This window comes from Aphelocoma coerulescens, chromosome 10 (assembly GCF_041296385.1).
Source record: "Aphelocoma coerulescens isolate FSJ_1873_10779 chromosome 10, UR_Acoe_1.0, whole genome shotgun sequence".
NCBI lineage: Eukaryota > Metazoa > Chordata > Aves > Passeriformes > Corvidae > Aphelocoma > Aphelocoma coerulescens.
This window is the reverse complement of record NC_091024.1, coordinates 15,216,846-15,793,561: the sequence shown is the minus strand read 5'-3', so window position 1 is coordinate 15,793,561 and position 576,716 is coordinate 15,216,846. Positions and strand designations below refer to the sequence as shown.

Sequence of the window (576,716 nt, the reverse complement as noted above, 5' to 3'; positions counted from 1 at the left end):
CTATCAATTAATAGCCTGAGGCATGAGGTTTTTCATTGGATATTAGTGACTCTTGTCTTTTGAAGGAACAGGCAAATATATCAAGAATGCAGCACTGGAATTCAGGGATTAGACCTAAATTAAGATAAGGAGAGGCATTAATTAGAGAAGAGACATGAGAGGAAGGCAATAGTGCTGCATGTGGAGAGCTGGGCAGGAATTAGTTGTCTAGTTCTAAGCCCCCATGGCAGGGGTGTTAGAACTGGGTGATCTTTACGGTCCCTTTGAACCCAAACCATTCTATGGTTCTATTACCTCCATAACAGGTGTGGTGAGCTGAAAACTGGGTTAGAAAAATTCTTATTTGAAACAAGGTACTAAAAACCCAGAACAAATACTTGGTAGTCTATAGAGTTTTCTAAGTAAGACTGAAAAAATTATTATCTTTTCTAGGCTGATGGTAGAAGTCCATTTTTCTTTCCTTCCTCCATAAGAGGATTGGTGTAAATTGCTTGTTCAGCGTTTTGGTTTCTAGCCATGCTTGGAGCTTCCATTAATGATTAATTTGGGATTATCTGCAGGCCATCAATTTTGTTCGCTACTAATACTTTGTGTGTGCTTAAAACTGCCAATGTGGCCAAAAGCCTTCTAGATGGAGTGCCAAGTTACAGCTGCAGATGTACATAATACCTGCGAAGTGCATATGTCCCACTTTGCAACTGCAGCATTTTCAGTGCAAGGTGAGTAAAGTTGAAGGGAGGATACAAGTCTTCAGGAAAAGAAAAAAAACAACTGAAAAACAACCAAACCCGAGCAACTCTTTGTTTTCAAATCACCTCAAAAGGAACACTTGAAACATGTCATACTTGTAAAAAGCAATATCTCTGTATTTCAGAGTCATCTTAGCATTTTTGCTTTTCTTTTCAACTTCAGGATCCATGAAAAATTGGCAGAGTCCAGTGCTGGACTCTGCAACCCTCAACACCAACTGAATGGCCTCATAGTGGGACTAAATTAGACGAGCGCTTGAAGTAGATATAGCCTTGCCAAATTACTGGCTGTATCAGCAACAGCTTCTGTCTGCTAGCTGACAGAGAGGATCTGGCAAATCCAGTATATATTGCAGGATCTGCCTCTAATATTGTTCCACGGTCAACTTGTGTTTCTAACTAAACTGAATTTACAGCTCAGGGAACTGGCTACATTCCACTGACTAGCCCTGTTCTTCAATTGTGGGTGAAGAGTTCAACTGTAGTTCAAATTCTTCTATTGTTTCCAGCAGATGATTCAAATAATGAGTGTGAGACATTTTGTCAGTTACTAATTCTGAAGTTCAAGTAAATTATTTTTATATTGTGTACGTATAAAGATACTATGCCTCTTCTGAGCAGTGTCACACGTTATAGTTGATAGAATTACACTGTTACGGTGAAAAAGCTGTATGTGTCTTATTAGTTAAATGTTAACTAGTTACTGCCTATGTTCCTTTGTAGCTTGGTGGTTTCCAGTGATGAGTTGAGCATTATCAGCACAAAGACATTGTCAGGGAGAAATTTCATCCATAGTTACAAATCCTGTTCTGTCTCCCAGTGAATATTTGAACTAGACACTGCCTCTGACACTGAAGGTATGTATAGCACATTGCCTGTTACCTTTTACCTTGAAGAATCACCCTCAACTAGAAATGACTGTTTTCTTTGTACACACACTCCCATCTGTCCAAATCTCTGTCCTACTGAGACACACAATGTGAGTTTTAGTGGGAATTTATAGGTTAGGGCTACTGGAAGCAAAAGGAAAAGGAAGTTGTTTTTCTCAAGGGGAAAAATGAATAAAACATGACTAAAATAATCACCAAGACCAGTACTGCTGGTTAGAAAGGAAGAACAATTTTGTGTCAAAGCTCTCCTCAAACATTACAAGTTCTGTGTGGTTTTATTGTCTTTGTGCAACCTTTTGAATTAAATCACAAAGTAATCTGACTAACTTTGCCTTTTTAAGTTAAAAACTTATTGTTTACTGGATACGTGTTGTTCAAGCAACACCAGGTGTCTTTTCTCCTGCGGATTTCTAATTAATTTTATGAAATGAGCAAAATTAATTAGTTTTTGTCACCTTGCAGAATCACAAATTACTACAGAAGGAGTTTTATGTTTTTAAAATATGTGAATACAATGTTCTTGGGCAAGTGCCTGCTTAGTAATGCAAGAATAACTCAAGGTCTCCTTGCTAAAGAACACCAGTGCTTTTAGCTTAGCACCTCTCTGGATGCAATAAACCCACTCATCTGGTGGTTAAAGGAGGTGTGGATCGGCTTGCTCTGAGTTCCCTTGTCACTGCAGGATGACTGTAATGAGAGCAGCCACACCAGAAAAGAGTCAAGATTTCAACTTGCTCACTTCTCTCTATCAGATTATTTCAGTGACCTAGAAGTCAGAGTCACATAAGCTTTTCTTAGGGGGGTGAGACAGGGACCGCAGGCTGTCTTTTCTCTGCAGTCCTCATGCTTTCTTTCTCAAATATTTAACTAAACTCCAGAAAGGAATACACTGGAAACTATTTTCATGAGAGCTCATCAGTTTATGCCTATATTTGGAAAATAATTTTTAAAAAAGTTACTAGAATAACTAAAAATGAAGTTATTTTCCAGATAGAACATACATTCTTTCAGTTCTTTCCAGCTCTATTTTTATACTTTGTGGTGCTTTTTATTAGAAAACAGAAAACTTTTGGATTAAAAAGCAAAAAGCGTGTTTGTGTGTGAGAGAGAGAGATAAGGGAAGACTTTCAGTTGCTTCTTCTGATGTCTATTTAGATAACAGTTACAAGTCCACATTAGTGACCAGTAAAACACAAGTGTGTGTATGTAGCTGAAATCTGAACTTTTAAACAGTCTAAAAGTTGAATATTTTTCAGTTAAAAGAGAAAATGTTTTTTGGATTATTTTTTTAGCCATGGTGTCTGACCTTCTTTTATCCTAGTTAATGACATAAATTTTGGTCATGCCATCTTTCAGTTAGTCTACACAGTACATATAGTTTAATATTTTGAGAAAAGGTGCAGTTTGGGTAAAATCTGTGCATATATTTCAGTATTCTTCCAGTGTTATGACTCTGTCTAACAATAAAAAGGTAAGCAAAAAAAGAGACTGTTTCTGCCTCAGCAAAGACAAGGATGTTCAGAGTGCTTGCCTGGTCAAAAATTTTCATTTTTCGACTTGGCCTTGGTGAAAAGCAATGTAATCTAATTTTTTGATCTTCATTTTTGTACTCCTTTTCTGGAACTGATCTTCCATGTCTCACAGGGCTTTTCTGAAGTTAAATATTTTCTCTATGTAATCTCTTTTACAGTATGAGGTGCTATGTCGGTACCTAAGCCTTAATCATAATCTTCTTCATTTAGATTGGCATTTTGGCTCATGAATATTCTTGGGCACCCAGAGGGATCAAGTCTGCAAATATATAAGATCTGCTGAAAAATGTGCAGTTAGTATCTTCCCTGACTAGGACCTATGAACCTCATCAGAGCACTGGATATAGATATACAATACATGCTGTGAAATTCTCTGCCTCCCACAGAACCCGTGTCATCTCTATTGTGGAGTCCTAGAATTGTTTAGCTTGGAAAAGACCTTTTAGACCATCAGGTCCAACTGTCAGCCCAGTACTGCTCAGTCCACCAGTAAACCATGTCCTAAAGTGCCACATCTACACATTTTCTCTGGACACACTTAGTCTTTTATCTCTAGGGTTGGTGACTCAACCACTTTCCTGGGCAGCCTGTTCCTGTGCTTGACAACACTTTTGGTTGTCTCAGTCTAAACCTCCCCTGATGCAGCTTGAGGCCATTTCCTCTTCTTGTATGGCCTTGTTACTGTTCAGCCTTACACAAAGCACATACTGGCATGGAAACTGTGTCTTCTCTGGTGTTTCCTTGTTTGCTTTTGTGACAGCATCATTTTAGTCAGCAGATTTCTCAAGAGTGGCTTATCTGACAGATTTCTTTTTCTGCTGTCTTGTGTTTGTTCTGAGGATGGGAGGATCCAGGAAAAGCACAAGTGCCACAGTCTCTGGCCTCTGTTTGCCTCAATGTGCTGTATGTAATTGCTTGTGGGTTGACCTGGGGTGTGAGTCACGGAATGCTTTCTGAAACAGCTTCTCTTAGGTTGCAAGGCTGGCTCACACCTGTATCCCTGCTGGTGTCCAGAATGGCCACAAGCATCATCCTGTGGTGGAGAAATTAAGGTAAAATTCTGTCACTTGGAGACTGATAAAGAAATTAATAGCCTGGCCTCAGAAAAGAGCTGCCAGCAGTCATGCTTACAGGGCAACCAAGGTGACTTCCCTACAGCAGATTTTGGACTTAGCTGATGCTGGGATTCAGAGTGGTCTGGAGGCCCCTGTTTCTTGGTTCTCTTCAACCTGTCCCCTACTCTGTGTAGTGGCCCTGTCTGCAGTGGGAATTTATTGCCATGTGTGCAGCAGCATTAAAACAAAGAAGATGGAGGCCAAATTTGCAGCCAAGTGGAAGAGCTTTGTTAGGAAAGAAAAAGGAAGTGAGCAAAACACGATTCTCATCCAGTTTCGATGTGAACCTCAGAGAAAGTGAAGTGTGCTGAGCTAGGGAGGTGCCCTAAGCAGTCCTTTGGGATGAAGATATTGAGGGTGGCACTTCAATAACCATAGTGGGTAGTTGCATTTGTGGGGATTTAAGTTTAGGTTTGGCCCAGCAAAATACATGTCTTAACAAATGTGTAAACATAATTTTGCCAGCATGTAAGTATGTGGTTAGGTCAGATCTCCCTAGGGTACTTAAGGAGGTGACATAATAGTTCATTTTGGGATGAACTGCTCTCAGTACAGGCCAGTAGCTCTTCTGGTGTGGTGATACAGGCCTTTCTCAGTGCCACAGACCACGTGCTATGCTGGGAAAGGCCTTGTAGTGCACATGTGCCCTCAGTATTGATTTGTGGTTTCTGCTCATCCTCAAGTAGAAAGATTTTCTTCTACTTCCCATGGGAATAGTATCAACCAAAAGAGGCTACATCACTGTTGAAGCTATTTAGTAACTATATAGCCGCCTTACTCCATTGTATAAAGTATTTATATGGTGTATGAGAAAAAATTGACTGTAATTGAATTCTTGGTCTTCATTTTCTGGAATGAATAATCAAGCTATTACTGGATTATTGTAGGACTTCCATTCTGTCTCTTAACAGCTGTGTTCATGTTTGTTTTTATATTGTTGACATATTAACTACACGATTCTGCTCAATGCAGTGCAAGGGGAAAAGGGCACACTTGGTATCCCTTTTGGACAGTTTGATTCCTAATAAATCCTGTCATACCTATCTGACACTGTCAGTTCCATTTCTCTTTGCCAGTCTGGCAAAGAGTTACAGACTTGGTGACTGATTATGTGGTTTTGGTTGTTTTTTTTTTTTTAATAGTAAAAGGCTTGAGAGCTAAATGTATAATATATATATCCAAGAAATGTTCTTTCCTATAATGAAAGCCACAAGTCCTGCCATCTTCTGGGGAAATTCTAACCCATGAATGCATCCAGAGTGAGAAGAATCTTCAGTTATCTTCAGTTACCTTGGTTTTCAGGTCTTAGTTATTAACGTATTAGTCACAAGCTCCCTGTAGGTGTGTGTTACTCAGCAGGTTTTTCTTTGTTTGTTTTTGGAGGTTTTTTAAGGTTTGTGTGGTGGGTAGCTGTGGCTGGGTGGAGGTTTCTTTCCTGTGAAATGAAGGCGTGTGCTTCCCAGGTGTTATCTCACATACGTGAATAATTAAATAGTCTCTTTGACGTCTACTGGCTGATAGAAAATTTACCTTTTCTATATGACTTACTCCTAATTCTCCCTACCCAATGCTTTCCTTATTCTAATAGGCTTCAATGCATATTATGCAAAACTTTGGTTATAATCTCATTACTGATTATCATTAAAAAATGTTTCTTGGAATAACACACATATTAGGCTTCTAGTTCTGCTGGTTGTGAACAAAATAAGCTCAGGTCTTCCATCTAGAACTAGAGAAGATATTTTGCTTTATCAGTTTAATTCATAATGAATGGTTCCTGGTACTCTTGTCAAATGCTTAACCAAAATTACTAAAATAAAAATCCAGTCATACTTCACTGCCAGTATAGGCATCATACATGTACTAAAATACTTCACAGTTTCAGAACATGGCATAATTTTTAAAGGTATTTTTCCTTTCAGCATCTCTCTGAGGTTGGAAATGCTTACAAACATGCCATGAGCTTTATTTCCAGATGAGAGGTAAGGTGCAATGAGGTTGAGACTTATTTTTTGGGTTTGCTGAGTTACTCTGTCCAGCAGAGGAGGGAGCTGAATTTGCCTTTTCGCAAGATCAAGAACAGCATTCTGGCCACCCTGATCTGCAGTGGTTGGTCTCTTCCCTCCTCCTGGAGCTCCCAAGTCCCAGAGCCTTAGGGAGGTCACAGCCATTTCATTGCCAGTTTTCCCTCAGATAACCAAATATTTCCTCCTCTTTGAAAGAAATACCAAAGAAGGGAGCGAGTTATTGCCTCTAGGGCCAACGTCAGCAATTTTGCCCCGTACAAACCACAGAAGCTCAGTTTACTTGGCAGCGCTGAGTTGTCTTCTGCTGGTGCTGGGGCGGGGACGAGGCAGGGGACGGGCTGTCGGTTTATGAATTATTTAAGCTCTTGCGCCATCTAGTGGTACCTTTTTAAAAAAGCCTCTCAATCATATCCGATAAAAGCAGACAATCTATTTAACTTCCTATTTCAAATTCCAGCTGCGTGTATAATTAAAAGCATGTAGCTGTGTTAAGGCGAATATAAAAGCAACATCTTTCCCCTAAGGAGGACCGATGTTATATTCCTCCTTAACACGTGTTTAAATATTTCTTGCAGATAACATAACTTGGTTTTATCTTTTTAAGTAAAATATTCTTAGTTGCAGAAGAGTTAGCTTTCAGAGAAGAGAAACAAAGAACAGTTTGAGCACAAAATAATATTTATTCTTCGTTTGAAAGGTCAAATGTTCTTTTTAAAAGTATGACTTTTAAGAGAAGCTGTATTGGTATTCTGAAGAGTAAGAATATCCACTGCATAGAAAGAGCAGTGACAGTGGCATTGCTTATTTTTTCCATGTAAAACTGCTGATGTGCCTTTCATCTGCTCTGGAGAGATTCCAAGGAACAGTCAGCCATGAGGAGTCAATGCATTATCTAGCTTCTGCCACTCAGGGAATCAGCTTAGATATTGTGAGCTTTTTTTAAGAACAAAACAAAACCCACCCTGAATTTCTTGTATTCTTTCTAGATTTTTAGCCTGTAGGCTGCACTCGTTTCACACTTCCAAGCTTTTCTCAGGATGCAGGGGAGTGGAAATATTTTCTTTTAAAATTAATGCTGAGTCTCAGACGTGATTCCAGTAGCAGAGACTCTAAGCAAAGCACTAAAAATAGTGAGAGTCATGATAAAATTGCAAGAGCAGGAAGTGTTGCCTCTGAGAGGAGTGGGGAGGAATCTCAATTTGCATGCATTCATTAACTTGGCGTCTGAAGTTAAGCTGCTTTCTCTAGGGTGCTGCTTCTTTCTTTGCTGTAAGAATTATAAAAACTTCACAAACCACCTCCTGGCTGAATGCTCTAAGGTAGTTTATAACCATTACAATAACTTGTTATTTACAATCCATTATCACAGATCTAACATGTAATTCAGATTATTTATAATGGCTTTGTTTTTTGCAGGTAGACTGAAGCTGTATGCATGCTTAATTTTTTGTATAAAATGTCATGGATGCTAACCTCTGGTTAATGGTAATGATCTGGAACATGTTGGAAAGATATCTGCATGCTGGGCACAATGATCTCACTGAAATTGGTGATTGTGCTGCTTGATCTCCATTGTAATACCTATGGCTTTAAAAGATGCTGCAAGAGTACTTCTGCACGGAGAGTACTGGCTTTGTATCTGGCAAGAAGGTTCTACTTACATGCAGCTAATTATGCTCACGCTCTTTTAATTATCATTTAAATATAAAAGCTTTGTAATTGCTGCCAGGTGCGATGCAAATAAAGTGCATTACATCTCACTTTGAAGGAAGGAGGCCACAAGGCAGCTCATAATTCTACAAAACAGTGTGAAAGGAGATAGGAAAACAAACTTGATGGGCAACTTGGTTTGGGGATTTGTTCCACCCAGGGTCCTTAGACAGACTAAGGACTGAGCCAGGTCCTTTCTAGCTGTGAATTGGAATAGTTTGTTATGATACCTTCTCTCTTAAGTTAACAGGTAGTGTGAATCTAACAGTTGTACCGTAGAAAGGAAATACCCTTGAAAGTGGAAATGGCTGTTCCCAAGGTTATGATACTTGATAGTGAAAGAAATATGTGTCATCTTCTTTACCATTAGAGCTGGATGTTTAGTAAGTGCAGAAAGAAACTTTTCTGGTTTTAATGAATAGAAACTTCTGCTCCCGAACAAACCCAGAATTTAAGTTTTGGAATATTGATTTGTGTGGTATCTATAGGGAGAGAGGTAAGTTTTCTCACTTTATACATTTGTTGTTAACAAAGAAAGCATCTTTACCTCTGTCCAACGTAATACATGACCTTTCACATTCTGATTTTACTGTATCACACTTTAAAGGTGGTTCCCATCAATATTTTTATGGTCTTTTTAAAATTCAGTTTAATTTGTTACAGTTTTCTTTTGTGTTCTCATTTTGCTCAGTAATTCCATACTCCTGTTGACTTGTTTGTGGTTGTCCTTAAAATGCTATAATTCATCTTAAATTTCACTAAGATTCTGACACTGAAATATGAAGAAGCCATTGTGTCAGTAATTGAATTTTCCTGTTTGCCATATTTTAGTCTTTCCTAGACAGTAGTGCAGCGGCATGTTGGTGGTAAGGTTTTCAAGGGAGCTTAAGACTTTTCCTGCAGGTCCCTCCTTGTGTTAGTACACTGAGAAATTCTGAAGTAAATAATAATCACAGTCCTTTCCACATACCAGAATTAGTTTGTGGAAATGCTCTTTTATATATTGCTGAACTGCTTGGTTATACCTGTTATTTTATTATGCTTATTTCAGTGAAATACAAACAAGGTCAAAGTGAAATCTAAGAACCAAACACTTTCTAAATCTCAAAGTAATCCACATGTAGAGTGTCAAAATTATCTTCAGTGTTCTTGAGCAATGATTAACTTACATAAGCAGCTGATGAAATTGTCCATGCTTCCCTTTTTATTCCTCTTGGTACTAATTCGGCATTTGAATGTTTAAATTATTTGGATGTTTAATTTATTTAGTTTAATGTTATTTGAGTGTTTAAACAGATGAAAATCCTATTGTAGTCTAGAAAAATTTCTAGCTGTTGTAGTTTTGAAACAGTTCTTGAAAATAAGACGGTGCCTCTCTCCTAACATGATGTCTAGTTTTAGTAAAGTTCAACTCCTTATACAAGTAATGTCTGGTATCATAGATATCTAAACAGTCCTTTTACTTGCATTTTTTTGGGAAGAACTGGAATACTCTGCCCCTTTCATTATTTTTTTCTTTATTATTTTTAAAATCTTTATTCCAACACTTAAATAACGTTGACTAAATCCATTAGCTGGTTAGTGGCATCCTTGTTCCTGAAATAACATGACAATCTATTTTCAATAGATTCCCAGCTACTTAAATGGTTTGAGGAAGTAACCAAAATTGTACATTCTCTTTCCCAGGGACTTCAGGGGAGGGAACAAGGGAGCTAGGGTTGCAAATACTCCTGATATTATTTGAGGATTAATATTTTTAATATTATGAATTCTTATACAGTTTTTAGGAATCAAGTTATCCTAACAGTAAAACTATGTTACTGAGTACAGGAATGAAGCAAACAAAGATTTAGTATAACTGTGGTTTTGCTTCCAGAAGTGCCCAGCATTGTATATCATTTTCTTGTCCTTTGTTTCTGCCATTTTCAGAGTTAAATGTGCGCTTCTGCTTGTGATGGCAACCCCATAGCAACACCATCTGTTTATTCAAATTGATGTTTCCTTATAAGTGAAATGTGGTGGTTAAATATAGCTTGACAATTACCTGACATTTTCAGAGTTTAAGTTGTTTTTCACTGCAACATAGTAAAAAAGCAAAACTGGAATTAATTTGGTTGTCAGACACTAACTGTATTGTAAATAATATTTTACAAAACCAAATACTTCAGTTTTCTGTGAAGAAATGCTCTTATCTCTCACATTCACCCATTCACCCATGACTTGCTTACTGTGGGTGGCTGTATGATCTAGATCATTGAGTAAGGACTGAGAGTGGGAAGTATAAATTCATAAATGTCAAAGTGCCTAGACCAGCTTTGGTTTGCTTTGGAAAACACATACCATACTCTAATATGTCATAGACTCAGTTTTACCCTCTCACATTTATTTGGATGAATGAGAACTGTGTTCATGTTACAGTTGTAGCTTTGCCCATTTGTAGGTGTAAGTTCACAAATGTCAAAGGATATCAATCAGCATGAGAGTAAATTTTTAGATCCCACCACTTCTTAAATTATAGCTGTGCGTAGGAGTTGATTTAGGACTACTAGTCCTGAAAGAAGTACCATAATTTCTAGGTACTTTTTTACTCTAGGGTTTACTTTTTTGGTTGGTTGGTTGGGTTTTCCTTTAAGAATACAGTGTATTTCGGAGGCCTGCTTGCACACAGGAGTCCATATCGCTGTGTTTAATCTAAGTCAGAGACAGCCACAGATGCTTAATAGAAATGTGTAATAGAAATACCTGTCCCAGCTGAGTTCCAGTCTCTGCCAAAACACATGGCAAGATAAACTGGTATAACCTTTAAATGATTAATGAAAAAATAATCTGGTATGGTCATCTTGAATAAATGGCAGAACAGCCTTAATCATAGCCACAAGTGCAGTTATTCTGTTTGAGCAGGAAAATAAAAATACCACAAATATCAAGCACATCAGTCTTAGATTTGAATGTGTTTTGCTTCTGTTTAATGCACGACTCAAAATGTGAATGTGACTGTTCTCATTTCTACAGACTTCAGCATTGTAGGGAAGGAAGCAAGAGGAAAGAGAAAACAGGATAATTCCTTCTTAAACCCTACTACTCTGTGGCAAGCAGAGTGGCATTACTGAGAGTTGCTCATGTCTCTGTTCCTTTTGTTGAAGCTTTAGAGATACCATAAATTGTTAAAACCTGCTATCACAACAGCACAAACGCTGCCAGTGACAGCCAGTGGGGGCTTTTCTACTTGTCCTACTTAGCCTTAGGTATATGGAAGAGGCAGGGGAGAAGGCTGTAATGAAACTGTAAAACTTCAGTTCATCAACATGAAAGGAAAGGAGATTAAAATGAAATAAGAGGCATGAGTCATCAAATTGACATGCACCACTGGATTTAGCAGTCACTATTGGTAGGGTTTCTGTAGGAAAACCTGTGGTATTTTTGTCTATTGCTGTCAATAGCTGTCAGAAGAGTTGGACTGAGCAAAATGAGATAAAAAGGAAGACTGTAATACAGAAGGGAAGTTTTAAAAAGCAACATACCTGCTTAATTAATTGCAGCCTACTTATATATTCATTAACTGCTACTATGAGTCAATCTTTCTTTGCTTCACATTTCCATTCTGACGGTAGAAGATACAGAGCAAAGCAACTGTTCTCCAGCCACTTCCCAATAGTGTTTTACATTTTGTCACATTTTTATACCTTTCACTTAAGTAATAATTTTGAGAAAAAAGTTCCTAAGTGAGAAACAGGACTGGTGTTTATACAAGAACACTGTGCTATAGTTGAGATTCATGCAGTCATAATCTGAAAGTACTTTTAAATAAGCAACTATCCATTTATAAGCAGCATAATTAGAACTAGAATTCTGTGTGTGTGTGTGAAATAAGACTGGCAAACCTGTAAACTTTTAAGTTGAGGAATGTATTTATTCCTCCTCCCACTCCCCCAATGTTGAAATAATTGACTCTAAAGCTTGTGCTAATTTTTTAGGTTTTTGCAACTTCAAGCTACTTTAAAAAAAGGAAAATTTATTTAAAAATGTAGATATTCTATCGTGGTTTGCGCCAGATTGAGTTAAAGTTCATATAACAGTTTAGTCTGACTTAGAAGTTGTAACACAGGCTTTTCACATGAAATAAGGAAAATACCATTTTAATAACTTGGTTTGGATAAAGTTCTCTCTTCCATCTTCTTTTCTTCAAATACAGTGTTTCTTGCCAGTTGTTTGTTATTCTCTTGCAAAACATGATTAAGCAGCTAGCATAGTATCCCAGAAAGGTCTGTATAATAGTCACAAGCCACTTACCTTTTAAAATATTTTTCTTCAATACCAGTGGCTTGTTTACTTTGTATTTGCTGCTGTTGGGTTCCCTCACAGTGTTTTCAGCTGAGCCATCCTTCAAGATGACACAGGACTTTTCCTGGCTTGTTACAGAGCAGCATGTGCCTGGAGCAATCCAAACTGACAGAACACCTTTGCTCTTTCTTTCTTTCTTTCTTCTGCTTCATGGAAGTCCTTAATCCTGGCAGAGAGCTGTAATTCTGATAAATCATTCTCAGAGCTCTAGTAGTTGTCCTTGCTGAACATGTCCTGGATGGTGTTGCTTCAGGGGGCTGAATCTTAGCCCCTGTAATCTTGAGAGAAAGCACACGATAAATGGAAGAGTCTGTTCCTTTTTGGTGTTTTCTTATGCAGAATCAGGTGGAAGTGTTCCCTTTATGGCCCAGTAATTTCCTCCCATTGCACAGCCCTACACAATGGCCTCTGTTCCCTTCAGAAGTGCCTATTTGTTATGATTATGGTCCTGGTCAAGGCAGTTCTTACAGTGAGACCCTCCCCAGTTAGAGCTTTACTTCAGGTCACTTCAGTGAAGTCCTTCTGAATGACTTTCCTCTTCACTGAGCACAGAGAGGGCTGGTGGCAGTCAGCACAAACCCAGCACTGCAGCCCATGGGAGAGGAAGCACCTTGCATTTGCCTGTGGGAATTGCCTCTGGGAAATACCTTTGACACTCTGTGGGCTGAAATACTCTATGAGGTGCCTCACAGTGCACCCTAGAAAATTATAGGAAAAAGGAGTTTGAAGATTGCTGCTTCAAAAGTATTGACTAGAGACCTTAAAGAGGGCCTGCAAAGGCAGGATTACTTAATCACAGAATTGAAGATTTAACAAATTTTGTATTTATTCAGTAAGTGACAGTAAATCTCTGACCTACTCGATTGAGACTGATCAGACTGCACGTCTGGTAAGGTTGGGTTGGAGTCATAGTGGTGAAGAGCAAGGAAAAGAACCTGGCAGTGCCAAATTCAGGTCTTTGCAAAGACCCAGCCAACAAAGGGTTCTCAGGTCAAGAGACCTGCGTGGTCCCCCTCCAAGGGCAAAAAGAGCAACATAAACAGCAGAAAACTCTTGTCTTCTAGGAAGAGTAGAGAGCTCTGCTCTTGCTGATGAGGTAAGTGGAAATAAAAGCAATTTACTGTCTGGAAATTGCTATTTGTTTGTATTAATATCTCAGTAAAGAGGCTGAAGTGACCATGAAGTGCTACTTGTCCAAAGCAGAGCTGTCCATATACATCTGAAGGCTGTATTTTCTTTTTATTTTCATTTTAATTTGCAGTTAAGAAATAAAACCAGAAAAGGGATGGGGGGAAGTCTGATGCATTTAAAATTAATTCCAGGCAGTTCATTTCCTTTGGCTTCAAGTGAATACATATTTTTTTCTAGAATGTTTACAAGGGGTTTTGTGCTATTGTATATCTTTCCTCTTGGTGATACTTACAACAAAATTTACCTTGAAGCAGTTGCTTTGAAATCTGATCTGAATTGCCTGGTATTGGCAGAGTTCTGTCTCTCTAATGGCTATATATATGGGTCTAATTATCCGCTTTAAAACTCAAACCTCATTTTGATGAGGTAGCTTTATGATTTCTCCTATTTTTCTTTAGTTTAAACACCAAGACATGGCCACCCTTGCTGATAACAGGGAATAGGATAAGTGTGTTATATTGACTTTTTAAGATCACTGAGTCACGTGGATATATATATTGAAATTGTTCTTTTTGCACCTGGACTTTGGCTTCTGTACAGTTCTTGCAAAATGAGTGCCTTTGGTTTAATGGTAGGTTTATTGTGTGCTGTGTATACATATGTAGACGGATGAGGTTTCTTTTCTATTCCTACCTTCACCACAGCAAAAAAGAAGGAAATTTCAGATTGTTGAAGCCTAATGCTCACCTCAGTATGATATTAGGGGCTTTTTGCACACAGTGCAAAGGTAGGTCTGCTGAAGTAACTGTTTGTCTTTCCACAATTTGAATATCTCACTAGAAAGTTGTGTCTAAAAATACAAAAACACCATAAATTGCTGGAATTAATTCATTATTAGGATCTCTTTCAGATTGGAATAGTGATGAAAGGAACTATTATCTAAATTTTACTCCTTCGTGATTTACTGCAGAGAACAAACTCCCTGTAGGGATATCACACTGCTTCTGGTTTATGGGCATGAGATACATAGCAAATGGAAGTGGCCCATAGGAAGCTCACAGGGGATCTGCTAGAGATAATTAGTGCATCTGTTTTCTCTTCCCAAATTCATCTGTGGTACTAAATTAGCTGATGATTCTGTTTTGCTTGATAATTGTGAGGAAGGTTATTTGACTCATGAAAAGTTCATTCCTCATTAAGACAAGTAAATTCATGTTGTACTGAGAAATGTGATGTGGATAGTAGGAAACAGATTGCTATGAAATACTGTTGCTTCCTAATGCTTTGCCCTGAATGAAGGCTTATAAAATGTGTGAGTTGGAGTGAGTGCAGAGGGAAGTTTTTGAGAAACAGTGCAGCTGCCTTACCTGTGAGGCTGAATTTTTTTGAGATGATGAGCTGTAATAGGTGAATACTGTTTCACTGACTCTTAAAAAGTTTCATTTAATGAGTCAGAATTAATTCCATGCAAATCTGATTTCTCCCTTGCTCTTTTTCTAGATGTCAGAGAGGAGGAGGAGGAGGAACATTTTATAAAACATTTTTTGCTTTAAGAGTAGAATTTCAGGTGAGTTACATAATATCCATGAAAACTGAGAGTGACATGTACTATTTTGACCTTCACAGTCATCTGATGATTGTTTTACAGCCATTTCAATTTTGTCTTCTTAGTATTATTAAATTCTAGAGAACTAAGTCTAGTCAATTAAGATTTAACCACTGCTTTAACTAAATTTAAAATGTGTTTTTGAAAAAGCTTTTGATGTTTTAATCCTGAATGTATTTTCAGAATAGAGAAAACTCGTAGCTCTATTTCCCATCCCAAAGAATATATTCTTTAAGCCTCTCTTTCTTGAGTACATTCCCTTGGATGCCTGTCTTAAACCACTCCTCTTGTAAACAATATCTGGGTTTGATTCTATCTTGATCATGGCATTCCTGAAAGTGAGTGTCAGTTCATATAATCACAGAATATCCTGAGTTGGAAAGGACTCACAAGGATCACTGAAGTTCAGCTCCCGGCCCTGCACAGGGCACCCCAGCAATCCCACCCTGTGCCTGAGAGCGTTGGACTCTGTCAGGCTGGAGCTGTAACCACTGCCCTGGGGAGCCTGTTCCAGTGCCCAAGCACCCTCTGAGGGAAGAACCTTTCCCTAATTCCAACCTAAACCTCCCCTGATACAACTTCAGGCCCTTCCCTCAGGCCCTGTCCTGGTCACCACAGAGCAGAGATCAGGGCCTGCCCCTCCACTTCCCCTCACAAGGAAGTTGTACCTGTAGTGAGGGTTCCCCTCTGTCTCCTCCAGGCCAAACAGGCCAAGGGCCCTAAGCCACTCCTCACATGGCCTCTTCAGACCTTTCACCATCTTCACAGCCTCCTTTGGACAGTCTCGAATAGCTTAATGTCTTTCTTATACTGTGGCACCCAAAACTGCTCACAGGACTCGAGGTGAGGCCACCCAAGTCAGAACACACAGCTATCATTGGGAAATATTTTGGATCGGGAAGGAAGGGAGTAGTATATAAGCCCTTTCCCCACACCTGAAGTTACCTTATAAACTTCATAGGAATTACTACCAATGAAAATTTCTAATTTCATGATTTTGTGCAAGAAATAAAAAGCCTAAATGTAAGCACATGCTTTAGTTGCCTGGTAATTTTACTATAAAATGATGATGTGTTATGGTAATTTTAACATTAGTCTTTGATCAGCAACCTGGACTACCTTCCTTCAAACCTAAATTTTCCTATGACTTCTAGAACATTATCTGTGAGCTGACATGAGTAAAAGGGACTAAGGATGACTGAAGCAGTTATTTATATTTATGTCCAGTTAGGTTTTTAATTGTGTGAATTTTTGAATGTTTTTTAGAGGCAGGAGAAGGGAGAATCAATATGAATCAGCTCTAGGGAGTGTTTGAATAGGACGGGTTAATGACTATCGTTGTAACAGAGATGGCTCACCCAAGCCAAATAACTTTCTCTTATTTAGGGGAATAGCTATTCTAAGTCTGTTAAATGTATATTAATGGTATTTTCATTGCTACTTCTATAAACATCAAAATATAGACAAAATGGATCAAAGTAATTTTTTTTTGATGTTCTGGTGTTCTTAACCTCAGTAATCTTAAGATATTTCTGTTACAATTATAAGTAGTTTGCACTTAACTGTCAGCACCAAAGCAATGAAATATAGAAGGTTCCTGTCCAGTGCGTGGAACAGAGTGCTTGCATGCCTTTTGTAGAAGACGATGTTCATGCTTTCTTTATTCCTCTGAGGTGCAACAGAGCAAGAGACAGCCCTTACGACACTTACTGGATAGGTTTAATTAGGCCATTTGAGGCACTTTGGATCAAAATAAAAAAAAACAACCTGTAACTGCAGGTCAAATTTCTCAGTCCCAAAGGCCACTGGAACACTTTCTGCAGACAACTGTGAGAATTAGAGAATATTATAATTTTAAAGGCTATTTTTTTTTTCCTTACAAGAAAGGCTTAATGTTTTTGCTGAGTGCGGGAAAAGAAAGAATGCCGGTTCAGAAATAAAAGTCTTGTTGAAGGTAGTGGTGTGTCTAATGGGCTGATTTCAGTCTCCCTGCAGGGTTCCCACTTGGTATGTAAGATACATTGTGGTTAAAAACTAGCTATAAACCCTACTGGTTTATGTTTCTTTGTTAAAAGCAAGGTGAGAGTGCCTCTGACCCATCTACTAGAATAATGTGTAAAGTGTGTTTAGTTGTTCATCCTGTGCCATGTACTTTCTGCTCTCCAGGCTGTGAGCAATGTGCTGTTAAATCTCAGAGGAGTAACAGTAGCAGTCTCAGAAACAGAAAAGCCAAAATCAGGAAAGGCAAACTCGACAGCAAGCTGATTTAATTTTATTCTGTTGTAGGTTAACTGTAGCAGAATAATGATCTGTGGAAAATAATTGTGTCCCTGTGGACAGCTACAGCCCACACCTCTGGAGCTGTGTACACTACAGTGATACACTTGCACCACATGCAGGGGCAAACCAGTATATGTGTAATGTGACATGTTTACTGTTTGTTGATAGTAATTCCTCTCTATTTAAAATTGGTGAAAATGAGTCTCATCATATTTTATTGTGGACTACAGAAAATAATGGAGTGAGCCACAAAAATTACTTTTGGCTTATTTCCAGGATAGTCTGGAGGTGATACAAACAATCACGCTGCATGAAATAGAGCATGGTGGACTGTGTCCACCACAGATGTTGACAGAGCAAACTGGTTGTCTTGTTTTATTTTGGCTTATAGAATTTAGTATGGGGGGGAGAAAAAAAAAAAGACTTTTGCTACCCAAGATCATTTTGAGGATATTCAGCTGTAGAATCCAGGCTCATGGAGAACAGCTGTGCATTGCTGCGTATGTGTGTCAGAAAGTAACATCCCTGCATGGCAATGGAGGGGAAAAAAACCCAAACAAAAACACAAAACAAACTCCGCTGTCATTCTGCTATCTTTGTTCTACCTGTGTGTATACATATTTTGGTTTAATTATAAAATCTTCAGGATTGTCAGTGCAAGTTCTGGCTGCAGTTATGTGAAAAAATTCTAGTTGATGGCAAAAATGTATTTGCCCAAATAAAGCTTTATTTTAAATGAAGTCAGTCTTAACAGATGTTGACAGATTGAAATCACCAAAAATAATGCATGTCCAGTTACTTTCCATGGAAGTGTCATCTATGAGAGCAGTGTAAATCAGGAGGTCTCTCAGAGAAAACCCTCTTGAATTATGCAAAAAGCATTTTCATGAAAATCTGTAGAGGGGCAAAGTAGGCTTTTCTGTAATAAATAAAGATCCCTGAATTTTATATGTACAAGGATCCTATTCATTTGAGAACTTAATCTTGTATGAGGCTTTTGCTGTTGACTTCCCCACAGTCAGTATCAGCCCTATCCATGTGCCTCTTGTACTAGTCACACATACAATTGCCACTCATGTCTCTAAGGTCCTACCTTGTGTCTGAGGGCAATCCATCTTGAATGACATCTTTTATAAAATTAATTTTTCATTATATCTCTTTTTATTTGTTTTTCCCGTGTGTTACTTGGTTTTCTTATGTCCCATCAGCAGAGAGATGAGTTTTGGTTTTGGCACAGGACTGTTCCTAGTGGCTGCTGTGGGAAGGTCAGATGTAGTCTTTCAGATTAAGCTAAACTGCAGCAGGAGAGAAACTTGGATACGTAACAGTCCTTCTGCCTTTTCCTTTCCTTCTGATTCTCAAACACCCTGAATACATCCTGAGTTTCTCACAGAAATTTGAACAGTGAAATGTGAAGACTTTTTTCTCTTGTCCAGATTTTCATTCTGCTTGAGCATCCTGATTGGAGCTGGAGCCTGGCCTGTGGCACGTTTGGGAGTATCTCACATATCAAATGTGCACGTGCAAGTAAAGCCTCTGGCTCTGAGAGCACTGTCTCTAGGAAGCATCCAGCCTCCTGAGCGTGTGCTTGGCAAAGTTCTGCACATTGCAAACCCTGAAACTGCTGCATGTGTGCTTCTCCTCCTGTCATTAAGCCCTGGACTGATGTAAGGTGTCCACCCATCTGCCCAGGGATTCCTCCTGTCATTAAATCCTGGACTGATGTGTGGCATCCACCCATCTGCCCAGGGAGTGCTTGTTCACTCAGTAGTGCCACAAAATTACTGTGATGAGTCATAGCAAAGTGTCCTGAGGTAAACTCCAGCCACACGGTGTGCTCTGTGCTCCCTTCAAATTCAAAAACCCACAACTCAAAATCAGCACAAACTGTTGAAAACTCGTTTCATCAGAGGCTTCAGAGGATAAAATCTTATCTCAGATTCACAGACCCTCTCTTAGTTAAGAATGTCTGCATTATGTGAAAGAGCAAACTAGATGAGTTCTATGGTGTTATCATTAAACATTATATCAGCAAACCTCTGATGGGACCTAACTCAGCTCTTTTCCTGAAGAGAAGGGGAAAAAAAAGCAGCTATTTAATTAGGTCTTTTGTACTCTCAGCCAAAGCTGGAATTTTTTTCCTGAGATTTTTTTTTGTAGATAACACTTCCAGTAAATTCTGTTGCTAGAAGCTTCCCACTTTTCATAGTCGACATATGTGGGCTGAATTCTGCTGGATTTGGTAGCATTGGACAGTGTGGGAAACTGGCCCCATCCCCTATGTCAGGCCAATGCTGTAGAATCTTTAGCTCAAATGTATTCTGGGGTTGCTTTTAGTCAGCATGTGGCCTGCTCCTGCTTGAGGAGAAGGGAATGAGAACTGAGAAATGTTAGAGCAGCAGTAAAGACTGAGGATTTTCGCTCTTACTGACCACTTTCTGAACTTCACCAGAGAAGTGGATAGGTGAGTCATTTTCAGCCTAGAGTAAACCCCACAGTAATGACTGGCCTTAGAAAGCATCCTGCCCTTCTGTGTTTTGAGATGCACATCAGGGTTTTTTAAGAAACAGGTTTGTCTCCTTTGATATAAAGAACTTCCTGCTTGCTGCTTCTGTCCATAAAACCTTCCTTTCCTCTCCAGGGATGAGTAATAGCCCTGTGCTGAGCAAAAGGGTAAACACAGACTTGTAATCAAGGAGCTGTTAGCAACTAAGTACTAGTCTATTAACTGCCTGTTAGTACTGTCATTTGTTTGTAATTTTTTTTTTTTAATGTCTGAGAGGAGCAGGGGAGTGATGATTTTTATTTCCTGTTCTATATTGGAGAAAGAACTGAGCAGGAACATAAAGGCTGATTTGGGGACTGGTTACCATTGGAGAGTGGTTTTACAACATCTTTTACCTGAGTAATACTCTTTTCTGTGGTTTTGAGTCACTACCTTTGGTTGCCTTTTGTGGGGTAAAGCAAGAAACATTCCTTTACAAGCTGGTCTTGAAATGTGTAGTACTCTGCCCTGGTTCTGGACTTCGAGCTAATAGTTGCAAAACTAGATCTATGTACACCTAATTTTGCACTTCTTAGGTTACCAACACTTCTTTAACTGGGATGGGAAGAAGAGCAAACCTGCTATTGCAATAGATGAATTTCTGATTGGGATAGTTGGTAATTAACTTGTTTGTTTCTCTGTAGGTATGGAAAAATTTCCACTGTATTTATAATATTGGTTTTTTCTATCCTCTTGTTTTTATAGTTCCTGTAAAAATCACTACTGTTCATGTGATATGAGACTGAAATATTTCATTGCTATTGAGTGCACATACATTAGGAATTATCAGTCTCTAATGTTGTCACAAACCTGCATGGGACAGGTTTCTATGCTGTTCCTCAGAAGGCTCTTTCAGAAGTCCCATCCTCTTCCATGCTCCACTGACCTACATGCATCACACAGAGCGTACTCGGGTTCTTCTGCTCTGCCATGGTGCTGCAGTGCTTCCCAACAGTCACATTCTCCTCCTCCATGTGCACACGGATGGGGATATGTGGCAGATGCTCCAGGAAGGAATAGGCATTTCCATGTCTTCTGGCTTTCTGTCCTTCACACTTCTTAATCTCATGACCTTGTTTTAAGTCTTTGCTGCAGAATATGGTGATGAGACATCCCTGCAGGTAATGTTCTTTCATTTTCAGTTGTATTCATCAGGAGGGGTGACCCTGGGTAGCCTTGACACAGGTGTGTAGTGTGCCATTGTGCCATTACTCAAATGAGAGGTGTTCTGTGGTTTTTCATTTGATACTTCCTCAGTCAGTCCTTTTTTCCTACTGCAGAGTTTAAAAAGCACTCTGTATTTTGCTGCTAGTGGAAATGTCATCACTTATATTTAAGTGTTTGCAGCAGCAGACTGGCCTTCTTTAATACTCAATGGAGAGTGGTAGGGCTAGGTTTGGGAATCCTCTAAAGGCTCTGTGACTATATAGTGAGTGCAGGCTTCTAATTTGGGCTCCTGTATTAGATGGCACTAATGGTTTCTGAAGAGATTAAGTTGTGTATGTGGTTAGCCATGTATCCATCCATGGCAGAAACCTGAATGATGTCCACATAGCCTTATTCCCAGACCTGTCCATATTCTGAAGCAGAGACTTCCTAGGGAATGGTATTGCTCCCTGTAGCCCCTTGTTTCCAATGGCAGGCTTTCAGTCTTCTTCTGTGCCTTACCTTCATTTAATAGCAGTGTGTTCTCTCATGTTCTTCAGTGAATCAGTGTTGAAAACTTCTATTCCATCCATCTAGCATAATAAATCAGATAATCTTTTCACAATATTGTCCACATAATGGGCCAGCTTTCCTCTCAATGTGTTTGGTAACCCCATTAATGTTAGTAGGAGCTACATGTGCATATAGGGAATAATGGTCTCCAGCATCCCTATGACAACTGCTAATTCAGTGTGACCAATGTATAATTTCTGCTTCAAGCCTGAAGAAGTCTTTGGACCATTAAGTTAGTCTTACAGCCATGTTTAGAATGGCTTTTTTGCAAATTCAAATAATGATGTAGAAATTTTAGCATGATTATGTTTAGTTGGTTAAGAATTTTAAAAAAACCTAAGGCAGTAATAAACTGTTCAGATTTATGTTCCATTTACTACAATTGAATATGTAAACTGAGTACATCAACCTTAACTAAAGCAACTTAATATTGATCAAAATTTCTAGCTTTTTTGACTAGATGCTGATGGAGACCTTTGAAGATTTCTTAGTAGTGAAAACCTGTCTGTTCAAAGTTGTATCACAGAGAAGGCAACATGTTTTATTAAGCACTTAACTTTGGTGTGCTGGTGCAATGGGAGTAGCAAACTTTTTCCTGGCAGGAATAGCCATAAGTAGTATTTTAACAGTTCATAGTGTTTTTCTTTCATGAGGCAGTAAAATGATTTCTCTTATGAGCCAAGAGATGAAAATATTCCTTAGTAATGTTCTTCCTATGTACATTTTGGTGAGAATTGGGTACCTAATGTCATTAGGCAATATTAAGAATTCCAGGGTTGTTTGCTTGTCCAGGCTTTGTTTTAATCTCTTGGTCTCAGATGTGTTGAGAATTTGAGTTCCAGGGGCAGTTAATGTGTTGAAAGGGAAGTATTGTAATTTCAGTCACGAGGGTTCATTTTAATAACATGTTCCCTTGGATTTCCCCCCTGAGGATAATAACAGAAGCCCACCACCGTTGTCTTATTAACTATACAACTTGTAGTGTCTCTTCACCTAGAAGTCTTTTCTTTCTTTACATCTTTCTGAGGCTTTTCAGCTTCTGTTCATAGAAAGCATTCTCAGGCTGAACACAATAATCCAGAAGAAAATTTACCTTTCAGTAGTAAAATATTTGACATTGCCACTACCTTTAAAAGACAGTATTTTCTTTGCTCTTTCCAAGGCTCCTGCAAACTGAGCAGAATGTATCTCCCACTTTTAGTTCTTAGGACTTTTAGTTATTAAAAGCTGTAGTTTGTTTCTTTTCAAAACAATTCTCACAAGTCTGCTAATTTGTTCTATGATTTTTGGAACAGTATTGCTGTGCCTTTGCACAGATGTGAAAAATATATTAGGAGCTTGCAATTCAGCAGGAGTCAGGAATGCACAGGGATGTTCTTTCACTACTGTTGGTTTATCTGGTAAATGAACTGGTCCTGTGTTTCCCAGTGGTAATGCAAGGGTAATGCTCTATTAAAGAAAGCTGAGATGATCCTCATTACTGGATTATTGTCCATATGCAGAACTGACTGTTCCAAGTGCTCTGTCATAGCACATAGGCAGCTGTCTTCTTCCACAAGTCCTAAATTTGAACTGAAAGTTGTACTGATAGACAACTCTGTTCATGGAGATCCAGTGGATTAGGAAGTTTACTCTTCACTCCTGAAATATCAGCCAAAAGTGTGGTCATTCTCACAAAGCAAAATGTTCCCCGATTGTTTCTAAATAAGGAATGCTTAATGTGTTCCTTATGCGTGTAGTGCTGACCTTTTAGCCACTCAACTTGATTTAAAAATAAGAAATAAAAAAAATTAAATTGGAATGTCATGTCACCTTTGTCTGTGACAAACACCTTCAAGATCCACTTTTTTCTTCAGTCAAATGCAAAGGCACTGCAGATTTGCTGCAAGTTTCAGTGCAGAAGTGTCATGCCATGGTGATTCTGTTCTGTACCAGGTTTCACTGCAGAATTAACTCCAAAACATCTGTAGAACAAATCTTCTTGCATGCTGCATTAAAAATATGTTGCTAATTGTTTGGGTGGCATTTGTCAGTCTGCTTGTGAGTGTCAGGAACCATATTGTATTATTTTTAAAGTCTCTGAAGGCTGATAACAATCTGTCTGTAGCTGTAAAATAGTAATCTGATGTAATGACGGGAGAAATAAACTTCCCAGCTGACCTGACAGAAAAATGTGTTCCTGTTGAGTAGATATTTACAGAGTCAACAAGTCATAAAAGCAATTGGCTGGCAAGAAATGCTGCAGATTTCAGTGACACTTCATAGTAATAAGAGCTTTAAAAATCAAATTAATTAGGAAACAACCTCATCTCAGTACCAGTCTCACAGGTCAGGAGGAAGAAGAGGTAGCCAGTCTGATTTCTTGCACTGCCCCTATTCTGTCCTGGTCTGCACTGTATGTGCTTTAAACAGTGTAGGACTGAGTAGCAAAAATTCTGATTATTTGATTTCTATAAACATAAGCAGGGGAAGCACAGTAACCCTAATTTTAAGTACTGCTAGCTACAACTGCTCAAAACCAGTTAAAAATAGTTATAGCCCCCCTTTCTAGTTCAAGTTAAATATTTGGAGGTATTCATAACTTATATCCTTCTCGCCTTTTCTACTGGCCTCCTTGTGTCTGTGGTTTTATTTATTTATTTTAGCTTTAATTTACATCTATGGTTAAAGAAGATTGTTCCTAAGCCTTCAAGGAAATCGTTTTCTGTGGATATTGTATGTTAAAGTAGAACAATACTTCTTATTAAGAGGTATTTTATTAGAAACTCTTCCAGGTGCTACAGTATTACAGCTGGTGATGGGTCAGTAGCTCTGACCCAGAAAGAGGTGACCGGTCCGGAGAGATGGTCCCGAAAGGAATCGCCTTCCCGAGGCCCGGTGTCTTCCCTCAGCTGCTGGCAGGAGGGCCCTTGCAGAGGCTGTCAGCTCTTTAGTGATTGTCAGCTCGTGATTCCAGCTCAGCTCTGCAGGGCAGCCTCCAGGGAGAGAGATGAGAGGCTCGTGTAGCTGTTCCACACGGGGCAGCTTTATTGGTCCATACTCCAGCGAAAGGGAGCTAGGGCCGACCTCTCTCTGCCCTCGCAGGGGCAGAGGGCTAGCGTTATAGGGATACAGGGGGTGGGTGTCAGAGGGTAAAGGCCAATGGGTTACAAAGGATCTGCATAGGGTCTCCCAGAGGAGTAGCTGCCTTCCCAGGGGGCGTCCTGCTGGGAGATTGCTCAATCACCTTATCTCAGCAGACAGTCCCTCCAGGGCAGTGGCTGGGCATACCCCACACTACAGAGCTACTGTCAAAGTATCACTAAGTGCTATTTCTCATGTAGCAATCCTAAAAAATGATTAGAGGAGATTTTCTTCTTGGGGATAGTTGACTATGCCTTCAATTTATTAGACAAAGATAGAATTTCTGAAAAACTTTCTGTTGGACTCTAGGCATAAATATCTCTTTATCGTAGTATGCAAGATGCAACTGTTGTCTGTCCATTTGGATCTATTCTCTAATGATCTTGCAGATGGGTATTAGCAGAAATAAGAGCACTGTATGTTGTGATTGCCATTTATATTCAGTTAGCATTTATATATAGTATCAGTTGTAATGGAAAGGAATCCAATTTGCATTTCTGTTGTATAAAGTTTAAACTGTGGTATGTAACTTGTCTTTAACAGCTTTGCCCCAGTTTCCATGTTTTCTGAAGTGGGAGATTAAAGTGGATGCTTCATTGTATTAAAAACAAAAGACACAGAATAGAAATAAAGTTGTTTTATAAAGGTGAAATAGCTAACAGACCAATGAAGCCTGATTAGATACCTTATTCCGCAATTTTTTTGTCTTATATATATATATGTATTTACATCTTTTTTGTTAGATTCAGCATATCTGTGGTCCTCTAAAGAACCTCCTGCATTCAGTGAGGTGTGGATAGAGAAATGTGGATAGGCTAAAGGAAAAACTATGATGGATGAAGAAAACATCAAAGTATGTCAAGGAGATATACAGCAAATGCTGTGCACAAAACCTCATTTCCCAAGCTGAGGAATCAGCAGATTTTCATTTAAGCTCAGTTTATCCACTAAATGTTCTGAATTCTGTGTTTTTACAATTTTCCACAAAATAGCTCTTTCCCATGAAAATTTTGGAAGTATGCTCTTTGGACTGGATTTATGTCATCAGACATGAGGGTGGTGAGGCCCCAGCACAACCCAGGGGATCCGTGGCTGCCCCATCCCTGGAAGTGTCCAAGGCCAGGCTGGATGGGGCTTAGAGCAACGTGGGATAATGGAAGGTGTCCCTGCCCATTGGCAGGGGGTTGGAACTAGTTGACCTCTAAAGTCCCTCCCAACCCAAACTGTTTTGTGATTCTGCTATACCAGATAATTTTCCCCATGAGAAGAACCTCTCTACTTCTAAAGTCATATTATGCTGACAGTCACCCAACCCCCAGGTCTAATAAACAGTATCAAACAGCAATCATGACAATACTTCTTTCATTTCATCCCTCAGTGTCTGTGTATGGTCACAGCAAAGATACAATAGATTTTGCAGGGAGTGTCAGTCATATGCATGCTTCCCTTCTCTTGCAGCCTGGAAATTTAAGATCTCTGAATGACTCAGTGGTCTCTGGGTTCCTGATCTTTGTGGACTACAGCACCCCTGCTTTCTAATTTAAAGAGGGGGAAGATGTTCAGATGAGATATTGCAGTATTTGTTGCATCTCTTTGGACTAGAGAATTTTGTTTCTTGAATCTGTTCACACTGCTGTTTTTGGAGATACTACCACTTCCATGGAGGCAGAACATAATGGCCCCAAAGTATGCAAATACTTCACCTAAATCCAGCATCTCCGCATTTTCACGCTTCATCTGGGACTTTGTTAGAAACAGGTTTGTTTTCCCATAATAGTGGTATGAAAGAAAGTTTTACCAGTAGGAATAAAAGATGAAGAATGAGGAACTTTCAGGCCTAAAGGATAGCCTCTTCCTGCATGTACCTGGCCACCCTTTCCTTTGGTAAGCCTTCAGACTTTTGCTGGCGTCTCTGGCTTTGCCTGACAGACAACTGGCCACTTCCTTTGAAGTGACCATCTGAACCAGTCCCCAGCTCTGTGTCATCACTTGGCTAACTAGAGCCTTCAGATCACCCTGTGTTTGAATCTCTGTGTTTGAATCTTTATCTCATGATAATAGCTTCTCTAACTAATTTTAGAGTATCTTCAGTCCTGAGAGCTCTAGAGCAGCCACCTGAGGGTCACATAGTCACTACTTAATTTCCTTTGCAAGGCGAATGGACTAGAGCTTTCAGAAAAACTCTCCTAAACTGTTCTTTCTTTTACAGACAGAACTCTCACTGGCTGGGAATCACCTGTAGGACAATCTGTACAGACAATCACATCAAGGAAAAGAAAAAGGTATGACTTTCTGTAATTATGGTTCTTTTTTGAGTGTGTTATCCATATATTTCACAATTTATTTTTCTTTGCCACATTTAAAGAATGCTGGACTTTGCACTGGTGAAGAAACCAAGGAACTGTTCTGCTCATGGATTTTTTGGTTTTGGAGTGAAGTAATCTTCAATCATGAGCATAAAGAATTTCTCTAAGGAGAATAGAGAATGTAAGTGGCAAAAAATGGGAGTTCATTTTCTGCAGGCCCAAAACGGTATTGGACAAAACTGTTTGGTTTTTTGCCTGTCATGGTTTGCCAAAAACTTATAGCTCGTGCATTTACAGCTAAAGCTTATACATGCAACGGTTGGGGACTTTTCAAAATTTTTTTTTCTGTCCTCCACATTAGCTCCAAAAGGAAATATTTTTCAAAGGTAAGGTGAGATTTTTTGGGGTGTTCCAACTATATTCTAAATGGATGTTGGGGTTCTGTCAGAGAACTAGATCTGGTTTTCTTTTGTAACCATCACCCCTCACTTGCTTAGGATATGAAAATGCATATCTGCAAAATTGTGTTGATGTGTTATCAAATGTACTTCTCTGGGTGTGTTGGTGCAAAATGTATTATATTGTTTACAGCTGGTGTTTCCTTAAGGATTTAGGGTTGCTGTATCTGTCACTGATTGCACGTCATCTGTAGTAGGCTGATTTCAGGTGAGAACTCTTAGTGTTTCTAGATAAGGAGGCCTTTCTTGAACAGGGACAGGTACACCTGTGGTTTTTTTTTTTCCTTCTATGCCATGTATTTTGCCTTGTTTTCAGTCTTGCACGTTTCTGGTTTTGTCATAGTAAGTGGAAAAAGGGGATACTAAGTTTTCTAGAGGCATATTGCTTAATCCATTTGCTTTGCAGCTCTAATGTTATTGGAAGAGTGGCAGTGAAAGACTGCTTTGCTGTGAGGAAGGTAGATTTAACCGGGTGAGATAGAACACACCTGCGTGCATACTGGAATAGCTGGAACCAGGTTAGTTGAGAAGTTACTGTAAGCTGAAGTAGACTTCCGTGTCGAAATAGAAGGCACATGGAAAGCAGTAACTTACTGTAACATACCCCACTTTGCAGCGGGCAAAACGGGGCATGGTGATTTCCAGAACAAGGATGGAAACGGAAAGGAGGCAACACTTCCCATCTGCCCCTGCCGCGGGACATCGCGGGGCGGAGGAGCGCTCGTGGTGCTGGGGGCAGTTCCCGGCCGTGCTTTGCCGCCGGTATCGTCCGGGAGCGCCGAGGCCACCGCTCGCCCAGGGCCGCCGAGGGAACGAGGGAGGGAGGAAGGCGGCGGCCCCGCGGGCGGCCCAGGGCCGAGCTGTGCCGGGGGCTCGGCGCGGCTGCCGCGGGGGCGGAGCGGGGCGGAGCGCGGCTCCCCGGGCCGCTGCGGGCAGCCAGGGGAGGGAGGGCCCTGCGGCCGGTGACTTCATGGGAAGGAGGCGGCGGCGGTGGGAGGTGGGTCTCGCTTTCCGTCTCCCGGTGCCGTCTGCAGGGCGGGCGAGAGGCGGCCGCTGCGCCGGGCAGCGCGGGCGGGGGGACAGTGGTGACGGAAAGCGGCAGCTGGGGGGGGACGGCAGCGCTGGGTTGACTCCTTCCCCCCCTTCCCCCTCCCGGCCGGAGGAAGATGGAGCTCGGTTAGTGAGGGCTTGCGGGAGGAGCAGCGGGAGCAGGTAAGAGCTGCTTCTCCTCCTCCTCCTGCTCCCGGGCTGCGAGCGGCGGGCCGGCCGGTGTCACCGGCGCAGGTGGCACAGGTGGGCCCGGCCGCTGCCGTGTCCTTGCCTGCGGGCTGCCTGCTGCCCGCGCCGCCCCGGCCGCAGAAGTTCCCGCTGTGCGGAGCTGCGGGCGGAGAGCCTGAGGGCAGCGCCTTCGGCCGCAGCCCGTAAGGGCAAAGCCGGGCGTTCAGAAACGCCTCCCGCCCCGTGCCTCGGGTTGTCGTGGCAGGGATGCGGGTAGGGCTGCCGGCTCTGCCCCCGCCCCGTCTCCCCCGGCTCATTGATGAGCTCCGGGAAGGGCTTCTGCATTGCAGACTCGCTTCGCTCCTGCATTCGCGGCTTCAGCCTGTACAAGGAGCCTGTTCCCTGGCTGGGTGGTTCGGTGTTGCTTGGGCAAGAGGCCGATTTGGGCAGGTGGTATGTCCTTCTGTGTTTCTTGGACCATGACAGGACATTTGGGGGGATTGACCTCATTCGATAACTATTAGATGTACATATGATATATGTTCTCCTTCTGAAAGAGCTACCAAAGGGTATCTGCCTGGATTTGTGTGAATAACACTCATTAGGAGTTCACAGGGTGTAATATAGTGCAGTGAGATATAATGTGCATATAAAACATAATGCAGTGAGGCACACGACCTTACATAATCTAAATTTAAAAAGCTCACTACCCCTACGCTTACCCTGGAGGTTGTAGGAATATGTCTGTTCTAAGTGCTTTCTGGAGACTCATTCGATAGCTATCTGACATAAAGATGCAGCGTGCCCTATGAGCCAGTGCTGAAAAAAAAATAAATTGTTGACTACTTTTGTTGTAGTTCTGTCACAGTAAGTTCCTCGTTGCTGGTCAGTGTCTCACACACACAGTGATATTCATGGCTACATGGGCATACACAGCTGCCACAGCCAGAGGGAATGGTCTCTTCTGTTGTCCCTTGGATGTACCTTTAAATTGACCAGCTAAAACACTGTCATATTTTAATAAACTCTTGAGGCTTCTCTCCCTAGGCCTGAATAGTGCTGCATTTTCTAGTATACAGATATGAATTTAATGTAAACAGAAAGAAACCTTTCACACTTTTCATTTGACCTTCACCATCTCAGACAAATGCTCAAAACTGATGATCAGGGAAAGTATTTTGGAAAGGCCTGGTTTAAAATATGTTGATGGATGCAACATATGCAACTCAAACCATATCTGGGATGATGCACAGTCAGTGTTCTGAGCTCTATAGCAAAGGAAACTAATGCTTGATAAATTTGGCCCACATTTTTTTTTAACTCAGTCCTTACAGATGACATTGACTTTATTAAAGGTTGCTATGGCACAGATTTAAAGCAAATGATATTAAGCTTCTGGAATTGAAACTGCTGTTGATAGGAACAGTGTTGTTTTGTTATTTACAATCTGTTATTAAAATATGAGTGTGTTAGCTGTTGAGTCTGGATCTGGCTCTGTTTTCTGCTGTTGGTGTGAATTGACTAAATGGTCTCCTTTCTATGGATGGAAGCCAGATTTTTCCCTGGTATGACTGTGCCGCTCACACAGGGACAAGCTAGACTTTCCCGTTTGAATCTGGAATATAGATGAGTATCAGTGCCTACCAGGCTCTGGAACACTTTCTATTACACAGCTGTATGCTTTGGATAGACCTGTAACATTGGTGTGGAGTACAGAACATCTGTGGGCTGTGTGTGCCCACACAGCAGCAATCATGGTATGACATGGGGTAGCAATGACATCTTTGTGAATCTGGTTCGTTTGAGGTACTATGTTTTCACGTCTGTAGTTTTTACAAGAAACTCAAGTCATCTTCAGGACAGCTTAATTCAGGTATAATATAACAACTGTTAAGGGTATGAGGCTGGGTAAGGATCAGGTTTAATAGAGTCATATTTTTGTGTATGTATAGTGCAAAAGTAACTGATTGCTTGCTCAATCATAATTATCTGGTTTTGGAAAAGGTTGGTTTGTTGGTTTGGGGATTTTTTGCCAATGGATTCTAGAAGATTTTAGTCTTGGTTTAATCAATACAAATTCATGTAGTGGTGATGGTGGCTGGAGGTTACAGACTCCAGGAAGCGTGTAATGAGCAGGCAGAAACGTACTTAGTCCTTCCCTAGTAAGCTTAACTCTGCATCTTTCACTGCCCTGGCACATCTCTCTTATTGTCATGTTGGCAGACTCAGCAAAAAAAGCCATTGAGTGAATGGAGCTCCAGGTAAGGAATTTTATAGAGCTGCAAACATGCAGGCTATGAACACTGACTGATGTTACCAGTGCAACCATTGTGCTAATTGTTGCCATAGTTGCCCTTCATATTACTTATTTAAAAATCAGGGAAAATCTATGTTTTAATCAATACTGTACATAGAACATTTAATTTAAATTAAAACTGTATGTTTTAAATATAATCCCTGTGGTGTTTTCAGATCATTTAGAATGTTTTATGAGTTCATTGGTATCATATCTGTGCTATTTGGGGGAAAAAGGGTTTTTTTATTAAATTTGTTATATACTGCATAGACACAAGAATTTTAAAAATGTGTGTATCATCGTGTTGTCATATACTGTTATTTTGTCTATTATTGCTTTTAGACACAGTAGCCCTCTGTAGTCTTCATGGGAGGAGGAGAACAATGGCAAGGCATAGTTATGTATTTATTGCAGGAGAGAAAGTTGGACTTGAGAGGAGGAAAGGACTAAGGGAACTAGCAGAATGTTTTGTTTCCAGATAGTCTACACCTCATATCTTGCAGTTTTTAATGAAGTCTGCTGTTTAATATTTCCTGCATTCCAAAAACATAATGAAATCTGAAGCTCCTTTTGACTCGAATTTCGTAAGATATCTTGGGATTCATATTAAGCAAAAATTAAACATAAACTTTTAATTAAGCAAATGGTAAGCTTAAAATACCAAGTGCAACTGTTATTGAATTGAGGACTGAAAATAGAAAAGGCTTTGTTGTTCTTGTTGAAGATGTTGTATTCTACTGGTTCATTTATCATTGATATGACTACACAGGCATTCATAGATATTTAGACTAAAGCATGGAGCTAAATGGTACGTGGACCTTCTTAACAAATGAATCAGGTTGCCCTAATGAAAAAACAACTGGGAGATTAACCTGGCTGCTTAGATGGTCTGAAAATTCAGCTGTATAGTCTTATACAAAAGTAGTTTGCCAGTTGAGGTGCAGTGCAAATATTGTATAGATGTTATATTGCATTTTCCTGTATTTCTTTATCATTATTTTCCTAAGGCAAAGTATGGCACAAAACGGAGAAGTTGTGTAAGATGGCAGAACTGTTCTCAAATCCTTGGTGGTAATTGATTAGTTTTAGTTTAAGGGCAGATTAATGAGTATATACATGTAAATGTAACAGTACAACACTTTCACTGTCATATATTTTCTAGACTCTTTTTTTAGTTGTCCTTCCCCAGCTACTGACCCAAGGGAGGAAAAACTGTAAATCTGACAAGCATGGAGGTACTGACGATACAAAAGACTTGACTTACAGCTCTGTTTTTGTATTTGTTCTCCTAACATCACTGTTTCTGTGATTATTTCTGAGTTTAAATCGTTTAAAAAGACAACTGTGATGTATTTTAAGTCTCATTCTCAGTTTATTTAAGTTTCTTGCTCTTCTATTTGAGGTCAGTGTTGTCTCTTTCAGGATGCTGTTATACCAGTGGTTTTTAGCCATAGTGCTTTGCTGTAGTGTTTTACTATGGATTATTGACATTATCTGTATTTATTTAATATCTCTTGGATAGACCCTTTGAAAGGCTTTAGGCTTGAAATAGAGAATATGTTCAGTTTGCTTATTAGCTTTTTTTAAAAGGGTTTATAAATTCATTTATTTAGAGTAGCTCAGTGTTTTGACATACATCAGTAAAAAAAAACCTCAGAAATCTCAGGACAAAAGAATGAATTTGCTCTAAGTTAGCTTGAAAATGTATTTTCTTATGTGTTTTATAGAAGACATGAAGGATTGCTTTTGCTGGAAGTATTTTTCAATACTTGCAGGGCATTTTTCAGACTGAGCATCTTTGCAAATGCTTCATGATATATTTAGTAAAATTAGAATGCTTCCCGTTATATGTTGAAAATTCCTTTGGTCAGAACACTGAGTTTTTCTGCTCTCTGATCATGATTTCAGTCTTGCATGCAATGCTTCAATTTAGCCTGTACACAGAACAAAGTATGGGGGTTTTGTACAAAGGGTAAAGTAGCTATTTTTATCTGTCAGTGTTTTGCAGATACTCAGTTCTCTACAGTGATTTTTTTTTCACTTGCACATTTCACTCTTAGGATCTGCTGAGTAATCATTTGCATTGAGTAGTTAATCAAAGAAGGGGCAAAACCCATGTAGAAACTGAGCAAGCTGTGGAAGAATTTTGATTCTCATTTTGGTCACAATGGCTATATTTCCCCTATTGTTTTCAGAATTAGAGTAAGGAACACTGAGAACTTGTCCTTTAATTAGATGCTTGAAATATCACATTTCTAATCCTGATGTCTGCTGACATTAGTTGTCTCTGTCCTATGGAAATGTACAAAGTGGTTACTGCTGCATGTGACCAGGAGATGTAACACTGTGATGTTATCAGAAATGTGTTCGAATGCCTTTGATTAAAATGGCTAGCTGCCATGGTGATAGTGCCATAGAAACTGGTGAAATAATCAGTGCCTATTAGGAAATCTGAATGAAAATTCTTCTCTAGTTTTCTATCTTTTATGTTTCAGCACCTAAGCAGGAATGAAACTCTTCTGATGTTATATTTCTGATTGAAAAATACTGAACAAATTCCTTTGTATTATACAGCAGATCAGGCTCAGGTTATTGTATTGGTACTGCTGAAACATTAAATGCATGAGTGACTGACAATTCAGTCATCCCACAGATGACTTCTAGTCCCAAGAACAAGGGCATTGGGGTAGAAACCTTTCTTACAGATATTTGTTGTTGTCACTTTACTCTTTTCCATTGTGATTGCTTTCTAAATAGTGCAGTAAATATAGTTTCCTCCAAAAGCACTCTTCAGGCAAAGAAGGGCTGCAACTGTGTCCCACAACCAGTGTCTGCAGGGACACAGCATAGTTGTGAAAGAACTTTAATTTGGGAGCCTGACTTTGTAAAGGGTTTTGTCTGTCTCAAACTACACAAATCTTGAGTACAAGAATACCAAATAACATCATTTAACAGTAATATCTTTACTGGCTTAGTTTTTCTCATCTCTTTTGAGATCTATTGCAACAAGAAGCAAAGTGCAAGAAACAGTCCCTGGCTTACATTGCTCTGTCTCTGGCTGGAATGAGTAATTTCACTATTCCTGATTAGTGACTCTCTAGGGTACTTACACCCCACTGGAAATTGCTAAGCAAGGACATGGGGGGATGAACCCAGAAGTATCTGTCTAGCTATATACTGATTAAATTTCTGTGCAAACACTTGTATTGCCTGCAAAGTTTCTGAGGTGGTGCAGAGGGGCTTTTATCCTGTGTTAAATAGTTTTCCCTCTTAGCACTGAGATCAGTGTAAAGGACAATTGCTTGCTGGTGGTGAACTTGAGTTTATTACTTAGGTTCATCCTGTACTAAGCAGCAGACAGTAGAAGTAAACACAGACTATCAAGCTGTACACTTAGATACAGATATGATAATACACTTTCTCTAATCAGAATAACATACTTATCTGAGAACAGAATCCAGACCAAAGCATTGCAGATGGATATGTCAGGGACAGTGTCATATGTGCCATCCCTTAACATGTGCCTATCTCTTACCTGAGAATATTTAATATCCCAGTAGCTTCTATTTTAAGTCTTAGAGCTGTTCTATAGTCAATTCTGAAGAAGAGGAGGACATACAGGTGTACTAAATAACATTATGGTAATGGGACAGGATTTGTTTAGTGTAAATAAAGCATTGATTCAACAAACTATAATTAAGTCTGAAGCAATGAAATCACCTCCATGTCCCTCTAAATAACTCTTTATGTCTCTCTCTCTGAAAGAGTATAAGTAGTTTAAAGGAAAGACAGAGTATAAGGGGAAGTTAGATTTATGTAATTTCATCAGAAAGAATGACAGAATATACAACCTGTAGATAAAGTTCATATGTGGGAAAGATTCAGATAGTACAGTGTGCTCATCTGTTCTGCCAACTACAGCTGAGTTAAGAGCTGGTGACAAACTTCCCTTCAGAACAAATTAACAGAAGTAACATATAATGGATAAAGCCACAAGGATAAAGTTAAGTAAAACTAGGTTGATACACTGTTTGCACTTTGCTAAATTGAGACTGTTTGCTAGTAAGAAATTGCCATTGAAAAGTAGTGTCCTATTTCATTACCCCTTTTTCATTACTCCTGCCTACTGGTGTGTCCAGGCATTTACAAGAAGGGGATTAAATTCAGGAATTGTGAAGTTCACCTGAAAATTCAGAATTTAAATGAAATTTGCAACAGCTGAGATGCTTTAGATCAGTGTTGGTGTTTCATGTTTGGTTTTTCAATAATCATAAAAGCAAGACTAAAAACTATGGGAAGGCATGTCAATGTCAAGACATTTAGGGTGGAAGTTCCAGGTTTCAGTGACAGTTTTCCACAAAGATTTGAGGCCCTATGAGCTACTCTCGCAGCTTATCATGTATAGTTTTGATATCTGAGGAGGCAGGGGGAAAAAAATCAGATATTCTAATATCGGACTTCATGTGGTGTCTCTTCTGTGTTGAAAGAAGACCTGTGTGAAGGAATGAATTTTTGAGCCATGTAGTTGGGAATGTCTTAGTGGCTGACCAGCACTGTAGAAGCCAAATGTTTCTTAACAATAGACCGTTTATTCTTTCAGGCTTCTTTATATGAATGCATATGAACCTCAGATATACAGAACTCACATCTGTGCTTATAATTGAAGTTTTCATAGGTGTTTGTGTTGTGGTTCTGTTCATGGCTCAATACTTCAAGACAGAGTTTCAAATAAAATAGGAAAAGTTGCTTGCACTCATGAATAATCCTCCTTTTCTGAGAGGCACCCAGAAGTGCTTTGCTGGTTTGCTCTTTCTCTCGTGTTTCTCTCAGTGTGTATAGTCACACTTGTGACTATGGTCTGCTCTGGCATTCCAGCCTGAGGATGCTTAGTAGGTAAGGACTGTATAACAGTTTTGGGCAGGAAATACAAAGATAGATATTCATTAATGTATAGTCAGGCTGTAAATGCTCAAAGCAGAATTTAATCAGGATTATTAAAAGGACATGTTTTCTTGGCAAGAATAAGAGGAAACAAAAGGCTGTGAAAAAACATTACATGAAGGTTCTCTTGAAGAAACCCCATGTAGAGATCTGTGATGTCTCCTGGGCAACATTTTTACATTTTACATTTTTATATTTCTGCATTGTTCAAAATTTCTTCTGACATTGACAGATAAAAGCCCGTGTGGAAGAAAGAGCAGTATCGTAAATCCAGAGCTGTGTTGTTTGTAGCAATAATCACTATATTGTCTCTCTCTGGGCTCCATCATCTTTGTAACAGGAGATACCTGTTTCCTATCACTTAATCCATCCCAAATACTGTTCTCAGTTTCTTTACCTTTCAAAGGAAAAGTCCCTGTGATTGGCAGAGGAAGATGTGTCAAACAGTGGCTAGTAGTTGGAAACTGAATCTCAGTCCTTGTGACTGGGAGAGTTAATAAGAATTTTGTAGTAGGGTCCAAGTCTATTTGAACTGGTTTTGTGATTATAAACACATGCTAAAAACTATTAATTACTTATTACACATGAGGGAATCTTTAAAGCAGGCCTGTGGCACTTACTGGCATACGCCCCTCACTGCTGTCACGTATTGCCTATGTGCAGGCTTGGTAGCACTCTGACTACAAAAGGATGATATTCTTGTGTCTGCAGATAAGCAATATGTACTCACCCTGGCAAACACGATGCGTGTGCTTCCAGTTGAGGTATTGCTGGCTGCTCCCCCTCAGTGCTAATGCAGATCAGGTGCTTGATTATGAGCACCCAACGCTGCTAAGTGTAGACCTCAATTAGCACAGAAATATAAATCATTACTTTTTGCTACCACCAGAGATGAATACTCACTCAGCCTGAGCAGCTCAGTTGTAAGTGTCTGGAGTTGATGACATGTTTGCATCTAGCTGATAATCTCTTGACTTTCTTTGATACAGAATTTGAGAAACAGAGCTGTTATCATTTTGCTTCTTCCAGTTTTGTCTCCTAAAATATGCTTTACATGAGAAATGGTCCCTTCAAGAGCTATTCAGTTTTTAGGTTTCATTCCACATGCCTCTCATATTCAAGATAAAATATTTTCCTATCCAGTATAGAGGGATATGTACTCATGAGGAAGATATCTCCGAAGCCTTTTGGTTGTCATTAAATATATCTTTACAGAAAGAAAAATGTGAAACATCCTTCTTTGGATTTCAAAATGAAGTTTACTTCCATAAAAAGTTGCTTTATTTTTGTGAGGTAAAGATTGGGAGAGCATACAATTTTACTGTACATTTAGGGTAGAAATAGTCCTATGGCTGGTTTTACCCCAGCTGTCTTCTTATAGAGGTTATAGTAACATTTGTAAGTATGTTTTCTGTGAACCATTTTTCTTCTATGGATCTGAGACTTATCAGTGAAGGACAAAATGATTCTGTAACAAATTCCTTGAGAGTCAAGCTGCCATGGTCCTTAGGAGCTGGAGAAAAAGAGGTCTGGGGCTTTGAAAATACAAAATCCATCCACCTCCTCCAGGCCACTGAAATGGGCCTTCTCTCCTAGTAGAATTAGGCCAGAAAATAGCCTTTGAGTTGTGGAGTTCTGAGAATCCCTGGCAGAATATTACTTCAGAGGGAATCGTTGTGGCAGTAAAATACATTTTGAGCTGAAATACTAAAAGAGTGGATGGCCAACAAGTGGGTTTAGTTCACTGCTATTACCATTACTCTGTTCTTACCCATAAAACTGTCTTTTACTGTCACAGAGCTGCAGATTAAGGCCCAGATATTTTAAAACACGTCTCATGACTAATATCTATGAAAAAAAAGTCTGTTTTGAGCTGTTTGAAATGATGCCATGTCAGAATATTCACTTTTAAAGTGGGGTGAAATGTAACTGTATAAAATAGTTTGCCACATAGGTGTGATTTCTGGTGATATTTTATCTTCAAGGCATATTTTTCTTAGATATGGCTATGGAAAATACATCATGTTCAGGGAGAGGAAGAAAAAAAAAGAATAGTTTTTCATGAAACCTGTAACTTCATCAGTATTGTGTATTTCATGGTCTTAAGAGGAGCTAATATTAAAGCTGATTCAATGCTGTAGCGTAAAATCCTGAGATCTAGATGCAAAAATGTCTAGTAAGTCAAATTCTAATTAGAGTAGCTTGTGGTTATCTTATTTGTCTTTATCACTATACTGTGATAAATTTGAGTGTTAATTGTAATTTTATAATTTGGGATAATGAGCACTGCAGACAAGGGTTCACCAAGTGTTGTGAAGGTGGAAACACCAAAGAGGAACTTTGCTGTCTGCACAGGTGTTTATGCAAAAGGTAACCTTTTTTTGATCTTCAAGCTTAAGTTGCAAAGCAAATGAGATGCACTAGCTGTAGGTATAAAGCTATATATATAGTTATTAGGGGCTATCACTACTTTTGAAAGAAAAGGCTGTGGAAAGGGTAGTTGAAGATTTACAGATGTGTTCTAGAATCATGAGTTATTGTCAAATTGCAAAAATATTTGCTGAAAACCTGTAGAAATCTTTAGACCTTGTAAAATTATTTTGAAGTAGGGAATTAGCTAATCCTCCAGTAATTTGCCAGGAAAGTTGTGTGGGGTTTTTTTGGTTAGTTGGTTGGTTGGTGTTTTTTTTTTTAATTTTTAGAAATTCCTAAGCAGCCAGGTAAGAAGAAGATATTGCCTGTTTAATAAAATAGCTGGATGGAGAGCACTGCTAATAAGACACAGTTCTTCTGTGTTGTTTCTTCATGTTCCCATTGTTTGCTTGGCTGGAATGTAGTGGTGTTACATATTTGTAGATCTAACAACTCTTCTTCAAGCTTTGCATTGTTAAATTGGGTCACTGGATATAATGCATGTTAAGTAAGATAAGAGGGTTTGTTGTATTTACAGAAAAAGCAGTAGGATCTCACAGTATTTACAGGAAACATGTTTCAGTTAAGAATAAGCACATTTCCTTTAAATATGTTACTAGCTATTCACAAAGTGTTGTGTTCTTCTGGAATACATCTTCCTCTGTATGTAAATCACACAGCTTTTGATGAAGTTGACCAAATGTAGCAAAAAGCAGACTACATCTCTGAGATCCAGTGGCTTGGTAGATCTTTGGTTAGGGTTTTGCAATAGCACATTTAAGTTTTGTGTGTGAATAGATGAGATAAATCTATTTTTTTTTCAGGGACAGATTAAAATGAATTATTTTGTATCAGTAGCCATACAGAGAAAATTGTTTTAAAAGTTTCCAGTGCTCCTTGCCTCAGTTGAAAAGCTGACTACAGGTCTTTAAGAGATCACATGACTTCTTTTAATGGGATTTAAGCTTCTAGATCATATGAAGTACTTTTAAAAAGTTTATTCCAGTCCTGATGATTAAACTTCCAGATAAAGTTGTAACTTCATTAATAGCCAAGCTATAAAATCCTAATTCAAAACATTGATTCTATATCTGAAAAAGTAGAGTGTCGCATAAGTCCCAAACCCTTGTGTGTTGCCTGTTCTTCAGTACTTTGAAAAAAAACATTTTCCTAGCCCTTAGACATGCCTGTTTAAAACTGAACCTTCAGACATGCAGTCTTTGGGAAGCTATGGCAGATATTCCAGCATTCCCTTCCAATCTTTCCTATTCTGGCATCCTCTAGAACTGCTCTTAATCCATGTTGTCCTATGAATCTCATGCTTGCCAATCATAGGGCTTTTATACTGCTTTGTGAATAAGGATCAGTCATGAAACAAAGTTTCTAAAATATTAATTTTGAGTACCTCTTTAAAAAATCCTTCAAATGAAATGCCCAAAGAGTGGGCAAAGGTACTGCTACTAACAGAATTTGCCTTAGTGTTAATGGGACTAGGGCTTAAAAGTTACCTTTTTAATTTCAGAATGTAGTTTCTATGTATCAGTGGGTAAATTCTTCAGAGATTTTGCATCTGTTGTGGGGATTTAGTATTTTGATGGAGAGATGTCTAGGGTGTGACACATTAGATTTCTGAGGCTGCTGGGACATTTATGAGGTTTTATGGTCTGATCTCCTGAAATCACTCTAGCTATAGAACTCAGTGATGGAATTTCTTCTGCTGAGCTATAGGATCCTTTTCAGAAAAGACTCTCACTGCTGATTTATAGACTCTTAATTCTGTAGATGAATATCATGAATCTATAAAAAGTAGCAGCCTTGGACAGAGGTTGTACCATTGTGGTTCAAAAAGCCCTTTTGTATTATCTTTCTTGTGACTGAGAGTGAAGTTTGAATGAACAGTCTGGGTTTAAAACATGACTAAAAAAAAAGGATTTGATTTTGTATGGTAGCTAAGTTGGTGTTTCAGTTAAGCAGAAACTGTATGCAGGTTTTAGAATTGTCATGACTTCAAACATACAAAATAAACATCCTGTATTTGTAAAAGTGAAAATAGAGTGTGAAATGTTCTTTGCTAAACTTGCTTTCTATCTACTTGCATTTTATAAATTTATCCTATGGTGAAAAGCTCCTGCTGGCTTTACTGAGACTGTGGGTAACTTCAGAGGCCTGTATGCATAAGTAAGGCTGCAGAACCGAGGCCAGGATGGAGAAGCTGCTACTACTACTGCACATACTGGCACTTACAGTATTTTGTATGTCCAGAATAGTCCAGTGCCCAGGGTAGCAAGTGTTTGGGGAAAAAAAGGTCGTCTTTCTTTGCAGAATAAGCTAAGACAGCTGTTAAATTTCATGCTTAGCTGCAGAGCTCATGCGTGATCACTGAAGATGAGGATCTGCCTTAAATAAAGGAGCAGGTCATTAATCTTTTGAGAGCTGTTCATGCAGTCTTTGCAAATACAGAGGCCTTGGGGATAACATAACTTCAGTAGCAGAGCCTGCTGGCTCTTGTGTGCCAGTGTGGTGGTAATTGGAAGAGAATTAGAGTAAACCTGCATGCTTTCTAGCTGAATTGTCACCAATCTGTTTAAAATATTTTAGTTGCCTTTCTCAGATCTTTACTGTTAATGAAATTGCTTACTCAGATTTTATGCATCTAAAAAGATGCAATAACAGTGCCAGAAATGAAATTAATATGCCATGGGAGCTTTCCTAATGAAATTAATATGGTATTTATAACCTTTTTAAAGAGACTCTTCACCAGTTACAGCATAAAATGAACTCCCAGGAGAATAAGATGCTCTTTCTTTGTCCAAGCTTTTATACTCCTGCCTGCTTCCTTCCATGATACAGGAAATCGAAATCTCAAAATAAAAATTAATTCTTTCATACCTTTCAGTGGATTCCTAACTTTTTTATTATTAATTGTGAACTTCAGTTTTAGATTAGTGTTTATTTTTTTAATCTGTTCGGCTGTGTTTTTCCATGAGGTAGTGGCAGCTATCAGTATAAAATTAATTTTTCTTTGATTTGAAGGAGTTAGTTTGTTTTTTTTTTTTTTACTTTTTATGTTTTTGTTTTGTAAATGGTGAATCAAATGTGCCTAAACATCTATAAATAGGTAGTATTATTCCTAAGGTAGGCCACAGCTTCCTGAAGAGAGCCAAGAGGAAACTGAGTATTGCTGCTGCCAAAGGTGAGGCAGAGCTAAAACCAGCATGGAATGGGTTTATTCAAGAACCAGCAAGAGTTGGGCTTTTATCACAATGGTCCCATTTGGGATATCACTCACCTGCTCTGCTGCCAGCACTACATTCCGTGGGTCTTTACTTCCCTTCCCAGTGGGTTGAGCCCTGCTGTGTTGGGAAGGTTGGGTAGAAAATTATATTGATTTGTGCTGTGCCGCCAGGGTTCCTGGGCATCCGCTGGCGTTCACTTGTTTCCATGCATCTCTCATCTCTAGGATTTTCCCTTGTTGCCACCTGTGATCTTTGCTGCCTTCTTTCCTGGCCTCTTCTTCATTCTGAGACTGCTGCTGCTTTCAGGGAACAGGTCTTATTTTCAACACTCCAACTCCTATTTTCCCCCCGTTGAAATAGTGTGCAGAAACACAACGTGTGAGCAGCCTTTTTAATTGCATGTCCTGCCTCTGTGCTAGTAGAAGGATTCAGAATGTGACCCTTCTGTTTAATCCAGATGTCTCCAAAATTTACAAGCAGCCTGTACAGATTGCAGGGAGCAAGTACCAGTCTCTGCCTGAGAGTTCAGAATCCAGCTTCACACACCCACAGAGCCACACACATCCCCAATTCTCTGCTGCCTGTTTGCGTTTGCAATTGAAGCTGGTTTTTTCAGTGATGTGCTTATGCCAAAAGCTATGTTTGCTGCCATTAGGAAAACCTTCATTCACCTTGTCATAGTGTCTGATCTTCACTAATGTGAATATCTTGCCTTTGCAGCATACTTTCACACAGAATTTTTAAGTTCACGTGGTACAAAAGGAATCCAAATGTGGATTGGTGCTAGAGCAGGAGGGACAGCATATGACTGTCAGTTTGCATCTCACGTGACAATTTCAAGGTTTACTCCATGTGAAATCTTTATCTAATGTGAGAATGTTCACATCCTGCAGTACTTGGCATGATAATTTTCAGGCAGTGTAATAGTCCTTTAATGATGAAAAAGACTCCCCTATTGACTGTGCATGTAGAAACATACAGGTAAAATTTTTAAAAAATTAAGGTGATTTAACAGTAGCAAGAAAATATCTTTGTTCTTATTGCAAATTTGGATTATTTGTTTGCATCTTTTATTCTTTCTGTTGATGGTCTTTTCTCTGGTGCTTCTTCCTGCATGGTTAATGTGAGGGTGTCTCTTTGCTGGACTGGGGAAGGGTCACATTTCCCCTCACTTTTCAGAGTCAGAAGTCCAGCTGGATGCTCTCTCATGTCTGGAGGCAGTTGACCACAGAAACAGAAAGCATTTGGGGGCAGTTAAGGTCCAAAAGCATCACTTGTACATCTCACTTTTTGGTTGTCCAAAATTGTTTTCAGTTATTGAGAAGCTTATATATTTGAAAGACATGTTAATGGACTTTCTTAAATTGCATTTTAAAAGCAGCAGAGCACTTCTTCTGGCTGTTATTTTTATGTTTCAGAGTATTTTGGGGAGAAAGCATTTGGGATATGAAGAACAGCTTCAGAGATGAGGAAACTTCTTATTTTCTCATGCCATAGGCCTTTCAAGGAGCAGATACTCATCTCCTGTTCTTTCCTTGCAGTGTTTCTGTAGCTTTTGGTTCTGCTGATCTGTTTGAATCAGAGGGTTATCGGCATGTCCAGTGTTCCCAGGAGAAAACAACATGGAGCCTGATTGTTGCTTCTGTTGGTTTAGCATCCTTTCTGCTGCTGAGTATCAAATTTTACTGGGAATGTTTCATCCAGCTCCAAGAACTGTGGTGCTGACTGAAGCCAAAGGAGTAGTAGCAAAATGTGTGCTTGCCACAGTTCTAATCAAAAGCACTTCTGCTGTTTGACTTGGAAGGAAATTACAAAGTACTTCTTGGGCAGTTTCCTCTACTTCTGTGGCAGAAGTAAAAAAGATGTCATATGATTTTATTTATTTATTTTTAATTTAATCAGTTAGAGAAAAGGGGTCAGGAATACTTGGGGAAGTAAAATATCAACCTTTATGCAAAGATAAAACACATTCTGGACGATAAGCCTTCCCTGTATTTGTGGTGGAGAAATATGTTTGCCACACAGGGGTTTATACACTGTTAGGGTAGAATAAATATTTATACATATGTGTGTATATGCATGTATTTATGTGTGCATGTATATCTGGAACAGCATAGCTTCTGTTCCTGGTGGTCAGTGTAAGCTTTTTCCATATGCCCTTCCTTTCTCTTTCCCCTGTCTGTCCTAGGCTTGCAGCAGGGAATGCAGAGGGATGTAGTGGGTAGTGCAGCTCTGGCCATGCTGACTTCCCAAGGGAGATGATTTGGGAGGCAGTGAGATTTTTCAGGAGTGAATGATGCAGGACCTTTTTTATGCTCTTCAGTATGGGTTTTCTTTGAATTTATGTTTGTTCTAATGTACTGGAGGTGGGTATTTTTGGTTTAGTGGTGGTTTATTTTTTTTCTTCTCTCACATATGTGGTTTAATATAAAGATCATTATCAGCAAGGATTTGCAATGTAATTGACAGATACCCCACCTCATTATTTCAGTCATATATGACCTGAGATGAAAATAGGTTGCACTCACAGGTGCAAGACATGATTGAACTGTCACAGTCTCTGTTTCTACAAGACAGTGAGTGTTACGTACAAACTGTGTGAGGTTTGTTGTTGCAAACCTGTCACAGAAACGGGGGTTGGGTTCCTGCTGAGTAGCTATGTAGTTACTTGTTATTAAAACGTTTCCTGCCCCATGAGGAGCATTTGCAAAATTATGTTATGATAATCACCATCTTGATGGATACATCAGGTGCTGAAGTGCAGACATGGAATATTAACAGCACATCTCTCCTCAGTCTGAGATAGAGTCAGGTGCTGTAGCCAGGAGATGTAATAGTCCACTCAAAAGTGTATGTGTTTTGTGGTTCTCTTAAAAACTTTTCAAAGATGCAGAAGAAAGGAGGGTAAAAAAAAAAAGTTTTAAAAAATGACCCTTTAAAATCAAATGCTTTTCCACTCCTATTAACCTGTCATTGTATCTTCTGGCAGCACAATTCTGCAACTTCCAATCATTCTCAACTGTAGTTTACTAAATATTTGGAGGATTAACACTCAGATTCTGAATTGTACCTTCTTCCCTTAATAGATCACTTAAATGGGGGAGTAAGGGAGAGTGTATAGGAGACAATTGCCAAATTTATAAAAACTGAAGGGAGCAGCTGCTGCTTAATACATGTGTTAATCAGTTGTATTACTGCCCACGGCAAGTGAAGAGGGTTTTTGATACTGAGAATACTATGAGCAAAGAGACCCCTGTGTTTGAGGCAGAAGTTTTAACTTTAGGGAAAATCAGTGCATAGAATACAGCAAATCATTTTATGTTAAACCTGGGCCCTTGAACTTAGGCCATGAGTTTTGCAATTTGGGTTGGTTCTTTTTCTTCAGACAACTGAGTAACTACACAGTTTCTTAAATAAACTGAAAGATACAGACTGTTGACCCCTTAGGCCATTTTAATTTTAGACACCTAAATTTAGAGTTTGAACTCTCATTTAGAGCATTGGATTTGAGAGATTTGGACTGGAACCCAAGAGCCTTCACCCCGTCCCTACTTACATTACTGTCATCTCTCTGAACTTCTCCCTAATACTGAAATTAATAGCACTTCTTTCTGTCTTGAGACCTTCTCAAATTGCTTTATTCATTTTTTACTAATTTTGCTTCAGAAGGTATGTATGTTGCAGTTCCTCTTACTAAAAACAAAATATGAATCAGATATGGAATGCACAGAGTTTTTTCACTTATAATTAGAAATGTACAACTGTCTGCTTTAGGTGAAGCTTACTGTGGAGCTCTTCAAATAGCTGTGCTACATGTTCTATCATAAAATGGATTCATAGATTATCCAAAGAAAGATTGCTTATTATGGTTTTTTTTGTGTTAACTAATGTGTTCTCATCATTGCCTGGATTGTAAAGTAAAAGTCATATATATATAGTGAATCTTTTAGATTTCATAATCAAGAAAACATCTTGAAATAAAAGAAAGTTATTACCTCTACATGGAGGAGAGCCTGACAGAGATGTTTGTGTTTTGAAAGGGAAAATAGGCTTTGATAAACTCAGTTTTACATGGTAGCTCAGAACAATTGCATATTCAACCTGTTACTGCAGTTCAGCATTGGAAGTCAGATCCAGCACATTCAGTGCTGGGAGATATTAAAATCAGTTAAGTGCAGCTTTACATGAAACCAGTAGTCTCCAATTACATAGACAAATGCATACTAAAGTCTATCAGCCAGATTTCTGGGTTGGGGTATACTGCAGACACATACTGGAGTTCCATAATACATTAGGGATGCTAATCTAGTATATTTTTCTAGTATACCACAAAAACAGTATTGGAAGTGACACTGTATTCTTTTAATCACTCTACTTTATTCTCAGCAGCTCAGTGGAATTAAGCTTTGGGCCAGACAGTGACAGCTAGAAGCCATTTATGTGAGCTCTGCAGAAAGCAGCCATCATGAAGGGTTCTTTATTTGATGTGTAATTTGGGAAGAGAGTAGTGTTATTTTCCAGTGCTGTGGAGAAACTAATATACATTTCACGAACCATTTTTGTTTCATGTTTCAATGCTATCCAAGTGCAAGTATCAGCAAAATCTATCATCCCCTACCTCTCCGAAGCCATAAACAAGCTCAGCACTCCCAGTTCTCTCAGAGATTTGTTACTAATACAATCTTTTTTTTTTTTTTTAATTATACTTATCAACAGCTGTACAATAATTCTGCTTAGTCATTGAGATACAGAGATAGAAGTATGTGACTATCATGAGCCCTCTCCTGGGCAAGGCCCCAGAAGGAAGCAGCAGTCTTGTGTCAGAAGAGTGAAAGGGTAAGGAAGCATAGCCAGGGTATTACTTGAGGCCTGTAGGCATGTGCTGATGAACACAGTTACTACACATTTCCCAAATTAAGTAAGACCGTAAAAAATATGCTCACAGTTCATTGGGGTAAAAGCTTGCATTTTCCCTTAAATCACTGGTATAATTTTCATTTCTTCCAAATTATGAGAAGTAGTGGAGTTGTTAAAAGTTCCAGCATGCTGCCTTTCACACCATTTTTTAAATTGTAGTTCTGATGAATATTTTTTTTGGCAGCAATATTTCACTTTTCTACCTTTTACAAAGTCCAAAGTAGCTTGACTTGGATGATTGGAAACAGTTTTATCTGAGAAATATGTACTTCTGTCTAATGAGAAATGCCATTAATGGTCTACAGCTATTAGCTGGCAGATGTAATATCCAGTTTGGGTTGTGTTCCAGATAACAGAATAAATAGATTATGTAGAAAATGGTTTAGGACAAGATAAAATTAATTGCGTACGTTTAATAGGTATTTCATGTTTTGGGTGGATACATTAAGACTCAGTTTATCTTTTTCAATAGGCCAGGTTATACAATCCAAAAAAATTTCAAATACTGAGAACAAAAATTTTTCTAATTATGTTGGTGTGTTTTTGCTTTAGAAAGAGCTGTTGAGTTTGATGAGGTGCCTTTCTGAAAGGCAGTCAACTTTAGGAGATTCCATGTACTGGGGAATGAAATGTGATAGTTAAGGCTAAGTGAGAATTGAATTCAACAGATATCCAAGGGAAAAATCTGTAAATCAAAGCAGCTACAGAATGCAAGCCCTAGTACTGTAGCTTTCTGAAAGGATGCTGTACAAAAATAGTTGTAAAATGTGTTTGTAACAGTGGGAAACAAATATTTCAAATAAACAAGTGTAAATTTATGACTGAATACTTTACCGTCCCCATTTCTATAGGTTTCAAAACCTTCCATAGGTTTTGAAAATACATTGGTTTGGTATGTCATCCAGTTAATTTAAAATTAATTTTATTATTCAAACAAGATTCATATTGTAAATGCAACATCTTAGGCTGGGAGTTTGAGACCGAATTTACTGAATTTTCAATCTAGTGTACTACAGCAATCTGTGCAACTGGGTAGTTAAAGATGGTATACAAATTCAATAATTAAATGATAACAGATTAATTTTTCTGAAAAGCTTGTTCATCTGTCAGAAATCATTATTTTATTTTTCTTGGTACACATATACATTTTCCCTACAGTGTGTGGGGGTGGTTTTGCTGTGGGTGTCTGAGAATGTGCCTTTGATTGATGAGCTAAGCTGTTTCTTCAGGTACTGTAACAAATAACTTTGGACGCTGTAGTGGTGTAGAGAGAGGCGGAGAGAGATGCTGCTCCCACAGTGCTCCTGCTCTGACATGGGGTTTGCTTTGCTTTGAGAGCTGTTACTGAAAAAACACATGCAACTTTCCCCTACTGCACTTAAAATTGTCTCTCTTCAAAAGCTGAGCCATGACTGTGCTCAGTGAAAGATGGACGTAATACAAAAGTAGTGATTCTGAGCTTTGGGGACTCTAAAATGGGATCTTTTAGTAGGAGAGGGAATTTAGCAACTTACTAATACTTCTATTACTGCAGTAGCTTTGATTTAGTAGCTGTTGTGTTACAGCTGTTGTGTTTTTCTGATTTGTTTTTCTCTCTAGGAATTGGATGGAGGATTTCCTGTAAATAATAATGTTATCTCTGTTAACTTTCATGTAATTTGACATAATCACCCCTTCCCTGTTCTTTTGTTTTCTGTGTCTCAGAAGGATTTTCTGTCTTCTCAATAATTTGGTTGATGAAACAAAGGCCAAAAGGCTTTTGGGACTGTACGTTGGTGTTATGAATGGATGATGTGGGTTTAAATATGTTCCTGCCTTTTGCCCAGGCCTCTGGCAGCAGGCACTTGCATTATTGAGGTGGCCAGCACCCCAAGACCCACTCTCATTTGTGAGTTCTTTAATAATGGCTGATTTAGTCTATTATAGAATGAATATTATTTAATAGACACGAAGCTAACAGGCATAAGACTTAAAACAGACTATTACTACACAGGGATAAGACAAAAGAGGACAACTAGTATTATACACATGGGGTTAAATTACTAATTTTTCAGCTAGCAAAGAAATAATATAACCTAGGATCCAATGGTTTTTATCATCCAATTCCTGATGGAGCACACAGCAAAATCCTTTCCCCCAGTTCCCAGGCAAGTAGCCACGGAATTGCGTCCCGACTCAGGAGAGAAATCTTGCCATTCTCAGGGTGTGTGTAGGAGACTTCTGCCTCTGTGATAAACTGTAGTACTTTTATAGTGTAAAAACAGGCCTTTTGGTCACCTATGTTTTTTATCTCTTCCCACATCTGTTAAGCTGGCAGACCTTTTGCTGGCAGGAGATGACACCTGCTGAGCCTTGCCTGCCTGGGTTATCTCTCCTATCTGCACCAGCCACCTGTGGTGGGGAGAGGGAGTGTATGCCCTGCCACTGTTGGTAACTTGGTTTACCAGCTTATCTTCAGGTAATATTTACACCTCTGGCAATATATTCTCTGATTCTATACATGTTACTGGTTCACAAAGGCAGCAGCTTTATTTCTCTGGCTATTTTACTGTTAATTTTAGAAGGTGTTTTCTTATCTTCAAGCCTGAAACATATTTTGGCAGCTACTATCACTCTAAATGAAAAAGCAGGAAAAATTGAAACGTGGCAAAGAATATAGCTGTAGCACGCTGTGTTAATTTTTGGAATATCAAAAGTCCAAACAGCTTTTGACATGTTTGCTTCCTGAAGTTGAGGGAAAAGAGGCTTCTATTAGGGCTTAAAAATGAATGCTGTGTATTTCCAAGATTTTTGGCAAAGGAGCACATTAAGTATATGAGTAGCCAGAAGACTCCTTGTCCCACCAACCAGTGTCTACGTGCTGGGGAGAGGGACTTTATTTGGTGCAAATTTTAGCAGAGCTGGTTTTCCTTGCAGTCATCAATACATTCCTCCTTGCGGAATATTTGTCACGTGGTCCTATTACCATTTAAAGGAAAAGAATTTAAATAATCCCTTCTATGAGCTATAATCATTAAATTAATTTTATACTAAAATATAAGTTTTCCTCCAGGCTTGGAAACAGTTGACTTTGCAGCTTTCCCAGGCAGCCTTGTCCACTGTTAGAGACAACTGAATCTGCCAGATACATAGAGTACACTAAATATTTTAATATTTAGACATTGGAAAACTCCTGTTAAACTTTCCTAAACTTACTAAAAGGATGCCTACTTGCAAAAAATCTCATCATTTCTACAGTGTCTGTGGTGTCACTAAAGTTGGAATTATTTTGCCCCATCAGACATTGAGTAAAAAGATCTCCACAAAAGAGGCATAAGCTGAAGCTGTTGTGCCTTTCATTTTGTTGATATCTGTGGCTGTTGGTTGGGGTTTTTTTTCCTGTTTGGTGGGGGTTTTGGTTGGTTTTTTTTTGCTTTTTTTTTTTTGCTTTTTTTTTTTCAGATAGGCTGATGCTTTAAAGGGTAGCCAGACTGGCTGTGATAGGGACTCCCTGTTATGTGTATATACAGTGTCAGTGTCTTCAGTGAGTGAAATCCTCCTTCTGTTCTTGTCATTTGTTAATATTTGAAATATTTGGGGAGCACTGGAGTCTCACATCTTCCGGGTGCCAAAACCTTTCTTTGCAAGATCAGTATTGCAGCACTCGTGCAGTTGTCCAAAAAGCTTTGCTTCTGACATTGAAGTATTTCATCTAATGAGTGCTCCAATTCTTCAGAGGAGTGGCCAGGAAATAAATAGTTTTTGTAAAAGGAATCAGTGCTTCTCTTCCTCTCTGCAGTAAATGGTAGACAGAATATGTAGGCTGATTTTGTGAGATGGGAAGATGCATGTCTGCTGAGGTACGACTCAAAAAATAGAACACAGTAAGGGCTTTTGCTGCCATTCTGACTTCAGAGAGAGAAAACCATACTAGGATCCATTTCACTGCTTGCTGGATGCCATGCCAATGAACCTATGAACTCTTTTTGGAATTAAACCCCACTAATTGTACCCCAATGTTGGATTACCTGCTTTTATCAACAGTTCCTATATATATGTCATTCTAAATAAGACATTCGAGGGGCTTGGTTGAATCCTTTTTGAGATACAGAATTTTCATGTAGTTTTGTTGAGCTTTATTCCAATAACACAAAGAAATTGCATATTTTCAGAACATACTTGATAATGACAAATTACCTTATATTTCCATCAATTTGACTGAAAAAGGCATTGCCTGTTATCCACACAGCACAGTAAAAAATGTTCTGTTGTTCTGAAAGTCTGCAGTTTATTTGCTTGTACAATAAGCAAACAATACAAAAATCCATGCTGCAAGAGCTACATTAGCAGAAGACTATGCTTGAAAATCCAGAGATTAAGAAGTTAGGAAGTGATAAAAGAAAATATATCTGGATTTGTAGCTCAGTGACTTGTGTTTACTTATTACAATGCAGCCTTTTGTAATACAGTCACTTCTTAGGTCTCAATTTCAAGGTTATAACTTGAGCATTTCTGACATATCTGAAAAGAGTGACCCCAGAAGATTTTTCGAAATAGAACAATGTTTTTAAAGATTACCTGGCTTTGTTTATCAGTTCCTCTTCCATATCAGCAGATGTGGTTTTTTTCTATTTTGCAGATACTCTTTGAAAGTTTTGCCTGGTACTGGTTTAAACAGGAAGTCCCCTCACAAACTTGTTGAGGTTTGTTCAGTAAAGGTTTCTGTGAGATCAGAGATCTAGGAGGGTTCACAGCCCACTCACGCAAGCGTGAGGGGCAACATTCTGCAGTTTGGTGAGCTCTGTATTTATAATTGGACTGTTTTCTAGTCAGCCCTTTATGAATGAAAAGGAAATTTGTCTACATATGAGATGCATTAACTATTTCCAGACAAAGAAAATGTCTTAAGCTAAAAACCTATTGCCGTGCCTCACAGTCCATAGGCTAAAACAGGCAACATGAACATGCAACTCCATTTAGTGGTGTCCTCAGCTCTCAGTGCACAAACTGGCAGTGAACACTTTGGAATGGAAAAGGAATGGCAGTGACTGTCAGGTGTGACTACCAGGGTCCCTGTCCTGACTGCCCAAACGTCCTGTACTGTCATGTAGAATCCTGCTGGCTGCTTGTAGCACCAACATGGGACTTTATTGAGCTGTAAAAGTATCTTTAGAAAGCCTAAGGGTAAATCTCTTACTGTTTCTTTTTTGGAAGTGTGTTTCCAGTACTGTAGGAGCAGTGATTTGCCTATATGTGAGATGAGAGCTGAAATTTCTACAGTCTGTTCTTACAAGACAAGCTTTGTGAAAATAAAAATTAACTATTTACTTTATGGGGGGAAAAAAACGATAGGAGGTGATTTAATTGTTGCCTAAAATTACCAGAACAGAGAAAAAGACTGATGATAGTAGGGATATCTTTTTAAGCATAGACATGGTATAATGAGATCCATGACAGAAAATGGAGCTAAATGAAGCAAGTTCACCAAATTTTCAGTGGCAAGTTTAATTGACCATCTGGAATCTGATGGGTTTTCCACCAGCTGAAGTCTTTTAATCAATGCCGGTTGTCTTCCTAAAATCAATTTTGTAGCTTAAATGAATAGAATCATAGAAGTATTAATGTTGGGAAAGACCTCCAATATTACCAAGTCCAACCTTTGACCAAACACCACCATGCTCCCTAATTGTATCGTGAAGTGCCACATCTACTCATTTTCTGAACTCTTGCAGAGATGATGACTCCTCCACTTTTCTGGGGAGCCTCTTCCAATGCTTAACCACTCTTTCAGTGAAGAAATTCTTCCTCATATTCAACCTGAACTTCCACTGGCATAACTTGAAGCCATTTCCCCTTATCTTGTTGATTGTTACATGAGAGAACAGGCCAACTTGCTCCAGCACCTCAGTGTCCTTCTTTTGATGCTCCCACCCAGCTTGGTGTCATTTGCAGCTGGACTGGCCCCAAAACTGAGCCCTGGAAGACACCTCTTGTGACTGACCAACTGGATTTAACTTCATTCAAATGGAAGTCATGGGCTTCACACAAAGATGACAGAATTCATTTCTTTGGCTTGTCTTATACAGGAGCTAGGCATTCAGAGACCCTGAACTACACTGCTGTCTTCTAATTTATTGTCTTACTAATTTATTCTTCTAAATTACTACTTTGACTTAAATTTCTTTCTCAAATTTTTGAGGATGAAATATCAATTTTTTAAATCATATGTTCAGAAAAAATTTGATTGGTCAAAACTCTGGTTTTAAAAATGTCTTGTTTAATTTTTTTGCCTTTGTTCATTACAAAAGTCTGATGAACCTTTTACTAATAATTTTCCTTAAATGTGATATCTTTACATCTCCAGTAAATGACAGAATCTACTCAGTTTTGAGAAAAATGCAGTGAATGGGGAGGAAAAAACCCCCAGTAAACACCTTTCTGTTACTTTTTTTTTTAGCTGTCCAGGGTGTTGAAGAAACAGTAAATATTTCAGTTTATTTTTTAAATGAGTCCAGCTGTAACTCTAACTGTTCTGGTTTATGTTCGGTGAAATTTCAAAATAACAATTCATTGTTAGTTCAGGTTAAAAAAGCAATGTTTGACCAAGTTTTCAGAGTGGGTTGACTGCAGCTCCCTGCTTATGATTTTTTGTATTACAGATCTTGACAACTGAAAGAACAGTTTTGTTTTTTCTGGAAACTTAGTATTCCTGTGGTCATTGTACTTGACGGAAAAATTAAGACCAAAGCTTTCTCAGTGTACACATCATTCTGTGTGCCTAATTGGATGAGTAAGGAAATTTGTGGATGTTCTTTTCAGAGGAAATGTCTTATGGCATGAGTTTGTTCATGTTGTAAATCACAAGGTATTGCCCTTCGAGGCAGCCCATGGGCATAAAAGCCTGTGACCACAGTAAGCCTCTTACAGGATGTTGTACAGCCTGCTGGTGTGTGCAGCTCTGTAATTGTTGATCCCTTTTCTTCTTCATTTTTGCACAGCATTGTGTGAATATTTCCCCACTTGCATGTTTCACCTTCCTTTTTCAACGTGGCCAGTTATGGCTGCAATTGAAAAAAACCCAAGAATGAAGAAAAATCCCTTCCTCTTCTGTTCATTAAAAAAATTAATTCATGAAAGTATATGGGAATATGGTAATACATGCTCCCTTTATTTATACACGCTTGTAAATATACTTGCTTTTTCTAAGAGCTCATTCTTGATGTAAACCTGGATACACTGGAAAAATGTACAAGTTCCCTATCATGCAGCTGATCTATGTTCATTACGTATTTTGTACCTTGCTGCCATCTGTCCACTGGCACCATTGCATGGATAGAATAATAGGGGAAAATTCCAGTTAACTGTGAGCAGCATACAGCAGATATTGGTGGTTTTCTGATCCATGGAACAGCATCAGGTGCTCCTTGACTTCCTAAAGACCTTTTGACCTTTTCTTCATATGATATTGTATTAGTTCTAAAATATGTTGCAGTAACTAAACATTGTTTTAAACTGAATTTAAGAAATCTAGACTTAAAATTTGAGAAAATAATATAAAAACATAAAGAATATATTACTTTATATATATGTATAGAAAGAGGCTATCTACATTATGTTGATTATCTGGTTTTCTAAACTAGTTCAAGGGTTCAGCAGTGATCATTGCTGAAAACCTCACTCCAGCAGGACTCTTCCATAGGAAACCTCATGTGCTTACAAGCAACCAGCTGAATTGCACATTATCTGCAACTTTCAGTAACCTATGCTACGTGACCTGTCCAGGTCAGGTAGCACTGCAGCGTGTTAGGATGGGAGTGCTTACAGCCCTTAGCTGGGTCTGACAAGTGCCTGCAAGGTCAAGAGAAGCATTGCTCAGGTAGATTTTGAGTCTGCAAGCTGTTCCATTTGGCTCCAATTGTCTGTGCATTTGGAATAGTCCATGGGGGACAGGATTACCAATGGAGTAAATCCTGGCCCTCTCCAAGTACAAATTTCCATGTTATTACTCTTTGCTATCTTCATTCATTCAGGGGCAAATGTCTTCACTGAACTCCCAGACAGTTCTTTGCTATTTTGTTTGGGAATAATTTGCAAACATTTACTTGTTAGGAAAGCAAACTGAGACAGGAAATGTAGAGAAAACCATGAGGGTGCATGCACTGGAGTGGGTTGTAAAATCCCTGCTTAGCTGCTCTGGTGGAAGTCCGTAAGAATTTACACAAATTCAGCAAAAATCGTGTTTCAGGTTACATTTTAAAAGCTTTTTTTCCTGGTCCTCTGGAGACATTCATATATTTTTGGGAAGAACTGGTTGCTGTTTAGTTCAGTTTCTCCCCAGACATCTCTTCAATGTTTGTTCCTAAGATAACACCCCTCTGTTCTGGTTACAAGAGAGGGAGTCAGTGGTTCGGTGTCTTTGGCTAATATTACTTGTAATGTTTGTTTTGTCCCTATAAGCAGGTCATAGAATTGAAATTATGATTTCTTCTTGATGTTTCAGATGGAACATGCAGTTATAGAAGCAGAATTTTGCTTTTATTGTGGCATTGACAGTATTAATAAAGTCTGTGATACACAGATATACACCCTTAAGCTGATCTAGACAACAAATCCCTTATGAAAGATGGTAGGGATTTTTTCCTTCTCCAGCCAGAATTGCCCTCCTGCAGTTAGAAAATGTTCTTATAAGGGAGATGGAGATAATCTGAACAGGGAGCTCACTCTGTCTTGAATATTGGTCAATATCTGCTTCAGCAATAAAATAACATTTAGCTAGAGTGGGAATTTCCAAAGGATCTCGAGAATATTGACAGCATTGCATTATTTATTTTTGAGGATGAAGCTCTAGAGGAAAAGTGGTTTTATTTTCTTTTCTTGGTAAACACAGACAAAAGTTTCTAAATTTTAGGGGAATTAAAACCAATAAAAGTAGCATTGTAATATAGTGAATTTTGCCATCTGTGTTCTGAGGATTCTGATATCCCTAGAATGATAATTCTGCCCTCCTGAAGCCAGTGTCAGATTGACCAGTTCTAAGGAAGTTCAGCATCTGCCAAAGAAGGGCTTTCTGTCCTGCTTCAGTGATTCGTTCTCTGGGCTTCTGTGGGTTTCTGTGTCTGGCACTTGTATGAGACTGGTTCTTGTCTGGGTGCTTTGTGAGGCCTTTGGATGATTGCCTGGGAATTCCTGTAGTGACTCTAATCAAGCCATAGGACATTCAGTTGGAGCCATAGTTCCTCTAGAGATGCAGAGAAATCCTAGATGTGTGGACAGCATGTATTCAGCTCAGATGTACCACAGATGTGCAGGAGGAGCGATTTGCACACGGCAGAGAAATCCAGCTTGCCTGAGACAGAGAACTTGGTGTCCTATCTGAGCTAAATACTCGGTTTGTTTTCAGACTGGAAAGTCATAAATGGCAATGTAAGACGTAATTAAAGCTTTCTTCCCATATTCAATTTCCAGTGCATCAGCTTCTGGAGAACCTAACTAGAGATAATGGGGGTGGGGAAGGGACCACACTGCGGTAGGCAGCAGATGGGACCAAGCCAGTCTTTACCCTGTTACATGAGTAATTGCAGAGATGTGATTTAGAGATGGAAAAAAAGTGCATGTTAATCTAGAAACCTCTTTTATGTGGAAAAACCTCCACAGATTCTTGAGAAGCACAGTGCAAATTGTGAACGCAATTTGGGATCCTTGTTCTTGGTTTCTTGTTCTGAAATACTTGGTCTGCCCTGAGCAGCACCAGACATCAGGAAAATCTGACTATCCTATACAAAGTGTATCTCAGCTGGCTCTTTGTTGAAGCTATTTATGACTTTTGAAAATGCTGTTGCAATGATGATCTACAGTGTGTCCTCATGTCTGCTCAAGTGTTAATTAGTTTATTGTTTTGCTTAGTGTATTAAAAGCTTTTCTGTTCCATTTAAAGTTTGAGCTGTAACTCAGTCCTTAGGATGCCCCACGTGTAAGGCAGAGTTACAGAGCAGGAGGTTAGGACGTGGTATCCCTTTCCTGCTGTGTTGCTGCCGTGGCATATTATCTGTTTGACATCTTTGGTAGATGAGTATCTTAAAAGAGAGTGAAAGACACCAAAGATTTTGTTTTCTCATCTTCTGTCTTAGGCATCTCATTCTCCTCTTATGGTGGGTTTTTCTGTTTCAGTTTGTGTTTCAGCGGGAAATATTCCAATTAACTTAACGTCACTTATATCACAAGATGTTCCCTGTTGAAGATCAGGGCTCATTTTGCCAGGCACTGCTACAGTTTTGTTACGTGGAAGTTTTTTTTAAAACAGCAGTGCCCTCTCTTTTATGCAATTTATTATAATAATGCTGTAACTCTGTAGTATTTGAAACTCTGTTTATGGTCAGTTGCACTGTTTCGTCTCCAGCCTTTTGCCCAATTCCCTTCCAGCTGTAATCCCCATTGTATTTTCTGACTGCTGAAATTGGGGCTGGTTTTCTCCTGTGCTGCCCAGTGTCCTTCCAGTCAGTGACACGGTTGCTCAGTTGGAGATTTTAGGCAGGCACAGTTCTGTTCTTGACTTCCTATTGAGTGTAGGTCTGTATGCACTCTGGATGCACCTCTGTTTTATTCATATGTAAAGATGCTCTGCCAATATCACTATGGAGCATCTTTGTTTTTTCTAGAAGGATGGCCTATTTTGCTGAGGTTTACAAATTATATTTAAGTTGCCGTTTATGTGAGTCTTCATTAGCCAGCTGACAACATAAAGGGTTACTCTTCTAACTAACATACAGGGTTATTTTTCTTCCAATGAAAGGTAGTCTTGATGAAGCTTTGCCAGGTAAACCTTGGAAATGCTTTGTCCTTGAGCAGTATTCAGTCACTTGTAGTCAGGATAAAGATGCTTTCTTTTTCTATAGACTATGGTAATAGCTATATTATGAGGCAATAGTCATTTTATATTGCACTTTCTGTTCTTTGTAAACAGCCCGTAACTCATAATTCTCCAACTGTCTTGCTCACAATATGCATTTCAGACAAAATGCAATCTAACACGTGCAAAAAGAGCTTAATTACTTACCTTTAAAGTTAATACTAACCATCAGTTATCTATCAGTTTAGTTTCTGATAGATTTCTGCTATTGGCCAAGCTGTTATGTTGAAAACTTGAGCTTCCTTAAATTATGTTATTTGCATCTTCACATTGTGTTTGAATCACTTTGATCTGTAGTTCTACCGAGGATTTTGTTCTCTACTTTGACCTTTGTGCAGGGGTTTAGAGCTCTTTACTTTGTCTAAAACTATAGCAAATGAGTGTATTTTGAAATGTTGTCTTTAGTTATTTGACAGACTTCATGGGTGCAGTCTCAGGTGCTTCAAAAGTGCTTCTGTAAATGGCTGGTTCCCCTGATAGTAATTACACTCGCTTTGGATGCAACTGGCAAAGGAACAAACCCACGTGGGATTGAGTTCAAGACACCTGGCAGTGTTACCTCTCTCCCACTGCCAACGGGACATGTGACAGGTGCATCTGACCCACTGCGAGGAGTGGGGGAAGCTGTGGTTGTTACAGACTCTGCCTCTTGTCCTTTCCACCTCTGTCGCAGTGTGCTATGTCCTGTCTGGGAAAAACCCTCTGAAGAGTTTCTCAAGATATTACAGGTTAAATAAAGGCATGAAATAAATCCTTCTGGAAGGCTTGTGAGGTGAAATGGAACATAATCACCTTACAATCATTTTAGGGATCATTGTAATTTTTTCTCATTGCATTTTATTGTATAATGCTTCATGCATGCAATATGACACTAGAAAGAGCTACTTGTCTTCTGTTGTAATTTGCCTTCTTTCTGCTAGAGGGAGAAGAATTGATATGATGATAAGTTTAGGGGATAATATGGAATGTCCTCTAGAAAATTTCTTACTGGTTTCTGCCACACCTGGTGCCTTAACACACACAATAATTAAAAAAAAAAAAAGAAAAAAGAGACAAGCAAGCTAATGAACCAAGAATGGAGTACCACTTAGGATTTTTTTTTTTTAATTAACGCCTCTTAATTTTTGATAGAAATTATTAAAGCAAGGACCATTTGTTATAAACAAATTTCCCATCCCCCTTTCTCTTTCTTCTGCTAAAACATCTGGGGCTCACTGAAATCAGCCTGTGGAGAAATTAAATGAAATGTTACATTTTTGTGTTGTCAGATATCTGTCAGCTGCTAGTAAGAAGAATATTAAATAAATCCTTTAGGCTCTAACTGCGTGGGTTACCGTAGGGTTAGGGATAAATGTATATCAAGTTCTCTGTTTTAAATTGACAGCTTCTCCCAAATGGGGAAAAAAATTGATGGTAGTTGATGTTAGTTAAGAGATATATATTATCTAGAGATAAAAGTATGTCTGTTTATAGCTCTATAAATGTATCCACAATACACAGACATACAGATAACATAGATGCAGTTTAGGTACCATCTACCTATATGTTGCGTACAGATTCTATAAACATCTAGTATCTACATACATTTTAATGTGTGCATAACATTTTCTTTCTGTCCATAAAAAATCACTTGTACTTTTTATATTTATAATGCCTTTATTCTAATGCATTTGACTTCTAGTTGTTAAAATATTTGCTCATTTCTTTGCATGTTACTTGGTAAGATGCTCAAAAAAACCAGCAGATGGAGGGGGATTGTGCTCCTTTTTATTAATGGGTAGGACAGCTGGCAAATAAAAATCAGTTCTTGGGATTGAAGTAGGCAGTTCAGCTACAGAGAATCATATTTTTCTTATTGTCTACATTTTGTAATGGAAAATATGGAAATTATTTCTCTGACTTCAGCTGAAGAATATATGAAGGGGATAACAAAAGAAATCTGTGATAATCTTATGTACATAACTATTCCGCATGACATTTAATTTTTTCAGTCTATGGCAAGGTTATATTTATTGCAGGTTGCATTAGGTGATCCATAGTGTTGTCTTCTTTAAATCTTGCAAAAGATCTAATTCAGTGGAAAAGGTAAAAAAGAAAGTTTTCTCTTTATTAGTTTCTCCTCATAGTTTAAAACATGGAAGAAGAAGTGGAGATTGGGGGATTGTTTGGTTAATAGGTTGGTTGGTTTGATGGTGGATATTTTTTCATCACAGAAGAGCAGATCCAAGAAAATTCTTAGTAGGAAAATTTATAAAATGTATTGTGTGTTTCGGGTAGGCTTCAGTAAGCCTTACAGTACTTTCCATGTGTAAATATATTTTCTTTAATGTATTCTGGCCTAGATGTTGTGTCTCAGATGAGAGAATTAATTAGATGGGGAATTCCAGGGCTGGATTATGTCAATGGCAAGTGAATCAATTTCTCTTCAGTTGCTGTTCTTTTTAAGATTAGTATGATTACTCTCATTTTACAGGCGTAGAAACTGATTCGGAAAAACGGAGTTACTTGCATGGGTTTGTAGGAGCCTTTTGAAGCACATCTGGCCCCATGTAAAGGAGGATGCTGGGAGCACCAAGCTGTTCCTGGAACTGCAGCGTGGGTGCCAATTAAACATCTACTGTGCCATGGGGCAGACAAACAGCTTCAGAACCTTTGCAGGTCAGCTCTGTTTGTGGCAGTGTCTGCTGCACTTAACACATGGCTGTTACTTGAACAGTGTGGGATCCACACTGTAAATTCATGGCCCACTTTACAGTGTTTAGATGTGCTTAGATGTGCCTGAGATTTCTCTTTCCCCTCTTTCCACTTTCTCAAGCCAAGTTTTGATGTTGTCTTTGACAGCTGGAAACATTGAGGAAATGAGTGAGGAGAGGGATTTGAGGCAAGCGTTGTTTTGTGTCCCATTGAAATGCAAGTGGCTCTTAATGTGACAGGATGTACAAGCAAGAGGAAAAGAATAGAGAAATGTGTGAGCAGAGGTGAAGAACTGTCATTGCTCTCCACTACTGAATAGGCAGAGTAGGCTGATGTCATTGTGACCATAGGAACAAAAAAACCCCAGAGAGATGCTAGGCTTGATTACATCAGTTCATAAAATGGGCTTTGCTTTCCTCTTTGCACTACCAGCTTTGATGCAAAAGCTGATGTAATGCAAGAACTCTTAGTAAAAGTGCAAAACAACCATGTTGTAATTTTTTTAGCTTCAGAGAGGATTCTTTGTTATTGAAGGAATGGTGATTGTGCCACTCATTTCAGTAAGTACCTTTTATAACAGTTGACTAGATGATGTTCAGCTGGACTGGCAGAGACATTTTCATCTTCTGATGCTGTTTCTACCACAATCCATAGCTGAAATGGAAAATTTTGCTTCTTCATCTTCTTTTACACATACACAGGAACTTAAATAGAGAAGAATGGAAGTCGTGCATTATTTTAATGCATTGAAATGTGCAAATATACTTCCTTTTTTTGTTATTGAACTTCCTGCTTATTCTGCCAATATATATGAGAATTTGAATGGGTCCTACTAAGAATGCTTATTGAAGCAGGGTTCCCAGCTCGCTGCAGTGGGGGACTGGGGCTCAGTTTGAACACCTAGACTGGCCAATACCGAAACATCTGCTATTTACCTTTTGCAGTTTGTTTCAGGAACATGCGTAAATAAGGCTCTGCACCCTTACAGGGCTTTTTGCCAAATGAGAACTTGAATGTGTTTTGCTGTAGGTTAATGATATACGAACATATAGATATTGTAATGAAGTTTTCTGGGGATTTAGCAAACATGTAGTTGTGTTGCAGAACTTTTTACTGTCTCTGGTAGATGGTAACTAGCAGTGTGAGATTGGTTATCCTGTACATATCACATCTGAATTTCATACTTTACCAGCATGGTTTGAGAAATACTTAGAATGTGGCTTTCACAAGGACTGAGATGATGTGTACTGGGGAATGCCCTTAATAAAAGTGAACCATTAAGGGTGTTGTGAAAATAATATTGATTTAGCACATGAGAAATAACAATAACTATTTCACTTAGCATAATAAAAAATGTGGAGGAGGAGGGTCGTTTTTGGAGAGGAACTTGGCATTGTAAAGAAGTGAGTGCATCCTGGGTTATTTTGCCAATGAAACTCTATAACCATGTAAGCATAAAACTCGAACACTTAATCTAAAATGTTGGGCATTTCTCCTTTAAAACTCCGTCTTGCCTGCTTTTGAAAAAAGTAGCGTTTGGCAGTTTAAAATTTTGTTTCTTATGCTGTAAAAATAGTTGTGGACTTTCTGTTAAAATCATACTAAAATCATCAGACAGTTCTGTTGTTTACAAGAGAAAATAATTTTTTGATGTATTTCATTCTCAAATTAGGAAAAAAACCCATAGCTGCCCACAAAATTCACAGTTTTCCAAAGAGTATAGGAAAATTATATTAAAAAAGAAAAGGGAGGAGGGGTGAGAAGCAAGCATTCAAATTTCCATGGAAGCTCTGTGTTTATGTAAAGTACAGCAGCTGCACTGCAAATTCCCCTCTCTGGATGACCTCAGTACTGAACAAGACAGACTGTTCTGGGTGCAGGTGTGATTACTGAATTATTTGTTCTGTTTTAGTGTCAGTCAGTTACAGAGAAGTATTATGGGTAAAATTTGTATCCACTGAATAAAGTGAATTGGTAGATTTGGTATTCCACAGTTCACTATGTGCCTTCCTGCTATTGCAGAAATAGTTTATTTTATTCTCTTGAATTGCATTAGTTAAATAGGACGGACAAGAGGAAGTGACTCCAGCAACAGCCTCTGAATACATCAGGCAGGCAGAAAGGCAGGATTGCACTGAAGATGGTGCTGGACATAAAAGACAATTTTGACAGCTGAATTAGGATTTATTTTTAAGAGGTTTGTATATGTTGTTGGAATTGAGAATTTTAAGTTTCTTCTCCACGCTTCATGAGAAATAGAGCTGTGAGGAAATGCTCACTCCTAACACATGCGTATCCAGTCAGCCTTGATTTGACTGTGATTCTTCTTGTGAACTTGCCAGCAGTTTTCCAACCTACCTTAGATCACACTGGTCTTTGCCAGGTGTCTGTACTTATTTATGTTCTGTGTGCCTTTTATCTCTTACCAGTTTATGCAATTTTATAGGAAAATCCTTTTCTTTCATTAGTGTTTAGTGTAGACTGCCAGAGAGCAGGACTAATGCATTGAAACATGGCTGCTTTTCTCACACATGTCTCTCTCAGAGAGGTGCAGTCAGACTGGGAAACCCAGGTTCCTGAACACCCAGTGTGCAGGATGTCATCTTTTCAGGATCTTGGGGGAATCAGCACAGATCTAGAACCCACAAAAGCAAGTCCTTGTAGAAAGATGGGTGTAGTTTTCTCCAAATAATTAGCAAATTAAGTTTCTGCTTTGGCAACAATTTAAGAGAGAACTACGCACCATAAGATGCATGACTTCAACACCCAAGGCAAACTTGCACTTCTAGGAGGTCTCCCTTTTATCACTCAAAGGGCAATAAAAGGACATGGCATTTCAGGTGGGTGGTAATCCTGTAAGGCTTAAAGGAGTGATGGCAATAGTGTCTTTATGCATCCACTATTCTGATCCTTCTTTCTTCAAACATGATCCTGACAGGACTGGCTTCATGTGAGGCACAGAGCTTTAGTACAGAAATGTGTCTGAGATTTTAACATTTTTTAAAAGGAAAGGGGATTAATATTAAGACTCCTATGCAAACAGCAATGTACTCATAAACACTTCTGTGTTTAATGGGTTTGCCATGGCACTGTGTGCTTTAAGTAAAAAATAGATGGAAAATGGAGGGCAGTTTCCTGATACTGATTTTAAATACTGGTCTTGTTTCTGATCCAGTGCAGTTTCTTTAGATGATCTGACTCTAACTGAAGACATGTAGGGAAATAGATCATATATCTCTGAGGATTTAACAAGGGGTTTAGGTGAGTAGTGAATGATAAACAGGTCAAAGGAACACGTAGTCCAGTGTACTCATACTGTAGCATGATTCTCCTGAGCATGAGAATTGCCTATTTTTCTTTTAAACCATCTGAAGCAGATAAATCTTCCTCAGGAAATTGGTAATGCATTCATGGTAGGACTTGGAAACACATCAACATTCTAATGGTGGAAAGCAGTGGAAGAGGGATTTGGCAGGGTCAAGGACAGCTCGAACACCACCCACTGCTGTTGGTGTTGAGAGTAGTGAGACACTGTGGTAAACAGCTGGGATTTCTCTGAGTCATTCATTCTCTGTTCCCACCTCATCGCTCTGTCTACGTGTGTGGGTGGCCAGGTACGTTTCTAGGCAATGAAGTCATTAAAATTGATGTCACATCTCACAGTCATGTTAGAGGGGAGAGGGGATATGACTGCATCTTTCTCTTACCCGTTTTGGAGCCTTTTTGCACTCACCTACCTGATGTACATGACCATCAGTAAAAAAGGCAGGGAAGCAACACAGAGATGGCCAGTTATTGTCCCTCACGAGGATACCATGGCTTGTATCATTAGTCTCACTTGTCTGTGGCATGCCAGGCACTAGGCTGCACACCCCTGTTAAGGTGCAGGAATGGTCTTTTTCAGGAACAGAATTGTGAATGTCTTTGTAGTATTGTATTCGTTTGCCCACCTGCTTTCTCGGAGGTGTATGGTGGTTTTGGATTGATAACAGTTGATCTGATCAAGGATATAAAGGTTAAGGGTGATACAATTAGGAGCATGTTAACTTCAGCTGATAGTATGGCTTGTGCTTGAATCAATTTTGCCTCCTGTTGAGGAAAAACTGGTCCGGTAAAGAGTATCAAGGCTGGGTGTCTTGGAGCTTGCTGAAGGTCACAAGTCAGGGTTCATGGTGTGCTCACTGTCCTGTGCTAAAAACTTGTGTGTATGTTAACACCAGGGTTGGACATTTTGCTTCAGAAAAGGCCCTCCATGTAGAAACTTAGGGCAAGGTTGTTATCTCTGCATGAGGTTACAGCAACCTGGAATAGTATTTTGAGTATATGTTCTTTTGTTGGTGTAAGGTAGAGCAGAGTCATTCTGCTTCTTTTGCTAACAAAATCTGACACACCTGAGCCCAGGGTGGCCAGCTGGAAGAAAATATTGAAACCCCCAGTGAGTGAGGTAGTACCACCCAACATTCAAACAAGTTATGTATAAACTGAGATAAATAAGAATTGTTTCTTTATGATCTTTGAACTTGTTTCCATGTTTTTCTTTTGTTCTTTCAGGTAAGGCAGTGAAGTCTTTAACTGCTCCCAAAGAAGAGGGTCTGGAAAGAAAATGTCTCTGGCAAATAAGTATCAGGTAACACTGGTAGTGGGGAAGCTTCTTAATTTTTAAAATATTTATCTGAACCAGTCTTGATGAACTGAGTTACACCTGAATTTGAAGTTACAGATTCAGAGGAAGGAAATCTTGAGCTCTTAGTCACTGAAACCAGAAAAGTGCCTGCTTTTCATTTTTATGTAAAGCGCTACTGTTTTTGATATGCAAATGGTGCACTGTACTCTGTAACCTCAGTCTTCTAGATAGTAAACGGAAGGGCAGAGAAAAATGTGTGTGGTGCAGGAATTCAAATGATGTGGAGGCAGGGTTCCTACTCTCTTTCACAATGCAGTCCTAAATTCCAGTAAAGCAGAAAGAGATCAAATCAGCTTGGACTCTGAGGGCAGGGATTGCCCTGTGTCGTAAGGGGCATTTGATAATTCCTACATCCCATGAGTATAAAAGGTAACTGAGATGACTGAATGTTAAAGTAGCTGGAGCAAGCAGTAATAGAACTGAGTGGGTTGTAGCCGAGTGACAGCTCATCATATAATCATCATGTTTTCCACTTAGAGCATCTCTGAAAAACAAGAAAGATGGTTTAATTCTTTTTGGTTTTCCTCTAAAAAGAGATTTTGAGTAATTGTTTTTTGGAAAACTTTCATTGACATCTGAGCTATAGGTACCTATTTTGAGTGATAGAAGAGTTATTGCCTGTGGTTCTCTCACACACACCCCTCATTAAATCATAGGGAGAATTTCCTGTAGTCATTTTTCTTTTTCCTTAATTGCTTTCTCTTGCACAGAGGTCGGGCTGGCTCTGCTGGCATTTCATGGTGTAGAAGTAATCACTGAGGAAAGCACAGACTCATGCATGTTTTGGTGCCTTTGATGCTCTCCATTCTTTCTCCTGTCTACGTCTTGTCCCTGAGAAGCTGCCAGAAAAATCCCAGATGGGCACAGATGGGCCACCTGAGTGGCTCTCTGAGGACAGCCTCCTGCCCTTCCCATGGCTCAGCTGTACCATGGTGGGGAGCCAGGCCATTGTCCCCCCTTCTTCTCCCTTAGTCCTCAGTTCCAAGAAGCTGATAGAGGAGATACAATGGTTCTGTGATTATATAAAGCAGTAGCATGTTCCCAGTTTTTACAGGAAGCTCTCACTAACCTCTAAATTAGTCTTTTTTTATCATTATCAGGCTTTATTAGGTGAAATAGGTTTTAAAGGAAAATAGGTCTCATGAGATGAAGCTAAAATCAGTGGGAGATTACACTTCATGCTGTGAGTCTTTAGGAATCTATATGTACTGTGTGCTCTAGTTTTGGGTTGGGAGCTTGTCAGGTTTTGTATCCAGAGGTATGCTTTGTAGTTAATAAAATATGATTCTTTTAAAAGTGAAATTGCATTTATTATTTCTAAAAGTGAAGCTGTCCCTATGAAATTGATGAAGTGTTGTAAAAATGTCTTGAAGGGTGAAGCTGTGGCTGTGTTTCTCTGTGTAGTCAGCAAACTGGGTGGCTGATGCAGAGTGTAAGAGAGTAACTTCTGTTGCTTGCTTTGTATTCTTTCAGAAGGGGTAGCTCTGTTTGCAGCAGTGCACTCCACGGAATTGCTAAAGTTTGTGTAGCTCTCTAGCAATAGGCTCTCCTACTGCAGCCCTCCACTGAAGTGTCTATATGCCTGTAAATTGCTTTGCTGATGGCTTTCAGTTACTGTTGGGGTGGGGGGGTTCCATGTGTATAAGATTCAGAAATAGCTTTTTCTCATAAACTTAGGGCAGATAAGTTAGCTAGAAATCATCAGAGATTAGGAATATACATGTCAAAAGTCATTCATTTTCTGCACCTAGGAATGAGTGAATGAAGGACATACATTCTCATTTAATTGAGAATTCTGAGCTTTCACTGGCTAGGGGAAAAAAAACCCTACTTATTTAATAGTGTTTTTAAAAGATGAATATGTTCAATAAAGCCTAGGTGTTCACAGTATTGGAGAGGTAAAAGTAAGCTTGATGATCTTGTATTTATTTCTCAGTCATGTTTACAGAGCACTCAGACAATCACCAGAGCAGGTGTCACCAAGTGGCCCAAACCAATGGTGCAGAGAAGGAAGAGGAATCCACCTGTTCAGGCCTTCTGGGTTTTAGCTTCACCTTTGAGTCAGTGTAGACTACTTGTGCTGGGAAAGTGCTATAAAGCAGATAGGGGAAGGCTGGGGATAACATCCTTTCTTTGTTCAATTCAGATTGTAGCTATTTTATTTCAGAAGATGAATATAGATAATTGATAAACTTGAGAGCTGAGATTTGGTATATTTCTAGCATGGGCCTGGAGAAGTGCCTTTGCTTTTTGTGATAAAAAATGTGTAGTGTTTAAGGTCTTAATTAAAAGAAGAGAGTTTTCCCTTGTAAAAAGGTGTCTCTAGCTTTCGACCAGTCAAACATTTGCTGTGGTTTTTGTGACTTCATGCTATTACTACAGATGCTAACACATAACCAGATGGCTGCCTCAGAGTGCTCTGGGAGCTAAAGGGAATGTACAGAAAGCTTTCCAATATCTTGGTGATCCTGCTTCTGTCACCAAAAGCTTCATGAGTCATCAGAGATTGTCACATTTTGGTTATGCCATAAACAAGACACAGGTTGAATTTTGAAAGTATTAATAACCTTTATAGGAACTTACTGTAAATGTTTCATGTTCTTTCCAGAAGAATTTTCTTGTGGTTGTTTCAGCTTGACTCTAGTGCCATTTGTTTTTCTTTCATTATGGATGAATCATCAAATAGCTGAATGTAGACTTGAATACTGAGGTCAAATTCATTGCTTGTATTGGCAGTTGACAATTTCATTTAAATCTGTAGTTCACAGTTATAAGAAACTGTGGCTTTTGCTCTGGCCTCTGCATTGAAAGACACATTTGGTATCTCCTTGCCCATTCTTTGTGCTGTCATATGAATTAAACCCAGTTAGGAAGACACCAACATACTTCCTTTCATTTTCCTAACCTCTGTTTTATTACCCAGTGGATGCATGCAAACATCCAGCGATGGTGTTAACAGGAGGCAGAGAAACCACAAGAGACTTTCCTCTGCAGTCCCTTCTGTATTTATTCTTTCCCTTCAGGTTTTTGCTATCTGGAGAGAGACTTGTTCTGGCTATTTTTTAACTTTTGCAATTGAAACAGCTATTTTTAATGGACCTTCAGAGAGACCAAGAGGCACTTTGATGGACAGTGACACTCTGAGTAGTCCTTCCATGTGTGCTGTTTCTGAGTGTTGTGAGTGTGCAGCAGTTGAGCAGGATGAGAGGGCACCAGGACAGCACAGCAGCATTACTGATGCACCACTTGCTCTCAATGATTTGTGGGTGTGACTGTAATGTGTGTGTGAAGGAAATGCTGCTGTTGCAAAGGAATCAGATGAACTCACAGACCTTGAGCACCATTTTTCAGCTATAAGAATTTTAGTGTGATTATGTGTACTTGTACAATCTGCACGTAACAATAGAAGCACTACAGTGAAACTGAGGCAAAGTTTGGGTAATGTTTCAGTCTAGAAGTTGGAAATAAAGGTGAGAGTGGAAAAAGTATCTGGACAATCTCTTTAAAATGTCTAAACTTAGCATTTTGGATTGCTTCCTATAATGCTGGGAATCAAAGGTGTGTTATCTTTAGCCAAAAACAACAGTAAAATTTTGCATGTGAGATTCAGTAGAAATTTGTTAAAATGTGCATGTAAGATCCCAACAGCATGGAGTTGTATCTTCATTTTCTAAACCTAAAATACGTTGGTTTTTTGACCACCACCACCACCACTTGGAAATACTGTGTATGAATATGGAGCCTACTTATTTCTTTCTGGTCAGGTTACCATGGCTGTTTCCCTTTTCAGTGCAGTTCCACAGAATACTGAACTTAATATTCTAGGTGGCTGACATGAGTTCACCAGGTGAGAGCTCAACTCAGCCTGTGGAGCAGGTAGTGTCTAAGGGCTTTAAAGATGTCCAGCAAAGCTGTGTTATGTTGAAATAAATTTGTGCAACACCATATACTTGGAAAAAGTATAGCTGAGAGAGTGGAAAAGGAAAATAGCAAAGAGTTTGTTAGTCTTATTTTGTAAAAGAAATATATTTAACAAATATGTGGATTTTCTTACATAAATACACAATTGCTTTTTTTTTATAGAGGAGGAGGTGTAACTAGGAGGGATAAAACTTAAAAGAATTGCGAGAATTCACAATTCATATTCTTGGTATTTAAAAATTATAAGAACGAAAGCACACTAAAAACTTTACAAAATTATGTTTTAAGACTTTGATTAATGATGCATAGACGAACAGAGAAGCAATATTTAGTTAGCATCAAAGAAAAAATGGTATTTGGTCACAGTATTGCTAAACAGACTGTAAAAGAAGACTATATGCAGGTCATTTATGCTTTCTTAGCTGGTAGAGGAGATTAAAACTAGATAAACTATAAAATGCTCACATATCCAGTCAGGATACAAAACACTTGAGACAAAGCTCATTAAACCACTCAGGTCTATGCTTCATGGTTAATTTACTTAATATTGAAGATTCTTTTAGATCAGTCTGCAATGCTTGTTGGTTTTGGGGTTATTGTTTTTTTAAATCATATTACTTTTTTAAACAAAATTAGTAGTTCTGAAGGTGAATTTTTCATGAGTAGGAAGGGACTAAATGTATTGGATCTGCTGGAATAATTTAGTCAGTTCTGCCACTGACAGAACTGGTCAAACTGGTGGAAAGCCAGCCCTCTAAACTGGATTTTGAGGTGTATTTCCTTTGTTTATCTGAACCAAACAGGAAGGGGGCTGGATTCCTAAGAAGCTGTCATCTGATGTACATAGCATAGAATTATTTTTTCCATAATAGTGCTACAGGGTCAGAGTGTGTCGTGGGTATGACAAATGGATGCAGAACAGTAAATTACTGTCACTTTTGGAGTGAAACAGTAAAACTTGTTCTGCTTTTCTCTCCATCCTCACAGGCACATGATACTGCAGAGCTTCAAAATCAGAAGTAAATCAGCCGGACAGTTGCCTCCTGCCTTCCTAAATAGGCAAATATATTAGAAACAGAAAAAGGGCCCTACCTACCTCATTCCTGTGAGTAGCTATAAATTTCCCCTCCACCCCTCAAATCAGCATCTGCCAGGTAATTGTTTTGGAATGCTGAGCATAAGGATGTAGCAATGAAAACAAAAAATTTTAATTTGTTTTCTTATTGACAACAATTAAGTGTAGCCAACCAAAGAAACCAACTAAAATTATTAACAGGCTACCAGCATGCCTATCGCCTGTGGCTACACAGAGCTGATGGGTGATGCATTTTTACTCATTAAATGAACCTTTATTTGTGCTTCCTAAAGCTTGGATGCTACATAAGTTCCTAAAATCATCCATATCGTTGCCATGTTAAACTGCTGCTGCAGTTGATGTATCACTGCAGAAGCTGTTTTGGGCTTAGTTCTTCGGTTTTATATTTCTTAGCAGTTCATTCTCTAATAATGTGGTGTAACCCACTGTGAGGCTTAAAGATCCCCAGAGTGACCCTCTTGGTCAGTGCAGTGAACAGAACAATGTTTGCTAAATGGCTGCTGTGTAGCTGATACTCACCTGCTCTGGATTGCCTTTTCCTTGCTGACTTTTCTGTCCTTTCTCCAGGGAGAAGGTGGGTTTGCTGTTGTGGATGCCTGCCCCGTTTGCTTCACCAAAATGAGTTAGGGCATGCAGGAGAGAAGGGAGACTTTTGCAAGTAGAACCTATCATGGTGAGTCAGATTTTGTCCCTGCTTCTTCTGTAGAAATTCTCAGTGTCGCTACATGGCTTAAAGCAAACTGTTCACACAGAAGTCTCTCTTCCCTGCAAGTATGTTACACATAACACTTCCTTGGCAGCAGTGCTGGACTGAGAGGTTCTTCCCTACTGCTTTTGTTTCCTCTGCCACATGAAGTTCACAAAAGTGCTTGAGGGGGGACCTTCAGGAAATTAAAGCAGCAAATTGAATGGAGCTGAAAATAATTCCTCTCTACCACGTACGCATGAAAAGTATGAGAAACTGTGGTCTGTAGTTTTGATTTGGAACCACAGCAACTGTTTGGAATGTTATACTAAAATTAAGTACGTGGGAACTGTATTTTTAATTTTGAGTTGCTAAATACTCTAAAATACCTCGTAGAGATTAATTTCCATTACTACAGTTTAAGTTTCCTGTCATCATTCACTGGGATTGTGAAGGAGTCCCAACAGAACTCCTGACAGTCCATAGCACTGCAGCATGGACATTGTATCTGCCCTGGTATCTTCATTTAATGGATTTGTTTCTAATTTTGAGGCTTAACCTTGGGTTTGAAATTCACTGCAAAGAACTTTCTCAACGGCAATAGGAAGTAATGAAATATAGTTTGCTATAGAAACATTGCCCTTCTCCCCCCTCCTCCTCATCATGATAGTTCTGTCTGTCCCATGTCATGCCTTCTTTATTGCCTTCATTTCTCCAAGTTTTCCTAGCCTCCCACTTCTCTGTTATCTCAGTTTTCACATCATCTCAGTACCTTGTAAGGATGTGTCAGGTCAAGCTTCTGGGCAGAGGCCTCCCACATTCTGCACTCAGATCGGCCTAAGCACTTGTGCATCTACAAGTACGAGAGTTTTGAATTAATTCAGGATTAATTTAAACAAAAGAAAATGCAGCATCTTCTGCAAAAATGTTTACTTACAAGCAAACCATATCAAATACGTGTAAACAGACTGGATTGTGTGTGGATAAGCAGAGAAGCAAAGTTAGAATTCAAAAATCTTTCTTTCCTACTTTCAAGCATGAATTTCTCCTGTTCCTGTGTTGTTTCGGGGTGTTTTTTATTTTGGGGTTTTTTTTGTCTCTGACTGCCAAAAGTCTCTGCTTGAACATAGATTCTACGTCTGTTTCTGCTTGAACACAGATTCTTTGTCTCTTCCTTTCAGAAGTGGGACTTGATGTTCCAAAGTGTTTTAAGGCTCTTGAACTATTGCTGAGCTCATCAGTTCTTTCTATAGCTGATGCACAAATTTTTTCCAAGCTTCACCCTCCTCTGTGCATACTGGATTTTATTTAAGCTGTTGAGGATTAAGTATGGTATTAGTAAAACCTTTGGGATTCTTGCTGAGAATTGTATAAGTAACCATTTTGATCATGGAGAAGAAGCTGTATCCATGTGTTGCATATAGAATTTTTCCTTTGGAACCCTTGTCACTTCAGAAGTCCTTGTGGGTTTGGACACTGCACTCAGCATTAGTGAGTCCCTGTCTTTCTACTTGGGTGTCAGACTACTTTTATTTGTCCTTGCCAGATCACCAGCACTGAACAGATTGCATTGCTCTGTTCTGCTGGGACAAAGTCAATCCATGTTAATGGCTTCTTTAATCTTTTAAATGTGATTATTTTATTTGGGGCAGTGGCTCCAGCCAATTCCATTCTCTTGCTAGGGATAGTAGACAAGTAGAGATAAGCCGTGCCTGCATAAGACAAGTCAGACTCTAATTTTGCCTCATTTTGTGCCTAATTGAACTGAAAAAAAAATATCTAAACTTGGTTCTCCAAAGTCATAACATTGCATGGCTCATGTGGTTTAACTTCTCCAACCTTGATTTCAGGTTGGCACTGTATATACTATTAACTCTTAGGTATCTAATCTAAACCAAATTTATCCAGTGTATATAGTTGGTACATCTGAATTGTCTAATTCTACTGTATACTTTTGTTAGATTTTGGTTCTTAGGTCCAGAAGAGTAGAAAATTAGAGTAGAACAAGGAGCCTGCAGACTTGAAGAAAAAGGAGGAAATTCATTATCTGTTATTCCACCCTGCATCTAGTTATGTTTTTTTTTTAATGGTAAAAACTCTCCTTTAAGCTATTAATTACTTTTTTAAAAATAGATCCTTCTTGGATATTCCTTTTGCCATTTTTACAGAACTTACTTCTCTGGGTGTCCCCTGATGCCCTGGTTTAGATGGCTAAATCTTCAAGTTACAGGTGCTGTTTTGTTGCTGTCTTGAACTGTGGGAGCCATTCAGGTCCTAAAAGCTCAGTGTCTACTTGAGCAAGGTGGGGTTCTGGCTTGTAAATAAGCCCAAGTATCTCTTGTTTTACGCATCTGCATCAGGCATCTGCTGTTTCCAGCAGGGCTGGTGACAGCATCACCCAAAGCACAACAAACTCCTGCCTACAAGTTGTTAGCAAACTGCCTCCTTTGGGATGTAGGCCATGTCCCAGAACTTTCCTGTAGTGAGGAGGTGGTTATCACTTTTAATTTTCTGATGCAGTTACTATAACTTGTAGTCAGAGTGATAAGACACAAATGTTATTCCATTTTATTTAAGTGCCATCTTGGTTGTTGCTGTGGTAGTATTTTTACAGAAGTTGGCTTATTATAGAGCAGTGGCATTTGGTTTTGCAAGTAACTGGGACACATTACCTGCCACTACAGGCAGCTTACTCTTGAATTCATCATTTGGCAGTTACTGTTCATTTTAGCTGATTTAAGATGATGTACCATTTGATTATAGTCTGAATTTCAATACTGAATTTGCCCTAGGAATCCACGTTAAGATACAATTAATAAAGACTAACTGCTGCGTTAGGATACTTGGGCAGCTCTGCCTAATGTGGGTGGAAGTAGAACTGTGTTTTAATTACAGGCAATGCTCTGTCATTTTGAGATTTAATTTCTAGTTGGATTGGTTATTTTAATAACTGTCTATTATCAGTTACAATTATATTACATAATAGCAACAATATTGTTATAGCAAGAGGTACATACTGTCACTGAGTGCAAACATGGAGACGTAGAAAACATAAACATTCCAGTCAGTGCTCTTTACCTCTGCTCTGTGCCTTTACAGTTTCCATCAGTTATTTTGTCAGTGTGAACTCAGCTAATTTACTCTGTTCTCATGAAATCAAAATACTTTTGCTATATATTAGAAGTAGAGTAAAATACTTCTAAGTCATATTCCACAGTGAGAAATGAGATTCATTCTCTTTTGTAGAAATGGTTTAAATCCTGTTTTTTACCACTGAATCCATGTCTTTAAAGCACAAACTTCACAGAGCTTTTCAGGCCAGTGTATTTCTTCTCTTAGCCAGTACTGTCCAAGATAATTTCTCATGGAATTTCAGGAAATTTTTGTTTGTCCTGAAGATTTCATTTTCACAGTAAAACTGTTTTTCTGAGGTAGGTAGTTCTAGACCTGGGTGAAAATAATTAAATGTATCCTTTAAAAAAACTGTTCTCCCTGGACAGTCTAACCATCAGGATGTAATTTAATGTAAAAATAAAGACTGGTTCAGTTCAGAGCAAGATTCTGACATTCTACAGAAATATATCTTAATCTAAGAAGGCCTTAACATATTATACCATGAAAATTACCAATATAGAGCAGTAGAAGGATAGTTTAAGTATTTGATGCAGTATACTTTTATAGTATTTATACATTCCTTTTATAGTTATTTAGCATGAAGTCCATGAGAATTTCTTTTCCATTGGTTTTGCTGTTAATAATATGATGTGTATATTAGTATGGTGTCTGCAGACAGAAATATAGACAGTGGCTCCATGATGAAAGTACGATCTTTGTCTCTCTTGAGGTATTACTATTTTAGATAAGGTGGTTAGAATATCTTTAATTTCTAATGTGTTAAATCTTTAAAATCAGAACAGTTCAAAATAAATATGTCCATCTGCTCTAGATGCTGCATGGGTTCTGTAACAGAGTTTTAGCATTGCAGAACTAAATTATGGCCCAGCCTTAGTTCATTCAGAGTCATATTTATGAGTAAATTCATCTGGTTTTGAACGACCTCTCTTGCAAAGCCTAAAAGAATTTCAGTAAATTAGACAAAAGCTATCCATACCTGATCTCTTGGTGTTATTAATATATGTGAGGCCAGAGAGCATATGGATGGAGAAGCTGGCACAGTTTCTATTACCAAAAGAAGAAAGAGCCAGTTGATGTGTTCATAAAGAAGATAGGGAATAACTTGTTTCCAAGTAAATCATCTCCTCTCACGTTTGAGCTACTACCTCTGTATATTTAAAGCATGAAAAACTGACATCTTTTTTTTTCACATGGATGTTTAAAATCTTTGGAAACTTTACCCAGAGAGAATAAAGTTTTGAGTAACTAAAGTAAGTTACAGCGCAAATTAGACCAGTAGGATTCTAAAGGTATCTCTTCATGGAGCAGTTAATTCTTTACAGAGGACTAGGGGAACCTTAACACTCTTATAAGCTGAAATGACATTTGGCAAATAGCAAATTTCAAGACTGAAAAGGGTCAAACAAACACTGTGGTGAAGTTCCGGACACTTATTTCCTGGTCACATTTTGCTAAATTTGGAACTGAGTCTACATCCTTTGCAAAATGTGTACGGCATGTAATTATGTTCCAAGTATTGTTTCACTGGAGGCTATGAGATTTGGCTGTTTGATTTGTGTTATTTATTGTTGCTGTGTTACAAAAATGAATTGCGCACTGGTGGTATAATAAACTAGTGAATGTCTCATTTCTCTTATTAAACAAGCAGAGATTAAAAGGATGTCTTATTAAAATGTTTTGGTTGAAAAGTTATGTGAGTAATTGGATACATTTTTATGGTGAGGTATTTTATTTTGTGAGGGAATGATCTTTCCCTTTATGCAGAAGTTAAGAGAGACTTACACTCTTTTCAGCAATTGTTGGTTAAAAGAGATTTTACTGCATACAAGAAATCCTTTCAATATTTTTTCATTGATTCTGAAAGCGTCTGCTGGATTGCTCAATACTGTGATGAGACAATTTGTTAGATACAATTTTGATTCTTGTGACAAAGCATTGCTGAGAGGAGGTACCTCCCAAGAGGAAGCCAATTGTCTCTTTAGTGAAAGTTTGGCTGGTGGAGAAAAAAAGTCCCTGAAACTGGCACGGTACTTCTCTCTACACAGTTTGATGGAAGTTGTCTGGACAGTAAAGTGCATACATGTGTCTGGGCTAACTCTGGGATGTTCTGGTGGCTGCAGAAGTTTAGGGTATTAAAGGACAGAAATCCAAGGAAAATGGTGCTTCCTTCTCTCTGCTGCTTGCTGAGCAATTTCCTGCAAAGCTGATAGGATTTCCCAAATAAGTTTTCTCCGTGTGGAACTGGTTTCTGTGAATTTGTAGATATTAAGTGTGCCTTGAAGCATGCTGGTCTTTGTGTGTTGTTATTAACCAGAAGTAGATAGATAGGTCCAGACAAAACTGAAGAGATTGGCACCTCCAGCATTGAGATCTGCCTTCTATTTCTGAAAAATGTTGGAGCTATTTATAAATTTGGAAGATCACAGGACTGTATGTGGCTTATCATGCTTATGCTTGTTAGTTCAGCTTCTGATGTACTATTGTAATTAACTTTATTCCTAGCTTTCACAATCACAAGGCTGTTTTTCTATTTTTAAGGCCTTCTGCAAGAATACTGCATATTTTGGATATTTTATCTTCACTGAAGTGCTGTGGTACATTGCAAAGGATGTATAAGGCTTAAGTGTTTCTCTTTATTCCTCTTCAGAGTACATAGTATACATTGTGCTGTTTGACATCATAGCCAGCTTAGTAATGCCCAGGCAAAAGTTTCCAAGGCCTAGAAGGGTGAACAAAAGTACTATAAAAGCTAAACTCCAAATTTCATCTTTACACCTCTGCCTACAATGAGCAGGGGAGCTGAAAAAGATTTCAGTGTTTTTTCAGACTGTTTAAAATATAGATGCAGGAGAAGGAAAAAGACTGCAGTTCCTCCCAGCTCTTCCTTAGCACATTAGCACTCTTTAGAGCTCTGAGTTTTTCCTGCTCAGCCAAAGCATGCTGAGTCTATCAACCTGTCTACAATCTTACCATTACAAACATTACTTCATTATTGCTTTTCCAAGTTAGCAAGGCAAAGTGATATAATTCCAGCAGTTCAGGTATTTGTCTCAGCCAGGTTCCTCCAGTAAGAAACCCGATACACTACAGTTTCAGTCCTTACCTTCTTGTCTCCACATGAAAAAGAAAGGCCCTTGCTGAAGCCTTTGCTTCCGTAGATGTGTGTTTGTATCTCATTGGTGTTTAACAGATGGATTAGTTAATGGAAAGAACTGAGAACAATGTGAGCAAATCTGTCCCTTAGTAAATTCTTGTAGTGGTTTGTAGAAGACCTGATGGGACAGGAAGATTTCCAAGGTGAGCTTTCAGTGGTGACACTGGCTGGAGTGACATTCTATTAAGTGTCTGACTTTCCATAGGTAAAGTATTATGGGAAAGTTTACTGCTTATCTCTAAGTAGCAATGGCAATTATAATATAAATTCTCTGAATGCCTTTCTGTTTGAGAGCTTAAATTCTATCATTTGAATTACAGAGAAGGTACAGAGCCAGATTTTCAACCTCCTGCTGGTGATTGTTTATATAACTTTGGGCCTTTTGGCTGTGGCTTTACTTCAGGAGACTGTCTAATTTAATCAAGCACATGTGGATTTGTATATGTGGAGTAGATATTCAGTCACATAAGCTGTGTCAAAATTTGCAGGTCAGATTCAGGACTGAAGTTGCCCAAGAAGTTCTTTGCAACTAAATCCCTTTTAGAGGAAATCTATTTATTAAGTGGTATTTTTTTTTCTTCCTTTTAGTTAAAGTCTCTAATCTTTGGAGATCGTCATCATTAATGTTATGCATAAGAAAACAGTAGTTTCTGTGTAGTTTCTGAGTTGCATATATTACATTACACATAAGCAGATCCATTTCTATGTTAATTAAAACGCAAATATGAGTGGCATGAGCTTAGTTCTGATCCAAGTTTAACTATTTGATTGATGGTAGTGACCTTCTTTCCTTGACATACCACTTTTATTTTGAAGCTAGTGCTAAAAAAAAAAATTATTATCAACTGGGTAAAGTTCAGCTTGTACCTTTTTACATTTTCATGTATCATGAACTCCCCACAGATAGTTTGCTTTTCAGTGTGTACTGACTGCAGCTCCAAGAAATGAGCTCATTCTGTCTGTCATGAAATAAAGAACACTGCTGGTTAATTGACTGGTTCAGCAAACAGAAGAGCAAGAGGTTTTTCCCAAACATTTGTACATGAGAGAAAAGCTGACTCAAATGAGTGAATATTGCACATCTGCTGGTTTTGGCTGGGGTAGAGTTAATTTTTTTCACAGTGTCTGGTACGGGGCTGTGCTTTGGATTCATGCTGAGCATGGGGTTGATGATTTAGAGATCTTTTTGTCATTGCTGAGCAGGGCTCACAGAGCCAAGGCCTTTCCTGCTTTTCCTACTTCTAGGCTGGGGAGGGATCTGGGGGTGGCTGGGAGGTTGTGAGGAGATGCAGCCAGGACAGGTGACCCCAACTGACCACAGGGATGTTCCAGACCATATGACATCATGCCCTGATGTATATATAAAGTTGGGGAAGAAGGAGGAAGGGGAGGACTTTTGAAGTGATGGAATTTGTGTTCCCCAGTCACCGTTCTGTGTGATGGGGCCCTGCCCCCCTGGGGATGGCTGAACACCTGCCCAACCATGGGAAGCACTGAATTGATTCCTTGTTTTGCTTGGCTTTTCCTGTTAAACTATCTTCATCTCAACCCAGCAGTTTTCCAGCTTTTACCCTTCCAATTCTCATCCTGGTCCTGCTGGAAGGGGAGTGACTGAGGGGCTGCCTGGGGCTGGGCTGCTGGCTGGGGTTAAACCACAACAGCACATATTTCCTGTCTGTCCGGCTGACTGACAACAAAAAAACCCCATCATTTTTTCAAATAGGTTTCTGCAAAGCTAAATAGAAATGAGAGTTCTGCTTCTTGCTCTGTGGTTGGTAATTCCTTAAGCCACCAATTTGAAAAGCTTATATAGTTGGGTTTTTTGCACGTGATGGAAGAACATGGTTTCAAGCAAACTCTTTTTTGTTGGTTGTTTTTTTCCTTGGTTGTGTTTTTTGTTTTGCTTGGGGTTTTTGTTTGTTTGTTTTTGGTGGGGTTTCTTGGGGTTTTTTAAAATTCCTTTTATGTGGTTTATATTCTTGTCTGTCTGTTGAGCGTCTGTTTTATGAAACACTACTGACCTGTTGCTGATGGACCAACTCTCTGCATCAAATCATAATTTTCTCTCTTTCCCTCCCTCCCACCCAGCCATTTGTGTTTCATATAAAACCTAAATGAGCTTAAAGATCTTCATTGAAATTGTTCCTGCTCCACATCCACAACTTTTTATTCTGAACCAGCAGTAACAGAATTCTCTCTCCCCTCCTTGCATTTCTGGCTAATAAGCAGCCCTGCTAGTCAGGCAGAGCCATTTTCTGCCATGAGTTTTTGAATAATTCCTAATAAATTGGCAGTGGGTATTGTCCAAAGTGCTGAAACATTTGTTTCTAAAAATAATCAGCAACAACTCCCAATCAGCTCTGCTATGCATCTGGCTTCTGATCAGCAGCAAAGCAGAGGAGTTGATCAATGCTTTTATAATAAAGAAAAAGAAATTAAATGTATGAAGGAAAATAGATTTCCAGATAGCTTAAAGGATTTTTTTTTTTTATGTATCTGTCAACTTTCCAGGGCTTTTATGACAAAAAGCAGAGAAAAATACAGGTATTTCTGAAATCCTTTCAGGATCCAATTTAAGATGTTTAAAAATATATATTTTTCTCTGCGGCAGATTAAATAGAAAGATATTTATATGCTGAAGCTTGCAGTAAGCTTTACAAACCTGTCCTAATTCCTCAGAGTGATGTTGTCATCACATTTGTCAGCTAAGGCTCAAGGAGACTGCAAATTCTTTTGTATTTTCCTCTCTTTTTCCTGTCTGGGAGTTTGTGATGAGCTGTTTGTTTCAGAAGAGATTGTTCTTCATTTAGTTTACAGGTGCTCTTTTCATATGTGAATTTGGTACATAAGTTAAAAAAATGCAGGTGCTGTTGTTATTTTTTTTTTAGCTGTTGCCTGTATACATTAATATTCAGTGTGGTGAAGGGTTTTATTCCCCCACCCCCAGGCTCTATTTTGCAATCAATAGCATTTTCCATATGTTTTTTCCTGGCATTATGAATTTCCTAGTTTGTACAGTGCTATTTAATTCCATGTCCTGCTTTTCCATAGAATGCAATAATAGATGATGACGACAGTGGCAATTAGAACTAATGGTCTACTTCTTAGAGATGCAGAATATCCATTAATCCTGTTGAACTTGGTCAGAAATTAGGCTATTTTAACATCAAACTTGGAATATCTGTTAGTTGCTGTTGCTTTTTTTGTGTGTACAATTCTGCCGTGTGTTTCCTTATAACACTTTCCTTGATTCATCATCTTTCAGTTCTCCTTGTTGAGCCCGAGTATTTCCTATTAATTATTATTTTTCACATTGCCTGAATTACAGGAAAAATCGCAATGGTAGAGGTAGTTACAGCTTATTTATAGTGAGAAGAAACTTGGTGTGTATTACCAAATTGATTTGACTAAATGAATGAGGGATTTTTCTCATTGTTTAGGGCTTTTTAAAAAAAATTTGATGATTAGCCATTCTTAATACTACATAATTTCACATTTACTTCACTACATGAATTTCCTACTGCAGGACTTTCAATTACTTACGTAGTTTAAGTGAAACACACAGTTGCTATGCTTATATTATGCATCTTCAAAATGTTGTGAAATGAATCATTCATTTCTCAAATCTTTATTTTCTCGTTTGTATCTCTAGCTGTTTTAAAATATTGAAGATGATATTAAATGATATTTTAATTAAATATTAATAAAATTAATTTATTAATTTATGATATATATTATTAAATGATCGGGTTTTTAGGACAAAAAGGAATTAAGTCTTCTATTCTTCTTGGTTTCATTTTCTAAACTAAATGCAATACCTGAGGAACATCATGTTTCACAGAAATAAGGGTGGGAGTCACAGGGTTGGGGGGAAATTACCCAGTTCTGTTTTGCTGCAGTGTGTGTGTGTGTTCTTCCCTGATGGAGCTCATTTGGCTCAGCACACACTGAGCTGATACTCCGGCTTCTGCTGAATTCCAGCATGTTACACGTGTGCCTGGCACACTTGCAGCTTCCTGTTCTTTCTATCTTATGTGTACCTAAGGACTTACAAGGACTTGCTTTTTGTACATAATCTGAATTTCAGAAGTTCAATCCTGCTGCTATTTTTAGGGTACTTGTAAGAGAGAGAACTTTCTCATCAGTCTGTCACTGAAGCTGTGGGATGAACCAACTGAGAGGATCAGTATTTTTAAGAGGAACTTGGAAAAATCACCATTATGTGTTTTGCGTTGATGTGAGGAACAATGTAACCGTGCAGAGTAACAGACAGTCAAGCCTTGTGTTTAAAATAGCAGCTGAATTGTCTCCATCAAGGCATGGATGTGCTGCAGACTCCATTTTTAAAGACTATACTGAACCCTTAATCGCTGACTGTGCACTTGACATACAATTAAGCATTTGAGCTTTTCCCTAATCTCTGTGTACAAGAAGATAAAGGATGCTTGGAGACTTGTATCAGTAAGACTATTTATACAGAGCTCATACTGCTAACACTTTTGATGTCCTTTAAGCTTCTGCCTTCATATCCCTGTCAGCTCAATCCACTGCACACATTTTCTGAGTCAAATTGGCATAAGCCAGGAAGAGGAGAAATGTGTTCACATGCAAGAACACTGGCCACAGTAAGACTTTTTTCTAGCTAGAGGAGAAATCCTTTCCTTCATCAGTAACTTGTGACAGATTCTAGAGACTTAGGACACAGATAAAGCAATAGGTGTTTCTCATGTAGTGATCATAAAGAAATTTCAAGTGATGAAGGTTCAGAAGAAAAAGAAACTGAGTTTGTGCCAGCACTTCAGACTGTGCTCAAGAACTTGTCTTCAAAAATTTAGATCATTGAGGTGCCGCCTTACTCTGGGCGTGAAAACCCCTTCCTTCAGGGGATCTTATTATTATTTCTTGAATATTACTGCTTCCCTATTATTAGAGATATCTTCTCCCTCATATGTTCCTTGGGTTACATTAAATAATTGCAAAGAACCAATGAGCAGTGAGCAAGGCCTTGTAGTGAATGTAGGACTTGCACTGAAGAAGCCAAGTCTTGACAGAATCTAAGCACAAAGCTGATGTAACAGAAGGTGATGATTTATGTCTGGACTTACAGCTACTTCAGTGTGCATGTATGTAACAAAAATAATGGAAGCAAGCACACAACTGAGGTGTGCTCACTCTTGGGGAGATGCTGATCCACATTCAACAGAGTATTGGCAGAGGTTTTCAGCTGTGTGCAGCTGATCCTAAGCTGCTGAGAAAATTGTAGGAAGTATTTCAGTCCTGTGTCAGAAGCAGAAGTGTAAAATGGAACCCCTTTTGAGTTCAGAACAAGCAGTGCATGAGAGTCTAGGAAGAGAATTGAGGTATTTCTAAAAACTGAGTGGAGGAAGCTTCTTCATCTCCTTGTTAGTGACTATTTTGAAATGTCAAATAAAAGTAGAGGAAAATGAGTTATTGCGGATATTCATTCTTAACAAAGAACATCTCTGCTCTCTGTCCTCAGATTTTGTCTCAGACTCTTACCTTCAAAAGACCTGTTGGAGATTGAGCTCTTTGATTTGCAATACATATGTAGCATCTTCAGTCTGTGTTTCATTTTCTTTTCTAACTTCACACAGAAGCTGTTGCAGGGACCATGCAAAGGTAAAAAGATAAATTCAAAATTTGTGCCCAGAATGATGAAAGAATTGCAACTGAAATTCTATCCTGAACCTTTTCATATCTCATGATAGTTTTATTCTGAGCTTTTATATTTCTGTGTATTTTGTTGTAGACCAAGTTGGGGTCATATAGGGATCATTCTTCAGTTTCTTGGCCCACTATACTGGGGAATACAGCAGAGTAAGCAGTATTTAGGGTTGATCTTAAACTGGTGAAGCTCCAGTGTATGTGTGAGAAAGGCTAAAAAGGGCTGAGCTATGTGCATGTCCCTGTGCCCTGACCATCACAGTATCCATGGTAATCATTTAGATACCTTATTTACAACTGCAAGCTAAATGGGATAGTTTTTATTTTAGTTTAAATGGTATATTGTGATAATAATAAAATATCTACTGCAAGCACATTGGCTGAGTCCTCTTTCAACAGAAGAAGTAGGCTGAGTGTTGGGAAGTGTTTATTATTCTGTGCAGCAGATGTGTTGAACAAAACTATAAAAATGTTTCAGTTGTTTGTTAACATGTAGTTGAGAAAAAAGGAATATACTTTGCTTGTTTATTTCCAGGGCAGTGATAAAAGTTACATCTCCTTAGCAGAAGCATCATCATTTGGCTTTGAGGGCTGGATATCAGAGTTTTTAGTTATTTCCCTGTAGCTAATGGGAGTTTCATAGAGTAGATATTTTAGTTTGTTAATATTGTATAACTGGAAATGTGGAGGCATATTCACACTCGATGGTTATTTCTATATCCTGCAGTCCAAGTATCCTTGAAAGTGTTAAGAGTTATTAAAGGTTGCTTCTGTGAGTTGAGGGTTTTACAGCTGTTTTTTTAGGTTCCCTGAGGGTGATGGAGAGGGCCACAGGTGAATGTGGTTTGACTGCATTTCCTTTGCAGTGTATGAAATGATATTTTTTATGTCGTTATGAACTTTGAAATAATTTGCTTCAGTGTGAGGGTATCTGTGGTGTGCTGCATTCATAAGTGAGTTCCAACAAAGAATTGAAGATAATACTTTGGTCAGATTTGTGGTTCTTATATGGAAATATGTCACAGTGAAGAAAAAAAGGTAAGAATCTTATTAAGTCCTATATATTATTTCACATAGACCTGAGTTAGAGTTGGGTACATTAACAATTGTTAATTTAGGTACTTAACTCATGTTACAGTTGAGTTGTCACACAGACAACTGGGAGGTTTTGTATAAAAAACATTATCTTCTGAGATTTGGTTACTTGTGTATGTATTCTAGGAAATAACAAGAAATAATGTTATGTTCTGCTTTCGTATTCTAATTCTCACAAATTTGTAAAAATTGTGGACCTTGTTATAGTTTTGCCTGTTTCAAAAGCATTAGCAGAAGGAATGTTTTCCATGATAAAAAGATTTGGGCAGATATCTGTTAAATCCTGATTTTGGTGGGGTTAGGCCCAGTTACAATGGTATGAGTTTTGTGAATGGATTAAAATACCAGAAACAGTAAAACTGATTGTAAGTGCCTTTTAGAATAAGGTGAAGCTTATAGTAATTGGATTATGTATTTTCAAGCAGCAGGATTTATTCTTAAGATATAGGAGTAGAATATATGTAAATGGAACTGCTGTCTCTTTTAAAAATAAATAAACCTCATGAAATGGTGTTCCTTCTTTCATGTGCTCATCTCTTTTTTTTTCATCAAAAAGAATGGCTATCCTGATTGAGTCTTCTCCTGGGTATCTCTATATTAGTTCATTGCCTTAGATTTTGGAAGCTTATGAGAAGAAAACTTTCAAAGCTGTATTTGATGAAACTTAGGACAAAGAACTGTTAGAGGAAATTCCAAGTGCAAGTTGCCATTTTCATGTAGGAGAGCCATAAGGATATTTTTGTACATTCATAATTCTTTTTTTATTAATTGTCTGGGTTGTGCCCAAGTAATACTCCTAATGCAAATTACTGTATGTGGTACTTTATCTGCATTAAGAGTAGTACCCATTAGGCTTCTCAGGTCAAAGGTAAAGTCGATTTTGGCAGTTATTCAAATAGCAGAAGTGTAATGATTGATATACTACTTCTTTTTCTTTCTTCTTACAGATTTCTCAGGGGACAAAATTTTGCTTATTCATACCTTCTACTGTGGCAAAAATGGATTCTTTCCCTCACCAAAAACCAGCAGCATAACACCCATCCAACACCTGCCTCAAGGAACTCTTATTTAAAGTCTATTGTAAGTCAAAATAATCACTTGCTTAAAGGTAGCTTTAATCAGCTGTGCATCTATTTACAGCTCAGGACCCAGCAGCCTTCCCAGGAGCGCTAATCTGAGCAGCGTGGCTTTGCTGCAGCAGCTGTTCGCTCTTGAGTGGCAGCAGAGGAGGCAGGAGGCGGCTGCGGGGCAGGGCTCGGGCTGAGCTGCCGCCTGCCCGCGGCTCCGGTGTCACCCGGGTGTCCCCTCAGGACCGGGCTGCGGGGCAGGGCTCGGGCTGAGCTGCCGCCTGCCCGCGGCTCCGGTGTCACCCGGGTGTCCCCTCAGGACCGGGCTGCGGGGCAGGGCTCGGGCTGAGCTGCCGCCTGCCCGCGGCTCCGGTGTCACCCGGGTGTCCCCTCAGGACCGGGCTGCGGGGCAGGGCTCGGGCTGAGCTGCCGCCTGCCCGCGGCTCCGGTGTCACCCGGGTGTCCCCTCAGGAGGCGGCTGCGGGGCAGGGCTCGGGCTGAGCTGCCGCCTGCCCGCGGCTCCGGTGTCACCCGGGTGTCCCCTCAGGACCGGGCTCGGAGCAGTGCAGACCCAGTCCGTGGGGTCAGGCCCCGATGACACCGGCTGATCAGGAAGTTGATCTGCATTGCAAATGACGGCTCAGGTTCCTGTTGCTATGACAATTGATTTCAGACGTCGAAGTGTAGAAACAGGGGAGTAAAGAGCTCAAAATGCAGGGAACTGCAGGGAGTTCAGCTGGTGGTATTGGCTGTGGAGCTGAAAGCTTCTCGTGGTGCCCACAGGCCCAAGTCGGTCACTCCTAATGCAAGGCCGACTTGAAAAAAAGTAAAGAAACTCCACATTATAGATGTCCAAAAATGGCTGCTCAGAATTCATGCTTTACTTGCACTGAAGTTAGCTTTATGCAGGCAGAGTATATGATAGATGTTTTTGGGAGAGAAAACTGTGTTAAGATTAGAGTTTTGGCCAGCATACCTTCTTTATTTGAAAGAAGGATGGCATTTGGAGAAATATATTCAAAATTTCTATATAATACCTTCTTTCTGTAAAAGGACAAATCCATAAACAAGGAAAATGAGGGGAAAAAATAAGGAGAAAATTCCAAATGAGGAAGAAATCTAGTTTATTTATGTTGCTTGTAAAGGAGATGCATGTTACTTAATGAAACTGCATTTAATACGAGGCCTCAGATTAACATCTGAAAGCCTAATTGTCATCTTTTCAGTGCTGTATAATACTGCCTACTTCTTTATCACTCTTATAGATAAAAGAATAATTAATACTTGAATTTATTTTAAAATTAAGGTATTTGTTTTAGAGAAATTCCAACTTTATCAGTGGCATTACATTTATCCTTTGCACAGCTGCTTTCTGTTAGAACACAATTAACACGCTATGAGGGCCCTTGTGAATAAAGTAAGGGAAACATTGTAATTGACTTACATTCATTCTTCATGTCTATTTTATCTTGTTATCTATATCATGTTTTCTTGTTTGAAAAAAAATACTATAGCAATGGTGGTGTTTTATCCTGAAAGAATACTGATGCAGAGATGTAGAAGATCCTTACCTGAAAAGGCTCTATCTCTTGCTTGGTTTATTCCAGTTCAGGACTTCAGTTTCATCTGTGATATTTTTTTCCTTCTGAGAATTTTACTCTAAAGTAAGAGAATTTTGAGAATTCTGAGAATTTACTCTAAAGTAAGAAAAATAGTGTTATGAAAACCATCTGAAGTTCCATGAAAATTGGAACCTCCATGAAAGTTGTGTCCTTTATTATAGTTCTATCTTGAAGTAATTCAAATATGTAAGCAAATAGTAGACACTTTAAATAGCCTTTCTGAAAATTGAAATGTAGCTGCATTTTTAAAATATACTCTGGTTGGTCCCTGAACCTTGATGGTATTTATCCTAGAACTGGACTTAAAATACTTGAAGAGTTTTCTTGGATAGCTCTTCTTTGATGGTTCCCACAGAGCCAAGGATTCTTCAGCATAGCTTGTTTCTTTCTCTACTTTTTCCACTTCTGTGGCTAAAGTATCTGCTCAGAACTTGTCTACACAAGATACCAGGAAAAATTTATGCAAATCAACTAAGTGTAGGAATTTGAAGGGGGCAGCTTAAATCCCACCAAATTCCTGTGTGCACTATCCCATTCATAATTAAAGTGGCTTCCAGTGAATTCAGTTTAATTCACTTCGAAGGCAAGATGAGCCAAACCAAATTAAGGCCAGCATTTTATTCACAGATGAAAGTGTTTGCAAAGGAATTTAATGGACATAGACAAATCCAGTAAATTAATTGGGTTAATTTTCCTGAGTTCCATTGTGTAGATAAAACCTTGGTAGTAATGTCTGATTTGAGCTTTTAGTTTTCTTCTTTCTTGTTCTTCTCCTTTTGTTCCTATTACTCTGATATTTTAGACTTGAGAAGGTAGATGGCCCTCACCAAATGCAGCCTTGTAATTTTACTGTGTTTTGAGAGTCCACATTTTAACATATAAATTCCCCACTTTGCCATCAGGTCTAGTTCACAGTTACCTTTTGTTTAGGCAATTACCATTGATCTGTCTTCTTCAACTAATGCCTTTTAATCCAGTTAGCAGAAAAAATACCATGTCCACTTTCTTAAGTGACCTGCATTAACTACCACTTTCCTTATAGCTGCTGTTCTCTTCCTAAACAAATCATCTCTACTGAACTTGATTATTTAGTTAGAGATTTTTGCTTAATAGTTTAACCTAATAAAGAGTGGTTTAATTTCCTAATATTGTCAGGATTGTAGAATTATGGCATTTCCCATCAATTCTAGCCTGTCAGAAAGAATTCCCTTCAAAGTCTCAAACTGTGCATGAAGAGGGTCTTTCTGCCTTCTCAGCCAGTCCAAGCAGCAGGAACATTGCACCCAGGAGTGACTGCACCTGTGTCCATTGCCAGACCAGCTGAGAGCCAGCAGTGATAAACAGGCCCTGAGCTCTGTCACACTGCAGGGATGTAAAAACAGCCTGCAGGGAGCTGGTTTAATGCAATCACTGGGTGTCTCTCCAATGGTTTCCCAGGGCACCAAGACTGTGCATCTTATTGATGGTTCTTATTTCATCCTTTCTTTAAAAATTAGGAAAGTGAAAGATCTTAGGTGCAGCTTAGTCGTTCTGTCTTCCTGAGGATTTGTCCAGTGTGTGCTGTTTTCTCTCTGTTCCTCACTTTGGATTTGTCAGCTGTCTGTTCTGGATGCATGGGATTTGTTTTAACATGGTTGCTTTTGCTTCATTAGTTAGCCCTATGCATATCTTTAAGCTTCTGTAGCAAAAAAAAAGTAGTTCATGTCATTTAACTGGGTGAAGCTATTTGATGTTGAAGAAGTTAAATTTAGATTCAGGTGCAGACTATTTACTTCCAAGTATGGCTCAGCTTTGAGAGAGAGGTACTTTAAGGAGAGGAGAAGATCAAATATAACTGAGATTGTGCTAAACTGATTTCAAGTCCTATTAGCCCATCTTAACATTTCAAAGTAATCAGTATCTCCTCTTTAAATACTTTAAAAATGCTTTTTCTTATAATATACAGCAAACTATCCAATTTCACTGCCTCTTGTATTTGCACTGTATAAATAAGAAATTATTTAGGGAAGAAATTTGGCCAGAAAGTGATTGAAAACCAAGGTCTTCCTGTATTTTGATTGTCAAGATGTTTCAATTTACATTCAGGTCAAAGTTTGTGTGTCGTGTGTGACCCATTTGAAATGAAAACTGCAGGTGTCTGTGGTGTTACCCACAGGAGGAGTGGTGCTCCTGGACAGGTGGTGTGAGGTGAATGGTTGTGTTAGATTGCTCCAGGTGTATTTAAAGTGTTGCGTTAATGCTTTGAGAAGCCATCAAGAGCAGAGGTGGTGCTGATGGTTCCTTAGGTGAGGAAAGACCAAATCCATCTGGGGAGAACGGTGGTTCTGAGAGCCACCTGCCTTCTGAGTCAGTGCCTCCTTTAGAATTTATAATTTATTTTCTTTTTTGCTTACTTTTTACACTTCCATCTGGGTGGGTTTTCACAGATGATAGTAGTTTTGTGGTAAAAAGAATATCTTTAAGACTTTTTCCATTGGGTTTTGTTCTTGTTGGTTTGTTTTAATCTAAATTCTAGAGGGCTGAGCAAACAACTTCCATGGGGAAAAAACAGTGTTAGTTCAAATGTATGCAGAGAGGATCCTGCAAACTCTTCTCTTTGCTTCCAGAGTGTGGATTCTATGAGGTAATTTTGAGGTGAGGGTGACGTCATAAATGCAGAGCTTGGTCTTATCTTTTGCTCTTAGAAGGATGTCTTTTTTTACTGTTGAAAATACTGAAGTAATGCGGATCCTGAGACAACTCATGAATTGGCTTCTCCAAGCTGATATGCACTTCAGCTCCCCAAACTTATGAGCACTCCAGCCCCCACACAGTGACTGTACTTGAGTGCCCAGCTGGTGCATTTTAGATTAACACTCATTATACTACTGAGTCACTTCTGGTGGTGATCTGAAATGCACCAATGCTTTGTATCATCTCTGGCAGGTTCCTTTACTTTGATCTGTATGCTTCTGTCCTGCTGGCTAAGATTCATTTCATTCTTTCTTGTAGTCACTAAAGAAATTAGTTGTACTCAGTTTCTGGTGATCTTTTTGTACAGATTAGTACTGTTGAGTCCACTGCATCTATGTATGAGTGTTTGTTAAAAATAAAAGTAGCATTTTTGTCCTGTGTTTGTATTGGAACAAATTCAGTTGAGACACAGCTTAGATGTCAAATTTGGCCATAATCCATTAAGGTAGTTCTCTTCCCAAAATGTCTGCATTCCTTTTTAACTAGTCTCCTCAATATTTCCAGCTTTCCTTCTGTTGCTGTGTCTTCATTGGGATTACATTTTAGAAGTGTTTCCCTTGCACAGGGGTGATCCAGTGCACTTTGTGGTCCTTCACTGGACTCACTCCAATATGTCCGTGTCTTTCTTGTGTTGCGGATCCAGAAATGGACATAATATTCCAGACGAGTCTCACCAGACCTGAATAGAGAGGAAAAGATCACCTCCCCTGCTATCCTCGTGTGGCCCAAACATAATGATCCAGCTGTATAAATAGTATAAAAGCATAAATGTACAAGCAGTATGAAACATGCAGTGGTACAATGTAGAGGCCAGAAGAGTGTGAAGTGGGTAGGATCAGCAGCAGTGTAATTTACCTTTGTCCTGAAAAACATGGAATTGTGTAACCACAGAGCACAGGTCTGATGAGGAGCTGTGAGGGAGCTCGAGTTGTTTAGCCTGGAGAAAAAGGGACTGAGGGGCACCTTATTGCTCTGGCCTGAAAGGTTGTGGTGAGATAGGTGTCAGTCTCTTCTCCCAGGTAGCGGTGACAGGATGAGAGGAAATGGCATTAAGTAGCACCAAGGGGAGATTTAGATTGGATATTAGGAAAATATTCTTTTACAGAAGCGTTGTAAAACACTGGAACAGACTGCTCAGGGAAGTGGTGGAGTCACCACCCCTAAGAAGTGTTCAAAAAATGTGTGGATATGGCATTTGAAGACATGGTTCAGTGATGAACATAATGTTGGTGCTGGGCTGACCATTGGACTTGATGATCTTGTCAATCTATTTGGAACTTTTGGATGGCTGGGCTGAAGCCAGTTTGTATGAGGTTCAACAAGTCCAGCCCTTGGCTCACACCAACCCCTGCAGTGCCACAGGCTGGGGCAGAGGGGCTGGAAAGCTGCAGAAGGCCCTGGAGGTTCTGGTCAACAGCAGCTGAACATGAGCCAGGTGTGTCCAGGTGGCCAAGAAGGCCAATGGCACCTGGCCTGTACCAGCAATGCTGTGACAACAGGAGCAGGGCAGTGATATCCCTCAGTACTGGGCACTGGTGAGGCCACACCCCGAGTGCTGTGTCCAGTTCTGGGCCTCTCATAACAGGAAGGACACTGAGGTGCTGGAGCAGGTCCAGAGAAGGGCAATGAAGCTGGGGAAGGGTGTAGACAGTAAGTCCTGCAAGAAATGGCTGGGGGAGCTGGGGGTGGCGAACTGGAGGAGGCTCAGGGGTGACCTTATCACTGTACAACTCCCTTACAGGAGGGTGTACCCAGCTGGGGGTCAGGCTCTTCTCCCAGGCAACAGTGATGGGATGAGAGCACATGGCTTTAAGGTGCACCAGGAGAGGTTCTGGTTGGACATCAGAGGAATTGCTTCATGAAAATTGAAGTGGTCTGCTCAGGGAGGTGGTTGAGTCACTGTCCCTGAGGTGTTTAAGGAAAGACTAGACGTGGCACTTACTGCCATGGTCTAGTTGACAAGGTAGTGTTTGGTCATAGGTTGGATTTGATCATCTCAGAGATCTTTTCAAGCCCAAATAATTCTGTGATCTTAAAGGACTGTTCCAACTGTAACAATTCTATGATTCTGTGATTTTATATCCTGCAAACTTCTAGTTTGTTGCACTAAGTTGGGTTTAGTGGCCTCATGGATGAGGCTGAGGAGGACCCTACCCTCCTGGGGCGTTCCGTTTTTAAGGCTAAGTATAACCAGGTAATTACACATGAAATAGGAAACTATAGAACTATTTTTCATGTGGGGAACAGTCAAATTAATTATTTTCCAATTTCTTTCGCAGTTTATTTCCGTGTAGCTGTCGTGCAAGCAAGAGCCAACCAACATCATCTGCTGCCAATAGAAAATCTCCATGCCAGCCCTTACCCTTGGCACGAGGTAAAGTTGCAACTGAGCCTGTGAGGAGGAATCAACAAGAAAAAATCAATTCATGCTCAAAGGTAAACTTTGACCAATGAATAGCAAGCATGAAAGTAAACCATATGCTTTTCCTTACGTTGTGTATTGTTCCATTTCATCCTGTTTTCTTTGCTTTACACTATTTCTGCAGTGGTGCAGGCAGGGTTGAAGTATGGGAATACCCTTAGGATAATTGTTTTAAATCCCAGCTGTTGTAATCAACTCCTCTTCTAGTGCCTGCTTTAATTTCTATTTTATGTTTATAAAGAGCATTACCTAGAAGGAGGAGGTTCCTGTTTTCAGGAACAAAATGTAGATGCAAAATGCAGTAGAGCAGATATATTTTTGTCAGCCATGGATTTGGCAAGAAAAATTCCCATGCCAGACATTGTCACATTTCACTTGGGGCAAAACATGATCTGCTTCCTAACAGGTCCCTGGGTGATTGTGCCCTCAGGAGAGCACCCTAGTAAGATTGTCCCCCACAGACAGCTCATAACCACAGTAAAAACTGTTCAGCAGCTACAGTAGTGGTCACCAATAAAAGAAAATAAACCAAATAAACCTCATAAATTACTGTAACATCAGTCCCCTCCCAGCCTCTTGCCCACCCCAGCCTATTTACTGTAGGGGCAGAGTAGGAAACCGAGGCAGCCTGTTTGTCTGGCTGTGTAAGCTCTGCTCACTAATAATAAAATACTGATGTATTATCAACACTGGGTTAGCCACAGTTCTAGAAAGGGAATGAAGAAAATTAACTCCATCCCAGGCAGACCCAGCACAGCAGAGAGTCTATAAATTACAGCAGCTGTATTGACAAGGCAAATAAAAGAACAAATCCTAAGCTCTGCTGTGTGTGTGTTAATATTAGTAAGGCAAAAGAGTTCTAGACATTCAAATCCTTGCTAAATTTCAGTTTATGAGCAGTGACAATGATATGGTGATTGTGGTTTTAATAAACTGATCTTGGAATCAAGTTGCAAAGCTATTATGAGCTGCACATAAGAAAAACCAATAAAAATATGAAATATTAAGATAGAGAAAACCTTCCAGTATGAGTGATCAGCAGCTCTAGGCTAAGGTAGAGATGGATGACAAGTGCTGTTTATTTTAATATGCTGTAATTTGTATGGTTTAGCTTTTTTAAAAGTCTTGTTTGGAGAATAGAGGAAAAATGTGGTTTACGTCACCTGGGAGTATATTCTAAACCCTGTTTCTTTTTCTCCTTGACAGATGGAGACCTTTTAGCCAGCCAGTGAATCCAACTGCTGCTGCATGTCTGGCAGCACCTCTGAATGATCACATGACTCTTGATATGGATGCAGTCCTGTCAGACTTTGTTCGGTCCACAGGGGCAGAACCAGGTCTGGCAAGAGACTTACTAGAAGGTAAACTTTTGGGACACAACCGTTTCCTGTGTTCACTGCTTGCTTAAATCAAGAACCAGTCATAACAAGGGAGCTCTGGTCTGTGTAAACAGATTTCTTAGTATTTTTACCAAGTACACTCTTGTAATAAGCTGACCATAGATTATAGTAAGGCAGGTGTTTTTAACAAAAGTCTTAAAGACTTCTTAGTATTACACTGCTATGTTTTAAGTTATTAAGAGTCAAGTCCTAAATGTTTGTATGTTAGGGAAAGGAGGGAGGAGACTTTAGAATTTTCATATTCAGCTGCCTGAAAGTAGTTGTACAAGTTTCTCAGGTCACTGTTTTTAGGCTGAAGTTGAGTCTGAAAGGGACTTACTGTACAGTGATAGACACACCAGAGGTATTTTTGGGTGCCAGTGGTTAATATGCATACCTTAACTCTATAGCATGGGAGTCAAGTGGCTAGGTTGAAAAACAACTGCAAGAAGCTGTGTCAGAAAAATAACTGTCTTGTTTATTTATTTTGTTGTAGTTGTTTTAGGTTTATAGGCTTAAAAGTGGAAAGACACCATTGATATTTGAGGGCATTTTGTAATAGTTGGGTTTGTTTCTTCTTCTCATGTGGGCTGACAATAATTGTGAAGATGGGAGGTTGGAAATAAGTAGATGATATCTGTAAGTTGCAAGGTGGTTCTGTGGGCTTGAAACTTCCGTACTGGACTTGCTGCCTGAGAGGTTTGGGGTTTGGTTTATTTTTTTAATCTTAATGTGGTCTAAGAAATTGTGTTAAATCGAAGCAACTACTGAACAGCTACAGCAGACCTAAAAGTGTACCTCATCTTATGTATCTCCCTTTTGCAAGAGCTGTTTCACTTTATGTATGCTGAAAGTTTTTCATTTTGTGGTAAATTCTTCCTTTACTCTGGGCTTTTCAGTAATAAGGTGTGATAGATTATTAACGCAGAGATGCACACAGTTCTGCAGCATTTCCCAAGTCATTTGATATGTGAAATAAAACCTTGGAATACCTAGCAAGGAATATTAGCATAGGCTTGCTATATTTAAGAGCCCTCTGTTTTGTCTGACTGATTTGATCAACCTGTCATTCTCACCTAGTCTGTCTTAGTCTAAGGGTCTTTTAGAAAAAGCACATGAGAAGATTTTTCTCAGCTGTATCAGGACAGATTGTCAGTTATTGTGCTGATAGAGCATTGCCAAAATTTCAAAGGGTTCCTACATATCAGCAGTCTTTCAGAAGAGTTACTTACCTTGATTTCCTTTCTATAAAGAACAATGTTTTCAAATAAATATCAAATAGAGTTTCTCTGTGTTGTACATCTCATTTCTGTAGGTGAATAGATTCACATCGAACATATTAACAAAGACATAAGCAATAAACAATCTAATTATTCTGACAGGCTGATAGACGTATGCATCTGCCCCAAATTATTTCCTCCTACACAGGAATTTCTCGAAGTAAAATGAATTGTTGCTAGTTCTGAACAAGATGTACTCAGAGAAACACTTCAGCACTTGTAGCTGTAGCTACGTTAGATATAACAGCTTCTAACATTGGTCATATCTTGTGCTGGGAGACAGTAATTGATGGAGTGGTTTCTCATTTGTTTAAAAAAGGCACAACAGGGACTGCCACCCTCACAGCATTTTGACTGTCTTTTGTAGTTGCCACAGCATGTCAGTTCTCTGTAAGCAGCACTGAAACCCATGAACTAGCTTCTTAACAATAATTGAAACAATATTCAGAAGAGCAGCCCCCCACCCTGTGGTGAACAGGCTGTAGTCAATCCCTTGCACCTGGCCTTGGAAGGATGATGTCCATAGTTACAATCAAACTTTGAAAACAGGTGTGCACAAATATTTCCCAGAAATGTCAAGGTTTGGTTGTTCGCAACCCTAAAAATGACTGTCATAGTGAATTTGGAGCAAAAATAAGCTTGTGTAGACCCTTATTTCCTTGTAACCACAAGTTTTGCTCAGATCTTCTGTGACTCCATAGCCCTTTGCACTATCTGACTCGCTCAAAAATTCTATTTTTATAACTTGCTCAGACTGGATTTTCATGTTGTGCTCCTATGGAGTAACACCACCTTTTCAGAGCTAATGCTGTTTCTTTTGTTCATCTTTGGGGGAAATTTCTTCAATTTCACTATCCTGTAGATAATCAAGGATACAAATTTCTGCTTTCTTACCCAATTATTTTAACATATTAATTGTTTTGCTTTGATTATATCCTGCTACATCCACAGCACAATCGTGCACAATACATGTTGTTCATCCTGGCAACAAATGGGTGAGTTAAACACACACTGACTGTTGTGCAAATAGCTAAAAAACCTATACATTGCATATAGGTTTTCTACATTGCCAGAAGCTGTCCTAAATGTTGGCTCAGTTGATGTTGCTATACTCTGCCTATCCTGCTGGTGAAATCCCTGTAGTTTTCTTTTGCTGAGCTTTTTATTGAGCACAGCTGCTTGTCTCTCTATCTCAGGAAACATTCTTCTGGTTGTGCTTGACATCTGTCTTTCAGAAAGTGCCCATTCTACTTTTGAAATGAAGAGGCAAAGAGATTTAGAAAAATGATAGTTATGTAACAGCTTCATGGCTGGTATCTGGTATAAAAGTCTAATATTGGACTTCCATATTTATTAAGATGCTTACAGCTATTTAAAATTAATTATAAATTAATATTAATAAATTTCAATTACGTATCATTAGCTGTGCCATTTTATGTTAGTGGATTATACACACATGCTAAACCATTTGTTCCGTAGAAAAGTTATTTTCCAGCTTTGCTTTCATTTTTGGATGATCACTTATCAAATTTTTCATGTTTAGTTTCCTGTCTCTTAGAGATATTTGCCACTTCCTGAGGTTTTTACCTTGTTTATGTGCTCTCAAGAACTGAAAGCACTGTTGTGTATGTGAGGTGATGGAGAGTAGAAATTACATTTTGTGAACCTTCACTGGGTCTCCCTTTTCAACCTTTCATTCTCAGCCTTTGCTGGTTTATATAAAAACGGGCTAAAATAAAAGCCCTCAGTTGAGTGGTGAATATTGACAGAGCAATTTGACAATAAATGTGACCCAGGTGAAAGAAACAACAGTCTCAACAAAACAGTTTGAAAAGCAGCCCATTCTGGCAGACATGTGTATCACTGCTTTGGGCAGGAGTGAATTCAGAAAAGGATCAGCCTCGTGTCACAGGGAAGCAGGAGATCAGCTGCAAGACTCTCCAGATGTCACCTCTGTGTGTGCAAGGCACCTTCTAGTCACTGGGAAAACTCCTTTGCCTTGCTAAGCTTTGGGAAAGTTCTTAAGCATAAACTGAGAGCTCTGCATGGTGGAGAATTGATTTCTCTTCAGCTGTGTAAGCTCCAACTTTGCCAATGTCCAGGAATGAGGAGGGCATGTCCCTTTTGTGTAAGCTCCAACTTTGCCAATGTCCAGGAATGAGGAGGGCATGTCCCTTTTGTGTAAGCTCCAACTTTGCCAATGTCCAGGAATGAGGAGGGCATGTCCCTTTCCCTCCTGGACAGTCTGGGTTGGCACCTGGATTCTCTTGATGCCACGAAGATTTTTGCCTTTTCCTTTATACCCCTGTTACATCTTTTTACAACTTCTGTACTCCTAGTGCTTTTTGCCTACATTCTTGGACTTGTTTGTTAAGCTAAGAGACTAAACATTTTAGAAGCTTTGTAGCTAGGGATCAGTGTGCCCCAGAGCCCAAGGTCCTCTCCAGAACACATTCTGTAAACCAAGATAGAACCATCCAGGGGAAGGTTCCTTGGGGAGGGGGGGCTCACTTGAGCCTCTCATTGGGGAATCTTTGATAGATATGCTAATTAGTAAAACCTATAATGTTATACCCAATGTTGGGGAGGGGGTCAGAGAAAAAGAGAGAGACATAGGTAGACTCGGCAGGGTGCATCTCGATGCACATGACCTGGACGTGTGCACCTAAGGATCCTTAAAATAAATACCAAGGTAAAATCCCTTTTCCCCTTCTAACCATGTGTGACTCTTGATTTTAAGACCAGGATAAGGCATCACTCTCACACATAGAATAGCACTAATGCTGGTGGGTTTATGTATAATCTACTTAAAATGTAGCCTAAAGCAGAAAGAAAACCTTTAAAGAAAGTAGTTTAATCTTTAAAACAAGTTGTGCTTTATGTGGTTTACAGTGCCAGGGCTGTAGGTGTGGATGAACTCAGAGATTACTGATAAATCAGGTAGAAAACAGCTCAGTTTTCAGGGAGCAGCAGGTGTGCAGGCAGTGACCCCTGGAAGAGAGGGGGAAGGCACAGGATGAAATACTTTAAAATGCTAACAGTGTAGGCAGCCATCAGGTACTGGAGGATTTGTGAAATAATAATGCAAGCTGATTCAAAAATAATATATTTAACTGAAAGACTGCCCTTTGACTTGTATAAATGGTTTCATTTATTTATATAAATGATGTAGTATTTCATCATTATATAAAAATAACTGCTGTCTATTTCCAGCTGCAAACAGCACTTAATTTAGGGATACATAGCTGAACATGAACTCAGGAACTGGGAGATTGGCTTTCCAGTCATGAAGTGTGAGCAGTAAAGGTGACTGACCCCACGGAACAAGACAGAATTGCAGTACAGAGACATCTCCTCAAAGAACAATCTATACAAGCAGAATTCAAAGAAAAGCATGTAATTTGTAGAGAGGGAGAGAGACATTTACAGTGCTGTCATGTGATTGAGTGTACAAAACTAACTCCCCAAAAATAGTCTCTTTTTCTCCTCTCCCTCAGATGGTTCCTTTTTTAGTTCTCTTGTGGAAGGCTTGGCAATGGGAAGAGGAAGCTGAGCTGCTACCAATGTCTCGTTAAACAGGGAACAAAACTGTCATTTCCAGCTGCCTGTTCAGTTTAGAGCATCTTTGCATTCTAGCAGAAAATGAGGCGTGTGTTAACAAAATGGCCTTGCTGTATTATTTTCCTTTGAGAACATGGACCAAAATTAAATCTTGTTTTAAAGCATATGGTCTAATTTTATCCTAGTTTTATATATTAGTTTTTCAGAAGGAAAAAAGCTGGTCTGGAGTTCTTACCTTTTGCCTGTAAGTATTTGTTAATCTACTTCATGCCAAACAGGAAGAAGTGCCTGCATTTAAACTGAACTTGAGGATTGCTTTATTAGCAGTTGATTTGTAAAAACAGACTTCTTTGCATTAGCCTGGGGCGTTCCTGTGTTGCCTTCAAGTTGCACTTGCAGGTACATTTCATAGATACTGTCTTGATACTCAGCGCCTTCCTTAGATGATTATTCTCCAGCTGAAGTTAACTTATTGCCCACTCAGTTGCTGTTGTCCCATAATGGCTGTATTCCATTGGGTCCATTGATCCTATTTCACTCTAGGCAGTGTTTCCTGTCCCTTTTAACGTTTCCTTTGCTGTGCTGAAGTCCTGTCTATACATGTTGTTGCTGCAAGCTGCCTTTCATTGTGGTTCTTACTATTTAGATCTTTCCTAGTTCCCCATCTTGAATTGTATCCTTTCCAGCATTTTATTTATCATTCTGGTGACCTTTCAAATGTTCTTTTTAACATATTGGAGTAGGTGGATATTTGAAAGCTTGGGGGGGAGGGGGAACCATGTAATAGTTGTGTATTTGCTCTTCCTACTAATTAATGACAAAATCCTCTTGGTTTTCATTATATCTGATTTAAGAAGTGAAAGATGATAGATTTTTTAACTGTTACAAGCCCACTAAGCTATAATGTTTTAGCCAAAACAGTACAAAGCAAAAAACCCAAAGACTAAGTAATATCATGTTGCTCTGGGGTTATAGCACTGGAGAATGCTCTTGTGAGACCCTACCTGGAGTGCTGCATCCAGCTTTGCTCCCCCAATGGACCTCTCAGGACACATCCAGCGGAGGCTGTGAAGATGCTCAGAGGGCTGGAGCACCTTTGCTGACACCCTTGGGCTGTTGGGGAAGAGAAAGCCTGGGAAGACCTTAGAGCACCTTCCAATACCTAAAGGGGCTCCAAGAGAGCTGGAGAGGGGCTTTTGACAAGAGCATGACAGTGATAGCACAAGGGGGGATGGCTTCAAACTGAAAGAGGACAGGGTTGGGTTAGATTAGATATTGGGAAGAAACTGTTCCCTGTAAGGGTGGTGACGCCCTGGCTGGCACAGGTTGCCCAGAGAAGCTGTGGCTGCCCCATCCCTGGAAGTGTCCAAGGCCAGGTTGGATGGGGCTTGGAGCAACCTGGTCCCATGGAAGGTGTCCCTGCCCATGGCAGGGGGTTGGAATGAGATGATCTTTGAGGTCCCTTCCAACCTAAACCATTCTTTGAGTCTATAATTTTATGAATGCTGCTAAGGTGAATTCTAGTTGTGCTGTTCCTTAGCATTTTGTTTATTAACCCTCTGCTAATCTAGTTTGAGGTGGTAAGGCAAAAATGGGTAAGTGGCTTCTTAGACCATATATTGTTTTATCTAAATCTCTGGTTTTTCTTCAAGCTCATGATGCCTCCTGTTGTTATTCAAGCAACTATTATTTAGGGCAGAAGCTTCACAGTGTAGCTGTGTTTATTTTTGAATTTCCCTTTTATGTAGGCGTCTGCTATCTCTGACATTAAAACATCAGTACCAGCCTTCAGCCACAGGGTATCTTCTATTCCTTACTCAGCTGCACTTACTTTTTTGGTGTTTTGTTGTTTTTCCTCCAAACAAGAAGAACTTGGTTTCAAAGCAGAGACCTTTGAGTGCTGTTAAATTTCACACCTGCTGACTCACATAGGACATGTAGCTGTTCAGGAAGCAATTGCTCAGTAAGAGTGTTCTTTCTGTTCAGTCAGTGAATTGATTTGGTTCCAGCACTCTGATCATGTTTTCACTACCTGTGTTTTCTAATCAGCTTTGTGCTGCTCCAGCTTTTTTGCTGACTGATGTTCTCTGGCCATTCTGGAAGCCTTTCCTGCAAACGTACTGTGTTGGTGCTGGTTTGGAGCAATCAAGTTGTTACTGATACAGAGCTGCTAGTGACTTGTCATCTGATGTGATTGTGTGCATTGAAATAGTGTTGTTATACCTCTGAAGTGCCTTTTAAAAGACAATAATATGTAAACAAAGAAGCAGTCAGTGACCAAGGTGCATCAGATATCTAAGTAACAGTGAAACAAAAATAGCAGACAGTCTAAAAAATAGTCTTGTGTTGGTTTTGTCTGTCAAATTGCAACAAAAGCTTTTACTTGACTTAATTGATGAAACTATGCAAAATAAAGTAATTGCCTGTTACTTAAACTTCAGGCATAACCTCTGTGGGGGTAGGAAAGATTGGCCCTTTCTCTTGGGTGCCTGTGCAGGAGATGGCAAAGAAAATGAGAGATGTGACAGAGAAGGGAGTTGTGTGAGGAGCAGGGTCTGGGAGATGTCATAGAAGAACATGGGAGACACATACAAACAGAACTTAGGAGAAGACTTTCTCTTTCCCTTCCCTAGGGCCAGAGGGACTCTGTGCAGTCTGCTCCAAACCAGGAGGCCAATGCCACTTGTTTGACAAGGGGCAAGACTGGAAGGAGGGACCTGCCCTGCAGGCTTTGGGTGGGAGGATGTGTTTGTTTTCCATGTTATATGAATTTATTTTTGTCATTTCTAACCCAGCATAACTCAGGGGTTTTTTTGTCTCTCAAAACTTGGTTCTTAATGTAATAAGATACAGTTTTAGAAATTCAAAAGCTTTTAGTATGCAAAGTTTAAAGGAGGAGAGGTAGGCAGTGTTAGTTCTGTTCATCTCCACAAGCACAAGCCCCACTAATTTCCTCAGTAACTTCCAGCTGAAACTTTCTCACCTATCCTGTCACACTGATAGAAATCCTTGTTCAGATCATCTGCTCTGGACATCTCTGAATTTTAAAATCTTCCTGATTTGTTCCCAGCTTGCCTCTTGCTTCTGCAGTCTGCTCCTGTGGTCCCAATCACATAATATTTTTTATTAGATTTGTTAATTTTTTGAAATTTATTTTGCACTGCATTAAATTTTTGTACCTATTTGTATTTCTTCACTCAGTGTCTTTCATAAAATCCTTAGTTTGGTTCTCTCTTCCTTTCCTCTAATTGTCTTTGCTGCCTCTCATTTCCTTTACTTTCACTTAGGATTTTTCTTTGCTAATTCTCCAAAACTGATGAATTCTCCTCTTTTTTTAATGGGCAATGGGGAAAACAAAAGATTTGTCATTTGTATTTACTTGTGAAAGTGTAAACCAAATGGAGAAGGGCAAAGGGGGAAAACCTTCCATCTTCCCGGTGGAGAGGGTAGCTGGGAACACTTATGCTGGTCAGTGAGGGTGGCTAATTTTCAAAAACACTACTTTGTGGAGATGGAAAGGTCCTTATTATGTTCTTTAATTTGGTTGAATGTTTTTCCTGCATTTCAATGCTTGGAGGCTCCAGCAAATTTAGGGAAAATTAGTCCAATGATAATTTCCTGTGTTGGTTTTCTGAAGTTTAGGGTTTTGGTGCTGAATTGGTACTTCTATACTGGAGACAGAGACAACTCCAGGGACATGGAGAGATTTGAAAATAAAATATTTCTGTGTTAGATATAGAAATCTTAATTTTTGTAAGCTTTCAAGTCTATATTAGAAGTTCAGTTGTTATAATGTACCATGGAGCGTAACTCAAGAGCCGCTGTGCAAACCAGTTTTAAATGCAACACACTGTGAGCCTGCTTTCTGAAGGCTCAATGTAATTTTTATGGCAGAGCTTTTATAGAAGATGATTGCATTTGGCTTAAAACTGAGGCTAGTGGGATTTCTGTGAGTCTGCTCATTTTCTGCTTTCCTGTTACAGGCATCAAAGCCCTGTCACACATCAGCCACTTACAGCACATGCCCTGGGATTTTTGTTAGCTTCAGAATTTAAACATGAAAAAACCTTGAGCAGGTGACCTGCAGGGAATGCCCTGGGAAATGCTGTGTTCCACTGCTACAGGTCTGGCACTCAGGGATCTGTACTCTCAATGAATCCAGGTTGTTCCTGGCGGTCTCATAGACCTGGGTTTGTGGCATTGCCAATACTAGAATAATAATGTTTTGTTTAAAGCTACATTTCCTATTATTATGTTTATTGCCACCTTCACTTTTTTTAAAAATTTACTTTATTGTTTTTATGGTTGAGAAGAAGAATTAAAAAAATGTATTTAAAGTGCTTCTTAAAGCCAGGACAAAAGAAAAGCAGTTCTTGCTCCAAACACTGATTGGTTTTGGGAACACACTCATGGCTCTGCCTGTTTGGGTTGTGTAACTTGGTTGGGATGTATGAAAAGTTAGAGCAGAGCCCTGACTGGATTACAGCCATTCACTCTACGTGGGATTTTTAGTGAAAAAAATGCTGGCAATAACTGAAGTGCTTGTTCCAGGATCTCTGACAATTTTCACTGAATTTACATTTTGTCCTACAGACTTTCTAATAGGAGATGACATAATGGCAGAACAATTCTGTATGGCTCACATGGTGGTTTATATTGTGGTCTGCTCAGGACCTAGATAACATTCTTGCTCAATGATACTAATTCTCCTTTCACAATTTTGTTAGTACTTCAAAACCTGAGGTAGTTTAGCTCAACCCTGTAGGTAACAGCTGTTTGTGCTATTTTTTTCCTTCTTCAGTTAGGTTTTTGTTCTTCGCAGATATGACTGTAACAGTAAAAGGCTTTATTTTATCTGTTTAAAACTGCTTTGTACTATATTTATCCTATCTCCTTCATGTAAGCAAGTAAGTTATCTTTAACTGTTACTCAGGTAATGTAGCTTCTCAAAGTACATTAAATGACAACCTTCTATGGTGTAATAAATCATGTATTAGTCAGAATCAGGTTACTTTTGAATTCCCAGGAAAAGTGCTTGTGGAGAGCTCTGAAAGTCTCATATAATTTGTAGGGTCTCTCTTCTTGTTATTAAATATTTTAAATTTTCCAATTAGAAACAAGTACTTGGAGAATGGTGGACATCTGTATCTTAACTTAGCAGGATTATTTTGAAAATAGCAGGCAGACATTTCAACATGTTTTTCATGATTTTTTGGGAATGACAAGTACCATTTCACCACTTGTACTACACAGACTTGTGCATCTCTGGATATCGGCCTGCATTCTGTGGTTGCTGGCCAGAGCCATATGCTGAAGTGGAAGGTGGAAGCAAATCCTTCAGAGGATTCTGTGCTGACAGATTCCATGAGCAGCTCACACAGACATGGAACCACGCTGGCTGAGTCTCTTACTGCAGGCTTTGTTACAGAACACTGTCCTATATTATCTGCTTTCTAAAAGGTTTCTAAATTCTCAGAGAGAGCAAGTTCTCTCTCATGTGTGAGATAAAGGGACCCAAAGTATTTTGTGTTTGCCTTCTAGCTGTTCTGCAAACGAAAGATAAGAAAGTTTCTCACTCTTTTGGGCTATGACGCTCTCACTCTTGTCTTTCCATCATTGCTCCTAATTATTATTTATTATTAATACAACCACACAAATGTAAATTATTGCTCCCTCTCAGTGGCATTTAGAGTGCATCTTAACTTGCTGATTTCTGGAGCCATTTGATTGGAATCTGAGCAAGAGAAGTCAGAAGTCCTGGCCTTGATCACCTCCTGTGATACAATGTCATAGATTTGGGGTTTGTGGATGAGAGGAGAGTAGTAGATGAAGGCTTTCACTCAATGGTAGCAGGCTTTGACACTTTTTCCCACAGTACTGCTGTGTTGGGATGCTACAGGCTGGATGGGTGGGCCCCCAGCAGCGTGGTGGGGGTTGCTGCTCCCCAGACAGAGGTGAGCACATGGTTCCTTTGCTGTTTTGCAGGCAAGAACTGGGACCTGACAGCAGCTTTGAATGACTATGAGCAGCTGCGGCAGGTGCACACGGCCAACCTGCCCCAGGTGTTCAACGAGGGCAGGTTTTACAAGCAGCAGGAGCCAGAGCAGCCCCCCCAGGTGACCAAGGCTGAGAGGCCCTGCCTGCAAAGGCAGGATGACATCGCCCAAGGTAAGAGCTCCTCTGCCAGGTTTCAGGGGATGGGCAGGTCTCTGACCTGTCTGCTTGGAAGCTGTGCTTGGCTGCAGAGAGTGGAAGGCCATGTGCCAGCAGCCTGTGAGCTGTGTCATTGTCACGGGGCTCAGAGCTGCTGCTAGACCCTATTTTTCATGTTTTCGTGGTTGTGAGCTCTGCCTCACTTCTGCAAGTAGTTTTTTTTAATGTGTGATTAAAGTACAAAATATATTGTCCCCAAGCAGTCCTGTGGTACTTATGAAAGGAGTTAATTAGAGGGTGTCACAGACCACTATTGTATGTAGTTTTCCATGCTTATTGAAACAAACAAACGAAAAGGTTTAAAAATCCGTATTTCACTCTTTGCATTCTTACTCACAGTATGTGAATAGGATGTATGAAGACTATGAATAACTTTCACCTTTAAAATTTCATTTTTTTATGGTTCCACAGAAACTGCCTCATATCCCCTGCTGAATCAAAATTGAAACCTTAAGAAAAATTAGTCAACTACCTCTAACAGTTAATTTCCAGTACAAGCTGATAAGCATTAGAATTTGCTTTTTTTGTTTGCAGACCTCTTATGGGTTTTATTTCAGCTTTCCTTCTATTGGATTGCAGTTTTTCTATGAATTTCTCAAGAAGCTGTAGTTTGCACCAAAATAAATCTGTAGGTCTGACAGCTTGTCATGTAGGCAGGTAATAGCAGTAGCATGGTGATGGCTTTCTGTGCAGTCATTAAAAGCAACAGAAGGGCTTCCCTTCTCCTGCTGGCTTTTCCCTCCTATTAAACAGGAAATAGCATCAGTACTTAGGAGTTTCAGTAAAGCTCTTTAAAAATTGCTGACTTCCATCATAAGAAAAGGAACTATGCTTCTTATGACTCCTTAAAGCACTGAATACAAATAAAGGGAGGAAGAGCAGCACTGTTGATAAAACCATGTCCCTTCACCCTCTTTGGGATACAGTTTGCACTGAAATGTCCATTTGATGTTTAGTGGGTGCAGTAGGTAGTGTGGGGTATATCTGGCTTTGACCACCTGGACTGACAGGAACCTGGCTGCCAACTTAGCATGTAGCTGAGGATCTCATGGTCAGAGAGCCACCTCTGATTGACATGTGTAACTAGAGGTGTTCAGGAGGAGCAGAGAAGGGAAAGGAGTCCTTGGTTTGCACCAAGGAGTGGAGGATGCAGCCAGAAGGGGAGGGCTGGGCTGTGCTGGGAGGGGTGATGGAGTGGTATCATCTGTCTATCATTGAATTTTTTTCCAATGAATCTTTAAAAACTTAAGATACATCAAGAAACTATTTTATAGGAATACTTGTCTTTCATATCTTGTTACTTTTACTGCTGGTCTGTTTTGCTAGAAGGAGAGTCAAGATCCCCTGACTTGCCAAAGGGATCTGTAATAGGAACAAGCAATCTTTTTCAGCAGAGAAATAACTGGAAAAAGGTAGCAAATAAGAAGTGGAATAAATTCCTAGTGAAAGGAATGTGCATTCACCAGCCTTGGTATTGTTGGCCTTTTATGCAGTGGTACAGGCTGTAACTTCTCTTTGGTTTCTCTACAGAAAAGCGTCTTTCCAGAGGGATTTCCCATGCCAGCTCAGCCATAGTCTCCCTTGCTCGCTCACATGTAGCAAATGACTGCAGCAATGAGCAGTTCCCTTTGGAGATGCCCATCTACACATTCCAGCTGCCAGACCTGAGCGTGTACAGTGAGGACTTCAGGAGCTTCATTGAGCGGGACTTAATTGAGCAGGCCACCATGGTTGCATTGGAGCAAGCAGGTGGGTGACACCATGGGTGTCTGGCAGCAGCTGGGGGACACCTCGGGTGTCTGGCAGTAGGTGAGTGAACACCTCAGATGTCAGTAGGTGGCCAATCCAACATTTGGGTTGGCGTTTCTAATCCTGCTGTGCTTCCGGAGCTTGCACATCCTGCCTGGGAAATAAAAGCCAGAGAGTAAAAGAACTACTGTGTTCTTTGCCAAATGACACATATCCCAATCCTCTGTTTCCTTTAAAACATTACAGAAAAACTGTCAAATTTCATTAATAAAGTAATTGGGAGAGGAAGTAAAGGACTGAGGGGGAAGTCATGCAATAGAGGAGGACGTGAGTCTGGATGGTCAGAGGGGGTTGGTACTTGCAGTTCTCATGAGGAAATGACTTTGCAGTGACTGTGAAAGGAAGCATCTTCAAGCTGTGTTGCAGCTTGAGAAAATAGTTTTTAGATATGTATTTTATGTATTTATTATTTTTTGTAATGGGAAACTCCATAATTTTAAAGTAATACTTCAGTATTGCCATGGGGAAAAAAGTGTAGATATTTAAAATTAATGTTAATTCACATCTATTAGTAGTTTAAAGTTTTAAGCCAATTTTGAAGGATGTAGAAAAATCTATCTAAAATTAGTATTGGTGCCTTATGAAACAGTAGGAGTGTTAATGAACCATGAAATGAACACATCTGTATAGTGAAATGCCCAATACTGGTGATATAAAAGAGTTGTAAAATCAGATTGCATGGTTGCTTTTGGGATATGGAATATAGACAGTTGCTTTTTTTGTGTATGGATTGCTCTACTGGCTTGTGTAACACTGGATTGAATTGAGATTTGTTCTCCAGCCCTGGTGTCCTGTGTGAGCCCAAACTCATATAAAGTGCACTGAGATAAAGGGCATCTTTGGTTTGAGGCAGGAGCTCTGCTCATCTGGTGTCCCACGGAGTGCTCACAAGGTGTTGTCATGTGCTCTTTTTTGGCTTTGGTAATTGAAAAGCCAGACATACTTAGATAATAGCCTCAAACAGTAAATACTTAAGGAAAAAGAAACAAAACCTACAAACAACTGGAAGAATCCCAAGCAGTGTTCAGAAGGCCTTTTTCTGGGAGAAAGAGCAGTATAAAATAAGGTAGGAATGCTACCAAGGCAACTATGAAGCTTGAAAACTGCAAGTCACCTATCAAGAAAATATATCCAGTTTCTCTAAAAACTAGCTAAACCAAGGAGGACAGGGGAAAAAATAGGATGGTTCTTCCTCTGGCAGCTCTGCCAAACCCTCCAAATTCCATAGGGATATCAGAAGATACCTTGGTACAGTACCACTGTTGACCTACCTGTTTCAGTGCAATTACAGCCTTTAGAGTCTAGTATGAACTAGAGGATCACAGAGGCTTTCTGACCTTAAAATCAGAGAATAGGGGAATTTAGGGCTGATATCCTCTAATCCATACAGAGCTGGCTGGCTTTGAACTTGAAATGGCTGCACAGACTACCAAATTTGCTGCCTCTTAGCATTCCTCTCTCAAATCTCTCTGAAAATTAGAGTAAATCACTTATTCTTTTCTTCACATTAATTAGGGCAGTAACTTGACACACACTGGAAAAGTCCCTTCATCCCCAGAGCCTCTTGCATCCTGAAAAGGAGGGGGTTTGACCATTCGAAGTACTCATGGTTTTGATCACAGTTATCCTTGTAGCCTACATAGACTAAGTTTACTTTGTGAGCTTTTCATTCAAATAACCTGGAACTTCCTGGAAAACACTTCTGCATTTCAAGTAAGTTAAACAGATCAAACAGTTTGCTTAAGAAAATCATGTAAGGCTTCATATAAACAAACCTTTTGTCTTTGTTCTAGATGTAAAGATATTCAGTTTCGTGCCTATTTAATTTATTTTATTTGTTGTACAAAATGAAGAGTGAATTTATAGGAAACCCACATAGTATTAGACATTTTATTGTCTCCTACCAACAGTTTGACTATGGTTTGGTCAATGACATAAAGAAACAAAAAGATGAGGTGCATTTCTTGCAAAGAGCCTAAAATCTATTTCAAACCAAACCCCATGGAGGACAGTAGCTTCTGTAGCTGAGGTTGGGGATGTTGTTAAAGGAAGAGAGGAGTATAATGCCATGAATCTCAAGAGAAAAGAAATAGAAAAGAAGCTGATTAGGCAAAAGGAGGAGGAAATTTGCTAGGAGCTAACAGCTTACTACTCCCAAAGCCTGGATTGGAAGAGCAGAACTGCCACTCACGGTGTCACATGTGGGTTCTGAAGTGGCCATATGAGCTGGGTGTCTGTAAAAGCCTGTAAGGCTTTTATATTCTTTTTTTATGTGCTTAAACTCTTGCTACAATGATATCTATATGTGACAGAATGTCCTGGTTACATCGTATCTGTATGGAAGCTCAGAACAAAATTCCTGATTTACTGCGAAGTGCTGTGTGAGGTGATAAAGGAAAGGCCTGAAGAAAGGCAGTATGATTTACTTACTCCCCACTGCTGTAATGTATTATTTGCTCCTTAATGTGATTGCTTTCCAAATATTCCTCTGAAAGGACAGAATGCATCACATTCATAGAAACATTGTGAGGTTTTGTCCATCTTATAAACTCAGCTGTTGATTATTGCCAGAATTGGAATGAAGTCAGCCTGTAAGTAATGGGCAGACTGATCTCTGTGAGCTCTGGCAGTAACCGCTGTGGTTGTTCAACAGAGGATGGCTCGAGGTACTGAGAATATTAAATGAAGTCTGTGTGGAAGCAATTTTATAATTCTAAATATTTTGCTGTGGCAAGTTGATTTTCATTATAGACACGTGCTCCCCTGTGTGTTGGTAATGTGTGGGTTGACACAAAGAGAGATATTACGAAAACTTCTGCTGTACTGAAGTACTGTGTTTTAAAAAACAGTACAGGCAGAGGAATGGCTCGTCTAACACAGTGTTTTTAATGAAAAGAAAAACCAATTCTATTGCAGTGCTGAAATACAATTCAATACAAAAAGTACAAGCATACTGTATGAAAGTCCAAGGACTGTTTTCCTCCTCTTTTCTTTCTGTGCTCATGTTTGTGTTTTCTAAGAAGCATTTTATACAGTTACAGCCAAAGTAAATAGTAATATGCTGTTAAGCCTGGGCTTCATGTCCACTAAACCAATCCACCAAAATTCTGGGAATGTTTGATCTCAGTTTTCATTTGAGCTCCATTTTCCTGGTTTTTTCCCTGAAGGGACCCACTATAGCCACTAGATTTGAAAAATGAAAATGCACTTTTCTGTTAAAATCCAATAATAAACCCATATCTGCTATTTTTTTCAGCCAGCCATAAGCTTTGTGATGTTAACCAAGCCCACAAACGCTTTTTGCAGAATGCGCTTGACAGAAAATCACTTTTATAGAAACCTCCTGTTACTCAAAAGATTCATGAACACCAGACTTTGACATTTATTACCAATAGGTGCTAGTTAATCTGCAAAGCAATGCCACTCATAATTTCCTAAATAGTTATTTTCTAAATAATTCCTATTTCCTACCTAAGGTCTGTGTGGTTTTAGGTCTTCTAATGATGCTTTACGCAGCACCTTGGTGTAACTTTTTGCTGAATATGATTCCACCAAAACATCGTGCTAAAAACAGGTGGCAAGTTGTCATTTCACAGATGCAGGAGTTGCTGAAAATGATCTTGTTATTTCCAAAGGCTGTCTAATAGTGCTTTAAATTAAGCTTCTTTAATGCATATTTAATTTAGAACACAATAAGCCTAGTCTGAGGTGTTGTGCATTTACAAACCAGCTGCTAAAATCACTTGAGGATTACCAGATATGCTTATTGATGTTCTATGCATCTTTACAGTGTGGTACTCTTAACCCATTCTGACTAATTACAATTTAATTCCATAGCTCTTAGTACCCAGAACAAGTAACTGGGGTACATAATAAATATTGTTACACTATTTTTCCCATAATGTGTATTACCTGTCGTTACAAATAAACTTCAGTATAATTTTGTAATGAAAACTTATTAATGGAAAGACATTTATTTGTTGTTTGAACTTCCTTCTGTTTTGGGGGTTTAACTTTAGGTGCAAGACTGCTTGTACAAATATATAGATGCTATTTCCTCTCAGCTTCCCAGTTAAGAAACTGGGGGAGAAAAAGTCTGTCTGTTGCATTATTCATTCAATTATTCACTTGTGCATTACCCACAGACCTGCCAAGTCTTGGGAAATGTACCAGCTCTACTCACCCCTGTTAATCATCTGCTCTACTTCATCCCCAGACATGTTACACAATTACCCCCTTTTGCTTTCTTTCTATTAGAAGTGCCCGTATGACCTTTTAACCAAGACTTAACACTCCAGTTTGCTACCACATGGCAGCCTGTGTACCAGGAATTACCTGCTTTTAGTGTAGCCTTGGGCAGTGATAGTTTTCATGACTTATTTCTTCATCAAATATCTGTCCACTTGTCAGGCTTTTCCATAACAAATCTCTGGTTTGATCTGTAAAACATGCTTCACATAGCAATGATGGATAAGTGGTTCTCTAAGTATTCCCAAAAGAGAAAAGCCACATTCTATACTACCCCTCAGGCTATGCTTTGGTGTCATTTTAATTCTCTGATAGCGTAGCTGTTGGTTTTAGTAGATCTAATAATGATTTACACTATGGGAAATGAGAGGAGAATCAGCTGTTGAAACAATCCATCTGGTTGAAACAATTTACTTAATAAACTTACCTTTATAGTAACATATCTTGATTACTGCATACATATTACTTTCGTCTTTGACAAAAGAAAAATTCCTTTATTACCTTAATGTAATCTGCCATGTGTGTGGGAGGCCAATGTCGATTATGTTTGGGAACTGACAGCAAGGTTCATAATGGTATTAAGGCAATAAACTCCTTGGAAATCCATCCCTGGATGCAGTATATGAGAATGGAAGATGCAAATTAATTAAAGGTGCTGTCTTCTTCTCCACATCCATGTAGAGAATAGTTTATCTGCTTCTTGTTTCTAATCTTTTCAGTTTTGACTTCTGACATTACATTGAAACTTATTTGGTAAAGAGGATGTTCATGGTTACCCCTCCTCCTGTGTGTTTGCCTGTGCAGAGCACTGGCCCTGTTCCAGGTTCCTCTCCCCCCATAACCACTGTTTTCTTTCCAGGACGCCTCAACTGGTGGTCCACGGTGTGCACAAGCTGCAAGCGCCTGCTGCCCCTGGCGACAACGGGTGATGGAAACTGCCTCCTGCATGCTGCCTCTCTGGGTAAGGGACAGTCTGGGCAGGAAACCTACTGCCAGAAATATTCACTGCTCTTCTCTAGCCCCAGCCAAAGCTCAGAAACTCATGAGATGCAAAGATTCGCATTAAAAGTCTGGTTCTGCAGCAGTATGTTCTTTGCATTTCACTGCAGTGTTGTTTCCCTGAAGCGTGCCTAAAGCAGGAAAGGAAAAGGTTTATCAGGATATAAAAGTATAATTGGAAGAGTATCCAAACCCATGTGCCACAGACACCAGTTGATTTGTATTTTTCTTACATTTTTCATGTTCCCAGCCTAACAGTTCTGGAACAGGCAAATTCCAGGTGCTTCTGCAGGATTGTCCTCATTATGCACAAGGAATTTCATTCACTTTCTTGATTTTTCTTCAAACAGCTCTCTGCTGTTTTCAAGAATGCAGTGTCAAGCTATTATCTCTGTTAGCTCCTTGTAGGTTTAAGCATATGTGACACAGCATTTGGGGCGAATTAAAATAATTTCCAATTGATAAATTAATTGTTTATACAAGATTTTTGAAGCCTTTCTGCAAATCAGTAGAAACCTGTGAAGCTGCAGGTCTTTGTGCTTTCTACATCCTAACCTATTATCAGGAAACTTAGATTTTGTTGCAGTTGCTAAAATCTTCCACCAGCAGTACTCCAAAAAGTGACTTTTTAAAAACACTGGGATTTTTAATATTTTGAAGAGACTCCTCTTGTTGAAAGAAGAAGTAAGAAAAGAGATTTTGCTGTTTCCAAGGATCCTTTTATCTTTGTCTCCTTCATTTTGTATGTTCATTACTGCAAATGTTTGGGAGTATTTTGACCTGAACCCAGCAGCTGACAGTGTGGTAACTGAAACATGGGCACAGGACTGGGGACAGCTCAGCTCTCTTTTGGTGTAGGTTACTATTCCCAACCACATAAAGATGTTTCATTATCTTAAAATGAACTTGAACGCCTGTGGCTGGTTGTATTTTTAGACTTACTATAATCTTGAATGCTCTGGGTGTTGAAGCCAAAGGAAATTTCCTGCTGTGTAAGAGCTGGAGCCTTTGGGTGCCGGTACCATCTGTGATTCTGAGAGGTGCCTGCAGTGCTCATGAACATCCTTGTGCCTGCTGGCAACTGCAGCTAAAACCAACCTGTGCACTGAATATTACATGGCCTGCAGCAAAGTTGGAGTTACTGCAAGCAAACACTGAACCAGCTCAAATCCTTGGTCATTCCTTAATCGGAGTTTAAAATGTGTTAGAACTCCCTCATGTTGTTCATTAGCTTTTTTACATTGACTCTCTTCTTTAGAAACCTTAAAAACAGTGAGTGAATTATTTGCCAGGGAGAATCTTCAACTATGTATTAGCTATTTCTGTTTCACTGTAGCTTCTTTAAAACTGGATGTCATCTTGTGCTGCTTTAGGGATGTGGGGATTTCACGACCGGGACCTTGTTTTACGGAAAGCCCTCTATACTATGATGAGAAGTGGAGCTGAAAGGGAAGCACTGAAAAGAAGATGGAGATGGCAACAGACTCAGCAGAATAAGGAGGTCTGTATGGCCCAAAGACGGCCTTGTTAATATCATTTAGGGTTAAAAGGATTCTTCTGAAGTTTGCTGTGGAAGTTTTAATTCCTATCAAATTCCTTGTGCTGCCATTTTGCACAGGGAAAGAGATGCTTATATTTAAAATTTCATATCAGAATGCAAAGGTGTTTGTAGCTTTGTGGGTATAACTATGCAGAGTTTTGGGCTTAAAACACCTAAGATGGGTTTGGAACCTGTGGAAAATTAAATTTATAATTTAGCTATCAAAAGCATTAAAAATGAGTGGATGAAACCCACAAAAGAGAGCGAGCCCCATTTAGGAAAGATCTCCTAGAATCATGAATTAGGATTTTTAGAGCTGTGTCTAAATATTGAGTGGATGTTTTCTAACTAAAATCATCTGTAAATTTGGTTTGACTGTTGATTAAAAGCTGTACCTTCAGCATGTTATTATTTCCTGAAGATATCTGTGCCTAAGCAGTGGCTAGAAAAGCCAATTTTCAGGAGTAATCCTGAAGGCAAACAAGTGAATGTGCTAACTCCACAGTTGGTAGTTCAGAACCTTTTAATAAGTTAGTATAATTTCACCTGAGTAGAAATGTTGAAACATTAACGATCCAAGATACTGAACTGAGTCATGTGTGAAACTCAAGTTAGTTGTAAACACTGCTACAGAACTCTGCTTACACTGTGTGTCAGCAGCGTGGTGACAGCATTTCCTTCTGTCCCATAGTCAGGTTTGGTATACACGGAAGAGGAGTGGGAGCGCGAGTGGAACGAGCTGCTCAAGCTGGCGTCCAGCGAGCCTCGCATGCATTTCAGCAAGAATGGGGGCACTGGTGGGGGGTAAGTTCAGAGCATGACAGAACCTCTGAGGCTTCATTCTCAGTAGGAAAACAACACAGCACAACTGAGTGAAGGTGTTCATAGCCCCACCAATCTGCCTTTGCAACTGTTGTACCCTTTTGGCATGGTAGAATTATCTAAATATACCATTGTAATATTTAGCATTTTGGTGCAGTTTTCTTGTACAGTTACCACACTAACTTGAGGTTACTTTATATCCAAAAGAGTCTGGATTTATTAAATCCTAATTGCTTTGCTTGTGGAACAAGCCTGTTGGCAGTATCATTTTGCTTTTTTCAGAAATATATTTGTGAAAAGTTTTGGGATGAAACAGTATCTACAACATTTAAATACCCCATACCCACATATAGAATCTGCTTTAAATAGCCACTTGTGATAAACCATCCCTTACTTTCAGTGCAGTCATTTCAAAAGGACAGGATATTGACCAGCCTTCAGAATGCAGGAGCTTTAGTTTTTGTGTCTGGTGTTTATCACTAAAAATATTTAGTGTTTGCTCAGTCCATAATTTTCTCTGCTACTGTTTCCCCTGGAGAAAATCCCATGTGGTGATAAGTAAATTGACAAAATAAGGCATACAGCACAATGAGAATAACAAAGTTTGTAGAAAATATTCTTTGAGCTCTGAAAGAATATTCTATTTTCCCTTTAACCCTGTGATATTAAGGAGCTCTGAAAGAATATTCTATTTTCCCTTTAACCCTGTGATATTAAGGATAGGTAATACTAGGAATGCAAGAGGACATTGCTTAAAAAATTGTCAGCCACAGTGTGTCTCATTTTCTTCTATTCTGAAGTGAAAAAAAAGATTTATTTGCATTTTAATCTCTAGTTTGTTTCTTATGTTTGTAGATATTTTCCTGTTGATACGCTTTCTAATGCAGTTCAGTTCATATTTCTATTAAATCTGGTCATTCTGCCTGAATTTTCTCTCGCCTTGTTCTGTTTCATTCTGTATGTTCCATGAACCACACAGTTTCAGTACCTCCTGGTCAGAGATGCCCTCAAATGTTATCTTTGCCAGGCAGTCAACCTTCAGTTCCCAGGTACCTCCACAGGGAGTAGTACTGTTACATAAATAATGTTCTCATCATGGTTTGCATTTATCTTTTTTCCAAATCAAAATAAAGTAAATACAAGTAGCCAACAGTTAATTTTTCCTTTGAAATAGTGAAAGATAGATCAGGCAAGAAACTTACCATATTAAACATGTGAATGTATAGTTCTCTTTACATTCATACCAAAGACAGAATGAATATGGAAGAATGAATTATTTTCTCAGTTTAATGATCCCATGTTCAAAGTAGGGCCCTTGACAAGGAAAAGGAATATCAAAATAGTATTTTTGAGATGGGGTATATTATGTCCTGTAGTTAGGTGCTATATTAAGCACCTCAGTCTTTGAACTGTAGATGAGATGTTTTCCTTTGGTGTCAGAATTAGCTAAAGCATCAGAAGTTGTAGCTGCTTCAAAAGAATTCAGTGACAAACCTAAGCCTGGAATTGTGCTACCTCATTCACCTGCAAACTTCTTTTACTTATTTTTTAGAGTGAACTACATGCAAAGGAGATCAGCAATTGTCACTAAATTTCCAAAGATTTCTCCTTTGTGAGCACTCTCATTCTGAGGCTGGGAAGTTGAAAAAAGAGAAAAATACAGAAAAACCTGGTTCTTAAGTTCTTGTTTCCAACATATACACAGAGTAAACTAATTATGAAGCAGATTCTTGTTTTGAAACAGATTAGCACCTCTTTCTGTAAATGTAAAACATGAATTCTAGATGAACATAATTGCTTCATTTATCTCCATTTACAAGCAAAAGCAGGGGTACTGAATTGAAGGAACTGCATTGAAAAAAGGAAAATGTCTTGTACCCTGTTTGTTGTTAAGAACCTAGCTATTGCCATCCTTCTCAAAAGAAAATTCCAGCCCCTTCCTTCATTGTGCAATTGTCAGTCAGAGCCTGTTCTTGTGTGAGAGTGAATAGTACTGTTGTTATTCACTGTTGAAAACCCAGGTGCTGTTGTGGTGTGAGCTCATACAGACTCTGGAAGTGGATGGTATTTGTATTTAGTCACCTCCTAGCTGTGTCTGTGCTGTTGGCATTATCTTATTAATAAATTCCAGGGACTTAAAATAGGGAAGAAGGGAGGGAATGCTGCTGTAATCTTCCTGTGCATTGTTGGAGTTTTATTTGAGGCAAAAACCCAGAACATTTAAACAGGAAGTACCTTTCAAATGTAAGTGTCCTCTGAGGTTTTGGACTTGGTTTAGTATTAAGAGTGCTTTAACAGCTCTTCATACACAACTCCTGCAGCCATGCAAGACCCTCACCTTGTACAGAATTTAGTTTAGACCATTTAATAAGACTTTGCCCTAAAATGATTTTTATTTGATCTGGTGTCTGTTACAAGAGTGCTGTTTCTTGTTAACTCCTCAGTCTATGCAGCAATCATAGGGTGCAGATAGAAATGGTTCATTATAACATATTTATTGATTGTTAGCTGTAGTTTCTAAAGACTAATACTTCTTTTCATCTGGTCTATTTTCAGTTCCAGTGAAGTACTGAAGCCAAGCACAGCCAAATTGCTGTGCTGATTCAAATATGGAACTCAGAGCATTCACATTCTGTGTTTCCTTTCCTTTAGTCAATTCAAGATACCTTTTTTTCTTGAAGAATGAAAGAGAATGTTCTACTGTGCAATTTCCTGTGTTTGAGTTGAAGCCCATTGCTGACAAACACTGTAAGGAAATCAAAGGAGAGGTTCCTTTCACTGTAAGGAAATCAAAGGAGAGGTTCCTACACCTGCAGCTGTGGTTTGTGCTGGTTTTCATTTGGGGATTGTTAAGCAGGAAAAGAAAGGTGTCAGAAATTGAATGGTAGCAAACTGAGCCATGAACTCAGGTGTCATTCTGATCTCCCGCTTCTGGAAAATCACCAGGTTGAAGAACTTTATCCCTGTCATTGTTTCAGTGCATCTCTGCTGTCTGAGGGCAACAATCTCTTGCTCTGTGTGAATACTAAAACGAGCCCTAAACTCAGAATAGCTGTTAGAGTCTGTTGGACTGAGAATCTGGAGCTGTGTGTGGGGAAGGAAAGCAAGGTTACCATAGGGAGCTGTTAGGAGGAAACTCAAGGACATGAGAACAGATCTTGTTCAGAGTTTACAGGCGAGAGAGCAGCAGCCAGCCAGGTGGAACAGCAGGGTAGGTGACTTTCCCTTTCCAGCTTTTTGAAAGAGGTTTTCTTTCATTCCTGGCTGCAGTACAAACTGGATTTTCCATTAAGAGAGGGAGTCTCTTTGGAGTGCTGAGTAGGTGTCTGCTGTGTTTGGACTGGAGTACCAGTGGTCTCATAGGTCAGACTGAGAATTTTATTTCTATTTGTTTTTGTTTTTATTATTAATTTGCTCTTAGAATCGAGGTAATTTATTTAATCAGAGTGTTCTGGTTGAGCAGCGTTCTGCAGTGCAGATTTACATGCTCTTGTATAAGTGGATTTCATTATTTAAAAAAGTTAGCTTTACATGGACAGCGGAATTAATTTCCGTTTCTTAAATTTTCTTTGCTTCCATGTTTTATTGACAAAATTATTTTGTCCACAGTTTTCGTGGCCATGTAGCCAGCATACATAAAGATCCCTGAAAACAAGTGGAATGATCAGTGGATCAAAGGATGTGGCAGGTTGCTATGGATACTTATTAATGATGATTTTTCATTCTCATTAATCTTTAGGAAAATTCATACTGAATCCTCAGCAAGTGGCACTGAAAGAATATTAAATGGGCCACATTAATTACTGGAAGTGATGGTACAAAATTGAACATTGAAAAGGTTTCCCAGAGAAGCTGTGAACTCTTTCTCCTTGAAGGTACTCAAAGGCTATCTGGACACAATCCAGGGCTTTGAGTGGCCCTGCTGGAGCAGGGGCTGAATAAGATTCCCCAGAGCTCCGTTACCACCTCAGCTACTCTGATCCTGTGGCAGTGAGCAGTGGAATGTGTAATAGGAGAGAAGGGTTTGAAATGTGTGCCTATGATCAGAGAGAGTGAATCAAGCAACATGGTGATGTGATATTGAAGAGTAAAAAAAGCCCAGTGGAATTTTGGAGTCCGTGCAGTCAGGCATGGTATCAACTGATCAAAGGGATAGAGATCCCTCTGAATACAGCTGCATCTGGAATATGCCTTTCACTTCTAGAAACCTCATTGGCTAGGAGATGAAGAATAATTAGAGGATTTGAAGGAAAAAATTAGGACTGATGGGCTGGAAATACCAATGTGAGAAGATAGCTGGAAACCTTTCTGGCATATCTGTCAAGAACATGATTCCCCTGAGTTGCTTTTGGCTGACAGATTACTCTGAGGTGACAGAATGGACTGCAAATGCTGAAAAGCTGTCACAGCCAGCTGTGGAGAAGAGTTCAGTAAGGAATACAGGAAGAAATTGCAAAATGGAGAATTTCGTCTGAACATCAGGAAAAATTTCCTGATGAGTCTGGTTTGCGGGAGGAGAGATCCAGGAAAGGAGAGGTGAATGTGTCCTGCACCAGCCTGCTGGTGATCATTTTCATCCTGCTGTGCTCCTAGGCTGGGATGAAAGATTTTAAAGTGAAGCTCCAGGGGTGGGCTGGATGCTGTCAGATCTGTGAGAGGCTGCTGTGTTTGTCCCACACACTCTGGAGCAGTGTCCAGACGCTTCTGCTCTGTTACTGTTGTTCACATACATGGAAAGTTAACCCCAGTCAGTTCTGGAGGTTCCCTGCACAGCTGGCAGTAAGAGGACAGGTGCTGCCTCCACTTAAGAGTGTGCCTGTGCCACCTTGCCCATCTTTATTTATCAGCACTCACAAAAGCTGGGCTCTGTTATATTCTTAAGTGGCATTTAGCAGTGAATTACTTTACTTCTGTCTGCTTCCCACAACCCTGCCATTTTTCAGTTTTCTTCCATCTAGTTTGTTTTTGTTTTCCAGGCAGAGGCAAAGCTTTGAAATGTGGTAGGGACATTAATGACATTAAACTGGGAAAACAGAAAGGGGATAATTGAAACCAAAAATTCATTAAAATGTTTATGCAGTCATAGAAGGGCTTGGAAATGTTCAGGTAGAGAAGTGGGGATTTCAACAGATTTATTTTTGCAGTCCATATAAAAGAATGATCTGTTTGGTAGAAAATTGACTTTATAGGTTGGATTTCTAAAGGTGCTGGGCATTTCCATCTCCTGGAAGATTGTGGGGCTGATCTAAAGTATAGTGATGCTAGTTGGAAAACTTCTTTTTTTAAACGCTGCTGTTATTTTATTTACAAAAATGCATTTTCCTTTCCATTTCTTTTTACCTACTTTAGTTACTGAAATACAGGTTTCAGAAGAGTGGGGATATAAGAGACAGTGAAGAAGAAGCAGCTGCTGGGGTGTGTTGATCCACCAAAGTCTCATGGTTGGTTCAAGCTGGTTCATAAAGTCTCACTGCTGTGTCTTCCAGAGTGGACAATGCAGAAGATCCAGTGTATGAGAGCTTGGAAGAATTCCATGTTTTTGTCTTAGCCCATATCTTGAGAAGACCGATTGTTGTAGTAGCAGACACGATGTTACGAGACTCAGGGGGAGAAGGTAAGAGCTTTTATTAGAGATCTCTGCACCGCTGTAAACCGAAGCAATTGTAAACTGACACCAGCAAAAAACCCAGCTGTAGCATGCCAGTGTTTATGGCAGAGCTGCTGCCTTCTTCTGAAAGAAAAAAAAAGAAAGCACAGAACGATGCTCAATCTATTTCTATTAAATAAAAGTAAAAAACCCAGGATAATTATATAGCCTTGCTGAAAATCTCTTTATCCTAGATATTTGCTATTAACTTAAATAACCACCAAATTACGAACACAATACATTTCTGACTGGTCTAAGTGAACAAAGTTCTAATTTTGCCATGTTATTTTGGTGCCCCTTAAAACTCTGCAGAAATCAATCTAATCTGACTTTGAAAAATTGAATTGAAATGTGTGTATCATGGATTTTTGTTTTTAATGACTCCTTTGCAGCTTCTCACTCAAAAGCTTTGAATGTTTTATTCAGTTTGCACATGTGAGTACACAAATGTTAGATCCATATGTGGAGCCAGCTGGATGCTGTTTGAGCAGGACTCACTCACTTTCTACCATGAACTAACAGAATTCTAATTCATGATAGGGTGTTACTTAATTAAGGGGGGATGTTTGGCTGATTAAAGGAGGATGTTAAGCAGGTGATGGAGTTTACAGAAATTTATTTCCACAGGAAAATACTGCATAATTTTAGTTTCCATTGCAAATGGAAATTGTAGATTATTCTGTAGGTTATTGAAAAACACACCTCAAAGACAGAGCAGTCATTAGTCACAGGCAGAACAAGGGGTTCATGAGGGGAACTCATCTTGCAAATATTTCAGCAATAAAGACTCATATTTTTGTAACAAAAGGAGAAATAATTGGTTGGAAGCAAAAACATTGAGAGAATTGTCCTGCCCAAACTTGCTGTTTCCCATAGTTATATGTATAAACAAGTGTAGAATCTTTCAAAGGAAAATTCTGCCCCTCCAGATGGAGTATCCCATTCAAATTCTACTTGTCAGATTTTTTGAGTCTTTCTTTATCGTTTATACATGTTTATGTACATTCAGATATATACAGTGTGTGTGATGAAATGTGTGGACTATTAACATGTTTGTAATGTTTCTTATAGAAATCTGTTAATGCAAGGCACAAGCAGAGCATGTTACCAAATGACCTGACAGTATTTACTGGTGATTATTAGAAAATAATTCTTCCTAGAAGCATTACAGGAAGGTACAATTCTGCTTACATGTGTGAGAGTTATCAAGATTTTGTTATAAGACCATAATATCTTCACTAGTAAACAATTAGAGCAAGGAAAATTATGTAAGAGCAGAAGGTTTTCCTTATTGTTCTTCATATATTTCCTGACATTTTTGTAATTAAATTTTATCTATTGTTGTGACTGTTTTGTGCATTGATCCCCACTTTAAGCTGCTCTCCTGGAGCTCTGAAAAAATTGCAGCACAATTGTTTATACAACTCTTGTCTGTTCTTTCGCATAGTTACAAAAATCTCCTTTTTCTCTGCAGCATTTGCACCAATACCATTTGGAGGAATTTATTTGCCACTTGAAGTTCTACCAAACAGATGCCATTGCTCACCTCTTGTGCTGGCCTATGATCAGGCCCATTTCTCTGCTCTTGTCTCCATGGAACAAAAAGACCAACAGAGAGAACAAGGTATGCCTTAAACACAGCAGCACTGGCATATATATTGAATACAGTTCACAAAGTACTTTCTTTTACCTGTAGGTGTATTTATCTGTCAGAAAGGAAATAATATTCACTAAATTTCATTGCTGCATGTTTAGGAGTCTGAGTGACCTAATCACAAGACAATGGTATAGTCCATTTCTTCCTAACAACTGGAATAATATCAGCAGACTGACAGAAACCTCTTTTATCTGGGGCACATCTGTCTGCCTTCATTACACCAGGTCTTACAAGAGCAATAATGTTCCAATAATGTTAAATATCCTTCTTGAGGGTAGCACTGCCTTTCTGTAGGATCTTCCTACACCTGTATTCCCACAGGAGAGGTGCTGGGAGAGAAGCCCCTACCAGATACCAAGCACAGCATCAGAAGCATTAAATACTGACTTTCATGTACAAGTTCATCCAGGTTAATTACAAGGGTCGGTGAATCAAAGTGGTGTTTGTTTTGTGTGACCTGATTGTACCTCTCTTACTGCAGGGCTTCGAATGCACAGGCTTCAGCTGTGTGGAGCAGCAGAGAGTATTTGGCATTTATTCTGGGATGAAGGGAATGCTGTAGCTTTCGCTGTCAAGCTAGTTGCTGTTGGAGACTGCAGCAGTCCAGCAGCAACCACAGCATTGCCATTGTCCTCCACGTGCTATGACAGGAGGGAGATTGGCACAGGGATGCTCCAGCAGTGCCTGGGGTTTGCACCTTGTCAGCAGAGCAGCTTTGGGACATGGCAAGGGAGAGCCAGTTGTCAAGTGTCAGCAACAACAGCACAGGGGCCACAGCACATGGGCAGCTTTTGAGCTATCAGAATGCAGCTTAGAGCTGCACCTTCTTAAAAGGAGCATCCTGGAGAGCCAGGCCATTCATAACTTGTAGTATTTATGCTCCAACCAAGTGTCAGGAGCAGCCTCTGAAGCTGTCTGAACTGCCGCAGGTACATACACCCATGTTAAAGCAGCTGCTGAGCTCTCTAGTGGAGGAGACAGTATGTCTGTATTTGAGAAATATATGTGGTCAGATAAATACTGATGTGAATGCCTGAAGTTCTGCTTTGGCATAGAGTCCTGTATCAGATTATTTTAAACACTACTATCAATAGATATAAAGAGAAAACATGCTAATATCCCCTTGTCTAGAGAGGATTTAAAACAGATTTTGACACTTCTTTTTACCAGCACACAGCCCCTGGCATTCTGATGGGTCACCCGGGGTGGTCTTGATTTGAAATCCAGTGGCTGATTAAAAACCGTAAATACTTTTGTATTCATGCAGACTCGACTGATGCAGATGTTTTGTGTCTTTGTTTATGGAAAACACAGACTAGGTCTCAACTGCCCTGAAGACTGCTTCCTTGGAGCTTCCCACACTGCTGTGCTCAGTCTGAGTAACACTGTAAGAGGTGTGGCAGTGGCTTTAAACAGCACTGTGTCAGTCTCTGTGTCAGCAATTTGTTGTACTGGCATGTTCAGAAAGAGTTAAAGTGTTGTTCTTTTTAGATGAATTGTGGCACTTGAGGCATGAGGATGAGAGATGGGAAGTGCTGTGACTTCCTTCACAGCACAGAAGGCAGCACACCCAGCTAGGGAATGGCAACAAAGTCCTCACTGTGTGTCTCAAACTGCGATGGACCAACTAGCGGCTGTTGCTTGTCACTTATCCCATCTGTTGGAATTAGGGCTGGTAGACGGTTCTTGGAGTAGTGTAGTTTCAGCTAGAGAGCCACTGCCAAGTGGGACCAACACTGGACCATAGCTGCAGACCCTGCTGGGTGTCAGGGAGGTGCTGCAGGCTGTGGAGTTTGCTTTAGGAATGAATGGGATGGATCCTGTTTGCAGTCGTGACATAAAAATACTCTTCTGTCAGATACTTGGGGAAATCCTACATTAAACCCCAGTAAAACGAGGGCTTACACCAGGGAGTGTTAAAAGTATATTCGTCACATCTGCTGTATATTTGTGCTGCTCCCGTGCCCCAGGACCTTGCAGTACGCTGTATTCTGAACTGTAGACTCAGACTCCCTGCTTATGCCCCCAGAGTTTCCCTCAGGAGCTCCGATCCCGTGCAGTTTTTGTGTCCATGCCGCTAGCTTTGGGAAGCGGCGCTGGCGGGGCCGGGTTTGCGGTTCAGCCCGGGCAGAGCGCGGCATTTCCTGGCGCGGCCGGCAGGGGGCAGCGCCCCGCGGGATTTGGGCCGCTTTGGGCCTTCCTGGGCAGTTCCGCGAGAGGCGACGGCTGAGCCGGGAGCGGCCCCGCCCGCAGCCACGGGGCCCCCGAGCCGCTACGGCTGCTGGGGTGGGGCGCAGTGTGTGACCGAAACGCTGTCCCTGCGCTCTGACAGCGGGTGCCTTGCTGGACTGCAGAAAGGGTACGAACAGGTAGACCTCTAGTGCGGTCAGGTTTCAATAACTGAGTGCCATGAGGTTTGGGTGGCTTCTCCAGGTTTCATTGCTCTTGGATTGTTTGGAATGAATACCCAGGGCAAGTCCTGAAGGGTTCTAGTGCAGAAAGGTAAATGCCTTGATTGGCTGTCAGAGTAGCAGCAGTGACCTGCACCACGCCGAGGATCTTACCAAGGCCCTCAACAGCTTTTACTTGTTTTCCTAATCAAATGGAAGCGAGTTGGTGGCTTTAATTAAAGCTGCTTTTTTTCTTAGTTTCTTGCTGGTGATGAATGATAGACACTCCGTGACATCTGAGTGTGGTCCCTGCATGCTGAGTATAAAGCAGAGTCATTAAGAGGCAGAGTGCTGAGGTTTGACACAGAGTCATTAGGGCAGAGCCCGAGCAGAGAGGGGAAAGAGCAGAAGAGCAAAACCCTGCTGGGCAGCAATGCTGGGCTGTAAGAGCAGTAATGGCCTTTGCACTGCACTCACTCAGAGGCCTCAAACTGACCTCCTAACCCATATATATGGTGATCTCTGCTCTTCAATTATGTTAATTCAGTTTGAATCTAAAATCACTGTAGCTGCCTCTTGCTTTGTTTCTTAATGCTGATATCAATATATTTTTATTTCTTTGACAGTATAAAGGTACTAAACTAAAGAGACAAAATAATTAACAAACACGTGAATCTCTGATTCTGAGAGATAGGCAGGAATATTGTAATTTTTTATTGCTTTCTGCTATTCTAATGGCTCTGTCTCCAGGAAATATTGATTGTGCAGTACAAATGGCCATGTGGCTCTCTCCAGAGGTCTCCCCTCCTCCACAGGTGACTATCGTTCACTCCAGGAGCAATCAGTGTATTAACCTCTCCCTCTTCTCTTTCATTGCACAAATACAAAAACAGGCAAATGGAGCCCAGTATAAATCATTTGTGGTGCTCTGGATGAGGCAATTCTGCAGCACACTCAAATTCTGCCTTTCTTGAAGCAGCAATTCTGCTTTTCACAGCTGAGTCTTTTCTTCTTTTTGTCATTTTTGTTCCCCCACCCCAATCCTTGTTTCTTCTCTGCTTCAGCGGTGATCCCCCTGACTGACTCTGAACACAAGTTACTGCCTTTGCACTTTGCGGTCGATCCTGGGAAGGACTGGGAGTGGGGAAAAGATGACAATGATAACACCAGACTGGCCAAGTAAGACCTGTAACTTCAGTGTAACTTCTGTAACTTCAGTGTTAAGCAGTAAAATGTCTTGAGGCATACCTGGTTGGAGTACTGGGAGAACTGCTAACAGTGAGGGCTTGGTTCATGTGCTCTGGTTACATGGCAGAAGACAGGGGGAGGTCTTCAGCTGACCATCACAATCAGGCTGCTGTTACATCTCTCCCTGTTATGAAGTATTGCTTTTTCTTTCAGGGTTTTTGACTGTTTGTTTTCTTTTTTCATCTTTAGTTTGATTCTGTCTCTTGAGGCAAAGCTTAATCTTCTGCACAGCTACATGAATGTAACCTGGATCCGCATCCCATCTGAGACGCGGGTAAGGTAAACTTCCCCCTTGGTCCCACAGCATGGGAGATATAAGGCACAGTAGGATAGGCTGCCTGCAAACACCTCAGTGTCCTGGCAGCAGGGACAGTCACTCATGGCTTACTGATGCCAATCAGGCTTACAGATTTATCTGGTTGATTTAATAATGCTGTTGCTTGTACAATTTTTTCTGAAATGTGTCTTTTATCTTAATTTTTCTGTTACATATTTCAGTAGTGTGTAGTTTAAAGAAACCTTTTCTCATCATTTTTCTCAGAACCTTGTCTTGCTCTCCTGATGCCACTGTTAGGTCACCAATTTCTTTCTGAGAATGCATTTGTACCCATGAACAGCTCCCAGTTCAGAGTGGCTGACAAAAGGCCAGACTGGCACTGAACTGGAGCCTGCCTCTTCCAGAGAGCTGTTTTAGAACCATGCCCAGCTGGCACCAAGTCAGCTACGAATTTCTCTGCAAATTGCATTGAATAGGTGGAGGGGTTGGGCTGGAGCAAAAGGTTGCTAGGAGAGGATGGAGATGACAGCCTACACAGATGGGGTTTGAACAGAGCAACAGAATGCAAAAGGAGAAAGTATTTTAACAAGCTGCAAAAGGGGAAAAATCCATTTTTCTTCAGTTTCTACAGTAGTAGCTACCACATCAGAAAAAGGAGAGTCAAAATGGTCCGGCAGTTGTAAGTGGTGAGCCCTTGTGAAATCTGGGTTACCTCTCCCTGCTCATATTTGCTCCATGAGCACGGTCAGGTCACTGCAGCACTTTCACCTCTGCTCCATGGGAATAACACCTCTGCTCCCTACTGGGTGTTGGTTCCTGGGAGAGAGGACACGGAAGTACCCAGGGACAGAGGCAGGCAGGTATCTATACCAGAAATATATAAATGTACAGAGATTAACCCTCCCCGTGTCCTTGTAGTTAGTTGTTTCATATTTATCTCTAGCAGATTTTAGCTTCATGGTGCTTGAAAGCAAGGCTGTTAGCAGGAGTAAATGAACAGAGTCCCATTTTAAATTACCCTAGGATCCATGTTACTGCATTTTCAAGAAAGGTGTTTTATCATGTTACCTAAAATATAAAGTGGAACTCAGACTTGTGACCCGTTTTATCTGCATTGCCTTTCCAAGAAACATGAATACACATCATTGTATTCCTCAGCCTACTTGCTTGAGTTTAATGTCTGATATTTCAGATGAGGTGTTTAGCTCTGGTACATCATACCCTTGATTTTCATGCTCCAGAGACCTGAATAAATAAAAAGTCAATTTAAATAAGCTGAGTTTTGAACATAATCAATTTTGAAATATTGTTGTACACAGGTTTGTGTGCTGTATCCCACTCTCAGCTTTCAGCAGCAGCTCCTTCCAACGCATCCTCCCCAGCTCCTTTCCCACTGGCTGAGGGACAGCCTGCACTGCTGATCCTCCCTGTCCTGACTCACCAGGGCAGGAGAGGACTCGCTTCCCCCCGTGACTCAGACACTGACTTTCACAGAGCCTCTGAGTGACTGACCTCTATTCGACAAATGTGCCTGAAATGAGCCAAAAGCTACTGTAGGAACAAGCAAAATACATAGTAAGCACAGCCTGAAAAGCTTTATTTAGTGATGAAACCAGTCAAAAATGTCAGTGCATAAATTAAAACATATATTTAAAATCAACATTAAAATCTGTATTGAATTTGGGGTGGGTATTTTTGCACCAGTTCTTGTATGAAACTGATTTTGCTGTATCTAATTATAATTCCTTTTCCATAGCAGGCCCCTTTGGCTCAACCGGAATCCCCTACAGCTTCAGCTGGAGAAGACGTGCAGTCTCTGGCTGATTCAATGGACTCAGACCGAGATTCCATCTGTAGTAATTCCAATGGCAATAATGGCAAAAACGGTAAAGAAAAAGAAAAGGACAAACAAAGGAAGGATAAAGACAAAACCAGGACGGATTCAGTTGCCAATAAAATAGGAAGCCTCAGTAAAACCCTGGGAATTAAACTGAAAAAGAACATGGGTGGTCTTGGAGGTCTGGTGCATGGGAAGATGAGCAGAACCAATTCAGGGAATGGAAAAAATGGTGACACAGTAGAGAAAGTCAAAGAGAAGAAGTCCAAGTCTCGCAAAGGGAGCAAAGAGGAATCTGGACAGTCTGCAAGCACATCTCCGTCTGAAAAGACCACTCCATCTCCGACTGACAGAGCCAGCAGCTCCCCCACTGAAAAGGTGAACACTAAACCCTTCTCTGACAAGCAGTCTGACCCATGGAAGTACAGCACGGATGTGAAACTCAGCCTAAATATTTTGAGAGCTGCCATGCAGGGTGAACGAAAGTTTATTTTTGCTGGCCTTCTTTTGACCAGTCACAGGCATCAGTTCCACGAGGAGATGATCGGCTATTACCTGAGCAGTGCCCAGGAGCGCTTCAATGCAGAACAGGAACAGAAAAGAAAGGAAGCTGAGAAAAAGGCTGCACTGAATGGCTCCTCTAGTAGGAAACTGGAGCCAGAAGCATTTTCAAAAGAAAAATTAGAACCATCTCCTCAGGATAGGGCATCACCCGTCTTGCCTCAAAGCCATACAACTCAACTGGTTTTAAAATTTAAAGACCGCACTAGTCCCACTCCCGGGTCCTTTTCTTCCCCTAGTAACGGTGCCAAGAAAAGCGGCCCCATCCCGGTGTCTGCCCACTATAGCCATACCCCACCCGTTCAAAGGCAAAGTGTCATCCATTTGCATGATGTCAACTCCAAGCCATCGAGCTTCCAGGACGATACCTACAAGCCAGTGGTTGGCACCCTGAAAACCTGTGCCACCTACCCTCAGCAGAACAGATCCCTGTCCTCGCAGAGCTACAGCCCCGCGCGGCTGCCCGGGATGCGCACGGTGAACACGGTGGAGTCGCTGAGCTACGCCAGGCCTGCCGAACACAAGTCCCAGACCTACACAAACGGCTTCAACACCGGGGACATCAGAGACTGCTTAGAGTACGCTGATGAGGACGCTCCTCAGACCTGGCTGAACAATGATAAAAACCAAGGCAGAAGCACAGTTTGCCCAATATATTCCATCCAGCAGAACCGCTGTAAGAAGGAGAACTGTTCCTTCTATGGTCGTCCTGAGACTGAAAATTACTGTTCCTACTGCTACAAAGAGGAGTTAAAGCGCAGGGAGAGGGACAGCAAAGGACACAGGCATTGAGGATTCTTCCATGACTACTTAGTTTTACCATTTTCTTACTTACAAAGTAAACAGTGTTGGATTGCAGTAAAAGGAATCCTTAAAAAGAGAATAAAGGATTGATGAGTAAATAGTGTCTAGCTCTTCGCTTTTCCAAGGCAATGAGGAAATAATAGGATTAATTTATCATAAAAAAAATATTCTTTTCCATTTTGTCAGTGTCTTTTTTACATATACTGGTAAGCTGAAGGGTTGTTTACTCCTTTGTCAGTGCTGTGTATATGTTTGGTCAAAAATTTACTAATGGTGCCTGAATTTACACTGACATCACTCAGGTAGTAGAATGATTGGGGAAAGTCATACTAGTGAAGATGTGGTGGTGTAGTAGGGTAGCATCTGCCTTGCAGACATTTGAAATGATATAGCTATTATTGAGAGTATTTTTTCCTCAGTAAAACTTAAATTTTTCATAGCCTTTTTTTTCAGGAGGGTAGTGATTTTGCATACTGAACATTTTTAACATGGCAGCATATTGCATTGTTACTAATGTTTGTACTTATTTCAGTCTGAAATGGAATGTTTCTGGAAAAATGGGAGTGAAAGGTCTGAATTCATGAGGGCTGTAGCTCTCCCTAACTTTAAGTTCTTACCAATTATTTCTAAATTTTTATTTTAAAAAAAAAGTAGATTTGAGTCAGTTTTATTTGCACTGAGTTTTAAAACAGGTTTTATAAGAAAATTCGTAATGACTTCGTGTCCCCAAGCCCCTCACACAGTATAGTTTTGTGCACCTGAATTTCAGAGGTATTTTTGTTGCTGTTAAACTGCAGAGAAATATTAAAATAAAAATATTAAAAAATTATTAGATAGGAAAAATTTGATGACAAGCTAGGAAATTTAGGATCATTTTAGATCTGAGCTGCTTGCTAAAACAAATGTAATGCATCAGTTTATTCCCTTAGCTAGTGCACAAATCTAATAATTATTTACATATTCTTTCTCGACATTATTGAGTGGTAATTATTGCAAATGTAACTACTTGAGCCTTATCTTGAAGACTGTTGGCTCCACCTCTTTTCAAGTCTTCTACTAGAGTGAGTCATCTCCCCCCAGGAGGTTCCCAGATGGCTGTAAAATACCTCCAGCAGGAATGGCAGCTCCTAGCACAGATTTGCACAAGTCTGAGATCCAAATATTTACGTAAGTGTTTGCAATACTTTTGAAAATAAAACTTTGCTCACAGAAACATTTCTGCAAAGCAGACACCGCAGATACTGTTGAAGTAGATGGATGACATGAGGAAGTTTTCTGGGATACAGGACTGGGTTTGCACCCCTCCACCATCAGCTGGCAGAATGTAGTAACAGGAGCTCTTTGGTGGTGTTAGGCTTGTGAACACTGGCTCATTTTAAGAGCTAATTTTGCAGAACAGGTAAAGTACTGCCTTCAGGACTGCTGACTCTGCCACCTCAAGGTGCAGAACAGGAGTTCTGCCTTCCTCATTAAGGAATAACACTTTTCTGGCCCACACAGGAAAGATTCTTTGCCAAAGAGTCTTTGTTTCTGATTATTTTTCTGCTGCAGCCCAATTTTAATTTTTGACATGGGTGGCACCATTTCACTTGCATACAGTTAATCCTAATTAACCCTGAAACCAAGCCTAAAGTCGCCTGTGAAAAAAGATGCACAAGATTCTGCTGCCATGTCCTGGCTTTCAGAAGAAGCACATGAGCTTTTTCCAGTGTTCCAAATTGGTAGAACTGAGCGCATACTTAGAATTGACCATATTTTTCGGTTTTCTGCTGAAAGGGAGGTTTCAAAATAAGTCCCTTGGCCACTTCTTATAAAAAGTTAGGATCTTTGCCATGTTAGCTGTTCCATGAATCCAGACCTGTACTTTGTATTCCTTGCTGTATACTGAGCATACACTGAATCTTACTGAACTTGCATTCCTTCATAAAAGGGAAATACTGGTGTGTATTAAAGCTCCATGTGACTTCTGTCCTTAAGGTAGGCATCTTCCAAATCCCGTGTCTCCTGTTGCATACACTGGTAAACAGTGTCCTGTTTTGCTTTGCTGTTGTGATTATTACATTTGAGTTCTAATTGTCAAAGAAAACTGGGATTGCAAATTGTGCTAAAACAAGCCAGACCATGTTGAAAGACATTAAATATACTTGATTGTATTTGCTGCTGAAACTGAGAAAACTGGCGGGATAAAACTTCCAAGAAAAACAGAAATATTTAAGAATTCTTAGGGCATCAGAGTAGCAGTTGTGTGTGATACTCTGAGAATCGTTTCTGTGTAAAGTTGTGCTTAAGAAATATTACATTAACAACAAACCACACCAGCCCATATATTTAAGTTACATCCTTTCTGAATGAGGAAAAAAGCAGTACATATGTAAAAATAAGCAATTACCATGAGATTTTGTTGTTTCCCATTTTCATAGGATTTGTTTCTCAGCATTGCTTACTTTCAAATACGTGTTGTATGAAATACTGACAGAACACTTTTTAGTTGTGCCTATTTCCTTAAAATCTTTTTGTTGGGATATCTTTGAATAATTTTCTAATTGCTGTTTTCTTTTAGAGTTTTCTTCAAACATCCTATGATTCTGTTGTCCCTTGAAAGGAAGTTGCAGGCCTACAATGCAATTTGGCAGTTAAAATTTTCACCTCTTTTCCCAGTAGTTGTCCTTTTTTTCCGGATAAGTAATACTGGGGGGTGGGGAGGTTTCACCTTTCTATTTCTGGGCCATTTCTGGCAGTTGTGCCATAGCTGGCATTAAAGAGACCAAACATGCAGAAACTGTGTCCCCTCCTGAAGAAGTGTTGTTCCATTAAAAGAAGACTGTAGCTATAAAAGAAAATTTTCTACCTATTTTTTTAGAGAGAATTCCTCACTGCTCATGAGTTGCATTCACCAGCACTGAAAGAAATTGTGTCATTCCTTAGCTGTATGTTAGAGGTAATTACCCTCATATGTATTCTTCTGTTTACTACATGCTACCCTCTGAGTGCTCTTTTGGGTTATTTTTCCTGACAATTGCAAGTGTATGCAGTCCACAGGCCAGCTGGCCCTGTGCCTGACCTGCCCTCTCTACACCCTCCAGAGCTGAAGAGTTCCCACGTAGTCCCAGAAGTACAGAAATCAGCTTTGCACTGGGGGGACCCTACTCATTCCTTCTGTTAGCTCGAGTGGCTGCAATGCACACACACATTTTTGCATTTGTATGTGCTTTTTTCCCATCTCTCCTAGATAGTGATTCAACATTTATCACTGTAGTCCAGATTTCAGCAGTACAGAGTAAATACTGGGTAGGCTACACCTTCCCAGAATGGATCCAAAATCACCAGGAGATATTTAGGTTGGGGGAAAGTGGAATTCTTTTAAAGTGTGAATGTGCAATTTTTCTAATTTTAAAAAGGCTTGAACCTATTATGCTTTTTTTTCCCCTTTGTTCTAAACTCTGATGCAAAGGTCTGTTTGTAACAGAGAATGCCTGTGATACGTAATGGGTTTCAGTCATGCTTTATATTAAAGTTCCATTTAAAATGCTTTATAAAGAGTTACTAAACCACTGTTAGAGTTTACAAATATATTTTCAGAGGTAGGTATCAATTATAGCATATGGTGAACGAGCAGCTCGTTCAGAAGAAGGTTTTGTAGATTATCAAAAGTAACTTCAGATTTTGGATTTTAAAACAGTTGGTGAACTTTTTGTTCTATAAATGCAACAGCAATATTGTCCCAGCTTTCTTTAGCAATTAGCTGCTTCTTCCTAAGTCAAAGGTAACATTAGGAGCATCAGTAAAAGAAAGATGCTGTACTTGAAAAGTTTTGTGTTGCTTCTATCTTAAGAAGTCTAAGCAGGCCAAGTGGAGCCTTCAGTCGTCTTTGTGGAGCTGTGAGCTGAGGTGTGAGCAGTGGTGCCTGGCCCAGAAAGCGCTGGGGACACACTGCACAGGCCCTGTGTGACACCTGGCTGCAGTGTCCACTCCTTGCACAGAGGCACATTCAGGGTCAGCTACTTCTCGGGTGATGAATGTGTAGATAGCAAAAATGCACAGCACAGATCTGACAAAATACTGCCCTCCACCTCCCCGATTCTGAAACAGCTACACTGGTGCTCACCTTCACCAATGTGAATGGTCTCCCTGAGAGCAAGGAGACTGCTTATCTTCAGAACATTCAGCAAGTGTTAAGGAAAAGATTAAATGTTTTTGATCAAGGCCTGAGCCTTTGGCAGTGTCTGTTCTGCACAGGCTGCCTGACATTACTCTTTCAAGGAGAGAATCAATGAGAATTTTGCTTGAGGAGTAGAGGGAAGCCTTAGGCCTCTTTGGGCTACATTTGCTGTCCTCTGCAATGTGTGGACAGAATCCTATTAGTACTGGGGGCCTTAAATCAGGTGCTTCATTGACATTTAAAATATTGTAAACTGGGCACAAAAGTAAAGTACAAGCTAGTGAAGGGGGTAAGGTCTTCATAACACTGTGAGTGTTTTGCACAGGTGGAAACCCATATGTTAATAGAAACCATGATAATCTCAGATAAACATAGGTACAGAGAAGCAAAATAACTGATGCTGATTGTAGATGGCTTTTCATCTTAGTGTATTTTAAGTCTCTGTCAGTGTATGTGAAGAGTATTTGTTTTAGAGAATGGCAGCTTACGTGGAGGATCACCAAACTATAGCATAGAAATGAAATTATTTCAGTAACAGACACTAATATCTATTTTAATTTGCACATGGATTTCCAGTGTATATGACTAAAATATTATATTGTTAAAAATGAGAGAAAAACAACACAAAGGTGTTTGTAAGTATGTTCTATTTGTAGACTTAAGGCTGTATTATGTTGGAATTTTACAAGCCAAGTTTAAATTGTAATATAGAAATTATTTTTATATTATTTTCAAAATATGCTACAGAGCAATATTTTGCGCCTTTATTATAAACAGGGTCATCATTTTAAGTAGGTTACTTTCAGAAATGCTGGTAGAAATTAACCATGAAAAGAAAGCTTTGTAAATGTACTTGTTGTTTCTAACTGCTCTGTCTGTTGTGCACATCTGTATCTAATGTGAGTTGAATATACAATTTTTTTTTAAATTGAAGAGCTTTAAATTTTTCTTTAGATATTTTGGTACAACACTGTTCCTCTCTATTTAATTCTTCTCTTCCAGTCCTTGCCAATAGCCACTTTTATAAGCAGCTTCTGAATAAACATTCATCTGGAAAATTTCCTTACCAAATGAAACATTTCTGCACAGATATTAATTGACTTGGGACATTCTTAATATACACCCTGAACCCACTGGAGTAGGATTGGTTTGCTTTTTTTTAAAAAAAAAAAAAAAAGAGAATCTGTTATTTATTATTCATTCAGAATGAAAATCGAGAATGAATAACCCATGCAATCAATTAGCATCTAGGGGAAAAATGTCACTCTAGATCATAGAAATGTCATCCCTAATTGCTAGATACATCCTCTTTAATATGTATCAAATATGCATTGGCTTCTTGCAGATTGAAGTGTTCAGATTTTATTTCTTCATAGTTCTTTGTACTGTACATATCAATTACTGATGAACTGTGAAAAAAAAAGGCATCACAAACTAATGCATATGTTAAATTAGAAGTCTGTGTATTTTTTTAAATTCCCTGACTTTTGTGGTGTAGTTTGTTGGGATTTGTTTGTTTGTTTAAGAATTACTATTAAGGTATGTACTGCAACCAAAATTTTCAAATCTGGATGCCTAATGATCGTGCATCTGGGCTTCTCCTGATCAATAGGCTGGTTTTAAGGTGTACTGAGCATCAATTTCTGCTAGAAGAAAATCTCCCTCTTCAGAAAATCAAGTGAGTGTTATTCTAATGCATATTCAGGTCTTTATTAACACTCTACACTTCAGTTAATGGAATTTATATTTTATCTTTAGTGATTTTCCATGTGTGAACAAATAATTGGGCTTATTCATAAAGTTATTGTTTGAGTATGGAGAGACTTGCCTCATACCAAAACACCATATAATTGTTTAACTGTTGCATTCTTAATGGGGCTCTTGTATTCCCCTGTTGGGGTGGAGAAATAAGACCTTATTTTTTCCTTGGGTATCATGATCCTGTTATTTTGTCTGGTTGGGTTTTTCCTCCCAAGTGAATATGCTGTTCTGATTGCTGGTTTCTCTCCCATTACCTGAATGCCTGTACTGTACCAAGAGAATTGAAATGGCTGATGCACATTTGCACTGTGGAACAGGCCATGTGGGTAAAAGCCACCGTGTTCCAAACAGCCTTAAAATTATGACTCTCTGGGGACTGAGAGTCACTTAACTGGATGCAGCCTCTGTCCTACTTCCTCATTTAACCATGACTGTAGGACACTCAAGCCTGCTGTAGTCTGTGTGTCTCTAGACATATTCATCTAAATACCCTGTAATCTTAACAGAAAATTTTCTTTTAAAAATTTTGACTCTGATAAGTGTTAGTGTCACTGTCAGGAAACCTTAGTCAAAAGAGAAGATTGAGTAAAGAGAAATAATCGTAGCTAGTGGAGTAACCAGGGCGCCAAAATACTAAAAAGAGGGAAAATAATTAACATGTATCAAAACCTATTTCCTGTCAAGACTGTAAGTTTGGAAAATTTTCCTGTGTTCTGGGAAAACAGAGAAATGTTTTTGCCATTCATCTCTGCATCTAATGTAGCCTCTTACTTTGTTGCAGAATAAGGGAATAAGGGAGAAAAGGAACTTCTCTTCCCTTCTTAAAGCAAATTCTATTGGCAGAATCATCTGAGATTGCAAAAATATGATCCAGTGTTGGAGCTAAACAGTGCCTAGCTCCCATGTGCATTGTGTACTTCATTTTGCCCCTTCCAAACACAATTTCTTTAGAAAGAGAAGGAGGGGGAAGTTTAAAGATTAAGCTTGTATGTTAATTATCCAGTTCTTCCTTTTTTTCACATGTGGAATCTATGTAAACATGAACATGGAATTACACTGGAGTTGCACTTCCCCTGCTGAAAGGTAAAAGCCACCTTTAAAGGTAAATACCATGTAATTGCTTTGCCACAGAGTAAAATTAGAACCCCTTGGGACAGAAGCCTGACAGCATGTCAGGAGCCTGAGAGCCATGGCCACCATAGCTGAAACAGCAGCTCTTGGTCATTCTTGCTTTTACTACAGATGCAGTTCATTCTGGCCCCTGGTGTCTGTACAGTATCTTTGTAGTAAAGATGAAGTGGAATGCTGCCTTGTTGCCATTTGCTTCCAGGTTTGAGTAACGAAAAGCCTCTTCCCCATGCTTTTGGTTAAAATATGCAGGAGATGCAGCAGCAGAATGTGGCATCTCAGGCTCAGAGAATGCCCATCTCCTTTAAATGGCCTTTGCAATCAGGTATGAATTGAAATACAGCCATGTGGGTGTGACAGAGGCACTCTCATCTCAACTTTGCAAATTGTGTGCACTTTTAATACTAACAAAAATTAGGCAATGGTTTTATTGTTTATTTTCTTAAGATCTTGAGTACTGTAAATACAGTCTTCATATAATGCACAGTGTGTGTACAGTACAGAAATGCTTTTCCCTCGGAGCCGCTCGGAGAGCTTTGCATGCACATGGTGCCCAACTCTGCCCACTCACCATAACCAAGGAGAACAAACAGGATTTAGGCCTAGACTAAATAATGGATGAAATTAGCCACATAGACCTAAACAGCTGCGAGTTCCCAACCCTGGTGTTGTAGGCCAGCTTTGTATAAAACTCCATCCCAATGATTGAGATTAGGTTTGTGCTCCTTCCTGGGGAGGAGTAATTACTTCTGTGTCTTTTTCAAGCCCATTGCTCTTAGTCTCTAACTCCTGTGTTTGTAAAGTGCCAGATTAGCATGATTCAGCTAGGAAGCAGTTTTTAAAATCTGCATAGAGCTCTTGTTTTCTTTTTGGAATGCATCTTGAGTTTTACTTTGCATTCAATTTTAAGACATAAAATATTGTTAGGAACTTTTCACAATGCCTTGAAGTTGTCTCTTGGGCTGAAAGACTTTGTTCTCCTTGGGAGGCCTTGTTCTTCCTCATTGATTCTTGTGACTAACATTTTTGTATGGAAAAAGCTGAATGAACCATTGAAAGTATCACTGCTGTTTACATGAATTCTGCCATTTGGTACACTTCGTGTTGTTAAAACCCAATGCCTCTCAGACATGGGCAAAGCTTGAAGGACAGTCTGAAGTATTGTATACAAAAGGTATATGTAGTTAATTCATCATAACTCTACTGTTGCTATTGTACAATATGCCCCCCCAAATTGTTTGTACATCTTCTTTCCTATTGTTAACTTTTTTTTGTCTTCTACTTTCTTAAACAAATTCTACAACTCTGTCCTTAAAGACTGTGATAGATTTTCCAGTAAAGATTTGGCTTTCTCAGTTCAGGTTGCATATAGGAGTGGCTTGTCCCCCCAAAACAAGAACTAAAGTAACACAGATATCACACCCTTGGCTTAGAGAAGTTTATTTACTCATTAACTGAGTCGCTGTTCAATTATAACCAAAGCTAATTATATAAAGTTTAAAATATCAAGACTGGTAATGTGACTCTATCTAATAACCTGGTAAACTCAGCATTTTTAACCCATAGAAATGTACAATAAATGTATTTGTACTTGAAGTCTGTATTTCAAAGAAAGAAAGTAGTTGGCTCTCACTGGGGCTTAAGAAAATGTTAATAAGGAATAAGTAAGTCTCATTGATTTTGGTTGGCTGAGAATTCAACTTCTTCGTAGTCTTACCACCATTTCTCAGTCTGAGTTTCTTGTTGCCTTCTGTAAGTTTATACACTTTTAGTAAATATTGATTTAGGCTTTCAATAAACTATGTAATAGAAACTACAGAAATATATTTAAAGCTGAAATTATTTTTCAGGTTTCTTGTTTGACCATTTTCATGCAAAAAGGAATGAATTTATCTTTTCCCATTTCCCCTCCCTATTCATAATTTCAAAACACAATTGGTTGCAGTCACTTTTGTCTGCAAAAGAAAACAGTTGATCATTTCTAAGCTGACTGCCATATTGTTTAAATCCACTGTTTAAAAGAAACAGGAGCATTAATTAACATTAAAGAATAACGAACATTTCTTCTTGTGAAAAGTGTGAGTTCTTGAGAGCCTTTTCTACATGCAGTTTTCATTCAAATTCAACTTAAATGTCATTTTTAATCAGATCCATACTTTGACAAAGATATGTAAGAGCTGTTTTTAGCAGTTGGATTGTTACTTTGTAAAGTATTAAAGCACTAAACCAATTTTTGCAATAGGTAGTAAAACTTGCTTTTGTTTTGAAAAACTTCCAGTTATAATTGTCGCACTTTTTATAGCAGAACTGTATTTAATTTCTTTCTTTTATGAAAGATTACTCAAAGTAACTGATAGCTCTGTAATCTGTGTGAATTGGCTTCTCCATTATTTGAATCTGAGAGAAGCTACAATGCCTATTCAATAAAATTAACTTATTTCTAAAGTACCTGTTTGCTTGAATTCTTGTTTGTGCTTTCTGTGTGCTCTCTCAGGGTGATGCTGGACAGACCCTGAAGCCCAGGGAAGAAGCAGGGACAAAGATAAGGGGCTGCTGCAAACCTGGGGGAGGGGGCAGTTGGCTCAGCACAACCTTATGTGCTGCTGCCATAAAGTGCATTTAAATAACAAATTTAATCCCTTCCCCAAAACTCCACCTAACTTGGTGAAGTTTGGGGAAACTTGCTGAAATCAAGCTGTTTGTAACTGTTACCTCAGAGGAAACAAAACAAAACAAGCAGCCTAACATTGCTATAAACCTCAGATCAAGAGCAAGTACAAGTCCTGTGGGAAAGATTTAGTTTCTCTTACCTGTTGTAGAGGCTGATTCTCCCTTGTCTAATTTCAGTGTACATCAGAAATGGTGACAATGGAATTGCACCACTGAAAAGCATCTGAATCACAGTTACCCAGAGCAGGGACACACTGGAAATGGAGAGGGCATTGCAGGGGCTGCCCCTTGAGGGCAGTAATTGCAGGGAAAAGGCCAGGGATAGCTTGAGTGAAGAACTTAGAGGGGCAAAAGGATCCTGAAATGGAAGTAGAAGCTGTGGCTGACATGCCAGCCATGTGCCTCCTAGGAGGGATGATGAAGGCCTCTTCAAGGAGAAGGACTTAGAGGGCTACAGTGGGACCTGATAATAATGGTTTACAGGACTGCTAAAAAGCTAATCAAAACTCAGCACTAAGAAGTGCTGTGAATCTAAGACAAAATAAAAAAAGAACAAAAATATTATTATCATTCCTGTAACCATAGTATTTGCCCAAATGTTTAGCTATTTGCAGCGTAGGAGAAATCTGTTTGCTGAAGCAAAGGCCAAGGCAGTCACCTGAGCTCCCTGAGCTGGAGAAATTCCTAAAGGATTCCTGCCCTCCCTCTGCTGTGCCCCATGTGATGCTTGCAAAATACTGTATTTCTGCACAGAAAAATGTTAAGTCAGTGTGTTCGCTCAAGAAGGTCACAGAATGGTCTGAACAGAAAAGCCATATGTCTCAGTGCTGTCCGGAACAATGCTGAATTTACTTTCTTCATTCTACAGGACTTCAGGATGCCTGCAAAGGCTGAAAACTGTGGGAGTGACTGGAATGAAAGGATGGCAGACCCAAGCATCCACACCTCTTCCAAAAGATTCAACAGCCTGTAAGTCATGGTATGGTCAAGTTTCTTTGAAATGCAACATTAGAACCCAGACCTCATCTGCCAATTATGATAAAAACCTTAGAGGAAGGAGGTGGAGCAAATGGCAATGGCTAGTGAAGGACCCAGCTATTAATACATTTTAATTAGTAAGTCAAAAAACAAACTGACATATAACTTGTTCTGATAATTTTCCTTCTGGATGCTAGCTGGGTTTGAATACAGTACCCAAACACTTTCTAGAAGGCTGGTTAATGTGTTACCAAGTGTGTTATAAATTTGCCATTTGAACTAAAGAGTTTGTGGGGTTGAGAGTGGGACACATCCAAGAAGGAAGATGGCTTTTAGACAGGGCTGTGCTTATAGGCAACACTGATTCTCCTACAGCATCCAGATCTTTTCTGTGGAGCAGAATGTGGCTAAGGAGGAAAACACCCATGTTCATGTCAGCTCTGTGTCCGTGTCCCTGTGTGGTATCCACAGATGTGGATGGCAGTGGCTGCTGTTTGGTCATTGTCACCTGAGAGCTGGATGAACTCACCAAGCTCATTTCCCAGGTAGCAGTTCAGTCTGATGGCCTGTGAGGTGTTTGATGTGCCTCTGCCTTAGCTCTGCACAGTCATGACAGGCTGTGTATCTTTATACCTGATACAACCTGTACTGCAGCCAGTCTGCTTTGCCTTTGGCTTCTGTTCTTCACACAGTGACTCTTCTTTTTGAGGAAATTGTCAGAGCACTCAGGAGCACATTAGCTATAGCGTAAACATCTCATGAATCTGGGCTTCTAAGGTTTGTGGACAATACTGCTGTCATATTTTATTATCAAAAATAATTGAAAACAAATACAGATATAAATGCAGCAGCATTGCATTTACTGTATAGTGCTTACTAAAATGCAGGTAGCACCAAGTAGCTGAAATGCTCATTACCCTGTCACATGTGCAAGCCTTTTTAAAACTAGAAATATTGTTCATTAGTAGAGATACTCTGTAGCATGTCCTCATTCTTTCAATTGTTCGATCTATTCATGGAAGATGACATTTACTCTCCCCGAGCTCAAAAATAAATAGATCCTCATCCAGCATGTTTGCAAAGAGGTTTTGTGTAACCAGAGACATGAGGGCAAGTGTTTATCAGGCAGGAAAGGTATGATTAGGAATAGTACTGAATAAAAATTCCCAGGGATTTTTCCTAGCAATAGCCCTTCCTAGATCACAGTTGTGCTTGCAGGAAAGGCAGCTCTAAGTTAAAGATAATTTTTGTGTCATATGTCCCAAAGCAAGTCTTTTTAGAGGCACCTCAAAGGAAGGTACAGCTTTAGATCCTGACTGCTGCCCCCGACATGTTCCAGTTGTGTCAGATGTCTCACACAAATGTTCCCTGTGCTGTCAGGAATTTACAAGCTGGGCTCAGTCCAGACTGAGGTGACCCCTACAGTATATGTAACACTGAATGTAAATTGCCACTGGATAGTAGAGAGCCAGTGTTTTCCCTTGGAGCAGGGCAAGGATGCCAACCATCCCTGTGTGTGTTGATTGCAAGGTGCTGTGCAGAAGAGGCTGAGTAGGCAAGCAAGGAGGCCCTGCTCTGAAGCAGCTGCTGTTTGGAGTGCAGTGGGATGTGAGCACACCAACAGAAGATGACCTAGGAAAAGCTTTTTATTCTACGGTAATGAGAACACTGGTAGAAGCCTAAGTTGTAAGGCTGAGGGATATAAAAACCATTGATATCAGTAAAATAAAAGAATTTTAAAAGCATTGCACGCATTTTCTGTCACATTTCAGCTTCTGTATCCAATAGGGTGGGGGCTTTTTTCAAAGAATCTCCTATCTCAGTTCATAAAGCCACTTTTCTGGCCCTGTATTTCAGGCAGATTATTTGAAGGACCTGGTGAGGGTGCTACATAGCTTGGCTGTGATTTTTGTCTCACTGTGTAACTTCATGCACAGGCCTGGGCATGTTCTCAGGTCCCAGCTGGCCTCTCCCAAAGCCTGATCACAACATCGAGAGAAATGGGAGCCTGAGCACAGCTCAGACCTAGCTAAAAACACAGCCACAGCACAGCTGCGATTTAAAGCTGGCCATTCAGCTGTGTCTTTACTCCTATTTAATAGTAGTTAAGTGGTGAAGTGCTGTCTCCTTGAAAAGCTTCCCCTCTCTTAGCAAACACCACGAACATTCAATTTTTACAGTGACTTGTAGCATATTTTTACTCCTGAAATTCAACCCTTCGGTTTTAGATCTCCTTAATCATAGTGATTTTGTGGAGAATAACAAATTTTCCATTCCTAGACTTAAAACTTGACTTTTTTCCTTATTTCCTTCAGCATTAATTATCCCTCCTAAAAATAGACAGGTGGGGTCCAAAAATATCCAGAGCCTTAATGGAAGGTTTCTTGCAGGGAAGCCAACAGCCAGACCTGATTTATTCACCCAGTCTTGTTGTTTGTGCAGACCCACCCTGCACCAGGTTCCTGTTTCCAGGCTTGCCTCTTGTTTGCTCACTCGGTTAATCAGTACAGCTGCCTGCGAGGGCACGTTAAGGGGAAACAATCCCTTACCCAGTCTTTTGGGAAGGTTGCAAAAGCTGGGGAGTGCGTGGCTGCTTTCAAACCCTCAGCTCCTGAGAGCAACTCCTCTCATGCAGGGAGGAAAGTGCACTAGGTCATTCCTTTTGAAGGATCTGCCAAGCTTCTGTGCCTGGGAGCACGGGTATCTCCCTTGGCTGGCCCTGTGAGCTGGCAGCAGAGGAGGGACTGGCATTCCTGCACAAAACTTTCTTCTTTCTTCTTCCTGTCAAGTCATCGTGTTCCTCCCAGCAGGCTGCAAACACAGCTTGTACAGCAACCCCAGACAGGGAAAGCTTGGGATTTGTTTTACAACTTCCAAAGTCAACAAAAAGCTTGGGAGTTAAACCAAACCTGCAAGGCCTTGCAACTTCATGGATAATTTCGAAGTGTTTGACTTGGTTCTCAAACTCGGCTCTGAGGAGTGGTGATTCTGTGTTCTGGTGTAGGAAGTCTTGATACAGCCTGGGTTTGGGGCTAGCCACTTGTGGGTGTGCCCATCTCATTACTCCCCTCTGGGCAGATTGTAGCTGTGATGTTGATTCTTAGACATATGTGAGCTTCCAAGTGTGGCATTTCCAGAGTCCCAAACTGACATTTTTTTTGCAAAGGGTGGGGCATGAGGCTTGAGAAAAAAAAATGTAGGGTCTTTGAAGTGCAAGGCTTTGAAGTTTAAAAAAAACTAGCAAATTCCTGTTGCAGCTCACTGTCTTCGGAAAATCTGGAAGCTAAGACTTTTGACTAAAGAGCCTGGATAACATTTAAAAGTAACAGACTGGGGAAGTGTGGCTTTCATGTTTTAACTGTTCATGCAGTGGTGGAGAAGGTGAGCTTGATTCAAAGAGTGTGTACCAAACACTGTCAGTCTCCGCCTTCCTTCTCTTCCGCTCTGAGGCTTTGAGTGCATTCAGATCACTGACAAAATGTGTGTGTGGTGGAAGGGGGAGGGAGGAATTTCTCTCTTCCCGTTGCTATTGTGTTTTGTTATGTTTTGTGTCTGTTCAATTTGTCTCCAGGATCAGAGAAGTGACTCAGAAAGTTATTTTCACAACAAGAGAGCATGGGAAAACACAAACATTAGTCTCTTAAAGACACACAGCTCTGTTTATCACACACTGACATGCCTCACCTTCTGTTTGCTGGAATTGCTACCACATGAGCTACCTTCCTCTAGAACCCTGTTTGGATTTTGCACCTTAGGCCTTTCCTTTTGTCTCTAGAAAATTACATCAAACTTCCCTACCCTATACTCCTTATTTTTCTATACTTATCTTCCCCCTCTTTAACTTACCTTTCCCATTTATTGCACCTCTCATCTGTTCCTCACATGGTCTCATCTCATCTCCCTTTTCATGCTGCCACATACATGAAAGTCCCTAACCAGCACCATCTCTCTTGTCCTTCAGCTGGGCCTTTTTCCTCAATGGTGTCCTCATATTCCCCAACTTGGCATACCACACGTTCCCTCTGGGAGATGTCCCAGTCCTACCTGGTATGCCTTGGGGACAGCACTTGGGTTAGCTCTGAACAAGCCAGCCTGGGCACTATGAACCTTTGGGACCCTTTGGATTATTCCCTGTAAGTCCTAGTGCTGCAGGCCCAGACCTGCTGTGCTGTGCTCAGCCAGGCACAATCATCCAGTGACGCAGAAGAAATATCAGCTCATTAGAAACCTGGCAGCAAGAGCATCCTGGAGCCTTCCTTAGTCCAGCCCCTGGTGCCAACCCCTCTTTTTTGATTGAATATTTGTTTCAGCCAAGTGGGAACCAAATATTAAATCTAACTCCTGCCAGTGCCAACCAGGTAGGCCAGGCTGAGCCTTTATTTACAATTATGATGAAGTAGCAATTATACTTGGGCTGTTTTCTCTCAGTGAGGTGGAGCTATTACTAAGCTCAGTGGTTTGGTTTTGTTAGCAGACCTTTGGAGCCTGCTCTTGCCTATAACCCCCCTCAGGTTTCCTCGTGTCTCTTTTCTTCTCTTGTTTCTTTGATGACTTGTTTAACATAATCTTGTTCTCCAAGTTGCCCAAAGCACAAATCTCCCCCAAAGCTTATGTTCAGTCATGCTTCTCTCTTCCCCCCTTGCTGCTCACATATCTGGGCATCCAGACTGCATCCCTTTTCTGCTGCATGCATTGAGATATCTATTAAGATAATTCCTCCCTTTCTCTTTATCCTCTTAGCTGTGCCAGCAATGCACTGTAGCTGGCTAAAAACATGTGCTTGCCTGCTTCAACTATTGCTTGACTTAGCTCCCTCCTCTGCTGCTCTTGGAAAACATGCTGCAGTTTCTGCTCTTCTTGGGAGGTGCTGCCTTGCTTGCTTGCTCTGAAATTCTGTAGGAAGCCCCATGTGTATTCTGGTGCTGTACAAGCCTTTCTAGTCAGCTGCTACACTTGTCTGATTGTCCTCACCTCATTTCTATTTCAGTCTTCATCTTCTCTCACATTTCTATCTCTTTCTATTGACTGTGTATTTATATTTATGTCACTTTAATCTCTTGCAGTCAGCTGGCAAAGCATGCAATGGGTGTGGTTCCTTGAAAAGCCAGCACAATGAATCTTAAGGTGGATTACTTTGAAGCCAGAAATGATACACAGGTAAATGGAGATACGAAAATCCCACCCTAATTCTAGCATTATTCTTGCTTCTCTTCTGAATTGCTGGACTACTGCCAAGTCTATGAACATTTCATGACAAATGCTGAGTCACAGGCAAGACAGAAACCTTTGCATTTAGGAACTGGAGAGGAGAAGCAGGAGAGAATGTGTTAACATACACATTTCAGAGTGTGGGTGCCTGGGTGGGAAGGCACGTTACATTACTGTATCAAGGCAGCAACTCCGTACTTAAACTGAAAAGGGATGTTCCTTTGGAAATAATTGTTTCCCTTTTCATCCTTCTAGCAAGTTTAGAAAACAATCTTTGACTGCTCTCCTGTTAGTAAAACACAAGGTGGATGTTTCATTGTAGGAAGACTTCCAGAATGCTACTCTTTAGAGGCTATTATAACAAACAGTGCCTAAAAGTGTTGTGTAACCTGTATTTTCAAGAAACTTCAGATTCATTCCTTCACATCTGCCAATGCCTTATGTTTTTGAGAAAGTGGCACAAATTTGTGTTTCAATTTTCTCATCTTTAAAATTAGGACAGAACATTTCAGGATGCTGTGAGATTACACTGCTACTGTTTTGACATGGTATTGCCACTTGCAGAGATGACACCAGAAATTTGCCAAGAACTGGGCTTTGAAAGAAAGGACAGCTGACTCTCTGAAACTTTATGTCACACATATTAATCCCATAACCATCTTGTAAAGAAAAATGCAATATATACCACCTTTGAGAAAGGAATTTCACTATGTAACAACAAAATACCAGATAAAGCACAGAAGAATACAAAACGAACATCACAAAAACTCTCTCTCAATGGTTAAAAGAAATACAATTTTAAACAATAGCACTGGGTGAAATTTAAATAAAGACACCAAACAAGATATCAAGTCTCAAATGAACAGCAGAAATATTAACGATGCTTTTTAGGTGATAAATAGAGAAGGAAATTAAGAGAAAACCAGTATTTCATAGTTATAAGTTTTATTTTGGAAAATGTAAACCTCACTAACCATGCATACAAGTTAAGACAATATTTTACAGTTCTTAATTTTCTTCCTTTTTCCATTTTTTCCTTTTATAGTTGTTGCATAGGACATTATCACAATATATAATCTATGCAATGCAAAATACATAAAAAGTTACAGCAGAGCAAGAATAGATGAACATATAACTGTACAACTGTAATACTTCAATGTAGTGATTTAAAGAGTTGAAAAGTGAGCCACGGAAGCTTTCATGTGCTGCTGATAAACCTGTACAAGTGAGGATGACACTGGCAGCTTTACAGTTCACCAAAGCTGGAAGTTTAGCTGTGAACACATGCACACTCCCTGGCACACGCGTCCTTTGTCCCCCACTCAGTGCTGGAAAAGCACATGTGCATGCACACACATGTCCCCCAAATGGACAATATACACAAGTAAATGCACCTGTAACCAGAGATGAAACTCAACCACAAATCTCCCACAGGTTCTAAAGTTCCAAATGCAATGGCATTTGGATCTAGGAATTTGGTTCAGGTCCAGCACTAGTTATAATGAAATGGATACCTATTTTTGCTCTGTAGACATCCCTTCATTATTCAGCGTGTAGTACAGACACACTGCTGTGTATTTATGTATACACACATACACTATACAATATACACATATATATGTATTTTTATATATATATGTGCATATGCTTATATAAATCCATATATATAAATATATATATTTATAAAAACCTATACCAATGGATGGGCTTTTGCATTCTATATTCTGGCTTATGGGATAAACAGGTATAATTTGGATATTTTCTTCTGCCTAAGGCTATAGCTCATATCCCCGAGAGTTACAAACACAGATGTTCATCATACCATTCACTGACATAGACTAGATGTTAGCACCCAATGCACAAACAGATGGTCTGATAGAGTAAAAGAGCACCTGAAAGTTAGTTTGTAGGCATGACCTGATGAACTAGTAAATCTAATGGCAATAAAAAGGCAAAAACAACACTGCACTTCATAAAGTAAAATTCTGTAACTCACAACAAAGCAGTGGAGAAAAGCAGTTGTGAAACTGGTATGCTCCTCACACAGCCTTTAATGCCTGGCTGCATGAGACAAGGAGAGTGCTGAACGTCTGGGCACAGGGTAATGAGGTTTAAAGGTATACAGAGGCTCTCGTAGCTACAACTTATGGCAAGGGTTAATGCAGTAAAGAGGGTGGGATACATACAGGAATTAGGTGTTACCACCGAACAGAGGCTTCTGATGACTTGTCATAAATATATACCTTTGCAGTTATGTAAACAGATACTATGCATGTATTATAAAAGCAAGGAACAATTAATTTGCAGATACAAAAAATTCTGACAAAATCTAGCTGCCAGGAATTTACCAGGACTGCTTTCTAACAAGCAGGATGAAAACTGAATTCATGTTGCCATTAGGCCTTTGCACAGGATGAGGTTAATGGAAGGGGTGTATAAGTTTCTAAGAGCATTTTTAGTTTCAGCTGAGCAGTGGTAGCAAGGTGATGATTTTCACTTGCACCCATTTCCTATAGCAAGGCAGTTCAGCTCAACACTTAGAGAGGAAGTAGGAATCATGGCTGGAGAAAAACAAACTTTCAGGGCTTTCTTAATAATAATAATAAAGCTGTTGCTATAGTCTGAAATGAAAAAAAAAAAAAAAAAATCATGGTTGTATTTTGTAAGAACACCTCAACAGATTGCATGGGGATAGAAGGAAGCAGGAGAGATGCACACTCCTCCAGATGGAGAAACCTGCACCTTGCCAGAGCAGTATTTCCTGAGTGTGACATGTTTGTTGCTGTGCCAGGAGGCTGTTTTAGATTACACTGCTGGGTGAAACAACAGAAGGGTAAAAATCTGAGGTTAGTTTGGATAAGCACACAGATTTCAAAACATAATTTGAGCTGTTCTGACTTCTTATATCGGCAAAATTCAGGAGGAACCATCATGAGAATGGAGTCTAATGACCTCGCTGATAATTAGACATTTCTAGCAGATGCCAGAAAACCCCAAACACTCTTTTTTCATATGAAAATATTAAGAGAAGTTCTTGCTCACATTCAGTTTTGGAAAATACTAGTGGTTTGGAGTCTATAATTTTATCCTAAACCTATAATGTATTGAACTTTTAATGGAGATATTTGAAACTCTAGCTGGGATTTTAAAACGCAGTAACTTGACTGTCAGCCTAATACATGCTGAGGTATTTACAGCTAAGATGTAAAAACAAAAAACTTTTAATGACCAATTTCAGAGAATTTCCTGAAAGTGTTATGTTGGCTATATACAGTCCCATGGTGTTCTCATTAAATGAACTGACTGAACTGAAAATTTGACTTTGAACCAATTTATTTTTTCCTGCTTAAACTTTGAGAATTACTAGTAATATCTATGAAGAATACAAGTAAAATGTTAGCTCACTGTTTGAGTTAAAGATTACATAGTTCTGTGTCCCTCAGAATACGTTGTCCTATAATCTCAGTACTAATAAAACCTGGTGCAAATACTCCTTCTCCAGGCTAGTACAACAACTTGTTTGCAATGTATAAACTGAGTCATGCTTAATTGTTAAGTCCTAAATAAATGGACTGGAGTGGTTCCTCCTTTCCTGAAGATTAAATGATGCTCTTGTTGGAAAAGGTGGTTTTACAACAAAATGAATTTGGAACATGTAGCCTAAAATGTTTGCCAATACTTAGTGTTCCTTTTGATTTTGGTTGTTCCCCCTTTCCTCCATATATGTCTCTTAAGGTATAATGACAATGAGAAAAGTGTTTGACTTGTTTTGAAGTATGTGCACAAGACACAGCTGACCTGTAGAATTCCTTGAGCTAGATATCTGAAATGCCTCTCTACTAACTACAGCAAAAGAGCACTTTTAGCAGTCCCAGAAATGATTGGAATGTGAATTCCTGTCACCTGAATTCTATCAAGTTGTTAAAATTGTGTATCTCAGTAGATGAGATTTAAAAAAAAAAAAAAAAAAAAGAGAAGAGGAAATCTGTTGAGGCCAACAGATCTGGTTTTCCCCTAACTACAGAGGTTGGGCAACTCATCACATTAACTCTATTTATCATCTTGCAAAAAACCCTTCCAATGTTCTTTTATTTTCTGTGAAATGAAACAGTAGAATTGTGCCTCGCACAACTTTCAATTCAAAGGGGGAAATTAACAGAGGTGAAATCTGAAGCAAATGAACAGGAAAAAAATACTGAAACATCTGCACTTGTTTAGATTTACAGTTGTATAGTTGTATAAATACTTGGAGTATTTCTCTATACAACTAATATAATGTGTAGTATTAGGAATAATGTATATTATAGAAGTACCTATGAAACTACTTGGAAATCTATATTAGCTTCTCACAGTTAACATACAGTACAATAAAACCTTGCAAAATTGGATCAATGCAAAGCAGCAAGTAAGATACAGGTTCACTGGGAATCTGGAGGCATTCACTTAATATCAAATGACAGGTCTGGCACAGAGAGTTTCTTTTCACATGCTACACTTAACTGCATTTATACCCTACAGTAAAAACAGCAAACATCCCAAAATTCCAGAATCAAAAGGACCTGAATTTATAATATGCACCATCAATCCCATACAAATCAAGGAAAGTGTATTTGCTGCCAGTGAGTTTTTCAGTACATCACAATGCTCCTGGTTTTTTACTGTATTTTCTACCATATAAAACATAAAAATCTACCTCTTTGTGCTCTATCTAGTGTTAAATATTTGAAAGTTACTGAAAACTAGCCAATATTCCCTTTCTGTTATTAAGCAGTTATTCAGAAATAAGAGCACCTTGCTTTATGCTGGTATGTGTATTTTTGAGAAACTTGAAGTAGTGCTGAGCTATAATGTAATTTTATTTTGAACTTAAAAATGCATATTTTATTTTTCCAGTCAGAAATACCTTATGATTTTCACTTCCTTTTATCCACAACCACAATTCTGATGCAACAGAATACAGAAACTATGTCTTAGCCAATTTTTCTTTCTAAGATACAGCTCTTCAGCAGGTAAGTACCTTGATAACAGTTTTGGTGGGCATTGGTTCAGTAATGCTATTTCCATAGTTCATTAAAAAAAAACCAACAAGAAAATAAAGGAGGAAGATATAAAGGAAATTGTTCAAGTCAGTGTGGTTTGATCTGAATATTCTGTTGGTCCCATACTGAACAGGCAGTGCAGACAACTTAACAACTTGGAGAGAGTGACAACAGAATGTCTCCAAGATTCCAGGCCACCTTGCAACAAAATGTTACCCAGTGTAAATTTGTTTCTTTGTGATTTAGGTTACTTATTTAAGGCATCTTGTGGAAAATTTTTTCTCAGAATATTATCTAGCGTCAAACAAACCAACAAACAAGTTTATCAACCTCACAGAGATTTTTGCAGTAGGAAGTTGGTTTTGGAGCATCTTCAGCATGAAGTGAGAAGACAGCTTGCTACCGTAAGCACAGGGCAGCTTGAAGAAAGACAAGACTCCTGTTTGGACACTCCCCAACATAGGTGTATAATCAGGAAAATAAACAATGGAAGAGTCCAGTACTACATTCCAGTATTGGGTTGGTTTCTGTATTGTTTGCTTGCTTTTTATTTTTTCCCCAGTGTGTGAAAGAACCTAACAAAAAGCTTCTGAGTGCAATTATATTTACAGACTAAGGCCGTGGTTAGGGTGTGTCTTCATTGTAATTATTGTGTAACATAAATATCCATCCCTGAGAAAGGAGAAGTGGGACACAAATCCAACACAGTTGATTTTTAAGTGTAGGTATGCTCATATTGTGCAATCCGGTTTTACAAACTACTTCGACACCTGAGGTGAATTAATTAAGCGGATTTTTTTCCTTTTTTTTTTAGATATTTTTCATTTTCTTAAAAAGAATAATGAAGAGGATCCAAAAATGTTTGCAAAATATATGAAATATTGAGACAGCAGGAGTCACTAAGTGTAACATGTAAGTCTGTCTGTCCATGAGGTTAGAATAGCCACTTGTGTGGTTGGGTAAAGAAAATCTGACTAAAAATTGCAGTGGGAGGCAGCTATTTACTGATTTTTAAAAAAGAGAGGGTGGGAACGGAAGGAGGGGAAGCAACAGAGTTTTTAAATGTGTGCAACACAAACAAAACTCCACGTTAGGCATTAGAGGCAAAGTGCTGACATCCAGTGCAGGTAGTCTATGGGGAGCTAGCGGGGCTGATCGTGGGGCTCGAGGCGTCCGAGCGGCTGTAGTCACTGACAGAGCCTGTCCGGGAGCTGCTGCCGCTCCTCCTCTTGAGCATGCTGGGGTGGAAGTTGGCGTGGCGCCGGGCGTGCTTGGTCAGGTGGTCGCTGCGCATGAAGCGTTTCTCACACAGGGGGCAGCTGAACTTCTTCTCTCCGGTGTGAGTGCGGTAGTGCCGGGCCAGCTCATCCGAGCGAGCAAACTTCTTATTACAGCCCTGCCAGTTGCATTCGAAAGGCCGCTCACCTGCAGGGAGCAAACACGGCACGGTTAGAAGGGAGAGCAGCGTCTTCCATGGGCTATTCTTTTGTGTGCAGAAGATAGAACTAAAAGGTTGGAAGCCGGGTGGATGCCACTTGGCACTAACTGGATGGAGAAGGTGTGTTACCCTCTGCCAGAGAGGAGGCTGCTGTAGTATTCCATTAAAAAATATTGTCAGTCAAACTAGTCATATATCTTATTTGATAACTGGGTCTTCAGGGATGCTGGGCTCCTGATCCTTTCATGGATATCACATCTTTTATTTCTTGTGGTCTGTTGAACTTTGTGACTTAATAATATCTGTACTGAGTTTTATAGTGTATTCACTTATTCCTCCAAGCTCTCCCTATGTGTCTCACTCAGTGCTGAAGTTCAGAAGGTGCGATGAAGTCTTCCTCTTCAGCTATTTAAAAAGTTATGGTAAAAATGCAAAACAGCAATTTTGAGGCACTGGATGTGAGGCTCTCTCACCTTGTATTCTCCACAGCTGAGCCTGTGTTTACTGCACTTGCTACAAACTACTACAGTTTCTCTTGTTCACTGCCTTAGGTCTCATTCTGAAGTGAGGCAGGGAGCGCTGTATTCCAGCTGGGGACAGGTGTCACCTTGAAGGTACCAGCCTTTTTTGAATAGCTAACATAAACCCCACGAGCTGTGACACTTAAGCTTGGATCCATGAGCAGTGAGCTCACAGAAACAGTGATCTGGTGACCTGGTGCAGTTCTGAACAGATCTCAGACATGGAACAGATGTCTGGTGCTGTCCTAGGGCTGTGCTAGAGGTCTGCACTTGGGCACTGTGGTAGATGTGCAGCCTGGGAAGCTGTGCACAGGCTGCAAACAGAAGTAGCGTTGTTGGGTAGATGGGTATCTGGAATATATTCCCAGCTTCATCACTGACGTGCTGCATAGCTTGGGCACCTCATATTATCTGCTCCCATCCTTGGTTTCTCCATTTGATAAAAATGAAAACGTTAAATCATGACATTCGCTGTCTACTACTTCTGCATATTGGTTTAGTTCTTACTGTCACTGAGTCTGAACATCACATATTCTCTGATTTTTATTAATTGAGAACATCTTACTCTTTTGTGAATACATAGACTTAGCATTTTTTTTAGTTGTAATTTTAATAACTTCCTACTTGCACTAATCCTAATGTTTCTAATTCTGAATAACCTGTTCAAGAGGCCCAGAGAGCTATATAAATTCAGGGCCAAAATAAGAAATGAAAGTTCCCTCCACAGTACACTTAATAGGAAATACAGAAATAAATTAGCCTCCTGGAGAAATTCGATGCACCTTAATTAAAACTGTCTGAGAGCAAAATTGACCCCAGCAAGTCTTCAATCTAAGCAGCCAATAATCTGCTTTAAATTCACAGATTTGGCAATAACATTTATCTTCAGAATCTGCTTAGGAAGCTCCTGCTCAGAAAAATAGTTGTATAGGTTCCTTTTCTCTCTGTTCACGTGTTTCAATGAACAGACAAGCAAGTCTTTTTTAAGTAGGATTTTGTTCAAGAATCTGGAGAAAGCAAGTGTCCCTGATGTTTCCTTGATTATTTAGGAGAAAAGACCAAGGCTCATTAGAATCAATTGTTCGCAAGCACATTTGGTGGATTTCACTACACCTACAACCACAATGGATAATGCAGTGGTTGTATCTGTGCGGTGCACACAGAGATTGTAGTATGGAGAACCATGACCACCCTCTCCTAGGGACTGGCAAAAGGCAGCAAAGATGAACAGAACTGCTTTCAGGTGGCTTCCCCTAACCTAAAGCCTAAAACACTCAGGGTTCCACAAATGAATTTAAGAATAAAACCACAACCAACTGGATTTAAAGGATACTGTCTGTTGCTTAAAATAACCCATGCAAATCCATTCAATGTCCTCCTTAGTCTTACCCTGCCTGTAAACTGTCAGGGACTGAACTCTCCATCTGCTAGAAATGGGAAACAAATGTGTTTTTGCTGTTTGTCATGTATCCAGTCATGTGTTCTTAGATATGTTCCTGCCTGTGGTGGGACATGCCTGTGGTGTGACGCCCCTGTTGGGTGACCACATTCACTGGTCTTCTCCCTATGTTTTGGTCATACTACAGACATACATCTAAGAGGACTTCAGTACCCTTGGGAAGAAGGGCAGTAAGACATTGTCTGAGGGGTACATCTGGCCTGCAGAATCAGAGTTCCTCATCCCTGAGCTATGGCATCAGTTTTTGGTAAGATAGTAGCCTTTGGATATTTCTATTGCCTGAGTTAATTTATCTGTGTTTATTTTCACTACAAATGGTATCAGCAAATTTACTCCACTTGAAGAACTGTCCCATGAAATGAGTGCTTTCAGACAAGGAAGGCCAAAGTTTTCATGCAATGTTTTGCTTCTGTTGTTGACACTACCATGAAGCACAGACAAAATGGTACCTTTTGTGCTGATGAGTTTAATGGCACCAGCTGCTCCTGTCCATGGTTCTATCATTTGGCAGCCAGCAGTAAGCACAACATTCCAGTTCCTAACAAGAGAGGTGGTTCTGAAGCAGGATTGTGTAACATCAGTGTTATCCAGCACTAGCAGGTAATGAAGGGATTGCACAACTTATCTGCCCTTCTCCTCACTGCACATCAGATCTGGATGAGAACACTCAGGTTCCCACTCACCTGTCTGATTTGATGTTAATGATGGTGGTGAGGATTTGGGTGCTGAGCCAAAAAATGTGGTACTTCTTCCACTATATTTCTACCATCCCTGTCCTTCTCCTTCCTAGGGACTATTTTCTCCTTCCTAGGGACTATTTTCCTCAGTCCTCTCTTGTCTTGATTTTGTATCTTCTTGGTACTTGTCTTTAAGTTTCTTGGCCAAGTGATTTTCCACTGACAGCTGGCATCACTCTCTAGTAGTGGTAATAGCTCTCTAGAGTACTTCCCAGCTTTGTTGAGGTTTAGCAATTCCTCTTCAAAGAAAAACTGTATTGTGAAGAAATGCTAGATGTCTTGTGTGAAGACATAAGAGTCATTATTGTTCATAAAAAATTAGTACACAGTCTGGAACAAAGTTGCTGTGGGGTATTAATTAAGGCAAGACCCAGCTGCTGCTCCAAAACGACACATGGAAATTCACAGTCTGTCATCATTCTCATCTCTCAAACAAAAGGGATGTGGTTTTCTGTGCAGGTAAGTTATATAAATGTCCTTTAACCAGCAGTAAAGCAATCAACAGAATGAGAGATTATATGAATTGATTGCCTAATCTCATTAGGGAACATGCAGCCACAGTACAACAGTCCTGCATAAGCAGTAACCCATGGACATGTTGCTCTCAACAGAGAGCTTTCACTGTTAAAATGGCTGTAAAACAACACAATAAGGATTCTTTTAGCCCGTTTTAGGTAATGCTGAAGTCAGAATTTTACCTTTATACACTGAGTGCAGAATGTGATCTTACAGAGAATTGTAGAAGTGTTTTCAAGTATGTTAGATATGGCAGGAAACACATCAAGAATGTGAATGTGTATACTGAGAGTCTTAATGCTGTGCCTTGGTAGCAGCAGTATCTTTGTGCATTATGAGCCTTACTAACATGTCTCAAAGAGTCCTAAGTCTCCAAAAGATAAAGATGCTTGAAAATGAATTAATGAAAAAGCAACTCCATATTCTTTGTCTTTGGAGAGGCAGGCAAGAGATGCCTTTAAAAGATAAGGAATACTTTAATTATTTTTTCACAATTTTAAATAGATTTGGATATCCATGTTCTAAATCCTCCTAAATGGTAGCCTTTCTAGCTCCTTTGCCAGGGCATGACATCACATAACTTGTGTTACAGTTACACAAACTGATGGAAAAACATTACATTTGAGAATTAGATTCAGCTGATCTCAACTGAAAATCATACAATCAAGAACATTTTTGGCTTTTTCCTGAACTCCACCCTGTCAAAAAGCAGATAGTGTAAAGCCACATTAAGAAACTTGCAGTGCTCACCAAGTGAAAGTACGTGAGCTCTGCAGGTGCACCAAGTTCTGAATTCCTTTCAGGGGCACAGGCCTTGCTGTTCACATTGTCTGGCAGAGCAGCCTGCCGAAGGAAACCCAGAGCTGCGTGGGCCATAGAAACAGCATTTAAAAAATGCACCTCTATCCTCTCTTGCTGGAAAGGGTTCAGAAGCAACTAGAGCCAGCCTGTTCTTATGATATTACATAAGGGTCCTTTGTATTACTCTGTATTTGTCAATCATTATATAGTGAGGCAACTGTATGTAGTTATGGGAAACAGAAACTACAGAGATCGTGGTACCAGATAGGAGGTCTACTGAGCTTGATTTGTACAATCTTTTTAGTGCACATAGGATTCTTTTCCTATACAGTGAGATTCCTGTACATACCCTGGAATAATCTGCTTCCTGCTTCACCAATTCATCTGACATCCAGCATCTGAATATCAATTAAAAAAAGATAGCAAGTACTGTGTAGGCCTAAGCATATTTTAAAAATAACCTACTAATGACTGAAATTCCCAGACAGTTTAAGACAACTGTGAACCTAACCATTTTCCAACTTAAAATGCAAAGATTAGGCAATTGTATGTGAACAATTTGAAGCGTCACATCCAGTGACCTACAGATTAGAGTATTATCAAGTCAAACCACATACTGGGGGCTATTTTTTTCAATTTAACTCATGTAATAGCTCTTCACATTATGTTACCATCTTCAAGCACATGTCAAGACCATGCAGTAACAAAGAAATTTGTATCCTGGGAATTCCACAAGTGCCTGCAAAACCAGAAACAGAAAATCAGAAACAATTTTCTGTGATCTTTAATCTGTTTTGCTGCTTCTCAGAACAGGGTTGAACGTTGTTATAAAAACAGACCAGAAGCCTGAACATGCCACCGTGTGCTATTCTTACATTTCTACATTTTCATATACATAATTAAGAGTATATTTGGAAACACACATCAGCAGGCTGGGTGGGGAGGATGATGGGCAGACAGTTAAATAGAGATGTGACTGAAGAGGCCTTCCTCCAGGAGAGGAAATGCTGTCCTGGGAAAAACATTCAGCCAAGCAGACTATGTTCTTGAGACTGGGCTGTTACTTAAAAAAAAAAAAAAGAGGAGAGGAGAGGTCATCACTCAATAGTACTGATATGTATTTATGAATATTTTGATTTCTGATATTCTCTTGTTTATAAAAAAGCCCTTTTGCATGGTCAAATAACAAATCCATAATCTCAGTGCAAGAGAGAATAATACCTTGATGTTAGGCAAATGGGATAAAAGGGATAAAAACATTCCAAAGCCTCACAATTTCAAATTCCTATAAAACAAAACCACTTTATTTTAAATTAATGATTTTGGGGGTGATATTTCATAACCAAATAAGCCAAATGCAATCAGGTTTTTTGCATCTGCTTTTGTGTCTGTCCAACAGCTTTGGAGTATCTCGGCCACCTTCACCCACATCTAACAGATGTAGCAAATTCAGCAATATTAAGTTTCACTAGTTCCAGGAAATGAGGATGTTTTAGTAATGTTCTCAGTGAAAAGAAAAGTTACAGGGTGAAATTAGACTGTTGCTAGACACTGGAAACCCAGTGTGGGAGTGTGATATGAATGTCCAAATCCAAGAAAAGCTCCAGTTAGAGTTCCCATGTTACTGGACACTGGCACATAACAGTCCCCCATGCCCCTAGGACACATAGCAACAGCAGCTAGGTTGCACTAGGACCTGCAGACAGAAGCATGCAAATTCCTGCTAATTCCATTATTTGTCATGTGACCTTTTTTTTTGAACTGGAGTTCTCAGAATTCCAGCAGGCACAAACCCAGGCATCTACAAAGTTCATTCACTTTAAAGTGTGCGTATCTTTATTTTGACCTTAACAAATCCAGTCATTACATTTATAAATTACTGGATCTTATGTTTCCTGTGTGTATAGGAAACTACTACTGAGTGGGAGCTGCGACAGCTACCATAGCATCCATTATTGAAATCCTTGGTTTATTTTCTGTACCTTAACATTTTCATTGAGTTATTTAGTCATGTATGAATGTTTCTTGTCAGGGGAATTTCCAAGTGGCAAGTTTACATATGAAGTCAGTGTGTGTTACCGTTTGCTGTGGAAGTGTTTGTATTACTCCATCTGGGAGCACAGATTACACTCTGGGATTTATCTGTTACAACCACAGTAACTAGAACAACTCAAATAGCAAATGACAAGCACACACGGTCAGATACTATAATGATAACAGCTACAGTGCCAGAGAAATATAAGTAGTGAAAAATTCCTTCCCTAGCCTTAACCACAGACAGGTCTGTCTGAGAACCAAAATAGTTCATTTGGTATGTTCCATGCAGATATCTGGTCCTCTTAAATATATTAACACTCACTTTCACCAAAATGGAAGCAATTTTTTTAACAGCTTGCATTTGATCAGTTATATTCTGGGCTTTTATTTCAAACCTGTTCAATAATGTCTTAAAACTCCATTTATAATAATTTTAACTACTTAACTGTATTTTTATCAGCCACATTTGCTTCTCTTTTGTCAAAGCAGAATCGTTCAAGCCTATTCCATCTTTTTTTTTTCCCCAGGACCCTCCACCACATAATCTTTCTATTGTCTAAAATACGCGTTCCATTATGTTAGATTTTTTTAGGCTTTACTGAATCTCTTTTCAAACAGGGTTGCCCAAGTTGAACTGCTCTGATATACATAGCTTAGCATTTTAAAAATGTTTTTTATCTTGCATTTTTGCACAGTGAATTAAGAATCTGAAATTTGAACCTGCTAGCTCTACCAAGTCCTTTTCTGCCTGCCATTTTAACTCCTGATTGACTCCTGTTTAGTTCCTGCTTCATCTCTGCTGCACACCACTGTGTGTTCAGTAAATTAAGCTCTGTGTTCCACTCCCAGCTGAAACATAGTTCCAGACCATTTCACACAAACAACCAGTAAGTAGCTAGAAGTTATGTTCCAGGATCTGGAAAATAAATCTTACAGCAAATTGGCTTTAAAATGAAATGGCCATGAATTTAATAAAAAGAAATATTGCTATATCCTTTCCTAAGGTTTTGAATGGAAAACTGAAAGAAAGGCTAGAACTACGTGGATACCTTTTTTCCTGCTCAACTGAAAACTTAAAAAAACCCATTGAATTGCAGAAGAATTCAGCAAACAAAGAAACCCATAATAATTTTAATTTTAGTTGACAAAAATGTTTTACTTCTTTTGATATGGTTGTTTGTAACACTAAATTCCTTTAGCTTTGGGGACAGTTTTCAAGACAATGAAGATGTTAATCTGAAATGAGTAAATTAAACACACTAACACAATTTTTCTGAAATAAGTCAGTCTAAACAATCTTCTGACTACTTGTCAGTGAAAAACTGTACACCAAAAAATGGAGTTTCTATACTTATTGCTAGCAAAGAAATGCAAAATTTTTAATATTCTTCATTAACATTTATTGGCAGCTTTTTATCCATGACAATTAAATGCCTGACATTTTTATTAAGTGACTAACTGGAGATCTGATCTTCAAAGGGAACAATTTCATTTGTGATTTCAACTTCCACTAAACTCCCTGTGTTTATAAGCACAAGGGAATTCCAAAGACAACCAAGTCTATCCTCCACTTCATAAAGAAATCTTGAAATAGATTTTGGATCTATGCGGAAAATGTGACTGAGAATATACTTTGTGGCATTGCAGTATGACCAAAGACCCTTGGGTGATTCCCTACAGCACATTAAGTACAAGAAACATTTTCCAGAGTTATGCTAAGCTGCTTTCACTTCCTTGTACTTTTGTCCTCTGGAGTCATTTTGCAAACTGGTGGTAAAGTGATGCAGCCCTTCAAAACATTGTGTCTGTTTTGAGTTGTCCCTTCAAAGAGCACAAAGATGCACTAACATACTATGCACTGCCATGGCTAAGAAACAACCAACCTGAAGCCCATGCTAGAAAGACCACGCATATTTTCTAAACGTGTATTTTATGATCTTCTCTGCTCTGGTATAGTTAGGTTATAATTCCATAGATACATAGTTAATTTTGTTTGATTTTCTTCTCCCTAGCTATGTTCACACTGTTGCTCCTCTCTGCTAGAGAGTACTCCAAAGCACAGGTAATCCTGCTGGGCAACTGAGAAATAAAATTCTTTCCCATCAGTTGAAGATGATAAAAAAGCCATTAAAATCCCTTCAGGATTTCCACATCTGTAGACTTGAGCACTGAGAAGCTACTTGTTTTACTGCACCCTTGGTACTAAGATACATAATGCTTGTCAAAGCCAATATTGGGCTTTCCCCTGTGCAGTTTGTCACTTCCTGGTTTCAGACAACTCCTCCCTGTCTTGTGTGTTCCTTTCTCCTTTGAAACTACAAAAAATCAGCTACACTAGGCAAGAGGTTTGTGAAGCTCTGAAGTCAATTATACAGACTACACCAAAACACAGCTGTGGTGAGTGGGTAGATGTGTGGGTGTGGGTGTGTTAAGTATGTTAAAGAGTTTTTCTTTTGAAACACAACCAGAGACAAAATCACTAAGGTGAGTTTAACATTCAAGATTCCTTCCTTTTATTATGGGGCCTAGATATATAGACACAAATCTTTGAAATCATTCTCTCGAGAAGTAACTGGAGTATTTAAAGCTACTTCAGCAAAGAAGCTGAATTAGCTGAATAACGCATTGGACCAAAGGCACTTCCATAACTTTCTGAATAATTAATTAACCCGGTCATCCACTCATCACTTAGATACGAATGTGTGCATCTGATGACTCAACTTGATGCATCAGAAGAATCCAGTGGAACAGAAAAGCCAGCAGAAAGGCAACTCTGAAAGTGAAGGCTGAGAAAGGGGGAGTGAGGGAACAGAGACACGTAATGTTTAAAACACTCCTATGGCTTAGGGATTCCTCATCGCTCTATTAACCAAGAGTCACAAACTACCTGCAATTACTAGCAAAATGATGGGAGTTCATTTAGTAAAGGGTGATGAGAGCATCTTTGGTTTTGCTCCCCTCCCCAGCTTCCCACCACAAAACTGCTAGGAGCCACAACAAAAAATGAAAGAATCAATATTCTTGTTGGTATCTAAAGCATTGAAATTTAGCAAAACAGCTTCAAATTCTTAGTAAGGTGCTTCAAGGGGAGTTAGGGTTGATCATATACAAATGCAGTAACAGCAGGTCCTCTCAGACATAAATTTGCTCCTTGATACTCTGGGTATTCAGGTTAGACACGTTAGGTAAGGAGGAGATGCACATATGTGTTTTCTCCTCACAGAAGTATAATGAGCATGAAGGATGCTCCCCACACCTCACAAGGCAAGTAGTTTTCTTTTCATGTCTAGAAAAAACTTCATGGCAGCAACTACATTACTGCTATATCTTCTAGGAGGCCTTGTCAAAGTCTACATAAGTAGTATTTCTCTTGACTCTTTTCTGTAATATTTGCTGTAAGTTTGCTATGTGACTGCACTGATAGCATGGACACTAAATGCACTATCAGCAGAGCAATACCTCTTAGCCTGTAAAGCTGTGAGCAATCAAAACTCTAGCCATCTCCTACAAAGGTAGGAATCCATCATCCAGAAAAATGGTAATATACACAATTGTATGAGATGGTGTTTACAATGCATACAATTCCAAAAATAAGGTATTAATCTCCTTATAGTTCTATGGATTTATCATTGTTACCTAATGCTGTTTCTGGATTCTGTTTTATTTCTGAAGCCTGAAGTTCACTATTTCGCTCTTTTTCTCAAAAATTTTGACACATGACCAAAACGGAGACCTCTCATCTATGAAAAGAGAGACATCTGAGCCATTAGGATACCCATGAGGCTAGAAACATACCCACCTAGCAGGGACAACTTCCATATCTAGGTGAGTGTGCAGACTGGGATGGACCCTGTCTGCCCCACAGGAATAAATCTTACCGATCATGCTTCCATTAAGTGCAATGCTTTTGTTTACATGGACTTTGGCCACATCCAATTATAAAAGCAGCGGTTTTTTACCTTCTTGCTGGAATATATGAGTAAATAAAGCTCTTTTACTGAATATCAATGACAAGCCTAACTTAAAAAATGAAAGGCAATGCCCTCAGTGACAGAGAGTTTATGTTCTTAAATAATGTAAACTAAATGTTGGGCTTTCTGTCAAAGTTAAGTACCTGTGACTGCTGCATGTAATTTCTGTTCACTAAGCCTAAAACTCTTACTGGGTCTCCTTTTCTCTGAGGCATTAAATCCTAGACCAGTGCTCAGTGAAACAGTTGAAATCCACTAATTTAAAAGAGCAGCAACTTCCACTTGATTTTCTCTCTCCTGTGGCTTGTTCCAAGAATGGAGATCAATAGCTGACCCTTTGACTTTGCACTTAAATGCCAGATAATTAAATTGTGTTATGCTGAAATGATGAAGTGATGAATTCTGGGGAGAGGAAGATGTACCTTATTTGCAAAACACACTGAAGTATGACACTCAACAAAGAAGGGCAGTCTGAAGTTTAGTAAAGTAGCCCTTTTATTACTGTATTTCTCTAATTTCTTCTACTCAGCTCTATGAATGTAATAAAGGAAGATGATTATTTAAACATCTATTGTGATTAGAAAATAAAAAAACACTGTAAAAGCCTCTGAACACATCTAGGTATTACTGAATGACAAAACTAAAACTTGGGGAATTTTTTTCCTTTTCCATTGGTCAGTTACAGTTTTAAATATATATACTTGAAAAGAATGCTGGAGTTGAAAATAAAAAAAATCTATGTGCTAATCAGCAAATCTGATCTATTGCATCACCCCAGCACAGGAATTTAAGCCTAGAATTCTTGCCTTGAGCCAAAAATTTGTTGTTTAAGGGACTTTCTTCATTCCTTACATACAAAGATTGTGGCTTCATCATGAGTCAGAAAAGTCTGGCCTCTTAAAACAGACTAACAGTGATGAAGGTATGTGGGATTTTGTTCTTTTTCTGTCTTGTTGATGAGCCAAATCAAACCTTTTGAAGTGACAAGGGACTAGAGGAGGGCTCTCCAAATGTACTTAATAATAAGCACCGTTTTTATTGAACGAGTCCAGCTAAAACTTGAAAGTAAAAAGGCGGCCCCCGACGAATACATGTGCTGGACTGAGGCCTTGTTCAGTCACCTGCAGGCTCGTGTTACTCCTGTTGCAGCATGCTAGCAGTGCTGATTTGTTGTCTGCTACAAGCTGATTTCGGCTGCACCACTCACCCTCTGTTAGAGCAAACAAGATGGTTAATGACAATGTTATGCAGACAGCAACTGAAGCCAACAAACTCCTCAGACTAGATTCTTCCTCCTCCAGGAGGGAAAAATGTCTTTCCAATAACGGAAACAACAGATCCAAATGTATCTACAGGGAAGGTGCAGTTAAGGTATCAACAGAAACACAAGGTTTCCATTACAGACTCCTGTCTAGATCCTTCCTGTGTGACCTCAGAATTGCTCAGTCTGTTACCCAGCCCACTCTGCAAACCCAGAACAGCTCCAGATCAGACATCTGACTTAGCAGCTCCATGGGAGCTCTAGAGTATGACACTGCTTGGCGTCATATCCTTCTTTAGCCCACTCTTTACAGTGGAAAAAACTATTACATTCTCACTATAGGACACTTCTGCCTCTCCTTACAATCTGGGAATTTGTCTTTGTGAAGCCCAGGATTATGTGCCAACAGAGCTCACAGGCTCTCAAGCCATTCATTCTCAGTGGTGTGGTCATTGCATAGAGAAATTATGTATGTAGTAGAATTAACCAATAGGTACACACAGGTCAAATGGCAGGAACCAAAAATGGCGCACACTGTGACTTCTTAATGTCATTACTTTTTTTACGAGCTTCTTTTGCAAACATATCTTCACTGATAACTGTGCTCCTTTTTTGATCAGTGTGATGACCTTTCTTTCCTCAGCCCTCAGTGCGGGACACAGGTTACTCCTTGCTTGTCTAAAAATGGAAGGGACTTCTCTATATGAAAATGCTAGCTAATGCTTATTGAAAAATTCTGCTAGCTGACTTAGATGGTCTGAAATTCTGAAATCTGAAATTATTTATCTGAGTTCTGATCACTCTGGGAGATAGAAACTGAAAAATTAGAGCAAACATAAAAACTTGAACCTGAAGATGCTTGCATTGCAAGAAGGCCTGAAATCAAACTGAAACTTCATAAACCATCCCTGTCTGTACAATGACCACAGGAACAACCTTTGCAGTGGTTTAGACTGCTTTCAATGAAAGTCTACCTCACGAATTTTTATTTGTGGTGGCTTTCAAAACATCTGCATGGTAATGTTCATGATCTCTGGTTAGACAATGGAAATGTTTTAAGTGGGAGAGCAAGTAAATAGGTAATGACCAATTATATTAATCTGGTGTGAACTGTGGGTGAATTCATGCTGAAATTGGGAAACTTCGGCTACACGAGCTCTGCTCAGCAGTTGCATGAATAGCTGCAAAGAAGGAATCATATGACCTCATGAATCCGTCTTTTCTCTGTTAACACATCAATGATTTTTTTTATTATTCTTTTCTACTTAAAACAGGAGAATGCTTGTAAAAGCAAAGCTTATCAAATTCATGAAAGGTTGTCCTGCTATGCAAAATAACAGACTAAAGGATTATTCATCTAATCTGAGACCTGCACTTTATTTATCTGAATTCTGGAAGATGTTGAATGTCATCTGCCTCCAACTGAAGTGCACATACTTTGGCATGAACAGACCTTGTGGGTAAGTTATGACATTTCATGTGCACAGCAGCTCCCAGGATTTGGAGACAGGATGAGATTTCATTTTGCTAGAAGCCAAGCAAACAGAAGTTAGTAAAGTTGTCTTTGGCTGTAATTGTGAAATGTCTCCTTGTGAACTTTTGAACCGTTCAATCAACAACATCACAGTAACACAGCATGCATGAAACCTGGGGCTTCAGCATTTATAAGCACAGCTAAAGTGGTAAAGCTGAGTGAAAAATCTGATACTAAGAGTTTATTGCAACTGTATGGAAGAGAGAGGGAGAGGGATTTCCTGTTATTTTATTCTCATTCTGGGTGAATTGTTTGCCAGAGAGCAAGGTGGTGTTGAAGTAGTTTATGAGCAGCATCTGCCAATGGCCATATTGAGCATCCAGCTTCAGGGAACAGGCAGCTCTGGAAAGTAGTTTTTATGGGCTGATAATCAAACACTAAATCTGTTGCTTGACACAAGGCAGCTACCATTCAAGGTATGCATAAAGCTATTGCATACACCTCAAAATCTTATGCCCAGATTGTTAAACCACACTCCCTGTTTAAACCAGGCTTCAGGTTTTTTGTTTTCAATAGAGGAGTTATATTCTATTGTAACAGTTGTACTTATGTTCTAAAGTGCCCACTTTTAAAACAGGTCAACTTTTTAGAAAAGACAGTATTTGCAATTCCACATTCAACTCTTGCAAGTCTCATTTATATGTCCTATTTTGTCAATACCTTCCCTGTTTCTTTTGCATCTCCTGGCAGCCTCCTTCAACCACAGCTATATGAAAAGGAAAAAAAGAGCACCAGTTACTTGCTCCTTTCTAGTTTCAGCTTTTTTCAGTCTTTTCTATATGTTAATACTTTAAACCACAAATGTTTTTAAGCACACACCCATCCAGGCCTCATTCTCATATAGAATCAGAAAATAAGCAAGAGAAGGTTTTCAACACTTGTCCCACTAACACCCATGGTTTGACACACCCTAAGTGCAGCTCAGCTGCTGTGACGCCCCCATTTGATGTTGGTTTTGAGGACAGCTGGTACAGGGTCGTGAGGGAGTCAGCCCCACCAGCCGTGCCTGACGTGTGGGGTCATGGCGTAGGAGAGAGGCCATGGCCAGTGCTGGAACTGAATGAATGGAGCATTTACTGGATTGTGGGGGATCCGAGTCACAAGCCAATTATCTGAGTATGACTCTGGATGCGAAACGTAACTGAAAAGCTGAGATCTTACACAGAACACAGATGCATTTCAAAGACAGCTTTGTCAAGGGCATCTTAAGATATATAACTTACATAACTCAAAAACAGAGAGGTGCTTTCAAAAAACTTATCATGGACTCAGAGAAATCAACTGGATTCCCTTTTTAACGAGCAAATACTACTACAAACACTACTTTTCTATCTCAAAGTAGTATTGAAAGGAACATCTATACTATTTTAAAATTTACTAAAATATACATATATACATCATGCCCCCCTTAGAAACTCTGTCTTCCCTTGCATGCTGCACCCATGTGTTCATTGCTTGCCTTTACAGAGCACTCTGTAAAGTGTTAAAACTCTGTTAAACTCAGTTACTTCTCACTGCAGAACATGGTTTATAGATATGAATCATGCCAGAAGGGCTGCCCAGCAGCCACCATTTTCTCTGTAAGTATTTAAAAACCTTATTGGCATGTAAACCATTTCACCTTGTGAGAGATCAATGATTCTTTAGCAGAGATTCTTAATTCTGTGGGTTCATACATGTCAGGTAAAAATTCAGTAGCTGTAAGTGTAGACAAGTCATAGTAGAAAGATCCCTATTACTTCCCAAAACATAAATTCCTAGTGCCTCCAGCACATTTATTGCTGCTCTTGTACACTTGTTTGTTCAAGAGTGCAGGTCTATTCTCTAACAGACCTGCTTTTCTGGGTGAGGAGGGGAAACCCACTGGCCTGACTTTTTGAGGTGGAGCACCTGTTCCCTGTGTTTGTAGGAAATTAGTTGAGCACACTTGACATGCCTGAAGCACAGTGGCTAATGAAATACTCTGAAATACAGGATCTTACTGTGGCCAAATTTTTTCAGGAGAAGATTCCTGGGATAGGGAAGTTCTATGAAATATAACAGGAATTGCACCATTACTATGAAATTCTAAAAGATATCAGTGTCATGTAAGTCTGCAGGCTAGCTCTAAAACCTTATGCACAGGATATAATTTTTACTTTGAAAAAGATCACAGAAGTTCCCTGCTGTTCTTACTTCCATTTGGACTCTTGCTCAATCCAGTCCTAAATCTGAGAACCACAAAATTATTTGAACCTGATTTCCTTCCATATTCCTAGCTCCTGCTGAGCACAACTCTGGCAACCATGGGTCTTGGGCTGGGATTCAAGAATTGCAATATGCAGAACTGCAAGGTTCATAAACTTGAATAATTGGGAGGTTCTGTTACAACAGACAGACTGTGAATAAACCCAAAGAAAACAGGAATTGCAGCTTCATGAGTTGTGGTATTGTATCCTGACTTAGCTTTGAGGGATTGAGATGATCCAATTATTGCTGTTGCAGCTTGACAATGCCAAATGGGACTGCTTATTATTCCTATCAAAAGACGTGATGGACAAAGTACTTTGAACTTGATCTTCAGCCAATTGGTTGGAACTTGTTTCTACTTTCCTTCGAAAATTAGTTTTTACAGCTCAGTTTTAGGATTTGTGAATAATGGACAAATAACAGAAAACCTTAAGTCTTAGGAAAAATGATACATCATTACACTGCACAAAACCAGGTATGTGTTTAGCATTTTTTGCAGAACATAAATACCTCAGCACTGTAAAGTTGTGTACACCATGCTGTCTGCATGCTCATTGATGCAGATTTGTAAATCACCTTTTCAGGGATTCACCCTTTGTTCTACTACTCAAGGCTGTAAATGCTGTTAGGAGAACAAATTCACCACTCTGTGTGAGGCAGCTACTGCTTATTCCCATGCCTGAATAAAGGGGGGAAGGAACTGGATACAAAGATGTCTACATAGAAAGTAAGAGAGAAGCTGAAGGATCAGTTAATTATTCACTGACTACTGCTGTGTCATTGGAGTTCTGCACAGATGGTAAGGAGCTGTGTTTTATAATCAGAAGAGTCAAGCACAAGCTTGACCTAGGAACTCAGGACTGCTTTTATATTTTTAAAACATTAGATATTAAAAAATCCAAAGGTGGTCTGATTTCCAAGTGAGCTGTGCAGTGAAAGTTACTGTTGTTCTTCCTGTGTTTGTCTGTGAAACCACAGCACATGTACTCAAACGAAAAACATGCCAGCAGAGTCACTTCTTCATAAAGGAATACCACAGACCTTGCCTTGCACAGATGAGAATGGTACAGCCTCCTCAGAATTACCTGATTGAGGAAACAGTTATGAGATAATTTGGAATTCTTTGCAAATGAGACTAGAACTCAGTTCCTCCATAGCATTCAAAAAAGAAAAACTATCAAGTACACCAATCGCATCAGCTCCTTGCCTTTCTGTGAGAAATTCATCTAAACATCTAAGAAAGCAATTTGCATGCCAACACCAGAAAGATGTAGCTTATACCAAATGAGTTTCAGTCTCTTGCAAACAACAGTGGTGATATCCAATTGACAGTGTATATGTATAACCCAGAAATGCAACTTGGATTTTTCCAAGGAAACTCTACACACAGAACCAGAGTTGGCTCTCAGAAAGATGCTTTAAGCAAACATTTGCACATAAGTTCAGTACAGGTATGGAATGTTTTTCCAAACTAATTAGCCTGTAATTCACCTGCAAATGCTAATCTTAGCAGCACAAACTGATGACATAACCTTAGAAAGTATAGCTGCTTTTTCAAGAATTCATTACAAAAGCAAAGCACCAGCCAGATAATATTCTCTCAGAACTTTTTTGGAACTTATTATATTCTTGATAACAAAAAATAAATTTTAGTAATTTTTGCCTTAGTGACAAAAATTAATCTAGTGATTTGTACATTCAAGGGGGAGTAGTCTATTGCATGTAGAAATTAAATTATGTTCCTGTAAACAATTTGTAAGAACACCAGTCAGGATTCTTTTTTTCACGGAGAAGTTTGGTGTTAGACTGAGAGGAGGGAAGTACTCAAATCCTGATTAATCTATCAAACATAGTGAAAGGGGAGAACTAGGATTTTTTCGTGTTAGAGTCCTAAAACCTCAAGGAATTAACACCAGCCTATTAAATCTCATTTTAAATGATAGGGAAGAGAAAAGGAAGTATCAAGAAAAAGATATAGCTTTAAAATAGCGTATTTTCAGAGAGGTGATTTTGTTTTGGTAAGGTCAGTGATATTGTTTACCCCAGAGGCCACACTGCTCAGAAAAATCACATTCAGAAATGCAGAGAAAACAGACGAGTTCTACATGACTTTTCACCAGTAAGCAATGTTAGCAAAAAGTCTCTAAAAATGTGTAGCCCTTCACCATGTAGGCCCTTTTGGTATGAGTCAGGTGAGATTTTATGCTTGGAGAGGAAAGCTGTGTTTGCTTAATCCACACTACTTACTGGAAACATCAGCCAATTCCAAATACTGCAGTTAGGGTAAGAAACAGAATCACAGAATGTTCTGTTCTTTTTGTTGTCTTTTTTTTTTTTTTTAGAGAACACCCCTTTGGGAACTGACTGAAACTTTTCTTAGAAGATACTGGTGCTGAACATCTGTACTTTGACAAGCAGTGTTCAAAAGCTGTTTCTCATTACAGTTTTGTATCTGCAGTATAGAGTGAGAGCTTTGTAAATTATCACTTTAGTATAAGGTATCTGACAGTCATGTTCCTAAACGCATTTCATCTGCACATGTCCCAGTTATAGAAGTCTGGGACAAGGATCATGGTAAAACATTTGTGCCAGCTGTTGTACAATATTTGCTTACATCAGTGAGCACAGCAAAGATACTGTAATATGCCTGGCCACCTCAGCCTCTGAAAGCTACCAATGACACTTATTAATTAAAATGGCTCCCCAGACATCAGACTGCTAAATTTGCACTCCAAGCTCCAACAGATGCTGGCTTAAATCATGTCTGATTTGGTCAGTGAGATGGTGCCCTTAAATGATATTGTCCTGCAGACTGAAAGGAGATGCCAACACAACAAAAGTCACTCAAGCTGAACAAAAATGTGGGAAAACGGTGTAAGTCTTTCAGCATGGTAATTACCTCGATCTCATGTGATACCTGAACTCGTTTGCACATGAGATGTTAAGAAAGCTGTGGAGGACCGGGATGAATGATGAGTAACATTGTGTTCCCACAACTTTCTGCCTATGCTCCTCTTAAAGTTACTGTTTCAGACCCTCCACAAACTCTGGCAGTCATGTGAAAACAACAGCGTAAGAGATTCTGCAGAGCAGGTAAGAGCTGGAGGTTGTGGGTAGAGGGAGAATTCTCCCTTCAGGTTCCACTATTTGAGCAATACTGAGGTAATCTATGAAGCTGCAACAGCCCTATTCCCCCTTCAAGGCCTCAGCAGTACATGGAGGAGCAGCAGAATCAGTTAGGGTTCACTAAAAGTTATATTTAACTGTGCAAACCCACTTTCACATGTATTATCAATGCAATGCTATATATATGCATATTATATTTGCAGGTGGTGGGCTAGGAAGATGTTTCTTTCCAAATGAAACATAGGATTCTGTGCTTAAAAAAACCCATGTGTGTTTCCTTATTACGGACACTGAGAGCTGGTTTTTTTAAGACAAGGGGTATGTGATTAGCTAGTCTTACCTCATATCATACACCTTGAAGTAAAACTGATTCTATTAAATTCACGCCTAGTATCTATTAAAATTAGTAATCAGTAATTAGAATTACTTTGTCCCATGACCAAATTCTACATCTTCTCTGTCATTTGGGAAAAAAAAAAAAAAAAGAAAAAAAAGAAAAAAAAAGAGCTCTTTAATACATTTCTTATAGGTCTGTTTAGGTCTGTTTATGTGTAATACTATGTAGGGGCACCTCTAAATTCCAACGCAGTTGCTTTTCTGGTTGCTCATACATTTGCTCAAACATTTCTATTTAAGCTAGAATTTGGTTCCAAATGTTGCCAGTCTGAGAAATTCTAAAATGCTACTGAGAAGAACTCAGTAGTTTTTAATGAAGAAAGCTGGGTGAAATAGAAGCTGTAAATATGGTACATCTTTGCACAAAGGGGAAAACGTATCAATGATAACTCTGTCTGAAAGTAATCCTTTGGGGTATCTAAGAAATTCAGTTTTGTTTTGGCTATGTTAGGAGAATTTAGAAGACATTTTTACAAATACACTCTGGATTTATTACACAGTAAGGCTAAACATTTTATTGGCACTGCTTGTATAGATATATATATATAGCAAATAGAAGTTTCCATTGACTTTGAGGGGCTTTCAGTGCTCTATGGAGAGTTTCACGTGCATAAGAAAGCTGCGTGCAATTCACATAGGGCTTGGAAAATATATCAATCACCAGAATAATGAAAAACTGCCACGGCCCTCATGTATTAATGCTCGTCTCCAAGTCCTTCTGCTGGCATTTAAAAGAGATTACAAATTAAAAGTCAGTAAGTACCTACATATAAATAACAAAAATTAGTCTGTGGTTCTGTGAGATTTTAGCAGCATCTCTGTTCTGTTACAGCAGGATAAGGTCTAAACTACTAGATTAAGAACATAGGAGAGCCCTACATTCAGCTACGAGGTTTTGCAAGAATGTAAAATAGTCTCGTAAGTCCTAGTCTAGTATGTAAATTTGTACCAATGTAATTTCCTTTATTTACCCTGAAACTGCAAAATAAATATTTCTCTGATCTATTAACAAACAGCCCATCATTTCACCAAAAATTTTGCCGGGAACATCTGAAGTTGTACTAATTCTTTTCAGCTGGCTCCATTCTAAGTTCCTCTAGTGGAAATACTGACAGCTGTTTGCTTTAAAAAGCTCAATACATCCCTTCTGGCTGCTGTACCTCACCTGGTCTTACTCTGGAAGAGTTAGTATTTCTGCTGCTCTCCTCTACCAGTTTTAAAAGCTACTGTTGAACACAGTAAGGACATAACCAGCAAGCCCGTTCTGCTTGGGTATTTATTGTCCAGGGATATTCTAGCTGGCTGCAGGACCAAAGCAGATGGAAAGATGCAAAACATGCAGCAGCAACACTGTGTTCTTTCATATGAGTTTTTCAGGTGCCTCTATTCCAAAAACTCATATAACTTATAACCAAATAATAGAGAGTGGTCTGGTAGAAATACAGTGTGCAATAAATCTAAGATAGCTTATTGATCTATTGACTGCAACATCAGCAGCTACCCAGTCACCAATATTTTGCCTGTATTTCCCGAGAGCACTACAAAATGACTGTAAGTGATTACAGCAAATCTTTTCCTTGCACTAGAGGTCATTTCAGGATATGCTTACTTTAATACCATTTGGCTTGTGCCAAGTTCCTGGTTAGTAACTGCTTTTTATGTTAGGGCTGCAAAAAAGCTTCTGAGGTCGTTTTTTTCTACAAGTAACCACAGCGGTGGCACTCTGAACTTTTAAAAATTTTTCTTTTATATTAAGTGGAGGCGCTGTAAGATCTGCTGAATCTGCAAGACCTGAAAAATACAGGATATGTGTGTCTGACTTCAGTGCCTGCACTTAAATAACCCACATTGTCTAGCTATTGTTAAACTGAACACAGCAAGATAATGATCTCACTGCCCATGCAAATCTACCTCATAAAAGCCAAGTGGGTAACAAAGGGAAAAAAGTATACCTATAGAAATTCTACAGAAAGGACCCTTCAAAAGTTGTCCTGCATTTGAACAGCAGAGTATTTTTTTGGCTCTGTCAGCACCGACTTCCAGACAGCTGATCCAAGATTGGAAGGGGGCGGGGGGAAGTTGGAACATGTTTAACTTATAAAACAGAACTAGAAACCACATGTCCAATATAAACAAGTTCCAGGTTTCTGCTCTTGGACGTGCTATAACCATATTCAGCCAGACAATAACACAATGGAACAGTTGTATTTTAAATGGTTAAAGGTGCCTTCTTTTCAGCTGGAATCCAATTGTGAGTTTGTTTCATAAGGAATTCCAGTTTAGCAAAAGGTTTGTTTATGCAAACCTTCTGTCACATACACTTTCCAGTGTCCTGCAGAGAAACGCTACTGCAGAAAAGTCTTCTGCAGATCATTCTGAACACTCTGGTCCATAAGGCTGTGATTAATTTCTAATACAAACACAGCTATCAATTGCAACTGTCCATTCATTAAAAAACTTGCTAGCTGGTTTACTCCCAATTATTTTTAAGACCTAGATCTTGCCACTGAGAAGGAAAGTGCTACTACCTGTGTTTAGGATGAGGAAAACAACTGGAGGGTCATCCATCCTCACTACTTCCAATAGTAATAGGTTTCATTACACTGGACTCAAGTCCCACTTCCGTGCTAGAAGAAAAATGGGTTGTGGAAAAAGAAATCTGTGATGTTTCTGATTTTCCATTAGACACGTAGTTGTAACAATGACAAGTGCAGTTTTACTTTAAATGCTTTTTAGCTACAATACCTAAATTCTGTTAATTGTTACCAGAAACTTCATTTCTGTGTCTTCTGCATGACTAGTATCTCCATAAAGACTAGGGAGAGAGAGGGGGGAAGATGAAATAAAGGGAAGCCTTTCACAGAAAAACCTGTATAACCATCAGGAGAGCTTCCCCCTAATAGCTAATATTAATCAAGTGTGTGGTAAATACAGGTGTCATCCAATTGCATTCTCCACGCAACTAATTTAGCCCTAACTCTTTTGCAGCTGAATTGACTGAATCCTGTTATTCAGTCTTGAAGCAGTCAGGTAAAAGGAGTTAGTAGGAGTACTTTTACTTTTCTTCCTGACTTCAGCTCCTTTTGAAATATGTAAGTTTTAAAATTTGCTTACTTTTTCAGAAATGTATGCCCTGTATTTATTTCAAGGACTTTTACATTAAGAAACTTATAGCATATATATTTTTTGTTATCTTCAATGAACACAGATTGTTTGATCTAGGCTTAGAATTAATGCTTTTACAAAAGAACTTTAGTCTTAGGAATTGCATTGTAGGGTGAGGACTTAGGCAGGGCTTTTAAGGAAGTTGTTCTATGTTTTCTACTGACTTTTTTTTTAATGTGTTGAAATTTTCTTAGAGGAAGTAAGAAAGGAGTTGCAAAGTTCTTTCAGAGGAAACACAAACAATGCTTTGAAAATCTGTATTGTTTTTAAAAATATAGCCTTATTAAAAGAGTTAAGATTATCAGTTTTCAGAAAAAAAGTAACAGGCTGCTGAAGTTCTTAACACTGAGAAAGAAGGCTTATGCCTTAGGCTGGAGAGACAACTGTTTCGTGAGGCTGGTATTTGAATCTGTCCAGAAGCCACCAGTTGGGTCTATCGCAGAAAAAAAACCTTAGAGAAAACATTTTGATGCACTCAGCAAAGTAAGGAGGTGGAAGGCACTTAAGGGCCACAACAGCCTAGAGTCATCTTGCAGCTTTTGGATAATCTGGGTGTATGCTAATGAGAGTGAGGGAAGCATGCAGAGCCTGTGAGCTGTTTCTAACTTTTAACACAAGAAATCTAACCCAGGAGGCCCAACATGCAGAGGGACAAACTCATTTAGTCTGTCCTTTTGCCTTTAGGAAATCCACATTGCGGAAAGGCCTTTCCAATTTTCTCTGGTATCCTGTTCAGAGGGAGTGCAGCTCCCCGTAAGTCCTAGTATGCAGAGCAGCCCAACTGGCAGCTCAGGAGGATGGACTGAAGCACCAGCACCACTCATTTCATCCTGCTGTACACAGGAGCTGTCTGCAGTCCTGCTTTGCACTGCTCTTGAGTGGCACAGAAGGTCCTAGACTGGGTTTTTTTCTCTTGTAACCTTTTCCTGCAAAGCCTCGGTTCTTCACCAACACTGCCCACCTGCTACACACATACACACATACCCCTTCAAGAGTCACTGTGTGCCTAGAGACAAGCTAAAGAAACCTCAGCCAAATCTAGTCCATGGTTTGTTGTTTTTTTTTTTTATTTAACTAGTTATGTTTCTGGTAATTGCAATTTCCAGGTGCTAAAATGGAATATAAAGTTTGTCTCAATGATAGAAAAACTTCCTTCTTACATTGGTTGATTGGTTTCTACACACATGGATAGCATCTTGATTCAGAACTTAAGGGAAGCTGTGCTTTACTGTTTTGTTTTGAATTAACATAGTGTGAGCAAATCAGACTTACTAGAACTGGAAGTGAAATCAAAACCCTGACTTAAAATGGATTATTTGTACTTTATATAAAGGCCTCTTCACCAGCCTGAACACAAGCCATATACTCCTCCTGTTTGTCCAGCCTAATTGTTATGCTTTTGTCATACTTATCGCAGTGAGGTTTGATTGCTTTATTCTCAGATTGCTTTCAAATGACAAATACATTATTAAACTCTCCATCTTCACATACACTAGCTACAAAGTCATAGAGAAATTTGCCCAGGGAAACGAGATATAATAACTGATGGGGAAAAAAGGGTACATAAGCTAAAAAAGAGCTTTTTTTCATATAGGTTCATTAGTGGCATGTGATTATAGAGATTTAATGTAAAGAAATGGAAATAAGTTGGTCTTTTCTACCTATTTCAATTCAGCTAATGAATAAGGGTTAGACTAAAAAGAACAACAGATGCCAAATAATATATCCTCCACAACTGCAGGGTTGAGCAGGCAGAACACATAGCTGCCCAAGCTCACTCTGCCAGCTAGAGATCAACATAGGTCTTGACCACCTTCTCTTGGATGAGTCCTAACCTGACATCTATGAGCAAGGATAATATAATTAGGCCTTTGCTTCTTCCTGTGCTCCAACAGCCACATAGAGCTGGTTTAGCAATAGTACAGAAGAGCTACTGTTAAGCCACATGGCCCCTAAGTTGGTTTTGCTGCAAGACTAAGTAAAACTCCAGGCTGAGACTGGTGCCCGCTTCTCCTTAGCTCCTGCTAATTTGTGCAGACTCATTTAATTCCGATGACTGACCGAAAAGCTGTTTCTGTGTTAAGATGTGCTGCTTAGTGCTTATAACTAGTAAGTTTAGAAGGACAGTTCAATGGAGTTAAATGAAGGTTTATTTTGTACTTTCTCTGCATTCATGATGGTGATGGTGTGCTAATGGAAATGGCTAAAAGCTTGAGAAGTCACAATGATTTGATGGGGAGATGCAATACATAGGATTCTTGTGATACTTGCCGAAAATCCCATCAGTTTTTCTCAATGTATAAATACGTAATATAATGCAATAAGCTGGGACTCTCTACAGCCTCTCAGAACACAGTAGTCCTGGACAAGTCTCGATAAGATTGTAGCCTGTAGATTGCTATTAGGCTCTGTACTGTCTCCCTTCTTTCACTGGTGTATCAAGAGACCAACTGGTTTCCAGTAACTCCAGAAAATTTCCAGACCTCTGTGCTGAAAACCTGCTTAGATAAAGGAGAGCTCTATCATGTACGTTATTTAGCTGATTTTTTGCAAGTCCTTTGTGTTTAGGAATTTTCTCAGGGGAGAGGATTTTTAAAATCAGTGCATCAGTGAAACCTTTTGTATCAGTGGGGTCAGTACAGCTTGGGACAAATGGGGGTGCTGCCTCTGTGGACCACAACAGAGCTTTTGAGATCCATGGGAGCCTTAGTGGAAAAATAATCAGACTTGACAACTACCCACTGGCACTAAATATAACCTTCTGGTAAATATTAAAACTTCAAGGGCTTTGTGGCTGATGATCATGTTGAACTCCAGGACATTAAGTAAGAGCCTAGAGTAGAAAACATAAACATGAAAAGAAACACAGGGGGATGGGAACTTTGAAAGCTGGTGGAGAGAACAGAGAAGATTTTGGTGACAAAAGTTTTTTTGCCGGTTCAAGGGTTTGCAGTGTAATAAAGATGAAGTATTCATAAGGTTGAGACAGATTAACCAGTAGTATATCAAAAAAGCACACAAGAAACTGTGGATTGCTCCAGCACATTTTGTCCTAATAGGAGTACTGAAAAACGCTGTACACTAAGTAAAGGACAAAAAGCAGATGCTCTTGGCATTTACATCTTGGTTCCTCTGCTTTAAATAGGAGAATTAGCATCCTCTGCACTATGGTTTTTACTTTACGTATTTAAGCTCTGATATCTGCCTATAACTATCAGAAGGATTTCACACAGAGCACCAAACAGCTGGAAAATAGTACCAGCTCTCAGTCCCTCTCAATTTGGGCTAGATTTGATGCAATAGTACTTGGAAGGCTCTGTATGTCTTTGACATAAGCTCAAGGATCCAGTCTATCCTTCCTCGAACCATGAAGAGCAAAGCCTTTATTTTCTCAGCACAGCAGCAGACAAGGACAAGCAAGTTTCTAAAGCAACTCATAAACTGTTCTGTTCAAGTACCTCTTGCATGATCAACAGTTATCTTCTAGCCTGCAGTGCTGTTCTCAGCCCTCTGCTCACCCCTAAATAGCAGCTCATCTAGTCATACAGCACATGGAAGAAGTTCTGCTCCATAGCAGAAGTTTTGACTGTTCTTAGCAAGCAGGTTTGGGAGTTATTTGGACAGCTGTTTAAAGCAGCTTCCATGTGTACCTGGAGTACTTTCACCACTGCTCTGTGAGGTGGATAGCCATCACCCTGTCTATCTGACAGCTGGGCAGACGGATGTGTTACTTAACTAGCTCAGGATGACTAGAAAGCAGAGGAGACCCAAAGCCCTCGTTCTAAAGCAGTAAAACACCATGATGTGTTTTGTAAGAACAAACATTTACCAGTCCTGGAAGTGATCATTTGTTTTGTTAGCTTAACTCTTATTGTCTTACAAACCTTTTTCAAGGCTGTCACAATTTCTTTTAAAGATAGAAAAAAATTCAAACACCTTAGAAAACATTCTGCAAGGAGAGTAAGAGGCATTTTAAGCCTGTTTAAAACTCAAACCAGAGACAGACCTGTTGCCAGTGAAGAGGGAAACTTGGCAGCTTTGCTTAAAGCTTCCCACACAGACACTGGAGACGAAAGAAAACAAAGAAGCTGTAGTCCCCGAGGGTCCTGCCACTCCCTGGGCAAAAACAGTCCCTTCCCTGCTTTTCCTCTAGCTCTCAGACACACACACGTGCTCTCCTAGTGCCATTAGCTACAGCAATAACCAGTTGAGCCCTACAGTCACGGAAAGAAATACAGGAAATGAAGAGTTAAAAAAAAAAAGGAAAAGAGAAAAAAAAAAAAGAACTTGGAGGCGAGCCAGCGTCCCCGAATGACTCCGCTCTGCCGGCAGCCTGGAGCGACACTCCCCGCTGGTCCTGCCCTCCCTCCTCTCCCCGTAGGGCGGGCATGCCAAGCCCTCCTCTCTTTTATCAGGGGTTGGAGTTCCCCTTCTTGGTCTCTGGTTGGTTTAGGAATCCAGAAACGCTGCTAAATTTATCTTTTGCTTTCAGTACAATGGCAAATGCCAGCAATAAGAATGCAAAAGAACTGAAAATTAATGGAGACAATTCCCTGCAAGCCAAGTGGAAACACCTTTTCTGTATAACTCCCAAGGCGGCAAAAAGCAGTTACACAGTGCAAAGCAGGACAGGCTGCCTGGGGTGCCAGGAACACGCTGTTCCTTTGGCTGTGTGCCACAGGGAATTGTCCATCCATATGCTCAAATTTGATGGGGCTTTCTTCTCTCCCACGGAGAGCAAAGCATATTGTCAAATTAGAAAGGCTCTTGCTTTATCTCAGGAAGGCAACAGAAAAAGCTGAAGGTACACTGAAAGTAGGGCCAGCATGGGTGAGGCTAACACCTCAGAGTTAAAACTGCTCAGGAGTTATGTCATGTTTAGTTCTGAGGATCTCTTTCTGACTGCTCTTTGTAAGAGAACTGACCACACATCTTAGTAAACTAATTTGCCATCTGAAATTACTCAGTGGAACAGCTTGCACGAGTCTGCTCTAGTCGGTGTGGTGCCTCAACGCATGCGCTATGATTGGTGTCTTCAGCAGAGACTGGTCTCCTCAATTTTTGGTGTCCCCTGTCTGACTGGAAGCCATCCCATTTCCTGGCACCAGGCAGAGGCGTGAGGTGTGGCAAGTCATGGGGCCTGTTTCAAGATGGCCTTCCTAATACTTTCAGTGCAACTTTCACAACGCTTGCAAGACTTCCACTTTTTCTGTGGGTGTGTCTCATAAATTACAGTACCAACAAAAAAGTGCTCAGTCTTCACCAAGAAGTAAGCACTGAACACTGATGAGTACAAGTTACTGGCTGCACTCAAATGTTTTTTTTTCTTTTGAATTCGGTTTTACCCAGCTGCTAAAAGCTTTTTAGACACTGCCCATATCCCCCTCTCTCCTCACTTATGGTGTCTCCTTGTGACTCATGTTCAGCCTCTCATCTACCTTCTGCTTACTCTAGCTTTCACAAAGTGTCTGCTAAAGAAAGAAACAGACACACAGCCATGTAGGTGCCTCTAGAACATTTAATTTTAAAATATCAAGAGTATCGATACTTGCATGGGAAGTGATAAGCTGTTATAAAGAGAGTGACTGGAGCATGGAGTAGGAAAACCGGGGAGGTAAGAAGTACAGGAAAGGGAAGTAGGAGACACACAGAACAAGAAGGCCAGCAGCTAAAAATTACAGCTTGGTACAATCCACACAGATGACCCACATGCCGCTCCCTGTGACATTAATAAAAAAGGGCAACATTAGCTTTGAATCTATGCCCAGTAAGGGCTTATTCCCAGAGGAATTTTTTTGTTGTTGTTTGGTTTTCCCGAGCTTGAGTTCCGAGAGGTGAAACCATAACAGTGGCCAAATAAAAGTTTGTTTGGTTTTGTTTCTCATTTTAATTACCAAGCTGTAACAAATAAATCTCTGGCTGGATTGTAACTAACCTGTGTGGGTCCTTAGATGAGCTTTAAGATGGGAAGATTTGCCATAAACTTTTTCACACCCCACATAGTGGCATTTGTGCTTTTTCTGGGGTGATCCAGGGTCAGTCCAGCTTCTTATGCGTTTGTTCTTTTGTCTGGGGCTTGGCTCAGTTACTGCAGCCAGGCTAGTAGGTGTGGCTGCTCTTTCTCCTCCATGCTTACCAGCTGAAGACAGACTTTCTTCCCCAAACTCCTCAGGAGCAATAGAAATGTGTATTTGTTCTGTTATATCAAGCGTCTCTTTTTTTTCCATCCTTAGAGCAGGTGAGTTTGGGACATGCTGGTTCAGATCTGCTAAAATGCTAGCTACCACAAGTAATGATGATCCATTGTCTTTCCCGGTTTCTCTGACTTCCCGTCCATCTTCTTCATTGGATGAAGGAAGTATTGCTGCATCAAGTTGGGGATCAGGCTCCCCTTTGGGACTATGGATAACAGCACGACTTGACATAGAAACAAGGCACTCTGCTGCAAAATGATCCACGTATGCTGCTGTTGCCATTTTTCATAAGTTTAAGGAAAAATCCAAACAGACGAAGACAAAAAAAAAGAAAAAACAAACCAAACACAACAGTGCTCTTTCCCTTTTTAAAAAGATTACACAAGCAGACTTTTCCCTCCCTTATTTCTTAGGATCGGTTTGTAGGAGTAAAGGCTGATTTAGCAGCCATCAAACCCACACTTTGTTCATGACGATCACACCCAGCTTGTCACTAAATCGAAAAAGCGTTGGCGGTCCAATGGAAGAGAAAAAGAACAGCAGATAGATCCTGGCACGGGCAGCTTGTTGCTCGAAGTATGGATTAATGCCGTTTTCTCAAGAAGGCAATGAGCTGGCGATGCGGTCTCGCAGCCCTCCCATCGCGCTGTGACAGCGGACCCGGCGCGCCCCGCTATCGCTGCCCGGAGCCGCCCGGACCCCGCGGGGCGTGGCCTGGGGAACATCTGGGCGTGACGTCAGCGCGGGACCGCAGCCCGCGCCAGCAGGTGGGCGGCGCGCGCGGGGGGCAGCGCCCGCCGACGGGAGGAAGCGCGCGATTGGCTGGCGGCGCGCGCGGCCGGCACCCTCCGCCCCCGCCGCGGCCGCAGCGCGCAGAGCGGCGCGCGCGGACCCCTCCGCCGGTCCCGGGCGCGGCCCGGGAGGTCCCGGGCCTTTCGCTCCCTCCCCTGCACCCTCTGACGGACGTAAGCGATTCGATAACATCCGTGTTAGACCTGCACTGCAAGGGACAATTTAACAGGCGCTGAACTGTTACCAGATTAAAACGCTGTGAAGTTGGAACTGATACAAGTGACAGGAAGGAGCGAGGCTGCACAGTCTGGTCCGCAGCTACACAGATGGAGCTCGGATGTGCATTGTAATGGGTTGTGACAGGTTTAACTAACTGCTGGGGAACACACTTGAAATCACCTTCCTTTCTGTCAAAACTCTAGCACTCTGCAGCCTCTGAATTATTTAAAAGTACAAATGCAAATAAATTTGGTTTCATTATTATTTTCTCCTTATAAAAGATACATCTCAGTTTTATAGTGATTAATGCCTGAACCAACGAGAGGGTTGTATTTGTGACTAACTTATGGAGCAGAAGTAAAGAAATGCATCTAAATGGAGATCTGAAAGCACTTGTGATACCTATTACCTTTTGCTGGAACATGCTTCTCCAGACTAATTCCTATGAAATTCATGTCTTTAGCAAAGATGGCCCTTTTCTCTGAGACAGAGATGATCAGAGGAGGGTTGCTTTGGAAGCACTTCTTTCTGGAGGAAAATTTTTGTGGAGTTTGAGGGGGTGTGAGAGGAAGTGAACATCTGTTCCAGAAACCCAAATAGTTTTGGTGGTAGGCTGAGCAAAAAGCTGGTTTCGTACATGTGGAAATACCACATTCAGGAGTAAAGTCTGCTTCTGCTACCACTGTGCTTTGTGAAAAAACAGGATTTACATTCCCATGCAACACTGCCCCTCAGGGCCAGGCTTATGGGTAACCTGTGCCTGCCACAGTGCCCCATGTCTGCTCGGAACAGGGCAGCGTGTAGTGCAGTCTCTGTAGCAAAGAGAAATAAGGCACAACCAGTGCAGGAGGATGTGGTTTAATGCTGAATCGAGACAGATCATTTTGATGCAGACGTACCGTACCATACCATTTGTTCTGCTGAGCAGATCTACAGGAAGTGTTAACACATTTCCAAATAAAAAGGTTGAGCTTGAGACTTACCCATTAGAAAAAAAAGAATTCTGTGGAAAACGTTCTCATAAGAAATTTTTGTTCTGTTCTTGAGAGAAGAATTGCTTAAGTAGACCTACCTGGTGGTTCTTTAGCAGTACATTGAGAGAAGAAACCTTGCAGCTCTCTCAGTTTGAGAAGAAACAGGGGCTGTTTTCAGGGAAATGAGGAAAGGGCAATGCTTAGGTACAAGTTCCCAGTCTTAACTCCAGCATCAAGGACAATTATCAGAAAATGTACAGTAAAAGGAAGACCTGGACTATCCTGGTCGCCAGCCACCAGCAGGCTTTGCCCCAGCACTGACGGGGGTTCCAAAGGCCCCCTGGTATCTCTGTACCCTCAGCCCACACAGCCCCCTCAGCCCTGCTGGGCCTCTCTCCTACCGCCTCTCCTCGACGCTCTCTCGGCCCGTCACGCTCTATTCTGGCCGTGCTCTTTCCCGCTGTGTAGCAGTGGCTTCCCCGGAGTCAGAGGGGCCGGTGTGGCCTGTCCCCGGCCGGGGCAGACTTGCTGGCAGAGCCGACAAGGACCTCGGCAAATCCCGGGCATTCCCGCGCTCAGCGCGGCCCACACCGCCTGCCCCGCGTGAGGGGAGAACGCCCCGGGAGAGACGAGGACTGTGATTGGCTGCCCCGGCCCCTTTAGGAGCTTTTCGGAGAGGGCCGGCCAATGGGAAGGGCCCTTACATGTTGGGCGAGGCTTCCCTCAGGCGTGGACAGTGCACACGGTGGTGGTCAGGGGTTCTGTGGGTGACAATCTGATGCTGCTCGTGTTTTGTGTTCATGGCGTGAGCGGGCAGGACACTACTCACCACGTTCCTGGGATCTCTGGACAGAGAAGAGCGACTCGGCGTCGTGTGCATAGTCGGGCCCGATGGTAGAGGCGGCTGTGAGCGGGTAATGGCGTGTACAGTTGATGGCCGGGAGAGGGACGGACTTTGTTTTTCAAATGATCTGTTGGGTTAAAGCCTTGTTCTGAGAGCAGCTGCTGTTGTGTAGGAGTGCCTTTCATGTAAAACCTGCGCCCGTAAACAAGCCCCCCATGGTGCATGGACTCTCCCGTCCTTCTGCCGTTCTGCACTGAGAGTTTGTGTTAGTACCGGGCTGGGAATGTGGCACAGGGGGGTTCAGGGCAGGCGGGGGCTCGGGAGGAGGTTTGCTTGGATGAATACTTACTCCTTCTTTGGTTGGATGAACCCTATGAGCTTCCTTCTTCATTTGGGAAAGAGCAATGTTGTGAAGGTTACTTGTAATAGAAAGTCTTTTTGATGCAAAAGAAAAGTTAGTGATATTCAGCAGATGTCTACGTAGTCTATAGAACCAGTTATGGTTCATATATTAGTCTCTTTTAAATCATAACTATGAATCAAAATGCACTTCTGACTTTCTAATAGCTCACTACAAGTAAAATAAAAAAATTGTTTTGCACACAGTATGAAAGTCACTATCTGTTCATGTTCAAGAGCAGGGTGTGTAGTATTTGTCATGTGGACATAATTCTAGCTGCCCAGTAGGACCAGCTTTGGCTTCAATGCAGGGCTGCAAATCTCAAATTTGCAGCCCTTGCAGCTGTGTGAACTAACAGTAGTAAATAACCTCCCTGCAGGTAGCAGGGGTAGGAAGTCTGTCTCCTTTGCAAGGAATTTCAGTCATTACATTAGATCTGTAGAACAAAAACAATTTATGGAAAATCACTACGCAAAATACTGTGCCCATTTATCAACTCTTTCTTATAATGATATATATTGACCTGCCTATTTGTTCATTGTTACTTATTGCGTGTTATTTTTTCTGATTAAGTGGAAAAGTGGATTTATGTAAGTAAACAGTAAATCTCAAATTCACCTCTGTTGAACATCTTATACCTGACTTGTTCTCACCAAAGGAGGAGAATTTTGAAACTGAGATTACAAAAAAGTAATAAAAATAGATCCTACCTCCTTATTTAATTTTCTTTATTTGATTATATTGTTGATGTATTCTTATCTGCAGGCATTTGTCCCACAGACTGAGGTGAGAATTTTTCCCTCTGTTATGGCACTATTTTTCTATCCACTCAAGAAATACAGCCTGGTTTTTGGCAGAGGTTTTTATTGTTTTCTTATTACATAATTTAGAGTTTTGTTTAGCTACAAATGCATACCAGCAGAATAATTTTATATGGAATCCACCCTGCTTTGCCCTTCCCAAAATAGCTCATTGTTTTAAATTACAGGAATATGAAACTCTAAAATGCTTTGTGAAAGGAAAATAGTTTTATGGACTCTGTTAACAGGAACTTTAAACAGAATAGAACAAAGTTCTTATACAAATGCTAGACTGATGTTTTATTTTGCATGGCCAAAATAAAGAAAAAATTGAGCTATAGCAACATTTTTTCGTAACTAGTGTAAAAACTGTTATTCTAATTAAAAGGATGCTGTAAACCAAATAATAGTGGAAGACTGCAACATGCAAAATTGGGCAATCTGAAATAAGAATTTTATGAGTGGGAGATATGAGGAATTTTATCTGAGAGAAATTAGTTTACTGTTCCAAGGAACATGATAAGATCTGAACATGCAGTTTTATAGTAGCAGATGTTTCATCAGCACTTCTGCACAAGTTTGCTCAGTAATTTTTTCTCTTTTCATACACTTCTGCTTTAGATCCAGTGAGTGAGATAAAAAAGTGTAAACCACAGGAGTTCTGTGGACTTCAGGGAAGTAACATTATTTTATATCATCTCAGGAAGCTCTTTATGAGAACAGGAAAAGGAAAAGGCCATGTAGCCCCTCTCTATATTTCAGTTACTGCACAGCAGCTCTAAGATGACAAGATGTAATTTTATTTTGTCTATGTAAGTAGTTCCTTTTCCAATAAAACTGAAGAAACAAGGAAAAAAAGGAAACGGAGAAAATGACAGATGTCTCTGCCTGCGTTCTTGCAGTGCTTGTATCCACAATCCTATACTTCGATGGAATCTATCAGTTTGTACTGATGCTTTCCTGTGGTTCCTCCTTAGTGGTTTCATGGTTAGAGGGGGCCTCTGGAAAGAAAAGGGAATAAAAGGGGACAGAATTATAAAGCCTATGGCCTGCAGCTCTCTCAAAGATAAGCATGCCTAACACTGTCTCTTTTGGTATCAGGTTAATAGTAATGTAGAACTGCAGAAGATAGGAAGAGAGGGAGGCAATGAAAGGTTTCTGCCAGAAGTGAGCCACACTCTCCAGTGAATATTTGCACAGTGTTGTTTTCACCACATCTGCTGGTGTCTTAATAAAAGAGTGAGTATCAGATGTTTAGCCTCATCTTCAGAATCCCTTTAGCTCACTTTAGTTTGGACAAATCATGTAATTGCTTGAATTTGTATCAACATCACTAATAAGTTGTTTAAGACTTGGTAAAAAAAATAAAAATGCTCCAGTGGCTTACATTTGGCAGTACTTTTGCAAAAGATGGAGGTAAGGCTTGAATATTAAAGTCAAGAAGCCATTTTTACCTGTGAATCAGTAGTCAGCAACTTTGACATTTCAGAAACACAGCAAGAAGCTTTGGAGGGCTGAGAAAGCGCTGTAACCTCTAGTGACAGCAGTGTGCTGTGTCACTGAGCTTCCTGGGCTGGCTGTGGCAAGAATCAAAAATGCCAAAATAATGCCCATGGTGCTGTTGTAGCTAATGATTGCACACAAAATGGCAGAAGGTATTGGTGTGGCAGTGATAAAAAATAATTAGGAAAATAAACGCTGACAGAAAAAAATCTCACATTTAAGAAGCATTTTGATACTTTCAGAAGATGGGGCACAAAAGACACTAGGGTGTACTATATCAGTTTGTGCTATTGTGTGTGCTGTAGAAAAGAGTATGATATGACACTCTTGCATTGAGCAGTGATTGAAAGGTTTATTTTATTTTCAGCTTTTCATTTCTGCAGTAGGAGACTGAACTAACCAGTGTGGCAAGGTAAGGGGTAGGGAAATGGAGAGTCCCAACCGGACTCCACTGGTCTGAGTGAATTGGTATTTACTGGGTAATGTTGTATCTTTGTGGAAAATGCCAAAAGCTGAGAAACAAAAGGAAGCACAATTGTTGTTCAGTGCTTAGTCCTCTTCTGTCACAAAGCATGAAATGATAGTTTAGATCTCAGAAGTGAGCACCAATGATATTGTATAGAAACTGGATCAATTTTAATGGATTTCTTGGGAGGACACAATGAGACCATCCACAGAATCATCAAAGCCACTGTGTGTGCAAATAATGCTTGTGAATTTCTAAGTGGCAACACCGACTGGGGGCTGTGGGGTACCTTACATGCTTGTAGGGTTAGGTGGCTTCTGGGCTGTGAGGAATGAGACAACTCTTTGTAGAAATTAAAACAATTTATTAAAACAGAAAAATTGAAAAATTGCAAAAACTAACAAAATATAAAAATTTTGGATCCAAGTGGCTCAAAAGGTATGCCCCAGGAGCGCAGGGATTCAGGAACTTTAGGCTTAAGACAGCTCTGAACCTCAGGTAGAGAAAAAAAATAAACTTGCAGTTTTGGCTGGTCAAAAAGAAATCTATTTCTAAAAGCCCCTAGAAAGGGGTAGGTTTCTCCAGCACTGCCTTAGCAAGCTGGAGAGGAAGGGAGAGAGACACGTGTCTTTCTTTTTCTTTCTTTTATAGCTTTTGCTCCGCCCACAGTCCGCCCACAGCCCACCCCTTTGGTTCAAGGTGATTGGTGCTCTCCCTTTGACAGACCATCTCTGTCCACCAATGGCTCCTCCTGGTCAGAGGGGTGATATTAGTTGAGATAAGGGTCATGTGCTTATGGGGGGCTGGGCTGTTTGTTGCAACTGGGGTTTTTTAAAATCTGCCTTGAAACCAAGATACAAGTAAAACATAAAAATACATCCAACACATCTTAAAACACTTGTAAAGGTATACAGTAAACACAGGAAAACCATAAAAACTTGATTAGTGTACCTGGACTGATGGATTGATTTTAACATTCAATTTAAAAATATTAAGCTCAAATTAATTAAAGCACTTAATATGCAAAGACCAAGCACAAATAGGGATTTCATGTATGACATGGGCCCTGCCTCTTCCACACTGGAAAGCCCAGAGACAGAAGTCAAGCACTCCTTTGTAAGCAGGAAACTGAAATTCAGTTTCTGTTTCAGCTGTCAGACATTGAGTGCTCAGCAGAACACAGGAGACACCTGCAGTTCCTGTGCTCATGGCATTCTTTTTTACAGACAACCTCTGAGACAGCTGTGATCAAAGAAATACCATAAGTGAGGTTGTAGAGGCCTATTTCTCTGGTTTGTTTCAGCCACAAATCAGGAAAAGAGGACTTCTTTAAGATGGTAGCACTGGTGTTTGCAATAATGATCAGCTGGTCATCCTAAAAGGCTGCACAGCGATCAATATCACTGAATACACCAAGCAGGCCTGTTCCATCATGTGCCTGACCTCTGCAGCTGAGGCACAAGAGTGTGTTGGTTCATTTCCAGATACAGACCTGCTTTTCTGCTGTGGTCAGGCCTCTAAACTGGTGACCCACAAGTAAACATTCAGGATTTTTGCTGTTAATTTCCTTTTTTATCTTCCTTTTACCTTTCTGTCTTCTAATTTCCATAAGGTTGCTGTTCATCCTACTTTACAGAAGAGCAATTTGTTGAGAGCCAAGCTGTAGGTCAGTGGTCTGTAACACATGATGAAAACCTTCCAAGTGAAGGACTTATATCTGATGGCCAGTGGTTCTGAGATATCCAGTCATAATAAGTCAGCAGCTGCACCAGTAAAGGGCTTTCTAACTGTTGATATAAAAACTTAAGAATATTGGAAATTGTAACTTTCCTGCCATAAGAAAATCATAGAACTTGAAAGGATAACATCTACTTCTCCACCTGCTATGTATTTGTGAGGAATTGGGTCAGAAAAACAAAATAACTTGTTTTAAATGCAACATCAAGTTGAATAAAGCTTACCGAAGAAAAGGAGGGTGTTCAAGTAAAGGTACAGCAAAGATGGGAAGGTAAAACATAAAATAATTACTTCCTCTGTTTTCATTCTGTAACCAGACTTCTGTCAGGTTTTGCCAGCTACAAAGCCGAAAGTGATGAACTTAGAAGCCGTGTATTGAGCATAATCACTTCTACTGGATTTGATCCACAGAATCATTACTTTGAGCTCGGTTTAACTCGTTTCAGTGTTGGTTTTGGTCTTCTATGATTTACCCATTTATTATTCCTGTTTTCTTCCCTGTGCTTTTTGCAATGTGTGAGTATTGCATGTTGTCACTTTTACTAAGCTTCTTTTCATTCAAAAGCACAGAAAATACCAAAACATCATCAGGAAGTGCTCAGGTGAGTGAATTGATCCAGTAACTTATTCAGTAAAAGCTGTATGACATTCATTCACGTTCATGCTTGCAAATCAGCAATGACTCACAGGTGAAAACACCACTGCAAAATATTGCAAAAACAGCTGAATATTTTTGCAATATGCTTTCTGAAACAGATTATAATATAAGAAGATGAGTAATATGTTAAACCTACTGGAGTAGTCAGTGTTCAAAAATCAGCATTTTATAGTTGCAGAATCATTATGAAAAGATACGATGTTTGGGTACAATTGATGAATAATGCTTGCTGTTGGGCAGTTGGTATGTTTGTGTGAGACTGCAAACTGAATTTAAGATAGGGAGTTCTATCAGTTTTTCTTATGCTTCTCAGTTGAGCCACTGCAAAGAATGAAATAAATTCTTTCAGACAGCATTATGAGATGGTGAAGTACTGTGTATTTATGGGTAGCTGTGCATCCCAGTGGAATCTGCATGAATAAGAAAATGGCTACTTTCCATGGCAAAACATTATTTATAATCTGAATCTGGACATGAAGGTGAGGGTGGAGATTCAAGAGAGGTGATTACATGATGAGGCTGATGAGAGCTTAGCAAAGTAACTGCAAATTACACCTAAAAGCACCTCTGCTTAGCCTTTTTCTTTTCTTTTAAGGAGAGGACAAGCATACTGGTGGTGGAGAAAATGGTAGGGCATGGGGGAAGGAGAGAAATCAGTTTTGTTGCTGCTTGATTCAAAGGACAGCTAACGAGAGAGATTCAGAGACTGAATGACAAGGAGCTAGATTGCTCAGAGACCTCTGATGTTAGAGTTGTTATGAGGTTGCTGAAAAAGTGACCAAGTGCATGTGGGTGGTTATTGTGTCTATATGAGCCTGTAACTTGTGATACCTAAAGTAAAAGTAACTGGTTTTCAGCAGGCTCATGTGACCTGTATATTTGCTTTCCCTAAAGATTGCCACTGAAGGAATAAACTGTTAACCCAAAATGTCCACTTAACTGGGAAACTTTGACCTGTTTCAAGAGCCTAAATGTAGATGAGATCCCATCTCTGCAAAAGTTTTTCCCCAGGGTAGGAGTACCCTGACCTTTAGCAAAAACCAAATCCAGCAGAGTTTGCAGTGTGTCCAACTTCAAGTGTTACCCAGGTCTGTGGCAGAAACATAGAGTTTTTCAGTGGGTTTCCTTTTCAAAGATTTATCAGCACAAATTCAGCTTCACTGGCCTTTGTGCAGTAGAACTTCCTTTTATTCCTGTCTTTAGTCTGTATCTAGGTCACTAGCCCAGGCGTGTGGTCTGTCCATCCATCTATCTACACAGCCTTCTGTGTAAGCTGTGCAAGTCAGCTCCCTGAGTTTTATGTAAAATAAGTGAATCAGTCTGTTACTGATTCATTAAAGAAAGTGAGACACCCAAGCCTGAATTCCACTCCACTGGAAACCATTACTCAAGTGCAGCTGGAGGCTGAACATGGGATAATGGCTGTTGACAAGGTTCATTCAGCTTTAACTGGGTGTGAGTGGGTCCCTATACTGTGTCTGCCTGAGATGGGGTTAATTTACTTGCAGCAGCTGTACAGTGCTGTGCTTTGGATTTGTCACCACACAGTGCTGATATCACACAGATGTTTTAGCTACTGCTGAGCAGAGCTTACGCAGTGTCCGGGCTTTCTCCGTTTCTCTCTGCTGCTGCAGTGAGGAGGCTGGGGGTGGGCAAGAGGCTGGGAGGAGACACAGCCAGGCCAGCTGACCCCAGCTGACCAAAGGGATATTCAATACTCTACTGAATATACTCTACAACGTCATGCTCAGCAATGAGGCTGGGGTGAGTTTTCCAGCAGTTGCCATTGCTTGGGAACTGGCAGGGTATTGATGTTGCTGATGTTAAGTGATTGCTTTTGTATCACTTGTTTTTCTTTTTCTTTTTTTTTGGTTTGGTTTGGTTTGGTTTTTTGTCAACACACAAGTTTTCTCACTTTTGCCCTTCCAGTTCTCTCCCTCATCCCACTGTGGGGAGAGTGAGGGAGCACCTGTTGTGGGACTTAGTCTCCTACTGCTGTGTCCTCTCTATGAAAACCAGCCCCTTTTCCTGATCCTGCCTTCCCTGGGCAGTGTCCTGGTGCACTGTTTTGGCTGGTCCAACCCACGGCTTTCAGTGACTCCTGCTCTGCTGTGGATTTCTTGGCAGCAATGGGAGATTTGCTGGAGTTGATTTTTTTTTTTTTTTTTTTTTTTTTTTTTTTTTTTTTTTTTTTGCCTCTGGAACCACTGTCAGTTCTTCTTGCAGCCAAGGACTTTTATTGCCTCTTCTGTGAAGGAGATTTAGCCAGCAGATGTAGCCTGCTCCCAGAAACAGGGCCTGAGAAGCTAAGCCAGCCTTTCTCATCTGTGAACACACACTGCTTCACTCCCCTATTGCTGTAAACCCTGTGATTCATTGTCTTCTCTGTATTTAACACATGTAGTCCCTTAAATGCAGTGTTTGTGATTCCTTATGAACAGAAACTGTTTATGAAGCGAGATTTGCTCTTCTCTCCTCCTTTTCTTGTTTATTGCCCGTGTTTGCACTATATGCACTATCAGCACAAGACCTCTATCTGGCCCATGTCTCCTGCTGCACTGTGCTGGCATCTTTCATGACAGTGTTATGACTTCTCTTCATGTTTACAATAACCCTGAGACCTATGTATTGACACCTGAGTATCAGCCCTACAGATGCCTAAAATCCAGATACTTTGACAGAGATAGGATGTTACCCCATAGTAATTCACATATGCCCAAACTTAATCCATGTGGGAAGGTAATATAAACTATAAAAAGGCCCTCTGAAGTCCAACCAAGCAACTTTCTTGTAGAATGAGAACCAGGATACCTTTGTGTATTGGATGAGAGTCTGATCCTTGCATTTTCAGAAATGCCCAGGCACAGGTTTTGCTGATACCCTAAAAGCAAATACTTTTTACCAGCACAGTTTATGTCAATAAATGGATTAAGTGCTAGACATGCAACTTAGATGTTATGTGTCATATGCAGACAGACCTCGGAGAGTTCTCTTGGGGTTTTTTTGGGAACACTAGGTGACAGTGACATCATTTAACATGACAGTATGTTCTCCTCTCCTGAGTCAGTTCCTGATGCAGAAGACAGATCATATCTCTATAGCAGAGGACAGTTGCAGAAATGTGTCATCAAACTACAAAAAAGGCTCAGTTTGTAGAGTGAAGTACAGAAATGATCGCTGGTATGACTAAGTGCTGTGCAGAAACTTAGAGATATTTCAGGGAAAGCCAGGCAAAGGGGGAAAGATGGGCATGTCGTATGACACAGAAGCATGAGTTATACCAGCTGGCACTGTGGGAGCTGGCCCACAAGTTTCCCCATCATCCAGTATGTCCTGGCAAAGCCATATCAATGCTTTCCATTTCTGAGTGCATTGGGCTCAAAGACATTTTGAAAACTGGGCTCATTTAGTGTAGTTTTGGAGACCTTCAACATCCATTTTGTAAATTCTGGCTGTGGTTTCTTCCCTTTACACTAAGAGTAGTTTACTTTCCTACCTAAGAACTTGTTCTGAAGTAGGCCTATGTGCTACATTGAGCTATATGAGAGTAATTCCCTTTGAGCTCTGGAAAGGTTTCTTTCCCAGAATGCATTAGCTGAGTACAGTGCACAGTGCCCTTCACTCATCACTGGTGAAGCTGCACTGCTGCACTTCGAGTATTGTCTCCAGTGCTGGGCCCCTTGCTACAAGAAAGACATTGAGGTGCTGAAGTGAGTCCAGAGAAGGGCAACAGAGCTGCGTAAGGGTCTGGAGCACAAGTCTCATGAGGAGCAGCTGAGGGAGCTGGGGGTGTTTAGTTTCCCACCTGGGGAGAAGGAGGTTCAGGGGTGACCTTAGTGCTCTCTACAACTTCCTGAAAGGAGGGTGTAGCCAGGTGTCAGTCTCCCAAATAACAAGCAAAAGGACAAGAGGAAATGGCCTCAAGTTGCACTAGGGGGTTCAGATTGGATATTAGGAAAAATTTCTTCACTTAAAGGGTTATCAGACATTGGAACAGGCTGCCCAGGGAAGTGGTTAAGCCACCACTTCTAGAGGAATTTAAAAGATATGTTGATGTGGCACTTAGGGACATGGTTAAATGGTGAGCTTGACAGTGTTGGATTAAAGATTGGACTGGATGATCTTAAAGGTCTTTTCCAGCCTAAATGATTCTGTGATTCTATGACTTGCACACTGATCCAAATGCTGCAGACATCTGAAATCACCTAATGTCCTTCAGGAAAAGCTTACCATATCAGTGATTATCTCACTAGCTCAGACTTAAATAGGCTTTTTCAGGATCAAGAGTGATTTTTCATGGTAATGATTTTCCCTAGGAGTTATCCTAAGTTTCCAGCATTTGTCATTCAAACTGATCATCCTATGTTAAGGAGGAGAATGGGCCATCTTTCTGCAAAGTAAGATTCACCAAACAACTTCTCAGTGCAAATGGCTAAGTACAGTAAAGGTGAGCCCTAAAACTTCATCCTCTTGTTTCTTAAATGATTGGTGAGATTGTTACTGCATTTTTTGTGAATCTTCAGAGTCCTTAGCGTACAATCCTGAAATCAAAGGTACCTGGCCTGTTACACTTTGGCATCAGCTACTCAAGCACATGTTTTTGAATTAAAGGAAAGAAAATCTGGACTTCATTAGACTACAGAGGAACCAGTGCAGTCACCACATAAATTTTGCTCAAGGAAAAATATATAAAAATCCACACTGTAATTTCTAGAGTCTCCTTTGCATGGTCCTACTTCCTCTTAGGTGGTTGGTTGGGTTGGTTGGTTGGTTGGTTGGTTGGTTGGTGTGGATTTTTTGTTATGGAAGCTGGGCTTACTCAATTCCCCATCTGTTTTCTACTTAGTACATTTTCATCTTGTTCTGTGAGTTCAAGTGATAAAAACAAGTAATGTTGTAGATGTCCTTTGAAAACAGGTAAGTGGCTAGAGGACAGGTCCCTGTCTGTGAGGATGGGAAGAATTTTCCCCTTTTTGGGGATAAGTTATCCCATGCTGATTAGCCTAGGAAATAGTTTTTCTTCATTTCATCTGCCTACAGACCTATTTGCTTATTGTTTAGCTACCTGTGGATATATATCACAAACATAGTTTGCTGTTTATCACTATTCACACTTGGTCCTGGGGAATTCTAGGTATGCAGGTGGTTTGCAGACAGGTGACTGAAAACTTGCCATTTGTTTTATCAGTTCGTTTCCCAATTCATGGAGTAGTTCTATTTCCTGAATATAACTGACATAGGAGAGCACTGGCAGCATAGGTTTCCAGTGCATCTTTCTATATTGCTTCAGAGTAATTATGTAATCCAGAATTTACTTTGAGTAAATGTTGAAAAAAATAAATGTGGACCTAGTTAGCTCTTCATAGGACGTATCATTCACCAGAATCAAATGCATTCACTCAGATTCAAGGAAAACAAACATAGAAGGGCTCAAATAGCACTAACTGAAATGTGTTTAGAGTACAGACTGATAGTTTTCCAAGTGCATTGGTTGATTTACTCTTAGCCCAGATTATTTACTTGGGGAATGAAACTGACTTTTGTTTTGTGCATTCAGCTGTTTTCAAAATAAAAATGTAGTGGAAAATGTGGTCTGGCTAGGTCTGCTAGGCAATGGGCTTCTGTTCTGTGCAGTTAAGTGGTTCAATGCATTTTACAGTGGGAATATTCATTGCCTGCCTGAGAAGATTCATTTCGGTTTTGATGGTTTGTGTATTTAAAAAAAAAAAGAAAAACCTTGTTCAGTAAGGGGATGAGTTCAGTGACATTCAGCAGAGCACATAACATGCTGGTAGTCATTTAGATTTAGGACAAAGCCTTACCTCTGTACTTCAAGTGGACAGTGAATTTAGGATCCCTGCTGGAGCTGGAAGGAATGAACGGTTTAATGGTCTGTGTAACAGTAACCACCTTAGCTTTTTGGTGCAAAGACGTGCAGGGGAACCTACAGCATCTCTGCAGTTAGTTCTGCCTGCACCTGTGAGGAACAGATTTCCCTTAGTAACATTGCATTTAATTTCTGGGGTATATTGTGCTTCACTAATAATATCCAGGCAATGCAACAGTTGCATGTCTAATTCGTAGTGTTCTCTCCAGTGTAGTTGCTCTGTCTTTAGTAGCCTCCTTATCTATCAGGGGACAGCTTAATGTTCTGAATGAGGCTTGGGAGTGCTGTGCATGGCAGGTGCTGGCTAATCGCGTGTTTGTCCCACAGCTGCCAGTGCTCTTCTGTCCAGCTGAGACATCAGGGCTCATCTGAACCATGACTGTGGTCAACAACAGCCCAGAACAAGGGACTGTTTGTCCCACTGTGGTGACAGTAAAATGCCACGGGGTAGGGCTGACTGTGTAATAGTTTTTGATGATTTTGCATAGCACAAGTGCTGAACAAAGCACAATGAGCAAGGGACATGATGTCATGCATTTTCCAAGAAACCTAGATATTGAAAAATTAATAATAAATATCTTCAGTGAGCGGGATGCTTTTTGGGGAACTAACTGGGCCTTTCTGATAACAGTGTGTATTTATTCCATAGTGCAGAACTGCCATGCTGTTTCTCAGAATAAGAGAAATAACATCATTATATAATCTCATTCAGTCACTTAGGACATGTTTGTGTCCTTCTCCCATAACTGCCTAGTTTTTCGGCTCCACTATGAAGGCTGAGTCTTGCAACAGAAGTCTTGTACAGACAAAATAAGGATGCAAGCTTAATTACTTGTTGCAGTAATTAGTACAGTGCCATGACAGCACTTGTTTGTAAATTATAAACCATAATTTAATAAGTAAGGTAAATTTTATTTTCATTCTTTGTGTTTCAATGTTGTAACTTGCAATACCTTTCAGAAATAATCCCGTACAGGCAGTTCAGATAGGAATGTGGTGATACTTAATAACATATGGAAATGCTTTAGTGATTATATGGTGAAAATATTAAATAATACACTTGATGCCATTGCTTGGGTGAAAAGTGGTAATGTGTGTATTACAATACTGTGAGTCAGAGCGCACACCCTCTAGCTGGAGCTCACAGAACCCACAGAAGTGAAGATGCCTGTGTATTTGAAAGTAGCTGCACAAAGACAGTGCTGACTCTCTAGCTCATCTCTGAACAACAGATTTTCTTTGGGCTAGGGGATTCCCCAGGTGAGAAACCTGCAGATGAGGAAGCAACGAGTACAATTGAGGCAGTTAACAGCAGCTGACCCTTAGTGAAAAGGCAGGCCAGTTGTGGTTTCCTTTAGGCAGGAAGGAGTCCACCAGGTGCTCACCTTAACTGGGGCTCTTCTTTCCAACTCTTCTGCCTGCCACCAGTGAGCCTTTTTTACTTCTCAGGTCTGGTTTTTTTCCTGAAGCTGTGCTCCTAGCAGAGTCTATGGTTTGGAAAGAGCTGTATTCAGCAAGGGCAGCCTAATTGTGTCATTAAGGTCCACCAAAATCAACAGTGTTTTTCTGAAGTAGGACGTCAGAGTTTGTCACACAAGCAGGGAGTAGAGCTGGTGGCTCTCCATTGCATGGGTCAGCTCAAATAGTGAGGATCCAGAGAATAAAAAAAGAAAAACTAAGGCAAATAAATTCAAACGGGGAGAAAACACAAGGAAACAAAGGGGGAGGGAGAGGAGAAGATGAAGTATGTAAAATATAACAGCAGCAGCAAATAGTCACTTTGAGATACTTAGTCCAAACACTATCCTAGGTTTGGAAAACCCTCTTCTATCCCAGATCTCTGAATTTTTCAAAGCTGTCTTCAGGAAATACCTCATATATGTTACGGACTATGCACCATCATTTGTGGAGATTACTAGAAGGACTTTATGTAAGTAGTGAAGGACATAATTAAAAACACAAAAAGCATTCTTAATCTGAGTGAACCATGGGGCAAGGATACAGGGTTCCAAGGGGGCCTTTCCCAACCCTGGAGCTCACTGCTTGTAACGCAGAGGATTAGCTCTGCTGTACAAAGTGCCCATTGTATTCTGCACACACACTGTTCCTGTACATTTCCAGAGATGTAATGCACTGTAGTAAGTAAATGGCACAGTTACACACAAAGCCTATGGAGGATGTCTCAGAGAGGATTTGAGCAATAAAACATCACACTGTTAATTAGCATGTTCCATGTGGTAAATAAAAATGCTCTGACAATCAAGAGAGGAAAGGCTGTGAAAGCTTAACTGTAAATTTTGCTTAAGTGAAGACTGCATTTACTTTGTAGGAATATTTCCTGTGAATAGTTTATACAATATTAAGAATAGGGAAGTCCTACAGGTTTGTGTTCAGTGGGAAAACTGCTAGAAGAATCTCATTTTTCTTGTTTCCTGCTGTCTAGAGTAGGCTCACCATGTCACCTTTCTTTAATTCTACAATTTCTTTTTAACACCCCTCTTCCCCTTCTGCCATATCCCTATTTAATTTAGGTCTGATTAAGTATTTGCAGAAGTGCACCTTTCCAGCAAGATGGTGCAAACCCCGGGGCTGTGGGTCAGAGACAAGAGGAACAATCACCACAGTGGAGTTATAGCATTCTGTTGCATCTGTTATATGGATTATCCACAGATAACCCATCAACTAAGACTGCCTATTTAATTCTCTGATAACAGAGATGTCAGGCTCTGTAGAAAAGTTTTGCAAGGGTTCTTTCTTGTCCCCCAGGAAACCTGGGATTTCTGGCACTGGAAGCAGTGCAGTGCTGGTAGTTGTTGTGGGCTGGGGGAAAGTCCCACCTGCTACAGATCTTGCCATTAAAATAAGCAGGAGACACAGGTGTTTCCCAGGTCAGCAGGTGCTAAGAGAGGCTGAGAGAGACAGGAAAGAAGGCAGTGGAAAACGCTTCTCTCCTACAGAGCTGGGTGTGGAGGACCAGGAAGAAGAGGTTTAGTTTTCCATGGAGGCAAGTGAAGAAGGTTGGTTCTGTGAGTGCTGGAGTGGAAGAAGGCTTGCTGCTTTCAGAGCAGGGGTCTTGGCTAAGAGAGGAGGGAGAGCATCTGGTGCTTGGCTTACCTGCAGTGAGAGGTGAGGGTGAGTCAGGGGCTTGGAAAGGCTGAACAAACATCTTTGATTTTTATCAACCTTCTGCCTATTACCTAATTTAGCTCATAGCTGTTAGTGAGGGGAAAAGGATCATTTCTCAGGGCAGTAGAAGAGGAAATTATTTGTTGTGCTTGTTGCCATGATGCCTCGCCCCAAAGTATTTTAGGAAACCAACATTAAAATGTAGAAGTGAATAAAAAAGTGAGTTGTGTGGGACAAAACTTGCCATCTTTTGGTAAAAACTTGCTGTATTCCTCTACTAGATCATGTGGATTGTTGTGTAGTCTTGAGCTGGTATTGAATATGTTTACTAGAAACTGAAATTCAATAGTGGCAGCCCATTGAGTCCTTGCTTCTGTAATAAGACAAAGGTTAATGCAGAGCCTTAGAGTCTGGGGTCCTCCATTCCTTGTCCCTTAGGACAAGGAAGGCTGGGAGCACAAGGCCTAGATTCTTTTTTTTCCTTTTTGTATATAGGGTAAAAATTTAAAAAACATCAAAGTAATTTAGTATTTATGTTCCCTTTTGACATAATATCTTGGGACTTCCACTGAGATTGAATTCTCAAGTTGTCAGTTATTTTCAGAAATAGATTCTATTCTAGACAACAGAGGGTTACAGAGAAGGATTTTTATTTTTACACAGTCTTTGTAGGATTCATAGACTTAAGAGAAAGAATAAAAACAAGAACTGTGATTTCTGATCAACTTCTTACCTACAGGTTGTGATGCATTTTGTTCCTCGTGTTACAAGTGAGAGCAAGTACTTCTTTTCAGTATCTGACAAGTGGCATGTGCAGTGAGAAGGGAGAGGAGGATGAGACATTGTGAGAGGGGCTGCCCGTCAGTACAGCAGTTTTGTGCAGTGCATTTCAGGCCACTTGGTCATGAGGAGTTGTGCTCCTGTCATCTGTGACATGCTTCACCCGGAGCAGGTGTGACTGGCAGTTGGGTGAGTGTAGACAGGCCAGCAGGAGGGCACTCTGGCAAGGGGAGAGCCCTCTGGCTGAAAGAGTAAAAAAGTGAATGAAGACCTCAGAGTACCTTTAACAGAGCAGAGCCAAGAGCTAAGGAGCAGGAAATAGCACAAAGTAAAGGATTTGGGAGAGTACTGCTTGAGTATTACAGTATTCACTGGATATCTTGTCTGTTCTTTTTTATCCTGTTCCCTGAGCAGATAGCAGCAGGTAACAAATACCTAATGAGGGATACAAAACAAGCTAAATGGGTTCCACATTCTTGGTTTCAAGTCTGTAATTGAATCAGATGTTCAGAAGCACGACTCTGACTCTGTGTAACACTGAATTAATTGTATCAAATATTTGCATTCTTCTCCCCCATCTCCTATTGCCACTCACAAAATGAATTTAGGAAATTTTGAAATCTTGTGTGAAATCTGTGAATGCTGCTCAGCAAGCATCAATAAGCTGTGGACTATACATGAATATTTGTCTCTAGGTTTAAAGACACTCAGCCAGTGAAAAGAAGTAGTAGGCTGTCTTTAGTAACTGGAAGGGGGATTAAATCATGCAGTGGATACCCATTATTGCTAGTTGTGTGCTGGTAGAATGCAGCTTCAAACCAGAACATAATGAACACTGACATTATGAGGTAGATGATACCTACATGACTGTTTTTCCTTTAGAGGAAATAAAATATAACCTAGAGGTACTGCAAAGCACAGCTTTAAGGAGTATTATCTTTTAAAGAATGTTCTATTGGGGGTATGAGACCTGAAGCTGAGGGCTTGTTTAAGGAGTACATAAAAGCTTTGGCCAAATTCCTGGGATTTTGATAAAACAGGAGTACTCAGCTGGCAGTGCTGTGACAGGAAGGGCAGCAAGTGGCCCGGCAGTGCCGTTGCAGAGGCCCGGGATGGCTGCTGGAGGCATATGAGGGGTATTGCTGGAAAGGGCGAACTGCTTAAAAATCCCCATCAGTACCTGGAGGAAGGCCAGTGTCTACAGAAATCTGTGAATAAAGTAGCCAGTCACAATTCCAGTCGAGCCTGGCTGAAGACTGTACTTGCCAAGACCTTAAAGTACAGAAATCTCCTTTGGCCACCCCTGCCCCTAAGCCCATCAAATGGCTTTGGAATGTGTTTTCCCTGTATTTACTACTCCATGCACTTTAGCCTAATGCTGGCATTGGAGAACTGTAGCAGGCATTCCTGGTTGTTTGAAGCAAATGGTATCCATGGCTTGGGGAAGAAGTGCTTTTCAATCTCTGCCAGGCTTCTTTGTTTCTCATGGATCAGCACTGATGATCAGTGCTACAGTTCATCCTCATGCAAGCATGGGTTCTCCAAGAGTACTAGTCTATACATCCCCACCACTTCTGACTCAGTGCAATGAAACTGTATACCAAACCCATTGTCTAATTGTTTATCCACTCCAGGTTTCTAAAGCTGAGACACTGAATAGAGGCAATTCTTCTAGCTCTGGCTTCTTGCCTCATAGCAAACATGTAATTCCTGCCATTTGCTTCAGTTTTACTCTTGGCTGAAATTTGAATGTACAGCACAGGGTTATTTCACGTTTCTTTTTCTCCCACAGGCTGGTCTCATTATGGAGGATCATCCTCACTATTGGATAATTTTTGTGTGCTGAGTGGTGGAAGTGCGCGAGTTGGTTGTGCTCGTTGTGCTCCCATCTCATCTGTGCGTGAGCCATATGCAGTGGAAATTGTTCCCTCCTAATAAAGGCTAAACTGGTGGTGTGAGGCTGCTGCTGTTTTTAGGAGTAGAGAATGCTGCAGCTACAGAATGCTGTACTTGACAAACTTCATTTCCCACTATAGAAACTTCCTTCTTCTGTTCCAGACACTACAGTACAATGGTGGGTTTAGTAAATCTTGACCCCTGAAAACCTGGGGAGGATGGCTTGTCCATAGACTTTTGCATTTGGCCAGAAGATGCTTGGGGTTTAAACCGTTGTAGGATTTGGGACTGATCCTTCTCTGCAATCTGAAATATAGAGGCACAAATGAAAGAAGAGCTATTTAACCCAATCCATGTTTTCTTTTTTATTGCCAAGAGCTAGATCTGCTGGTGAATTTCAGGCTTACCACCTCACTCTATGCTTTGAGGGAAAGCAAATCTGAACCTCTGAAGAGCTTGCATAATACTCAGGTAGAAGTGAATTTCTGTGAGTCTCCCTTGTTACATTTGCTGTTTATTTCCCATTGGGAGTTTCAAGCAGAAATGTTCTGAGGCCAGGTCACACATTTGCCCTATGTCCAGTTTCTACAAATCAATACATGTGGTTCACTGATCCTTCATTTACATATGGCAGATGGGTTCCTTTCAGGATGCCTCACACCTAAGTGTTCTCTTCCCAAGGAGGGTGACTCAAGATTATTCTGAAAATTCAAAGTGAAAAGACAAACTGAGTCTAACCCTTGAAAAATAACCAGGGCAAAGAGAGATTCTGTTGATTTCTGGCCCTCTCCATTCTCCTCAATCAAAACCATGTATCCTCCAGTATAACATCATAATGGTAAAGGATGCTAACTAGTGTAAGACTTGGTGGTTTCCCGTGAGAAGATGGTTCAAAATTCCATGATCTTCATTAGAATTTTCCAAATAGATTCTAGCTGCCATCCATTTTGGGTCACATGTTCGTGTCTACCAGGCTCATGAATCCGGACGTCAGAGTAAGCAGTTATTTCTGCTTGACTCTAAGATTGTACCCATATTACTTGTAAATACACCTAGTAGAAAGTTTTTGAGAGACTGCATTATTTTGTTTTGCTAGTAGCCAGACTTTCTGGAGGGGTGGAGAGTAATGAGGTGGAAGTGGTTTCCAGACTTTTGAACTGTGGACTTTATATAGATAGAAGAAAAATGTTTAAATATCAGCTAGATCCTCAGGTGACTTTCAGTCTTTTTATTTCAGTATCAGTGCTGTGGGAGGCAGACACTAGCTGCAGTAGCACTTGTTTTTCTGTTCTTGTGGTTACTGCTCAGGGTTAGGCAATGTTTATTTCCCAGCATAACTGCTCAACAGCCTTCCTTTCAGAACTGTCAACACATGCTAATATGTGTTTGAGGATCTGCTGCTACAGTACCCTGGTTACACTATTGTGTTAAGTCCAGTTACTTGTATGTTGTAGGTTAAAGAGCCTCAAGAAATTGTAAAATGTATACAAACTCAGCTGTGTATTTAGTCTTTGTGTCTAAGCATGCATTGTACTACTTGGAACAGTCTGCTGAATTAAGGCTAAAGATTTGTGAATTAATAACTTTCATAGTTTCAAACCCAGTGAGGATTCTTCCAGCCTTGCTTTTCCTTAAAAACAGGAGGCTGGGGGGTGAGTGGGTGGGGTAGTGTGTCACGTCCCTTCAGAACAAAAGCATATCTTGTTCCAATACTTTCATGTAAAAGCTATCAGACTTGCTTGCATAAAGGCAGACTTGAAGCCAATCTCTTGTCTTTCAAGGGCCACCAGACTCTGCACTCCACATAAACAGTGAAATGTTTGTGTCTGTCACTGTCTCCCACTACACTGGTTTTTCATTCACTTCATGATCAAATCCAAGTTTTCTCTCTCTGCATGAAGTGCTGCCTCAGTAAAACAGCACTGGCAAACCCACATTGACTTAAATGAGGCAAAGGATTTCAAGTCCTGTGGTTTTTTCAAAGCCTCGCATACGCTTGTTGCAGCCTATATCAAAGACCTCTTCCTGTATCTTTGCCTCCTGGATTCCTCGTCTATTTTTAAGTCTTATGTTCTTTCCTGCATCTATTTTAACTCTGTTACTGTACCATTTAACCCCTGTGGGATATGGAGCTTGTGGGAAAGAAATGGCATATTACACAAAAAATATATTGGTTACTCTACATATTTCTCCAAGGGTTTCATGGCATAGAACATGCAGAAACCCTGATTAGGTATTATGCATTTGTTTGCCAGTAATATAAACTGATGAAGAAATACTTAGTAAGGATGTAATACTGTGTCTGATCTGTCTGCCTGGACTGATGCCTAAGCAAAATATGTAGCTTAATGCCTATGATTCAGGGTTTACCCACAACTCTGAAGTGTTTTCCTCATAGGACATGTATTGGTTTGGACTTGTAATGGGAATTCTTTTCCCTCAGCAGTCACAGTCTGTGCAATGTCCCTATGCTGTGCAAAAGTAAATAATATTCAGGCCTTGGATCTCTTAAATATATTTCGTGCTACAGATCCCCCAGGGATTCCTATGAACTTGTGTTGCTTCTGCTTGTGTTACCCAAACTGCTTGAACTTCTGTTTCTCCTTGATTCACTTTGTCCCAAGTCCCAAACAAGGCTGGAGAGATATTTAGTAATACTTAATTCAGCCTTTGGAGGAACAAGACTGGAAACAAAAAGTTGCACTTAAATCAATCCAATTTTATTTTAAATTTAACAACTGGATAGCTCTCTAGTGGCTTAACCTCTGCTATGTATAATCCTAATGACATACCTCATCTTTGGGAGCTGGAAATTAGCATTCATGGCAGAAATGTCTTCCAAGTGTTTACAAGAGCTCCAAGTGACATTTTACTTTTCTTTAGGATTAAGCTTTGAAGCACAAGTATGAACTATGTTGATGCGGGGTTTCCTGTGTTGCAAACAGCTATTCCTTCCTAGCCTATGCCTATTTAGTCAGGCAGTATGTTAATACAGCCAGAGGTTTCTTTATAAGTTGTTCTGCCCAGCTACTTTCATGAGAGTAAGTGTTCCAATTCCAGGTGGTAGCTGCTGGAGGTTGTGTTGTGCCCATCCTCACTGCAGGCTCTGTCAGTATTGCTTGCTGCTTTGGTGCAGTTCAGGAAAGAGCAGCCAGCCCTCCTGCATTGGGTGAAAGCCGTTGCAATTCTAGTTTTAGATACTCAATTTCCATTATAAATTACCTTAACATTGGAAGACTAACAGGCTGCTTTGGTCCAAAACTGCAGAAGTTAAATTTTCAAACACCTTACAGTGTCTCATGGGTTATGTTTTCAGAATGGTCAAAATTATTTCCTTCTTAAGGAACATTTTTTAAAGCATGTAAGTTCGCTTATAGACGTCTCTTGTCTGTTATATTACTTGGATCTAGGAAATGTGCCATTGAAAGTCCCACTGAAGTTCATACCTGCCATGTTTGCTTTTCTGAGTAAAGCCAGTAAGATGCCAGATCTCCTGTGTGGCCTTTGGCAAGCCATTAATCTCAACTATTTCAAAACTGTCCAGTCCTTTGGACTTTTAATTTTGGATGCCGAGTTGGAGGCTGCTAAATCAAGTACAAAACTTCCATGGCTTCCAGCTGGACCTAAGGTGGTCTGTATGGCCAGTGCTTAGCTTATCCAAAACTGCACAATCTAAAACTAAAGAACATTCTGGCAAATGTTGGGTTTTTCATCCCGACCTTCACAGCCTCACCTACAACAGCAGGGTCACACCACCACCTCTAACCCTGCTGCCACGTGATCCCAGGCCACATTGAGTACTGAGCCCTGCTAGGCAGAGAGACTTTTGAGCTTGGTGTTATTGCAGTACAGGCTACTGCTTATAGATATCAAAAAGCTGAAGAACAAAGAATATTGTGCACATTCCTTAATAATATAAGGAATTAAATTCTCTGCTAGATTTTAGTCCAATGTCAGTCATTTCCTATCAATTTGACAGACTCCAAATAGCTCATGCAGCTCATTTATTTATATATAAGATACAACAAACATATCTTGTCTTTTTTATTACTAAATTGCCTCAGCTTTTTTAGTTGTCTTTTTCTTCCTGTTGACCTCCCATTCCATTTTCTTCCACTGTTCCTATTAACTTTGTTATTGTCTGTTTGTTTGTTGAAAAATATTCTTACTCTTGCAGAAATGCTGAATGCTTTTGCCAATCATAACACCTCCTCTCTATCCTGTTATTTTATGTTTTGTTTTCCTTCTCTTTTAAAGACCTTTCCCCTCTTTTTGTGTAACTGTTATATGTTCATACACACGTGACTAAATGAGTTTAGTAATCAAAATACCATGTTATCCCTGAGTAGGAAAGTTAGTTTATCTCTGAATTTGTTTGGGCTTAGTAGGTTGTTTTGGTTTTTGAATTGAGACTTCCTTTCTCAGCAGTCTGTCTGTTTGCTGTTGGGTTCACCATGAATATGTAATTGAACTGCATATAAATTTTCCTCTGGGAATTGTAGTGTGCATTATTTTCAGCATGCTGGAGATTAAACTTTGGTGATGTCTCCTAGAAGTATTTCAGAGTAATTTCAAAACCAAAAGAATCCTATTAGTTGAATTAGATGTTCCTCGTGAAACATCTTTATGAAAACAAGGATGATCTGTGGCTGGAAAGAATAACAGCATAACCTTTATGGCATATGTTTACATGCTTTGCACAATACTATGTTTTGATAATGCATTGTTCATAACTTGGCAAAGACCTCTTAAAGAAAGTTGGCCAGAACAATCTGTTTTTTTACAAGAAAAAGAACAGTTTTGGATAATTTCAAATTAAATGTGTATTAATCCAGACAGACCCCACTATAATTCTCTTCTTGTTTGTAGAGGCTTAAGTAAATTAGCTCCTGTATTTCCACCATCCCAGCCCTGTGGGGTTTCACTTCATGTTGGTGCAAAGGTACAGATTCATTCAAAAACTGAAAATAGAGCATTCCAGCTCCGGTGTATATGGCAGTATGGCATAGAAAACTGGAAAATCAAAGGTATTAGTTCCAGATCTGGTTCACTAAATATACCATAACTTGCCAGAAAATCACATGCAGTAAATAAGCTTACCAAAATATATTGTCTGCCATAAGGGTGTTCTGGCAAGTAGGGGTAGAGGGTAAAACATCATGTTTTCCTCTGTAACTCCAAAGTGATGTGGAGTTTGGTGGATGAAGAGTTTAGTCTGTAGAAAAATCATAGTATTGGTAAAACTTATGTGATTGTGCCACCATGCAGTGTAGCTGGTCAGCTAAACACTTAACAGGCTGTGAGATGGCAATAATTACAGTAGCAGTTGTAGACTGTGTATCTCTATGTCTCCTTGTAACTGCCTGGTGATGTAAAACACGAACACAAAGGGCAGCAGGATTTCTGTAATGTACATATGCACGTATACTGCACTGTATGTGTGATTATTTCTTTTCTTCCTGCATACAAATTTCAATGTGAGAAATAATCCCAAACCCATAAAAAGGGAGAGTATGTATGTATCTCTGTGTGGCCAAGGAGGTGGAGATACAGAAAAAGAGCTATTGATATAGAATTGGGTCTGCTCTCTTCAGATGGGTCAAAACAGCCAAGTTTAGATTTCCGTCCATGAGAAGCATGGTGACAGCAGCAAGAAAATGGAGTAAAAGGTAGCATAATTACTACAGAAAAGTTAGGATGAGAGTTTTATTGCTATTGTGATTAAGTTAATTTCTCAAAATATTAGCAGTAATCCTGCTAGGTGTAAAATAGCCAAGCATTCCTGATGCAAGAGACAGATTTCCAGGTAGCGGGCACATGGAGTTAATTCTGTTTTCATTTTGGCTACTACACATGATTGGGCTCGAGTAAGTAGGAAGAAGGAGAGTAGTCAGCAGCTTGTGTCAAAGTGGTGTGTCCCGGCCACAAGTGAGGATTTAGGGAAACACAAATGTTGCTGACTACATTATAAATTTAGTCATCTTGCAAAGTTCAAGGTTGGTGTAATTCAGTCAGGCAGAGGGCCAAGCCAGTAATTTCTGTTTAAGCCCTAAAGATTCAATGTAGTGTACCAAGTTTTTGTGGCTTGTTGAGAGTGAGGGAGAGGTGGAAACCAGCAATTAATGTAGTTTCCTGGTAAGCGAGGTGCACAGCCAAGTATAATTCTATAGTCCCTTTCATGGAATATGGATTCCAGCTCTCAGTGACCTTCTGGTGAAATTATTGCTGAACTGCAGATTCAGAGATGTACAGTAGAAGTGTGCTGGATGCTTGCTGTTGTGCAGGTAGGGACCGATAACGGTCATAGTCCTGTCTAGTAAGGTTTTTACCTTGGTTAGAGCACGTGTTTTGCATTCATAAGATACAGGGTAATGTCTTTCTGATCTTAGCAGACATGGAGAGGCTTTGAAGATTATTGTTTGGGTTATCCCAACCTTTTAAATTATGGTGAGGATCACGTAAGAGGGACGCGCTTTCTCTTCAGCCACTTTCTTCCTGACAAAATCGTCACCCTGTGAAATGGAAATTTCCACTCCTGATGTACAAACCTTCTCCAAGTGGTATTCTGTCAGTCAGGACCAACTCTAGGCAAGTTTAGGCAGAAGTACTGGTGTAGAAAAGGTTAAACCTCAGAAACTTTTGCTTCTTGGTCTGCTTCAGATTCCCTTTTACATTTCCTGCTGCTAAAAATGGGGGAGCATGCGAAATGTGGGTGCTTTTGATATCTGGCATATCCTTGTTTACTAGGCTCAATCTCAAGGATTGCCTGGAATGTGATGTTAAAGCCACAGAGCGGGAGGACCCAGAGGAGGAGCAGTCAGGGGTCCGGCGGACACCCAGGGCAGGGGAGACGCGGGGGAGGTGAGGCCACGCTGGGACCGAGCGGGCGGTGGCGGCGCAGGCGGGCCCGGCCGGCGTTGCCCGTTTAAGCGGCGGCCGCCGCTGTCCTCGCGTGCCCCGGCGGGCTCCGCCCTCGCCGCGCTATTTATAGAGGGGCGGGGGGAAGGGCCGCCCCGACACGCGAGCGCCCGGCCCGGCTCGGCCCGCGGCACTGAGTGTGTGCGTCTTCGCCCTGCGGGGGAGCGCTGTGTGTGCCCCTTCCCCGGGGGAGGGGGGGCAGCGTGTGTGCCCGTTTTCCCTGCGGGGAGCACTGTGTGTGCCCCTTCCCCGGAGGAGGGGGGGCAGCGTGTGTGCCCGTTTTCCCTGCGGGGAGCACTGTGTGTGCCCCTTCCCTGAGGGGGGACAGCGTGTGTGCCCCTTCTCCTCGCGGGGGGAACAGGCGGGGCCTCGCTCCCCGCTGCACAGGCCCGAGGCTTGTGCAGCTCCCGCTGAGCAAGGGAGGGAGAGCGAACAGCATTGCTCTGCAGGCCAGGCAGCGAAGGTCTCTGACCTGTCCCTTGTCCCCTGAGGAGAGAACACTGTCTTCTTCCCTTCCACCGTGTTTCTTTCTCCCGGGGATTTGGCACTGGGGTCTCCACCTGTTCTAACTGTAAAGGCTGGATTTTTCCCTTCTTTCTGGTCAGTGGGAAAACATGCAAGAAAAAGGCCGACGTGTCCTCACTGAGCAGTCCACCCACGCTCTGAGCTGTGGAGAAAGGAATGGAATGCTTTCCTTTCGCAGAGGGGTATAATTTACTACACACAAACCGTACTTTGTAAAAGCAGTGAAGAGCCTTTGTCTCACTGTAAAGGCTGTGTAACTGTGTAATGTATTTGTATATCCCCTGTAATCAAAGAGAAAAAGAGGCTGTGCTGAATGAGAAATAGGAATTGCCATACTGGATTAGAGCCATCTGCTTCAGTATCCTGTGTGAACCCAGCCAGAAAAAAAGCACTGTTGAGGAAGGAAATGCTCATCTCTTTTTTTTTTTTTTTTTTTTTAATTTCAAAAATTCTGCAGTATGTTGCTGCTTATTACAAAAATTACTTCAATAGTTAGCATGCAGCTTGGAACCTTAATTTCTATTGGCTTTTTATTTCTATACAATGATAATACTTCTGTTAGTCATTTAAAAATGACATTGTTTCACTCCAAGTCCATTGGAGTATGGAGTATGGCAACAGTTTCCCTTCCCCCAAGTTATTTTTGTATTGCCACTGTTTTTAACAAAGGATAAATCTAGTCAGAAACACTCCATCTCTGTCGTAGATAGTAGAGGAGATGGGGGAGTGGGTGTCCACATCTGATGCTTTAAATTTTGCACCTTCCCTACAAGTCTTCATCTGAAAAGCAGCAGGTTGTTACCACTTTATGGAACAGTTTCCCTCCTTCTTCACCCTGGAGCACAATTGGATGCACTCTGCCACCCAGCCTTTGGCAGGAGTGGTATCTCTCTGATCAGCAACTGCCCGAGTGTGATGGACTTTGAAAATAAGGCCAATTGCTTCAATGCCTCTGCCAGCAAAGCCGTGTGAGAGCAAATGAGCATGAGTCACTGAGTTGGACTGAGTTGGGAGAATCTGAGACACTAATTTTATAGCTTTCCTGGGTATTAGGGAATTTGCTCACTTTTCAGGACAAATATTCTGTTCCTTCCCATACCCTTTGCTATCACCTCCTTTAATATACAACAAATCAACCAGTGGCAGAGAGAGTTTACCTTGGAGGTGTTTAGGGTGAAGAGAGCAAAAGTAATCTGTTAAGTGCAGGAACGCCTTCACCACTTTAAACCACAGTATTAGAACAGGAGTCTCAAGTGTGCATTTGTAATACTTCTGCCCTCTGCTCTTTAGAGGGTTGATTTGCTCCACAAATACTTTATGAACCTCTTGAGACTGTGGCACCATCTTATTCTTCAAAAGTGTCCACTAGTAAATTCCCACTGGATTAGAGCATGGGCTTTCTGTCATAGCATGTTAAATAACCATAGGCGAATGCTATCTCCATGAATACAGGTCTGTGTGCGTGGTAGAATCACACACAAAAACAGTTGAGACAAGATAAAAAGATCAATCTTGTATGAAAATAGTGAGAAGGTTGAGTGCCCCATGCATTCTGAAATGGACAAAAAAATTAGTAAGTCATTCAAGGGTAGCCTTATGCTGGAGTGTCATCTTTTCTTTGAAAAGTTGACAAATTGAGCACAGCTGAACCCAATAAACTGTGGGCTACCTATCCACAGATCTTTATTTTTCTAGGTAGTAGCAGTCACTGCACTGAGACTGGTCATCTCACTGTGTTGCCAGAGGGAATTTTCCTGCTGAAGTTTGTAGCATGGGGAATTTTGATCTGGAGTTTATAGTCTGTCTGTTGTAAAGCTGAAATACAAAATTATATTTCCAAATGTAAAAAGAGCTTAACTGCTTAGTTCAGCTTCATGTGACAATAAGAATACATGTGCTGCAGGCCTGATTGATCTGCTACACCTCAGCTCTTTGCATACCCACAGTCTGCCTTTGGCTTCAGCAGAGTAACAATAACTTCTTTCACGTAGCCTTGCTGAAAATTATACTCTTGGGGGCTTCAAAAGATGAAGAGTCTTCTGTTTTCCCTTGGCTTTTGCTTACTGTGTTCAGCATATTCCTCTTTTGGGCTTCTCACAGGTGCCGGTTGGTGCTACACTGCAGGGAAGATGGGCACTACGTTTTGCTCAGTCGGAACATTTTGGCAGGTAGACAGGAGGTTTGGCCTTTGGTAGACTTGGACTGCTGAGGCTTTGTGGTGCCAAAGTTTCTCACAGAGATTGACCTGCTAGTGCAGGCAACTCTGCATGGATCATCAGTCATGTACAGGCTTGATGGCATCCTGCCATCACACCAAAACACCAAAGAGAATTAACAGTGAACTAACAGAGGAAAGACAGTAAACCAAATCATAGTTCTTCAAAGGACAGCAATCTTCTGGCACTTTCAGAGCTCACTTTCAGCAGCTTACACTCTCACTTTTTTCTCTTGAACTCATTTTGTAATCTTTGCTTTTGGAATGTTTGGCTGATTATTATTTTGCATACTATAGATGTCACGTAGTTCTGCTCCTTGTATAATAGATGATCTAAAGACATCATTGCTCAAATGTTTTTGTGTCAGAGTGGTTAAGTCCTTAGTCAAGCAGTCCCACTGAATTTGATGGGAGTAATTTGGTGAGTTCATTTGTGTTGATCAAACTTTGAGTGCATATTTCACTGCAAATAATTGCTCTTTATAATGTGTTGCATTTGAAATTTACAATCTAGAAGTTTTAGGGACTGCAAAAGTTACTCAGAGTCGTAGCTGAAAACATCTAATAAAAAATCAAAAGAGAAGATTATAGTTAGGAAAAAGCAATAAGAGGTCAGAAGTTCACAGCTGACAGTAAAATGGGCCATATGTCCTTTTAATCCCCACTCAGGAGATAACTAAAGATCTGTGTCAGACTCCTTTTCAAACTCGTTTAGAACCACAGAAGGAAGGGATACATTTTAAGAGTGTCTGTCAGTGTTTAACTTTTTTTACATAGGCAAGAGAGAAATGGGAAAGAATTTTTTTTTTTTAAAGCTGGTTATACCAGTTAGGAAAGGTTGGCTTCGTACTGTGGGATTTTTTTGTTTTAGTAGATCTAAAACAGTAATTATATTTGGACAGTTTTGTGAACAAATGGCTTTTGAAATATTAGATTTGTTCAAGAAAAGTGTAAATAATTTTGTTGAGACCCTTAAGAAAAAAACCCGAAACATCTAATGGAAGTGAATATGTGGACTAGAAAAAAGCTGCCCACGTGCACTTCAAATTATCTGTCAAATATGCTCATTTTCCTGCTCTTGAAGATACAGTAATGTTCAGTTCACTCTGGCCAGTTGCATGTTCAAAATCTTATAGATAACACATAATCTTTAAAAAATATGTTGCAGGAAAAAATGTTATATACCACTGTTTCATTTAACGAGCAAAAGATGATGGAAAGGTAATATGATTTTACTCAGGTCTAAAGTAATTTAGTAGTAGTACTGCCTTTGTTAGTGGGCATGTCTTGGACGGCTGGCTATATGTTCTTTTTAACATTTAAAGCTTATCCTCTTCCTGGCTTCTCTTTTTAAGGTCTGGATGGAAACATTGCCGAAGGGAACCTGGTCGAATTTTGTGAACATAGAGGGCTCATCATTCTACTGTGTCTTCCAGTGAAGCAAGTTGATTTTCTCCCTGATGGGTTGAAGAAACACAGGCTGTCCTGGTAAATGAGGTCAGAACTGTTAAATATTAACTTTCCATATACTTGGGTAGGCCTGTGACTCAGGCACTGTTCTGCTAACTAGGCAGTATTAGGTCTGGGGAATCCTATATTTTCCTAGGCTGACTGGAGTTTGGCCTCCAGAAAATAATTCACTCTGATTTCTGTATTCAGAAAGTTAGAGTAAACATGCTCAGAATGCTAAGAATTTTCTCTTCCCAGTCTTTCCCAACAGCAGTTTAACAATAGTTGTGCGGAGGATAGATTATTTTTAGCCTAGATTCCTAAATCCGGGAGAGACCTAATGCAACCTTGCTGTTTGTCTGAGTACTCTGGATTTCCCTGGATAACTTTGTCTGGCTTTAACAGCAAAGCAGTGTCTGAAACGCAGCTAAATAGCATCATAGGCTGGAAGAGACAAAATTAATTCTGTGACAGGGAGACTGTGTCCTGAGCTATGCAACAGCAAGGTCCATAGAAAACTGACTTTGTCGGTGTCTGTGCTCATGGAATTCATTGACTGATGTTATTTGGTGACAGTCATGTGGAGCACAGTGCTTTCTTGAATACGCTCAGTGCTGTCCAAACTAAGAAGCTCTTCTGCCATTGGAAAATCGAGATTTTTGTGTGGAATTTGGAGTGTACTTGAACTGCTCTTAGAAAAGCAATGTTTATTACCCATGAGTTAAAATTTAAACTCGACTGTTGGCCTGATTGCCCTCAATTAGTCCAACAGAAACTGCAGGTAGTGACTAAGGACTCATTCCAACCAATGATAAGGTAGATGGGCAGGACTCTGTGTCGACAGCGCTTGCGAACTGGACCTTGCTTGAGGTCTCGGGAAAGTTACCATGCAAGGGGAATCTCCTTTGGATCTGTGGGGCTTCCAGGAACATAATACTTGAGAGCGTCATGAGGAGGAGTTGCTGTTTATGTACAGCATGGCTCTGTTCTGTGATCTGTTCTATTCCTCTCACATATAGAAGTTATACTCTGTGATCTGCGTTTTAGCACTAGTTTAGAGCATGGCACATGCAACTTCAAAGAGCCTAATCAGTATGAGATTCATTGCTCAATACATTACAAGGCCTCAGTATACCTTAGCTCTCAACAGAGATGGCAAAATCCTCTTCTGGCCCAAGCACAGGGTGAATTTCATGCAGGAATGCATTTCTTCAAAGCTATTTAAGCTCCTAGAAGTTCAGATAATACTTAGTGGGATTTTCGGAGTTGCGTATCTCACTCATCTTCAGCAAAGCAAATGGTATTAAGGTATACAGTGATATTTTTTAAAATATTGTCTGCATCGTGAGGTATCTATTGAAAAAAATACTGGAACAAATCCAGCTCCAAGTGTCCATTTATACTTGTCTTAGAAATTTGCCTCTGACTTGAAGGGATTGTAAAAAGACTTAAATAATCGGCATCTGACTTCATTATTGCACAGTGTGGTTTTATGATTTATTGAATAGTTGCCTAAAATGACTGGCCTGTATAGTTTGTATATTTAGCATTAGGAAAATCATTCGTATCATTCTGTTATGAACTCTCCTCTTCTGAAGGGATGTATTTGTCCCCTCTACAGGCCTGCCTTGTCTGGGATGTTCAGAGAGCATTTTCTGGGAAATTGCCATGGCAAGAAAAATTGCATCTCTCCTCTCCTCCTCCTCCTTCTCTTCTGTCCCTGCAAAGAATATCCTATTGTTTGTGAAAGGTAAGTGCTTTGGGTGGCAGCTGCAATCAACAGTGTGATAGATGGTTAATATTAACGTGGTGGTTTAGTGCATAAGCCAAGTTCTAACTACTTGAAAGTGAAATTAGAGCTGTTGGACCTCACACTGCCACTGCTGACCACTGAAGATTTGCTAAGCCATTGTTGGTAGCATGTTTGAGAAGCTTTTGGTGGAGGCAGCAGACTAAACCTCAAGATGACCCTATACATCAGTTTGCTTCTAGTCCCAGCATGGACTTTCAGATGTGTCTCATGCCTGGGTGAAACAGCTTCTATTTCAGCCAAGGTACCAGGGTGAGGAGGGCAGCTTTGGGTATCACTGTGTTTATGTACTCAGATTACTGAGAAACCGAGTAAGAATGCAGCTGTGAGCCTTTAAAGCAGCATGCCATGGAAAAATAAAACACAAAGTGTGTATGTGCATGAGGGGAATGTACCCAGTGTTTTGCACATTCCAGCAGAGGCCTCAGTAAAGACTGGAATTTTAATTCTCATCTGACAACATTCCACAAAGACAACTTACATTCCCTTCCTGCTTCCCTCTCCCAGGAGATTAATGTAAAAAAAAATTGGCTGATTATTTATTCTGCCTTGGCTATCAAATAACTGTTGGAGTGCCAGCACTCAGATTAGCTGGAGTACTTTTGTCTAGTTCCTCATTTGGGTTTTCTGGGATTCGTTAGTATTATCTGTTTTCCTCTCTATATATTGTCATTCAAAATCAAGACTAGAAGACTAGAAGACTGCACTGGTATCTCTGCAGGGACTCTTCAAGTTTCCTTTTACTACACACATGGTCCAACCCCCACATGCCTGTTGGTATATTATAAGGCAGGAAAGAGGTGAGGCAGTGACTCATGTAAACTTCTTAACAGCACAGTTAAAGTACAAAACCCCACCTATCCCAGTAGACACAAAGATCTTGAGCTGCACAACACCTGCTCTACAGTATTCTTACGTTTATTCCAATTTTTTTAGTTCTGAATACAGTATGGAAAGTATGTCCCTGTTCAAGGAATTTGAATGAAAGAAATGGTTTTGGAACTGACATAGGTGTGAGATCAGGCAAATCAGACTTTGCACACAGTCATCTGTTTCATTTCTGGATTACAAACTATATACAAAAAGGTGCAGAAGTCTGTTTCCTCTATATAGGTGGGCCTGCCAGCATTCATAATTATCCCATTTCAGCCACAGCTCATGGCTAAAATAGTTAGTTAGTTAGTTGTATAGCTGAAATCATAAAACAATGAGTTTAACCACTTCAAATGAGGATGCTTTTTTTCCTCTTCTAATTCTTGTACTAGTCACAGTAGAACTTTTTTATTGCAGTAACTTCTGTGTAACATTGTTAAAGTGTCATCTTAGGAAGAAAACATTGTCAGTTGGATTCCCTTCTGTATTCTCTTTGCCTTTTAATTGATAGTCATGTTTTTTAGAATGTCAGTTTTGGCCCCTACTGTGACACAGCAGAACACAGTAAGAAGCAGAACACAAGATCCACAACCCAGTAAGGGGCAAGATGACTGAAGTTAGCCTTTTCTGCTTCTGTGATTCTAGACCGCTTCAGCAGCTAGGAAGATTTAAGGTACATAGAGAATATCTCATGTCTGACATAGATAACAGCATGGTGTCCTGTAGTACTGTCCCTGGCAGACCTCTGGCATCTGAACTGTTAGTGGGATGCTCAGAAGCCACCAATGTATTGTGCATTACTTGACTTCTTTCTTCTCATGTGCCTTTTCCTTGGGTAAATGGGTGAGAATCTTTCCTCACAACTTCAGTTAGTTCCTAACATAGATTAAGACCTCTGGAGTTGTCCAAAGAGATACACTGCAGAGATCTGAAAGCTAATTAACGTGTAGGAGGCAGAGCTATTTTTTCCTCTCTGGTTTACACTACTACTTTTGAGCTCAATCATGAGTTACTAGAGGAGATGAGGATAAGCATCACACCATATATCCTATGCATGACTTACCTGTGTCACTGGACTGTGCTCAGGATAGCAGGGAAAGCTGTCCTGCAGCAGTGCCATACATGGTGGCTGGGAAGGATCTTACAGGGAGAAAAAGGAGCAAACAATCCATTGCCTGTGTCCATGTTTGCTGTGTCAGCCATTTGAGATGGCCAAGCTGCCAGGAGAGGCCCATCCTATTCAAGTTTAGTGTTAAGGAATTGACTCAGTGCTTACGAAAAAGGTATCAGTTATTGCCCAAGCCTCCCAAAACCCCTCAAGACATCTCAGAATCCTCCCCATTTCCAGCAAAGGCATCACGTAGTTGAAAGTGACTGTGAGATCAGCTTTCCTTTTATGCCTGCTCTGTCTCTACTATGTTGGCAGCATGAAAGGATAGGCAAGTGGAAGCTGTCCCTTAGGAAGACCCTTTACAGAAGGAGAATGTTTATTTGCCTTTGCCTGATTGTTCTTTGGACTCTTTTAGAAAAGATGGTGGCTCTGTGCCAGCATATCTGCCAGACTGTGCTGTGACATGGGCCCCAGTGAAGGTGTTAAGAACACGGTGTGCTCTGGCTTCCTTCTGCTTGGAACACCCTGAACCTTCACAGGATCTGTTCACAGCAGATGAGGAAGACAGGGACTTAAAAATTCTTCTCCTCTAATCAAGCTTAAGAACAAAAGCACTGAGCAGGAGAGCTGGTATGTGGGCTGGCTGCCTAGAAGGTAGCCCTGGATTTTGGAAGCAAGATCATGTGGTTGTGTCAGTAGGGTTTGCTCACAGAGATGGCTCTGGCTTAGGAATCGCCCAATACAGTGACGCACCTGCTTGCCTTCTGGTAAGGAGGAAGAATAGCTGGGGGAAGTTGATGGGCCAGAATGGGAACTAGAACATTCTGAAAGCCTTGCTGGGAATTGGCAAATGCTCTGGAACTTTGAGCATTTGCTAAGTCAATTGCCATATGGATATGAATCTATTCAATTACCTTTTTGCCCAGCATCCTAAGCAATGGGTGAGCATTCTCTGAGTCTCTGAACACTAACCAAACCCAAAAATGAATGTTCATCTCATTCTCTTCTTCTCTTGTTTTTTCTCTTTTTTGATTGGTTGTTTTTTTTAGTTGAACTAATTGAAAGCAAAGCCTCAGTCAAAATCTTGTATTTTTCAGGTTAGTTGTAGTTTAATGTCTGGGTTCGATACTGCTTACAGTAGCAGTGAAGCAATCGTCTTTTATGGTAGTTATAAATCTCCTTATTTTCCAGAAGTTAATGTAGTAATAATAGTTTTAAGGCTCTCTTATTACCAAGTCTAAGTCTAATTTTCTAACAAGATGCTGCTGATGATACTACTCTGGCTTCAGCAGTTTTCTTTGTTTCCGAGCCCCTTAGAGGAGCGGTAGATTCTTAGCCAGAGCTCTTGTTTTGGTTCTGTAAAACGTAGTTTTGTTGTAACAGTAGCTTGTCCTTAATAATTTTTATCTACTTTATTAATTTATTATTGTCTAGATTTTGCTACATCAGTTACTTTTACATTGCTGACAGCCTAACAGCATGTAGTTCAAATAGACCAGTATCCACAAACTGTCTCAACTGATCGTAGTTGCATTACTCTCATTTCAGTGAGTACAGCATTTTCCTCACCAGCTGGTAGAATTTTGATTGTAGTAAAAGTAAAATTCTCAGAACATTACATTACCTGAAAACTAGTTTGAAAAACTATCCCCAAGAGTCTGGTTCATAGTCTGCTTCTGTGAAAAATAAATGGATGTGTTAGACTCTGCCTTCAGCTATAAGAGTTTTTCAGGCAAGTGATGTGTAGCCTGTTGGCCACATCTTGCTCTTGACCTTCCAGCCTTCACAGTTGCTCTTGGGCAGTCACTGTCTGGGTGTATGGCCCCCAGCAGGTCTAAAAGGGAGGTAAAATTAAGCAGTATGAAGAGCAGGGCTATGGTCAGTTCTGTATTGGGAGTTGAAAAGACATCTTTTGGGTCACATTATCTGATTGAACCTGTTACACAGTCTCAACTTCAGCTAGGTAGAGGGACATAGTATTTTTGACTGATGTTAGCTCCCATTTTCAGAGACTTGCTTTAATGGCCAGTGTTCCAGCAAGATTTTTTTTCAGTTTAAGATCTTTATTAAAGACTCTGAGGAAGAGCAGATTAGAAATTACCATTGTATTTGGCACATACTGCACTGTTAACCAGCACCCTAGGAAAAGGATCCCTGTAGCTGAGGATGCAACCAAGGAACTAAAGCTTTCAGAGAACGTGTTACTTCCTCTTCACTGTTTGAAGCTTTGTCTAATTCTGCAATAAAAAGTTCGGGATCCTCTGGAAATTCGGGTTATTGATCCTCTTCTCTCTCCCATAACCCTCATGTCCTTCTTGAGTCTCGTTCTGGGGTATGAACTAGATGTGTTCTGACCTGTTTCTTTGTCTTTTGGAGTTGCTGCCAGCCTGGCCTCAATGAAATGCGTCACTTCACCTTTCTTTTAGGTGAAGATAGATCCATGTTTCTGCAGTTTAGTAACGTCTGGGACTGGTAAATACTTAAGTAGGGAATTCATACCCTTGTCAAACTGTGACGGTGAAAAGAAAAGCTGCCTGATGTGCAGAGCCAGCTCGCCGGCCCTCTGCAGATCTGCGTTTGCTTGCTCGCAGGCGGCCTGCTCGCGCCATCTGCCGGAGCCTCCTGCGGGCAGTGCTGTGGGGAAGCTCGGCTGCACGCAAGGCAAATCGGGCAAGACAAGGAAACGTGCCTGAACCAGAGTGACTCGGTGTGTGTCATCGGGACTGTGAGAAACCAGGTGGGAACAACCACCTCCAGGATGCATAAAGTGTAAAGGATAATTAAAGGTTTGCTTGTGGTTGCATTAATTACGACCTTTCTGGTTGTTGGGACACACAAAACTACTGAAGCCAGTTATATTTAGAACAGTGTACATCTGTATAATGCTGTCTTTTATGGCATGTGCTGCTGTGCAGAAAATAGGGTTCTGAAGTTGGTTTAGTCAAAGCTAGATAAGATAATTACAAAGTGGATTAATTTAAAATGGTTTACTAGTTATGGAAAATGGAAACGAAAGCATTGTTTCAAAAGTAGCAGGCCACAGAGTAATTTCAGTTATACAAGGGTGTTGTTCTGTGCATTTTAGGCAAGAACTCAGTGGCTACTGATAGAATTGGAGAACTTCTGCAGCTCTCTTGTCACCTCTTTGGAAACTCATCTGCCCATTACATCAATCATTTTTTCTTACAAATAAAAACAAAATAAAAAGTTTATTTGCAAGGCAGCTTCTTATCTGGCACTCTGTCCTGCAAAGATTGCTTTGTGTTACCTAAGCTAAATGTCACAATATAGTTTGTTTGAACAACATACTCCACAAAGGGAGAAGTCAGCCTACACCAAAAATGCCTCATTTATGTTTTTGTCAAAATTTACATAAAATACAGATTTTCCCTTACAGAAACAAAGTTTGTGATGCAGAATGTCATTAAATTCATGCCTATGCTCACATATGCCTTGGACAATGCCTTACTGACTAGTGGCATTTCCAGCTAGTTCACGAGAGTTTCATTTTGGTTGCAGCTGGGTTGCAAGGTATTGGTTTCTTTTAAAGTATCGGGAACATCAAACAACATCTCCAGTCAGTACCATTGTTCTTGTTCCTGCTGTCGATGAGTTACAGGTGTTAACCCCTCCTGGGATTTGTCTCCTTGTTAGGTAACCAGCCTTGGCTCTTAAGTTACGTGGTTAGAAAAGATTAGATGGCCTACACCCAAAATTGAACACTGAATACAAGCACTGATTTTTCTGACATGGCTTGACCTTCTCATAATTGCTGCCATCTGGGGAGTGGTATCAGCCTGCTCCCATCTGCTGTGATTGATTCTTCGAGTGGCAGTTTAGCTTGTGAGTGGAACAGGTATGTGACCTTATTGCCTATCACCTAATGCTGGAAAAGTGAAACATAAATACCTGCTTTGTTCTCAGGCTTAAACAGCTACAGACTTAAAATTTGGATCTTTTTACTCAAAGCTAAATTTTCAGAAACCCTTTACCATATCACTTTCATGATTATCTGTGACACAGCACTGTCACCTTTGGCAACCAGTAAATCTCTAATAGGAATAAAGCCTGTAGTAGTCCATAGCAGCAAGCAGGCTTACTCAAGGGAATTAGGAATTAGCCTTTAGTAATACCCTGAGTGGACATTCGTACATCCTCTGCCAGAGCTAAAAGAACCTCTGCATACTAAAGGCTATGGGGAATACTTTGATTTTAGACTGAACCTTATCTTGCTATGTCTAGCTAACACACACCCCAAGGATGTGGTGCTTTCTTCAAGTCTGACGAGGTAGGTGCTTCTCATTTTTCTACCAGTAAGATAAATGGGTGCAGATTGGGTGCAGGTGAGAAAATAAATGTGGTTGTCTTTTCTACCACTGTTCTAGTGGCTGTTTGCTTCAGGCAAAGATCTTTTGCAAAGCAGAAAGCTAAAAAAGGCTCATTCTGCCTTCAGGGAGATGAAAGCTGCATGTGGTTTTCTCCCAAGAGGTGGTTATCTCTTCCAGTGTGTCTTCTGATACTCCTTCATCCTAAGGAGTTTAAATCTGAGCACTTTTTAAAAGACAATAATATTTTTGTATATCAAGACATTCTCTATCTTGTATTTAATAGAAGAGAGGGATTTGTTTTCTTCAAAATGAATAATGAAAGTTAATTTTTAGCCATCTGACAGATGTTTGAGGAGAAAGTACAGTGGTACATGTGTGTTTTGTTATGTAGTTGTTAAATGCTTTATCGAAGTTCACGGGTTTTAGTACTCATTATACTTGTAGGACAAAACATTGCTGATACACAGAACAGTAGAAGAAACAGATGATGAATGAAAAATGCCTGATGCTGTAAGCACGATGCAAGGCAAAGGTTCCAAATCAACTGATTTTGTTTAACTGGTGTTATTTTTGTTTCACTGTCATGATTTTCTCTTCAGTGCTCCTTGATCTGAAGCAAAGGGATAGAGCTCTGAACATTTGCAGTTCACCTTACTTTACCAACCACACTGGAATCTGTTATGGTCACAGTTACTTTGAGATGAACACATAACAGAAAACCAAATTAGATCAATACAGTAGCTTTCTTCATATCTGTATTGATTATGTGGCTGCTGAAATGGAGCTTGGCAGTGGAGTTAGTCATCAGTTGGGCCTGGAGTGGCTGAGGTGAGAAATTGCCTACCCCTGGCAGTTCCTGGGATGAGAGCTTGGGAGTTTTGCAGGGACTCAGTCAGTGCACAGCAGCTGGGAGGCACTAATGAATGTGGATGTAGCAACTCCAAAGAGAGCTCAATGGCAGCAATAAAACCTCAGTCTTATGGTCATCTGCTGTAGTTTGTGAGGACTTACTCTTTTGCTGGGTAATCATGAACCATGTGTGTCATAAATATAAACTACAGCTCAGACATTCTCTTTGCAGCCCTAGCTGCCAGTTTCAGGGGTGTCAATGGGAAATTCTTCAAAGTACCTTTCTACTTGAAATTTCATGTTAATTTTGCTGCAGAAATCTTGCTTGATGTACAGTTTTCTGCTAGTAACACCAAATTGAATGATACCGACATGTGCCTTCTTTTATCAGACCACACAAGTTTGGAAATTAAATGTTCAAAAGTTAAGTTGGGGGCAAACATAGTTCTTCCAAGAGTCCATCTTGCAAGGACACCTTGGATAAAATATGGGTTAAGCTAAGCAAGAGTAATGCATTATCAAGGAAAGTGTCTGTAAATGGAGTCAATCAGGGATATAGTCATCAGGACTAATTGCATAAGTATGTGTTCAAAGATACAAATGCTTGCTTTCAGTCTTGTCTCCATTCAAGCCAGTTGTCAGACTTGCTTGAAACTACTTGCCATCACAACTAATTTAAAACCTTTTGCATCAACCTGAGACCAAGTTTGCATCTGAAAAATACCAGTGGTTCAAGTTGCCATATCACCGTGTTTCTTCCTTGTTCAGTTTGGAAATTTTTTTTATTCACAGTTACAACTAGAGGTGTCCTGATGAAATACGTCTTCAGTGTTCACTGAGTTCTGTTTAATCTGCTTATTTCCTCCAAAAACAAATGTCAAAAATCTGATTCAAACGTGTGTATACTGAGAATTAGTTGGCTGCAGTGAAACAATAAAACAACAGTTTCCTAATTTAACACTAGGCCCTAAACCTACAGATCCTGGAAAAGCCTAGTTCATATCAACTTCATTAAAGGTGGAATTCAGCCTACTGCTGAGGGCTGGCATAAAGACAATCTATGCTTAGCTCTCCCTAAATCCTAAAATATGCACTGCTTTTGTTTCTGAACTATGGTAAATTTTATGTGGAGAATTTAACACCTGTAAGGATTGGGCCCCAAAAACTGTACTAATTGCTAAGGGGAGAAAAAATCTGAAATGTTCTATTGCGCAGTACAAAAGAGTACTTCTTAATGAACTAGAGTTTGTTTTCATAGTCAAGAAGATTTCTTCATCTTCTGTCAAACTAGTCTTGGATTTCATTATTTACAAATTTTCTCTCAAGACAGTACCTGCTTATAAAATATTTCATGAAGCCTTCATTTCATCATAATTCTGTTGTTCTAGAGCACATGAAGATGAAATTTTTTGAGGACGTGGGGAAAGCTACTTCAGGTGCACTAATAATCAGGTATATATTGACTTAGATATGTGTATGTATGTATGCAACTAAGTGGATGTGTTAATTTGAAATTTTGCACTTTTGTCTGTTGAGAGCTTGGTAAGTTCAGCAGCAGTAGCATAGTATGATGGTGTGGCACATGGTTCTCTGCCTTGCAGGCAGGAACATTGCTGTTCTGGTGCTTCTGTAGTGGTGACTGTCCAGAGGTTTGCACAGCCTGGTTTTGGTGGCACTTACACTGTGCCTTCAGTAAAACAGTGTCTGATGTCAGCTCAGCATCTGGGTTACCCAGTTTTCCCAGGTACACTGGGACACTGGGCTGTGATTGTTTCCATGAGTAGAACAAAGGAATGTGAGGAAGCCCTGCCAAAACATTGTTCATTTCTGTGTAATTCCCCCAGTTCCCCTCTTGCAGTCATATGATATTTTGATGAAAATTCAAACTGGAGACCCTGGAATGCATTTTAATTAAGGAAGGTGAAGGAGAGAAGTCTGAAAAAATGACTGTGAACAGCCGGGACTGAGATGGCAGCATGGGTAGTCCCTAAAGGCGTGCAGACTTGTAATCACATTTTCTAGAGAAGTGTAATGTATGCACCAGAAAGGGGCTTCCTGTGAGGAAGAAAATGCCTCCAAGCTCTGCCTTAGTCCCTGAGCACAGATGGACAAATGCCATTACTCTTACTGGTTGGACAAGTCATGGTTCTGTGGTGCTCAGCAGGAAACAAACCACAAACCCCAAACACCTGTGCTGCGGTGAGCTGTGATCGTGGTGCTCAGGGGCTGATGCAGGGCAGCAGTGGGCTGGGACAGTGCAGTTAAGCCGTCAACAACTCTGATGTTCATGGGCAGGGAAGCACAGTGGTTGTGCTGTTCCTTCTCAGAGCTGCCACAGCTCAGAGCTTCCTGTTGTTTGCAGTCAGAATGGATTATTGCTCTGAAGCCAAAGGAAGGCTGTCCTGCTGCCTGCAAGGCATCTTTGTGGTGGTGTGCAGGATGCCTCTTCTGGAAGCTCTGTGAGCTGCTTTGCTCAGACAGAAAGTTGACTGCCTAAATGTGAAGCGGTAGAGTCAAAGAGTTTCTTAAGTCAAACAATACAGTTTAAAAACCTGTTTAAAGAGTTTTTCCTTTCTGAAAGTACCTTAAAGTCAGTGTTGCAGCAGTAATCGTGCTAAACATTTATGTAGCTGCAGTTTGGATTGTCTGTTCCAGCTAATACACATTTTACACTCCTGAGTTTTTCTCATCTTAATGAGTAAACATATAGTCTTAGCTGACTGCAGAAAGATTAGTTTACTTCACTGGGCTTAATCTATGACATAGACTAATCTTGGTGTGATCCTATTACTGCAAGGTCAGCTGGGATTGCAGTGTTTGATTGTCTTGCTTTGCTCATTTGATGCCAGCATTCGTGGTTTGGAAAGTTTTTGTTTTTATTGGTATCTCTGCAACTTTGTAGTCAGGAGAGAGATGGCTGACTCATGTGATCCTTACTTTGAAAAGATTAAGATATTGCCTGTGAAGGAGGGAAAAGGGAAGTCGTCGTCCCATCTTGTATCCCCTCATCAGTGTTACTTTTTGATATTTAAGTCACAGTAAAGAAAGTCCACCATCATTTGGCAGATCTCTGAAGATCTGGGTGGCAGGAGTTGTTCTGCTGGAAGGTATTGTTCCTAGCAGAAATGGAGAGCCTGCCACTGATGGAACTGATAAAGGTGGGAGTTCTAAAATTCCTGGACTAAGATCTGGGTAGTGGATCTGTCACAGATAACTTCTCTTTGCCTCTCACAGTCAGGGGGGGCATGGCAGGCTGGTGGCTCTCCGGTCTCAGTGTTGCTGGTAGAGCACTGATCTGTAGCTGCCCAGAAGCTTTTTGTTTCCAGTGATTAACTTTGCACATCTCACCACTGAGCATGAACTGCAGCTGATGCCATGATCAACAGAGAAGAGGGATGAGGTGTTCCTGACAGCCTGTGAGTGAGAGTATGTAGTGGTGTCTTTCTCTGGCATGAGCACTACAGCAACTCCTGTTGGCAATCCCCTGGAAATCAGTGAAAACCTTAAGGGGCTGCCCCCTTCTTCTACAGAGGTTGGCAGCAAAAAGCACAGTTGCTTTTTTACCTAGTGCTTGGTAGGCAGATGGGAGCAATGGATTTTTCTCCTAAATGGTGTTTTAAAATCTCCTCCAATTTAATTAGGTTTCACTGCTTTAATGTACCTTTCTTAACAAGCACTGGTCAACCTGAGGTAAAACACTACAATCAGAAAACATGCAGCATCATGACAAAACTCACTGGGATGTCACAGGACTCAGTGAGTTACGCAATGGCAGTAAATAGGAACCAGCAATACACTGATAGGTGCTAAGCTCTGTCAGACAAGGCCACCTAGAACATCCTGATTTATTGCTTGCTGATGTGTGCTAGAGTTGTTTCTGGACTGCATCATCTGTCAGGGGCAAATTTAACTGAAATAAAGAAACCTCTAAGTGGTAGAGTTATAATGCAGAGAAGGGGAATCATAATATTGTGTTTGTATTTCTTGTCTCTTTTCTTTCTTCTGGTGATGAACTATGAGGTGTTTGGGTTTTGTAGCCACCCCTTTTAAGTTAGCATCCTTTAGAGTTCAGCTGAGGTTTCCCTTTCTCTTCTCTTCTCTTCTGTAAAAGTTCATTAATGTTGGGGAAGTACTTAAAACATCTTGCAAAACTTTGAACCCATTACCATAAAGAACTGTGGGCTTGTCAGTACAGCTGAGAATGTTTTTTAAAAATGTGGGGATTGTTTGCTCAAGCACTTTGCAAACCATAATAATATTTGTATCTGTCTAAGAACTCCAACTGAATTTACAAATATAATAGAATTCAGTATCTTTGCATAGGTTTATGTGATTGCTTCTTTTATTCAGGTAGAGAAACCAAGATATTCAAGATATGGGATGACTTGCACATGGTCCCATAGAAAATCAGGGACAGGAAGAGAATATCCAATTCTCAGTCCCTTCACACTGAAATCTGTTCTTCATCTTATCTTTCCAGTTATCTTGCCGCTAACTCATCCTTCATATTGTCTTGTTCTTCTGGCACCAAAATGTATTCATATGCACATTTCTGGGTCTTCTCTTGGTTACAGTTAGCGTTATTGATAACTGGTCCAAATTTGTTTTGTGTATTTTATTTACTTTTTTCATTTGAAAAGCATTTTTCACAATCAGAGCCAACATGATGGTGTATAATACCAGTACATCAGGGTTTAGGAAATGTTGCTGGCCAGTTAAATTCCTTTTCATATTGAGAGATTTTTAAACCTCTTCTGGGCAATTAATTGTGAGTAAAGAAGAACATATTTGACCTTTCCCACATGCCAATGTATTAAATATTAGCCAGGGTTATATTTTTGGAGGGAGGACGGACAATACTCCCTGAGACAATCCTGTGCTTTCCCAAGGAAACACGCGCTGCAAAGTAGCACCAGGTGGCGCCGGTGGCACCCGAAAGGGCGTGAGTGGGAGGTGCCGAGTGTAGGGGAATGGGAGCCCTCCGTGGATCCCACCCAGTACAGAGCATTTCCCATGGATCCCACATGGTGGGTGCAGGACTGGGCATTCTGTGCTTGGGACTTTGCAGCTGAACCCAGTGCTGTGAATTCGAGAATTGATACATTACCAGAGTATCTCAGGGAAGTCTGTCCCGTTTTTTGATAGCAATTCACTTATCTCCTAATAAGAACCAATTGCTTCTTCTACCATGGGAATGATGAAGCACAGTAAGAAGCCTTGTTTCATCATTTGGTATGTTGAATATTAGCAGAGTTTCCAGCACATCTGCTCTTCAGACATTCCTTGGTTACCCAAGCAGGGAGCAGGTTTTTGTCACTAGTTGCAGATACTGGCTTGTGGTGGGAAGCAGAAATAAGCATCTTCCAGAGCAACAACCTCATTCTTTTAGTTCTCACATCAGTGGAGTTTTGTGGGTTGGTATCCAGTGGGGCAGTTCAAGGTTTCCATGTTTACTTGTCATTAAATTACTCATTTTGCTTATGCTGTAATTCTTTCGCTCTCTCTTTTTCTTCACTAAGCTTTCAAGTCCTCTGTTATTAGCTAAGTAAGACACATTCTTTCTTACAGCCTTTAGTTGCTCATAGATATGGAAATGTTCTGAATTGATTTCACTAGCTTTGTTTGAGACATGGTAATGCATTGACAGAAGTGGTGTATTGAATACTTAAATGATGATTTTACTCAAATCAAATGAAATGAAGACAAAACCTCATGTAATTCTTCTGAGATCCTGTTCTCATTGAAATCTCTGTCAAAATCCCAGTTGCTTTTAGGATTGTGAGGCTGAAGCTGATTTCTGCCTGTATTTATGCAGTATACATTAAAGTCACCCAGCCTGAATCCCATCTTCAGTGAGGGGCAGTGGGGGGCCACCACCAATGGCAGTGGTTCTACCTCTGAAATCAGTCTGGTTTGCATTTTGGATCACCCTGCTCACACCCAGGAGGCCTCCAGCATCTTTCCAGTCTGCCCAGCTCAACAGACTCTTGGTGCTCCCTTCTGGCTCCAGTTTGTGGTTCCAATAACAGAGTTAGCATTCCATTTTTATTACAGAGCAAAAGTAACTGTATGGATGTACAGACAATTTCAGACTGTTTTAGACATAGGGAAAAACATTCTAAACAGTATTTAACAGAAAATGTTTAAAGGCATTTTATTTATGACATGTGGTTGTTTGAATGGAAACAGAGTGCTTGGAAAATAATGAAAACATAGGGAAAATGAAGAAAAAGTCTTGACCTGATTATTCAGACAAACTGATCATAATGGTCATCCAAGGTGAACACTGTCAGTTTATCTGTCGACTGTCAGTCGAGGCTAGCAGGTGTTTTACTTTAGGACAAGGAAGTGCTTTGTCACATAGACAAGTTTTACTCCAGTAAGAAGTCCTTTCTCAGGGCTGATGATGCACAGAAAATGGAAAAAGATTCAGCAAAGCTGGTTTATAAAATAATCACAAAAAGAGCAGTGTAATCCTTTCTATCATCTCATGTATTTTATTACTACGACTACGAGGACTGCAAAGAGTTACAAAGTGAGAGTTAAAAAGTTGCAAAGTGTCTAAAAGAAAAGTCACTTCCAGGTGTGCTGAGGCTGAACAACATTGTAATTAATTTGTTGCTATTATCCTTAAAGTAGGCGTGAAATAATAGAATGTTTTTAGAGGCTTAGCTTTGGATCCAGAGTAACAATTTGCTTATTCTGTTTTAGTGTCCCTGAAACAGTTACGAAGTTCAGTCTGCATATGATCTTTTCTTATTATTTTATATTCATAGTCCTATTTTTTAGAATTCAGGTTTTTACCTCCCCATGTTTTAAAGCAACACAAGTCAAGAAATCAATTTTCTTTTCTTAGCTTGGAAGACCTATCCATTTGCAGAATCCTGGGATGAGACAAGGGCCTGATTTGTCAGACTGCTCCCAAGTGATCCTAAATGTGCCACCAGCCCCTTCAGCTTGGTTGGAACTTGAATGTGATGCCATAGTGAAGGAATCCAGTGTCCTGATTTCAGCTCTGCCCCTCTGAGGACAGCAAGAAGCTGTCACTAGCTGTCTAATTCCATTAGTCGGCAATTTGCATGTGAAGTAAATTACTGTACATGGGGCCATGGAATGTACTATATCATTGAGGCCTGACTTTTCATAAATACCCATTAACCATGGGCTAGATCCCCATAAATGCCAAGATTGAATTGGACAGTCTTCTATGCTGGATGAGGGACTTTATCTGCTTCAGTTTTTGAAAAGTCATTTGAGGCAACAAGAACCTGAATTGAAGAAAAGTGGCAGCTTCCATTTGCTATTATAGGAGCTGTTGCTTCTTCAGCATTAGGTCAGGAACTGTCTGAGCTTAAGCAATCAAAATTAGTGAGTGTCTTATCAATATTGGAGCCTGTAACCAATTATACTGTTCCTTATCTGTAAAATTATGTTCGATTTGTGTTATTAGTCTGGGTAACATTTATAGGAAAAAAAAAGAAAAAGAGAGCACAAGCAGAAAATTATATTGTTGTATGAAGTATAGGTCTGTTATTCTTTCCATGGAAGGTATTGTCTAATGACTTCCTGACGCATGGTGCATATCACTGCTACCAGTCCATAAGCAATTAATGGATGAGGAAATGTGCAGCCCAGACAAGCTGGGAGCTGTGGCTGGCTTTCTCTTGGAAATCAGCCCTGCCATCAGACTGGGGGCAGAGAGGAGGAAACCAGAACCCAACTAAAAGGAAACAAAGGTGTTTGTCACGCCTGGAGGTTCATGCTTTGTATGTGACACAGATCTCAGCTGCTCTCTTATTTGTTAGAAAGGAGAGTGCTTCGTTCCTTCCCAAGGGTGCTGAAGTTCAGGTTTTTAATGTTCGAGTCACTTGACTGTTAAGATGGAAAGTGCTGCAGAAATAGCTACCAAGTTCTAGGCAGTGTAATCTAAGTATAATACACTGTCTGTTATGGGCAGGGACAGATGAATGCACATAACGTTTTGTGCTGTCCTCAGCCATCATTTTCTTGTATTGCTATTTTTTCCATCCCAGGTAATTTCAAACCAGGGAAAGAAACCGATTAACTCAGTTTTATTAATCAGAGATGAAGCCTCTGCTAATAGAAGCTAGAGCTTCTTGTGATACTGTTTGAAAACACAGGAATGTCAAAAGTGCAGTGCTGGACAAACTTTCCTGTAAAAATGCTCTCCCAACGCCATTTTCTGTGATGCGAGGTCTTCATTTCCATTTCTAATGTAACACCTACTCATCGAGATGAAAGCTGATTGTGCTTTAAATTGCTGTGTGCTACCTATACAAGCTTTAATGCACTCAGGAAGGGGAAAGGAGCCACAGAGCTCCAAGAGAACTCACCGTGGTGTTCTGTGGTCAAATGAAGATCATCCAACCACAGCTGCTCCAGTGTTAGTACCAGTGATCATGTAACCAATGGAAAATGGTTAAACAGCTGGCAGCTAGCCCTGACTATGCAAGAAGTTGTCAGCTGGCACAGCCTGCTGTTCAGTGGGCTTCTGCCTGCTGTAAAACTGTTCTTCTGATGTCTCTGAGGATGCTATAATAAAGTAGGATCTAAGGAACACCCTCTATCACGAATTTTGACTCTTAAGTTACCTGTCTGTGCTTCAGTTCAACACTCTAAACTGCTAAGAGGAATACAGTGTTTTTTGTTTTTAATTTTCAGTTTGAATACATCTTTGTAGCTAAAATATGATAAAGAATGGGCCTATGTGGTATAACATCTTTGATACTCTGGAAAATGGGCTAGAGTACACTTGTAGGAAATTTGCAGCTATACTGAGGGGAACACAGCTGGAGGCTGTTTCTCTAATGAGCTGGAGGAATTGACCAACACAAACTTCATAAAATTTTACTGAGGCAAATGCAAAGCCCCTGTGTTAGTAGGACCTGGAATCCCAGGGAACAGCAAATTGAAGGTGAGACAGCAGAGTGCCCTTGCAGTGTTGAAAGCTGTATTAATGAGAGGGAAATGTTTGTTCCCTCTGATTGGCACTCATAAGTTTGCATCTGGAGCATTGTCTTTATTTTGGGAGCCCCTTACTACAGGATTGATGAATATCTTTTTAGGGGCCCTTGGGATGAGGGTTGGAGTATGGAAGGCCCAAATGTAAAGATAGTCTGGAAGAGCTTGTTCAGCCTGGGGAGAAGGGGGCTAAGGAAGAATTAAGTTGTAGTCTTCTACTAGGTAAAGGAGTGTTACAGGAAAGATGGAGCCAGATTATTCTCGTAAGTGCAGAAGGAAGAAACACTGCAGCAAGGGAAATTCCACAGGGACATAATGAAAAAATCCTCACAGTGGGGAATGGTGGAGTACTGTAACAGCTTACCCAGAGGACTGGAAACATTGTCCTTGGAGGTTTTCAGCATTTGGCTGGGCAAAGCCCTTGACCACTTGATCAAACTTTGAGGTTGTCTCTTCTTTGAATGGGAGGTCAGACTAAGTGAGCTTCACAAGTAGCTCCAACTTATTTTTTTCTATGATTCTACAAATATACAGAAGCTGATGGTTGATCACTTCCAAGGATGAGGTGACAGTGTGACCTGGTGGGTTTCTACTCCCTCGGCAGGTAATTGATATGTAAGATTACTGGTATATATTTTGTTATTTACTAACATGGGGCTTGTTGTTCATACGATCAGTGCAGATTATTTCTAATATGTGAGAGTGCTCACATGGGCACCAATTTACAGGCCCACTGGCACAAACAGAGGTTATTTGTTTATCTTTTCTGTCCACATCTCATGATCTGTTTTAATTTTCCTTTAAACTTACTGTTTCCCTTGCAAGAGAAAGAGGGGGGGGCACACAGTTGGTAGGTAAGAAAGGCTCTAGAATGCAGAAACAGATAATGCTGAAGTAAAAGTACCACAAAGTGGCCCACAGTCTTCCTCTGAGTTTAGGTATAGAATTAACTACATGGAACTTCTGTTCTCTAGCTGTCACCTACCAGTCACTTGCTGAGTTTTTGTGTAAACTGTTACATTTTTAATCCAAATATGCTCTTGCCTAGGTTGCTGCAGCAGTGCTTTGAGGATATGTAGTTTATGGAAGAAGTTGACTCTTCACCCAGCAGTCCCCAGTGACCTCCAGAGTGCTCATTCTCATGGTAGGTAACCAGCACTGAGCAATATTCTGTCTGTGCTTTGTTTCAGGGAGGCACAATAAAGAGTCGAGAACTGTTAAGTGCATAATGGACCCTAGGCTGGTTTTTCAGTTACACACATGATTCTTGAAATTTTCGTATTGTGTCACAAATGTCAAAAGACATCAAACCAGCATGCTTTTTTTACAGAAAACATTCTTTTAAGACATCCCATTTTTAAAAAGTGCTTTAAGTTTTTGTTTTATAATCCACTGCCTATGAAAGAAACTTGTGTTAGTTTACTACTCATATTAAATGCAAAGTGAAGGAAGGCCTAATTCTGCATGTCTTGTACATGTAGGTCTTTACACAGGTCTAAGCCTATCTTACCCCTTCCTGTCAGTGTAAATAAAGTTCATTGGATTATGGACTGCTGCTTTCCATATTTAGTTTGACTACCAGGGTGAGTAGAAACATTTTAGCTGATGTGATGGACTACAGATCAAAGCTTTAAATCTATTGCTTTTTGTTTTAAACTAACATCAAACATCTCTGATGTGATGTCATAGAATACAGCTCTATGAACAGCAAGAGCAATGTTTGGGTTTTTTTTCCTGTAGGCTGAAACAACTACAGTTGTCTCTAACCAAACTATTCACTTTTTAAAAACACATTTTAATAGAGCCTTTGGGACATGGATCTGCTCATGACTGCAAATGTTAAATTCCCATGGTGTGGTATCAATAAGATGTACAACTACTTACGTCTTAGTATGTTACTTCTATGTACTTGGAAATGCATGCATCCTGCCTTTCCCAGAGAGCAGGCTGTCAAGGACCTTGATGGTGATCTTGCAGATAGTGTGCCTGCACTCTGCTTGTTCCTTTATGGGGGTGTATGCTCCTGCTTTTTTCATAATCAGAGGTCGACCAGTTTGATTTCAATACAAAACATGGAGGATGATGGACAGATGTGTCATTTCATGTCATGGATTGTTCCATTTCAGAACCAGTTTAAGGGTCTTTCACTTCCGTACTGTGCCAAATATTTATTCATTGTCCAACAATATCCTGTGGCAAGAGATTACTGTGCTTTCCTCCCCCTGTGCTGATTTCAACCACGTGGTTAACACAGATCTGATCCAGGCCACACAAACCATTGAATCAGCTCAACTGATGAAGCAGAAAACTCCAACGTGAGACAGGAACCTTCATAATAGCATTTGTTTTAAAAGGTTTCCTAATGTGAGACTACACTCCTAAAACCACAAGCTCTTTTGGAAAGTCTATTAAACTTGTGCTTCTCAGTCACAGAGCTGTTCAAAGTGCCAGCATGCTGTGTGTTTCTGTTTCCCAGTCTAGTGGAAATGGCCCATGAAGCATTATATAAACACAGTGGGGGCAAGAACATCAGCTTAGTTGCCTGATTTTTCAGCTGGGGTTAGTAGTCAGCAGCTTGTGTTGCACTGATTGCTTTCGTCTGGCTCTTGAATGCATACATCCCTTTGGTACTGATGACTTGTAAAAATCCAGAGTGGTCCTTAAAATACACCAAGAACAGTTATAGGGAGCTCAGACATCTTAAAATCACAGATCCAAAGGGACCGAGTTGATTCCTTACTCAGCGTTCTACACTGTGTTTTGAAGAACAGATTTGTTTTGTAAATCTCTGCTTTCTGAAGAGTATGCCCCTATTTTTGTTCTATGTTGACCAAAACAACAAATTTGGTGCATCTCTGTGTATCAGTCTCTTCCATGTTTTGTTTTAGGTTTTCGGTACAGTTTTTTGTGCCTCCTCTAATCAGCTGCAAGCAGGGACTTATGCTAGTCTTATTGAGGGACAAAGGGATGAACCTTTAAAAAGACAATAAATAGAAAGTATGACTCTATAACTAAATCCTGGAAATTAATGGTGCTTCTGACTTAACCTCAGGGTTACAAATCAGCCCTCCCTGTGTATTTTTCTGAAATAGGTCTCTGTTTTCTCAGTGCTCTCATCCATTTTCTTTTTCTAAACGAGACTTTCGAACAAATTCCTGGCTGGTGTCTTCTGGAGCCAACTAGATATTTCCTAGTCAATAATTACTTCATTGTTCTTTTAAAGAACCTTGTCTCTTCCTCATTTCTTTTTTTATCCTCTCCCACCTACCTCCTTCTTGCTCTCACTCTGCATACTTAGGCAGAGTAGTACAGAACAGATGCATTGAGATATTAGTGAGAATTCGTGAAGATAATGCACACCACACATTATCTACCCTCATTCCCTAATTAATTAGAATCTAACTGGTGATCTTATGGGTTGTTTGTTTTTAAAACCTTGTCACTCTCATCCCGGGGTCTGGTGTAGGCACACTTGCCATCAGCAGTTATCCTTTAGGGCCCCACCAGGCCTCTAACCCATGGTCTGCTGAGGACCATCTGCTCTTTTCGTGTGCTTTTCTACTGATACCAAAACAATTTCCATCTGACTGCCCTGTGCTCTGCACAAATAAAAACCTTTCAGGCTGCTGCTTCTAAAGTAGATTTACCTTCAATCACCATTTATTAAATCTCTGTCCATTAAAAACCATAGCTTGCAGAAGCTGTGTGCATTAAGCCTGATTATAGAGTCGGTAGAGAAGAGGGAGGGGGCCAGCAGTTGCTCGTGGTATACTGCCTTGTTTTTCTGCTTGGCTGGCTTCTGGTAACACTTGTGACACGGTGCATATTGGAGCAGGAGTCTCATCATTTGACTTTGATTTGGTTCTATGCATTTGTCTCACCTTATATTTAAGCTGTAACTTAATAGTTGTTGGCTTCAGGAAAAAACCTGCTCAGACTACATGTCTGAAATCAGGGTTTTCTTTGATGCTGGGGTACTAGTTCCGTTATGGAGGGGATTAAGAAAGGAAAGCTCACAGGTTCCTTACGGAGGATGAGTGGCTCCTTCAAACGCACTTCATTTAAAGGCTCAGCATCTGGATCACAGAGGGTAAGTCTGCAATTACCCAAATAGTACAGCCACAGGGAAACAGCTAGAGGCACTGTTTTGCCCTCTTGCTTTTAACAGCTGGTACTGTTATAAATGAGAACTATTCCCTTTGTGCTTGTTTATGTCTCAGAGGTATCAGTCATGTTCATTGCACTGGTTCTAACAGTGAATCTTATTCGTGTTACAGGAGTCCTTTCACAAGTTCCTGTCTTAAGGATCTTTGGGTTAAATGTCACTGTACAGGGCTAGCCTGTAGTTATTCCTGTCCATACTCAAAAACACATTTTGATGCCTATTGATAGTGTTTGTCACCAATATAGATGCAGTAAATGTGAAGACTGGTGGGATGTATACCAGATTTTGATGTGATTCACTGAACTTCAGATGACAGATTCTATGGGAAATACAGTCTGTGATTAGAGTATTTGTGGTGTAGGTTATGAATGAAAAAGCGAGGCAGGAGAATGAAGACATGAGTGATTTCTTTATAATGTATGAGCTCACTGTTGTTATCATAAGCTTGCATGTAGTAAATGAATAGTAAGAATTCGTTTTTAACTGTTTTCAAGCTGTTAAGGGAATTTATGTACATATTTTGTCCATAGATTGATAGATTCTTTTACAAAAAGTATAGACTTACTTCAGCTCAGGATTACTTAAATTCCAGCTCAACTGGCCTTTTTCAAACTGATTTTATTCAAATAATGAGAAATAGTTTTTGTCTACTCTTCAAACCCCTGCAACCCTTTTACTTCTAATTTCTGCTGATTGTCATCACAGTGTTAGAGTCAGATTCTAACTAAAGGGGTGAGAGGAAGTTTCAAGGAATATATAAACTGAAGAAAAATGTCACAACGGCAACTAAGTATGTATTAAAATGTTTCCTTCTTTAAGAAGATTGTTCTATACTGTATGCAATGTTGGTCATAGTCATCTGTGATTGCAAGAGAGAATATGTCTAGGTTTGAGGGACTTCTTCAGCAGAGACTGATGGTCATGGACCATCACCAGGGGAATTCCAAGCATCATCTCAGTATAAAGTGATTTACAGTGATGGTTTTTAGGTACTGACTGTGGACCCTGGCCCTTTTCTCTGCTAGAGATTGTCAGGCTGCATGTAATACCTGTATTACAGGCCCAATTACAGACACTGAGTGCTAGATGAAAAAAAAGAATGCTTCAGCTGTAATTTCCTTGGCACCAGGGCCAAGGCTAAACATTTGGAATCAAAACAGAAGGTGTTTGCGGTGGGTTCAGTTTTTCCTCCTCTGATGGTTGTAAAGCAAAGTGGCAAAATGAAATGCCAGCTAATACTTAGCAAGTGTTACTTTGGGTAACTTTGCCCATTACTCGCACAGTTGTTTCCTGGGTGCCTCATGACAAACCAGGCTGTCCTCCAAGAATCTTGCATTTCATGAACAACTGTGTTTTGCTTGCTTTGTCACTCAGATGACTTCCAGCTTCATAGGCTGGTAGTATTAACTTTATTTATTGAATAATACAAAGAAATAATGATAAAGGAAGTTGAAAAGGATTTCCCCTTTAAAATGTCCCCAGGCCTGCTTTGATACTGCAAAACATACGGCATTTTACTTCTTGAATGGAATAAAGTCAGAGTAAAATGCCCAGGCAAAAATGGCTTAATTTTGTCCCACTAATCCCATAAGACTAGTCAAGTGAAGGTAGAAGGAGCACAATGCAGATTTTATTTTTCTTGACTCCTTACTGTAAGAAAATGTTGTCTTTCAAAAGCTGAAAATTCCTTTCATGGCTTGCTTATTTTAGTCTTCGTAATCCTTTTGGTGTTTATTTGCTTTAATGTTCATTTCAGTAACAGAAACTTTACCTTTCATGAAAATAGTTATTAGAGTTGATTAGAAAACTAGATTTTTGTGCTTATGTAATAGGCTGGGAGTGTTACTTCTGCCTCAAATTATGTGGGTTGGCTCTCTGAGGTCAGTAGCACACTGTCATCATCCAGGCAGGTGAAGTGCTCATCTCTGGAAGTCAGGACATCTCAAGGCAGGAAACTGGGCATTGTTGTGCCTGAGAGTGTTTTATATTGACTGTTAATTTTTGCTAATGATACAGCTGAAAACAGGAATTGAAACTGGTCTTGAATGTGTGTCCCTTGTAGGGGTGTAGTGCTTTGGGATATGTCTGGAAAACCTATGCAGGAAATGGTTAAAGCTGTGTGATGTAGCCAAGCACTGAGGTTTATAATGAAAATTTCACCTACTACTCTAATCTTTTTCCCTTTTGCCACTCTGACTCTTGCTTTTTCCTGAGGAATGTGTAACAGTGTGTGGTCCTGGCCCATGATTTTAACTTCCAATTTTTACTGCAGTTATGCTGGATACCAAGACTACTTAAAATGTGTCCTGCTCAGCTCTGTACTCTGCTTAGTTTTCCTGTGTACTCCCCTGATTTTGACAACAGTGCTGTGGAGGAAGATAAAATTTTATTTCCTGAGCAGCTTTACAAAACCACCTGTTGTTACTTGCTGTGCAATTAAAGGTGTAGTTCTCTCCCTCAACAGAGAATGCTCTAAATGAAATGTGAGACCCATGATGTTTAAGAAGGGATTGTCCTAGTGTGTCTGTGTTTTGGTTTTGTGTCTTGTAAACATCTCTGTTTATTAACAAAAGAAGCAGCTTATCTGGATGCACATCACTGGTCTGTCGTTCCCACTAATGGGAATTACTTCAAATTATTTTTCTAGTACTAAACAATGCTTTCATCTCTGCTTGCTGTCTCCATTGACTTGATCTAAGTGTCTTTAAAATGTACCTACTATGACTCATTTTCTGTTCCTCTGAAGAGAAAACCATTTTATTGGGACAGCTTTACTCTGCATTTATTTCTCATTGCCGATAATTCTTCCACGCTTGTAAATTCTCTGCGATTATCTGTATAAGGGTAAATTCAGTACAAGCCTTCCAGATGCCCAGATTTAAGCTTTTATACAGCTGCTAATGTATTTTATCACTGTCTCCTTCCTGGCTATCAAATGTGGTACAAGAAATTACAGTAATGCTTTACAAAAAATTTAAAGACTATTTTATCTAAATGTAGTAGACAACTTTAAAAATCCCAACAGCACTACTATAGAAAGTATAATGGATCTCTGCAATTTTTTTAAGGTAATACAGTATTGCCCAGTGGTTTATTGGAAACACTTCCATGGATTACAAAGGAGAAAAGATTATTAGACCTTCAGACTAAGGCAAATAACTTGTCCTATGTTTTGTAAGTGACCAGACAAACCAGTGATGAGTACATTCTCTTAGAGAGAATGTAGCTTCTAGGCAGAAAACCAATTTTGTCTTCTCTTTAAGTCACTGTTTTGATCTGTCTTACCATTTGTTAATGAAGCTTGAAAATCGGTATGAAATCCCTTGAAGTGAGTTGCAGTTGTTCATCTTAAATTGTATGTTTTGTGTGCTTTCTTATCATAATATTAAACTTCAAATAGGAAAAAGAAAGACTAACAAGATTAATTCACTTTCTGCTTCTAAACTATTTGTCAAGCCGCTGTGATTTCCTTCAAATTGCATACCTTTTGATGTTTTTAGGTTTACAATAGTCATAGGTATGTTTGGAAGTTTTCTGCAACTGGTTAATATTTCAGTTATGGTTAAATAGATCTTTTGGTAGCAATGAAATAGTTTTCATACTCATTCCTTTTGAGAGTTTCAAATTTTTCCCCCCAAATTTCTGCTGTGATTAAGACATGTGCCAGTATTTTAGTCAATGTCTCAGTGGCTCAAAAGATAAAAGTGCTGTGTTTTTTACATTTTGGGGAGTCAGGTGAGTGATGTGAGAAAATAACTGGGACGTAATAAAATTCATTTCTGAGTACATCAGAGCAGGTTCTATATCTTCTTTAATGTTCAAAAAAAAAAAACCAGGGCAATAATTAAACTGTTATAACAGGTAGACTTTCATGGCTATAAAAGGAAATAGAAGCAGACTATTTCATGTCTGAAGAACAGGCCAGCAGGTTATCAGTTGCCCCTTCTCAAATGAACAAAGACTGTACTTAGCAGCCTGTGCTCTGGTACAAGCTCGCAAAGTGAGACACAGCAACACAGCCTCTGCTCCTCTGTGTAATGGCAGAAGGGAGTGTCAGATTGGAATAATCTCTATCAGAGTAGCTGTGTTTTTAAGAGAAACTGAAATACATTGTATTTGGGTGTATAACTTCATCCAGTTTTGAGAGATCTTTTCTACAGAGAGCATTCTGCAGCCTCTGTCACTTCCCTGCCCTGCTGAATCAAGGCAAGGGAAGTGAATCAGTCACTGAACCATCAAGGCGCTTTAATGTTGATTGGGTATCGCAGTGTCCTTCAACAGCCTGGATAAGAGCATTGTGAAGAATGTGTAATAGAGTATGTGTTAGACAGCACCAGCTGATCTGAATAGGAATTGGAAATAAATCCTTTAATACCCTAAGCAGGGTGCACAATTGGCCAAGTGAGTTTTGTTTTGCTGTGACATACCATCCAAAGGAGGAATATCAGTATAGGGGAAGATTTGTCCAATTTGAAATGTAGAGCCAAAAGGTTTTCCGTGGCATGTCCATGACCTTTTTCTTGACATCCTGTTTCTTCTCAAGACAGACAGTGTTAAAGTATGGCTTTTAGGATTCTCTCTGTTGTCAGGAATTGTTCCTAAGGACCTAAGTCTCTATTCTGCAGGAATGACTCATCAAGCATAGTCAGGCACATGGCATTGCAGTAAACCCTGTCCTTACAAGTCAGTGCATTGCAGGCATCCAACAGAAGAAGATGGTGTCTGCATATAGTGTGTAATATCTGATCCGTAATATGAAGGAAAGGCTACCATAAAGGCATGGAAGCTTGCTGCTCGAGATAGGATAGAAGCATGGAAGCAGTGACAAAACCTCTTGCACAATGTAGCTGTTAAAGTCACATGTACCTCTACCCAGAGTGCTGTCTCCGTATGACTGCTATGTCATGATGGCTTGCAGCAAGGTGAACATCATGAGTTTTGTGGGAGCTTTTTTAGTTTAAGCCCAAATGTTTGTCAAATTCTTAAAACTGATGGTACCTGTTACTTACAAGGCACATCTCATAGAACATCTGTATGTTTGGGCAAATACTGCATAACCCACAGAGTTTACAGCCAGTGCAGCCTGTCCCCCAGCTGGATACATGCGTGACATGACATGAGTCCTGTACAGAAGGCATGGACTGAATGTCAGAGTCAACTTGTGAGTCATGGAATAATGGTTTTTACTTTTCAGCAATTTGCTGCTGTTCTGTTCAGCAGTTTATATTCACTTCTGGCAACTGTGGGACTTGCATGCATCTGTGTCTTTTGCAACTGTGCTTTGCTGCCTGTTTCCCAACATGAATTCCACCTAGTCTCACACAGAAAAACATGCCATAGGCGCTTGGTTCATGCTGACCCTCTTGCTAGTTCTTGCTTACAGCATCTCTCCAGTGACAGACAGACTCAAACAAGCCTTATGCAGCTCTGAGCCAAGAAAAATGGGAGCAGAAAGCCTTGAGCAGTTTTCACTTTGAGTGTCATTTTGTTGAAGGAATCTGTCAAGGGTAGATACTTATTACAAACTGAAACAAATGCTCATGAATGTTGAAAATTTCTCTCTGACTTTCAAACACAGAGAACAAGTGCATATTAGAGTGCTTCTGAGGTGGATCATTTTACAGTAGCAGGACATGCAGAATGTGACTGTAAGAGGCCTAGGAAACACAAATGTAAATAAACAAAGGGAGAAACAATTTTTCTGGAAAGTGGTATTAATTCATGTCTTATGTAGCAATAGTAGGTTAGTTGATCTTGCAGTGAAGGATGTGGATTGGGGTACTCACTGCTTCCCAGACCTAAGTTTGAAGAATCAGCCACTGCCTTAGTGAACAGAACCTGTCTGGTGGTTTTCGATTTCAGACTCTACATTAGTAGCATCTTCTACGAATGGTTGAGATTCTTTAAATTTAGTCCTTAAAATGAGATGAAAAACATATGTGGCAGAGTAAAGGAAGACTCAGAAAGCATTGAAAAAGAGACGTTTCATGGGCGATGTGGTGGATTGGATCAGCAGTTGAACTTCACTGTTTTGTTGCTACATAGTGAAATTGGGCAACTTTATTTTCCTTTGTTTCTTTTATGTGTCTTGTCCACAGAAACAGTTTTCTGTTGTATGTGGGTCCCAATCTCTAGTGCAACTTCTATGATCTACCTTAATGGAAAAGTTAGAAAAGCTATAGCTGGTTAAAACTGATTTAATGTTCCTCTGATCATATCCCCTACCTGCCCCCCCCCCCACCTTGCTTCAAGCCTCTTTTTAAATAAAAAGTAAGCCATGAGATAACCTGCATAAAGGCTTACATTTGGACCCCAGTTTTACCTCCTAGTATGTATGTTATTTTTTGTGTTGTCAGTACTTTTGTCTGCCCTGTGCTTTTGCCAGCTGTTAGCAGGCAAATTATCAATATTAAGCAGCAAAAGTGTCATTTTAGGGTTAGCCACTTAATCCGGTTTGGAGATGGGAGAAGTCCTGTAGACAGGCATTAGCAGGGTGGAATCAGAAAGCCAGTTTGTCTTGAAAAGTGTCCTGAAGCTGAGAGGAAATAGCAAATTTGAATGTACTTATTTGTGAGGAGTGGAAAAGGCCTGGAAGGCCTTACATAACCAACAGCTGGTTCATCAGCAGATGAAAAGGAGGGTGAAGAGGATTAAAGACAGGTAGCAGGGGCTGTGAAAGGCAACTGTACATGCCAGATTGCCCAGGCTGGAGGCAGGGGCAGCAGTACTGGGGAGGCAACAGCTGAAGTAGATGAGCTAGCCCAGGCAGAACATGGGCAGTGAGAAAAGGGAGCCTCTGAAGGACTTTGAGCGAATGTGGGGAGAGTGACAGGGCAGTGGTTGCTGAGCAGATACTGTGAGAATTGCAGGGGAGAGTGGGAGGGCAGTGACTCAGACCACCGCAGACTAAAGAGCTGCTTCCTCACCATCTAGGCTGTGCTAGAAAACCACCACACTTTCAGTCTGGAACATCAGTATAATGTCAGATGAGTAAAAAACCAGATACCCTGATGAATAATTGTGACATAATTAGAGAAGAGTCTTGCATTTAACAAAATGAGGAGACAGCAGGTGTAGAGAATGTAGATTTTTTTTTTTCTGTAACTATGACAACTGATTTCCTTAGTGCAGCTGGTAGTATCTTACCCAAAACTCAAGAAACTGATTAGAAGCTTATTTTTCATGGTAATCTCATAGTCCTTCATGGATAATGCTGGCCTTTTCTGCCAGTAATTTTACTTTTTTGGAGGAGTGTGATGCTTTTTGTGATGTTAATAGCATTCCATCAACATGTGATCCAACAGGAGTTTCTCTGGAGTGTGCAGATGCACTTATGAAGTGTATCCAACAATTAAAGCAATTGTTTTTCCAAAAACCTGGCTCACCTGACAGGGGTTTATGGTTCATTAGAGAATACTATGCTCACAGTGTTGGTTTTATTTCGTTAAAATTCTGTTAAAATCCTAAACGTTCCTCATTAAGGCTCTATCAACTAGATCGTGTTAGAAGTTTTAAACCGGATTCATTCCCAGGACTGAAGATAGAAAATTGCGTGGCCTTGAACTTTCCATAAGACAACATTCAATATCACTAGGAGAATATAATGGTTCTTTTGATGTAAATAGGAAGCTATAAAAGCAATTTTTTGCAGTCATAATAAAAATTAACTAATCAACTGATTACAGTGAGTGTGTCCTCTAAGCATAAATGGCTTAGATTTTGAGGATGAAGTTGAATATAATTTCACCATGTCATCATTAGCACCTGCTTTCTTTAACTCTTTGTGAAGATGTGCTGTAAAACAGTATCAGCTTGTATGATGTCCTCGTGGAAATGACATGAAAAGGCAGCCTTGTTCTATAAAGATTAATCTCTAATAATAGCACAGTAAAAGATGTAACAGCTGGTATGGATTAATATTCCTTAATATCTACTTTCATGTGATTAATAGCTGAATGGCTTAAGCTCCTACCAGTGGAAAGCAAGCAGTGGTTACTAAGTTTTACTAAATGTACTGTTTGTAATTTTTTTAACAGAATAGACATTTAAATGCTTTTCATTTTTTATTTCTGGTGGTTTTAGTTGATTTCAACTTCCCTCCTTCCAATTTTCCTCTCACAAGTCATGTATTACAAATTGTCTTTTACAAAAAAGGGAGCAGTGTTCAGGGGTTCATCCTCTGTTGTTTCTAGTATCCAAGACCATTCCTAAAACCATCATCCTAGTACAATACAATCATTAATTTCTATGTTGGTTTCTTAATGTATTTTACAGAGATTGACAGGTGAAGATGTGATGTTCACATTAAGCAACACATATCTTTGTTCTACATCGTTGGTAGTGATTCTTATGTTGTATTTTTGCAAATGTAAAATCTTTGTCAGTTTGGAACTGAAGAGTAAAGAGTAAATTCCAAAGTTTTTTAAAAGATTTATTCTGCATGTGATTAGCTGGATCAGTGCTCAAAGCCCAGGGTTTGCTGTTTTGAAATTACGTCTTAAGCACTTAATAATTTACCTAGGTTTTACTGAAGTTTGAGTCCCCTAAATATTTTCAATTATAGATGTGAATTTGCTCATGAAACTGAAGATTGCAAATACAGGTGGGAATCAGGTGTACTGCTCATGACTTGACAAGTTTTTTTTGTTTAGTGTCTAATAAATTCAGAGGTCGGGTGTGCTGGGTCAGACCAGAAATCTGTGCTGCGCAGAGCTGGAACAGCACTGTCGAGAGAGTGCTGTAGAACAGGTAAAGATGTAGTTCCTCTCCCTCAGAGTTTGCTCCTAGACAGAAATACTTCAGATAGGGACTGCGTGGACCAGAGGTAATATTGGGGGGGTTTAGGTCAAATTACCTTGTTGCCTTTTAGTCAGCACAGCATCCTTCACCGAGGTGTTCTACGGCTTAGCTGCAAGTTGTATGGAAGTGTGCAAGTCACACTTATCGAGCTCATTAGTTTTGTAAAATAGTTTTTTATGTTTTAAGATTTCTTTAGCCTGATGCTTAATATCCCAAGTTGAGAACCTTTTGATTTTGCTGTTGAATTCTGTACATACTTTTGTATTTAGTTCTCATTTCACTTCACAATTCTGTTGAGCTGTCCTTACAAAATCCTGATTATTCTCATTCCCAGAAGCAGATTAGACATTTTTTTGTTTGTATTTGCCAGGCTTAGGTTTGAACAGAGCAGTAGAAAGGTGAAAAGTCAGAGTGTTTTCCTAAATCACTAGCTCTGAGCATTGAAACACTGACATGAGATGACCTGACATGCCTTACCTAACACTAGTAAGTCTGGCTGTTTAGCGATGTCTTACAACAGTTTGGGATTCTCTAGGATGAATCAGCCTTCTGTCTTCAGCATAGTTCATTTACCAGAGAAATGCCTCCACCTTCTCAGAAGGATCTTGACATCAAGTAACACTAATTTTTATTCTGTTTTAATGATAGCTCTCCTGGTAACTAGTGTGCTGCATGTAGATCTTCTCCCAGCCTTTTGGTTTACCAGAAAGGGGAGGATCCTCACAGGACCCAGGGACAGCCAGGCTCTGTACCACATTGATCTCATCTAAAAGTGTTTTTTGGGTTTGGTTTCCCACCCCAGGCACACAACCACAATGATGACCCCCATGGCCCAGAATGCCTGATCTCTGCTGCTCAGCCTCTCTGTTGTTCTTGCCTCTTGTTACCTGCTCGACCGCTGAGGGGTGTGAGCGGCTGAGGCAGGTTCTGTGGATATTAGCCTTGAGTGTCTATGGATCCTGATCCTTTTGGGCCTTTGGAAATATGGAGGCCTCCTGAGAGCCCTCCCAAGGAGCAGAGCCTGGGAGTGGCTGTGTTCCAGGAGCTTGGGATTACTGTTGCATTTGTGTGTTTCATTCAGGAAATAGCAGAAGGGAAATAACTGGCTTTTTGTAAATGGCTGGCCCAGTCATTTGTCATTAGTGTCCCACTCCAGTCCGTGGCCTAGTTAATTTTAATCATTACTTCCCTCTCCCATAATAAATCCAATGGTATTAACATTTTGCTGTTTATAAAGCTTTAGTAGTTGGAATAAATAAACCCACTAATGCAATCTCTGATCTTTGACATTCACCTGTGTCACTCAGTAGAATTTCTAAGTGTTTTTTCATTTAAATTTCATAAATTCAGATGTTCTGAAGTTATTTTTTTCAAGCACTGAGGGAGAGCCTTGTTGCCTTTATTTTCTAGGACAGCATATTAGGAAGAAGGCACAAAGGCACTTGAATTTACTTGAAACTACTTGAATTTAAGCTGTTAGTGCCATTTTCCATCCTCTCTGGCCTCTAGCTGCTGAGGAGGTTTGTGTTAGGCCCTTTGGGATACTAGCTTTGGGAGGATGTCTTTGAGACACCAGAAATCTGAACTGATTCCAGCTGTGTGGGTTCAGGCACTTGACTTAAGCATTTAGAAATTCTTTTGTTAGAAAATAATGTGAACTGGTCCCCACAAAGCCCTGTTAATCTTATGGGTCTAATTCATTAGCAAACACTGCCTGAATCAAGAACTAGAGCAAATCATCTCGCTGTCACCTTGATTTTTTTTTTCTGAAAGGAAACAGAAGCTATGAAATTTTCATGGAATGAAGATGTGGGGGGTGGTATTTAACTTGGTCAAATTGCTTTGATTTTCAAATAATTGTCATGTTTATAAGGTAAAATATTCTACCAATATTAAATATTCAGTAGTTTATACATATTAATATGACTCATTACTGCTCTTCAAAGTGTTGAAATGGGTAAGTGTTTTTGTTTTCTGTGCACAGGCACACAAAACAAATGCATTTTACTGTTTTGCTAGAATACTAGTTACTTTAAAGCAGATTTGAGTAATTTAGAATGAAAATATACTAGTAAAACATTTCTGTGCCAACCTGTATTATGGTTGCAGAAATGCTAGATAAAACATGAGTTGAAAAGGACATGAAAAATGGGCTGCAAACCTATTCCTGTACACAAAATAAGGAAGCTGTGTTCAAGTTGCCTTCTGGAGCAATATACAGAGAAACAGATGCAGCTTGAATGAGTGTTTGCAGTTGAAGCTTTCAGGGATCAGAATTACCTAACCCCAGTTTCAGGAGTATTGACAGGCCCTTGGCTAATGTATTCTAGTCATTCAAAAGGAGAGGTAATTTCCAGGCTTTTTGGCAAAGTTACACAACATTCAAAGCTTATTTCTTAGAACTGTTGTGTGGGCTTAACCTTAAGTGGTATTTAAAATCCACATTGTATTTTGGTGTTGGCTATATGCAGCAGGTATGAGTCCTTTTCCCCAACTGCAGTGCTTTTACATTGCTATCTTAATTTTGCTACCCTGGTATCTGTAGCAGGATTGTTTCAGTTTAACTGAAACTATACTTACTTATACAGTTATTAACCAGAATTATCATTAGAGCATTATTCAAATAACTGCTATGTGGAATACTCATTATTTCCTCAAGCCTCCACTGGATAAATGGCCTGACGAGTTTGGGAAAAATGTAGGCACACTTTTGTGAGGCTTTTGTAATTACCAGCAAAAACCAGTGACCTTTCCCCCATGCTGATGGAATCCATTACTCAGTTACACAGCACAGAAGTTAGCAGCTCTCCTGCTATGTTCAATTAGAAGCTGACACAGGTTAATGTCCAGTATATCCCCTAGATGGATGATGAGATTGGGAAAAAACACAGCAGCCACTTGGATTTTCTGCATTGGGCTTCAGAGCTTTTTTGGGTTCAACATATCGTGTTGCTCTGGAAGGGCTGCAGTACCGAGCTCTTCCTCCCGTGGTGTCACCAGGGGTAGGGACAGGGACCAGCTCAGCCTGCTAAGGAATGTGTGTTACCGTACAGTGTTTATGCTCCTGGCTCCATCCAGTGCTGGGGCTGGGGAATGGCTCCAAACCTTCCTGTCTCCCACAGCAGCAATCAAGTGGACAGACAGAGGCTTCCCAGCCACCTCTGACAGTGCTCAAACATTGCCATTCTGGCATATTCCCAATGTAGGGGGTAAAGCACATGCCTATAACAGGCATGTAATGAAGCACAGGGACTGTCCAACCAGCTTCACTGGGTTTGTCTGTCAGGCCAATATTTAGTACCCTGCCTGAATAAGTATGTGAACCCCTGGTTTGTTCCTTCAGATTGTACTGGGAAAAGTGTTCAATACCAAGAGAACTCTCTACCACATCATCATGTTTATCAGTGTATGGAAAGGCAGGATTTAGCTGCCAGTACAGCCTTTGCTGGTGTGTTTGCAGGCTTATGCAAGGTAACAGTAGGTCAGAAAAAGAAAGTGTCACCTTCCTTAAAGGCTTTCCTGGCCTTCATCACATTAATGATTTAGGCTTCTTTCAACAGCCAGATGCACTTGGATTAATCAGCCACTAGATAGAGCTGTGCTATATAGAAAGGACCTCACTGCAGTATTACATTAAAATTTGGTATTCCCTAGTACTGAGACAAAAAAAAGGATCAGTTGTTGCACAGGACAGATACCAGCTATGACAGGAAGCATTCTTTCTCCAAGATGCACTAAAATTCCCCCTCCATCCCTAATTATATAATAAGATCCTGGATCTTTTCTAAGTGTACCTTATCATAAGACTTCACTGAATAGTCCAATTTAATTCCTATACATAAATTATTAAATAAGGCATATCTTTAAATTACCACAGCAATTAATTTTTAATCAAGCAGTCATCATAGAGCTGTTTTATCATGATTGTGGACAGGAACCTTGAAAGCAAAGTTTGTATTACCTTTTTGATTTTTCATTTCCCATATTCCTCTTCTTCCTTCCTCCCTTCTCCAGTGCTGAGAAATGCTCACATACTGATCGGGTCATAAACGTGAGAAAAAGGAATTACCTGTAATATTACCTGATAAAGCTCGGAACGATTGCTTTATTTAATACTTTATGTATTTTTATTCTAATTTATGTAATTTATACTGCTAAGCTTCTGGAATGTGTTTTTATAAAAGATCATTAGCAAAACAACTAAGGATAGGTTTAGTTTTTTGACTGTGTTTAAGGTGTTGTTTACCAAGTTTGTATTGAACTGGTACTAAACTACACTGTGAGCTTGAGGCTGCAGAATACAGTATAATTCATACTGAAAGATTTGCAAAAGTCGTATGGAAGTTGAAAATGTGTAGGTTTGACAGCTTCTGCTGGGAGTAAGTAGTGCTGTAAGAACAGGATAAAAACAACCTCCCTTCAGCATGAACTACTGATGGCAGGTACAGGCACAGCAGGGACATGGTACAGGTTATTCCACGTGTATTCTGGCAGTGGGCCTCAGCCATGAACAGAAAGGAATATCTCTGGGTGTTTCTTAGTGGCATGTTCAGTCCTTGGCCCTCATTGGAACAGTTCCAAAGTGCAGGACTTGAGGCCAGTTCAGTGGGTGAATGTCTTGCAGCCATGAGGCCATAACAATGAAACAGTTTTCTAGCAAATTCATACATTTGATTTTTGTATTTTCACTTTTTCATATTCTGTCATTGAATTAAGCGAAGAGTCCTTAATACACACTTTATCAAACACAAGCAAAATTTTTAATAGCCAGTGTTATGAGTGTGTATTTGATTCTGTTTTGTTCTCAATTCTTGCCAATAAAATGGCACTCAGCCTGCTGGTTGAGTGGATTTGTGATTCTTTCCAAGGATCAGCTGTGGATTAGTGGAATGCAGCTGGTGTGTTTCTCACACCAAGTAGTTTGGGCACTTTATTTTTAATGCCCTTCTGGAAATAAATCCTGCCTCTCTTCCTTTGCCTTTTCTAGGGATTTCGTCTTGTTCAGTAGTAAACTTCTTTTATCAAACTATGTTAATGAGACTGAGCAAACAGGCATTGCCCAAATGACTCTTTACCAAAAGGTGAATTTAAGGAGATGTTCTTTGTTTAGTTTAACAAGGGAAATTCTTGTTAAAGGAGTCTAACTAAGTAGTGAGTGAAGCTGCTAGTCTAAAATGCTAATGATCTTCACTAGCAGTAATCTGTTAGAGACACTAAAGGAAACCTAATGCCTACTTGTTGGGGTTTTAGTTTAGTCCTAGTTTTTTTTCTGTTAAAGGAATTTTCCCCCCTCTATACATGTTGCTAAGGGAACAAATCGCTGATCGTTGGATACTTAAGAAAACAAAGAACTACCCATTGAGGGTGGGGTGTGCCTGGCTACTCTTTTGTTTCACCTGGGTGTGGGGTCAGCTCGCTCTCTGCGTCCGAGAGAGAGAGAGGAGTCTGCTTGCTTCGGCTACTTTTCTTTCTGCTGGAAACAGCGCCGGGATCCCAAGGCCGCCCTCCCTGCCCCGCTGGAGGCCGGGCTGTGGCCGCCCTGCCCCGCTGTTGCTTCGAGCCTTCGCTGTGTTGTAGCCGTGCTCGCCCTGCCTGCCTGGACCTCCGGGGGGGTTCTCCGTCTGGATACATCTCTTCTGTCCGGGATTTGTGCTCATCCCTGCTGCTCCAGCCTGCTGTTCCCGAAGCTCCAGCCAGACACCGGGGCCAGCCGTCTGGGGTTTGTGAAGCCTTTGTCCCATCCCTTCCCGGGGTCCCGGGCCGCGCGTGCCGCGTGCTCCCCGAGCTCGCTCCGGAGCGCCCCCTGCAGCCGCGGGGGAACCATCGCACCTGCCCTGCTCACCGGGAGCCACCAGCGCCCCTGCCGGCTGCGAGCGGAACTGCACCCGAGGGGAAAGGGCCTGACGGCCGACAGCTGTGTTTGCTGTTACTGTCATAGTTGTTGTTTTGTTTGACTGGTTATATATCTATATAATAGTAAAGAACTGTTATTCCTATTTTCCCCATCTTTGCCTAAAGGCCCTTCATTTCAAAATTATAATAACTCAGAGGGAAAGGGGTTACATCTGCCACTTCAAGGGAGGCTTCTGCCTTCCTTAGCAGACACCTGTCTTTCAAAACCAAGACACTACTTTAATAGGGGATGGTGATTGCTCCATGAATGTAAAAGCAGCACATCAGCCGTTTCTGCAGTAGTTGTCATCAGATTCTCTGTTCTCTGAAGGACTAACATGAGTATTCATAAGAATGTCCATTTTTGTACTTAAAAGCAATAAATAGATGGGATGAATGATAAGGAATGCTAGTGACTTCTAAAATGTCTAAGAAGTATATTCAAAGATATGTCTGCTCAATTAAAATCTGTTTGATGATTGAGTTCATTGAATCTTGGCTCCTGTTTGGATTCATTTACAGTGATAAAAAATGCATTTACTATCAAGAAGTTTTCAAGTGACATTTTCACACTCTTCTCTTTCTCATACACAACAGATCCTTCTTGGAGAAGCACACAATAACTGGCACATTTAAAGTTCTTCACCAGATCAGTGTGAAAAGCAATGTTCCAAATCCCACCTTTTCATGCTGGAAAAGTGAGGAGGTGTTTGGTCTGTGTAATTTGGCTGTGCAGCAGAGCATGTGGAATTACAATGTGCTTTCATCAATTCCTGCTCGTAGTTTGGGTTCTGCATCTGTTTTATTCAGTTGTGCATTTCAGTGCTTGAAGGCATTGATCATAAGCCTTTCCTTTTGGAAGGACTCCTTTAACCTGCAGCCTATAACTGTAAATCAAGTGTATTGCTTTCTTGTTCATAAAAAGTGCAAAGTACTGAATGTTTCATGGGTCTTTTCCCAGACAAAACAAACCTGTGCTGTTGTGCACAGATTTGCTCACTGATAGTCCTGAAATAGCATTTGATAAAATTAAGATTGCTGGCAGTACTTTGAATAAGGTGCCTATTTCCTATGTGACTCTTGTTTCAGAATGCTGTTTTCTTTCCCCTGTACCATTCTTGAATGGCTGCTGGTGAAATAAAAAGTAAAATATCATGCTAATGCTTTATGCCAGTGAGCTGTAACTCTGTAGTAATCAGAGTTCAATGGAACTGCACATTCAGCAAAGTTGAACAGTGCTGAGAACATGTCCTGAGAGCGTCCAGCTTATCCTGAGCTTTGCAACTGAAAGGCACAAATCATCTTACCTAATCTTTCATGGGAACTTCCAGCCTGCAAAGCCAGTAAAATAAACACGCTGATGCTTTCTATCACTCCCTGCAAAGGCATTATTTTGGCTTTAGGTATAATTTAAGTATATCTATATAATTTGTGTAGCTGCCTCTATCAGAAGTGTGAACAAAGTAATGAATGCAGTAAAGAGAGTTATACACACACAAGGAAGAATCCAAATTATTCTGTGCAGTGAATAGTACATGTTCAATACCTTCATCCCAACCTTTCTTAAACTCCTCAGTGAGGCTGGATGCCCCTTGACAAGGATCTAGTACTCTCTTGGACCTGTTCAGGAAGCCATTCAGGAAGAAAAGGAGGGCATCATTTCAGGATTTTTTAGAACTATGGTAGTTCGGGGACAGAAGAGGATTCAAGACAAGAGTATATCCAGCCTGTATCTGTCAAACTACAGCCTTATCACCAACTAAGCTAGGAAAAGAGTGGCAAGCACTTCCAGGGACATTGAGAAAAATGCAGTGGGATGTGTGGAAGTACACTTTGAAATCTTGGCTTTTAGAGCTGTACAATAAGAGAACTCTGCTCAGGCCTAGTGGCATTTATCAAGAAGCCAGTATGCAAAACTTATATATGACTTTCATTAGAAGAGAGCCAGTGTCATACTAGAGGAGAAGGTCCTAAACAGGCCCAGGTAGCAGAAAGTTCAGTATTAGGCACTTTTTCCCCTCTCCCCTCCCTTCTTTCCTCCCTCCCACCCTTCCTCTCTCGTTTTTTCTTCCCTGCCACCCTCTCTAAGTGGAGTACTACAATTTTGCTGAATGAATAAATACCACCAGAGTTAATGTAACTGTATTAACTGGTAAGTGTGTGGTCCAAACAGTGCACCCACAAGCTCCCAAATGAAAGGGAAAGCAAGCAGAGAAGCCATCTAAGAGAAATTCTTGTGGGTTCCAGCCAAAGAATATCTGAGATAAAAGTACTGCAAATATCTTGATTAACCAGAGCACTGAAATTCTTTAAGTGTAACTTGTTGTGGTATAGCTCTGTTGAAATACAAGAAACATTCACTCTTAAAAGGCAGGCTAAGGAGGTTGATACACACTACCTTCCAGAAGGATTATTACAGAACAGGTCTTGGAAAGGAGATAATGCCCCAGATTTCAGTCTGCCACATGAAAGCAGCATAGATATGATTACTACAGCTAAATTACCAGAGGATTGCTAAATGTTTTCAAAGGTGTGTGTAATATATTGCACATGTACTTTAATCCATATATATGAGGTCTGTATTTATGTTTTGCACTTTACAAAGAGAAAAAAAAATCTGTGTCTGCCTTAGCAAGCTCTCAGTCTCACTAGCAGGGCATGACGGGAAGCTCAGATGCTTTTGATCATATATTTTATATTTCCACATCTCCAGTGTTCACATCTCAAATTAGATCCAAGAGGGTACCAGACCTTTTGTAGTGAATTTGTATTTCCTATAATCTGTTCAGATGAGTCAGCATGGAAATAGGCATAGAGATGTGGTCAAGTCTTCCTGTATAAAGCCTGTTACAGAGTTTCATTAGAAACTCTATTTATTTTAAGTTTATTTTAGATTTCAGAACTTCTGCTTTGCTCTAAAACTGTGTTCTATGTTTAATGAACTTCCCTCACACTGAACAGAAAAGCAGTCTTGTGATGAGTATGGCAGTAGCACAGGGTAGGAGAATGAACAGCACCATCTTGTCTTTGAACTTGCTTCTTTTTTACTTTTGCTATGAGAAACATATGAACAAATTAATTTGACAGCCTTCCGTTGAGAATAAATTAATTTATTGCAAAGTATACATTTGTTCAATATCAAGTATCACTCTCAGTTGTTGTTCCAACAAACATCAGCTGTTGCACTCTATCCTTTATAAATATTTTGCTGTTAAACCTCTGTGCTCAAGCATGTTGTGGCTTATGCTGCTCTGTTGGCTGCCAGCAACAGTGACAATTCCTCTCCAGCTGTTTTTGTGATGGTGCAACGGGCTGGATGTGTGACCTACACAGCTCTCAGGTGGACTGGTCGCAAAGCTTAACCCCAGCAGATTAATGCATGTGTACAATGGCATTTAGGGTTAATCTTAGATGTGCTGTCAGCTCTCCTTTTGTGCCTGGTGCTGCTGTACAGGATCACCAAGTAGGTTAAATTACCACAGTCTTTATAGAGGGATATAATAAAGCTTGGAGCTGCCATATTTAAACATGCTGTCCTCAGTCTAAGAGAACTTGAAGATTATCTTGAATAGAAAGATAGAAGATTGTCTACATAAATTTACCTGCTGAGTTGCACACTCTATGGCATTTCAAGGTGAAATGATGGTATTCTAATCCATGTGTTTCTTTTGTCTAAGTGCTAGTTTGAGGAGAAGGTTGGAAATGCAAGTTTAAAGGGTAAATTATGCACATCTCATGGCATCTAATGAAATTGAGCATTTATTCAGAAACACTTGCATTTTTTCAGCCACTATTAAACTTGGTAGCAGAGAAAATACTTGCATAAAAATGTAAAACTAAATACACTAGGGAGAAAATTCCTGAATTCCTTTTAGCGGTTATACAGCTGAAGATTACTGAAACTAAATAAGATTTAGAGATTTCCTCCCTTCCCAGTAATTCTTAGAAGAATTATTAACTTCAGAATCTCTCTAACAAGAGCATTTGCTGCTTGCTGGCATTTCTATCCTAATTACTGGGGGGAACATAATGTGTTTGACAAAGCTGAAAGCTGCAATGCCTCATACTGTTTCAGCAACTTACTGTGGTTTTATCTTAACCCATGTATTGATCAGCGGGACCTGGAGTTAGGACAGCAGATTTCCAGTTAAATGTCCCATGATTTCAGAATGCCTCCAAGATGTTTGGCTTGGGACTAACACTAACTTCACAAACTTTAATCAGCAGGTAAACAGCTATATAAGGCTAAGTGTGAGTTTGTGCATTAAACTCTTCAGATGAACACAGCTGGTGAAACACAGAGTGTTCCCTTTATTATAAAGACACTGTTTTGTGCATACATAGACATATCTTTGACTGTGAACAGCTTTCTGGGTATGGCATTTTGTGGCTGTCTATGAGTTCATCATGGCTGTAAAATTAAGCACATGTGTAAGCATTTACAGAATCAAGAGTTAAACATTTACAGAATCAAGATTTAAGCAAATGCCTTTGTGTTAAAAGCTGGATGTGAGCAGTCCAGGTAGGAGAGGAATTCAAGTGCTCGGTCCCCCATGGAGGGGCTGGCATGGATGGCACTGGTGTGTTGCTGCCCTGAGTGATCAGCACTTTTTCCTTCTTCGTCACAGCTCATCTTTGATGTCAGTTGTGCTTAAGCAGCGCACACAGTTCATTGCTGTTTTTTCTGTACAAAGCCTCTTCAAACACCAAAAAAAAGGGGTGGGGGAAGGAGAATTGTGAAACATATGCAATTGCCACTGTTGCCATGTGAAGTTTAAAAGCTTTCCATTAGGGTGGAGTAATACTTGTGACACTTGACTGTATTACAGAAACACTTATCAGTGGGTGAAACCTTGCCAAAAATAACTCATTTCCTTCACACTTCTCACAGGATTGAACAGCCTTTCTTACATTAGCACCAGATTTTAAAAAGCTGTGTCAATTCTTGTCTGTTCTGCTTTAAAAATACTCTTTCCAATTCCAATCACTTGACATAAGTCAACAAGAGTGCTGCAGATGAATTCAGTGATGAACCTGGGCAGTAAAGAAGGCAATTATTTAACTTAGTTTTACATCTGTGTAATCCAGAGAAGAATTGCAGTGATAATATTAAAAAGTTGAAAGAAGAGATCAATTTTATTTTACAATCCTGTCCACCTGAAAGCACTTATTCCCTGCATAAGCAGCAGTATATATTTTCCAGGAACTTGGTGTTTTCAATGGGTTCTAGATTGGGAGGGAGGGAGTGGATTGTATAAAGGAGAGAATAAGCAGAACACATTTTTTACTGCTGCTGCACTGTGTGGTTTCATCAGATCCTACTTAAGGTCATAATATGTTTGCTGGGGATAATAGCCTGAACTTCAAACTAGGCAGATAATTCCATTCCATCCAAACCCATTTTGTGCAGAGATGATCACATTTCAATAAATGTAGCTTGGGTTATAGGAATCAGATTGGGAGTTAAGCCATTTGTCACAACTTCTGTTCATGGGTTATATTGTTAATTGATTACACTTCGAGGCTGTTGAGTTGTTGTTTGTATCAGCTCTTCTACATCCAGAATGCATGGTAATTCTTCATTGGTATGAAGAGGGTTTATGATCATTTTGCTATCAAACTGGTTCTTCTTTGGGGTTACATTTTGGCTCTTATGAATGAATTCAGATTTTACTGGAGCTCTAGAGGCTACAACAGCGCGGTGCTTTAGCCCACAGTGCAGTAAGGGAGGTGCCAGCCCTGCCTTCTCTGTACCACAGCCACCTTACCAGCAGTTGCAGTGATGTGATTATCTCATCATTTCTCGTCTGTTCTGGCTTCTATAGCTGTGACATTTGTATTAACTCTCATCACAATTTTCACTAGTTAGTAGTGTTTTATTCTGTGAAATCCTAGTCACTGGTTCAAGCTTTAAATCAGCTGTGAAAGAAATAGAGGCTTCCTTGAGCTGCTGTTTTTCTCTGTAACAACAACAGGTTTGGCTTGTAAGTAGCATTTGGTTCCTCTCAAATGATGAAACTTAGATCCAAGGGGATTTTGACACTGGGTTTTGTGGTTTTGCCACTCTCTGCCCTTCTTCAACATTTTCTTAATTATGTCACATTGTAATTACTGCTCACTCCTTTGTGACTTGCATTTATAGTTTACTGGGGCATTTCAAGTTTGGATTTGCTCTGATAATGACTGTGGAGAGGAAGATTACAATATTACAAACACCTTAGGTGTTTTTCATGTAGTCTCTCTCAGTTCCTACTTGTGTACAGTTTTACAAATAATCTTACACAAAAAAAACCCTAAAACATTGCATTTTACAGTGCATTTTGGTATTTCAAGCTTCAAGTCCCACATCTGCTATCCATGAATTTTCCTTTTGATCTATGTATGCATGAGTGTCTATGTGACATGGCTTGAAAGCTCTCAGAGAATGCTACACAAACAGTGCAGGAAAAGAAATTCAGGGGGAAAAAAATTCCCTTCATACTATTTGAATTAATTTGCTTTTATTAGAGGAGTAGTTTCAAGACCAGTAAGTATCTGATAAGAAATGATACGTTGTCTTTGTGTTTATTTCATTGACAGACACACATCTGGGAGAGACCAGCAAATGCATCAGATCAGAGAAGTGTAATGTGTTTTATCTTTTTGTTAGAAAGGCTATTAGCTGCATCCAGTAAGTGAGCTATCAAACATGCCAAACAAAACTTATCACTTGGGAAAAGTTATGTGAGCTGTCCATTATTCCTACATATAACTCATTACCCAGGTATTAGATTTTCAGCTTTTGTAATAAAACTTGTTACTTTTTGAAAATAAATAAGTTGTTTGCTATCAGTGAAGCAAGCATATTTTTATTTTGGTGGTGGCAGTAATAAGGATGTGGTTTGAAAGATGTCATTAAAACTTTTTTTGGTGTGGACTCTTTATCATATATAAAAATAATGTTTAAATCAATAAAACCAAATTAATGAGTTCTCCCTTGCTGCTTATTCCCTGCAAGCAGATGGGTTCTGTTGGAAACCAAGGGAATTTTTTTCTGAGACAGTCACAGTGAGGGCAGCAGAGAGATGCATATCTTTATCCCTTTCCTTCACAGTGCATTTATATCAAGCCATGTCACAAAACAAACTCCAAGTGCTGTGAGCCTTCCCATAGTATGAGTGCAGGCATCCATGAAAACTATCTTTTGTCTAGTGGCCTTTTCTCTGAGAATGTAATTTTTTTCACTCATGTGTGTTATTCCTTTGAACTCTGAATGAGCACTTTGGCTGAACTTGGCAGAATTATACATTTGGAATTAAATGCCAGCAGTTTCTTCCTCTTACCATGCAGAATTTTGTCATAGGCTTTTCAGACAGTAAGCACAGCAGACAGTTAAGGGCTGTTTGCCCTTAACAACAGAAGTCCACGTTTATGAGGTTTTTAGCCAGCTTGGTTAGGGTTTATTTTACACACATTGTGTATAAGGCCCTTTGCTTTTACATGGCTGTTCTTCAACCCACCCCAGAACATGCTGGTTCATTCCTATAGTATTCTATAACAATTGTGTTATTATCATTACATTTTTATAGAGATAGAATTACGTGTTATCTGAAGTACTGTTCAGAACATTCAGTGTAGGCATCCTGACAAGCTGCAGCATTGCTTAGAACACCCAGCCTGAAATGTGTATTTTTCAACATTGTCAAAACCTATTCTTTATTTGCAATAGCAAGTGAGGAAAATATTCTTACTGCCTGTAGAGGGGTCTTTGATCTCAGTCACCTTAAACTGAAGTCTTTAACAGCTGCAGTTTTGTTCTTTTTGGGTAAATGCACATGGCTGGGTTGTCTTTCTTGTGTCTTAAACTGAGGTGCCAGAGCAGTTATGGTGTTGCCAAAGGGAAATGCTGGCAGGCTGCATGTCCGTCAAATTTCTCAAAAGGAAAGAGTCAGCAAAACTTGCATTTGATTTTTAAGAACACTCTGCTTTCTCAGGTGTGTATTTCTGTCATTGCAGTTTGGACTAACAAATGGAAGAACAGAGCACACAAGAGTGATGTTGCCAATATTTGTTCTTAAAATGTGTCCTGCCTTCCAAATGCAGGTACTGTAGATACAACCCCCATTCTTACATAATGGCTGGCCAAGGAGAACTTGTTCAGGAGCAGAGAGGAATTAATTCCTTTTTAACTTCCATTTCTATAGAGCACCTAGCCAAAAAACATACCACATTCCATGTCCACATTCCATTTTCAGAAGGGAGTTAAGCACCCAAATCGCCTTTCTGTATTAATTTTTTGACTTACATATCTTTGATGATATTTCTTGTCCAACAGGTCATCTTTTTCTAGCTCACAGAGTACCCCACATTCTAGATAGTGGAGGCATCCATAAAGGACTCTGAAATTTGATGTCCACTGGAAAAATAAACATCTGTGGACTTCATTGTATGTCCTGCCTTCATTTCTATGCTGAGTTTTCCAGAATCTTCCATACTCCATCCTGTTTCTCGTGAAGCCAGCAGGAACTTTGTCTCACTAGGAAGACCAGGGTCTGGTTCTAAACCAAAGCTGCTTCAGCTGCATGCTTTGCCATTTAGGGCAGACAGAAGTTGAAATTATGTCTATAAAATATTTTGCTGCCAGCCACAAGTGGGTATGTGTTCAGTACATTGGAGATAAGTTACAGGAACAGGGAAGTAAGTTTACAGAGTGTAACAGGCTACTTGTGTGCACAGTGCAGTGCAGCAGGAGCGGGCACTCAGGCAGCCTTTAGCTCCAGACAGCAGGATCCTTAGATGTGATTCTGGGTGCCACTGTTACCTGTTGCATTATGGCAATTATATCAGCCCCTGGCCCGGCAAGGCAAATGTTGAAAGTTAGAACAACCAGCTACCTTCAACACACAGTGTCCTGTGCTATTGGTAGTTTTAAAGTATTAGAAGATGCAAAAAAGCCCTTGTCAGCAAAGGAATTAATTATATTGACAAAGGCAACAGGGTATGAAAATGCATGTGATATGTAAAGTTACAAAATTAATGGCTTATTTACGACTTCAGCAGTTTTAGCACAGCATTTTGCCCAACTTCAAATTGTTCTAAAAAGGATTAGATATAATTAATTCTGTATGACCTCCTTTTTTCTTCTTTTCAAAGAATGTAGAGCTGTACATCTAATGAGGACCCCTGAAAGGACTATTATGTCCAATTGTCTCAATTATGCAAATAGGGTTGATATTTTAGCAGAAGGGAGGGGATGCTTCAAATTAAAAGTTTCAGCTCCTGCTTTAGCCTTTCTGCAGTGCCGGCATTTTTACAGCAAGTACATCCACTGTTTGAAGAGAGGAAAGGAGGTTTAACAAATTGGAGATTTGGGCACTATCAAAGTAGATTTGTTGTGCCTTGTTCCACCATGAGATGAAAATACCCTCTGGGCAGAGAGATGGGTCATGAGACTTCTAAAGGATTACCTTCAAAGGGAGTCATGAGATTGGTTTGAACAAAGAAGCTGCTCACATGCTTATCATATGAGATTCTCTTCTTAAAGTGGTGGAAACCCATCTCCTTGGGAATTCTCATGAACTTCAGAGAGACTGGAAGTCCTAACAGTAAGATGAATGAGAAGTCTGAACAATAAACAGAAAGATGGGACAGAAGCGCAGAGTTAAATGCACTTTATTTATTCTAGCTGTGATTCATCTTACCAAACTCTGAAACACTTCCAGTGACAAGCAGGTAGGATGTGATTTTAAATCATTTTTTCATTTTATTCCTGATAGTCTTCTACCTTTTGTAACAGCGATCGGCACAACTGAAATGTGCGCTGAAGAGCTGCATAGTGACCTGCAGTTGATGGGAGAAAGATAATTCCATTGAAATGACAGCGTTCTGATTAGAGTCGTTCTTAGATTTCTCATTTTGAAGGATGTGAAACCTGAAGAACTGACTGCAAGAAGACAAAATGAGTTTTCAGGTCCAAAAATGGTGTCTCAACACTTCAGAATTTAAAAATTGCTTTGTGTGACGGTAATGCGATGTAGAAATGCTGGCAAAGAAAGATCACGTCTTACACATTTCAATATTTTGAATGCTAATTTTGAGCTACCTCTGCAGAAAATGGGGATGGAGTTCTGGGTTTTTCTTTGTTTTGTAGGTTGTGACTTTTCATTTTTGAGGGCTGTTTTGAGTTTTCAAAATTAGCCAGTAATAATACTTTCTGGAGCTCTTTTGTGGCAATACACCTTCTGATAAGCAAGCTTCTTACTGCATGTATTTGTTTCCAGTTGAGTTTATCAAGGTCTGATGCTAGGTTGGATATTATGGAAGCCTTAGAACAGAAAAAGGCAGAATTTTTGGTGGTTTTTTCTGCCTCAGTGAGTGTTGGCAATAAAGGAGGTTCCCCAGAGAAAGATGTTTAACAAACTTATCAGCAGCCCCGTCACATTTGTACCTGCAGTGCTGCTGCTGTCATTTGAAGAAATGCATTCCTGCCATGAAGCTTATTGGGCTGTGAGGTGAGAGGTCTCACTGAGCCCCAGCCTATCTGTGATCTTTGAGTATTCACATACCAATCTTTAAAGAGATTGAGGAGCCAAGGAAGCTGAGGTTTGGCCCTTGTTACCCCCCAGCTCTTTGAATTGCAGCTCCAGAGAAGCTCCCATCCACTGTTGTGTCTTTCCTGCCCTTTGCTGTGGTCCTGCTGGGGCCCTGAGCAGGCACCTACCAGCAGAACAGCAGCTCCAGGAGGGCGTTCCCTGTGTTCCCCTGCTGAACACAGACAGCCATGGAAACAGTTCTGGCCTGTTCGAGTCTCCTTTAGCTCCTCTAATTCAGGCTTTAAACATTTTCTTTTCCATTTTTTGATAATGGATTATATCCAGAAAATGAAAATCTTTATTCTAGTTTTTCCCTGCTATCACTTTAATTCAAGTCATGGATAGACTGTGGCCAGCATTTTAAAGAGAAGGAACAATGTGCTGTACAACACGATAAAGAAGTTCAGGACCATCACTGGACATACTGTTTTCTGTTCTATGACACCTGTTAATTCTGTTCACTCACCTCTACAGGGGTTTTAGATGCATAAGGACTGAAAAGATTGACCAAATTTTCTGAAAACTGTTTTATCTGTAAACTCTGAAATCTCCCATTGCCCTCACCCTTTTCAACCCTGAAATATTCAGGTTTTCAGGAAGTTCTCAATGAATGTTGGCAACTCTCCAGTGTACATAATGCAATATTTTAAGCATAAGTATTTAGAGTCTGCAGGAAATAATTTAAATCTTGACTTCCAATGCTTTTATAAGGGTTTCTGAAATGTTATCAGAAATAATTTTGTGCAAACCCTGCAGCCCAAGAGTTTAAATAGCTGGAAATTCTCTTTTGAAAATTACAGAAAGCAGCAGGGAATAAAATGTGTCTGATTGTGGCATACTCTAGGAAAGGTGTTTGGTCTTAGCTAATGACCAGAAAAAAATTGCTCTACTGAGTGTGAAATTAGCCATAGAAAGTTGCAAATTTTCAACAGCTACAACTCCTTAACAGAATTCTACCTGAAGAATCTTGCTGTAGGAAAACTCTATGTGCTGCAAATTAATGTTAATTTCTTCAGGGACAGGTTGTCTAACTAGTGTATTGCATACCTATTTGCAAAAAATGTGCCTATTTACAGTTTGCAGAAGAGAGAACTAAATGTTTATGGTATCTTTTCTCAAAATATGTATTTGTTCAGCATCTTCAGAATTTAGAGACTTTTGAGATATGCATATATTCTTTATATTGTGATTATAGAAATGCTACTTCGTAGCGATTTTAAAGTGTGTTTTATTAATGTGCATCTCAGTATGCCTTAAGTACTGGCTTTTTGTCACCCCATTTTGAAAATGTCAGTATTACAAATTCTTCAAGCCCAGCTGTTCAGTGTGCTTTGCACTTCAAGTAGCATTAATTACAACTGTGCACTTAAAACAAACTCTCATAGATGAGTAATATTCCATGCAACACGTAGTCATTTTCCTCAGATGTTTTACATTCATGTTTTGCCCTGTTTCCTAAAGAAAAAGGTCTTAAACCATGCTATTATGTCATCTATGAAAAATAAGCATGTTTAGCTGATGTGCCAGAAGTTGTACAGTTTTCTCTGAACTAGGAACTTATAATCTTATATATCAAAGATGTGCTTATGCTTTTAGCCCCTTTTCCAAACAGCCAGCACATTTTTATTATTTTTACTTTACTAGTCATTATTCTTAATAATGTGGACTTGAATGGCCCAGATCTCTCTGATGGAGGCAATATTCTAGTCCAAATTAATGTTATGTTGCATCTGCAGCACTAAGTGCAGGCTAGTCTTTTCTGCAGGCATGATTAACATCTATTGACACAATTTTCTAAACTACAAGTAACCAGGAAAATTAAACATGTGGGTAGTTTTAGTAAGAACTATTCCTAGTTTTGTATTGAGGGAAGTACCTTGTCATGTTGATCGTGATTTCATAAGTGTTGATAAATTGCACAAAGGAAGGTTTGCTGTTGAGGGTGCTGAATCCCAGGGGTTTTCATTATAATAGCAGTTTTGTATTTCAGGTCAGAATGGCCTGTACTAAGGGCTCATAGTTTAGAATAATTTAAGAGAAATAGCCCACAGTTTAGAATAATTTAAGAGAAATAGCCCACATGCAAATAATCTGGAAGCACCCTGACTTCCTTTAAAACCGTTATCTAGCAGAATCTTTATATTAGCCAAGACAGATAATAGTTACAGTACAAAAAACATTCCTGAGCCTTGTCAGAACTAGATACCAGGGTCATCTTAAATCTTTAAATAAGAATTATGAACAAAGTATGTTACAGAAGAAACTAGAAATTACCAGGCTACTTTGGCTAGTATAATGTCAGAGGCTGCTTACCGTCTCTGCCTGCTCATCCATTCTGCTGTATCAGACCTCGTGAGGATGGTCACTTGCAGGCAGATAGGACTCCACTATACATAGGTAAAGTTGCTCACCACTTCCCATCTTAGTGTCTTGGTTTGTATGTAAGATCTGGGAGTAAAACTGGCCTATGGAGTGTCTACAGGCTGAAGGTTCTTTGGGGAGAAAAGTGCAGAGGCTCAGTACAGTTTGGTGTTTGTGTTCCCCATCTCCCAAGCATCCAGAACAGAAGGGCTAAAAGCAAGAGGAGGGATTGGCAAGGTATTAACAGAATTGGAATAAGTAACAAATGGAGATTAACATTATTGTTGGCATGTCTTCCCTGAAATTTGGTACAGTAAAGGAAGGAACAAACTACTGCAGGAATTCTTTTTGCTTCCTTAAAATGTGGTAGCTGTGGTATGTAAGGTTGTCAGTGAGTTTCTTTCTGTATGCCACACAGAAAAATTGCGTACTGCAAAACTACGCGAGGTGTGTTCTCCCCAGGCAAGCACTGAGCCAGGCTCTGCTGCTGTACACTCCAAATGGTTCTTTAGGTTGCCTTATTATAGTTTCATTAGCTGTATAGTCGCATTAGTGCTGGGCTGTGCCCAGGCAGCTGTGCCTGCTTCTCTATAGGACATGAGCTCATCCAACACACTTTGCTCCTGTGCCTTCATGGTCTTTGTGCTGGAGCTGGGGGTCTCCACCATTTTGTAGCGAGCTAGTCTGCTGTGGTATTGAGGCTCTAGCTGCTTTTCATGTTGCAAAGCCTCTGGAGAAGTGCTGTGTATCTCTCAGAGATGCAGCAGAAACATCTTATATTTGAAAAGAGAGCTTGTTACTTCTTACTTGCACACTTTGCAGGCTGTGTCCCTCAGTTAATGAACATGGAGAGAAAATGGAGTAATTTTCTTGTTGCAGCAGATGTTTGCTGTGCCTCCTCAGGAACACAGAGCGTAATGAAGTCATGAGAGCTCATTACAGCTCTCTGTGCAGTGTAGCACCATTTACTGCTCCAGCAGCAGGAGGGGTTTCTGGCCTCGGTTTGAAATAGCAACATTCCTTGCGTTGCTTACAGACACCACCATCCTGCTTGGTGTGCGTTAGTCTCTACCACAACTTTTTCCCTGACAAAGTTGCTACAAGAGCATGGGTTCAAACTGAACAATATGGAAAACACAGTGGGATGACTGTCTTGAGATTATATATAAAATTTGATAGAACTCTATCACTAAGAATTGTCTCAAGCAAATAGTGTTTTATTTGAAAGAATCTTAAAACTGTTACAAATCCCTTCTTGATGCTCTACTTATTAGCAAAAAAAGATAAGAGATCCTCCTATTGGGTGCTGTTTGGTACTTCATATTCCAGTAATTACTAAAGCTAGTCTTAGTTGTACAAATAGCTTTTTGATAGAGCTCATGCAAATGAGAGTTTTGGAAATTTAGTAGATTCATAGACTTGTTGCTGTGTTCTGTAGTTGGGGACATTGTTCATGGCTCTGGCTTCTTCGTAGCATAACACAAATTTAAAATAGCATTATGGTGTTATGCCCTGTACTTACATCGCAATGAACAATTTTTCAGTAAAATCTCACCAGTTTGTGAGTGGCTATGGAATTGGCTATTAACACGCGTCACGTAGTTTGGAGGATTTTTCTCCAAGCAAGACCCTGTTATTAGGACAGTCATTTATTTCTAGGTAGAACTAATCACCTGAAAAGTTAATTAGTAGGGCACTTGGAAAACTGTTCTTTCAAAGTGAAGAAGGATGATGGATAGTGTAATTGGGATGTTGCATTTAAAAGCAGCTCAAAATAGAAATTGTTCTCATGTCAGGGTTAAAGTTCCAGATAACAGATTCTGCTGATATAACGATTTCTTTTTTCACTCAACTGTTACTCTTACATGTGCACAGGAGTGCACATGCTTTTGATATGAATTTCATTCCACATCCAGATTACTTCCCCCTCTCTCACTATCTCATCAAAGCAAACATCCCTGTGCTCAAATCTAGCATAAATATCCCAGTTTAATTCTGTAGAGCATACTAATTTTATAATTGGGCAGCACAGCTGAGATTTGATTTCCCTGGTGATACCAACTTTTTTGCAGCATACTGCGGGCCATAGGAGGATTACCTGAAAAGTTGGTCAGATGGTGTTACTAGGGCTACAGATGAATGTTTCCATAAATGACAACAATCAATCCACATCTTAACAACATGTTGGTCAAAGTAATTTGTATTAGTCCACAGATGTAAGCTCTGCTGCCCAGCCAGATCAATTTTTGTCTTATTCTGTGCTTGATTTAGCCTGAACAGCTCTGTCAAACCCTGTATTATGCATGACATACATTTGCTTGGTCCCCTGCCTACTCCCTCAGTCCATTTGTGCGCCGGGCACTGTCTGCCGTGTCCAATCCCTGTCCATGCTCTAGGCACCTGCTGTTCACATGCCTGCTTGCCTGCTGACCAGCTGTGCCTGGTCCAGGCAAAGCCTCTCTGGAGTGCAGCAGCTGTGGAATATGTGCTCTTTCCTCGGGCCCCAGGTGCCTCTGAGCTGTGTGACAGCGGAGACTCTGCAGTTACAAGGTGAGGCCAAAGCCTCGTCCCATCCTGTCTCAAAGTCAAGCAAGCCAAGCCATCCAGCAAGGATGTGATTCCCTCTTCCATGGAGCAGCACTCTGGGGGTCATGGGAGTTCAGAGAGCTCACTACTGCTTTTAGACCTGCTTGAGCATGGGCTTTGGATCTACTTCAATGACACTACTGACTCTCATCTTTGCCCCCCTTTCACTCCCCAAATTCTTTCACTTCCTTTGCTGCTCATTATGCTTATCACAATCACTAAATACTGTGCTGTCCTGCAGCAGTATATCTTTACTTAAATTCACAGCTTCTGGTGACACAATGGCATGTAAGAATTTGTAGCATGACATTTCCGTTGGCTTTCCTCTCCTGTGTGGATTCCCACCTTGGAGTTTAACCAGAGATGTATTTATTGGTCCATAGCCCACCTGTTGCTCTTGCATAAAGCTGCAGTGAAACAGGACTGCAGGTTTTATTTGATACAGCCTGAAATTCAGGTCCAATACTTGTTCGTTGAATAGTTGGTTATATATGAAGTGAAATATGTAAAATTAATGTTAATTTAGTAAAAAACTGATACCGTCTATGTGTGGGAGTGAGAGAAAATTCTCTTCAGTTGCTGCAGCCCTAGACATGCTTCTTCCTCAGAAAATAGTGTCATTCATTTGCAATAGTCAAAGGACAATTGGTCTTTGTAGAACTAGTTCTTGTGTTTATTAGTGCTTATATTAGCAAGGTGACTAGTGGTTTAGGGTCTTGATTTTGTTACCCTGTGATTTACAAACCAGATATACTGATTTCCTGTCATTTCTGCAGGAGGGTACTTTTTTAATGCTAAAGACAACTAGCAAAACCATATAATGAAATAATATAAATCCAGTATTAATTCATGCTGTTTCTCAGCAACATATTGATTTCTAGGCTGAAGTACAAGAATTAGCAGTGGTTTGGTTTTGTTTTTATCATAATCTAGAAGACCTGTTGCCAGTTTACATGGAGCAGAACAAATATACCACTGAAATCTGAAATATGTTTTTTATCAAAACTAGGTTCTAATTAATACATTCAGGATTTGCAGTAACAAGCAAGTTTGAGCTTCACTATTATCCACAAGTTGGGATCTGCTTTTTCTAAATTTGCTTAAGAGGTGTATGGAAAACACTGTGTATGGAAACCCACTGGCTGTTGGTCTGAAAATTGTAGCTGATACATCATAAGCTTTTAACAATTCATCCATTCCAAGGCTGCTAAAAAGTGGGGTTTTTTTCCAAACTCACAAGAGACAGTATGTGTACTTACATCTTTCCTCAAAAGACCAAGAGCATTTCAGTCCAGAGAGAGAAATGTACAGAATCTGTAAAAAGTAAGGGGAGAAGGTGCCCATTTTCTGACAGTTAATGTTTCTGCTCAAGTATTTGCACTGGATTATAATGAAGCTTTGGTTAAGCAGATTAAACAGACAAAAGCAGTGAAACTTCAAAGGCTGACCAAATGTGCTGAGGTTTTTATTTCCCCAGTCTGTAGTGCCTGCTTTTGCCTTCCTCTCATTAGCACAGAAAAATAAGCCAGTAGAGCATAATGTGCTGTCCCTCTGTAGTGCCTGCAGCGACTGGTTCCTAACAGGGTTCTAGGGGTGAGTATCGAAGGTTTTTTCCAACATAGCAGTAGATAATAGACCTCCTATGAGAGGGGTTTTAAGAGCAACTGCACAGCTGAGAGTTCAGCTGTTTGGAGAGCTCATTTTAGATACCAAGATGCAAAAGCTTCCTTCCAAACACAGATACTAAGTCTGTGACTAAACCCAATGGTTAATTAACTATTTTTACTTGGTCGAAACAGCAAAAGAAATTCTGTGCTTTGGTAAGCTACGAGGAATAAGGTAAAGCAGTATTCACTGTCATGGTGTAACAATCCAGATTGATTTGATGTTTCTAGGTTGCATTTTCCAGTATTCCCTACAGAACAGTTAAGTGTGCAGCATTTGTTACGGTTTTTGTTTTGAAGAGTGTTTCCTGCACTGTGGGATTGATTTGGGCTTTTGTGTCGCTTAGTCAAGGAGTTATCAGAGACCACACAGCAGTTGGAAGTTTAAATCAAAGTGAATATGTTTAGAATATACAAAATAATAAAACCTAAATTAATTAAAAATTTAAATTTATAATTTTAAAAGTACAGAAATTATGTAAGCTCTGAAACAGGTTCCTGTTAAGCTCATTTTATAATGTTAAAGTTCATAAACTAATAGGATATATTTGAGAAGTAACAACACTGGACATAGTTGTAAAACAGCAATGAATTTGTACACTGTGTGATTTTGGATTAATTTTGAAAAACTACTCTAATTCCAATCAAATGGACTGTTTTTGGGTCTCTGAATATTTTGAACTGCCTGAATACCTGTGAATTAGCAAAATCTTGTTCTGAGCAGGTAAATGGCATTTCTTTGATTTAATCACCCACCTCCACATACCATAGAGCCTCATGGGTCTCTCTGTTCGGGATGTTTTCTCTGGACTTTTCTAGAACTGGACTCTGATGCTAGAGAACAAAGGCATTCCATTTCAAATAATACTATGGCTAAAATTTGTCATCTTGTAAAAGCCTTGCCAGAAGGTTCATGAAAAGAACCTTTCAAATATTTTTGGAAGAAAGGCTTTTAAGTTTCATTTGAAGAAGGAATCTGTGGAGTCAAGACAGAAAAGCTGACCAAGACACACCCTTTTGATATTAAATTTAATGCTTTTTCCTTCATATTTTGCTACATGATCAAGCTCTTTGTGCTAAAAGCCTGAGATACATGCCTTGTCATTCAGAAAGCTGTAAAGTTGTAAGCTAAAGTTGAAGTTTTGTCTATGAGTTCTTAGCTCTTCATCACTGTTGTGCTGTACAAGATCCCGAAAAACTGCTTCTAAAATGACGTGAGATGGTTCTGCCTTGGTAAATCATCGAGATGAGAGTGGAGAACTGCAGGATCTCCCAGAACACTGACTGCCCAGACTCGTTCAGAGGCACCTGAGGGAGGGAGGTGAATGTTTGCGTACCTGGGCGCTTATGGGCACCCTTTTAATGCAGTATAAGCTTGGTTTGGCAACTTACTTGCAGTTACTTGCAATGACGGAACTTCAAGTAGTCCTCTATTATTTTAGACATAGTGGGGGAAATGAAGAAGCCGGACGGGAACTAACAAGTCAACAAAGGAACTTCGGAGACGGCTCTTGCCTCACATGAGAAAGATGAACTATGAAACCCTCTATTCATCATGCTGTAGCCTGTGCAGCACTCAGGGAGCTTGGCTGGTCTCTAAGCTGCTGCTAGACAGGCTGACAGGCACCTGCAGTTGACTTTCTTAGGTCAAAATCAGCAAGGTTTTTAGTTCTTTCTCTAGGAAAAGTCCCTTTCCTTTTTTTTAAGTCGGCCTGAAAGTTCTTGTGTCATTTTTAGCTTCTGTGTCTGCAAAAATTTAATTTCACTTCCATAGCAGAAACTAAAGCAAAACGTACAACATTTGCTTGCTACTTGAAAAGACAGTTTCATAATTCAAACTCAGAAGAGGCAATTTTATCAGCAAGGCAAAGGTATCGGTGTCATCAAATTGTGAGTGGTTTTTAACATTTTTCATTTCTTTAAAATTAAAAGACTCCTTTGAATTCACTTTTTAAAATTGGTTTGCAAGCTGTATAATAGGCCAACACAATTTGAAGGTCATTTTCTTCCTCCTGTTTCACAGATACCCAAAGAGTTTGTGCTTTTTCTGTCACATGGTCTTTCAATTTAAAAATGTCTCCTTCCGAGACACATCTCGTTCAGAGTAAGATGCAGTAGGAAAGACTGGAACTTGATTTACAACAGGAAAAAATTATTTGAGGAGATTGTTAATTATGAAGGGAAAGTTATTGGGGAGCACTTTCTGCATACAAAGAATAATACTAAAGCGTTATTTGGAGTAAATACTATTATCTATTTATTTCACAACTTATGCTGATTTTCTGCACTAGTTTGTGTCCCTTTACTGTTCACTGCAGTGGAAAGGAGCAGGTGCATTTTTTGGTAGACCTTGAAACTTCAAAACCATCATCTTTCTGTATAAGGGTTTTTACACACATTCGAGGTTTGAATTTTATCCAAGTCATAGAAAATTTACATCACTTCATGAGTAGATATATCTGGTGTTTAAAAGTCATGTGAATGAATTTAGTAGCTGAAAATAGAAGGTGAATGTTACTGTATCTGCCACACAGAAATGTATCAGTACATTTCTTTTTTTTTTCTTTTTTTCTCTTTTAAGGGCCAGAAGGCTTGGATAGAGAAGACCTTTTCTAAAAGAGAATGCATCTATGTAATTGCCAACAACAAAGACGTTACCAGGTAACATTTGACATTTTTGTTTCAACATAGAAGCTTAATACCAGAGAAACTGAACTTGATTTGCATTTAGATGTGTGAAACCCAGTTTAGTCACTGCCCCTAAAGGGAGATGACAGGGGAACAAAAGCACAGGTCATGCTTGCACTCAAATCTGCACAGAGCCATGGGACAAGTCACACAGAGATGAGAAGGCTGAGAGCAGAGAGGTAGTGAGTTGTTAGTTCCTAGCTTTGCAAACTGTAATAAATTCCTACTGAATTCTGAATGCAAGGGTGCAGTGAAGTGGCACCATCCTTCACAGTTGGTATGATACTACCAATAACAATAGCAGATAGGGGGATTTGATTTCTTAGTCCAAATATTAACATGTAACTCCATGGGCTAGCTATGTATTGTGGTCCAGCTTGTGTGGATAACAGAGCAGTTAATGTCACATGCAACCTGTCACTTCTAAGTAAGAAACAGGTGGTCAGTGCTCCTGTTCTACATTCTTCCTCCTTGCCTGTGCTTTTACCTAGAACATCTTTCCAGTGCATAACACAAGTGAAGTGTTTTTTTTAATCTTTGTGTGTTAAGAAACACCTAAGGGCTGTTAATTCTGACATATATGCATATGTGAGAGGTGTGTCTATGATTCATGTACAGCAAGGCGTGGGCAGTTGAAAGCCTAATTTCTGATTTATCTTTTTTTTATTGAAGATACTGTTATCAAAGTCACTTCAAATTTTAACTTACAGGTGCTGCTGTGGCCAGCTCATTAACCAACATATTCCACCTCCTCCAAGTATAACAGCTAATAAAAATGGAGAAGAAACAAAGCAAGTGGAAGCTCAGCCAGAGAAATGGTCTGTTAGTAAACACACCCAAGCATACCCAACTGATGCCTATGGAAACCTGGAATTCCAGGGAGGAGGACATTCAAATAAGGCCATGGTAAGGGGCATAGGGTACTCTAAGGTATTTGTTCATCTGGTGTGTTAGCTCAACAGACTCTTGAGTTATCTTAGCAGTAAAAGTAATAGCAATTCAAACTCCTGCAAAGATTCTCTTTCTGTTTTTCCTCTCTTCTGAAGAAATCCAAACGTAGATTTGTTTGAAAGTGGTAGAACGCTCTCTTCAGAATGAAAGGCAAACAAAAACCATTCTTTGCTCAGACAATTTACAGAGCAGGTTGAGTGGTAACATTACACATTGCTCTTTGCAGTACATCCGTGTGTCATATGACACTAAACCAGATTCTCTGCTGCATCTCATGGTGAAAGACTGGCAACTGGAACTGCCCAAACTCTTAATCTCTGTCCATGGAGGCCTCCAGAACTTTGAAATGCAACCTAAATTAAAGCAAGTGTTTGGAAAAGGTCTGATAAAGGCTGCCATGACCACAGGAGCTTGGATTTTCACTGGTGGTGTTAGTACAGGTAAGCAATTGCCATCAGTTTTAGTTTACTTAAGAATTCAGTGATGTTCATTCACTAATCTTTCCCACAGGCAGAGGATTTAAGTCTACATGAATGAGTCATTACCCACTAGACCAAAAAAGGAGCACTGTAATCATTTGTGTTAATCTCCTACCCAGCCCAGACCGTAAGATTTTCCTGGGTCAGTATTGATTTGCATTACTTGGTGTTTCCCCTGAAAACAAATTTCAGCCTTGGTTTCAGTGGCAAGGAATCTACCACTAGTTCTAAAACACTGTTTTAATGCTTGGTTATCCTTGTAATTAAGAAGTTTCCAACTCCAAATTTGCCAAGCTTTAGCTTCTTGTGGGTTTTTTTTGTACAAAGATCTTTCTATTACTGGAAGTGTATTTCCTGATGTCATGGTTTGTGTCCACTGAGCAACATACGTTGAGATGGACAAGGGTACAGATTACACTGTGGCAAGTTAGTAACTGTGTAAGTCTTTCACAGACTTCACTGAATTCAGCACAATATCGTGAGAAGGTAATAGGATTTACACACAACCATTACAAAATAAAACCATGGTTTTGTCTGCATTGCATGTTCTACTATAGAGATACCAGTTTAGTAGTGAAAGCAGCCCAGTAGCTCTGTGAGAGGCAAGAAGAAAATTCTGTTGTTTAGTGATCAATCTAAAGTGCCAAAAATGAATTAAATTAATTGTAACTATAGGTGTCATTCGTCATGTGGGAGATGCCCTGAAAGATCATTCTTCCAAGTCCAGAGGACGAATATGTGCCATAGGAATTGCACCGTGGGGCATTGTAGAAAACAAGGAAGATCTAATAGGAAAAGATGTAAGTGTTTAAGGAAACAGCTGTGTAACAAAATACACTGTTAATATTTCTGAAGTATTACTTTTTTTCCATCTCTAAAGCATGCCTAGAAGGTGAAATTGAACAATTTCTTGAAAAAAGCTGTTGTTTGAGTATATTTCTCAGATTGTCATATATGACCTCAAAGTAAATATGGAGCTAGTGAGGTTTCCATTGCTTTCTTTAGTAAAGACCTCTCTGTGGTGCCAGTTTTGTGTAGTAACTTCAGTGTGGCACATTGAGACTTCTATAAATCACATAAGGGCCTTTATGTGTGCAAGGCTGGCATTTATTATAGACGGGTACTCTGGAGTGGCATATGAATTACTAGGAACTCCAAATGAGAATGTATTTTGTAATGCACTAAGAGGATTATGTAACAACACAGTGTATGAACAAGGAGAGCACATTAATGAGCTTAGGGGAACATGCAGGGGAGTGCACAGTGTGACTGTCATCCTCCAAAGAAAACAGTGCTGTCAGGAGTTCAGATTTGGAATGTAAAAGCAAGCTCTGTTTTTAATTCTCCTCTGGTTTTGGTTATAAAGGTTTGCTTGGGTTGCTTCCTCAGAAGACTCTGAGTGTGCCTCTGTTGGGTGGTGGGGGCATTTTCCCATTTGATTCTTAGTTCTAATCCAGGTGCATCTCTCCTCTTCACACACAGGTAACACGAGTTTACCAAACAATGTCAAACCCTCTAAGTAAGCTCTCTGTGCTCAACAGTTCCCACACCCACTTCATTCTGGCGGACAACGGCACATTAGGTAAATATGGAGCTGAAGTAAAGTTACGGCGTCAGTTGGAAAAACACATTTCCCTCCAGAAAATTAACACACGTAAGTACAAGTGGGGCAAATTGTAAACATAACATCTTCAAGGAATGGAGGGAAGGAAGGCTTGAAATACTTAAAAGTATGGAAATTAAAGGCTTCTTCCAGCTCTTTCCAGTGGAAATGTGATCAGGACTGTGTGACTGAACTAGAATATGAGCTGTCTGATAAGTGGTGAAAGAGCCCACATCGAACAGGGCAGAAAAAGCATGGAGTAAGAATTGCATAAAGGGATGAAGAAAAGTTGACAAATAATAGTGAGGAGAAGCTTCAAAGCAGTGAGAATCTAAGGGAAACACAAAGAATTTGTGCACTTCTAGGCTAGAATTCATAAGCATCAGTAAACACACAGAATGAGGGGATTTTTTACAGTTCCTGTTTACAGGAATCCTATGCAGCCCAGTGATTTCTGATTCTGAATGTTCACATGAGCATTTTATTTTCTCTTTTATATATGGATTTGTTTCATTTGAAATACCACACTCAAAATTCTTTGATCTTCCTGACAAACTTTTCAGGCATTTTGATTTTTAATGACAATCAAGATGATTTCACCTTAATGCTTTCATATTTAGAGTTTTGCCTAGTTTTAAAAATGCTTATGGTTATTATGGCCTCACTAAAATAATTTTCTCGAACATTGTTACTTAGAAAAAAATTCTTTTAAAAGACGTGTTTTCATCGACATGCAAAAAAAATTTTTTAAAAGGTGAAATAAAAAAATATAAATTATTTAAAAATATCCTCACAACCCTCATTAAAAATGGTCCCAAAAAATGTTAATATTCTTTGAATTCACACTTCAGTTAAGAGATACTGGAGAATTGACATCAGTTCTACCAGTTGCCTTTCTTACCTCTTACAGGTGCCTCTGTAAACTGTGTAGGCCTGTGAAGATAAGAGAAAACAAACATCCAGAGTGGCAATTGCATTGAACTTCACAGAAGTTTCTAATAGGGTCTAAGTGCTCTTACAGGTAGAGCAGAAAAATCAAGTAAGAGTGCCAGGTAAAGCTAAAAGGCACAATTAGAGATTAGCCATGGGTTATCCAAATGTTCTGGGAAGTCTCTAAGTACTTCCCTCTGCCAGTGGCAGAAACAGCTCAGGAAAATGCTGCCCCTTGCTTTTGAGCATGGAGGCGGTGCCAGGTACTGCTGCCCATAGACAGAAACAGCTCACCTTAGCCTGCTTTTGTCATCTTTGTCTTCTGCAGAAGTGCTGGCAGAGCTGTGAGGTTGTAAAAGGGAGCATTGGCTTGGAAGATCAGGAATTCAGGGCCCAGAGACAAGATGTTCTCTGTCATTTCTTGTAATACCACTGGGGCTTGGGGATATTGACTCCAATTTAGGTAGTGTTTGATTTTGTCATGAGAAGGGCAAAGTTGGGAATACACAGAGAAACCTGTTGTGTGAAGGGCTGCAGCACACCTGCTAGTAACAACATACAGGGAGTTGTTTTGTTTCTTTTTAATCACTCCAAGCACAGGCACCTCTGCTGGAAATCTCAGGAGGAATCACTAAAGATTTCATGGACACACAGGCCGGCCCATGCTCTGTGACTCCTCCTTATCAGAGGTGGGGTGTACTGGCAGGAGGAAATCAGGAAGCTTCTACTGTTACTGTGCATGGTGTTCCTGTTCTTCAGAGAGGAATCAAGGTTGAAAATATGAACGTGTTCTCAGCCAAACAAAAAAAGTGCATCTTTATAAAGCGCTGGTCATTTCACAGATTAAGAACTGAATTCAAATGCTTATGATAGTGGAATTAGTCAGCATTCAGGTAATGTTTTGTCCTTCATTTCCCCAAGTTTCTTGTGACCAAGGCTACTGAGACCATGTGACCTGTGGGCTTCCCTTTGTCATCCTATGCCTGGAGATCACAGTGAGGCAGGGACAGCAAAGGGATGCTCAGCTGTCGTCTCTTCCATCGGCCAACCATTTCAGCCTCATGATAAAAACACTAATTTCATTTTTTATGTTAGGAATAAGCATAGGTATGTCACCTTATTGAAGACTTCCCATAGGTAACCCATGAAGAGTTAAAGCATCAAAGGCAGTAGCTGGGAGCCATCTGAGTAACAGTGAAGCTGATGAAACAATAGGACAGCCATGTTAGCTGCTATATCTGTACCTGGTGTCTGTCAAGAGAAATCACAAACATCCACCAACACTGAGTGGATGAGTTATCAGTATGGAGCTGATGTAAAAGCAAGGGCAGAGAGACATCTTACTCTTTTCCTTTTGGGGCCATGAAACAGCTTATGGATGTTTTTCCTCACATTGGCCTTGAAATGGCCATCATTTTTCATAAGGGCTCTGGTTTGAAGTGATGCTCTGACACAGAAATCACATCCACTTATCTCAATTTCTTAAGCTATATTTGAATGACACTCCTTTTTTCCTTGTTTCTGTCCTTCTGTTTTTTGCAGGACTGGGGCAAGGTGTTCCTGTAGTTGGGCTCATAGTGGAAGGAGGTCCCAATGTGATCTCCATTGTCTTGGAGTGTCTGCGGGAAGAACCCCCTCTCCCAGTTGTGATCTGTGATGGCAGTGGGCGAGCATCTGACATTCTGTCATTTGCACACAAGTATTCAGAAGAAGGAGGGTAAGGTTTCAAGATCATCACCAAAGCTGTGTAGGACTATATGCTTTGCTTTCATAGAGCTTCATTTAAAAAAACCCTCAAGGACAAAATGCTGCTAACAGAGGCATTCTGCTGTCAGTCAGCTTTTGTTGCCTGTTTGATCTTAGCCCTGGAGTTAATGAATAGAGGTTGTTACCACTTTGAATGCATGGGATGGTCCTTCGAAATGAGCTTGCTCTCAGTCAGCACACTGTTGTACAAGCTCCATCAGGGTTTGCTGCACTATACTTGGTGCGGGGTTGGGCATGGTAGAAGCAAGGACAAGTTCCCAGGAGTAACTCTTTTCCTCAGGCCAAGACTGAGGTTAATTAGTGCATGGATTTGCAAAATCTGTGGTGCTTGATTCTGCTGTGTTGTGTGAATGAACTTCATTGTCCCAGGGTGCCAGACCAGCTGAGGAAATGTTGGACTTCCTTCACTGTTTTGCTTTTGCCTTACAGGCAAACACCTAGTATATTGTCTTAATTAGGATATGGCATACCTGTCTTGTGCTGAAGATAGACCCTTTTTACTTGACTGAAGTTGAAGCTTAGCTTGGATTAAATACTAAGCAGACAAGTAGTGTTGCAAGCAGTGTGGATGTTACTTGCTGAATTAGGAGAGCAGCTCTTACGCTGGATTTTGTTGGTGTTTAGACATAGCACATATTCAATTGCACCAACAGTATTTATGATTCAGCAACTTTCTTTTCCTTTCTGTCTAACAAGGTTCCTTAGTTTAGATCAAACTTTGCTCTTTTTTTTAATCTTTCTTATTCATTCTTCCTGTAAGCTCATAGGCAATTGAAAGAGCTTATCAGGATTAGTCTGTCTGAGATGCTCACTGCATGACTTTCCCTCCCAGTGCATATGATGCAGTGTCCAATTTTCTTCTCCAATAATTATGTTAAGATAAATGTGTTCATCTAGTAAGGCAGATCTATAATGAGAATTTTTGTCAGTCCAATCATTTTCTCACAGTGAACTTTGAATTTTACTGAATCTCTCACAGACCTGCTAGTAATGTTTGCCATAATCTGAAAATACGTGTGTTTTATTAGGAAATGGAAGGGCTGTTTCATATTGCTTTGGGAGATCAAGCATTTCTGACCTTTCTAGGATGTTTTCAGTCTAATTTCTTTAATTATCTTTTGGATTGTTCATTTGTTTCTCAGTTGGGTATTATGAAGTTTCAGATGCACTAGCAAGTTTAGTCCTCTGTTTGAGACAATAACCAAGGTGATATATCAGAAATGTGAAGTATTTGGGGGTTTTTAGCTATATGCAAAGGGACTTGGAACATTTAGAAGCAAAGGTAGGGATCCTGTAAGGCCTAGTGATAAAATCCTGAAGACTGAACTTGTTAACAGAAGTGTATCTATGATATATAAGAGGAATACCTGTATATTATTGTTTCCTGAACAGCAGGCCTTCTGAATATCTATTCATTCTGGCAGTGTCTTCTTTTATGTCTCATTTTTCATTCAGGATAATAAATGAATCTCTTAGGGACCAGCTTCTAGTTACCATCCAGAAAACCTTTAACTACAACAGGAATCAAGCTCATCAGCTGTTCATCATTCTTATGGAGTGCATGAAAAAAAAAGAACTTGTAAGTTTCCTAAAAGTAGTTCACAAAAGTAATTTCTATGACCAAACTTCATAGAGTACTTTCAAGTGCAGTTTTCACAGGGTTATAGTTTAAACTTTTTTTTTCCATGTAGCTCTATTAAATGTACACATTCATTCATAAGCATAGGCCAAGAAGGGATTCCATCTTCTGGAGAGCCTCAAAAACAAATTTCTTCCCCTGTGTAAAATGGTAGGAATCTTTTTCCACAGACTTCAGCAAGGCAGACTAAGACACTGAGATAATGCACTAAACCCAAGATCAGCTGCAGAAAGTAAAGATAATTGAAGAAAAGGTTCGTAGGAGCAGGCAGCATTTAGAGTGCATCAACACAGTTTTGGTTTTCTGACATAGTTACTCTTTAACAGCCTTTCCTTCCTGGAAAAGGGACTTTTCAGGCCTTTCAAAAGCAACTGAAACATTGTGTTCCTGAAGATCCCACCCTTTCTTGCTCCTGGTTTGCTGCAGGTCTGCTCTATGTGCTGTACCACTCGCTTAGGTTCCTGCCTGTCTCCCATATCCCAGCTGCAGAGAAAAGTGTGCTCAGGAAAAGAAAGTCTTTGATATTCACATCTGTGATCTGGAAGCAGTGTATTGAAATTGTGTTCACTGTGCCTTTGCAGGCAAAATGAATCCTTGAGTGTTTGACTAATTGTTTCAGTGAATTTTTATAAATATGAAGCCAACGTGAGTTCCATACATAAAACTTCATTAGAAGTAAGGTTGGTAATAAACATGACTCTGATAAGCTGACTGAAACAGAGTCAGCCTTCCTAGAAAAATTGGTTGAGAGAAGAGAGCCCACAGCTGCCTTCGTCAGACTGTCTTGAATTTAAAATGTGCATCAGAGCAGGCCTGGTTTACTCAGCAAAATTCAGACACTGGCTGTGCAGCCTAAGCAGATTTACAGTTATGGTTTTCTGTTGATAGTTTTGTCTGTTCTTGTTAATTAGTAATGTTTTTTCTATAGTTTTTCTAATGTCATGTAGCTTTGCATTTATGCAAAATATATTCTAACTGTTGAGAAAATTACTATTCTCAATAATTAATGTGAATAGTTACTTTTGGAAAATGAAGCATTTGGGGTTTTTTTGGTCTGCATTCGGTATTAACTTTGTTAACAGAATATTTGGTTATTCTGCTTCTAAATTATGAATCTTCTAATAGGTAGTTAAATGGCTAAGATTTACATTAATTACTATTTTAAAAACCATTGAATTGTAATGGACCGAACAAAGCAAATGGGACTATAAATAATTGCTTTTCTTTATTTGGTTCTATGTTTTTGATTGTCATATGTAATACATCCTGCAGCTAAAAAATATTTGAGTGTTATCATCAATAAAAGGAGGCTATGATAATTATCTTGGGTAACTAGCAGTTCCATTTCCATTACTACTGGAAAGTAATAGAACCATCAGAAAACAATCAGTTCTGCATGGCAGTTTTGTCACCACTTTTTAAAATTCACAGTTTGGTGAAGATTTTCATCAAGTGTGTCATGCTTACTAATGCAGGGATATTTTAGGATAACATCATTGAAAGAATTTCATTAAACACTTTAGCAAAAATTAAATTTCAAAGAAAAATTTAGCGGAACTGTATTTTTTGAAAAATCTTAAGTTGTAGGAAATAATAAGGGTGCACCATTCTGCTCTATTTTCTATCCACATGTTTAGTCTCTCTCCTTCCTGTGTTGTAATTTTGTGTGTTTGGTTTTGTGCTGCCCTTTAGATCACCGTGTTCCGCATGGGCTCCGAAGGGCAGCACGACATTGAGATGTCCATCCTAACTGCTCTCCTCAAAGGTGGGTTTTCCAAGCACTTAGGATGCACAAGAAGACATTCCTATACTCTTGAGGTTCACTCTTCGTGTTTAAATCTTTGATTTCTTCACTTGGATTCTGACAAGTACCTGAACGTGTTTGGTTCAAATTCAGATTAGTGTGAATCATAAAATCTAGATTGAAAGTTTTGTGTGGCTTTCCTCCCCTGAAAGCCTGGGATGAGAGTGTTGCAAGAACTGTACTGCTGATATTTTAGCTCATTCTATTGCAGTTCTAGCATACATTAATAAAGTTAGGGAAAAAAAAGTGGGAAGATAAAAGGCTACCTGGATTTTTCCAGATCTCAGATTGTTCAGTTTGAACCTTAGAGCAATAGGATAGGCTCCATATTTATTTGAGGTTTGTTATGTTTGCTGAAACAACTGTTTTCTGCCTGAAGGTATATAATAGTTGATACTTGCTCAGTATGGGATCACTGGAGTCCCCAAAGCTAAGGAATAAAGAGAAGAATTTTTACACTCTTATCCACAGTATCAGCCAGAAGAGCTGAGAGGGGTCTTTTAGGAGAGTTAAATGTCTGTCTTTAGCATCAGAATAAAAGTCTTTGTGGAAGCTTTAAAAAAAGGGGGAGATAATCTCATTAATCCCTTGGAAATTAGGATTATGGGTTAAATGGAAGATGCTATAAATTGATTTGATGAATCCACTGCCTTGTGGCAGAATTATTGATGGTAGTATGATGTAGAGCCAGGCTTGCTGTTTTCTAGTTATTGCAGAAGGTTGTCCAGTCTTGTTTCATCATGTGTGAAATATGAAACATCTGTGTGTTTCTCTTTAGGTACCAATGCATCTGCTCCAGACCAACTCAGCCTGGCTTTGGCCTGGAATCGTGTAGACATTGCACGCAGCCAGATCTTTGTCTTTGGACACCACTGGCCAGTAAGACAAAGTTTTCTTTGTCCTTTTTGTTTGTCAGTACTTCAAATTAAGTCATGTAATATTTACACCTTGGATTTTGATGCTGCACTGGCAGCAATGGTGAAACACTGCAATTCATCTGCATAACTAAAATCCTCTATTTAAGCCACTTTCACGTCTCACTGTATTGATGTTCTTTGCTTTACAGTGTGAGCTATCTGATGCTGAATTACTGTAAAGTGTCATGAGGAAAGCAGCCTGAAAGGGGCTGTAAGAATGAGGGAAAGAATTTCAGTGGGTTTTTTGCTTAGTCGTCTTTCTTGAAACCATGCAATAAAATGACACTCAAAGGAATACTATTCATGTGCATACTGTGCATAATGGATAGATTTATTTCATTTGGAAGCCTGTATAATCAATTTTTTTAAAATGTTGCTGCATATGCAGTTTTATTCCTTCGCTTCTAGTAATGTGATGATTTCAATATTCAAGCTTCATGAAAATGCTCTTACAGAGAGGATTTAATAATCCTAAAGATTATGAAGTATAACTACTACCAAATGTTTAATTGGATGGAGTGTCCCAATCTCCATATTACTGTGGTTAGATTCAGAGGCTCCACCAAGAACTGAAGCATGTTACTGCTTTGGCCTGTTTCATACTTCTACTGTGCAGCAGTTTGTGGAAGCAGTACCAGCCAGTTGGGATTCACTGTCATTCCAGGTTCATAGAGATTGCTTTCAGACTAGCCTTTGCTGCCACTTGGCAGTTGCAGTTTTGTCCAGGCTTTTGAATGGATTTGTGGTAGTTGGGCAGAGGAGAGTTTTTTAAGACTATTAAAACCCCAGGAAAGAAACCTTGTTAAAGGCTTGGTCCCAATAGCTGTCGGTGCAGAGCACGGGTAGTTGTAACTCAGTTTTCTTGTCTGTGGAGTTTATGTAACCTAAGCATCATCTGGAGCAAGTTAAGCCTCCAAATCACCGACAAGTAGTGTGGTGAATGTGTGCCTCTGCCCTGGGAAGATAGGTTGGAAAGGGGAAGGACTTTTGGTGAAGACTAAAAGTGTGTCCAGAGGTATAAACAGAAATACTGTCTGCAGAACAGAAATGAACGAGTGAGTGGCTCTCCGTCCTCTCCTCTCTGCTCTGCAGTATGGATGCTATTTGGCATCATGCAGCATTCTTGCTAAACTCTTTCTGTCCCGCTCTTGTTGCTATTTATTTTGACAACTACTGCTTTCAGAGAGAGCAAAGGAACTGAAGTGTCCCAATCCTCTCACACTGATTTTATTTTTTGAGAGAAATCCTCCCCATTCAATCTCCTTCAATGCTTTGACTTTCAATGTTACTAAGTTAGACATAACTTAGTCTAAAAAAAAGGTCAAGCTGTGACTATGCAAAAAGACCATTAAACTTAGAGAAATTATCATTTTTAGTTGACTCAATGTAAGAAGTGGTGACTGGGGGGTGAGCTTGGTAGGAGTGTGCTCAATTAAATAGTTACTGTGCGATCAATTAGATTTCTAATACTTTAATGCATTATAAATACAGCCTTTAGGAAGCCTTACAGCTCCTGATGGTACAGCTCCTGAGAAGGAGAAGAAATCTCCAGTACCTCAGACTAAAGCAGGCAGAGGGAAAGGAAAAGGGAAGAAAAAGGGAGGAAAAGCAAAAGAAGAACCAGAAGAAGAAATAGACCCAAGAAAACTTGAACTCCTGAACTGGGTGAGATGAAAGTATTTGTATTAAAACTGTTGAAGATTTTTTTCATTCTGAGGTACAAAGAGAGAAGGAAAATACACACTTTCATTCTGTAGAACACTCATTTGCACATTTCCACAAGATCAGCAGTAGATTCTGCAGAAATACTGTTCAGTGTTTGAGCCAAGAATCCCTCTCTCATCCCACATGCACCACATGCAGCCATACCTCAACAGTACAAGTTATTACTGAGGTGCAGCATCTTCTTCCCTGCAGTTGTCAGAAGGAAGTAAGAACACCAGTGAACATCATCCTTCTGTGTATGTGTTAGTTTAACTTGTTCCTATTCACTTTTGAGCAAGTAAATCCCTTTTTCACATAATGTGTCAAGCATGGTATGCCTGGTTTAGTTAAAAGTACTGAACAAAATGATTGAAAGCCACATGTTGAAAGACTGAAAGCTGCAGTTACATTGCTGAAGGTTTGGAAAACTCTGCTATCTCTATTCACTTGCATATGGGTAAAATGTTACTTTCTAAATTCCTTTTTACCTACAGACTAATCAACATATTTGGGAACTCAGTCCATATCCTAAGTAGTGAAAATGGATGTGGTTGTTACCCAACGAACTCGTTTGTACTCACGTGGTCTAACATTCTTCATTCTGCTATTCAGGTGAATTCCCTGGAGCAGGCTATGCTGGATGCACTGGTCCTGGATCGAGTGGACTTTGTGAAACTGCTTATTGAGAATGGAGTGAACATGCAGCACTTCCTGACTATTCCTCGCCTGGAGGAACTTTATAATACTGTGAGTGAGCAGGAATACTAAAATGCCCTGTGGTATCTTTGCCACTGTATTGCATGTGCCTTGAATCACCACAGAAAGGTTTATAAAAAAGGGTATTACGCAGCCCTTGCTAGAAAGGTATTCCTCACTGTAACTCAGTTCCTTCTTTTCACCCCTCTGTGGTGTGATAGCACATGGTTGTTGTCTAAAATTCTGCTTAAGGTGCCAGATCACTAATTATGTTCATGTTTGCAAAAATGTGAAGAATTGAAGCTCTAATGGATCATGAATTATTTTTGTTTCAGAGGCTGGGTCCGCCAAATACACTGCATTTGCTAGTCAGAGATGTGAAAAAGGTAAGCAGTGTTACATTTCTGTGATTGCATTAGCCATGTAAATCAACAGTAAAAGCAAGCATAGCATGGGGGGAGCAGGCATTTGAAAGTAGATGGCAGCTGTTAAGAAAAGCAAAGTTAAATGTCTTCCTGTGGCAAACAGTGACATCAGTCTAAATCAGGTATGGTAGTGCTAGTAATTTAAAAACTAAGGCGTTAACTAAATTAAGCTCCTATAGTGTAATATGGCATTTGAGATTTAGGTTGATGCTTCTTCTCTACAAGAAGCTCCCAATGCAGCATTACAGGGGAGGAGTGAAAGGGAAGACCTGCTAGGTTAACTGGAAGCTTCACCCATGAACGCAGAATTTGTTCCCTTTTGTTTGTTTCCTTGTGTGTTTTCTAGTTACTTTTCTCCCACCAGTCCAACTTCTACCTGAGAGAAAATCTCTTCTGTCCTAAGTTTGTTACTCATTTGTTTCCATTACATGAAAATTTGTTCATTATACGTGAATAGGGAGGGTCATTGTGAGATTTGTCGTATTCTCTTTCTTTGAGGTTTTGAAGTTTTTATTCAGTGGAATTCAGCTGAAGTCGCCTGATTTGTCTCAGCAAGGAAAACTCCCAATTATTCCTGGGAGGTTCAGATGTGAGAATTATGCAGTACTGTGTTAATGTATAATTCATATTCATCTGCTTCATTGTTTAACACTCTTCTCATTCCGTGTTGTCACTTTGAGTGTTACTAATGTTCCTCTGCATTCTGCTGTCTGTCTGTCTCTCCTCTTTTTCATTGTATTTTCATGCTCCCTCCCTCAGCGGCAATCCCGGGGACTCAGTTGGGTTAACTTGGAGGTGATGTGCTTCCTTAGGATGTAATTGTTTTATCATAGCAGCTGCTCAGTGGTGCTGTAGAATCAGTCATTGCTGTAGGATGTAGCTTGTACAATGAAGCACTGGGTTTTTTTCCAGTGGAGTCAATACAATTATCCAGCTTTAGCTGTAACTGCCAAAATTAGAATCTGCCTTTTGCTTTGATTCTGGGCTGCACATTAATCATGGTCTGCATTGTAGTCTCAACTGTAGATAATATGATGAAACCTAAGTTTCCATTAAAAAGTATGTAAAGTATGAATGTCAGGATATTCACCATGAAATTGTCATGCTTTTATACAGGATTAATGATAATCAGTACAAAGTTTCTTAATTTCGTCAATATGACCCTTGTAAACAAAGTAAACTTACATGGACAGTGATATATGAGTAAATCAAATGAAAATTTGTTCACAATTATGAATTCTGCTAACAGTAAAACCAAAAATCTGTGACCCCAAAAATTTTCATTAGGTGAATCAGTTACCAATGATTTCATACAAATGTTCAAAGACTGAACCCAGTGGCTGTAAATATACCCATATGCCAGTTTAATCATGACGTATGTCTAGCCAAGCAATTTAATCAATGTCATGTTTTCTTATCCTAAATCCTTATTAAGTTGTGGGGGGGTTTTTTTGTAGGGAAATCTTCCACCAGATTATCATATCAGCCTAATAGATATTGGTCTTGTCCTGGAATATCTCATGGGTGGAGCCTATCGCTGCAACTATACTCGGAAAAGTTTTCGGACTCTTTATAATAATTTATTTGGACCGAAGAGGGTAAGAATGAGTTCATTCTGGGTATGGCCATTGTGCTGATGGTAAAAAATAAGTAATACTCTCTTCCTTTGTTTTTGTGAAACACTGCATATGAAATTCTAAGGAAATGCTGCAAGGTAGAAGTTGAAACTCCAAGAGTGAAGTTATATAAGAAAGTTGTAAGACATCTGTGTTAAAGGATGTGAGGACACGGGAGGTGGTGAATACACTGATCTGGAGGTGAATTTCCTCCTATTCCAGTAGTTTATAATCCAAGCCTTTCTAACTGTGGTGTGTTTAGAAGCACTATTTTTTTTTTGAGCTTTTGTGACCGTGTGGTGATTCTAATTCTCAAAGCACTATTTATCAAATGATTCATTTAACTCTTCAGTCTGAATAAAAATCTTTCCTTTGAGTGCAGGATAGATATTTCCTAACCCATTGCATTCCTGCAAATACAGTTAAAATGAAGAGTAACTAATTGCAGGATTACTGGTACCATTATTTATAACAGTAAGTTTCATAATAAATGCTGTACATTTGTAAATGAAAATGGGTTTGCTTGGTATTGTTTGGTCTTTCAAATTTTCCTCCCATCTAACTGATTTTCTTTTCTATTTTTTAATATTCAGCCAAAAGCTCTTAAACTACTGGGGATGGAGGTAAGTTTATTTATTTAAAATACTGGTTTTATCAAAGCATTTCTTCATTTGGAAGATTCCTTATTCCAAGGTGAAGACTCCCTTTAGTATCTTGCTGTTCTTAAGGGTGCTATGTGCCTGTTCTTGGTCTTAGCTTTTTCATTATTGCTGTGATTTACAGAAAATTTCAACTAGACAGAATATTCCATTTTGCAAACATTGTATGAAATACTTCTGACCGTTTTTTTAGGATAGCATCTTTAGAACTGCCTGAAGCTCTGCTTAATAGTCTTCAGGCAATTTTTAGCACTGTTGTGTAATAACACGCTTCATGTTGGAACGTATCATAGGTTTAATTGTTCATGTGTATACATTAATGCCATTGAAAAGAGAATGTAAGTCAGCAGTGCTACTTGTGGCAAAATCTCCTTTAACCATGAAATAACAATTTCTGTGCTTAATGATGTTCTGGCATAGAGTAAACATTTAACTGAAGTGAAAACTAAGGTGGTCAGATGCTGTCCTCCACTATAAAACATCCTTGCTACTGTGATGGCACCATGCTTTGTAAACAGTGAGGCTGATCCAGAATTTTGGGTCCAGCCCCTACATCAACTGCTTGTGTCTGCAGAAATTCGTAATTGAGCAGAAACAAATCTGGGATGATGCCTAAAAACTCACTCTGTTTTGGAGGTAGTTGCCTTTGTTTCTGAAAAAATAAAATCACTATAGACCAGGAAAGCACTGACACCAGTAGGCAGGTGCATTTCTCTAGGAAGTGGGATTTTATTAATGCTGTGATAGTGCTCAAACACAGTAGGTGTTCATGCTGCTTGTCTTATAGTCGATGTGAATCATACCCACACATAAATGCCCTTATTTTCCCAGGCAGATAAACAGCTTTTTTCTCAACAGATAAAATCTGTAGAGAACCTCAGAAAGGGGTTGTGTTTAATATCTCTGATTAGCTTCCTTTTTTCTACTGGCTCAAGGCCGAAAGCTCAGCCCCTCAGAGGTGCGACCCTTTTAGATCAGCATTGATCACAGTGCTTCTCCAAAAGCACATTTTGATTTTCCTATTTCTTTCAGTGAGAAATGTTTTATGTGGCACAGACTGAAGTGTTCTTTCCACTTGACAGCAGGTAGAGCCCTTCTTCCAAGAGAAAGAAAAAGTTAAAAGAACATTTACATGTCTTTGCTGAAGTGGTCAGTAAATTGCTGTGACTCCATGTGGTTGGGTTGGGTTTTTTTCATTTCCAGTCTTAGCAGCTCTAAAACAGAAGTTTAGACTCCTCAGCACTATCTTACACAGGGGTTTGTTTTTGTTCGATTTTCCTAGTGTGTAGAGGACGTAATTTTTGGTCCTCCATCTGAGATTTTATGTCCTCTGCTTCAGAGATGGTCAATACTTAGTGCAATTAATGACCCCTGAATTTTTCATAGAAGACAGAGGTCACCACTTGCAGTTCTTAAAACTGCTGAAGAAGTAGATGTTCAATTGCTGAGCTGAAGAGTCATCTTTGGAAACTTGGAGTGGGAGGCTGAACTCTGAATTTGGATTTAAGTTCACATTTTGTTGAAAAATAGTGCATTATGCTGAGCTTGCTTGAACAAGAACTGATTTTGTCAAATAGAAATTTCTTTTACCTGCAGTCTGCTTCTGAGACTCGAATCAAGATCTACAATGATGATGAGTTCTCTCTACACTTATATATGCAATGTTCTTCCTACATTTTTTAAACCCTAATTTTCCCAATCATGGCTTTTCTTCCTTCAGGATCCTGCTTCATTGTTACTACTTCCCTTCAGTTACTTCCATGTTGGTTCCTGTAGTAATGGTCTATCCTCCCTATCCCTTTAAGAAATGGGATACTTAGTACCTTCCGTGTGCACTGCATGCATAAGAGGAGATTGCTTATTCCAAGGTGAAGACTTCTCTTTAGTATCTTGCTGTTCTTAAGGGTGCTGTGTGCCTGTCCTTGCCTTTTGCATGTTGCCATGACCTGCATGTCAGTCTGAAAAGTACCTGTAAGATGTGCAGCACTGCTTTGCAGGAATAGGCAGAGACATATGGAATCAGAAATTACAGTGGAGCCTATCCATAGGGAATTCAGCTTTGTTAAAGCCCCACTGACACTGCAGAGGAATTAATTAAGTATTAATTTGTTGCAGACCAGCCTGTGCAATTCCACATGCAGTAGAGATCTGTTAACAATGCAGTCTGAAGGGATACCTTTGGTACCAAGGGGTTCTACTGCACTTTTCCAGGATGGGTGACTTGTAATTATGTGTACAAGAAACAGCACCCTGAATAAAATACGAGTCTGTGTGTGCTTGCCCAGTGCATGCTCTGTCGTATTGCATTCATTGTAGCAAACAGCAAAACAAAGTTAGAACTTTGAATATTAATATGTCCTCTCATTACTTGTTCCGTGCATGGTGCTGTTGTCAGGTGAGCTATTAGAAACTAATGGGAATAATTTTTCTTCTTTTCTTCCCAGGATGATGAGCCTCCCACCAAAGGGAAGAAGAAAAAGAAGAAAAAGGAGGAAGAGATTGATATTGATGTGGATGACCCAGAAGTCAGCCGCTTTCAGTACCCCTTTCATGAGCTGATGGTATGGGCTGTGCTTATGAAACGGCAGAAGATGGCCCTTTTCCTTTGGCAGCGAGGGGAGGAATCCATGGCCAAGGCACTTGTGGCTTGTAAACTCTACAAGTCTATGGCCCATGAGTCTTCTGAGAGTGAGCTGGTGGATGACATCTCTCAGGATCTGGACAACAACTCAAAGTTAGTAGACACAGAGCAGATTTTATGTCTATTTGATACAAGCTTGCTGAGATGAGTTACTTTTAGTTAAGTACAGTTCATTTCTAGAATGTAGTTTCACAGAGTGCCATTTGGAGCCAATTTATCAACTATAGACAAGGCAAAATATGGTCTTGGGATCTCAAGAAGACTTGCATTTTTTCAGACAGAATGCATTCTTTCTTCAGCTTCTCTCTGTAAAACTAGCTAGTTTTATTTCACAAAGTTATTTTCAGAATTTAATAATTTAACTCACATAAATTAAGGAGTATCTGATGATAGATCTAAACTGCCTTTAAGATGTTACTGGTCTAAGTGAATTCCCTCTGTTCACTAACAGTTTGTTTGGAACTTTCATAGACTATTGCAGATCAAGTTTGAGATCAGTTCTTCTTGTGGATAAACATGATGCCCAGTGAACAGAACTAAAACCCCAAAACAAACAGATTTCTAAGTCAAACTTCACTGATCTTATCTTGTATCTTCCAGAGATTTTGGCCAGCTGGCTGTTGAACTCTTGGATCAGTCCTATAAACATGATGAGCAGATTGCCATGAAACTGCTGACTTATGAACTGAAAAACTGGAGTAATTCTACCTGCCTGAAGTTGGCTGTGGCAGCTAAACACAGGGACTTCATTGCTCACACCTGCAGCCAGATGCTCCTAACAGACATGTGGATGGGGCGACTGCGCATGCGGAAAAACCCCGGCCTGAAGGTATTTCTGTTCTGCATCATTTCCAAAGAGAGTTTGTTGCATGGAGCACTTTGTTATACATAGTGTTTGCATAGAAAAAATGGCTTACTTAGAGATGTTTTAAGAACATACCTGTTTTAAAGCTAATTTCTTTTGTTTCCAAACTCAGGATATCTAAGAAACATTACACCATGACAAAGGAAAATATAACTCCATGAAAGACTTAACATGACTGGAAACTGAGAGAGAAGTTGTGGCTTTCAATAAAGCATGAGATTTGTTAAATGAGAACATATTCCTTCTATTAAAAGTTAGTGGGATACAAGCAAAAATATCATTAGGGGTCCATGCAATGGGAATAGAGATAAAATGAACCAGATGTGAACACATGCTTCTTATATTGCTTAATATCGTACCAGAAGACACTGTTGAGACTCAGTGTTGAAAAGAGTGAAATCTGTGCAATTGCATTGTGTGAAACCATGTGATTTTTATTTCCTGCTTCTGTGATTTGATGATGCAGTCTCCCTTACTGATTTTAATATTTCCTAATTGTTTGATTTACAAAAAGACAAGTAATGTGAGGGGGCTCTCACAGAAGAGAAACACGAGTGAGTCAATGCTAACAAAGCAGAGCAGTGTTTGCTTGTGTGTGTTTTTATGTGAATATAATCCTTTCTTTGTTGAGTTAAGCAGTTGCTGTCACCCATATGGAGGCCCATCCTGCTCACCTCCTTATTTCCTTAAATCCCCCTTACTGACAAAGTGCTGTATCTGTCTTCCCAGGTCAGATTCCCAAGTTTGCTGACATACACATTGTACTGTCTCTGCCATTCTCAGTTTATTTCCACTTTCCCATATCTCTCTCTTAAACCTGTTTAAAATCTTCAGGCAATTGTCTTGCCTTTCACATTGCATCATGGTACTTTCTAAATCTGTTTATTTAATTTTCCTTTCTCCAATGAATTAATCAACCTTCTGATGTTTGTTCTAGTTTCATTACCTGCCTTCTTTTCTCTGCTCCTTTTCTACACTTTGGCTTGTGTTTCTGTATCTAAGCAATCTCATATAGTAAGAGAATTCTCCCAGTGCAATCTGCAAAGATTCTTTTACCTTTCATAGTTTTTTTAACTATTAAAACTAAGTATAGTTGGTGACTGAAGTAACTATAAACTCCAGTAACAAACCTGAACGCCTCTTCTAACTGCCACCGTGTCCATTCCATGACATTTCTCTGCACACTAGTTTTGGAGCACAATTTCTTAATTGCAGAGTATTTGTGGAGATGGGAGGCTTTCCAGGGTGACATATTTATGCAATACCTTATTGCCTCTTAAGTACTTACTCATTTTTTTTAGGCTTGAGGACGGCAGACTATCTTGAATACTATACAAAGGAAAATTTTGGTTTGGGACCTACCTTGTTATGAAATCCATAATGTAAACAAATACTGAGTTGAATTCTTTCTTTTTTACAGGTTATAATGGGAATTCTCTTCCCTCCCACCATCCTTTTCCTAGAGTATCGGAGTTACGATGACTATTCCTACCAGACATCAAAAGAAAATGAGGAGGGCAAAGAAAAGGAGGAGGAAAACGTGGTCAGTAATGGACATTATTAGAAAGTTCTAATATCTCAAGAGTGCTCATTTTTCTGACTTTCTGATTATGCTGTAGCTCACTCAGGTTAATATCTCAACTGCCTCTGTGGGATAAAATGAGTGAAGAAGTTTGGAGTGCATAGACTGGATTCTCAGAGCACATGAAGTGTCTGTGTAGTTCCATGGATTTATGGAATTCTATTTATATACTCTTTTAAAGAGGTCTGTTGCTCAGGGGAATCCCTGCGTAGTTAACACTTGGCTGAGGCTGTGGTTGAGGAAAAGTTACTATTTTTACTCCTGTATATTGATGAAATCTGACAACTTTGGTCTTCCAGGATGCAAATGCAGATACAGGCTCCCGAAAAGGGGATGAAGAGAATGGAAAGAAAAAACAACAGAGCCTTCCAATTGGAACAAAGATCTATGAGTTCTATAATGCACCTATCGTAAAATTTTGGTTCTACACAGTAAGTCATGATAGTTAAACTGATAGTGATTGTTTTTCTCACACCTGTGAAACTGAAAGGATTCCAGTGAAAAAGTAATAACCATGTAGTAAATAAATAAATAAATATTTTACTGACTTTCATGGAACCTGATGAGTAAAGCACTCGCTTTATTTAGAGAAAAATGCGGACAGTGAAACAGAATGAACAACTGAAGTTTATGTTGTCAGCCTCTAAAGCTCCTATGTGCTGTGAAGGAGGCTCTGTGTGGAATACACCAAACTAAGTGCAAGCTCCACAATGCAGTCACTCAATCCAAACTAGGCTGGATTCTTCTGCTTTCTAAAGGTCCTGTTCTGCATTGAAATGTCCTTTAGAACCCAAGAAGTAACCCTATAGTATCAGTACCATTTGCCCTGTTGCTCAGATGGGTGCAGCCTAGATGGAAGCACAGATCCCAGTCTGCTAAGACTTAATAGGTACTTTTACTAAAACAATTAAACCAATCTAGAGTCAAATACTTATTTTTGACATGCATATAGTTTTCGATTTGTTGCATCAAGAATTATCTGGTGTTAAACTGTTACAATAAAACAGAATATATATTCATGCTACTGCTCATAAATTTTGTGTGTCCCCTGTAAAAGAGATACTGGTTTCCTATGTGTTCAAAATTAGGATGCCTGATACCTGATAGGTCATAATAATATGTAGGTTTTTAGTTTTAGCACATATTAATCACACACAATATATTGATCCCTTTCTGCTGCCTGAGTTAATAATTTAAAAGTGAAATTCCTATTTAATTTCAAAGAAAAGTATTCAACATGGTTTTACAGTGCAAAGAAATTACATTTTAGTAGACTAAAAAAGCCCCAGGCACAAAGGGCCTGGTTTAGAATGCTTTGGAATTGCTGGTTTTGCTTCTTTCAACAAATGAGATAATTCAGCTGTCTAGGTCATATGTTCCGCAGCATCTGTGATTCCTTTAGCTGCTGGAGGCCCATGGCTGTGCCAGTGTGGAGGGCATTGCAGCAGGCCTGCTTCCTGCAGAGAAGGAAATATTTTTTCTTGTGCAAGTAAGGGTCTTCAGCAGCTGAATATTTCCCACTTAGCCTCAACACACAGGTTCCTATGAATGTGCTAATTAGCAAAATTATTAGGGAACAGAGCTAAGGGGGCTTTGCTTTCATGCATTATCAGGCCCCTCAGCTAAGAGCATTTGACTGCCTTCTGTCTGGAGTTTCTTCTCTGAAACAGATGCAGCCTTCCCTGCTCTTACTGAGTTAGGCTTCAGCAAGAAACTTGTTCCTGAGACTGGGAGCTACTTAAAGTAACCAAAACACTTGCAAACCTACTTAAACCCATATAGATGGGTTTAAGTAACAAGTGTAGGAAGAGGGACTGATAAAAGAAGTTTGTATGCCTCTGGCTTCAGCTGTAGAGTGAATTCTGCCTAGATGGGCTCAACCACATCATTACAGAGTGGAGAAAACAAGTGGGATGTATGGCTCTTTATTTTCCCTGCCCCTCCAGGCAAGTGCTGCTCAAAGCTTTACTCCCTGTTCTGCCTTATACCTGCCTTGAGTGGTGGATAAACATTTCACACTGAATATTCCATTCTTTAGAAAACTGTACTTTCTCCCTGAAATATCTTCTGGTTTGTTACTGTTTTGCTTCCAGGTTTTTTATTCCCTGCAAAGTCATTGAATCCTTTTTGGTTTCTTAAGTCTGGATATCGAAGGTCTCAGAATTTTTTAGTTTGGCTGGTCACCAAAGGCTGCTGTGCGGCTTGGAGACACCAGCACCACCAGTTTGGCATTTACACCAGTGGTTATAGAAAACTGAGTGTTAGCTCTATTGGTTTACACCAATAATCCAGGACTTTGTAACGGAGATTAGTGGAGACTGGGGTTTTTTGTGTGTGTGTGTAAGTCATCTCGAGTAATTGAACGCTGCCTAATTTGGAAGGATCCTAGGATCCGTCACCTAGAGTCCATAAAGGGTTTTTTGCTTTTTTGACAGATATCATACCTTGGTTACTTGATGTTATTTAATTACATCATCTTGGTGCGGATGGAACGGTGGCCATCAGTCCAGGAATGGATTGTCATCTCCTACATTGTGACATTGGCTTTGGAGAAAGTCAGAGAGGTAAAGCCTGACCATACCAACATCTCATAATCCTTAGAAAGAACCTCACGCATTTGAAGAGATTATAGAGGTTATAATGGCATGGACTTGTGCACAGGGTTGAGGAGCCATACAGGAGAGAGAAGTGTCATATTCTAAAATATACTAATAACTAAAAATATTCTTGCTAGAAACAATTTTTGCTGACAGTGGAGGGGGCCTCAGATACCTATTGAATATGACAAAATTGGTCTTTTTTCATGACCATTTCTACAAAAATGTAACTTGGAGTTTTTTCTAATTATTTCGGTGTTGTATGTTTGTTTGTTTGTTTGTTTCAGATTCTGATGTCAGAGCCTGGCAAGTTGAGCCAAAAAGTCAAAGTTTGGCTCCAGGAATACTGGAATATTACTGACCTGGTGGCTATTTCAGTATTTATCGTAGGAGCGATTCTTCGCCTGCAGAACCAGCCTTACATGGGTTATGGAAGAGTGATTTACTGCGTAGATATCATTTTCTGGTACATTAGAGTACTAGATATCTTTGGTGTGAACAAATATCTGGGACCTTACGTCATGATGATTGGAAAGATGGTTAGTGCCTAAATTGCTATAAATTATGTCTTTAAGAACTCCATGGGAAACTAAATTCCATTCTGGTTTAAAAAGAGGTTTTTCCATCAAGTAGGACTCTGAATAAAGCCTGTGAAAAGTTGCCATGTGAATTTCACACGCACACACAAGATGTTATACTCATGCAACAGATTGCAGATACAGCAGGATCATCCAGAAAACCATTTGCTGTGCACAGGAGATGGTATAGCAATGATTGTATCATTTCTTTGCAACCACAGAGGAGGTCTGTGCTGAAAGCACAACATAGCATGTTTGATGCAAAGGAGAGCAGGGATAGCAAAGATTTTAGCATTTTAAGTATTTTTAAATATAATCTGGTATTCCTTTAAGTAACTGCTTTCTCTGCATTTGTATGTATGCTTAATTTGTGAGTAGTACTTAAAGAATAATGTCAAAAAGATTCTCTCTTGCTATTTTCTTGTTTGCTGTAATGCATGCTGGCAGACAGACCTGCTGGTACCACTGTGCTCCCTGGTGATGCTGAGAGCCTCTCTGTGGTCTCTCCATGCAGATGATTGACATGCTGTACTTTGTGGTCATCATGCTTGTGGTTCTGATGAGCTTTGGAGTAGCCCGCCAGGCTATCCTGCACCCAGACGAGGAGCCCTCCTGGAGACTGGCTCGCAACATCTTCTACATGCCCTACTGGATGATCTACGGAGAGGTGTTCGCTGACCAGATAGACCGTAAGAGTAGAATTCATAGTAAGAGTCTGTTTCCTGTTTCTGAGGCAGATGATCAGATCCAAATTAAAGGCTGTTTTTAATTTGGAAGTAGTGTTTTCGCTTTATGATTATATTGTTGTTGTTTTCTTGTGGCAGACCTGAGATGGAACAATATTCTGTTCCCCACCTGCCTGTCTGGTCTCTTGGTTTATATTCAAATGCAATTAACACAGAAAGCGATGTAGTCTGGAATATTCTCCGGTCCAAGAGTGTGGCAGTGTTAAGTGTTCTGTTTACTTACAGGGATCAACAGAGATCATTCTGAAATGCTCTTTTCATCCAAAGGTCTACTAAGAGTCAGTTCCAACAAAAGAAAAAAAAAATCCCTTGCGCAGGAGGTTAAAATACACATATCCTTTCATCTCCAACTCACAGGCAGTGAGCTCATACATTTTTACTCCCAGTCATACATCTGTCTGCTTTCAGAAATGTTTCCATTTCATGAATCATTCATGTTGTTCTTTTCTACACCTATGGGAAAACAAAGCAAAAAAAAGCCAACTCCACTTGATTAGCTTTGGATGTGGAAATAGCCTTTCTTATAGAAAACCTGCTTAGTTTAAAAAAATAGCTGTCAGTATTTTAAAGGAGATGGAAACTGTCCTGTTACTGCTAATTTTGTGTTAATATTTGAAATCTGTACAACAGTCCAACGTGCAGCTGGTCTCTTCTCGTGTGTATCATGTAGTTTGCACTTTATCTGAAATTATACAAGCTGCTGTTTTAGCTTTGTGTATGTGTTATTTCAGTCACCTGCATATACTGACAAGTAGGGAAGTGGAAGGCTGAAGAACCTGGAGGTCTAAGTTCAAAAACATAAAGATGCATCATCACGAGAAGCTTTTATACCAAATGTCATTAAAGTGTACTTCAATTGTTTAGAAAGGAATAAAGTGTCATTAGTCTGTTTCTGAACAGTGTACAATCAGATCAACTTTGTTTTCCTAATGAATGCTTGTTTCATTAATGTAATTTAGGGTACAGTAATTTACTCTTGACAAATGAAAGGTCAACCCAGTCATCTGCAGTCTGATACTGCAGTTTTGGTGCACATGAAAGATCCCAAGCTTATCCTGGCTCACAAGTGGGACAATTCTCCCATGGAGAAGAAGTGACTGTAACAGGCTATCCCTTATCTCACTATGTGCATTCAAATTCTACTTCAGTTTGAACAAAGAATGTTTGCCAGTGTAGACAGTTTGATTTCCTTATAAATCAAAACTAACACCTTGCCAGCCATCTCTTTAGTGTAAGAGGTGTCCTAGGCTTCGCTCATGCTTCCAGTCATTTTTCAGTTATATACTCAGCATGCTTTGAATTGGAAATCTTTCTTCAGCAGTGCAAAGGATTCGCGGGACAAAAGGTTCAGGCTTTCTGATTGTGCAAGTTCATCTACTTGCTCCTTCCCAGGTCAGAAGCTTTGCTGTCAGTAGCCTAACCATAAACTAACTTGGAAGTGTGTGGGTTTGAGTTGTTTTAATATTAAAATAATTCTGGCTATGCAAGGCATTCTTCTCACTGCCTTAGAATTGTTCTGTTCATTTCTCCTGTGTGGAAGTCTATGGACTGACTCCTGAAGGTCTTTTTGCTTTCAGCAAGAAATTTTTACTCTAATCTGTCCGTGGTTCTCTGTAAACACACCACAAAATCAGCCTCAGAAGTCATTGGGGAGTGATGGCTATGGGCTGACTCAAGTGCTAATGTGTGGCTTTGGCAAGGCCCAGGGGTGTAAACAGTTTATGGAAGAAGTATTACATCAAATTGTGCCTCTGGAAGAAGGTAGTTGGACTTTTTCAGTTGCTTCTCTGAGGATAGGGTGTAATCTGGAGATCACAAGTCAAAATTTGCTGGGCTTGGAAGGCACTTTTCAAGATCATCCAGTTGAACTTTCCTGCTCAAAACAGGGTAAATTACATTTATCCCAGATTGCTTAGGGACTGTCCAGTCATGTTTACAGTATCTTGAAGGATGAAGACTGTGCAGCCTCTCTGGACAACCCGGTTTAAATGGCATTTCCCATCTTTCCACTTTTGCTCACTGCCCACTGCTTCTTCTCCTTTCACTGAGAAGAGTCTGGCCCTGTGTTCTTTTCTCCCACACAACATCAGGTATTTATAACATTGGTAAGATCTCCTTGACCTTCTCCAGACTAAATTATTCCAGCTTTCTCAGTCTTGTCTTATTTGTCAGATAGTCCAATCACCTCTGTGCCCATGACTGGAGTATTCTGGTATGTCCATGCCTGATTTCTGTGGGGGAGCCCAGAACCAGACACACAAGTCCCGATACAGTTTCACCAGAGCTGAGTAGAGGGGAATAATTACCTCCCTTAATTTGCTGGTAACGCTTTTCCTAATGCACCCCAGGAAGCTCTTGTGTACTTCACTCTGTTTAGAAAACATGCACGAAGAAGAAGTTACCAGCATCTAGTACTCAACAGAATCATATTCTTAAACAATAGAGAAGCCTGGTTGAATTTCCTTCAATGGTGTGGTTTTTCGTACAAAAATTTAGCATTTAGGAATTGGCAAGCAAGTGCCCAGAGTGGTAGTCAAAATGGGCATTAATGTTACTGATGTTATTGCAGTGTACAATAGCATGCCTATTAATGGAAACATAGCTATTCAAAGGAAACAGCTGACAGATTCAAAGCCAGGGTGGTTATAAAAAAAAAAAAAAAAGGAAAAGAGAGGAGAAAATGTTTCCATAATAGCTAAAAGAATGATTTTTGTGTGATAATTTTGAGTTGCTTTGTGTTCATGGTGAACCATGCCGGTTTTGTTTACTCGCCAGAAATACCACGTATATTTAAATGATCATCTGCCAGAAGCATTTTGTGATATATTATTATCATTAGTTTGCTGCCATATGTAGCATTTGGGGAAAACAGCATGAAAAGGAAATTGCAGAATGCAATGCATTTTTAACAAAGATGTTTTTTCTCAGCGTATGTCTCTACTGTTCTGACATTTGAGTTGCTTATCTTTTCTTGGCAGCAGAACTGTATTTCCAATCATCTTTTTTTGGGTTCCGTTTCTTTATTACTGTATTGTTTTCTTTTTTCTCTCCCTGCCTCCTTTTCTATTCCTTTCCTTTGGAATGATGTTCAGTCTATGCCATGGAAATCAATCGTAAGTTTCTGTGGAGAGCTGATTATCTCATTTAGCTATGTTCATTAATCTCTTTCTTGACTAGTTACTAATATTTTAATTACCAATATTTTAATTACAGCGCTCATCCAGTATTCAGGTGTGAATCTTGTTTTTCTACTGTAATAGTTTCATTTGAAAATAAGCAGAGGAAAAATATTTTAATACAAAATGCAGATCAGAAGTTTTAACTGAGCTTAAGTGGTTGCTAAGACTTGTTTCTAGTACACCAACAGTAAAATAATTGGGTTTTTTAAAATTATGATGCATAAGTGGCATTGTATAATTCCCTTTGATTACCTAGGTACAATATTACTGTGGTTTTGGCAGTACTTTCATTGGTCCATTTGAATAAAATTAGGAATCGCTTAACTTTCCTGCTATACTTTTCTTAGGAAAACCAGGAAAAAATGTAGGTCTGATATTTGAAAAGCAAGTAAAATAAATGTTATTAATTACAGTCCAAATATCTCTTGGAGACCTCAGTAAATAAGCTTAGTCTGCTTTCAAAGAATTTGAAGTATTTTTCAAGCGAGGTTGAAGCATTGGGTTTTTTTGCAAAATGTTTAAAAATACTGGGTTTTCTAGTCACATAACGAAATCTGTAATGAGCTCTGTCAGACTTCACATTTGCTAAGATTACAGCTAAAGAACCTGTGGTTGACAAAAACTTTATCTGCTACGAAAGGGTTCCAAAAGTTAGACTTGTATTTGAAATCACATACGTTGGCACTGCACTTTCAGACAGAACAAACTTGCTGCATTTACCCATCTCCAAGACAGCTCTTACCCAAGACAACCTATGTATTCATAGAATTACTTCAGGCAATTATTTTATATTGGTTTGATCTATATTATGAATTTTTGTCCCATTCTCACTAGTTTTATTTTGCTGTTACTATATAATTTTCATTTTATAATTTTATCTTTTTGGTAGCATTAACCTGCTGGTAACATTAACAGCCCCAGACAGGTCAAGTAATAGTCTGAGATCCATCTAGGGAGTCCAGTAAGGGGCAAAAGGATACACGGCCAGAGACAGAAGGGTCCATCCGTGGGACTAACACTGGTCCAAGGTCCATCCTGGAGGTAGGGGTGAAACATAGCTCAGGCAGGGACAGGTGTGCAGAGGGGCCATAGGTGTAAACCTCCAGTGAAGCTAATCAGGGCCATTAAAGACCTCTTCAATACCCTGGGCCCTCATAAAGGTTGAATTTATACTCAGCAATCTGGTACCAGTAAGGCAATGCTTTTATGTATTTGGCAAGGTATGCTCACAGGCTTGATTAAAGAATTTGGTTTTAATTCCACTATTAATACATCTGTATACACATTAAGATCTTTTCTTAGACTATTACTGTGAGAAAAAGAAAATCCCTGGGAATGTGAAAAGAAAGCCATGCTGTACAGTAAGGAGTTGCCTCTCTGTTCACTAATATGGGAAATGTAGTTAGAAGCAGAATTTGAAGTAGAAATTATACATAGTTGCTCCTGGAAATAAACTGACAAAATTTGGCAACGTTTATGCATGTGCCATCATTAAATAAATGTGAATAGTATTTTTAAGTATCAGGCAATTTGTGAAAAATATCTTTCCTGTTTTTCCTTCAGCTCCTTGTGGGGACAATCTTTACGATGATGATGGTAAACGCCTCCCTCCATGCATCCCAGGGGCCTGGCTCACTCCTGCTATTATGGCCTGTTACCTTTTGGTGGCAAATATCCTGTTGGTAAACCTGCTGATTGCTGTCTTCAAGTACGTAAACAATCATGTATCTTTGTCTTATTGTTGAGATAAAGTTTCTGTGGGAGCCCATCAACTGATTTTGCAAGGGTTTGCATTCACTCTCAGAATCTCATTATTCTGTGAATGTGACTGGCAAATACTGGCAACAGGGTGTACCCTGGAGAAGAGTGAGGAAAGGTGGCTTTGAATTTGCCAGCGAATGCAGCAGTGTATGTGGGAGAATCTGGCTACTTCCAATTACCTTTTAATGGAGAGTGACAGGCCTCAAGGTTGCTCTGGAAAGATGAGAAACAGGATCCATGAAACCCGGCACACACCTGACAGGAGCCTGTGTAGCCACTGGCAGTCACAATGCTGCAGGAGAACAGCAGAAAAAAACTCAAACATCAAAAGCAGCAGGCATTTCCACTACATCATCTGGCTTCTTTTTCTTTTTTTTCTTCTTGTTTTGTTTTCCATTTAAAAAAAGAAATTAGGGCCTCGGAGAGTTCTTTTACAACCCAAAAAAATAGTCTGTATTGCCTTGAACCAAAAGGAAGGATGGCTATGTGTTGCCAAGGTCTGTGGCCAATCCAAGCAGCATGCAGTATGCACCTAGCTGTATTTGGATTTATCTGGAGCAAAACTAAATAAATTTCTGCTGCTTGTTCTTCCTACCTGCACTTAGGTTGCATGCTTTTCTTCTCATGATGTAGGGATTCAAAAAAAAAGAATATCTACTTGCTGGCAATACTTTCTGAACAGAACACCTGAGAAAAGAAGGTGATCCATTTTTGTTGCCTTCAAACTTGGAGTGTTGGAGGGCTTGTTGGCGTAGGTAGCTTGTGTCACAAATGCAAAAATAGTACTTTGTGTGCCCAGAAATCTGCAGCTCACAAAGCCTGTCTTTCATTTGATGTATGTAGCTTAAAAGGTCATGAATTTAAAGTACTCAAATGCCAGTCACATAGCTGGGGAGAAGGGGAAGAATCTTATAATGGTAGCTATTATTGGCTGAAGGACCAAGGAATCAGCAGTTTGGGAAGTAGGTCATGCTGTTAACTCCTGCCATCCCAGCCTGCTTGCAAGGGGTTGAGATCTAGCTGGGCAATTCCTGCTATAAAGGAGACATGGAATGAAGGCAGATTGTTATTTATTATTGGTAAATAGTCTCATATATACTTAACCTAAAGAAAGCAAAAGCTATGTGTACACAGGAGTCAAAGACATGTTTTAACTGGTTTTATGAATGTAGATATTCTAAAGAACATAAAGTTAGGAAATAAGTGGACAGAAAATATTAAAAGGGAGTTGCAGTATCATCACCATCGTAGAAGTGGAGTGAGCTGTCTGAAGATACTTTAAAAATAGCTTGAAAAGCCTTTTCTAAGACAGAATATCAAGTCTGCTTTCTCTTAGTTGGTATTTCATAACTGTGACTATTGTTATCTCTGGATTGAATTCTATCATTTCATATCAACTGAATTTCAAAATTAAACATCTTTAAAACACACCTTACTTTGCTGTAAAATGATGAAGCTTCTAAGAATAAATTTCTTTACAAGAATATGCACCATGTTTTCAAAACAGAAGTTTGAGGGAGTAAAGTTTGAATTTAGGACACTTTGTAAAAACTTGAAAAGTCTTCTATGTAGGTCAAGCTGATTAGCATATTAAAGGCAAACTATGTGAAGCTTCTGAGTTTAGCATACAAAATACTTTTCATGGATTTAATACTTTGTGTAGCATCAAATACTGGCATGTGTTAAAAGAAATGGTTTATAACCAAGCCCCAAAATACCAATTATATGATGCATAAATCGTGCGAATTTCTTTTCACTAGCACCTAAGGGATTTGTACAGTAGGAGCAAATGGTCTGGGAGAAGGACTGTTCTGAGTGGTGCCTGAGGGATGCAGAGCACCTTCTGTTTGCTACCTTCAAAAGGAGTAGTGAAATCATGAGATCAATTTAATCCTTAGTTCAGTAGCACCAACAAAGAGCTGAACCAAGCAGTTCATGTGGCTCCATGAGGTTATTTAGCACCTGCTTTTTTCAGCATAGTACTTGCTCAATGATAAGTAAGATTAGGGACCACATAGAAACTGTACCTATGTTTCCTTTCAGCAATACCTTCTTTGAGGTAAAATCAATATCCAACCAAGTCTGGAAGTTCCAGCGATACCAGCTGATCATGACATTCCATGACAGACCTGTCCTGCCACCACCAATGATTATCTTCAGCCACATCTACATAATCATCAAGCGGATCTGCTGCCGCTGCAAGAAGGGTGATGGAGACCAGGACGAGCGTGACAGGGGACTGAGTATGCAAGAAATCTTCTGTAAATTGAGCCCTTTGCACCATATTAGCAGAAAGCAGCAGCTTCTACAACACTGAACAGTTTTATTCACCTTGAGCATCAAGTGTATTTGCAGAAGACAGTATGGGCCAATATTTGTATCAAGTTAACAGCTCTTGGGCTCTGTGGGTGCCTGAGAATCCACACCTCTCTGATGCTAATGAAAACCTCCTGTAACATGCTTTCTTAAAACAGTGAGATGGTGTCTACGGAATCCAGGGCTCTACCAAGTTCTAGTGAAGTCCAGGTGTTGCGAAGGGCAGATAGGAATTTTAGAAGAAGGGATCACAGTTCCAAATGTCAGCTATAGTGTCAGCTCTGTGATTGTGAGCAATCTGTGACTAAGAGTATCCCCCCTATCATTTAGAGATTTGTCATTTCACAGGGAAACTGTGGGATTCTTCTCCTAACATACTCTGAAACTGTTAGTTATTATTTTCATTATATGCCTCATGAAAATAATCAGATGCTCACAACTATTCCTCTATTTCTACATTTCACTGGAAACATACTTGCACAATAGGAAAAAGGAAAAGGAAAAAAGGAAATGTAATTCTCCTTCCAAATGCAAAGAGACAAATCCAGATAAAGGATGAATTGTTCCCAAAAGCTTATATTCCCCTTGGATTTTTCTTATGTGATTATAAATTTCTTAACATCTTATCTAAAGAATATCTGTGAACAATCTGTTGAGTTTATCTGGTGCCTATAACTGGCATCCTTTTAAGAACAACAGTTGAATGAAGGAACAGTCAAACTGGCAGAGATTGCCCAGGTCTTTGTCTTGTAAAATCTGGTCAGTTTAATGCAGAGCTGTTAAACAGTACCAAAGTCATTCAGAACATAGAACCCCACGTGGATGGCCATGGAAGCAGAGGATGGTCATAATGCATTCCATTGCCTTCACAGCTCTGCCCATCCTTAGCTAAATGCTCATTGCCTGTTTAAAAAAATCATCTGTTCGGTTACTGCAGGAGTAGAATCTGCAATATGTCCATGTCCAAAATAAACTGCTAAATTGGATTTAAATTGACTACCAGAAGTTCAGAAAAAGGAAACTCCTCTTTTGTTCTTCTCTTTTGCATAGAGTTATTTCTGAATGATGAAGAGCTAAAAAAACTGTATGAGTTTGAAGAGCAGTGTGTAGAAGAATACTTCCAGGAGAAAGAGGATGAGCAGCAGTCATCTAATGATGAACGCATCAGAGTTACCTCTGAAAGGTACCTATTGTAACAAAAAAATCCACACCATTTGTTGGGAACAGTCTTTTTAATATCTTCTTTATAACCACAGTTGAGTTAAAATACAAAAGATTTTGATCTTGAAGAAAACCACCACCAACTCAGAAGCTGATCTGAATCCCAAATAACTATCTGAGCAGGTGCATCTCTCACAAGAGCAAACATTTTGTTACTCCTTCTGTTATGTCACTAAATCTGCTGGTTTGGGTAGCTTTGTTATAAGAACATTTTTGCTCATGATTAATTTTATACCACTCATTCATCTGAGGGTCACAGTTGCACTTTTTATCCATTTGAGCAAATTGCTGCTTGTTGAGTTTCCAGCAGTTCATCCAACCATGAGAAACATGATGAAGCTTAATGACAAAAGCACTGAGGATTCTTCCTTTGGACCTGTGGCTTACATTAGGATCTGGCACTCACAACTGCTGAATTTTAATCTCTGCCAGCGATATTCTTGCAGGCTTTGAACAAGGCATTTAGCTTTTCAGTATGAACTTCCCCATTTAAAAGATGGGGGATATTCACATATAAATCATTATGCTATTCTGAGGACTAGGTAATGTTTGCATATTGCTGTGTATGCACACAGTGCTAATGGCAGCAGCCTTTTTTACCAGGTCACTTGGCAGGACTGTTCTCAAAGGCTCTGCCTGTTCTGTCAAGAGTAGTAAGTCAGTCAAGAGATGGGGTCTTCTGTCACTTCCTTGAAATGAAGAAAAATTCTCCCTGGAATAAAAATTAAACACATTTTAAACACTCTTTCACCTAAAGCTACCTCATAGTATTTTGTTGATTAAGTACTCCATGTACATATTTATCTATATATCTATATGTATCTTCATTTTAACATTTGTTATGAATTAGCTCTGTGAGCCGTATAATTCTTTAATAGATAAACCTTTTTCTCTTGAGAGAAGCCCTGAACATCTTGCATTATTATATTTGAAATTTGAGAATAGAGAAGTAAATTAAACCTGCTACATGTATTCGAGTAGTTTCTATCACACTGGTTATGCATGGCAATTTGTCAAAATCCTAGGTATTGTGGCAGAGAATAAATCAGGGCTGATAAGCCTCACTGATTCACTATGGTCTGTGGCCACAAAGCAGATTTGCTTATTTCTCATGGCTTTTTGCTCCAGATGCTTCGTCATCTTTTGTGTGTGAGAGCAAAAAAACGTTAATTTAATTTCCACAGTAGAGTTACTAGTACATGATCTCTAAGCCACATTCCAATTAATTACTTTTATATGCACTTTTCTAGTACCATCACATCCATTATAATATAAATGATAAGAAGAAAACGGGAAGAAGTATTATTTTAATTGAACTAGACAATAGTTCTACTCCTTTCAGCTGATACATAATAGAAAGGCAGTTCAAGAGCTAAAGCAATCCCATCACCACCAGTATATGTTTCTCTCTCATACATCTGCAAAACCTGTTTTACAACATGCTTTGATGCTATTTTAAGTCACCCTGTGAACATGTCATTAGAAAGTACTTTTCATGTAATTAATTTGATGCTTCACAGTGAAAGAGAAAAACTGAGCACACAGTGGGTGGCACACACAGAAGTGTTAATAGTAGTCTGTCCCTAGGGACTCTCCTGCCATGAATATAAGGGCAGAGTTCAAATACCACTCTAATATGGTGTATGGAAAGCATAGATAACAAGAAAATGCTTGTGCTTTTGATGCTACACATAAGAAAAAAGAACAAGGCATGATACACACCACATGATACACACCACAAAACTCTGCCTTAGGAAGAAGTCAGGAGCTGGGTGCCTGTGATGGGTTACTGCACCATTCTACAGGTTCTAGTCTCTGCTTCCTCTTTTATACCCCACAGAGTTGAAAATATGTCAATGAGGCTGGAAGAAGTGAATGAAAGAGAACATTTTATGAAAGCTTCTCTCCAGACAGTCGACCTTCGGCTCTCTCAGCTGGAAGAGCTCTCTGGTCGGATGGTGAATGCTCTGGAGAAGCTGGCGGGCATCGACAAATCAGAGCTGACGTACACACGCTCGTGGGCATCGTCAGAGTGTGATGCTGCTTATCTCCTGAGACAGAGCAGTGTGAACAGCTCTGATGGTTACAGCATGTCCAAATATCACATCAGTGGCGATGAGCTGACCTATGATGACAGCACCACGCCTATGTCGCCAGCCATGCGTAAAAAAGCCCATTCTATTGGTACCAAAGAAGATGGAACAGACCCAAGGATGCTGGTTCCAGAGCACCAAACTGGACTCCATACCTCGAGTGCTAATGCAGTCACCACAGCAGATCACAGTGAATCTACATCAGAAATTGCACAGAATGTTTCCAGAACCCGTTCTGGTTCAGGTGGTTTGGGGAGTGAAAAGAAGGGGGTTTTCAGTAGTGATGGAATGATTCCTCAAAGTGTAAACCAGATGAATGCTGTAACAAACAGTCAGTCAGTAGCAGGGTCAGATTTACAGAACACTCAGTTAAAAGTAGAACGTACCAAGTTAGAAGCAACCATCTCTTATCCCTTGGACAAATCCAAAGCAATGCGCTATTTTCCTACTGAAACTTTCAGTGCTTGTCAAACCACTATGATGAAGTCAAGGAGCTTTATATTTGCACAAGGCAGAAAGCTGGTTGGAGGAGTTAACAACTGGACCTCAGAGTATAGTACCATTATGGATCAGGTGTGCCCTTCTGCAGTTGAACAGTGGGCCACGGAGTGGAAGTATGAAGTTGAGCAGCAGCTCTCTCAAGAGCGTCCTCCAGAATACCCCGGCTTGATCTCTGAAGCAGAAAGGCAAGCTGAGGAGAAGCAGACAGACACAGATGATGATAGTAATGTTGGTGAAGCAGGTATGAGTGCCTCTTACACCTCTATGCCTGCCACTGTCAAAGCCGAGAAGGAGAATTTGCTGTCAGTAAAGGCAGAAAGGACTTCTGGGTTCCCATCAGTACGCTCCAAGAGTTTGCACAGCCATTCCCGGAAAGCCAAGTCTGTGAAGGACAAACTAAATAGACCAGGACATGCCAGCAGTGTAACTAATTTGGTGGTAGCATTTGGCAGCGCAACAGAAGAACAGAAAACTAGGCAAGAAAATGCGTCTACAGAAACTGAATGTTAAAGTGGCTTATGGCCCCTGTTTTACCAACAGTCGAGAGAGCAGTGTGACTAATTGAACAAATTAGGGTTTTTTAAATTAATTTCTAAAGAAGAATTTTGGATCTATGTGTTTCTCTTCTTTTAAACTTAATAGAGACATGTTCTGTTCTTAAATAAATGCTTGCTGGGTTGGGTGAAAGGGAGATGTTCTCTCAGGGGCAGATAAAAAGTAGGTACAGTGCACAGTTGTTGACTATATAGATCTTCCTTTGTTCCATTTCAGCCTCCCTCAAAAGCTCATTTACTGACTATAAAAGCTCTTAGATGAAGAACAATGTTATAATGTAATAATTTTATCAGAAGACTTCTCAAACTGAACAAATTTTTAACCAGCCTTAGTTTTATCCTTACTTAGGCAGCTGGTTTCTTTGTGGCCATGGTGTTTTTCAGATCAAAACAAAATTGTTGGAGTCAGGGAAAAATTATGCCGTCCCCTCTTTCACTTCTGATTTCATGCATACTGCTTAGCTTCTCTTTCAGAATGGCACAACATAGCAGTTTTCATCCACTAAAATAGGTCAGAGTGGCAAAATACAGTTGTGTTTGGAGAAATCTGACCTGGAAAGCCATGTGTAGACATATTCTTAACCTGTCCTTGAACTTCAGTGGCATAATCTTGCTTTCAGAATTACATCTGTCCCCAACCCAAAGCGTGCTTACAGCCTTAAACTGTTGAAAAACAGTGATCATTGTTTCAAAATGTTTAGGAAGATTCTAAGAATATCAAGTACATGGAGATTTTAATAATTGAAATCTGCATTAGTGTTTTGTATAAATAAGGATTACAATAGAAGTCCATGTAGACTTTGAATAAGATTCTGGCTTTTCTTAAATGCCTGCAAGGGAAAACAAAACAAAACAGGAAGGGTGTTCTGATCCAGGTGAAATAAAAATATAACCAATCTTTGCTTGAAGCAAATCTACTGTTACAAATTCATCTTTTGTTTTGCAGTTTCATTATGGTAACTCATGAGGAACAAGGAACAGTTTCTACAAGTCCATCTAAACAAAATATAAATTTTCCAGCTGAGGATAGAAATTCTGTATGTTTTCTTGAGTAAATTTCAAAAACAAATGTCAGAGGGGAAACAAAGTCTCTACAGCAAAAGTGTTTTGAGGACTAAGACTGGAAATCAACATCAGTAGTTAGATTTACCCAGAGCACATGTCTCAGCAGTGGCATTCGAAGGCCTAGGTTTTGATGAGTTTCTTCATAATAGCAGGGTCTTACTTGCCTCGTTCCTCCCTGTTAAGTTTTAGGAACTTTGATTTCCCAAATATTCAGCACCTGTCTTTGCAGGGGATGCTTACCATGGAGCAGATCATATTGAAAATGAGTTAAAGGCATGTTACTTGTTCACAGAATATTGGTCAAAGCTTTATGCTTAACTCATTACCTGTCAGGACTCATTCATGCACTAGTTTGTAAAGACATCATTTCTTTTTTCACTCACTGTCAGCCCCACAGTGCAGGTGTCAATGTCCTCCTTGACAATGATGCTTACAGCATTTTGAAATGCAGAGATTGATGGAAGACTCTACAAATGCATTAATGGTATCTGATTTTTATTGTTTGCATTATATTTTCATACTCCATCCATACTTATACCCTGAAGTACTATTACCAAACTGAATGATTGTGGAAAGCGCATAGACATTCCACAAAGTTCAGTCATCATTTCCTTTGGAATTTTGCTGTCTTGGTTCTACCAGCAGGTTTACTGGTTTCCCTGCTGTTGGAACAGTGTTGACATTTTGTTTGTTATGTGGGCTTCTTTTTTCTTCAGCTTTAGGGAACTTGACATTTTGTAAAAACAGAATGACATTTGAAATTGTTTCACTTCCATGTTTACTTCTGTGTTACCATTCTGTGCAACTACATAGCCATTGTGTGTATGTGGTTAAAATAGCCTCCAGTTTGCCAATGCCTTTTTATTGTTTGCCTGCACATTCACCAGAAATGGAGTCATTAACAAACACAGAGGGATGCAGCTTTTCAGCACTGTGCTAAACAAGCAGTACACATTGTGGAATGGAATACAGTGTGTTGCATACCTCTTGTTACATTGTCTTTATAAAATGTGTGTTAATCATGCTTTTGACCACCTAATTTTTTTAGTATTTACATTGAAAATTTATCTGATAGCATGTAGATTTCAAATGAAAACATTTTTCCTTTGTATTTATATACTTCCTTTGTGTAAAAATATTTATAAAGAAACACATGAAAAATATGGCAAATTAATTCAGTATAACAATTTTTTCTCTATAATGTCAAAACACTTCACTAATCTGTTTCTTCTTATGCAGTGCATGGACTGAACATTTTCTAAAGCAAAGTTTCTTTCTTAACATTTGCCAGTAATTTTCCATAAAATTTTCTATACAGGGATGATTTTAAGAGGTTTGAATATTTTCTGTGCTCTCGCACAGCATGAACTGAATGACAACCTCTCTGCCATTAAATGTGAAGTAACCCCACTCTGGCTTTGGCAGAGTCATTTTAGACAAATGGCCATTTTAATAAGATTTAAATATGGCTTTGTATGTTCATAGAAGACCAATAATAGATTTGGAGCTCACTAAGCAGAATAATGACCAACACATTTGCATGTCTGTCTCCATGCTTTCTTGAATACTGGCTGAAAAGATGCAGGCAGAGAATTTGCATTTCTGAAGAGGCATGTTTAATGCTGCTTTTCAGGAAGATGTGTCCCCCTTTACTGCTAAGCATGGGGTGACTTCACAGCAGTGTCACCGTGAATTCCATTGCCATGATTTATTATGTGCTTGACCTATACTGCAGCAGGTCAAGCTGAAAGGGTGTATACTCTAAGGCTATGTCTGTGCAGAGATATTACACTGAGGTAATTTAAATTTGTTCATCTTAGAGTATCTTGTAATACAGACATTTCCCTTTCCCTCAAGGCAAATGTTTTCAACGTGGTGACTAATTGTCATATTGACAAAGGCAGGTTCATAACCCTACCACCTGATTCCATGAATTACCCCTTTTTACATTGCATCATTCAGGGACTAGCTTAACTTTGCACTCACAAGCCTCTCATGTTGCAGAGTCACTCTGTCCATTTTAGAAGCTGGATTTCAATACCTGAGAGCCAAGAAAGTCCATTTTCCATATTATTTACTAATCCATTAAAGTAGCCATTGAAACCTTCCAACTATGGTTTTTCCATGCTGCTTATTTGGATGCTTTCCAAGGTTCTGTGCTTGACTATCATCTTTGGCAAAATAAAAATAAATAAAAATAAATTTCTAAATAAAAATAAAAATAACACATCTGCAAGGCCTAATCAGGAAACAGGAACATGAGGAGGGTGCATGACCAAGGATGTTAACAGGATCATTTCATTAGCTCTGCAAGATGAACAGTATTGTGTGTGTTACAGGTGTTCTGGGCTGACACAAAGCCATTGTGCTGCTGAGCCCTTCATGTGGAGCAGGTGAGTTCTCCAAATGACAGCAGCCATTGGGACACAGTGCTGGGTTCCAACAGATGCTTCTGCAGCACTGTCCTGTCCAGCAGGTCACTTTACCTGAATTAGTGTTGCACTCAAAAGCTGTTGGGAGCTGAAAGGAGGCACACCTTGGATGTAAGGTCAGGAATTTATAGTTAGTGGAACGAATTTTAACAGTGTAATATATGAATTGTTACCAGTTTATATCTATATAAGAGAGAAGAGACAAGAAGAGAGAACAGAAAAGAATACTACTGTGCTACTAATGGAAGAACAGAATAAGGTCAAGTTATTTGATGCACACTTCCTGCTATCTAGCCCTTATTTTGACATTTATTCACACCTGCTCTGATCGTCCATCTAATGGTCAGTGGGTACAGTGAGGATAGTGAGGAAATACTGCCAGCTGTCAGCATCCCAGCTCCTTTGTAGGGTGAGCATGATGTTCATGTTGTTTCTTCATCCTTATTTTTGCTACTTTAGGGGCATTTTTATGTGTGCTACAAAGGTACATCTTGTTTTTCATCACTGGCCTTTAAATCCTACAAATAAACCTGAATTTCCTTGTCATTAGAAAAATTGCTTTCACAGCTAAACAAACGAGGGCCAGCTCAAGGCAGGTTAAGGCAAGTTCTGACAAAGCAGCCCTGACGAGCCTCAGTCCTGAGGCCTTACCAAGTCAGCATAAAGCCTGTGGCCTGTTACTAGCAGTGACAATTAGCTTCTGTTTGCTGGGTTATGAGGCTACATTAGCTCTAGGGGTGTTTTCTTCTCACTGAAACCATTGCAGATAAATATTCTACCACATGCAGCGGTCACCGAAACTGAAGATTCAGCCTAATTGTGGACTTTGATTCCCCATTGTGATCCAGCATTGCACAGGAAGGCATAAGCAATGTAAGGACCTGGTTGATGTGGCCATTTAAAGGCCATTTCAAATGGTAGCAAGGCACAGGAGTTTGGGGTAGTCATACAATGGTACCCAGCAGTTGTTTGCATTGTAGGCTGACAAACCACAGGCCTTGGGAGAAGTGAGACAAAGACTACAGATTTTCTTAAAACTGCAATTTTATTTTGCTTTTTTCAGCTTCTAGCCTTATCTGCAGAAACAAAGTTTGATATGGCAAAGTGGTGCTTTATGGTTGATGCCCTCTACCTTTACAATGGATGTAAGGTATGTCTTCATAACAGGCTTTAAGTTATTCTTCGCAGATATTCAGCTGAAATATTTAAGTGCCAATATTCACCTAGTGCTTGGTGTTGCAGTAATGAGAAAGAGGATGCATAATTTCATGTGCCTGCTCCTTTTTTGTCTCTGCAACATGAAACCCCCTATAAAACCACAGTGCTTCATCCTGCATGATTCTAGATGCAAGCATCTCCCTTTGTTTGCCCTAACTGGACTGCTGTGCTCAGCAAGCAGTAACCTGAGCAAACCAACAGCCTTCAAAAAGGGCCATGGAAAAAAATTAAATTCTAGTTTAGAAGCTCTAGTAATTCAATAGTCACTATCATAATACCTGTGTGAAATAGTATAAGTCAAGGTGGAACACTGTATTATGAATAGCACCAAATAACTCTAGGCAAGTAGTACCTACACAATGATTAACAAGGAAAGTACTCTTACGTGACACAGCAAAGTTCCCTATCATTAAGCCTCCACACAAAGAAGACAGCCTCCACTTCACAGATAGGCCCTGCAAAGGAGGCTTTTTTCCTGAGGTACCTCAAGAAACTAAAACTTCTGCGTAGTTTTTATGTCTCTTGTATATATTTGGCCAAGACTGTCAAAGTTGCTGTTCTGTATAAATAATGACATTTTAAATGTTCTTCTAGATCTTCATCAAGGACATTCAGGAATGACTTTTTTTTAGCAACTGCTTAATAAATTTAAGGCATTATGCTTTTATTCTGTAAGAGGTAATACAGACCTGTAGGGCTGGCTTCCTCACAAGTCCCCAGCCAGAGTCCCACACTTCTGATTGCAGGCTGAGGCAATTTGGGTGCACAAACTATTGAGTGCACAAGTAGAGAAAGAGGTGTCCAGGTAAAGTGATAAACTGTAATGCTTCCAGTGAAAAATAGAACTGACTTTCATCAGTGAATCCCTGACTTTGCAGACTTGCTGCACACTTGCTGTAGCTCTGGGCACATACCTCAACTGTGAAATCACACAACGTTTGTGTCTTTTTGTCTTAAGAGTTCAAACCAATAACTGAACCAGTCTTCAGAGAGCTATGAAAACATGTAAGTTGCCATAGAAATACAGGCCTGGAAGAGATCATCTGCACTAGGCAAGTTCAGCTATGTCAATACCATCAGTGGCAGATGGTGGTCTAACCTGTTCTTAAACATGTCTAATGAGAGCCATTCTCTAATCTGCTGAGAGATCAAAAGGGACCATTGTGAAAAATCTGTTCTGACTTAACCCCAGCCTCATGCGTTGCACAAGCCAAAGCACTTCCCCAACCACAGAGCTGCCTTGTGAGGTTGTACCAGAACTTTTAGGAAGGTGCCTAACCCAAGTGTGCACTGAATACAGCAGGTTATGCACCCCAGCCATAGCTGACAGATAACTATTTGCACTGTCACAAGAAGTGGCACTGTATGTAAAAAGAGCCCTGGGAGACAAGCACACAGTGTGGGGAGTGATACCACTGGGAAAGCAGGCCAGGCTGCTTCTCAGAGTGAGAGTGGCTGAGTGAAAGGGTCCTGGTCAGACTAGCACACAGGAGATACCACTGAATAACAAGGTAGAGGCAAGGAAAATAACTGTGCCGAGTAAAAAAAATTATTTTTTAAATAATGAGAGTAACACGAGACATCTGCAGTCTTTTCAGTTCAGCTGGCTTTGTTGCATAGCTGTCTTCCCACCATTCTTTGAAGACTGCTCTCATAGAACAAAGGCATTCTCAAGAATCTTTGGCTTGGCAGAACTGTTTGAAGAAAGTGAGCAAGTGAGGCAGAGCTGGGATGGCCAGAGATGGGCAGGCAATTGAGTTCATTGCCAAAAAGGAGCCGGAGGATTTCCCTGCCTGTCCTGCCTGCCCACCCTGCTCTGCTTGTCTGTCCTGCTCTGCCTGTCTGCATCTCACTGCAAGTTGTGACAATTAACTTGCTTCTCCGAAGTACTCAATTCTGTCAAATCAGCCTTCTTCTATTGGCATAGAACTCTTTCAGTGGAAGCTTGTAATCAGTTCCAGTAACAATCCTCACAAATCTTGTGAGAGCTTAGTTTTGATTTTGTTTGCTCATTTTCAGAACAGCACTACAATTTCAATGTGTCAGTGCAGTCCTTAATGGAAATTTTTGCTATCCTGTGATCATCCTCTAATGAGTAAGATTGCTTTTGCAGCTACTCCTAAAAAGTCTCTGTGCTGATGCAGAAACACTTGTAATTCTGATGTGGTGTAAATAATCATAATTTATATTATCACTGGCAAATTTGTTATGTGCAATTCCAAATCTGGGCAGTTTCTGCCTTCCTCATTCCCTCATTTTCTCTTCCCCCTCTTTTGAGTTAAATTCCCTTTCACCAGTGTTCTGAATATGAACAAAAACTTTAAAGAAGGATAACGATAAGGGCTAGTCCTTATTAGGGCTAGGGATTTAGATTATGAAAGGGGATGAGAGGAGCTGTGGTTTGCTCTCACAGCACTCAGCTCTACACCACCAGCAGCTTCTGCAGCACAGTGCACTCTCTAAAATGGACTGGGGCATGAGATCATGCCAGGCTGAATAATCCCACTTAGACAGTGATGTTTGCAGAATAAAATAAAAATTATAAATGTGAAAATAGAGGATAAAGTGAAGGGCATTGTCTGCGAACAGCAGTAAGATGGGACCTTTGTGCAAGGAGATGCCATTGTTTTGAAAAGTACACTGGGATTGGTTTTACCTTCTCTATCTACAAGTCCAAGAGCAGGGTGCTCTCCCCTGGGCTGTTGAACAGCATTAAATGTATGCACATGAGCTTTCCTCAACCTAGGCAGGTGCCAGTGGATTGTTTCCCTCCTCACTGTTCAATCAAACCTTTCTGCTGCAATCAGTGCAGCATCTCCTCTAAATTGTGGAATTCAGATTGTGCCCTAAAGTCTGTTCTTTCATTGAACACACACTCTCAGACTTCACAAAAATTCCAGGTCTATAATGCAATATAATATACTTTCTATTAATGAGGGAAGATCTCGACCTTGCAGCTGATGTTGAGTGCTGCATGTGTCATTTTGTGTCTAAAAATGTGTCCATTTTTCTAGAGTCTTCACCACTGTGCTGTAGCAGGCCTTTACTAATGTTACATTGCATGTGAGCTGTTCCATTTTCATGACAAGTATGCTGACCAAAATCATGCTTTTTTAATAAGGTGAGGCTACAAAATACCAGCAATTTGTTTGTCAGGTCCTAGTCTTCAGCTCTCACCCCTAAAGCATGGTCCTTGCCGTGAACTCTGCTTGGGTCATAGCTGGAACCATGGCTGTGGTGCACCAGCAGGCAGGGGCCAGCCCTTCTTACCCTACTGAACACATCAGACCTGGCTCCAAAATCTGGAGAGACCTGGTGGTTTGACCCAGTTCCCTTGTGACTGGATCATCAGCAGGAGAACCCAGGCTCTCCCCCTTCCTTAGATCTCACAGCTGACAGACCATGTACTCATGATCTACGGATCTCCATTAAACCACATTTCCATCCAAACTGTTGCTTTGTGTAGGAGGTATTTCCACTGCCAAGTTCCGAGCAGTCATATATTTACCGGCAGTATGGACCTTTATGGATATGAGCAGTTAGTTACTCAGTTTCCTACTTAGAAGAGATAGAAGTGATGGATTTTGGCAGTTTAGGTAGGTGCCTGTGTAATTTCCATGTTCTGGAGAAGCTCAGGTGAGCAACACGAGTGCTTGGAAAGCTTAAAGGGAATTATACAAATGTTGGGTAAACATCCAGCTCCCACAGTCAGCAGAGTTGCAGAGCAGGAGGGTGACTGCAGCAGCTGCCTGGGGCATCACAGAATCACACAGAATATGCTGAGTTGGAAGGGACCCACAAGGATCATCGACTCCAGCTCCTGGCCCTGCACAGAACAATCCCCAAGAGTCACACCATGTGCCTGAGTGTTGTATACACTCCACAGCTGTAATAGGTACACCTTGTGTAAAGGGTGACGGCAAGAACTCGATTGCAGTAAGTGATTCACAGACTCAGAGAATGTCAAGGGGTCACCCTTGATCACCCAGTTCCGACCCCCTGCCATGGGCAGGGGCAACTTGAACAGGTTACTCAAGGCCTTACGGAACCTGGCTGTGAACAGTGCCAGGGATGGAGCAGCCACGACCTCCCTGGGCAGCCTGCGCCAGTGTCTCACCACCCTCTCTCCACCCTGCTGGAGCTGGATTTTACCGCTGCCTTAGGAGACAGCCCTGGGTAGCAGTAACTCCTGCAGGCCCCCGAACGGGGTTTCAGTTGCCACAGGGCTCTGAGGCCAAATTGTGGCAATCCTGTGCTTCGGTAGCCGGCCTCGCCCGCCGCAGGCCCCGCGTTTGGCTGTTCCCTGGGGAAGGCCCGGGCCGGGCAGGAGCGGGGCCGGCAGGCCGGTGACCCGCCCCCGGCAGTGCGGCCGTGCCAGGGCTGCGCGGTGCCGGAGCTGTGCGGTGGCGCGGGCCGGCCATCACCGCCGGGCCGCTTGTTCCCTCCGCGCCGCCGTACGTGGCCGCTCCCGCCCCTCACGGCCCGGCCCGGCCCGGCCCGCCGGGGCCGCCGCCCGCCCAGGGAGCCGCTGAGCCGGCCCGGAGAGGCGGAGGGAGTCGCGGGGGCTCCATGCGGGGCGGCGGCGGCCCCAGCCCGGGCCTGCCCAGGCCGCTGGCTCCTCCCTTGGGGAAGGAGGGTGCGCCGGGGCCGCCCCCGCGGTGTGACGGGGAGCGCAGCCCGAGCGGCCGCGGGCGCCGGGCCTGAGCCGGCGGGCGTCGGCACCTCCTCCGGGGCCCGGCCCGGCCCGCCCGCCCGCCGGCGGCCACAATGTTCTCTCTCAAGCAGCCCAAACCCACCTTCAAGTCGTACCTTCTGCCTCAGGTAACCGCCTTTTATTGCCATTACCGACCTGTCCTCCCTGCCCTGCCTGCCCCCGGCCGTCCCTGTCCCCGGCCGAGGTGCCGCCCCAGGGCTGTGCCCGCAGACGCTGGGGCTGTGCCCGCTGGCCCGGGGGTGGCGAACAGCACCTGTGGAGGGGCTGCCGGGCCCCCGAGCCCTCCGTGGCACTGCGAAACAAAAGCTGCGCAGCCGGTTCGGGGTGCAGCCCCTCGGCCTCCGGGTCTCCGCATCGCACACGGACAGAGTCCACACTGTGGTCGGGGAGCAGGACTTCTATCGAAGTAAAGTCTTGTGTTCATTAAAATCGGCCCGTGCGAGATTATTTTGCAAAGTTGTGAATTATGCTTCAGGTGTTTGGGCTCGCTTTGCTCGCAGCGCTGGGCGGGATGAGGAGAAAGCAGCGGACGCTTCTGTGCTGTGCAGATAATTAAACTCTCACTTGTAGCCATCATTTCACGTTTAAAACTTGACTGATGGCATAAATAAGAAAACCAAGTGTATCTATCAAGTATATATAGCGCATATAGTACTCAGTATATCGAGAACCACCAGGATTTTTTGTGTCACCTGGGTGTGCACTTGACAGAAAGTGATATTTATTTATTTTCGAGAAGGCAGGATCTCTTCTAGCAACTTATTTGACATGTTGACTGACTTTTGTTTTTTCACAATTTCTTAGTAAAAGTGAGATGTTGATTTAACACAGTTCTGGATACTCCTAGTCCTGGGAAGTGGTTATATTGCTGTCATTGTAGGAACCATGGGCTGTTTCACCAAAGGTTCCAGTCTTTTTATAGAAGATTTTTATTGTTAAGGTTTGAAACTGAACTGCAAGTAGGCATATATGTGTGTTCTGGGCCTTGGGGTTTTTTTGAAATCTTTCCCATGTTGGAAAGTTGTGCATGTTAGAAGTTAGTACAGTTTTTTGAACTTGACTGTCTATATCTGTAAAATTTGTTGTAGATCTTGAGCCACTATGGAATGTCAATAGTTTTTGTTCATCCTGTGACTTATTATAGTTTGGGTTACCCAATTTGTTAAACATGAATATTTTAAATATTTTATTATTCTTTTGGTACAAATCTAAATGCACTCAAAATTGTTAAAAACTCTTGCTATGATTGGATTCTAGCTCCTTAAGATGAACTTTTTAAGTTAAAACAACTTTTTCCTCTGTACAAGCAGATCAGGCTTCTGTGTGACTGTAAAGTTCTGAGTCTTCAGTAAATTATCTTTTTTTTTTCTTCAGGCTGACGAAAATATATCGTCAGAACCAAGGATTAAAAAACTGGAACCAGTACTTTTGCCAGGTAGGCATGAATTAGGAATTTGACAAATACCTCTGTTGGTATTGATTTTGATATATTTTGATCTTAGCATTGTTTCTTGAGGGAATATTCTGAATAGGAAAAGGTATTGATACTTGTGTCTGTAGGAAATTATTCTGACCCACCTGAAACACTAAATAAATACATAGGCAATTTTGCCTGTGTGATGCTTTACTATGTATAGAATAATGTCTTGGTTTTATTTAACATTCTTGACATCTTTTGGAAGACTACTGATAATTACACTTTCATCAGATAGATATTTACCTGTGTGCAGAACCCAGTAGCAGAGCCTGTGTTAGAGTCTTCATTTATTTTAAAGGAAAGTAGTCACAGAATTTCCAGTATGTAGGTATGATTGACTTCCGTATTGGAAAGCTTCTAATGCCATCTTTATTAATTTGCTCTTATTGAATGTGCTGCTGTTAGGCAAGTTTGGAGTTTGTGTCTTCAGACCTCTACAGAAAAACCTTTTTGGGGTGTGGGGGGGGAAAAAGCAATGCATTTATTATTGTTCATCATTACATATTTATAAAAATGTAGGGTATTAATGGCTTCCATATTTTAAATAAGAAATTATCTCTGGTAAATTACAGTTTGATCAATGAGGATTTCTAAAAGCCTTTTTTCAGCTATGGAAGGAACAATCTACTGTTCTTAAGGTTACTTTCATTGCAAGTAATTTTCATTTCATTTTACTGTACACCAGAGTAATAAATTTGGCTTGCAGTTTCTAAAGGTAATTTTGAGTTTAAAACAATGTCATACTACACTTTTTTCTTAGCATTCAGAATGTATAATAAAAAATACGAATTTATACACACACAGATGTAGGTATAAACAAGGTACTCTTAAAAATTATTTCTGTCACTGCTTTGTATGGAGCTGTTGCTAAATAAGCAGTGCTAATTGACATGTGATATGGTCCAGTGAGGTACCCTAAGCTTAAGAGGCTGAAATACTGTGGAAGAGGTTCAACTGAAAGAGTAGATAACAACTGCCTGACACTCTTCATGAAACAAAAATGCAGAGTTTGCTTGAGGCATAAATACCTTAAAATACATTGCTGGGATTGCTCGATATTTGAAATAGTTTTATTTTTATGCTTGCAAAACTTCTGCTTGCCACTTGGCATCTCACTGATTATGTTGCAGTTGATATTCATCCAAGGCCTTTGACTCACAAGGAAGTGACTGCATGTTCTTCTCTGAGACATTCCACAGCAAATGCAAGGCAGTATGAGAGTGCTTTGCTCAAAATGTAGCACATCTTGCCTTTGCTATGGGACCTGGCCATGAGCAGTTACAGAAAGTAACTTCTGTGCTGCCACTTTTTGCAGTGTGGTTCATTTTCTCTTTGTGAAACTCCCAAGTACTCTTAAAATGGTGCTGACTGCATTTGTTTTTCTCAACTGGTTTGTATTTATTCTTTGCATCTCTTTGCATTATTTTCCTCGTCTGCACTCTTTTTGAAATCAACATTTGATGGCTTTTGGGACATTTGTAGTAAGTTGCCCCAAGTTATGTAGAAGCCACAGTATGATGTACCACAGACTTAAAATTTCCACCTCCGTATCATTCTAAGATATTATTTTGAATTATTTCGTGATAAAATTCACTGCTCTGTATAGCCACAGAGCAGCTCTGCCAAAATCTGTTCATGAGTCTGTATGAGACTCATGTGGAGGGAGAGGGGGGTGTTAAAAATTACTTACTTAAAATTACTTAAATGAAAATCTTCCTGTTTAAAGCACCAGCCTAAACACATTTTTTTTGCTTCTGTCATCAACTGTGCTGTAGAAAAGTGCATAAACAAGTACACATTGTACTGTTGGATAGACTGGCTTTTGGATTTGTCATAACCCAAGTTTCTGGCCAAATTCCAACTCATTTAATTATATTAAGACTGACTTGCACTTCCTTGTAAATACAGTGTCAGTATGGCATTCCTAATATCCTGTCCTTAACATTTGAGTGAAATTGCTTTTGCTCTCAGGAACAGAGATAAACCTGAGTGCCTGAATGTTCCGCTTTTTAAAGTGGTGGAGTTTTTAAGGAGTTCTTTTGGAATTAAGTTACATTAGCTCAAGCAGGTACTGGCTTTAGTAATCTTCAAAACCTGTGAACGGTTTTATTAAGCTTTTGATTCCTAAAACATAGTGACTCTGAGGGAGTGCGTGCTTGCTAATTCCAAAGGAGCTAAATACCCTGCTGTCTAACTTGTATTTCTGTGCAGTGGAGGTTAGGACAAGGAGTTACAGGCTAGGAAATACCTGGTTACAAAATGAAGTGGTTTTTCATTAAAAAAAAAAATTAATTGGAATCAACTTCCGACATGTAGAGTTTGTTTTAAAAGTTTTCTCTGGGGCCCAGAGCCTACATTTCATGAGAATTTGGAGCAAGAGCCTGTATTCTTATGGAACTGAATGCCCTGAGGAGGGTGGTTTATTGGGAAAAGGAACAAGTATCATTTATAAACAAGTAAAAACCTTGCTTGTAAGTGGCAACACTGATACTGCAGTAGGGAAAAGCAAGCAACTTTAGAGAATTGGTGTAATTTCCTTCCAAAAGACATTATACAGGTTCGAGATGGAGTTATAAAGATGTTTTTCTTTCTGCAGCTCTGTTTCCTAGTGTTAGCTCTGTGAGTGAGAGTTTCTGCAGAGTTAGTTAAGAGTTGGCCTCTGTAACAGTTTCACTTTTTTCCCCTTTGTTTGTTTGCACTGCTGGTTTTATAAGCATGTCAAAGAGGAAAATTACAGAAATAGCAGGTATTCTACCAGTCAGTCTGGTGAAGTGCCTTACCTGGCTGGTAGGAAATTAGTCTGTGTACCTTAGGGGAGTGTGGAGCTCAAGTTGTTAAACCTGGAGGTGTGTTTTGTTCTGGTGATCAACTGTAGCCTGTTTTCACTATGTCTGTACCGTTTTCAAGTCATCAACTTGAGCATTCAAAAAACCTGTCCAGCATAAGTGGACTGTGAATGCAGAGTGTGTCTCCATGATGTGAATGGCAAAGCAGTGTGCAATACACGGACCAGTCCGGTGTCTGTATTGGAACCAGTGCCACACTGTGGTTTAGGCAAGACCAGGCAAAGAGATCCTCCCTGTTGCTCACACAGGGCATTCTGCAGGAGATTATGTAACCACTGGAGCATCTGATGGAGTGTGAGGAAAGGGTTGTTCCTCCCGAATCTTAATGTCCGCTTGAATTAGTTAAATTGTTGCTCAGCATGCTAATTTGCTAGTAGATTAAGATAGTAGTTGTTACCTGTAAGTTTTTATGAAAAGGCTAGAAATGGTTATAAAATTATAGACTAAACTGAATTAGAACAGTAGTTTTTATCTTTAAGGCTTGCTCATGTTAAGGCAAGTTAAAGGGGTAGTGGTGGTGAGGTGCTGTTGAAAGCAGTTTTGCACAGGCTGTTGTGTCTGCCCCGTTTCACGGTCAGATGGCAGAAGTGAAACTCAGAGCCGTCACCGGTGTGTGCTCACAGCCGCGGTGGGTGACCAGCAGGTCACAAGTGCGGCTGGGCGGGGGCAAATGTCACCTCTCGCTGCCGGTGGCCGCGGAGGCACCGAGGGAGAGGGGAGCAGAGCGAGCACCACCCCCAGCTCCTCCCCCTGCCCTCCCTGCTCCCTGCAGAATATGGCATGGGGACCTTCCTCTTGCAGGAACCTAATGTGGACACCCAAGTGAGGAGTCACAGGACATCACAGAGACAGTGCTACCATGTTCAGTTCCTCTTGGCTGGATTTGTCTTACTTGAATTTATGCCGTTGCTTTCTATAGCCATATAAATGTTTATCACACACAGCTTCGCATGGTAACAAGTTCAGAACTTTAACTAAATGCTGTTACAAACTCCTTTTATTTTTTTTTTCTGAATTTACCACCATCCAGTTCCTTTGGATAAATCCTAGTTCTTGTAGAACACAGCAAACATCAAGTCATATTCCTCCATTTCATGCTAGTTGTGATTTTCAGACATTTGTTATATGGCCACTTTGTTTTGCTTCCCTTTAGCTTAATTGTCTTAGTTGGTCCTACAAAGGAAGCTTCCCGTATCTGTAATGATCTTTTTGATTAACTCTGAACATCTTCTGGTTGTGCTGAGCTCCTGTTTTGTGCTGAGGTGGAATTATGTATCGTGTTCAAGATTCTTGCTATTGGATATATTCATTTTTTATTTAATAATGCTAATCAGCTTTGCCACCTGTGGTTTTTTTTGGTTGGCTTTTTTATATATATATATGTGCCTTTAGAAAGGCAAATGACTGGAGAAATTTAATTGTGGGAGGTTTTTAAGACTGTCATGGAAAGTTTTAATCTTTTAGAAGAGTGATTCTCTCACAAGTTAACTCCCAGCTTTTTGGTTTTTTCTGCTTTCTGCAATTCTTTAGTACATTGAGTCATGTGTTCCAGAGCAGCTGCAACACATCATGTGATAGGAGAGGGAAATACACTGTTCAGTGAGGCACCCTTGTGCATTAGTGCCCCAGGTACGTTCTTTTCTCACTGCTTTGGACCCCTGCACCTCTACCTTGGCATTTTCGTTTGGTCTGTGGTGTCCCAGAGCTGGAGAGCAGAGGCCACGCTGTGCAGTGAGTGCTCGGTGCCAGCTCGGGCCGGAGGCTGGGCGGGGATTGTGTGAGCCGGGGACCAGGTTAATGAGGTTAATGAGTAACCCCCGACATCTGTCGGGTCTGCGCTGCTTGGCTGTTAGGAATCATTTTGTCTTAATGCCTCAAAGGGAAAACTGAGATTGTTTAGTTGGTACAAGCGATGTGCTTTCACTGTCGGTGCCTTTTCCTGTGGATATTTCTGGAATGAGTTGTTGATATGCAGGAAGGTATTGCCTGATCTGTTAAGGATGTGCATGTGTTGCTGGTGAGTATCGACAGCCTCTCAGTGCTGATAGCACCTGAACAGAACTTGCATGAAGGAACTTGCAGCTCCTCACTGTTCCGAAGCACTCTGACCTGTTGATTCTCATTTCCAGTGTTGTGGAGTGCTCTCCAAGGCTCACTCCCTCCTTGTGCAGCTGAGTAAGACATCATATTGCAGGGTTAGGGTTTTTTCCTGCATCAAGTTTCTTATTTGAAACTGAAATGTTACTGGGAAAATTCATTTGTTTGTTTTTAGAATTAATAGGTGATATTGAAAAAAGAAGCAAAAAAGCTTTGTAGCTGCAGCTTGTTTTCAGGAATCAGTGTCATACAAGAGCATGAAATTATTTTCAGCATTTAAGAATGGCCAGATTAGAAGATCAGAATGGCAGTTTGGAAAATAATGCAATTCCCTAAAGCTTTTTTAAAGTAGATGTTTTAATTTTTTTCGTTGTCTACACAAAGATCACCATAAGTTTTATAGAAGTTATGAGAGCTTCAAATTCTAGATTTGAAATCTGAAAGAGCAGGTTCCTGCAAACTAGTTTTTCATACTGCAAGAAGTTTAAAAATGAACCAAACGTTTGACTTAGATTTAGAATGAGAAGTCATTTACAGTAAGTATATAGTAAGTACTCTTTTCTGTTACAGATTTTTGGCTCAAAATAAATTTTCAGGCGTGGTTTGGGTTCAGTTAACTGCTTGTTTTGTGTTCACGTTTGATTTTTTTAAGGATGACTTAATTACTGTGGCACAACATAAGTACTACCAAGGCAGTCTGCATGCAGAATCTAAGTACCAGATACAATCTTAGAAGTAGATTTTACTGGATAGAGTAATTTTGTCCTGCCTTTTCTTATGAAATGCCTTTCTCAAAGCTTCTGACTAGTAATATATTTTAAGTATTTGTAAACATCTGCAAAAATAATTTCCTATGTGCAACAGATTAGCCATCGGCCAATATGGGAATAATTCCTTGAAGAAGGATGACCTTGTTTTAAAATTAAGTATTTTAATGTTTTTACATGTGCATTTTGCAGAGAAGTTGCAAAGTAATTGGTTGCTGCCCACTTTGCCCCACTTACGTTTAATGTTACAAGCCATTAAAATCCAGTAAGGGGATAGTGTAGATTCGGAATTGTCATCTGCCCAAGATACTGGGTGTTTTGTCTCTTGGCAATTATACTTTCTTCCAATGAAGCAAGTCTTCAGTGAACTGATCCAAACTACTTTCTAAACATATGTTTCTGTATTAATTTATTAAGCCAAATTTGTGTCGTTTAACATGGACCCAATAGTACATTACAAGTGCAGCATCTGCAACTTGTATTGGTAACATAGTTATAAAATAACAAGCTGAAAACTTCAGTCTTCTCAAATTGTTACTGATTATATTGTTTGGGCAAAGTCAGGGTTTGGGAATCTGTAGTTTATGGAGCCAGACTTAAAAATATGCAAAACACCAAACACACTCCCTCCTCACTGGCTTGTCTATTGCTCACTTTAAAGAACTCTGACCAAGTCATTGCTAAAACTCTTACTGAAAAGATTCTGGTGGTAGGGTTTATTTTAATTTGGCCCCATACATACAGATGCCAGGAGGAGCTGTTTATTACTCTATTTTTCTCAGCACAGGTGTGTGTTCTTATTAACTACTTGGTGCTGACACTTTTTTGTGCAACCAAAGCCGGATCAGAGCTAATTCAGATGAAATCCAAACTGACAAAAAAGGAAGAAAAAATCCATTTTCAACTGGATCAGTTCTCTGATGTGACTAACAAAGTTTGTCACAAGTGGCAGTGCCAGCATAAGGCTTGAGGTGGAAGTGAATGTTGAATATGGAACTGTTTCTATTTTAGGGGCAGTTTTTAGTTTTCTGCAATACTTTGTTTTCGATCAGTTTTGTAATAAGAGCTTTGCTCCTGATGGATGTTCCCTTCTTGCCATCTGAACTCCTGTTGTTTGTTTCCTACTCTACGTTCTTGTGTCTTTCACTGCTGTTCTGAGATGTGGGGAAAACTTTTATGGAGCATCCCATCCTAGTTCAGAAAAGCAATTATCTTCTCAGGTCCCAGCTGTGGGCTTTTTTTTTTTTTGCTTTTTTTTTTTGCCTTTTTTCCCCTTTTTTCTCTTTTTTCTTTTTCTTTCTTTTTTTTTGTTCCTTTTTTTCCCCACAATGTTCATAAAGATTAGCCATTATTGGACAATACTGATTTTAGTCTTGTGCTTGTGCATGGGAAACACAGAGATGGTCTTTGAAGACTTACCAGGAAGCCTTTATTTTTTTGCTACATTTTCCCTTACTGAGCATTTAAAAAACTTATCTAAGCTCTTTTCTCTTTTTTAGCACATTAGAGAAAGTGTAAAATATTCATATATGATATTTTAACAACAATTCTCTAATAAGACTGGCCAAGCAAGCTCTTTTGGTATTGTGCATTTATTGTGCACCACTCTCCAAGCAGTGGTCAGAGTTGTTCTTTGGTAGAAACCTCAGGTTCTCCTATTAAATATTAATGCAAATAGTTTTTTGTTCCCCAATAATCACAGAATTGAGCTGTCCTTTTGGAACAACCTTGTAAGAGCTCATGAAAATCAGAAAATAGATGAAAGACAATTATTTCATGAGCTTACAAGTACTTTTTCTTCTTAAGTTTGGAAGTGCCTGAGCACACTGAACAGAAGATTCATTTAGAAGTGGATTAGAGACATTTACATCTAAATGCTTGGCGCATACTAATACACTCATACAATTTTGGTATTCTCTCCACAAGAGAGCAGATAAATGGATAAAAGTGTTGTAGATTTCAGTTACTTATTAATGAAGTTTTTATTGGAAATTCTTACTCGGGAATTTCCAAAAGTTAATTATTTGCCAAATATTTTACAAGCAAACTCATTATTGTGCATTCTTAGTGGTTAAATGGCTACTTGAATTAACTTCAGCTTTTCTATTGTGAACTTCTAACACTATCTTTCACATAAGCTGGTTTCCTCTTGTCTTACTTGGGTATAATCACTATCAGCATTATAAATGGGAGGTAGGAGTTCAGTTTCCTAAATGTATTTAGGTGCTAGTTTTTCATGGATTTAGGTAGAAATTGTATGACTGCATAAAGTACTTAATGACCTGTGTTGTCCTTATGTCTGTTAGGCATGAAACACATCCATAGAGCTTCAATGCTCATTAAAGAAAGTTTATACTGATAAATCTGTTCTTGTGCTTCTTGTATAGCATTGGGAAAGTCCCTTTAGCAACATGTGGGTATGATACCTGCAAACTTATTGAGCTTGTAGGATTTGCATTATTAATTTATGGAGTATAATTTCAGCCATTCATTGCCTCTTGCAAGTATCAGGTTTTTAATGTGATAAAAATACTGCCTGTTAGCATTATGAGATGTGTATGCTGACATGACACGTGCCATGCTCCATCTCTCTGTATATGTATTGAACTGTGTATGTGTCTGTGTATATAAAATACAGCATAAATATTGCATAAATATTGCCTTGTGAACTACTCAGTTCCTTTAATTGTGCAGCATTGCTGTGTTCAGTCAGTATTGTCAGAGTTGTTGAAAACTGCTCAGTCTGTATCACCTCATGCATTAATAAGGTTGTGGTCCTTGATGCTACTCAAATCAGCCTTCTTCCCTGAAAAGTTACAAGTTGCTACCTTTGTAAGATAAACAAAAAAAATTAAACTTGATCCTGTGAGGCAGGGCACCAAAAGTTACAAAAATATTGTAGTGAAAATGGTGTAGAACATCCTTTATTTTAAGATGTTAGTGATTAGGGATTGTGTTTTTAAATTTTGAGGAACTAAATTGCCAGAAAGCCTGGCCCACAGTGGTGTGGCTGCAGGCTCGGGGAGAAGACAGCTGTGCTATCTATCCAGTGATCCCTCCTGCTGATCCCTGTGCCTCTCTCCCAGCTCCCACGTGTTCTCAGGCTCTGCTGTCTGGTTTTTATTTTGATTGTAGTGGGTTATGTATTATGGTGGATTAGATACATACCATGAATTCTCTTAACATCCAAAATATGAACCAGTCAGATTGCACGTGCTTTTGGTTCTGAAATTTAACAGTTTTTGAGGCTGTATGTTAAGTGGAGGGTGTATTAGCTAGATAGATCCTTCAGTATCTCCTGTTGTTTTTGTGATTCCTGAATTCAGTGTAGAAATATTTTTATTAAACCTGATTAGGCTTTATATGTAAGGGTGGCAACCTGTAATTTTTCTTCTGGTTTCCTGTCAAAGTTTAAACAAACTGCTCTTGTCTCCTGAGATCATTCTTTGACTCTTAGAGTCACATGGAAGTGTTGACTGCTGTTCCATGTCTGGAACAGCTTGTGACTGTTTACTGGAAAAAAGCAGCAGCTACATCGTAGAACTGTGCAGTGTAATATCTCTGAATAGCTCTGTTGTTGTCTTGTATAGAGAAATCACCTACTCAGCTACAAATACAAGAAGGGTTCATTGTGCAAGTCTTGCACTTACTACTCACATTGTTTATCTACTTCCCTAAATTTTCATTTTGAAAGGTTTGCTCCTTTTTATATTGCTCATTATAGATGTCCAAATGAGGGATAAAAGATGGGTCATGTAAAATTCCAAACCTGCATCCCCCCCAAAAAAAAAATTCTCAATTTCTAGAGATGTTTGGAAATTGCATCTATTAAATTTGCAAACTTTCTCATGCTTCGGCTGAAGCTGGTGTGCATGCGTTCTCTGTCCTGCCATACCTTAATCCTCAGGTTCAAAATGGACAGTTCTATGTTAGGGCTGTAAACCTGAGAGCAGAAGATAAGCTAGGCCAGAAAATCCAGAATGTGTTTGTGTTAGATGAAATGAAATTAAATGCAGTTGCACTAAAATAGGATTGGAATTAACATGCTGCAATGTAGCCACACAATTATGAGGATTGGAGGAGGGAAGTAGAAAGGACTGGCTTTGGAAAGAGAGTGATGGCATGCTTTAAACTGTAGTAAATTCAAATTGAAGATGTGTGCATGTATCTCATTACTCTACTGTTTTGTTGCATCAAAGTCATGAAGTACTGAAATAGTTTGGCAATAGTAATTTGCTTTTAGCAAGTGTCTCTGGTGTCATAGTAAAAAATATTATACTTGGTAACAGATAAGTGAATGTTACCAAAAAAAAAAACTATGGAAGTTGCATCATTTCATGATGTATTTAGCTCTCCATATTTTTTTATTAGAAATGCAGTGATACACTGGCAATACGGAGAGAGAGAGGAATAAAAATTACTTAGAACTCAGTTTGTGAGGAGATTGTTTTTCTTCATACACAGAATGTGACTTAGAACTTCACATTGAATAGTTGAAGACTTAACACCAACTCTCAGGAGAAATTGCTTCGATAAATGGTTTGGGCTTTTGCAGTTATTTAAGTAAATAGATTATTTGAAGAAATGCTGGGCGTTAAGAAGTTTCAGGCCAGACACTGCTAAGTATTGAAGCATTTTCATTACAGTGTTTTAACAGAAGTAGGGCTTGTCATTCTCATGTACCCCATTATAAACATTGTTTTCAGTTGCTGTGGACTTGGATGAACTTTTAACTGTTTGTACGGAAGCTGTAAGAATCAGATTTTTTGTTTTCCTATTCAAAAGCTTATTTAAGCACAGTTTAGCGGTGTTTTAGGAAAGACTTCAAAGCTCCAGCAGATCTGTTTATAGACATTTTCACAGTTCCTGCCACTTCTGGCATAGATTATTCATGTATATGATAACACAGGTCAATGAAACTTGTCTCCTAACATCTCCAAACAGTGCCAGAATACAGCTCATAATTCTGGGAGCTCAAGGCTACAGACTTAGACCAAGACATTTTTGTAGCTGAGCAACTGAGCCAAAAGCAGAGACGCTGCTGCTGCTCTTAGTGGCAGATCCCTGATCATTTTAGGGGCAAGAGATCCAGTAGGACTAGTAGGACAGCTGGGTTAAATAGCTCAGGATGAGGAGCATGTGCAGGGACTGGGCCTCAAGACAGCAAAAGGTGCATTTCTCTCAAGTGTCTGGAGTGCTAAAGGCAGTCCTTTTAAGGTATGGTTACTTGGCTGCAGTGGTAACCACTTGAGGAAAATACCTGCTCCACATCAGGAAATAAATGGGAAATTTATTCCAGGCTCTGGTCATACTCCTTGGACACACAGTAACTGATTTCTGCCACTACAGCTGCCCAAGGCGCTGCTGTTTCCATGCAAAGCAGGACTGTGAGATGGCATTTCAGGCAACTGGGACTAAACGTGCCAAACCTATTATGAGCAAATTAGGCTTCAGCGATCTTTAGTGCTTAGTTTCTTCCAAATAAAATCTCAGAGCCAATATGAAATTACATTTTTCTTGGAACACACTTGTACTCCCACGCTATTTATGGTAGACAACAGCAGCAGACGTGGTTGATCTGATGACAGAAGTGAAAGCCCTGTACAGGTGTAAAAGAATTACCAAGGTAGATTCCTGAAGGAAGAGTTACTGTTTAGCTTTCAGAAATCTTGGCTGTGAAACTGAAAAGTATCATTTTGTGTAGTGATGTACCTTTTCTATTTAAATGGCCCTCAGTCTCATTTACCTATATGCTTATGCCAGACCAATTAGCATTATTTTTTTTCTTCATTTGGATCTTCTGTTTTATGAAAGAGACCAAGAAAATGTCACCTTCATTAGACAGTCACAGTAAAAACTTTGAAATGTGTTTGTGTTCTGGTTTTTGTTTTTTGAAATCACCTGAAAATATCTTTATACATGCAAAGTGTGATGTGGCCTGATTATTCTGAATTCAGGAAGTTCATTAAACTCTCAGAAGTACTTAACAATAGCCAGCTAATTTCAGTTTTTAAAATAAATATTAGGTAAAGTACAGGAATGTATGCTTGTTTAAAGAACGGTGTTGTTCAAACCAATGAATTTTTAATAGTGGGGAATTGCAGATCTTGATCTCTGGATCTAAGGGAAGTGGTGTGTGGTTTTTTTGGGCTTGAGTGTGGATTGGTTTCTTTTGGGTTTTATTGTTGGGGGATTGGTTTTGGTTTTGGTTTTAAGTTGATTGGTTGTTTCTGTTTGTTTTGATTTTTGTTTTATCTTAACTACTGCCCAATATTGTCCATTTTGGAATGATAGTTTCCTCTTTTCCCTGGAGTGGTGTTAGTTGAACTCCATGTTTACCCAGAAGAGGTGGATAACTTGAAACAGGTAAAGAGTTAGGGGTTCCTTGGCTCTACAGACTTAGAATTGTTGTACCTACAAGATTATACAGACTTCCCTTTTCCCCTCCCCTTTTTCTGTTTTAGGTGAAATTGTGGTGAATGAAGTAAATTTTGTAAGAAAGTGCATTGCAACAGACACAAGCCAATATGACCTGTGGGGCAAGTTGGTTTGCACTAACTTCAAGATTTCCTTTATTACGGATGACCCGATGCCACTGCAGGTTGGTTATTACTCACACAGGTGCATCATGACAACGAATGGGATAAGTGAAATTATTCACACTGTGATTCTGTCTCATATCTGATATAAATGGATGCCTTCTAAGCAGGCTACAGGATGAGGTTCCACTGTCCTTTTCTGAATGTGTTGCTATTCCATCCCTTCATTGGGAGTATCAGAACGGAGCAGATTTGTACAGAATTACATCCAGCTCCATTTACCTCTGTGTATGGAGGCTTCCCCGGGAAGCGGTTTTACGAAAGGCAGAGCAGGAATTATACACAGATACGTTTCTCCTTGAAGGAGCTGTTTGCAAATGTTCCTTAGGCTAGACAAGCATCAGATCAGCAAAGCTTTTAATGTGGTGGTGATTTATTGGTGTTACTGATGGAGGACAAAGTAACCATGAAATGAGTTTTCATTGTAGATGAAGCAACGAGAAAAGGGAGAAGAACTCTTTTGTCTTTGTCAAAGCAGAACTCATGACATTCAAAACCATGATCAGTTTTTGGACAGCACAGCACACAACACTGTTTGGAAATCCAAGTAGTGAGCTGTATGTTATTTTCAGTAGAGTTTGCACTTCCATTTGGGGCTTTTAACAAAAATGTTCCATTAACTAAGGATATGTAAAGCTCTCAAAGTAGATAGATGCTTATTCAGTAATGGTTAGAAAGTTTGACCAAATCTACTTCAAAAAGTTAATTTTTGACATGAAGTAGTTGTCAAAACTTGTCCCTGAAAGTAGAATTAATATTTTTGTCTTTCTATGCTTACAAAAGTAATAATTGGAGATTTCTTATATTCCATATATATATTTTATACTTCAAATTGTATTGAATTTCTACCAGTAATTTTTTATACTAATTCAGTAAATTCAGTGCAAATAGGGAGGTTATTTTGCATATTCCACTGGGGTTTCTAAACTGGTATGCAGTTCAGCAGTACAAGAGAGCTGTTTCCACAGCCTCTAATTACCTGTGAATAGGCAAGGGTGGTACCTGTCAGAAAAGCCTAGGCATGCCTGATTTTTATCATAGTTTTTTCAAAGTTGTGCTGTACATCTGGTTGCAAACTGCAGAATTGCAATTAATGGCTGTGAGCTCATGTGTTTCAGAAATTCCATTATAAAAACCTCCTCCTTGGTGAACATGATGTCCCACTCACATGCATTGAGCAGATTGTCACAGGTACGTCAAAAATAGTTAAGTATGATGACAGGCTTTGTTCTTATTCAGTACAAAACTGTTAACTGCCTGTTAAGTTCTGCAGAATTGTTGGTACTTGAGGTTTTATGTCATTAGTCTTCCCTGATTTGAAGTATTTGGTTTATTTAAAATTAGAATAAAATCCTTAAATGCTGAATAAATCTTGAGGTGCCAGAAGACTTACTTATTTGGGTCTTTGTATTATTGGCTTTAAATTTGTAACTACCATACTGAATCAACAGGTGTTTTAGGAGAGACACCTGGTAATAGCAGTACAAAATTTTGTTAGCAACATTTTTACAATGAATCATCTGAATCTCTGCCACTGAAATACAAAAAGCGCATAGCTTAGACAGTTAGATATAGCTGGGATTTCTGACAAGAGAAATGCTGTAGTTTTCAATCCTCTAATTCTTAGCAAGTTAATAGCTGGTGATCCTCAAAAATCTGTAAATGGCCATTGACATCTTAATCTGAAGACACAAAATACTTCTTGTGGAGAACCAAGTTTTGATTTGTTGGATTCTTCAGGCTAACCTATTTGTTAAGAATGTTTTTCATCTTGTAATTGTAAAGTTTCGTAAAAGTGATAATTTTACATATTTTGTTTATGGCACAGACTGTTAAACACTTGGTTTTCTGACTGTGGCTAATCTAAATTATTGGTTATAAGTTTTCAATGCCCAAAATTGGTTGTGATCCCTGTGAAAAGATTAATGTGTATCTGAGGAAGAACATGATGAAGAAATGCTATTTTTTAAAAACAAAGAGGTGCTATTGACCTATTATATTGTCTTGCACTGGCCCACATTTGTTGCCCCTTTTCTAAAACATGAGGTTCACCCTAAGTTTAGTGAAGTATAAGCTTTTGCTAACAGGAATTAACAGATTTTCTACCTCAATCAAAATATGCTATTAAATAAAAACCTTCTGGTAGCAACATTATTGTATCTGTTTGAGCCAATCTTGTGTTTAATTACAGAGCACAGTCAAATAACTTTGTCTCTTCTTTGCAGTGAATGACACCAAGAGGAAGCAGAAGGTCCTTGGTCCCAACCAAAAACTTAAGTTTAATCCAACTGAATTAATAATTTATTGCAAAGACTTCCGTATTGTCAGATTTCGTTTTGATGAAGCAGGTCCCGAAAGTGCAAAAAAGGTATTATTATCTTCATATGAAATCCTGCCTTGCAGTCATTACGTGTAGCAACAGCTGTGCTGATAAGAACATTTTGTATTATTATGTTTTGGTAGAGAAGTGGGGGGAAGAATTGCAAATTATTCACATTCTGTTACAGGAGAACATCTAGACATTTAGAGTTAAAACTAATAGGGAAAAGATTTAATGTGATGTATTAACTGTTTCTTATATAAGATAAACCTGTATTTCTTGTCATATCTGTTGTACTTTAAAAGTTACTAATTTATTAAATAAGTATTTTTAAGGACTGGAATCAGAATGCTGCATTGCAGCTGTACAACAGATGTTTGCATTTTTATGGAAAATATTTCAAGCTTTGATACATTTTCTGAAAGTCATAAGCTTAATTTACCCAGAGGTTGAGTGTACTGCCTCATGGATATCCTTAATTGTGTCACACAGCAAGTTCTCCAATGAGCTCTTGGAATCACTATTTTGTCTAATCTACATAAACCTGGGCTCATTCTCAGCATTTCCTTAGAAGAGGCTTGTACACCTCTTGACAGGAGGAATTACTTGGGTCCATACATTCCTAGAGATTTCCTTCCTTGCCCATTTGTACCCCCATTGCCCCAGGTCTCTGTGCAGTGGTGCTGTGTTGTGTGGGCTGTGCCAGCCCAGGTGAGCTGTGCTGGGCTGGAGCGCATTCCCAGCTCTCGCTGTCCCGGCGCTGGTCCAGCTCCCCTGACCTGCGCAGCACCGTGGCGTGGCACAGCCGGCATTTCGTAAGGAATGACCCACTTTGCTCTCAGAGCTTAACAATTCCCCTTCTCAGTAGGATCAAGTTTGAGTTTAGCCCTGTAAGTCCCGAGGACCATCTGCCCAGGCATAAGTCTGCGTGCAGTTACTGACCGAGCGACTGCTGAACAGCCTCAGCCCCTTTACTCTCCTGAAGATGTGTGGGCAGGAGCCCGTAAAGAACCATCCTGCTCTGGCCTTGCCCCTGTTCTGGCTGCCCCCTGCCTGCTGCCTGTGCAGGTTGGAGCCTTCCACGTTTGGCAGTCTTTCAGCAGTCATTCCCTTGCACAGCTTCTCCAAAATCCCCCTGGAGCAGCCGTCTCCTGCAATATCTTTACAGCAACTGTTTGTAATTGGCTGTCACAGCAAAGGGGAGTGATTAGCCTGGAGGAGAAAAGCATAAACTCAGCATCTCATTAATGCAGCACTCTTTGTGCTGCATTTTCTTATGCAAGAGCAAAGAGTGAAACCCTTTTAGGAAGGCCCTTACATTAGGCATTTATAATTACATGGTCTTAGGTGATGACTTCTGATAGGAAGAACTGCTGGGTCTAGAGAACCAGAGCATGTGTGGTTATAGAGATTGTGCTGGTGGCTACCAAAACTGTAACAACTGCCATTTTCAAATACCAGAATGTGCTCATTAGAGGAGAGGAAGAAAACTTATACAAATATCAGCTGTGTGGTTACTGTTGCAGTTTTGATGCATCAGGTAGGTTACTGCAGCTTTGCATGGGTGTAGCACAGAAGCACTTTTACTGAAGGGAGATCAGGTTCAGCTAATCTAATCTAATGTTTCCATAGTAATATTGTTCTGTTAGCATTAAAACATAAATGTATAAAACTGTGAGGTCCTTAGATCAGTTTTCCTGTATCAGGATTTGGCTTAAATTATTTTGGGATGCTGGTGAGCACATCTAGGGTGGTCTTACACAGCATATTGAATGGAGTTGTTTTGTTCTTTCTGACATTTAGATGGCATGCTGGCACCACAGTATGGAAAGATTTTATCTGGTTTCTGTTCCTGTCCTTCAGGTAGTACATATTAGCAAGGTTGTCCTGATGTTTAAAAACAAAAGACAGCGATCAGGCTTCCTTAAAGTTCTGAAGGGCCTCTTTAATATATATTTACACTCAGCTGTTTGTACAAGAAAATTTTGGTAGCTATCTACTTGGAAATAACTGTGTGCATAACTTTTGTAGGGAAGACCATGACTTAAAGTGTAACTGAGTTCTGATGTGAGGGGAATCCTGCTCAGTCAGGAATTCCAGTCAGAACTGGGAGGATGCTGTAGGAAGGGACTAACCATGGAAGCCAGGGTTCGGGATGGAGGGGCCTGTAGACATCATCACCTTCTCCACCTTTCTCTTCAGACTTGCCAAGATTAGATCAGGCTGTAATTAAATGTCATCCTAGTAATACACAGGAGTAGCACTCTATAAATAAAGCCCTGTTAGGTCAAAACAAAATACCTGCCTACTAAAATATGCATTTCAAAATACAGGAGTATAAATGTCTCTACTTGTTGGCAGATGATCGCAAATGTTCTTTTTAGAGCAATAGTTATACAAAAACAATATCCATGGTAATTAATGTTTAAAAACGAGCTTTAGATATATGCAATAGTTAAAAGGAAAACAGATGCTAATTTTATGCAGTTAAGTAATTTGTTTCGTGCATAGTTCCATGCATGTACTGGAAATACTCAACAGCATCCAGTGACATAAATTAGTGTTGGCAAAGAAAGTGTAATCTGTTCCTAAGGAAGTGTCTCTATTTGCTGAACAGGACATAAGGGACAATAACTGATTAAGCTGCCTTACTAGAATAGAGATTATTCTGAGTCTCTTTTTGAGGATCTTGGAAAGATCCTCTTTCCAAGGATCTCTTTGGATACTGTGAAAAGAAGGATCCAAGTTTGAAAGCAAGCTTCTAATGTGGACAGTTTGACAGACTTGACACATGGGTAATGTTGGCAGAACTCTCAGAGGTGTTTTTCTTTGCCTTTAAGCAGAAACATTGTGAGAACACATTCATCTACTTCCGGGTAAATTATTATGGAGAAGCTTAAAAATTAGTTCTGTTAGAAAAATACCCATAACACTTGTTGCAGCCAATACATGCTAATAAAATACTGTCTAAGCATTAGTCAGCCAGGTAAATATTTTCTTCTTCATTTTTATTAGTGGATATTTGGGAAGCAAGCGTTAAGGAAAAGTAGAAAGAATGGAAATTTGCACTCACCACTGTTTAGCAGTTTAATTTTGTTTTGTCTCTAAAATAAAGCGATAGAGTCTCCAAAGGAAGGAAAGCCAGATGGGTGTGGGAGGAAGTGGAGGATGGGGAAGCAAGGGTAAGCAAGTTGGGGAAGTCTTAAGTTAGGCAGTGCAAAAAAAGAAGCATTTCACATTCCTTAGGGGAAAGGAATTATTTTGTTCCAAAAATGACAGCAAACAGTCAAACTGAAAACTGCTATTTTTTAGGCACTGCAGTAGTTGACATTGGACTGGGAAAATAAAATGTATGAAAAGGTGAGTCTGTAGGTCTTCTGACTGTTAGGTGATGGCCAGTGTGTTGCCTCACCGTGCACATGGATCTTGGCAGTGCCCCAGAGTGGCACACACCCTGTGCCTCCATGAGTATGTCTCCATTTTCTCATCCCTTTCTCTTCTGCAACTCCCTCAGTTCTTTTCTTTCAGGAAGCTTTTTGGAATGAGAGCCATTTCAGAATCACATGCTCAATCAAAACAGAAGGAAAGTTTTTATCTCAAATCTTGTTTCCTGTGCAATCAAAAGTAGCCTTTCCTACGTCATAACACTTGGGATGGAGGGGAACACTTTTCTTTCCTAATTGTTATGAACAATAACATGAAACTGTTAAGAGTTTTGGACAAACAGTCCTGACCCTTCCTAATGTGTTCCCCCTGCCTCCCCAACTCTATTACCTTGTTCTAATTGTTTATACAGATCACAAAATTGGTAACGTTTCAAGGCACTGGGAATGCATAAGATACTGTCTTGATGGTCTTCAGAGGGGGGGAAGAAAACTTTCTTTAGAAGTATACTTATAGAATCACAGGATCATAGAACAGTTTGGGTTGGAAGGGCCCTTAAAGCTCATCTCATTCCAGCCCCCTGCCATGGGCAGGGACACCTGCCACTACACCAGATGGGGTTTTTCAAAGCCCCATCCTGGCCTTGAACACTTACAGGAATGGCACAGCCTCAACTTCCCTGGGAAAAGGTAAAAGGTATTTTAAAAAATAGAGATGAATTTTAATAATTCTCTTAATGCTGAATGCTTATTTTCCCAATAGGTTTTCCAGCCTAGGAAAATTAACAAAACCTAGTTTTGGGACCTGATCTAGTCCTGCTTGTGTCACTTTCTACTGCAGGTGTCTGCTTGGGATAGGAATTGCAGTAGCAAAGGAAAAGAGTATTTTTCCAGAGAGTTCATAAGCCAGGTAGCCTGGCTTAAGGAAGGAGGGGAAATGCATGGCTGTGCTAACCTAGCACATCTGAAATATTGCTGTTCACAACTCTTCTGCAAGAGCATTAGCAATACTTTGAAGCTCTTGCCCTTGGTAAAATTCCTGTTGAAGAGGACGGTGTACCGTGAAAGTATCATTCATTTTTCTCAGATAGGGGTTGAACAAGGGACACTGACATAGGGAAATGGCTTTGTACTACGAAATAACTACAGCCATTGCAGTTACTGCTTTTAATAAATGAACTTTCCAACAAGCAGCCTATTCTCTTGTTATTTGTCTGAGCCTAAATATCTTCAGCTTTACACAATTGTAAATTGGCAAGAATACCAAACATTTTTGAGTTTGATATGAGAACGCTTCCTGTAAAACATGTTTGTCTTCCAATTTAAGAGCGTTCTACTTATGGCCATAATCTGCTGAGATCTGTGGAATGTGCTTGTCTGCTGAATCTCTGAGACAATAAAGCTATTATAGGGATTTAGGGAGGAATAAACAGAAAATTAGTATGTCTTTAGCACTTGCTTAGTGGATCTATGAGTGGAATTTTTCTAAAATGTAAAAATAGAGACAGTAGCAGGATAAATCTATCACTGTTTTAAATAAGAGAAATAGAGGTCCTGATGGTGTGGGTGGACTGTTTCAACCATGCAATACCTGGTGTGAGTTACATCTATTCTATGGAACACCCAGAGCATTTTCCAGCTCCTGCTTTATTTAAAAGCACAACTATGGTCTCATATTTTTTGTGGGGAACTAGATCTATCTCCCCCCACCATTTTATCTCGCTTCACACAGCACACACATATTCTCTTTTTCAAATGTGGCAAGTAAATGACAGAGATTTCAGCTGCTGCCTATTTAAAAATAGGTTTTACTGTATTTCTGTTGTGTCATTTGGCAGCACAATGGAATTTTTTTCCTGCAGTTGGTCCTGAAGCCTTGGGAGTAGATTAGCATTGTAAAAGGCTTTCAACTTTCACTCAATAAATAATGGTGAGGAGTAGCTCTGCTAGAATCAATTACTGTAGTAAAAAGCTACATAGAATAATGGAAGTCAAAATGTGGATATACACAGATTTCCATTTGGTTTCATTGTGAAACCAAATTGTTATTGTGATAGCCAAAAGTAATCAGTTAGAAGTGGCCACATTGTTCAGCTTTGGTGTGTACACTGAAATCACAAGATGTAGTAAATGTGCATAGCTTCCAGTTATGCCATTAAAATTTTTATCAAATCCTGGAAATGAGCTTGTAAATGTTCATTTGGAAAGTCCTGCTACACAGTTTTCCAGGCACACTTGTACTGTTTGTATTTTTTGGGGGGTTGTCACCCCTGGAGTGTTCTGTCCTGTATTTTCCTTTGCAGTTTCATTGTAGAACTGAAAGTGTGGGGAGAACAGTTAAAGAAAACATTGTTCTAGGACTCAACTTTTTTTGTTGGGGAGGGTTTGCGAAACAACATTTTCAGCTCAAGTTAGCCTACTGTCATTACTGCTTTTATAAATAATGAGGACTGTCCCCATCAAAAGCCAAGGTATATAAAAATACAGTAAAGGTTCCATAACACCATATATGTTGCATACAAAAAATAGAAGTACAGCAACTTTCTCCATGCAGAACTCAGTATAACTGAGCTCTTGAGTTTTGTTCCCGAGCCCCACTGCTGCCAGCACTGGTGTTCCTTCAGTTCTGTGGTGCAAATCTTCCTTTTATGTCTATCACAATAAGGAAACTTTCCTTCACTAACAGAAAACAATTTCTTGCATTTCTGGATGCACAGGATGTTTTTCAGAAATAATATTCAAAACTGCTAAACTTGGAATAAATTTTGTAAATGTGTTTCTAAATATGAAAAGTCAGGAAAAGTTGAAGGAAAGAAAGAAAATAAAAAGGAAAAATTTGGGGTGGTAAGAATGTGGGCTTACACTATGACTATGTCTTTGTCCCTGGTTAAAAGGTACAATTTAGTAAAATGCAGAAGCAAAACTGAGGGAAGAGGATGAAGTTAAAGACTCCATTCATATCCTGATATTTGAAGAATAACAGCACTAATCTCTACTTGATTTTTTTTTCTTCCTGATTTTAAGTCTTCTAGACGTTAAGATTCTTGTCAAATCTTTTGTACTTATTAGTGAATATCTACATTCAAAGAGACAGAGACCAGAAAAGCTTGATGGTATTTTAAGTCTAGAATCTAATCCTAAGTCATGTGCTGCACTCTTAATTTTAATAATGTTAGGGGAAGAACCAATACGGTTTTTGTAAAGGGAAGTTGCACATGAAAAACCTCCTGGCCCAAGTGACAACTTTGTAGCAGAAATATCTGTCAAATGCTGTTAAATACTGATACCAGATTTTAGTACAGGACATGCCTGAATTGTTAGTTGTTGAAAATTGTCCTGGTAAAATTCCATTATGTTCTTTCTGTGTTTTTCCCCTGTTCCCCAAACATTGATTGCTGACAGCTGATAGAACAGAGTGCTAGGCTGGACCTTTGGAACTGACCCTGCATGGCCACTCTTAGGTTCTTATGCTAGATTGATAAGTACTCTTTTTATTAAAAAAAAAATCAAAATACTGATTTTTAGCTTTTTTACAGCTCTGCATATTTCACACTTACAATTAAGGGCAATAATATTTTGTCTATATAGATATATAAATAACAATAATAAATGTCTCTTCCCTAGGTGTGCCTTGCAATAGCTCATTATTCTCAGCCAACAGATCTTCAGCTTCTCTTTGCATTTGAGTATGTTGGGGAAATATATCATAATCCAGGTAAGGATGAAAGTACTTGGATTGTGGTTTTTTCCTATTTTGTGATACGTATTTTTACTAATACTTCTGTCCAGAAGCCGTGGCAAAAAGCATTTGAGGTTTTCTCCAAGGGTAAAAAAATAGGCTCGTTCTGCACCCAGCCTCTTACTCATGGTTATAAGTCATTCCTTGGGATAGACATTAATGACCAAGATCCAGAGAAATGTCTTTCCTGTCTTAAACAAAGCCAAACCATGCCAGCATGAATACTCCTGTTTCTCAGTTCACGTTTCCATCCTCCTACTGTGTGTCTCTGTTGGTACTCTGGGTACCCAGTGAATGTCCCATCAGGCAGGTTTGCTCACCTGCCCTTCTTTTGGGAATAAGTTTCTCTTCTGGTGGTATTGCAGGAGGATTTGTGCAACTTGGGACTCCATACCTTCTTTCCTAGAGGCTTACTAGGCAGTTCTTACCACTCAAAACCTCCACCACCCCTGCTGAGTTGGAGCACACCCTCTCTGCTCAAGGCCAATCTCCAACTGAACCTTATCAGTTAGGTAAGCCTGCAAAGATGCCTTTGGAACTTGATTTCTAGTGTAATGCTGTGTGGTCACTGCTGAGTGTTCCCCAGCCAAGACACAGCTGAGAGCCATCAGAGTTGTAGGGTGACAAGCCTCCCCACAGAGCGTGCTGCTGCTGCAGAGCTGTGGTACTGAGATCTGAACTCAGCAGCTGGCACTATAAACCACTGATCTGCCTGTTACAAAACATGAACCTCTCGTGGAATTACAAGATCAGGCCTTCAAATTTGCAAAACAATGCATGCTTTTCATGCAGGTGCCTCCATGACTGCCCTGTACATGCACATGAATAAGTGTGCATGTGATAATGTTGCACACATAATTACACATGGAATTTCTTACCTCATACAGCTTGGGCAGTTATTAAGGTCCATGTATTTTCATGTTATAAAGTACTAGGGAGGAAGCCAATTTGCCAATAAAATGCCGATAAAATGTTAGTCTATCACAAAGTTCCCTTTACTCTGTCCTTAAAATACCATTTGCTATATGGAAAAATACCTAGTGGAAGAATTACATAAGGTGGGTAAAAATGTTCCTCTGGAGTAGCAGACCAGAATGGCAAAGGAGAGTTGTTCTGCTGTGCTGCAGTTCCTAAGATAGTTTGAAATTTGGTTGGGTTGGGGTGTTCATGTTGTTGTGAACCCTGGTGTTTGTCCCATAGATCTCTGGCTTTGCTCTTGAAATTCCAGTGCTGTTTAATGACTCTCTATTCCTGCTAACCCCAGCGAAGTAAAAGGTGAAATGCTGTCTTAGTGCTTCCTGAGGAACATAAAAAGCCTGCATTGCTCTGGTGTGTGTGTGTACGTTGTTTCTTTCCCAGGCTATATTTGATAGTTACATATCCTGCCATTAAACAGGAAAATTGACTCTTTTTGTAATGATCATATTTCTCTGTTTACTGTCTTTGAAGAACTACTTCAGTCTGATTTTAGTCCTGTTTTCTTCTGAAAATCCTAAGTACTCAGAGTGCCAGTGCAAGAATGAAGTTGATAGATACAGAAAGCAGAAACCACACAGGTTATGGGATGTCAGCAGAGCTGTGACGCTGTTCTGCTTCCTTTGGGCAGGCTCTTGCTAAAGCTCAGAGCTTTCAAGGGGGAGGTAACAGTGCTGAATTTCAGTTTATTCTACTTTCATCTAAAAATGTACTTCAAGTGTCAAGAAACAAAATGTAATTTCTTTCTGGCACAGCTGACTGTCCCCTTGGCACCTAAAGGATGACCAGCAAAGGAGATCCTTCTGTACAGTAACAGCCTCTCTAAGCTCCTGGTTCCTAGACACAAAATGATTTTTTAGTGTGGATATAAATAAAATTTATATAGAAACCCCTATATTTTAACATGGTCTTCCATTTCTTTTATTTGCTGTTAATACAGCAGTCATTTGAAGTGGCTGAAATTATATAAGTTTTATTTTGCTTTCTTGACATGGTACCTATTAAAGGGTAGCCTGTAAAGGGCTCATGTTTTTAAAATGTTGCAAACTTTGGCGTATTGAAGAAAGAAATCCTGTGACTGGAGATAACATTTGTTCTTGAGTATTAGTATGCCTTGGCTTCTATCAAGCAGCACAGCAGGCCAATTTTATGTTGCTTTTCTATTAAAATTGCAGGGAAAAAAATACACTGACATCTTCTTGTATCATCAAGCTGTCATTAAATCACTGCTTTCTTGTAATACAGCAATAGGTAATATAGATAATACTAGTCCTGATGCTAATGGCTTATTTTTGTAATTAGGAAGGTAAAGAGTTTGATGGTTTTTTTTAATGGGCATTGATGACTTTCCTTTTCCTAGCAAAGAAGGTGAATGGCATAGACCCAGGAGGTGGTGGTGGTGGCATCGGCAGTGCCAGTGGTCAGCAGACTCCTCTGTTTGAAACTTACTCAGATTGGGATAGAGAAATCAAGAGGACAGGTGCATCCGAGTGGAGAGTGTGCTCAGTCAATGAAGGTTATATGATCTCCACTTGGTAAGTGTCACTTGGAACACCAGCAGGAGGGAATTGGGCTGTCTTGTCCTGTGTCTCCCACAGCCTCCATCCCACCCAAGTGGGCACTGCATCTCCTAATTGTGCTGCTCTCTGGAGAGGCCCCCAGATGAAAGATGCTGCAGGTCTTGTCCCTAAAGGAAATGTCATGTTTTGGCATCCGTTGCTTTTGTGCTTCTGTACTTCCACGTGGGACACACAGTTTCTCACTAGCGTCCTCAGGGCTGTGCTGGCACCACGGCCGAGCCCTCACATGGGGCAGTGGCAGCTGTGCCCAGGGGCTGCTCTGGGACAGCCTGACTGAGCTGGTGACACAGCACTGCAGCAAGAGGGAAGATGGTAAAAAACACGGGGAAAAGTAACCTTTTTTTATCATGTTTTTTCCACAAGCCTTCCAGAATATTTTGTGGTTCCATCTTCCCTAGCAGATCAGGACCTGAAGCTGTACTCCTACTCCTTCATTGGGAGGCGAATGCCAGTAAGTGTCCTCCTAGTTCTGGGTACTGCTCCTGGTCATTGCATAGTATTCACCTTGGGGCTGTGTATGCCAATTAACAGAGTTCTGTGCATAGGATTAAGTAAAAAATTTGTACAGAATAGCTTTAACCTGTATTATTGTGGTGTTCCTTGTGTTTTTTCCCCGTGTTAGTTATGGTCCTGGAATCACCCCAACGGGAGTGCCCTTGTGAGGATGGCCAACATTAAAGATGTATTGCAGCAGCGAAGAATCGATCAAAGGTAAATGATTGGTTGTGTTACTCTTTAATCAGAGGGCTGGGGTAACACCAGTGGTGACTGTGTGACACAGCAGTGGGTGGCAGTGGAGGGGACCCAGTGTGACACCGCGGTGTTGTGGGAACTTTGGAGAGACTGTTCTCTAGGTGTGGTTCTGGCACTATTTTCATTCAAGGCCATTCCAGTTTCAAATACTGAATAACTTTTCAGATTTTAAGGTATGTTTGTTTTTTAGGGGGCTAATCATTCAGATGACAGAATTTATTGATAAAAGGATCAGATTTTCTGTAATACAGCTTACGTTGGTGGAGATTTTCTTACCTCCTTCAGCAAGACAGTAAAAAAACCCCTTCATTTGTGGCATTGGGAAATACAGTTCTATAGATTTAGTGTCACAATGCACATGGTATTTCTGTGAAATATTTGTCATTCACTGTCCTTAATGAAAGACTGAAGGCATTTAGTGCCTTGTGTAGGTAGTTTACAAGGTTGATATTTTTGTTCTTTGGTTTAATTTGTAGGGTGACTTTTTGTCGTAGTGCAAACATCTGCATTGTGTGTTAGGCCAGAGCTCTGAGTTTTAGTTGAAACACTGTCAGATTTCCTGACTTCATAAACTTTATATGTGTTCTCTTTATTTAGCATAGGTAAGTCTTACTAAAAATGATGGAAAGCTAAAAACTGGATAGGGTTATTTAACTGTCAGTCAGCCTCAGATTTCATTTCCCTAACATAATGTTTTAATGATCCAACCTTTCCATTTCTTTGTTTTGTAATTAGCAGACACCAAAAATGGTCAGTAGCTTTATGGAGGAGCAATGTATCTCCTGAACATGAACTAGCAAACTCTTTTTTTAGAATGAGGTGTATGTTTTAAGTGGTTTTAATTGCTTGCAGTTAAAGACAGTGGCATGTTTCTTGAAAGACTGTTACCTTCCTCTCCAACAATAAACCTGCTGATTCTTCTCCTGCAGGATTTGTAATGCCATAACTCGAAGCCATCCCCTGAGAAGTGACGTTTACAAATCTGACCTGGACAAGTGTCTCCCCAACATCCAGGAAATCCAGGCTGCACACATCAAACTCAAACAGCTCTGTGTCAATGGTATGCTGGGCTGTCCTTCTTTCATGGGGGTGGTTTTCCTGACATGCAGTGAATTCCAATTGACCTGGCTGACAGGGACTGTTACTGGAAGTTGTTCTGCAGTGTAATTACTGTCCCTGTTGCAGAGCCTTTTGATGAAACTGAAGAGAAGTGGCTGTCCTCACTGGAAAACACTCGCTGGTTAGAGTACATTAGGTTGGTACCATTAATAAAATGATGTTCAATGGGATGTGCAAAGCATTCAGCACTGTAAATAAGCAGTGCATCAGCTGAAGGATTCTTTGTTTTAATATGTAAGTTAGGTAAATACAGATAACCCAAATATTTTTTTCTTGTAGACTGAACTTCGGTTAACTGTTAAATCACTTTCTTTTCCTGTCTAGAGCCTTTCTTAAGCATGCTGCTGAGCTTGTCTATATGATGGAGTGTAAGCACGTTTCTGTAGTTCTACAAGGTAATACAACAGAGAGCATGCTGTAATTATTAGCATTACTGTGATAATGTAGATAAACAGATTTAGATAACATCAACCGTAATCTTTGTTCATAAACCCCACGGCTTCTGAACATCTCAGGCATTTGGGGAACTAGAAGGGAAAATAGTTTTCTTATGTATCTGAACTGTAATATAGTCCTTAGCATCAAAGGAATATTTTGCTTTAAGTCTTTGTGGGTTTTGTTCTGATAATGATGATAGAATCAAAACCTTAGGGTGAATCTTTGTACTGTGTTAATTGGGCTAATAGACCCTGCATAAGCAATATCAGTTTAATTCAGAGGTTCTATACACAAAAGTATTTCACTCAGTGCCCACTCCTTGTGTCTATGCAAACAGATATTTCAGAGAAAAAGACACTGAAAAACTTGCTCATTTCTGTAATTTTTATAAGACCTGTTCAGTTGGTATATCCCACTCTGCCCATGTAATGGCCTTCCAAAGAATGCTTCAGGGTGGAAAAATGTTGAAAATTTCTAGCAGCATGAACACCCTTCTTCTCAACACATCTTGGGTTTAAGTATCAGGCATTTGGGTGGGTATTTTGTTCTTGATGAATGCACTGCTGTGCTGGATATTGCAGGATCCCTTTCTATAGTATAAATCTCAGTTTAGGAAAAAAGAAGTGTGTCTTTCTTCTAGTTTGTTGGGGTTTTTTTTAATTATGAGAACAATTAAAACAACTAAAAGTATATTTTAAAGGAAATTCTAAGGAAACCATGGGACCTAGTTGCACCGTTTTGCTCTTTGAAATCTAATTCTGTGCATTTATACCTTATATGTTCTGTACATTCTGTATGTTATTTGCAGAGGAAGAGGGACGGGACCTGAGCTGTCTTGCTGCTTCTCTCATTCAAGTCATGCTGGATCCCTATTTTCGAACAATTGTTGGATTTCAAAGCTTAATACAGAAGGAATGGGTCATGGCAGGATATCAATTTTTAGATAGATGTAACCACTTAAAGAGATCTGACAAAGAGGTAAAAATTAATTGTATTTGCATGTGATCACAGTATCTGCTTGATATCATCCTGAACATTTATTCGTACAGAAATCTAAAAGTAAAAATGTGTTCTAATACTTTCAAATCTCATTATAGTAATATCAGAGGAAATAACTCTTTTTCCAGGGTAAAGGTATCTTTTCTTTACCCTCTGTAGCCATGTGAGAATCAGTGAAATACCAAGTGCAATCCAATGGGTTTTTATGTTGCTTGAGGGTTACACATGAAAGCGTCTCACTGCTACAAACACTAGCACAGCTCATGTTTCAAATTGAAACCAAAGGAGGTGAGGAGAGGGTTTGGAGGGGGTAGTTTTGCTGTGTGTTTTACCAATCCTTGTTTCCATCCCTGTGAAGTTATCACTCTGCAGTGCTTTCAGAGCAGGCAGCCACATGAGCAGACACAGCTGCTGGGAGATGAGGGAGGGGAGCGCAGGGCTCGGCTTCCAGCACTGCCAGCTCATGTTGTTTGGCCTCTTCATGGCAAAGAAGGGGCTGCTAACTGCAGGTGGAAGCACAGAGGACCCCGGTTAGGAACCTTTTTCAGGGACAATGCCCAGAGTCATGGAACAGGAATTTATATCCCCAGAGTGTGGAGCCCACAGATAAACCGAGAGCACTGAGCACCAAGTGGAGAAAATGCATGAAGGGATAAAGAAATGAGATGCCAAGAGGGAAATAATGAAAAGCAGCTATTTTGGCCTTAGGAAAGGATATACTGAAGAGTGAAAATGGGAAGGAGAAAATATTTCTAAAGCTTTACATAAATGACGGTTTATACTTTTGCCATTCATGGGCTGCTATGGAAAAAAGCTAGAAAATGTAGAGAGAAATAGAGAGAAATTACCATGGCTGAATTAAAAGCTCTCCAGTAATTTCAAACAAGGAAGTAAATACATTGTAAAAACAAGGCCAAGTGGCAAGGAAGGCTCATACAAGCACTAATTTGGAAATTATGAGGGACATACAGATGGCAGAAAGGATTTTTGCAGCTGCACAAGTATGAGGGGAGCTCAGGAAAGAACTGTGTTTTTACACAGAAGGGAAAGCTGTGCAAAGGTAGTGCTGAGAAAGCAAGTGGCTAAACAGGAATACAGGGTGTTACAGTTGCATAGTATCACGAAAAATGCAAGACTCCAAATAGTTTACCCTGTTGAATAATGTACTAAATACCCTAACTGCAAAGAAATTGGTATGATTTGGGAAAAGCTTATGTTAAATCGGATAATTCCTTGTTTCTTTTCCCAGTCTCCTTTGTTCTTGATGTTCCTTGACTGTGTTTGGCAGCTGCTGGAACAATACCCAGCAGCCTTTGAGTTCTCTGAGGTGTACCTGACCATCCTGTACGACAGCGCCCGCATCTCCTTGTTCGGCACCTTCCTCTTCAACTGCCCTCACCAGCGAGTCAAGGAAAGCACTGTGAGTAAGAGAGGCTGCAGCTGCTTGTCAAGCAGGAGACTACAGCCTGCCCCCTTGGAAATAACAGCATCCCAGCTAAATGCTTCCTGTGTGTTCTTCAAAATGGCACACTCTGTTTGGGGCAAAATATTCAGGTCCCCAGGTGAATACAATCAGAATGTCCTCTCAGGTGATCTTTGCAGAGACTGTGACTAACTATCGAAGAAAAAAGTCTATTGAATTCCTTTGTTGTTTTTTTCCTAGGAAAACATTGCTACTGTACATTATTATTTGTACTCCTCTAGGAAGCAAATCTGTATCTGGAACTCAGAAAGTAGAATGACAGGCAATAAAGAGAATTTCATGCTTCAGGCAAACTTTGAAATCTCTTAACAGAATTTTTTAAATAGTTGAAAAAGTTGGGGATGTTGCATAAAGTTCCAGTAGTAATGTACAATGGAAGCATTTAGAAAACTGAACACTTAAATTTGTTTTTGAGAACTGGAGCTTATCAGAACTGTCTGTAGATGGCTGATAAAAGTGAAACTTACTTATTTTGTTCAATATTTTCCCTTTAGAGTTGTAGGTAGCAACCTTACAAAGAAGCAGAGTACTGAGGGACTGTTGCTGTATTCTCAAAATGCCAATTTGGGGGTTAAGAGTAAGCTAACAAACAATTTAATGTAATTGAAAAGTAACTGCACAAATGCAGAGCAGCTGTTTTCTCCTGCTGTCTTGCTGCTCTGTTGTGCTGCCTCTAAATTACATCCCTGCTCCTCTTTGCCCAATAGTTGTGTGCTGATTTTAGGATTCATGAATAAGCCCATTTTCTTTGATTTTAATCTGCCTGAATGTTAACTTCTCATAGGAATTTGCTATAAGCAAAAATATTCAGCTGGGTGATGAGAAAGGCCTCAGGTTTCCGTGTGTTTGGGACTGGTCTCTTCAGTTCACGAGCCGGGACCGGCTGCTGTTCCACAACCCACTGTACATCGGGAAGAGCGCGCCCAGCGTGCACAACGGGGCCCTCCGGACCTTCAAGCGCTCCAAGGTGACTGGGGGGGCTGTGAGGGGCTGTGCCTGTGGCTGAGGCTGTGCTCACTCTCAGGGGTCCTGCTGGGGATGCTGCAGGTACCGCTGGATTAGCAGCAGGAGCCTTCATTGTGTTGGCTTCCCAGCCTAAAGAAATGATTTTCTGTAGAAGATGTAAATTGTTGAGCCTTGTGTTTTAGGACATTTTCTGATATGGCTGAGTCACTGCCAACATTTGCATTATTTCACCTTTGTAAAAGTGATGACAGGCCACTTTTTCCCCCTGGGTTTGTCAGTATTTTCAGTAAATACTGATTATAAGTCAGTCATTTGTTGCTACAAAACATATCCATTTCTTTTTAAAGGCCACAAGTGGCCACAGTTTGCCCTGTGAGCCCTGCAGTAGTGACTCACAAGCTCAGAACTATTTAAAGGTCACAGCATTTCTCTGGATGATGCACCCTGGCAGTTCAGGGAAATTTACTATTCCAATGGATGTAGAACTGGAAAATTACCGGTATTTATTTTCTGCAGAAAAACTACAGCTCCACACTGCGAGGTGTCCCTCCAGCACTAAAAAATGGAATAATCGGTGAGCAGGAGTTCCTTCCAAGAAGAAACTCTCTGATACTAAAACTGAAGCCGGACTTTTTCCAGCCAGCGGAGGGGCAGAGCCACAATATGGAGCAGTACTTCAGAGACTGGTTTGCAAAGCCCGTTGATTTGCACGGAGTCATTCTGCCCAATCTCTCTGGAACACAAATAAAACTGTGGAAACTCTGCTACTTCCGCTGGGTTCCCGAGGTCCAGATCAACCACGGCGGCTCCATCACTGCTTTCCACAGAGTTTCTTTGTTGGCAGACGAGGTGGACATGTTAAACCGCAGCCTGCGGCAGTACAAGAGCAACTCCTCCTTGCAAGGCCCGTGCTCAGAACTGGATCAAAGCAGGATGTACTTCAGAGCTAATGGTTTAAATGACACCTCCGGTGCCCCAGACTTTCTCTCCTCCTCATTCCCATTTTCTCCTGTAGGGAACCTATGCAGACGGAGCATTCTGGGAACACCTTTAAGCAAATTTTTAAGTGGTGCCAAAATCTGGCTGTCCACCGAGACGCTTGCAAATGAAGACTGAGGTGATGTGGAGGTTTAAAGGTTTAGGGAGAATACTGCATATCATTTTGTCTTTTCTAACTTAACACTGCTAAATGCGGCATTGAAAGCTGTAATAACTTTTATATACAAACATTACGTAAGATTTGCACAAATATTTAAAAGCAAGGCAAGTCATGCTTCAAATCGCACAATTTTGTCTTCAGTAGTTCTCATCTGCTGGGGCTTCTGCTCCCCAGTTCCTCCTGTTCTTGGGGGTTTGGCTCATTACAAGTGATAGAGCGTTTCATCAGCTAATTGAAAGGCTTGGTGTGATCATTAATGAGGGTTCTGCTTCAAATACTTTTGTTTTCCCAGATAGTGACTGCAGTGACCAGCTTGGAAAGCCAAAGTAGTGCAGTGGAGATGAACTGACAGCTGAAATCTGGGAATATACTGTTTATCAGACTGCCTCTTCAGGAGTAATACTTACATGCATAGATACAAACATACTAATGTTCCATGACTTACCACCCTACATATGTGCTAATGCAGTGTATCCATGGGAGGGGTTGTTCCCTTTTCTTGCTCTCCCCAAAATGTGTTCATTAGCAATTAGTCAGATTTGTGCTCTTTGTCGTGAGCTTGACTTCAGACTATAGAAATCCACATCAGGACAATGCACTGTTAACCTTAAAACATTTACTGTAGATACGGTATTGCAGTAGCTTTAGAAGTGCCTTTCATTAGGAGAAAACAGTAACAGGATTACTCTAATGCAGCTGACACCCCCCCCAACTTTTTAAAGCAGATTATTGTGGCAAGTTCTTGTTCCATCCCCTGCTTCCCCCTCTCCATTTCTGGAAACAACAGGCATCCAGAAGAAACAGCAGGTATTCCCTCTTTAAGGTTAAGCTTGTTTTTAAGTCCCACAGGATCCTCACCTTTTTATAAGGGCACCTTAATTACTCAGCATTATATCCCTGCACAGATCCCAATCCTTGCCAACCCTCTCGTCATTTTTTTGTAGGATGAAGTAACTTTCAGCAGAACTCATACTTGAGCCCTGCTGGAGGAAGTCTGGCTCCACATTGCCAGTTCCACGAGGGGTGCAGGTGCTGCAGTCACTGGTAGGCAGGTGCTGCAAGAAGAGCAGTGAGCGGTGCCTTCTTTCTGCAGACGTGCACATCCATAGGGACAGTGCAATGCACAAGCACTGCCTGAGGGAATTACATCCAATAGCCTCTGTCTGCTTAATGCAGCAGCCTCCTCATTGTTCTGAAACCTTTTTAAATGATAGCTCTCCCTGGATGCTGTGCCACTTGAGTTTCACAGGGAGAAAGGCAGGAGTGTGAAGAATTCCAGGAGGGTGGAGAAATAGCGATGTGTCATTCTCGTAGGTTAAGGCTCCTGTCAGCTGCCTTCTCTGAACAGCAAAGCTGTATTTTCTCTTAAATTATTTCTATGTAAAGCACTAACACTGTTGAACTGATGCTGAGCCTCTATCCAGGTGTAGCCTTACCAGTTAAGGCACCAAAGGCCTTATATGATGGACTCAAAGCTGTTCTCAGTTTTCTCAGTGGGGAAAAAAGAAGGCTGCAGGATGGGAGTACACAGGATGGGAATACGCAGTGTATTTGAGTTTGAAAAAAGGGAAGGGGATAGGATTTGGAAGTCTTTGTAAAACCAAACTGATCTTCAGAACAGCTTAAATCCCAAAGTGGGGTTTGGCTCCCAGGCTGTTCCCTGTCCAAGGCTGCGCTGTGCTCGCACTGCTGGGGTTGGTAGCAAGGCAGGGCCAGTGCAAAGGTGATCAATGTCAGGGGAGGGGGCTTCTTCTTTTACCTAGCCAACCTTCCAAACCCTGTTCCTATGCAAAGAAGCTGGTGGGTGTGTGTGTGCTGTGCACAACGTGGGCAGGCACAGGCTGTTGTGACACAATGCCAGGTGCTTCTGGGCAACTGTTTGTGAGGAAAAAACGTGCATCACCTCAATTGCCTAATTATGCTGCAAGATGAGCGGAGCACGTTAAATGGTCCACAAACCAGTTGTGTTTATTTCCAAGCTTGCTGGAGCAGTCATCTCACTTGTTCATTATCAAAGGTTTGTATTAGTTTCCTTTTGCCATTCCTCTTTTCCCATTAGCTTACTGCTTTCCCTGGCCTGATACTTGACATAAAGACCTCAACCTGTGTGCTTAGTGTCTTTTGGTACCAATTTATTTTCTTTTAAAATGACAGTTAAAACTATAGTGTCTTTTTTTTTTCTTTACTTAAAGATGTAACTTCTTTGGTTTAAAGGTACCAAAAATGTGTAAATAAATTACTCCACAAAAGCAGCTGGTGGAATTAAAAAATGTTCAGGCTAGTACCCTTTGGGGGAAAAAATGGGTACTATATTTAAACAGAATTGTCTTTTATAAGGAGATTTCAGACATTTTTACATTTCAGTTCTAAAATGTGTACAGATGCTGCAGAGGGTCTTTGTATTTTATATATATATAGCATGGGAGAGGGTTAAAAATAATATGCCTTTATAATAAACAAAACCTGTCAAAATACCTATTTGCCAAACAGACTTAAAAAGAAATTTTATACCATTCCAAAAAGGGAGTTAGGTAAACAGAGGCTGAGAGGGGGCACCTCCTGCAGAAAAGAAGGGAAGAGATCCACCTTTCCCTAGACTTGAAGACAAGGTTCTGCTTCCTTGTGTGGCTCAGCCTTGCTGAGGAGTCTGAGCAACTGCTGTGTCTGTGGGAGTGAACGTGTGCCTGTGGATGCTGCTGCTTCCTCTGAGTTAAACAGCTGAATCCTTTCTGATTTACTTTTGAAAGACAGGTACCAAGTGTAAATTTTGAAATATTCTCCACTCTGCACAGTTGCCTTATCAAGTCAGTAGGGACTGTTCTGAATATCTTTAATAACTTTCAAAAGCAATTTTGTGGTGTGAGTATGTATCTTTAACTTCTGTGTACAGAATACTGACATGCAAGTGTATATATATATATGTCTGTGTATATATATGTACACATATCTTCAAATTTTCTTTTCTGCTCACCATTTAAAACAAGATACTGTTAATGCCATTCTCATGTTGCAAGAGTAGAAAAGCTACCAAGCAGCTCATCCTTTTGTGTTTGTAGAAAATGTGCATTACTGCAGCTGTTCCTGGCGGAGTCATGACTTTGTACCACACACGGGGAGCTCCGTGGCTGCTCCTGTGGCTGCTGACCCCCAGTGCTCAGTGCCAGGGCTCAGTGCAGGGCTGTGACCATGGTGGCACCTCAGCCTCCAGGTGCTACCCTGTGCCACACGTGTCCTGCCTCCAGAAATGCACTGAGAACTGAGTGTGCATGTGTCTGCCCAGGCCTGCACGTGTGCTTTGTGTGCACCAGCCTGCAATACCACTCTGGTCAGTTAACTGCCTTGTGTTTTAATGAAAATGTAGCAAGCTGGGCAAATGTTTTGGCTTATTCTCAGATAGAAATATATTAAAACCAAAAAAAATCTAACATATATTTAAGCAAAGGATGAAATCTTAAATTTGCCTCTAACCAAGAGACAGAAATCTGTACCTCAAATTGCTCTAGGCAGTAGGTTTCTAATGCTGTTGCTGTGATGGTTTACAATTCACCATTTCAACTGAAACTAAAACCTTTGTGCCTGATAATGATTTACTGAGTAAAGTAGCAGTGGCAGAAAGATTATAAAATCCTAATGCTGAGTTGTGAATGTGAAGTAAATTAGAGTCAATAAAAGTTTGTACCTTTCCACAGTGAACTTCAGGTGGTTTTCTTTGACTTCCCCTAACAAAAAAAAAAAATTGTATGTGTGTGGTTTTTTCCAAGAATAGCATGGACACTGTGCTATAGAAAGATGATTAATAAAAATGATGTGCAAATTATCTTATTTCTGGCTATATTTTATTACAGTGTCTTCAGTTTGCATGGTAATCTGATAGCAGGAAACTTACTCAATATGAGAATGAAGACTCCAGAGAAAAGATGTTGGCTGTGTGTTCAAATTAAGAGAAACCCACGGGATTTTGATGTCTTAAAAGGGAATTCATCTTTTTAATTCCAATTGACTGACATACTTCTGAACAAGGAAACACATCAATTTATGTGGGGCAGAACTGACTTTATTGAGTGTGGTCATCTTGGCACTGACCAGCTCCTGTCTACTACCAGAAATATTTCCCTTTATACAGGTAATACAGATAGAGCAGAAGGGGCTGTTAAATAAATTAGCCTTTCATACACAACAGCACATTAGAACAGCATTAAAGCTTTATGCCCTACTCTGCCATCAGTGAACACCTGTATTTGTTTATGTACAAGTGCAAGTAGTAAGTGGGGACAGGCAGAGAACCACACTGGTCCTGACAATCCTGTCAAGGGGCTGAACTCACACCTTGTGAGGAGACCTGCCCAACATAATGAATCTGGGCCACACAGGCACCACAGAAATGAGCAGGACCTGATGTCCCAGATTCTCTATTGTAGAGATGTTCTCAGGGGGTAGCAGTGTGAAAGCAGCTCTTCCTCCTCACTGGGCAAACCCCCCAGATTACCTCAGTAAGTTAGGAATTGGGGAGGGAAGAGAAGGGCTCTGCTCTTCTGAACACAAAGTGACACGCAGTAAATCATACTGACAGTCTTCTCTAATTATGTTTTAGAATGTTTTGTGCTAAAAGGACTACAGTAATGTTCCAAGAAACTAAAATTTTAGAAGAAACTATTTTTAATAAGCAGCACCAGCAGCCAGTGGTGTGTGTGCTGCCTGTTCCTTTAAGAACACCTGAGTTACGCACATGATCCAACCTCTGTCAGCTGAGGCGTTTGCTCTTGCCTCCGACGTCCTGCACGTGACAAACCTCCACTGCCGCCCCCAGCTTGTGCAGCTCGCTCAGCCACAACATCTGTTTAGGAGACAGGCGGTCGTTGGGGCCCTTCACCTCCACCAGCTACAAGGAAAGGGGGGGGATGGTTAGGAGTGTGCCCACGGAGGAACTGAAGGATCATTAGCTCCCACAGAAGAAGTATTTTTTTATGGCTGTTATTTGTGACAATAATAAAAGATGTTAGCACAATGGAAGGTCCAGTGGATGCTGAATTATTACCCCATTTTCAAAATTTAACTGTAAGAATGAAATTTTATATAGAAAATATCCACCAAAACACAGACAGAGGCCCTGGTGAATGAAGATCTCTCATACTGAAAAATCAATTGTCTGCACCCTCACCTGTTCCAGCTGATACTGACAGCAACTTACTCAGGTGTTCTAGAGAACTAATTTCTGCTATTAGCTCTGTATCATAAACACATAACAAGTTGCTCCAACAGATGAGATGTCCAATAGTCTTCTAGTAGCTATTTCCCTACCATGCAAGGCACCATCCATGACTGTTTACTCAATTTCTGTAGCAGACACTGACACAGTTGTAGACTCAAATAGTCCAGATTTTGTCTAAGTGGTGCCAGTAGAACCCCTTGCTACCAACAGTCAGAATGTGTGTGGCTGACTGGTAACAGGTGCTTTACATTACATTTAATCAAAGACCTTTTCTACACCAACCTTAGCCAGGGATGATAGTTGCTGGTTCTCCCTAAGCCCATTAAAGCTCCAGCACAGCTGCTGGAGGAGCAGATAATCACCCACTGCTCCGTGGGGGCTGGGCAGCTGAGCTGCAGCTCTGACTCCACCACCACAACAGGAAATTACAATTTGTGTGTGGGCTGACAAGTGCAAGGTTTTACACGAGGGGAGGTAACTGAGCTCCGAGTATTCCCGTGCTCCCCACACACCTTGAAGTGCCGGCTGTGGGAACGCCACACGAGCAGGTCGGGCAGCCCCCCCCGGCAGTGCCGCAGGTCCCTGGACAGCCTCCGGAAAACACCGCTCAGGAACGTTCCTCCAAGGCAAGAGACCAGGCTCTGCAACAGAAGGTTTGGTAGTTGGGGTTGGTTTTAATTTCCTGCAAAACCATTTCCCAACCCTCACAAGAATATTGGATGGCCCAGCTCAGTTCTTTGTTTAGTCTCGCATAACAAGAAACATTAACTAGATGTTTTCTACATCAATTTTCCTGCTGTGTTCCCAGCTACTGTTGCAGGAAAAGTGGCCATATGAGAATATTGTAACAGTACTTGTCCAGGGGCTTCAGCAAAAGTCTCCCTAATCCTAATTCCTCCCTCCCACCACTCTTGATCTGCCATGGTTCCGTGCCTCAATACAATCTGTGAGCACACTAGGGCCAGATGTAGTAGCTGAATGTCAAGCTTAATTGGGGTGCCCATGCTGGACAAGTTACTTACCTGGACTTGTGTGAGGGAAATAAAACGTCCCCAGTTAACCAGGGCTGCTGTTTTTCCCTCCTGACTGGTCCAGACGTCAGCAACCAATTTTGCCAGTGTCTCAGAGGAAGCTGTGTGAAGCTGCTGGAGTCTGGCCTCGATGACAGCCCTCCTGTTCTCATAGAAGCTGTCAGTGTATAAATCCAGGGGGGATGTCTGGATGAAAAGGTAAATACAGCTCTGAGGAACTGCCAGCAGAGTAGCTATTCCCAGAATGACAATGTCCTACTTCATATTTTTCTTAACTAAAAAGTCACTCAAACATTGAGCTGATTTATCTTGAACATGCCCACCACATAAATATTTATTAACTAGGAAACATTTGCATATGTTTTACCACCCAGTGCCAGTGCAACAAACACTGGCCACATCTCGGCCTCTGCTCTGTTGTTTTGAACTCTAGACAGAGGTTTCCTTTAACAAAGAATTCTGTGCATTCCCAGCACTCTGTGCAGTAACGTTCCAAGCGGGATCAAGACTGCTCAGGCACAGTGAGCCGTTTGAGGTGAAAGAACAAAGCCATGATGAAGCTGGGGCTTCATCCTCCAGCACCCACAGGAAAAGCCCCAGACAGCGCTGAACACTCAGGGTGTAAAAAGCCCCTGCAGCAATTCAGCTTTGACTGCTGCTGAACAGGCAGGGCCCAAGAGCCACGGCAACTTTCCAAAAGCAAGTGCAGAGTGCTTAGGAAACAGCCTTACAAAAATGGCTGCCACACATAATCCCTGGAAAATACAGCCTAGGAATGACCAAGAGAATCAGGTGTGAGCTGTCAGCTCATCACTGTTTATGCCTGAGGATCATGATAGCTTTGCTCTGCATTAATAAGGACAACAAGAAGAGCTATTTGTATGAATTCTATTTCATTGTTTTGTATGGCCTTTGGAGTTACAGCTGTCCCCTTTCCATGCTCCCTGTGAGCCTGGTGGTTTTCAGCTCAGCAACAAGGACTTCTGCTTCAGATGGTGAAGAAAAATAACACCACAAGACCACCTGGAATTATTGACCTTAGGGTGTTACAGGGAGTTGTTGGAGAGGGCTGTGTAATGTTGTTTGCTTGCTTCTTTGTCAAAAACGAGGGATGATCCCAAAAAAATGGTGCGGTGAGGTGGGTAGGGGTGTTAACAAACCCGAGTTTAAAAATAAGGCTATTGAAAAGAAACAGACTATATTTTTTTCCAATGGAATATGTCATCTTCCAACAAGAGGAACAAGGCTGTGGCATAGCAGTGTTTCTCCACTGACTATAAAGGACACCTTGCCCAGTGAGCTCAGCTACAGGACACAAGCATTTAGCCAGAGCAATCCCACCCTTTCTGACTGTGAATCCAGCCTGACACAACAACTGGTTACTGAGGAGGCCCTTGGTAATAAACCAAATGTAACAAATAATAAAATAAAGGGAACACCAAGGTCTGTCTGGAAAGTCCCTCAGAATAAGATGTTAATCTAATCCCAAATAAGATTTTAACATGGTTACTGAATCTACAGCAATGGGCAAATAAATTAACCAAAGAAAGCCTTTCAAAATTACCTGATAGGAATTTCTGAACACGTCAGGTATGTCATCCATGAAAATGATATCCCACATTAGAATCCCATACAGTGTAATAAACGTTGAGCCTTCCCCATGAATACCTAAAGGGCAGAATTTAATAAAAATGGAAATATTAATTTCTACAGCAATGTCATATGAAGAGGTACTGAGCCATCACAACCCAAAGCAGAAACATGCCATGTTCAGGTTCATGGCCAGCTGGTGTCAGCACACATTCTCACTGCAGCTGCAAATGCAGTTCATTCCTGCCCCATTCCCCAAGCCTGCTGCTCCCAGGCCAGGGAACTTCAGCTGCAGCACAGCTTCCATCCCTGCCCTGGCTCCCACAAGGCTTACTGGGCTAACTCTGACAAGTCTTAAATACACTTTTTTAACATTAAAAAAATACAATATGGATAATAATATTAAATAAATTATATAAATATAAATTATATTGAAAACATGATATATATTTATAGTATATAATTACATCTTGTCTATCGTATAAAATATTATTCTATATAGCTGTTTTATTTTATTGTAAATATTATATATTACGCCTTATATATGTAAACATATTTTATATGTAAATACATATGTGTTCATGCATGTATACATGTGCTCCTATATGTGTATATATATTCATGCACACATATGAGCATGTCAAAACAACACGTCAAGGACACCAAGGAGGGCTTCTTCAAATACCTCAACACCAAAAGGAAAACTCAGGCTAATGTGGGCCTGCAGCTAAATGGAGGGGGGGCCTGGCAACAGGGGACACAGAGAGCAGGGTTCTGGAACACCTTCCTTGCATTGGTCTTCAGTGCCAAGACCAGCTCTCAGGGATCTCTGACCCAGGAGACCTGGGGAAAGGAATTTGGAAGACCTTCCCCTGGTTCAGGAGGACTGGCTTAGAGAACATCAGGGCAAACGTGACATCCACGAGTCCAGGGGCCTTGAGGGATGCACCCAGAGCAGGCAGACACCATGGTGAGGCTACTCACCATCATCTTTGGAAGGTGGTGGCCATCAGGAGAGGTGCCAGAAGAAAGCAAATGTCACCCCATTCTTCAGAAAGGGAAAGGAGGACCCAGGGAACTCCTGGCCAGTCAGGCCTCACCTCAGCCCTCAGAAAGCTGACAGAGTGCCTCATTCTGGGAGCCATCTCTATCACATGGATGACAAGAAGGTGATCGCGAGTGGTCAGCATGGATTCACTACAGCTAAACAACGCCTGATGAACGTGACTGCCTTGTACAGTGAAGTGCTGTGCACTGAACAGGCTGCCAGAGAGGCTGTGGAGTCTCCCTCACTGGAGCTATTCCACAGCACTCCTGTGCCATGTGCTCTGGAATGGCTCTGCTTGAGCAGGGTTGGACCACATGACCCCACTGTGGGCCCTTCCAACCTTAACCATTCTGTGTTTCTATGACTCTGTGAACATTTCTATGTATATGTATGAACATACATATTTATGTGAACATAGGGAGACATATAGATGTATGAATATATATATATAAATGCAAACACAAGGAAACACTTTTTCACTGTGAAGGTGATGAAGCACTGGCACAGGCTGCCCAGAGAGGCTGTGGAGTCACCCTCCTCGGGGATACTATAAAGCTGGACATGGTCTGGAAGAGTGGGCTCTTGAGCTGAGGGTTGGACAAGGTGACCCCCAGAGCTCCCTGTCAACTTCAGCCACTCTGTGATCTTTGTTTGTTGTTAGTCTGTTAGTACAATATATTATCTATAGTAGTGTAAGCATCATTATGTCAATACATACACATCCCAGAATGTATACGTTACTATACACTATGTAATGAATAGGATTGTGTGTATATATATATGTATCATACATGCATGATACCTCATACATATGAGGGGGAGCATGTATGTGTTGGGGTGTGTGCATGGAGCTGGAATGGGAATTCTGGATCATCACTAAATCACACATGGCCACTGCGTGCTCAGAACTGTATTGAGCCAAGAAGACTAATGGTGAGTGGGTGGGAGTGAGGAACTGAGTGGGGATTTCAGCACAATTCTCCCAAATTCTAAACATTGTCCCCTTCCTATTTACCCTTTTCTGACATAGCCACTTTTGCTCCAACAGTATTTGGGAACATATCGATAAAATAAAACTATATTAAAATATATATTTTATAGAAAGATACAAATTTTACCTTTAAAAATAAACTGCCTACCTTTTTGTATTTCACTTTTTTCCTGCAAAACAGACCTATCTGTTCTTACTGGTCAATGGCTTTTCACAGCTACTAAGTTGTAAAAATACACAAACAACTACTAATAGAGTCTTTCCAAAAAATCCTGCAGTGTTGTGCTATTGGTATATACTGTTTTCATGGACATCTAGTACCAAAAATCAGCGGACGTTTACATTTCCTTAGTGACACTCCCATAAATGATAATGCTAGCATTTTGCCCTTACCTGTTCAATGGTAAGAAAGACAAAATAAGTGATTTTCTGTGTAGATGAAGAAAAAACACTGGGGTTTTCCTAATACATTTCAAAACCACCTTTGGTAAATGAAGGCAGCAAATCATTAAAGGCCAGGAAGCAGGTCAGGTTGAAAATATATGTTAGAGCACTTTGGTAAAGAAACAATGTATTAGAGGTGTTTGGGAAGGAAACAGAATCTGGTGTAATGAAATCAGCTAAAACTGGTCTATTAAGTAAACTGATTAGTAAATAGTTTCTTTACTCCCACAGTTATTTCACTGTAAAATATCCCCAAACCAACAGCGGTGTTACCCTGATCGAAACCATTCCTCCTGTAATGAGTTAATGCCAGCTCCTCCACTGAGCACATGACAGTGGATACACTGCAGTCTTCACCTCCTTCTCCATCACCAATATCCTCCATGAGAAACACAGATTTTCCCATTCCCATCTGAGGACACATCTTTCCACTGATTGTAACCTGAACATATGAAAACATTTGGTTACTTTGCATCATCATGTTAAAAAAGCTTTAGCCCAAAACCCCCTTTTCAGTTTTCTTAAAATCAGAACTAGATTTGTTTCCAAAAATCAACTGAATAAAACTTAACCTGCTATTCCTGTGAAATCATCCTGTTTAGCTTTCATAAACTGGCACATTTTTCAGAAAACAAATGTCTAGCAAAAATGCTGGGCAGATGGGAATGTAGCCTTTCTATGTGCAGGACCAGGAGCTAAAACACAGAAGGACTGAGGAGACTGAGAGAGGAAGGGCAGTTCTGCTCTGATTTTGTCCAGACAGAATTATCTTTACAATGGCATGGAAGATTTTTTAAAAATCCATTCTAGTATGATGCAAGCGCACCACACTGAATACTTGCATAGCACATATTTAGAGTGTGTAACTCCCAAAAGTTCCGAAAAGAATGCTGGCATTTTTTTTCAGCCATTAATCTAATGCTGACACTATGCTAAGGTTACTATCACTTTTTCTAGCACACAGAATGCTTGGCCTGCAGCCACCAGAGACAATGCACTGATCTGATCAGACTCTTCAGACAGAAAGGCTCTGAAGGTATTACTGATAAATTAGTGGAGTTTATGGCTGATCACACCCATAACACATATAAAGCAATGCAAATTAGATCAGTGTACAGCTGACTAACTTCAGACAAGAAGCTGACCAATGTAGAAGCAATTGATTACAAAAGGCTTTTGTTTTAGAAACACATTTGTATTCCTTTTCCTGAAGTATGTCAGTCAGAGACTGGTGTATGAATGTAACAAGTCTCCCAGATTATTTTTCCTTGTTAGAAGTAAAAGGAGCTCACAAGTTGCTGCTCCCTTGCTTACATGTGTCACATCCTCCACAGTGAGGAGGGGCAGGTCCTGCAGCAGGCCCTGGAACTGCTTGCAGCTGGGGGAGTCTCTGATGCGCAGGGCGCGCTGGCACAGGGACAGGCGGTGACCGGTGCGCACAGCTGGGTCTGCCAGCCCTCTGCGGATGCAGCCAATGGCCTGGCAAAGAGCAAGGGGACAAACAACAATTTACAGAGATCTCTGCACACCTCTCTGTTCAAGAGCAATTGATTGAAGGAGCACAAACGTGAGTGTAAAAACAAGCATACAGGACAGGGCCACCTTGCCAACTGATGTAGTGGAGTTCTAACCAACGAGTAACATTTTGCAAGGAGGCTTCTGGATTCAAATTTACACTAGTACGGTAAAAAAAATCCTCTTCATTTCTACTAATCAGTATAAGATTAAAGAAGTGGATTAATTTTCCTAGGAGAAACTGGTTTTCTGACCTTGGGATTCCTACCAATATCTGCATTTTTAGGATACTCTACTCCACTGTTCTTTCCATAAGAAATATTTTTTTAAATGTTTTCAGACAATGCCTGCAGTGTTTCCAGCTTTCCAGCAGCAGTTGTAAAGATACCTTCTTAATGTTTTTCAAGTGCTGATGTAAATTCAGAGCCAGTCGATCCCACCATCTCCCTCTGCTGTCAGCACAGTACACATCCTGGGCCAGGAGGCTCTGCAGCTGCTGCACTGCTTCCTGTAGCAATGGAATTGTACCTTTATTAACTGGCTTACAAAACCAAGTTCAAGTTAGCTTGTCACTTCCCCTTCTAATTAATGAATACTACAGAAACTTTGTCTCTGGACAATCCAAACCTACTTTTTACTCCATTACCCAATATACCTGTTTCTGATGCATACGTGTATCTTAAAAACACTAGAATAGAGATATTTTTTTGTAAACTTAAAGGTTAGCTGCCAAAAATACAGTATTTTTATCCTCTCCATATTTCTTATTGTATATGAAAAATATCTAAGTATTACTTGTTGCTTTTTTGCAGAGGTGAAGTCTTCAGAATAATCTCATTTGTTTTAACATGTAAATCAAAGGCCTTTGGAGATGTTAGTCCCCAAGGAAGAGGCAGGGATTTCTGGAAGAATTCTCTTTCAAGATTTTTCTTATTTAAAAACAATAGCCAAATCTAGTGAAACACAGGTATCTTTAAATAATGAAACAAGCATATCTCAGCAATAGTCTTATGGTGTATTATATATGGTAAATCTTTGACGCATAAGCAGAAATCAAAAAAATTTAACTTTCTAGAGCATCACAAAAAAAGGGCTCTTTTCCCTTAAAAGTAACTTGTTACTAGAACTGCAGCAAGTCCTGGCAAACATTACCACCATTTTCCAGCCATATCAGAAATGTAAACCAATGTACAAAAATTTAAGCCCATATTCCTATTCACTTCACCACTTTACCTTATACTTGTGAAGTCTCTGCAGAATTTCAACTCCTTGAGAAAGGATTCTTGTGTACACCCAGCCAACCGTGAAACGTCGCAGGTAATCAGGTAAAACTCTGTGATAGCTGAAAAATAAGAGCAGCTCAGATCCATTTAATTACAGCACTTTAAATTAATAAAATTCTTTTACTACGAATACTTATATCAAAAGCACTTATAAAAATTAAATGCCTTATATATCCAAATTGATCTGAAATGAGTATCCCAGCTGCAAAGTCAAGAACCCAAAGGTAAGGCAATAGTTTGGCTTAGGGAGCAGCACTTGCACAGCGTATTTTAGTTTCAACACCAGTGAAATTATCAGTTAATCAGTTTTACAACAGATGCAAAACAGTAACTTATGACATCATATTTTGTTACCAACTCATTCTCATGAGTCAGAAGTTGAACTTCAGAAACAAAGCTGAACAAAAGAAGAAGTCTAGAACAGGAATTTCCTGCCATAAAAGAAGACTAACATCTTTTCAGTAGGCACCTCTGTGTTTCAGGACAAAGTCTTTTAAATGTCTTATTCAAATCAAAATAGATTTTTCCACTGTCTTCAGTGTAAAATGGAACAGACCTCCCAATGACCCTCTATGAATATTATTTTAAATCAGTTCACATGGAACTGAATATCATGCCAAACATAAGGCTTTAACTTGTGGTGTATCATTAAGCCAGAAAACAAAATAATTAAAAGAAAAACTGATGAAGAACACTTCATATCCAATACATGTTATTTCAGTTCTCAGATATTCAGTAACATTTCCTGAGCAACACCCACTTGGAAATCTAAAGACGTGAATAAACCAGCATGTTTTCCCATAACATTTCCAACATCCTTTTGTCCACAGTCAATTTTAATTTCTGCTTATTGCCATTTGTTTGAAAGTCATAAAAAATACTATGACAAGGGAAAAATAAGGCTGTTGTTCTCCTGCACTGGCACATAGAACAGAACTGTTTTAGTGCTTTATCCATGCCTACCAACTCTTTCCCAAGATTTTATAAAAAAGGTCTTTTCATATAGTAACTTAAAAGCTAAACAAACAATAAGGAAGTTCCCAGCTTTCAAGAATATTAAAGTCTCTAGCTTTATCAGGCTTAAATAACATAAGCCTCTCTCAAAAGGAAAAGTACCCAAGGTAAGATAATATACGTAACAGTTTCCTGCAAACACTAGGCCAGTTTCCAGTTCACTACCTCAAAGAGGGATGATTCTTCAGTTCGCTCCAGGTTTCTTTAGCACACAAATACATCTGATTAGCTTCTTCCCAGTTCCCATTTACCATTGCAGCAGCTATATCATTTGACAGATGAACAGCAGTTGCATACCTGTGGTAAAAAACCACAACGATTTTATTAAGCTTAAAAAGCGTCTATAGCTGAAAGAAATTCTTCCCTTCCAGTCTCCAAAGACATTAAAACATGTAGCCATCTTTATTCTTAATCTTGTAGGATTAGCAGAGTTTAAACTAGCAGGGTACGTGGTCTTTAAATTTCCTTAATACTAGAGAATATAATTTTTGTTTAGTTCCTAAGCAGCACAGCAATTGAAGAAACAGCTTTCATAAGATGACAACGAAGCAAATAAATATGCTATTTTGGCTCGAAATGCAAGCCACTGTGAATTACAAGTCCTACCTCGATACAAAATTGTATTTAAAATCATTGCAAAATTAACACTTCTACATATATACATCTGGAATTCTACATTTGAACTCTTATTTGCCTGCACAAGTGCTGCAGTAAAGCTTTTCTAGAAACGAACAGATTCCCAAGCTGCCAAAGCTCTCCTTACCTGATGAGATCCTCTCTGTCCTGGAAGACCTGTGTTTTCCTGTTTACTGTGTAACTGGGGAACACCATATGCCCCATGTTAGCCCTAAGGACTGTGGAGAGCAGGCCTTGCCCAGCACTGCCAGCTTCTTCCTCTTCCAGTGACTCAGGCAGTGAGAACAGCAGCAGAATTCGAGAAAAGACAGCCCGAGGGCCTTTGCAAACCCTGACACATTTTCCAGCCAAGTCCTTCACCCTGGAAGGACAAATAAAATTATTATAACAAATGGTTTTTACCATCACTTGTAAAAACTAAAATAAACTGAATGAAGTATGAGAGTAACTTTTTTTTCAAGCCAATTAATGTGTAAACTTGATTTTCCTTGAAAGAAGCAGAGAGACTATAGAGTCTAGTATTTACTTTGACTCACTGTGAATTGAAATATAATGCTGCCTTTTTTTATTAATAAATTCACTAAAGGCATTCCTCTCTTGAAAAGGCATCTAGATTTCAGTCATTTGAAGCACAACTTCCACTCACCTTCAAAATGTAACTGTAAGCATTTACCTTTTTAAAATCACTGTCCCAATACCAGCCTGGCTCCTACTGAAGATCGAACGCTGCTTTGACAGCCTCAGAAAATCATCCACAAGTTGCTGTTTCTGACCGTTTGGGTTTGGCAAGTGAAAGATCTTTGCCAGTGTTTTTAGCTCAGGGGCTGAAAGCAAATCCAACCCTTCACACAAATCTTCCAATTCAGATTCTAAAAGTAAAATTATCCACATATATTCATTCTATGTTACACACATACACTCAGCAACAGCTCACAGTACATTCATACAACCTAGTACTAATCTAATGATTTAGGTTCTTCAAAAATGTATTATCAATGCTATCTGGTTCACCCTGAAATTCTTCTGGATCTTCTTCTGGGCCTTTTCACAGGTCTACTTTGAAGGAATGGAATAATCAGAAAAAGAACACCCTTTACAACTTCAAAACAACAGCAAAGATTAAAAAATCTGTTGAGTTACAAAAAAAAAAAAATGCTGTTCAGAAAGACTGGTCTTCTCTATCATTTAATTTGCACTATTTGTATTTTCACAAGACCACGCATCTACCTGAAGCCTTTATTCTGCTCCTCTATTCTCTTCCCAAGGCACGGACAAGCATATAGTGCATTGAACTCTAACAAGACAAAACTGCAGATTTTATTTGTAGTATTTTAAAGGTTTATTGATGCTGGCCTTACCTGTTTGTAGAAATCTGGCTTCAGCCAGTTCTTCAATTATTGGTGACAAATCCACACTTATCTCTTCATACTCTATTTTGTTCACCTTTAACCAGTTCAGCTTGCGTTGAAAAAGTCTCACATATAATTTCTGCCCACCAACTGCAAATTTTATTTACAACAGGGAAGGACAAAAAGAAGAGTAAATTCTCAACACAGTACTAGGCACAATCACCACCTTAACCAGAAAAATTACTTTGATGCAGGTACTCTCTAAAACACATTTTAAATCTCCCCATGTTCTACAAGCAGACTTGATAAAATACCAGGACTTACCTTTCCAAGTAATTAATAAGTTTATTAGAATCTTTAAGTTTTGTAGGTGGAAAAGTATTACAACATATTTTGTAGGCAATGTACATTACTAAAATTCATTTTGACATGCTTACCCTTCAAGAAATATTTTGTTTTTAAGAAAAAGACAACTTCATTTTTCAACCCTGCATACTGTGATGTTAAATAGGTCTTTTTGCTTTCTTAACCAGTCATTCAATAACCAAATATTTCATGCTGGGGAACAAAAGAAGCTGTAGTCTGACAGAATAATGTCGTAATCACAGAACACCTCTTCGTGCAGCATTCTTCAGATTCTTATTTTTCCAAAGATAAGCCTAATTTTACAAATATATCTACTGAAAACAATGAGAAAAAACCTCCTGATCATTTGATTTTATCAGGGAAATATTCCTTTAAAGTATCTTTTAAAAAGACTTTTAAAATACTAACGATGCTGAAATTCAACAAAATAGCTTATTAAATTTTAGCTGAAAATAGTCTAGCTATTGTTACTACATTCAGCAACCTTCTGAATACTTCATTCAACCCCCATTAACTTCTAAATTTTTTACCCATCTGCTGCTGCTGCTTAACTGAAACTGATCGTTAATAAAAAGACACTGAAACACTACCAGGCCTAGGTATACTTAAGAAATGGCAGATAAACATTAGAAGTTTACTTAACAATTCTCCTGTCCTTAGAAGGCTTTTTCAGCCTTTTCTTTAATAGAACTTTTCCAGGATCAATTCACTGACAGAACTACATTCAGACATGTAAGTCTGTCATTTTCTCTGTGGGGTTATAACTCCTTTAAAGTCTGTCCCCAGTTTTTATCATTCTGGAGAAAGGAAAAGGGTTAACACATGGACATTCTTTCCCCACACCGTGGAAGTGACCAAACTAGGGCTCCAACAATAATTTCATAATAAGCTTCATAAACTTACACTCACTCACATTATTCACTGAAGAATAGTAGACATTTCAGCAGAAAATAATTAAATACTGGAAAATACCTATATTGAAGCAACCTCATAGTACTAAGCAGGTATTATGGGATTTTTTGTGTTATGCTAACTGAAAGACGACACTTGCTTAGGTAGAAACTTCTAATGTGGGACAGATAACTCATCTACCTGAGCTTTTAAAGTATCCTGCCTGGTATTTCTTGAAGGCAACGACATCCATCTGTCAGTTGTCCAGGATTTGTTATCTACTGACTTAGTGCTACCCTCTCACTTCTCACAGCTCAATTGCTGCATCTTTCCTGCCCTGCAAAGAGAGATTGTTTTATCTGTGATCCTCACATCCAGTGATTATCAGCACCACTTTGCAGTAATTCTTTCTGTATTCCCAACTCCCGTGAGAGGGGAATTCTGGAATCACACTACTGAAAGAGAAACAAGCAGTTCTTTTATTTAACATAACAAGCTCCTGTTACTGATCAGTGTTATTCACATCCAGGGAAGTGTGGATGCTAAAAAGCAGGAGCAGAGGAATTTTCCAGCTGCCTTTGCATTTTATGAAGTTTCTTTCTCATACAGCTAGCTGAGAAAAACAGTTGCTGAAGCACTTTGTGAAGTTTTTCTTTCTCATGCTTTAGCTGAGAAACAGTGAAAGATGGTTTTGTAAACTATTACTGTATCTTGCACCTGGGTTTGTTTTCCAGCCTTGTTTTGGTACTCTGGAAAAAATATTTTGAATGGGTGTTAGAGAACCTCAGCCAATCCCTCTAGGGGGTGGCTGGTCAAGCGACCAATCATATCATGCTGTCTCATGTACAAAGATATATAACCTAGTGTGTAAATAATAAAATAATTCCCTTTTCTCCTTGGATTGGATTGTGTTGTTTCTTGCCAGTTCTCGGTAAAACAGTGACAGGGAAGGGAATGTGGAAATGGGGAAGGTATATGCTGAACATCTCTTTTAGTATTTGTCAAAGTAGCCAATGCCTGCATACACTACTGGCCTAACTGTGAGTTTATTCCTGGATCTATGCATGCAAATGATGTGCACCTACTGCTTGCCTCAGAGAGCCAATAACAAGACCTTTGTTGCTTCCTTTCTTTATATATTCCCCTTTTAACTATCACAAGATAAACAAGGCATTACCAAGCTCCAAGATGTCACCACTGTAATATTCTCATGGCCTGGAGCACACCAATGGGCTCTGCAGACCCCCCCCAGGTTTGGCTGCTTGTGTCCATGGCCAGCTCAGATCCATTAAGCTGTGCAAGCCAGGCTGCTGGGACGGCTGTGTGAGGCTGTGTCCCCCCCATTCTCTCAGGAGCTGTACCTAACAACATTAGGAGAGTTTATTTACAGAAAGCCACTGAGGGGTATATCTCCTGAGAAAAAGGAGCTTCTTCCCTTAAGGAATTAATCAAATTAAATTATCAATTCATATAGCACTTCTCACATAAAACTATGTAACAATGCTCTCTACAAGAGGTAATGTGGAAACGCATTTTTTAAAAAAAGATACCTGATAATTTGTAGAACTTGGTTATAATGTTCAAATCCTGCTCATTAAATAGTCTGACGTCATCTTCATTCTCCAATACAGCTCGCAGCACTACTAAAAAATTCTGGAGGTAGTATGGGTGACCAGGAGAGTTGGGCACAGAGAGGACCTCATCTATTTTGTCTATAATGTCCCCAGTGGAATCCTGAGATTCTACCTTTTCCACAGTTTCTAACGAAGTATGGTTCATTTCATTCTTAAAGTCTTCAAGAACTTCCACAGGAAGTATCTCTACATTGTCCCTGCTGAAGCAATTTTCTGTGTCACAGTTCACTTCTGTCTTTGAAGAAGGAGTAACTTTAGTGTGAGGCTGAGTCTCGACTTCCAAATTACTGGTTGGGTCTGCTGAAGTATGGATGGCTAGAGATGTTTCAAATTTATCAGGACTAAGTATCACACCTTCAGACCTGCTTTCTGCTTTGGTGCTCCTTGTATCAGATGGGAACCTTTTGTCATTACTGTTACCAGCCAGTAAAGGTACCTGAACCATATCCACAAGGTCTTCTTGATTACATTTGTTTATTCCGTTTTGAAATTCAGGTTCCCTCTTTGAAATATTTTGTTCCTTATGCTCTCCCTGAGAAGGCTGATTTTCTTTCTGAGAACTCTGCCCAGCATCAATCTCATCATCATCGTCGTCATGTGCTGCAGCACTTCTACAGGCACCATGAACAGCTGGAGGCGAAGAGTTGATCTCTTCATACAAGACCTGTTTTCCTCCCTGAAGACAGCGTCTTCTGGACAGTTTTGAAGACAAGCTTCCCAAAGAGACTATTTTAACTGTTTGAGCCTGTGATTCATTGTTAACACTAAAGACTGAAGTATTATTGTTAAAGTAAGGACTAGTCTGTTGTGCTGCACTCCCTCCTGCTTTCGATAAATTACTTTTGGAAGGACTTGTTTCTAGATTTAAGAGGTTTTTTGAAAAATATGAGCTGGAAGTAATGCTCAGATTTGCAGCTGGGGGACTCTTACTCCTAAAAGAATTCAGTGTAGCATCAATGGCACCAATCTCACCACAGTTTCTCTGACATGTTTCATCAATGTGCTTATTTATTCCATATCTTGGCACCAATTGCTCACACATGGGACAGCTAATTTTGGCAGGGGGGACATTGTTAAAAAAGGAAGTAATAGAGGATGATGCTGAAGGTGTAGATGGTGTTCCTGTAGTTTCCACTTTTTTTGTTGTTTCTTTTTTCTTCTTATTTTTACTGAGTGACAAACTTATTTGGGATCTTTTGATTCCTGAAGACCTAGCTTCTGCCATTACAAAACTTCCCAGCAATTACATCGCACAGACAACTCAATTCAGGGCATATTTCTTTATTCTATTATACTTAAAAGACTTTTCTTGGCTTTTCCTTTCCCATCTGTAATCCTCTGACATGCCTTCAAGAAAAAAAAAATACATTGAATGAGTGGTCTTCTAAGGTACTAGATGCAACCAAGACGTATAGAAGTGGAGAAGTGAAGCAATCCTTAACTTACAATGCTACTGTCCTTTAGCTTGCCTCACCAGGCAGAGAAGCATACCACAGGGAAGATGAGCACTGCAGGTGCCTTTAAACGGCTCAATAAACGGAAAATTAATCTCAAGTCTGCATTTACATCAGCAAGTGAACCTGGAATTCAAATAGGCAAGTTCTCTAATATTCACAGAACAGTCAGGGTTGGAAGGCACCGCTGGAGATCATCCAGTCCAGCCCCCCTGCCCAGGCAGGGTCACCTGGAGCAGTTAACACAGAGAACACATCCAGGTGGGTTTGGAATGTCTCCAGAGAGGGAGACCACGACCTCCCTGAGCAGCTGTTCCAGTGCTCTGCCACCCTCAGTGTGAAGTTCTTCCTCATGCTGAGGTGAAACTTCTTGTGGCTTAGTTTATGGCCATTGCTCCCCGTCCTGTCGCTGGAAACATTTTATCATTGTCTTGTCTGCTACTGAGAGACTATTTTCGGTGCCAAGCACCCGTTTCCAGAGCACACCGGGCTGCCCTGCAGCCCTCACCCTCACGGGTGCTGTGCCTGCCCGAGCCCGTGGTGCGGCCGGGCTGAGCTCTGCCAGGGCCGGGGCGCCAGGCCGCTCTCCAGGTGTTCCGGACGGCGGGGCCCAGGTTCCCGAGTCATTCCTGGTGCTGCCATCCAAACGTGCCCGCCCTTTGCCGGCTTGCCCCGCTCCCCCACCACCGCCCCTCCCCGCGCCTGGACCCCCCCTCGGCCGGCCGTGTCCCCGGGAACAGGAGCCCAGGCGGAGCCCCGCACAGCCCGTCCGGCCCGCCTTTCCGCCCTTCCCCACGCACCGGCGCCGCAGCCGCGCGTCTCTCCCGGGGCCGTGCGGGCCCAGGCCGCGCCGTGAGGGCCCGGGCCGCGCCGTGAGGGGCCGGGCCGCGCCGTGAGGGGCCGGGCCGCGCCGTGAGGGGCCGGGCCGCGCCGTGAGGGGCCGGGCCGAGCCGTGAGGGACCGGGCCGCGGCCGCCGCCGCTCCCCGCCCGCCGCCAGGCCTGAGCAATGCAGCGCCGATGGCGGGCAGCGCGCTCTGCACGCTCCCTCACGCGGAGCGAGGGCTGTTGTAAACACCGTGCCCTCCTCAGATTTAGAATTTTCTTTTATGACAACGCGTGGAAAACAATTGAGGTGCACAGGGGCATAACAATCCTGTGCCATGCGCTCTGGCATAACCCTGCTTGAGCAGGGAGGTTGGACCAGATGACCCCACTCTGGTCTCTTCCAACCCAAACCATTCTGGGATTCAGACTAATAATTTAGGCTAAGCCAGTTCCTAGCTCTGGGTTCCCACAGGCTTAAAAACCTGTTGTGTCCTCCCTCTCTCCCAATCATGATTTCAAAATATAATTTCTGTAATTTAAATGCCTGGGTACATCTTAAATTCTTCAATAAATGCAGTTACTCCTGCTACAGATACAGAGCTATTACAACAGCAGATACAAAGCTATGGGCTATAGATTAAAGAGACTGTACAGTCACAGCATATGTCAAGTATTTTACATGACTGTATATCTGCCCACAACAAAAACCTTTCTTTTTGGAATAAATCAGAGGTCGATGGTAGAAAATATAAGTAAAATCTACAGGAAACTGTCTGAACATCACCTCACAAGCTCACAAAGCATTTTAAAGATCAACACAGAATAAAACCTACTCAAATTTGGAAAAAAAATTTAATATATACAAGATGCAACATATAAAAAAGGTAAATTACAACTTCAGTTTATGAACAGAGAGTGCTTTCTCCTTCTTCTGTTTCTTCTTTAATTTGCTTGCATCTTTGATTTGCATTCTCACTTGATCTTGCAGCTGAGAAAAGAAGGCCTGGGATGATTTCAAGGCCTTGTCTTTACCTTCATCCTGTCAATGGACAAAACATTTGTTATAACCGAGAAATGTACAAACAGTACCATTATATTACTTACTAGTTACTCACACATAATGGTTTTTGACTTAAAAAAGATCTGGTAACTGATTTTCAAAGGGTATTTTTCACCACATTTTTATTCCACTCCTGCTATCTAAAGAAGTAAAGATTACATTCTCTTTCTAAGTAGCAATTAGCATGATCGGTAAGAGCAGGCATAGCAAGAACAGATCCTGGCACATCATGAATTACAACTGGGTATCTGTATTTTGTATTCTGCTTGCCTTCTGAAAAGGTAAGCACAAGCATCTGGAAGTAATGAAGTTATTTTTCCTATTAGTTTCTAATACTTCAGAATTTCAGAGATTTTTAGAATTTTATTTAAAAGACATCATAAGTGGTGCACAAGTTTACTGTTTTATAGCATGCAAAATAATATCAATCTGATGAGATTAGAGGGAAGGCTCCAAAATAAGGACAAAGTTAAATAGGAATATTGCATTACAAAACAGTTTCAGTTACGCAAAGCTTATACAGAACATAGAAACCTAATGTGCATTCAAGTAGTCCCACTTGATGAAGTGGAATAGCTTAAATGCAGGAAATAAAGAACATGTATTTGCAAGAATATCACCTTGTGAACCTTGAAATAAACAGAAAAGTAGCACCTCACACAAAATCATTTCTTCCTGATGAACATACTTTTATATAAAGTAATTGTATCATACAGCTTTTTCATATTTTTCCAACCTTATACTTGTAATTCTTTGGGATAAAGTTTCCTTTCCTCTTTCTAGCTAAAAATTATCTATCCTTGGGATTTTAGTCTTACCTTGAGCAGAGATGCTTTGCCTTCTTTGGTAAGCCTTTTTAATTTTGCTGCAGCAGCTTTTTTGCTAAGTTTTGTGCCTTGTTCTGGTTTCATCTTTTCAAGAAGCTTTTGACGTTTCTCCTTTTCCTTTCGCCTCATTCGTTTACGGAGCTTTTTCCTTCTTAGGTCTCGTTTCTTGTCTGTGGGAGTCTTTTCTGCATCTGTTTTTACATCACCAGCTTTGTTCTTTTCCTAAAGAGAAGAAGATCTTTAGATCTATAACAGTGCAAAAGACAAGACTCACTTCACAGAACTCAAATCTGTCTCAGCATTTCCATTATTACAAGTGCCAGCTCAGGATAAGGCAAAAGTCAAAAACTGGCAAAAGCTGGGAAATGAGATTTGTAGAGTTGATCCAGGACAGGCTAATCGCTCTGCTCTAGTGACATTTAGCTTTCCCCTTCCCAATACCCACATATATGTTGGGACAGCAATGGCCATCACATAACAGTCAAGACCAAAACCAAAGCATAATACTATGGCCTACAGGAGCCAAATAAAATATACTCTTTCCCCAGATAGAAAAAAAGAAAACCAAAAAACACCTCACCCCCCAAAACCCCCCAACAACCACCAATGCTAAAATTCTAGACAGAAAGGTCCACAAGGTGAGAAACCACCCACCAGGATGAGAAGGGGCAGAATTTCCACCGATCTGACAGACAGTACAACCTTCCATAAACCACACAGATCCTCTCCCCATCCTTATGCTATTTTATATTTACCTTGATCTCCTCTGGTGCTAAGAGAGCAGCATCACTAACAGCAACTGGTGCTACTTCTTCCACACTGATAGCTGGAAGGTTCGAAACGATTTTAACTTCTGGCACCGGCTAGAAATAAGGCGACACATTCAGGACTGAGCACACCATCTCAGCAGATGACAGACAACTGAAGATCCCAAGTATTTGGGTTTGTTTAGAGTCAATCACAGTGCACTTAATATGAAATAAGAATGAGCTCAGTAAACATCAACGTTTACCTTACTTTCCATTTCTGGAATATATTTTAAAGTATCCAGTTCAAAAAAAAAAGGGAGAAAGCCCCCAACTTTATGAAACCTATGCACTTACTGGTTTGGGTGTGAAGTGGAAATTACAAAGCGCATCCAGCTTCTGGAAGAGTGAATCCATCATTTCCTGAATTTCTTTGTGTTCAGGATTTTCTTCCTCTTCAGACTTTTGCTGCATTAGAAATGCAATGTAACACCATTCATACAGCCATTTTACTTAGAAAGTGTGGTAACAACACAATGTACAATTCAGAGCCATTTCACTGGTGAACACTTAGAGAAAGACTCAAATACTTCCACTTTGAAAGTGTATAAGTGAACACACAAGATTAGGTGGTGTGAACTTAAAACCCAAAGGCAAGGCATTGTTTATGTTACCTGGTGAAGCTTCATGTACTCTTGCTCGTAGATTTCAGCAAGACTCAGCTTACTCTTTTCATGATCCAAAGTGATCCGTTTCTTGTACTCAAAAGCTTCCTCTTTGGGTTTTTCTTTTGGTACTACATCATCCCATGCCTGAGAAAGTCATAAAGTAATGTCCAAGTGCAACTACAGTCAAATATCAGCTACATCTTATTTAGAACATTTTTCAATTATTTATCTGGCACATTAACTAGTTCATGCATGTGGCTTCCCAGGACTCATTAAGTTTCACACTTTCATTTGGAAAAAAAAAAAGTAGTAAAAGTTACAGGTCTAGCTTGCCTCACTGTTTTCAGTGAATGAGGGCAAGAACTGTAACAAGTTAACAAACTCCTCCCCATCTTTTTTAATTCAACGAACAATAAGGTTCAACAAGCTGCGAGATACAAATTTTCTATCAGTGGCTTTGAAGAAAAACGAAGTAAAAAACTGAGTTTGGGTCACTGTTCAGAGTGCTCAGAGCACTGGTAACAGTCAAAACTTACAGACTGGCTTTATATTCCAAATAAATCCTTACAGTTTCATATGCACACACGCATGTTTTGAAGTGCACCAAAGCTTGGTGCGTAACAGGGATATAAAAATGGGGCTTCTTAGAAATCTAAAGACATGTTCATCAAGACAAAAGCATACAACAACCTGTTGCAGAAATTAAGATAATTCTACACCTAACATTGGAAATGCTTCAAACTCATCCTTAGAATGTGCCATGGGAACCAAGCCTATGAAAAATATAAGGAGGAACAGGTAAGATAATATTAACCTCATCCAATATTCTCTGTTTAATGATATCTTCAAGCTGAAAAGTAGTTTCTTCTGTGATCACAGGTGCTGAAAGGAAAAAGTGAAGTATTTTAAGATTAATGTTTCTCCAGCAAGAAATAGTTCTTGTTCTACGAAGAATAAACTACAGAAAAGAAAGCAAGGCCTTCACAAAAATGTGGCAATTGAAGGTGAAGTAAGTAAATATAAGTACAAGCAAGTCATATTATGTGAGGCTCAAATTACCAGGTCTGCCACCAAAGTTTTGAACTTCCAGGTAAATTAAAAATTAACAAAAAATATTATAATTTCCTGTAGTTTCCACTGTGAAAATGCACAACCTCAAAATGACATCAAGAAGTTTAACTTGGTGTTCTGTTACCCTGCTCCTGAGTGTTTTCAGCAAGGTCAAAGGGCAGAACACCCAACATGGTCTGCAACATGCAGTCAGGAAAGCCCTGTCCCTCTCCTTACCCATTCGGACTGCATGGTCAAAAAGTACTGTTTCTTCCAAAAGGCTGTTCTCAGGGCGTTTTTGTCCAGTCACTTCTCCTTTAAGCTGCCAAGGTTTCTCCTCTAACAATGCTTCTTCTAAACTTTTTATTTTTTTGCTCATCTGAAAAACATAGTTTCCTAAAAAGTTTAAAACAGAGCGCACTCATAAACCCACAGCAAGAAATTAATATTTACTTCAGGTACATGAGGGAATATATGATTGCAGATGTATCTATGTAGATAAACCACGTTTTTCTTAAATTTTAAACACCCTCTTCATATTTGCTAGACTCTGAACAAATGATACAACCAGTAAAAAAAAAATAAAAATTGCCACTCTTTTGAAGTATTAGCCAAATAAAATATGAACAAAACAACCAAACCACAATTACCTTCTCCTGTCTCTTCTCAAAAGATGACTTTATTTCACTGGGATTGATGCTCTTCTCTAATTGCACTTCAGTTACATCTTCTGTTTCACTGTCATCTGGCAAACTAAAAGTTACTTTTTTAGAAGTTTCTTTACTTCTCATGTGCTCCACCATTTCATCCATATCTTCAAATCTGTAACAATAACATTTAATATAAAATAAAGGTAGAAAGGCCTCTATAATTTTTCACATGAAGATGTGTCAGCCCTTAGATGTTTACCTGTTACAACTAACTTACACTTTACAACCAGTCTCAAAGACTCCCCTAAAGGTAGAGGACTCTAGGGAAACTTCTGGATAATAAAAAAACTTTGAACAACTCTAAAATGCTTTATTCACATAAATATCAAGGGATAATACTAAAAAAAATTAAATAAACTGATTTTAAATAAGGTGACAACACAAACCATGAATATACAACAGTTAACTGAGAATGGCAAACTATGACCAGAGTGAGTGTGGCATTCCCAGTATTTTCTACTTCACTTTAATGTAAAATTACAAGGATATTTTCACCTGCAAATAATGCCTATACTTACTCAGACATACTTTCTTCATTTTTCTCTTCAACAGCACTGTCTGCTTCCTCTTCCTGATCCTCTTCAGCATCATTAGCTACTAAATCCTCCTCATCATCATCGTCAACTGAATCAAAGAAATCTTTGTATGTCATATCTCTAGAACTTTTAATTGGCTAAAAAGGTGAGAGGGAAAGAAAAAAACCAAACAACAAACCACAAGCGTTAAGACTGACAGAAATCAAAGGGTATCCTGTCTTTTAAAGTTTCTAGCACCTGAGGAACAGCACTACTTGTGTAACAGTAAGTCAGGTTAGTGATGCATTAACCTGTGGTAGGGCATCATAGCAAACTGATTTCTTTCACCACTATTTACAATTCTCTATGACTTAAACATACAGAAGTCAAGGAGCTGTATATTTTGCCAAATACTTGTTGGAATGCACACAAATTCCCTGGGTATATTTCTTACTTGCTACTGAGAATGTCTGGTAATCTTAAATAATAAAATACTTATTTTTGAAACAATTGCTCATCAATTTAAGTTATACCAGAGTTACAAAGCCATGTCCCTGGAAAAAGTCCTTTGTTCTGCATCAGCCACCTTAGTGATCTTTAACTGCCAGATGCTGAGTGACAAATCTTTTTCATTTGCTGGGTCACCTATTCTGCAATTCTTCAAGGTCCCTTATTTCTTGTGGGTACTATCTCTTCCTTTATTTATGTAAAAGCCCAAGGCCCATCTAAGGAAAGACTGGAATAGCAAGATACTATGTTCTTCTACACTAGGACTATGTTCTACCAGATATTCATTGTTAAAAGTAAAGCTTCAGAAGTAATCATTAGCCACTAAACAAATTTAACTTGGCAGTTTCTACACAGAGTTAAACAGCTTATGGTCATCCCAACAGATATCAGATTTTGATTTAAAGGAAAAGAGATATCAGAAAACTATTTTACTGGTATTCTTACTTTGACTTTAGCTTCTTCAGAGTCTTCTTCCTCATCATCTGAGATAATGTCTTCAAAATAATTAATATCATCTTCTTCTTCTTCTTCTTCTTTGTCTTCCTTCTCTGCATGTTCTAAAAAAGCTTCCATCTCAGCCAGCTTGAAAAACTTGTCATCCACTACAGATTTTTTTCCCTTTTTTTTCAATGTGGTTTCCTTGGCTGTTTTAGCTTGTTGTTCCAGTGCTTCAATATCGAAGTCAATATCAGAATCCTCATCACTGTATTTCTGCATTATGCTTTCTCTAAGTTTACTTTGCTTTTCTTTAGCTTTAGTTTTATCTTTATCTTTTGTATAAACACTCTTCTGTTCAGCTTCTCCTTCCATTATGGTGTCCTCCAATTCCTTGTCACTGCTGGTCTCCACATCAGAGCCATCCTCTTCCTGGTCTGAGAGAAGGCAAAGATCTTCATCCTCGGCATCCCTTGCAATGGATTTCTTGAAGAAATCGAGAACTGCATTGTTCTGGAGCTCTAGTTGCTGCCAAATCTGTTCTTCATCAAAATTTTCTATCACAAGCTCTTTTAGAGGACCCCCACGCACTATGTGAGTTCCTTTATTCAGATCGTAGAGAGTCTTTGTCATTGCTCTGAAGTCGGAGGCCAGTCCATCCTGCACACTAAGAGCACAATAAATAAAAGAGCTTAACACCTTCCATTAAGTTAATCACACGGTCACACTGCTGCTCTTTTTATATCTGCTTTGGTACTTTCTGGTGCTACAGAACAACATCTTTCAAGAGTTACTGCTGTGGCCTAACTTTCTACACATCTCTTGAAGTACTGCTAGTACACATTCACAGAAGAAAATAGACAAAATTCTTAATCCTTTCAGCTTTATTACACTTGGTGTATGAAGTAGCAGCTAGACAGAACATTCCAGCTTTCTATAGCTGCATCTTACAATACGCTGATCGTATTTAAGCACCTCAGACCTTTTGAGTAGTAAACAGAACAGCACTAAACACCTCAATCGTCTAAGAGCCAGACCCCAAGTTTCAAAGAGGTAACTGCCCTTCTCCACCGCCTCACTCCTCAACTTTTACACCTGGGCAGTCTCCTCCAGGTTTTTCTCTAGGGCTACCAGTGCTGCCCCCCGCCGCCCCGCGGTACCTGAGGAAGCACTCGGGGCGCGCCGCCGCCGCTCCCGCCACCCTGAGGCACGTCTGGATCCCCTGGATCCCCGGGACCCCCGGCACGGCCGCCATTGCCCCGCACACACGTGGGTACCCGGCACCGCCTCCACCGCGCGGCCCAGCACTCCGGTCCGGCCGGCTCCCGCGGCCGCCGCCAAGGTTCCGCACACAGTAGTTCCGTTCCGCTCACGAAACCTTGCCCCGCCCCGCCTCCCGGGCCACGGCATTCCCGCCTCCTCAGCCATGGCATTCCCGAGCCAAAGCATCTTCACCTCCTGGCCCGGCCCTCCGTCAGAAGTGCCTCGTTGTCCCAGAACCGTAAGCAGGATATGGCAGTCATGCACCGGCGGCTGCTGCTTCCCGCCCTGGGAAGGGCACGGTGTTGCTACAGACCGGGATGTGCATCAGCACAAGGAAACCTGCCCTAAATATAGTGAAGCTACAGTCGTCTTCACAGTTTTGAGTCTCTGACCTAGATACAAGGGCTATTTTGGAACCGCACATTTCCAGCCGATTCTGTGGGCAAAACACCCACTCTTACCTGGTGTCTCCCAGCGCAGGCTGACGAGGCATGCACGCACCCCTTCACCATCAGCACAGCACTGCCCAGTGCTCTTCAACTCCCCTCTTACGTTATGTAGTTTTCCTTAAAGTTAATTTTATAAAGTCAAATTAAGCCTTACAACCACAGACCCCTTCCAGCCACCCACAGCCCTTCCGCAACTTGATCCAAAACTGTGACCAACCTTCCAACTTCAATACTGCTCTTGCCTCTGCTGCTTTCTTGTTTCCTTCCTACCAACAAATGAAGCCTTTTCAGTGCAGAGAAAAGAATGCCCTGTAATGCCACTTCTGTGTGTCCCATTGCTGTCACTTTGCACACTCAAAAAACCATGGTGTGGAGCAGGGCCCAGCCAGCAGAGTCATGAGTGTGACCTGTACCTGCAATTCTCTGAACATCAGAAACACACCTGATACACAACCTGGGCTGGAAATTGAAAGTGTCATATATTGGGACTTTCAAATATCCATTGTGACCGCTGATTTTAATCTGCACTTTTAACTAATCATGTGTAATCAGATTTGAAGTGGCACAAGCTGTTTATCTCTTTAGGATATATCTCAGCAACTCGTAGGGTGCTATGCCTGACACAACGGGAGTGCAGCATCAGCAGACAGCCTCCTCGCTCTCCTGAGTCTCTCTGGCACAATGCTCCATGGCAACCTGGCCTGTATCAGATATAGTGCAGCCAGCAGGACCAGGGAAGTGATTCTTCCTCTGTATTCTGCACTGGTAAGGCCACACCTTGAGTGTGTGTTTTCTGTGTCCAGTTCTGGGCCCCTCAATTCAGGAAGAACATTGAGGTGCTGGAGCAAGTCCAGAGAATGGCAACAGAACTGGAAAAAGCAGGTGGGTCTCAGCCTGGAGAAAGGAGGGTTGGGATGACCTTACTGCCCTCTAGAACTCCCTACACCAGGAGGGTGTAGCCAGGTGAGGGTTGGTCTCTTCTTCCAGGCAACAGCAACAGGACAATAGGACATAGCCTCAAGCTGCACCAGGGTACATTTAGGTTGGACATCAGGAGAAATTTCTTCACAGAAGGGTGATTAGATACTGGAATGGGCTGCTCAGGGAGGTGGTGGAGTTACCATTCCTGGAAGTTGTTGAGGAAAGTCTGGATGTGGCACTTAGAGCTCTGGTTTAGGTGACAAGGTCGTGTTCAGTCATAGTTTGGACTCGATGATCTCAGAGGTCTTTTCCAACCTAATTGATTCTGTGGGATTTGCTCAGAAAACTGCCTTAGCAAATGTCCCTTGCTACCGCAGGCCTCCTTCGCACGTTCTCTCCCAGATCTGTGCAGTGCCGGGCCCCGCCGCAGCGGAGGGCACGGCCCTCGGGAGGGCACGGCCGCCTCCCCGCAGCCAGGAGAGAGCTGCAGGTCCAATGGCGCGTTGTGCTGCGGGGCACGGCCCCTCGCCGTGACACACCGCTGTCGACACGCCACGCTGGCGCCGGGCCAGCACGGAGGGGTGCCGGGGAGGGCGGCGCTGCCCCGCGGCCGATCGGGCGGTGAGATGGCGGCGGTGCTGCGGCGCGGAGCGGCCGGTAACGCGGGGCGGCAGCCCGGGGCGGCGGCGGGAAGGGCTCGGGGAGGGGCGGCACGAGCGCGGGCGGCCGCGGCGGGGCCGGCACGGGGCGGCCGCGGGTCTCGGTGCCTGCTCCGGCCTGGCGGATCTCTCCGTGAGAGCCTCGCAGGCCAAACGAAACTACCGCTTCTGTAAATAAAAACAAGATCTCCCGATCCAACTGATGGGCACATTAACAACTGACATTAGCTGGCATAGGGTAAACTTAGAGAGCAAACTCCAAACTCAAGGCGCAAGGAGGAGCTTGTCTTTTTTGAGGTGCGGTTTGGAGGTCAAATTCAAAATAATTTCCTGTTCACGCTAATAACCTGTACTGCTCACTCTGGTAGGGCAGGTTCAACTCACACTATTACCACACTATTTTACTTGGTAGCCACAGACCAGGAGAAAAGTGAATGAGAGGGTCAAGGCTGTCCATGATCAATCACTAGGATACTGGGAGTGAAAAGACCTCTGTATGGCTGCACTTTGATGGAGGGAACCAGAGCTGCAGCACAGTGAGACAGTTTCCATGAGCTGTGGAGTCTGATTTCCAAAAGCCCCTTCCAGCACAGAGCAGAGCAGCACTGTGAGCCCAGTTGGCTTCCAGAGTTCCTGAGATGTTCATACCACCTTGAAATTGCTGGGATTTAAGAATGGCCACACTATGCCCTTTCTCTGTTTGGTCCAGAGAGTGAACACACAGCTCCTGTGTGCCAGATTCCCTACGGTGGCAGCATCCTCTCCATGCTTTGGGAGTTCTTCTCCACCTGAAATAGCTGACAATAGAGCAGTGCCCAGTGACAAGGTTCTTACTGCAACCCACTGTTGTAAACCTTCCCATGGAGAACATGACTGAGTTCAGTTGGATTTGGCTTGTGTTTGATTCCTTAGTTTCCTTGATTAAGTCAATGAACACTGCTCTACATAAGAAGCAACAAACAAGCCAATGAATAAACATTTGAGGGATGAGGATCTCAGTTTATGGGGTACTTCAGACTTGTTGCTTCATAATCTGCTCTTTTAAAGAATGTAACCCTTACTTGGTGCAACTGTATGTTCAAACTCTGATGTGCATAATAATAGTAGATCAGTCAACCATTAATAGAATAAGCCCCAAATAGATCAATTTTAAAATATTCTTCAAATTCAGCTGAGGAAAGTTATATACTATAGAACTGTTTTGAGATGTATATGTAAATACAAGTGTTTTTTTCCTGGAAGCGTGGAAGTGATGGGGTTTCAAGGTGAAGTTTGCTGAAAAGCTTTCCTTTATACTGCAGGGTCATTTTTTGATTATTGGGTTAGAAGAAGATTAGAATTCTAAGTAATCTATATAGTTACTAATCTAGATAATGCAAGAAAAACACAAATACTTTTTGTTTAATCTCAGTCAATTATGGATTTAAATTAATACTCTGTATGCATCTGACTAGAGCTAGGATAAATTCACAAGACTTCATAGAATAAATGCTTATATGACTGGGCATTTCAGTATATTTGACTTTACAAGAATCATAGGAATATACGTTGCTTTTTCAATCTATTGTCTTCCCAGGAAACACCACAAAAAATCAAGTATTTCTTGGGCAGAACCCAGAAGAAAGAGCATTTTCTATTATTTTTTCTAGTGCTTCACAAATATCAACAAACAGTCTGTGTCAATTTACTTGAAATAGAAAAAGTACAAATTAAATTACAATAACTATGTAGTCATATGACCTGGGTGAAGTGCAGCAAGAATTATAGATATCAGATGTAAAAGAATGGGAAAATCCTTGCAGTAAAGACCGCTTGAAAAAAAGATCTATGGTAGTGGTATTTCTATTGAACTGCACTCTGATAATAGTTGGAAGAAAGAATAAAACAGTAAAAGGCTCTGGAAAACTTAACAATTTATATAGTAAGGGATCCTTCTCTTTCAAAGAATTTTTCTTATTTGGAGAATAGTGCCCTCCTCCAAGTGGAAAAGTACCTCTTGCTTCAGCAAGAATTGAATCATGTCTTAAGAAATTACAGTACAAAACTGAGCTACTTCAGTAGAAGCTTAGGTGGGCAGAAAGGACTGCATAGCAGATGTTGGGGGGATTCTTACTTTTTGTAACACATTTATTTACTCTGGTTAACTGTCAAACCCTATACTAGTTAATTATCCATACCTTTAATCATGCCACCTAGTTCCTCCATGTTTGTTACTTGATGCATTATAGGCATTGCACAGTACTGCTTCCTCAGGAAATTACTTGGTTCACCCTGATTCAGCTGCATTGATGTGGCAAGTGTTTCTAAAAAAATAGTTTCTCCACAGACATTTGAAAAACAAGAATTTTTCTTTGTGTAGAAGTTTCTAGGGGATTTTTTTAACATGTAAAATGTTGAAAAGTAGTTGCTGTCCTATACCTAGTATGACAGCCTAAAGGTAACAAGTGAAATAATTGTCCAGAACTTCTGGCTGTGATGAAGGAGATAACAGAATTGACTGTGTGAAACCTGGCAAGAAATACTCCAGGGCAATTATTTGCAGCACTGGACAAGTTTCTGGAAATGCTTAATGTAGGATGTTGTTTTAGTATCATCAAAAGATTGTGAGTAGACTTACTTTTACAATACTAAGTCCTTGCTAATATGCACATTGCATGTTGTAATTTTAAGTGTCAAATACATGCAAACATTTCTTTCTCCATCACAGCACCATGTTCAGAAAGGCTTAGATTTAAGGACTCATCAGTTATCTCTGTGAAGAAAAATTAACTGGTAGCTGTAGAATCTTGAATTCCTGTGGAATGGTAGTTCTCAGTTCCATACAGTGAAGCAAAGCTGATTAATTACAGCTATTACTAACGTTACAAAGCACCAAGAGCCCAGCCAGGCTATCTATCCTCAGTGTGTTTCAAAGCATCCAGAATCTCAGTGCATCATTGGCACAATCTCTTAGCAAAATAGCACATTTGTGACTTTAAAGCAAAGAATGCCTCAAAGACTACCAAAATGCTAAGATGCCTCTAGCTTGGGCCTTGAGGCATAGGGAACTCTGACTTGGCCTAAAGCAAGCTGGCATGGAATTAAAATGTGGCTTTTATGAATATATCCTTTAATCTAATTCTAATTCTGGTGCTAGAAACAGCTGATACTGTCACAATCTCTCCCTAGCCCCAACCCCTCCAGATTCTAGTACTCTGACAGATTAATTTTTAATGTAATTAATTTGTAAGTATCCTCATTTTATATCTTTCTGTTTCTTCGTGGTTTTTTTGTTTGTTTGCTGTAATTTCAAGATGTGTAGGCATATCCTGATTTCTTTCTCTATTTTGTAAGAAGCTCTGAAAAATTCAAAAGTCACTTTTAAACACATTATACAGTTGACCTTTACGATTGGTCCTGTATTCCTCTTTTTAACAGGCATATGTAAGGATTCACACCAAATTTGAGTCTGCTTTGGGTTCTTATTTATTTTTTTTATACTTCTGAATATTTACTTAGCCTGAAAAAAGTGTTCATTGAACTGTTAGTACTACAGAGTAACTGTTTTCCTTGCTCTCAGTCTACCCTGAGCATTCCACAAGCGTGTGCCAATGACTTGGCAGCTCTGCAGGCCTGTGAAGGGGAAAGAGCAGGTACCGATACTTTCTCAAAAGCGTCATGTCAGTGCTGTTCACTTTTCTTTCAGGGCTTCTTAGCAGATTGCAGATTTCAGCTCCCACAATACGAACTCTATCATCATCAAAGCCCTTCTCACAAAACATTCCAAGCTGTTTGTGGAAACTGGGCCGACTTAACCATGTGGCAATTGCAGTTCCTGATTTGGAGAAAGCTCAGTCCTTGTATAAAGATGTATTAGGAGCCCAGGTGAGTGAGACTGTTGCTCTTCCCGAACATGGTGTCTACACTGTTTTTGTGGAGCTGGGAAATACCAAGCTGGAACTTCTACATCCTTTAGGAGAGAAAAGTCCCATTGCAAGCTTCCTGCAAAAAAACAAGACTGGAGGAATGCATCATATCTGTATTGAGGTATCTTAACATAATATTTCATGTAATAAAATAGATACATTAAAGTATGCATATTTTAATAGGCTTGACCTGTGTCAAGAACTAATATATAAGGCTGTCATATTTGTGAAAAATTACATTTTATAAGAAGAAGTCTTAAACATGCCCTTTTTTAATGTTTTGGAAGTCACAGTTCCATTTCGTGAGCTATGTGATCATTTTTTCCTCTTTTATGCTATAAAGATTGAATTGGGGAACAAAGGGCTAAGTAGCCACTGTGGCAGAGTGGTGAGGTTGTGAACAGTGTTGGATAGGTGTCAACTTCCTGACATAAAAGGACATACAGCAGAAAAAGAATTGTAGGTTTGAGCTATGGTATAGTTCAGATTTTACAAAGTCAAAAAAGCCTGTCCATTGTGCTTATCTGTCCTGTTCTTCCTTGCCATCAAAGAGAAATTGGTGTGGAAGTACAAGGGATGTAAAGGTGCTGGGCGAAGTAATTATCTTATTTAGTATACTCATGTTTTAGTGTACATGTTTGATGCAAAACTTCATGCTGCTGCCTATGATACGTTTTAAATATCTTGCAGAGCAGAGTCTTGCAAACTTTATTACTTCAAAGCATAATTATGCAAAGTGTAATATTAAAAAGTAATGGGATTAGTGATGTGAGTAAAATTGTTTTTTGGTCTTTTATGTCAGGAAGCATCAATTGTTCATTTGAAAATTTTAAATATATTTTGTAGAAATACCTTTTATGAACAAATTTCTTACAAAAAGCTGAATTGTAAAAATCATTTCCATACTGGAGAAGAAGCCTAACAAGTTTATCAAAATACTGTTAATTTCTTCTCTCTTATAAAAAGGAAAATTTAGACAGATGTTTTGATAGGCAACTTGTTTCAAAAAAGGTAAGTATTTTAAGAAGAAATTAAGTTATTCCTGACTAGTTACAATTTAATACCTCCAGTGAAAACTGTGCTGGACACAGCAGAGTAAGAGAGCAATCCAAGCCTTGTACTCTCCTACCATGGATGCACCCAAAGGCTTTGCACTGTTTACTGTCACTCAGCCTTGGGGAGGCAGGAATTCATTGCAGCTGAGCCCAGACTTGGTTCCTCTTCAGGCCATCTCTGCGGGACAAGAGCAGCAGCTGCTGTGGCTTTTCTGCTCGGGGAAAGAATCTGGGGGGGGCCATGGCACACATCACATGAGGCCTTTCTAGTTTAGATAAAACTTGACAGTCGTTCCTTTTTGTTTTGCAGACTGGTAGTTGTGTGTAGGAAGAACTGTAGTGAGTTTGGAATATTCATGAACAAAACTGCAGCGAATGGGTAGGAATTAGGTGATGTCTGTTCCTCTGAATTAAAGCCAGGAATTTTCTTCTTCCCTACAATGGCTTCAGGAGAATTTATTCACCAAATTATGTCCAGACACCTCAGTCTTGAAAAACAGCAATGCTATTATTTTAATTCTAGGTCTTTATTCATTATTGACTATTGAATTTTCTAAACTGAGTGTTAATGTTATTATTTCAAAAAAAGAATGCATTTAAGTCTTATGAAAATTCAAATTTCATGGGATGACATGACATCAGAACTCAGATCACATTGTACAGTATAGGCATGTTTTTGTTAATTATATTTTTCTGTAGGAAACTGTACTGAAATACTGTATTAATGGCTATTATTATAATTAAGTTCATTAGGAAGACCACATCCTGTTCTGGATATATTTTTGATTATTCCAAACTTTTTTTTAGGAAACTTTATCAACCTTAACCTATTCAGAAGGAGAATATATGAATCTAAAAGGGACTTTCCTTTTACCTTGTGCCCACTGCCCTCCCTTTTCACCAGCATTTAATGAGTCACTGCTCTGTCAGCAATTATAAAGGGAGGTATTTTTCTTTAGTTTTTGAGAACTGGAAAGCAATATGATCTTCCTAGTAAAAGTAATGCAGAGTTTAGATTATTTATGGAGTCCTTATAAAGTAACAAAAAAAAAATCAATGGGCTTTGTGCATGAGTGATTTTAGTTTATTAATTCCTTAAATACAGCACAATCTGTTTAAATGGTATTTTATAAAATCTTCAAATAACAAGTGCAAACTCTGTAGTATTTTTATTTTGAAAACTAGATGTTTTAAAATGTTTTTACAACTTAATTTATTTTCAGAATTATATTAGAACTTAGGAATAACATTTCAATGAGGAATTATGTTACTGCTCCTAAATGTAAAATCTGCATAATACAGTGCAATATGTTAATTTGTGTGAACTGTATCTTTTTTATAAGGTTGATGACATAAAAGCAGCTATGACAGAACTGAAGAAAAAAAAGATACGAATATTGAGTGAAGAGCCAAAAATAGGTGCACATGGCAAACCTGTGATTTTTCTTCACCCTAAAGATTGCCATGGAGTCCTTGTGGAACTTGAACAAGCTTGAGCTGCAATATTCATAAATAAAAGAATAGAAGAGTTGTGAAGTTCCTGAGCTGGTGCTGGGAATATTGATGTGGTATTCAGTCTTTACAAGTTCATTGTAGTTCCCATGGATTAAGTACAGCTTTTGAGTACTGAAATAGTGCTGCAGATTTAGGGTCTTTTTTTGTTGTTGCTGATCTGATTTTCAGAATTAATATTGTTGGCATTTCTTGAATTCTCTGTGATTCTAAAAACAAATACATGTACTAAATTACATATGTACCATAGTAATTTATGTTTTGTTGCCTGTTTGCAGCATGATTTTACTTCTGTAGCCACAGAAACTGTACAGTTTCTAGGTCAACCCACAGTATTTTGCTCTACATTTCAGAGTAGAGATCCACTTCTCAGTGACAACAATATAGCTTAGACATTTTCATTAGAAAGAAAGGAAAAACAAACATTGTATTTTCTCTTTTCACCATTCACCGTCTGTGCTTCACACTGGTTGATTGGTTCATGCAATAAAAAATCCATATATTATTGTACGGGTGTCTGCAATCAGTAAATAAGTTTTTCTTGGCATAACAATTACTGCCAAGGAAGTTACCATGCCTAAATCATCCTTTAGTTGTTTTATGAACTCTGTAGATATGCAGGCAATGAGAACCTGAAAAATTATTTGCCTGACATACATTTCAGACTGTAATGCACTTGTAACATTTTAGTTTTTTCATTTTTAGGGTTTTTTTAAAATTTTTTTTCCCCCAAGCTTTATCCATAGAAGAATATCTTGGGGAGACATGAACAAGTAATGATTAACCTTTTCACTTACTTAACAAATATGGTTTTCCTATGCAAAAGCACTTACAAAATGAGTGGAAAACACACACCACGTAAGTCTTGCTTCTGTACACGGTTGTTAACATTAGAGACCATGCCAGCATGCTGATGTCACAGCCTGCAGTCACACTTTTGTCAACTTATTTAGGGACAGACTTCACTTTATTGGTATACATTACTCAAGCAGTCTTTTCCTGATACTTTCTTTTATAGATTTGTTTTGACATTTCAATTGTAGAAATAGAAGACTTGCTATTTCTCTAGTGTTTTTAAGCCTTAAAACCTCATACTTTCCTAGCTTAACTATAATCTGAATTTTAAATTTTCCTACATCTCTGCATATACAGTGAGAACCTTCAGTTTGATATGAAGTAAGGTCATTTTAGTCTAGGAGAGTTTTTACTTAATGGAATGGAATTACTTGTAATGTGTGTCATGTTTGCTGCAACAAGATACAAATATAATGTCAACCTGAGATTTAAACATGTTTTTAAAGACATTGACACTTCCTCATGAATTCTACTTCTGAAAAAATCTCTACAAAGCCATACTTTTTTATTTTAATGAGATAGTTTTGTACTCAAAATAAATACACCTTCTGTCATCTTTTAAGAAAAATACAGCCTTCCACAGGGTTCCTACATTTCATCAAATCACTGCCATTCTGGGAAACATTCTATGAGCAAAGCTGCTTTTGTCTTTTCATTCTGTCAAAGACAAGGAGGTACCTTTTCTGCAAAACCAGCATAGGAATGCCAATACTAGAAGCATCACTGGTTAAGATAATTGAACAGAAGTCTTTAAACCCAATACCCTTAGTTTGGTGCAACAGAAACAGTCCTCCCTAGGTTCATTCTCCATTTCTTTGACCTGTCTGAAGGAGATGGACTTTTGTGTATGATATCTATCAATACACTCAGAGTAGTAGTTTGAGGTAGTACTAGAGAACAGAGATTTTTGAGTAAACAACACTTGCTCCACCTGCTGATTGTGCTCCCTATCTTATTGGCAGAAAGAGCCTTGTATAATACTCTTTAGCTAGTAACCAGCAATTTTCCTGACTGATGGCGTGGGGTTGCCTAGCACTAAGTCGGCTGATGTATTTTGTTCATCATATCTAAGTCATGCCCTTATCTCACTCTGAGTTTATACCTTTCTTCTGACTACTCCTAAGGTGGAAGTCAAGATATTATGAAAAAAACCCCAACACCCCCCTCCTACCTACCCCACCCCCCCCCCCCCCAGCCCCGCAAAAGAGAGTTTAGGTCTGCAAATTACTCAATACCCAAAACTGCATCATGTTCTTACAAGCTGTTACAATTTGATGGGATCAGACCCCCTTGCTTGTCTGGGTGTGCACTACAGGATAGGAGAATTTCCACCTCTGGAGCTATAGGCTTGGAGAATAGCCAAGGGAGCTGGACAGCTACAGGATCTGAAGACAGCTACAACTGAGAGAAGTATCCTGTTCATAAACTTAACTCCCTTAGACTTCAGTGGGAACAGAATCTATAAACTGTGTAGTCCTTCACCTTAAGGCAGGCAGCCTTCACAAGTCATTGTTGTTCTGAATTACCAAGGGGTTGGATGGGGCTTACATATATGGGCCTTACTCCTTGTCACTGCCATGATTATAAGAGGGGAGTAACATTAAGAAAAACAGTAAATTCAGGGATGGAAACTGGGGGAAGAGAGAACTCTGATTTGCTCCTTTCAGTGGAGGAACATTTAACAATACACCCCTGTTGCACCATTATACAACTTCTGGGAAGAACAAAACTGATTCAAATAACTGGAATCTGATTATCTTGGAAGGGAATTAGGCTTTGACAGTGTTTCTTCTTCTTTGTTTTTTGTCTGGTGGCTTTTTTAAAACAGCAATACCTTCTCTGATAATGTCAAGCTTCTCAGAAGACGAAGTATTAATATTTTGCTGGTAAATTTTTTCACGCTTGTGCCATTTGTCAAGTGCAAGTTCCCTGTTCCAGTCTCTCCATGTACCTTTTTTCCCCTCTGAGCTGAAGCGTGTTCCCATTTTATGCTGCCTAAGGCAGACAAGACACATTTTTCTGGACTCCATCAACATTACTCAGGCAACTAAGGAGCTCATAATTAAATTATGCAAAATATCTTTTTCTACTTCCTCTATGCAACCCTCAAGTTGCTCTTAGGTGGGAGGAGGAGAACAGGCTGCAGAATGAATCCCATTCCTTATAATGAGAGAATCCTAGAAGCAAACTCAAAAAGCTGAGAAAATAACCAACTGCATGCTTTTTAAAAGCTAACCTTACAATTTTGCAATTCTGCAAAAACTCCAGTCCTGTCATGCTTATTCTGCAATTAATGCACCCGAATTTCATTCTGAATTCAGTTGCTTTCATTATTACCATATCAAGCTGAAGTCTCGTAGAAAACCATGAAACATGGAGATGTTTACATTATCTAGTTGAGGTACTTACAGTAGGAGCTTTGAATGATATCCTTGGCACTTCATTTGATTCTGTCCATACAAGGAATTCTTCCTGTAGTGATCTGACATGGGTATGTTGGATATAAGAACCCTTAATTAAGAGAAAAACTCAGAATTAATTGTTTCAATACTCAGTTCTTTTACCAAAGCAGTTGCCATGTTGGCCAAATTATGAGGCTGTCAAACATCGTAAGAAGATCATCAAGTTCAACCAATTAATTAATATGAAAATGGAAACTAACAACAGATTAATAAATTAATCAACCCAGTGATGACATTTTACATTGGAAGACCTCAACCGCTTAGGAATGCAAACTGTCACCTTTGATAAGCATTTTTAAAGCATTTTGAACATTTAATGAAATAAATATTTATCTTATTGTGAAGGAGGGATGTTTGTACCCTGTGATTGTATAATCCTTAAATATCTATAAAATTATGTCACCTGTTTATTTGAATGTTCATTTGCACTGTCTTGTATATTGTTCAAAAGCATTGCTAACCACAAAGTTTATAGCGTAGATTCACAAATGAGGAAGAGTTCTCATACATTTTAAAGTAATGATACATTTTGAAGCATTTTATGACTTTTCTAGATCTAATCTAAAGTGGCCTTTTAACTGTTATGCTTTGCTAACACAAAAATAGCAAATAGGTACTAAAATCTTCTATGAAGTAGATCTATAATACAGATTTTTACTTATTTTTAACATTGAGGGTTTTTTCAGTAATAAAGACAGGTTTTAAACATGATTTAAAGTTCTGAAGTAATTTTTAACTGCAGATACCCTGAAAGCATATGCGCTGATGCACAATTTGCATTAAATAAGGGGAATATCCAACTCTTCATCTGTGGCTGGCTTTTATGGAAATAATTATTTCCAGAAACTGAAGAGTAAGAGAGGTATATTCTTGGACTGGTATCATGCACCCTATTTTTACCTTCCATTTTGGTATGTAATTTTCTATAATAACCATCTGTCTGAGTCACTGTCTCCAAAATGAGGTGAAGGGAGAATGTTTGTTAGAAACTTAAATTTAAAAAAGTTAAACAAATATATCCCACTCCCTTTGGGACCCCTGAAGTCTTTGAGAGGTCAATTGTAGTACAATACTTGCAGCTGCAGTAATCAAAAAGAATACACCTGCCCTGTTGGGCTGGAAATACTGCTTTTGGTATGTTGATAGCGAGACTTAATTATGAAATATGAGGCTATTTCATCAAGTTAACAATTTTGAGAATTAATAATATTAATTAAAACATCATTTGCCAGATGTTTAAACAACCCATCTACAGATTATATCTGTAGATACACTGCAGTTCTGTGTAAAACATACATGCATGGTTTGGGTAATGTTTTGAGTTCTCATTATCTTAAACAGAAAACCAAAATCAGTTAAGTAATTGAGATGTAGAAAGGGACAGATGGGGAAAGTCACCATAGAAAACCATAACAGATGATAGCCTCTTAGTAGCAAATGGGGAGTCTTAACAAAAATCGTAACAACTAAACTAAAAACAAGACTAAAAAAAAACCCACAAAATGGTGTTTCCGTGAAGGGCCTTTGCATGCACTTGGAATATGCCTTGATGCTAACACTCGGTATAGCTACCCCAGGGCAAACAAACACACACCAAGTTGACCACACAGCTATTACACCAAACACTGATATCTAGATGAATGGCATGCAATATAATTACATTAGGACAGCTTTTCACTTTTGCTATTGTGAGAAATATTAGCTACAATCTCAAATTTACATAATTATGAGCAAAGCCTATCATAATTGCCCTAAGATATGTATTTCTTTATATACAGACACAATCACGTAGCTGCCCTAGAAAGATCTAGTGGCTTCTAATAAAACGCCTGAGGAACCAACTGTATTTATCGTTCACCTTAAGAAATGTTCTTGGAGAAACCCTCTTCAGTGAGCTTTTAAACAGTACACATTGAATCCCACATTTTTAAACTTTAGGGGTGGATCTATGCTTTATCTGCACAAGGGCACAAAAATCATAATTTGTTCTCGTAAATCTGGCCGCATGACGGAATGTGACTGAGTCCAGTCCTATCCCCTGCTGTAATGTTCAAACTTTTGGTGTTAAGATTTTCGTTGCACTGGAGCACCTCAAGCAACAGGGAAAGGTGAGGTCATTACCTAGCAGGATTACATGGCATTCTGGAATGTAATTCGCAGAGAAATGGTGTTGAAACCTACAGAAAACACCCTCAGCACCGGCCCAGCGCCGAAGCAGGTCCCTGGGGATACGCTGCCGAGTGTCACAGCGGGATGCAGGCGTCCAGCAAGCATCGCTGTCAGCAGCGCTGCTCCAGGCGCTCAGGAGGGGAGCTGGGGCCGGGGGGGCCGCAGCTTGCTCCCCTCAGTGCCTGCGTCTGGACACAACCACCGAATCACAGAACTGTTGGGCTGGAAGGCAGGGTCACCTGCAGCAGGTGACACGGGAACGCATCCAGGTGGGTTCGGAATATCTTCATTATGCAGAATGCACGCCCCCCCGGGCCGGTCTTTCAGTGCTCTGCCACCCTCAGCGTGAACAAGTTCTCCCTCATGCTGAGGTGAAACTTCTTGTGTTTCAGTTTATGGCCATTGCCCCTTTCCTGTCGCTGGGCACCAGTGACGAGTGTGGCACACGCGAAGCTGGCACAGAACCGGCCTTCCCGCCCGGTGGGAGTGGATCGCGGGCAGGTCAGTGCGTCCCGCCGAGCGCCCGGGCCGTGCGGGGCCCGGGGCCGCCCCCCCTCGCGCCCCCGTGCCGTGAGGCGGCGCGGGCGCTATGCGCCATGCAGGTTCCCGGGCGCTGGCGCAGGCAGGTTCCCGGGCGGGCCCGCCGCGGTGTGCGGCGCTCAGCAGCCACACAAAAGAGCGGCTGCGGCTGCGGCTGCCCCGCTGCCCGGGACCGGCCCCGCCGCTGCACCGCGGTAAGGACCGGGGACGCAGGGCGGGGGGCCGACCGACCGACCGCCGGCCGGGGTCGTCGCGGGCACCGGCGGCTCCGTCGGGTTGGGGCGGCAGCATCCCGCGGGTCCCCTCAGGGGAGCAGGGAGCCCCCGGGCGCGCCCCCACCCCGCGCCAGCACGGATGGTGCTCCCCTCGAATCTGCCCTCCCCGCGAGCGGCTGCCCCCGCCTCACCCCATCCCCATCCCCATCCCCATCCCCATCCCCATCCCCATCCCCATCCCCATCCCCTGGCAACCGAGCTGCCCGCAAGCGGACGGGGAGCCGGAGTGAAGGGGAGCCCCTGCGGCATGGCGGAGTGGCCGGCGCGGTCGCGATCGGCGGCGCGGGGCTCCGGCACCGGGGGCTGCCGCACGCCCGCATGTCCCCGCTGTGCCCGGGGAGGCGCCGCCACCGCCCCCCTCCAGGAGAGGGAGAGCCGGCGGCGATCCCCCGGGGCCGGGCTGCGGCTTCGCTCGGCTCCGGCTCCCCCGGGGCTGGGCTGCGGCTCCTCTCGGTCCCCCGGGACGGTTCGAGCCCCGCGCTCGGCCCGGCAGCCTCAGCCCCGCCGTGTTGGGACGGTGGCTCCGGGTAGCGCGGGGACCGGCCGTGCAGCATCCGCATCGTGTCAGCGTTTTGTGTGAGGGCGGGAGGCTTAAGTCCATTTGTCTTGATAAGAGTGAAAAAAAAAAATGCTAGAGGAGCCCTCCTGTAATGCAGCACCGCTCGGAGTTTGTATTTGGTTCTGATTTCATGCCTCCACTGTAGCAAAGGGATCAGAGCCTTTGATCGCTCTTTTCCCGTTCCCTTCATCATGAGATCTGGAGGGAAAAGGCTGCTCAGTTAAGGATACCCGATTTTTGTTGGGATAAACAGCATGAGATATTATAACATGGTCTGTTTGCCTCTTATTGAACAGTTTTTTGAATGTGTGTGGTGCCTTGTATTGCCATAACAAAAGGGATGGGGGTGGGGGAAAGGAAGCGAATACTGCATTTAGAGCTGCATCTTGGAAAGTCAAAGACTGCCTTATTTTGCCTCAACTGGCAATCTGTGCTTTCAGATTTACGTACTTTGCATCTTCAGTGTCGTTCTGGTGGTTGTTGCATGCTAGTGAGGACATACAAGAAAAGAAATTTAAAGACAAGAGAGCATACAATGTGCATAGTACAGAGATAATGTGCATTGCAGTTATGTTTAAGAAAAGTCTGAAATTACTGTGACCAGATCGAAAAATGCAAGTAGTGTTTCAGTTGTATTACCTGGCCAAGGCCACCCTATAATCTCCCAGGAGGGGCTGGGAAATCTGTTTGCAGAAAAGGTATTTATCTATTATGCCTGTTACCCAAGAATTCCTCATTACTTAATGAGTAGGACTGAAAAGGAGAAACAACTGCTGTCATAGTTTTTTGTGGTTCTGTGTAAGCCATAGTATTTCCAATATAACATAGCTTTAAAAGGGAGGAATTCTAGTTTAACTCCTTATTGACAGTTAAGTTAAAATACAATATGTGCTGGTTATGTGTTTGAAAAGCAAAAGATTGACATTTATGTTAAAGCATAAGATGGCAATTTATCACTGTATCGTCCCAGTTCTTCTCCGTATGGGATAGACAAGATGAAAGAGCTTTACTTTCTTATGTTCTATGAGTACTGAACTGCTAAAGTCAAAGCCACTGTACTTAGCCAACTGGGGCTCATAGGATTTCATGCTGCAGAACTGTCCTTATAAACCTTGATTGTCAGACTTTCTAAATTCTCTGATAAGGTCTGCAGTTGGAAATATCTGAAGCTATTTTTAAGAATGCATCAGCAACTACATTATTGCACCCTCTTGATCCTCTGATAGTAAAGGAAAAGTGTTCTTGCAAAGGCCATAGGTGCTCAGCTCTTTTGGTCAAAGTATTACGATTCTAAGGAGGAATCTCAAAAAGCATGTTTTGTGCAGTTACTTGACTAATGGCAGTTCAGGTTGCAGACTGGACATGAATTTAAACAAGCTAAGTCTTTAAAAAGTGGCCTTTGCTTAAGGCTGTGAACATGAGAAACCACTTCAAGAAGCATAATTTTACCGTCTCTCCAGCTATTCTGATAAGAATATTTGCTAAGAAATAATTTGTGAAAATACCATGGTTTAAACATCTTTCAGTTTATATTCCTGTACTGAGGGTAGAGAAATTAGGAAGTGACCTGTTCCAAGCTACCAGCTCACAGAGAGGATGCTGGTTTTATTCAGAACAAAATCTTGGTTGTAGCCTTTGAATACATCAGGATATAGGTGCTTTTGCAGACTTTTTATGTCCATTTTCCTTGTAATCTGTGTTTAAATAAACAAGGCAATTATTTCATGCTTTAAACACTGCAGTGGTAGAGGTTGGGGAACAGCCCTGCCATAAAGGCCCAGAGGTCCTGGTGAACAGTAAACTGCACATGAAGCAGCCACATCCCCTGGCAACAAAGATACCCAGGAACATCTTGGTCTGTATGAACAACAGTGCAGCCAGGAGATCAAGGGAAGTGATTATTCCTCTCTGCTCAGCATCCAGTAGGTCACATTTATAACCCTGTGTCCAGTTTTGGTCCCCCCAGGACAAGGACAATATTAAAGAACTGGGGTTCTGCAGAGGCCACTGAAGTGGTTGGGGCTGGAGGCTGAGTTCTGTGAGCAGAGGATGAGGAGTGGGGCTTGCTCAGCCTGCAGAAAGGGAGGCTTTGGGGGGACCTAACAGCAGCCTTCCAGTCCTTATAAAGAGCTCCTCAGGGAACTGGAGCCAGACTCAATGCAGTGGCATGTGCCAAAGAATGAGAGACAAACGGCGTATGTTGAAACAAAGGTTCAGACTGGATGCAAGAAAAATATTTTAACTGACAAGGACAATCATACATGGAGACAGGTAGCCCAGAGAGGTTGTGTGGTCTCTGTTCTTGAAGGTTTTAAAGACCAGACTGGATAATTCCCTCAGCAAACTGATCAGGGCTCACTGATGACCTTGGTTTGAGCAGAATGTTGGACAAGAGATCTCTGACATTCTTAACAACCTGAACTGTTATGATCCTGTGAACAGTTGTATGTTTGTGCCTATTTGTACAGGATACAAGAAGCAGACATGTTTCTGTAAGTCAGATTTTTAAATAAAGATTTAGAACTTCCATTCTAGAACTAATCCATCCATCTCAGAAAAGATGGAATACAGTATCAGTATGATACATTGACCTCTATTACCTGTGAAACAGTACACTACATTAATACAAACTAATACCTTCCTATAAGCCTCCCAAGGAAGAGATATTTGCTTGAAACAAAAAGAAGAGCATCCTACTTGCAAGCAAGAGCTTTTTCTAGGAGGTATCTTTTGGCACTACTATGAGGCAATTAAAGCCTTGCAACATTTGTGCAAGAGATGTAATGGTAGTTGTTACAACTGGAGGAAATAAAGCACTGGTTCAGTCACATGTGCTTCACAAGTTAAGGGGAAGAATGGAAAGTAGGATCAGAATTCACTGGTTTTTAGACACTTGCAGTCACTAAGTCAAATGCTCATTATAAGTAGCTGCAAATGCTTTTAGTCTGCTGGGAAGAGTATTACATGTAAGATTTTTTCTTCCTGAGGACCCATGAGAACTGCATGAAAAGCAGCTCAAGAGAGCACCATGTGATAGGTTAAGTGTGTAGTGCTTTAGGCTTGTGCTGTTTGCCCGAGCTGAACATGCACCACTTAAGCTTTGTCATGGCATCCATGAAAAGAGGACTTTCATTCAAATTCACAGTTTTGTCTGAACTTAAGTCTTATCTTAATTAACAATACTATTTTTTCAGAAGGAAGGCCTTGCACAACTGGAAAAAAGTACATGAATTGAACTGTTTGTTTCTGATGCTGGTAGGTAAATGCACTGTCATTTGAGTACATGACATTCCTCTCCTTTTTTGTTGCAGTACTTACTGTTTTCATTCATGTGCTGCAGCAGAGGAAGGTGATTTGCACTTCAAGAGGAGTAAGTTAGAGCTGAGCAAAGACTGGTATGGAAAACTCTGGGATTAATAGGTGCTTCCACCTAAGCCAAAGAGGAAGAACTAGAAGCCCTGTAGGTAGGGATGACAAGGAAAAAGTGTCATTGTTCTCAGATAACAAGGTTACATGAAATACTGCTGGAGATGCATACTCTGAAGTATTCTCATGCATGAAAGGATCATTTTCTTTTGAAATAGAAGGAAATGGAGAGGAAGCTTGGCAAAAAGGTATACAAAATACGTCGGTTATAACCAATGTGAGGTTTGCGGTCTAGATAAGGATTTTCAAATAGTGGTACTTCTGCAATGCAGACACCCACTGATACCAGCCTGGGCTTCCAGTGGGAGCTGCATGAGGAGTATCTTGGGATGGTTGTCTGGTTTGAATAATTAAGATGAAGTTTCCTTCAGAAAATAGCCCTCATAGTTACAGGCTTAATAATGAAGATTCAACCACGTAGAAATAATTTGTTACTGCTTTATTACTTAAAAGGCAGATTGAATATTTCCATTCTATTAATTGAATGAAGGAGTTTTTGAACTTTGTTTTGTGCATTGATATTAGGAATATTTCTGAGCATGTCACCAACTTGCATTATTTCCAGATTGCTGTCGTTCCCTTTACTTTTTGAGAGAACCTCTTCACAGATGTACTTCTCAGCTACAACCTTTACATAAGTTCCTCTCCCCCAGTCAATTGCACAGAAACCCTGATCATTTTTGAAGAGTGAAATCCTTTTTATTTCTGAAACATTCTCCGAGAGAGGCTTGACCTTTCAAGTTTTTCTTGTGTATATAATCTACCTTTGTGTTAAGGGTTCACAGGATCTGACACTTGAAGATTTAGTGTAAGATTTATTTATTAATTTAATGATGATTAAGTGTAAGACAGAAAGATTTAGAACTCTTTCACATGAGTACAGTGGTTAGATTTAGCTAAGAATTCATAATGTGGTCACAGCAGGCACATTTATTTTTTCCTATCTTCAATGTTAAAAAAACCAACAACAAACAAATTACAACCCAAATAATAGTTCTGTAATACTAACCATGAGTGTTCTGGTGAGGGTGCAGGTCTAGATTTGACCACTGGAGTCCAAAATGCCAAGTGATGTTATGTAACATGGGAATGTGTGGTGAGAAGCACAAGTTCCATAGGGACAGCACCAATCTAAACAGTATTGTAAGAACCTCCCAGAAGGAGTAGCTGTGTCTGGCATTCACTGTTCAGGTTCAGTGAAGCAGCTGATCTCTATGCAAAGAATAATAAAGAAAATAATATTCCCACAATGCCATCCACATTGTTACTGTCTTTGTCCACTACCCAGAAACGAAGTGCTTGGGTGGACTTTCTGTCACCCAGTGTGCCCTTCAAGATCAGAAGATCAAAAATGTTAGTTAACTTTGCCTTTTCCTGCTCCAGCAAAATGGTAATGTATGCTTGAGTTACTTGATTAACTGAAGAGAATGAGTCTTGCACAGACCATATTCTGTTCTAGCATGATGTAGGATTTAATTTTTTTTTCCCAATCACCAAGAGTGAAATGACATCAATAAATTGGTATTACTCTCAAGAATCACTGATACCAGCTACCACAAAAAATTATTCCAGTGCAAGGGCAAGTGCATTTTTTTGATTTAGTCAAATCTTAAAATAGGTTTCAAAACTCATACTCTGAAAGCTGAGACATGCCTTTTCAACACATCAGGGGGAGTGCATGGAGATGGAATTGCTTGCTTCTCATGCAGAAGAAAGATTGCTTCAGTGCTGCTATGCTACTCAACTCCATACCAAATCTGTCTCCTGGGAATGAAATCTTCTATTAAACACTGTTACTAAACATATCTTTTTTTCTGTTGGATTTTTTTTTTCCCCTTCTAACCCTCAGCTTTTGTGTCTGGTAAGGATGGCCATTCTGACTGGTACCAGGTTTGACTGGGTTGCTGTGCTGTCTTGAGTTACAAAGACCACTAGATCTGCTAATTGATGAGTAATCATGAAGGCAGTTACACAAAGAACAGAAATATTTCTGCTCTTATAAAATGATCTGGTATAGGAAAAAAGCAGACTTGCATGGTTCCAAATTCTTACTATGCAGCATAGCACGCTGTTGCCATGCTACCAGATTGCTTGCCTTGATATTTAAATTTGCCCTTAGATTTGTATTTAAAAAGAATGAACTGTTAACAGTACATTAAAATATAAAATAACCTGACAACACATAAGCCTCATCACTAGTTTGTTCATGTGTTTTTGGCGTCTACAGATTTTAATCTTCTTTCCTAAATAAACCCCACCATCACAACAAATCTCAGATATGAATGAACCAATGAAATACAGAAAGGTTCTGTTTGGGAGTGCAATAAAGGTTTATATCAAAGGAAGAATATGAATTATAGTTTCCATACTTTAAAAAATGTGCATTTTGCCTACCTTACTAAGTGCCTCTTGCCATCTTTTGTACCCTCCAATTTAATTCTACAAAGGGAAATCAGAGTATGATGATATTTTCTTGTTATTGATATATTGTGGAAGAGAAAGGAACATTATTTCTATATATGTGTGTTTGTAGATATATATAAAATGTCCTTTAGGCACAAAATCTTGTGTTACTGGAAGACAACTCTTGATTAGAGATAAGGCAGCTTTAAAAAGAAACTTACCCCTGTGATGTTCTTAGCCAGTCAATCAGTGTGGCTTTAATTATGTAAAAGTATTTGACATGTTATGGCCCAGGAGATAAAAGCTGTTGCATACTAGATGAATGAAAGGGAAGGAATTCTGTTGGTGACTGGAAATTTCATGCTCAGTGCTGCATTAGAGACATAAAATGAGCACTGGAAGGGAACACTTCCTAGTAAATAGCAATTTGCATTGTATTGCTGATTCCAGAATTATGAAGGTTGTTGGTGGCAGAATTCTTCATTTCTGGTTAATGACATGGAAGAGTAGCCATGAAAATATCTGTGTAGTATCAGGAACGTGCCTTTAAGTCAGTCGTTTTGGTGAGATTTGTTGTTGTTTGCTTGGTTTTTGGTTTGGTTGATTGGCTTTTGTGTGTTTTTTTTTTAATAATTAAGGGGTTTTCTTTATATTTTCAGTAGGAGGTGGAAGTCTCAGTTCTCCTGTAAGTAAAAGGTATCTGTTGTGATACTTGTTGTTTTCAGTACTTGGATAGAGACCCCCTTAAGGTTTTTACCACATCTATTCCACACCTATCTGCAGTGATAATAAATGATCTCTACAGCATATGTTTAATCAGGTATTTGTCCTACCTTTATTATTCAACTCATATGCATCATAACTGGACCCACCCACTAACAGATAATGATTTGCGGGAAAATGTAGGGAAATTATTTATTGCAGCAATACTATACCTTTGCAACAGTATTATTTTCCTTCCTATGCATATATCTATATATTTTTTTAAAGTTTTTAATCACGATTCAGTAAAATACCTGTCTTATTCTTGAGCTAACATTGATTTAACTCAGAACTGTTAACATTTCTTAGTGTCGGGAGTCTTACAGAATTTCATGGTTTAGTTTAGGCTCCAGCTGTTGGTATGTGAGAATCACAGCTTTGAGCTTATACTCACACAGGCTCCAGGAATGAAGAAACTAGGACTGTGTACTTTAAACATTTGTGGATGATATGATACCTTTAATTCTGGTGTTCTTGTGATTGGCAGTGCTACAGAGATTGTAGTAGAAACCAGTTCCTTAGTATTACCCAGCATCTATTTGAATGAACTAAGCTTGAGTTACCAGTTTTCTTTCATGGTACTTAACATTGTTATAACCACTCATGGTAAATATAAACAAGCCAAATGTCATCCAGAATTTCTGAACCAGCTGTTTTATCAGTAAGTAGTCAATGGTGTTACATACTTTCCTCTATGTAATGATATTGCTATTTAAAGTAGCCGTTAAGGAGAGGTAGTAACCTACTGTGGTATTGTAAATCCCACTGAAACGTTAGGAAACAAAAGCTGGTTTTTGCTGGTCTAAGTTTCCCACCCTCCCTGTGCCTTGGCAAAATGAGTCTTGTTTCTTGACAGGATGAAATCCATATTGTCTTTAAGATGTTATCTCTGTCCTCATCAGATAACTCGTGACAGAGCGTGGCTGCCAACTGAGGTTGACCCTTACTGGTTGACAACTTGCACCATGTTGGTGGCACTGACACACTGACTGTCAGCTCCCCAGGCTGACCCTGTGGCAGTCCCTGCTCCTCCAGCCTCAGAGGCTCAGTACGATGGATCCTGTGCCTGAGCTGCATGCCAGGCTCCTTGTCACAGGGTCATCTTGAGGGACCCTCACAAATTGTAAGGACAAGCAGCGGGGGAAATTCAAACAGAAATCCTTAAATAGTAAAGTTTGAAGTTTACCATACATGTGGAACTTAACTAAACACCATAGTATGATCCTGAGTGAAATGGAGGTGATTGAAAAAAAAAAAAAAAAAAGATAAAAATCTATTGTAGTGGATCCTATGAGCCAACCAAGTGTCTAGGAAGGCATTTAGAAGACAGCACTAGACTGTCATTGCTCAAAAGACTGACCTGTGTAAATAGACTTCACAGTTTGGTATCTTCTGTTTAAATTCATCTGACAGAGGAAAAGGATAGTGTAAAAAAGTGATACCAGGCCAATATAATCTCATATTATGGTAGCAAAAGATTGTGAAATGCTGGATTTAATCAATCACACACATACCAAACATTTACTGAAAACCTGAATAATAGGCACATCTGTAATTATCAGAGAATATAACTTAAATGTACCTAACTGGAAAATCTTAATTTGGTTCTTCTGTTTAGTTGAATTTTGCTGTTAATCTTCTTGCTGGGTTAAACTATAAAGATATAAATAATTACCTTTATAGATTACCATGTTAAATATTTTGTCTATGTAAATATGAATAGCATATGGATAAAAGTTCTCTGCTCTGGAGACTATAAAAGGATGGCTTTTCATCTGTTACACTATTTTCATTGGTGTTTTCTTCACTAATACTGTGTCACTGGGGGTGGGGGTGGGAGTGTTTGATTTTTAAACAAACTCCCCAAAGTCTGCTTTATTCATTTGTCAGCTGTTATAGATTTTTAAGCTCTTTGTGGCAGGAATGTCCACAGAATACTTAATAAAATGAAATCTAGGTTAATGGACTTTTCCACAACACACATAATTTAGGATTTATTTGCCCCCAGTTGAAAGTTGTTACTATAGCAAATACAAGATGAGGAATTAAATGGAAAGGAAAATATGTGACTGTTCAGGATTTGCATCTGGTAAAGGGGCTGGTATCAGGAGGCACAGAAGTTGATTATACCCTTGCAATGCTAGGCTCCATACGATGGTACAAAGCTGGATCCTGCAGGGAAGCCTTCGAGCTGTCAATCCATTGGGAGAGCCCAGGAAAGGCCTACGCAGTGTTAGGTAGTTGTTGTTTTACAGTGTGGGCAATTTCTATTATTAAGGGACTGTGGCGTATCTTTAAGTGGCTGGAAGTTGACCTTTCATTTGAACTGGGTGCAGCTCAACCATCTTTCAAGAGTTCAATTTTGCTATGAGCTGCAGCCTTCCCTGCACTACTCCTGTCCCCGGGAATGTCCCACCAGCCCCAGCAGGACTATGGCTACCTGTTGCTGCAACACAGGAACTTCTGGTTACCACCAGGAGACTGCTGTGGGGTAGTTGTTCAGACCATAATAATTAAGCTTAGAAAGGTGAAACAGGGTTGACCTAATGACAGAAAAATAAAAATTGTTCCAATTGTTGGAGAAATTAGTCTAAATTTGACTTTCCCAATGAGCACAATAGTTATATAATTATTAGTCCCTAAGGATCATATTCTGCCAGACATAATACTTTGTGTCATATATCTATATATTAATGCAACTGTAGACATTACTTACTTTAAACCAGATACTAAAATTTATGTACCTATTGCCCTGAGCATCAGTTGAAGAGAAACCAGTCTATTTATGAACAAATAATGAAATTAATGGATAAGTCAGCAAAGCTCATACTGCCATTTACAATCTTGCTTCAGTAGCTACTTACTGCATGTTAAGTGATGAGACGTGCAGAGTTCTGAATTGGAAAATTCATAGATAACTACAAAATAGACTGACCCACAATTTACCAATGCAATGTCTCAGTGATTTTTCAACTGTTTCATCTTTAAAGGCAAAATGCTAGTTCTTGAAAGTGTTACCCAAGTCCATAGGTACATTTACTGAGAACCTAGGAAATGTATGCTTATTTAAATGCATTATGCAAAACTTTATTTTACAACAAATGAAATAAAATGCTGGGTAAATTCTTGTTTTCACACTAGCTTTTATATATATTCTATTTCTAAAGATATTAGAATATTAGAGCGTATTATTTCATGAATATTCCCCTGATCCTTTGATAGCCAATGTGTCAGGTATGGAGCATGAGGCTTCCTGTGTGTAGGTGTCTTCCATACTGCTGCCCAGCTATAACCTTGGGGTACAGCAACCTTGCACTGCAGAATTAGTGTCTTTTCTCCAACAGATCTGCTCCATAGAAGTTTTGTTCTGTGCAATGCCATTATTTTACATGCTGCAGTTAAGCCAGCTGGAGTCATAACCTAATCTCTTGTTTAGGCCAACTGTAGATCTAATTAACCTTGCTGACACTGCATCTTATTCAATCACACAGTGCACTTCCTCCATGAGAATGGCTGAAGCTGTAATAATACCTTTCAGAATATTGTCTAACAGTGAGTTTTCAGTGTTCTCCCTGTTCTGTGCTGCACTGTTGCCTGCTTAGCCTGTCAATTACTGATAGGGAAAGTCTGTGTCCCTGTGTGTGAAGGAGAAGAAAAAAAAATCAGCCCCAAATGCAGTTTGAACTCTCCACATAGTTAGGATTTTGACAGACCACTAGAACTCTCAATGTTCCCATCTCTGGCAGAGCACAGAATGGCAGAGAAGACAAAGAAGAGATGCCAGCTATCATCTCCTGTGCTTTCATGGAGTTAATGAACATGGAGGAATGACATGCACACAGTCCAAGGTTATTCAAGAGACTAAAAAAATACAAATAGCATAGTATGAACTGCCAAAGGGTCATGCCAGTCTGTTCTACCATTTCTGCTGGAATATTTCTGTTTACTCTTATTTTCATAACAACAATATTTCAGCTTTATCAGACACATGTAGAGAGTAGGATCTACTGCTTCATTTGAAACAGTTGCTCTTCCCTATGACTTGGTAAAAGTGAGATGAACGTTCAGTTATCATCATGAAGGTCCAAAGGAAAATGAATGCTTCCTCAGAACTTCAGCAGGCTGATGTGCAAGAGGAACTTTGCTCAGAAGTGATTAATTTATGGGGTATCATCTCCCAGCATCAGGCTTGAATCATACAGATTCTGTTGCATTGTTACAGAAATCACATAAAATCAATATGCATTTTTCCAAAGATGGCCAGAGTCTTTAATAAATATTCAATCCCTTGATAGGGAATAAACTAAGGGGTAAACAAAGGGATTGCTTTGTTCCCCTGCTTTGTCTGATGAAGCTCAGTTCTTCAGTTTTCAACTTCTCCAACTAGACAAGATCCACATACCTCTTTTCTCCTTTACAAGCCATTGGGATCTAATGGGATAAGACTTGTGCATCAGAGCCTAGGCAGCTAATGATGCCTCACTTCCTAGCTGTGAGTGGAGCATTTTAAACAACAGAGTTAATACCTACAGTTTCAGCACAGAAAAGTCTGTTTAATCAAGAATTTCGCTTGAACTTTGCCTGCAGATTTCTTGAAAGAGTTTTTCCACCTTTACTGAAAAACATTTTCAAACTAGACAGTTGAGATAGCCAAAGTCACATTTTTTCAAAGAATCCTTTAACTGCAGGCTAATTGCATATTTTATTTCATCCAAGATGAATGTTGTTTGTGCTTTATGCAGCATCAGAAAAGAAATGAAACTTTGAAATCTTCTGTTTAGGCAATGAAGATACTGAGGGGGAAAAAGGAGGAAAAAAATTAGCTCAGTTCTCCAAAATAAAAGAACACTGTCTTTGGTATTGCAATTTCACAGATAGAAATCTGCATAGACTAGTCTGTTTATCTGCTCAAAGCTCTTTACATAACTGGCACTTTGTCATCTTCTGTCTATAAATTATAGGCAGTCATTACTGGAGTGTCTGAGTAACCAAGCAGAGAGTTTGCTGCTTTGTATATAAATGTAGCTGCAGTCCTGGATCTATGTGAACATAAATACAGACATGAAGGCATTCTTGCTCTTCAACTAGATACCAGAAAACCCCCACTCTTAATGCCATACATCTGTGGATGCTGGTGTAAATATGAAACAGATAACCTCTCTGGTTCCTTTATAATGGAATGATGGAAATTGATTTGGGAGAAAGATAAAAAACAAAGAAAGATAAGATGTACATAAATCACATCAAACCAAATACAGGTTGTTACATGAAATGGGCAAATTAGGTAACAAATTTTGTGTCAAGTGTTTTTGACAGACTTGGTGAAGAGAAGACTTTTTTCAAATGTTATTCTTTGCATTGATAATGCAATAGTAGAGACAGTTTAAATCTCAGAAAACTCAGTCTGGATCAACCCAATTTACATCTTTCCTAGTGTGACACTACAGTAACATCTGGAAATACATCGTTAAATAGAACAGGAAATAGGCTTTATCTAAATATTCACATTGCTAATTAACTCTTCCTGATAGAGTTATAAGATCCTAGTCCTTCAATATACACAGCATGTTACAGCTGGAAGATTTAAACATCTGTGTAAGTGCATGGTACTTTCTTGGATAGCAAAAGATTTGTCTGTACAACCAAAAAACCAAGCTGCAGAGAACCAGACTTCAAAGGAACTACAACAGCCTAAATGTAAAACTCCACCTACCCCAACTGAGGATAAACAATTATATCATTACTTAAAATATACTGGTTACTGTGGATGATCCATCTGTAGCTGATTGCTTCTTTTTAATGGCATTAAATAATGTGCTGAAATTTGCATTGCAAATTATAGGATGGTAGGCTGGTTTGTTTTTTTTTCAACCTAATCAAGTCAATTCCACCCAGGTCCTCTATATCCAACAACCCAATGGTGAAGAGCATTTTGGCTACCCTGTTTTTCTTCTTCTGTTTCCTAAATTATTTTCTGTTGAGCATAAAGGACAGATATTTTTGTAAATTCACTGTTAGGTTTCACAGATGTAGGTTTAAGGAGATTATTTATGCTTTAGGATTTAACATCTACCAACATGCTGTTCATTTGCCTGATATCACTGGGGACTTGTTCTTTCATTTGCAATTTATAAATCCTCATCTTCAGACTTTTGTTTTCAGATAGCTGGATGTTTGAAACCTCCAGCAGTTATTAATATAATTAATTTTATCTCAGATGAACTAACAGTGTTTATTCAATCACCATTATATATGATAGGTCCAGGGGTTTGTTTTGTTTTTAAATTTAAATAGAATAGGTCATGGTAAGCTGGTAGGGTGTTGAGGAGTCACCTTGGGAGCCCTCCCTTAGTTTGATGCATGTTTGATGAAGAATGCTGTTTTCTTGTGCCCTCTACTGATACATTTGGTGATTAACTTTCCAAAAGGACAGCAGCAGAAGTTCTAAAGCCCATATCCAATGCCTTTTCCTTCCAAAAACCTTGCATCTGGAATAAAGAAGTCAAACTTGTGCTCTGTGTGCCTAATGAGACCCCTAAGCCTTTGCAAAGGTGGTAAACAAAGATGTGGCTGAGTCTCATGTCAAGTCTGTCTCATGATGCCTCAGATGAATGCCTGTAAATGTGCCTGCTGTGGCTCTTAAAGTCTTACATTCCATGGAGACCAGCTATTCATATTCCAGCAGGAGCAGCTCCACACACCGTGCTTGATAAATAAATCCTTTATTTCCTGCAGAAGCCTAGATCTTGAGATTGTACCAGTTTCTGATCCCATCGCACCCGGGACAGAACTGCCGGCTCCAGGGAGAACAGGAGCTCTCAGAGATTTGCTGGGCAGTAAGCGATAACCTGCTCATAAAGCAGGATGCTTGAAACATTAGGATGTGAGAACAGAAGGTGAAAAATCAAAATGTGAGCCTTGCTTGAAATGTCTGAGTTAGCTAAATCTCTATACTGCTTTCAAATATGTTGCCTATTCTTTTATAATTAAAGCTTGAAATTACTTTGTATATGGTGCAGTGATCGACTTCAGAATGAGGAATTAAAAAACTGCTTTGAGAGGAAGCTTCATAATACTTCATATTATTATTCTAGAAATTTGAAAATAACCCTGTTTCTTTCTCAGTGGTTTTCATCCTGTTCTTGGCAAGCATTTTCCTATACTGTGTTTCTTGTGCTATGAGAGCCATTCTGGATTGCTGATAGGCTCAATACTCAAGCAGTTTGTGGTCAAATGACCAAATGCCTTGATTTGATCTTTCTGAGCTGGGATGCTGTGAGCTTTCAAAATGCAGTCTAGAATTTTAGAGGGAGCTGCAGTCCCCACTATGGTCTTATCAAGAGCTCATCCTGTATTCAGTTTTCTTTGCACTGTGAAAAACCAACTGAGGACAAAATTTTCCCATTGAAGTTTTATTATGTTTTCAGAGCTACTAAATAAAAAATGTATATTCTGTTATACTGTAATTTTGTAATATAATGCATCTTAAGCTTGTTTCAGTACTGCCGAAACACAAGATTATTAGTATTTTATGGAACTTTCTTCCCCTGTATTAAAAAGTAATCCTTTCTTTGTCTTCTCTGATATTCTAAGGCTATAAAAAATGTAGATAAACCAGAAAGAAAACTATGGAAGAGGCAAACAGTTGTGTATAATTTCTGCACCTGTGCAAAGGTCATTTTCATGCACTAGAAAGCTGAAAAACCCTGCAGCATGTAAGGAATGTTGAAACAGGCAAGGCCAGAGGCAGAATCTCTGGATCTGTCTGCTGTCCTCATGCGTGCAATGGGAAGCTTGAGCAGATAATGCAGAGCAACTGGGGAAAAAATCACTTCACTTCCAGAACTGGCAAATTTCCCCATTACACAACACACATACAGTGCTATACTCTGACAACATAATTTGACCTTGAAAAAGCCAAAGTGTTCTTCACAAACCTCCAGAAAGTATTCTTTGCATGGAAAGGTACTTGATTTTTTTGCACTTATAAGAAGGATTCATTATTCCGTGCAATGTCCACATGTAATTTTTTATATCTCAGTGGTGTTCTCTACCATTGCTAATACAGATCTCTACAGTTTTCATACAGTTGCAGCTGATGCTGACTAGATTTACTCTTGTTTTGTTTCATAGTTCTACTAAGGCTTTGAATGAGATCTGTTCATGAGGCATCTTGTACTACACACAGAAGTACCCCAGGGCATTGTATAAATTAATATTCCATCCATAAATGTAACTAGTAGTTAATTTATAATTTGGCAGTGAGAAACAAGAGACTAGATTACTGATTAATTATAATGAAGCTGAACGGGATGCTCACATGTATGCTGAAACAGTATTATTGTACTCTGTTGATGGCCTTTGCAATATGCAACCTGTTTTAGTAGTGTTAAATCTAGTAGTTTAAGACATAAATAAGAACAGTGGTAAATAGTACCAGTATTTTTAGTTTAGCTAATTAAAATTTTATGACTGGCATAGAGGATTTGAGTTTATGGCATCTTCAGATTTGGCATGGAGAAATAAGAGAATTCTCATGAGTTGACTTCTGCTATAACTTATTGTATATTATTATGCTGTTTCCAACTCTGATTTAAAAGAAAACAGATTTATAATTTATTCTTCACTAAAAAGAAGAGGAAGGAGAGCCCAGGAAGTAAGTGCAGACAGGAAGTACATCTGAAATAGTACCATGATAGCTGTGAGTGACTGTTTGGAGCAATTGCATCCAATGATTTATCCTAAGAATAATTGTGTCTTGCCTCCTGAGAAGAAGCTTCAGAAAAATACCATAAGGAAATATTAATGGATTTCAGTAATTACCTGATATGTAGTTATCAACTGCAGTCAAGATAAACACGAGAACGTGCCCTCTTAAGCACACAGACAAAAAAATGAACGAGTGAATCTCTTCGAGAGTGTGTATGTGTTCCACAGAAAGAGATGCCCTTGAGCCTTTTAACCTGGGCTTCAGACATCTCTGCCCCAGCAATATCTCCAGTTACGTTTGTGAAAACATGGCTGCTTTGCATTAAAACTCCTTTTAGGTTTTAGATTTTATTTTAAACCAATCATAATTTAAAATAAAATATAAGGCTTTTCTTCCTAATGAATTCTTGTGCAGTGTCACAGGGCCATATATAGCCTGATGTAAATGTGTCATCCTTAACTGATGTCTGCAGCAAAGACATACAGTTGTGTTAAGGACAGTGTTGATTAGGATTGGCTCTTAGCTTTGGGATGAGGCATGGACACGGTAGTTAATTCTGTAAACCTCTGTCAGACATTGTGGATCTAACAGAGATGATGGCAGAAAAAACTGACAGTCCTTTAATCCAGTTTCCCTGCCACCATCTTTAGCCAAGACTATTCTTGGGAGTTTTCTATCTGTGGGAGAAATGCTACGAAGAATAGTGATAAAAACAGTGTATCAAATGATTTAGGAATTCAGTGATTTAGGAGTACTAAGCTGTAACGCTATCCAGGTGATCAGTGCCTGTGAAAGGAGGCAGCTCTGGGCACTCCCCATGTAATGTTAGAAGGGATAAAATGCCATATTTAATTCACAAAGCACTGTGCAAATTGGGCTTGCCTTTTGTCATTGTTCCACCAGTAAGGATTTACTGTGTTGATCAGTGGATTCAGACAAGGAATTCTACAGCATTTAATATCGTTACTGCAGAAGCACCTTTACATTTAAATGGAAAGAGTCCTTTAATTCTTCTCAGAGAGACAAGAGGAGGTGTGAACTCTCCTGCATGACTTTGCATCTCCCTTTAAATAAACAGCTTGTGTATCTCTGCAACAGAGACATTATCCTTGAAGGAGTGACCATATTTCACTTTCTGCTCTTCTGACTAGCTTTCATTTATTGTAATTTCATAGAAGACACTGTTAATTACAGATTTCATTAATGTATACTTTGATTTTATAGCAAGAATAGGAGTTAGGTGCTTGCAGTGTGTGCTCCTGCTTTGGAACAAAATTTTTTCATTTGGTTTGCACATTGGTACTTTGTACTGCTGTCTTTTTGTATCCTGTAATTTTCTAGTCAGTCATCTTCCTGTATTAGCTTCCTAATTCCACAAAAAAGGCATTCATTCCTTTACTGATCTGTTTCAAATAGGTTTTAAAGACATAGCTACCTGTTTTGCTTGTTTTTAATATGCTGCTTTATACATATGCTCCATTTCTGCCTCTCTTTACTCAATTGCTCTTAGCCTCCTTCCTTAACTTCATCCAGACCTCAGTGCTCCAGACAGATGTAAAATACAGCAGTCATGTTAAGGAGTGCCTTTACTGTGTTATTTAGCCAATTCCTCTGCATTGTGTCATCATTTCAGTGGTAAAGAATTTTGAGGAAAAGGCTTAAATTCACCTGAGCTTAAATGAAAGGTGAAAAAGCACAGAAAAAAAATCTCAGATCAGGCTTGTCCTGAACAAACAAGATACGCTGCCTCGGGGCTGCAGGAGTGCAGTTGTAGTCTATCAGGCTAGCTGAAATTGGAAATAGCATTCTCATTTGTCATGCATTATAATCAAATTGGATGCAGATTTGCAGACCTGGAGAACAATGATTAGATGTCATCAGTTATTTTTACACTGCATAGAGTGTAAACAGTAGTGGTTTGGGGCATAATGTAGTGGATTTTTGGCACTGTTTCCTTTATTGTCTGTATCTAGTGACATGCAGTGATTTTCTATGCAGAGCAGCAGCTGGTTTATTTTCTTCTAACTGCGTTTCTGGATGCAAAGAAAATCTTTCTCAAGATGGCAACTAACAATTCAAGAATAGAAAACACTGAGTTTGATAGTTTAAGACCTACTTAGGTGCTAATCACCAGCCCTTTGAGCAATTTCAGAGCCTTCAAGTTTCACTGCTCATGTAGTAAAGGTGACACTATTGATACAATTAAGGGCTTTTTTATTACTGAAGCACTAGCATTTATTTTTAATTAGGTGCTTTAGTCCTTTTGTGCAGACCTACTAAATGTTTGTTCCCTGGACTCCTGCTTCACAGTTTATGGTGATGGATTTGGGCTGCAGCTGGAGCTGAATAGGAAAATGAAAATAAGAATAGATGGCTTGTCACTATGGTTTGAAGTGATGAAACCGAATTATCTTTGTCTAGCTTTTTAAAATCTCCAGTGACCACAGCAGTATGTATCAGAGGCAAATCAGAACACTTTGGAAGGGATTTTGAGAGACATCTCATCATCCTAATAGGCTAAAAGCAACTGATGATATATGAGAATTACAGGTATTTGAGATTCTCCAGTTTAATATCTGTTCTTTCACCTAATGTACACAGGCATCATTCACATACTAATACTTGTATGGGAGGGTTTATTTCTTATTTCAGTTTATTTCTAAGACCCGCCTGTGTTACTTCATACCCAACCCTTTCTCTTGAACTCTGCTTTGAATCCATACCCCCAGCATCACTGGTGACATAACTGATTTCTGGAAAATATTAAGAAGACTAATTAGCTTATCTTAAGTTTTAATTTAAGTTCAATTATACGTTGACTTTAAGTATCCTTTTATGTATAACTTTGTGTGTGTTCCCAGCAATTCTGTTCTAAAACTGATGTTAAAGGAATAGATGGATGAATTGCCCTAGGAAAAATGAATCAAGAGATCTCAGGTTCAGACACTGCTTTGTCCACAAGACTGCTGCACTAACTACTGGGAAGTGGAGTCCATGATTTTGAAAGAAAAATACTAAGGTGAAAGTGAGAATAAAGCTGACAGTAAGTGTCACTAGCTAGCTGAATGTGGTGCTAAAGAGTTAGAAGAATACTGAGCTTTCCAACTATGTCACTTTTAAGTTCAAAGTATTTTGATTCTGAAATTAGAACTGTTCAAGTAAAAAAAGTTAATGGCAAAATACATACTCCCTCAAAGTTTTTTATGCTACTGGTATTTTTAAGAATCCTCCTAGTTCATATAATAGTTATGTTATTATAAAAGCATGATATCCTTGACAGCCTCCAGACATTGTCTAAATGTTTTGTGTAGTGGAAAATAGCAGTTCTGTTGAGGAAATGCAAATCACTACTAGATGTGTTCTCCAGCACTGTAACAAATATTCAAGTGTAGTAATCAGAGAAAGTAAGAGATTTATCAGGATTTGTGTACAGTTAAAATTTTACATTAATTTACTACTTAGAATGGACTAAGTCAAATCACACATTGATTTTCCTGACAATAGGTAAAATACCTATTAGATGTTAGAAAAAATATGATTATCACCAGCGTATAATCTAAATCTATAATGTTTACTAGACTGTACAGTGTCTACCATAGTAAAGTTCGGTTTTGATTTTTTTTGTTCCTATGTATGTCTTGCTTGGCAATACAGTGTTTTATGGCTCAGTCCCTGCTGAAATGTATCTCAAAATAATTGCAGTGAAATAAAAAAACCATCTAGGAACTGTCATTCATAAGGTCTTAAAAGTATGCTTTGTTTTTGTGCTCCATCTTTCAACTCCACTGGAGTAACTGATCAGAAATGAAATGTCTGCTCTTTCTATAGAATAACTAAGCAACAAGTTGTTTCTTCCTGAAGCCCTCTGCTCCCCAAATCAATCATGATAATAAAGGCATAATTTATTACCCATAATCAACTTGAAATATATTTGCACATGTACGAGCTCCAGGTTGTTTAGGACTGCTGTACAACCTCTGAAGATGTTGGATGCTTTTGAAATAATAAGTCCCACATCCTCATTTTCGTTATTATCCAGTAGGCATGGTTTTTCTGAGTCTTTTTGGTATGTCCTTTGTGCATCATCTCAGCATGGCAGCATCTGTTTGCCCTCTATTAGTCTCCTATTTGTAGGAGCATAAGTCCTCTGGTTTTGTGGTTCCTTTATAACTTCATGCCTCAACATGAGGATGAACAGTTCTTTTCTGCCAAAACAGAGTGTGGCACAGGCTCTTCTTACTATAAAAAGTTACTCCCTCTTTGACCTTTAAAATGCATACTTGCTAAAGCTTTACTTGACTGAAATGTGTGGGGTTGTTCATCAGATCAGACTTGCTAGGAAACCTGAAGTATTTCTGTAAATGCTTGCGTTGGAATGCTGCTTATTCATTCAGAGTGCATACATGGGTTTGTGGGTTAGCCTAGGAAAATTGCTGCAGTGTGGTGCAGTGGTACAGCAGCTCACTGCCACCTCTTGGCATTAATCCCAAGGGTTGAATCTTATCACAGCCAAGTTTTGCAGTACTTTTAAGCCCTACTGTGTAAAGGACTTGAGAAAAGTAACTGATCTCTAACTGTAGATCTCAAGGACATTAAAATAAAATAATGTAGTAATATAAAAATGTTCAGTGAAGTATAAACTGCAGCTTGTATAATATTATTGAACAAGAAATGCATCTCAATAAGCAGAGAGAATGTGTTTGGAATGCTATGGAACCAAGTTATCACAACAAGATCAATTAGAGGTGATTGAACTCAGGCCTATTTAAATTACTTTAGTAGGAAGCATTAATATCTTGAGTACAGCTTCTAGGAAATGTGCTGTATTAGTTGTAACTTTCTTTCACAGACTTCTAGTAACTGAACAGATAATTTACTGAGAGTATTATAAAAGACTGCATATCTTAAAGCAAAAATAATTAAATAGAATGTTAACTGTTGAAAGAAATCAGTTTTTAACACAGCATTAGAAATTCTTTCATGTCTAAACCCAAACCACTTCTTCTAAAGTTTTTAGAAGACTTTAATTTCTTATTTTAGTTGCTTAAAAACTCTTTATTTGCATGACTGCAGCAGCAATTGTAGAACAGAAGGGAGACCAATATTACAAAACTTGCAGATAGAAAAAACAGACTTACTGAAATACAGAGAACTTTCCTTTCCTTACTTCCTGCTGCAATAATTTCAGCTATTTTTGTTATAGAAAGTTCAGCGTTAACATCAAGTTGCTTGTAGTGTGTGATAAGAGAGAGAAGTAACAGTATTTTTCTGTACATGTAGTTGTGCTACATAACACCTTTGTAGCCCAGTTTCGCCATGTTTTGAGTAGTTCTATCTCTTTGCAAGACTAACAAGGGAAGAAAAAAAGAAAAAGCTTTTTTTTCCTACAGAGATGAAGGGTTCAACTGAACTACGAAACAATTTGGAAAAGTTTTCTGGTCCTTAGTGAGAATTTGCATCTCAGCCACATAGACTTGGAGCAAGTCACCAACATGTTCAAACACACCTGCAGATCCAAAAAAGTGGCTGTGACTACACCCTGTCACTGCTCAGCCCCTTCTAGTCAGGCAAAGCAGCACCTATACACTGAAACAGCTTCAGCTCAGCCTCACTCGGGGCTGGGAGGAATCCCAGCAGGAGGTTCCAGAAGAACACAGGCCCCTGTGCCTCTGTGCACGGCTGTACCTCCAGTACTGGAGCAGCACAGCGGGTGCAGGAGGCCTGGCCAAACTGGGCTGCTGAGAACCCACTTATGTCACGGTGCAGTAGCTCTACACTGTGAGGTTATTAAACAACGGGCATGGTGGTAGTTGCATGATTATTCACAAAGCACTTAGAATATTAATGATGTCGCTCACGGTAGGTGAAATTTCTTCATGATCTTATCCAGCTTGTGCAGAAATATTGTCTGTGTTTCCCTGAACTGTGGTGTTTCTACCATCCTTCAGCAGAGATATTTTAAGAATCTGGTCTAAATCCTAAAAAAGAGGAAAAAAAATTTCAAAATTGTGACATAATTCCTAATATAAGACATTAAGCTGCTAGCCAAAAAGGGAACTATGCTTTGAAAACTTAGATTAAAAGTAGCATTGCAAATAAAAGTACCTAATTTAATATGCCAATCCACTTTATCACATCAGTTTATTTTCTGTATCATGGGGCTTTGAGCAACCAGTTCTAGTGGAAGGTGTCCTTGCCAATGGCAGTGGGGTTGGAACAAGATGATCTTTAAGGTCCCTTCCAACCCAGGTCTATTCCTCTCTTCTTTGAGCTGTGGGATGAAAATGCAGTCTTCAGATGACACTGCTTTAGAACTGCTTTGTGATTTGAGACTTTTCATTCTGGTAGTCAAAATCAAAACCATTGCTCTGTTCTGAAGGGTCTTTGACACTGCCAGCATGATTTTCTTCTTGAAATTGTGGTCTCTGCTGTCAGTCTTTCATGGCTGTATTGTTTTCTGTCGTCCTGAATATTTTTTCAAGATGCCTTCCCAAGGAGTTTTTCTTTTGCTGTAGAAGTCTGTACAGCAATGTCCATTGTTCTTATTTCCCTCCATACCCTTTGTCTCAGTAATATCATATTTAGTTGATGGATGCTTTATACTTGCACCTCTATTCCAGACGTTGCCTTTGCTCAGGATTTTAGATGTTTTCTCAGTATTCCTAAAACAGAAATATCTGAGCAACACACCTCTAAACCAGGAGTCTTTATACCCCGTACTCTTGTTACTTCCTTTCTCAGCCACTGTAGACAAAACCACGTTTTTGCCTATCATTCAGGCCTGCAATTAGCATGTCCCTATTCATATGCCTTCTTAAATGTAACATACTTTTCTGTATCATATCCAAGGAAGCAATCTTTTTACAAATTCTAGTTAAGTTGAGTCCAATTTCTGTCATGTTTTCTATAACCTCAGTGAATGCAATTTCTCTTTTCTTTTAGCCACTCAAGCTAGCACTACAAAGATCATATTCTTACACTTCTGGTGTGACCACATCATCAAAACACTGCATCCTTTTCCATTAACAGAAATAATACTACTACTAATAATTTTAAAAATCTGATTTTTCAAGTGAAAACCTTAGAAGTTCTTAGTCTCCTATTTTATTCATTATCCAAAAACCAACTAGAGATACAGGACTTTGATCATCCATTTATTCTTGTATCTAGTAAGCATATTAGGCCTCTTCTAATGCTGGCTCTTGCATTTAGGAGAAGGTGCTAGGAAACACTTGAAAAGATTTATCTATATGCTGCATATGAATTCAGAAAATTTTATTTCCCCCCCCCAAAAAAAAAAAAAAAAAAGAAGGAAAAGAAAAGGCAAAGGCAACTGAAGTGCTAATACTGGTGCTCATTGTGATTGACCTTGTATCAGTGTCTTTATGTTCTCGTTTGCAGAAGAGTCTGTTGGGTTTTACTTTGGAGCTGAACCATGAACTTGCTTGGCCATGGAAAACCTTAATGTTCTGTGTTTCACTATCCACTGCAGCTATTCTGTCTTGTAGTTTGTAATATGAATAGCAAACCGTAGCAGACTCAACTAATTTCCTCTGACTTGGCAAACTACCAGCACAGGGGGGAGGAATGCATAGATTCCCCATCCTTCTCATGAGAAAGAAGAGGAAGAAGTATGGTATAGCTCTTCAAATCTACTTCAGGTCATTCTTCTCAGTTCTTATTATACTAATAATTTTTTTTCCCAATACAATAGTGTCATTAAAACTAAATTTCTATCATTCTCCAGTAGGAATTAGTAAAAATGTTTATGGAATATAGGAAATGATCCCACTTTCTCTAGAAGCAGCACAAATTAATTACTTTTAGATAATACTATAGATAGGCTATAAAATAAAAAATATATTAAAAGCAGATTCTACTGAAATTTTCAGCTTCTGTATGCACATCATGTCCGTTGCCTTAAACTATTTAAATTACTTTGGAGGTATGACTGTAAGATCTCTAGGGAGATTAATAAGAACTTCAGGAGTTAGTTAAGGCTTTTATTAGAAACATGGAAATGAAGTAAGTTGGGCATAGAGAGCACCTGTATTTCCTGGTGCAGGATACCCTGCTTATTCTAAGTTTCAAAACTACTGGAGAACAGGTGAGATAACCTGAAACTATTTCAAACTCCCAAGTATTTTTACTACCTTCTTTCCTCCTTATTCATTTTTCCCACTTTAAGTTCAAATTTTCCGCCATATATTAATCCAAATTTATTTATTACATTTCTATCTACCTTGCTTATAGGCCTAGGTGATTTCTTGCCATTGTTCTGAAAAGGTAAGTTTCTCCTTCTGTAGGACTTCAGTATGAAGACTATACACCAGTGACACAGCTATGTCAAAAGTGAGCAATTTAATATTAAATTAAAAGATTTTTGTATTGTCTGTATCTGAACAGATGGTACCCTTACTCATTTTGTGAGCATAAATTACTACTAAGCTTAAAATAATTTATTCACTCTTAGAACTGCAGCCAATACCTTACTATCTAGCTACAAGAGTTTTCACATCCATCAGCTCAACCAGTGATGCAGCTCTTGGAACATTATGTTCCTTTTGTGACGCTCCTGGGAAGACTTTAGGCCTCTGAACCAATGGATGAATACGCATTTCTTTGATTTGTGAAATAATACTACGGAGAATCATCTTATAAAAAGTCCAGGCATGATTCAGTACATTAAAATGAATCTATGTTGTAGAAGAACAGTGCAATAGAAATTACTTAAGGCCCCTTGCTATGGATATTGTAATTTCAAATTATGTAGTGCTAGTTTACAGTTTTCTGTGATTTTGAAGTTCCCGTAAAGCTTTGGAGACATTTGAAGGAAATTACTGTGTACTTGGGGTTTTCCTGTTCTTGGGCACATCTTGTGCTCAGCTGTTTGGACAAATTTCAGCTGAGGTGTGAAAACAAAGTTCTCAAAAGAATGAGAAAATGCTGTTGAAGAATGACTGTAAAATAATACTAAAGCCTTTAAAATCTTACAGGTAGGGGTTTGATAAGCATACAGTAAGAGAGGTGCCCTGAGGCAAAAGAGAGGCATGACAAGTCAGTGGCTACTAATTCTACAACTCCTGTGAAAGAAGCAGGATGTTGATATCTTCTTCCACCCTATCCCTTGCCTATACCAGCTTATCCCAGTGCATCCATTTTCTTTAGGATAAGGTAATGGGTCAAAGCTGATGCACAGAAGTGCAGCTCACAGAGCACATTTCTGAAATATATCAATATACCACTTTTCAGATACTGTAGATTCTTAGGGGCCTGCAGTGTAATTTTTTCTGAAGCAGATTTTACTGCCCCAGACAAATCAATAGTAGCTTAAGCATGGTACTGACTTTTTCTTGAGACATAGGACTAAAAAACTGAACTTTCTTCAAAATACCTGCTTGGTTTTCGTTTATTAATTGTATTCACATCAAAACTGCAGTGGATTTTTTTGGTTTTTTGGGTTTGGGTTTTTTTAAGAGAGAAATAGTTATTTCACCTTAAAGGACTTATCATTAACATTTCATTTTTGTTGAAATTAAAAGGTGTGGAGAATCATATCATACATATCTATAATTATTCCGAATGGTTTGGGTCCTGCTTAGGCAGACACACAAAGAGGTATTTGAGAACATTTTCTTGTCTCATTTTCTGCCTGCCTGCAGTGCGTGTTCCCAAAGCACACATCCTGTTGCCTTGATCTGCAACATAATGACCATATAATGGAAGCAGTTATAGATACTCTTTTGTTAATAGTTTGATGGAGAAGAGGAGGGGTATTCTGCTTAATAAATGCTGCTTTATGAAATATGCTGAGATTAAAATTTGCCGACACTAATTGGCTTGCTTTGTGAACTCATGTTTTTTCTCTAATTAAGTAATGGTCTCCCAGCTGCAGTGGCTGCTTGGGGATACCAAACTGATGTGAATTACAATGTGTTTGCTGTGAAATGTTGTAATAGTGACAAAAAAATTTGTTTGCATAGTATAATAATGCAGCCTAGAACTAAAGCTAAAGTAGCATGAATGCTTTCATCTGCAGCTATGAGATCCATTCAAATTTAATTGTGCAGAAATTTTTACTGAAGTAACACTTTGAATAAGTATCTTTACCTCTGAGTGATCCTACTGAAGGACCTGAAGTGACATTGTTTATAACTGTGATAATGTATAATACAAATATAATTCTGTAAAAAGAGTTCAGTTTGTGGTACTTCTGCCTTGGTTTCTCTGCTATAGTTGTCCAGTTAGCAGTAGTATAAAAATTAATGGCCCTATCAAAGAGATAGTAAAACCTTTATCAAGATCCATCTTCTTGTGCTGTTTCACATACATTCGTATAAAATTGCTTGCTCTTTTTTTGAAAAGCTCTACCTCTGTATATCTGAAGATTATTAATAGGCACAAGACTTGGTCAAGAGTCTAAAGGAAGTCTAAGGTGGAGATAAAAACTGAGTCCCTTTCAACTTGGTGTCTAAGATAGAGCCCTTAATTACTAAAATGTTCTTACTCTTTGAAGTAACACTAGCAGATGCACAGACTGTCATCATGTGCAGTGCAAATGGACTCTCTATCCCCTCTTCTTACTCCTACAGATAATGTGCTCTCATTTTCCCATTTGCCATTTCCCATTACTGTTACTTCTTCTCCCAGAGTCAACAGTAGTTTAAATTTTGAAATTCCAACCTCCTAGTAAAAGTCATACTGTCTACCTGTTGTCTCCTTACTGAAGAATTGGCTTTGAATGGAAATTTTAATTAGGCTTGACTATGAGATTTGATAAAGAGTTTTGAAAGATGTTACAGTTACTATATAGTTGATTTTTTTTTCCCTGCTAACAGAGAAATCTCTTTAGAGTTCATCCTGCAGTGATGGAAATATGAGGGAAATTCTATGGAGATTCTAGTACAAAAAAGTGTTGTTGCTCATAGCAATCAAATAGCTGCTTTTGAGGATTTCATTCCAATGCTTCTGTTGACACAGAGTCTTCCTGAATGCAACCACACTTTTTTTTGGTTTTATTCAGAATGGTTTATTTACTCATTTTAATATATATCTAGCTATGCTATTTCAGTTTTGAATATGTAATATAATTTATTAAAGGTTAGTTTCTTTTTAAAAATATATCTTCAAGTATAATATTTATGTGATGTCTATAGAAGTATTTTCCCTAGTTGATTTTTCTGGGAAAGGTTACTTTAGAATGTAGTTACCAGTGATGGCATCTATTAATGCAAGCAGTGAACTAATCTGCACTTCACAAAGTAGAATCTTTTATCAGGCACAACACAGGCATGCAAAGAGATAAGAGGAAGAGCAGGTCTCTAGGCAGTGGGAAGAGGGTACAGATGGCAAAGACTGAAGGAAGGTTTTTAAAGGTAGAAATGGCCACTGACACACCTAAAAGCATTTATGCATTTAAAGTGAACCCCATCTTCTCTAAATCTCAGACATGCCTGCTGTTTATATTACATGTAACAGAAACCCACCAAAAGTAAAATTACAGATTTTTTTCAAAGAATGGTGTTAATGATCCTGTGGTGATGCTATGCTGATTTGTGACTTTCACAGTTTTACTCTACTTTTAGAAGTTTGTCCTAATCTGTGATTGTCCATGTTTCTTCCCTAAACGGTTCTTCTGAAAATCAAGACTAAATCAAACGTAGTAGCAACGTGTCTTTCCTCAAGCCACCTCTCCCTTCCCCTGCTTGGTGCAGGGGCAGCAGAACAGGAGGCACTGCAACGCAGCTGTCCCTGGATCCCACTGCTCAGGGGAGCCTGAGCTTGGCAATTAAGTGCCTTTCCAGCTGCCAGGCACCAACTGGCTGAGGTTTCAAAGCCACTTTCACTCCCTACTGGTTTCTTACTTGCAAAATATTTTATTGCATATCCTAAAAGTGCCTGAACTCTTAAAAGTTATTTCCAGATATAGAAAGGAGTTAGTTGCAAAATTATATTGCTATAATTTTATTTCAGAATATTATCTAAAAATACTCTAAATAATACTGCATGTGCTTATTTTAGATAACCCCTTGCTGGTTCTTAATGAATAAGTAAATATATTTCAGATCGTGCAAATACTGGCCTAGACAATACACATGCTGTACTGCAGAGGTGCAGCTCAGCAATGCAGATAACAGACCTTTGGTTTTGCTGATCATTTAAAGAAGGAAACAAAGAAACACACATTGTTTCTGAGCCTTTGACACACTGAAAAGGAGAGAGTAAGGAGAATACAACTAGGCCTTCTTTTAGTGAAGAACAGGATTGCAAGGAAGGGAGGAGAAAATTAAATCAGAGTTCTCCAGTTTAAAAGTGTTGTTAGTCTTAGACAGAATTCCCCATCAAATTTCTTTTTTTTCCCTTTATGCTGCAGATACAATACAAAATACTCTCCAGCATATGTACAGGAACCATTCCAAGCAGAACAAAATATACCAACCTGAAATAGCCAAGCCAATCAAAGTTTTATAGACTAAGGAAACACTGGCAACATAATTTATTTTAATGGACATATTAAGCTTTCACCATCTGTTCTGCCCCTAATTATGAATGCCAAAAGAACATATTTCACAGTTAAATCAGTAAGACATTATTCATGCACTTATATGTTACTTCTACACTAACACTTCTGCAGTGTTCTCGTACTGCCTACGCAATTCAGAGCAAGCTGCTCACATCTGAAATTGAACTTCTTGGTAAAAAAGTATTTTTCAATAACTGTTTCAGTGGGAGAGTACTTAGTGTAAAACATGTTTTTAAAGAACAATTGGGAGAATGAAAGCCTTTTGTTTTGGTAATGACTTGTTAAAAATAATGACTGTGGACAAGTATGTTTTTCTCTGCTTTCTTGCATTTTATTCCCCTTGTCTGTCTAGATGCTGTGCATGCTGTATGTGTGCACAGTGCCTGCTGCAACTGTTGTTCCAAGCAGTGTATCCTCACTGGAGAAGGTAAAAGGAAGCAGCTTTTTTTAAGAAAGAAAAACTGAGCAATTTATAATACTCACATGATCAAGTCAAAGATCACCTAAAACAACAAAAAATGCTACAAGTGACACTTATTAGTGTTTATGTGAGAGAAGCAAAGGATGTCTTGAGTTTACAGTACAAGAGAGAACCCTGAATTCTTCTCCCTGCATGAGATATCTCTGTTCCTTCCTTGGTCAGCTGCAAGGTTCTGCCAGCTGGAACTGTGTCCAACACACAAGATGAGTGTTAGCCTTAACTGCTATGGTACCACCTGACATGCAGTGGTGCAGTCTGTGCCATCCTTTATCCTGCACTTAAGGAAAATAAAATAGATAAATATTCTCTTTTAGTCTTCATACACCACGTCTTATCTTGATTTAGCAATTTAGCCCTTAATATTTGCTTGGTCTTGAAAGTGGTAAGTATGGTAGTTGTGTGATGCAGGAGAATCTTAGTACGAAGAGGGGAATCATCAGTGTTAGACTTGTGTCCAAGGAGCACAGCTTTCATCCAAGTAGTCTGGAAAGTACAGGATATCTTTAGCAATGCAGTACAGAAAATAGTAAAATGAGTGGAAAAAATATAATTGGTATATGGTTTGCTGAGGCTGAAAAATAAGAAACAAACTTGGCAGAGCACTGGAGCCTTATGAAGAAGGAGCTGATTTTTCTTCTGGAATACAGTTTATGTTCCTGTAGGGAACATAGGGTGGAAGGGATCACCATTTTTACTTGGTTCTTTTGCAACAAATCAACTGAATACAGACTTTCTTTATACAACCGTGTAGAGATTGACCCTTTACTAGCAACCACTAACTAATTTTTTGTAACAGTATGAAGTTTATAGGACAAACTAATCGAGATATGTAGATCACGAAGTGCTGCTAAGAGACAGGGGGAATCAAAGGGACCTCCAGCATTCTAGAGAATTTTCTAAATGAAAGGAGGCAGGAGATGCCAGGAAGTAGATTCTTTTTTATGGAATCAGAAAGGGAACAGAAATCCTTTGTTATTCTAACCTGGGGGAGAATTCTTTCCTTATCTGCACAGGCATAAAAATAAAATGCCCCAATATCCTCTAGAAACATCAGCTTAACAGAAAATGTCAGGAAATGTCCTTAAAAATAATTCTGATTTGAAATAAATGCATCCTCTTTGTCTCTGTCTCCACAAGTGGTTAGAATTTAGTTCTGCCAACAGTCTGACATGACATCTAGGATCCTTAAGTTTAGAAAGACTTTCATTCTAGAATTCCATTTTGCAGACTCGATATTTTAAAGTTGTGGTCTTTGAGCTGGTTGAATGTATTTTTTTCTCTTTTTGTTGAATTCTGAACTGTTGAAACTTCATGTCCTGTAGCTGTCGACAATGAACACATACCTACTACCTAAAAAGAAATGTTAATGCATGCATTCATTTTTCACTTTCATTTATGCTTATGCGTGGATATATGTGTATGGGACTTTGTCTCTGTGGACATACAGGAAGAGGGCTCCTATGTATGTGAGGACACCTAACAGTAAAAACTATGATGGCAAAGGAATCCAGTGCCAATTGAAGGCATTTTCTTACAGCACCATTTAAAATATCCTGGTTTCAAAAGAAAACCATTTCATTTTTTCCCTTAGAGTCACTAGGTATTAATTACATTAAATTCTATTAATCTTATTTTAAAAAGGGGAAAAGAGATTGGTAGACAAAAAGTTGAATAAGAAATTTAAAGGTTAAATTTTGTGCACAGATTCAAGTTTTAAAATAGAAACTCTGATCATTTATGCTAGTACATGTGCAAATATGTTATTGAGACATTGATACAAAACTACAGGAATGCTGAGAAAAGGAACTGTATTCATTTTCTAAAGTATCTTGCAATTTACACTGGCAGTTATAAAACTACATGAGACCTGTAATATAACACCTTGGAGAAAATACCTATTTAAGTATATCCAGTACAACTATGAAGCAAAATCCCTTCTAATATGAGACAATACTTGGAGCATCTTTAGTTTCCTGCTTTTAATTGCCCTCAGTGATCTGAAGCTTCTTAATACTCTTGGGAGTCCCTGTGCAGTATCCTTTCTTGTACAGACTCCTTTAATTACAGCAGCCACCAGAAGTAAAGGCCTGTCAGTGTGCTGTGTTAGCAGGTCAGCCTGGCAGGCACATGATACTAAACTGAGTGTTGTTCACACATAATCTAATCCACCTTGTGTGCTTGTGCTCCCTGCCTCAGCTCGTAATGTTGAAGTTGTGCAATGCAGATTGCCAGCAAAGATAAAAACGTTATTATGGGAAGGAGGCCTTTTGTGCTTTCATTATCTTGGAATAACCGCTAAGGACAGGCTTTTCCTAGGTATGTTTTTATAATGCTTGTCTGAAGTCAATGATAGTGCATTCTGTCATGCCTCCTAAAGACAAGTTTTCAGGCAGCAGGTGATGTGGAGATGCTCTGTTTGCTGTTCTTCAAGTTGTTCAGGACAGCTTGTTACTGACACCGTATCTGTAGGCATTCAAAGCCCGCATTGCTTGGGTTTCTCTGAGACACAGACAGCATTGATTACTGTAGCATGTTGTCAGCTTTGCTGCGTCAGCAGGAAAAAATTCTTTTGATGTGGAGAAATAGAAATAGAAGGCATTCAGTGTGTGCTTAGCTCCATTTGTGACTGCAACATTAAAGTGATACCATGCCAGCCTACAAATGCAGACAATATTTTTCCCTTTTCTCCTCCAAAGAATATTTCCTCAGTAGGACTACACAACATTTATGGATTACTGCATTAAGTACAGTGAAAAAACCAACTTTGATTTTTTTTTTTAATACAAAGATTCTCATTTAACAAATTCTTGATTGTCAGCATACATTTCTCTAGTTTGTATTAACCGGCCTCACAGATACAGCTTCATGAGCTAGATGAGAATGAGTCCTTTCGCCTACCTCCTACAGTGGGACCGTACATCTCCAATTCTTCTTGCACGTGTTGTTTTCAAGAAGCCCTTGCAAATAATTAAAATTTTAAAAATTACAAAGCCTGCTACTCTCAGAAATAGCTGTGGCTGCCAGCCAACATGTACAAAACCAAGGGTCATCACTGCAGGCAGTTAAAACTGGCCAGGAAGAATGTCAGAACCTTCTATTAGAACACACATGGATTACTAAAGTGCCTCCTTCCTACTTGTCAGTGTTGTCTTCTGGTTGGCATTGCAGCATTAAGACTCAATTAAACCACTTACTAACCATAAGTACTAACAAAGCTTTTAAAGATGTTATGCATGAGCTTAAAAAAAAAAAAAAAGTCTGTCTGTGCTGGGGATACAGATAAATTAGAGGACATAAAAGGTAAATGCAGATTGCCTATTTAAAATTAACATTATTAGCTCCTGACAGTCCTCTGACTGTACTGCAGGTGACCCAAGCAAGGAGGTACTGGAGTGGCTTGGCACAGCTGCCACACCCTGTGCTACTGCCACAGCACAGCCTTTCTGCTTGAGCTGCTCCTAAAAACTCATTCTGGGTGTCTCCAGCTTGCTGTACATGGAGACCATGACTGGGAAAATGGGACAAGCAGGATTTACATAATGCAATTGAATGTTGTTTCTCAATTTGCCAGTGCGTTTTTCTTTTCACCAGCCCTTTCAGTGATAATTCAAGGAGGGTCACAGTAGTAGTCTGTGCTTCTATCCAAGAACATGGAAATTTGCTTCTGTGGCTAAAATTTTAAACTGACAATTTAGTTGAATCATAACTAAATATTTCTGATTTTGTATGTATTTCTAATTTATTTTTAGTGCACTTTTTTAGGTGCATATGTGAATTTCATTCAGCAGTACCTGCTCATGTATTGTATTTAGCTAGTGAAATTCTAATCTTTCCTCAGCAGATGTCTACTAGGGTAGTGTTTGACTGAGCAGGACTGACATTCTGAATAAGATTACTAGTGAAAGTAGATACAGAAAATTTTGGATACATGTTTGGAAAATATTTTTAACAACAATAAAAGGAAAAAGCTTGATAGCTATTTAAAAAAATAAAATAATCTCAAAGTTACAAAGTTGATTCTTACTTTCCTCTGCCAACTTTGTAGTTTTGAACATGTAGCTGCCTGCCCACCACCCCCAGTGATACTCTCCTCTTAGCAATTCCATGAAAGGCAAGAAGAAATTGCATATGCTTTGGAAATAATGAAATTGAATAAACCCAAAGGTGCAAAGATAAACCAAACACGCTGCAGGAATAATTTTGGCAATCCTTTTTGGTTACAATGTTTTTACAGGGTGGCACTTGTAATAGCCACAGATTTGGGGGGTTTTATTAAACTGAAATCCTTCTAAATAACATGATAAAGACAGCTGTTTGGTAAAAGGTGAATTGTAACATTTCTTTCAGACATCCCTATCTCTCAGCAACAGACAGCAAACCCTGAACACATTTACTGCTTTGCCACTTAATATACATGAATTAGTAAACACATTTTTTAAGTGAGTCAGGAAGAAGTTTTATCCATTGGTACAACATTCTATAAATTTATAGATGCATTCTAGATTAATGGTTTTGATCCCTAATTAAGTATCCAGGCACAAAATTGTCAAGATATGCAACAGCTATGATTTACTTTGAGCCAGAAAATCTCATTATCTGTGAGTTACCAAATGTTAAATCACTGGCTTGAGGCCTGTTTTGAATAGTTTAACCATGTGAAAAGAAAAAAAGATGGTCCTTACTTTGGAGAATTACATTTTGAGACAGAGACATAACTTTAAACTGTTGAAATCATAAAAAACAGAAATAGAGAAAAGGAAAATGTGATGGAATAAGATGTGAAAATCTAAAATCTGAAAGTTAAAAACAGCTAGTTCATAACTTAGATTATCAGCAGATACTCTTATGCAAGAAAAGTGTGATATAATATTCATAATCCAAACATTCACAATCCAAACATTCAGAGTTCAATTATTCAGAGTAAGACCCACTTACATGGCATGATAATGAATTTAACATTGAGAGGAATGGAATGAAGGATGGGAGAAGACTCAAATATGGTAGTAAAAAATCCACAAAAAAATACAGATGTGGCACTCACAATTATTACCTTTACTATGTGAAATCAAAATACTCCCCTTTTCAAAGTCATTAATTCAGACTAGAAAATGTGAATATTAAAAGGATTTGCACTGAGATTGTTTAGATTTGGGTATCATCTGCTGATGGAATGGATGCTTTTGGAAGGCTCCTGGTGCAGTACCTGGAGACTGAACTACTCAGACATCCACAACAGATTTAGTACAAGGACTTGAAATGAGCCTTTTTCTTTTAGACAGCAGTCTTCATACACAGAGATAATTGTTTTAAGATGCAAGACAGCTGTATGGTCATTGTATGGCGATCTAACAGTCTTTAGGTTTGCTCCAGAAACTTTCTTAAAAGTCTCCTAATCACTCCTATATACCAATGAAATTACCACAGACGTGAAATTAGGTCTCCATAAGCTGGCAGATGGTACTTCTATGAAAGTTTTGAAAGTAAGTTTGATTTTTAAAAAAAAATAAATCTGCTCATTTTTCTGGTTATGGAGTCAATCATAGTTAAAAAGGAAAAGATGGTTTAGCTGTAACTTTGTTAGATGCAGGACTTCTCTCTGAGAAACATTTGATTTGTCCTTGGTTAAATGTTTCTTGGAGAGAAGGCATGTTAATGAAATACCTCTTGTGAAAAAGGACATGAGACCCCTAATCAGTCTTAAGATCTCTCCTGTCTTGTGCTTTACTGAGCAATAACAAAGAGTTGCTGTAGCTGACATTAACTTCTATGGGGCCTTAATATTTGGTAACCAAATTCCACAGTACTCTGCAATTGAAGTACAACACTGCATTCTATGTGTCTTTTCCTAAGGTACTAATGCAGAAAGCACACTACTCTAACCTGTTAAAAAAAAAAAAAAAGTTGCATTTCAGAATGATTGCTTTCAGCAGCTTGGCTCTGTAAATACCTATTACATATCTCTTCAGAGACATCAGAATTTTGTGGAACATTTCTTTGCCCAGAAGTGCCTCAGGTTAAGAATTTTGTCTTTGATTACTAATTTTCATCCCAATAATTTGACTTCCTGATAGATGAGGTGATTTTGTGCAGTGACTTTGTCTGGTGTGCCCTAATGACAGCAGTGATAGTTTCTGTATTTGGCATTTTTTAATTTTAACAAATATTTTGAGTGATAATTAAGTATCATCTGTGGGAAAAATTCTCTTCAGTCTAAATTGCCTATCTCTGCAGATAACAGGCTGACTGTAGAGTTGATTAAAAGAGTGATTTTTGACCTAAATGTTTAGAAAACTGGTACACAAACTTTAATTTTTTATCAATTAGAATTCAAATTTATATAAATTATCTTTTAAAATAGTCCTAGTAATAATTCCTGGATTTTTGTGAATAAAAATAGAAAGTTAGAATTAATACCTGCCTCCACATGTATCAACTTACCTGAAAGGGTAGGAACTATCTTAGAGCTAATCAGTTGTAGAATTTGAGTTAGGTGACATGCTGTGCTGGCTTAGAGGAAAAAAATCATCCAGCCCAGTATCCCATCTGCCAAAAGCAGATGTTTTGGGAAGATAAGAACAAAGTAATAGCTAATGAGACTTCCCCAGAACTGTCTACCTATTTTTAAATGTAAGTGTTTTGCCTAGGACTTTTTCTTTTCCCTGAGGAAAGAGGCATTGCTATCAAATTCTTCACTTTTAAAAGACTTTAAGTAAGCCTCAGAAGTAAATGAGACTTCTTGTACAGAAGAAAGATGCAAGTTTATTCTGTTATACCCAGGAGACATTTGAAGCTAGGTGTTGCTCACTAAGTACACTCTGCTTCCCTTAGGGTCAAGTCAGGTCTGCATTTTTAGACATTATTTACTAACCTGACAGAAAGAAGATATTTGTAGCTATAGTGCTGATTTGGGAACTAGGAAATAATGGACCAGTTCACATAGTTCAGGTACTTTAGTCTGGGTCCTCAGTGGGTAATAAATATGCATTTATGAAATCAGACAAGTGGCTCCATATTACAGGGATATGGGTCTTAACGCACTGATTGACTGCTCCCATGCTCAAAGCTAAATGATTCTGCACCTTCTTTGCTGTCCAGCATCTGAAACAGCCTTTCAGGTCAGCCGTGCACTACAAATACAAGGCTTAGTTCTGCCAGACAAACCAGTGTGCACATGCATGCTGCTTCTTGGGCTGGCTTAAAAGCAATGAGTGTGGGATTTGATATTGGCCTTAAAGTGGCCCTGCTGGACCTGCAGTGACTTAGTGAAAATCAATTCAAGTACAGATACCAAAGTATCATTTATTTTCCTTTTATGCAGCGTGTCCTCATCCCCGTAGTCATAGGGAACAGCAGACAACAGGAAGGACCAGTAATCCATTTGTCAATACCCATTTAAATTGCAGACTTAGTTTGGAGCACATCCTTCACGTGCTCACGTAGCATCAAGCACAGCATTCTCCTGTCAGGTCACTGCGTGTCTCTAATACCAAATAAGAGTTTAAGGCATTGTGGTTAGTGCTTTGTTTTCAGTGACTATTTACATGTAAACCTGCTAAGCTATAACTGTGTCATTCAGAGCACAGCTAAATAATTTTACATTCAAAATACTTACTTAGAAAGAAAGGTCTCATTTCCATAAGGTGTATATATACAAATGAAAGCTGGTGGGTGTAAGGTTTCAAGCCATCCTGAGGATCTGCTACAGTGACTGACAGAGTATCTTCTAACCAGTTTTTATAAATTGGAGAGGATTTCACTGATGTGCAATGTGTGCCTTTAGAAACAGAGAGGAAAAATCTTTCTAATCTTACTTTTCAAATGAGGTGATCATCCACTATGGAGCAATGTGCCTGAAACACAACCAGCTGCAAGCTACAGATATTTTTTCAAAGGTGGAAAATGCAAAATCCCACTATATAATTCATTGTTAACAAAGTCTCTGCTTATCTTCATTATCTACTACTCTTGTTAGATCTTTATTTTGTAAAAGGTCTCATAGATTAACCTTGCAATTTGCTAATTCTGCTGAACAAAGGCAGACTATTTTATCTTGAGAAGAACTAACACAATAGTCTTTACCCTTGTTTTATTCTTTCAGAAGATTGTTTTACATATTTACTAAATCTGCCAGCATGCAAGTATTTATATGAGTTTTAAAACCACAATGTTCTATTAAGGAGAAAAATGCAACCTAATCCTCTTACACTAATTAAATGGGGAGAGCGCTAATGAGGAACGTGTCAATTGTCAATGCCTGAAAAATCTAATTTTGGGTGAGGTTCGACTCATTAAAATGATGCTGTCAATCCTTTTCCTGTAACCCTTTAAAGAAAATTTCATTTTTTTCCTATGGTTATGTTAAGTGAGTCTGTGAAACCATTCACATGACTTCAAGGTCAATAGTGATAAAAAGAAACCTTTCTGAGGAGTTATTACACACTCAGAATCAAGAAGCTGTAAAAATTGAGTGTAAATGGTTGGGTGTGAACCTCTAACCCAGCACTTAAACTTTCCTTATTGGAAAGTTAAGCATCTCCCTTCTCTTCTACAAATGAGGCCTTTCCAGTGACCTCCCTCCACAGCTGTTCTAAATTGCCAGTCTCAGTATTCTAACCACCCTCCTCCAGTCCTCTTACCATTCACTGAATGGCTGCTCTTGGAGTAAGGTTGAAAATGTTTGGCTTAAATGGTACAGTTTGAAATGTTTTGTTGAATATCCAGGCTTTATTTAAGGTGAACTATTCTGCGTTATTATTCAAATAGTATACCTAATTTACCTCTACCTAACCTGAAATTAGTATTTATTGAAGGAAAGACATATTTTTTTTTTTTTCCTACAAGGCTGGAGAAGCCCATACATGAAATCATTTTATAATGATTAATTAATTGCCTGTGGTAAGCATTTCCAATTTTATTGTGTTAAAAATTTGAAGAGATGCATAATGAAAAAAAAAAAATCAAAGGATCTTTTCTCGGTAAACTGTAAACTAAAGCATAAAATGCTAATAAGTAAGTTTTGAAACATTAATTGCTTGTACACCATGCATTTTTAAGTAAGTATCAAGTTTAAGGATTCTTCCTCCATTTGAATGGAAAAAGGACAAAATTTTAAAATAATGGCATTCTAAAATATCCCCTTTTTTCCAGTGCTATTATGTTTTACTTTGATATGACATCACCTCTTTGCATAAAGGGATACTCTAAATACGGACTTTGCTGAGGACATTTATTTCAATGAAGAAGGTTGATGGCAGTAAAAGCAAAACACTTAAAAACATATTAAAGACATAACTCTATACTATTAAAATAATAAAGCAGCCTCTCTGTAAATTAAATTGAGCCAGGATGAGAGTTGGCAGTAGTTCTGTGAAACCACAACAGAGAATAAAGGGAGTGGAATACAGCTGTATTGGTGAGAGTGTCATGTTTTATTAATGTGTAGTTCAGGTGCACCAAGCCTGATATGGTTTCTTTGTGTGTGGAAATACATCTGCAACAGGTAACAGCTCTTAAAAGCCACGTGCCTGTTGAAGATAAAAAGGGTTGCCACAAATGCTTTTGGAATATTTGCATCCACCTTGAAGAGCTAATTAGTAGACAGCCATAGCTTTCTGAAAACTGTAAAGAAAAAACTGATTTCAAAGACACAAATCACAGGATTGGTTGCTGTATTTCAGGTGGAACTGGATGTGACCAAAATGCAGAATTTTCATTATGTCTATTTAATGATGATGCTGAATTAAGTAACTCTACCTGATAGTTATCTGATATTGTTAATGGATAAATTTATTCCATTAGATAAATCCTCAAAGTACTTAAATGATGCTGTTTAAATGGCAAGATCACATTTTTTGAAGTACTGTCCCAGCCCATGTTATTGTCTTGGCATTCCTCAAATATTCTTTGAAAAGCTAACTCATCTTTTTGAATTATTTTAAGATTAGAATAGCCCCATAACTTTTCTAGAGAGATTCCAAATTTCTTCCTAGTGGGAGAAGGAACTGAAGGAGATGAAGTTATAGATTTACTACTTATATCTATGCATATATTAATATTATATAAATGTATATAAGAGATATACTTGCATGTGTATTTGTTGTGTAACATGCATGACCTGCTAAAGAAGCCTTACTTCCATCTGCAGCAAGTGGGAGTGTGTGTGTCTGACACACAGTTCCAAAAATTAAAGGTTTCAAATTCGTGATGAGCTAAAATTATTCTTGCGTGTGTGTAAATCTATTTAGCCAACACCCATTGCGTTCTTTTATAGCTGTGTGATAGCAGCAGAGTGCAAAGCTTGCTCAAACAGCTGAAATTTAACCAATTTCCTTTCCCTTCTAACTGCATGTCAGGTTCAATAAAACCTGTTTTCATTGTAGCCAGCAGTAATCTCAGTTCTGGCTGAGCATGTTCAGGAGGCTGGAGCTCGGTGCCAGGGCTGTGTCGGATTGGCAGGCTCAGAGCAGCCAGTCTGGCTGCACCACAGCGACGGGGACTTTTCTGCCAAAGGGAAATGGTCAAATTTACAGCTTAGACTTGTATTCTTGTGGAAGAGAATATCAAGGAACCAAGAGATGTTATGTTTATTCTTACTGTGAAGATCTTTTTACTGCAGTTCCATTTTTTTCCTCTAATAGCATGGAAATTTGGAATTTACACATCTTGTCAAAAGTATCAATTCCTTACCTTGGAGGAAGTCCCCAAATCCTGCCTCACCTTTCACCTAGACCCCTAAGTCACCAATTACTGTATAGATTTGGTGGCTTAAAAGGCTCTTCTAAGAATTTGCCCTGGCAGACTAATATTTTTTCCATATCCTAGACAAAGTAAATTTTGTCTCACCCTTACACAACATTTCTGACTGCACAATACACTTTATAGTCATTGTTCAATCCATTTCAAAACACTGAATTATTGTAGACAAAAAGGAATAATTCCACATATTGACATTTTAGGTGGAATGAGTTTTATTCCTAAAGTAATATTTAAATTTACATTAGAGGCCATATGCATAAGTTTTTCTTCAGTGGTTTTCAGTGAAAAAAGTTTTCCAAAGTATACCAGTACGTAGAGATAAGAAGGAAATTTAGTTCAGCTGACTGGTTTTTATGAACATTTTGACCAAAAAAATACTGTGTTAGACTTGAAGAAATTGCAATAGATGGTGGTTTTGCATGTCAGTCGTGCAAGGCCAGGTTCTGTTAATATGGATGTGTATAACTGGGACCTCAGGAGGTTTCCCACAGCTGCCTCCAGGTTCAATGTCTGTTCCATGTTTGAATTCCAGCCACATGTCTCCCCATTGTTACATCAGCACTGCCTCATTTTATGCTTAGAGGGATCTGCTCCATTTAGTGCAAGTCAATATGGAAACCAATCTTGTTATTGAGATAAAATTATTATCCAGGAAATTGGAAGATGACAAGAAGTGTAAAAATTAGCCAGATCTAGAGAGATGGCCAGACTTCTGAGTAGCCTCCATAATCAGCAGAAACTTACTCTGCAAAGCATTGGAAAACTTTGTATAATCCATCCTAAGATAGACTGAAAATTCTGCCAGAGCTCTGGATGGATTGCAGATTGTGTCAGTGGTTGAATGTTTTAATTGAATGGCATATATTCTTTATGCATTATAATGTTAATATATACTATACTTTTCCCTTACTCCTGTATCTCCTTCCCTTATACCTATACATCCTATATTTTTCCTTATTCTCAGTAAATTAGGAAATGCAACAATCATAAGAAGATACTTTAATTTGTATTCGTTATGGAGTAAAATTCAAAGCTGATGCCTCTGCACAGCTATCACTGGAACTTTGTGTGCTTGATCTCTTGGAGCAGAGCAGTCACAAGAATAAGCCACAAAATCTCACTGCCTTAATTTTGTAATCTCATATTTTTATGTTGAACACAAGTATTCTGCTTCTGTCCTTCCCTCTGTTTAAGGTGCCTTAAATAAGGTTCTATTTTTGGTGGCTTTTTTTCTATAGCAGGCTTAACACTGCAACACTGATACTTGTCCTAACTCTCACAACTGTATGGATGCTGTACTACAGGTTTAGTATCACTCTTTGAGCTGGGAAATTAAGCCCTAAAGAATGATTAAGCCACATCAACCATAAATGATAATTAAATATGTGATTACCCATTTTTATTGCTGCTGCAGGAAATAGCTAATCTTTTTAACTATAAAAGCTCCATTCAGCTGGGATATATACTCAAGAATACCATCTCTGCAGTGCCATTGAATTTTACAGTCTTTAGCATTTCTTTGTCGGTTCTACTTTTAATTTCTATTGGTGGTTTCTAGTTATAGAACATTTTTAGAATTACTTTTACTAGGTAATTATTGAATTTTAAAAGCTTATTAGATTAAACCAAACAGAAAAAATACTATATACCGTGAAAAGAAATGCAAGAATGCAATTCAGAATATAAAATCTTTTAAAAGTGGGAAAAATAATTAAAACATCTCAGAAACCCCTTGATATCACCTGATGAATAGAACAAAAAAGATTTTCAAACCCATAGAAAAGTAATTTTAAAGATTTCACTCAGGTGAGGTAATCAAACATCTCAAATCTACTTGTTCATGTTGATGTGGTTTAAAAGATGTTCCATTGTACATCATCTATTGTTTCTTGGTGGTTTCAGGGTCAGGAGGTGTGCATTAGGTATGGCTGGTCAATAGATGCTGTTCATGTCTTCAGTGCACTCACAGTTCATATTCTACTGAGAATGCAACCTGCATGCTGACAACAATTTGTTACAGCTCAGTAGTAACTCAGGGCAGGCTGCTCCATTTTAAGAGCATTGCCTGTGGATACAGGGATGTGTATTTGCAGTATCTAATTCACTGCAGCCATTGTAGCTTTAGGCAGAATTTCTGCAAAACTGCAAATGAAACAATCCTGACATACAGAAATGAGCATTGGTTATCTCACAACTTTAATTTCTCAGTCTGCTGTCAGTTGTTAAACTAATAAAATAAGCATAATGGTGCTTAATAATAGACATAACATTTTCTTTGTTTGCCTATTCAGTGATTTTTTCCCCCCAAGTTATTATCTTTTGTGACTACCTCATATTCACAGTAGACACAGTAAAGTAAGCAGAGAATTATAAGAATTTTTTTTTTTCATCTTAGCTACACAAGAAGACCCTAGTGGCTACTTTTGAGATAACTGGCAAGTCATGTATTTTAATGCCATCTATTTTTAGATCCTGCTTGTTTTCACTTCCCCACACACTTCCCCCATTTCTTTAAGAATCATTCTTGCTCCGCTTCCCATGCAAATCTCTTGCTGTTTTCTAAGTCTCTATTTCAATTATGTTAAGCATATTAAAATAATATTTAGATGATTAATTGAAGCTCTAAAATACTGAGTAGCACCAATTCTAGAGTTGTCTTTGGCTGTTTTTCCTCTTGGCCTATCCCAGCTGTGCTTTTAACAAATAAGAGGCAGGTAGTATAAAATAATGTGTAATCATAAAATTATTACACATATGTGCACTGTGTGAGGATGGGGAATTTAGGTTAAAAGGAAGATCTTGAATCTGGACTTTACCATGGTGTTGCTACAATTAACAAAGTTACATAACTTTTGTTGATATTTTTAATTTGCAACTTCCTGCTTTATATTTGCCCTTACTGAAAACAAAGAACTGTGTACAACTGGACACAGGGTCAGCGTTAGATGGACCCCCAGCTGCTACAAAACTCACAGCACCTACTGTGTGAGCCAGAGGCACTGGGGGAACACAGACCATCTTTCTTCCCTCCTCAAATCACAAAAGGTGTGTTTGGTGGTTTTCTGGCTTGTCTATTCAGAGTGTGTAAAGTGCTTTGTTTCCTTTGGACCTGAGGCAGCCCCAGCCTGACACCAGCCCAGCAGGGAGATGGGAAACTGGGTCTTGACAGAAGACACTAAGAAAATAAAGAAATATTGAAAGACATCTAAATACAGGGTTGATTTTATAAAGCTTTTTGACAAATTGTCGTAATTTTCTAAAGGCACTCACAAAAAAGAGAAAGATTAAAAGAGACTAATTTGGAATGGAATTTCACAGGACAAAAGAAAATGCATTTCTGAATCCTGAGAGGTTTCTACTTGGTGCAGACAACAACTACTACTTGTAGTTTGTTGGATTTAAATTTAAATGAAGGAAAAACATGAAAAACCAAGATAGCAAGTTGCTGTTAATTCTATCCACGTTTTATGTTTGCTACTCTTGTTTTTATACCACTATACTAGAAGAGGTCAAGCATGTGAGAGTAGAAATATCGTAAAATAAATTGCAATAGAGCTCATTTAAGACTTGTTTGTCTTCTGTTGGCCCTCTCATTCTTGTTGTGGATTGAGAAGAATATTCTCTTGGCTGAAATAAGAAATGAAAGGAATATTTAGGCCATTTATCAAGAACCAGCAGAAACTGGAAATTCCTATCTAGTTAAGCTTTAAACTTTCTGGAGATGTCCTAAGCTGTCAACAACACTGACAAAACACTTCAGGTTTATTTCATACATAATAGATATTTGTCAAAGCTAATCTTCTAAATGGTTTCTGACTATTGTCAGTCAGTTTCTGCAAAAATTAACTTTAGTAATTTAAAAATTCTTTATCAAGTGTATTGTTTATGCATGAAAACTCATAGAAAGAAATATACTCCCCATAAATTCAGTGTCCTCTCTGATTCTCTTTAAGTTTGCCTGTTTGATTTTTTTTTTAGGGTGTCAGTAGCACCACTGAAGTGTCATATATCTGCAAAGCTGCTTTTGTATGGCTTACCTAAATACTTGCTGTATTCATGAAGGTTTTAATAAAGCAGGTAGAAAGCTGTCTGAGCAAAGATAACTCACATACACTGTAAAAGGCAGAAGTGGCATTCCCAAGACCAACTCCACTGCTGTCTGTACTCGTACTGGAGTTCTGTACACAAGGAAATGCTAGACCTCAGCCCAGTTTTCAATCTCAAGTTTCACAGTAAAAAAAATCAGATCTCAGCTGCTAAAAATTAATAATTTTTATACCCAGACACTTACTTCAAAGTAATCTTTATGGTGTATTTTCACAAATAGGTGAATAAAGCAATTTTATCATTTTATAAACATCAAACCAACTCCAAGTGAGACATCAAATCACAAAGTCTAGATTTCTCAGCTGTCTTTGCCAATTTTCCCACCTCCCTAAAGGTTTTTTGGAGGGAACTGAGGAATTTGCCATCTCTGAGATATGCAGGTTCAAACAGCACCCCTGAATCGGCTATGGCCACAAAAATCCCAAAGAAACAGGTGTCTTGGGGTATGCTGTACCTGCCGAGCTCGCACTGAGGAAGAGAGATGCATGCATATGACTGTGTTTGTAGGTATTTACTGCCATGCAGATCTAACATCCTGGACATAAAAGGACCAGTTTGATGATGTATGATGTGTTCCTAATAACTGAAGTTTCTGTCCTAGGTTTTTCACCTCCCTGAAACAATGTGTTGGTATAGAGTTTTTTTGTTTTAAATTCATAGGCCTCAGAGAAAAGGAATAGACATTTTTAACAGGCTTGGCTAATAAGTGCTATATCAGGCTGTGCCAGCCTGAGTGAGAGAACTTCAGTAACATTGAGATGGCACTTGGAGTGCCACAACATAACCCTAATTTAATTATGTTGTGGTAGTCCTTATTGTTGGAGACTCCATACTGAACACTAGAAGGTCAGTGCTACCCAGGCTCACTCTGCAAGAGGGACCAACATGCCCCTTCCTCCTGTGCTGTGTCCTCTCCTCCCTTCCCTTTGTTAGAGAGACTTTGCTCCTTCCCAAATCCTGTGTCACGTGCTCAGTCTGCTGTCACTGACACTGCAGGATCAGGGCTGCTGTGAGAGTCAGGATCCCATTTACACCTGCTTTTAGAGGAGCTGGCAGTTACCCTGCACTCTGCTTCTGGTGCCCTCCATAATGAATTCTCATGGTCTGGAGAGTCAGCACCACTGAAAAATGAAGTTAATAGAGTCTGGCCTTGGGGAATCAAATGACTACAGAATCGGACTTAGTCACAGCAGGCTCATGTTCTGTTATCAGCTTATTAAAAATTCCAGTTCCCAGTCTAGGATCAGTCATAATTCCTCTGGACCAACTTAGCAGATGGGAGTCTATTAAGTCTTCTGTAATGAAAGCCTACTGAGAAATACTATTAGTTTAATATTAAAATTGTTTTGAATGAATTGAAGTTAGATTTTTTCCACTTCAACTTATCTCTTTATTGGAGAAGAGACTGGTATAATTAAAGCCCTGCAATCATGAATTTTCTGATGCAGTTCTGTTGAAAAATACTGTTATCTCAGTTACAGATGTACTGAGTAAGTTGATGAATGTAGCAGATCTCAACATATGTCCATGTTAAGAGGGTTGGGTGTTGTTTTTTCTTTTTTGCAGCATTTCTGGATTATGAATGTATAGGGCTAACATATGGAATAGCTTCAGTCAGTGCATCCACGGCACAGCTCAGCAGAGAGAAGCAAGGCTGTGGGCTGTACGTGCTATGATCTCGCCTGGCAGTAAATTGTGTGGTAGTGCTTATAACTTACATCTGAAGATGACTTACAAAGAGTAGAACCACTTTAATAGCAGCTAGATAGCAGACGATATCTAGGGAAAATAGGAGATACTGAACAATTCCAGGGAAGCAAACCTTGCGTGTCAGTTTTGTCAAAACTGACAAAGGGTGCAGATACCTGAAGTGTGGGAGAAGCACTGAGGAACAGATGAAAAAATGAACCTGGGGAGGAGTAGGCACAGGAAAGAGGCCTTGCAAAATGAATATATCAAATTCAGGCCAGTAAAACTCTTAGGTTCACCTGTAAGTTGGAACAGCAGGGCTCAAAAATCATTTGGCTTTAGATAAGCATGGAATAATATATTTGTTGCCAAACAAACCTAACAATGCTCCCCTGCCCCCCCCAGATCACTGTGCATGTTAAATGTAAATAACTTGTTTTGCTCCCACTAAAGTGCTGTTCCATTTGCAAATCAAGTATAGATGCAATGCAGTTCTTTAACCACAGCCAGCAGTATGATACTGGGTATTTCACTGTATCACCATGTTTATAATTGTGTACCATTTCCCATTTTTAATGCAAATTTAATTGGTATCCTTCACTGGGAGCACAGTAAAGAGATCTTTCTACACAGGTGAAAAGATGTAGAAGTGTTAAGGTTGATAAACCCCTCACTGCAGCTGTCTGGGATTAGATGCAGGGAACTCAGGAGAAAGCTAATGAGTATAATGAGCACTGATTAGAATAAATTCCAGCTGTAACCCAGTAGTCCTGTTTCTGGGAGCAGAAGAAATTGGTTCCCCTATGCATACGCCTTTTTACTCTCACATGGAAATGCAGCATGTTGTTTCGTGGAGATTGATTTTCCTTTCAACACTGAGCTGAGGCAGGGAAAATTAAGAAAAATAAAGCAAAACAATTATTGAAAGAAAAAGGTTTTTACTGAGGACCCTGTGTAACTGGTCCCTTATTCACTGATCCTGACAACACTGATGGAGATTTAGTGATGCACTGTACAACTGAAATCAGAAGTTAAAATTACTGAATCCCAAGGAAGGTGAACAAGGATGCAGCAGTGACCCTCCCATGCTCCTAGGAACACTTCATTCCAGCCGCAGCCAGAAGTGGAAAAATGTGCTTAGAGTGATGCAGAAGTTTGACCTAACTTTCTGCTACCAAGGAGGGAGGTGAGATACAAGAAGTAGGAGGGAGTCTTACACCAAGCAGAGGAAATGATCTGTAGGCTCAACTGGAGCCTTTACAGATAAAGTGCCTCTGGATCCAGCAAATCATTACTCCTCTCTTAACTTCAACATTGAGTAATATTAGATAGAAATCCATTATTTTCTCCAATTTCAAGAGCATCCATTTATAATTTTCTCAAGATACCTATCATGATAGAAGGTTACACAGTAACTGATGTGAACATTAGCTAAAGTACTAATCCATGCAGTCAGGGACTCAGAAGGCTTTGTGCAGTAGTCTGAATAGCAGAACACATGGTAAAAAATTGATATCTATTGCATTTAAAAAAAACCCAAAATTCTGGGTTTGTATTTTTAAAATCCGGAAGATTAACACTCTGCAGGTGAGAAGACAGAAGAGTTCAGACCTGTGGCCTTGAGGAACTTTGCTGTGTGACATGAGACAGCTTAGAAAAAGGCTAGAATGCTTTTAGGTTTTAAAATATTCAGGTTATGCTGAACCTAATCAATGACTAAAGCATTCTTCTAGGAAGCTTGAGAAATATTTTGATACAGTGGAAGAAAACTAGGCTGCCCTGGCTGTTCTAATATTTGAGTTAAAATACAGCTGTGTGTTTCCTTGACAGAAACGTATGTGCAGCTCCATAAAGAGCAGTTCTCAAGACTGCTGTTTGAAAACTCAGTTCAGTAATTCTGATGTGTTGGTACAGCTGGAGAAGTTACATTTTGTACTTGAAGGTGCTGTAATCAGTTCACATTCAGTTTGCAGTTCATGGGCTGAAAATAATAAATTCTGCCTTTTTATTCCAGTACTTTGTTACCTTAAGAGTAGTGCCTGACTGAGAAGATTGCAAAGGAGGCAAACTAAAATTGTAATTGTTGTGCAGAGATTACTTTGTAACTTCAGTTTCTATAGCATTAAGATCAGCATTGTGGCTCACCAAAAAATTTGGCTTCTTTTACCTCGGTTCCAGCATACAGGGGGTAAAGCACTGTCTTCAATCACTGCCTCGGACTGAACTAACTGAAAACCAATTTCCCATGTCCCAGTATGTCAGTGCTAGACATGCTTGAGAGGAATTATTTTCTCTGTTTCTTATCACCCATGCTTTAAAAAGTTTCCAGTCTGCCACTATTTCTTTGAAGTCCTTCCCACCGTAGTGCAGGTGCTGCACATTAACAGGCCCCAGTGTCCAGCTGAGAACCCTCACCCTGGCAGTTCCCCACAGCTGATAGAGCTCCACTCATCAGCCATCCCTCCTTCCCTAGGCTCCTGCCCTGCCTTTTGGCTCTCAGATCACATTCTGGTGGCTTCCTGCAATGTGTTATAGAATATCTAGAATGTAGTGGATTTTCATGCAGGTAAGTAACATCTTGGAGCATTCACTACTGGCATTTATAAAAGGCTATTACTGCAGAGATACCACTTGTGGCAGTTTCAAGGCCTGGATACTAAATGAAGATTCTTAGATGTGGGTGGAAAAACTCCATTACACTGGCTAAAAAAAGGGTTCTCATCTCCATATGCTTTAGGAAAATCTGAGTCATGGGTTTCAAACTGTGCTTGTTACAGGCTGTGCTTCTGTATCTTCAGCTATACTGTAGTGACTTATGTGCAAGGTCAACTGCACTGTAAATATTTAAGTATTATTTAATATGGATAATATTTCTACTAGAAGGTTGAGACCATTGCAGATGAGAGCTTTTCTTTCAATAAGAGGCACTTGATTTGTTCTGTTCTTGACAAAAAATAATTTTTGGTTAAGCCAGATGAGATCGCTGTAGTTTTCGTGCAGTGCCATTCAAAATTATTTCAGCACTCCATCTTAACTCATTTTAGACATGCTTGTGTAATGTACTCATGCCTGATCTGCTCATACAAACAATTTATCTTGCTTGTGGGCAGTGTTTTGCAGCCTGTGCAGAGCATTGTAATATTGTGACTTAGGTTGCTATTTTAATCCAATGTAAAATATGTTTTGTTTATACTGCATCACAGTATAGAAACATCCTTAGTTTGCAGTAAGAGCTGACTAATCAGAGGTGACCCTAGTGGATGGATGGCTACAGCTTGCTGTTGTGTTCTTTTAACTGATTCCAAAGTAAAAATGTATCGCTAGTATCAAAGGGATAGTGGGTATACAGATTGTATTGAGAAAACCTTGCAAGTCTGCTAGTTCTTCCAATAGTGAGGAGGGCCAAGTAATCCCTGAGAAAGTTTTGCCTCCTCTGATTTTCTCCTTTAAAACTTCTCTTCAGATACACTATTTACTTTAAAGCTTTATTCTGTCAAGACTAATTCTGCAAGGTAACAATATCTAAAAAGAGCTCTACATGCTGAGTTCCTTTCATACCTCCTCCTGTGACTAACGTGCATCTCTGCTTTGTGTCTCAGAATGTAGAACTCATGTTTCAGGGATAGATTTGCCACATGATATCTTTGCAATAATCCACAGATACATTAGATCCCTGGATTTGTCACAAACTAAGGATTTGGAGTTTTCTTGTGGTATCACAAGTTCTACAGGGATATCTGTAAGGTTTTAGGTTACAGTAGCAGGATATTTTTTCTAAGTTCATAATGCCTAAGAAATTACTCCCTATATAGCTCCTTCAATCCTCTAGCTCCATGATAGTTTTATTGCTCTGTGTGCACACAAGACTTGAAAAACTGGTTAAGTCAAAATGTTTGTGTGTTTGGCTGGTATGTCATTGTTAGGTTCATACAGTAAAACAAGCATTTGTGTGGTGCATGTCAGAAGCCTGAGCTCAGTTCACCCCAGTGAAGTAACTGCACAGGTCAAGTTTATCATAGGGATACAACAATGAAATACAGAGAAACAAATACTAAAGTATATAACTCCCCCCCTCCAAATCACACAGCAGATCACACTTGTCAAGCCTGTCTAGAATTAGCTATTTTCTTTAACTATTTTTTATATAGTTCATATAATCTCTGCTTATTTAGAATCCAGTATTCAGAGAAAATATGTAATTTAAAGTACCAGAAGTATTTAGCAGGAAGAATTAGTGAGCTTTTATTGTAAATGTGTATTTTATGTGGAATATAGATTAGACTTTGAAAAACAGTGTTGTAGAGGGATCTGGATAGATTGGAGCATTGGGCCATGATTAATTTAACAAGTCTAAATGCCAGGTTCTGCTCTGAGGTGCTGGTTGACAGCAGTTCAGGAGTCAGCAAAGTGCTCTGGCAGCCCAGAGAGTAAAGCGTGTCCTGGACTCTGTCAAACACTCACTAGCTGCTCGGAAGAGAGGATTATCCTGCTGCATTCAGCACTGATACAGCCTCACCAGCCTGCTGTGTGCACTTCTGGGCACCCTCATTTAAGAAAGATGTGAAGGTCCTTGTATGTGTGCACAGAAAGGTAGCAGAGCTGGTGAAAAGAGCTGGAAGGAGGTATCCTTAGAGGAATGGCAAAGGGCTTTGGGCTTGTCTGGTTTGTAGAAAGGAGGCTGAGGTGACCTCATTGCCCTCAACAGCATCTTCCAGAGGGGAAGTGGGCAGGGAGGTGCTGAACTTCTCCCTAGAGAAGGTATCCAGTGAAGGGATGTATGAGAATGGTTCAAAGCTGTGTCACGATGGGTTCAGACTGGACATTAGGAAGCATTTCTTTACCAAGAGCACATTCAGACACTGGAACAGGCTTCCAGTGGCAGTCAATGCCCCAAGCCTGTCAGTGTTTTAAGAGTATTTGGACAAGGCCCTTAAAGCACACTTTAACTTGGTCAGCACTGGGTGATTGCTGTAGGTCCCTTCCAACTGAAATAATCTATTCTAAAAGCAATATTTGGTTTAACAGTGGGAGATAACAATGGGAGATAACAATGGCATCCAGCTAGTAAGGGCTAATAAACCAGCAACTGCTTTTAAAAAAATAACACTTTTAATACCAATGCATTATCTTTTAGTGCACTATGTGACTGCCAAGTTAATAGAAGTATTTTCCTTTAGTTTTGGTAAGAGCAGGTCAGATTCTAAATGTTTGTTTTCAGTACACATTAAAGAAATGCCTAAGCTGAAAATTGAAAAGAGCTCCCATTTACTGCATAGTGATCAAAGCATGACCCCTTACTGGCAAGAAAAAGAAATTGAAAACTAATTTCAAGGTTCAGGATTAATTCTATGCCAAATTGACAGACGAAAGCCTACACTAGAACACATTCAGCATAAATGTAGAACCTTCTCTTTATCTGTTCCTTTCAGAGTGCAACTTATTGCTTTGATTTCATGGTTCCACAGCACAAGCATTTTAAAAGTTAGCTGTCTGAATTTGGTCAAATATCTACAAACACAGGCTTTTTACCAAATGAATCTATCAGTTTGCTTCCTATTAACATCACTGTTCTCTACTGATGACCTTTTCCTGAATGTGTGCTTTTCCATCTTCCCTGCAGTAATTGCTGGAAATGATTGTCATGTAAGGAGCTGGCTATGGCAAACAGGAAACATCAAAGCACTACAGCCAGCATGCTGGATCACAGAGCCAGAGCCTGCCCGACTTCATCTCACAACAGGGAGCCTGAAAATGAAGAAAGTGACCTTCCCATTGAAGATTATGCAGCAAAGGAGGCAGAACTACCAACTGTGAGACCAGGTAGTCCTACCCCTGTGGAACATGAATGCAATGACCATAGTGGAGATGGCGACTCCAGCTCTGACTATGTTAACAACACTTCTGAGGAAGAGGACTATGATGAAGGCTTGCCAGAAGAGGAGGAGGGGATCACGTACTACATTAGATACTGTCCAGAGGATGATAGTTACCTGGAAGGAATGGACTGTAATGGGGAGGAGTATGCTCCCCATGAGGAACACCATGTTGAAACAGATGAATGTCAGGAAGCTGTAGAAGAATGGGCTGAAGGTAAAATTCAGCACCAAGATGAAAATGAGGTGATGGACAGGCAAGAGTGGCAGGAAGGTCAAGATAATGGCATTCAGATTTTGGAGGATGAAGCATCATCTTTGGAGATTCAAGACCAAGAAGAAAACATACAGTACTGTCAAAGTGAAGGTGACTATCCGGACTATTACCCAGCAGAGGCTAATGGAAATTCACAGGGAGTATCACCATACCATTCTAGAAAAGAGGATGCAGAGCTGGAAGAGCAGGAAGAGGACATTGACCAGATTGTAGCAGAAATCAAAATGAGTATGAGCATGAGCAGTATTAACAGTACAACAGAAATGAGTCCAGAGCACACTGGGACTGAAAACATGGCACATGACTACAAAGAGACTTGTTCAAAGGGAGAAGCTGTTCACAGTGCTAACAGGCACGAGGGAAGGCCAAAATCACTGAATATCCCATCTGCCTCTAAGCATAGTGGAGATGTGCATCGAGGTTTTAAAGCAAAGTCAAGAACCCCAGAGGACAGACAGAAGTGGCCACAGGAGCAGGTATGATGTGCTCTTTTAAACCACACTGTCAGAGGCATTATCCAAGTGTTATGTTACTTATTCCAAACAAAACTAGCAATATTTGAATACATCTATATCAATATGTAAATATATACATTAGCGATATTTTAGATTTTATTGTTATTGCATTCACATAATCACATAGTGTGTTTAGAAAAAGGTGCTAAATGTAATCAGCATATGTAGAGAACTAACAAAGAGGTTTTGCACAGAGAAGAGACAATTCAAACAAAGGTATTCCAGATGCATGGGGCAAACCCAGTTTGTTTAAACTACTTTCATTCTGCAGTGGCACTCTGGATAAACTTAAAACTGGGGTCAGCATTGAAATAGTTGATTTTTTTTTTCCATTAATAGCTCCTGTACCGTTGCCTTAGTGGTTGATTACTTTTTATTTTCAGTAGAACGTATGTCAAATCTAGATACTGTATACGTTAAAAAAACCTGCAAGAAGTGCCTGCATATTGCTGTGGTTTTTTACTAACTTGGCATATCTTGACCTTGACAAGAAGGAAGAAATAGGAGCTTTACTCGTACTAAAAATGCTGTTAAGCAGTTTTATCACAAGAATGATGTAGAAGTTAATTTAAACTGTGCACGATCGTCTCTTGTTATAATTCTGAGTGCCAGAAAAAGAGTCTGAGAATGAAGTTCAAGCTTTTCTAAAGGAAAAGAAGTGTGACTTTTTTCCCTGAAGTTTCAAATTGAATGTGGTTACTTCTTAGAGAAGTACACCTCATTCCTGTTACAATCCGGTTTAGACCCAGGAAAGCAAAGCAAGCTAAGTCTCTGAGCATAAACCGGAAAGAACCTGGAAGGTTCAAAATATCCCCAGAAATGAGATTAAAACCAAACGAGGTTAGATGTTGTTGCCAAAAAATGGATGTATTTTATTTGATAGTAAAAGAGGCAAAGAGAAGGGAAAAGAAAGAGAGAAAGAAAAGAAGTGTGCATGGGGGGTGGGAGAACAGGGAGAGGTGACAGGGGTTAGATGGAAGCATATCAGCCATCTGAGGGTCCCAACGACGTCTCGTTGCTCCCCTCCATCTGGTCTGCTGCTGGTGGTGAGGGTCCCCCGTTGCCGCTGTGGCCACGCTGCTACACGCTGCCACACGCCAAAGGGTGCAGAACTCCGTGGGTTAATGCACACTTTGGGCCAGGTGGGAACGCCCACGTGTCTTTCTTACAGGGGCCAGCCTGACACACTGTCCCTTGCAACTCTGAGGTTCTGTTGCATCATCTCTGGTGCAGGGTCTGGGGACCCCTTGGGGGAGCCCCTGTGATGGGCCATGTCACCCCTCCTGCTGTGGATAAGCTTCCTCCCCCTCTACCCCTCCCGCCCCCCCCCGTGAGGACCCCTCAGCTTGGCTCCTTTGCACAGTTGGAGGATGGGCAGTCACTGCACCTCTGACCAGAGGCTTTTCCAAGATACCCAGAGTCTCTCCTCCCTCCACCCCTTGGTGCGAGGGTCTGTTTGAGCCTGGCAGCTGATCGCCCTGGGGCTGTGGTCTCCACCTTGGAGGTGTTAAGCCTGTGCTCAGTGAATGTCCCCAGCCCTGAGTTGTTACTTAATCTTATCTTCATCAGCGAGCAGTGTCAGGCCTCAGGGCCCCATTCAGGGTGTGGGAGTCTTCTCTTCAGCTTTTGCAATACAGTTTTAAAAGTCCTTTAAGAAAATGTTTAAGTCATAAAATATAATATTTCAGTCTCTGACAATTCCCTAATGTCATTTTGAAGCCTTGATTTTGCATCTCTAAAATTATATGCAGTTGAATATTAGTTATCTTCTACAATGAACAGATCTACCTAAAAGAGGTAAAACATAACATGTACTTGGGTAACAAACTATTACGGATAAATGAATTATTTTGCCTTATCTTTAATTAAAATGCTTTATTAAACTTCAGATGCATACGTTTCCTGTTTTAGCTTTATCAACTCTGTAAATAGGATTTTCTGTAGTTAAGTGCCCCACAGTTAAACAATTTAGTCTAGGTGATTCCATTAAAAACAGACATTAAAATATGTTAATTCCTCTGAAAAACAGTAAAAAGAGATCAAATGTTTAAGGATATGCTGATGAAACAGGTCAACTGTCATTATAATTGTGAACAAAAAAAAGTCTTAGAGGGATATTTTCAGATTTCCTATATCTGCAGCAAGTTTTTAATATTCATTACTACATTCTATTTTCAGAAGTATAATTATAACCAAATTGTGCAACTTACTATATTCAGTGCCCTACTGCCAGCATAAAAGTCCCTTAGTGAATACGCTTGCTGATGGTGAATGGCTTGAACAGTTACTAGGTGTTGGCTGGGAGCAGAGAGGTTGAGGTAGCATGTTTTAGACTTAGTGATGGTCTTTCTCCCAGCATCTGCTACTGGGAACGTTGCTCCTTGCAAGTTCTCAAAATATTTTCAGAACAAAAGACAAGAGTTCTTCAATAAGAAAGAATTCCTCAGTGCTTGACTAAGTAATTGTAGGGTTTTTTTCCCCCCACTGAACGACTGCCCATTCAAAACAATATTCAAAATAGACTTTCATTTCAACAACTTTTTTGGTTTTGAAGTTTATTTATCAGAAGCTGAGCTGAACTGCATTGTACCTTTGTCATTCTCAACAGACTGCTAACAGCTGAGGGCTATGTAACACCTGGATATTGATATTACTGCCCCAGTGTGAAAAAAACCAAAAGCACCTAAGTATTTCTGAACTGCCTGTCTGAGCTTTAATTGTTTTTTCTAGTCAGTCTTGCACCAATGCCTTCATCTTGTTTCGTAAGGAGGGAAGCACTGCTGTCATAGGTAACCCCTGGCTGGATGAAGCCACTGAGCTAATACAATCACTTTTAATAGCAACCACAAACTCCTGTCTTAATGGATAGAGAGCACTGGACAGTACACAGTGTTTCATTCCTTCAAACATGAAGACAGGAAATTAGAGATACAGTAGTACAGGTATCTACTCCAGATCAGCACATAGGGCTAAACAAACGGGGTGACAAGGCATGCATTTCATTTCCAAGAAAGGAGACAGGGCACAGCTGCTGTGGGCAATTCACTGAAGAGAAGAGCACAAGCCTCCAAGGCAAAAAGGTGTGAAGTGGTATTTCTTACAGAGATACAGAGGCTCACAAATGGAGACATGAGGTAATTCTCCCTCTCTCCACCCCAAGCCTCCAGGAATACAGAAGAAGGAGTAAAAAACAAGTTCAATAACCTTTGGCAAGCATTACTTGAATGTGTTGTGTATCATGAGAAGACTGGTCTTACCTTGCTGTGTTCTTCTCAACCTAGTGCAAGTTATCATTCTCAGCTTTATCCAAAAATCAGGCTCATGGTGAGGGCATTAGAATAAGAGTTCAATATCCATTGCTGCCAGAGTTGGATTTTTTTCTTAATTGCTCCTTAAATGTCCTTAGCACAAGGTGTGGTTGGACATTTAGCATTAATACTGGATGTCAAAAAATTTAGATAAGGTGCAGAGGATTTTGTTTTTCTTCTGGAGTATTTACTTCTTTTAATATTTACTATGAAATGTCAAAGGGATGGATGGAATTAGAGTACTTCCTAAATGAACCTGTGTCATTTGTGAAACCAAGACAGCCATAATTTTAACTACAATATTTAAACCAACTACAAGAATTCCATTTCTTTCACAGTGAAAGGAAAAACCCCAAGGCCACTGTCAGTGCATTTGCATGCTACACTTACTGTTTGCAGAGAACAGGCTCTTAGAAGAGCCTTGGTTTTGTCACCTTGCTAAAAGATCTATTATAAATGTGCATCTCACAGTACAAAATACCATGCTGAAAGGGATGACAGAGGCATATGTATTCCATATAGAGCAGTTTTTTGCCTCAATTATCTTTAAATAAATGTAGATTTGAATGCTTCCAGGTTAAATCAAGATATACTACGTGTATGTCAGTTTTTGTAAACAATGAGCAAGCAGGAAGGTGCTTTTGTTGTTTTATGTGTGTAGTATGCTATCCTTAGCTTTTTCATGTTTCTGCTCCTCTCCTCCTTTCCTGCCTCATACAGGTAGTATTACTGCTTTTTATAACGTTTACATTCCTTTAAAATACACAGCTATTAATTCTTAGCTCATGATAGGTGCTAACTTTCTATTTGCAAAACATTTGCTAAATAACAAGTAAACAAATGTGATTTTAAAGGTTCCTGTTGCACCAGAAAACAGTCACTTTTTAAGAAAGACCCAACAATTTACAGAGAAGGAAAAACAAACTAAGCATCTCATTTGACTTTCACTGTGCGTCAGTCTCCTGTCTTAAATACACACGCTCAGGCTTGAAAACTTCAGGCATAGATGAGGGCTTGTTTAGCCTTTATTTGTTAATACTTCTAGGGAAGCACTGAAGGGGATGATTAGCACTAGACAAGTCTGAGGGGAAACCTAGAATACATTTAGAGAGTATATTTGCTCTAACTCACTGCCTAGCACAACTCTTATTCCTTGCAGGTTTTCCATGCTTATGTTATTTAAGAAAGGCATCACATCTGTGAAGTTAAACTGACTATTCTGGGTATTTTATAACAAAGCAAATTTAACACCTTCCTCAAGCTAAGGGTTTTCCCACACCCATTTGACATCTTGGTCATCTCTCAGCTAATTGTTGAAGTATCACATGAAGAAATTTTGTTTTTCTAGTTTCTTTTCATATGTTTCACCTGTAGCAGAGAAATTGAGTATTGTCAGACATACTACTGATGTAATTCTCCTGAATTACCACAGTTTTTAATGTAACAAACATGAATTAACTGACAGGTGTATGTTTGGATGGAAGAAGATGAACTGAATGGCTCCTTCAACTGACAGTAGCATACAGTACAACCAGAGATTTTAAATAGATGTGGTATTCCTGTGAAAAGTAGTTGCTTTTTGGAATGCTGTTACATTTTCTTCAAGGTTAGCTACAATACTGTTGGTTTGGCACAGTAATAATCAACACGGGAACAGCTTTACCAGGTGAAAAATGAGAGTAATTTCCTCTTGCAAATGTGTGCTTGTACTGCACAAAATATGAACAAGGGCCTGGTGTAAACCAAAGGAAACCACAAAAAGCTTGTCTCCAGCTCACTGCAACATACCCTGTCCTACTTCCTTCCCACAAAGCACGATGGCACGGGGCAGTCCCAGCCCCATCCTGCCACTCCCTGACTGCATTTGGAACTTCAGTTTCTCCTGTTGCAGAATTAGCATAATTAAAGAATGGTAGCAGTGAATAAAAAAGCAAAACATTGGACAGCAGCTGAAATAATAACCAATGGAAGAGGTCTCTTGCACTAACGCAACTCAATTTAAGTAACTGCTTCTCTGGAACCTATGTGGCAGAGTTTACTCTGTTCATCCCACTAGGATCCTGCCTCTGTGAAACACTGGCATTGGCATGGCTGAGAGCAATTTCTGCTGGGTAGGGACTGAAGATGACTATGGGACTCAATACTAGAGCACTGATAATTTAACCAGCCCTTGTTCCTAATGTCTACTCTAGGCAGATTTCAGACTCCTGAGAATGTGTTCTCTCCTACCTTGTTCAAGCCAATCTGTTTACTAACAGTAAAAGAAAATGTTTTTAACAGCACCAACACCCTGCCCCACCTACACCCTTTTGAAGAAACAGGAATTTGCCATGAAATTTCTCTCCTATCAAAGGAGAACCTCAGAGGGAAGTCTGCTTTTGAATGATGCTGCCTGTGACACTGAATTCTACTGCTTCTCATTTCTCAATCATTCTTTCATAACACTGGCATACCTTTGAGAACCTAACCAAATATGCTTGTACAAACTGCCCTAGTAGGGACACCACAAGCTCCTGCAGCATTAGTCTGCTTTCACAACGTTCATATAGGCTGTGTCCTTATACTTCTTCAACATAGACATCCACAGACACATAAAAGATCCCTACAAAAATCTGTAAAAGAAAATTTTACAAAGCCATATTTATTTCATCTCTTTTTCCCCCTTCAACAGCTTTGCACATGTCAATGCTGCTACTGTGTTTTCTTTGCCTGTGCTGGTAGAGCTCAGTACTGACACAAATATTTGTTTCCTTCTCTCAGCATGGGCACAGTGCTCTGCTGCTGCAGAGTCCAAATCTAGGAGTCTTTTGGCTGCAGAAGTTTTCACCTTTAGAACAGTGTGAGGAAACTAAGATGATAGATAGTTTAGAAAATGTGTATCTTAGGGCTGTCTTGCTGGAAGCTGGTCTGAGTGTTATGGGATGCATTCAAGAACAGCTTGTAGAAAACACAAATGGGTGTAAATGAAGAGCATTAAAACAGGTTTCTGCATTCTCCTGTGTGTTCTAAGCAGCTGTGGGGCACGACTATCAAACAGCTGTTACCAAGTGACAGTTCCCAAACTTACCAAGCACTTACTGAAAAGTGCTGAACAGTCCAAACAAAACCAGTTTCTCTGTGCTAATTGGCCGAGCCACAGACTTTTAGCAATCAGCTCCTGACACCAGTAGACAGCAAGATCAATGTCTGTTACCTAAAGATGCATTAGTGACAAAGTCTTCTCAGGAAGTTTAAATCAGAAGGCAGCACGTGCTCCTAATTACATCTCCCTAAGAATTCAGCAGAGCTGTTTCTGTGAAACTCATAATGGCTGGCTCTCAGTTTTAGATATACACAAAGACAAAAGAATATAAGAATGGTTCTTTGAGGTGATAAAAATAAATTGGCAATTATTTTAATGTCTACTGAAATTTGAGCATGTTGAAATCATTCTGTGGAATGCTTAGATCTCTCAACTTACTCTGTCTCCTCTTTTCCTAAACTTGACTTGCTTGGTTGCAACTACTCCTCAGAAATATTTTTCTCTTCACTCCTGAGCTGTACTAGCACCATCACTAAATTAACACATAAGTAGTGGAATCTTTGTGAGAGAAGAGTGTGAAGTCTGACCTTTTTTCCTGTGATGACAATCAGAAAACCTTCAGCTAGTCAAGAGCTGCCTCATTCAGAGTCTTATCTTTGTAAGAGTACCCTGCTGGGCCAAATTGCTCCTCCTGACAATGTTACCAATGTTAATGATAACTAATGCAGTGTCAGGAAGGTACATTAGGCCGTTCCACTACGCATCAACAGCCGTCAGGAGGGAGGTTATTTCACTTGTGCAATTTAATAGGAATAGCACTGCCATAATAGACTTCATACTAGGCTACCAGCTCTTCGTTTAAAGAGATGTACCTTGGGGTATGCCTTGAGGTATCATTGAGACACATCACCCAATGATAAACTGCAGAAAACAACACATCACAGAAACTACAAATGGAGGTTTTGTCCCTAAGTAGCAAACACAATACCCATCTGCTTTGGTTTTATTCTAGAGAGGGACAACAAACCTGGATGAAAGGTCAGTCAGGTCTACAGGTTTACTTGTGCAACAAGTAGCAACAATTTTGTCAGTTTACCACAAAGCATCTCTTCCCCAAGAAGGTTGGGTTTTTTCCTTAGAGCCTACCACAAGGACCCTTTTTCAATTGGAACCCACCACAAAACATATATTTTCCAAAACACTTAGTCATCTTCAAGATGAGTTACAGGATATATAAGCCAGTACACTGGTCTCTGAACACATTATTTGCTAATGCTAAACAGCATTGCTACTAAAGTGATGGGAAGGTGTGGAATGTAAGGCTCATTATTCAAATGTTTAAACATAATAATAAAGCATTACCATGCCTTTGAGCTCTTCTCTCAGACAAATTCTGAATAAATCAGAGAAAGGACTAACCTGATGCTTTCCAGGAGAATGTTCCCCAGTAGGAAAGTGCTTCATCAGTGCTGAGCACCATAGGCAGCAGCTGTGAGGAGGACCAGTGTTGGTGACATGAGTGTTTGACTGACAAGCCAAACAGCTCACACTGGAGCAAACAGCCAGGTGTTTACAGAAGAGCAGAACTCACTCCTCACCAGCCCCCACCTCCAGCTGAAAGAGACTTCGTGCTGCAGAAAGGGGTTATAAAGGTGGTCTGGGTGCCTGGGAGGGGCCCTGCAAGATTGGTGCGAGGAGGCCCCATGTGGCCCCAGGCCTGGTAATTAACCATCAGGATAGGGCTGGCCAGGGCATGGATGGAATTTCAGGCTTGTTGTGGGAAGATATCCACAGGTGCTTGTGACCTCAAATAAGTAGAGTCTGATTTTCCTCTCAGCCTAAAATTGACATTTTCTGCTGCTTCATGTTCTTTCACATGCTGGACACTGCCTCAGTACTTGCTCAAGAGGCAAAAGTATTAATAACACTACGCCCATAATATTTTTATATCCTTGCATTACAGAATCTTTTATCAGAATTTATCCCAGGGTGAGAGACTTTTAACGTAGCTGTGCCCCTGTGTTAGTATGCAGTCAATTCCAAATTTTTGGTTTAGTTTTAGGTCCTCTTCTTTATTGCAAACCAGGGTACAAACTAATTATAGTATCTTGTAAGAGTTGCCCTCACGTGATTTTTCCAGCTGTCGTAACACTCAAATCAGCAACATAAATTGGAAACTCTGTAAAAAACATGAAGAAAGCAAGTATTGAGTATGATAATTTACTTCACATTAGTCAGATCACTTGGGAGTATGAACCAATTTCCAGCCCCAATGAATACTAGAATTTATATTTTCTAAAAATGATACCATAAAGGAGCTTCAAAATAGTCCCTTCATCCTTGGTCTAGAAGCATCTCCTTTCATATGTCCAAGACTACATTGTTTGTAGTTGTGGATGGGAGATGCAGCTATGCCTACTCTGCATAGTTCTGTCCTTTTAAATCTTCTGGAGTGAAAGGGAAGCCCTTCTCCCTGTATTTCCTTCTCCAGGCAGTTGTTGGGCACAGAAAGTCTGAGAGAGGCACAGCTCCCCTTACATGGGATGCTGCTCTGGGCTGTGCTACCTCCAAAGCTGGGAAGATCCCAGTAATGTGATATTACAGTCAGTTTTGTTTGCAGGAAGTGCTCACAGTGACACCCTTCCCTCCCCATCACGACCTTCTTAAATAGCAAAGTGTTAATGGTTCAGCCAGAGGTGGAACATAATGCTTGCACAGATGTGCCTAAAAGAAATGGATGAATTCTTTGTACCTGAGATTCTGCCTAATTAGTCTGGGGCTCCTAAACACGTGGACAAAACTCTGAGGGAAAAAATAATGGCTTTCATTTTCAGACACCAAATAGTAAGAAAAAACATTGGTTATGTTCCCTGTAGAGGTGGTGTGATTGATCCCAACTCATTGTGAATTCTGCTTAGGCTTCTCTTGGGAACCAGGAAGTACACAGTAACAACATAAAGACTACATACGTGACTGGGAACAAGTCAGCTTTTTTTCATATTCCTGAAATCCTGAAAATAAGAGTTCCAGTAAATCACACATGACATATCACATATCACATGACATTTTTATATGAAACCTCTGTATAAATCAAAACAGAGAAGCTATCCAAATGTTTAGCCAGATTTTTTATTCAGACTGTGTGGATTTAAATGTGCAATAATTACCACAGAGAACAATTGGCGTTATGACCCCCAGGGCTGAATAAATCCATTGAGATGGCAGTTTGAGGCAGCAACCTGTTTCAATGTTACAGCACCCAGGTGATGCTTACAAAAGCAGACAATTCTTTCTTTACATGCAGGTGCATTTTCAGTTCAGTCAAGTGTGTGGTAATCAGAACTGAGCTTTAAAAATACTGACATTCTGTTGTACATAGTAGAGTTAATGTATTTGCTGTCAGTGTTTACAGTTTAATGTATCTTCATTGTGGCCATGTCATAATCCCTGCTTAAAGGATACTTGATCTAAATCCTGCTACTTTAGGGAATAATGTATGATTATTATGCTTGTTTTATTAAAGTCTTCTAGATATTTACCTCATTAATATATTTCAGTGCACATCAACACAGATTGCTCGCTGTTAGTTTACCCATGAAATATAATTAGATTTGTCTTGTCTCAAAGAGAACAGTGTTTATAAGCAGTGATATGGTGAGTTTCCCAAGTCTGGGTATATCTCAGTATATCTCAGATAGTCTTTTCTTTCCTAAAGTCTTGCTTACTACTTGGGTGAGTCTTTCCTTTGTGTATCTTGTCCTACCTGGCAATTGTCATTAGTGAGCTCTAGTGTGCTTGCTTCATTAGCATATTTTGTTCTGCTGACTAAATATCGTAATGGGGAATAATTTGTCTAGAGGTGAACATAAAGGCTTTCTTTGCCTGCAGCTACATACTGCATTTGAAGGTCAGAAGCTAAGGAGTTACATTCCCATTTAACATTCAGGCTGGCCCTTTCAAATGATCCTCAGTGGTTTTCATTTGCAGAATTATTGATACAAGTTTTTATTTCTGAAGCTTTACAATGGCAGTGGCATTTAGGCCTTCATTTTGTGAGAAATGAGACAATTCTTAGTTAAAAATTAAGATAATTTATTAAAAATGGAAAAATTGAAAAATTGCAAAAATTAGCAAAATATAAAAATTTGGGATCCTATGGCTCGATAGGTGGTATGCCCCAGGAGCGCAGGGATTTTAGATCTTCTGGCTGAAACAGCACTAGACCTCAGGTAGAGAAAAAGGGCTTACAGTGCTAGGCTGGCTTTTGGCTGGTCCAAAAGCCAAAAAAAATTACTAAAAGCTCCTTAATAGGAGTAGACCTTCCCAGCACTGAACTCCACCTCAGCCGGCTGGAGAGAGGGAGGCATGCCTGTCTCTTACTCCTTGTTTTATAGTGCCTTTGCTCCGCCCACAGCCCACCCACAGCCCGCCCCTTTGGTTTAAGGTGATTGGTGTTTTCCCTTTGACAGATTATCTCTGTCCACCAATGGCTCAGCCTTGTCAGAGGGGTGGTATTAGTTGAGATAAGGGTCATTAAAATTCAGGTTGCTATGGTACTTGCTTACAGGGTAATGGCTATGGGGGCTGGGCTGTTTGTTGGAACTGGGGTTTTGAAATCTGCCTTGGAACCAAAGTACAAGTAAAAACACCTAAAAAAAGTACTAAAACACATCCAACATCTTAAAACACTTGTGAAAGTATACAGTAAACACAGGAAAGATAACTCATATGGTGTACAAGTGATTAATGTTTGAAAAGGGATTTTAACTGGGGAACTTTTAACTGGGGATTTTTTACTGAGAAGGGTGCAAATAAACTGCTTTGAACAAGTGAAAACCATAATAATAAAACTTGATTTGTGTACCTGGGCTGATGGGTTAATTTTAACATTCAATTAAAAAATATTTAACTCAAAATTAATTAATTAAACCACTTAATATGCAAAGACCAAGCACAAATAGGGATTTCATGTATGACAATTTTTGTACATAATGGAGAAACTAAGAAAAAAGGGAAAACCATAAAAATTTGTTCCATAAACCACCTTGGTTTTCCAGATTTCTAACACTGAAAATCTGAGCCATGAAAACCTCACTTTCTTGGTATGTACGAGACATGGGCACTCTCCATGTTGGGTGCTGGTTTTGTATGACTTGGGTCAGGTCTGGAAAAGAAATTCTGCCCCTGACATTACTGGAACAGGAAAAAAGGAATGTTCTGTAGTTTAAAAGACTTAGTATTTTCTTTGTGTAAGATTTTATATTTTCTCCTTTACATTTCTTCTGAAGCCTGAGGTTCTGCTGCCAGCATCCTGTAGATTTGGTTGGCTACAAGAAAGGAGATGCCATGAAGTATCTCCCACAAACACAGGATCCTACATGCAGTGCTAGAATTCTGTTTTTCAGATCAGAGATGGCCATTAGGGCTGTTTTGATTTTGTCCAATACTGAGAATAAATACATTTGAAAATTCTGACTTTGCTTTCTGACTTATTTGAACACATTAGCATTTGACTTAATTTCATGTGAAAAATTTGCATTGACATAAAATAATTTAAATTTAAATCAGTACTTTAACTGCTACTTAAAGATAATTGAAACATCCTATTATTTACATCAAAGTAGATATTTTATTATAATTAAACAGTTTAACATTTTTCTATGAAACCGATATTTGCTAAATTACAGTAGGAAATTCCGACTGCTACATCACATTATAATATTTCAGTACCAGTAATGAATATTGATTGTACATAAATAACTACAGATAAGTAATGAAGAACATGCTAAATAGAGTTTCATATGTTAATGTTTTGTGAATTTTTATTGAAATTTAATTTAATCTGGTGAAAATTTTCTGATTATCTTTGCACCATTGACTTCCACTGAAATCTCTACTTTGTTTTGAAGCTTTTCAGAAAACAAAAGGATCTGAAATCCTTTCTTTTTTCTTGCAGATGTGTAATGGTTTAGAGCAGCCCAGGAAGCAGCAGCGTTCAGACCTCAATGGCCCACTTGACAATAACAATCCCCCCGAGGTAGGTACCTGGAGCTGCCACTTGGGCTGCCTGGCTTCCTGCAGCAGCAGGGAGAGCAGGCCTCACATTGTCAGTCCTCTCCCTCTCACACATCCAGACTTAGGCTCAGTTTCTTTTCCTGAACTGACAATACATACCATATCTGCCTACTCTGAAAAGACTGAACTATACACATGAATTTTTGCTGCCTCATTCATTTTATGTAACTGTCTATGGCATGTACTCAAGCCTAAAATTTTCTGATGACATACAGAATAGGGAGAACACTTCAGAAGTTCTCTTTTTGGATTATTGGAGTGCAAAAGTGTCATCAAAAAAAAATAATGTTCTGCTTCCATTCCTCCCCCTCCCCCTCCCAGTGTCAGTCCTGGCTTAGTCAGCTGTGAAGAGACACAGTGATAGACAGACCTGCTCTTGTCACTGAAAACTGGAGGAAAGAAGATATCTGAGAATGCAGAATGAGTTATGCTTGGGGCTAGACACAGTGAAATGAAATTGAGACTTAGAAGCAGAAGTCTCTTATCTCAAAACCATAACATATTTAGCCTGTAGCCTATTATATTAACGAAGAGGCACATTTCTAAAGCCTTTTCTCATAATGGAGAAATCAGCCTCTTTCCTGGAAATGGGAATGACTGCGGAGGCTGGCTAAAGACAAAGAATGGAAGGACTGTATCTGTTTATTGAGACTTGGGACAGTAGCATAAAAAGAGCACTGTTGTGGCCCCAGCTAAGATTAAGTGTAATTCTATGTACTGAGCAGTCAGGGACAGTTCTATTTATTCAATGACCCAGAATCTTCTTTGTAAAACATTGTTAAATGTTCCTTATTGGAAATTTGGGATATCACTAATAGGCAGTGTGATCTAGTAGGCAATGGATTATATTGGGAATTGCTGGTTTCTATTGCTCATTTGACAGCTTACCTCCTAAGCCATTTTCATGGTCTTCCCCCTGCCTCCCTTATTTTTTTGCCTGGTGGGACCTTAAAATACTTTGAGACTCCAAGTATAGAGCACTCTGTAACAGTTAAGGCTGGGTTAATGACTGTCATGTAATGTGTTCAGTGTGCTAAACAGTGGCTATGTGACAGTGGTCAGCTGTTTAAATATAAGAATTCACTTCATTGTGTGAAAGTTATTTTGTTACAGCTATGCCATTTTTATTTCTCAACAGACAAAGAAAGTGTCTTCCTTTCCAAGTTTTGTTGATGGTAAGTTTGACATCATCGGTAGTTAAATTAGGATAAAGTGGAAGCAAATCCTTTAATATATAAATGATCACACTTCTAAAAACTAGTCAAACCCAAGAGAATACAGCTGAGAAGTTTAAGTATGGAAGTATTTAACATTTTCACCCTCCCCATGGCAATGGGAGCCTAGTGGTGATAAAAAGGAGGAGCAGATAGAACTCCCAGAAGGATTCAGGTGAAAATGAAGAGCAGCTACAAATCTGGAAGGGGTTAAAAAGGGTGTAACCGTGGGCCCCAGCAGGAGATTTATGAACACATAAGAGTACTGTATTCTTCAGGGCCCATTACTGCACTCTGGGAACCTCAGTTGTCAGCACAAATGGAAAGGTCCTCCTGAACTGACCGAACAATGGTAATCCAACCCTCTGTTCAGGAGAGCAAAGCTTTCACATATTTCTTCAATCTCTTTTGAGTGCTATTACATATATTCTGTTTGAAGAAAATAAGCCAATTTATTAACACAAGAAGGTGGACAGAAATAAAATAGGATTGTACTGAAAAACATGATCATTCTCTGATTCACTGACAGCTGAAGAACTTTTATAGGGAAAATGCATGCCGCTCTTCCTGCAAAGAAAAGGTCTACACTATAAAGTGAGAAAAGACAGTAGGACACTTTCAAGCATTGATACCTTAGATCTGTCATGAACACACACAATAGAAACCTTAAAAGGATGCAAAAAACTTAATTTCTAATAACATTCTCAACTCAGGGAAAACTTAATGCAATTTAGAATAATATTGGGATGTCCAACACCTTTTTCTTTTATTCCCTGATCTCACCATCTTGACAAGCATTTTCTATTTTCAGTAATTTAAGAAGCAGACCAAATAGAAAGTTCAAAGATTGTCCCTTCAGGTTGACATCTGAAGGACATTACACCGAACACTTGGCATGTACTGGCTAACAGGCCCTAAATAGTGGTAAATTTAAATGCATTCCTCAAGGGTGGCAGAGACAAGAAAGCAAGCTGATGCTTTGTAATAAGTATCTGCTGATTGTACAGTGGACAAGCATAAAGCAAGGCCAGCATGCACAGAACTTTAAAGCAGGTGAGACAATTCCTCCCTCACAGTGCTGCAGATACAGCTACACATTTTAATTTTACTGGGATAAAAAGGTTATGTCTTTTTTTTTACATACCAGCCAGCTCACTACTCTGTTGGAAAGGGGTCAGGATACCCTTTACATAATATAATACCTTTTTTTAGTTCAATCATTTTGCTTTCTCTTGATTTTTTCTGTAGTGGCACAGTATGTGAGGATAAGCTGTCTATTAGGCTTTTTCTATTGCAGGTATTATATGGCATTGTCTAATACAAATAAATATATGCCTCACTAGGAGCTTATGATAACTTACATGAATGCTTTCTGAATTCAAAGAAAAATACAGTTTCTATTATTAATTTGTATGTAGAGTCCCAAAAAGCACAGGACCCTTCTGCACATAAGAAAAGATTCTGCCAGCTAACGCTGCTGTTGTTCCCTGAGCTTTGACAGCAATACCACAACCATATTCTGGTTATATTCCTATTCAGTTTTAAAGCACTTTCAGCATGACTCCTTAACTACAGTAGCTATATCTATGTTTCTTGTAATACATAATATTTTCCATATGCCATTGTGAATATAAAAAAGGACTTACCAACTATCATATTGAATGGTAACAGGCCCAAAAAATATTGGAAATGTGTTTTGCAAATGTCTAAGAGCAAATGTCCTTTGCTGTTAGAATTGTTTCAGTAGTAGTACAACTACGTGCCCGTAGTAGTAATTACTTCTATGTTCAGTGGTTCTGGCTTTTCTGCACTCTGTCCTATCACCGTAATTCTTACTCTCTTACACAGTAACAAGCTTGATGAAGCAACGAAATCAGTCAGAAAATGGAAGTTGTAGATGGACATTCTGAAAGGTGACTTACACCCTGTGTCCATTTACTCCTTATGCAAAATCTGCTGCAGTGCCACACATCCCACGGTCTCGGTGACTTCATGGAGTGTGACAGTTCAGAGGAAACTGAACTGTGCTCAGAGTGCAGTCTCTAAATACTGTCTGAATCCTTGTTTACATTATTTTAGATAGGTGTAAAAATGCATCCCTATCAGATTAATGAATCCAGTTATGCTGAATTAATGATTTTTTTTGTTGAGTTTTCTTGTTTTACTATTTTATGAATACAAATGTTAATTTAAAAATGTTTGGACCTAGTCTGCTTAGTCTAGAAATATCTTTATACTTGTTACATTAGCAGATCAGCAGAAAACCAAGTAATCTCTATTGCCTTGATAAGTGCAGAAATTTGCAGTTAGATTTTTCAGAAATAGTTATCTAATGTTTAAGCACCAATAGTCAACATAAAATTCCAATCTTTGCTCACATCAAACTAACCTTCAAGTTTGAAACCCGTTCCTGCTTCCCTTCCTCATCAGTAAGCCTTTACACATGCTTGCAGTCAGGCGCATGCTTAAGTGCTCTGATGAGCTGGGACCTCAACCAAGTCTGCATTTTTGCATTATTTAAAGCAGACAGAGATAAGGAAGAAAACACCCAGGTGACCTAATTTGACCCTGGCAATTTTCAGTACTATTCCATCCTTCCAAGAGATGTCTTGTTTTACCTGACAGTTGCTTACATTGCCTTCATGATGGGAAATGTATGTTGGAAATGTTTTCTGCCCAACATGTCTTTTTTTTTTTGGTCTTTTTGTTCTGCATTATCTACTGCTGTAAGCATTTTCTGCATGCTGTTGACTTATACATTATGTAGCTGACTTTGTTGCTAGTATGATTCTGCAAAACATAATTTTTTAAAGCTATGAAGAGATTATGTGATGACATCCAACCAAAAAAGCCCTGGGTCTTTAAGGAATCCAAATAAGTAAAATTAGGATTATAAAGTTGCTTAACACCCTAGGCTATTTCCATGCTCAAGAATTTTTTCATACAAATTAGTTAGAAACACCATTGCTGTCACCAAACAGCCAAGGCATGAGAAGAAATTGTTTCCTTTATAGCATCCATGGGTTACACAGACACCAAAGATACCCTGGGCATTTTGCTTGATGTAGTAATGATTGTATGAGAATTTGCACAGAGAATTGCAGTTTTACTTGTCTTCAGACACAAAACATTTCAAGGAAATTAATCTAAATTACCTACTAAGGGAGTTTACTTAAACTGATTTAAACATGTGGGTAAGCCTATTTCAGAGTTAAAGCAATCTTGATTCAATTTAGCCTCATTTACTTAGCCTGAAGTGAATGAAAGAAAACAAAATTAAAGCTGCTTTAATTTTGAGTGAGCGTGTTGATGCAGGTATCTAATGAAGTTTTGCAAACTTAACATTAAATTCACATTGTTAATTAATTTCCCTCTCTGCTGCCCTTGAAAGATGTCAGTATGATGCAACATTAGTATTTTGTTTCATGCTGGAAGAAGTACAGATGTACGAGACGAAGTTTTAGACCTGAAGAGACATATGAATAACACCATCAGAAGAGGTACCATACAAAATACACCATCCATCCACTGAAAAACCTAATGGTACAAAGATGTAAGCAAAGAAAAGCAGCCATACAGGACCAGAGTTCCTGTGGAATTTTCATTTTCTCTGTTTTCATTTAGTGAATTAAAGCTGCAAGAACAAGGATTGGTTTTTGAGGTATTGAAAGACTTGGCCTTTATGAAGAGTTTCAGTGACTTCTAAATTACTGGCTTCTCAAGGATTTCTTTGAGGGTTTTCATACTTCCAGTGGAGATTGTCAAGATACTTTTTTACGCTTTCCCAATACTTCAAAATTTTTAAATTCCACAGAATTCTATTCTGAGTTATAATGAATATCTAAACCAGTTACTGGATTTGTACAGATGTGATCTAAATAAAATGTGTTCTCTGGTATATAATTATCCTTTTGAAGTTTAAAACAATGGTGTTTGATAGCAAACCAAGTAACTCCAATTTGTGTGAGCACTTAGTTAATCTCAGGTCTCTGAAGAGTACAGGACTGGTATAAATATATATCTGTGTATTCATATACCTTGAGTACTGAATTACAAAGACTATGGGGTTGAGATTTCTGGCAGGTGGATTTGAGATCTGCAGGGATGAATAAGTGTGAGCAACACTGCTTAAAGAGGAAAGTCACTTCTTTTAATCATGTTTATATTCTGGTGGAAGACTTTTGCTAAATTAGAATGGGAAAATGAAGGATAGGAAAGCTCACTAAAAGATAAATGTGCAAACTACTATTTCAGTACATTTAATCAGCATAGCATCCCATATATTTTTTCTTTTCTACATAATAATCTTCCACATTGACTTGATTATAAATAAACTGAACACTGAACAACAAACTTTTTTTTAAAATTAACATTCCCCTTTTTATCCTCACACAAGACTTTTATACTAAAAAAAATGCATTAAAAGGTGGGCAAGTTGATCTTGCTCAAAGCACATTTCTTTTATAAAACTGTTGAGGAATAAAAGATGTTCGCCATCAAGAGATTTCAGCCGAATTCTGGAATGACTGTTCTTTACTGTCGATCTAATCAAGTTGGATGTAAAGCTTAACAGCTGAACAAAGAGGATGGTAAACACAGTCCTAGCATTAGAAAGGTTGTTCAAGCCTCAATATCCCTTATTCAATTTCTCATCTCCCCACTCCTTTGAGAGGCTGTAACTGTAAACATCTCCTGTCAGTTCCAGGACCTTGTGAACCTGAGGACCTCATTGATGGAATCATCTTTGCAGCCAATTACCTGGGCTCCACACAGCTGCTGTCTGAGCGTAACCCTTCCAAAAACATCAGAATGATGCAGGCCCAGGAGGCAGTGAGTCGTGTCAAGGTAGGGGATCTTTATGGGCTGTAGAATACTCTCTGATCCTTTGACAGCTGATCCCTGAATGGTGCGGGATCTGCAGCCTCAAACCTTTGCTGAGGTGCACTTGGGTAAGTACAGATCAGTACTGTAAATACCATTAGTTTCCAGTGCTTGCTGTAAAAATACATACAGCAAAATATAAATTATTCCAGAGTCTATTCAAAAATTTTTGGAAGCTGTATAACAAATTCAACTATGAAAGACAAATTGCAGATTGCAATTAGAAAATATTCCAGTGGCAAAGCATGGGATATTTGTTTGACTGTGGTTTTACCCTTTTGTTATTACTTCCTTTAACTTACTACAAATTGAGAAAATTAGTCTCAATATTATTACTTATTATTTTTTAGGACAAGAATATTCATTACTATTGTGTTTGGATTTGGTGTTATTTACAATGAACAACGTCTTTTAAATAATGTACCATAGACTGCTTCATAGAGCTGTGTAAAGAAAATAGCTTTTTGGGTAAGAATCCAAGTAGGAGATATTTATTTTAGAAGTTACTGTGCCTTTGCTGTAAATACCTCATCTGAATAAACACATGGTTAGTGGCAGATTTTATGCTAGGAGAAAAAGTATGTGCATAGTCAATGAAATATTTAATTGCTAAGAATTGCATGGTTTTGAAGGAAATCAGTTTGGAAAGGCCACTTGCAAGAGATTGTCATGACTGATGATTGATTTAGCATTTAGAAAGAAATGGAATGCAGGAAAAGGTCCAGTTCTTTAAACTTTCCAAACCTTCCACTTTCTGTTTAGCATATTGTGATATCTCAAGCTACCGTAAGTAATTGTCGATTGAAATTAACTCCCTAAAAACTGTTTTGTATATTAATACCAACCCTACTCTGTCAGTGGTACTTGACTACTCCAGATAGTCATGGCAGGAAGCTTGAGCTATGTTTTGTTCAACAGTTACATGCAGATGTGTGATGAGCATGGAGAGAAAACCTTGGGTTTAAGATGCACGTGCTGCCATTTTTGACTGCTGTAAATTTGGCAGGATAAGTGTTGGGAGCAGCTGATAACAGACACCACTTTGGTACCGATTCTTTTGTAATCAATTGTCAATGTGCATAACTCCATGAAATCCAACTATGCTTGAGAACTGCATAAGGTACAAACAAATCTTTCCCTCTTGCACATCCTTCTCCCACTGCTCCCAATTTTTTAATTTTCAGCAGACTGGATTCACAGTCGAAAAGTTTCCCTGACTTCCCACACTGTCTTTTCTCTTTCCCTGTGTGTACATCTGTCTGCATTCTTTTTTTTATGCTACTCCTCAGAGGATGCAAAAGGCGGCTAAAATCAAGAAAAAAGCGGTGTGTAAACTGTTTTTCTTGAATGCTAATGTTTACTTACATTTTTGTTGTCCTTATTTTCCATGGAGTGTCATGTCTTTCATTACAGATCCTCATAAAGTTGTCATTTTGGTTCCTTCTTTGGTCCACAGTAGAATAGTGAATGGAGTAAAATGAACTCATTTTCTTCATTGTTCATTTGCTGGAGTGCCTGTCTGCTGCCCTTCTCCTGTTGAATACCTGTGATTTGTTTACTCCAGATGTACAGCCATTGTTATCTGGGAGATTGGTTTTTTTTAATGTAATGCTTATTTTGATTTTACTAACCAAAGCAGTAAGATGTATGTATTTCCTGTGCCTGTGACTTACTGTACATTTATTATATTATTGTTGACATTTCAAACCAAAATAAATTCACCACATAGTAGCTGGAACAATTCATACAGGAAACATTGCGCTCAGTTAAAAACAGTATTTCAGATAACTAAATACAGTTTAGTTATTACAAAAATATCACCAAAAGGATGGAAGCAATACAAGTAGTCTCTGCCAAAGTATGTGCTTGCTTTGTATTTTGGTGGAAGATAATTCAAATAAAATTAATCTGAATGAATTGTAGGCATAGCTAAGCCTTTATAACTCCAAAAAAGAATAGAAAATACATCATTCTCATCATGAGCCAGTGTCTGACCTGGAGACTGGTGCCTGCCTTTAGCCCAGGCTGAGACAATCTTTCTGAGGCCGCTGCCACGGGTGCTCCTCAGTACCAGTTGCAGTGGTGCCGTGTGGCCAAGCAGTCTGGAGGACCACATATGTTCCTGCTGGACTAGAGAATTACGGCAGCTCTTGGACAATGCTTCAGTGAGAGGTAGCAGCTGCTTTGCCACCTCTTCTCCTGTTTTCTCAGGTGGACAGAGCCAGGACTCACACTTTGGAGCGTGGCATTGCACTGTAATCCCTCTTACTCTGTGACCGTGCCCTCTGATGGGGTATGGAAGTGTTTCCCTAGTGAGCAGTGCTCAGAAGTTGTGGTCTAAAAGTCACCTGATGTCTTTCTGTGATATGACAGAAACATTAGTTCAGTGCTCAGTTCTTTATTTTCTAGGAAAAAAACAAAAAAGCTATTAAAAAAAAGGTCCAAACCCCACCACAGTACTGAGCATCAGTTTGCACTTTTTTTGCTGAGCTCACTGAAAGCAGCAAGGGCTAAACAGCTGATGGGGCCTAAGTCAGTTTCTCAGTTCTCCTACTTTTTTAAGTCTGGTGCCTCAAGTACTGAAGTGCATCAGTGAGAAAGTGAGGAAAAAACAGCCATACTTTTTCTCCTGTTTTGGCTATAAACAGAGAATTTTAATACTTGAGCTGTCAGTCCCACAGCCTCCAAATTCCCTCTTACCCAGAAAATTAGAGTAGGCTTCACTCTGTCTATGCAATAAATGTACTCTTTGCATGTCTTTAGAAACACCTTTGAATAGCCATCTCTGTAGTGGTTTAAAGTGCAGTTGCCTCACATCACATTATGCTTGAAGCAGTCAGTGAATTTGTCATTCTGAAAAGAAAATTAAAAATCCCGTTGTAACAAGGTATCTGTCTTTTAGACTTCAGAGGGAGATTCCCAGGCCTTGACTGAAGTGGATCTGTTCATCTCCACACAGAGAATCAAAGTTTTAAATGCAGACACACAGGTAAGTTGGATTTAAACTCTTTGAGAATAATGTTGTTAGACCATGCTCTTACACGATTAGTGGGACACTACTGAACCTGGATAAATTCAGGTATTCAGTATTCAGAAAGAGCTCCTATTGTTCTAACACTTGCCACTACAGTAAGACTAACACCAGTTTTGCTTATTTAATGTGTTGGAAGATGTCTGCATGTTGCTATAATTGAGCTATAATTCAATTTTAAAAAAGATTCAAAAGCCTTTCAGAATGCATGCACACCACTCCTCTGGAACAGTTTCAGAACCCAGATTTACAGTCCAACAGGGAAGTCATTTGCTGCTTTGACTAAGCCATTCATATCTTGCCATTTTTAACATTTAATCTCAATTTTTTTTCCATAAATCACCATCCTCTTGCCTAAGGTAAGTTATTAACCATTCATATAAAAGCAGCATCTGGAGACCACAGCAATGAACAGCCTCATCTTCTAGGAATGCTTGTATGTTCAACAAGAGGTGATCTTCATAAAAAGGAGTTTTTGAGGAATTTACAACTAAATACATATAATTTCTAGTAATCTCAGAAGATCTCTTAACTTTGATCATACTTACAGAAAGTCTTCAAATTTTCATTCTAATGAGAGGCATTGAAAAGGGCAATTTTAACAACGTTTTTTCAGAAGTAAATAATGTCAAATCAATCGTTTTCTTCTGTTTCAGAATATATTTGTCCATGGCACAGAAGCAGCACATGTCATCTCTTGACTTAAATAAGGCTTTAATATCATATATTTTCTAGATTGTATAATCTAGATACAAGAGATAGAAGCAGGCTTAATAACTTCAGAATGGTGTTACGTCTGATATATTGCCATCTGTGTGGCAATGTAAAGAGAAACAGGGCAGAGTGAGACTCACAAGCATGTTTCTCTAGTGTAGTACTGTTCAATATTTTCACAAACAAGAGAAAATAGTTATTGAACTTGAAAACTGGTGTATCAGATCAGAGTTCAGAAATATGGCTAAATGAATAAATGAGCTGAAATGATAGGAGACACTTAAGCAAAGATAAATGTAGCACTCTACATTTAGGGTTTTGGTTTTAATTGTTATATAATTTGTTTTTCTAACAGTGGAAACTATGAAGCACCTTCTTCCTGAAATTTAGGAGAACATTACTATCCTTTAATCTGAGGACAATGACAGTATGTCCAGGAAAAGGATTATTTTTCTTTTAATATAAGCAGATATCCTTAACATGCCACTAGAACTCCCAAGAGATGCACCAGACGAGTGGAATAGCCCATCTAACATGGGCAGCAATATTTAGAACCTGCCATCCATAAATCATCCTGAAACTGCATTTCATCCACCATAAGCAATACCACTATTGATTATGGCTCAGCCTTTTTTCGACCTCATGGTAAACATGCATCATCCAGAGATTATGTTATCAAAGCTGATAACTACTTTTTGCATTAGCAGAAAATAAAATGCTCATAATCATCAATGTAAAGATGACTACAGACTGTTATTGATAAATGAACAGCTACAGTTTGTAGTTGGAATGTATGGCAGTTAATAGGTACGGTCTCTTTGCTGAGTAAGGATTAGTCTTAGTGGAAGTCACTCTTCTTACTTTAAATAGTTCAACATTTCAGCTGAATACCAATCCTTTTAAAAATAAAAAGGGAAGGTCCTTTGAAGTAGTCCATAAACACTGTCAAAGGAACTGTCATCTTACTCTGCTGATCCCCTGAGATTTGTAGTGATGCAAAATGCAATGCTCCATGATGAATGGTGTCATATCTGAGCTGTTCAACCAGACGAAAATAGTAATAGTGGAAATTGTTCTAATTCCAGGCTCTCTAGGGCTCGCCCTGGGGTTTTGGTTGTGTTTTTTATTTGTTGGTTTGGTTTTGTTTGGGGTTTTTTTACAGTGTATCTTTCAGAGAGCTGTAACAGAATTATTCCCATGACTTTTAGCATTTTTGGCTTGGTAACACTTTTCACTTCTAGTGAAGTTCCTGACTGGTGTAATTACCATGGGTCTATTTCAGCTGGGGTGGCAACTGGCAGAGACAATCTGTACTTTCATGGCTTTATCAATTTACATAAACCCTATTTATGCAGTGTGCCATGGGTTTTAACCCACCTGTAGTGTTGTATAGCTCACGTGAGGTAACAGCTGAATGAAAATGTAAAATTCCCATTCAGAAAATAACACGCAGCAAGATTAAAAATGCTGAGCAGCACCAGTCAGGTGTATTCCCAGGCTGGAAGAGAGCCAGCAGTGGTGATTCTGTTGCTCTCAGCAGCACTAGGAAATGGCACCCCTGCCACTTTTTAGTTGCTTATGGACTTACTTGCTGAATATGTTCAGCCCACGTCGAGCACCTGTGTAGTAGGGATGCAGTAGGAGCAGCCTTAGGTTTGGCCATGTGCCTTGTTGACAGGAGAAGAATTCTTCCCTGTGCCACAGCTTTGTGGGGTTGCACTCAGTGCCCCAAACTAGCAGAAGCCACAGCAGCCTCTCCCAGCTTCTTGCTCAGTCAATGAAGAGAAGCTGGGAGTGCAGCAACTGGGAAAATGAGGAAAGAAAAATAAAGATGTAGAGCTCACAAATGTGTATGTGCAGAGCCTCTGGTGCGTGATTGGTTCCATAAAATCGCCTGACTCATTAGGCTGTCTAATTCACACTCCCACGGGACTACAGCACTTTAAAGCTTGGAGGAATGCTTAGGTTTTCTCCTTCAGCTGTTCTTTGGGTTTCAAGAGAAGCAACAAACAAGATTCTAAAAGAATTGCATGGAAAAGAATCTGAGAAAGGGCAATCTAGACAGGAGAAGAGAACAATGGTTTCAGAAAAGGCTGAGAGAGGCTGAATTTCTAAGGACAAATCTAAGGATAGTAAGGATGGAATGGACAGGACTAGAAAAGGGATAAGGGAAAGAATAGGGAGGCAAATGGGCAGAGGTGGAGGGATTTATGGGAAAGTAATAAAGGAGGTGGTGAAAAAGAGATATTGGTAATGGAAGACTGAGTGTAATGGAATATGGAGTGAGAAAGGAAAAAGTAAGTACAAAATAAACACATGTTTACAGTCACTAGATAGTATTTGCCTTATTCCTAATTGTAAGTGCATTAGACAGGAAAAATATGGGAGGGGTGGGGGGAATGATTGCTTTCACCCATACAAGAGAAAAAAAAAAACCAAACCCTTTGAGTAACCTCTATGTGATGATATGGGCAGAAAGCCTTTCTTGGCAGGTGAGATTAAATGCCTTCATTTTCCCAGTGCATTCACTCTTGTGCACACTACATGTATGATTACACCCTTATACAATACTTGGTGCACACTGCTGAAAAGCAATTATCTCTGCAGAGCTCCCAACATCCTGCTGAGAGATGTCCATTATAAAACATTTCTCCATTCTGACAGAAGTGCTGTAAATCCTCCTGAGCACCCACAGCCCTTGGAGACACTCCCCAAACCACCTCTTAACCATCATTACTTTTCGTAAGTTAGGGATAAGCATTACTTCAAGCCTGAGAAGAATCATTACAGTAATTTTAGGGGTAGTGATTATCTTCAGCAAGACAAGTGGTTCTAAGAAACAATGATAATTTATAGTTTTCTCTGACAAGTTAAATTGTACTGAAATTCTTAAAACAATTACTTTTGTTGACTTGAAAAACAATACTTCTTCCTTAGACCTTAGAAAATTGTTCAACTAATGCTAAACTAGTGCCAAGCTGTTTATATAAAGAATGCTGCTGCTTATATAAATTACTAAAATTGTGAACTATCTCATACCACATTTTTTTGTTCCAATTCAGACAGAATTTGGTGGATGCTTTTAGCTGTTCAGGATGAGGGACAGAGATGGTCAGGACACATCCTCAACTAGTTTGATCAGTAAAACTATTATGCTTCTGGTCATTTTTAGTTTGAGCAATAGATAAAATCCTGGAAAAACTCCAAACCGACTGGTGACCCCGGCTAGAAGCAGTTTTCAGATGTGCCTTTTCTGTTTAAGAACAGTTCATCTTTACAATGGCAAAATGTGTAAAGAAATAACATAATTTTCCAACAGCATGAAAATATATACAAAACAGTAGCACAGCTCTTCATTCTTGCTTTACAGTAGTAACCATGCTGTATTTGCTCAGACAACGCTTCCATTGAAGCCAATGTCTTGAACAGCCACTCTGCTTCCATTGGGAGTTGGGGCCCATCTATTGCCAAGGGAATATCTGGTCTGGGCCCATAGGAAGTGCTTCTGTAGCTTTTGTCTTTCTCAAGCAGCAGGCTGTCAATGAGAGGGGAGCTGCAGTATTTGTAGGAGAGCAGCAGGCATGGGGAACAGCTTTGTTTGTCCTTGCTTTGTGCAGGAAACAATGATGGACCACGCGCTGCGCACCATCTCCTACATCGCCGACATCGGGAACATCGTGGTGCTGATGGCGCGGCGCCGCATGCCCAGATCCGCCTCCCAGGACTGCATTGAAACCACTCCTGGTGCCCAGGAGGGAAAGAAACAGTACAAAATGATCTGCCATGTCTTTGAGTCAGAGGATGTAAGTAAATGGAATCAATTTATTTAAACAACATAGGTCATGTAGAGATCTCCGAAGTCAATGGCCATTCATGGGCAAAATTAACCTCTGGGATATCAAACTGATCATTCATCCTGGATTGTCACATCCCGTAGTCCAGTGGGCTGGCACAAAATGACACATATGTACCTCCAGACACTTGGAATGAGGTGGAACCATTCTGGACCTCTAACTGAAGCCAAGTTCCTGAGAACATCTACTGCCTTGGCACAAGGCTGCCCTCTACCCAGTCCTGGTTCCCTGTGACTACTTGACCTGTAGTTGTACATACTCTCGAACATACTCTCTTGATCCTTCGGTGTTTAGGAACACATTCAGCTGTTTATTTTTCAGTTCTCTTTTTTCATCCCTAACAAAGATTATGGATTAGAATTTTTATCTAGACCCATAGAGTTCTGTACATCTCTGCTGCACGTCCTGTTTCACTGTTGTGAAAAGTGCCGATGTGCCATTCCATACCTCTTGTGACAAAGGAAGATGACCTTCCTTTACTGCCATTGTATATCCAGGTTTGGGTTTGTAGTGAAATAGGTACTTGTGTCTGAAGTGGCAGAGCAGGGGACTCCAACCTAAAACATTTATGGAAAAATATACCAAGCCAGTAAAACAGAAAAAGCAGAATTTGTTGTCTGTTTCTAACTTGACAGTAAGAGGCAGAACTAAACATCACTGTTATTATAGGAATAACTCTAGATATAATTTCTGTCATACCGATTAAAAAATAATGGAGTTCTTTGGGTCAGACAGTCATAACTCAGAGGTTGCATATATTTTTGAGCTAAGTAATCCATTTTCATTATTTTAAAGCAATTAAGCCTGTGAAGGAGAAATTGCATTGTCTAAAGGTTAGAGTGCTAGACTGGGGTTGTTCCGAGACTGAGTAAGCTCAGCTCTGTCACAGCTTTGCTTGGGTGACCTTTTCAAGCAACTTAATTATCTCTAAGCTGTGCATAATGATGGAGACTTTCATAAACATTCACAAGACCTCAGAGACAGAGATGAAATTAAGATGTGAGAACTGGCTGTTACTGGCAGCAATAGAATAGAGTGTGACATCTGGAGATGTTTGTTTTAAGAATGTAGAATGAAGGCAAAAGCAGAGGATGAACTACAGAGAAAGCAGTGGCAATGGAGATCAGAAGGATCCTGTAAGGACTGGTGATAAAACTTTAATAATGGAATGACATGAAAATGCCCTGAGTGACTTCTGTACTACTGCCATACTACTCAAGGCAGTGGCCACAGCACCAAGCCTGACCCAGTTCAAGAAGCATTCAGACAATGCTCTCAGGCACAGGGTGGAATTTTGGGGATGTCCTGCAGAGCCAGGAGTTGGATTTGATCCTAAGGGGATCAGCATATTCTGTGATTCTGTACAAACCTCTTGGTATAGAGGTAAGACTTGAAAACATGCTTTAAAATATGAAAAAACAATTTGAGACTAGCTAGCCTACTTATCTCCTTAATTTTCTAAAGTAATTTTTATGTCAAGCAGATTGGTGCTTTTGTGTACTGCAGAACAAATGAAATTAAGGAAACAACCTTTTAGCATCAAAGAAAACACTTGATCAATAGATTGTAAGAAGATACAGATTTATAATATCCAGAAAAATCCATGCATTCGAAATGCATTTAAAATGTACTGACTGTCTAAGAAGGTGTGTTGCATTTCCAGAATACAGGTTTGATTAGTAATATTTTTAGGGAATGTAAGGTGCAGTTATCTTCTCATATCATCAGCATTTACTCATATGCTCCGATGACCCCACAAATGATGACCCACAAATATACAAACCTCAGCATGGCATTCTCCTGTGAGCTGCAGTAAACTCAAACAGGGAAAAAATAATTCACGTGTAGAAAAAGTGGACAAGTTCCTTTTACTGATCTCTCTGTGTTCCCTTGCCATCTAGTGGAATGTGCAGGTAAGTGCTCCAAAATTTAAGAAAAATAGGGGGTTTTGAAAGACTGTTCTCAACATCAGCAAGCTTTAATCATGGCTCTAGCTGCATTACTGAAACGATCCCTGACATTGCTAGTCGAGGTGTTAATGGGAATAGCTGTCCTAGATGTGCAGTGGGTAAGCAGGGGTGTTACTGGTTTGCTGGGAATGTGGGACAGGCATCATGGCAGTAATAGGGGAGCAGATGGCTGTGTTGAAGCAGTGTTTTCAGTCCTGGGAAGCCAGGATGGAGAAGCAGCAGGTGACACTACAACCAAAACCATCAGTGCACGTCTGTGAAGGCCTGTGCAAGCAGAGCATCCCTTCTCTCCTCACCCCTACAGACAGACTGTGTTCAGAAGCAGAGCTCGTGGCACTCTTTCCCATCAGCTCTGTTCCATGTTGGTCCGAAGCCAGGACTCTCCAGTGTTTATTGGAATGGGTACATGAGCAGCATATGGCTGCTTGCTGCTGAAATGTACTGAGGGGAGGAGAGCAGCAGGGTATTTTAATGCAGTTTGCAATTTGATTTTGGATGTAATGGGTTCTTTCTGTACAACAGACTTTAAAGTGACTTTATTTCCATGCTAATGCAGAAACTTTGCATGATCCTTATTTTGATTCTGTCTTAAAATCCAATCTCTCTCCTGGTTTCTTGTGGTTTCATTGGTAAACTGTTCATCTGTCCATTCTCTGAGCTATGCTTTGTTCTACATTCTAGGCACAGCTCATAGCTCAGTCTATTGGTCAGGCTTTCAGTGTGGCTTACCAAGAGTTTTTAAGAGCCAATGGAATTAACCCAGAGGATCTGAGTCAGAAAGAATACAGTGACATCATCAATACTCAAGAGATGTACAATGATGATCTCATACACTTCTCCAATTCAGAAAACTGCAAAGAGGTAAACTAGTTTTGGATTTTCATTTCAGATTGATCTATTTTTTTCAGAGCAATGTAGTTCTCAGAAATATCTTTTGGCACTTATAAGGATGATGTTACAATTTCAAGATGTGTCCTTCGTCAGCCCTGTGTATTAAAACCAGCTTTATGGGTTATTAGGATTTCTTGTTTTCATGTTCAGGGTCTTTCTGTTTCCATTGATCAGAACAGGAATAAAGTACATTTACATCTGACATAGATAAGCTCTGTGCAATTCACAGTACACAGTGTAAGGTGATTTTATGTTTCACCAAAGCACTGATGCAGAAAGAGCTGACAGAGTTGTGGCATTCTGCAATAGATAACCTCAGCAGAAGTCAGCTGGCCATCAGTGTTCCCTGTCCTTCCACATTTCAAAGAAAATAATCTTCACATTTGAAAGAAAGTAAATTTCTTGAAGCAAATGTATTTGCTTCAAGAGCACGTTTTCTACTTAAACTCTTGCTCCACTTCTGTAGGTGCTAGCTGTGCTGTGGTTATCGACAGTTCAGGAGAAGGCATCATTTATGTTACATCAGGGATCTTACATTAACATGCTAGGCACGGGTATAGTCAATAATTAACAATATTAATAATAATAATGTTAATAATCATCAAGAGATCCTTGCCTGAAAAGAAGGACAGACAAGCTCTAAGATCCAGAGACAACCTGAGCAGTAATAGCAGGAGTGGAGCTGAACAAAAGCCTGTGTTGCAGGCACTGCCTTAGCTACAAAACGTTAGAGCCTCCCCCTCTGGCTGCCAGGTTCCACAGACAGAAACTTCCTTAGCATTCATTCCCTTGGCATTCAGTTCCACCATGTTCTACAGAGTTAACCATGTGTTAGTGTTTTGCTTATTAGACCTCTATGAGCTTCACCAAACAAGTGGAGGATGCCCCTGAAAACAAACAGCTGTGTGTTACACAGTTAACACGGAAGTCATGCTACTACCTAAGGGCAAAGAATAGAATTTGGTTTGTGATTTATAGGTGTTATTCAGGAACAACTGAGATACTCAAGCTCAAAGTCAGATGAATCAAAGCAAAAAAAATGTTTTTCCTTTTTAATTGCAGCTCCAGCTAGAAAAACAGAAGGGAGAAATTCTTGGGGTAGTGATTGTGGAATCTGGATGGGGATCCATTCTACCCACCGTTATCCTGGCCAACATGATGAATGGAGGCCCTGCAGCCCGTTCAGGAAAACTAAGCATTGGAGACCAAATTATGTCCATTAATGGTACCAGTTTAGTTGGTCTACCTCTTGCAACATGCCAAGGGATCATAAAGGTACCCCAAACTTACAACTCTATGCTGTAGATTGTAAGCGAACAGAGATGTAATCTTCTGACAAGTGGTCCTGTAGATTTCCAGCTGATACAATTTTTCATATCACTGCAAAAAAACCCCAGTAATCTGTCATTAACAAAAAGCAGAATTAGAGATTCAGGAGTGATAATGCACAGAAATTTAGGGCTGGAGAACATAACTACAGCTTTATTACTGGGCTCTAACAAATGAGGTCAGGTCTGAAAAACTTGCCTAAATTAAGTTACTCAGCTATCTTCAAAGTTTCAGGCTTCCTCACAGCCTCCAGAATAAAATATGAGGATTAAAATCTCCTATGTATTTTTGGGCTCCACGCAGATAAAATGGATGGAGGCTGGTAGACTGCAGGACAGATCGAGTGAGTAGATGAAGATTCTGCAGACACGATGGAATCTCAGAATGCATTATCTTTAGTCATGGAGACTAAATCTGATGTCTGTGCAGATTTACGAAGAGCAGCAGAAGCAGGAGCTTAATTAGCCAGATGCTGGAAAAGGGCAAGCAGTAGTCAGTTTTGGTTTTTTATTGAAAGATTTATTTAAATTTCTTTAGTAATTAAAGGCAAAATTTTAATGTTTTCTTGAGCCAAATATCTTGGGAAATAAATAAGAGAAATGTATCTCTAAGTTAACAACAAACTTTGTTAACTCTTACGGTTCTTTCTCTGATCTCTGCTTAACACTCTTGCAATTAGGATATCACAGATGAGGGCACAGTAAGATTCATTTCAGAAATATTGACTTCTGGAATATCTTACAGGGACTCAAGAATCAGACACAAGTCAAACTGAACATTGTCAGCTGTCCTCCTGTTACTACTGTCCTCATAAAACGGCCAGACTTGAAATACCAGCTGGGCTTCAGTGTACAGAATGGAATTGTAAGTTTCTGTGTTCATTGTTTGGGGGTTTTTCCCTTTACTTTTTGTTTTTTCTTTTGCAAAAAACATATGGAAGTACTGAAAGAATCTTGCATGACTTCACTTTTTCTACTGTTTACTAAAACCTTATAGTCTCTGAGTAATATAATGCAAATGGATGACACTGGGAGAAATTATTGAGGGATTTTCCTACATAATACAGCAACAAGATTTATAGCCCAGATTATTTGGTTCAATAGCCTGATCAGCTAATTCATGTAAAGCCATCATTTGTGCCAGAGTTCCAAGGAAAAGTTATGCTGAAAAAGGTTTCTACAACACTTTAATCTTAGATCTGATTCTGTTTCTCTTTTTAAAATTTCATGACATGCTCACGAAGACTTTTTTCTTCTGCTGTGCATAATTTATGTGGATCATATGGTAGTAGGCAAGGGAATATAATTGTGAACTCCTCTTATTAAAACTAAACTCTTATAAAAACTAAACTTCTCAGTACAAAGAAATTGTATAGGTTTTGGCCCAGGTACCCCTTCTCTGTGTGCTGCAGCTTCCCTGTAGTAACAGCAGCAAAGAGAAGAACAAATGTGGCAGGGAACACTTACCCCAGGCAGCTCAGGGTCCTCCTCTTGCAGTTCTTCCTTCCCAAGCCGTTCTCTGACACCTTTCCAAAGCAAACTCCCACACAACTAGCTCAGGTAGCCACTGGCCTTTCTGGGGGCTGACACTAGCATTAGAGACTGGCTGTAGTGCAGGACCATCACCATTTCCTCTTCCTCCAGTCTAGGAAAAAAAAATAATCAGGCTGCTCACACAGAAAACCACATCACAAAGGACTGTGGGTTCTGTCCCGTTTTGTGAAATGCATCGATTGAAGTTGCCAGATTTCTGTTTGCCATCCTTGGAAGAGTAGCAGGTAACTGTAGGATGTGGTTCATGGGTCTTCCTGCACGTCAGCAAACAGATGGCTCAGGAGTGGCTGTTCAGCTCTCCTGGCCATCTCTCAGTTACTACTCTACCAAAATTTAACTTAGTCCCTACCTAAGATGACACGTGGTGTAAAGGACACTGCTGCAGGCCCTGGTCCAGCTGGATGCACTCCAAAGTGATCCCTATCCCAGCATCTGGTTTTACCTGATCTCACAGAGGGCACCCTGTTTGAGGCACTGATCTCTTTCCTAATTGCTCACCGTTGTAAATCTCGTATGTTCCACTGGTTCTATGATCAAAAGAAGGGAACACAATTTAAGGACCTATAAGCATCACTGGGGTGTGATTATCAAGTCTTCAGGAGCCCATTCACAGCTTTGGTGGGGATGGGATCAGGGCTGGGGAAAAGAATCAGGCCAAGGTGGATTAGGAGCATCACATGGACAGGGAGTCTGTGTGACAATTTGTCTTGTCCCAGCTAATCATCTCCTACATGACTGGAGCCTCCGTTTAATGAATTCTGCAGGCTCTGGTTATTTCTGTCACAGTGTGCTCCCTCCATCTACTGGCCATTTGTCACCACACTGGCAGATCATCATTCCTTCCAGTTACATGAGCAACATTCATATGACATCAAATAAAAAGTTCACCAAATTCAGCATAAAAATCCTTTTCATATAGGAAAAAAAAAAGCCTTGCAATGCATTTCATTTATGAAAAGTCTGTTTGAATATGAAAGCCAGCGAACAAAAAGCAGAGATTAACATCTTTTGTTAGGCTGCTATGGAGACAAACCTCTGGGCCTGTAAAATCCCTTCTTCTGAAAAACTCTCACTCAACATTTGAAAATATGACTGCAAACTATGTTTCTCTGGTAGTTTGACACTGTACTCTTTAAAAGTAGTTTTGTAATTGCCAGCAATTGTTACAAATTATGATAGGATCCAGAAACAATATTGTTGTTCTTTGTTGGCTCAGCATTAGCACAGCAAAGAAATAAATGGCTTGTCAAGACAGATACAATTAAATGTCTCTTTCTGGTAGGCCATTATCTCATTATCTGTGCAGCTGGGACTTTGTGCATCCTGATAGCAGCTTTGCAGTGGTTCCTTTTCACCCTGCCTATCTCATCGGTGCAGGATGTACAGCCATTATATAGTAGGGAATAGCCCATAAACAACCTGGCCACACAGAAGCACTGTCTGAGCTGGGGTTTGTCTGCACAGGGTATCAGGCACATGCAGACACTGCACTGCTGCAGGTGAAAAAAAGGGATGTTGTGCATATGTATGTAACAAGTATGAATGTTGTGTGATGGGGAGGTGAGCATTAGGTGACCTATCAGCCACCTTCTCAAAGTCATTGTGCTACAGTTCTTTTAAAATGATGTTATTTAAATACAAGTGGTCCTTATATATCACATTATTGTTTTCTAGATTATGAAAAAATCCATGTATTACCAGTTGTATTTTTACTGCTGATAAAGCACCACTTCTCAGTCTAGATCTCAAGTGCTTTCTCTGAGAAGTCTATCTACCCTGTCCCTAGCTTAGCACAAGCAATCTAAAAATACAGTAAAGCTTTACAGAATATTTAATTCTTTCTTCCCTGTCTTTTATTGTCATTTAAACTGGGAAAAAATTTACAGGGTTTCAAAAGCATAATATAAAAGTTAGATGTGCAGAAATCTGGTTTTAATAGGTTATGATTAAGGCATTTACACAGAATAAACAGTTTGTCTGGTACTATTTTATCCTTAATGCTTTGCTACTCGATGGACAGTTCCAACAAAACTGATTGTGATGCTACTGAAGTTTCACATCTGATGTGCTGCAGCATGTCTGAGACACTGCAAACCTGTCACAGCTGAGTGGATTGAACCAGTGTGGTTTACACTTTTTTTTTTTTCTTTTTTTCCCCTTCACTTTACAGAGTCAATAGAATACAGACCCTTGCTTACAAGAAGCGGATCTGTCTTGCTTTATCTAATAATATTACAGCTGTTGCCATGTTCAACAAATACAATAGGTTAAAGAGTCCTGGCGGAATAAAATCATATTTATTTAGAGGTACTGCTCAGCTTACACTTGCTAGCCTCATCTGCCATAGCTCCACTGGCTGGAGACAAAACTCTTAAGGCTGCTTTGAGGCAGCCCTTGCAAACACAGGACCCACAAAATGTGTGCTCTAAGTGCAGAATATTTTTTTCTCTGTGTGCTCTGCCTCTGGCTTACCGGGGTCTGGGAGTTGGGCAGAGCCACGAATCCTCTATGTCTGCTTCTCTTTTTACCTCATTAAAACACTTAATGCTCACAAAAAGGAAGCTGCCTGCCTTCCCTGGAGAGAGATTCCTGAATGAAAAGACCACTTTCTGTTTCTGGGGCTGTTAGAAAGACGAAACTCACTGATGGTATTAGAAGTGCTAAAAGTGCATTGAGAGCCAAACAATGAAACCTACTCTGGATAGATATGCAAGCCATTATCTTTTCCTTTATGCTGGTGGGTGAGGGATCACATTTCCATTCGCTCCAAAAGCTTTTACTTCAGCTGGCTGTACTGTCTATTTTCCTTTACACCATGAAAAATATATTTACAGGGTTTCTTTTGGTACATGTTGCTTTTTGTCCTTTCTGATTACTGCTCCCCAAGAGCAAGGAGCAAACTGATTCTAACAGTGAGTTGAACTGAGCTTTCTGTGAAAGAGATCTGTGTAGTACAACTTATCTGGTCAGCTGTATGATTAGAAGGTAGACTACCTGCAAAACAATGTATTGTACGTGACTAAAATTCAAGACACAATTCTGTGAAGTGATAGTGCCTCTTTCCATTGAAGCCCATCAGAAATACTTTAAGGACCACAGTAGGTAGCACTCAGCCACTGGAGAGTGCATGGTAGAAGATAAATCTCACTGCAGGAGGAGTGTGTTGTTTTTGGTTCTTTTTATGAAGGCTGATAAAGGCCTTTTATAAACAAAGAATAACTATATATTCTCACTCCTCATATCAAACAGCCTGAACCTCAAGTGAGAAGGGATTTCTTTTCTTATAGCAATATTATTTGTGGAGAGGAGTTTAAAGGTAGCTGCTAGTGCCATACAGGAAAAGATTTCAGGCAACCACAGACAATGTTTTACTTTCAATGCATTCCAGACTGGCCATCTCCCCACATACTGTGCTTCTGAATTAGATATCAAACACGCTGGGACACAAGCCACATCTTATTATACTTGTATTTAGCTCTGAGCAAATGACCAGATTGCAGCAAATAATGATTCTTGGCATATCATTCTATCCATTCACAGTAACTGTAGAAACAGCCATTATCCGATGCTCCAGCACTCATTTGTTTTCCTCCAAGAACAGATTTTTCTGATAAACAAAAGGTAAATCCCAGCACTGCTAAACTCTACTTGGTTCCAGATTTGAGCTATACATTATCTGCCTTATGTGATGCATGGGCTTAGTCTTTTGAAACAATTTACCAAAAATTTCTATCTAATGCACAGCTGTCCAATCTGCCAGGGAGGATCCTGTTGCAGCACAGATACTGTTGCTAAGGAGGAAACATTCTTTTAAATTCCCCACACTGGATTGAAATCTCTCTTGCTGCCTGGACTCTACGCATGTTGCAATCTCAGAATACTTTAGGTAGCGATGTCTGCTGGGACTATGTCTGCTGAATGTAGTTCTTCTTGTAGAGTTATTACCCTATTGTAGAGGTAATAATATTCAAAACTTGTGCCTAGTTCTTTACTGGAAGCTTAGCTGCCAGTTAAAGAAGAGTTGCCTAACTTGCCTTCTTCATCCTGAGCTCCCTGTGGCCAGCAGCACTGAACAACGTGGAGGAAAGCTGTGACCCTGGAGAGCAAGCCCACTTCCCTTCTGCAAGGGCACAGGAAAGAAGTTGTGTTCCAACAGTAGATAAAACTTCTCTCTTCCCCCATCTCTACTTTTGCATGGTGGCTACTACTGTGTCACTGTGATAGATATTTTTATGTTCCCAGTTGGAGACTGAAAATGAAAATTGTAATAGGCAGAAATCTCAGAAAAAAACCCTAACAAACCACTAAACCACCATTTAAAAACTCATTAATACTTTCAACAAGCATCTTCTTGAATCCTTACAGTGTCACCACTCATTATTACACATAAAATCCCAGTAAGTGCTACATTATGATATTTCTAAACTTCACTAAATTTTGTTTTCTCTTGGCAGATTTGCAGCTTGATGCGAGGTGGAATAGCGGAGAGGGGAGGGGTAAGAGTAGGGCATCGGATTATCGAGATCAACGGGCAGAGCGTCGTGGCTACTGCTCATGAGAAGATAGTACAAGCATTGTCTAATTCAGTGGGAGAGGTAAGGAAACAGTCTTTATCAAGGAAGTAAAATACTTGAAAAAATGTATGTTTCAGTTGAAAAGAGTGTCAACACAGCATTAAAACTACCACTTCAGTAAACTGAGTTTGGCACTAATAAGAAGCAATTAACAGAATTTTTTTTAACAATTAATGATGTACATTCACTGCATTTTCACATTCATTTGCAAGAGTTCCTGGCATAATTCTGTACCTTCAACCTACTGTCTGAATTAAACCAGGTGATTAAAGGAACAAATCACTCAGGCATGTTGGCTGTGAAATGTCTCTTAGCTTATCACCACAGCATCTGCCATAGAAATGAATTACTATTCAAAGGTCTGAGAGATGCAAATTGATATACATTTTAATAATTTAATTTCCAACTTACCTTGGGAATAAGTTAAGACACCTCCAGTACTTCTAGAGAAATCAGCAATAAATAAGCAAGATCCTCCAGTTTTTCAAAATCCTTCCTGAATTTAATGGTAGTCTAACACAGAACCCTGGCCAAATCTCCCACTAGTTCCTTTGACAAAAATCAAAGACATTTTCTGGAAAATGATACTTGAAAAACTGTAATAGAGTATGTGCAGTTTGTCAGGAGCAAAGCTGTAGATTCCAGTAGCCCCCCATGCCTTTATGGTCTCTCTTTGCTACGTAACTTCTCACATAACATAGGAATACAGCATGAAACTTTTCTTTACAAGCATGAAGAGAAGATACCAAGGCAGCTGGTAAGGGTCTGTGTTATCAGTTATTAAAGTTTCCCTTCCTTCCTCTTGTGTTGTCCAATAGGTACTTAGAGCTGTAAATACAGTTATGGTGGAACCCTGGTTACCTGAGCCTTGGACCCTGTTAGTCTGTAAAATCCCTCTGGCACTGGGGACTGGAGGCCCAGTCCTCTGTGATGAAGGAATTTAAGTACAGTAGCCATGAGAGAAACTATTCCACTGAACTCCTGATTGGCATTTAAATATCAGGTGATAGAGTCCAAGCTTTGCGTTCAGAGGATCATACTGTAATTAGGTGAAAATACATATGAAATGATATTCCCACAGGGAAGGAAGACAGAATACAAATCTAAGTTCAGTTAATACCAGAACAGCAGAATGAATTTGCAGAGAGGTTTGTGCTACTTCTTATTTAATATCTGTAAATTTTTCTGTAATTGGAGTAGGGTGTAAAATAGCAAGTGTTTTAAGTGGCTTTTAAAACTATATGATGTCACATGATGTAATTGTCATTAATAAATAATTAAAAAACAAAAGAAAAACAAACAAAAAACCCCAACCAACATGAAAAAAAGCAAAGACAGCAAACCAACATCTTAAAACTAGAGAACTTTGACCGAGAAACTCTAGTAACACATCTAAGGAAGCCAGGACAAAAAAATGCACTTTGACCACAGGGAGAGACAGATGGGGCCTTATGGATTATTTTAAACTAGTACTAGCTCTATTAATTTCTGTGTAATCAATTGACAGATTCACATGAAGACTATGCCAGCTGCCATGTTCAGGCTTCTAACAGGTCAAGAGACCCCCCTCTACATCTAACATCTTCCATCCAAGCTGAAGCTGTCACAGCTGAAAAGAATTTTGTATTTTGTATGAATGAAAGGCTCGGAAGCTGACCTGAGGACCCCAGAACAAGGAACAGACAGGTGTCTCTGCCTTTTCTCTCCTTCCTTTCTATTTCTTTGACAGAAAGTGTTGAGAAGGATGGTCAAGGACAATAATCACTGACAAAAATCTTTGTAAACATTTAAGTATTTTGAACATCTTCTAAACTCTTTTCTCATAGAACTTAAAACATATTTATTTGTAACCTTTATGTGGAGTGATGTATGTCTGTCTTGTTTGATAACACAGTGAATGTGAATATTTGATGAATGAGACTGCAGGAAATGGCAAAGAGAAGCAATTAGAGAAAGTTCTGGCTGCCTCAAGTTAAAAAAAAAAATCCCAGTCCCATAAAGTGGTCCAATACTGACGACTTTGCATAATTTAAAAACTGGTGCTGAATCGATGGTATTTCAGTGGAAAGGAATGTGTGCAGTTCAAACTTTTAGATTCTACTGTAAAGAAAACCACTGTAGTACTTGATATTGTTATGACAAGTGTAACCTGTTTGGCAAGGTGTGAACATAAACATGTAACAAGTGTTTCATATGCTAAATAAAGAATAATTGCCACAAGATTAAAATCAAAATATTTATTTAGATACATATTTATTTTTAATGCTTGTGATTTTTATGATTTAACAGAGTTATTTCATGAATAACTTATTGCACAGGTTGTGTGATGTATGTGTTGGGCTGGGGTTTTTTTTCTTTAATTTTTGCATATTACCTTTTTGTTCATATTAGCTCAAAATGGGAAAGCCATGCTTACCTGTTTCTGTCTTTTATAAAGCATTCTTATTCCTAAGGCAATGTGTTCTGAATGTAAATTGTTTTGACAAATATCCTAGCACCATCAGCAGTATTAGAGTGTGTGTAGATAAAAAGCCTAGTAGTAAAGTTGTATTCCTTATGAGATAAATGTTAACTGGTGTACCTTTGTCTAATTTTTTTCTTTTGGCCAAGGCCTTGAAGAAAATACACTGTGACTTAAGAAGCCTTACCATGCAGTAACTAAAGAGCTTTAGATGCCTGTACTTCAAGGAGTAGTGTGTTGCATGCAACTGACCTTAGGAAAGAATTAACCTATCACTAATAAATCTGAAATAAGAAAGAAAGCTTGCTTATTTTGTTTGTTGTGTAACTTTACATAGTAAAAATTTCCAAGTAGAAAATCATTTAATTCTTCATCTAAGTGCAGTTGCAAAGGTCACAGATTATTTTTTTAGAAGGAAATATTCTCTTGAATTAGGAATTTGTGTATCATTATGATCTTTAGAGTAGAAGCTTTCAATCAGCATACCTTGTTGCCACTGGATGTCACTGTAACTCCACATCAATACAGAAGCATGCTCTAATTAAAATACATTAAAAAATGGATGATTCTGTAAAACTTAAACTACCCATCTTCAGCTACGTTCCTTTGTGACCTTTTCACAGGATGTCTGCCCAGCTCAGAGTGACACAAATGAAACCAGTATATGATTAAACCTCAAATGGAAACTAAGGCTACTGACAAGCACTGCTGCAAAAATTTAAAACCCCGAAACATCAACCTGTGGTAGGTTCTTTATGAGAACCTTCTGTTTAAGGCCTTTCCAGTTTCCTCTGAGAGAGCCAGGATGAAGCTTGCACTGGAAGATGTTGCTGGCAGACCTGTGTTTATGCTGGTAATGAAATCAGTGTCAATATTTACTTTTTGATTTTTTTAAGATCAATGTTAAATATATCATAAACACAGCAGAACCACAATAACATGTTTTAGTAATAAAATTGTCAAAACTACGAATTGGAGTAACAATTCTTTTTGAAAACATTCAAGGTTCTGCTAGATAAAAAAATCCTCTAACTTCCTGTCAGTTGGTGTTGGTAAAAAGTTTGTGAAAGACGCTTTTTGGAAATGCAGATTTTCAGTCGTGTTCCAATGCATCTTTTGGTCACACACTGCAGAGAACTTTAACATCAGTTCTTGGTAGCTCACACTACTGCAGGAATGAACTCATGAGCATTCAGAACAAAGCAGGAAGGAACCACACTGCAGCCAGTAGTGGAGTCTGAAAGGGCAGGATTGGGAGGGGTGAGCAGTTTTAATTGGACAGATCAGTTAGTCTGGAATAAAAGACACTGGAAGAATGGATTAGAAGCAGCACTGTATATGTGTAAAAATCACCTTTATGTTTGTATCCAAATCAGCTGTTGAAAAGGCAAAGTCCAGAAATACTTTTTATTAAAACACTGATTATAGTTAAAACACTTTGAGGTACATTAAATAAATACAACTTTTAAGTTGTACAGCCAGTCTCTGGTGGGTTTGCAATGGTTTTCAAGAAATGCTGGGCAGCATCAGTAGCATTTCTGTAAGTACAGTGAAATAAACGCATTTCTGGTTGGGAAAACATTTGCTATGACTTAACTAATAAATCAATGAAAATTTTGCAAAAATCAAGGCTGAAATTTACATTCAGAAAAACAGGTGTTCTCATCCTGCTGTGGGGAAAAAAGTGGAATTCCAAAGGAAGACACTTTTTCCTTTTAAAGTCATCCACTACTTGTATTTCTCCCAGTCCTGGTTTCTTCCATAACTGTCTCTGCTGGAATGACATACCTGTGAATATTCTCAAAGGATGGTCTCCCGGCACACTCCGATTAAACTGTGCGGCCTCTCCCGCTCCAAACCGCGGCCGAGCCGGGGCCGGCGCACGAGGGCAGCGGGGGAGCTCAGAGCACCACAGCTCTGCAGGTGCAGATCTTCCTGCAGCCGCTTTCTGCAGCTGTTCACATTCTGCTGGGAACTCGTAATTACCTGGGAAAAAAGGCAGGAGTGGAGAAGGAAAAAATGGGGAAAAAAGGGTAAGAAAAGTTCTCATTTAAAAGGTTCAGTCTCTGAATAGTATTTCATTTAAGCTGTTTAACACTGAAACTCTTCCAAAGGAGGTGCAACCCTCCAGAAGCCCTCCTGCTTCTGTCCTTCCAGCTGCTCAGGGCTCAGGACCAGGCACCTGGTGGAAGGCACAGCCGCTTTGGGTCTGAACTGCATTGTAAAATGCACTGCTGCCCAATAAATACAAATTACTTCTTACTAAAGCCATGTTACTATAAAAGAACTTCGGTAGGAATTGTCTGAAGAACTTAAACTGTAAAAACATTTAAATAAGGTATTTGTCTATGGACACTGGACACATCTTTAGAACATCAGTGGCCTACCTGGTCAATGATATTGGCACTGAAGATGGCTTCTTCCATGTGTCTCTCATCAGATTTAATGACTGACCGTATGCTGTTCACTACGTGACGTACTTCTGGAGGGAGATTACAGTTTGAATGTTCCAAAAATTTTGCCACTAAAATTTTAGTGTCTTTATAGGCCTTGAGGTCCACTAAGGAGTGTGGCCGCTCTTTTGAGACTGTGTGAAAAGCATTTGGCTTTAGGTGCAGATCAATTTTCCTTGTATCCCTCTGTTTTCCAATTGGTAGGAAACTGCTCAAAGAATGCTGGCAAGCAGAGGCAGCCGTATGAGAACCAGAAACAGGAACTAAAAAAAGGGGGGAAGAATATCTTTAATAGTTTTAAAAAAGAAAAAGTGAAAAGAAAGGCAAAACAAATATTGTCACAAAGTTTAACTTTGTCATAAAATGTCTGTTTTGTTTGATGAGCAGCAAAAACATGGAGTCAAGGAAACACTACAGAATGGGTAATTTTAACCAGGGTTAGGAGTAAGACTTTCCCATGACCAAGGAGGACTGCCTTGAGAATGAGTGGGTGGGTCATTAAAATACTTCACAAAGCAGACATTTTTGTTACCTCCACCTTCAAGGACTTCAGCTGACATTAATGATAAGAAACTACTCTATATTACATGTAACTTGTAAAGTTTTAGGCCCAGCCCCTCCCCCCAAATTTAAGACTAAAGTTCTGCCTATTTCTAGGCCTTGGAAATTATATGCAAAAGAGATTAGCAAGAAACACAGAGAAAGCAAAAATGCTGATCTAAACCAGAGGACCTAATTCACAGCACTTATTTTCATGCAAGGCAGGTTCCATCAGCATTGTATACCATACATATATGCTGTTAACTGACTTTTCTGCCCCAGATTTTTTAAAGCTCTTTTCTCTATCAGAAGCTTTTCATTATTTTTAAAAGAAAAGGAAACCCATCTCCTGCTTTAGAAAACCAATTCTCACCTGTTTCTTCTGTAGCTGGAAATAATCCTGCATCTTGGCACTGGCTGCACACAGGATTCCAGGCACAATTATCACCTTTAACCAAAGGCAGACAGAAAGAGCAAAGTCAACTCCTGCTGTCCTCTGCCCAAAGCAAGGAAAAATACACTGGAACCTTTTATTATCTCCTTTACAGAATGAAACTACTCAGAAGAAATATTGCTTTCAAGAAGTCCATTCATAAAGAGAAGCTACTACACCCAGAAATGTCCTATGAGTTGTTACACAGATTCAAATAGGAAGACAGAGCTCCTGTTTTATGGTTTCCTCTGTACTCCTAAATATTTCAGGCCTAAGTGTTGAAGCTATGGGAAGCTCCCTACAGAGGCATACTTCAGACCTTCCTGGGTGGTGTCCTGGGTTGAGGTGTATTCTATTACCATCCTCATGAGCTGTTGAAATCAGGTGGGGCAGTGTTTTCCTTGCCTCCTCCCCCCAGACTATCTTTCTGTTAATGGCCCATCATTGTCCTGCTGCATGACTCAGAGATAACTCCCTCCGGACTATCTTCTGTTAACGAGCCTAATCAACACCTGGCCTCATGACTCATTACCTCATTGTGAGATGCTCCACCCAGAGGGAGGAACCAAGCATCCCATCATGGATATAACTGGGACTCTGAGCATCAAAGGGACGGGCTCCACTGGATTTCCAGAGGACAGGAGCTACACAGCCACCGCTGGACTTTCTGAGGAAGAGCAGACCCCTTCTACTACAGGATCACCACTTCAGAGGATTGCAGCCACCATTCCACCAGACTGCTACCACTACCCTGCCTAATAGGGATTCAGGTTGTATCTTGGCTCTGTCAGTGTTTTCTTTTACTTTCTTTTCCTTTTCTTTAATTTCCATTAAATTGTTATTCTGACTTGGTGCCTCTCACTGGTTTATTTTCAAACTAGTACATAATTTGGCGCCCAACGTGGGGCCTGCTCTGAGAGAAAGTCAGAATTACAATTTTGTATTCACCATGGTGCTCAGCTTGTCTGCATGGGTACTGTATCTTGCTCTCTATATCTTTCCTCACATGGGGAACTACCTGCCTGTAGTATTACTCCTGTTAAAACCAGGGAATGGTATGAGAATTGCTTTAATGGTTTATTATGTCTATAGCATAATAACCTGCGAGGCGATGAATGCCATTCGGAAAATATACTCAATTTTGTTTGGCTGTCCTAGTCTGGGCTCCTATTTCTGGGATCTCCTCAACAATCGCACCCAGCCCCTGGTGGGAGGAGTAGAGAGTGGTTTCTTCCAGCCTTTCAGGCCAGGCACAGCAGTTTTTGAAAATATTGAACTCCCTCTGGATGTCAAAGATAGCATAAACTTGCTGTCAGTTCTGCTTTGTCTTCTCTGTACAGCCTGCACCATGTACACCATGCTCAGAATCAGAGCTATGGCACAGCATCCTCAGGATGAGGGAGGGAAGAAGAGCAGAGCAACAAACACCATGTCTGCACAGACTGTCGCAGAGAAGAAAGAAACCAAATGCAAAACAACAGCGTCCATGTCTACGCAGACTGACACAAAGGAAAAAGGAACCAAACGCAAAGCAACAGTGTCCATCTCTACGCAGACTGGCACAGAGGAGAAAGAAACCAAATGCAAAACGACAGCATCCATGTCTACGCAGACTGACACAGAGGAGAAAGAAGCCAGACGCAAGACAACAGCGCCCATGTCTACGCAGACTGACACAGAGGAGAAAGGAACCAAAAGCACTGTCAGCATCCCCACGCAAACCATCACTGAACCAGAACAGCCCAAACCGATTGCAGTTGCCCCCGTGCAGAAGAAGAAATCAAAAAGCAAGTCAGTCCGCATAGTGACTGACGAGGATGCAGCAGGACCTTCGCACCCAGCAGAAGAGGCAGAGCCAGAGATCATCACTCGGTCACTATCCCTGGGTGAGCTGCGTGACCTGCGGAGGGAATTCACCCGCCAGACGAATGAGTCCATCCTGACCTGGCTGCTCCGCATCTGGGACGCTGCAGCCAATGACACTATTCTAGACGGAAGTGAGGCCAGGCAACTGGGATCTCTGTCCCGGGATGTGGTCATTGACCAGGGGATCGGGAGAACCCAAGAAACCCTCAGCCTCTGGCGGCGACTGCTTACAAGTGTCAGGGACAGGTACCTTTGTAAAGAAGACCTCCAGGTACACCAAGGAAAATGGAGCACAATGGAACAAGGTATCCGGTGCCTGAGGGAATTGGCTGTGCTGGAGATCATTTTCTCAGAAGATGAGAGATTTCCTAAGAGCCCAGATGGTGTCCAGTGCACATCACAGATGTGGTTGAGGTTCGCACGCCTTGGACCAGAGATATACTCCCGTTACCTGGCAACGCTGCAATGGAGGGAAGGCGAGGACAGGGTGGGCGTCTTGGTGAACAAGCTGAGGATTTACGAGGACACTGTCACAGCCCCATTTCGCACCCATGTCTCATCCGTGGAAACAAGTCTTTTGGCTGAGCAAGTCCGGAGCTTGGTTGAAGAAGGCCATCAGAAATTGAAAAAGGAGCTTAAGGAAGAGATTTATCACATCTCGCCAGAACCAACAAGAGTCTCTGCCATTAGGAGCCGGCGCCCCCCAACCAGGGAGAGAGGATACACGCCACGAGGTAATCTCTGGTTTTTCCTTCAGGAACATGGAGAAGACATGAGTAAGTGGCATGGAAAACCCACCTCCTCCTTAGCAGCCAGGGTACGGGAACTAAAAAGAGGGACAACTACCACAAGAAGCGCATCTAGAGTCAACATTGCTCCGGTCTCTCGCACACAGAACTCCAGACGGTACCAGAATGATAGTATGACTGATCCTCTTGAAGGGACCTCAGGAACATACTCACCGGAAGGGAGCAACATGCACCAGAACCAGGAATAGAGGGGCCCTGCCTCTAGCCAGGTAGAGGAAAGGGATAATCGGGTCTTTTGGACTGTGTGGGTCCGATGGCCTGGCACAGCTGACCCACAAAAATACACGGCTTTGGTTGACACAGGCGCTCAATGTACTCTGATGCCATCAAGGTATGTGGGAGCAGAACCCATTTCTATTTGTGGGGTGACAGGAGGATCCCAGCAGCTGACTGTACTGGAAGCTGAAGTGAGTTTAACTGGGAACGAGTGGCAGAAACACCCCATCGTGACTGGCCCGGAGGCCCCGTGCATTCTCGGCATAGACTATCTCAGAAATGGATATTTCAAGGACCCAAAAGGACATCGTTGGGCTTTTGGGATAGCTGCTGTGGAGACAGAAGATATCAGACAACTGAGTACATTGCCTGGCCTCTCAGATGACCCATCTGCCGTGGGACTGCTAAGAGTTGAAGAACAACAGGTACCAATCGCCACAGCAACAGTACACCGTCGGCAATACCGCACCGACAGAGACTCTGTGGTTCCTGTCCATGAGATGATTCGTAAACTGGAGAGCCAAGGGGTGGTCAGCAAGGCCCATTCACCTTTCAACAGCCCTATATGGCCAGTGCGTAAGTCCAACGGGGAATGGAGACTGACAGTGGATTACCGTGGCCTGAATGAAGTCACACCACCATTGAGCGCTGCTGTGCCAGACATGTTGGAACTTCAGTACGAGCTGGAGTCCAAAGCAGCGAAGTGGTACTCCACTATTGACATTGCCAACGCCTTCTTCTCCATTCCTTTGGCAGCAGAATGCAGGCCCCAGTTTGCTTTCACTTGGAGGGGTGTGCAATACACCTGGAACCGACTGCCCCAGGGGTGGAAGCACAGTCCCACCATTTGCCATGGACTGATCCAGACTGCACTGGAAAAGGGTGAGGCCCCAGAACATCTGCAATACATCGACGACATCATCGTGTGGGGAAACACAGCAAAGGAAGTATTTGAGAAAGGAGAGAAAATCATCCAGATTCTCCTGGAAGCTGGCTTTGCCATCAAAAGGAGCAAAGTCAAGGGACCTGCCCAAGAGATCCAGTTCCTGGGAGTAAAGTGGCAAGATGGACGACGTCAGATTCCCACCGAGGTCGTCAACAAGATCACTGCGATGTCTCCACCGACCAGTAAGAAGGAAACACAAGCTTTCCTAGGCGCCATAGGTTTTTGGAGAATGCACATTCCTGAGTACAGCCAGATTGTGAGCCCTCTCTACCTGGTTACCCGCAAGAAGAACGATTTCCACTGGGGCCCTGAACAGCAGCAAGCCTTCGCCCAGATCAAACAGGAAATCGCTCATGCGGTAGCCCTTGGCCCAGTCAGGACAGGACCAGAGGTGAAGAATGTGCTCTACTCTGCAGCCGGGAGCCATGGTCTGTCCTGGAGCCTCTGGCAGAAGGTGCCTGGTGAGACTCGTGGCCGACCACTGGGATTCTGGAGCCGAAGCTACAGAGGATCTGAAGCTAACTACACTCCCACAGAGAAGGAAATCTTGGCCGCCTATGAAGGAGTCCAAGCTGCCTCAGAGGTAATCGGCACAGAGGCACAACTCCTCCTGGCACCCCGACTACCAGTGCTGGGGTGGATGTTCAAGGGAAAGGTTCCTGCCATGCATCACGCCACCGACACCACATGGAGCAAATGGATTGCTCTCATCACACAGCGTGCCCGTATTGGAAACCCGAATCGCCCTGGGATTCTGGAAATTATAACAAACTGGCCTGAAGGTGAGACTTTTGGATTATCTTCTGAAGAAGAGGAAGAGCAAGTGACTCGTGCTGAGGAAGCCCCACCATATAATGAGCTACCGGAGACTGAAAGACGTTATGCCCTCTTCACTGATGGTTCCTGCCGAATTGTAGGCACTAACAGGAAGTGGAAAGCTGCAGTATGGAGCCCCACACGGCAAGTTGCACAAGCTACCGAGGGACAAGGTGGATCGAGTCAGGTTGCAGAGCTTAAAGCCGTCCAGCTGGCTTTGGATATTGCTGAACGAGAGAAGTGGCCAAGGCTTTATCTCTACACCGACTCGTGGATGGTAGCTAACGCTCTGTGGGGATGGCTGGTTCGCTGGAGAAAAGCCAACTGGCAGCGCAGAGGGAAACCCATCTGGGCCGCTGAGATTTGGCAGGACATCGCCGCCCGAGTAGAGAAGCTGACCGTGAAGGTTCGACACGTGGATGCGCACGTACCCAAGAGTCGGGCTAATGAAGAACATCGCAACAACGAGCAGGTGGACCGAGCTGCCAAGGTGAAAGTATCACAGGTGGATCTGGACTGGCAGCACAAGGGAGAATTATTCCTAGCTCGTTGGGCCCATGATGCCTCTGGTCATCAGGGGAGAGATGCAACATACCAATGGGCCCGTGACCGAGGGGTGGACCTTACCATGGACAGCATCTCACAGGTCATCCACAGTTGTGAGACCTGTGCTGCAATCAAACAGGCCAAGCGGGTGAAGCCTCTGTGGTACGGTGGACGATGGTCAAAGTACAGGTATGGGGAAGCCTGGCAAGTTGATTACATCACCCTTCCCCAAACTCGCCAAGGCAAGCGCTACGTGTTGACCATGGTTGAAGCAACCACTGGATGGCTGGAGACCTACCCTGTGCCTCATGCTACAGCCCGGAACACCATCTTGGGCCTGGAAAAGCAAGTCCTGTGGAGACATGGCACCCCGGACAGGATCGAGTCAGACAACGGGACTCATTTTAAGAACAGCCTCATCAACACCTGGGCCAGAGAACACGGTATCGAATGGATATATCACATTCCTTATCATGCACCAGCTGCCGGAAAAGTTGAACGCTGCAATGGACTACTTAAAACCACCCTAAAGGCACTTGGTGGGGGAACCTTCAAAAATTGGGAAGCGAACTTAGCGAAGGCTACCTGGATGGTCAATACCCGAGGGTCCATCAATCGAGCTGGTCCTGCCGAGTCTGAACCCTTGCACACAGTGGATGGAGATAGAGTCCCTGTGGTACACCTGAGAGGTATTTTAGGAAAGACTGTTTGGATTAATCCCACCTCAGGCAAAGGCAAACCCATCCGTGGGATTGTCTTTGCTCAAGGACCTGGTTGCACTTGGTGGGTAATGCAAAAAGATGGGGAAACCCGTTGTGTACCACAGGGAGACCTAATCTTAGGTGAGAACGGTGTGTAGGGTTTCATTGTATATATATATATATATGTATGTGTGTTTAGAGTTTAAGAAGGTATTGATTTGGGATGATGTAGATGGTAATAGAATAAGGGGTGGATAATGTCCTGGGTTGAGGTGTATTCTATTACCATCCTCATGAGCTGTTGAAATCAGGTGGGGCAGTGTTTTCCTTGCCTCCTCCCCCCAGACTATCTTTCTGTTAATGGCCCATCATTGTCCTGCTGCATGACTCAGAGATAACTCCCTCCGGACTATCTTCTGTTAACGAGCCTAATCAACACCTGGCCTCATGACTCATTACCTCATTGTGAGATGCTCCACCCAGAGGGAGGAACCAAGCATCCCATCATGGATATAACTGGGACTCTGAGCATCAAAGGGACGGGCTCCACTGGATTTCCAGAGGACAGGAGCTACACAGCCACCGCTGGACTTTCTGAGGAAGAGCAGACCCCTTCTACTACAGGATCACCACTTCAGAGGATTGCAGCCACCATTCCACCAGACTGCTACCACTACCCTGCCTAATAGGGATTCAGGTTGTATCTTGGCTCTGTCAGTGTTTTCTTTTACTTTCTTTTCCTTTTCTTTAATTTCCATTAAATTGTTATTCTGACTTGGTGCCTCTCACTGGTTTATTTTCAAACTAGTACAGGTGGACAGAGTTTATATTAGAAAATGGGAAAACCAAGAAAGATTAATCCCTCTCATTTCTACAAAACCAGCATTTTATTTAATACTTCTACCTCCTTTCTTTAATATATTCTCATTATTTTCAGTACAAATGTAATATACCACTGTTTAAATTAATGGGTAGGTGAGCACGGTGGTACCTGGGCAGCCAATCAATAACAAGTGGTTATGAAGCATCTACAAACAGCTTTGGACACAGCTGCCATCTAATGACAGTTTCTGGGATTCCAGCACAAGGATCAATGATGATGAGATCACACTGTACAGTAACTACTACTGCAGTCTTTTTCATTTGTGACAAGATGGAATAAACCTTCACATTTGGTTGTTTGCATTCATTTCCAAGACTGAAAATGGTTTTGAACTTCTAGGTAGCTTAGGAGAGGTTTTCTTACATATCTCCAGGGACAGTTTATAATGAAAAGCTGGCATAATCCTCTCTGGTAGAGTGAATAATTAAATGAAGGAAACAAATGTAAGATGCTACAAACATAGAAAATCTGCAAGAAACTAAGAGAGACAGCTTCTATTCTGTCTTTAATTTGCTCTACTATGCTTAAGTACTGCAGCACATGAATAATGGCATGGTTATTAAGAGGAGACACTTCAGAGGTTCTGTCTTCCCATCCATTACTAAACTGTTTAATGTACTTGCAGCAAGTCAAAGCTACACCACTGGACATGACCCTGAATTATCTGGAACACAAACACTACAATAATCACTCTGGCACTTAACTGATATAGCCACATATTCTATCATAGCTGACTATAAATTAAGTTTATTGTAATGAACATCTGTGCTAGGAGTTGATTTTTTCCGCCTTTGCCATGATAAACTTTACAGGGAAAAGACAGAAAAAATGTGCAAACTATTAAGTTTAAGTAATTCTTTTTAGGAGGGAACTATGTCTGACAGCAGTATGTGAACCCACATTTTTATGTTGTTTGGACAGTACACAGTGACTATAAAGGCACCTATTAAAGTGAACCTTCATTTATAATTTCTCCACTAGGAATGACAGGTATTTCAAAACAAAAAAGTTCTATTTCAGCATTAAAGGTTTAATGGGAGAATTATTTGACTATACCATATAGACCCCATCAGGTCAAGATGTGCTTGAAGCAAATGAATTGTGTTTTATTGGCCTTTCAGATCTCATTGCTGTTGTGTCACTATCCTGTTGCACATATGGAACATCCCCATGCCAAATAATTTATGTTCCAAACTATGGGCAGTGCAATCACAGTAACATTCAAAACCCATTTCACAAAAATCTACACAGTAAATGTCAAGGCTGTGCTTCTAATCTCTTCACATTGGCTTGTATAGGGAGGTGAGTCAGAAGATAAATTAGTAATTTTTTTCTTAAAGTTGAAAAACAGTGTCTTAAGACAAACCAAAGCCCCAGCTACAATCTGACCACCGTATTTTTCCTTTTGTGAACATGGCTAAAGCTCCTCCAGTCTGAGCTCTCCAAAATCCACAGTTATTAGTATTAACAATATGTAGTTACAGCTCTGTCTTTCATATAGTCAAGTCCACTTGACCAGTTCTTTTCCTCAAAGACAATTTTTAAAAAGTAGGTGTATGTTACTGAAAAAAACCCAAAGGACTTTTCTTGTGTGTTGGTTGAGGGAGCTCAGTTGGTTACCTTTATCTTTACCTATTATTCAGCTCTGTAGATATATTTGAAAATTCTGCAGTGAATATCAACAGCCAGTCATGAAAAATCCAGTTCAAATGCCTTTTTAATGTTACAAAGACTGTAAAGAACTTCAGCTGTTTGTCACAGCTTAGGAAAAATATGCCTCAGGGCTGCTACAAACAGCCAGAACGTGTTACTAGAATTGGGCTGCTTCTAACCTACGTATGATTTTCAAATCAGGTTCAACAAGAAGCAGAGGAAGGGGATGCAATGTAAATCTCCACAGAGTAAAATTCTGCAAACTAGTTTGCCAAACATATGCATGAAGAAATTGATCTAGGCTCAACTAGAGACTCAACTCAATCCTTCCCTTAAGGATTTCATTATGAAGTGTCTTCTGTAGGCAGCAAAAAACGGCAAAGTAGGTCAGCACCCAGCCCCTCCAAGTCACAGCTCTTGCTCCCCCTCTCCCCCACTGTGTATCAGTATCTCTAGAACCTTCTCTGCCTCTTTACTCCATCTTTGCTAAGCCCAGTTACGTGTCAGTAACGTCCAACTCATGTCCCACAGTGCCACTTTTCCAGAAGAGATGATGGATGTACTTGGGACATTAAAAAAGAGGTCAGAGCATCCGTTCCACCAGGTGTCCAGAGCTGGAACACGTGGATATGGCTGCCCATAGCAAACACCGCTCAGGGAGCATATGGAGCACAGTTCTGGAAAGTTGCAGAGCCTGATCCAGAAGAGAAAGGGCTGTTGTTCTTGTCTTTCACACAGCAGAAAGGATTCAGAAATTCCTACTTACTCTCTGCATGGCAGCTTCATAGCACGTATGTCCTAGCAGAGTAAATGTCATAAAATAAATGCAGACTTCTAGATTAAAGATTCACTTTTCCTGGCCCAGAAGCTATATTTCTAAAGGTAAAAGACATTCAATTATCGAGCTAGGTATGAAGTCTCTGAAATTTATAAAGATGCAAGAAGTGTAATAGAACCAAAACATCATCCTAAATGAAACCAGTTATTTCAATATTTTGTCTCTTTTTGCTGAGCTAGTCACATGATTCTTCCTCTAGATCCCTTTGAAAGCCCAGTGAACAGATCTTGTAGCAGCACAATCCACAACATCTTAAAAAGCTTTTAATCTTTACTTTCAAGCCACTTCTCCAGGTGGCACTTCTCCAGCCACTTCTGAATCTCTCTGAACAGCTTAGATCCTTTTGTAAAACCTCCCTTTTCAAGTGATTTAGACAGTTCGACATTCCCGCTATTATTCTCTACTAAGTCAACCCTTTCTTTTTCACTAACAAGCAGATTTTTATGAAGATACACTGTTCATCTTCTCTTGTCTTCCCTACTTTTCTGAAAGGAGATTCATAGCAGAAGACACTTATCCACAGCAGCCAAAAGCTTTCCTTTTAATTTATCATCTTGTCATGTGCCTCATGTTCATTTCTTTGTTCTTCAAACCTTTTCACCATATACCCCAAGTTGCCACTAGTCACAGTGACTGCCTCTGACATGCCCCAATACTGTCAATGTCAGTGTCACCTTGAGGAAACACAACCTGCTGTATGACAAGCATGACAGCTCCAGTATTACTTTCCTAAATAAACCCCAGCTACCATTGCACTTCTTAGTTTAGCCTCTCAGTAGAACAGTAATAGAGAGGTGGAAACAGCTACTCAACACATGGTTCTCTGAGCAGTGCAGAAAAAATGGTGAAATACAGAAAAGCCAAAATTAATTTCACTCTGTCAATTTTCCCATTTCCATTCTTAAAAATTTTCAAATTTAGAAAATATGCATGGAGCTAAAGCCTTCACACCTAAGACAACCCTCTTTGGAATATTGCATATAATTTCCAGCAGCACCAATTGCTGCATAAATAAATACTACTAATTTGCTCCACATTTGCTGCCCTGCGGTCCCACACCTACCTTCAGTGGCAGATGAACAGGACACAGGGGCACTGCTGGATCGGACGATGTTTGAGGCTGGGTGTTTTGCAATGTGCTGCTGCTGGGCAGCAGCCTCGTGGCCACTTGCACACGATGAAGTATTTGCAGGCCCAAAATAGGGAGGGGTCTGGAAAGGGGCAGGAGGCTGGCTAAAGTCCACACAGCAGGTTTTCTTTTGCTTCAAAGGCGGCGTGGCACTGCTCTCTTGAGCAGAACTCTGCGGTTCTCTTTCTGAGGGGCTGTAATTCCCTGAGGAACAGTCCAAGGGCCTGCCATGGGTACAGTTCTTTTCCTGTCCTTGAGACCTGTCTGTAGAGGCTGGGCTGTGGGAACTGTCACCCTCATCAGGAAAGCCCTCTGAGCGAGTTCTGTGAAACCTGCAGTGAGTGTGGCAATCCAGGGCACTGCAGCTCAGGTCTGCAGCCCCCTTGGGGGTTATGCAGTAAGGAGAAAGATCTGCAGAGTGGAGAGATCCTTGAACTTCCAGCGAACAAAGATCTTCAGAGGAGTAGCTACGGTCTGGGATATCAATAGCCCCAGAGACCATCAAAGAAGTGCTCTCAACAGAAACTGCAAAACAAGAATTTCAGAGAAAAATAAAAACTTCTTGCCCCCCTCCCCAATCTTCTCCCTCCCCATGTTCTGTATACTGATTTAAATTTAGTAATCTGCACGTATATCAATAAGTACTCAAAAACTCTCATATGAAGAATACCAAAGCAAAAAACACAGAAGTAATTTACTTCTTTCTGGTGTCCTTCAGCAAAGACATTTTTGTGCTGTTCTTGATACTGACTTTTCAACTTTAAATAAACAGGCTCTGTACTGCTACTCATCTACTTGCATTCTCAACATCTGTGCTTCAAGCAGCAAGCTTCCTATTCAGGCTCCTGGAAGCCATGGAGGAAACTACTCTTTGGAGAAGGAGTGTGGGGACTATCAGGAAGCCACCCATGGTTGCTGACAATGAGAAACGAGCTGCAAGGAATGTGCAGGACTCTTCAAAGAGAAATGACAGTCACCAGATCCACCTCAAAAAGCTTAACTAGAGCTTGCTTTGCCTAGCTCCTCTGCATTTCCAGACACAGGATCTGACTGCGAAAAGGTTCTTCTTGCCATGAATACCCTGAATGCAAATGCTCCTTTCTCCATTAGGAAGGGCAGAAGGGAAGGGAAAGTCCACTCAAAACTCCTACTCCATCTTCAAAGAGACAAATGCAAAGCCGTGATCACCTTGTGTGCTGAAGTCTGGGGTCACGTTCCTCTCCCCTAGACTTGATTCCGACACTTGCTGAGCAGCACCAGTGACCTAAATGAACATTTGGAATGAAAGAGCTTATTAACCTGTGACTTACCAAAACAAAGTGTAGTGCTCAGGATCTGAAGGACACACCTGACAGTGCTGAGTCACTTTCATTTGAGCTGCTATTCAGATTGAAAGCTATTTAAAGTATTTTTATGACATCTTTGGGTCAGGAGCAAACGCAGGGCAAAGGAGCATAATGAAATTTTTCATTTTTCCAGAATCTACAAGGTACATTCATCTTGAATTCACAGGCACTTGGGGCTGCAGTCTCAAGTTACTAAACTCCATGGCTACAATGGTTAAAACCAATGGTTTTAGTACAAGCAATCTCTGTTTCCACAGTCTATGTTTCTCATATTATGCTTTTTTTTTGTTCACCACATTGCATCACCCTAAAATAGGAGAGAGAAAACCAGAAACCACAAAAACAAGCACAAGAGCAATATTTTCCTTTGGTTATTTGTGACGATGTTAATTCCTTATGTGTTTTGAAGCTCTGTAACATCACTGCCAACCAAGGTGTTGATGCACAGTGCTCTCCAGCCTGTTGAGATTGCTGAATAAAATATCCCTTTTTTCTGAAGGGATGGATTCACTTTTGAGAATCATTTGAACAAAATACAGAATCATTCCTGCTTGAAAGACTGGATCCATAAACACCTGAAATTTAGGAAATTTTCTTTCAACTGATTTGAATAGACTTTGGATTGGACCTTGTTGCCAATATCAATAGACTTTTCACAGTTCTTTGGGAACGTGATTATTAAAAAAATTATTCCAATAAATAGCTGGTAATAATAAATGAGAAAAAATATTAAAAAGGTTGAAAGGAATGAGAATGATACCATCTTAAGCAGAAAGCATCGTATCAGCTTCTGTCTGTAGGGCCATAATTAACTAGTAGAGCTTATTATGGTTGGTGACAGCCTAGAAATCAGCATCAGTCACCTCTGTGCAAACCTTTTTGTCAAGCACTTAATCTGTGTCTGGCCTTCTAAAAAATTTGATGTGACACAATTAGTCTGAAGCTATCAGGCAAAGAGCTTCCATTTCACATGCCACTGTAGATTGAAGCACACATGTATGTGCATAACTTACTGTGCTCACTGTTTTATTTTTTTTAATCTATCTATTCATACCCTACTATGATCAAGTGACCAGGAAACTTCTGATACACATTTAGTTTTTAAAAATTATTTAAAGGGTTAGCAAATACAAGTCCAAAGAAACAACAGTACCAGAAGTACCTTAACTCAGCAAGAGATAGTTAGAGGAGTGGGAAGCAAAAGTGAAATTTTATTTTTAAACAATTCCCTTGGAAATTTCTTAATGGATCTTTATTGTAGCAGAATATCACAGCTGTGGTAAAAAGTAAAATGTGGTGTCACTCTAAATCACAGATTGTTCCTGGGATCTAACTGTGGAAGTTCTGAGAACAAACTAGAAAAGTAAGACATGTTCATAAATGCTCTTTGTTGTTGTAGAAACTTCTGACTAACTACATTTTGGAAGAAGCAATATAATGTTTTAACAGTGTTTGTTTCTTTTTAGAAATCTAGGGATTCTAGGGGCATTCATAAATTCTTAATCTAGGTGCTTTCATAATCACTGACTTAATTTCTTAATCACTGACTGGAAAATATCTGCTGAACATTTGTGCTGAAACATTTATTTTACACTCTACATTGTCTCTGAATAATTGCTGAATGTATTTTATATGCATTTGGAATTGATTAACCTTCTTGCCTCAGGGAAGGAGAACCAGGGTTTTAATTGTGGGAGGTAACACTGACAATTTTGAAGCCAGGTCAGAGTTTTGGTTCACACAGGAACAGCATATGGTTTCATGCAGGTTCCTGCACAGCCAAGGGTAACAAAACCTTATTGAATTCCACATCCTCAGACAGTCACTAAGCCATCAATAGGAAAAAGAAAGAAAACCTGTGCTTTTAACAAGCCTGCACAGCCTACAGGTTAGAAAACCTTATAAAAAACAGTCATTGATTTAGTTCACCCAGAACCCTGATCTGTTTGTTCTTGTCTATATACCAGTCAATACTCTGCACGGAAAACAGTGTGAAAACCACTTTTTTTATAGTCATGAGATGGGAATTCCTAATCAGTACAGATGACAACAGCAATTTTTATGTGGATGCAACTACTTAAATTAGCACTGACATTTGTTGCCCATAAAATGCATGAAATATCGAGTCTAATTTGGTACAATTTAATAAAATTCTAAGGACCTCAAATCCATTTAAAAACAAGTAAAACCTATTGCTTGATGCACAGTAAAAGGTTTTACAATTATGACATTATTACATAATGGTTCCCAGAAGCACTTTTGTTGCTAAATCCCTGCCATGATTTCCACTGCCAAGCCTGCCTTTGAGGGATTTATAAATCTCATTATTTCAGTTCATACTGTACTGTGCTCTATGGGAGCATTTGCAGCATGCAAGAACTCAGGTCTCCATTTTGTTCTTCTTGTAGGCCCAAAACTGTCTTAAGACTTTGGCTCCATTCTCCATTTATAGCTCAACTGGGACAGTAATTGCAAAAAATACATGAAGGCTTTTGTTGTCAAGAAAAGTCTGTGGCTACAGTGTCACTGTAGGCTTTGGTTATCCCTGCCAGTGAGCTTCAAGGCTGAGAATACAGAGCCTGTTACAAGCTCTCTGAACCAAGCAACTACCAGGTTCATATAAACTCACTCCTGGTAAGAAACTATATAATTATCACCATTAAAAATTAAAATTTTCACTTGTGGCCAGAACAAACACCTCTGGAACTCAGGTGGCCGGAGGTGAACAAGCGAGGTGCTGAAACTGACCCCAGATGCCAAAAATTAACAGTGAATACATCTATTTATTAAAGCTGAGATCTTCTTGCAAGAGCATGACTTTGCAGCTTTAAATCTCATCTTGTTAAATTGTATTTTTGTTACATGCTGGTGCTATTGTGCTGCTGCATGTTGATGCTCACACCAAGAACAGTCCCAATTACAACAGTGCTCAAAATGATTTTGTGCTTTACTAAAAATAGACACTTTACTAATCCTTACTTAGTACCACATATGAATTCTTATCACAGATAGGAGCCTTCTCTTTCCCCCCAAACCATGCACAATTCATATCACGTTTGCCCATGTTTTTTATCACTGAAAAATATCAACTTCTCCAAGGCTTGCAGGTTCATCTGAGTTACTGCAAAGGAAAAAGGATGGAACTTGGATAAAAAATATTCTAGGAGACAGCCTCGAAAACTCCAATTTTGCTGTTCAGCAACTAACTTCATTCACAAGCAGTTTATACTGACTCATTTTATTATAGCCAAATAAATCAAAAGTAATGCAATGTTTGGCCTGTCTGTTGTGTCAGGTGAAGGGTATAGTACAAGGCAAAGATTAGAAAAGTGTCAGAAGCTGCTTTGTCAGTCACAGAAACTGCAAAGTTAGGCATAACTTGGACAGATATATTCCATTTTTGTTGGAGGTTCTGCATTTCAACATTCTTTTTCCTCAGACACTTGTCTCATTAATTATCTTAATAATCTGCTTGTGTATAATAGTGAAAATTTGTATAATTTCTTTAGGTTTATGGTTTCAATTCTGGCTTCCCTCAATGCAAAAAAAGTCACTAGGAAACATTTCAATGTTGTATTTTGGGGAAAGGCAAGTAGTCCCCTCTGCAATGTGGGTGCAACTTGGCAACCTGAACACAAGCATTTCCACAGTGTGCTATTAACAACTGATAAACAATACCTAGAATGTTTGACTCCTGGAGTTTTTACTGAAGCCTGCAAGAAATTAGAGCTTCGAAAAGCAATTATAAGTATTGTGACAGCTGATTCAATTACCACAAATGCCTTCAAGCAAATGCTCAAATCAGCTCTGGCTGTACACGCAGATACATTGTAATTCCAGTTTTAGCTCAGTTGATACTGTACAGTACAGAGTAAGGCAAAAAGTGTAATGTAAATATTTGTCTCAAGTACACTGGATCCTTTCTGTAAGTTCAGGATAAAGGTGTTCTGCACTCTCAGGAGCAACAGTTTCTTGCCACATAACAGCAGAAGCTGATTACTAAAAACTGTAACAATCAGAAGGTTAAGCAATAGAGAACTACTCACTGCTGTTTCATAGGAAGTAAAATTTGTTGTTTAAACCCTTATAGAGAAAATTATCTGGAAAATGTCTTTAAAAAATGTAAGTATTTTCTAATGGTTGTCCCTCAAAATTTATCTAGAATTGTTTTGCACCATGAAAATTTGAATACCACATAAAGAATTTCCTTTGGCTTCCCTTACCTGACTGGCAGGCATCTCCCCAATCACTGCCTCATAAGGAGGGGGTAGCTCACTTGGATACAGCATTCCTGGGCTATTAATGGTTACTTCATATAAAGCACCAAATGGGGAATGAGGGAAGTCCAAATGGAGACCTCTACACAAAAACATAAACAAGAAAACAATTGAGAAATAGCATTGAATTTATTACCTACACCACAGTGATGTAAAGACTTCTCTGAAGTCAAAGCCAATACACTACAAAGAATTACATTCAAGAAATGAACAGACATCCAAAATGAAGCCCCCGTTCACAGGGTACCTTTAACAACTGTTTTTTATTTAGGATGCCAGCCATCTTTACCAGCCTGTTTTGCCATCATTAATGCCCTTCACTACTCCAAATTAATACATATAAATAGCCTAACAAAAACCCGGATGTAATCTCTCTGGAAAAGAGCCTAATGTAAGTGAAGGACATTATTTGGCTTTGTAGTGTTTGAAAGAGCTTCTTAGTGCACAGCTCAGAACCAAGTCCTGACTGCAACAGGGAAGAAGAATCACCTCTGTGCCTCCCCCCCGGGTGTGCAGGTGTACTCCGGTGGGTAGTAGGGTGGGGGGGGGATTGGTGGGATGAACTCATCAAAATCCAAGGTTTGGTGCAGGACAGTTCCATGTGGAGTCATGCAGTCAGGATTGGCAGAATGTGGCCTCTGTGGCAGAAACTGAAAATGAACAGGTAAAGTTCCTTCAGATGGTAGAAACATGATCACCAATATTAACAATTTTAATAAAAGGTCAATATTAGCAACCCTGACCAATATTAAATTCACTAATATCCAAACTGAAATGAAAAGGCATGTCTGGGAGCATAAGAATACGTGTGATCAGTGAGGAGGGTGATTCAGATTGCCAAAACACAACAAAAGGAGGTTTTCCTAAAGACAGAGAGGCCATGAGCCTCCAAGTCAGTCACTCTTAGGATGAAGGACACAGACATTTAAAATTTAACGGCTTTTCAAGAAATATTTCTACATTGTATATGATTTTATCATAGCCCCACATAATCAGCTGTATTTTAATAACTGATGAACAATCGATATAACTACTAAAATAACTATTTGCATGTTTTTGTTTCCAATCTGAACTGCCTCGCACTTACAGAGAAGAAAAACCCCAATGCCAACCCCCAAAACAACCCCAAATAAAACTAACTAGAAATAGGTTACCACATAGTCATGATGTTTTGAATAAAACAACTGGAAATATCCCACCCATTTTTCACTTCCAATGAAGGGGCCATTCATAACTATTCTTTATTATTCTTGTAAAACAAAATATTCTTAATAATTGTTTGTGGTTTGGTGATACAGACACTTAAATGTGGTATAAATGTTATAAGTACTGGTATGAAAGTAAGAAAAACATTTATTCCATCTCAAAACCCAAAAGACAATAACTACACTGCACAATAAAAAGTAATAATACTGAGAACTACGTCAACATTTGTGACAGGAACCTCATCAGCTTCCAGCAGAGCAAGGATTTAAAGAACCCATTCCAATACCCATTGCTATCAGAAACACTAAGAAGTGTTCTGGGAAAGGCCTAAACTAATTCAAGACCAAATACGGACCATGCTGCGGATCCCACAACCCACACCTGGCTCATTTTGGTCCCCATGGATGAAAGGAGACCAAAAGACAATCCAAAACTACAGAACTTTTTTTTCTCCAGGGAAGCTTCTGCTATCGTATCACTTTTCTTGGATCAGTAGATGACTTATCTTTAGCTCCTGCCTTTTAAAACAAGCCAGCTAAGAAACTTTGCTGAAGGCACATTTCTTTTTTTATACTGGAACAAGGCAACATATATATTTGCACTGTAGGCTCATTACATTATTGTTTGTTTAAATCCATGATAAAGATTTGGGAAGCAATAAAATAAAAGGGAAGATGTTTATGCTTAGAAGATACAGCAAATAGAAAGTAAATTACCTTCATTTTTAATATCACAGTTCTATATTTACCACTTTTTCAAGTTTAATTTTATGTACTTCTGCTGAATTTACATTACCACAGAAATGATACTGGTCTTTGGTATTATAAAGCTTGAGTTACATCTTAGTTCTATTAAACTCCCTCTATGTATGTTGTTTCAAAGGTCAGAGCTGTAAGAATACAGCACAGCAGAGGGTCAGGAGGACCAATATCAACTGTTTGTGAAAATAAAGTATTCGCTGCTCACTGATCAGCTCTCCAGAGATATTTCCACGTGTAACTACTAATAAAGAACCTCCTCTGCAGAATGTGTTATTTCATTACATCCTGCAGCCAACCAAGGACTTTTAGCCATTGTGTTCTACTCATGGTACATTATAGAAACAAAGACATGGCATCAGTTTGATTTACTCTTTCTTATGTGAAGTGTCTGATGCTCTTTCATTTTCCACGTGAGGTGGGATGCTGCTATACCAAGTACTGTCAGATATTTCTCTATTCGGCTTAGAGAAAAAAAAAAAACTTTCTTTACTTTGGTGTAAACTCATCTGATCTTTCGACAGCCATTTCCCAAAGTGTAACATTACATTAATATTCACCATTAAACTCCTAACTTCTGCCCTAAGCGATGCAATCGTCAGCAATCATCTGTCTGCTACCATCAGAAATACATGAAAGAATCTTTCAGGGAAAAAAGGAAGCAAGAAAAACTTCAACATAATTACCTAAAACCTGTAAACATTTATCATAATGAACACAAATATCTGAATACTCTGGGTCATATTTTGTACACTGACTCCACCAAACTCAGGACTGCAGAGTTGATAATTTGGGTCATTTTTACAGTCTGGAAATGAACAATTTTAGTTTAGAGCTTCCTTGACCTTCTCCCAGACTGCTTCCATACACTGCCATTGACCCTGAGCTTTGGTTTGCACCAGAGAACTTGTAGCTCCACTGCCTCAGTCCTGGAGTTCTCCAGAGCTGGATCCATTCAGCCACATATTGGGAGTGATACTCTTACCACTGTCAGAACAGGGCAATTAAACACACGGCATTTTTACAGCAGGTGAACCATCAGCACACACTTTGTGGGACATGACAGAAAGGAGAGGTTTTACACAGGGCAGAAGGGGCTGTGGTTCCAGGAGGAGTAGACCTAATGTTTGGATGCAGTTCAGTTGAACAGCAGAATTATCTGCATCCCTTTCAAGATCCGGGAATACAAACCATGGCAACGAACTGTGACCAACACTTGACAACGAGCAGCAGAATGGACATGAAAATGCACATGTTTGGGGGGTGTTTATAAACAACAGTTTACCTGTGTGATATCATCCTGCTGGAAGGCACAGAAATTAAAGTGAAAAAGGCTGTAAGAGGGAAACTAGCAGGAAATGAAACAATAGCAAATATAAGGGATTACCACAAAGAACAGACATCCTTGAAAAAACAATTGAAAGCTACTAAGTGGGAATTAAGTCATATTTTATTCCACACTACTCTGCTAGCCTGAAAAACCTTATTCTTTCTACAGGAAAATGTATTTTAAAAATCTTCAAGAGTTAGTCTCAAATAGTGAAGTCTGGCAGGGTTTCAGCAAAGGCTTAATAAAAATTTCATAGGTTAATAAGACAGTAATAAAATGCAAACAGCTGAGAAAACTAAAGAAACACTGACAAATAGTTTCACACAGAAACACACATTTTTGGTATTAGGAGACAGCTGTTATCAAATAATCAGTCTCAAGATGCTGATGGCAAGTAGGACAGGCAACAACAAGAACTGCCAAGCAGAAAATGGAGGTGGCCTGTTTAGTCACCAGGATAAACAAGATCAAGTTGCACTCAATATCATGTCAAGGACTACAGCTCACACAGTGGGTCTCCCAGCCAGCCATGGGATTAAACTATTGGCCACTGCAGAAACAACAGACAGAAAATGGTTGCAGACAAAGATAAACAGCATATAGCATCACTGGTAAATGCTAAATACCCAAACTGCATTAAAAGCTTAGCAAAAGTTTGTAGCTATCAATAGATACTTCAAACATATTTACTAGAAATAAAGAGAAAGCCCATGGCTCTGGAAATCCAAAACACTCAACCATTTCTGTTGTGCTCGTGGAGCTACTGGATGCTGGGAGCTTTCAGAAATCTGACAGGCAGTGAAATACAGATCTAGAATTCATGCTCTGCTTTTAGGAAGCAGCTGACCTTATTCTTAAAGCTTGGCATTCAAACTATTACACTGACACAGGTGTTTTCTCATCCGTGGCCTTACTTTTAGTGTGTGAAACATGTCTGATACTGAATGGGCATTACACAGATTGGAGCTTGTGCTAAAGGGATGTGCAACACAGAGCATGCACTGCACACAGAATGTGGTGTGTTTTCATTGGCAACGTCTGACTTGGACAAAGTTGAACAGCCCGATTTAAACAGCCATCATAGTGAGGACTTAATTTTTTGCCTGCAGTTATGAGGGAAGAATAAAACACTGTGGTTTTGTACCCACTCCTTGGACCTGCATTTAATGCAGAAGTTTGCCATGGCACCAGCAGCAAGTTGTTAGGAAGCAGAGAATTAGAAGCACAAATGCTAGAAGTACTCTACTTCCAGAAGAGGTAAAAGTTTTTTCAAAATGCAGTTATGCTCAAGGGTCCATTGCCATAGTACTGAGAACTCCACACAACCAACAATGGGGCTGAACACCAGCAACTTCCTCTTCCAGCTAACAGCCTGCAGCCAGACATGTCAGCTATCCCTGCCCAGTGAAGAATAAGACAGCTCTTCTCTCAGTGTTTAACTTTTCCAGGTGAAATAAGCACCATTACATAGATATGTGTAAAACTGTAAAACTCATTCTCTTTTTGTCAGACCAAACTTCCAGCTCTTCACTGAAAGGTCACCTAAAGGTTGGTCACTGAAGTGATTGGAAGGTATTATTCATGTTCTGAATATTTTGAGTACACTGAGGTAAAAGCTGATGCAGGAGACCCAGTTAAGGAACTGATGAAACACCAGGTAAGACCTGTCAACATATTTCTCTACTGAAACAGTTCCTCATCTGATGCCATCTGGTCCATCCTTCTCCCAAGGTATATGAGACTAAAAACTTTGCACCAGTGTTCCCAGCTATGGGACCTCCCCTCTAAACATCAGCAAAGACATCCTCTGGTCTGTATATCCTGCTGCTGCTCAGCCCTACTGACCCCATGGTAAGTGCCACTGCTGGGAGCCACTGCTCAGCAATTACAGCTTATCTAAACCAGAAGTGCCATATATCAGTATGTGACTGGTGCTCTAAGGGAAACTTATCTGGAGGTTTTCCCATATCTGCATGTAATTACCTCTGCCTTCCACATCACATTTATTGAATGTACTGTACAACTTCAAATCAGTCCTTTGGAGACTACAGGGTTCATTATTCTCATTTCAGTCATTTATAAAAATCTGCTAATTTTTGAGAATGGGAAATAAAAATTTCTAATTGCATATAATTAAATACTGGCATGTTAGCTTGTGCAAAAGCTCTGTGCAATACACTCGAGTCTAATTCTGTCTTCAATTAACTCTCCTCCTGGACAGGTTGCTGTTTTCCTTTTCTGAAACATGGAATCAGTATCTGCTGAAGAGAAATGTAGAGTCTAATTGTCTGCAAGAACAGAAGGACCACGGTTGACTCTCCTAATTTGTCCCTGATCTTAAAGGGAAATGATGAGACAGAAGGTATTTTGATAAGGAAAACGCATTCAGATTTTTCTGCTCAGTTGTTCCCATTTGCTGTTCCCTTAACCATTATAAGCCATTAGCTCTGCAGCCTCATGGGCATCGCTCTGCGACATCTTTTCTGAAGTCATGACCATATTTTAGTCTTAAACATTAAATATTCTTATTCTATCAATAAAATGTTTAACAAAAATGTTACATTTGTTAAAAATGCCAAAAGATTTCCTGACCAAAGGTTTGCGTTTATGGTGGGTGTGAGGGGAGTATTTATGCTACCATATTTACATTTAGGATCTTTCTATGGATGTATGCCATTCCCAATGCGTATTTCTAAAGGGACTGTCATCTGGGTTTTACAGTACCTGTAAGTGAACTTTGTACCCAAAAAAGTAATATTTAGGTTTTGATGCAATTAGATTAAATAATAAATGATATGTAATAACCTAAGATCAATTTTCAGTTAAGCGTCACTCTGCAGGATTTTTTAAATTACTATTTCACCAGAATATGGGGGTTAAACAATGCCAGCAAGATATTATCCTCATACAGAGATGTTTTCTGTGACGTGTTTGAGTAGAAATATTAACTACAGCCTATTAAGATAATGACATGCCGAATTATCATTGGGACTGATGAAAACAGTAATTAAATATTACCGCTTGCATGTGTCATCATTACCTTATTTTCTTTACAAAATAACAGATGGTTTTAGGTATCACATAACATGAACAGCAACTAACAGTGATGGTGATAAAATCAGAACACTCTCAATGATATCAGTGCCAGCACTTCTAGGATAAGAACTGTATAAACATATCTGGAGTGGAAGGAGGAGTGGAATAGGTGTACGTCATGCTTTAGCTTGACCACAGTGGCTGTCATTTCTTGTATTTCTTAGTTTTTTTCAGGTAGCTACCTTTTGAAGAAAACAGGGTGCATTTTTGCAGTAGCCATTCATCAGACAAGATGTAAACTGAAACTGCCTCAGGCAACAAATGAAATATCATGGAAGTAACACTTTGGTTATGAAGAGGGGTTTCTTCACATTACAGAGCCTTGCTATGATCTTGATTTGATTCATATTTATCTCCTAGAGGGGTGTGTACATAGAAAGAACAATTCTGGGAAGTTCTGTAATGGAGTGCAGCCTTAAACACTAGTAAAACACAAAAAATGCCTTTTCAATCTTTAGCTATGGTATCACTTTCTCTTGCAGCTTTAATACAATTGGTAGGGCTTCTTTGCCTGAGCAAATGCATATACTTAACACAGTGAGAAAGGTAAAAGTGAACTGAAAATTTTGGGGTACTTTCTGAAACAGTCCACTCCAATAAGGAACAATCTAGAAAAAATATAAAATAAAATATAAAGCAATAAAAATACTTTGAAGTATTTTACCAGGTTGTTTTCCTTAGCACTTGAAATGAAGTATGTTAGGTAGGACTATTTTTAAACCAAAAAAACCCTCTTCAAATTAATTGGAAAATTTAAACTCTGCTTACTACTGGACAGCTTGTTTTTATGTTTTTAGGACATTTTTCCTAAGGATTGGGATGCCAGAAGTCAGCAGTTTCCAGCAAATACATCTGTTTGCCTGTATGAATCAAAACACTCCCTGTATGCAAAAGTCATCAACAAAGCACAAAATCACAGAACCAATGTTGCAGATTTTCTTGAGACTGTTACACCTATTTTATGTTGCTAAGCAATAAATTGCAATTCTTTGAATTTGCAAAAATTACCATTCTAATAGATTAATTTCTGAGACAAGAACACTAACACAGCACAGGAATCACAGAACTGATGCTCCAACAATAACCTAACGATGTCCAGGAAGGGTGCTCCCTATTGCCTCTTCTTGCTACAGGAGAGCCTACAGAGCTCTTGAATACTGTAGAACAGAGTAAAACAATCAGCAGAATAATTAAAACCTTTTCAGCTTTGAGGAGTGGTATGTCCTGCTGCTGCTGTCCAACTTCCAACATGGGACAACCCAGCTAAGAGAAGATGCACGCATCAGCGAAAAGTAAAAGGAAAAAGCACAAATCCAGCCATTAACAAGCAAGAGAAAAGGAAGTTGATCAGATTTATGGGTGTAGTAGAGCAAAGGGGAACTGCAGATCATGGGACAATAGGCTGCAAGTAGTGAAAGAAAAAGAAATCCTCAGGTCAGAGTTCAGCTGGTCTAAGTCAGCGTAGCCCCAGGGAAGTTACGCTCACTTAGGCCCGGTAGGAATCTGGCTCAGCAACCTGAAAAAAGAAAGGGAAAAACTGATAAACAAGAAAAGACTGGGATTGAGCAGAAATATATATGTATATTTCCCTTCTTCTGTGGAGAGGGAAGAAAATTCTTTTCGATGGAGCTGAAAGGGTGGGAGAACGGACAACCAAGCAGGAAGACAGAAAGCTGGAAACACAAAGCATAGGAAGCAAAAAGAAATTAACATAATGGCAGCATTGCCAGGTGGGAAAGAAAGAATCTTAAAGACATCAAGAATGAGTTGGCAGAGAGAAAAATTATGTGCTTTTAAGGAATCTAACTTCCTATTGAGGTTACTGCTTCTTGCATGTGCCCATCAGAAGCATTTCAATATTGTTCTGGGTTCATTGTTATCTATTCATTTTTATCCATCTGACACTGCTAAATATCATTAAGTGTAGATCAAGATTCCTGGAGTATTTACACTTCTGGATCACTGCTACCATTTTTCCACTAGACAGATTTTTTCAAGATGTGATATTTTCTTCATCTCCCCATCAACACTGCAAGGTGAAAAAGTTCTTTAGTCAATGGGCATTCTTGTAGCAAATATGGAGGGGGAGAGTGTGTGAAAAGAAAGAATACCCAGAATATGATAAAAATCCTTTAACATTTAAAATATAAGTGTCACCAGCTGAAATTATTATTTCTGTTAATTGTTTCACATCCTTACTAAAATTATTAAATAAGCACTGTTTACAAGCATCTACAAGCCTGCACAATATGCATACACAGAGCCCTATAGCGAAAATGCATTTATGTACTATTTGTAGTCGTTACCTAAACATATGAGCCTAACTTATTATATCCATTACTATGTGAAGCAAACACCAGATCCAAGACTGAAAATATTCTTTAACTGGGTTTGAAACCCAGTGACTGGAACACTTGTCTAGAAAGGACAGTCTTAACTCTGTAATTCATGCACTTAAATCAATATCTATGGCACCCAGTGTATTTCTAGTTATTTATTTATTTTTAAAACAACCATATGCCTGCATGGCAGGTTATACAACACTTCTGTGTAGTTTAAATGGTTTACAGCTAATTTGCTGGGCCAGTCTTCCATCCATGCAAAAAAAGTTGTACAAATGATGAGTATTAGTGTGTTTGCCCTCTCTTATTAAACAGGACATTTCCTACATTCTTCAGCAATAGAGCAAGGTTACAAGCAGTGTAGCTGGCCTGAAAAATAAAAAGGCTTTTAAATTTTTCTTTTTTTTTTTATCTCAACATTACATTGAAACCTTGTGAATCCCAACACTCATTTGGAATAGGAAAGCTGCCTTTGTGCAACCAAAACAAGACAGCATTCTGTGATGCAGCTGACTATGCAGAAGACTAATAATCCTTTTCCCTCTTGTTTTGAACACAAATGCTACTCTGAAGCTGAACATGTTTTCCTTATGAAAACACAGTTATTGGCACTTCTCATACTCCATAGTTCTCATACCAATGCAGTAGTGAAAACTGGGATCTCAAAGCTAAGTAATTGCTCTGGGGAGTGTGGAAACTGGAGATAAATACAAGTGATGACAGTAAATGTAACGGGCATATGTAACTAAACCTTGTTAATAACCTCGTTAACAAAAATAGCAACTCCCAATTGCAAAATTCTGATCATAACATTCTAATGTAATACATAAACATTTAAAACACAGCAGCTCCTCACACTGCATACATCTATGTGCTATATATATAGATGTATGCAGATAAAAAAATACACCCATGTACGCACACATTCTAACACCACACAGAGAGACACAAACAGGCTTAAGTTTACAAGCGAAGAGTGCAAATGAATAACCACAGAGAAGGACACTATGTTATGCTGGACAAACCCCTGTGTTGTCACTGAAACGTACTCACCATTTGCAGAAGATCAGAAGAAACCATCTGCATGCAACACATTGCTGTTGCCAAAGCACAGACAATGGTGGAGATGATATTGAGAGCGCACACACTGAACAACAGGTCCTGCGGAGAGACATCATCAGAATATCATCTCTTATCTCAGGGACACAAAGGACAGGAAATGCTTGAGGAATTTGATAACAAACACTGTCAACTGCTATCAATTAATATGGTCTCAAATAACTGGGTAGAACCCATTTAGCTTGTAATCTTTTTCATGTAGCAATCCACAAAGGCAGCAATTACAAAAACAAACATCTTCCCTTTCCCACTTCTCACAACACATTTGTTATTAGATATTTCCTCAGAAATACTCATGTTCAAATTTTCTAGTTCCCAAAAAGAAAAATTACTCTTTCACACTGGACTCCAAGCTACAGCTATCAAAAGAAGGATACTACAAAAGACACTTCTGATTAAAAAACGGCATGCAGAAATATTATTGCTTTCAGTAGTTGAAATCTCCAACTTAGGGTTGTGTGTTAAAGAAATTCAATGGAAATTCTAGTATGAATAGAAACTTATTCTGTGTCAGAAACTCTATACATCTGAAATATTTTTATACATGAGAGAAACACAGTGATTACACACCCAGGCATTTCACCTTCTACTGATGAATTAAGTGCTTATGGTCATACTGTTGGCTTGGGTTTTTTTTTTTAAGAAAAAGAATTTTAAAATAGAACACAGAGTATTGTTTTAACAAGTAGAATAAAAGAAAAGAAACATTTGAATTAAAATGGAAACATATTTAGAGCAATGGTGTCATTAAGAATAAAGCATCCATCTCTCTTCCAATCACTGAATTTGTATTTACTTTCTTCACAGCCAGTGAAAAGAAAAGAATTTAGTGTGCTGGCAACATTTCAAAACTACTACAATCACTGTACAGCAACTGCATGGCTGTTGTGGCAGTTGGGTGGCTGAGTTCTCTGAACAGCCAGTAAAAGCATTTGAGAAAAAGCAGCAGAGAGAACAGATGAAAAACTAAATCAAAATTGCTACAATACCATGAGTAAAAACCACTCACTGTGTAAAGAACATTCCACAGAATCTAAGTTTAAAATTAGAGTATTTCATTCACTGCCAGTGCATGAAGTAACTTCCATGCTATAAATCGCTTTGTTTTTCCCAACAGTACTGAAACAAATGATAGAAGGGTGCAGATTTACTCCTGCCACTGTAACTGCAAGCTCCTCAAGTGACCTTCATTTGAAGATGGAAATGCCAGCCATGGGAACCAGGCAGACAAAAAATGGGCAAACAAGTTTTAGTCATTTAAAAACTTACACTGAGCCAGATTTGCTCTAGCTGATCTGGTCAGTAGTTTGCTGTCTTTTTGGCCAGCCCCTCAGCAAAGGGGAACAATGAATCATCAGCATTAACAGCAAAATACTCAAAGGGCCAATCTCTAACTCACAGAAGGTGATACAGAGGACTCACTCAAATACAAAGTCATAAAGACACACTTAGAGCATTCAGATGGAGGTACACAGGCAAAGTGATCCCTGGAGATTCAATTAGTTAACAGTGGCAAAAAAAAAGAGAGAGATTGAGACCCTGCATTTTCTGCTTTCCATATGCAAACCTAGGTAAAGAACACCAAGGCAGAGACAAGAACCAGCCTAGAAATAGGACAATTTCCTAGCAGGAAGGAACTTCATTCATTGTTTACTACAGCCATTTAAATATAAAAGACTTAGCTGATCCGAGTGCATAACTTAATATCATTTATGCTAAATAATAAAATCAAAGTTCTAAATTAGGATGCAAAGTGTGTCCAAGACCCTCATACAACTTTACACGCCTCACGACAGACTTAACTGTGCCTCTAAGTCTCATGACAGATGTTTCTCTGATCTGTTCCTAAAGATCCCACAGCTTCACCCCACTATTCCAGTGTTTATTTTTACCATCAGTGTCCTGGTTATGTCCATCCCAGAGATGAAACTCATGGCTTCTTTTCTTCCACAGCTCTTGAGAACAGGCTGTTACACAGCAGACTTTTACACTTTTGAACTTTATTATCACTCTTGAAGCTTTTTCCACCTTTACTGTGACATATTAACCCCATTTTCTCCAATCCTCAACTGAAATCAACCTTCTGGGCCTCTGATCATTTTCATTAATTTGATTTGTTTCACCTCACCTTGGTCCACATTTTTCCTTAAATGCAGAATCCTAAACTAGGCACAGCTGAAGGCCTTGCAAACACTGACTCTAGAGTGAGGATTATTTCTTGTGCCTTGCAAGCTACACTCATCCTTACCCATCCTGACTTTCCTTGGCACGCAGGGACAGCTGCACTCTGTTATTCAGCATTACTGTTTTGATGTTCCACAGGAACAGCAGCCTCTTCCCACACACTCCTTTCCAGGCTAAGCACACAGCAGTTACTGTTCCTGCTACAGTCTTTTTGAAGGTGAAGGTACAACTAGAAAATTCCAAATGCAGTGATGCAGAGTTTTTATGTATTTCATAAAGATCAATAAGCAGCAGACATCTATCAGCCAGAAAATGTAAAAAGGCAGTGAAGTTAAACAAAGAGATGGAAAATACTATAAGTTTAAAATTTTAACAGAGACTGTAATAACTGAGGAATGATGGCGGAGTCCTCACCATCACTAGATATTTCTTAAAGCAAAACTGCTTCTTTATTTGTTTTGGCTTTTTTATCCTAAAGTCTGTTTCCACTCAAACAGGAATCAAGCCACAACCCACCCTTCTCTGCTCCCCACTCCCCCCACCCTCCCCAAACATTAATCAGCCTCAGGCAATTTACTATTTTCAGGAAATTCACTCCCTGTGCCCTGTAGAAAAAATAATTAGGTAATTCATAACACTCATTTATTCAGCTAGAGATAAAAAGTGAGCAGGAACTAAAGCCCTCCATGGCCAAACATGCTGCCAGAAGGACAGGGTAGGTGCTTACAGACTGCAGCTGGAACAAACACAATGACAATTAAGAAGTCCTTTAGGAAATGCCTGTGAAAAAGCAGTAACCACAGCAGGGCCAATTGTATCTCCCCACAGCCCCCAGCCACAGACAGCTGCATTTATAGGTGTTTAAAGGAGCAGGAAACCAGTATTAAATACAAAATCAGGCAGCTTTAGTGACAGATTTTTAGCTGACATCTACCAGAACGCAAATCAGAAAACAACACATGAATCTCTAATGGTGTGAAATACAATCCTCTGCTCCTCAGAAATGGCTCAACCAATTTTCTCTTAGATGCTATCTTTGTTTTTTTAAGACAAAAATCTGATTCCTCAGCATGTTTATATGATAATTAATGCTCTGATAAGGGTAACGTACTAGGTAGAATTCTTCTTCTAAAGGTTACATATACAATTTTCTTGATACACCATAGCTCACTAACTGCAGAGGACACAAATCCCCTTCAGAGTGGAATCAGCTGTCAGAATTGCCTGGAACCATGCCTAGATCAATCCAGATATACACCCACAGGAGTCAGACATTGTGAGTGGTTTCTCTGTGGCCACTTATTTTCCCAAGTAGGTCCCCCAGTAAATCTTAAAAGCTGAACTAAAATTTAAAACTGATAGTGAAAAAAGCAAGATTTCATGGTTGCAGTATTCCATTTATATTACAGCTGAACAATTACCATATTAATTGTGCCAGCATTGGCATAACTGTTTGTCATGCTTTCCCTCCATAATAACAGACACCTTTGACTTACGCCGTGGTCCCAAAGGATACCTGTGCATTCTCAAATCTTCTTCACACTATCATTTTCCATATGTCTAACTTGAGGACAGGACATCTGTTTTTTCTTCTTTTTTTCCTAATTCAAGCTGTTTTCACTATTATTCTTTTGACACCGTTTTTGTGCTACTGCACCTCAGAGTTTTTCGTTTACTAGCACAATTAAAATAATATATAAATATACAAAAACGTATGTTCTTAAATGTGTAGCCCAAAAGCCTAGAGAACACATTAAAATAAGAGCTGTGTTACAACATTTGGGTATTATTTAAAATCTGAATGTTTAATTGCAACTTAAAAAAAAAAATTGTATTAAAAAGAAATTAGGATATAATTAATTACAAATATCCCATGGAAAAAAAAAACCATACTGCAGTATACTCAAAAAGCAATTTGTCCTAAAAACTGATTTTCTTTGCTTTCCATCAAACTGCTGGGTGATAAAGCAGTCAGATGGTATCAAACTGGAGTAAGTAAAAAATTGGTGATTGTCACTTCGATAACTCAAATGTAGAAACAATCATTTAACAAAGCAATTTAGAACAGCTGTTAGCACATGCAATTACCTGACAGAAGCAAAGAGATGAGATAGAATCTAAAATGAAAAATGACAATGGCATGAATCTCATCACCCAGTGATGGGAGCACTGGCAGAGCTGGGTCCTTTATAATCCCTGCATGTGTGTTCACCCTCCTGAAATTTTGTCCTTCAAAACGTCATTTGTACCTCCTATCACAGCAAATATAAAGGAAAACTGGAATAGTATCATTTCACTCTAATGGTGGGCCATATCCAGAGAGCTCCTTCAGCTCAGAAACCAAATTTGTAACTGAATTTGTCTCTAGTATCAGTTACCTTTCAAAACCATCAAGTAAGCCAGACTAAAAGAGGAATGTCTGGACATCTTCAAAACTCAACTCACATGCAGACTTTGGCAAATATTTAGTCACTCTCTTGCCTCTTCCTATCATAGCAATGAACTGTACTGTAAATTAAGTTACAGGTATGAGCATCAAACCAGAGAATTAGACATTCAATACAATTCCACACAAATGAAGCACTATTACCACAAAACATTTACTCTGTCAAGTTATCATACAGAAAATTAATCAGCTTATACAGAACTGAGAAACTATATTTAAGCCTATTTTGCTCTAGAAGGAAACAAGTACATCCATTTCATTTTATGAGTTCCAGTCTGCTCAACAGTATTGAACTGGCAGCTCTCTTTACAACACACTCACATTTTGCTGGCTCGATAAGATTATTTTCCTGTGGAAATAAAAGGTTTGTAGTCTTTGAGGTTCTTAAGTTGCTGGCACTTTTGAGACATTAGTCAATATGCAAGGAAAGAAGTAAAATCAGCTTGCTGATGTGTAAAAAGAACACTCTGTGAGCAGCAGCCCTGAACACATGGATCTAAACATTCCCAGCGATCAATGGCTAAACCCAGCTCCATGGCTGCAATGCTGTGGAGATGATTTCTTTTCTCCTTGATTGACTTCAATTATAGTGCTTCATTTCTTATACTACTGTATCCTGAAAACAGATAATGAGCAGTAAAACTTTTTCACCCACGAAATTAGTGTCAATGTACCTTTTTTATTCAAGAATTCAAGGACAACAATCCTTTTAACTCAAAATATAACTTCAGTTGTTCTCACTGGATACGTCTGAAAAACACTGGGAAAAATATCTGCTCTAATACAAGAAAGGCTCAAGAATTAAATCTGAACCGAATGGGTCTCAAACACACATTGAATTGTAAATGGAGAGATGGCCAACACTTCATAAAATAGATTTAAGGTTTCAAAGTACAATATTTTTACATGCATCTAAAATATTTACTGTATTTTTAAAAAGCAGAGCACAGCTGCTACTTAAACTCAAGAAGGTCTTGTGCACAAGTTCGCACACCTTCTGACTCAGGTGTCTGCATTAAATTTAGTACTGGGGATATCATAGTTAGAGACTCCTGAAAGACTAAGGTTTCATAAAATAACTGCACAAGGATGGAATAAACAGATTCCAGTCATTCAAAGAGGCACCCTTTCAGCCATGAGAGAAGTTTACAACCATACTCACTCATTACCCAAGCTAGGAACAGTAAAACTTGTCAGAAAGGAAAAGAAGCTCAACTATTCAGACTGCAAGGACCACCCTGACCCACCCCATTTTGGATGGTCTCTAGTGTGGTAAATACACTCAATGTAGGGAATATTTTCAGCTGCCTGTAAAGGAATGTGAAATAAGCCAAGCAATTTAAAAATCTGATATGGAATTACTTATTCTCTGCTGAGCTTCATCCAACTTTAAGTAGCTTATGAAGCCTTTTGGGAAAGTTATTCAGCAAAATTAATAACATTGCATTTGGTCTTACAGTAAATCTGAGGAAAGGCTGTTCTCAGAACTCTAGGAGCCATCCTCCTCTGTTTTGCAAGTGGAAGTATCTTCTTCTGAATGGAAAGAAATTTAAACGTATGAGTAGACTTGGTCATCAGGAAACTCAGTAACAACTAATTTGGATTCAAAGGAGAGGAAAGGAAAGAAAATATTCACACAGAAGACTGCAAGAGCCCCGAGCTACCGAAATCTCTAACAGACATGCTAACTAATGAATGGAATCAGAAACCTGAAAGAAACATTTACTATTTATATTGTACTTGAATTTTAGCAGCTCCAAACCAAATACGTATGCTGAAGACAGAGGAGGGAATCAGCTTCCTCGCCTCATAGTCACAAAAGCATTCTACAGATGCACCCTCAGTAAAGTAGGAAGCAATTATGCAAATAGCAAATCTGTAAATTCACATACATGTCTGCAGGTATTCTGGACTGTATAAGCTGTTAAAAGTAATTCAAAATACTCAATTGGATCATTACTAAACCAAAACAGCATAACATTCTCCTCTTACATGCCAGTATCAGACAGCAATAATACATTTCAAAATAATTTAAACTTCTAAGTACCTAATTTCATCCTCTCAAAATGTTCCATGTGCATTTTAAGTAAGTTCAGAATATTCTGTGTTTAGAAAGAAGAAATAATTCTCATAGATGAAAGATATCAAGAAAATTCAGCCTTTGTACTTTAAGTAACATTACAAGAAAAACTCAGTTCCTCAAAATTTCATCCACAAACCAACACACTTCCTGTGGAAAAAAACAGATTAGGTTGATGTTATTGAAACTGCATCCTAAGTCCATCCCATCTGTGGTCATCATCTCATTTTTGGACACCTGATTCTTAATAAAGCCTTTAAACTCTTTTAACTAATTTTGTAAATAAGTAGGATTTGCTTGTGCCTTCATTTGGCTTTAATTAAGTCAAGTAAGTTCCTAACACAGGATAAAGCTGTTCTAGAAGTTTGGTTACTGTTAAAAAAAAAAAAAAAAAAAATCAATGCTGTAACACTGACATCCTTTAGGAGCACGTATCATTGAGTATCCAGAGGAAAGCAAGGAACCTTATTTTCAGGGGCATTTTAGGAGCTACTAATTCAGGAAACTGTGAAAACACATCTTCTAGTGAAAAACAGAAACCAGAAGTCTCTCCATTGTAAAACAGATGGATCAGACTTGGGTGCCTGCAGATCTTAATGGCAATTCATCACATCGTGCCACTGTGCTATTGTTACTGAGGTGTGCAGACAAGACTACAAGCGTGGTATCTTATAAATATAATTCTAACCCCACCAATTCACCATCCTTGAATGGGCTGAGTCCCCGTTACAACAGTCAAATGACAGAGTATTTTTGTCCATTTTACTGTAACATGTAATTTTGTGCTGAAATCCCACTATTCAACTAATCTCAGAAATCATCACTTAGCTCATAGATCAGTCAGTATATACAATCAATACTCATATTTATATATGTACATATGTGTGAGCATACATACTGCAGTGGTAGTTCTTCTGTCCCCATTAAAATGTTTGAGTAGTTTATTCAGGGCTTGAAATTAAGAAAGGAGGATTGATTTACAAAAAGCCACCAAGACATGGTTCATAGCAGAAACAACAACAATAACAACTTTAGAGATTTCTCAAAGCAATTATAAACCCCCCACTCAATATCATGCAAGGCACAGTTAACATACACAAGACCAGTGGCCACTGTTGGTTTTCCTTGTCCTGTTTGGCTGCCTGGGAACAAGATCAGACAGGTGAAATGTGCTCAATTGCTCTGCCCACAGCGGAGCTCCACAGCTGCTACCACCAAAAACCCACAGATGACATAGTGGAAACATGAGCTTTTTTTCCCACTTACAATAAAGAGAAAGAGCATGAAACCTACATAATGTTATACACAAAGGTGCATAATCTAAATAATCTCTGGTTCTCTACATTTTCTCTCCCTCTAGCTCCTCAAACAATGAACACAATTGAGCTCTTGGTACTAAAACACCTGTTTCTTTAAAATCACATTGTAGTTGTTAATTGCAATTAAAGAGAGTGAGCCTTATCACTGTCAGCTGTTATCTAATGAGCTGTAACTTTTTTTCTTATGGGCTAAGTAGAATGCTGTTCTTAAATTTACAGCCAGGAATCAGAGCTAAGCCAAATAGAAAGCAAATGTAGAATTAAAACTGAAAAAGATGTAAGAAACTTTCTGAAAAAGTTATTTTCCTAACTACCCTGTCTTAGAAGAAAAGTTCTGAACATAATTAAAATTGCACTCAGACTATACTCATGGGAACTCTGTGTTTAAAACCATTCCCTTGCAGCAGAAGTTGATAAGTCAATTCCCTTTACAAATGATAGTTATATCTTAAAAGAAATCATGTTTTCTGCTTGTATTCTGATTGATGTATTGGTTAGAAACCTTGTCTTGATTTTCAGCATACGTCACTTCTACTCACTTCATATGCTGACAATGTCCTCCAAAGATAAACAGTTGTTTTCCCTCTGATTAAAGTTTACCTTAGTGACATATTTAGAGGAAGCAAACATATGCTCCCTCAATCTTTATTTTTATGGAATTAGCAAATCAGCTTTTCCTGAATTACAGGTTCATGCTTCTGCATCTGTCATACTTTCAGGAACGCCCTTCTCAGAAGTTACCTTCTTGTAACACATTTCACTGCAGATTGTTACATTTTGACCAGCAATGTCAAGTTATGCTTCTTTTCCACTTACTAAACTCCTGCTACCCAGTAGGTTTTGCTCTGTTACCTTTACCATCCTCATTAAAACATGAGGCAGAGTTCTTACTTAATTTTGGGACCATAAAAAAAGTTTTAACTTCTACCAGATCCTTATTACTTGGTGTCATTTTTTTGCTTTTTCTTAACAAGGCTGAAGAACATTTAGGTATCCTTGTACAGGATTTCTACCCATTCTGAATTTTAAAATGTATCTTCAAATATCAATAAAACCTTTATAGCTTTCTCAGGACCCACCCTATAATCTACCTCCCTAAGATCTTTCTCACAATTAATTTCTCTACTTTACTCCATTATTTTCCATTAATTTTATTAAAATACATACTTTGAAATTGAGAGTCACAGATACAGAGTTCTGTTGATCGTGAATGAACCTAGAATGAATCAATACCTTCCTCTCAGGCTAGGGTTCCTTTTTCTGAGCAGTTCTTTCATCGATTCCTTATTATTTTTCAAAACAACATAGCATCAATGCTTTCCCATTTGGTAATAATGAAGTGAGCAATTACACTGAGCTCTAACTCACTCATACAATATTCTTAGTATTTGCTCTCAAATTTTCATCTGGGTAATTCTAACACAAAACATGACAACTTTAAACTTCTTACAACATTGCAGGGCAGTTTATAAGCACATTTCCAGCATTACCCAGAAAGAACACTCATCTCTCCCAAGGTAATGTCCAGCTGCCTTCATGGTAGCAGCAAATGACAAAACACCTCCTCATTCTGCAATACTTTGTCTTTCTTTGCAGTTTACCACAACATCAATAAATAACACCACGTCAGAACAGCAGTGAAAGATACCCGTTCTTGCACCTTCCAGCATCAGCCATAGCCAGATTTAACTTCTGTTTCTTGAATAACCTCTAACAAAACAGTTACCCACAGAAATGCTAATACTGTGAAGATATTTTTTGCACATGAGAGTGGATGAACACAGAGAACATCAGCTGCTTCTCCTTTCATCAGACACTTTGCTTTGCTAAGTTAAAACTGCAAGAAACAGTTATTTCTGTCCTAACACACCTTTAGGGTCAGCCTCACTGCATTGCACTCCTGCAGAGGGTTCAGTTTCAGTGTTTCTCCCAAGTTACTGCAGCCTGATGTTTGATGCTGCATTTCACAGCAAACACAGACACCATCACTGTCGAATTTAATCTGTGGAGAAAAGAAAAGGTCAGAAAAAGCATAAATCAACAGAAACACACTTCCCAAAAATGGCATTTACAGTTACAGTAATGACTACTAAATGCAAAATGAAAATCTCTGTGCAGAACCCTTGGAGCAGAATGCTTTCCATTGGTTAATATAAGCTATAAAAACAGGTAAAATACAGAAAGAGAATTCAATATCAAAGAGTGTTACCTTTTACGCCTCTTTTTGAAAAAAATTTGCTTTTCCAGGGGGTAGGTGAAACCAGAGTAACTCAACTGAATAAGCATAAAATCATAGCAGATGTGGGAAAACAAAAAATAACAGAAAGAGGTCAGAAAATAAGTGAAGGAGTCATAATCACAAATCAGTCCTTTATTCCCCAAAGTAAAGATAGAAGCACAGTGGCTGGGTGATGAGATCTGAATCACCTTGTTACTCACTCTTTTACATTAAAAAAAACCCTGAAATTTCCAGACATAAATCCACAAAAAATTTCCTAATGCAAGTATGCATTTGCTATTTTCATTTCAAATTCTCCCTAGGATGTTGCCAATTTCCTGAACAAAAACAGGTACCAGCATTCCTTGTAGAATTATGTTGCATAGTCTTATACATGGAATCATTTCAACAAAGTATTTACTTACTGCTTAGACCTCAAAGAATGTTTATATTGTTCATATAATCTTAAAAGCTATATATGTTTAAATATATGTATTTTTTAGTGCTACTCCTATCAGGCTTAGGTAGCACCCTCTCCGTACATGCTCGTGACCGGGACAGCAGATGGAAGAGCAAAAGTAAGAGTCAATTAAAAGACCATAATAAACTTCTCCAGGTGAGGTACAGATGACTGAATGCTTGCTTACTGTGATGAAAGCATGCTCAGGGCAGGAGCTATCTCAGGGGACTTCAGCTCCTGAGACTCCAGATTGCCCTCTAGCCAGCACAATTTGTAAAAGGCTTTAGAAAAAATTGGGTATGTAAATTACACCATTTCCCATATTCTCAAAGGCACACTGGAAATAATTGTCTATGGCAACTCACAGAGACTGGTCATACCCTATGCCACAGACACTGCAAAGAAACAAAGAAAAAACAGTTTGATCACCTCTATGATAGTTGTGGGTTTTATATCTCATTAGCATACAATTTAACTCACAAAGCAGCCTGAACAATTTCAGATTGGCTCTTTTTCAATTCCTGTAATCTTTTAATACTCTCTTTTAAAAGGTAAAAGATCCAAGTAAAACCCAACTAAATGGTTTATGATCAGCTGACCTCAGCTTTTCAAGCCGATGTAAAATCAAAGCACTGGATGTCACTGGGGAAGTCTTTGCTCCCAAAACTCTCTGGAAATGGTTCAGCAAATGAGAAATGCTGCTGAGGAAGTCTGAAACTCACACTTTGGATTTAGAGCTCGGCTAAGGCTGGGAGCCGAAGGCTACACCAGGCAAATCAATATAGGCAGCAGCTGCTGAAAAATTTTTGTAATGAGGAAAATGGACCTCAGAAAAAGCTTTCTACTGCAAGATCATCTATTCTGATTCTTGCTGCCCCTGTTTAATAAAGGACAGGCACTGACTCAGGGTATGTATCTGGCATTTCTAATATGAAATATAGATCCCAGGGCTGCTTCTATCACATGTAATGAACAGGTGTCACAAAAATAAGGCTGAAAAGGCTCGGTCAAGTTTCCCCATTTATGAGAGATTCTCAATCTTTCTGAAGGTTGTTCCATAACTCTGTACTGCCCAGGAGCTCTTCTTTTAATTTAATTCCTAAAATGAGTTAAAAGCTAATTGTTTACATGAAAGTTCTTGCAAAACACAGGGACACCTTAAGAATCACAGCATATTCAAAACCACCCAAGATTCACTACCAGATTGGAAGCATATTATTTTTGGAGAATTTTTATCAATTTGCTTTATTGTGCACCTTTTCCTTCCATGTTCGGGAAGTGACCTCTTTGTAAGCTGTGTTTCTGTGATGGGGAGCAGGACAAAAGGCTGAAGGTGTCACTGCATTTGTGCTCTCAACAATACAGTAGCTGAAAGCACTCCTGAGCTCCCTGCTCCAGAATGCCCTTCCCTGCCCTGCTGCTGTCTCACACTTGTGCAGACAGGATCAAGAGCTCATACAGCTATTCTGCAACCTAAACAGTGCCAATATCAACTTTTTTTTTCTTCTGGGAAGGAAGGAGAAGTGGTTTATTTTTAGCCCAGATCACACCTCAAATGCCATTCACAGCATGGCTTCATAAACAGAGACAGTAGCACTGACAATAAATCTGCATTGGTTCAGGAAGGAGCTGGGATCACTCCTTCCAGCTGCTGGGCTGGTGTTTGCCAGCCTCAAATAGAATTACATCAGCAGTTCCTCCAAAACTGTGTTTCAATCTCTTTTTGGCTAGCAGAGCTCAAGAAGAAAGCGTCATTCACTTCATCCCCTGCACATACCCCCACCATCCTGTACATATTTGTGTTCTGCTTCGTGATTCTTACTCATGCTAGTCCATACTCACAGCAGAGTTTGTGTACTTCCATACTGATGACAGTTGCACAGTACACCCTCATCCAAACCATATTTAAGATTTCAAACTTCAGCCAGGGCTGCCTATATGCATAATTTGTCTTGTAAGTTCATTTTGCTGTCTCAAAAAGCAGTACTATTACTTCAAAGTCACAACACACACTAAAACCTGACTTTTATGTAGCAGAGGATCAAAAAAGGAAAGGACCTTCCAGATTTATTACAAATACATGCACACACATACTCACAGGCCTTATGTTACTTTTTTCATCTGCATCAATTAATCAAATTCTGTCAGTGCTGCTGAAAAGAAGCTTGTTTGCATGTTTGGCTGATGAGTGCACATACATTCACCCCAAAAAGGGCAAATTAGGAATTTGTTAACACTGTTACTTTGTATTCTACCACCTCCTTATTGCAAATATAAGTCTTCTAGTAAAAGTAATAGATTTTACTACTTCTTCTACGTTAACCTTCAGGGTTTTTTTACAGGGAACATAAATAAGGCAAGGAAAAATTTAAAAATGAAGTATGAGAGTTCCAAAGCTGATAACAAGGCAGTGAAGTACAAGAAAGCCCCACTGGTGTGCTTATGGGAAGGAACTTCAGTCAATTCTAGTACCTTATGCAAAGGGAAAGATGGGAGGGTCCAGTAAGGATAAAGTTGCATTGTAGGGAAATATCAAGATTAAAAACTGACAGATGAGTAAGAACAAAACAGAGTATATACTTTTCCTGGGATTTTAAAAATTGCTTTTCAATATGCACAGACCAGAGTGTAGCTCCAGTGCAAAATGGAATACAAACAAACCTCAGTTCTGGACCTGGGCTCTGTCATTCCAGCCAAAGACAACTGAGGGGAAAGAAGAGTCTTCCTTTACATGTTACTATAACCACTAGCCAATTTCAGCCGTACAACCAAAAAGAAAATTATAAGTAATCTTTCAGTAGAGAGATTGACACTATCACTACTTTTCTGAATAATAATCACCTGTAAATTTGATTAGAATTACAGCATTTATTTTTAAATGAATAAATGGCTTACAAGACAGGTAAACTCAATAAAAACAAATATAGATTAAGAAATAAAACATATTCTGTCTTGCACAGTAATAGAATATAAATTAAAATATCTTAATTGCTCTACCCATATATGTTAAGCACAGTTTTTAGAGATCTGCTATTTGAAAAAGAAATTCCTGTATAGAAATGTTTCTCCTGTACATGTTAATGAACAGCTCAAGTGTGTAACTGCTCTGTACATGTCCTACTCTCACTGACTTGAAGTATTATCTTGAGGTTTTGGCTACAAGATCTGCAGCTAATCATGGAAAAAAAAAAGTCCAATTAATTTTTTGTAACAAGGTGTTAAAGCTACTGCCCTTTCTTCCTCTCAGTGTTGTATGTTGCTAAGCTGCAGGATAAAGAGCACAAATGCCAACTTCACAAATTACACATTCAAAATGCTAACATATGGCAAGCACATTTCTCATATTCACACAAAAATACATATTATGGAATCTACAATAAATCCCCAGTGTTTAAAGCAAAATAAGACTACTGTATCTCGTTCTTTTTCTTCAAATAACCATTCTACATGTGAAACACTGCTGAATTTAAGCTCCATAATACAGTAGATACTATTATCACTTTTAAAGCCATGCACTCAGCATGAATGAGTTTAACAGAACTACCAGAACTAAAACAGAATTTATTTTGAATTTGACTTTTTTACTATACCATGCTTGGAAATTTACTGGTTCAGTTATATGGGATGTTAAATAGATTTGAAACCACATGTCTGCAAAGGCTGGATTTGATTCCTAGAGCTGCATCCCCATAAAGTACATTTGCATCCTGGGAGGCAAGTAAAGGATTTAGATTTGATAATGCAAAACAGTCACATAGCGCAGGATTGCACAGATCTACAACACTAAAGAGACCCATCTAAGGAATTAAAATTAAATATACACTTGGAACAAGCTGTTAAGAAACTGTGATTTTTTTCCTTTTTGAGTGAAAAATGGTAATAAAGTAATTAAATATGCTCAGCATAATACATCACCACCTTCTAAGTCAAATCCTGTGCTTAATCATAAAGCAGTGCTGTTCACTACAGTGCACCCCTCCCAGAGGGTGACCTATGAGAAGAGAGCTCTAGAATTCCACATATATGATCACTGCAACATGGCAATGCAATATATTCACGTGCAAACCCCCAGCCTGACCAAAATGGGATTTTGAGCAAGGAAAACCTAAAAAGCAAGGTCTGGGTAGAAGAAGCTGGTCTTTTTTCTTTTGTTCTGTTTTTTGGGGTTTTTTTTAAACAGTTACACAATATGATAAACAGTCACAATGAAACTAAGTTGCCCTTACAGAGTACAACACACTGTGGCAAAGCAACTTAGTATTTCACCATGCTCTGAAAATTAACACTACAGTTTGAACACTTGCTATTTCAAGTCAAATACTTCAGTCATGAGTTTAGTTCTGTAGACACCTTTGCAAGCTGAAGTCAGAGAATATGCTAGAATTCAATGTGTATGTACTATTTTCCTGAGATAAAAACATAATGGCTTTAGGTAAACTGTACCTACTAATAATTTAGAGCATGCCACATTATGATAATTTGTACTGTTCTGTATTTTATTTAACACAAGTAACATTCATTTACTTTGGAAATTAAAAAGAAAAACAACTCAGGCTGGCAAACAAAATCTTAGCATACACATACCAAAACATTCCTATCTGTGAAATCCACTGCCTGTACAAGTATTGGATAGAATCCTGATCCCACTGACATCAAGTGGTAACCACCACATTGCTCTGATGTGGCCTGTACTCCACCTATTCTGCATCATTTTTACCATGACACTAAGAAGCAAGTCCTTATGATATTAAAAGTTACTTTTTGAGGTGGCAGAACATTAAATCCATCAACGCTTTCACTCAAACTTTTCTCAAAATGTTTTTTCAGGTTGTAACAACTACAGATTGCTCTACTAAGTACATACTGTTTTGGAAATTAAAGGAATATGTGTGGAAAACCTTAACAAATGAAAAACAGAATCCTTGCCCTTTGTAAAAAACGTGTTTTCCATCACTCACCAACTGACATCCTTCCAGGGATTTCACCAGCTGAGCATTCTGACAGGAGAGAATGGACCCGGCCAAGTTCAGCATCACACACACTGCAGAGAGCAGCATGAAAAAGGTTATCTGGAAAAAAACCAAGCACCCTATTATTACTCACTTCAAGAGGCAAACAAGGAAAAATATAATTTACATGTTCAAGAACTTCCAGCCTGTCACACAATTACATGGATGGCAACAGTTTATATATTTTAAAGAGAATAGGGTACTTAATCTGACAGCGTCCTTGGTCTTGCACAGTAAGAGAAAGCTAAATCAAAACTAGACATGACTATTACATGTTTTCCTCCAGCCATTTCAAAATAATCCATTTATCTCCCACTTTTATCACACACTCTGAAACCAAGCATTACTAAAAAGTAAGATTTGAAAAATGTTTTATTATAAACAGATGTAGTCTTGAAGCAATTTAAATCCCTTTGATGGGGATATGGGTATCTTAAACAGGAAAAGTATTTGTGAATATCACGTATCATGAGTTCCTACAAGTTGGGAAAAAAGAGTGAATAAAATTCTGGGTATATATAACTACTGGCTTTTTAAACAACAATTACAATTTAAGCAGCATCCTCCTTATCAACTACTCCTTTTTTCTCATCTCAAAATGTGTCAAAGCAATCATTAACTTGATTCCATCAACTTAATTATCATTTTATTGCTTTAAATGTAAAAAAAACCTGGGCCAGTCAGGGCAGACAAATGTTAATATGCAGGGAATGGCATAACCAGTAAGAGGCCAAGAACCAAATGCGTGCCTAATGTGTGGCCACCTTAAACATTCAGTGCTGACGTTGCCATAACTCAACAGGAGTATGAGTGTATTATATGAAATCAGTAAGAAATTCTGTTGCATCTCTTTTCCATATGCATGCTCACAGTTTACAGCCCTTCACTGTTCTCACAAGATGTTATCTTTTGTCAGTGCACGTGCTATGAATATTTTTGACAACCTTATACCCAAAATGGCTGTAGATTTTTTTTCTAGTGCTTTTGGACAAAAAACCCCATAATGTCCACAGTATTAACCAAAGGACAGCAGCTGTGTTACAAATTTTAGTTGCTAGCTTCAGATTCTTCCAAGCATCACAACAAGGGCTGTAAGCTACATCAGGTTTATCTATCTTTGCAGTACTTTCTCCGTATCAGCATTCATTAATGAAGAAATCTCTCTTGGTGTTTCCAAGGTAACCTCTTCCTCTTGTCACTGGCAAAGACAAGAGCGAAGGACCCAGCACTGTCAAAATCATGAAACAGGCTCTCAGAATTCCTGTTCACCTCAGTGAGTCTAAGTCTCACATTCTGTTTAGGAGTTGCATTTCAAAGTGGCAGCCACCATGTGATACCAAACACTGAAGTTCTCTGTCACACCTGTGTTGGGGTCTCCTCCCCCTGCCATGTAGCCCTGGGAGAGGGGCCCTGGGGGGGAGGCACGGGGTTTCCCTGCCCCTGCTCAGCCTCGTTCCCCATGGGTTGGTTTGTGTTTCCCTGGGCGGGCAAAGCAGCTCGGGTGCTGACTGTAAGAGTCCCTCGGCAGAGCCCGGCCATGCGGCTGGGGAAATAAACATCTCTGAAACATCTAGCAAGAATCCGTCCGTATATATATATTTCTTTTCCACGGGACTCCTGGTTTGATATAGGCGTGTTGCAGTATCCCCACTGCAACATAATGGTAGAGAATTGAGGGCAGAACGATCCCCGATCCCAAAGCGACTTTGTGTGAGTAAACCCTGGAAACTTTGGATTCTTCTTCTTGGTTTTGTTTTGCTATTCCATATCTAAACTATGAAGGAACCGTGGGAAGACTCTTGGCTTTCAGAGCCGCATATGGACATTTATCTTAAACTTAAAATGATTCTCGAACAACGGTTTGTAAATTTTAGCTTGATTCAAGCTCAGAAAGAACTGAAACACTTCCTGGCATGGTTGTTTAAGGACTTTTTCTATGTTTCTTGGGATCTAATTCTTACCAAGAGCTTTTGGAAGACCGTTTGGACCCAGTTAATATTTGAGTCAAAATATATGCCGATGGAAGAATATTTTCGTGAATATTATTTAATAACCGAGACTGTTGAGCAATGTCAGCTGTGTCTTGGTGAAGGGAAGCCTGGCTCAGGGACCGTGCGGCCTCGGCCACGTGCACCGAGCGCTCTGCGAGCAGCAGCGAGACGGTTCCCGTGTGCGGGCGGAGCCACGCGGGCCGCCGTGTCAGTGGCGGAGCGAGGCGCGGCAGGAGCGGCACGGCCCGGCAGTGCCCGCCCGGCCCCGCGCAGCGCGTGGTGGAGCGAGCCCCGTGAGCGCCCGAACGAGAGGGGCGGCGCGCGGGCGGCGGCTGGCGGCGGCAGAGTGGAGCCGTGCCCAGCCGGAACGCGCGCTGGAGCAGGGCACGGGGGGGTCATCGCTCGGGGGCCTGGCCGAGATGCAGCGCCTGGCAGTGGCAACGCAGCTGAGAGCAGAGGAGGCGACGCACGGAGAACGGAGCGGCGCGGCCCGGCCCGCGCAGCCCCAAACGCGACCCCGGGAAAAGGGCGCCGATAATTCCAACATGGGAGCGACCGAAAGAGAGAGCAAAGACACAGCGAGACAGAAAACAGCAGCCACTCGGAAAAAGGAAAAGACCATAGTAGCTAAGATCTTAGGGACAGTGAAATGGTATAATGTTAAACAAAACTATGGTTTTATAACAAGATGTGATAACCAGCAAGACATATTCGTGCATAGAACTGCTATTAAAAAGAATAACCCTGAAAAATGCATCCCAAGCTTGGGAGATGGAGAGGTGGTGGAATTCAAAATCATACAAGGTAGAAAAGGGTTACAAGCATCGCAGGTCACTGGACCTGATGGTGTTCCTGTAAAAGGCAGTATATATGCAAAAAATCGTAGTCATGCTAGACAATATCTCCATTGTAAACCCCCCCTACAGTCTCCCTTTCCTAATCCCACCTTTCCCTTTTACCCTATGTCCTATTACCCCCAGTGTATTCCCAATCCGTTTTTTCATCCATGGTTCCCCTCGCAAAACCCTGCCTTTGCCAATTGTTTCCCCTACAATTCCTCTCCAATGCCGATGGGGCGATGAAAAGGGGGAGGGAAGAGATTGAACCCTCTCCTGCCTCAGTTTCCCCACAGGCATGTCCAGAGAGTTCTGTCTCCCTTCTGTCAGCCCTAAGATGTTCCACAGAATCTGTTTGGACATTTGAAGACTCAGGAGGGTGGCTTGTTTTGTTTTGAAGCGGTTCTTGTTATGGTTATCCAGTTGTCTTCATTCTCCTTTTATTAAAATAAAATGGGTGAGATGTTGGGGTCTCCTCCCCCCGCCCCGGGAGCCCTGAGGGAGGCACGGGGTTTCCCTGCCCCTGCTCAGCCTCGTTCCCCATTGGTTGGTTTGTGTTCCCCTGCGCGGGCAAAGCAGCTCGGGTCCTGTGACTGTGGCAGAGTCCCTCAGCAGAGCCCGGCCATGCGGCTGGGGAAATAAACATCTCTGAAACATCTAGCAAGAATCCGTCCGTATTTGTTTCTTTTCCGCGGGACTCCTGGTTTGATATAGGCGTGTTGCAGTATCCCCACTGCAACACACCTGTCCTCCCAATTTTGCTATTTTTATGCCTCACTTCTTACTGTCCCAGGCAAGGAACTACCTAATCTGGACATGGAGCTAAAGGGGAAAATTCATGTCCTTTGCAAGCCATTTGAAACTACCTTGCCTCTTGCAGAGCACAAAGATCCCAATAAAAGGAATTGAAGTATTTCCAATCCCCTTCCTCAATGCTTCTCAGCTAAATACCAAAAAAGGCCTTCTACTGATGCAGTAGGACACACCTGGTACTCTGTTGTCACAACTTCAGAAGTGAAGTTTACCACCATGCTGGAAGCCACAACGGAGAAAAGGAGGCATAAAAGTATCAATTACCACATTTACAGACATTAAAAAGTATGTTCAGTCTGCTTAATTTTTTTATCACTGCTCAGTCTTTTCTAACACTGGCACAGCTACAGCCGTAAAAATAAACACACCTGCAGCCCTTTGAAAGGGTGGCCATTGTGGATTATGATGGAGAGCCAACACTACACTATGAAACACTGTAAAATGAAGTGTTATACCTAAGTGTTATACATAGTTCATACATTATTTATGAAGTCAAGTCTGCCTAATTTCCACATTAAAATTTTCCTCAGAAAGAGAGCTACCAAATACTTGCTCTGAGAGCTCAGTGTGACATACTTGCAGGAGCAGTATGAAGCTATAAGGAAAGAGTATAAGATGCAGTTAACACAATGATCAAGGGCAAGAACTTACATTGAAGTAAACACAGACTTGTCAAATATTGAAGGGCTATGACATCTTAATGTTGATTTAAAACTACAACACTGTGTTCTTCACTCTTCTAGTTACAACATATAAACAAGATAAAATATTCCTAGAAATCAGGAAGAAGCATTAATACCACTAAGCCCCAAAAGTCACCAAGAACTAACACACGAACAGAAAGCAAAGCCAATGGATTTATTATGACATGGTGGTAGCAGAACTAATTGGAGAAACCAAAACTTACAGTGTATACAAAGGTCTCTATGGAAGAAATGTCAATAGGACTTCCTACTTAAATTTTACCATGGTCTTAAACTAATTCTACAAAACTAAACAGTTCAGATGCAATGATTTAAAATGATGTAACAACTCACTATTTGAGACGTCCTGTTGCACCTGGAATTATAAACTAGTTGAATTCTCTAGTGGGACTAGGCTGTACTGAAGCTAGGGCAGAAGACCTGAAGAGGAATTCCAGGAAATAAGAAAGGGCAGATCCACATGAGGCTCCCCTTTTTACTCCATTTCTGGAAACTACTTTAGGGACAAATATGCAAAGTATATCAAGAGTGAGTTTGCATCTTTGAAGTCCCAACAGACCACATCATACACATCAGCACAGAATTTAAAAAATCAGTAACCTCCCTGCCTTGCAAGGGAGAGCCCAGAATAAGTGACCTTCCATACTGAAAGAAAAAAAATAAATATTTAAGCCCTAACCCTAGCAGGTTATATTATCTTTCCACTATCAAGAAAGTTATTTGTAGTTCTGTCTTGAGTACAACTTGACCTTTTAGAAAATTATTAGTACTCTCAGATTATTTGTGAACATTTTTTCCTGCACATTTCTTAAATGTAGATACAACCATACACCTGCCTTCAGAATATCCCAAAGTAGACCATCTTAACTCTATGGATACCACCAAAAAAATCAAAGGGATTTACGGAAGCTGATATATTCTCTGCCCTCCATTCTTTTTCATCACTTTCATTTTTGCCTCTTAATATTTCTCTTTTCTTCACAACTGGCCTCAAGTAATTTATTCTGGTTTGTTTTTACCATAAGCTTTAGACTTCCTTTCATCTTATTTCCCAAAGGCACTGTTAAAACTGTATTACCTGAAAAACTGAAATCTTTAATCCTTGAGACAGCTGGCTCAAAGCGCCTTCTTGCCCTTACTTTTACTGTCTTTCACAATTTGTTCTTGAATTGATATGAGGTAAAATGGGGAAAAACAAATGAACCAACTTTAGCACGCACTGCAGTTTGTGACTTGCCGTGGAAGACACTAACAATTTAGATTTTCTGTCAATATACAGCTTTCTACCAAAAAATACAGTGAGAGCAGCTCTGAGGAAGAGGACTTGGGGGGGGGTGTTTGTGGATGAGAAGCACAACATGACCTGACAAGGTGTGTCTGCAGCCCAGAAATCCAACTGTGTCCTGTGGGCTGCATCACAAGCAGCATGGCCAGGAGGTCAAGGGAGGAGATTCTCCCCCTCTACTCCACTCTCATGAGAGACCTGGAGTGCTGTGTCCAGCCCTGGAGCTCTCTCAGCACAGGAAGGATGAGAACCTGTTGGAGCAAGTCCAGAGGAGGCCACAAAGATTCCCAGAGGGCTGGAGCACCTCTGCTATGGAGACAGGGTGGGAGAGCTGGGCTGTTCAGCCTGGAGAAAAGGCTTCAGGGAGAACTCGGAGCACCTTCCAGATCCTAAAGGGGCTATAGGAGAGCTAGAGAGGGACTTTGGACAAGGGCCTGGAGTGTGAGGACAAGGGGGAATGGCTTCAAACTGCCAGAAGGCTGGGTTAGATCAGAAATTTGGAAGAAATTCATCCCTGTGAGGGTGATGAGGCCCTGGAACAGGTTGCCCAGAGAAGGTGCGGATGCCCCATCCCTGGAAGTTTGCAAGACCAGGTTGGATGGGGCTGTGAGCAATCTGGTCTAATGGAAGGTGTCCCTGCCCATGGCAGGGGGTGGAACAAGATGACCTCTCTCTCAACCCAACCCATTCTATGATTCTGTGACTTCACTTTCCCAAATTTATATTAAACCCTGCTTTTTGCTAATACTTTTGATGGTGATTCTTTAAGTGACCCAAAACCACCCACTCACTACTGCATATATACACATCAAGAGCACAGTAAAAAGGAACAGCACATATTATAGTTAGAAGAACTGCTTACTACTACAAATAGGAAGAAATTTCTACATGCAAAATAATTGAAGCCTTCCAAAAGTGATGCAGATATTGTATCACATGAAACCATATTTCTAAAAGCAACCTTTTAGTTCATTCCTCACACTTCCATTTTGGAGACATACATGAAACAGGATTGCTTTTTCATTGCTGGCATTTCAACCACTACTTCCCCTGGTGGTTTTCAGTGGTATGATAGTCAAGACATGAACACTTAGACAAAACGCTACCCTCTGTGCTGGTGAAACATATTACTCAACTCTCCTGTGCAGGGTACTTGGAATAAAACCAGGCATTGCCATGGGAAACTGGCTTCTTTAAATCTGCCAGTCCTCTGTACCTGAAATACTGTGTCTACGTGTTTTTTCTTGTTAATTCCTGTTCTGCAGTTCCTGAAAGGTCAGAAAATCATCCTTGGATGAACTTTGACACTGAAATCATTTGTAGAAAGCAATTTTTTTGAGACACTGTAGTTTGACACGAGGTACTACAGGCCTCTTTCCAATCATATTAAATATGTGTGCGTAGATTCAATGAGATTTAAAATATATACCTTTTAACACACACATGTACCATTTGTGAAGCAGCTAGAATGGCCAGAGGTAAACGTGCTTGTCTCTGTAAACCCCTGTATAAGAAAATTAAGAACTTGCCCCAAGGTATTTTGCTCCCAGAACTTTGTCTTACATGGACTGTAGACAGTAATATTTGTCATTTGTCTACAGAATTTTTAGTTTCCCTGATAGAGGTGCAGAAGGATAACACCAGAAGCAAATCTGAAAATTTATGACCACCAAGAGCTACAAAGAAGTGAGATCAGCATGTGTGCCAGGACTAAGTTAATCAAGATTATCTGGGGTAGACAGAAACTACCTGTTGGAACAGCCAGATGCTGAATGCTCATTACATATTATAGGTTTAAATAGATAAAACATACAATTTTTAAATGAGTCCATTTAAAAAACTTACTACACAGAAATGTCACTCAACCCCACACTCCTGACTCATGGTTTTCAAGTGTACAAGAAACAAAATGTATCTTCCCATTATTTGCCTCATAAGAGATTTCTTTTTCGTGACTGAATTATACCTCTTTTAACATTAGTTCTCAGTGTTTGCTAGAGGAGACAGGATGAAAAGTGATGGCATTTCAGATCTGTTTAATTCAGTATTCCATGTCATTTGCCTAAATTAAAATAAAGATTTGAACAAAAATATTTTCTCTAGGTCTAAAGCAATGTTCTGTATCGAATAGGCAGAAACACTCCCTGCAGTGTGGCACAGCATCAGGCTAAAAATTTTAATGTTTTTATGTTAGGAACTATAAATTATGTTCTGTTTTATCCTAAATTATATAAGTTTGTTCAATTCCAGTCATTATTAAATTAAATTACATTTTCTCCAGATTAAATTCCTTTTGACTAGGTCTAATGAAGCTATTTCACTTCTTAAAGCAAAGCTGAAACCTCAGTGTAAATACTAAAATCCATTTACTATTCTAATTTCAAATTTGACTATTTCTAATTTCAAAGCTAAATAGGTCAGATGAAAACTTCAGAACTTGAACTTAGTGTACATGATTTTACTGGCCATCTTATTAACTTGTTTTCATTCAGATAGATCTAGGAATTTAATTATTTATTATTAGTTGCTTGGTTGTATCTTAATTTTTATATTTTTATTAAAATATTCTGTGGAAAATTTAAACTCCAAATATAAGATCTTCAAATATGTTTTTATTTAAGATTATATACGATGCTACTGGTTTTGATTTACAAGAAAAAATGATGCCTCCCTCTGACTAGATTTTATTTATAGCCAGAGCAGTAATCAGGTTTCACCAAGAGTCAGCAAGCCATACCTCTGAAGCAATGATGTGAATGTTGGTAACAGCCCAATGTACAGCAGAGAGGGGCACTGGGTGTTTTCAGGAAAATTTGCATCACACAAAATAACACCTATTTAAAGACCAGAAGAAGTAGTTTGGATTCCTCCTATTTCACTGTGCAGCAAACAACAACAATATCAATAAAGTGAGGGATTTGGTAGTTGCTGCCAAGGCTTTTCAAGAACCCTGGAGTCCAAAATGCAACCTTGGCTCTATATACAGGAGCACAGAGTGACAGATACATGCAAAGATGCATTTATATCAAAACAGATCTCCTAATATCTCATAATAAGAGATATTCAATACCTCCTGTCAGTAGAAGCAATGGCCATACAGATTATTTCCTCAAGTGTGATCAGATTAAAAGACTGTAATACATCAGTGAGTGCAGCATTGTCATATTCTACACACAGCAATAGGTGTTTGCTGTTTCTGTAATGCTCTGTTACAGCTCCAGCAATTATACTGTTTATTGCAGTATTTTTTAAGAAAGTGTAAGAGAAGGCCTAATTTAGTAATAAAGACCTTGTGCTCTCAGCTCAGAAACATTAAGGAGAAATTTGTCAAAAGTAGATGTTTCAGCATCTACTAATTTTTTGCTATTTTGATTCTGATTAACTCTTTTAGCATCTACACCTCTCTGAATCACAGAATATTCTGAGTTGGAAAGGACAGAAAAGGACCCTCAAGTGACCTGCAGACTACTGCCATATAAAAGAAGAAAAGAAGAGGAGCTATACCACTTTTTTCAGGTAAAATTCAAGCTGTCGCTAGAAGTATCCAAGTACTGTGACACACTTCTAACAGTAATTGTAACAAAAAAGTTTGCAGGTAGTTATTTTCATAGCAAAGAACAAGCTTAAGTTTTGTTCAATAATCTATTAAAAGGACAATGAGGAGTACCAGCTAATATGCTCAAGAGCCTCATTCAAAGTTTGCTACATGAATATAAGCACTCAAAAGAATCCTTCAATGATCTGAAGCTGATACTGCAACAAAACCAGTAATATAATTTTTACTATATGTGCAGGCAGCTAAAAGAAGTCATTTTGACAATTTTTTTTATATAGGAGTTTTAGTGTCTCATTTTTATCACTGAAATTTCCATTTATGGACCACTGATCCCCGATATAAAAATCCATGCACATGAAATCTAACTTACTGTTATTTTGAAAGAGAAAGAAATCAAACAGCACTAACCAATTTTAATGCTATTCAAAATGTTGTCAATTTGAAATGCTTCAAAAACAACTGTTCCAGCTGTACAGTCAGGTGGAAAAAGAGGAGTTGATATCCAGTGTGATAATAAACACTTCAAATATAATGCCTTCTGAATAGAATTTTGACCACATAAGCCAGATCTAAAATTTGCAACTATGTCAGCCATATCAGTTTAATTTTCCTTCCAACATGCTCTCCAGGGAAGTAAAAACTGAAAGTTTTTAAAACTTAACTAGTAAGATACTGTTTCTGAAAAATATTCCACAACAACAGCTGAGCAGGAAAAGAAAGCTGATATTTAAGGGTCTTCACACATTTATGAAGTTAGGAGAGACAATTTTTCTAAATTAGCTTTGTATACAACAATCTGTATTTAAACAAAGCAGTCAGATAAATCAGTAAATAGAAATGAATATATTTTTTTCAACGGTTGAGTAGTCTAATAACTTTTTTAAAAAATCTACATAAGGTTGAATTTATACTTCCATAGCAACTACATAATGGGTTCATCCACCCAAACAATACATTACTTTTTGCAAGTGTCACATTGCAGGAAGAATTCACCCCCATGCACGTGTCACTGAAATGCTACTCCATATAAATTAACCTTCCATAACATCTGTAGCAGAAATCCCTGAGGAAATAAAGGCTCGTGTTGTCCTGCTGACAAGGACAGGCATCAAAAGCTTCGCAAGCAGCCCTTCCTGGCAGAGGCATAATGAGACAGAAGCAGGATGTAAAGGTCACATACACAGATACTTTGCATCTGTCTTTCCCAACATATTAATAGCAATTAACTACTCATGAGCAATTATTCTCATTAATTAACAACTGCATGGTCCCTCTGAGCCCTCGCACATCAGAACTCTGACTTTCATCACTGAGGAGGAAAATTCTGGCAGGTGAGCGGGGTCAGGAGCTACGACTGCTGATCTCCATCAAGAGCACACGAGCATTTTCAGTATCTGTTTCTGAGGCAAGGCTTCCATGTGGAGAGCAGATCTTTCCAATTTGACTGTAGTGTAAACTCGCTATAGTTTTGGCCATTTCAAGAAAAACTGCACACACATCTCTAAGGAAGACTCACATGGATAATTTGATGGAGATCCATCAGTAAATGAACTTTAAGATTTCAAAGACCTTTCCTCATATATCTGAAACAGAACTTAATCCATAATGCTGTTGGAGGTTTTATAGTATCTCTACTAAAGAAACCCAAACACTCAATCACACATGTCTAGCTCAGGATCTAAACTGTGATTTACCTGGCAAGCAAATCCCACTGAAATCAAAGTATTTTTCTTCAACAAGCACAGGATAATTAGATTCTCTTTGGGTAACAGTGCATTTCCTTCCATCTGTCACACAAATAAAACTAAAATCACATGAGTTTTGACTCTACAGACTGAGGTATCCATTTCCAATTCCACGCCCCAAAACACTTTGTATTAGTTCATACAAATATTTATTCTACTTTTAAATAAAAACATTTCAAATGCAGCTCATCTTGCCTAGAATAAATTTTTGAAGCTATTGTTTCCTCACCATTTGAAAACAAAATACAAAGTTTAACAAATAGCTCCCATGTTGCCCAACTAGCGCCAGTGATATGTGACACAAGATTAATTAAGGAGGAAGAAAAAATGCTGAAGGAAACCAGACTCACACCAAGAAGGAATTGAAGAAATTATACTGTGCAAAGGCTGCCAAGAACTCCAGGAGCAGATGGGATGCAGCCTGCATTTCTAAAAGAAGGAGCAGACGAGATGAAAGAACCATCAGCAGATATATTTAGAAAGCGTGTGAGAACAAGGAAATTACTGACGGACTGAAGAGAGGTGAATGTAGCAACCATAGCACACTCTTCATTACAGGCAGCAGCAGCACTGGGACTGCAGCTGTAAGTATCCTACAGCAGGACTGCGCCAGCAGGAGCTGCTGCCACGGCAACACGATGCCATGGGAGCAGATGGGGAGGAGTAGGGGCTCTTTAGGGGTAATTACGAAGTGCTTGTTTAGGAAGAGGCAAGTGTTACGCCCCAGCAGGGTTTGTCTGCTCTTCAGGAAAAGCTGCTTGTGATCTTTTGAAACTCTGCCACTGGGGATAACTAATTAGCACATGGATGCTCAGCAGAGGAGTCCGGATTCTCACATGAGTGACAGCTGGTGGCAGCTGGGCCCAGGAACAGGCAACCTTGGTCAAAAGGGTATCAGAGAGATGCAGAGACCTAGGCAAAAGAAAGCTTTAAGAAGTGTTAAGCTGTAAAAGAGGAAACAGAATGTTCACTCTAAAGAGATGCTTCACTCTGTGACATCTTTTCTCCACCACTGCAAAGATCTCCCTGATTCACTTCTTCTGTTTCCATCTCAAGTGTTGTTTCTTCCCCACCCAGTTCACAACCTTACTGGGTCATTCTCCATTTTTTCTCCTCTTCCTCTTCTGTCAGGTATGTTCTAATGAAAGGACACTATGGGTAGGTTTTTCTGTCAGTTGTTTCATGATACTAAAGAAGAAAGAAGGGAATCAGCAGTCTAAGTTTAAAAAAAACCAACAATAGGCAGTTCACATTTTAAAAGCTAAATGCGTATGTTAATCTACCTGCAAAAAAAATTTGGAACATGAATGTAATCAGAGTTTACACAAGTTTTGAAGACCACACTTTTCAAATATTATTTACAGCCTACACTTTCTTCGCTGAAATAATTCAGAACTGAGATACAAATCTATTGCAATTCAGTTATTTATGGTGGCACTGAATCGGTCTGGCACTGAATCGCTGAAACATCAGAGATTCCATTGTATGATTTCTTACTGACATGGTTTTCGTTCACTTCTTTCTGAGCACCTAGGTCCTCTTCTTCTCAAGAGCTTCTGATGTTTATCTTCCTCGTGTTGCCAGACTTGCATTTCAATTTCTCCTTCCTGTCCTAGTCCTCCACAATTCCGTTCCCCCTGATTTCGCATTCAGCTCCTCTGAATTTGGGTTAGTTTCCTACCATGCTCCCAGAAAAGAGGTCAACAAAAAACTCTACTCACAATTTCAAAACCTGGGTTCACATCAGCTCTGAGCAAAATTTACAGCTTTACATTAGAAGAGCTACTTTTTGAACCAGCACTGGATTTGCTTTCCAAACAGAAGTTATTGCAGCTTCCCAAGTTTCTTTTTGAAAGAGGCAATACCCAGCATTCAGCCCCCACCCAGTTTATCAGAAACTTTGAAAAACACTGGTATGTAAGATGTACTTGTTTTCACCCAGTGTTTTGTTCACCTTTAAACTAATGCTTCAGCCTCAAAGACAAGTGTTTGTCTAATAGCAGGGTTCCTAAAGAACATTTTGATCAAGGAACTCAAAGAATACTCACGCTGAAATGATACTGCAGAGTGATCAAGGGACCTGTTAAGGCAGAGGGATGTTCTGCAGCTCCTCTCAACATCACACAGGTATCAAAGTCAGCAGTGACACACGAGGTGATGGGTGCCTTCAGACTCTGCTATTCTCCCACACTGCATTCTTTCACTTGCTTTTCTCCTGCAGTCTTGACCTATTTATGCTGACGCTGTCTCTCCACTACACAGATCATCTCTTTATTCCAGGAACCAAACACCAAATCTCTGCTTGGGGGTGGGTATTGGACAGAGGACAACCACTTTTTTTTTAATTCAAAGATTTCTCTCAGATTTCATCTGAAAGGAAGATGTAAATTCTCTTATAAGAGTTTAGAAAGACTTGTCTCATCCCTTAAGCTACTCTAGGATTTCAGGTTAAGCAGCACGGCCAGGAACATGCCAATGCTCCACCTCACTAGTAAGAAGAAAGAAAACTTACTCATACACTATTTCTATACATTTTATGTTTCATCTCCTTCCTGTGGTTTGGTTACTCCTGCTGTACTCTGCAATGATATCTAGTGAGAGGAGACAATCAATAAGGAAAAGCATTTGGGCCAGTTTTACATATTCATACATCTAATGGGGAAAGAGTATACGTGGATGTATTTATTTAAAATTATTAGTGATTTCCTTTCTCAACATAGACCTTTTTGTAATGATTTTTACAGAAAAAAGAAAAATATTTAAGTTTGAATTTCAAATAGTTCAACTTTTTCACTGGAATTTTTGAAAGAAAATCTCTCATTTTGCAACAAACTACCAAGCTGACCCAAGATGAATATTTTCTAAAAAAAGTCAGTTATATATTTAACTGATTCTTACCACAGGTGCAACCTGAGACTTTACACAGCAGTTCATCCTTCTGCCTGGTGTGCAGGTTGAACTGCAGCTATTTAGGGTAGCTTCTCTTATTTTTCTTAAATAAAGAAAATCCTATGTGCTTATCATAAAAAAAAAAAGGCTTGAAATAAGGGTTAATTGGAAGGGACAAAAGGGACAACACATTGAAACTGAGTTATGTATGCACTGATTTGCATGTTCCTTGGTGCACAGAACTGGATCTGGAATGCACATTTCATGGTAAATAGCTATTCTGAGTAACCAAGATCATTTATTAATAAGTACTATTATCTTGTGCTCACTGACATTCACAGACATTAGGAAACCCCACATTTCTGTTCATTGAAAAAACCAGTAAATCTATCCGTTTATTGCAAAAACTTTCAGTTAGAAATGCAAAAATATTTTTCTGGGGTCACCCAAATGGCAGATGGCAATAGAGAAGCTTTCAACTCAATTCAGAGGCTGAATTAATCTCCTTAGCACAAACAGATTTGCAATTACCATAGATTAAATTGTAACAGAAAAATAATCTGACTGCACAGTTTAAAGTTTTTTTTTTTACAAGGTAATTCAGCCTCAGGAGCTCCACAAGCTCTCCCAATTTTCAGACACTTCCATAAACCACAAGGAAACAAATTCCTACTTTAACACTCCATTTTAAAATTAAGCAGTGGTAGTGACACGGCCAATGCTTGGTTTCCAAAAAATGGACTCTTGAGAGATTTCCCCAACACACTACCAATACTATGAGATTTCATAATTGAAAACAGAGAAAGCTTAATAAGGAAACATCTGAAATATACAGAAAGTACTGTTCAAAGTCAATGTGTAAGCAATTTAAATATCTCCTTTGTCTTAGTGTTTCCTCCAGTAAATGTAAATACAGGTTTGAGAACAGACACTGATTCCTTGCATATATAAAGCATTTTGGCAAGATAAGCAACTGATGCCTAGGAGGTGACCAAGAAAATTTAGATAAACTAACAATATCTGGTGAATTTTCCAGACAATTAAGATTTGCAAAGACACTTTAGCAGGAGAACGTCTAAATTTCTGCAAATTAATATTGCAGGAAAATGTACTTAGTACATACACATTTGTAAGTCTTTGACTGAACGTGCAATCCAAAACAGCATTCATACTAATAGCTTATAAATCCACAACTAGTCTCAGTTTTGACTTTGGTTCCAAAGCGTTAAACTATGCAACAACACGCTCTTTTCTATACCAAAACTACATAACACATTTCTAGTACGATACAGCCAGGAATTAAGGGTCGACGAACTATTTGTGTTTAATGCTTCTTCAACTTCCTCTTTTTGCCTGCAGAAAATAATACATTTGCAAAGAAAAGACACTCCATCTGTGGAAAAACCCTGTACAATTACAGCGCTGAGCAAGGCACACCCAGCAGTACAGGGGGCTGACCCTGGCCAGCACCCACTCACTGCCCCTTGCAGCAGGATTGGAAGAGAATTAGAAAAGCCCAAGTGAAAAAAACTTGTGGGTGGAGATAAAGATAGTTTAATAAGCAAAGGAAAGAGGAAGGAAAAAGCCAAAGCAAGTGATGCTGTGTGGGAAAACTAGAAAGCCTTGATACTGCACAAGTGCTGCTCAGCAATAGTCAAAACACCAGTTATTATAAACCAGTTTTAGTCACAAATCCAAGATATGCAGAAAACTGGCACAGTAAAATATTATCACAGTTTCACCAGTTTTCAGGACGTCACAGATGGTGTATGGTTTAATTTTATATAACTTTATTCATAGCTTCAAATGATAAAGCTATCTATCACTCTTGGCAATGCCAGATTTTGTAACACATTGCAACAAAAAAGACATGTATTCTAATCGATTATCTAGCTGCTTATAATACTATAAAATTGGTTAAAAGGTAATCACTGACCATATGTATTTGGCATATGTGTTGTATAAACAGATCAGGAGAAACATGACTCATTAGCATGCTGGTGATACTTTGTATTCTGAGGTTGTAAAGCTACATATTATTGATTGCTAATCAGAACAGTCAGCCTGCACACGTGGGGTCCAACTGCTCAAAGGTACTTACAACTCGGCAAGGAAAACAGGACATTAGGTAGCCACTGTAAAACTACTGCACAGCTTAATCACACACAGAAGTGAAAAACATCATCCCTGTCCCCATTCTTCCAGGTTATTATTGTATCACCACCAAGTACCAATACAGAAGAAGATCAGGATCTAACTCATGAGCACTAAGCTTACTCTTGGAAATAAATAATTTCCTAGAGCAGACTGTAGGAAGGTAAGCTGTTCTGCAAACAGTAATGTTGCCATTACTGTTTCCTCCCTTTTATTTCCTTGAATTACATTGACCATGACTGCCTATTTACATTTCACTGAATTAATCGATATTAGAAAGCCCAGCTCAATTTACAGCACACAAGTGAGTGTTCAGGAATCAAAGAAGCCAAGTCTCAACAGGCCTGGATAACATTTCTGATGCGTGAATATTGTTTATTCTGATGATGTAAGCTCTAATACTACTGTTTCAGTTCAGAATACTGAAATACACCTGAAGTTCTAATTAAGCTAATTCTTATTAGTACAAGACTTTTAATTGCATACTGTCCATTATATTCCTTATTCCAGGGACTATCTTTAGTACTATGTTACAAATGTTTTGTGTTACTCTGTTACACATGCACACTTTTTCAAAGGCAATGTTTACCTGCTAACACATCCTTTTTTGACACAATCATCACGTGTTTTTAATAGGATTGATTTCCATCTAATATTGCTTTACATTAGTAGGTTAACTGAAACTCTAATAGCAGGCACACACAAGGAATGGATTACTGTTCATTATCAAGAAACTACATGAATCTCACAACAGAAATACTAACGTAGCTGAAAATCATTCTGCAGACAAAGACTAACAGCTACTACTTTGGAATGGGATTTTTTCCATCCAGATAACTGGTTGAAAAGATTGCTCCACAGTGCATTTTTAGGCAAATAAAGTTAATGCAAAGGTATAAGCGGAACAATAATCTGTTTGTGAGACAGAAGAAAAATACTATTTTTACCCAGGTAGTTTATACTATACAACTTCAAAGGCCCTTCACTTTTGGTACTAAGTGTTTATAAATATCAGGATGCATAACAGCACTGCAAACGATCCCCACAGATTATGAGGCTTCTCTATAAAGACGAAAGCTCTGGGAGATACTCACCACAAGGGACAGGGGCCTCTTCCATGAAACAACACCGATCAATCCTGACAACAGCACCTGCAACAGAGAAGAGTTACTAAAGAGGCATGAGGTTATACCAGTGTCATTAAAAACATAATAGATAATAAGATGAAGTTAATACACAGTCACGATGCATATTTTCAGAATGTTGGAAACCAAATGCTAAAAACATAACGCTTTCCTTTTAGTCTCAATAAAAAAATAAAAATAACTAAGAACTAAGCTGTTTTTAAACAAAGTTCAATCCAGCTGCCAGATTCACTCAGTTCTGATCAGATCACAGTAAGTCTTAAAATATTTCTTCTTTCCCAGTCCCAAATGTTATCAACACTAAAGGAGAATAAAGGTTTAGGGCAAATTTTCTTGTGGTCTCTTAGCACAATTGAAAATTAGCTAAAAAAAGGGGACTAATGACAAGACAATCACAAAATTATCCAGGGTATCCAGATTCGCAAAAAGGTTTTTAGTTTATGTTTGAGAGAGGACCCACACATTCATTTGAACTTGTATTTAGCATACAGGTACATTACTTCTGATACTACAAACCAAAAGCAACCAGGATTCAGACCTTTATACACCTAAGCTGATCTTAGGTATTTTAAAATAACACGCAAGTTAGAGCTGAGACACCATAAGCTTTACATATAGTTAAAAATGGAAAGGGAAACTGCAGCAATAGGGTAAGGGATATTGACCCTGGCATGAGAGAAAAAAAGTGGGGAGGAACATTTTCATTAGAACATTTAATTACAAAAACAGTAAAGTAGAATACAAATAAAATGCAGAGAAAAGACTGCACAATGTATTTATTTCATGAGTCCACAGTGTCATTTTTCCTCTCAGCTTGTGCAAAGAGTTTGTGGAACAATAACTTCTATACTTAGCTAGTCACCATTCCCATTCCATCCTGCTTTCCTAACAATCTTTTAGATGTAAAAATAATAGATCATAATAAATAAAAATGCAACTGTATCTAGCCACTGTAGAAGCAATGCACACTGTACTGGGAACCAGGCTGGAAACAATCCAGTCTAGTGATGCTTGGTGCGAATGTGAGAGGAAGAGCTGTTAGTTACCTGGAGCAGCTGCACTGTGGAGTGCCCAGTTTAAGCCTTCACAAAGTCTAGTCTGTGGATACTCATACTGTGAGCATGTTTCAGGCATATTTCACTATCCGACAATATCCACAGCTGCAGCAGCTGTTGAAAATATTATTCAGAAAGACAACATGTGGAAAATGCACCTTTCACACCTTTCTTTAGCAGCTATGCCATTAAAAAAAGACCCCTCAAATGAGGTTTTTTAGTAAAACCTCAGTGTTAGTTTCTAAGTGAAGTAGAAATGCAACAGCTGAGAGATAAAAGCACAGTAAAAATGAACCAAGACCAAGATATGGATATCAAAGTCTGTCCAGATAACGCTTACATGCAAATGTGCATAGTTTGTATTCTACAACGTTTCCTACAGCATAGGAGCTACATACTTGTGGATGTTGGCCAAGTGAAGGAAAAGCTGAGAATTCCATCCTTGCAGTTAATTAAATGTGCTCACACAGCTATGTTAGCTTATTATTACTGTATGATAACTTGGCTCTGGGCTGATAGTCCTGTAATGTGAAACTGCACTCAGAAGGTAAAATGACAAGGTTAGCTAGTCTATCTGCAGGCTAGACAGCAACATGCTCTCAATCAAATAAATGGGCTGGCTGAAACTGTGAGGTTATTAAAGAAAACCCTTTAGGAAAAGTAAGAAATTGCATTCCAAACCAGAGCACATATTGATACATAAAATATTCGTACATAAGTCAGTATTTCTCAGTCACCAAGTCATATGGTCAGAGTCAAGATACTATTGTAGTGCACTACCTATGAGTAGCAAATCTTTACTTTTATTTACTGTGTGACCTCCCTCCCATGAATTAAATCTCTACCCCTCTTGTCTTATTTGTGGCATTGCACAGGATTCAAGAAGGGAGCTGATCCTTTTTGTTCAGCTGAACTACAGCTGTGTTTGACCTTTACAGAGGCCTTGTAAGATGAAACAGGTACATGTGTTTTGGTTTGGAAAAGGAGAGCTTTGTGGCACTCACTGTACTGGCTCACCACGCAAAAGGTCAAGCACAGCCAGGCCACTTGATAAATTTACGCTGATAATAGACACAAGAACTCAGCGTTCCACCTGTGTCTTTAATACTGTCATTATAAGAGGTCACCTCAACAATGCCATCATGTTATTTTCCAACCCCCATTAGTCCCCTGTGTCAGTCACTGGTTACCCAAAAAACTTATTTTGCTGAGATGCAGCTATTTCCAGCGCCGAGCACCTCACATTAACCCACAGTGTGCACAGCTATATAACTAGGAAAAAAGCACACAGAGGACATCACATACTGACATTTCATTAGAATACACCAAATTACTATCGAAACAGAAAACTAAAGATTTATCTTGATATTGAAAACAACCAGGAATTTAAGAACAAAACCAACCAAACAAATCTCCACAAACCCAAACAAAACCCCACAAAAACCCCAAAACCCAACCAACCAACAACCAAAAAGCCCCCAGTCTTAAGGTTTTGTTTTCTCTTCAGCTTATACCTCTTATAAATACAATACTAAAACTGAATACAGTGAGTAGAAACTCCACTTTGTTTATATACAGAAGTAGCAATTATTTGAAAAGTAGTATGTAATTAATTTAAAGGCCCAAAAGATATCACAATAATCACTCAGAATATTCAATAGCTAGACATTGCAATCTATATGGCTTCTCATGCTTTTCAAAAATCACTACATCACATGAATTCTATGCACAGGTTCTTTCTTTCTTAAATAAAAAGTAAATTAGAGTTTGACAATTTTAACAATCCCTTAACCTTGGCAATGTGTTTTGATTTCAGAACCTGCAGAGTATGTTATCTACTACCTTGGATCCAGCTTCTATCTTCTGAATTGTAGTGAACCTCCCTGTCACACAATAATCGAAATTAATGAAAGCAACTAAAAACATTCAAAAATTAGGTTTGCCAGATTCCTTAAAGAGAATTCCCACAGATATATGTACATATATGTACCTGCTCATTATGACAATGGTTTTTTCCTCTGTGCATCAGCGGAGTACATCAGTGCTGACTTCTACAGCATTAGAAATGCAGTAGCTCAACATGCATATGAAAACTCCATTATCATTAATGCAAGTGGTGTTCATGCATGACAAAGATGCATTTACTTTAACAGGCACATACTGAGGCAGGACAAAACCAGAAGGTAAAACTACTTTCCAGTACAGGGACTGCAAACAAAGGATTAGCCCTTGATGGTGTCTTTTCCAGCATTTTCCCTCCACAGTCTGGTGAATCCCTAGAAATTTAGAGGGCTCTGACTTTGAATATGGGGCAGATCAGATGATGCAGTCTCTTGATGTATCTTAAATCATCTGCCTTCTGAGTCTCCAATTACAAAATGGCTCTTCTACGTGATACATTCTCTAGTGTGGTTCCTTTAAACTCCTTTCCTGAACTACATAAACCCTATGTTTATATAAATATTAATTAAAACCACATTAAGTATAGTGAACCACTATCAAGGTACAAAAAACTATAGAAATGTAAAATTACTGATGTCTATGTATTAACTGGCTTAACAAAACAAATTATCTTTTTTTTTTTTCCTTAGTTCCACTTGAGATCTAGCAATCATTTCCCAGTCTAACATAGAGCACGAGTTATGGAAAACTCCAAGTCTTATTCTCTATTCTTATTCCTTCTTCCTTGCTCAGCCTGATACAACATACATCAAGTCATTTGGTCCTTTTCTACCAATTTATGAGTTAGTCACTTTTTCAGCTTGTAAATACAAGAGAAATTCTCTAATCAATGGATTCAGTTACATGAAAATAAGCATACAAGTTCTTCACAGTAATTGCAGAAATTCCTTCTCAGGCCTCTTCTAAGAACTAAATTTATGTGTCTACAGATATCTGTTTACATGTTTCTGAAAACGTGTGTTGTGAACGTAGCTAGATAATCTAGAAACTAAAGAACCTGTTTGTAACAACACATCAGACAAACACCCATCAAGGCGGGCCAGGCAGAACAGGCACAGCACGAGCAGGCAGATGCTCGAGGCAGCTGAGTGGAGAGGCCAGGGCAGCAACTGGCCTGCCAAAGGGAAATCCCAGCACCCACAGCACCAGTATCATCAGTGCTTTCTGTGAGCAAAGGACAACAGCAGCTGTGTCCCTGCACAAGGGCCTGAAGCCACTGACACTTCCCAAAGTTCCCCTCTCTGGGCTACAGGAGCACAGACTACTGCAAGGATTAATTTTGTCAACTCAAATGTTCCTGAAACGGTAAAGCTCAATCGTACTTCAACAAATAATACCCCCAAACTGTCTTTAGGTCTAGGTGTACCTCACAGAGTCTCAATCAATGGCTGAAATATCTTCAAGGATGATGTTTCTGTGAAATCTACCATAGTCCTTGTAAAAGGCACATAACTATTTAACAAATGCAAGCATTAAATACTGTGTGAGCAATATCACAACTATCACATACGCAGAAACTATAAAAGCATGACCCATTACTACCAGAGCACAAAATCTTCTTACAATAACACTCCGCAGCATCTGCAATCCATTAGTGCAAAATGCTGGTAAAGTTAAATACACACTATAGGAAAAAGAACTGTGCTGCATGGGAATTAGCTGAAAAGGGACTGGAATAGTCCACCAGTAATATTACTCTCCATTCCAATTTCTGGGAAACAGGAAGGATGAAAATCTCTGTAAAAATCAGTCATGGGCTAAAGAGTTTTAAAAATAGTTAATATAAATATTTATTAGCAAATATGCAAACTGACTGTTCAACATGCAGCTATCCCTAGAATCCAGGGACTGCTCTGTCATTTAAAGACTACATCACTATGAACACAAAGAGCACAAGTGCCACCAGACTGCAACCACAAACGAAAGATCTGGACGCTTAAATACAAGCAAGTCAACAGCAACCAGAAAACCACAATGATTTAAACACAGTTTTGGGCTATTTTATAAAAAGATGCAGTGTGTTCCTGACTCACAAGCACTACATTATAGCTTAGTTGCTCTCATTTATCCACTGTGAACCTAAAACTAATCTAATTCTAATTGCCATGGAAACAGGAGCAGAGAAACAAAATCCCTTGGTGCCCCACAAGAACAGGACAGTAAAATTACCTATACATTGACACAGCTACCAGAATGTATTAACAGCCCACAATTTTGATCTTGTTTTAAGCTCTAGGGTGAGCTTTTCTTTGGTTTTGTCTTTGTATTCTTATCAAATATTCTCCATACCCATCAGAAATCTCCTCATTACACATCTGTAACTTGTTACTAGAAGGAACCAATTTGACATACAGAGAAAAACAAGCACCGATGGAGCACATATCCATCAGAATAATATATTTTTCAATTATAAAAAACTTCCTATGTTCTGTATTTGCTACTCTTCTGAGTGGTTCAGAACTGTTATGCTCAACTTCACTAAAATATGCAAACTGTATTAAAAGCTATGGACAGGGATTTAGATAAGATATTAAGCACAGAGCTGATATGTCAGTGACTCACAATATAGTCTTAATTCTAATCTGTTTTTTATTAAACATACTCAGGGAACACACTATTACATTATCTTCTACGCCCTATAATGTAATCCATGAGCATTAATAAGGCACACAACCATTAGCAAAAGAGTATTTAAACAGAAAGGTAGCTAAGCAGCTTGGAACCAATCCTCCAAGCTTTCAACTGTATTAGATTATTTATGAACAAACCTGAAATAAACAGATGACTGAAGAGCGAGCTCAATACATGCGGTTTCATAGGGGAAGAGTTTGAACTCAGAATAAGGTCTACTGAGATATCATAAGGAATAACAAGATTTTATGGCTCTTGGACAATTGTCTTAAATTAAAATGAAGCTCCCTCACAACCCAAGCAACTTCCCTTCTTCAGAATGACCCATGAACAAACCAAAAGAACAGTGCTTTGAGTAACACCACCAGCAACACTGCTGAAGAACCAGCTGCTGTGTTTCACAATGTTCAACATGAAAGCCAGAGCAAGAAATTTTCAAAAATAATTGACTGAAGAAATGTACTGCCCACACATGATATTCAGGATCTCTACAGTAGCTCAGATCAAGTGTGGATAGCTTATCGATTCTTTGAAGCAGAAAGGGTTTATTGAGACAGCAGTCAAAATCTTAATTAAAATGCACTGAACCAAAGAAATCAGTGAAATTAGAAGCAGTTTGTCCAATATGATAGATCTGTATGCAGGTGTTGTAAACTCAAGAGTTAATTATTTCCTCATCTGAATATTTATTTTCTTGGTCTTGATGCTCATTCCATACAACAGATTACAAAGATGATTTCTAACAGGGACAAAGCCTTCACATCTAGAAGGATATTGAATTTCCTTTCCAAAACTACTGATACAATTTTAAGTGTTTGTAATGAAAGAAATAAGGCACTTGAAATCATTAGAAAGCTATTATGAGCCTATAAAATATAACATGCTTTATTTCTTTCGTAATAGTTACATTCCTTCAAGGGCTGAAAATGTGAAAACTTTATCTTAACTCCAGTAATAAAGGATTCCATATTTTTCCATTACTAAGGCAAAGGTATCACCCAGCTATCAGAACTTCACTTCCAGAATTTTCATTTTATGTTTCATTGTACTTAAAAAATAATTATATACATAATGTTACTGTGACAAAAAAAAATATTGTGATATATTTCTTTAGACATTTCCTAATCTGTTTTCACACCAATCTTGACCTATATCATTGACTAAGTACAGAAAATTATTCTAGAAATATTGTTTCCCAGTAGCATTAGGAAATTACTAATCAGACTTTTGCTGCTGGGCTCTTCCAATAATAATAAGAATGAAGACTGAGATTGTTTAGATAACTGAAATGAGACAACGGCTCTTTCAATTACTGACACAATTTCTCAGGGGATAAAAGCTGAGATGTACTATATAAAGTGATCTAAATATCAGTAACAAGAGCATTTTCTTTGCCTCAAATTGAGAAGAGCTTCCAAATACACATAAAATGCATTGTCTCTGCACATCACTGATACAGAGGCAGCTCCACTCTTCCAATTCCATAGATCTTTTGGAGCTGTGTTTTAAACTGCAGAGTCACAGGGCACATGGAGAGAGATTAATCAAAAAGCAGTAGACCTCATACTCTAATGAGCATGATTAGTGATTTGCTTCTAGGCCATGCTACCAGATAAAGGAAAAGGTTAAGGATGCACAGGCAGCAATGAGAGAGAGAAAGGGACAGAGTAAATATTAAATGGTCAGATCAGATAAACACTATCCTCAGTCTACAGACTTCTGTCACCATGATTTTGGTGAAAGCCATCTACACTACTGTGTCTACCATCTTTTCTGAGACAACCCTTCCCAGGCAGCTATAACCACGACAGATTGCTGGCCACCACATCCAAAACAGGATTTCAGAGGGGAAAGGACAAATTAATTTGGAGAAACACAGGCTTAATGTAAGGATGGATGGATGCCTTCCAAATACACAAACAATCCAAGGGTTCTAAAGATTTATTTCACGGCAAGCTGAACATGAGTCATCAGTGCCCTGGCAGCCAGGAGAGCCAACCCTATCCTGGGGGGCATCAGGCTTAGCATCACCAGCCAGGCAAGGGAGGGGATTGTCCCACCCTGCTCTGTACTGGGTGGCCTCACCTCGAGCGCTGGAGGCAGTTCTGGGCAACACAATATAAAAAAAACATTAAGCTGTTAGGGAGTGTCCAAGGGAAGGCCACGAAGAGGGTGAAGGGTCTGGAGGGTAAGCCACACCAGGAGTGGCTGAGATCACTTGGTCTGTTGAACCAGAGAGAAAAAGAGGCTGAGGGGAAACCTCGTCTCAGTCTACAACATCCTCAGACGGGAAGAGGAGGGGCAGGCACTGATTTCTTCACCACGAACAGGATTTGAGGAAGCAGAATGAGGCTGAGTCAGGGGAAGTTTAGATTCGAGATCAAAAAAGTTTTTCCCCCAAGAGGGTGCTTGGGCACTGGAACAGGCTCCCCAGGGCAGTGGTTACAGCACCAGTCTGACAGTTCCAGAAGCATTTGGACAACGCTCTCAGGCACATGGTGTGATCTTAGGGGTGTCCTGCACAGAGCCAGGAGTTGGACTTGATGATTCTGATGGTCCCTTCTCAACACCTGTCCCCCAATACATAATCTATCTGAACCATTTTTCTGCAGAGACAACATCAGGGAAAATACTTGCACCTGGTCCTTTCCAGCCTCAACACCACAGAATGGAAATCCAGGTACCATCAGCAATCAGTAGCAAATGTACTGCATTTCAGCCTTGTCCCTGCTCAGGATGCCCACAGGCCTGAACACCAGGCACTTAAAGCCTGTCAGCAGCAAAATGCAAAAATGAAATCATGTTGATACAGAGTCAAAATAGACTGAACAAAGAACATACTGTGTTTAGAATAATTTAGAGCCTTACCTCTATTCTTAATTATAATAATCTCATTAGTTACTATTAAAGACTTAAAATACATTATTTTAGACTTGTTGCATACAAGTCATAAGACACCTGTTTATAACAACCCTTGAGTATAATTTATAAAAATCTCAAATTGGTTTGGAAAGAAAGGGCAAAGGACTTGGGCAAGAAGAAAAGAGTGCATCACTCCAGCACCACAAACTAACCATGAAGTTCTACAATGCACCCCCAAGAAAATGAGTTTTCAATGCCATCCCATGGAGCAATGAAGGCCATCAAACTTTACAGAAGAGAAGGCACATATTGGAATGATCTAGGGAACAGGCAGGAGTTTTTCTCAGACCAAGCTGGGTAGCACACTGACAAAGACTACCATCTTAGGACTGCAGAACTGCTTTGCAAAAACATCGCAGCATCAAAACCTCTGCAACTGAAGTCTAATTCTACGGTAGAGGCTTCTTAACCTATCAGCAGGCAATAGGTTTGGGGAGCACATGACATGCTATTTCAGTAATTTTAACGCAGTTAATTATTTGGGCAGTAGTAGTCCAAACACCAAATGAATAGAAGTATAAGCTTAGCTCCAAAATCAAAGCCCACAGCTATTTTAAGTGCAAGGAGAATGTGAAAGAGGGAATCCCATAAAAATTACAGAGCAACTAAAATGTTGTCTATTTTCTCTCCATAAGAGATTACTAACGTATAACACTAAATTCATTTGCACAGCAACTTGTAATTTATAATAAACATGGTCAAAATACATGAACTCTGAAACACTGCAGACAGAAAAGCATCCTGTATAATACTGGTTACAAAAGCAAGCTGCATCATCAAATTAAAATGTTTTCCATATTGGTTTTGGAAATAAAGTGGGAATAAAACACCAATCTTCATATGAGACCTCATCTCACACCAGAACCATTTACCAGATCCTGGTGGTCTGCTTTCTAGGATTATTTAATGACCACTCAACCACAAACCACACTCACTCTACAGAAACCCTTTTCCCACAGAAAAATTAAGCTCAAGGAGTCCAAAGACTTATTCTGCCTGACTTTAAGGTCAGGACTTCCGGTAAATATACTGGGAACTTTGTGTCAATATTAAGATGGAAAACATCTTGTAGTCTAAAAAGAGCAGTTTTGCGTTTTTACATTACTGTTAGATCGAAACACTTTACTCTAAAAAATTGTTCCCGAGGTTATGCAGAATCATTCATCGTCAGAAGGACTCAGACCTGCAGAAACTGTGGCTCCTTACTGCATCACTAATGGGCAAATAAAAACTGCATTGTGCAAGATACAACAAGGTACTGTCACCTGTGGAGGAAGTAAAAATCCAGAAATGATTTCCATTGCCACGTGAAGCATGCTTGTTTAACAAGGATTACACAGTAACCAGCATTATGTCCGGCCTTTAGTGGTGATCCACCATCATGACCAAAAATTAGTTAAATGAATTGCACACAGTACAGCCATTCACATATGGGCATTAGACTGAGCTCTGTTTTATTATCTTTAAAACACCTTCTTAAGTACCTCATAAGAAATTACTATAACTTTATCTAATATAAATGGCTAATCTCAAATATGACCATTTTCCCACTTCATCACACAGCCAGATGTCTTCATTTTAAAAAATTCCGCAGAGTCAAAGGCAAAGAAAACTGAGTAAGCAGTACATCAAACTCAATTATATTTCAAAGACAGGGCCTCTTTGGTTTGTTCTACTTGTCTCTGATTGCCTGCAAAAAGCTCACAAAGAAGCTTTGAAATTACCATCCCAGTAAGATTCCCACACTCTCAATGTTTGTGTTACTGCAGCCTGGCTGACCACAGACTCAACAAAAGCGTAACATATTGGCTTTCATAAAAGCAGCTATATACCTACTTCAGTTGGAGATAACTTACTCATTAAGACAAAATAAACTAAAAACAAGATAGAGAAAAACTTACTTCCAAATGATTTAGGGTTATTACATTTTATACACACTAACACAGCCTAAAAATTTTAACTTGTAACTTTGGCATTTAGAGTCTATCTCAATTAGACAATTTGAAAATTAGCTCTCACAACCCAAGACAGAATGGGATGGTATTCCAGAATATAAGGTGTCACTTGTCTTTTTAAAAAACATGCTTGGTTTTACTGAAGTTAAGCTTATAATAGAATGGGATAGTAACTGTGCACACAATATCTGTTTTTAGAACCATCTTCTTGCTATCTTTTCACATTAACTTTTCAGAATCACCATCTGAGAAGCAAGTTTTATTTCTAAGCTGAAGAATGCAGAGAGAGAGAGAGAGAGTGACCTCTTCTGCTCTGGCCAGCAGCTTTCTTTTTGTACACATGGAGAAAGTTGACAGGAAAACAATGACAACAATGGTTGTTCTGACACAAGTATCAAAAGCACTTAACAGAGAAACTTGGCTTTCTAGCAATATCGAACAGACCAAGGACCACACCGAAGCTTGCTGATTAATGGATAGGAGAAATTCAGATTGAGTTCACCTCAAACACCGAGCTGGAAGCTGATGTGAAGAAAATCATCCTCAGTACTTCAGTGCTGTCAAGGAAGACTCTCTCAAGTTATTGCTATTGATTTGTAGGAACATGACGACCTGTGTTGTGTTTCAACAAGTCCCTGGTTAGGGGGTATACCAGGTACTGGTATCTTAATATCTGAGAAATATTCTCTACAGGACAATTTGTAATAGCAATTACACCCTAGCTTGTACTACAGTAAACACATCATGGTTAAACATAAACACCACAGAACTGTGGCAATTCACTACAAAATTAGCAGAACAACAATGTTTGGGGAGAGGTAGTTTGTTCTCTGTTTTGGGGTTGTGTTTTCTTCGTTTGTTGTTTTGTGGTTTTCTTTTTTAATAGAAAAAAATCAATGTAAATATCAAGGAAGTTGACAGAAAGGTCAAGAAGGGAAGACAAAACAGTATAGCAATAAAAAGAATAGCACTGCACAAAAAACAAGGTACTGAAAAATGTGAAAATCACATTAATAGAAACTACATTATGCAAATAGTCTGCTATTCCTGTTTCATTCCTCAACTTGGGAAACATTCTAGATGTTAGAAAGCATCTAGAATACTACTGATTTTCATTAGAAAAAAAGTCAAATAAAAGATGCAACACTTGCTAAATGGGATTCTGTTTTCCTACAGCTTCCACAGGTTTTCCATATATAGGCATCTGACAGATCTCAGCTCAAAACAGCTTCAGCTACCTGAGGTAGCTCACACGTGCCATCTAGACCAGGAATCTGGAGCTGGAACTCTCCTGCTCTCCTCACACAAACCCCAGCAGAAGATGAGTCCCAAACTCCTGTACCTGCACGTGCAAAAGTATGTGCACTGTGTATCCACACAGCTGAGGTGACAGAGTATGTTGCAGGAAAGCATAATTGATATAACAGATGTAGTCATAAATGTACTGTTCTAACTAAACAAAAATACTGCTTTTTCTTGTTTCAGCCTAAAAATACAATCCAGACATCATTAAATAAAGTGAACTTGCAAGCCATCAAACATGGCCAAGAAACATTACCACTTGTTAATCACAGATGTTTAAAATTCTTAAATGCTTCCCAAAAGAATCTAATTATAATACTAAAAAAAAGCTTTTAATTATTTTATGTAAACTTTAACAAAGGAAAAAGCAATCTTTTATTTGACTGATTTTAGGGTAACTTAGTAGTCTTAACATAAGGAATCCTTCAGAAGTCTTTCTCTAGGGAACACAGGTGACAAGTGTTCTCACTGTGAAAGTAAACTCATTCGCAACTACAATACTGTTTTCGTAGTGAAGTTTAAACACCAAAACAAGGAACTTAACTAATGCTTTCAGGAAAAAAAATTCTACACCAAAAAAAAAGTTACAACCAAATCTAAAGCTAGAAAAATTTAGAAGTGAGAGGAACTTCTGAACTCAGGTCAGTAAAATTAGGCTCTTCATCTTATCGAAAATTTTTGCTGACTTTATGCCAAGTTATATACAACTACTGTTACATTCCAGTCAAAAACAAAAATGTAGATCTTATCAATAGAAAGGAGATCAGAGATCCTAACAAACAGCATTCATCAACATCATCTGAGACCCAGAAAATGAGTAACTTGTCTGGTATATTTCTGTGAGATCTTCCCCCTTTAGAACTCACCTTTATTTATACAGCACACTGTATAATTTCCCAGGGAAATTATCTTGGTGCAGGAATGAAACACGGCAGTCTGTAAATCAGTTTTTAAAAAACTCATCCAGCTCTTACAAAGTATCAAAATGAGACTACAGAAAACTCCAGTAAATGAGCCTCAAACCAGTCCATGGGTGCACATGCCTAGTTTGGCATTTGTATTTAGTTTTTGCTAAGTGCATTTTGCAAAGCTGACAATTGCTAAATTGGCCTGAATACTAGACAGTCCTGCATATCAGGTGACTCATTCTGCAAGAACAAATAACCAAATGATGAGTGAATTGCACCAGAGCACCAGACCACTAGCGTATGTCAGTCTTGATGAAATACCCCAACAGAGTGCCAGTGGAACATTAGGAAATTTTAAGTGTCTCAGTGCAAAACCACTTTAAAGGATCCAGCACATTTTGCAGCAACTCAAACTGCAGCGCCTTGAGTCCCAGCTGGGAAGCTAAGTCAGAGCTGGGCAGCACCTGCATGGGTTCTGAGCCTTGTTATCCTAAGCCAGAGTCTAGCAAGACCAGCACTTAGCTGCAGGACTAGATACAAGATTAGCCCAGACAATGGGATCAGAATCTCAAAGACTGAACAAAACACACTTTTGCTGATTGTGGAGTCAAAGGGATCAGTAGAAGAGACCTTGGATACACAGAAAAAGGAATTATAATAGAAATTAATTTTGATTTCTAAGGTGGCATGGACATCATCAATTAATCACAGCTTCTGCTTCACTAAATAGTCCTTAAAGAAAGAGGAAGAAAGAAACTAAATAGGAAGGAATGATGAGGGCTGTCAAAAACAAAAGACAAAGAGATCTTCCAGCATCCAGTATTAATGTGGATTGGGAATCTTTTTCCTTTTAACAATTCTCTCGATAAATAATTCTCACAAAAAACTTCAGTTACTCTCTTAAAATGACACTGATTTTTTTTCCTGGGGTAGAAAGAAATCATCATATCCTTAGTCATTTTTGTGTTTCAGCATATAAAGGAACATTCATCTACGTCTTCTCATCCCACTTCCTTCAGAATTTTCTTCCTACTCACTGTAAAAGTGTTCCCAGACAGTACAGATCCTTCATAACACCACACAGCATTAAACCTCGCCTTGACCTCCTAATGACAAGACCAGTACCACACACCATAGTGCCATGTACTTTTTTTCATAGGGTTACAAACAGTCAGACACTCAATGACTAAAGACATCACCTAAGGAAGGTCTAATGACACGAAGAGAAAGAAAAGAGTAACAGAATCAGAAAGAATATACAAAGAAAAAAGCTGGAAAGATTGGGTCTTTTTGCAAATACAACGTTTCCTGGTTCTGGAAAACACAAACCTTTGTCACTTAAGTAGCTCATCTCACCTTTCCATGCTTCAGACTCTCTACAAATTAAGACAGCTCTTTGCTAATTCTCTGTAATGCTGCAAAATTTAATGAACTTGGAACACATTTTTTCTTATACAGCATGTCAGATTCTGCTTGTAATATGTTGTAATAAACAAGTTCTACTGTATTTTTTCAAAATAATTTCAGAAAAGACACCTTTAGAGATTCATAATTCATCCCTGCCGTAGTTACTGTAGAAGGTTCTTTATCTCTCTCCTGATATCCTTCCTATGGAAACTGCCACAGAAATCTGGTGGTGACAGAGGGACCCTCACTCACGTTCTAATTGTTTTCATTACCTTTTCACAATACTAATCACTGCTTTGAAGGACACAGGACTTCTTTATCCATAACAAGTGAAAGAAACAGAGAAGCATCCTTCATTTTTTCAGTCTTTATTTTACAGAAAGACCTCAAACCCAACTTGTTCTTGAATTCCAATACAGCTTCACAAGAAACAGTACTGAGGAATATTATTGATCATTTTGCAGAACAGTTGTGTTAGACCACAAAAAACCTGCAGGATAGGCAGCAAAATTGTTACTGCTGTTCATAACAAGAAGAAGGAAAGATAAAATCTTTCTTGTATCTTCCCTCTAGACTTCCTACCCTACTTCCCATCTTGAGACATGGAAATCAGTAGCAGAATAAAGTGGTTTATCAAGACAGGAGGTATAAAGAAATGTCAATTCTCACTGGAGTTTGGTTTTGTTTTGGTAGTTTTTTGTTTGTTTGATTGATTTGAAATTCACACACACACAAAAAGAGTAAAAGCAGATAACTGCTAAACAGGGAGCTCTGCAACAGGCAGGCACTGGGGAAATGAGATGTGAAAAAGAAAGGGCCAGAGAAGTGAAGTCAGAAAACTTCAGCAGTAAAGTCAAAAAAATGTCATGAAAACCCAATTTAAGAAACACCATTAAAACTGAAAGCAATACTGTAACTATTATTATAAGTGCAGCCAAATGCATAATTTTTCTAGCAAGCAGCCAAAAAAGAAATAGTGTACTTGAGATATAAAAATAAGATAGCAGAATTTAAAATATTCTGTTGTGTAGCTGAAAATTTATCCCCTTTACAACTGACTATTTGACATGAAATCTAAGCTATGTCATATGCAGATATATTCTGAAAACTTCTGAAAATATGTCTGAATGATCAGTGAAACTAGGGAGAAGCAACAGAGATGCTGCATGACAGGATACACAATTCACAGAGGAGTAATTGATGTCAAGGGATGCAGACTGCAAAACTTTCTCAGTCCTGCTCCAGCAGTTCTGCAGACCATGCTCAGTGAAACATTGCACTGCTGCCTGCCCAATTAACATCTTATTTTATTGTCTCAGCAAAGAAAAAAATCACTGCACTGCTGCTCTTAAAACACAGAATTAATCCCTTGCTATATCTCAAAGTATGATAAACGTGAACACAGTTTGTTACTCAGATTATTATTAAATGTAATAAAGGGCATTCTGAACCTTTATTTTACACATCAAAATGCTGAACCACTGCATATTCAAAGATAACAAGTCATTTTTTAATTTTTAGGATCCTTTTGGACCTTCCACTAACTACAGAGACAACAGGTTTAGAAAATGGTTATCAAAATTAAATCCCCAAACTGACAGAGAGCAGGCTTAGATGAGGTATTAGGTAGAAATTGTTCCCTGTGAGGGTGGGGATGCCCTGGCACAAGTTTCCCAGAGCAGCTGTGGCTGCCCCTGGATCCCTGGAAGTGTCCAAGGCCAGACTCGATGGGGCTTGAAGCAACCTGGGATAGTGGAACGTGTCCCTGCCCATGGCAGGGAAGGTGGAATGTGATGGGCTTTAAGGTCCCTTCCAAGCCAGGCCATTCCATGATTCCATTACATACATTATGCTCTAGAATTCATGATTTCTTGCTGTCCCACTGATAGCAAACTCATATAAAAAAAGTCATTAATTTCTTTAAAATATCTTCCTGAAATATAAGGGAGTTAAAAGCCAGTATCTGGTACTCCTGTTCCCATATCACAGCTACTCTTGTATTTGCTGAAGTTCTTGTCTCCCGTCCTGACAGAAAGGTTATGAGTACTAAAAAAAACTAATAAAATCATATGTACAATTTTGAAATTGGCAGTAAACTTCATATCTAGCAATTGTAACCCAGTGAGACAAAAATGTAATGATGCTGATTTAGAAATACTCAAAGAAAAAGCCGTTTGCCACATTCTTAAATACTCTCTAATCTATCAGCCAGTTCTGTAAGAAGTAGTAACAGAACTGACTTCATTAAATCTGGTCTGAAAAGCTCATTCAAACTGACTGACATCTTGGGTAAGCCAAGGAAACCCAGTCTTTTTCCACCTCAAGATCTCCAAGACAGGTAGAGAAGCTATCTCAAATCTGCCACTTGCACGATTTCACTTTCCCCCAAATATAAAGCCTCTCCATTGTATTTTTTCCCCTAATTGCTCACCTTTTCTTACTTTGCAGTCTGCAGGAAGTGCTTTTAACAGTAAAGAAATCCTGAGCTCTAGCTAAGCTTTCATACTGAGCCTTTTAGTGAGCCAGTCTGTGCAGGACATCACAGTGTTTTCCTAGAACTCACTACCAATATTTGAAAAGTAAAACCATGGTTTTCATCAGGCATTTAGTGATTCTTCAGGGAGGCAAGTAAACTATCTTTCTGTATGCTGTTATGGCTTGTCATTTTTAAGCCATAAAATCCATCTCCACCTTTTACATGAAAAGAAATCACTAACACATTAAACCTTGATATTAGTTAGAATACAGTCCAACTAATTCTAGTCCTAGCCTAGAATTTTCAGAGCAGACAAAGTAAATAAGATTCAACACTGAAAAGAAATCACAGTAATTAATACTTCTAAACTACTCTGAAAATTTGAATAATTTTTCCTTCTCCTGAAAATGACAAACTATATACATTTATGATTTTACAATACCACTTACCCGTCAGTAAAAGGCTATAATCTGTTCTCTGTTGCACACCAAATACTTTTAAAATCAAAGCAGAAGACTTTTAACTAGAAAACTATTAAATGTTCAAAGTAATTTTCTGCTATAGCTTGAGTCAAACATGACTTGAGTTGCATAGTGCCTGCTTCCAATCTATAAATCCTTTTAGCAGTGTTATATAAACACAAGAGAAAGTAATTTTCTCCAAGTATTTGTATAGTAATTCCTCTGAGGAGCAATAAGAGAGAGAATAGAACCAGAAAACACGTGCAAGTGTTAATAACTGGCAGGTTTACAAACATGAAACATCCTACATACTTATTAAAAAATCATTTCAGTGACAGCTGTTTCACCTACTACCAAAAGCAGCTCTAATGAACCAGAGACTGTCAGACTATTACAGGGTGGCAAGAGGACCATATATGGACTAAACCAGAAAGACAAAACTGGCTGCAGCCAAAGAGGGACACGTAAAGTTTGTTCTAGCAACACAAAGTCACAAGACTAGTCCATTAGCTATTAGGAAAGCTTCTCTCATGAAAAATTCTCCAATCTTCTCCATAGAAAATACCTTTGGGTTTTTACAAAAAGTGATAGCTATGATCAGTTATTCAATACTTTCAACAGTTCCAGGGTATGAATGCAAATTAGAATTAATAAAAAAACTTGAGACAAATTTGAGTCCTTCTGCTAGGCATGGCCTACTGAAACACACAGCACCACAGAGTAGCACCAAACCCACCGAAATCTCCAGCTATCACCCGAGAGTTTCTACCACTCAAAAAGCTTGTTCTGTGGGATTAGCACAGGGAGTGTGTGCAGCTTACCAAAACATGTTTGTAACAACAGCGTCTACACCCACAGGCAGTGCAGGCCAACGGGAACTGAGCTGCCGAGGGAACAGATGCTGTTGGGAAGCTGACATCCACACCATCCACGTTTCTGGAGTATGGTTTCTTTGGCAACGCTTGTTTTGGTTGGTTGGTTGGCAGTGGGAGTTTGTTTGTTTGGGTTGTTTGTTTGCTTGTTTCATTTTGTTTTGGGTTTTTTTTGTGGGGGGGTATGGGGGATTTTGTTGCTTCAATGGGGGGTTGTTAGTTGGGGTGTATTTGTTTTGTTCTGTCTTCTAAAAACAAGATCTATCTCTAGTCTGAGCCCATAGATTTAAATGCCTATCCAGAGCCAGACAACACTAGAGATGCTGTGGGAGCACACCTTCTAGTTTAGTGTTATCCAGTCTGCAAGCTCAGAGCTCCAGAAGATGAATCAAAGCACAGTGGAAACAACTGCATAATTTATTCTGAAAGTGCACATCTGAACCTACACAGTTGTGCGGAGACACACTAAGATAACCATCCACACATGACCTGAAGTTGGGAGACATGCTGGTACCACAACCAACCTAAGAACCCTGAAAAATGAAAAGCAATATTTCAAACAGGAAATTAAATAATGTTTGCATATGAGGATGCTCCAACACTGCTGAAAAATAACACACTCAAGAGAAAGACAGCATTAATACTTCAGTATGTAAGAGGCCCTAACTGTCAGAAAACGGGAAAACTGCAGAAAAAGACTTGGGGATTAGTTTAACCAGTAATCACAATATAAATAAGTGACAGAGGAACACAGGGACACAGATAGCATCTGGGAACAAATCAGCAGGAGTTTTATACATACAGATTGCACAGTATACATTCTGCTGCAATAAGCACTGGTGAAGATTCTCAGCAAGAATGCTCTGCGCCCCAGCTTGCCCACATTTCATTAAATATACCCAGCTACTGTTGAGAATCTAGGTCAGAAATAAAGATACCAAGAGATTTAGAAAACTACTTATAAGTGAAGTTAGAAAGTTCTGCATGACTTACCCAGATTTAAGAACAGTGGCATTTTTTTGGTAGAAAACCTCAACAAATGAATGGCAACAAAATCATTTGCCCTTGTGTCCACCACAAGTGCATAAAAAAAATTAGAAGCTTAACTTACAGAAAAAAATTACATTATATATTAGGATATATACAGTTAATGCCTGAGATTCATACTAGCACAGGAGTAGTTAAGTGCTGGAAGATGTTGACTAACAGATTACAGTTTCCTTTATTACCTAACTTTAGGAACATCTAAACAAACACTCAACTGGAGATGCTGCTGTTTATAGATGGATCTCACAGTGAAAATAGAGTAGATGAGCTGTTGAGACTCATGCCAGGTGCACATTTCTATAATTGTATGATTGCTGTAAAAAAATACATTCTTGATGTTTTATTTTGGTGTGTGTATACATATAAACATAGAAATAGAATATGTTTGTAATACTAATTTATTTCTAAATTTACTTATGTAAAAAATGTGCATATATTTATTGGACATTACTATTTATTAAGAGAACACCATAATTCTAAGAGAATGCAGTTTACCACTCTTTTAGTACATTTAGGCAGTTTTTCTTGTGCACTTACAGGGAATTGGAAGGAAGGAAAGTTTCTGTGTATTCTCCATCGCCAAGTATCTCACTCGGGGATTTATAGTTATTACCATGCCCTCCCTAAATCTTATATCAATGCCCACAGTTAAAAACTTCTGAGACTCCCAAATTCTTTATCAAACAATTTAATGGTGAAATCCACCCTAGGTCTACTAGTTAAAACACAATTATCAATTAATCTCTAAATACAGTAAGACTGTTAAAGGACCAACTGGCATTTTAAAGTGATGAAAGCCAACTCTGTTCTTTGGCACCAGCACTAACTGATGTTGCTGAACTACTGCTGCTGCCCAGTTAGTTACACACCATCAGGTATTAAATTCATGCAGGCCAGTGGGCTGTAGGAAAAGGTAAAAAAAAAAAAAAGAGGAGAAAAAAACCCCACACCTAAAAGGCATTCTTTCACCAGTAAAACTTGTAAGTCAGATCTTACCATCTGAATCCATGAAGTGCAATGTAGCTTCTGTCCATGATGAAATGATACACAGAGAAAAACAATTAGCCTTTGGTGATATTTTAATAGAGTCCATATCATCTTTACTTGTTGCAGTGCAGGTGGCAGTGGCCACTGCAGCACAGCATTCAAAAGGCTGCTGGACAGAACACAGAGGTCGGATTCTAACCCTGTGGTTACAGCGAGTTCCCATGCTCCTAGCGGCTCTTAGTTTACATCCTTTACGTTTATTGGTTCGGGAGTTCTCCATCCAGTTTTATGTATAAGTTCATGTTTATGTATTTCCCCTAGTTGCTTATGTATTAGTTCTGGAAAGTTCTCCCTTCTTCGATGCCCCATTGGTCTACTCATGTAATTCCCTCCCCTAAGTTATCCCCCTGTTATCTCCTCCTCCTCAGTCGATCCCCATTGATTGTTTCCCGTTGTGCCACCCCACTATAAAATTCTGTGCTTTCCCCTTTTTCTAGGTTTTTGTCCCCGGATTGCCTACTGCTATGAAGCTTGCTGGAACCTACACAGAGAGCCCCTCTCTCATGCTTTGCCTCTGCCGACGCTTTTACACCGCCTTTGTTTGGGGTTCGCTCCTTGCGAAGGAGCCAGCTTTCCCCGCAGGCTGCAGCTGACAGCTTTCCCTCCTTGCTGCAGCCGACCCCTGCCTGCAGCAGCAGAAGCCAAGGACGTGTGCAGCTGGACACTGTGCTGCCTCGGGCAGCCCCAACAGCGTCATTTACTTGCCCTGTTAATTTACTTTGACCTGATTTTGCTCTAACATGGCAAAGTTTTTATTGTTTTGCTATAGCGCAGATAAGTTTTTGTTATGTACCTATGTTTTGATGAGTGAATTTTGATTTTTCTCAAATCTGTTGATAAGAATCAGAAGGACATTCTGCTTCTGTGGGTCAACAGGGTCAAATGGAAAACACTATCAGAAAGGACAATTATTTTTCTGGCGGTTAGATTAGAGCCCATGAAGCTAATGCTATTTAGTATGGGATCACTGCTCAAAAAATTTCTTTTGTGTTTCTGGCAGTTTCTATGAGATTATAGTAGCAGCCTTTTCTTTAGTCACTGATCACACTTGTGATTTGCAGCTTTCAAATCCAAGCCTGCGCTTATTCTTCAGCAGCCTAGCCAGCCCAGGTAGCACCATTACACTACTTAGTAAACTTGGAGAAGACTCCAAGTGTCTTCCTAATCACAAACATCATCTCAACAGTGCCTTCTCTCAAGCTTGAGTCCATTTTTTTTTAGGACATCACTTTTACACCCTTAGCAAAGCTGTGTGGTGTGGAAGTCAGCCTTTTATCTGTGTTGATGCAGAAGGAGATAATTCTATTGGTAGAAGACAATTTCAACCACTAAAGAATCCTGTCCTTTCCATCATACACTGTGAGCACTAACTTTATGACTGTGATGTTTCTTCCCTTCCTGATATAATTGGACTAAGAAGAACATTATTAAGATCAATTACAAATTTAGTGCTTTCTGGTTTAGGTTTTTTTGGTGGGTTTAGTTTTGGTTGTTTCCCTATGGTGAACACATAACTGGTTAAAAAGCTGTACATAGAATCATATTTAACCATTTTTTACTCTCTGCCAAGAATCACATCGGATTCTGCAAACTTTCCTCTGATCAACACTTCCTATGAAGGAGCTAAATGAAAGAGAGCAATGGAATAGATCACAGGTCTACAGAACATAACAGAAAGCCAGTAGGTGTTTAATTTATTGATGGAAGGGACACTTGGTAGCTGCATTCAAACACAAAATTATTGTAAGCTGAGAGCCAAGGCAACCAGACAAAAGCACTAGGGCACAGCTCCTGGCTGCTGAGTACAGGAATTGGAGACCATCATATCCACAGACAGAAAAGTTACTGTCAAATTGTGATATTATTACCTCATCAAGCAAAAATTTCCTGGCTCTCACTTTTTTTTCCTCCTGAATAATTGACCTCCATTTTGTAGGAAAACAAACAAACCAACCAACCCCTACAAGCAGGTACATTCAATTACATTCTTGAAAGATCAGCTGTCAGCTTACCCTGTTCTAGTTTGTTTCAACACCATATTCTGAAATTCCCACAATATATCTAAAAATAACCCCAACTCAACCAACAAAACATAAAATCCCAGCAACAAAAAATAAACCCAGACAAAAACAAAATCCCCACTGAGAAAAAAACCCCGAACAAATTAACAAAAAACCAAACCAAAACAATAACAAAAAGTAAATATCTGTGCGTAATTTCCATTTATATTTAAGAGGACTACTTTTGCTATTCCACAGGATTATCAACTGTGAATCTATACCTCTACTAATGCTACTATTATAATCTTAGATGTCTACAAAAATATTCCTTGCATTATCTGCTGGCACATTCCTTAAAGCCTTGCTACAGATCACTAGGTCAGTAAAATGACAGAATTCATTGTCCCTGCTCTAGTTATTTTTTAAAAACATGGGCAGGTTAAGCTAGAAAAGTTCTAATTTCTCAGTCAAAGAAGGGCAAGAACTATTCATCACTATTATGTTTATTACAGTTCCCTCAGCATGTTTATACAACCTTGTTATCCAATGGTAGGGCATATTTAGAGCTTACTAAAGTAACAGATCATCACTTGTCAGAAGTGGAAACACAGAGGGAACAGATAGCACAGTTTCTTAAGAAAGTTCTTTGGGGATTGAGGAGGTGTTAATCTTGTCTGAGAACACACTATTTGCTTATTCTCATCTTCCCACTCCTCAGGCATTTCAAATGGCAGCTCGGGAAGCAAACATTTCTCCCAGTTAAATGACCAAATTATTCCTTAACAGGCACCAAATACACTAACTTTTAACACATTTTATTGCCTTATACGGAAGTTAGTGCCTGCTTCTGAGAAATCCAGTAAATCACACTCCATCCAACTATAACTTGACTAGCTAAAACAGCTATAGGAGGTATCTTTTTTCATGCTAGAGAAACCACCTTCTTTAGTATACAAGCCTACCTTTTCTTTCTCAGGCTATTCACTGGCAATTTAATTGGAAAAGAAAGGAATTCTTTTTTGCAGATCTGTTTGTAAAATTATAATTTTCATCTTCTTCAGGATGATCTCCTCAGAAAGTATTTTTTACCTCATCCAAAGTATCATTATATGTATTTATACCATTAAACCTCTCATTTCCACAAGAGTCTACTGATTAATGTAATCACTGTGCATTATTGTTAATCGACAGGCTTCTTGTGGGCATCTAACAAATATAATTACACTGACTGTTGAATTTTCTGCTTTCAGAAAACAGAACACTTCACAAAGCCTCATATTACTTTTAAGTATAAGCTTTTCACATCCTATTCACCTCTGGCATGTTCTATGGTCCATGCTGTTAGTCAGAATTTCACATCCATCTGCTTTGTTTCATGTTGAAGAACTGCCTTTGAGGCAGGACTGAAAATAACCCATGCACAGAGCCCATCTCCGGTTACTCCTGCAAGGTCCCAAGGGAACAGATGCATGGTTGGACATACCCGTGCTGACAGGAGAGGCTGTGAGACATTTCTGCAGCAGCTGGGCACTCCTGAGATGTTCCTACTTACACTCTTGGCTTAAAGACAGAACTTGCTGGCCAACTGGCTGAAACACATCACAGTTTCAGGGCTGTATTCTGTAATGTTTTACCCAAAAGCTGTCTGCAAAAAGCTGCTCCTAACATTGGTCTTGTTTACCTTCTTAAACTCTACAGAAAAATTACATCAATAAAAGCTAAATTATCTAACACACTGATTCCTGAAGCACTTAGGCAAAGAGATTAAAATGTCTTGGTCCAACATTTTTGATGTTATGTGGTTAACAGACAGACACAAGGTACCAGAAGTATTTTTAGACCTTTCTGAATCAGAGAAATATTGTTTAAAACATTGCTCTAACTTCTAAATTATCTAGTTTTCAAGAATTTGGGCTACAGCCCATTACTACGGCATTCAATTTGGCATCAGATTCTTTTTCTTGATGGAGTCAATTACAGTAGATCCAAGGAAATACATTGTTTGGGGACTCCCACATAGTTCCTAAATATACCTAACTATAAACAAAAATCTAATTGATTTTCAGTTTCCAGGAGCTCTAAATTTTAGTAGATTAAGACTTATTTTTCCATTCTTCACAGACCTATCTTGTTTCATTGATGTTATATAAATCAAAGCAGACACTGATGAAGGGAAGAAATTTTCAGAACCCCAAAAACACCAACCTCCAAAAATAAAAAAAATTATTTGTTGCAGAAACATTCAAGATTGAAATGTAACTGTAACTCTCAAACTTACTCCTTTTTTGTTTATTATTTCTTCTCTAATTTTTCAAAATAGGTTAATTAACAAGATAGTTACTTGTAGAGTTAGGAACCAAAACAGCAAAACCTCAAGCTAACCCCAAACAATTCATACTGGAAGGCAAGTTTTTAAACTGTCAAGACACAAGAAGGAACTATCAAGAGGAAGGATATTACAATTTTCCTAGTGATGAATTCTAGTCCTACAAGCAAAAAGGGCATTGCTGCAGGGGAAGGTACAAGGTCAGGAAGTAGAAAATGGTTTTGCTTCCTTCTGCCTTCCTGCCCATTACGTTAGGTTCACGAACCAGTGATGGTTATGACTGAACTCTTCAGACAGCCCTCTTCCAGGATTGACAGGTATTGTCACTGGGGTCCACTTTTCCTAATAGTTGGTTTGATATTTGGTCTTTCAGACGCTTGATTCACAGGAAGGTTAGTTAAGGAAGATGAGCACATGGTCTCTGGTGGACACCAAATGCTATTCTGATATTGGTTGTGCTTATTATCTGTACAACACTTTATTGTTTGTATTATCATTATTGCTTTTACAGTAAAGGTTCTTCTCCACTCAAAAGGCAAATATTACATACCAAGAGAAATGAGTCTGTCACACCACACTGAGTATTTGAAAAGCTCAAAGGAAAATCTATATTGAAGATTTAAACTACTTAGGTAGGAAAGAAAATATTTACTAAATTAACATGAATTTCAAAAGCAGGTAGCAATGTTTTAGTATTGTTGCTAGTTACTACTTATTGTAATAGTATTTCACAGGATCTCAAAGTATGGTCTGACAGTGAAGCTTCACTCCAAATTTCGTAAGGAATGAAGGAAATTTTTTAAGGGAGGAAAGAAAATAATTCTAAATTATTTTAAATTCCTTAGGCACAGAATAATATATGTCACACAAGAATAAACAGGACAAGAATTATATGTGGTAAGAACTCCTTAAAAAAGCTAATGTCTCCTCTTGTACCAGAACAAGCATGAAGAATTGGTTATGTGAATGACTTAAGTCTGTACATTAAATATGACTTCTACCTACCATATCAACATTACTTCTGTCCTTCTGAAAGGACAACCATTGCTGGTTTGTGCATAAATGGAAGCATGGACAAGTTGTTAACATTTTACCCAAAGTGTACAGCAATATCAGGGAGACAAAGTGCACCTGCCACCCCCTCTGTCCTGTCCTCACAGTTCTCTGTGGTTCCATGCAGCAGGTTCTGTGGTAGAAGTCTCAGAGATGCATCAGAGAAATCACGTGATCCCACTGTAAGAGATTCCTAAAGTTACAGACACAATGATAATGTGTCACAAGGGCATGAGCTGTTATTCTACATGTATTTTACTTTTTTCCCCACCCCCCAACTCCAGTGGTGTTTCATGTCTTGCTTTGTTCTGGTTTTCATGTTATTTTGAACATGAAAATTATTTATAACACTCTGATGTATTTAAATAAATCTCCACTCCCTAAGCCAATATTTTTCAAATATCCTTTATAACCAAATACTTGTGACAAAGTCAGAAATATTCTTTTTTGATGCTCCCTTTTACTCTTTATATGTAATACAAATTTATTTCATATGAAAACTCTTATTTAGTTTAAAACCACTGCAAAATGAAAACTCAAATCTAGCACTTCTTGAATTAACGTTTCTCTTTCGTAAAGCAATTTTCAAGGCAGAGAGGACCACAACAGCATCTATTTGGTTTATTCCCATTTGCAATAGACACAATAACCTTTCAGATGCAAATCATGTCATAGGCAAGCCAGAGGAAGCTCAACTATTCTTCATCTAAAGATCCCACACTTTCATTAGGAGTTTTCTAAATGCATTTTATACTTTCAGCTCACAAACATAAAAACTGAAACTTGCCACAAGAATGTGTAAGTGGTCTTACACCCCCTGGAAATTTTCTGTTTAAGTAGGAACATATAAAGAGTCAAGTCTATAGTTTGATACTCCGGATGACCTGAGACACATAAGACTAAGTTCCCTTCACATCAACACAAACACAGGACAGGAGCCTTTGCACTGGGGAGTGTAAATTTTTTTTTAGCCATATATTTTGCAAGTTTTCAAAAGGTTTTGTATTTAGCCTCTAGAAAGATTAGATTTGTTTGATATACAGCTACTTTCAAGATATGACAAAACTGCTTTCCACCAATGTTATTTTCAGAATGACACAGCAGTATCACACATGTTCACAGCACCATCAGAGTTCTTGATGATTGTTTACAGTCAGAACTTGAAAACCTCTTATTTTAGTAGCATTAGTCAACAAATGCTTTCACTGCTATAACAAAGAAATACCATTGAGTTTAACTGTTCTGACAAAATCATACTCACTAGAATGCATAGTAGTGCATAATAGTGAGATAATGACTTGTGTTTATTTTTGATAAATTATGTTGTCCCTTGGCTCTTTACATTGAATGCTGAATGCTTTTTTGGTTTGGTTTTTTTTAACTAAAGAGTAATCTTAATTTCTTTAGCAGACAAAAAAATCTGCCACAAATCTGAGAAATAGCTGCATGCACCATTTTTCACCTAGATGGAAACAGTTTCTTCTCTGAAGAGAGTGAATGCAAAAATGACAGCATAAAGCTACGTTCATTATCTCTCAGTGCCTCTGGATTAAGCGTGTTCAGTTTAAAACCACCTGTTTTTATCTCACCCGGCACTGAAGGCTTTTTTAAAATCTTCAGATTAAGCCATGCTCTTTTCTGCTAAAACAGTAGCAAAAAAAAAATAATGGAGTAAGTACATTATACCCCTCACATGAAAATAATTCTGCTGAGGTTGACTCTTTGTGACAGGAATAACAAACCTGCATAGTTACCAGTGAGGACATTATTTGCTGGTTCTGCAGAACAGAAATTACTCGCGATTATGGGTTCTAGAAAGGAAGAAAGTTCATATTCAAAACTGAAAGCAAGTTTGCAAAGCAGAGTTAACTCCTGCTTTGTAGATTAGACACAAAAGTTTAAAATTGTGCTGCTGTTTCAACTATCCATGTTTAAATCAAGCTGTTTAAAAATCAGAAACCCGAGGGTTAAATTCAGTTTGCCTCCTTCAAGCAAAAAATACATATTCTCCAAAGTGCTTACATTTTCTATCTGAATAGGAAAATAATAAAATCAAGCAAGTCTAAACTTTTTAGAATATTCTAAAATTATTCCTTTGGTTTTTTAATCACAATCTATCAGAAAACAATGTCTCATTATAAGTGATGCAGCAGTAATTCAAATAAGTATTTCTCATTTACGGCAATTTACCTCAAAAGTACTCCACCTACTCAAGACACTTAAAAGTAACACACAGAGAGCACTGGCATCTGCTCCTCAGAACTGGCTATTTTAGTCTGCAGACCTGCATCAAATTACCAATGTAGATGTAACCAGGATGGAGTAAAATGCTTCCCAGCACAAAGCATTCCTAGCAATTTGTAGGGAGTTCACATCCACTGCACAAAACAGGAGCTTTCAGATTGGCTTTATAGATTTTACCTGAATTACCAAAGAATAAGTGGAACACGAGCAAATCTCTTTGCAAAAGAATCTGGTCTTGAGAGCACCCATACCATGCACACATTTTGGTGGGTGACTACTTCAGACAAGCTGTAGTCTGGCCCAGAGACTTATTTCCTCCCAGAAGTCAGATTCCATTTACTGTGTTCTTAAAGCTCATCTTTTGGCTTCATTTTATCCCTCCAGAGTCAAGTTTGTGTGCTCTAAGAATGCTCCATGATGTGCATGAACAGTGAGTGGGAACACAAATATGACCAGAACTAAAGCACTGATATGGACACATCCACAGACCATCAAAAATGACCATGATAAAATGTACTGGGGACGCGACTGAAGTTTGAAACAGCACAAGCAAGAACTTTTGAAGGATTATCAACATAGTGTCCTTATAAACAGATTGTAGCCTCTGTCTATGGGATAGAGACTGTGATTCTGTGACTTTGCCAAAGATGGAACACTTAGATTTAGGGCATTTCGATATTAAAATGTTGCCTGCATGTAAGTTAGGATGCTCTGAATGTGTAAATATTCCTCAATTATAAATTCCCTAGGTTTGCCACGTTTGCATAGCACTCCTTTAAAGCAATGTGGTTGCTCCCAAAGAGAAGAGGTAATGACCACAACACCTGCTTCTAGAAGAGTGGCTGTCTTTAAATACACCACTGAAATAGTTACACTCCTGTAAGTTACATATTTTCAGTGAGTTCACACCTTACAGAGACCCATTATCTGTTCTGCCCTTGGATCCCAGAACACATAGGAGCGAGCAGAAAAATGAATTGTGAAAGAATAGCTAATTAAACATGATAATTCACAATTCATTCCTTTAGTAAGCTGCAACATACAACTAAAATGAAGGTGTAATAAGTTCAGCAGCTGCAAATAACTAGATTACAGACCCTGGAAATTCCCGCTTCCACCAGGGTACTTGGCTCTGCCCAAGTTTCTCAGTAAACTTTACCTGTTCCTCACAGCTAGTTCTTGTAAGTTTCTGGGCAGTATTTGCTGTCTTTTACAGCAAACGCTCATACATTTCCAGCATTAAAAAATGGCTGGAAAGGACAATGAGCATTCAGGAAAAATATTTAATTCCTAAAGAGACTGAGACACACCCCCATCTTTCTAATACAGATAAAAACAAAAACAAAACCACGCCAAACTAAAAATTCTATGCTGACAACAGTAAGAGACTTACTCAAAATAATACTTTTATTCTGCAGTCTGGCTGACTACAGAAAAATAAAGACTTCAGAATACAGGTAATTTATAACAATATGGGATTAATAAAAATGATGCTATTCCTTCCCTACACCTGGACACCTCCTACTTCTTATCATAATTATCTTTGCTTTCTTCAACTACTCCTTCCTGTAACACAGGAATTTTTTTAATTAAATTGCTCTTAAGGCTCAGGCAACAGAACATACTCAAAGCAATAAAAGCTGATGTGCCTCATGAAACAAATAATGTTGGCTTCCTTGAGTCTGCTATTTTCCAGTGCACTGTAGACGAAAAATCTCAAGGCTGTATTTAGGCCCAGATCCTCGGGAAATTACAATTAGTTATTTTACCATGCATAGTTCAAAGAATTAAAAAGGAACACTGTCATCTTTCTAATTGTTCTTCTGTCCAGCTGTCTGATTTGCTATCATTCCATCAGGATATGGAAACAACATTTTCACCCATGAATGCCCTGTTCCAAAGCTTTGCCTTACCACAGCCTCCATAAAGCACAGATGATCTATCCAAGGCTTCTTATTTCCTATGTTCCATGATGTATATTATCCCTTCTCATACACCAGGACCACAGGTTTTAACTGGCATCTATTAACAGCCTCACGGGTTTTCTGGGTTAGATGCTTTGGGTTTTTTTTTTCTGTCACACACAATTGTCAGGATATACAAACCAAGAATGCTAATAAAATTAATAATGATCCATCACCTAGACAAGACATGTTGCAGTCCTCATGCATTTTATGAGGGTGAGAGGCAAGGCCACGCAGGTGACATTGTTTTTTTGGGTTTTTTTTTGCTAACGCTGTGTACCAGCAACACACATCCCTAGCAGACTTCCTGAGACACAAAGTTCCAGACAGGTGACTTCCTTACATAGATTGCTCACATTTTCAAAGCCCTGACAAACTTGCAAAGGAAAGGAAGGATGTGCCTGAGGTGTTACCAAATCAAAAAAAAAAAAAAAAAAAGTCAGAAAAAACCCAGGGATGGTAGTTTATAATAAAGGACACAGCAGCAGACAGTAACAGATAAAGTCTCAAAGAATCAAAGTTAGTGTAATTCTTTTGCAAGTATGTGTAACTGAAGGTTCCACTATTTGTAACTAAAACTGTTACTGCATCTTACAATTCATCACTGAGGAGTTAACAGCAATCAATCAAACATGATAGTACTTCTTTCTCAAATGTATCATCCAATCAAGCTGCTTTTATTTTGTGACTATCACACCAGCAAAAACCTACCACGAATTATTAGCCAGACTGCAAAGAGGCAAAAGATTAACAAGTGACTTGTAGGATTTTTGAAGTGATCAATTTCCTGGTCTTCTAAATTACATCAAATTGAAGCAAGGAACATCAAAGTAACTGTTCTAGAGTGTGGAGGCATCATCTTTCAGGAATGATGTAAGATCTCCAACAGCCACATGAAGAAATCAGTTTCACTGGCTCCACGAGCCTGACTATTTGCATTAGAGGTCTGGAAAGTCTCCTGAAAACTTTCGCTGTGCAGAAATTTACCTACTCCATTCCCCAAACAGTAATACAAACTCCTCCAAGAGAAGCGTGTATTTAGAGATACAGAACACTGTCTGAACCAGCAGCAAACTTCACAAAATAACGAATTGTCCACGATAAACTAATCATCATGGCTATGAGTCCACAGATTTGAAATCTACTATTAGAACAATCACCTGCAGAGAAGGGATCTAGTCACATACTCTCACCCAAACAGTGTTTCCTCCAAGAAAGTTGTAGGCTGAAGTCTCAGGCTGTGTGTGTTAACCAGGAGTACTTGACCAAGCAACCCATACTATGGCTTCTCATATTCTCATAGAGTACCTAGAGCTCTCATAGAGCACACTCAGAAGTTCAATGGATACTTTGGGAAAAACTACTTGATAACCATGGAGTTAGAGTTTCATTTATACCTACAGCAGGTGCACAAGAAAGCTGCCCTTTGAGTCCTAGACATGAAATTATCATCTCCAAGACAAAGAAATAACATGTGTTACATGTTGCCCCCGTTCAGTGAACACAACAGTAGCAGTAAGGTTACTTTCTCTCAGCAAGTTTAGCTTTACTTTCACAGTCACACTGTTGGCAAGAGGCTTCTCATGCAAACTAAAGCTCCTTGCCCCAAGCTACAACCCTAACTCTATTCCTCCTGACTATCCACAGGCAATAATGGAAAATAGCAAAAGAGGACAAAACCGGGGAAAGGAAGAAGGAAAAAACCCCTTTAATCTGAAATGGAGAAGAAGAGGAAAAACACAACTGCTAACAAATGATCTTTATTGCCATCTCCCCTTCACTTCTGCAATGATTCCGCATAGGAACATGCCAGGACAACCTGCTGCACGTGAGAAGCAGCCAGGGTCACAGACTAGTAGAAGTTTTTAAAAGTTAACTCCTCTAAGCATCACCTAAGGTTTTTAAACCTATTTTATACAACGTCATAGAAGAATACAGAAAAGCCTCTTACACTCAGCTTTCTCAGTTGTGAAAGTAGACAAATATATAATGTATTTCCCATCTTCCATGAGAGAGAAGTTTGGTCTGAGTTCACAATAATAATCTCCCTATATATCTGTTTCCTTTTACAAAGAACACAAAAAAGCATGTATGTCATGAACTTTGAAAACATTCTACATTAAAGATTCTTTTAAGCCAGGAGAATTGATCTGTTCTGAACATAGCATATGGATGAAAAGAGGCACAATTGAGAAGAAATTTAATAAAAAGGAAAGGCAGCACAAGATCTTCCAGCAATACACTTCTACACAAGAACACCACTGTCAAGTAACTATATAAAGAAAGGAAATAGCATGTACTTGCTGTGTATTCTTCTAAGATTTCTAGTACCATAGAGTGATTTTAGAAACCTGGGTAATCTTATGATTCAATTTACTATTTTATTAATACTTTGCTCTACTAGAGAGAATTTTAGTCTCTAACTAAGCCTGGTAATTTTCTCAAATTGCTGGGATCAAGACGGGGGCGGGTAGCAGGATAAGCGTCTTTTTGCAAACTTCTAAATAATTTCAAGAAATGACTTCACACAGCGAGATTTGCTTTTGCAGTCACACAACCACAACTCTATCAGCCTGTGGTTTGCTACTGTCCTAATGCTGACAGGAAGCATGAACATCAGGCACGCTCAGCAGAAGCATTTCCTTCCATCTGGGCATGGACAGAACCAACACACCACAAACTGGTGTATGGTTTGCAATCTAAAGGGCAAAGGGGATACAAATATTTTCTCATATTCAAGCAACTATGGACCTACAGTAGAGACAAATAACCTTGTCACGGCTTATACTTTCAGTGATCTACCAGAACAGCTTAATTTTGAGACCTATTCTTCCAAGATTAAAATGAGGCTAATACTCTGTTCTTGATGTTCTTAACAGGATCAAAGACACTTAGGCTCATCTACCTTCTATGAAAAAAGCACTTCCTTTTACTCAACTGAGAGAACATGAAGATGAAATCGCCCCTCTCTCAGGAGTCTGCAACGGGAACAGGCTGCCAAGCATTTCAGCACACAGATTGCAAGGTCTTGCCAATGATTGCTGCCTATGCAGAGAATTAACCTGCTTATCTAATCCCCAAATTTCCTTGTGCTCAGTGTGAGCTTGACTCTCATTAATTACCTTAAAAATGTCTTAAAAAATAACATAATATTAGGAAGACATATATTTTGTATTATCTTCCTAATATGATGCTAGAAAAGATAAACTGTTTAATGTTTGGGATGATGCTTAAATAAGCTCTGAATTCTTTGAAGTTTTATGGAAATTATGGTACCTTGATCTTTAAATAAGCTCTCACTTGTATGGTCACTTGATTTGATTTTAAAAAAAAAACAAAACATGAGAAACCAGAACCCTTCCTTGCATTTGATTACAGAACTTTCTGTGAGTCTAGTAGGGAGCTTGTTCTATTTTTTTTTTTTCTTTTCAAACAGCTAGACTGTTACAAACAATGGGAAATTATTTTCAGAAATATTTGAAAGACTCTTAACAAATTTTTGCAGCCTTCATTTTTACTGACAGGGCATTTGGTATCAAAAACTGCTGAAAAGTACCAATGCCAAGACTCTCTTTTAGGATGTACATTTCTAATGACTAAAAACTACAGTATAGCACATAACACACAAAAAATAGATTTAGAATTGCTACTTTAACATCAAACTACTCAGTTATTTACTTCCAACAAGTGTGGGTGAAGTAGTGTGAAGGCAGCGAATATCTATGTCTGATTTTAGACATCAAGTAAAGAGGGAGAGTTCCATTATTTTTCTCTCATGTCACTTAAACCCACCTGTAGTTATTACTTTAATTAAATTTACAGAAGCAAGCTAAAGACTGTTACTCTTCCACAGAAACATTTTTCAGCTGTGAGTGATGATATATCTAGTGTTTGTTAAACTCACTAAGTACCTCAAAGGGATTTTAGAAAAGGCTGTGTAATCAACTTCAAAAAGTTCTTTAGGGCTCATCATGCTTCAAAAACTGCTCTATTTTTATCTTAGATCTTGAGACTTAGAGATACGGATAATAGGAGGAAACTAAGTTTATTCTAATGCTCAGACAGATCATTTATAAGGTAGAATTATTTTTTCAAAAAGTAAACTCTTAGTTTAGGGAACAATGTTCACCTGCCTCGTTCTGATAACACAGAAAAATAAGGCCTTCTAGTCAGCAGTCTTGTAATTCCCTGAGCCTTCTACCCATTCTACCACAGGCTGGAATCACGGGTTTGGTGTCTGTGGTGAGCAAATAACATGCATGAAGTCTAAGTGGGAAACACATTTCTGTGAAATACACTACAGAGAGAGAAGAGTAGAAAGCATCCACAGCAAGGAAACCAGCCTATCTTGGAGTATAATGATTACCACCAGAAGTGGTTTTGCACAGAGAATACAGGAGGTGGGGGAAAAGGTACTATCGAAAAAGTTGTGCTTACTGGAATACACAAGCAGTTACACATATTCCTGTTTACTCTGTCAAGATAAGAAACAAAGGCTGCCTAAGATGTGTCAGTTTAGTAGCACATTCATATGTAAGCAGCCAGATTGTGAACCTAAAATTCACACCTCATCACAACAAATAATTGCACGTTATCTTGCAGAGGGTCAAATTCAAAAGACTTACTATTACAATATCAAGGCTATTAGTGTAAACAAATATTTCTTTTCAAGACCAGAACAAAATACAACAAAATCAAAAAAAGATATCTAAATAATTAATCCAAAAACTACTCTTCTGCTCTGAAAGACTCAGAAAAAAATACGTAATATTCTGAATAAGAACATAGTTTAAGTTTTTTTTTTTTTAAATTACAGCATTTCTGCCACATGCTCAGAACTAAATAACCCCAAATACTCTATCTAACTGCTCTGCTTTCTAACAAGCACGCTTAAAGTTGAAAGCTCTCTGGTCCGTTAAAAGAGCTGAAGAGACATAATTGAAACCAGTAACGCATTAAATTAAATTGAGCAAATCTTCACCAATAACACAAAGTCTGTAACCAGTGTCCTCAGAAATGCCTAATTTTTCATAAATGTCAAGCCCCATTTCACTACTTATGAGAAAAACTTTCATGAAGCATATTATCCTAATGTGTCCATGTGTGCACTGTGCCCACACACAGATGCAGCCACTCATGATCAGCACTAAATGAGACCACCTGAGTCAGACTATCAACTCCTTTTTTTATTTTTTTTCTTTAATTTGTGCTAGCAGGACACAATGTAAAGTGAACGAGGATATCACAAAGGAATGAGGAGGATCCCAATTTGTTTAGAGCCAACAAGCTTTTCCCTCAGACCAGCCTCCCTCAGGGCAGGACGCTCGGGTACCCCAAAGCCCGGGCCTTTCCGGCCCTCCCGGCACACTCGCGCTCTCCGAGGCAGAACTCTTCTATGCTGTAAGGTACACACCTTAAATCCCACCCCGGCTGGGCTCGTCTCGTTTGGTCACCTCCAGCACCACACGGCTCGCGGCTGAATTTGCAACCGCGCCAGACCCTGAGCGGCAGCCGCAGCTCAACGAGAGCCCGAGTCAGCGCCGATGGAACGGGCACCAGCGGCCGAGGCAACGCCAGAGGCTCATTTGTCATCCCAACTTTCACCCGACGCTGTTGATAAAACCCAATCCACCTTGGCCAGCCCTTCCAAAGGGGAGGTGGAAGTGCTGCCGGGCTGGGGAAGCGCAGGAGCCGTGCAGAACACGGCGCAGCCGATCGAGGATCTCACCTGCCCGCCTCACCGCGGGGAGGGCGCCGAGGCCCGGAATCGCCGCCCGCGTCCCACCTGTCGGGCGGCCGCGCATCCCTGAGGCGCCGGCAGCGGTCCCGCCTGCCCCCTCCCGCGTTCCCCGACTCACCGAGAAGCCGGCCCAGAAGGGGCAGGAGTGGCGGACGCGGGCCGAGGTGGTGAGCGCCAGGGCGGCGAAGCTGACGGCCACGATGAGGCAGCCGAGCACCATCTGCGTGACCCCCAGGGCCAGCATGGCCCGCGAGCGGGCGCGCTGCTCGCGCAGGCGGGACAGGCTGCGGGACAGCGCGGTGGGGCTGAGGGAGCGCGCCCCGCCGGGGGCCCGCGCCGCCCCGCCGCCCGCCGGCATCCTCCGCGCGGCCCCGCGCCGCCTCCTGCCGCCCCCGCGCTCCGCGGGGCAGCCGGGCGCGGGCGCTGCGGGGCGGCGGGCAGCCGCGGCGCATGGAGGAGGAGCCGCCGTGCGCCCGGGGCGACCCGCGCGGCCCCGGCCGGGGCACAGCGGGCGAGGGGCAGCCGCTGCCGC

At 39.6% G+C, this 576,716-nt stretch overlaps 9 protein-coding genes and 3 long non-coding RNA genes across 42 annotated transcripts in view; 6 read left to right on the top strand and 6 right to left on the bottom strand.

The window, feature by feature from the left end:
• Window positions 1-137,195, top strand: part of OTUD7A (OTU deubiquitinase 7A) — a 148,119-nt gene extending 10,924 nt beyond the window's left edge. For 2 of the 18 annotated variants that reach the window (XM_069025261.1, XM_069025262.1), the window contains exons 2-18: window positions 26,978-27,050; window positions 64,683-64,758; window positions 69,724-69,841; window positions 70,400-70,505; window positions 84,534-84,666; window positions 91,288-91,444; window positions 92,637-92,791; window positions 103,636-103,818; window positions 105,394-105,612; window positions 110,780-110,881; window positions 112,293-112,420; window positions 113,151-113,263; window positions 118,768-118,895; window positions 120,403-120,552; window positions 124,040-124,154; window positions 124,413-124,497; window positions 126,257-137,195. In XM_069025261.1, the coding sequence (XP_068881362.1) occupies window positions 92,707-92,791; window positions 103,636-103,818; window positions 105,394-105,612; window positions 110,780-110,881; window positions 112,293-112,420; window positions 113,151-113,263; window positions 118,768-118,895; window positions 120,403-120,552; window positions 124,040-124,154; window positions 124,413-124,497; window positions 126,257-127,690 (2,742 nt within the window). In that variant the 5' untranslated portion in view covers window positions 26,978-27,050; window positions 64,683-64,758; window positions 69,724-69,841; ... (2 more) ...; window positions 91,288-91,444; window positions 92,637-92,706 and the 3' untranslated portion in view covers window positions 127,691-137,195. The other 16 variants (XM_069025258.1, XM_069025274.1, XM_069025256.1 and 13 more) reach the window with 16 other exon arrangements.
• Window positions 137,196-138,117: 922 nt separating this feature from the next.
• LOC138116580 (uncharacterized) lies at window positions 138,118-140,143 on the top strand. 2 transcript variants are annotated; one of them, XR_011154214.1, is made up of 3 exons: window positions 138,118-138,206; window positions 138,289-138,389; window positions 139,929-140,143. It is a non-coding gene; the product is annotated as an uncharacterized lncRNA (long non-coding RNA). The 2 variants fall into 2 exon arrangements; XR_011154215.1 differs by having other exon boundaries at window positions 138,289-138,399.
• A 4,112-nt stretch (window positions 140,144-144,255) lies between these two features.
• KLF13 (KLF transcription factor 13) lies at window positions 144,256-180,580 on the bottom strand. Its single transcript, XM_069026035.1, has 2 exons — window positions 177,772-180,580; window positions 144,256-150,070 (listed from the first exon to the last, which is right to left on the bottom strand). The coding sequence occupies exons 1-2, from the start codon at window positions 178,310-178,312 to the stop codon at window positions 149,778-149,780; spliced, it is 834 nt and encodes a 277-aa protein (XP_068882136.1). The 5' UTR covers window positions 178,313-180,580; the 3' UTR covers window positions 144,256-149,777.
• On the bottom strand, window positions 161,253-171,554 carry LOC138116581 (uncharacterized). The gene is made up of 3 exons (XR_011154216.1): window positions 171,417-171,554; window positions 171,200-171,298; window positions 161,253-161,335 (listed from the first exon to the last, which is right to left on the bottom strand). It is a non-coding gene; the product is annotated as an uncharacterized lncRNA (long non-coding RNA).
• A 14,633-nt stretch (window positions 180,581-195,213) lies between the features above and the next one.
• Window positions 195,214-303,950, top strand: TRPM1 (transient receptor potential cation channel subfamily M member 1). 2 transcript variants are annotated; one of them, XM_069026034.1, is made up of 29 exons: window positions 195,214-195,327; window positions 209,126-209,267; window positions 210,841-210,969; window positions 228,221-228,316; window positions 265,792-265,871; window positions 266,609-266,804; window positions 267,076-267,289; window positions 268,004-268,128; window positions 268,811-268,982; window positions 271,404-271,578; window positions 273,084-273,207; window positions 274,960-275,032; window positions 275,850-275,950; window positions 277,480-277,653; window positions 278,305-278,439; window positions 278,724-278,774; window positions 280,271-280,411; window positions 281,023-281,052; window positions 283,533-283,822; window positions 284,330-284,558; window positions 286,015-286,137; window positions 286,476-286,607; window positions 288,612-288,740; window positions 289,061-289,312; window positions 289,866-290,040; window positions 294,840-294,984; window positions 297,081-297,280; window positions 298,404-298,536; window positions 300,415-303,950. In XM_069026034.1, exons 4-29 carry the CDS (start codon window positions 228,314-228,316, stop codon window positions 301,676-301,678), a joined length of 4,866 nt encoding a protein of 1,621 aa, XP_068882135.1. In that variant the 5' UTR covers window positions 195,214-195,327; window positions 209,126-209,267; window positions 210,841-210,969; window positions 228,221-228,313; the 3' UTR covers window positions 301,679-303,950. The 2 variants fall into 2 exon arrangements, 1 of the variants encoding a protein (XP_068882135.1); XR_011154213.1 differs by lacking the exons at window positions 228,221-228,316; window positions 265,792-265,871; window positions 266,609-266,804; ... (21 more) ...; window positions 298,404-298,536; window positions 300,415-303,950 and adding an exon at window positions 215,440-216,505.
• Window positions 303,951-311,023: 7,073 nt separating this feature from the next.
• Window positions 311,024-347,668, top strand: MTMR10 (myotubularin related protein 10). Of its 5 annotated transcripts, none has more exons than XM_069025767.1 (16): window positions 311,024-311,258; window positions 312,526-312,586; window positions 324,803-324,939; window positions 326,056-326,128; window positions 327,163-327,305; window positions 334,265-334,355; window positions 336,715-336,889; window positions 337,298-337,385; window positions 337,557-337,645; window positions 338,617-338,747; window positions 338,873-338,942; window positions 339,131-339,201; window positions 340,053-340,222; window positions 341,493-341,663; window positions 342,511-342,693; window positions 343,209-347,668. In XM_069025767.1, exons 1-16 carry the CDS (start codon window positions 311,205-311,207, stop codon window positions 343,806-343,808), a joined length of 2,307 nt encoding a protein of 768 aa, XP_068881868.1. In that variant the 5' UTR covers window positions 311,024-311,204; the 3' UTR covers window positions 343,809-347,668. The 5 variants fall into 5 exon arrangements, with proteins under 5 accessions (XP_068881868.1, XP_068881869.1, XP_068881871.1 ...); XM_069025770.1 differs by lacking the exons at window positions 311,024-311,258; window positions 312,526-312,586 and adding exons at window positions 317,333-317,491; window positions 324,633-324,704; XM_069025768.1 differs by lacking the exons at window positions 311,024-311,258; window positions 312,526-312,586 and adding an exon at window positions 316,999-317,103.
• Window positions 347,669-347,705: 37 nt separating this feature from the next.
• FAN1 (FANCD2 and FANCI associated nuclease 1) lies at window positions 347,706-365,212 on the bottom strand. 2 transcript variants are annotated; one of them, XM_069025765.1, is made up of 15 exons: window positions 365,107-365,212; window positions 364,299-364,432; window positions 362,769-364,199; window positions 359,971-360,111; window positions 359,286-359,481; window positions 358,740-358,973; window positions 358,142-358,273; window positions 356,913-357,021; window positions 356,068-356,187; window positions 355,479-355,643; window positions 354,438-354,606; window positions 351,656-351,759; window positions 350,083-350,277; window positions 349,573-349,701; window positions 347,706-348,730 (listed from the first exon to the last, which is right to left on the bottom strand). In XM_069025765.1, the coding sequence occupies exons 3-15, from the start codon at window positions 364,075-364,077 to the stop codon at window positions 348,593-348,595; spliced, it is 3,141 nt and encodes a 1,046-aa protein (XP_068881866.1). In that variant the 5' UTR covers window positions 364,078-364,199; window positions 364,299-364,432; window positions 365,107-365,212; the 3' UTR covers window positions 347,706-348,592. The 2 variants fall into 2 exon arrangements, with proteins under 2 accessions (XP_068881866.1, XP_068881867.1); XM_069025766.1 differs by lacking the exon at window positions 364,299-364,432.
• A 758-nt stretch (window positions 365,213-365,970) lies between these two features.
• On the bottom strand, window positions 365,971-372,949 carry MPHOSPH10 (M-phase phosphoprotein 10). The gene is made up of 11 exons (XM_069025946.1): window positions 372,814-372,949; window positions 371,663-372,320; window positions 370,712-370,866; window positions 370,134-370,305; window positions 369,721-369,862; window positions 369,248-369,315; window positions 368,440-368,577; window positions 368,123-368,233; window positions 367,775-367,882; window positions 367,011-367,241; window positions 365,971-366,171 (listed from the first exon to the last, which is right to left on the bottom strand). Exons 1-11 carry the CDS (start codon window positions 372,906-372,908, stop codon window positions 366,022-366,024), a joined length of 2,028 nt encoding a protein of 675 aa, XP_068882047.1. The 5' UTR covers window positions 372,909-372,949; the 3' UTR covers window positions 365,971-366,021.
• Window positions 372,950-374,725: 1,776 nt separating this feature from the next.
• On the top strand, window positions 374,726-382,705 carry MCEE (methylmalonyl-CoA epimerase). Of its 2 annotated transcripts, none has more exons than XM_069026234.1 (3): window positions 374,726-374,943; window positions 378,631-378,971; window positions 380,713-381,242. In XM_069026234.1, the coding sequence occupies exons 1-3, from the start codon at window positions 374,913-374,915 to the stop codon at window positions 380,842-380,844; spliced, it is 504 nt and encodes a 167-aa protein (XP_068882335.1). In that variant the 5' UTR covers window positions 374,726-374,912; the 3' UTR covers window positions 380,845-381,242. The 2 variants fall into 2 exon arrangements, with proteins under 2 accessions (XP_068882335.1, XP_068882334.1); XM_069026233.1 differs by lacking the exon at window positions 380,713-381,242 and adding an exon at window positions 381,249-382,705 and having other exon boundaries at window positions 374,735-374,943.
• Window positions 382,706-384,017: 1,312 nt separating this feature from the next.
• LOC138116687 (uncharacterized) lies at window positions 384,018-447,792 on the bottom strand. The gene is made up of 2 exons (XR_011154295.1): window positions 447,548-447,792; window positions 384,018-384,783 (listed from the first exon to the last, which is right to left on the bottom strand). It is a non-coding gene; the product is annotated as an uncharacterized lncRNA (long non-coding RNA).
• Window positions 433,925-479,318, top strand: APBA2 (amyloid beta precursor protein binding family A member 2). Of its 6 annotated transcripts, none has more exons than XR_011154292.1 (14): window positions 433,925-434,319; window positions 435,607-435,699; window positions 438,754-439,759; window positions 452,085-452,165; window positions 453,342-453,378; window positions 458,117-458,262; window positions 461,201-461,287; window positions 465,661-465,846; window positions 468,549-468,728; window positions 469,821-470,033; window positions 470,832-470,951; window positions 476,095-476,235; window positions 477,722-477,900; window positions 479,299-479,318. XR_011154292.1 is itself a non-coding variant. In XM_069026231.1 (14 exons), exons 3-14 carry the CDS (start codon window positions 438,791-438,793, stop codon window positions 477,791-477,793), a joined length of 2,268 nt encoding a protein of 755 aa, XP_068882332.1. In that variant the 5' UTR covers window positions 433,925-434,319; window positions 435,607-435,699; window positions 438,754-438,790; the 3' UTR covers window positions 477,794-478,424. The 6 variants fall into 6 exon arrangements, 5 of the variants coding, with proteins under 5 accessions (XP_068882332.1, XP_068882328.1, XP_068882330.1 ...); XM_069026231.1 differs by lacking the exon at window positions 479,299-479,318 and adding an exon at window positions 459,588-459,623 and having other exon boundaries at window positions 477,722-478,424; XM_069026227.1 differs by lacking the exon at window positions 479,299-479,318 and having other exon boundaries at window positions 477,722-478,424.
• A 756-nt stretch (window positions 479,319-480,074) lies between these two features.
• On the bottom strand, window positions 480,075-576,501 carry ENTREP2 (endosomal transmembrane epsin interactor 2). The gene is made up of 12 exons (XM_069026232.1): window positions 576,303-576,501; window positions 540,762-540,818; window positions 523,644-523,754; window positions 517,878-518,009; window positions 507,913-508,020; window positions 498,617-498,777; window positions 498,074-498,209; window positions 493,693-493,768; window positions 492,439-493,029; window positions 482,042-482,116; window positions 481,063-481,391; window positions 480,075-480,661 (listed from the first exon to the last, which is right to left on the bottom strand). The coding sequence occupies exons 1-12, from the start codon at window positions 576,426-576,428 to the stop codon at window positions 480,476-480,478; spliced, it is 2,088 nt and encodes a 695-aa protein (XP_068882333.1). The 5' UTR covers window positions 576,429-576,501; the 3' UTR covers window positions 480,075-480,475.
• Between the last annotated feature and the right edge of the window lie 215 nt (window positions 576,502-576,716).

Excerpts from the sequence above, each read along its gene's own strand:
- FAN1 (XM_069025765.1), bottom strand. The coding sequence starts at position 364,077 with ATGGCAGAAGCTAGGTCTTCAGGAATCAAAAGATCCCAAATAAGTTTG. Across the intron at positions 358,974-359,285 it reads GGGACAGTGATTTTAAAAAG|GGTGAAGGACTTGGCTGGAA; the intron begins GTAAATGCTTAC and ends TTGTCCTTCCAG. Across the intron at positions 355,644-356,067 it reads ACTTGAAAAACATTAAGAAG|GCCATTGGCTGCATCCGCAG; the intron begins GTATCTTTACAA and ends GCTCTTTGCCAG.
- MCEE (XM_069026233.1), top strand. The coding sequence starts at position 374,913 with ATGGCGGCGGTGCTGCGGCGCGGAGCGGCCG. Across the intron at positions 374,944-378,630 it reads GCTGCGGCGCGGAGCGGCCG|GGCTTCTTAGCAGATTGCAG; the intron begins GTAACGCGGGGC and ends CTTTTCTTTCAG. Across the intron at positions 378,972-381,248 it reads TGCATCATATCTGTATTGAG|GTTGATGACATAAAAGCAGC; the intron begins GTATCTTAACAT and ends CTTTTTTATAAG.
- MPHOSPH10 (XM_069025946.1), bottom strand. The coding sequence starts at position 372,908 with ATGGCGGCCGTGCCGGGGGTCCCGGGGATCCAGGGGATCCAGACGTGC. Across the intron at positions 369,863-370,133 it reads TTGAGAAGAGACAGGAGAAG|ATGAGCAAAAAAATAAAAAG; the intron begins GTAATTGTGGTT and ends TATGTTTTTCAG. Across the intron at positions 367,242-367,774 it reads TAGCACCAGAGGAGATCAAG|GAAAAGAACAAAGCTGGTGA; the intron begins GTAAATATAAAA and ends TCTTCTCTTTAG.
- KLF13 (XM_069026035.1), bottom strand. The coding sequence starts at position 178,312 with ATGGCAACAGCAGCATACGTGGATCATTTTGCAGCAGAGTGCCTTGTT. Across the intron at positions 150,071-177,771 it reads TCATCTAAGGACCCACACAG|GTGAGCGGCCTTTCGAATGC; the intron begins GTTAGTTACAAT and ends TGCTCCCTGCAG.
- MTMR10 (XM_069025767.1), top strand. The coding sequence starts at position 311,205 with ATGTTCTCTCTCAAGCAGCCCAAACCCACCTTCAAGTCGTACCTTCTG. Across the intron at positions 312,587-324,802 it reads GGAACCAGTACTTTTGCCAG|GTGAAATTGTGGTGAATGAA; the intron begins GTAGGCATGAAT and ends TTTCTGTTTTAG. Across the intron at positions 340,223-341,492 it reads TAAAGAGATCTGACAAAGAG|TCTCCTTTGTTCTTGATGTT; the intron begins GTAAAAATTAAT and ends TTCTTTTCCCAG.
- TRPM1 (XM_069026034.1), top strand. Across the intron at positions 271,579-273,083 it reads AAGTATTCAGAAGAAGGAGG|GATAATAAATGAATCTCTTA; the intron begins GTAAGGTTTCAA and ends TTTTTCATTCAG. Across the intron at positions 278,775-280,270 it reads TAGTCAGAGATGTGAAAAAG|GGAAATCTTCCACCAGATTA; the intron begins GTAAGCAGTGTT and ends GTTTTTTTGTAG.
- APBA2 (XM_069026231.1), top strand. The coding sequence starts at position 438,791 with ATGGCAAACAGGAAACATCAAAGCACTACAGCCAGCATGCTGGATCAC. Across the intron at positions 465,847-468,548 it reads ATGTCTTTGAGTCAGAGGAT|GCACAGCTCATAGCTCAGTC; the intron begins GTAAGTAAATGG and ends TCTACATTCTAG. Across the intron at positions 468,729-469,820 it reads ATTCAGAAAACTGCAAAGAG|CTCCAGCTAGAAAAACAGAA; the intron begins GTAAACTAGTTT and ends TTTTAATTGCAG.
- ENTREP2 (XM_069026232.1), bottom strand. The coding sequence starts at position 576,428 with ATGCTGGCCCTGGGGGTCACGCAGATGGTGCTCGGCTGCCTCATCGTG. Across the intron at positions 498,210-498,616 it reads CCCGGGGGGGAGGCACAGAG|AGGTCTCCATTTGGACTTCC; the intron begins GTGATTCTTCTT and ends GTTTTTGTGTAG. Across the intron at positions 480,662-481,062 it reads GTGCCAATATCATTGACCAG|GTAATTACGAGTTCCCAGCA; the intron begins GTAGGCCACTGA and ends CTTTTTTCCCAG.